This window comes from Chrysemys picta, chromosome 16 (genome assembly GCF_011386835.1).
Source record: "Chrysemys picta bellii isolate R12L10 chromosome 16, ASM1138683v2, whole genome shotgun sequence".
Lineage (NCBI taxonomy): Eukaryota > Metazoa > Chordata > Testudines > Emydidae > Chrysemys > Chrysemys picta.
The window spans coordinates 15,597,082-16,152,557 of record NC_088806.1 but is presented as its reverse complement, the minus strand read 5'-3'; the positions used below and the strand labels follow the sequence as shown (position 1 = coordinate 16,152,557).

Genomic DNA, 555,476 nt, shown 5'->3' with positions numbered 1-555,476 from the left:
AACTAGGTGAACACAGAAGCTTTTAAAAATCAGATTTTCAAATATTAGACATTGCTTTTTTTATTCAGTACAATAACACCAAAGGTGAATCATAAAGTGCTTCTTTCTTCCCCTAGGTTTGGCTAGAGCGGGATTCCCAGTCACGGTCTTTAAGGTGCTGTTTCTGGCCTACACTGTTGCAGTTTTGGTGAATTTTGCATAAAAGCTGAGGATTATTTACCAGCACTCAAAATTTGCTGGTGTTTTATACAAAGCGCAGTCTCTAAACTGAATAATATTCAGCTTAGTTGTGCCATATGTACAGCTTTAATGTGGCATTAGCTCCTTAAAGGTGATTGGCAAAGTGGGTGCAGAATGTGGGTTTCTGTCTGTCTGGTGGCTAAAGAGGGCATAAAAGGAGGGGTTAACTGTTTGGGGTGGTTGTTTTTCTCTCTAGAAATAACAAGAACCTGGTTTTGCTTGGAGGAGCCTTGTGCAAAAGCCCCAGTTAGGGTTGCCAACTTTCTAATCGCACAAAATCGAACACCCTTGTCCTCTTCTCTGCCCTGCCCCTTCTTTGAGGCCCCATCCTCCCTCCCTCACTTTCACTGGGCTGGGTCATGGGGTGGTGGTGTGGGCTCTGGGGTGGGGCCAGAAATGAGGGGTTCAGGGTGTGGGAGGGGGCACTGGGCTGGGGAAGGGGGTGGTTGGGGCATGGGAGGAGGTGATGGCTCCAGCTGGGGGGTGCAGGCTCTGGAATGGGGCCAGGGATGAGGGGTTTGGGGTGCATGAGGGAGCTCTAGGCTGGGGCCAAGGGATTTGGAGTACGGGAGTGGGCTCAGGGCTGGGGAAGGGGGTCAGGGGTACAGAAGGGGGCTTTGAGCTGGGGCTGAGGAGTTTGGAGTGAGGAAGCAGACTCAGGGCTGGGGCAGGGGATTGGGGTGTGGGTGCGGGATAAATAATCCTCACCTTTTATGCAAAATTCACCAGAACTGCAACTCTGGGAGGGGGGTCAGGGCTGGGGCAGAGGATTGGGTGCGGGTGTCGGCAGCACAGTGGGGCTAAGGCAGGCTCCTTGGCTCCTGGAAGTGGCCAGCATGTCTGATTCCTAGGTGGAGGTGCGACCAGATGGCTCTACACGCTGCCCATGCCCGTAGGCACCGCCACTGCAGCTCCTATTGGCTGCGGAGCTTCCCTGATTGCACCTGCGCCTAGGGGCTGCAAGGACATGCCAGCCACTTCCGGGAGCTGCGCAGAGTCAGGCCAGGCAGGGAGCCTGTCTTAGCCCCGCTGTGCCGCTGACCAGACTTTTAATGGCCCAGTCAGCGGTGCATTCCGGTCAAAAACCGGACACCTGCAACCCAAGTCCCAGCAACTGTGTATTGTGAGCTAGCATGCCTATCTTCACTGACGGGGTGGACATGCTGAATTTGTAGCAGAGGTCCTTTCTCCCAAGTGTGCTTTAGCTATTGACCTTAGATAGGTTTTAACAAAACCAGAGTTCTAAAGCGTTTGACTGCACGTTCCTTCCCTCCCAGTTACTCAAAATTCACTCACTTGTACCTTCGTATCATCATTTCACTAGTCCATCCGCCACCATAGTCTTCCAGTGTGCACTAGACCTGAATTTCTGTTGTAGACCAAGTAGAAAGCCCTCCCTCCCCCCCACCATTTTTACATAAATCTTCCAAGCCATCTTTATCAGTCATAAAGACACAAAACCAGGCACAAACCCGCTTGGTTGTAAATGTTCAAGTCATGTTTAAGCATATTAAAGCAGCCCAAGGAATTTCCTCCATGGCTACTTGCCAACAATCCTCTACCCTTACAACTAATCTGTCAACTGTGGCCAGAGTTGGCATTATGACAAGCCAGGATATTTGTGATGAGGGAACATGTATGTCCTTTAAGGCATCATAGAATACTTACATGAACCAAAGCGATGCCTCATTCAGACACTTACAAATAAGGAATGGGAGGCAAATAACTCAAAATTATAACGACTCTGAGTTCAGTCCCCTAGAATATCAACTTTTCCTTATGAACTAAAGAGTATCCAGCTTATATCACATCATTCTTAAGTATATCTCCTGGGGGGAGGGATGAGCTAAGATCAAGTGGGAAAGGGACTGGACCGGAGAATCTCATGAGTGGATCATAGAAGATTCGGGTTGGAAGAGACCTCTGGAGGTCATCTAGTCCAACCCCCTGCTCAAAGCAAGACCAACACCAACTAACTCATCCCAGCCAGGGCTTTATCAAGCCGGGTCTTAAAAACCTGTAAGGATGGAGATTCCACCACCTCCCTAGGCAACCCATTCCAGTGCTTCACCACCCTCCTAGTGAAATAGTTTTTCCTAATGTCCAACCTAGACCTCCCCCACTGCAACTTGAGACCATTGCTCCTTGTTCTGTCATCTGCCACCACTGAGAACAGCCTAGCTCCATCCTCTTTGGAACCCCCCTTCAGGTAGTTGAAGGCTGCTATCAAATCCCCCCTTGCTCTTCTCTTCTGCAAACTAAATAACCCCAGTTCCCTCAACCTCTCCTCGTAAGTCAGGCTCATGGATCATCAAGTTATATCAATTTCCATTGATGTAAGATACTAAATGTGCACATCTAATTTTTTTCCTAGGACCTTTGGCTCTGGAATGTATGAACAAAATAAAAAGGGTGATGAAAATAAATGTAAAATCTAATGGGACACCTCTCACCAGCTTGTCAGTGGTAAATGATTCTGGGCCAGTCCTGCAGAATTTCTGAAGATAGTTTAGGAACTTATCATTCCTCAGGATTCTCTGCTTGGTAACTTTATAATGCATTCTAGCTCCATGCTCCCCTGCCCCATGCATCACAATTCATTCCTCTTTCAGGTTTACACCCTGTAGGTATTTGTAAGATCATCACGTGCCTCCTTGGTCATTAGTTGGCCCAAGTAGGCCCATCTCACACTTCTGAACGATCCTCGTGAATTAACCCAGCTGAGACTGATTCTTTTTTCCCCCTTTGGCCAAGTTCCTCTATGTCAATATCTTCCTGGTTGTTGATTGGAACTGTGCAATACCCCATGTGTGGTCACACCAACGTCGCACAGAGGGGCTGCAGCCTCCCTGCTCACTGATGCGGTGCCTGAAATTGCATTTCCTTTTTTTCTCCAAAGGCATCTGATGTGATGAACTTGCTGCGTCACTGTCTGCCCACTGGGCAGCTCTTTGCCCTTTTCTCATGACTCCACCTGCCAGCCCTTCCCAAATTAGTAGCTTCAAACTTCAAGTGTTTACTCCCTCATCCAAACCACGAAGGAAGGTATGAAAGAGGCTGATCCTGATGCCAGACTAGTGGGGGACTTCAGAGCCATCTCTCCTCCACTCATGTCATTCAGCCAGTTTCCAATCCCTACGGCTACTCCAGAGTCTGAGTCTGGTTAAGAGTTTGTGCAAGGAAGATTCAGGCTGGGGCGGGGAGAGACGGAGAGCTGAAGGGACCGATTTGCTGAAGGACTCAGCTCCAAACCTCTCAGCCAAACGTGGGACCCAAACGTATTCATGCAGGAAATTTCAAGTGCCATTGGATTGGTTTCCTTCAGGGGCTGTCTTCACTGCAGAGTTAACCCAGACTCCTAACCCAATCATCCCACCGCTGGCCACCCAGAGCCCAGTGCCTTGGGGGTGAGGCATGAATACATGTCAACAAAAGTGAGACACCAAGTCGGAGTGAAACTGAAGGTAACGCAGCGCCCGAAACCAGGGGCACTGGGCCGGCGTTTCAACCAGCTCGACTGTCAGCAACTCTTTTTTGCCCCTCAGCTTCTTTACACACATTGTGGTTCTGCTTTATTTGGGCTCTCGACTGGCGGCTGCTGCCAATATGGGGCGTTAGTGACTGGCACGCCCCAGGCCCTCGTACGACAGTTCTGCCCCCTAGGAGGGTTTGCCAGGGCGTAAAGTCACCATCGGGGTTGGTCTCCTCCGGCAGGGCTGGTGACTCCCCAAGGCCAGTGCCATGAACGTCGGCGGCTCACTGGCCCTGGAGTGGGACACCAGGAAAGTGCAACCCTGAGAGCCAGGCTCCCCAGGAGAAGCCACTGAGCTACCAATGCATGGGAGCCTTGATGTCTGACTCTTTAGTGTGGCCCAGTTGCATGGTTCTTCCAGGAGCGAGGCCAGGGGAAGAGCAGCCCTCTCCCCCCAGCAGACAGCCTCGTGGCAGGCCAACGCCTTGCTGCAGCTCCCAAGGCCTGGGAAAGGGAGGTTACCACTTTGTTCTGGACTGGATTGGAAGCCCCGTCACTGAGCTGCCAAGTGTCCTGGCTGCGCCCTCTGTTGGGGATCCAGCTTTCAGCCTAGAAGCTAGACCAGTCCTTTTTAATGGGTTAGAGCGCCCAGACCCCTCTGCCGGGGCCTCCAGCCAAACCGGGGAGCCCAGCGTCACCAGTCCTGATTCCAAGCGTGTGTCTTACCCAGGGCTCGGCCGAATGTGTCCATCAGAAAGGAGCGAAGGGGAAAAGACACAACCCCCTTTACCGCCTCTCTGGGGCTCCCCTCGCTTTTGTGTAAGTATCCCCGAGGCCGCCCGTCTCCCTGCAGGGGGATGTAGAAAGGCTCCCAGCTGAAAGCCCTGGGAAATATATCACTGCTGAGCGATAGGGCTGGCAAACAGAGGCCTCGCTCCTGGGGGAGGACTCTGCCTCCCCCATCCAATCCCCCAGCTGGCGGAAAATAGCGATCCAGGCTTTGGCAAGGGTCTTGTTTGCTAAGGGGGCTCTTTGTTCCAGCTCCTTATTGCCAGTGTTTTATCAGGTTGGCCTGGGTGTCGTTAACAAGGGCTGCGGAGGCCTGAGATTCCAGGCAGATGAGACAGGCCCAGGATGGGTGCTGCTGGGGCAGTCGGTTCCCACAGCGCAGCCGTTTGTGCGTCCCAGAGACAATGGCAGGAATGTCTCCTAGGGCAAGGTAGCTGCTGAAATCCTGTGCTCAGCGGCCAGTGGATTAGCAACATTTGGAGTTGATCGGTTGGAGTCGGCACTTCTGTTTGCATCTCTCTCTCCCCCACCACCTGTTCAAACAATGGGCTGAGCAAACAACTCTTCAGCCTGCCTCCCCCTCCTCTTGTCAGCTCACTCCAGCCCCGGCCTGCCCCCGGCTTTCATGACCCTGGGAACTGCTGCATCCCTGCCCGCTAAGGGCTGCGTTTGCGTGGCTCCTGCAGAAGTCGTGGCATCAGGAGGGTGCTTAACCCGGGGCGGGGCTGGGGAAACCCCCTGGGCTGCGGGGTGCGATGGCTGGCGGAGCAGCATTGTGGGAGTGGCGCGACAGTGACAGGGCCTGGGGGTGGCATGTCTGGTCAAGCGTCAGGGGTCGTCATGGGCTGTGTTGGCTTCTCCTAGTGGACGAACAGCCTTGACTCCCCACTTGGAATGGAAACTCGCCCGGCCGCTGCCCGAGCCCTTTTTCCGGTACCAACAACCCTCCTTCGCCCTGGGCTAGTTCCCGTTTACACCTGGGCGACCGTAGGGCTTGCAGACATGAGTGACAAGTCCCTGCTGCAAACCATAGTGCAGACCTGTCTCACCCCACACCCCCACCCCAGCCCAGGAACCAGAATAAACTGCCCCCGGGCAAACCACAGCGTCGTCCGTCTGCGCTAGGCCCTAGCTGGGTTTTACTGGTAGAACTATGTGGGGGCAGGGCTGCGAGTATGTTACTGCTTCAGTGATGCCAGTCGAAATGTGCTTTAACTGGCTACAGGTTATGCCCCCTCCTGTACCGGAGTCGCCAGTCCACTGTTAACACCGTTAGCCCAATTGACCTGCCTCTCCAGGAGGGAGTTTGAACACTGGGACTAGCCCGGGCTAGCGAAGGCAGCAAAACTTCCTCACGTATCCAGGCCGCTGGATGGGTATGGCCGAATGCACAGGGCGGTTGCCAGGGCTACAGCGTGGCGGGGGGGAGCCGCTGTCTGGAAAGAGGGCTGTTGATTCACCCAGATGCTTTTAGGATTGGGGAAAATTGCTGAGGAATTCACAGAAAACCATCTCGCCCCATGTATTTTCCTTATGGTCCAGTGAATTCTTTGGACCCAAGGGGTCGTGGGACAAACAGCTTCTTTCTCTGCGGGCAGTACAGCCCAGAGCCAATCCCTGTTCCACCTCGGGATTGGCTGGGTAAAAGCATTGGACGTTTTAAAAACCGCTCTGCTTTGACCTTGGTGTGTATTGGATATTCACGCTGTCGACGAGCTGATTGGTCACGGAGGCTGGTGCCTGATTGGTGGAGCACACAAGCATCTCCGGCACAAATTCTCATTGGATAACATGTAAGCTTCAGTGCCTGAGACTATTCGTACAACTGACTGGAAGTCGCTGTCCTGGCTCGGATGCAGCATCAGCGTGTGAGCCGGGCCCAGTCACTGCTTCGCTGGGCCTCAGTTTCCCCACCTGTTAGATGGGATCATGATACCCACTTTGGTAAAGTGCTTGGAGCCCATTGACTGGGCCAGGTCGCCAGCACCACAAGGCTCTTGGGAGAAGTGGAGGTGGGAGCGTCCCTGGGGACAGCAGGAAAAGGCTGGTGCGCGTCCTACTAGAATGGCATTGCAAAGCCATTGTAGCATCGTCTTGGGCAGCTGTGACCAACTGCCTGCTGAGGGCTGGGAGCTAGTTTGCAGCCCTCGCCTGGGCCTTGCTGCAGGGGGCTCAGTGTAAGGACTGGGCGGACCCATCTCACAGGGACACATCTGTAGGTCATTTCTGGTGTAGGCGATGCCCACCAAGGGGCTTGCAGCTGGCAGCCACCACCAGATGGTAGCATCCTGCCCCCCCCCCTCCCCCGGCGAGGGGAGCTCCCTGATCTGCTCCCCGCAGACTAGAGCTGAGCATGAGCGGGTGGGGCTGGCAGCTCCCCCTAGTCTGGGCCAGGGCCTCAGCGAGGCTAGGTGTCTCCACGCTTGCTTTTACACCCATTTCATTGACCAAACCGAGCGGCTGCTCCCCTGAGAGCTCCCCCAGCTCCCACCTGCAGCCCTGGGGCCCCTTTGGTTTTCTCCTCAGCCTGGGTCGTCCTTGAACCCTGGCCACAGCACTCATGCAGGAGGGGTGGGGGGGGCAGGAGCCCTGTGTGTGACATGCCGGCCTCCAGCTGGTGAATGGGCAGGGCTTTACCTGCCAGCGCATCCCCCAGGGCCAATGGACAGACTCCTCCCACTGGGCCCAGTGGTACCCGCACTGGGCCTGGGGAGGCCGCACTGGAGGCAGCCCAGCTGGTCTACGTGTTAATAAGTGTCTGGAGCGGCTGCTGCTGGGTCTCTTGGGCTACCTCCGGGGCCTGTTCCATCAGCCATTCCAGCCCAGCTTCCATTCCGCGCTCCCTCCTTCGGCAGAGAGGGTTAAATCCCACCGCACGCACCACACGGGAGCAAGTGTCAGACCCGCCCGATCTGCTCTCAGACGCTGGCCTCACACAGCAGAGTCCAGACTCACCCCTCTGGGGGTTTGGCTTTATTAACACAAACAAATTAACAATACAATTCGAAAGCTCAGCTCAACCCTTCTCCCTAGGCTGGGCTGCTCATTGGGCTCCTCCCACAGGACTGCTCAGCCCACACCCCAGATCCTCTCCCCGCAGCAAGCCACTCCCACCTCCCTGATACCCTGGGTAGGTAACTAGTCACTGATGGGGGTGAGGCAGTAGAACTCACTTATCCCTTTCCCAGCAGGGTCAGCACCTGTTAACAGTGTGGGATTTCAGGCTAACAGGTTAGAGTCTGTGGAGGAAAGAAGGCAGCATGGCCTACCAAAAAGGGGGATGATCAAGGACTGTGGTTTCTAGCCAGAGACTATCAGGGTTGGAAGGGACCTCAGGAGATCATCTAGTCCAACCCCCAACCCCCTGCTCAAAGCAGGACCAATCCCCAGACAGATTTTCACTACCGATCCCTAAATGGCCCCCTCAAGGATTGAATTCACAATCCTGGGTTTAGCAGGCCAATGCTCAAACCACTGAGCTATCCTCCCCTGAGTCCCAGGTTGCATATTGATTCCTGGTGTGGCTTTGGGGAAGTCAATATTCCACTCTGTGACTCAGTTTCCCCATATGTCAACAGGGATAATGCTCCTGTTCTTCCTCTGAGGGTCTGGCTGGAAGGTGCTAACTAACCAGAGCATCTAAGGCTTGGACTGAGGATGCAGGAATGTGCGATTATAAATAAATAAATAAATCCTATCTCCTAGAACTGGAAGGGACCTTGAAGGTCATTGAGTCCAGCCCCCTGCCTTCACTAGCAGGACCAAGTACTGATTTTGCCCCAAATCCCCAAGGATTGAACTTACAACACTGGGTTTAGCAGCCCAATGCTCAAACCACTGAGCTATCCCTCCTCCCTAATTGATGAGCTACCACTTTATTACTGAATGCATGACCTGACTGCAGCAGGTGAATGGGAAAGACACGGGGGGACTTTTCTGCAGCTTTCTGCTGGCCAAAGGACGCTGGGAGGGTGGGCTGTTAAAAGAATGGGAAAGCCAAGAAATACCCGGGGCTTGCTACCTAAGGGCTGGCTACACTAGACGGTTTGGCCACTTTAGCTACACCAGGAGAGTTAAGGTGTATAACCCAGTGCTTATACCGGTCCAGCGTATGCCAGTTAGGCAAGCAAGATAAGCTACCCCAGCACACGGCCTTTCAGATCCATATGACTGTGTCCAGACTAGGGGGTGTACCGAGATAAGGCTATGGGTAAAACAAATAACACCTCCCTCTCCCCGCACAAACAGTTATATCAGGGCAAACGCTGTGTGTGGCGCAGGCCTTAGCCAGCCAGGCCTCAGGGATCCTGGCAGGCTCTGGTGCCTGGGGAGCTCTTGCAGAGAGACTGGTGGCTGCAGTGCCTGAGAGGGGTGAAGCCCCCTAGGGTGGGGCGGTCCAAAGAACTAGGGCCCAGCTCCTGAAAGGTATGTCAATAACACCTTTGTGAAGCTGGCGCAAATGGTTTAGGCGCATAATCCCCAGTGACTCTCCATGGGGCTTGTGCGCCTCACTCCCTTGGCACTTACAACGCCCCCAGAGTTGGATCTCAGGAAAGGCCCTGCTCGTCGGTGCTGCCGGGCTCTGCCGATGAGCCGCCGCCACTGCCCTAGACGCAGTCCCTTGGGCACGGGAAGCCCCTCCCAACCCTGCCTCCCACGGCAAAGGGGGAACTGGCCGGTTCAGTGACTACAGCTTAACGTGGGGGGTTGGCGATGTAAGGCCTTGACAAGGGAATTTAGTACTGTGCCTTTAAGGCAGCCAGGCCTCCGGCTAGGGTATAGCCCAGCCTCCAGATTTGCACCAGAGCTCAGCTTAGACGCCTAAGTAAGTGGGCAGATTTGGGGCGAGGCTCAGCACCCTCCCTGCTGCCCATCCAGTCCGGGCTGTGGGCCGAGCCGTGAAGGAGTTGCTCGCAGGGGATTGTGCCTTGCTGCAGGGGCCCGAATCCAGCCCGGGGCCCCACATCCCCTTGTTTGCAGCGTGTGTGTCCCGTCAATAAAAAGCCTTGTTCTAGGGGCGGCACGCAGAGGGTTTGGTCCTCCCGGTGCTCAGCCCCAGCCTGCCTCGGGCTGCTGGGCAGTTCCCCAGAGGGCCTGGGTCCTGGTCCCAGGGGCGCAGGGCAGCGCTCTGCCAGGACCCTGTGCCCCTCGGCTTCCACCAGGCCTGCCAAGAGTCTGTCAGGGCCAGCAGGGGACGAGGGGGCTCCAACCCCTTCCTGGCTCACACAAAGGACCTGGGCTTTTCCTCGGCTATCCTGGCTCCCCATGGAGCCCCCTAACCCAAATCCAGCTAGGGCCCCCACAGCCCCTCACCCAGGCAGCAGAGCCAGGAGGTGGGGCTAAGGTGCACCCGCTGCTGTCCTCCGTATCCTGGCTCCGAACAAGGCTGGGAGGACGGCGTGTGGCCATCTCCAGCTAACACAGACAAGGCTGCTGCTCCTGGTCACTCCAGCCAAACCCGCTCCCTTGTGTCAGCAGGGCCGTCGACTATTACCAGCACCGGCACTCCCAGAGAGGGGCGCAGCGATTGCAAGTCGCCAGCCGGCCGGCTCCCCAGGCTCTGTCCCACCTGCAGAGCTCAGCGCTGGGCACAGAGGAGCGAGTTAAGCCGCACGGGAAAGCGCCACCCTGCTAATCGCTATGGGGCGGGGGAGGGGGAGAAAGGGCCAAAACCCCAGCGGATTCCAAGCCCCACGGCGAACCCTCCTTCCAGGCCGTGCGTTGGTACGTTGGCTCCTGCCCTCTGGGGCATTGTACCCAGGGGCCGTTTTCTTCTCAGCCGCCCCCTAACAGTCTGGCAATGCCAGTCCCTGCACAGGGGCCCTGTAAATGCCAGATCCCCTTCCCCTCCCCCGACTGCAGCCCTTCTTGCGGGGCAGGGGTGCTGAATGGGTCTGATGGGGGCCGGCTGGGATTCACGATGTCGCAGTCACTGTGATTGTGACATTGACCGGAGGGTCGTCATCAGCAAGATCTGGAGCTGGGGGAGCCTCCTGGGTGGATGCAGGGGGCTCTGGGTGACACTCTGCAAAAGGGAGAGACACAGCAAATCACTGAGAGCTGGGAGCTCCAGACAGCAAATGGCCCTGGGTGAGGACTGTAAGCACACCAGGGTCCTCCAGGAACACCCTTAGCCCACCCTAACTGCCCCTGCCCGCCCGCCCCGCACAGTAGGCCTGCGCACTACTGCCATAAACAAGGGAGATAAACCCTCATGCTCCAAGGCACAACCCAGTCAGTCATTTGCAGGGTCAGGAAGAAAGGTCAGGACAGATTATTACATAGCTGCCCACTGCTAGCACATTCTGCCGCCTCAGCCGGGGCCAGCCAGAGCCAAGCACCAGACGTGATGACCAATGATTCACGTGACAGGCTGCACCTTAGGCAGGCTTACCCTCAAATGCAGGCTAGCGTATGTGCTTAGCTGGGCCCCTCACTGTCATATCAGCTGCACTTGGGCCCCAGTTACCTGCTGCTGCTTCCCCGACCGGGGGGGATGTGGGGGATGTGCCCCCAAGCTCCCCGCCCGTCTCAGCCTCTGCCATGCCTGCGGCCGTCTCAGCGTCTTCCGGAGTGCTGATGTGTTCATGAGCCTCTGGGCCAGCCCTGGGGACACGGGGGGGAATGTCCCTAAAACCGTTCCTCACAGACCGCCCAGCAGGCGCCAGGGGTCCATTGGGGGGAACTGTGCATGGAGATGGGTGCTGGGGTGGAGCTAGAGAGCCATGGAAACAAGTCCCCGGACGTGCGTGAAGGGAGCGTCTGGCCAGCAGGAGGGTGGGGGGAGGAAAGGCAAATTGAGCCATGGGGAAGGAGGTGCGGGGGGTGATGCCAAGGGAACGCTGGGCAGGACTGGGGCTGCCCTCGTGACGCGTTGTTTGTCCAGATCTGTTTGTCTGGCCTGGCTTTTGGCTCTTGGGAGCAGGTCCACTGATTTCAGTGCAAGTTTGGAGCCTAAGCACCTTTGAGGGTCTGGCCTGGAGTGCCACATCTTGAGCCCCTGGGGGTCCAGCCTCGGACACCACAAGGTCCCGAGCTCTCAGAGCTACACCTGAGGCAGCTCGGGGATAAGAGCGTGATCAGCGGGGTAGTCCCAGGAGGGGAAGGTGGCCGGGGGTGATCGGCGGTGGGGGGCGAGGGTGTCTGATCACAACTGAGGGATGGGGATGGCTGTCCCAGGACACTTACATGCCGAAGAGCAGGTCGTGCAGCCCTGGGGAACAACACAAGGAGATAACAGTGTAAGAGCCGCTCCCAGCACTAGATCCCACATGAATGTGCTTAACCCGGGCCAGGCCCTGGGCAGTGGCAGGCCCTCCATGCTGAGCAGCACCAGAGGAAATGTTCACGCACAGCCCTGTGCCAGCAGCCCAGCCGTCCCTGCCAGCAGCAGGAAAACCTTTGCGCTGGACACTCTAGCCACAGGATGAGGAGGTTCATTCACTTTCACACTCATTGACATCGGCTCCGGCACCCGACACCCCAAACTGCAGAGAGGGTTGAGCCATTTGCTCAGGACTACCAGCTCTCTGCCCTTCTAGCAGCTCTCCACCTGGACACGCTGTCCATCCTAATCCACCTCCGCCTGGCACGCTGTCTTTCCTCACCCACCTCCGCCTGGCACGCTGTCCATCCTAATCCACCTCCGCCTGACACGCTGTCCTTCCTAATCCAAACATGCTGTCCTTCCTAACCCACCTCCACCTGGCACCCTGGCCTTCCTAACCCACCACCGCCTGACATGCTGTCCATCCTAATCCACCTCCACCTGGCACGCTGTCCTTCCTAACCCACCTCTACCTGGCGTGCTGTCCTTCCTAACCCACCTCCGCCTGGCCCATTGTCCATCCTAACCCACCTCCGCCTGACACTCTGTCCTTCCTAATCCACCTCCACCTGGCACGCTGTCCATCCTAACCCACCTCCGCCTGACACTCTGTCCTTCCTAATCCACCTCCACCTGGCACGCTGTCCATCCTAACCCACCTCCGCCTGGCACGCTGTCCTTCCTAACCCCAGCACCTCCGCCTGACATGTTGTCCATCCTAATCCACCTCTGCCTGGCACGCTGTCCTTCCTAACCCACCTCCGCCTGGCACCCTGCCCTTCCTCACCCACCTCTGCCTGACTCGCTGTCCTTCCTAACCCACCTCTGCCTGGCACGCTGTCCTTCCTAACCCACCTCTGCCTGGCACGCTGTCCTTCCTAACCCCAGCATCTCCACCTGACATGCTGTCCATCCTAACCCACCTCCGCCTGGCCCATTGTCCATCCTAACCCACCTCCGCCTGACTCGCTGTCCTTCCTAACCCACCTCCGCCTGGCACGCTGTCCTTCCTAACCCACCTCCGCCTGGCACGCTGTCCTTCCTAACCCACCTCTGCCTGGCACGCTGTCCTTCCTAACCCCAGCACCTCCGCCTGACATGTTGTCCATCCTAATCCACCTCCGCCTGGCATGCTGTCCTTCCTAACCCACCGCCGCCTGACACGCTGTCCTTCCTAACCCACCTTCGCCTGACATGTTGTCCATCCTAATCCACCTCTGCCTGGCACGCTGTCCATCCTAACCCACCTCCACCTGGCACGCTGTCCCTCCTAACCCACCTCCACCTGGCACGCTGTCCATCCTAACCCCAGCCGCGCTGCCTGACACGCAGTCCTTCCTAACCCACCTCCACCTGACACACTGTCTTTCCTAACTTCAGCACCTCCGCCTGGCACGCTGTCCCTCCTAACCCACCTCTGCCTGGCACGCTGTCCCTCCTAACCCACCTCTGCCTGGCACTCTGTCCCTCCTAACCCACCTCCGCCTGACACTCTGTCCTTCCTAACCCACCTCTGCCTGGCACCGTGTCCCTCCTAATCCACCTCTGCCTCCCAGTCTAAAGCGTTCAGGGTGTATCTGTCACTGCAGCACCAGGCACCATCGGCTGGGTCCCAGTCTAGCTGTGCTGCATGGGCATTCCCCGTGTTCTAGCCCTGTGCTCTCCGCTGTGCCTGCTTCCCCTGACCGGAACGGCCCCAGTGGCAGCGAGAAGGGGCCCCGGCCTCCCCCGCACTCACGTGGGTTGTTGTCCCGGTTCCGGACAATGTACTGAAACGCCAGCAGAGAGGCAACCGCCGCCACGACCATCCCTGCTACTGCAGCGCCTATCACGGCGGGGTAGGCGTTGAAAGGGGGGTCAGCTGGAAGAGAGAGAGCAGGCCGGCGTTCAGCACCACGCAGCCCAAGCTGGGGATCCCTGCACAAGGAGCCTGCTAGAGACAGGGACCTGCTCTCCAGGCGAGGGCCACACAGCCCACACAGGGGTGCAGACCCCTTGGCCCCCCAGCTCTCACCCCTCGCGTATCTCAGAGCAGCTCACAAGGGTTTGTTAACACAGACACACAGGAGGCCCCTGGCTCGGCCAGTAGCAGTGCCCAGAGCTCGCTGTGTGATTACTGCCCCCGCTGGTCGCACTGCGCGCAGGAGATGCCGTTACCCTCATTGGACAGGGGGGAGACTAGACACACAGTGGCAAAGGGAGTTGCCCAAGGCCACGTAGCAAGTCAGCTGCAGAGCAGGGACTAGAACCCAGGTGTCCTGGACCCCAGGCCTGTGCTGTAACCACTGGAGCATGTTCTAATGACCCTCCGGGAGTCAGGTCAGCCCCACTCCAAATTGGGGCATTGAAACCCAAATATCTCCTCCTGCTGGAGCTCTGATCCGTAAGGCCCCACCCCCGCCTCACTCGTGGCGTTTGGCTGGGGGCACTGCAAGCTGCTGCCCAGTTTCAGCGACAATTCACTTACCCCGGGTTTAAAACACCACCGAGAACAGGTCGGACCCGGGGCAGGCCCAGGGACAGAGCTGACGTGGCTAAGCGGCCACAAGCCCAGCCCAGCTGGCCACCTCTCTCCTAGCCGGTGGATGAGCTCAGCCCTGGTTGGGAGGACGCGCCACTGTGGAGCAGGGAGGGAAGGGGAGGAGAAGGGCTGCAGTGCAGAAGATGGGTCTCTCCATGGGCCGGAGTCCACCTGGCGTAAGGGCAGGCCAGCGGCAGATTCCCGGGGAGAACCAGGCCCACCAGCTGTCGGTAGGATCCGGAGCCACACGCTGAGTAAGGGGCTGCCCTGAGTGGGGCCCCAGCACAGCCACGGAGAGGCAGTGGGGGGAAACGCGAGCACCGCAAAGGGAGCAATCAGCAGAAAACGGGGGTGCAGCCACTGGCCTTGCTAGCGCCTGCCACAGGAGGAAGATTTTGATTTTGGCTGCAGTTTGTAAGCGCTGCCGGCATGGGCGGTGCGGGAACCCCCCTTTGGGGAGGCTATGCCCCCTGGGACACACCCCTTCTGCTAGAAGCCCCGCTGCTACCCCACCCCGTCTGCGCCCCTCACCCACCAGAGCCCTGAGTCCCCCACTCTCCCTCCCCCGTGGCTGGAGGAGTCCCAGCCAAACTGCCCTGAGCCCCCGCTGGCTTTGGGGGAGAGAGGGAGTGTGGGCGGGGCCTTGGGGGAAGTGTGGGCGGGGCCACGACCTGGGTTAGGGGAGGCTTAACCTCCCCTGGCGTATGATACCCGCCACCCATGTCCTCTGGGCGGGGCCGATCTCTGTGTGTGGCTGGGCCAGCTCTGAGCATTAAACAACCGCACCAGAAAACTTTCCGCCGCTTCTACAATCCCTTCTGAGCAGAGAGATCGGCCCCCATTTAACTGACCCACTGGATCAAATCCGGACACATACAGATGGGCAAGAAAATCCACCCATTTCTTCCTCGGTTTTTGTAGAGGGGTCACGTCTAGCGCTGGGAAGGAAGGAGGGGCGTGTGGTTCAGGCACGGTCCGGAGCCTCATGGGAACCTGAGTTCAATTCTCAACTCAGATGCCCCCTGGTTAACCTGGGGCAAATTTCTTTTTCATTCTATGTCCTACCATCAACGCCATCTAAGCTGGTCAGGGCTTGTTTTAACAGCAGCCATGGTTGTGCAGAGATCCCCCAGGGATCTGAGAATGGGCGAGCCAGTGTTCACAGTGCTGAACTGGTCAGGACCCCTGGGCTTTATCCCCAGCTCTGCTACTGAATAGAGGTGTGAGCCAGGCTTCCAGTCCCTTTGACAGTCTGTGCCTCGGTTTCCCCATCTATACAATGACACTTACCTGCCTGGCAGGGGTATTGTGTGGTTTAGTGTTCAGAAAGTGTTTTGAGTCCCTCCCGTGAAAGGCAGCAGAGAAGGCCCAAACACCCTGGTTTTGACATGTCCATGGATCATTGCCTCCAGCGACATTGGTGAAGATGTCCACTAGCAGCACCCCTTGGGGAGCTGTTCAGAGAAACACCCTTGAAGCAGGTTTTAAAATGCGTCTCTCTGTCTGAAAAGGGCATCACGGGGCTCCATGGCTATTCCCTAAAGGTACTCAGTGCCCAGGGGAAAAGGGGGTTTGCTGACATCCCTGCCGACTCAACCTGGGATCTGAGGGTCACACTGAGTTCGCCCCTTCTCATGCGTCAGCCTCTGTTTTGGAGGTTCTGCAGGCCACATTCTGACCTCAGCAAGGCCCAGGCACCCTGACTGGCTGCACAACTCAACCAATCGGGACATAACGAAGGGTCCTATTCATGCTGCCCAGGACGGACCAGACCTCAGCTGCCTCTCCAGGTGTTGGGCTGGTTCTGCATGGCGGGGTGTTCAGGCCAAGCCAGCTCGGCAGAGCTGTGCTCAAAGAGACAGGGACTGTCTTTTTGCTCTATGGTTTGTACAGCACCTAGCACAACGGGGCACGGTCCATGCCTGGGGCTCCTAGGTGCTATGGCACTACAAATAATCAGCTGCTTGGGTCTTGTTTTGGTCCCTAAAGTCAGCAGATCCAACTTTTGTGCATACAGGGGGCCGACCTGGTTGAAAAGTTTTTGCTGAGACTTTTTAAGTGACGAGAAATGGCTTCTCGGTGAAGATGGAAATCGTTTGGTGAAAATCCCCATTTTCATCAGAAATTGTAGGGCTATAACTGAAAACATCAATGCCAAAAACGGAGACGTTTTTGGTTTTTTGATTACACAACCCCCCACCCCCAACTGTTAAGGAAAAGTTCAATGAAAACAAACACTTCGTTTTTGTTGCAAATTTTTGCAGGGGAAAACGAATCTTTTCCCAGCCAGCAAAGAGAAGGGACCATTTTAGTCATTTTTCAGGAGAAATCGCACTTCAAAGAGAAGTCATTTTCCAGGAATTTCGAGGGTATTTTAAGCCAGTCGTATAAATAATGAAGCCAAATTGGAGTAGCTTCCTCTGTGCAAGTGTGACTCAGAGCAGCCTCCCGTTGTATCCCCTATCGGAACGAATGCAGCGTGGATTCTGTTGTGTCGCAGAGACAGCACGGGTGAGTGAAACCAACCCGAACCGCAGCCAGGGCTAACAGTGACAAGTAAACAAGTGAGCAGAATGACTTCTTGGAGCTGTGCAGTGACATCTGGAGCAAGAGGGTGGGGTGTGCTTCCCCGGGAAGGATAATCCTCTGCAGGAAACCATGCAATTAGGATGATGAGATGATGGGGAACAGAAGTGACAATCACACTGAAGTCTTCAGAGACGGGGTCCCCCCCAGACCACACTGCACAGCACCGCCAGGAATCGACACCCACTCCTGGCGACTCATGCATCAGGGTCAGCTGGGGGGATACAGCAGGCTGGGCCATGCAGGAGGCAAACGGAGAGGCAGGGACAGAAAAAGGAGGCACAGAGGGACCCCGGAAGGGGCACGGGAAGAAGAAGGAGCAGCGGGGGTTCGTTCTGGTCATGCTGACACCATTTCAGACCTAGCACCCTCTTGCCCTGGGCCTCATGTCATCCTAGAAAGGAGTTGTTAGGCAGACACCTACTGAGTTTCACAAGAGCTGAACCTTGCAGAGATTTCCCCGCACCAGCACTCCAGCAGGTCATCAGCACTTGGTCAAGGAAATCCCCCGCTAGCAGCATTGCATCATCAGGCCTAACTCTCACTGGCTGATCACACACACAGGGCGGATCCTGTTGCTAGAGCAGCTCCTTGCCATGGTAACTTTTTCATGGAGGTCACGGTCAGGCCCCGGAGAGCCCTTTCTAACTAAGCCCATCCAAGCTGCAGGGCAGTTCGGTGGCTCCCAGCAGCTGTTACTCGTGCCCTGCAGAGCAGAGCCGTGCTCAAGAGAAACCCCCTCAGTCTCGATCCAGGACCAGCCAGGGACGTTCATGCTTCCAATCCCTCTTAATGCTGTCCTGAGGAGACGGGGCGTCCGGGAGGGACATGCACCGGATTGCAGCAAACTGTGGCAGCTAACACCAAGGGGGGGATGGGTTGATAATGTCCCACTGGTCCCACCTGCCACCCCAGGGAAATCTTTTGCTGGCACAGAAGTGCCCCATGCGCCAAATGACCCCAACAGACCCAGGGGGTGTTCCTTGGGCCTCTGCTCATGAGCCAGCCAGATGACGGCAGTTATCAGAGTCCCTCTCTGGTGGCTGGACGTGGGGTATCTGCACCCCGTACGTTTCCAAGGGGGCCCAGTGGATAAGTCCTGTGGACCTAATAGGGAGGAAATCTCTATTTTCCCAGAGCAATTCCCCTACAGAATGCAAGAGAAGGTGAAGCCTAGAGCAGCGATAGTCTTCCTCAAACCCCATAGGGGGGCTCAATAAGCCAATGGACGGGGTGGCATTTCCCATTAAATTCCACACAACTTTTCCATAAGTGGAGACCTGAACCAGGCCCCTCTCGCTCCATAGGCGGCAATTCCAGCAAGAGCTAGGAGGAGCTCATTTTGGCTGGAAGCTGCTCAGTGAGCACAGAGGTGGGTGTTCTCCTCTATCCCTCAGCGGGGGCCATGGGAGATTCAGACCTGGTTGGCGATCGGTCTATGCCTGATTGAAACTGCCGAGGCCAGAGCTCCCCACTAACGCACAGGAAGTGAAGTGGGAAAGGACCATGGCCCAGTGCAAGCACCCTGCCTGCAGTCACAGGAAATGGGCCATGGGGGTATACCCAGCTGACTCCCTGCTCCACAGGAAGCACCAGGGGCGAGAGCCACAAACCTATTTAGGCTCCTAACTTCCACTGACGATTTAGGAGCCTAAATACCTTTGCTGATCCGGGCCAAGATGCCCAAGCTCCCAGGCAGCCTGCCCTGAAAGGGGAACGTTTTCCTTACCTTCTCTTCAACACCGCATATGAGCACAAATCCCCACGGTTAAGCATCTAATCCGCTCTATAATCCAAGGTTTCAGAGTAGCAGCCGTGTTAGTCTGTATCCGCAAAAAGAAGAACAGGGGTACTTGTGGCACCTTAGAGACTAACAAATTTATTAGAGCATAAGCTTTCGTGGACTACAGCCCACTTCTTCGGATGCATATGAAGAAGTGGGCTGTAGTCCACGAAAGCTTATGCTCTAATAAATTTGTTAGTCTCTAAGGTGCCACAAGTACCCCTGTTCTTCTTTCTATAATCCAAGATCCCTTTGCTACCCAAGAAACGGTCCATAGGTTGCCCTTGACTCTGGCATTGTGCCTCCTGCCTGCCTCTCTCAGGGCAGAGAATTCCTGTTCTGTAAGTTCTGGCGAGCCAGGCCTGGCCACTGCACCTCACCAGCGTCTCACCAATGGCTCTAACAGTGCTGCAGAATTTAACCTTCAATTTGGGGACAAATCTGGTTCTGGCTCCCCCTGTCTGCAAAGAAAACTTCAAAGTGTGACCGTGCTGTAGCGTGGTCTGAATGAGTCTGCAGACAGAGAGAACCCTCGGGTCCCACTCTGATCTCACACACTCCAGGAATATTTCTGATCAGCTGTGAGTGAGAACAGAATCAGGCCCAGTAGCTGTAAAGGAGGTGTGACCTGCTCCTATTGCCTCAGGGTGTTAACTCTGAAACCTAATGCTTACAGGCCACTGCTCATCAGTTTATGACAATGCACTCAGCTGCTCAGATTCTGGGATTGTGATGCTGGGTGGAATTTGAGTACAATGCCGCACTTCTCCCCAAGCTCATAGCTGACCCCGGTCACGAATAAACAGACAAAGTGACTGCCAATGCTCCTCAATCCTGAACTACAGCACCCACAGCTCTTCCACTCCTGGAATCCTCCGCACTGCACTGCCAATACCCCGCACTCCCAACTCACAACACCCTGGTCCCAGCCATCTTCCACTGCACCAGCAGGGCCCAGTGATCAGGTTCTGTGAGCAGTTTTGTTCAGCTCCACTACAACACTTGAAACATTTCCTGCATGATGTGGCAATGCTAGTTGGTCTTCCAGCACACCATCACCTGCACCCCGATACAGTGACACCATCCCCTGCACCCCAATACAACGCTATCCCCTACACCCCAGTACAATGACACCATTCCCTACATCATAATACATCATCCCCTACATCCCAATACAACACCACAATGCAATCACACCATCCCCTACACCCCGATACAACACCGTCCCCTACACCCCCCAGTGCAATCACAACATCCCCTACACCCCAACACAATGACACCATCCCCTACACCCTGATACAATGACACCATCCACTACACCCCAATGGAATCTCACCAATCTATATCCCTACAATCCAACTGTGCTAAAGACCTACTCACCTCTGGCCCAGTCTCGCTTGTGGGGATTTGTCCAGCCTTGCCAGCTCCACACAGGCCTGTCCTGCTTGCTGTGATTCACACCCAGGGAGGGACGTGGCCCTGGGAGCCGGCTGCTTTCCAGGCCCTTCATCCCAATGTGACAAGAATCCTAAAGGGGCTGGGTGAATAAATGGGGCTTGGAAGCTAATCCTGCCCAGTCCTACCTGTCTAGCTGGAACAGGACAGAGATACACCCGCCATTCTCTACAGCCCCACCTCACTCACACCCCAACAGACCACACACACCCCCGGCCCCACACAGGCCCAGCCCTGGGAGATGAGGTAGGGTTCTGGACATGTGGGCGGTGGACAGCCGCTGCAGTAGGGGATCCCCCACTCCAGCCCCCATAGTGGAGTCTGGGGCCTAGTCACTTCACCTGGGGTCTTCCCCTCGGACGGGTGCCCGGTGGTGCGGTGGTTGACAGCCAGGATGCGGAAGGCGTACACCACCGCCGGGTCCAGGCCGCCCACCCTGTGGTCCCGGATGTCAGGTTCTATGTCACTGGCCACCGTCTCCCAGGCCCGGGCTGCCGACCGGGACGGGCCCAGCGAGGATTTCTTTGCTTCTTGCCTTTGGACGACGAAGCCGGTCAGGTTCCCCGAGCCCTGCGTCACCCACTCCAGCTGCACCTCAGTGCGCTGCCGGGTGTACATCAGCTTGCTGATCGTCACGTTGGGGGGCGTCGGGTACTCTGCAGGGGGTAGGGAGCGTGTCAGTGGTGCACCCAGAGAGAAAACCTCACACACACCCGACCCCATGCTGCTCACACACACACACACACACACACACACACGCACCCAGAGACAACCTCACCCCCCCGACCCCATGCTGCTCACACACACACACACACACACACACACACACGCACCCAGAGAGACAACCTCACACACATCCAGCCCCATGCTGCTCACACACATACACACACACGCACGCAAAGAAACAACCTCACACACACCCGACCCCATGCTACACACACACACACACACACATCCCCTGTATGCCTCACAGACACCGGACACCTGCACATCACACACACGCACAAAAACACCTCATCTTTCACACACGTTCTCACGCACACGCTCCTTCCCTTCCTCTCTCGCTGCATTCAGGGTTTAACTGGCCAGTCAGGTAATAAAGGGCTGCACCTGCCTCCCCCACCTGGAGTGAAACCAGCCTCAGCCCAGTCCCTGGAGCCTGGGGTTTGCCAGAGTCCCACATGACCTCACTCAGTGTCATAGAAACCAAGGGGGTGAATGAAACAGGAACCCCTGGGAGTTCACCCCATGGTCTCTGGGGAGCCCAGGGCTGCACAACGTGTTTGTCCAACCTTCTGAAGTCAATAGGATGAAATTCAATAAGGACAAATGCAAAGTACTGCACTTAGGAAGGAACAATCAGTTGCACACGTACAAAATGGGAAATGACTGCCTAGGAAGGAGTACTGCCGAAAGGGATCTGGGGGTCAGAGTGGACACAAGCTAAATATGAGGGAGGAGGGAGAGCTCAGTGGTTTGAGCATTGGCCTGGTAAACCCAGGGTTGTAAGTTCAATCCTTGAGAGGACCATTTAGGGATCTGGGGCAAAAATTGGGGAGTAGTCCTGCTTTGAGCAGGGGGTTGGACTAGATGACCTCCTGAGGTCCCTTCCCTGATGTTCTATGAGTCAACAGTGTAATGCAGTTGCAAAAAAAGCAATCTTCATTCTGGGATGTATTAGCAGGAGTGTTGTAAGCAAGGCATGAGAAGTCATTCTTCCGCTGTACTCCACGCTGATTAGGTCTCAGCTGGAGTCTTGTGTCCAGTTCTGGGCACCACATCATCAGGAAAGATGTGGACACATTGGAGAAAGTCCAGAGAAGAGCAACAAAAATGATTAAAGGTCTAGAAAACATGACGCATGAGGAAAGATTGAAAGAAGTGGGTTTGTTTAGTCTGGAGAGGAGATGAGACATGATAATAGTTTTCAAGTATGTAAAAGGTTGTTACAAGGAGGAGAGAGAAAAATTGTTCTCCTTTACCTCTGAGGACAGGACATGAAGCAATGGGCTTAAATTGCAGCAAGGGCGGTTTAGGTTGGACATTAGGAAAAATTTCCTGTCAGGGTAGCTAAGCCCTGGAATAAATTGCCCAGGGAGGTTGTGGACTCTCCATCGTTGGGGTTTTTTAAGAACAGGTTGGACAAACTCCTGTCAGGGATGGTCTAGATAATACGTAGTCCTGCCTCAGTGCAGGGGCTGGTCTGGATGACCTCTCGAGCTCCCTCCCATCCCACCATTGCTATGCTTCTACCATTCTGCATTCAGAACATGCCCATGACTAAACCTCCTGCCCACACGTTCCCCAGCACACCCTTACCCTCATCTCCACCCCGGCCCGGACCCTTCCACTACTTCCCTTCCTTCCACACACCATGTGGGCCCCCACCAAACTCCCTACCCACTTCCCCACTCCCGGTGTACCCCATCAGACCCCCTCCATCCATTTCCTCTCCCCCATCCCTTGCTATGGGGCCCCCAGCCCTTGCTATGGGGCCCCAGACCTCCCCATCCACTTCTCCTTGCGCCTCCCTATCCCATGGCCCCCCCAGACCCTCCCATCCACTTCTTCCCAGCACACTCCTACCCGCTTCCTTCTAAACTCTGCCAAGACCCCGTCTGTCCCCCCCACCCCGCACCACCCCTGTATGGTTCCCATGAGCACCCGCCCTGCCCCGCCGTACTCTTCACGCGGAGCCTGATGGGGACGGTGGTGTTGCCCACGGCGTTCACGGCCGCACAGTGGTAGGTGCCGCTGTCCCTCATCCACTCGGTGTCCCGGATGGTCAGGTTGAACCAGGCATCGCCCTGCTGCAGCCTGTACCTCGCAGCGTCCGGCCGGATCACCTGGTGCTTGTTGTTGAACCAGAACACTTCAGAGCCCAGGTGGGGGCCCTGCAGCGCGCAGGCCAGCTGGACCTCGCCGCCCTCGAACAGCGACACCTCGGTGCGCTCGGCTGCCAGCTTGGGAACATCTGTCCAGAGAGAGAGACACGGGGGATATTGCAGTGAGAGCAGTGCCCAGGGCAGGGCACCTCACTCTCAACAGAGCAGGAGCCTGTCCCGGGAGCCCTGTGGGGAGCCCGGGGAGGGGAGCCGGGGTCTGTCCTGCGAGCCCTGTGGGGAGCCCGGGGAGGGGAGCCGGGGTCTGTCCCGGGAGCCCTGCGGGGAGCCCGGGGAGGGGAGCCAGGGAGGGGAGCTGAGGTCTGTCTTGGGAGCCCTGTGGAGAGCCTGGGGAGGGGAGCCGGAGTCTGTCTCGGGAGCCCTGCGGGGAGCCCGGGGAAGGGAGCCGGGGTCTGTCCTGGGAGCCCTGTGGGGATCCCGGGGAGGGGAGCCGAGGTCTGTCCTGGGAGCCCTGTGGGGATCCCGGGGAGGGGAGCCGGGGTCTATCCCGGGAGCCCTGCAGGGCAGCCCAGGTCAGGGAGGGGAGCCAGGGTCTATTCCAGCTCATGCAGCATCACCAGGATTGGTAACTAATTTGCAGTTCCAGTGCAGGGCCAAATTCTGCCCTCCACAACCCCTGAGCACCCCGGTGATGACAGGGGGACTGTACTAGGGTTGCCAAATTTCTGATTGCAGAAAACCAAACACCCATGCCCCGCCCCTTCCCCAAGGCCCTGCCCCTTCCCCCGAGGCCCCGCCCCCACTCACTCCATTCCCCCTCACATTCCCCACCCTTGCTCACTTGCTCGTTTTCACTGGGCTGTGGTGGGGCCTTGGAGGGGTGTGGGATGCAGGAGGGGGCTCTGGGCTAGGGGGGTAGGAGCAAGAGGTTCAGAGTGTGAGAGGCTGGGGCCTTCGGGCTGGGGCAGGGGATTGGGGTACGGGAGGGGGTGAGGGCTCCGGTTGGCAGTGTGAGCTCTGGGTGGGGCCAGAAAGGCGGGGTTCAGAGTGTGGAAGGGGGCTCTGGACTGGGGTAGGGGGTTGGGGGGCAAGGGGGTGATGGCTCCAGCTGGGGGTACAGGCTCCAGGCAGGGGGTTTGGGGTGCAGGAGGGGGCTCAGGGCTGGGGCAGGCTGGTGAGGTGCAGGAGGGGATTTGGGGTGCAGGCCCCGGGCAGCGCTTACCTCAGGCCACTCCTGGGAAGCTTGTCCCTGCGGCCCCTTGGCGGAGGCATGGCCAGGTGGCTCTGTGCACTGCCCTCATCTGCAGGCCCTGCCCCCGCAGCTCCCATTGGCCGTGGTTCCTGGCCAATGGGATCTGCAGAGCCAGCGCTCAGGATGGGGTCAGTGCGCAGAGCCCCCATGGCCGCGCCTTTGCCTAGGAGCCGCAGGGAAATGCCAGCCATTTCTGGGAGCCGTGCAGAGCCACGGCAGGCAGGGAGCCTGCCTTAGCCCCGCTGCACCACCAACCGGACTTTTAATGGCCTTGTCAACTATGCTGACAGGAGCCACCCAGGTCCCGTTGAACACCGAATGCCTGGCAACCCTAGACAGCACAGGTGTCTCTGAAGGCAGAGTGAGGACTGCTGGCCCCTTGTGAGGAACGCTTTGGGCTGCAAACCAAGTGCTCTGAGTCAGGAATCACCAAGACGACGGCCATGGGAGCCCACGAGGCCATTCTTACATGCACACAGAGCACCCGCCAGGGCCGCCTCCCCTAGCATTTGCGCTGAGTGCGCCTGTCATCGGGGCACAGTTCCCCCATCTGCCAGCTCAAGAAGCCTTGTCCCTGAACCCGCCTCAGCCCCCTGCCCTGCCTCTTGGGGTGGAGCAGCTGTAGGAGCAGCCAGAGCTTTGCCCCCTCCCTCAGGAGCAGACCCCATTTTCCCAGGAGGGGTGGGGGGAGCAGAGAGGGCCCAGCAGCTCAGGGCAGCTCTGTCCCTTCATCCCCCTTCAATCCCTGTGAGCAATGAGACAACTCCTCTGCCCCTCCCGCCTTCCCCTCCAGCATCTGGGCTGGGAGGGGGCACAGGGGACTCGCTGCAGCCTCCTCCAAGCCTGGGGAGGGGGGTAAAGAGCCCCTGAGTTGCAGGAGGAGCAGAGCTGTGGCTGGGGCGGAAGGGGGGGAGAGAGGGAGGCAGATGTAATGTTACTTTCAGAGCCCCTCACTTTTTTCTGGCCACTTTGAGCACTGAGGCTTGGGAGCCGGTGAGGTTTGTCACTCACACAACATTTGCCATGAGCCAGTGAAGGACGGACATGGCACCCGGTCCCCACCTGGGGCTCTGACACATGCCTTGGGACACTCTCATGAGCCGGACCCGGCCTGGATTTTCCCTGTGGAAATCTGCCTCTCGGTCAGGGCTCCAGGAACTGCAGAACTGGTGCCACATCCCACCCGCACTCCCCATACTTGCTTTGCCAGCAGTTACATGGCCCACGAGTCCCTGTGGCCCCGCCAGGTGGCAGCCGGCCTGCTTACCCAGCCGGACAAGGCACTCCGTGGCTCTGGCCTGCAGAGGGTGGGCTGCGATGCACGTGAACTCCTTGCCCCCAAGGGTGCTGTTGGACTGCATGACGTAGATGTTGCTGGATGGTTTCAAGCCACCCAGCACGCGGTTCCGCCAGTCTCTCCACCAGAGTGTGACACGGGGCAGGCCTCCCGCCCAGTCGCAGGACAGCATGAGGAATTCGTTCTGCTTCGTAGCCATGGCAGAACAGGTGGGGTTCCCCACGGGGACCCCTGGGGGACAGAGACAGCAGCATCTTAGAGACAAGCATCCCTGCCTACATCTCACCTGGTGGAGATGCTGCACGTCCTATCATACGTGTCCCCAGGTCTCTGCTCTCCCCACATAAACTGGGAAGAATTGGGTGTTTCCATATGCCCCAAAGGGCACTTTCTGCCCCAGAACCTCTGACATTCAAACTCTGGGCCTCATGCGGTAAATACCCCAGAGAACCAGCACTCGCTGGCCCTGCGGGGAGCTCCATGGAGTTTCATCAGTGTGAGTGAGAGGAGAATCAAGCCTGAGGTACAGTCCCACAGGCTCTCCAGCCCGTTAGCGTTATCTCTACTGAGGGACCAGACCAGGCCATGAAGGAACCAGGAGAAAACATGCCAACATCCCTAACATTCCTCCACACCCCTGGAGACCTCCCTGCACCTCCCATGAGAGTCCTGAGCCCCTGGGTGCTGGGCTAGCTTGCTGACCACAGCACTCTCTGGGGTTTGCACCACCTGTGTCTGCTTCCACGGGACCAGCACGGCCTGCCGAGCCCGTCATCTTAGTCAGGCACAAGCGCCCCTTGGACATTTATGTCGTAACGCTGGGTTGGTTCATTGTGATGGGATGGGATGAGTGACATCATCCCATTGGGCAAAGCCATCACCGGGACATGATGTGACCTGGCACCACGATGGGGTTTTGCAGGCCCTGGAAGTGATTTCATGGCCAACAGGCACCTCACAAACAAAACCCCTTCAGAGTGAAGTGGTTCTGGAATACAGGCGAGCCTGGAGAGTTAGTCTCGTGGCTGCACGGGTTCCTGACGCTGCAGCCATCTCGCCTGTAGGACCAGTGTTTGCACTGGGGGCATCAGCACCTTATTCCTATTTCCGTTCTGGGAATGAGAGCCAGAGCAAAGCCAGCTCCTACACAAGTCACCTTCACTAGCCGGGTCACAGTGCTGCAATCAAGCAGTACCCCTGTAGCTCCCTGTTGCCAGACCAATGGTGCCATCTACCCAGGGCCCCTGGAGCCCTGAATGTCCGCTTGAGGCCTTACAGTAAGCAAGGAGGAACTGCGCCCTTGTTTGGAGAGCTGCTTCCCACAGCATCAGCCTTGTTTCTAGCCGCCAGCTGGAGACTCCATCTCCACAAGCTGGCGTGGGCTCTCAGGGGGCAGAGCACAGGACCCGGCTGCCTTACGGAAGAGGCAGTGGTGTTTCTATTCCTGGGCGGCACTGAGCGGGCAGGGCGAGGGTACTTACACACAGTGGTGGTGCAGACAGCATCCTCTCTGAGTGCTGGGTGGGAGGCCAGGCAGGTGTACGAGCTGCCGTTCCGGACGTCCACCCCTCGGTGGATTCTGGTAGCATTGGAGTAGGACGCCGCAGCATCTGCTTCCCGGCCGGCTCTCACCCACCGCAGCCGCGCTGGGGGGAACCCGCCTGGCCACGAACACTGCAGAGCAATGTCCCGGAAATTGGCAGCAGGGACTGGTGTGCAGCTGGGCTTCCCCTCGGGCAGATCTGTGCGTGGGGCAAAGATTGTATCAACAGCAAGAGGAGTTACCAACACTGGGAAGAACACAAGGCCTGTTGCCTGGGGCTGCCATGCGCAGGAGCTGCACTGGGGCCAGGGACCATGGGGCAGCTCTGTCTGTGTGGCTCTGTGGGCTCTTCCCAATGGGGCCAGCTCCCTGGCGAAGCGCCGTTGGAGCAATGGAGAGGAGCAGGAAGAGCACAGGGTACTCGGCGACCGGCGACGTGGGTTTGGATCGCTAAGCCCAAGACGTGCTGGGCGGGCCCTGGCCACCGTCAGTGCTAAGGTGCGAACGTGAGGAGCAAGAGCAGCCGATGGAGACAGAGGTCGAGTTCCCTTTGGCACATTGCTGTCCCTCTGGTACCACGAGACTGCTCCCCAGCAAGGCGCCTGAGACAGGGCCAGTGTGAGGGAGGGGCAGGGCAGGCATGTGGCCCCTCTTCCGTAAAGGCTGCCCCCTCACCGGAATGGTGGTTTGTACCCTAGGTGGGGTAGCTGTGGCCTCAACCCAGTGACACCCAAGACCTTTGGAGTTTGCAGAGGGCAGAAAGCAGCAAGCTGGGGACGGGACAGCGACCCAGCGGCTCTGAGACGCTCTGGCGCGCCGGGGACGGGACAGCGATCCAGCAGCTCTGAGACGCTCCGGCGCGCCAGGGACGGGACAGCCACCCAGCGGCTCTGAGACGCTCTGGCGCGCCAGGGACGGGACAGCGACCCAGCGGCTCTGAGACGCTCTGGCGCGCCAGGGACGGGACAGCGACCCAGCGGCTCTGAGACGCTCTGGCGCGCCGGGGATGGGACAGCGACCCAGCGGCTCTGAGACGCTCCGGCGCGCCGGGGACGGGACAGTGGCCCAGCGGCTCTGAGACGCTCCGGCGCGCCGGGGACAGGACAGCGACCCAGCGGCTCTGAGATGCTCTGTCGCCCCTGGGACGGGACAGCAACCCAGCAGCTCTGAGACGCTCTGGCGGGCCAGGAACAGGACAGCAACCCAGTGGCTCTGAGACACTCCAGCGCCCCTGGGACGGGACAGCAACCCAGCAGCTCTGAGACGCTCTGGCGCCCCTGGGACGGGACAGCGACCCAGCGGCTCTGAGACGCTCTGGCGCGCCGGGGACAGGACAGCGACCCAGCGGCTCTGAGACGCTCCGGCGCGCCGGCGACAGTCCGCAAGATGTCTCCCCCGCTGTGCGGAGCCAGAGACATTTGGACACAGCGTGAGCTGGCGCCGATTCTTCAGGCGGGTGCCAGCTTTGCAAGTGTCACAGTTTCAGTGCCTGTTGTTGACTAGAGTCAACCCCTCCCCCGGCTGCCGCAACCCTCCAGCACCCTCATGGCAAGCGTCCCCCTTGAGTGACGCTTTCCAGCTGCCGGAATCCACCCTGTCCCCATGACCAGTCCTTCCAACTCGCTGATCTGCCCAAATCCCCCTGCTCTCCTTGTGACAAGCCCCCAACCCACCTGCCAAGATCCTCTCCAGCCCCCCATGACAGTTCCTCCATCCCAGCCTCCCTAGCTGCCAGCATCCCCCACATCAATATCTTGGAACGTGTCCAGTGGCCTCGCCCAGAAATCTGGCCCCTCGAATGGCTGGCTCTGCTTGGAAAGGGTTTGGAGGGCTTGACACCTGGTCTAAATGAAGGGGGAGCAGGTGGATGTTGCCAGGAACAAAGCTACCGGTTCAGAGGCCTCAGCAGGGAATTCAGCTCTCTTACGCATTTCCGCTCCCCGGTCGCTGTCATCACGTGGCCCAGTGCCTCTCCCAGCGCTCACTCTCCGGGCCCTCGGGCACCGCAGCCTAAGCTGTAGATCCAAACCAAGTGGAACCATCCGCACAGGTGTTTACTGCTGTGCTCGCCACGGCTGTGAGCAAACACTCTCTCTTCACGACCATCTGCCAGACGACCTGCCTCTGGATCGCTTACACACCCCGTCTCTGCTCCCCCACGGCCCCGCTGGAGGAGCCCGACCGGAAAGAACACAACAGCTGCCTTAGGCTACACACGCCATCGATCTCACAACACTGCCCCCCTTCCGTCCCGAGGTGCTAAGCCCTGAGTGATACTTGTCCTGTGGAAGGGGCTATTCTGCTCTCACAAAGGTTGGGTTCCTGCTTGGTCTGGATCATGCGGGACCGACAGAGGTAGAAACCTCTCTGTTCTTCTCATGAGACTTGACCTGCCCACTCTCAAGCCTGAAGAGCTCTTCCCTAGCGTCCTGGTACCTCTTTAGCTAACGGTTGACCATGAGAATCAAAGAAGGGAAGTAAGGGAGGGAAATGCAGAGGACAGAGAAGATGGGACCAGAAGGGGGATGCCGCTGCACATGCCAGAGAGAACGCATGCCCAGATGGCCGCGTGCCCAGCCACGGGGAGGGACGCACTTACAGTAGACGGTGAGGATGATGGTGGTCTGAGTGCGCGTATTGAGATGTGTGTTTTGGGCCAGGCAGGTGTAGGTGCCCGTCTGAGTCCGGGAGATCTTGGCTATCACATACTTCTGGCCGGAGTAGATCTGGGAGCTGTTGTAAAACCAGATGTAGTGGCTGGGCGGGTTGGAAGGGGCCAGGCAGGTCAGGATCACCTCCTCCTGCTCGTTAGCTGAGAAGCCGTTCTGGTTAATAGCAAACGGCTCAACGTTGATCACGGGTTCATCAGGGCCATCTGCAGAATGAAGCAGGAGGTGGTTAGCACCTGGCTGATGGCAGGAAGGGGAGGGGCTCTGTTCAGATGACCGTCCGGCAGCTGGATCGTTTATCTGAATCTTTTTGGTCCAGGAATAGGACGTGGGGCTCTGTAGCCCAGGAATGGCAGGGGGGGTCCGCTCTGACCCCCAATGCTGGGGACAGGGATGGGGTTATGACCCCCAAAGTGGTTGCCAGCAGTTGTTTTCTGGGGGGATCATAATCTTATTCCCATTCCAAATCCTCATTCCTTGTCAGACACCGGGGCAGCTGGGCTGCTGCTTGGGCCACGTGCCCAGGGGTGCCTGGGAAGCAGCACAAGGATTCTGGGCCGGGGGGAAGAGAGTCTGGAAGCCCTGGTTATGTTCTCTGGAGACGCTCTTTAGGGGCCTAGTGCTGGGAGGTGCTGAGAACCCCAGTTCCCACCGGCCTTGGTAGGGGTTATGGGCACTCAGCAGCTGGCAGGATTGGGCCTGGAGGGGGGCGTGTGACAGCAAAGCAGAGGGGCAGGACGTTTGCTCCTGCCTGCAGGTCACCTACAAATGACGTCGAGATACATCCTGTCGCTGGACTGGCTGTTGACCTCGTTGTGGGCGGTGCAGGCGTACCAGCCCATGTCAGTCCGGTTAGCCGCTGTCAGGTTCAGCAGCCCGCCGGCAGCTTCCGCGACAGCCACCGCACCCTCCCTGTTGGTGTGGCGGTGCCAGGAGTACCCGATGGGAGGCGTCCCCTCCTTCACCGCACACGTCATCGTCACCACCGTGCCTTCCACCGGCGTGGGGTCGGTCATCTGCAGGAAGGGCTTCGGAACGGGAACTAGGGGAGACCAAACACACAGCTCGGATGTGAGCTCACCTGCTGCAGCCTCTTCCGATGCACTCTGCCCCGTTCCCCATCCAATCCATTCCAAACCGCCCCGTTCCATCCCTCATCACCACACCCCCCTCCATGCTCTCCATCCAGCTGGCTCCCATCCCATCTCAGCCAAGCCAATCCTTTCATACTAATCCCTTCCATTATGACCTGCTCGGTTCTTTTCCAAGCCAGCCCTTGCTATTAGAATCTCGTCCATTACACTCCCAGGCGTGTGATTTTTCTGCTGTGCCCTTCAGACCCACGCTAACGAATTGCTAGAGACAGAGGGAAGGTTCTAGGGAGCCGTAAAGAGGCAGGATCGGTCAGCCCCCCACGATGGAAGCTGCTCCCAATGCAGCGTGGTCTCGGATGATCATTCAGCACAGACGGCAGCTCAGAGGAAGGTGGGGCAGCAGGAGGGGGCTGGACAGTCCTTCAGAGAAAGGCTCTGGGGGGTACAGAGACAGCTGAGGCGGGACGGGGCGGGGAGGAGGTCAGAGGGGCCAGGGAGCCATGAGTGGCTGGGGGAAGGAGGCAGTGGGAGGTTGGACAGGTGGTGGGGAGAGGGAAGAAGATTAAGGCTTCCCAGCCGCCCACTGTTTTTGAAGGATTGAACTAGAGGGCAGCGAGTGTCCAGGCCCTGGTGCTGATGCGCTGGGGTGCAGGCCAGCTGCAGCACTCCCCCTCTGCAGCCTGCTGGAGCCCAGAGTCTATGGGGGAGCTGCCCAGATGGTTCATCACAGCCAGGAGAGGGGCAGCCAGCTCCCAGCCCCAGAGCTAGCTGGCTGCCCTCCACTGAGATGAAGCTAGCAGGGAACTGGGACCTGAGCAGGCATGCTGGGGATGGGGGAGTACACAGGGAAGGCATTTCCTGGATCAGACCACGGCTTCCTTCCCCAGCCTGAGGGGGCAGCAGGGGCGTGGGGAGAGCAATCCCCTCTTATCCTGCCCTGCCAAGACGCGGAGCTCTGTACCACCCATGGTGTCCTCTCGGGATCTCACTCTGACCCCTCACCCCAGGGAGAGAACTGTACAGGGTCCAGCCAAGCCCCGTGACCTGGCTGCCGGGCTCTGCGCAGCGCCAGTACCAGAGCACTCCGCTGACTGACTGGTGCACCATGGGGGAAAGCCAATGCCCACTGACGTCAATGAGAGCTCTGGGTCAGGGGAGCGGAGAGCTGGCTTTGGAGATAAATGCCCTGAGTTCTTCTAACAAACATCCGGTGCCCGCCAGTAGTGGCCCCAGGACCAGCAGTAACTCTCCTGTCAATAGGGATGTCTGGATCCGGGTGTTAGTCTAGGCCCCTCCAGGGCCCGGATTCTCCACTGCTTCGCACTTGGTGGAGCCATTTACAGTGGTGCCGAGCAAGAGCAAAGTGGGTACAAAAGGCTCCCTGATCAGAATTCTCCACTCACTCCAGGGGCAGCGGCCTGTCCCCACAGTGCACACGTGTATCTGTGCGGGGGACATGCCTGCCCTAGGTGGGTCTGTTGGTGACTAACTCTGGTGGCCCTGCCAGGTACCACAGGAATCCAGTGGCTGGCTGCTGTGATGCCATCTCTCATGATTTTATTATAAACCTGATGATATTTGGTGTTTTTCTTAAAGCCCCAGCTCCTGGAGTCAGGTGATGACACGAGCTTCTCAGCCGGCATGAAAAACAGTAAGTGGCTGTGACCCAAGGCAGCCAAAAATTTCCCCCAAAAGCACCAAAACAGCATATTTTTTTATAAATCTCATGATTTTAAAGCCACTTTCATGAATTTGGGGGGCACCTGACTCATGACTTTTGACCTCTTTGGGTTTGTGATGCCAAGGCTGGTTTGTGCCTGGCCAGCGGACTCTCAGCCCCTTGGTTTTACAGAGCAGCCCAGAGGAGCAGTGTCCACCCCAGAGCCGTCGGCGCTGCAGGCTGGGAACCATTCGAGCGAGAGCACTTGCTATGTCACGGCGAGTGACTGTCTGGCTGGAGCCCGCCTCTGTCACTTGGCACGGCTGCCTCGGCAGCAGCTGCACATGTGCCTCTGTTCTTGGCTGCTGGGGGCACTCTTTGATGATGCACTTGATTGATTCTGTGCCCAGGGCAGATTGAAAACCTCTGCACGGTTCAGATCAGAGGGGACCCGGGGGGAGGGAGCACCCCGCCCCCCACCATTAAAATGTGCCGCTTCAGCTGACAGATCCGTGTGTGGCCTCTGATTTTTGGTGCCCAACTCGACACACCCATGGCCTGATTCTCAGCGCTGCTCAGCACCCACCATCCCAAAGGGAGTGGTAGGAGCTGCGGGGGCTCTCCTCTGCCTGTAAGAACTTGACAACCAGCTGAGACCACGGCCGGTCATGCTAGCCAATACAGGCTCCTTTCTCTCCCCATCCATCTGTCTGTAGCCACCTAATTCTTGTCTTAGACTTAGACGGTAAGCTCTTCGGGGTGGGGACTGTCTTTCTGTTCTGTGTTTGTACAGCGCCTAGCACCAGGGGCCCTGGGTCATGAGCAGGGCTCCTTGGTGCCACCACAGCAATAATAAACGGAAGCACCCCAAATCAGAGGCTAATATTGAAAAAATTTGGCTCTAGCCTCCCCCTGCCTCAGTTTCCCCATCTGTAAATGAGAATAGTTATCCTCACCCTCCTTACCAGGGCAAGCTCGGTTCATCGAGTGCTCTAGGGTACTCCCAGGGCAGGCATCAGACAAATGCCAGGTGTTAGAATTCCTAGAACAGGTTGCTATTCCCAGGAAGTTTATTCAGAGAGTTTTCCCACCAACTGATGAGTAAATAATCCCCTCTATGGAGCAGACAATGAACTGTTCTCAAACGTGTCCCATCCGTCAGTCAATGAATTACTAGCGAGTCATTTTCCCAGCTCTGCCTTGTCACCATGATTGTTTTCTCCCCAAATCTCTCCCTTTTTATATCTCCAGTGATCACGGTACGGATGCTAACAGCACCTGGCTCACACGGCTTTGATGTGAGCTGGAATAAACACCTGATGGGACTGGAATTCTTTGGCCTTTGATATACAGGAGGTCCAACTACGGGATCTAATCAGTCCCTTCTGGCCTCAAACTCTGAATGAATCTATGAAATGTTCTGCCTTTATGAGAGTCACAGTTTGCAGCTAATACTGAAGAGAAAGCCAAAGGGCTTTGAGCCCTGGACAGATGACAGCTCTTCCATCGGCAGCGAGCCCCTGTGCTCTGAAGTTCATGGACATACCAGCGGGAAGTGGCTGCCCGGCATTGAGCGACATTCTTCAGGAAGATAATCTCCCAGCAACCAAGAAGTATTTGCCAGTGGAGTCTATCCAACCCCAGCCAGCAGAGTGCATGTGAACAGACACACTGCGCGGGGAGGAGCTGAGAACTGCTGGTGTCCCAGGAAAGGTGGGATATACACCCCTCACGGGTCCGGCAGAAAATCCCTGACAGTAACCCCCCAGGCAGGAATACTGGGATTTGGCCACAATGCTGCAGCTCCAGCTGGATTTCAAGAGGTCTAAGTGTGCCTGTTTAGGTTGCTGAGCAGAACATCTGCTTTGCTTTGCACCAGCTTGCGTGATGATGCAGAATGTGACCGCAGCGTGGCCGCGTAGGACACCATTCTGCTCAGCAGGGTGCCTGGGGATATCCCTCTCTCCCTGGCAGTCTCTATCCAGGTGAGATCCAGGCACGCAGAACGCCAGGGCCCAGAGCTGAGAATGCCATTGTGCCCACAGATTGTGCTGTTGTAGTTAAGGTCAGTAAGGCTGGGCAGGCAGCCCTGCCGTCTCACTCACTCCCATCACACAACCCCATACCAAAGGGCTCTCTTCAGGTTGCTCCTGACCGAGGGGAATGTTGGCCATGCTACACAAGGCCTTGTAGCGCAGGGTCAGGAGAGGAGCCTCCAGAAGGAAGCAGAGGAAGTCCTATTTTTGGAGGCATTGAGAACTCAGCCCTTTGGGGCAAGGACTGCCTGTTTGTTCGGTGTTTGTACAGCACCTAGCACAGCAATGTCTGATCCTAGGCACTACCGCAATATAATAAGGACAGGCTGGGTTAGGCGGCGGAGAACATATTGCAGGGGACATCTTGGGAGGGTGGAACAGCTGGGACCAAATGGGTCTCTTCCGTCTCCCATCATCTTTGCAGGCAGCAAAGGGCAGCTTCACCTGCAGGGATACGAGGCACAGACGAGTGGGGGTGCGTGTGCAGTGATTGGATGAGATGGTTGGGTGTCGGGGCCCCTGGATTCTAGTCCCACCCTGCCACCCTGGGTGCGACCCGCTTCCCCTCCCTCTGCCTCAGTTTGCCTGCTGCGGTTGCGCCCCACCTCAGTGGGGTGGGTCTGCGAGGGTTGTAACAGGGCACTAAAGAAGGGAGCACAGTAGGACTGTGGCTTCGGGTTGGGGGACCCTGACTGGTGCCTCTGTATACTTGTTCAGAGAGTCCCAGAGGTGACGCAGCCTCCACGCTACCTACCTAGCACGACCAGCTCTATGTAGAAGTAGCCCACTTTGATCTCGCCGTCCTCCTCGAACATTGCCTGGCACATGAAGCGCCCTTGGGCAGCCGTCTGCAGGTCGCTCACTTCCAGGGTGCCGTTCTGCAGGCTCACCTGCCCCAGGGCCGCAGAAGCCTTCTCCACCTTGGACTCTATCCCGTTGCTGATGGCAACGGCCCTGGGCACCAGCGAGCCCAGCTTGGTGAAGCTCCAAAAAACCACCATGGGCGAGACCACGTCGCCACAAGCCAGCTGCACGGACTGGTGCTGCACCCCCCGCACGGCCTGCTCCTCGTACTTCGCATCGCCTGGGTGGAGTAGCTGAGCTGGGGTGAACGAGAGAGGAAGGATGGGCCAGGGGTTAGAGCGGCAGCCTGTGACTCAGGAGAGCGGGGATCAGTTCCCTACTCCGGCACAGGCTCTGGGTGCATCACTTCCCCTTTGCTCAATGGGGATACAGCACTGTCTGCGTTGTGGGGATGGATATGGGGACGGTTGGGAGGTGCTGGTAATAGGCACTGAAGACAGCGTAAGAGAACAGTGTCCCCTGGAGCTCTAGGTAGCTGCCCCCAGCATCAGCAGGTTTTCCCAAGGGATAGAATTTAAAACGTTGCCTGTAACACTTGTTCTGAGTTCTCTTAACAGGCGAGAGCCTGGAAACACACAGCTAGGGAAGAGGAAGAACCAAATCCACAAAGGGAATTGGGGCCACTGGTGTCCCAGAAAGAGCCTATTTGACACAGTGCAGTCAGTGATCCATAGAATATCAGGGTTGGAAGGGACCTCAGGAGGTCATCTAGTCCAACCCCCTGCTCAAAGCAGGACCAATCCCCAATTTTTGCCCCAGATCCCTAAATGGCCCCCTCAAGGATTGAACTCACAACCCAGAGCTTAGCAGGCCAATGCTCAAACCACTGAGCTATCCCTCCCCCCATGTTTACACTTGGAGGGCATTCGGGGCTGGCCCTGTAGGATGCACAGCACAGGGGCAGTGTCATTCCCCACCCACAAGCTGCATCCTGCCAGGGTGAGAGGGGAGCTCATGCTGCCCGGACCGTTCAGCCAAGCATGGGGGTGGCTCTGCGATGTAGGGTCCTGTCCCCTAGGGACTCCCCCGAGCTCAGCCTTTCAAAGGGAATCTGTTCCAGGGGGTTGGCAGCCCCTCCAGCCAAGGACAGAGAGGAATCCATTTAACCGAGAGCGACGCGTCCCCCGAGAGGAGGGGTGGGCGGCAGCAGAGAAACGGAGCCTGCTGAAATCTGTGCTGCGTAGGCCTTTGCTCCCGGGAGAGGCGCTGCTGAGCCAGGAGGAGGTTTCCAGCACAGTGCCCCACGTCTGGATAATCTGAGGGAGCTGCTCAAGGACCTGGCAGGATTAGCACGGCTCGGGTCGCAAGCGATCAACAGGGATCCAGACAGGGCTGGGCGTTCATACCAGTCACAGGAGGGTCCTGAGTTATCAGTGCGAATATTAGTAACCCATCAATATCACAGCGACTCTCAAGAGCTTTGGGGAGGGTTATAAACCCTCCTGCTTCTGCACAAAAGCCCCAAACCTCTAACTACTGGGGGCTGGGGCTGGGCGCGCTGGTTATTTGGAATGAACCCTTTGCTTCCTCCCATGGATTTGTCGCACCAGGTTCACCGCGCCTTGTGTCATCACGTGCACCAGAGCAAAGTGCTGCCGGCTTAGCATGGGGCCGTTCGTGTTGGCGTCGCACAGGTGCAGGGCACTGGGCAATTGGGCCCTTAGCAATGTACCGAGCCCATTCTCTCTGCATGGGAGCCATTGCCCAGGGATCTGGGCCAGAGCACGGTACTCACCGTAAGCCACTGTTGGGAGAAGGCAAAATATTTTCAGCAGGTTTCTAAATGGTGAGTTCCTGGCTGGTCCATAATCCATGTCTCCATGTCACTCTGAGAGAGAGACAATCGGCCCTTAGCTGCCCCCACACTGGCGCATCTCACTCTGCACCCAAGTCCCGCTGCCACTTTTCCCACCTCCGGGTGAGTGCGAAGCCCTGTAGAATCTCTGTGGTGCGGGAGCAGGACGTGTCTGTCTCCTCTTTCAATCTCCCATCCGCCTAAATGCAGTCCAGTTGGGTCTCAGGTTACTCTGGATAGTCCCTGATTAGTCCTGAATTATTCATATTCCTTCTCTTCCTTAATCACTTTTCCTTGATCTATTATGCAGGCGCCTCTTTACGGAGTCACCTGTCGCATTCCCTTGGCCTGGTGTCTCACGTTCGTGGAAATCTGAATTGAAACGACGGACGAGTCCCCAAGGGCGGATCTGGGGTCTGATGGTCAGGGACTGGGGTGCTGCCCAGAGCTGTGCAGGTCAGGGCCCTCTCCCTGCACCAAAGCCGTAGCTGTGCTTGAAGCATCAGATTATCACAGACTCCAGAGCAAACTGCCTTACCAACAGACCCAGGGCCCCATTATTGGGTGTAGCTTGGGCGGGGGGGCAGCATCCCTCTCCTCCCAGCATCTCCAGGCGACAGCCTAGAAATCCCCGCCTGTGTTTCAGGCTAGGGCCTCTCTGCCCCTCCAGTGAGTGGGACTGTGGTGTCTCTCAATGTGTGTGCGCACCTGGGGGACCTGCCAAGCACCGGGTTGGGCTTGATGCAGAGTACGAGGGAGGGCATCATCTTCCCCCTTTGAAGACATGGGCCCCTGAGAAAGCCCAGCCAGTGTCTCTGGTCATTTCATGCACTGAGCTAAGGAAGGTGCAAATCTGAGACCTGCCTGGGACCTTCCCAAGAGAGGCTATATAATGTAAGCTGGGCAGTGGGGCTGTGTCTGGCTGCATCCGAGGATGCTCCCATCCTAGCCTTGGCATCTCTGCCCAGCTGGCCTTGCAGAAACGACCCTGTATGGTGGGCCCCGTTTAGAGCAGACATTCAGGGGAGAAAGGCAGCATTTGCCATATCAGAAAAGTCCATCAGTCCATCTGGACCTGCCCCAGTGCTTCCTGGGAAACCAATGCCTCCAACCCATAATGCACCTGGCTATTCGTGCAGAGCTGAACATAAGAGGCACATTTCCTTCCTGACCCCTGCTGAGGGGTCGGCTGAAACATGAAAGCAGGACACCCAATCACCCTTATCCCAAAGCATAAAACTAGCAATGGTCTTACCCAGCCCCTTCACAAAGCCAGCTACCACGTGGCCTCTTCCAGCCAGGAGCCCATTTCCCTGTCACCTTCCCATGGGCTGGGGGGAGCTTTCAGGGTTGAGTCTGTGGGGGAGCCTGCTCTCAGTTACAACGGTTTCCAGAGACGGAAGAAAGCAGCACCCCGAGTCTCAGCAGGTGAAAGAAGATTTCGATGGGTTGCTGCTTAGTATTTGCAGTCTGCCTCCCGGAGGAGCCAGGTTAGGTATCCGCCGTGTCACTTATTCATGACTGGGGTGGCCGGTGGGTTTAACTTTCATCCAGGCTTTAAAAACAAACCCATCAGCTGAGCAGCACCCATCAAGCTCAGGGAGCCACTGGGACTGCCCAGGGGCCAGGTCTCGACAGGACTGTGTGGTCCTCTACAGCGCAGACACTGGCAGCTAGGGGAACATCTGCTTTCCAGGCTTACCCATCATGTAAACCCCATTGGGACAGATTCGTTACCATCACGTCCTGGAAACTCGATCCCTTCGCTCCACTCAGCCCTGCCCCGTCAGCCTCAGCTGGTCTCAGCCACCCCCACCCCCCCCCAGCCTCACAGGCCTGCTCTTCTGTAGCCCACGACATCACTCACTCTCTGTGGCTTGCCACAGCTTGTGGGCATGGCAGCCAGATGTGCTGTATGCACCCTCTGGGTCAGCTAGTTTGGACCAGGACTGGGTGATGATGGACTCAGTTGAGGAATGTGCAGCCCCTGACACAACTGGAACCTCCAAACATTTTCCTTAGTGATGCTCTGGTACTTCCTGACTGGCAGGAGAAGTCTTGATGCATGAAGACTCTGGCCACCCCTGCTCACTGCCTTTGGCTTTCACCAGGACTTTGCTTAGGACAGAAAATGCTGCAGATGGACAGTCTGCTCATTGACTGTGATAATTCTCCAGAGGGGGACAATTACTGAGGCCTGGACTTGTCCATTCTGGGATGTACCGAAGGACACTGCATTGGAGTTTGGTGCACAGGACAGCAAACCTAGTGCTGCTGACCGGTGCTAGCTTGACATCTCTGGAGAGTGAAATCTGCCTGTTCACATCTGTCCGTCCCTCGCCCTGGATCTGGGTAACCTGTGTCTGGGGTCAGAGATGGGGAGAGGCCCATATAACCCTTAGTCTCAATCAAGGTGAGGATTAGTGCCAAGTATCAGCAAGGAAGGATGGTCGTGTGGTTAAGGCACTGGACTGAGCCGGGGAACATCTGGGGCCAGCTCCTGCCGGTGGGACCTAGGCAACTGAGTCAGGGCTTGTCTAGACAGAGAGTTAGTGTGTGGCAAGCTGGGCTGTAACTCTGCCATGCACCAACGGAGCTTTACTATTGACTTCAACAGGCATGGGATCAAGCCTATCGGTTGTGCTCCCTTCCAGGGGCGTGGGGACTGTCTTTTACACTGTGTAGTTAAGAGTATACAGGGCTTTGATCCTAGCTGAATCAGACCCCCGGATCCCATCGCCCATTCCTCTGCTATGCAATGGCTGAGCAGTGCAAAAGCGTGCAGCCATCACCTCCCCATAGTCCTGTGCATGGGAAGTGACGGGCAGCGCCTCGCCCTGGAGAACAGCTCACCAGCATCCCCAGCATTCGAGCTGTCCAACTGCCCGCCGCAACGTTTGGTAGAAAAAGTCATTGTAACCGACAACTTGGGCTGTAACTCTAAAGAGAAGCCAATCGCACAGCCCACTCGCTGCTGCAGACAGAGGCAGGAGTGTTGGACTAGAAGTTTCCATAAGAGCTTTTCAGGGCGAGGGTGAGGGCTGTTTATCTTGGAGACGTCCTGGAAGTCACAGCCACGCCGAGCTAATTTACACTCGTCTGGCTTGAGGCTGGGGTGACTTCACCTGTTTGGATTCGCCTGGTGTTTAATAAACTGGCCCTTTTTCTCCTACGTTCCTCTTTCCCTCTGCACTTCCCTTCATGGATTTTTTTCCATTCCTTGCCTGCAAAAGAGGTCTCTGGGTTCTTGCTCTCGCTCTCTCCTTCGATTGCAGCATCTCAGACGAGCATTGCCAGCTGTGATAGCGCTCAGCTAGGTGCCCTCGTGAGAATTCAGGGCAGGGCGAGGGGAGGTTGTTACTGTCCCATTTTGATCTGTAGAAGAGCAAAGCGCCCTCAGCCTGCGAGCAAGTGTTCATTTTCACCGGGGCAAAAGGGCACTGATTGCACAGCCAAGTGGCAGTTTTTCCACTTTTCAGTTCTGGAGCAAGCAGCAAAAACATCAAGTCAAAAGCGGACACTGTCTGCTTTGCTTCCTACAGGGCTGGTGAAGGTGTGATCCCTTAGCTGGAGGGCAGCAGGCCAGATCCCTGGGGGCAAAGACCCATCTGTTCATTACTGGGGTGGGGAAGTCCTGGGAACACATCATCGAAATGTTTCCCGAGTTCCCACCCTTGCAAACACAGTGAAATAAACTAAAGCTCATAGCAGGGCAAGAGGCCCCCGGGTGTCATTCCCAGACAATTATTCAGAGCAATATGAGCTCTAGCTGCAGCCAGGGAGACTCAAGGATCCTCTCCCCAGAGATCTCTCCTCCCTGAATCTCCCAATCAAGAGTCAGCTGCTACGTGTGATTCTTGTCTTTTGTAAGAACGGCCCATGGCCCATCTAGCCCAGTATCCTGTCTCTGACAGTGGCCAGTGCCAGAGGGAATGAACAGAACAGGGCGATTTCGAGTGATCCATCCCCTGCTGTCCAGACCCAGCTTCTAGCAAGTTGGAGGTTTAGGGACACATGGAGCATGAAGTTGTGTCCCTGACCATCTTGGCTAAGAGCCATCAATGGACCTATCCTCCATGAACGTATCTAATTCTTATTTGAATCCAGTTATACTTTTGGCCTTCACAACATCCCCTGGCAATGAGTTCCAGGGGCTGACCCAGAATTACAGGCCTTAAAGGAACCCTCCGCCCTTAACTAACAATGCACTTACAATTCCCACAATTATGAAAATTGTGGGAATTCTACACAGCAGCCGCCAAATAGCGGACAGTCAACTGGACGAGACCCTAGCAACAGAAATCCATTCCCTTGGAGCAGATACCATCTTTTTGTTCTGTGTTTGGACAGCCCCTAGAGCAGTGGGGGCCAGGTACATGACTAGGGTTCAGAGATAATACAAATAAATAAAAATGAGACCAAACCAAAATCTCAGTTCCAAGCAGCCAGCCCAACTTCGATCTGAATCTGAAATGTATGCCTGGCTCCTCTCTCTAGAATGGGCCAGGCTCCAGAACAGAGCTCAGACCCAGCTCTGCATATAACCCATTTCGTGTGAGGGTGGGTGAAGGCTGGGATGCTGCCATGGCAGGACAGATCTCTTCCCCCCCATAGCTTCATAGATTGTAAAGTCAGAAGGGACCATTATGATCATCTAGTCCAACTCCTCGCCCATGTCCTGTGGGCAAGTTTGGCTATATTTATAGGAAAACGTCCAATCTTGATGTAAAGACTGCTGTGATGGAGAATCCGCCATGTCCCTTGGTAAAAGTCCTTCCAGCAATTTCTCCAGGCTCTTTATATCAACTTTTATAGATATGCTTTTTTCACCCCCACCTTGTCATCAGCAGGGTTTGAAGGCAGGCCCAGGGAGAGCCCACGTTCAGATGAAGTACCAGCAGACCTATCACCTTATGCCAAACTTCTGATAGTGCTCCTGGTAAAGGCATGTCGGGGAAGGCCTGTGCTTCAATGGGAGACCCCCAGAGAGCTGTGCGCCCTTCTGCCCTCTGCATCAGCCCTGCACAAGCACCCCAGCCTGGTAACAAAGGCACTGTGCTGCTGGGGTACCCCCTCCAGGTGAGTCACCAAGCTGGATGTGGTGTGTGTACCTCCTGGGGCCTGGGTCTCTCTAGGTGTGTACCTCCTGGGGCCTGGGTCTCACCGTTATGTTCCTAGGGCTCTGCTGTCGGACAGAAGCAGCCGCCATCTGGTCTTTGGGTCAGCTGCAGCGTGTGGCAGGGGAAACACACACACACTGCGCTGCCTCCAGGGTATTGGCCTTCTGCCGCTGTCCCTTTCATCTAAAACGAAAGGCACACGGGCTGGAGGCGTGTTCAGTATAAACCGAACCCTGCTTGTGCCGCCCATTGGTGCAGGAGCCGAGCTCCTGGTGCTTTGTAACATATTTACCCCACAAGGGAGGGCAGCCAGGGAGCTAGAGCGCCCAGAGGCTAAGTGACTTGCCTGGGGCCGCGAACCGAAGCCCAGTCTTATGAGTTCTAGGCTAGAACCTTGCACAGAAAGAGCCCTGGCTGCTCCCCTGCGACCCCGGCCCTACAGCTCGGGGCTGAGGAGAGCCTTAAACCATTGGGTGTTTCAGGATGCTCAGCCACACGTGCAAAGTGCTCCTGTTCATTAGCGAGGCCACGGACAGGGCAAGGAGCCAGGAGACCTGGGTTCTAGGCCCGGATCTGCACCTGTCCAACCATGGCAAAGTCATTGAACCTCCCCCGCCTCGGCATGCCCGGGTATGAAATTGGGGGACTGATACGCTTGGAAAGTGCTTTGAGATTCAGGGAGGGCCCATGCTGTGGCATAGAGATGCGACGCATTACTGCCCGTGCTCTGCGCAGAGCAGGAGTGAGTCATGAACTCACCTTCCCCCAGTCCTTGGCATGCTGGCGTGGAGACGCTCGCAGCACTGGGCCTGTGCGGTCTCCTAGCACCTTTCACCAGCACTAAACTCACTACCAAAGCCATGTCATGACATGTGTGAAGCCCTGAGGTGGACTGAGCAGGCCAGTGCTCTGCCACTCCGGGGCGAGGAGGTCATGGACAAAGACAGGAGGGTGAAGCATCAAAACGGAACTTTTTCTTTAGCTCCAAAGGAAAGCTCGTGCTGGCTTGTGTCCCCACCAGTGTCCTTTGGAACCACCCTGAATGAGAGCTGCCAATGGCCTCCCTAGACCGAGCTCCTGGGGACGATCGCCAGCCATACAAAGTAGTTCTTATTACTCTGGTAGCTCCCCCGAGCTCCAGTCAGGATCGGGGCCCTGTACAAACAGGCCAACCCTGTGCTAGCAGGCTACCGTCCGAGTAACTGCCCCATCCATGCTAGTAACTTGGCACCCCCGGGATCTGACCCAAGTGGACAGTGACTCTTAGCAAAGCTGCGGGGACGCAGGGCTGAACTCTCCAGCCAACTCCAGCGGTATTCTGCAGTCAGAGAGAGTCAAACGCCCTCTCACCCGTCCTGCTTTCACTCAACTCTCTGCCCTGCGTAACTGCAGGGAGTCGTTAGCCAGCAGAAGGGCCTCCCCAGGGAGTGACCCAGGGGAACACTCTGCTAGGGATGATGCAGCGTGTTCCTGGAGCTCATACGCCGACTGGGCCTCGTTACGGGAGGCCCAGTTCACATATGGGGGCCAGTTTTCCCTCCAGCCCACACACGCTCCATACTGAGCTGTTTTTCATTACTACAGTTTACTCACATCACACGTGCAGGGCTATAGAACGCCAGCGAGGGAGAGCTCCCGGGCGCTGCTGGGCATGGTCCCACAGCCTCGCGTTTGGGCCATGCTGAGCTAGGCTGGGCAGCTTCTCCTGGCTGACTTGACTTCTCCGGTTGCTTCAGGGGGGTTTCTAGCTATCTTAGGTGCTTACATAGCCCCTGTTCCCATAGTATCTGAGCGCCTCACTGTATCCACCCTCACCAGCCCTTGGGAGGCAGGGGCCTGCTCTTCTCCTCATTGTACGGCTGGGGAGCGAGGCCCAGGGAAAGCCACAAAGGCACTTAGGCACCTCACGCCACTGATCCTCAACCCCTCTGCTCGGCCCCTGCAGAATGCGGGAGGTGTCCAGGGTAAGCCAGGCCCTGCCCTGAAGAGCTTGCAGTGTAAGGGCTAGACTGTGATTCAGACTCGGGGGGAGCCATGGGGCTGGGTGCGTCGGGGAAGGGGGGGTGATGTGCCTGATTGCTCCCTGCGGGGGTGGGGATGGGCAGCCTCTATGTGCTGGAGACAGCAGATGAGCTGGCACAGGGGCAGCAGCTGCTGTTGGAACCGGCCGGCAGAAGCAGAGGAACTGTGGCTCGGGGGCGGGGGGGTCTCTGAGTCACAGGGCAGGCAGCCTCCAGGCGCTCCAGGCTACGGGCTGGGCCTGCAGTCACAGTCAGACTCTAAATAGATGACAGAGGCAGCGTGAGTCATCCCAGCCCACAGGCTTCCTCTGGGACACACCTGCCACCTGTAGCCAGCACGGGGGGCCCCCAGCGGCAGGTGGCACCTGGCTCCGTTAGTGCCCGCTGCCGCTGGAATGCCCTGTGCGTCATTCTCTGTAGGGCCGGGGGGCTGGAACTATTTTTGTAGCAAGGGTGCTGAGAACCATTGAACCAAACTGCAAAACCTGGACATAATGGAAACCACTTCAAGGCAGGGGGTGCTGCAGCTTCAGTGTGAAGTTCCTCTGCCAACTTCTGTGCACTCTTCAGAACGTTTTGAAATCCCTCATCTGACCGGTAAGACTGTAGGTATGACTTTGCTTGGTCCAGTTGTTCCATTGCTCCAGATATTTCAAGGTCAACACCTTGGAGTCTCTTGCTTACAACATTTATTTCAAACAGTATGTCATGCTACAACACTAAGCTACACAGAGATTTGAAGTTATGTATGTTTCTGGTGATTCCATTTCCCTCTGCCACTGTTCTCCCACAGTTCCTATCATAGCATTATCCTCCATAATGGCAACTATGGCATCATCTATCTTCCCAGTTTGGTGTTTGATAGGCTTTATCGCCTCCACTCGACTTTCCCATCATGTGGCACTCAGTGGTTTCAGTGTCAGAGAGGATGTTCCCAGATGTTGCTTCAAAATTTGCCATCGATGAGTTGATGCAGAGAAAAATACATAGATGCTTTGAATTACATTAAAAAATTCAGCAGCCTCACTAGAAGCTGATGCTGCATCACTGACCACCAAGTTCAATGAATGAGAACTGTATGGGACAAAAAAAGCTTGAGGGTTTAACTCTCGGATCCGTGTCTGCACTCCTCTGTTCTTTCCTCTCATGTTAGCACCATTATTGTAGCCCTGACCTCTCATGTCAGCTATCGCAATTCCTGTATCTTCCAGCTTTTTAAGAAGCACATTTGTCATACCAGCTCCTGTAGTATCATCAATGTCAATACATTCTAGAAAATGCTCTCTGACAGTCACCATTGCAGGGACATTTTCACTAGGTTCTGTTGTTGTTACAAAATGCACCATTGAAGTCATTTGTTCCGTATGGCTGATGTCAGGTGTGCAGTCCAGAATAACAGAGTAATATCTTGCAGACTTCAGATCTGCAACAATCTTCTCTTTGACTTTTGTTGCCAGTAACTGTATGATCTCATTTTGAATTGTTTTTCCATGGTAGTGGTGTGTGTACATTTCTTGGGTGGTGACTCTTCTTAAATGCTCCTGGAGTACAGCATCAAACTCAGCCATCAGCTCCACAATTTTAAGGAAGTTTCCATTGTTTGGCACATACAACTGATCTGAAGTGCCACGCAGTGCTAGGTTTTGGGCAGCAAGCATTCTTACAATGGCAATGAGCCTTTTCAGAACATTTTGCCAGAAAAGAGACTCTGATGCAATCTTCTCTTGATGCTGATCATCTATGGTGGCCTTTAACCTTAGTCTCATCTCAAGCTCTTTCCACCTATGGAATGCTCTCTGGTGATTTGCTGCCTTCTCATGACATGCCAGATTTATAGCCAGATTTTTCCAGTCCTTTGTTCCTGTAGAACCCAATGTGGCTGGAACAGTTAGACTGGAAGAGTTTGCAACAAAAACAGTATGCAGCATTCTGGGTTTTTGAGTACATAAGCCATGGCCTCTCCACTTTGTCACCATTGGGGATTTCACGCCAGTAATGTGTTGGATGGAAACTTCTATTTTCATTGTCTTTGGGGAACGTGAAGTTTGTCACTTGCTGTGGCCCATGCAGTACAAGGAAGTCCCTCAGGCTACTGCTCAAGTGGGTCCACAGTCCTGGATCATCTAGACTTAAGGAACTAAACTCAGCAGCTGCTGTTTCTTGCGCCTCCACCACACTCTTCTCTGATCTACACTTTTCTTCAGGAATGTTACATCCATTTGAGATGGAGATATGGATGCTGCAGTTGCTGCCAGGTCACCTGCACTCTGACTAACTGGAAGATCAGGCATCTCCTCACCACTCCCATCCTCACTGGGGCCGGAAGGCTCACCGTGAACATTTGTGTCTATGTATCTTAGGAGAGCTCCTTCCTGCTTACATAGAAAAGCTTCCTTTGCTTTCTTTCTTCTTCTGAATGCTGCCCCAGAGGGGCGTTTTCTTCTTTCACTCATGACTGCTGTTCTGTGCCAGCTATAGTGGCTCTCAACACTCAGTTGAAGGGGACAAATAAGCAGGCTGGTAGAAGGGCCTGAGTGAGGGACGATATCAGCGTCTTAAGGGCCTAACTGGCTCCTACTACTTCAGTTGACTGCCTGTTCTCCTCAAATGGGTTCAGGGAAGCAGCAGGAAACAGGAAGCTCACTGAGAAGCTGGTGTTAATCAGTCCAGGTTCCTGGGGGTGCTGGAGAGGTACATAAGAGGCTCCTCCTCCTCTCTCTCCCTGCAGCTCCTGCTGCTTTCTGTTATTCACTCTCACCTTTTCTTCTACCCACCTGTTATGTCTCTTGTGCCCACCTTCCTCCAGCACAGCACTCCACCATCTCTGTGCATCTAGAGCAGAGAGAATACATATGCACCAGCAGCAGACACAATTTTCTACAGTCTGGATCCTAGTGGCCCCTCCCCCCCACAGTCTGGCACCTGAGGCGGCCGCCCCAGTTCGCCTCGCGGTAAGGCCAGCCCCGGCCAGCAGTGATTCCAAGTGAAATGCATTTCAGTCACTGCTGCCCTGAGCTGATCTGGACCTGGTGAAAGCCCCTATCTCCCATGAGCAACCCTCTGCCAGCGTCTTCTGTGCTGATTGGGTCCCTGGAGAGGCATGTGCTCGTGCCCTCATGTGTTTGATGACAGATGCTGGTCTGAGTCAGGGATGGTCTGTCCCTGAGTTGCCCCCTGCTAGGGGGCTATTCCGCTGCAGCAGGGAGATGTGCGGGCGAGTATGAGGTCCACTAAGCAGCTTCTCCCAGCTCCTGAAATGCAACCCAGGGTTTGCAGAAAGTTGCTGAAAACCCCTGAAAGCACGTTACACAAGGGGCAAGGGGAGCGGCGCGGGCAGCAAAGGTTCTTCCCTGAGTGATCCGTGTCACTCCGGCGCCACCTGCGCGTTGAGATACCCACCCGGAGGCTGAGTTCATCCGACTGACAACATCTGTGGGCAGCAGGCAGCCCTGAGCCGCTCCCACAACACAAACACCAGCCAGCCATCTGACCTGGCACCTTCTCCAGCCAGGCTTTCATCCACTTCCCGTCCCAGACTGTCTTTGCTGGGCTGTGCCAGCCAGCCTCCTGCACCGCCAAGGGATCTAAGCGCCACCCAGGAGGGAAGGGCCAATGCTGCAAAGTCCAGATTTGGATGTAGTCCCAGTGTTTCAGGGAAGTTTGTCTGGGCCAATCGGGGTCAAGATGGACACTCTGGTGTATGTAGCCGCTATTCTCTGTTCTCTACGCAGGGCCGGCTCCAGGCACCAGCCGACCAAGCACGTGCTTGGGGCGACACCTTGGGGCAGGGCGGCGCTCGATTTTTTTAAATTTTTTTTTTTTTGATTCGGCGGCGCGGCGCTCGGAGGGGGGCGGGGGCTTCGGGCGGTGTGGTGCTTGGGGGGGTGGGGCTTCGGGCGGCGTGCTCGGAGGGCGGGCGGAGGCTTTGGGCGGCGTGGTGCTCGGAGGGCGGGCGAGGGCTTCGGGCACTGTGGTGCTCGGAGGGGGGCGGGGGCTTCGGGCGGTGTGGTGCTCGGAGGGGGCGAGGGCTTCGGGCGGCGTGGTGCTTGGGGGGGGCGGGGCTTCGGGTGGCGTGGTGCTCGGAGGGGTGCGGGGGCTTTGGGCGGCGCTCAGAGGGAGGGTGGGGGCTTCGGGCGGCGTGGTGCTCGGAGGGGGTGCAGGGGCTTCGGGCGGTGCTCGGGGGGCAGGGCTTCAGGCGGCGTGGTGCTTGGGGGGCGGGGTCTTGAGGAGACGGGGGCTGGCGTGGTGCAGCGCTCGGAGGGGGGGCGGGGGCTTCGGGCGGTGTGGTGCTCGGAGGGGGCGGGGGCTTTGGGCGGCGCTCAGAGGGCGGGTGGGGGCTTCAGGCGGCGTGGTGCTCGGAGGGGGTGCAGGGGCTTCGGGCGGTGCTCGGGGGGCAGGGCTTCAGGCGGCGTGGTTTTTGGGGGGGCGGGGTCTTGAGGAGACGGGGACTGGCGTGGTGCAGCGCTCGGAGGGGGGGCGGGGGCTTCGGGCGGTGCGACCCTTGGAGGGGGGCAGGGCTTCGGGTGGCGCAGCACTGGGGAAGCGGGGCTTTGGGTTGCGTGGTGCTGGGGGGGTGGGGATTTTGCCAGCGCTCACAGGGGGCGGGGTATGGCGGGGCGGCGCTCTTCTTTTTTGCCTGGGGCGGCAAAAAAGTTAGAGCCGGCCCTGTCTCTACGCCTTGACATTTCTAAGAACTCTGCAGAGTTCAGCTGCCATTTTCTCCAGAGTTGCTGCAGTATGTTAGTGTCTGCGCACGCGCGCACACACACACACACACACACACACTCTCTCTCCACTCTCTCTCTCTCTCTCTGTGCTCTCTCCTGGAGATGCTACTTATTCATCTTAACCACAGTAAGTCACTGCAGGCTGAAAGTATGTGATTGCTTTCTACATATGGAAATATAGCACAGGGAATCTCTTCCATTGTTCCCAGTGGCTGCTGCCTTGGGTCTGCGCTTCCAGCAACTTGCCCTGCAGAGGACCAGGTGCATTTCACTCTCAATCGCTGAGAGGCAAGGGGTGATATCTTTTATTGGACCCACTGCTGTTGGCGAGAGAGACAAGTTTTCGAGCTACACCAAGCTTGACCTGAAGAAGAGCTCTGTGTACAGGGCCGCTCTAACTTTTTTGCCACCCCAAGCAGCAAAACAAAAGCGCTGCCCTGCCGTAATACACACCCCCCCCCAGCACTGCCCCGCCCCGCCGAAACACCCCCCCCACCGAGTGCCGCGCCACCGAACCCCCCCCCCGCCAAGCGCCGCACTGCTGAACCTCCCCGCGCGGAGCGCCGCCGAACACCCCCCGCCGAGCGCTGTGCTGCCGAACACCCCCGCCCCCTGCGGAGCGCCATGCCGCCGAAACCCCACACTGAGCGCCGCGCTGCCAAACACCCCCGCCCCCCGTGGAGTGCCACTGAAATCCCCCCCCCCCGTGCGGAGCGCCGCCAAACACCCCCCGCGGAGCGCCGCGCTGCCGAACCCCTCCCCGCGGAGCGCCACGCCGCCAAACACCCCCGACCAAGCGCCGCAATGCTGGAACCACCCCCGCCGCCGAGCGCCGCATCGCGCTGCCCCCCGCCACCCCAAGATTGGCCGCCCCTTACCAGGTGCCGCCCCAAGCACGTGCTTGGTTGGCTGGTGCCTGGAGCCGGCCCTGTCTGTGTACCCTCGAAAAATTATTTCTCCCACCAACAGAAGCAGGTCCAATAAGCGATGTTACCTCCCCCGCCTTGTCTCGCTAATATCCTGGGACTGACACGCCTGCATTTTCAATCACTAGCCCTTGAGCATGTGCCCAGAAGAGAAGAGAAAGGTGAGTGCGGGGAGCTGGGGACAGGAGCCGTTTGAGAGGGTGAGTGCATTTCCAACACAGCTGGGGTGCAAATATTGTTTCTCAAAGCCACGGATGGGTTGGGCTGGGTTCTAAAGTACCAGGGCGCTTGGGCGCACACAGGCATGTCTCAGGTTTTGGCTGCAGATTTTGCATGTCAGCTGCCCGCTGGGGAAGGGTCGCTCTCTGCTCCTGTTGAACAAGACTTAACTCCCCTCCCCTGGCACAGAGGAGTGCCTGGATGGGAGACAAAAAGCCAGGTTTATCCAGGGATGGAGGAGAGACAATTTGCACTTCCCCTATTAAGTGGCTGTTGGCACTGATTCAGACCCTGGCACATACCACCTGTGCCCCAGTTTCAGTAGCACCTGGGGGCTTTGCATGGACACGGAGGGAGAAAGTCCCTCCCAGCTATGGCCTGTCTCCACTGGCGTGGCCATGCCCCCTCTCTGCCCCATGCCTGGCCAAGACCATTCCCGACTCCCGGGTTCTTGTGGAAGTAGTGCAGGACGGGAGGAGCCTGTGCCGGGGGTATTCCCGAGGGCTTTTCTGCCTGCTCAGAAGCCCCTTTGCACCAGCCTCACTGGCATAAAGGGGCCACAGAACAAGGGTGAATGTAGCCCAATGCAGAAGAAGGCCTTGGGAAAGTGGGGCTGACAGTGTAGCTAAACCCCAGGCAATGGGGCCTGCCTCTTTATGGACTGCTTATGGCTTTCATTTGCTTCCTTGTTAGGAACAGGGCCCCATTCCTGGAGGAAAACCCCTGCAGTATTTGTTCTGTATTCCAGCGCCGTGCTCTGAAAATCTAGCCGTTCCTGGCCGAGAAGTTCCACCTGGTGCTGCTGGACTCACTGATGCACATGAGAAGGTCCAGGACTTGCAATGGGCCTGGAACAACCCCCTGGAACCCGGCACCCTCTGGAGTTGGGGAAAGTTTGGACCCAGGTCAGAACTTTGCAGCCCAGCGTGTTTCCTCCAGTTAGGTAACTGCTCTCTGCAGGTTCGTCAGCCTCCGGCAGTGAAGAGCTCAATGTGTCCCAGGCTATTTCTGCCCCGCGGTTTGCAGCCTGGCAAACACCTCAATTTACTCTCAGGTTTGCTTCCTCCCAGTCAGCCTCTTCGTGCAGAAAATAGACTTGTTTGCAAAGGGTGGGTTTTCTTAGTGGGGTGGAACTTAGCAAAAAATAGAAAGCCCCCAAACCACCCCCGCATCTCAAATAAGGGAAAGAAAATGCAACATACAAAAAATGAAGGAAAAAACACCCCTCCGGGCAACATCATATTCCTGTGTACCAGCAGCAGCAACCAAATCCCAGCCACTCGGCCAGGCCTTCGTTCCATCCAGGCTGCGCGTCAGTCCCTGAGGGACTGATACTGTTACCACGCAGGGTCCGGACCACACACAGCGCCTTCGGCATAGCACACGCGGAACGATCAGGCTTTCTCCAGTTACACACGCAGCTTGCTGCAGATCCTCCCTCCGCCCCCGGGATCCCCAGATCGGGGCGCGCGATGGGGCGCGGGGCAAGGAGGGGCCGAGCAGGATTATTTGAAACGGCTTTGTTTGCTTTATTGAAATGAAAGCGACCAGTGGCGGGCGGAAGCTGCCTGCGTTCCCAGCTCCAGCGCTGCAGCCAAACCTCCCAACCCGGGAATCTCATCAGCCTGTCCCCCTGGCTGTGGGTCATTCAGATGTTCATCCGGGATTTCCCTGTCCTGTGGAACTGTCTGTCACTGCCTCAGAGCAGCAGACAGGCCCATCCGCGGGGGGAGGGGGAGGGGGGGGCATTGAGGGCCAGCTTTGCAGCATAGGCAGGCAAAAGCAGAGACCCCCGATCAGTCTGGCTCTGTGGACTGATTTTATTTCCATCTGACTTCAGTGCAGTGCTGTCGCCAGCCCGGCTGGGTGGCGTTGGTGCTTTCAAAGCAGCCAAGGGCACGGCCAAGCAGAGGAGCTGCTATGCTCAGAATAGAGCCTGCAGAGCCCCTCCTGTGCCCTGTTAGAAACGGAGGCAAAGGCCTCCGGTGTCTGTGCACAGTGGGCTGCGTGGCTGGCTGTGTGTGGGGGGTTGTGTGCTGGCTGTGTGGAGGGGGTTGTGTGCTGGCTGTGCGGGGGGGCTGTGTGCTGGCTGTGCGCAGTGGGGTGCATGGCTGGCTGTGCGGGGCGTTGTGTGTGTGTGGGGGGGGAGTTGGCTGTGCGCAGTGGGGTGCGTGGCTGGCTGTGCGGGGGCATTATGGGGGGGGACTGTGTGTTGGCTGTGCGCAGTGGGGTGCGTGGCTGGCTGTGTGGGGGCATTGTGCAGGGGGGGGGGCTGTGTGCTGGCTGTGCGTAGTGGGGTGCGTGGCTGGCTGTGCTGGGGCGTTGTGTGTGGGGGGGCTGTGTGTTGGCTGTGCACAGTGGGGTGCGTGGCTGGCTGTGTGGGGGGGTTGTGTGCGAGTGGGGTTGTGTGTTGGCTGTGTGTGGTGGGGTTGTGTGTTGGCTGTGCACAGTGGGGTGCGTGGCTGGCTGTGTGGGGCGTTGTGTGTGGGGGGGCTGTGTGTTGGCTGTGCGCAGTGGAGTGTGTGGCTGGATGTGCGGGGGCGTTGTGTGTGGAGGAGGCTGTGAGTTGGCTATGCGCAGTGGGGTGCGTGGCTGGCTGTGCGGGGGCGTTGTGTTTGGGGGGGGCTGTGTGTTGGCTGTGCGCAGTGGAGTGTGTGGCTGGATGTGCGGGGGCGTTGTGTGTGGAGGAGGCTGTGAGTTGGCTATGCGCAGTGGGGTGCGTGGCTGGCTGTGCGGGGGCGTTGTGTTTGGGGGGGGCTGTGTGCTGGCTGTGTGCAGTGGAGTGCGTGGCTTAGGGTGACCAGACAGCAAACGTGAAAAATCGGGATGGGGTGGGGGGTAATAGAAGCTATATGAGAAAAAGACCCCAAAATCAGGACTGTCCCTATAAAATGGGGACATCTGGTTACCCTAGCGTGGCTGGCTGTGCGGGAAGGGAGGTTGCATGCTGGCTGGGGGGAGGGGTGTTGGCTGTGTGGGGGGTTGTGTGTTGGCTGTGCGCAGTGGGGTGCATGGCTGGCTGTGCAGGGGGGTTGTGTGCTAGCTGTGGGAGGCGGGGGTTGTGTGTTAGCTGTGGGGGGGTTGTGTGTTGCCTGTGCGCAGTGGGGTGTGTTGCTGGCTGTGCGAGGGCATTGTGGGGGGGGGGGGCTGTGTGCTGGCTGTGCGCAGTGGAGTGTGTGGCTGGATGTGCGGGGGCGTTGTGTGTGGAGGAGGCTGTGAGTTGGCTATGCGCAGTGGGGTGCGTGGCTGGCTGTGCGGGGGCGTTGTGTGTGGAGGAGGCTGTGAGTTGGCTGTGCGCAGTGGAGTGTGTGGCTGGATGTGCGGGGGCGTTGTGTGTGGAGGAGGCTGTGAGTTGGCTATGCGCAGTGGGGTACGTGGCTGGCTGTGCGGGGCGTTGTGTGCGGGTGGAGTTCTGTGCTGGCTGTGCGCAGTGGGGTGCATGGCTGGCTGTGCGGGGGGGTGTTGTGTGCTGGGGGCTGTTGTGTGCTGGGGGGGTTGTGTGTTGGCTGTGTGTGGGGTTGTGTGTTGGCTGTGCAGGGGATGTGCGTGTGTGCATGCTGGGGGAGGGAGTGCATCAGCTGACTGTATGTTACTCTTCATTTTTCCAACCCCGAGTAAATAGACGGGCTGGTTTCTAATGAGAAATCATGGGCTTGGAACTGGGCCTTACAAACAAATGGGAGACGCCTGGTGCCAGAGCCCTGCTGTGCTGCTGCCTGGCGCAAGGATCTCCCCTCCCCCGGAGTCCCAGCGACCCTGGGTGCCCTGTGGAAGGAGGCACCGGTCCCCACCCCTCCCAGAGGCTCGGGCAGAGGGCGAGGCTCACTGACCCCCCTTCAGGCTCTGGGAGCAGAGAGAGAAGTGAGGGGAAGAGGAGGGACTGGTGTGACTATAGGTGGTAAATATTTCCCCAGTAGCCAAGCCCCTACACCACTATAGCTTAGTCCCCTTCCCAGACGGTAGAGCTACACCAGCATAAAGCACCGTTCTACCAACCGGAGTGTGCCACCCCAGGGGTTTGTGCTGCTATCACCACTCCACTTTCTAGTGGAGACAAGGCCTAACATATACATTTGGGCGGGGTCAGGGGAAGTGGGTTTAAATGACATCACCTTAGACGCCCTTAGGACTTACTCAGGCCTGGTCGACATACAGCTTTGGTATCAGTTTCATTATTTTGGCGATGGGGGTGATTTTTTTTACCCCCAAATAATTCAATTGGTACAACCGCTAGTGAGGATACTGTTTTACCCACATAAAGGTGCCTTGTACCAGTATAGCTTATTCTCCCGAATTTAGCTACCCCAGTGACAACCAATTTAACAGGCTCAAACATACATAGCTAAAGCAGATCAAACCAGGGCATAGACCAGCCTTAGACTGCTGCCCACCTGTTGTCGGTTACTCACATCAGAGCAAAGCCATCCGTTGCTTTCAAACCCCGCAAGGACATGTCTGTGACAATGCGGTTCTGGCGGAACCCAAGTGAGAGTGCCAACTCAGGACAAATTGCTCAAATAGGGCAGTTACAGCCCAAGGCTGGGGTTTTTTCCACCTCTAAGGCAAACCAAACCAGCCAGACTAGGAGGACTTCGGTCTCACCCCACTGGCTAACCGCAAGTCTCACAAGCAATCTCCTTAGACACTCCAGTTTCCCAGTATTCCCACCAGTGCCACTCGTTATGGGGACAAATGGTTATGAAAACCAATACCCCAGTAAAAGAAAAAGGTTCTCCTGATCCCAAAGGACCAAGCCCCAGACCCAGGTCAATATACAAATCAGATCTTACCCACCAATCATGCTGTTGCCAATCCTTTAGAATCTAAAATCTAAAGGTTTATTCATAAAAGGAAAAAGATAGAGATGAGAGTTAGAATTGGTTAAATGGAATCAATTACATACAGTAACGGCAAAGATCTTGGTTCAGGCTTGCAGCAGCGATGGAATAAACTGCAGGTTCAAATCAAGTCTCTGGAATACATCCCCCGCTGGGATGGGTCCTCAGTCCTTTGTTCAAAGCTTCAGCTTGTAGCAAAGTCCCTCCAGAAGTATGAAGCAGGATTGAAGACAAGATGGAGATGAGGCATCAGCCTTATATAGTCTTTTCCAGATGTAAGAACACCTCTTTGTTCTTACTGTGGAAAATTACAGCAAAATGGAGTCTGGAGTCACATGGGCCAGTCCCTGCATACTTTGCTGAGTTACAAGGCGTATCTGCCTTCTCTCAATGGGTCCATTGTATAGCTGATGGTCCTTAATGGGCCATCAAGCAGGCCAGGCAGAGCTAATCTCAGCTTGTCTGGGATGTCACCCAGAAGCATAGCATAAGTTTTAAATACAGACAGTATAGAGCCAATATTCATAACTTCAACTTCAAAACTGATACACCCATATAGACAGCATAATCATAACCAGTAAACCATAACCTTGTCTTAGACACCCCATTTGACCCCCTTTATACAAGATTTGGGTGCCACTACAGGACCTTGGTTGCAACAATGATCTATATGGTCCCAGATTATATCAATAACGTCACAATGTCCTCGCTGCTGAAGCTAACAGGAAGCTGGCGGTGTTGCCAGAGGATCCGCTGACCTGCCCCCATTCAGAGGCATTGCTGTCCGGACGGTGTCCTCACATGCTTCATTTCACGCTCCCATTTATTGGTTGGGGGAAAAGCACTGCAGCCTTTTCCTTGTTTAAAATAAGCTATTTTTAGTGGGAATAAAATCCCTCTGTAATTATGTAAATGTCAACCTGAGAAAATGTTTCCCTGTTTTATTCTTTCTGGAAGGAACATCTTGTTCCAAAGCAGCAAAGAGCCGTGAGGGCTCCTCACTGGACGGTACAAGCTCTGCGCGTGACAGCTCATCAGCAGGCTCCGGCCCAGCCCTGTGGGTTTGGAGAGACGCAGAGCGTTTCCTGCGTGCTCCCCACACACTTGGCAGCTGCACGCCCACCCTTCCCGCCTCAGAGTGCCAGGGCACACACGGCGCATGAGCGCCACGGCTCAGCTCAAGGATCGTCTCCCTCAGGGGGGCCGAACGAGACGCAGCTTAAGGCCGCGCTCTTCTGAGAAAACCACCTGGTTGCCACGCCGGTGGGGAGCAGAATCGTTGGTCTTTGAGACTTTGCTCATTGATAGGACTCCAGCAAGCAGCAGGAAATGCATCCCTCCAGCAAATACATCCCTACATCCAGCCGGGACAGAGCTGCGCCCCAGTGTGCCGCCTGCCTTCTCCACCATGTTGTGGCAAGGTGAGCTTCGTAGAGCCCCATTGCGGCCTGCCGTGGCACTATCCATCCTGCTGGGAGCTCTCCCAGGCAAGTCTCCATCAGTGCCACCCAAACTTTGAGTGCAATATTAACAAACGGATCTTCCACCCCTCTCGGTTCTTCCCTGCGTCCTACAGAGCACTGGCTCTGAGGGATTTTCTCCCCTGGGAGTCTCCCTTCTTCCAAGGCCAGTCCCAGAAACTACCCTGCCTCCTGCATCCCTCGTCATTGGGAGTTACCCTCTCCAGCGCCTACCAGAGAACCCCCATGACCTACCAGAGGACCTACTAGGCCCCCCATGACTCCTTCCTAGCAGGCCCATCTGCTCCCTAGCCAGTCAGACCCAGCTGGGATGTAGGGTAGCTGATCCCTCAATGCCGAGACAGAGCCTGACTCCCCTTAATGGGCCAGCCAGCATGTGACACGGTCCCAACAGCAAATATAGCCTTAGCCGCAGCCCAGCTGTTACGATCCAGTGGAGGAGGGGGTGTTTCTAGTGGGGTTCCACAGGGTTTGGTTCTGGGCTATTCAACATTGTCATCAAGGATCTGGAAGGAAATGCAATATCACCGCTGATAAAATTTGCATCTCCCAAAGATTGTCAGAGGGGTAAATTATGATGCAGCCAGATCAGCCACCCAGCGTGATCTGGATCGCTTGGCAAGCTGGGCCCATTCAAAGAGAACGTGTTTTAATACAGCCAAATGCAACGTTACACATCTAGGAACGAGGAGTTCTGGCCACGCCCACAGAATGGGGGTCTGTATCCTGGGAAGCAATGGCTCTGAAGAGGATTTAAGGATCACGGTGCAGAAGCAACGCAACATTGTCAGCGACGGGGGCATGGGCAATCAGGCCTAGTGATTAGAAGACCCAGGAGTCAAGCCAAGGGTCAGAGCTGAAGTCAGGAAGCAGGCCTGGGGCAGGAATGCAGCCGGCCAGAGCAGGACAGGAACAGGGCTATGGTAAAGCTGGGAACAAGGCAACACAGGACTAAGCGGTCACTGCTGCTAAGCTTAAAAGCAGGCCTGCTGGCTCCCCTCAGCCAATCAGGCGTGTCTGCTGGAGCTCAGCTGTGTTCATTGGTCAGCCTGATGACTGACCTAACTCACTCCAGGCTTGGCTGCCAGCCTTGTTCCTGACACACGTGAGCTCCCAGCGTGACTGTGGCGAAAAGGGTTAATAACATCTAAAGAGGAGTGTGGCGGGTGCGGATTTTACCTCCATCTACGCCTGTGGTGAGCCCCTTACTGGGATGCTGCGTCCAGTTCCAGGGCCCACGTTTTAAAAAGGATGGTGAAAAACATGATTTGAAGCTGGAGAAAATGTTTGTCAGGGAGAGACTTAAAGAGCCCAGTTTAGCTTATGAAAAGTGAATTGAGAGTTGACTTGATTACAGCGGATAATTACCTCCCCGGGGAGAAAACAGCGGGTGCCAAAGGGCTCTGGAGTCTAGTGGAGAAAGGCAGAACAAGAACCAACCGCTGGAAGCTGCAGCCAGACAAGTTCCAATGAGAAATAAGGCCCAGGTTTGTAACAGTGCGGGTGGTTAACCATTGGAACAAACTCCCAGGGAAGGGAATTCTCCATCTCTTGATGTCTTCAGATCAAGGCCAGGTCTACACTACAGACCTATATTGGCATAACTACGTTGCTCGGGCATGTGACAAATCCACACCCCTAAGCGATGAGTTACACCGACCTAGCCCCCAGTGTAGACAGCGCTCCCGCCAACTCAGCTACCGCCTCTCGGGGAGACGGATTAACTACGCCGATAGGCGATGCTCTTCTGTCAGTGTAGAGCGTCTTCACTGCTTCAGCTGTAGCACTGTACATGAAGACAAGCCCCAAGACTGGAGCCTTTCTGGAGGTTGGTTTCGCAAGTGCTACTGCTGTCCTTGGAGCATGGCTTTCTGCTGCCATGTTGGCCCAGCCCCTCTTTACCACTCTCCCACTCATGGCCCACCCTCTTCGTAGGAGCTGGGTTATTTTAAAATGACTCACGCTGGCTGCTTTTTACATTTGTCATTCTGATTTATCAGCGGGTTTTGTTTGCGAAGGAGTAAATGCAGCAGACACCTAGGGTTTAGCTAGGGATAAACGTAGGTATCCCTCCAATCAGTTCTTCAATTTAGGGCTAACAATACTTTAAACAACATCCCTGCCTTTTATCAGAGAAGCTGTTAATTCTCCAAACTCTCCAACATTAGTGTCTGCTTCCAGCTCTGCTACATCCTGGCCTCAACCTTGTCTACACTAGCATGTTTCTTCGCATGTTCCTACCACTTCCCAGGTGGTCGTGCCAGTATAGACCATTCCCTGGTTCCATGCAGACTGCTGGAGTTTTATCCGTTGTGCTCTCTGGGTGCACAGGCAGCACCCCGGTTCAAAGGCTGCTCTTTGTGAGTGCTACCCTCTGTGGGGCTGCCCCAGTAGGAAATGTTGAAACAAATGTTAGTATAGGCAGCGCCTTGCTTGTTTAACTAGCTATTGGACACAAGTGAGAATTGATGCATTCATACGTCGTACAAATGGGCATGATTCACACTGAATGCAGGACACACAGACACAATGGGCTAGGTCTAAGCTCTCCCCCTTGCCTTACAGACGTAACGCTTGGCCGGAGCTGGCTGTTCCTGGGGTTTCTCCTTGCAAGACCTTTTGTCCTTCCCTAAAGCTCTGTCTTGCCCTAGGGACTTGCGTGGCTAGAGATTCAGAACAGCTCAGCATAACCGTGCACCCAGGAAGCTGAGCTCTTCTGAATACCTGGTCCTTAGTCTTTCATGCTCCTGAGTTGGAGCTAATGAGATCCATGAACTCTGTCTGTCCGGGTGAGTCAGCAGAATAACTCTGCTCTGCCACCAAACCCAGTTACACTGATATTCTCTCTCGAGGCACAGAGTCAGACTCCTGTAAACATCCAGATTATTCCCATGAAATTCACCTGAACGATGTGGGTCTAGATTCAGTTTGAAGTATCGACATCCCGTGAGAAAATGGTTTCTCACCAATGGGAGGTGACGCTTTCAGTTTCAAACGCTTTGGAAAGGTAAGGGGTTTGTTTTCTGCCTTGGGGAAAACACTTGGGCACTGGCAATGGGGACGTGTGATCCCAGATTCCTACCGAAACCCTTCCTACCTCAGATCCCGATGTCTTGGGCAAGTTTGGTCAGGTGCAGCCCACGTGGTCGGCCTTTTTATCCTGCCCCCACCAGCCTACTTGCATTCAAGACCGACATCCAGTGCCTCTGACGTCTCTTTCCCGAAAGTGACAGGGATAGAGTGGGGCTGGAGCCAGCGCCCCTCGATGTGTCCGCCCCATCCCTCCTCCCCACTTTGATGTGGTTCCTTGGACAGCTGGGGGAAAAGTGTGAAGCCCAACCTACCCGCTGGCTTGTAAAACAACATGTGGCTGTAGTTGAGCCTTTAACTCCCCGTGTGTAATGGGAATACCGGCCCAGTATAGCTCTGCCATGGCTCTAATGATATACAGTGGGGCCTCCTGGGTTTTCTTCATACTTGGAGATGCTCTGTTACCCCACAGCTAGCTGCAAAAAGATTGCAGCTTATAAGGAAAGATATTTAATTCCGACTGGAAGATCCTTCCTTTGATCAGCCGGGCTGTGCTGTGAGATTAACACTCTCTTTGCAGCCTGCTGGGAGCGGAGCGAGTGCACAGTGCAGCCACTTGGGATGGGAACTGGCAACCTAAGGACTGAACCCACGCTTCCCCAGCTGTTAGAGGGGGGCCGAGGCTGTATTAACTAGAGCAGTGACCGAGACATCTGTTCTCTTCCCTGGGGTATCTATCTGATGAGAATGGCACTGCTGACCCGAGGAAGGCACCTTGTTTCTCCAGTTAGAAAAATCCACTGTGAGTCGTCAGCTCTAGGAAATTACCTCTCTCCTACCCATAAAAGGCTTGTAAATATCATAGCAGATGCAGGCATCCAAATATAGCAGTGCTTCTAGCTGACAGGCAGTACGCAGGGATCATATCTTCCCCCCGCTGACATGCAGCCACTTCTAGGTCGAAGCACAGCAGCTCTTCGACAGCTCACAGCAACCCTACGCCGCTGGTTAAGAGGGGAAGTGTTACGGCATGTTACGGCCAATTGAAACAAGCAGAGGGATTTAAGGGCAAAATGTAATTCCCAGCCAGGATGTTGTGGTGAATGGGCCTCTTACGAAAATTGCTGTGGGATAATTAATATTAGGGCCTTGGTTTTACAGCTCATCCACAGAGACGAACGCAGCATTCTCTGCCTTTGTGCTTCACGGTTACTGGATTAGCAAGCAGCAGCATTTGGAGAGGTCAAAGATGCACAATGCGAATTACCATGTGTAGTAAAATTCTAGGCACTAGCAATGTGGTTCTCTCTAGCTTGGGGCTTCTCGAACTGTAACTAATCTGCCTCCTGGACGCCGAACCAACAAGCGGCCTCCCCCTCCTTCCCAAGAACCCCTTTCCTAGTGCCAAAACCAGCCTCACCTGATAAGCCCAAGGATAAAAATCGGAGGCAGGGAAAAGTCACTGGAATTCGATCCAATCCAAAAGGTTCGTGTAAGGAGTCCATCTTCCCGGGGCTGGGAGGGGTGGAAGGTGGAAGGTGCCAGTGGAGCTGGACTGGCCAGCAAAGCAAAAAACCCACGATTCACCCAGCCAGTGTTAGCGCCTACGCTGGTGACAAGAACGAGTTCATTGTAAAGGGCCACACCCTGCTCAGCTTGTAGATAGATGTCAAGGTGGTGAATTCAGTGCCTGAGGCAAATGTGCCCTACACATCTGCCCTACAGGGCGGGTCAGCGCCTGTCCCACTGCAGCTCTGCCCTGGCCACCCGGTGACGATCTCAGATGCTTTGCTAGTGGCGTGGTCTCTGGTGTGACAGGTTCCCATGCCAGCAGGGGCAGGGATGGGGAGGGCATTACGGTCTCCCCCAAAAAGCAGAGCTCTGATTTGAAGCGCTGGAACAAGTTCCCTGAGAGGCGGGTGGCAGGCAGGGCTCCTCGCCGATTGCTCCGAATGCCCCACGGAGCAGGTTCGTCCGTGCAGAGCCGCCTGCAAGGGATTGTCACCGTGTAAGTAACTGGCGTCATTAGCCCCACCTGATGGGGTCGCTGTGGGACTCCAGCCCGTCTCACATCCGAGTGCAGAGGCCAGGGCTGCAGGCCCTTCAGACACCAGCCCCAGGCGCCCCGGGCACGCAGCAGACTCTGTAAGCACGCATGGTGCAAATGAAAGGATCCTGTACTGGGGCTGGCAGGATGCAAAGGGGGCAAATTCCCTCAGGCCAGCAGGTCCCAACACAGCCCCTCAGGGATAGGGTATCCAGCAGTTCCTCCAGCCTAGTTCCTGGGCTGCCCCTTCTAGTCTTGCTTCCTCTTGGGCCATACATCCCACTGGCATGAGCTCAGGCCTGGCATCAGCGCTCGCTCTGTGCTGCGGTCCAGCCTTGCGCCCCTGCTGGTCAGACACAATTTACTTGGCGATGTTAAGAAACAAGCAGAAAAACCCAAATGCTTGTAAATCCCGCTGCTGGGAAGCGCTCCCTGCAATGCTGAACGCCGCTCATTGCACCACAGTGTATTTGGCGAGTGGGAATAGCACTGTAGCTCCTTCCTGTCCCCTTACGCCCTGAAGCATGAGCTTTGGTGGCCCTTGGAGCACCAGCAATCAGAGCCCAAGCGCTGCTCTCCCCTGGCTGAGTCCCCAGAGGCCTTTGGGGCGTTGGCAGCCCCACAGCCAAGCTGAGAACAGATGAGAGGCACCATGTAAAATACATGACACTGATCAGTTTGTGAGTGGCAACGTCTGGGCCTGGAGAGGGATTTCAGTGGGATGCAGGCACCCAACTCCCTTGGGCTCCTTTGAAAACCCCAGCTGAAAGCATCAGCTCCCGCTGCCAGCCAGGGGGGGGAATCACACAGCGGCTCTGGGTGCGGAAAGGTGCAGCTTTCTCATTCTGCACCTTGCTGGCTGCTGGTTTGCATTCAAGGAGGGCCTTTGTGCACTGCTGGGTTTGATATTTCATCCCTCAGTCTCCATTTAGCCCAAGGCCATTAAATATACATGGGTGTTTGTAACGGAACCGCAGTGCCATCGCGCAGGAGCTGTAAGGTTAGAGGGGCCGGCTGAGCCTCAGTGTTGCCACTAGGTATCTTTGACATGTGGGGGGACGGGCACAGAGCTCACCCTGCAGGGGGGAGTGGGGGGAGAGCTGCTGGCTCAGACAAAATAAACAGGGTGAACAATGAACAGTGAAATGGGAGCCAGTGGCTGGAGCTGAGAATTTCCCTGCCCGCTCCATGTCAGGGCTGGCTCCGCTTCTGGCATGCAGCTTCTCTTGCTTGGCATGGCTGCCCCAAGCGCCCGGGAGGGCTGGGCCACCTCTTCCCGGGCACTCTGCTGCCCCTCAATAAACGAGTGTGATGGGTCGTATTTTACCAGCACGACTGCTCCGCATCAGGGCTCCGTGACGGCCGGGAAGATGGCTCTCAGCGTCCATACGTGACCCCGGGACGCAGGAGGAAAGGAGGCTCCTGCACATTCAGGGGCTACACAAGCATTTCCTCTGGGGGACCTGGGACTAGCACCCTGGACTGTCAGCACCAAAACCACCAAAGCCTGGAGCCAAAGGGGCCCTCCAGTAGCAGAGGGTAGTAACAAGTCCCTTAGTCTCACCTTCAGCTCACACAAAGCCAGTTCTTCCAGCACCCCCAGAAACCCCCGGCTTCCCAGAACACCTCCTGAGAGACCGGCTAGCAGCCCCACGCTGGGCGGGTGGGAGCCCAAGCCCAGGTTCTTAGGCATAGTGCCAGCACCCCACACCCACGGCATAAATGCCAGGAAGCCCTGGAGTTTGCTACTAACCCCCCGTGCAAGGGGCAAACCGCCCACAGCCACTTTCCGGGGGAAAACCGGAATGAGCAAAAGGGAAGTCTCCAGGAGAGAGCACGGGATGGGCACATCAGGGCTGCAACATGTGGCGCCAATGCTGTCCCACAGCACAGCAGCTCCCTCTGCAGGCAGGGCACAAAGCGAAACCGGCTGCCTCCGCCACAGCCCCCCAGTCAGGGCTGTGTGAAAGACCCCGGGGAGGAGTCCTATTGGCCTGGCCTGCCTTCCTGCGCTAAGAGAGGAAAAGGACCTTCACAGCTAAGAGGGATGCTCCAAGCCCCATAGGAGGACCCAGCGGAAGAGCTGGTTCCCACCATCAGGGGCGCTCTTGTCCCTCATGTTCTGGGCCGTCCCGATCGCCGCTGGAACCCCCTGAGTGGGCCTGGGAGTGGCTTACAGCCCCACCCCGTGCCCCAGGGGGGCAGCACTGCGTTACATTTATGTTGGTCATGAGCAACTTCTGGGCCCCTGGTTTTCTACAGCCTCACTTGCGAGCAGCGAGCCGCTGGCACTGATTACAAGCTAGCTCTGCAGATCGGTGCTATGCTCCAAAACCCCTCCCCTTGACTTTACGTTCCTGGTTCAAATCCAGCCCCAGCTGGATATACCAGTCCTCTTAGCTGGCTAGCGGAGGACTGACTGCACATGGTGTATGAACGCCTGTCTCACCTATCTGAGGTCCTGACTGAGGTGCTGGTGCTACCAGGTCTGGGATAGGTCAAGAGCATTTCCATCTGCAAACAGGTGTCCGGCACCAGCCCCTAATTCACTTAATATATTGAAATGATGGGGAGGAAATCACACACCTAAGTGTTACCTGGTCTTTGCAAATTGTTCTGCCGGGGGGAAGGGGGGAGGAAGTAGATCAAGATTTTGGGCTGTGACTCCTTTGTTATAAAAGCAACACTTCAAAGCACAACAAACTGTATCCTGACCGATGTGCTGGCCCTGCAATATGACTCTACGCAGGCCACGTACAATTTTGCGAGATCGGTTGCAGGATTTAGCTCAATGCCGTCACCACCAGTATGAATATGTGCAGGCTGGGTGCCTGTTTCTCTCTGTCCTGTCTCATGTTACCTTAGAATTTGCTCTGCATAAGGGCTGAATCACTAGCCACAGGGACAGGGCAGCATGGGAACAGGGCAAGGCCCCTTGCACTGGTTTCTAAGCAATCCGCAAGAGCAGAGGCCTTATTGGACATGCTGCAATCTTAAGAAGGTGTCTTAAAAGAGGCAAACATCTTGGGGCTGGTCAACATAATCTCCCCGCTCTTAAACGCCCCAGAGAGGCTACATCAAATGGAATGACTCAGAAGAAAGGGATTGAAACAACAGACAAAGTAGCTGATTTATAGGGTAGAAATGTAGTGGAAGGATTATACAGTCCACAAGGAGCAGTGAGGGCCAGGAACAGTTACAGAAAGTAAAATACCGTAGGTCCAATGTTACATTCTCACAGAGAAGTTAGATAAAGCCATAAATACTCTTGCTGGAAGGCTGCAGCATAACACTGCTTTTATTTGTCGGAATCGGAATGATCACACCCAAGAACCCAAAAACAGAGCGAGACAAAGCAGGCTGCTCCGTACGGCAGAGAGGCACAAGTCACCCCATCTTACTCTAGGCCAGCTTGCTGCAGACTCCTGCATGCTTCCCTGCAGAGTCCCCTAACCAGCAAGCAGGGCTAGGAAACCCCACCCTGAAATTTGAAGTGACAGCCTACAACTTAAAAAAAAGTTTTCAGTGGACCCCTCCACCCACCCCAATACTGCCCCTCAGCAACTTTACAGTCAAAGCCCTGGCCCAGGTGTGAGTGAGAGCAGAGTTTATTCCTGTGTGTCTCACTGGCTCCTTTCTCTACCATGGTGGGGAGCAGACACGGGAGAGGGGTTTTCCAAAGGGAATGGGAGAAGAGACACAGGCTAGGAAGTTGTGGGTGCTCAGCCGTTCCAAGATCAGGCCCTCCAGGTCGCAATTCCCCTTTAAGTAAAAGGGAGCCGTGGCTGGGAAGAACTGGGCTTCCAGGAAAATGGGGGAGGGGTCAAGATAGAGAGGGGGGGTTAGTAACGGGACACTTCCAATCATTGGCTGGAGTCTGGCCCATCTCATCTCTTTCTGCTGTCGCAGGTCACAATGAACTGGAGCCTTGCAGTGGTCCCACCAAATCAGAAGGGGTCGTGCAGAATCTCAACCCAGAGGTGGAGCCCTCCAGGTCAAGACTAATGCGTGTTGGCTGGCAGAGCCTTGGCCTGCTGCCCACGCTGTCCCTGTCTGCAGGTAACTGAGGGTCTCAGGCTGCACAGCTCGCGATGGCCATTTGGGGCTGAAACGAGAGCAGGAATGAGAAGCAAACCCAGCCCTAGCCAACAAGAGCCCTGCGCTGACTGATCAGCCATTTGACAGCATGGAATGATCTTGCCACACCCAAGGATCTGGGCTAGAGAGTCTGAACCAGTGACCAAAAGCTCAGGTCATTTCTTTCCCTCTGGTGATGTTCTAGCCCCATTCATTCTCTGGTTGTCCCGACTCTCCCAGGAAAAAGAAGGGAGGCGAAAGCTGAATTCCTCAGGAAAAAAGCTGAAATAACCAGTCTTTTCCGGTCTTCTTTCTCTGTCAGATAGAGGCAAAAAAAAAAAAATGGGCACCACCCTCTTTATTTTTCCTTGGCAAGTCACTTCTGAATCGGAACTGGGCAGCCAGCAAGTGGGCCGAGGACAATGCTCATAGAGGGAGTGTCTGAGTGCTGAGAATGACTTTTGCATGTGCCTTTCCGGCAACCATTTGTCCAAATTAGGGATCAGGTTTCTGGAGACAGCAGATGAGGAATTAGGAAATGTGCAGATAACACAGGAAACAGTGATTCAAAGGTCAGAGGCTCTTAAAACTGACATGGCACCAGGGCCAGGAACATATATTTGATTGCACACAAGAAGAATAGGGTGGAAACTGGAGAGGTTTGCCAAGGTCTGGCTTCATTACGGAGCGATCCCTGAGGATGGAGGAGTAGTGAACTCAACTCCGTTACTGTATAAAACGCCGTCTGGGGACGTGGGAGGAAATTGCTAACCAGTTGGCTTGACAGGGGCTGTGGAAAGACCGTAGGAGTTATTTTAATGCACAGAGTGGAGAAATGCTTGGGAAAGCCCAGCAGGATTTCAGGAAGGGGAGACTGCATTTAAGGAGCAGATTAGATACCTAGTGTCTCTAATTGCCCTAAGTCCTCACGGAGGGTGTGCAAGGCATTCTGATGGTCCACGGCCTAACTGGGCACATTCAAGCTTTAATCCAGTTTGTGGAGAAGCTCTGCAGTCAGTGTGTGCATGGGTTAGGCTAGATGGTCTTGGTGATCCTTGGACTCTTAAGACTCCCCCGTTCATCTTCCTTCATGGGCCTTGGGGAGTTCTGGGTAGCCCAACATGCGCATAACAGCTGGAACTCTGTATTTGATAGTGATTATAATCTACTCTCATGCTTCAGGGCTTCAGTGAGTCACCTGCAGGATCAGGAAGAACATTTTCCGCCCATGCCCAGTTGTAATCTGGGTTTGCCTTGAAGGATCAAAGTTCTGCCACAACTAGAGACAGAAGGACACTGTTTGGCTGGACCAGTGCTCTGAGCTGGTATAGAAAATCCTGTCAGATGCCTGGCTCGTGTCTTGTTCACATGCTCAGGGCATTGTTCTCGGCCTGGGGCATACAACAGCGTAGTATCCGAAGGACAGAAATGCTTTGGTTTAACTGAAGTTGTTGGGCTCGGTTAGGGGTGTTTGGAGGGAAGGTGATGGCTTGTGATGTGTAGGACGAGGCTAGAGCTCACTGATGCCATCTGGCCTTAGCTCTATGACACTATAAGAGGTTAGGTGTGGCAGCTGTGCAGAGCTGGGAAGCTGGAATGTGGGACAGGCAGTAAGGAGAACCACACAAACGGGATGTTTGGAGGTGGAAACCAGTAGCTGGTGGTTGGTCAAGGAGCAGCTCCACTCTGCCTGCTGCCACCCCAGAGCTTCGTCCTGGTCTGTATGTACCTGACATGCTCACCAGGACAGAGAGCACAAGTGTGGGGCAACATCATCTCACTCCACACTCCAGGTGCTGAGACCCACAGGCCAGCAATAACAGCTCTGAGGCCTTAGGAGCTCACCTGAGTTGAAGGGTGGATCCCATTGAAGGACACCAAGTCTCTGCTGGTCTGGAGGGATTCCAAGAGCCTAGGACTGGAGAGCACCTTTCCATTAGCAAGTTAGCGCCCAGCACATTGTGGGTGCTCCATCAGCAAATCAATAACCATTTGTGGGGGATGGCTGGTCACCGCACGGTTCTGTTTCTGTTCTCTGACTGTAAACAGGAGGATGGGAAATTCATGATTCTGGCACCAGTTCTCATTCGAGCGAAACTTCATTGGCTAGATGAATGGCCGTGACTACTGGCCAATATCCAAACCCTTGTGAAGGTTTGACAGTTATAGCCCGGGAACGCGATGCTTATACACAAACATTCCCAGTAAGCTTCCGTCAATGTACAACCCCGACTGTGCTCAAAATGTTTCTTCACTTGTGTTTCCAATAAGAACTCTACATCCCCCCTTCCCAGTGTCATTTCTTGTATAAACTATTCATTACTTTTTGCCTTTCACTCACCTTAGACTGTGTGTCATGGGGTGGATACACCCCATCAAGGGGTGTCCAGTCCCATACAGTCAGTGGGAAGCTTACACACCTTAGGGAGAGTCCACACCTCCTGGCTAGGATATCTATCCCCTCCCCTTTTACTTTCACAAAACTCTGGCATTCAAGCCCCTGGCTTAACTAGGTCCTTTTAGCTGAGGGTGACCCTCTCATTTGGGACAGTTCTGCTCCCCTTTACTCATACAATAAAGACAACAACACTGATAACAACATATCACTACCCCTGCATTCAGTACTAAAGTGATTTGTAACCCAACACCAGCCAAAGTTGGTCACTTGGAGCAACACTTCTCTATCTGCTGGATTCTAGGCAGACTAGGTGAGTTCATGTAAATACAGTTTGCTCCTGAAGTCTCTCCCACTCCCAGCTAGCTGTCAGGGAAGAACTCATTCAGACCCTGATTACACTGCCCCTGCCAGAGACCCCACTGCCTTGGCTCTCCCACCCTGCTGGAAGGGAAGACCAGCAAATTCAGACCTCCAGGGGTTGCCCAGAGAGGCCTCCCTTATCAGTTTCAGGCAGAACCAGCAAGAGTTGGTCCTCCAGTACCTAGAAGAGCTGGGAGCAGGCAGAGGCCAATCGGATCCCAGCAGGCCACATAAAAAGGGCTGGCTGTTTACTAGGGGCCACTGCCAGTTCTGGGTGGAGGCAGGACAGGAAGGCAGGTTCTCCCTGCTGTAATCAGCGTAACCTGACCCAGTCAGGGGGTCTCACCTTGACAACACTGGTCTCTGTGAAGGACCAGCCTTTATATCATGGACTTTAATGCCCAGGTAGCTATTCTGAGTTAAGATTTAATTTGTTTTCTGTTGACCCTGGAAGGGTCTAGTCCTGGACCTGGTCAGAGGGGACTGGGTAGAGAGCTGGCCTGGAAGGCGGGCGAGCTCATGGAGGCAGCAGACCGTTGAGGAACCAGGATGAAAAAGGGGGCGTTACAGCAGCAGAAGCTCTGCAGCATCGTGTCCTGACAGCAGGGGATGCTCTGGGGGGAGCGCAAAGCGAAACAATAACCGATAAAGTGGAAGTAAAGCACTTGGACATTAGTGAAACCAAACAACTGGAATGTTTTGAGAATTTTTCATTGAAAATGCCGACAAATCGATACTTTCCTGCAAAATGTTCCTATTCTGTTGAATCAGCATTTTCCAATGGGAAAACCTTCCATCTGATTTGCTCTTTGTGCTCAGAGCTCTGTACAATCAGAGGCAGGCCCAGTACGCAGGCCACCAGGTGGGAGCTCCAGCAGGTCGCAGGCTCACAGGAGCAGCTCACAAGATCGGGCCCTATAGGCCAGAATCTCCCCTGTCTTGCCCTGTTTCACCATTTACACCAGTGCACAGTAGCTGTGACACAGCTAGATCGGACACCCCATATCTGGGAGCAAGAAGCCCCAGGTCAGTTCCTTGCCCCCACAGCTCCTACACGTGAAAGCACCTGCTGGATCAGGGCCCAGCCCTACTGACTGACCTGGGATCCAAGGGAGAGCAGGAAAAGATCCCTACGCTGAGATCTATGCAGTTGTGAAATAGTCTCCCAAGGGATCAATGGAAACCCTCAATGTTGCTTGAGCCATTTACAATTGGGTTGGACGAAGCCCTGAAACATGTTCTACCCTGGCCCGATGAGCTGGGGGAGGAGATGACCTAATCCGTGGGTCTCTTTTTCAGCTCTCTATTCCATGGACCTAGCAATGAGTGATTCCAAGCAAGCTGCTGTCTTGGACATCAGCAGTTCTGCTTCCCTGCTCCTGCGGCAGGCTGGCTGGCAAGTTTCACTTGCTTTTCTGCTGTACGTTAAAAGGTGTCCTGGGACACCTGTACGTTAAAAGGTGCCCTCCCCGACAGTCCTTCCCACGCACTCCGCCTGGGGCTTGCTTGGTTTCCCTTCCTCTCCAGGCCCTACGTTTTCAGAAGCGGCCACTGGGGCCCCGATCCTGCAGTGAGTGTGCGTGGACAGATCCCTGCAGCTACACAGAGCGCTGGTGAAATCAGTGGAGCTTCACATGAGTGCAGGGGGCTGCCCACATACAGCCTCATGGCGGGATCGGGGCCTGATGTTGAGTGGCCAAACTGAGCCAGCCAGGACTGATTCCCAGAGGTGCTGCATGCTCCCAGATCCCTTTGGCTCCAAGTGTGGGTGCTCAGCTCCCCTGCACTCAGGCCCTGTATCAGTGGCCCCACGGTCGGCAGAATTTTTGAAGCTATGATTGGTTTTTTCTTGGCTCGTAACATTTCCACAGACTCTCTCAGAGCAGCTCGGCCCAGCACGGGGCCAGGAGGGGGCTTTAAACCCACACGCTCGGTGTGTGCTTTCAGGGGGTTGCTCTCGGAGTCACTAGCGGGTTTTGTAGAGGGATTCTGGAGTCTCCTAGGAGGAAAGCAGCATGGACTCTGAGTCCTGGCAGCCCCTGGGCTAGTCGCTTAGCTCCTCTGGGACTCTGTTTCCCCGTGGGGATCATGATACTCATTGCACTGATACTCACTGACTGCTTTGGTGCTGCAAGGACCATCCGATACAAGTGCCAAGTTTCATTGTTACTGAGCCAGACCCTGAGTTCCATCCTCAGGCAAAACGCGATTCAGCCCAGTTAAAACTTCTGTCCAGCTCTGGGTCATTCCTAGAGTGTCACTGACTCGGGGCACAAACGCAGCCGGGGAGCAGGAGCTGCGCCACGGCAGGCAGTGGCTAGGACATATCTCCGCACGTTCACGAAGGTCCCTTCTGACCTTAATGTTAATGAATGAGTCTATCAGACCAGCCAAGCCGGCTCCATGGGCAAGTACCAGGCTTGTGTATTACTTTTCTCCTGCCTATTGTTCTAGCAGACTCCCAGACCGGCGAATTCGAGAGTCAAGAGGGAGATTGAAGCCCTTGATGGATTCAAGGCTGCTGTCTGGTTTTGTTGCAGAGGCTTTGTATTGCTTGGCAGGACTGTACCTTACAGCGGGGGGAAGGATGCCTTGCTTGCAGTTCAGACGCAAGTCAGCCATGGTTCCATGTATCTCGCTGGACAGCAAGGCTGATCTATGTGCATGCTCCACTCTGATTGCCTTCCTTGATTACTGGTTGAGGAAACACAGGGATGGCCCGGAGCACTCCAGCCTGTATTTCCTGGAATATTTTCTCAGAGCCTTGCCTGTGACCTTGTCTTGCAGTATGTATTTGACTTGGCGCGATTGAAATAATAACGTTCTCCAGCCCTGAAACTCTCCATGTGTTACATTCCACACTAGGTATTTCTTCTGCCTTTCTTGCTTGTCTCCCTAGTGTCCTATTTGCACTAGAGATGGGCCTGAGCTGTAACATTCGGCTCTGCTTTCAACCCCACCAGAGTTCAGGGTTGTTTGAGTCCAGGGATAGGAGCGTTTTTAGCTGGATACGCAGTGTCTGGATTCACTGTGATCCCCAGCTCCATGGTTCTCATTTATTTCTTGTCAGGATGTTAATCTCATGGGGCCACGGAATACACACCCCATTTTGGGCCCTCTCCTGGCCCATTGCTGCCCTCCAGGCTGTCTGGATCATAGAATCATAGAATATCAGGGTGGAAGGGACCTCAGGAGGTCATCTAGTCCAACCCCCTGATCAAAGTAGGACCAATCCCCAGACAGATTTTTACCCCAGTTCCCTAAATGGCCCCCTCAAGGATTGAACTCACAACCCTGGGTTTAGCAGGCCAATGCTCAAACCACTGAGCTATCCCTCCTCCCAGATATTCAGTCTGAATCGCCCTCTCCCTTACCTCAGAGTGAACTAGGGGCAGGCTCACTGCAGGTAATGGAGTGATGCTGATGCGAAGCCTGGGCTGGTTAGAGGAGAATGAGGCCCATCGCTTTCCTGCATTGTGCACAGCGATGGATGTTCGTTAGTGCAGTGTCTGCTGGCGTGGTGGGCTCCCATGAAGCACGTGGCATTCAAACTCATGGGGAGTCATCTCCAAAGCCTGTCTGATCTCCTCCACCCACTCTGCCAAGCCATTGTCCAGGCCCTGGTTGTACAACCCTCGGTTGCTGTAACCTCCTGTTCTCTGGCATCCGTGACTCATCTCACCCAACTCCAGTGTGCCCAGGACACATCTGCCTCACTGGGCCCTGAGATCCCACCTATCCCTGCTCCAAACCTTCCCACCAGAGCCGAACTCCTTGTTGGTGCCCAGCTCAACTCCCTTCTTCCTCTCTGAGCTGGTCTCTTCTCACTCCCCATCTTGCCCCATCCATCCCCTTCCCCCACTCTCCCTCTATCCTCTTCCCCAATGCTCCATGCCCAGCGAGCCTCACCCACCACCCTTCCAATCTCCCCACCTCCAACCTCTCCTAAAAACACACTTCTTCCAGGAGGTGACCACAGGCAACTCTCTAGAGGTGTATTGCTAACCAAAGCACCCACCTGCTTGTATTCTGTCACCTGTGCCCCCTTCCTCTCTTCCCCTGTGTGTCTCCCCACCCCTGCTCCTTACTGTCTGAACCCAGGCCCTTGGCATTTCAGGGCAAGACTGGAAACCACAGGCTCCCAGCTCAGGTTCACTAAGGTTCAAGGACATTCCTTCCTTATTCAGACGGATTGTGACAAATTACCTGGGGTTATTGTAACTCTCCAGAGTGCTCGGGAAGAGTCACCAGTCGAGACGGGACAGTTTGTTGCAATTGGTCACCGGCCTCACATGGTATTCTTTCTGTCCTCTGATTGGCTAAGTACACTACTATTTATGATTATTATTTGTACTCCAGTAGCATCGAGTCCCCCACCGCAGCGATCGCGCTCCCATGGTGCTGTAGAGACACAACAGGAGACCACCCCTGCCCTGGAGAGCTTGCAGTCCAAACAGACATCAAAAGGGCTAAAGGAAGGAAGCGTTATCATAGTCGTCTCCATTTCTACAGTGTCCTGGAGACATAAAGTGACATGCCTGGGGTCATTCAGTGGGTCTGGGGCAGAGCTGGGAATTGAATCCCAATCTCCTGAGTCCCCGCGCAGTGTGATCATGCCTGTGTGAGCACAGCCAAAGGGGATCCCTGCAGCGAGTAACATGGATGCTTGTAGGAAACACTTGGTGGGATCCCACCAGTCCCTGGACCAAAAGATTATCACAGGCACCTGAGCCATCAGAACATGTTGCCCCATCACATGGGACAGAGTGTTTTGAGCACATGTGAAGTCACTTGGTTAAAGCCAGCCAGGCCTCCCTGACATGCTAAGCATCAGAACAATGGGGCTGAAGACATGGAAGAAAGTTCTTATCTAGCCCCGTTGATGAGTACGTGCATGCCTCACAAACACGAATCAGGTTAGCCTCAGAACAGTTCTGGGCAGCACGGAAGTATTATCCCTATTTTACAGACAGACTGAGGGACTTGCCAGGGGCCACAGTAGGAATTGTCCGAGCTGGGAACTGAATGCAAAATAATTGAGCCCCAGCCTGTTTCATGGGTCTGGAAGATTTAGGCTACAAGCCCCAAGCCTTATACACATATCATCCCCACTGATTGCAATGGGGGATTTACATGAGTGAGGGCTGCAGGAAGGGGCCCTAAACTGGAGCCCCAGAGGCGTGCTGGCTGGAAATCCAGCACCAGGAAGGCGTGCATGGAAGGTAGGTGTGGGGACTAGGAAATACAGACAATGTTACAACCCAGATGTTTTTTAATATACAGTGAATAAAAAATCTTAATTGGTACTAAACGAGCAGGCTCCAATTATAATCCTCCAGGGTTCTTTTCCATGTCTAGTGGCATTTTAATGAATGTCGTCATTTTTTCCTTTGGCTCTTTGGTGAGTCGCTTTCCAGGTCCGCGTGCAGCCTTTGTGAGTTCTTTGGGGTGCAGGGTGCTTATCCCCTGTGCCACCATTTGGCCAGGGCTGAAGATCAGAGGCAGTCGATTACGTCCATTTTCTGTTTCTGGTTGTTCTTTAGAAGCTGAATTTTTCCCCCTCGCAGGGAAGTGCTAACAGCCTCCAGCATTCGATTTCCTTTTATAACACGCTCCCCTCTCCTGAGCGCAACGTGCAATGGCAGCTTCGTGGCAGCAGGGGAGGAATTCGGGTTAGAAACGGGCTTGAGGCACAGCAAGATCTGGATCCAGGTTTGGGTTCCAAACACGCCAGCCTTTGGGGGTGCCTGGGTAATGATCATCATCCCAGGCGCTTCTCTAGCGTTGTCCTCTGTGTACCTCAAAGGACTCACTCAGGTCAGTCTCCGAGCCCCGTGTTACAGATGTGGAGCCTAAAGTCCTGTGAGGTTCAGGCCAACACTTTCCAGTGATTTAGGGTGCCTGACTTGAGCTACCTAATGAGTCTCCAGTGGGGCACCCAAAATTCGCTTTGCTTAAGGGATTTATCTAAGGTCCCAGAACCCATAGCTCTGCTACCACGGTTGAGTCCCACCCACGGCCCCATACATACTCCTAGGGCCTCTTTCTTTTGGCTGTCACTAGTTCTGGTGCATTAATTCATGCACACAAGAGGGAGCAACAAATAGCCCATGGAACACCTCCCCACCAGCGCCTATCTCGTAGGCAGGGACCAGCAAGGCAGCTACAAAGAAGAGTTGTGGTTCTAGGCAGGGCCGGCTCTAGCTTTTTTGCTGCCCCAAGCAGCAAAAAAAAGCGCCGCCCCCCGAGCCCCCCCGCCGAGCGCGCCCCCCAGCCGAGAGCCGCGCTGCTCCCCCGCCGAGCGCCGCCGGAAAACCCCCCCGTGCCGCCCCCCCGCCGAGCGCCGCGCGCCGGAGCCAGACCCCCTCTGCGCCGAGCACCGCCGGACCCCCCCCCCCGAGCGCTGAGCCCCGCGCCGCTGGAGCCCGCCCCCACCCCCTGCCGAGCGCCGCCGGAACCCCCCTCCAGCGCCGCCCCCCCCGCCGCGCGCCGGAGCCCGCCCCCAGTACCGAGCACCGCCGGAACCCCCTCCCCGAGCGCCGAGCCTCGTGCTGCCCCCTCTGCCGAGCGCCGCGCCGCCAGAGCCCGCCCCGCCCCCCGCCGAGCGCCGCCGGAACCCCCCCCAGAGCACCGCTGCCGCGCCGCCGGAGCGCTCCCCGCCCGCGGAATGCCGCGCTGCGCTCCCCCTGCCGCCCCTTACCAGGTGCCGCCCCAAGCATGTGCTTGGGTGCCTGGAGCCGGCCCTGGTTCTAGGCTTGCTAAAAGGGTGCTGGAAATGCCATTATGGTGCATGCCCAGGTGCAACTCCTCTTGCAGCACAGCCACATGAACGCTTGACCCTTATTTCCTGCCTTTTTCACTGCCTCCAGCAACGTCCCTCCAGCCACAACCTCCCCAGGCCCAAGGGGAATTTCCAGAGGGTTTGTTCTTTTAAAAAAATTGTTGCATGGGGCTTTTTGCAGCCAGAGACATAGGTTTCTTTCCACCTCTCTAAGCTCCACCATGTCACACCCACTGGGTTTATAATGGGCATCATTCAACTATAGAGACAGTCAGCTAACACCCAGCCTTCACCGCCATGTGGGAATGTTCTGCAGTTGTTGCACTGAATGCAGAGGTGAAAGTAAGCCGGTACGGTCGGGTACGGCGTACCGGCAAGAGCTTCTTCTGGACTGGCTTCTCCGAGGGCGCTTTAAAGGGCCCGGGGCTCCCTGCAGCGGCCGGAGCCTCTGGCCCTTTAAATCGCTGCCGGAGCCCTGCTGCTGCTACCCCAGTGGCAGCTGGGCTCCGGCGGCGATTTAAAGGGTCCGGGGCTCCCCGCAGCGGCTGGAGCCCTGGGCCCTTTAAATCGCCTCTGGAGCCCTGCTGTCTCTACCCCAGCCCTAGCCCAAGCCCTGCCGCCCTGGGGTAGCAGCGGCAGGGCTCCTGTAGTGATTTAAAGGGCCTGGAGTTCCACGGCGGCCAGTGCCCCGGGCCCTTTAATTTGCCCCTGAGCCCCAGGGCTCCCAGCCACCTCTGCAGCTGGTAGCTCTGGGGTGATTTAAAGGCCCTGGGGCTCCCAGCCACAGCCGGAGCCCCAGGGCCTTTAAATCTTGAAAGGCCCCGCCTCTTCTGATTGAGGCCCCGCCCCGCTCAGGACTCCTGCATACCGGTAAGTCCTTTGAGTTACTTCCACCCCTGACTTAATGGCACATTAACGTCTCCTTTGTATGCAGAGAGCCAAATGCAGCCCTGGTGTGGGCAGGTGCAGCACCTTTGACTGCAACTTGCACCTGCTTACACCAGGGCTGGCTTTCGCTCCTATGTCCAGGTTCCAGATCCAGGCCCATATTCCCACAGGGGGAGCATTTGCATAGCTACCGCATGACCCCGCCCCCCTCCAGTTGTATAGATTGGACCCAGATGTAGGGCCTTGTTCTCAGTTACACAAAGACCTTTGGCAGCAAATATGGGGCCTCAAAGTGAGCAGAAGCCATCCCCCATGAATTCCCCATGCTTAGGGGGTCCTCCCTGGCTAGTTCAGGGCTGGCAGGAGGGTCCTGTGCTGGCCCTGCTCCTAGCCCCTGGCACATGTCAGGGTTGTGGCTGGCGTGCACTACACTACAGTTATTCCTGCCCGCCACAGGGGGCGCCGGGCAGCAAATTGTAAGTCAGAGCAGCCCCGGCTATGGGAGTGCAGCCCGCCCCAATGCAGGCCCATGGAGACACCCTGGTGCACGTGATGAGACTCCCGTTGGCATGCGGCCAGGGTTTCAGAATGAGAGTGAAGCTATCATTGGACCCCAAGGGGGATGCTGGCCTCCTAGTGGACGGGGGGCTCAGCAGGCTGCCCCCGCCCCATGGCTCTGACTGCTCGGGACATGGGGATAGCAGTGAAAGACGTTCTTCTCATGGGAGGTAGATGCAGCGCTGCTGGGGAAGGCTGGGGAAATGGTTCCATGGCTGAAGACGGATCTCCCCCATACACAGCCAGGGGGTTGTGTCCGTGGGCTCGGCTGGGTTAGATGGTGAGCCCCAGAGTTGCTGTTGGAGGCCACCCATCCCCCCTAAGGCTGATGGGAGCCTTGGCAGGCTTGCGTTTATGATGGGAGCAGCAGCTCAGAGGATGAAAATGGCCTGGAAAAGAGACTTTGAGCCAGATGCAGAACTCACACGAGCCAGGCCCACTCTGCGGACATCGGCATCACTTACACACACAGCAGATTTGCCTCGAGATGTACAGAAATCCATGTCTAACACCTCACTCTCATATGGGATGGACTCCCAGCCATTCCAAGGGCCCCAGCCACGCCAAGGGCTTGTCTTGTCATGGCAGACAAAAGCTGGCAGGGCAGAACAGCCCCTTGATGCAATGTGCATGGGCCTGGATAGTGAGAATCAGGTCAGCCCCCTGGTCCAATATACAGTATATAGGCCTGGGCAGTGAGAACCAGGTCAGCCCCCAGTCCAATATACAATGTATAGGCCTGGACAGTGAGAATCAGGTCAGCCCTCTGGTCCAATATAGAGTGTATAGGCCTGGGCAGTGAGAAGCAGGTCAGCCCCCCTGGTCCAATATACAATGTATAGGCCTGGGCAGTGAGAACCAGGTCAGCCCCCAGTCCAATATACAATGTATAGGCCTGGACAGTGAGAATCAGGTCAGCCCTCTGGTCCAATATAGAGTGTATAGGCCTGGGCAGTGAGAACCAGGTCAGCCCCCGGTCCAATATACAATGTATAGGCCTGGACAGTGAGAATCAGGTCAGCCCTCTGGTCCAATATAGAGTGTATAGGCCTGGGCAGTTAGAACCAGGTCAGCCCCCTGGTCCAATATACAATGTATAGGCCTGGGCAGTGAGAACCAGGTCAGCCCCCGGTCCAATATACAATGTATAGGCCTGGGCAGTGAGAATCATGTCAGCCCCCGGTCCAGTATATCAGTGTGGACAGTAAAACCCCAACCAATGCATTAGTGCAATGTACAGTGTGCAGGTCTGAAGAGCTTGAGGCTTTCAAGAGATTACCGTTCGCCAGCAACCTGACGAACCCAGCTCTGTTGGCAACAGGTTATCGGCACGCCAGGAGGCATACTCCATGAGCCCCATTCCCAGGGATTCCGTGTTCCTTCAGACATTGCATCACGATCCACGCATGCCGCATTCATCCCCCGGTGCCCACACCCCCACTGTAAAGCGGCAAACAAAATGCCCAAGCGCGCTGGCCGGCACCTGCACGCCACCATGGCCGGCTCAGTGAGCTGCTTCACACTGGGGACCAGAGGCTGGCGCTTCCACGCACGACTTGGGTTTGAGGGTAGGTGAGTTCATCCCCGGGAAGGGCAGCGTGGTCATTCGCAGTCAGCGGAGAACCGCGGATTCCCTTGACAGGGCGAGGGGGACGTAGACAGGCTTTTACAAAGTGCCTTGTCTGAGCTTGTACTGGGAGACTTGGCAACTGGAAAGGCTCTGCAATAACCATGGCAACAAACGACTAAATAATGACAATTAGTTGGAATAGCACTGGGAGCCGGGCCAAGGCAAACAGCATAAAATTACCTGCAATTTCTCATCGCCAGCATCAGCTCTCTCCAAACAGCCCATTTTTTAATTAGAATTAATTGCTCATTACCAAAAAATTACACCATTAATACTAAACATGAGACTACCTGCGAGGAACCCCTTCCAGAGGGAGCCAGAGCCAAGCTAAACATCCCTCTCTCCTGTGTCTTCAGACTTGGCACAATTTGCCTCATAACCTGCAGGCCCCGAGGGGCTTGCGTGTGCTGAGAGCTGCTGTCATCACTCCCTGGGGGCCTTGCAGCAGGTGGGAGTGTGGGGAGAGCTGCTTCCTGGCATGAAATGAAGCCCCCATGGTGCCGGGTTTGCTCAGCAGAGCGCTCTTAGCTCATAGGGTCTCCTGGGGGCAGAATGGTTGCAGACGGGGGGGATTGTACGGGGGCAGACTGGGGTGGGGGGGTGTCTGAGGCCAAAGAATGCTTGCTCCATGGTGGGGTGAAGAATTCCTCCACCCTGTGCGAGATGGGTGCTGGCATGAGGACTGGCTGTTGTTTCACTGTAATGGGAGGACCTGTCTGGTCCCAGGTCCCCTCCTCTCCGCAGGGGGTGCTAGCAGCTGCAGATTTCCCGGGGGGATCCCAGGCCTTTTAACCAACATGTCATCCAGGCCAGCCCTGAGCAGACTAAGATGATGCAGTGGGTACAGCACTGGTATCTTGTCTACACTATGTTACCAGATTTGCCCCTTACTTTGGAGTATGCTCATTTATTCGGGTTACTTTTCTGGGGAAGGGGATTCTGTAATCCTATCAATGTACTGCTTGTGTCACTTGTGTTTTCATATGGAGTTCTACTTCTCCCTTCTGCAAGTCCCCTCCCAATGGAGCTATCCTCCAGGACCTAGGGTCCCTAGGGCTGGGTTACTCCAGCCCCAGAACCGGATGAACACCCACACATACATTAACAGAGCAAGTCTGAGCGGACCAGATCAATCAGCACTGTCAAGCTGATCCCTTATATGTCTCTGGACTCACTGGGCTGGAGGAAGCAGCACCTTCAAGCTGTCTCTCCTTATATGCCCCTGGGCTCCATGGACTGGGTCAAGCAGCACTTTCAAGCTGTTACCCTTATGCGTCCCAGATTCAGCACGTCCCTATCCCCACTCCCCCAACACAATTGTACTGGCAGTAACCTACTTGATGAGCAAACCCCACAGTATTTTGGGCGCTGCAGGGATCTTTAGCTTAGGTAAAAGAAGCGTTGCTGTAGAGTGAATAGGGGAAGCTAAAAACACAAAAGAGTAAAGTTCAGCAAGAGAGAGAGAAGCAACCAAGTTAACCATAAAAGTTATTTATTGAATAATGGTGATAACTACACAAGGAGAGCTAAACCAACATAACATACATTAAAGGTTAATCCCTAAAGTAGAAAGGAAAACAGAGAGAGAGAAAGACGGGGGGTCTCACCCACTCCATGAGGCTTGAACTGGTCAGGGTTCCCAGATGATGGTGATAGCTGAGGGTCCTAAATGCTGGAGACAGGCAGAGCCCCCAGCACGATCAGTCAGGAGAGATGGAGTCCCAGTGGAACTGATGCATAGTTTGGATCTAAGCATCAGAACCCTGACTAGAGGGGGAGTAGGGATTTTTGTAGAGAAATTACAATTGTTCAAGGGAGAACACTAGATTTGTTTATAGGTAAACTGATGACTCAAGGGTTTTCTTTAGACTAGACAATAGGAGCTGATCACTTTTGGCTATGGGTGATGTTTTCTTCCAGGGAGCTCACAATGCAACTAGGCTGTTTCAGTATTTGGATATCAATTAAGGATTCATTACTAGAATTGGTCTGATAATTGCTGAGCTGGGTGTGTGCAGACATAGGTTCATTAGCATCTGGAGCAGAGATTCCCATGATGCAGTGCTTCCCTGCTTTTTCTGGTCCCAGAGTTCAGTGCGGTTCTCTGTTCTCCATTCTGTATGTAAACTAAGATGTCTCCCTGTCCCATCTTTCATGCAGATGAGGGTAGGGGGTTGTCTCTGCTCTCCATTCTGTATGCTAATAGAGATGTCTTAATCTTCTCACCCTTGTCAGGAGGGATCTAGGTGTGTCTTCCAACGCCCTTCACTGCTCTCTGCAAGTTTTTTCCTCTGATGGGTTTTGGTTTAAGCAGAGGCTGGGGGCGGGAGGGGGTGTCTTTCATGAGTCAGGCTGGATACTGCACCCTGGTTCCCTAAGAACACAGAGGTGTCTGGTATCAACTAGGGCTCCCACCGCTGCCACCAGGGCTGGTGCAGGGATAGGCCAGTGGGAAATGGTCATGAGCAAAAGGCTAGGTTAGAGACAGCCTGAAAGAAGAGTGAGGGAGTCACTTTCCCTTACCCCTCCCTCCGCAGAGGGGTGGAACTTCCCCCATCCTTCTCCACTCAGCAAGATCTGAAGAGGAGGGTGTGATGATAGCTGAACATGGCCACAGTGCCAGGGGATTAGCGCAGCAGAACCCAACTGCAGTAATTAGGGAAATTAACATCCTTGTGGGATCTGAGCTTCTTACTTGTCCAGGCAGTTTCTTGGGCAGAACTGACCCTGTTGGTCACAGTGTCCCCACAGGACAGGGTGCAATGGGAAGGCCGTGTTCTCCAGCAGCAATGGATTGTGACACCACTGAATGGAACCGGCTTGAGCCCCCACACAGTAACCTGGAGAGACTGAACCCAACTCAGGGCGCCTCTAAGAGTCAATGCTTCTCCTCTCACAAGCACGGAGTCTGTGTGCAACAGAATAAACCGCTTATTAAACAGGAGAGGGAACCCAGCATTAATCTGGGAAACACAATCACGATTCACAAGCATGTGACCACAGGCAAACCTCCAGTCCGCAGTGCGCTGGGCAATGCCCTTTGCCTCAGTTTCCCAGCTTGCGGTGTGAAAGTTCGACCGACAAATGTCCCTTTAACACACACCACTGCCCTCTCCCCCCGCTGCTCTTGGAGAGGCACCAGCAGAGGCATTGCCTGATACCCTCCTTCAGGGGCGGGAGGTGACCCCCTGTGAATGCCCCTCGGACTGCTGGGTCTTTGCTGACCAAGGACAGCAGCTGTGGGGGGGTGCAGGTTGCCTATGGTCACATGAATTGTGGTTGCAGTGTTTCCCCAAATTAACACTCCCCTCTAATTTCATAGAACATCAGCGTTGGAAGGGACCTCAGGAGGGTATCTAGTCCAACCCCCTGCTCAAAGCAGGACCAATCCCCAGACAGTTTTTTACCCCAGTTCCCTAAATGGCCCCCTCAAGGATTGAACTCACAACCCTGGGTTTAGCAGGCTAACGCTCAAACCATTGAGCTATCCCTCTGCCTACAGCTCTCTTTTGTTATCCACAGACGGGGTGCTTGTGAGATGGCCAGGGTTGCCTCTTAGAGGTCCCCAAGCATGGTGATTCTTTTTCCCAGGTTACTGCGTGGGGGCTCGAGCCAGTTCTGGGGCGTATTGTTAAGAGGACCCCCTGGCTACTGAACCCAGCCCTGGTTGTTGTCAATTCCACCTGGCAGAAGGGCTATCCCCCTGCTGCACCCCACTCACAGCCGGTTGTCCTTTGTCAGCAAAGACCCAGAGTTCAGAGGTGTGTTCACATGGGTCCACCTCCCACCCCAGCTCTACAGGTAACAGTACTTTCCACATACATGGAGCCTGTAGAACACCTGTGAAATGCAGCCACATCTGGGGCGGAGAGCAACAGAAAACTGACACACAGAACAACAGTGGGGAAGGGCAAACTCTGGTGCTCATGAAGTGTTGCAGGTTTTTTAATCCCCAAACAGAGTAGGCAGCACCTTGGTTTATAAGGTCTCCCTTAAGAAGACCAGCACCCAGCAAGCTGATCTGAACTGGATAAATGACAAAGGCCAGTTGAGTTACTGGTTTAAATGAGGGGAAACACTTGACTCGGGGCTGTAAATGGGATAATTCAGGGCTTCCTGCTATGTACACAGACAGAGCAAAGCCTAGAGCAGTGACATTAATTCCCTGCTTCCTTCGCTCTGCAGCAGACGCCATGCTTGGGGAAGTTGAATAACTAGTCTATTGTGTGGAAAGATTTTGGCTTCTGGTGAGACCATTGGAAAAAAAAAACCCTTTAGCTGCTCCCCTCCCAATTCTGCGGTCCCTCAAAGGAGCAGGGGAGCACCAGCAGCAAGGTGCCAGCAGTCACTTGAAACCTGGCAAGCAGGACAGCCCAGATCCTCAAATTGTTGTTTGCAAGGTTGTTGTAGCCGTGCGGGTCCCAGGATATGAGCCAGACAAGGTGGGAGAGGTACGAGCTTTTATTGGACTGGGTTTTGTTGGTGGAAGGAACAAGCTTTTGAGCTTTCGAGCAGGCCTGAGGAAGAACTCTGGGAAGCTTGTCCTGTTCACCAACAGAAGTGGGTCCAGTATAAGGTATGACCTCACCCACCTTGTCTCTCAGATCCTCACAGGTATTAAGGCGCCCCTTGATCCGGGCCTAAGTAACCAGCGGCAGGATGGTTCTTTGTATCCTTTCAGTGCATTTCTCTGAATTCAGCCTCAATAAACGCGGTGCACTTACAGACGGACTCCCCTTGCCCCGACAGGCTGTGCAGCAGGGCTGTGTAGTACTGTGATTAGTGACGAAGGGCAATTTGCAGCTCAGGTTGGGCTGTAACTGGCTGAATCGGTACAGCGTGTGCCTGACCCACATTCAGACTTGGCTCCCCAAGCTGCAGGGTGCTGGGTTATTAATGTTATTATTGTTATTATTCATTAAGCAATGAAAATAGGCACAAGCTTGTGCAAGATCTAATGAAGCAAGCCGCTGACCCAAGAGCTAATAAAGCGCAAATATTCAACAGTGAGGGTGATTAAGCATTAGAACATCTTGCCAAGGGTTAGCGTGGAGTCTTCCTCGCTGGCAGGATCAAGATAGGATTTTTTTTTCTAGACGCTCTGCTTTAGTTCAAACAGGAATTAATTCAGAGACGTTCTCTGACCTGTGTTATGCAAGTCAGACCGGAGGATCCCAGCAGTTCCTTCTGGCCTTGGAATCTAGCTAGGAAGGATAAAATGGTTCTGGCCATTGTAAAGCGATGACATTCTGGATCCGAGGTGGTGGTTCTGACGCAGCTCTACCCGTTAAACTGAATAGTTGTGGCTATGGTACGGGGTTATACCATGCACAGAGAGGCCTAGTGGGACTAGCTGCTTTAGAAGAACTGCAAAGATCGTACGTTGTATTTTTCTGTCTCCAGCCCTGACTCAGATTTGTCCAGACACAATCATGGTCTCGTTCGCATTTCGAAATTCAATCTGCGTAGATCAACACCCGTGGAATTAATTAAGCAGTACAGAAACAAGCCGTCTGTTTGCCCCGCTGAGGTGTGTCTGCTTCCCTCAAGGCGCCTCTGTCAGTGTTTGGAGACTGCTCTCTATTTTGTCTGCAATCAATATGGGAGTGAGATCGCACAGATAGGATCATGTCATAAAGGCCAGTGCCAAGGCAATTTGATAATTATGAAAATCCTTTCTGTCCTCACTGTGAGCTTTAACAACACCTAGGAAGTTGAAACGGAAAGCTTTCCGTCCCCTCGCTCTTCTCTTTTCCTGTGCAAACTGGCTTGCCGTTCTTGGTCTGCTCACGAGGCTGGGCACTGGTTTGTTGTTGCAGGGTCACTGACGAGTGCTGGACTGTGCCGGCTGCCTTGTTCTGGTAGGGATGCTCACTAGGGCCTGGAGTACAAGTGTGCTCCCAGCCCCTGCTCTAAACAGGAGGCTATGTAGCTCCCACACCGTGTTCCAATGGAAAGCAGATTGATTTCCTGAGGCAGTCAAGCCAGCAAGTCAAGAGAATCCCCCCCCCACGACAAACTTGGGGAGCACAGAAAACTTTACAAGCAGAGTTAACTGCTTGAATGGTGTCCCTAGCCTCTGTTTGTCAGAGGGTGGTGATGGACGGCAGGAGAGAGATCACTTGATCATTACCGGTTAGGTTCACTCCCTCTGGGGCACCTGGCATTGGCCACTGTCGGTAGACAGGATACTGGGCTGGATGGGGGCCAGGGATGATGGGCTCAGGGCTGTGACAGTGGGGGTAGATACGGGGCGGGGGATGAAGGCTACAGATGGGGGTGCAGGCTCTGGGGTAGGGGCAGGGATGAGGGGTTTAGGATGCAGGCTGCCCCAGGGAGAGAGAACTCCCCCCAGCCCTCTCTTCCCGCAGCAGCACCTGGGCTGGGAGGGAGAGGCGCCTCTCCCCACCTCAGCAGCTCCGGGGCTGGGGCTGCGGGATAGGTGCCTCTACCCCGGCCGCAGCAGGTCCACGTAGGGGTTGGGCTGGGGAAGGGGGAGGGGCACCTCTTCCCTGGCTGCAGCAGGTCCAGGGCTGGGCTGGGTGGGGGCTGCGAGGGGGCGCCTCTCCCCTGGCTGCGGCAGGTCTGGGGCCAGCGAGGAGAGGTGCCTCTCCCCGCTGTAGCAGGGCTGGGGCTGGGAGAGAGACCTCTCTCCCTGCCACAGCCCTAAGTGCCGGTGCGGTGCTTAATAGGCTGCTGCACTGCCGCACGGCCACGCAGCTTAGAGGGAACTTAGACCAGGACCCCCTGTGCTAGGCACTGTACAAAGACAGAACAAAGAGACGGTCCCTGCCGCCTACAGTTTACAACCTAGCTAGACGCTTACCTATTCCCCACTTGCAAAGGGCCGGATTCTCCTCTGACACACTGCAAATCCATTGACTTGAGTGGAGTTCGTCTCTTAGTATCCTGAGTTAAGAGACGAACCAAGCTTAGTGCCTGATGGTGATGCTGAGAAGCAACAGCTGTGTCTGTGCTCTCCAAATTTTGCTTTTTTTAAAATTATGGAATTGTAGAACACTATGGCTGGATGGGACCTGAGTCGTCATCAAGTCCAGCCCCCTGCACATAGGCAGGACTAAAGTATAATTAGACCATCCCGGACAGGTGTTTGTGCAACCTGTTCTTAAAAGCCTCCACTGATGGGGATTCCATAACCTCCCTTGGAAGCCTGCTCCAGATCTTTTCTACCCTTATAGGGGGAAAGTTTTTCCTAATATCTAACTGAAATCTCCCTCGCTGCAGACTAAGCCCGTTGCTTCTTGTCCTACCTTCAGTGGACATGGAGAACAACTGATCACTGTCCTCTTTAGAATAGCCTTAACCGATCTGAAGAGTGTTATCCAGGTCCCCTTCGGTCTTCTTTTCTCAAGACTAAACACGCCCAGTTTTTTTAACCTTTCCTCATAGGTCAGGTTTTTTAAACCTTTTATCAGGACTCTCTGCAATTTGGCCACATCTTTCCTAAAGTGCGGTGCCCAGAACTGTACACAATATTCCAGCCGAGGCCTCACCAGTGCTGAGTAAAGTGGGACAGTTACCTCCTGTGTTTTACATCCAATACTCCTGTTAATACACCCCACAAAATTAGCCTTTTTCACAGCTGCATTGCATTGTTGACTCATATTTAGGGCCCTACCAAATTCACGGCCATGAAAAACACGTCACGGAGCGAGAAATCTGGTCTCCTGCCCCTGGAATCTGGTCTTTTGTGTGCTTTTACCCTAAATTATACAGATTTCACAGGGGAGACCAGCGTTTCTCAAATTGAGGGTCCAGACCCAAACAGGAGTTACGGGGGGGGCGGAGGGGAGGGCCACAAGGTTATTTTAGGGGGGTCGTGGTATTGCCACCCTTACTTCTCCGCTGTCTTCAGAGCTGGGGGGTGGCCAGAGAGCAGCCGCTGCTCTCCAGCTGCCCAGCTCTGAAGGCAATGCTGCCACCAGCAGCAGCACAGAAGTAAGGGTAGCAGTACCACAACCCCTCCCCTACAAAAACCTTGCAAGCCTCCCACAACTCCTTTTTATGGCTCAGGACCCCTACAATTACAACACTGTGAAATTTCAGATTTAAATAGCCGAAATCATGAAATTTACTATTTTAAAAACCCTATGACCGTAAAATGGACCGTGAACTTGGCAGGGCCCTACTCATATTCATTCTGTGATCACTATAACCCTCCAATCCTTTCTGGCAGTATTACCACCTTGCCAGTTATTCCCCATTATGTACCTGTGCATTTGACTTTTCCATCCTAAGTGAAGTACTCTGCACTTCTCTTTATTGAATTTCATCCTATTCAATTCAGACCAATTCTCCCATTGGTCAAGGTCATTTTGAATTCTAATCCTGTCCTCCAAGTGCTCGTAACCCCTCCCAGCCTGGTGTCATCTGCAAATTTTACAAGCACACGCACCACTCCATTATCCAAGTCATTAGTGAAAATATTGAATAATACTGGACCCAGGACTGACCCCTGTGGGACCCCGCTAGATCCACCCTCCCAGTTTGACAGCAAACCATTGATGACTACTCTTCGAGTACAGACTTTCACCCAGTTGTGCACCCACCTTAACATAACTTTATCTATGCATCAGTGTGTCTTACTAGATACAGGGCCTGATGCTGCTCTTGTTTATACTGGGTTAAATCTGGGGTGAGTGACTCATTTATGTCAACGGAACAAGAGACAAGGTAATCAGGGCCATGACATGTAACAGTTTATATGTGACACAGACACTACAAAATGTCCCTCTGATCTCCAGGGAGCCGTGGGCTCATAAAGCACTTAGCCAGTGGTGCAGAGGAGAGGGCTTAAGAGTCTTAGCACCAACCTTGGTTCTTTCCCAGGAAAGCCTCCTTTTCCACGTTATTAACCTGCACGTTATTTTGTGCAGCCTCTGTCTATGGCCTGTGACTATTTGATACCTTAGTTATTAATCACTTTGAGCAGGCTCAGGTCTGTACAAGACACAGTCCCTGCCCTAACATGCCAACTCTAACTACACTGCGCTGGCTGCAGAGGGATGCATGCTGTGACACCACGACTGCCTACCACTGTTTTCAAGAAGCCTCTGGAGCATTTGACAGCAGTGAGGCCCAGAGGTTTGTGCTAGCACTAGAGAGAAGTGCCTGGGCTGCGACAGCCGAAGCAGAAAAGAATCCGGGTCCTACCTGTTTGGACCTGGCCAGGTTACTAGTGAGCGTCAGGCTGCTGCTCTCTCACCTGGGCAAGGCAGCAAGGAAGCAGATGGGCTTGGTCCAACCAACGTCTAGAACAGGCTTGGGGTGGTCACTGAGGTTGTGGAGATTGGAGGTGACCTGCCATCACCACCCGCCTTGCTGGGGTAAGAACCACTGACATCAGAGAGGAACCATTGACATCTCGTGTCTAGTCCATCACCGCCAAATGAGCCCAGATCGCTCCCTCCCATCCACGTCCTAGTGTTTTACCCAATCTGGCTTTAATTGTCTCAAGCAATGGAATTTCCAGCACTTCCTGGATGCAGATTATCCCATGGTTCTGCAGCTCTCACTGTCAGGAAATGGATCCATATGGTCAGTTTAAATTAACCTTGCCCTCAGTTCATCCCATGGGCAGAGGACAGTTCCTGCCAGAGATGGACAACTCCCAAGGAAAGAGCACAAGATACCAGTGCCAATCACACCGGTTTTACTTCCATCCGCAAGCGTGAGCGGAGCTGCACTGAGCCTCAGTCACTCTACGCAGACTCCTATTGTGGTTCCAGAACTGATATGATCAAATAAACTGCCATGGACACCCCCTGCAGAGAGGCTTTCCAAGGTCCCTGCAGCTCAGAGGTGTCTCCTGGGTGTGTAACTAGCTATCCTGGGGCTGACAGCAATTCGTTAATACAATTGACCATAACTATATCAAGTGTATTTTTTACGGCGGTGGGTTTATTAAGCCAAGCCACTGAGGCGTCGACTTACTTAAGTGGCTTGTGGCTTAGTAGTTTTGACACCGCTACAGTACAAGGCTACTGTTCACTGGCTTATTGGACGTGCCAATTCTACGGTATTTTAATAGCGTCGACCACAGTAGCTGGAGCCGCGCTCAAACAGCAGGTCATTAGCAGGGCTGTTATTGTTCAAGTGAATCAGTAAGGAGTCAATTATCTGTGGTGAGCTGCAGCTTTGCTACATTATCCCCAGGTTTGTTTTATAGACCCATGGCCAAATTCTCAGTGCAGCTCTACTGCTGGTGTTAATCTGGAGCGACTCCACCAGTCAGACATCCTCACTCTTTCCATAAGGAAGTCCCTCTTGAAGGCCCAGTTCTGCTGTGACGCCTGTTGGCTGTTTGAACACGTAAGAAATGCAGATCAGATTGTAGATGTTACATGGACCAAGGGGGCATATCCTCAGCTAACATAAATTTGTAATGCTCCGTTGACTTCCACGGGCTCTACTGATTCACACCGGTGCTAGATGTTTAAGATCAGGGCCCACGCCAGCCACTAACTGGCTGGTGTTCAAGCTGTTCCATAACTGCAGGTTTTCATGCATATGCGTCTTGAACAGCTGACACCGGCCACTGTCAGAGACAAGGTTAGAGGGCTCTCATGCTGACACCTTAAGGGACTGTTGTAACAAGTGCCAGAAAAATTGCTTAAAGGAGCCTCTCAAGCAGTACAGAACATGCCCCCTGGAAAGGCATAAATGACATGAAGGCTTTGTGTACACACACGCATCTATACACCCACTCACCCCCAACTGGTTAAACGAAAGGGCTGTTTTAAGACAGATTTAGGCCGTGTCTACACTAGCACTTATGTCAGCAAAACTTTTGTCACTCAGGGTGTGTGAAAAAACACCTGCCTGAGTAATCTACGCGCTCCCACCAACAGAGCTATCACCGCTTGTTGAGCTGGTTTTATTATGTCGACAGCAGAGCTCCCTCCCGACGGGATAATGCGCCTACACAAGTGCTCTTACAGGGGCACGGCTGTATCGGTACAGCTTTGCCACTGTGAGCTTGTAAGTGTAGACATGGCCTTGGTTAAAATGCTGCAAGCCCAGTGTAGACGCTCTTCTTTGCGATTAAAAGCGGTTTACATTGTATTGGTTTCTTACTGGCTTAAGCTAAACTGAAGCAAACCATCCTTACACCTGAATAACAGTGTCTATACAGGGCTTTGCACCAGTTTAACTAAATTGATTTTTAAACAGGTTTAATTTTCCCATGTAGACAAGCCCTAATAAGTCAATACAGAAACTGCAGGGAAAACCTTACAGAACTGGCTAGCCCAACTAGCCCTTCTCATGCACCCAGCCCGGAGGAGATGATGATGATACTCAAACAATCTGTTAACTCTCCACCACCACCAAACCCCCGCCCAAACTCTTGGTCCTTCTCCCCAGCCTAGCAAAGCTTCTCCTGCCTTCCCAGTCCTCCTGCAGAGCTCCAGCTGGACAGCCCCTCCCTCCAGGCCAGCTCCAGAACACTTCTTTCCATGATCTCATCCAGCCTGCAGCGGTTACAATTAGCAAGGGAAGGGGTCTATGGCAAATGCATGCGAGGAGCTCCTGCAACCAGGTCTCATTCTACAGCTGAGTCTACTAGGAGCACATGAACTGTAGCACAGAGCAGGTACAGGGTTAGTGCTCAGCTTACTCCATAGTTCTCAAGTTACACTAGCCCTTACACATTCGTCGACCTTATACGGAATTTTGCAGGTCCCAGTGGAGCTGGGCAGGGGTAGAGTAATGGGAAAATTTCCAAAAGGCCACATTGCAGACAGGATGCCACTGAGGGCAGAGTTCCAACTTTCACTGCAGCTTCTTTGTGCCTGGGGTTTAAGATTAAGTTATATTATGGAAATGGGGCATATGGATACGGGGAAGCAGAGCGGCAGATCCAGGGGATGCTGGTTTTATTCCTGGTTCTGGCTCCCCACTCTAGCCAGTTCCTGCCTCTGGGCCTCAATTTCCCCCGCTCAAAGGAGGGTAACGCAGACCCACGTCACATAGGGGCTGTAGTGGCCAGTGAATAAGTACACAAGGACTCAAAAGCAATGGGTTTCATTCAAGGCTCCGTGACCCTGGCCAAGTCACTTAATCTATCCTCCCTACCTCACAGGGATGTTGTGAGGATAAAATACATTAATAATCATGAGATCACACCTGATGGTGAGCAAGGCCACATAAAAACCTAGGCCATCATTTGTACAGCAACACGAGAGGCTCTGGCTGAAGGGTAAGTTTGTTACCATGGAATTAAATTATATTGATTGCTCACTTTGCTCACCAAGGGGTGGCAAACGGGACAGCTACTCTGACATGAAGGAGCCAGCCTACCTCGAGTGGTTAGGGCCGTCAGTTCTTTAAATAGGTTTCACTCAGCACCGAGCCAGAGGCACCTCATTTTATTAGCTTTTCTTTTTCTTTTAAGCACGGCATCTGGAGACGTTTAGTGCCAATTTTCAGTGGAATTCTTACAGAAACGTTCAATACAACTGTTCCTGGACAGATCAAGTAGTGGAACAATTTACCGCTGCAGCTTATCCATGAGGAACTCCAGGCCATTTGGATTATGCTGTCCAAAGCACTGGGCTCTGTCAAGAGGAGCTCAGAGATGCATCAGCTACCCCGGCCTTGCTCAGAAAACAGCTCTTGTGCTCACGGCGCGGCCCCACAGCTGTTTCCAATGTTCTGCACTAACTTTATTGAAATAAAAACCACAGTTTATCATCCCCGCCTCACCGCCCTCCTACGGATTAGCGACATATGACATGGGCTATCACCGCAACGTAGGGAGAACAGGGTGAAGGCAGGGCTGTGCCTGGCAGAGAGCAGAACTGGGGTGCTACACTGTGCTGGCCCAGGGCATTAGCTGGAGCAGAGGACAGGATGTGACAGCAAGCAGCCCTTGCCCCTCATAGCCAAAGGCAAAATGCTGGGAGCTGGGTTTAGGGCCTGTACATGGGACACAGGCACAGCCTTTCCTAACCACGGTTTATTAGCCAGGAGCCTGTTCTCAGTTGTAGTAAGGAAGCCAGTTGACACCATCTATTTACTTTTGGCTGTGATCTACTGGACCAAATGCATCACTGTTCTGGGCCTGCCAGAGGTTAACATTGCCTATGGTGTTTAGCCCTCCCAGCAGCGTTCACACCCTCAGGCCTGTCCACATCGGCTCTCAGAACCTCAGCCAAAAATCTCTTTTAAACACAGCACAGCACGGCTCACACCCTCACCACACCCAGCCTTAATTCTGGTACAAAACTGGAGTTAGAGCCCCTCTACACTAACTCTGAACTGTGGCATAACGGATGGATACAAAGATGGTTTCAGCAGGCCCCTGTACTGAATCCGACTGGCCTTTATCATCAGAAGAGCAGAGCTTTCTGTATGTCTTCTGAAGAAACCACGACTTAGGCCCATCCACGCTACAGGAATAATCAGATCTGGAAATGAGAACTGGTCCCCCATTTTCGAACCACCTTGGCTCTACCACTGTTCCCTACAGCATTTTAGTGTGTGGTCCACCATGGCTTTTCCATCCTGCAGCAGCATGGAGACCTGCATGCCCAAACCACGCTGGTCTGCACAGTTAGAGAATGTGCTTTGGTGCCTTCTACATTGAAGACAGACTGTGCTTTACCAGGGCCAGGGAACTACTGTGTTCCAGTAGTTGGGAACCAGGTCAGCTGACAGACGCCTAGTGTATCTACAACCTCCCTTGGGAAAGCCTAGAGTATTGCTTGGGATGGAATGGACCTGAAGAGGTCACAGAGTTCAACCCCAGCCACCCACAACTAGGGCAGAACTAACTAACCCCAGACCATCCAACGGTTGTTTGTCCAACCTGTTCTCAAAAACCTCCAGTGACGGGATTCCACAACCACCCTTGGAAGCCTGTTCCAGAACTTAACTACTCTTACACCTGGAGTCCAGGCTCTAGGACCCTGCAGGGTGGAAGGGTCCCAGAGCCCGGGGTCCAAACAGAGCCTTATACACAACATTGAAACAGCCCTTGAGCCCGAGGTCCACAAGCCCAAGTCAGCTGGCATGAGCCAGCCCCGGGTTTTTGTGTGTGTGTAGACGTACCCTCAGGCACTGAACGTGTATGAAATTCTGTGCCACCGGACACAAGAAGTCTTGCCATGTTCAGAACCAAATGCAACACTCAGCTCTACCCCAGCGATTTATTCACATGAACAGTGAAACTGTTGACAGTGACAGGAGTATGTAGCAGAGGTCAAAGAAGTAGGGTGACCAGACGTCCTGATTTTATCGGGACTGTCCCGATATTTCCTTGTTTGTCCCGCGTCCCGACCGACGTGCGGACGGGACACTGGACAAACAAGGAAATGCGCCGGAGCCTGGAGCCCGGAAGTGCTCGCACCACCCCCGCCCCGACTCCACCCCCTCCTCCCCCGATTGGCTCCCTCCCCGAATCCCCGCCTCTTCCCCGGGCTCACCATTCCTCCTCCCTCCACAAGTGCTGGAGGGAGGCCCGGGAGACTCAGGGGAAGTGCAGGGCTGGGGTGAGTGAGAGTCCGGCCTGGTCCCGAGCGCAGGCAGGACTCAGTTGGGTGGTAGGGAGAGGAGGGGGGCGGCCCGCGGGGCCAGGCGGCGGCTGTTCTCCCCCCCCCGGGCAGCGGGACTCGGGAGCAGCCGCTGCTGCAGCTCCCACTGCCGCGGGGGAGGAAGCGGCCATGGCGCTTGCGGCTCTGGCGCCCCCGAACCCTCCGAGCCGGGGCCTGCTGCGGGGACCCAGCAGCGCGCACGCTGGGCCCAGCCCCTGGCCAGTCGCGTCTGGGCTGCTGCCCAGCTGGTGCTATCCCGCGGCGGCCCCGGAGTGGGGGCAGCAGGCCCCAGCCCCCCTGTTCTGCTCGGGTCCCGCAGGGGAACGAACGGGGCTGGGCTGCCGATGCCTCCGCCCCGGGGCCGCCGCGGGATAGCACCAGCTGGGCAGCAGCCCAGACGCGACTGGCCAGGGGCTGGGCGCAGCGTGCGCGCTGCTGGGTCCCCGCAGCAGGCCCCGGCTCGGGGGGTTCAGGGGCGCCAGAGCCGCAAGCGCCATGGCCGCTTCCTCCCCCGCGGCAGTGGGAGCTGCAGCAGCGGCTGTTCCCGAGTCCCGCTGCCCGGGGGGGGAGAACAGCCGCCGCCTGGCCCCGCGGGCCGCCCCCCTCCTCTCCCAACCACCCAACTGAGTCCTGCCTGCTCGGGACCAGGCCGGACTCTTACTCACCCCAGCCCCGCGCTTCCCCTGAGTCTCCCGGGCCTCCCTCCAGTGCTTGCGGAGGAAAGGTTGTTTTTTTTTGGCCCCACCCCCACCCCCGCCACGCCTCCCCCCGCGTCCCGATATTTGACTTGGGTGATCTAGTCACCCTACACAGAAGGGAATGGGATCTCTCAGTAGCTAGGGTCAGCTGCATGGAGAGCTTTAACTATCAGGCCAGTGACCTTGAATTGGAGTCTGTACTCAATGGGAGAAACTGAGTGCAGAGCAGAGCATCAGATGCACACCCCAGTTTGAGCAGCAAACAAGCAGTCTTTAAACTAATAGGGAGGGGGGAGGGTTAGCTCAGTGGTTTGCGCATTGGCCTGCTAAACCCAGGGTTGTGAGTTCAATTCTTGAGGGGGCCACTTGGGGATCTGGGGCAAAATCAGTACTTGATCCTGCTAGTGAAGGCAGGGGGCTGGACTCAATGACCTTTCAAGGTCCCTTCCAGTTCTAGGAGATGGGATATCTCCATTAATTTATTTAAATTTAATCAAGCAATTCCTCCGACAGGCTGGGAAGGAAGGATTATTGCTATTTATTTTCAACTCAGCAGAGGCACTCATATTACTGTGATGAGCATCAAAGAAATTACTACAGTTACTATATTTGCCTTAAAAATGATCCATTTAAAGGTGCGAGACAGCAGGCACTATTTACCTTGGCTATTACAACTGTTTTACCTCCCTCCTCTGATATGAAATATACACAACAGGGAGGGACTGCGGGATATTTCTCCGCTTCCCCCCTTTTCACATTAGTATGTGCAAGCAGCAGTAACTTGCAAATAGTAAGTTCTTGCTCCACCAAGTAATAAGACAAGGAGTTCTGGTGAGAACCTGAAATGAGCAATGGCACATTTGGGTTATGAGCATAATAAGCATAATTTTCAAATTAACATTTTATGCCAAGCTTGGGTAGCAAACACAAAAGCCTATTTGCCATGGGTTAGAGACTTACTTGTTCTGCTGATTAGCTCCCTTTTTTACTTAAAACTATGTCTCAGCTGAGAGAGAGAAAGTAAGTCGACCGTCTCAATGTAAGTGGTGGAGACATGAAAACTGTAGCCTGTTCTTTGGGGATCTGAGCACAGTGGTGCAGCGCCGGTTTCATTTTGACAACAGAGTGAGGTCATTTACAGCGTTGTTGTAGTGAGCTCAGTCAGCGCAGAGCTTCCCTGGGCTTCGGAAACATGAACATAAATCTCCCCAGATTCATTCCGTGTTGATACAGTGCCAGACACCTCCAGTCTAGTTGTCTGCCTGCACAGGTCAGATTTTGGGGGAAAAAAGCTAAAGTAGGGGGTGTTGGCAGATCCAGCGAATGACAACATTGTCAACACTTTGACCTAATAAAAATACTTCAGCCTGAAAGTAAAATAGTCAATTATACATTTTAAGGAACTATTTGGCAGCTGGGTAGCAGCAGCACAACTCCCTGGTAATTATTTTTAATTCTACTTTATTACAGCTTTTGTCTGAAGATAGTGGAAGGATGAAACACGTCAAATGGGCTGAAGCCAAGGTTGGCATGCACTTCCTACAGTGGGCTGTAGAAAAGGGAGAGCCTGTCTGGTCATTTAAATAAAGGTAACATCTATACTTCTCCTCAGCAGGTGTTTGATACCTTCCATCGGAAATTTAGCTTCTAAGGGCTGGTCCACACTAACCCCCCACTTCGAACTAAGATATGCAACTTCAGCTACGTTATTCACGTAGCTGAAGTTGAACTATCTTAGTTCGAACTTACCGTGGGTCCACACGCGGCAGGCAGGCTCCCCCGTCGACTCCGCGTACTCCTCTCGCCGAGCAGGAGTACCGGCGTCGCCGGCGAGCACTTTCGGGATCGATCCGGGATCGATTTATCACGTCTAGACAAGACACGATAAATCGATCCCAGAAGATTGATTGCTTACCGCCGGACCCGGAGGTAAGTATAGATGTACCCCAAGTACCAGCAAATTCCTGAAAGTGGAAGACAGACATGCAAACACCAACATTTTCAGGCAACCCATAAACACCAACACTGCTATATCAAATGATCCCAATAGCTATGAGATATGTATTCAACATCTCCACCCTACACCCTCTATTTTTCCTCCCTAAACTTTTGCATAGAGGCTTTTCAAAGAAGCATTCACCAGAGATTTAAGAGGCTAGTTACAGGCTGCTCCCTGTAGACTTACTCTGCACCCCTGCGATCAGCACCTGTTCACCACCACTGCTGGCAGTCATCACGCACAGTCACTGGTCAACCTAATATTGGACAAGGCACCTGACCTTCGCTGCTGTCACTGAGACTTGGCTAGATGACTTCAACAGTACACCTGCAGGCTCCCTAATACAACGTAAGGGAAGAGGAAGTACATAAAGTATTTGCACTCCAACCTGTGAAGCCAAGACCTGCTTTGAAATAGATCAGCAGCGGATGCAAGAAGGCATAGACCAGAGCCCGTAAAGAACCTTACTTGCTTAATTCCCCAAAATCGCAATCAGCCAGAGTACTCTACAAAAAAGTGAACCAGTCAATCCATACTGCCTTCACCTCTTCCCATCCCTGAGCACGCCAGCTGCAAAGAATCAACTTCCTACAGCACTGGAAAAATGACAAAATGCGCCATGTTCCAACTATACCCAAAATCAGAGTAATAAGAAAATTCTCACACGCTTTTGCACTTTAACTTTGTGCACTGCTCAGAGATGCAGGCAATAAGCACTATTAAAAGCCTAAACTCAATAGCTGACACTAGGAGGTCAAGGCAGAGCAGGCTGTTCCATCTCACTTGGCAGAATTTGGCCCAGACTCACCAGCAAAGGCCATAAAAGTCCTGAGAAACCTGGACCACTTATGTGAGACAACCCCCTTTGCCTCCTGGCTGGTGAAAGCCAGTGAAGAGCATGTGGACACAGGGCCGGCCGACCTGGAGCAACGCTTCCTCAGCTCTCGTCCACTCACGCCCCTTCTCTGCCTACGCTACATGGATGACATCATCATCTGGACCCATGGGAAGGAGACCCTGGAAGAATTCCACCATGATTTCAACAGCTTCCACCCCACCATCAACCTCAGCCTGGACCAATCTACATGGGAGGTTCACTTCCTAGACACCACAGTACAAATAAGCGATGGCCACGTTAACACCACCCTATACTGAAAACCCACCGACCGCTACGCCTACCTTCATGCCTCCAGCTTCCACTCTGGACACACCACATGATCCATCGTCTACAGCCAAGCGCTGAGGTACAACCGCATCTGCTCCAACCCCTCAGACAGAGGCCAACACCTACAAGATCTTCACCAAGCATTCTCAAAACTACGATACCCACACAAGGAAATAAAGAAACAAATCAACAGAGCCAGACGTGTACCCAGAAGCCTCCTGCTACAAGATAGGCCCAAAAAAGAAACCAACAGAACTCCACTGGCCATCACCTACAGTCCTCAGCTTAAACCTCTCCAACGCATCATCAGTGATCTACAACCCATCCTGGACAATGATCACTCACTTTCACAGACCTTGGGAGGCATGCCAGTCGTCGCCCACAGACAACCCGCCAACTTTAAGCATATTCTCACCAGCAACCACGCACCGCACCATAACAACTCTAACTCAGGAACCAACCCATGCAACAAACCTCGATGCCAACTCTGCCCACATATCAACACCAGCAACACCATCACAGGACCTAACCAAATCAGCTACAACATCACCGGCTCATTCACCTGCATGTCCACCAATGTTATATATGCCATCATATGCCAGCAATGCCCCTCTGCTATGTACATTGGCCAAACTGGACAGTCACTACGCAAGAGGATAAATGGACACAAGTCAGATACCAGGAATGACAATATACAAAAACCTGTAGGAGAACACTTCAATCTCCCTGGCCACACAATAGCAGATGTAAAGGTAGCCATCTTACAGCAAAAAAACTTCAGGACCAGACTCCAAAGAGAAACTACTGGGCTCCAGTTCATTTGCAAATTTGACACCATCAGGTCAGGATTAAACAAAGACTGTGAATGGCTATCCAACTACAGAAACAGTTTCTCCTCCCTTAGTGTTCACACCTCAACTGCTAGCAGAGCACCTCACCCTCCCTGATTGAACTAACCTCGTTATCTCCACACTGATTTATACCTGCCTCTGGAAATTTCCATTATTTGCGTCTGATGAAATGGGCATTCACCCACGAAAGCTTATGCTCCAATACTTCTGTTAGTCTTAAAGGTGCCACAGCACCCTCTGTTGCTTTTTACAGATTCAGACTAACACAACTACCCCTCTGATACCAGAGCTCTGTGCTCACTCTACAGCTCCCTATTTGATTCCAAATTCAATGCAAGGTTCTGATCGTTTACAAGCAGTCTTTCCCATGCCAGCTATGCTGTACCAGGTTGCTATGGATGACAAACACAGAAGTTCTGCGGTCAGGGACAGGCCATTTTCAGCAGAGGGTCTGCGACTGTGGAACTCATTCAGATAAACCTGACATCCTTTTAGGCATTGCACTTTTCCCACAATCACCTCTCTCTGTGATGCAGCAGAGAAGAATGGGCAGGTGACCTCTCACGGAAATAACCGCCACTAACAGACTCAACAGCAGCCACCAGACCACAGAAGAGCAAAGCTTGCATCTTTGTAGACAATTTAGGCCACATATCACGGTGATGGGCATATTAGAAACACACACAAAGAGGTGCTGCAGGTCAAGCTTCAGGTGCATTGAATAGAGCTGTGCAAGCTCTCGACACACAGCAATTGCTTGCATTATGTCTGGCTCTAGAGTAACTAGTTCCTCAACTCTCTCTGGGTGTAATTCTCTCCGGTACTTCTATAGAGCCCATTACTGTATTATCTGAGTACATCACACCACCACAAAGTACAGAAGCACTATTACTGTCACTTTAAAATGGAGAATCTGAGGCACGGAGTGGCTACGTGGTTTGCCCAAGGTCACACAAATGTCTGTGGTGGAGCAGGGAATTGAACCCACGTCTTGAGTCCCAAGCTATTTCCCAACCACTGGATCATCCCTTGCACTGAGTTCTCTCCAGTACTACTGATGTGAGAAGAAATAAACTCAAAGTAAGAAACTGACTTTGAGGAACAAATGAGCCATTTAATACACCTACTTCCCATTGTCGGTGTATCTAACAAGGAGCAGAACAGGTAAAGCAGTGGATAAATATTTCAGTAACACAGTTGATAGAGAGAATAGTTCTAAAAACCTCCTGTATTGTTGAAATATCTTTGAAAGATACTGTTTAAGTGAAATATTCAAAAAATTCTAAAGAGGACTTGATTCCCTGTCCAGAGTCTTTAAGAGGTAGGTCAGAGTTGAGAGATTTTAGTGGCTCAGGAAAGTCTGACTTCTCTCTGTCCTGAGGTAATCTTGGATCAGCTAAAAAGATTTTAACTTCAGGCTCAAAACAATATTTCCGAAATAAAAGAAAACTTAGTTCCCCAAGTTAAATGCGAAGTCTGCGATGCTCAGAACTACAGGGCAGGTTATGTTTATGAAGTAATGCTGCCATCTAGTGGAAAGGAAGTTAACAAGCACATGTATTATTTTAATTCTTGATATAACATAGGAGAGCAGAGGCGAGGCCTGATGATTAAAATGGGAAGTGTGGTTTCTTTATTATTCCTCTGCAGGAACACCAGTGTTGCCTCATCCATGACTGTGAAAGCAACCATTGCCATCCAGTGGCTAGTTATATTAATGATTGGTGTCAATTATCGTATAGATGTCAGTTTTGTGTTGGCCGTTTAATTCATCTGAACAACTTGCTTCACTACTTTTGATGGAGATGTACTCTGGGAATGATGTGGGAAAGGGAAACTTGGTCAGGTGAGAGAATATCCTCCTGTGCTTTTTATTAAACCTGCCAATATCTTGGTAACGAAACATACTAGACAAAAACACAGGAGTCCATGAGAAGGGGAAAATAGGAACCATTCTGAAGTCATGAGAATAAGTTTCTTTTTCTTTTCCTGAATTCTTTATGATGGAGAATACTGTATCATCATTTCCAAACATGGCAATACATTTCACTTAAACTATTTCAATTTTTTAAACAGAAAAAATATTGAGGTCTAAGGTTAAAGAAAAATCTCCCTTTGACTCCAAACACCCCTGGTTTATTTAAGATTCAATCTTCTCTATCTCATCCATGTCATCTGGGTCCAACTGCTTAATGTTGGTCTCTAAGAAAAAAAAAAAAGAGACCGAGTAAAGAGTTACATTCTGGTCTGCAAACAGCACTCAACTAGCACACCCTCTGCTTCAGCAGCAGAGCACACATTTAGTAGGGCCACTCACAGCAGGGACATAGAGGTCGGTTAGATTTTTAAGCTGTCTTAGGGAGAGTGGTAGATTTAGAAAGATCTTTAGAACCTGAAGGATATTTCACAAAAAAGTGAGACAAATATGGCACAACATAGTTGGTAGTGTCTGTCAAATGTTCTACATTAGTTAATATTACAATTTAGATGTTGACGTTCGCTATTTGTAATAATTCCTGTAGAATGCACTTAATAGTGCCCCTGAAACAATACTTCTGCTTAGTTATAACAACTGCCATTGAACAGACTCTATGAAATGACTGAATAATGGATGGTGGCCCAGATTCCAGGTAAGTGTTATGGCTGCGCCAGCTACAGCAGACTCAGTGGTTCGTAGCTGTGAATCTGGTGTTTGCTGTGCAGCAACTTGGTCACTTTAGGTGCTTCCTGGTTCCTATGGCTACTAAAAAAGTCAGAAACCTTAATGTGTGTTTGGTTTTTGCTCTGCTTATTTTAACTCAACTCATGTAATTAAATGGAAACCCTCAATATATTTCACTGAGGCACTGATAACTGAGGCTATAACTTGATTAGCATATTTCTAATCACATCAGGGGCTGTACCAACTATACATTCTTCTGTATTTGATTTATGCATGTGTATGTAAGTAACCAAGTCAATAACATTGATGCAAACACCAACATAACTATTGGAACTGCTGGCAGTCTAGGCAGAACTTCCTGTGAAGATCATTCCTCTAGGTTGGGGCATGGCACAGTGGCAGAAGTGCATGCTGTTGCTGTCCATGCTACAATTGTCTTGCGGATGGAAGATCTGTCTTTAGGGATGTCAGTCGCCACCATCTACTGAACTGAGGTATTGCTACAATAATTGGAATGGGTAATGGTGTTTGTATTCTCAAAAGGGATACGGACCAATTCTGGTTAGGAGACATTCTGCAAAACGTTACAGTATATTTTGTTGCACACACGTAACCCTGTTTTTGGACGGAAATATCCGACTAAGTGTTCAGTATCGTATTTCCAGTCAAAGTGCTTCAATTGATAGTCAAATAAACTTTGAAAAGCACAATGTAAACGGGATTAAGGCAGCTGCCAACATGAGGCTACTATACAAGCATGATGCACATTGGGAGCTTCTCATAAGTTAAAAACAGCAGAGGCGGTTAGATTGATAGATCCAATCACATCCCTTGTTACCTTACTTCACCAACCCTACCTACTCTGATTGGATGTTGTGGAGATTAGGCAATGTTTGGAAACACTTAGGCCTGGTCTACACTGGGGGGAGGGGGAGGGATCGACCTAAGATACGCAACTTCAGCTACCAGAATAGCGTAACTGAAGTTGACGTATCTTAGGTCGACTTACCTCGTGTCCTCACGGCGCGGGGTTGACTGCCACCGCTCCCCCGTCGACTCTGCTTCCGCAGCTCGTCGCGGTGGAGTACAGGAGTCGACGGCAGAGCGATCGGGGATCCATTTATCGCATCTACACTAGACGTGAGAAATCGATCCCCGATCGCTCAATCACTACCCGCCAATCTGATGGGTAGTGTAGACGTACCCTTAGAAAATGAAGAGTTCCACATACAAAGCATTATTCTTGTTAAATAATTGACTGTTTTCTCAATCTCAAAGTTACGCTCAGGTTTACAGCATTAAAGCGGCTAAAAAGAAGAAAAGTCAGATTATCCTACATTAATTCCACTCCGCTTTTAATACCATAGGAATCAACAGCAAGGCTCATTTTGCTAACTCCACGCATGACTAGACTTGGACATACAAGCACTTCCTGAAAACTCAATGCCTTTTTACAAGGCAGGGATAATTTGGACCATTTTCTTGCTTCCTGTCTCAGAAAAATATACATTTGGACTGAAACCATCCAAAACCAGTATGAAAATGTCAAACAGGTTAAATGAGCATTTGATGACATTGCCCTTTGCCATGTCACGAGTTCTAACCACAGTAACAGCTTCGAATCGTTCACATCGAGAAGCTGTGCTAAGCAAGCAGGCGAGCAACAAAGCACAGTGTGAGAACATTCCTAGTTGGCAGTACACAGGCAGAAGACAACTTCCCCTCTTACATCAAACAGTTTTTTCCCTTTAACGTGGATAAGATTTGTGTGTCAAAGCTGGAAGTGGCCCTTGTAGATTGTGGCGGAGATGCTGGATGACCCATTCTTGGGCTGCTTCTGCATAAGCATCTCAAGCATTCAGTCCAATTTTCTTTGTGAACACAGTGGCGGCATCTCAAGTTGCCCAAGGAGAGGATTCCCCCAACCAGCTGATTCTTTGGATATATTCTTCATAGGCAGATTGGATTTCCTGAGACTTTTGTTCTGATTCTTGCCTCATTGAGCCCCTGAAATAACTTCCCCCTGTCCCTTTAGAATAAGAATTCCATTATCTTCTCCCCTCTTCCAAACTGACCACACCTGGCTCCCTTAGGCATTCACAAGAACCCTCTAATGCTGCAGTTTGTTGCCCATCCCTGAATTTTCTGCAGTTTATCAAACCCTTCTAGTCTGAGCAGTCCAAAAAACTGAACACAGAACTTTAGCTGGAGTGTTACAAAGCAGCACACTGAATCGCAGATGGCATGGGATGGTGGAGCCCTGACCCCTCCATCTCTTCAATGGAGTCTCTTACCATTACCACTCCCATCCGCTTTGCACCTCCAGTTCATTCTGCACCTGCTGCCTCTCCCGGCTGTACTCCACTAGTACTGAAGCAATAGCTCATGTTGATAACGTTCCATGTGGGTTCTGCTCTTTCCCCCCAATCCAACTTTACTCCCATCACTTCCTGAGGCATCCTTACTTTGGCTTGGCATTTCTAGACCCACTCTAGCTCCCCCCTTCCTTACTATAATTTCCCCAAAGACATCTTCAGTGAAGAGCCTCTCTTTCACCTGGGAAAGGCTACACACAGTTGTATGTTTCCTCCCCCTTTCCATCCTCAGCAACACAGGATTCCCTCTGAGGTCTCTTATAATTCATGACACTTCCCGCCCTACCTCCTTAGCACTTGGCTTGCTTTCTACATCAGGTGAGGGAGCCAGGGCCTGCCCTAGTGACTGAGATGTGTAAATCTAATTTGGGAAAGTGCCCCCTAGAGGGGGGAAGTGAGGTGTGTTTAGTCCCTGTTTTTGTTCTAAACAATAAGTGTTCTCATTTACTATGGTATTGCTCACACACGCCTCGTACATTCTAAACAGTATGTAATAACAGAATTATAACAGGGGCTAGCAGTAACACCTATTAAGGTTGCACAACACTTCCCATTATAAGACCCTGTTTTCAGTTGCTTGTAACTTCGGCAGCCTAGCCACTTGGGATGAAGTTTTCCATGGCTGATGTCTGCCTCGGGCTGACTTTTTACTGTTATTGTGTTTGAAATGTCAGCCAAAGAAGTTCAGCTGCTTCCAGGAAAAGGTTAGGGAAAATACTTGTTGCTCACATTAAAAAATTCTGGTGCCCTTATCTTTGAACTACTTTAACACCCCCATGCTTTGGACCAGGGACTTGAATTCTGAAAGGGGATGACCTTTGTGTTAGGGAATGTGCCTTTTGCCATCCCCATGAAAATCCGCCCAAGTTTTACATCTCTGAAAAATCACTTTGCAGAAGTCTACTGAGCATGTGCAATTTTAACAACAAAATTCACCAAAGAATCTGTCCACACTGGGCATGCTCCAGCTGAACCTGAGTAGGACTTTCCCTTCAACTGCAGCTCTGAGCTGGGCACCTAGTAGGACGACGCCCTCCTAAAATCTCAATGACCCCCCTGCTGGGCCCAGGCAGCACGGAAGAGGAAGCTGCTGGATTCCAACGCAGAGGGGACAAGAGCCAGATCTGGGGGGCAAATAGATAGGGATAAGGGCAAGAAAAATGGCAAGCAATGGGGAGGACACAAATCTGAAGAGAAGACCAGCGTGCAAAAGCAGCACTGAGCCTGGATGGGCAAAGAGACTTAGATAGGGAGTCTGGGGTTGGGGGAGACAGATTGGACAAGGAGTTCGGGGAGTGTGATCAGGACTGGGAACAAGCAAGGGTAGGGATGGGGGAGCACTACTGGAAGTCAGGCTGGGGGAGAAAGATCACATGATGATCTGGGAGGGAGGGAATTGGGACAGGCTGAGCAAGAGGATTGGGAATTGGGAGGGGTGAGACTAGGATTGCTATGCAAGGGACTGGTACTGAGATGAGAAACCCAAGGAATGAGACTAGAAGAAGAGACAGGACTTGGCAGGGAAAGGTTTGAAAGGATGGGGCAGATGGGGCCAAGCTTGGATGGGGCCAATAGGCAGATGAGGCTGTGCCAACTGGAGCACACACCAGAGCCTGGAATGGACCCAAGATTCAGCATGATGGAATTTGTTTTTCAGTTTCCGTTTTCAAAAACCCAGGAAATTACACAAAAACCTACGTTAAAAAGAATGTTAAGGCAGCAAAATCAAACACTCAAAAGTTAGGAAATGCCAGAATTAAGGTTGCCTATGCAACCTTAATTCAACCCACTTGCGCAAATGCACTATGATACAGTCTTTATTTACATGATCACATACTCTTTTTCCATGAGACCCCTGCCTCGTTCAGTGCACAGGAGGGACCTGCTCGGGGGATGGATGAGGGTTGTGTACTGAAGCGGACTTATCTGTGGGACCCCTGCTTCATTTGCTGAAAGTATGTAATATCTGAGGCAGTTGGACTGCAGGAAGATAAAGGATGGTCTCATGCAGATGAATGTTGCCCTAGAGCAATGGTTTTCAAACTGTGGGTCGCGACCCAGCACTGGGTTGCGGCGGCCCTGGTCAGCACCACCAACTGCGCCGTTACGAGTCCCATCGGCAGTGCTGCCCAGCTAAATCAGGCTAGTTCCTACCTGTTCTGACATCATGCTGTGCCCCAGAAGCAGCCAGCAGCAGGTCCGGCTCCTAGGTGGGGCCACAGGTTCTCGGCCAATGGGAACTCGGGGGGTGGTGCTTGCAGGCGAGAGCCACACGGAGCCGCTTGCGTGCCTCCACCTAGGAGCTGGATCTGCTGCTGGCCGCTTCTGGGGGGCAGTGGGGTCCGCGGTTCCAGGATAGGCAGGAAGCCTGCCTTAGCATCCCCACTGTGCCGCTGACCGGGAGCCCACAAGGTAAGTCCATGCTCCACCTCCGTGCCCCAATCCCCTGCCCCAGCCTTGAGCCCCCCCCAAACCCGGAGCCCCTTCCTGCACCCCAAGCCCCTCATCCCTAGCTCCACCCCAGAGCCTGCATCCCCAGCCCAGAGCCCCTCCTGCACCCCAACTGCCCGCCCCAGCCCCCTCCAAACCCGGAGCCCCCTCTTGCACCACAAACCCTTCATCCCCAACCCCAGCCCAGAGCCTGCACCCCGAGCCCAGAGCCCTGACCCTCTCCCGCACCCCAACCTCCTGCCCCAGCCCAGAGCCCCCTCCCACACCCCAAACCCCTCATCCCTAGCTCCGTTGGGTCGCGGGCATCAACTATTTTCTTCAACTGGGTTGCCAGAAAAAAAAGGTTTAAAACCACTGCCCTAGAGAACTGGATTCTACCCCTGCCTCAGTTCCTGTGCAACACTGGGGAAGTCACTTAAATCAAACTTTTCACAAGTGATCACTAACTATGGGTACATCTCCAGAGCAAAAAACCCTCCGAGTCTGGATCAACTGATTCGGGCTCATGGGGTTCATGTTGCAAGGCTAAAAACTGCAGTGTAGACATTCAGCCTCGGGCTGGAGCTTGGGCTCGGAGACCCTCCCCCCCTCACTGGGTTTCAGAGCCTGGGCTCCACCCTGAGCCTGAACATCTATGCTGCTACTTCTAGCCCTGCACCATGACTTTGGCAGGGGGTGGGGGGGAGAGAAAGAGAGAGAGAGAGTGTGTGTGTGTGTGTGTGTGTACGCACACACCCTGTGTGTTCCTCACTTTCTGGGTGCCTGATCCGAGCCTCTGGGGCAGTGATACTCAGACCTCAGTGGTTCAGGAGCCGAATTAGCAATCAACGTTATCCAAAAGAGCCACAGTAGTTTGAGTCCATTGTATCATTTACTACAGTGTTACTGCTATTTAAACAGTATGAAATACAGAGGAAATAGTTATATATATTATTCTCACAGCAAATCAGTTAATAATTTAGTGCAAGCTGATAACATAATTGGTTAATAACCTAGTAAAAGCATCTCGACTGGTTAATAATTAAATCACAGTGTTTTAATGTTATGCGTTGCAAAGAGCTACTTGCAGCTCCTGAGCCGTAGTCTGAGTTTCACTGCTCTGGAGTCGGATTTACAGAAGGGTTAAACACTCACAGATGCAACTGAAGTCAATGGGAGCTGGGCTTCGAACATACGAAGTGCGACATAATGTAAAGGAAAAAACTCTGAAAAAATCAGGTCCTAACCATCTCACCCCAAATTAGTAGATACTTTGACCTTAATCTCTCTACGCCTCAGTTCCCTACCTGTAAAATGGGGATAATACTCCATTCATCTCACGGGGCAGTCGTGAAATAAATAAATAAATGTTTGTGCAGCACACAGGTGCTATAGTGAGGAGCACCACTGAAAAGCCTGTGAGGAAATTAATAATTCCATCTTCAGAGCAAGCGTAGAGTAAAGCCTGGGACCACACACTGAACACTGAGAAAACACTGAACAGCTGCTCATTAAATGAGTACCATCTAACCCAGGGGTAGGCAACCTATGGCACGCGTGCCAAAGGCGGCACGCGAGCTGATTTTCAGTGGCACTCATACTGCCCGGGTCCTGGCCACCGGTCCGAGGGGCTCTGCATTTTAATTTAATTTTAAATGAAGCTTCTTAAACATTTTAAAAACCTTATGTACTTTACATGCAACAATAGTTTAGTTATATATTATACACTTATAGAAAGAGACCTTCTAAAAACGTTAAAATGTATTACTGGCACGCAAAACCTTAACGACTCGGCACACCACTTCTGAAAGGTTGCCGACCCCTGATCTAACCCGTGCACTGAATGAGGAAGGGTCCTGTGGTAAAAATGTATGTAATCCTGTAATTACAAACTATCATAATGCATATGCACAAGGAGACCAAGGTTGCACAGGCAACCCTAATTTTGGCATTTCTTCATTTTTGAGTGCTTGACTTTGCAACCTTCACTAATGTACTTTTAACATAGTTGTGTGTGTGTAATACAATACACAGTTCACTGTGGCATCAGTGATTTCCACGTTGCTATTACGGCCAACTTCCGCATGCTTTACACATGCAGTGCAGGTTTGATGGGGATACTGTACTTACTGAAGTGCTCTTCGATGCTGTGTAGCAGTGGTAAGTTGTGTCTTTCCACCATGTTGAAGGCTAGGCCCTTTTTCCCAAAACGACCTGTTCGCCCTATGCGGTGTAGGTAGGTCTCGAAGTCTGGACACTGCAACTGGTTTGTCGGGAGCTTGAAATTCACAACAATTGTGACCTGTTTCACATCAATACCTAAGAAAGGATGAGAGAGAAAGAGAGAACTCACTGATGAACTCCTAAGGCACCTGCTATTGCACCTGAAATAGGCCATGGCCATTAAAACCCATTAACAATAGGACCAATGTGTCCAGTTTCATTTCTGCCTATTGTAGTTATCTCAGTACTTCCTGCCCAATGGAGAACCGAGAATAACTATTACTGTTGGCTTGGGACACTCAGCTGGGAGGGGGCTACCCAATTTATATGCTCACTTCAAACGTGTTCTGAAAATCCTAAGCAAGTTACCTTGAAAAATGGGGTGAAGAGAAGTGGTAACGCCCAGAGTGTGAGCAGAACCTTTTGTATCTGAGAAGACATAGGTCCTCAGGTTACATCTACATTAACCCTTGCCTAAAATTTCCCACTGTTGCTACCACTGGTTCATCTTAGCTGTTGATAATCGACTGCTTCCAATGACTACCAGTGTTTGTTAACCTCGCTCTGGGCAGTTCTAAACAAGATAGTGGCTGGCCAAGATTATCTTGCTCATACTAGAGTTTCCACCATTACTATTCACCAGGGAACTGAACCAGAAGTAGCTACAGTGAGAAATTTGGGGCGGGAGGGGGTGGGGGGAGAGGGGTAGAGTAGACAAAGATTTGGAAAAAATATTGGCCAATACTCATGTATGTTTGGGGACCAGAAAAATTTAACAAACTGGTATTCAAGAAGGAAATGTGATTTTCTTATTAATAAGTGGGTATCACACAATGAAAGTAACCAGCTTGGTCTGGACTGGAAGGCGATGCAACGCAAAGCACCAATTGAGGCTTTCCCACTTTACCCACCAGAGCCAATATAGACAGCACAGACAGGGATACCCTTATGGAAAGAATGACTCTGCACATGTGACTGGGATACGCTGACCCGGTGAAGAGATCTTCCTGCTTGCTGTGGGGCCAGGTAATATTTCCATACTCTACCCTTAGTGCCAGTCTAGTGATGCTTTCTTTTCTGACTCCATAGTTAAAGTTTCGGAGGGGTAGCCATGTGAGTCTGTAGCCACAAAAACGAGGAGTACAGTGGCACCTTAAAGGCTAACAGATTTATTTGGGCATAAGCTTTCGTGGGTAAAAAACTGCACATCTGAAGAAGTGGGGTTTTTTACCCAAGAAAGCTTATGCTCAAATAAATCTGTTAGTCTTTAAGGTGCCACCGGACTCCTCGTTGTTTTTATAGTTAAAGTTGTAGGACAGTTCCCATCATAAGCCCCATATTGCACCTCTCCACTCTGCAATTTTTATTAAAACTGTCTGCATGCCTCAGATTTTTTTAAAGTTTGAGTTAATCTGACATTTTGGGGATATGAAACAAACAAGTGAGCTTTTCATTCTTCAAGCGATCTAACTTTAAAGATGTATATTTCACAAATCACTTGGTCTAAAAACAGCAAGTTTGGGGTTTTTTCCTTAGGATTTGTCCTCAACGTTCAAACAAGTTTTTCCTTCCTCTAATGAGGAGAATAATTTGAGTTGTATCTGAAAATTAACACCCCTGTGAAAAATCTGAGCAGAACTACAAAACTTAGCTTGCTTCATGGATCTTAGAAACTTGGCTTATGAATTTGGCAAATTTGGCAAGTCCCAGGAGGAAGGAAGCTGTTCAGGCATAGGAAAATTCATACAATTTTTAATGCAACAAATTATGCAGGGAAGTTCATAAGTTTAGAGAGTCTTCAGAGAAACAGTTATGCACCAGAAAAACTAGAGGAATATTTGAACTTCATAAAAACAAGCATCAACATGATATTTTAGATATATTGCAATTGTGCTACTCATCAAAATTGAGAATCACCATGGAAATCCCAAACAAAAATTCAGATAGCTAAGGTTGAGAACATCTTCCTTAAACAAAGAAAACCTCAGCTGAACACTGTAGTTTTAAAGTCTAGGTGGTCAGGATATACAGAGCTTGGGTTCCACTAGTAATTAGTTCCACCCACCACTCGTACCCAACCTCTCTCTGTGCCTCTGATTTCCTTACCCCGCATATTTCATTTCTACATTCCTAAAAATGAACCACATACTCCCATTATATCACCCTGTACTCTAAATACTAATGGGCAGACAACTCTCTACATAGGGTCATCTACACAACCAGAGCAGCTAGATCTTGCTCTCTTGCCTTCCACATCTGGGTTTGTCCATCCCAGAATTTAATCTTCCTTAGTTAAAACCGTATCTATCATACATCTTTACAATTCTTTGGTCACGAGGATGAGCATCCCTTCATACATACTCCATAGGTGCCGACTCTGTGGGTGCTAGCACCCATGGAAAAAAATTAGTGGGTTCTTAGCACCCACTGGCAGCAAAGCTCCTTCCTCCCCCCAGCATCTCCTGCCTGTCGGCAGTCCTGCTGATCAACTCCCCCTGCCCCTCCCTCCCAGTGCATCCTGCACACTGTGATCAGCTGTTCCACGGCGGCATGCAGGTGGTGCTGGGAGGGAGGGGAGGAGCGGGGATGGGGTGTGCTCGGGGGAGGATGCAGAGCAGGAGTGGGAAGAGACAGAGCCGAGGTGGGGCCTTGGGGAAAGGGGTGGAGTGAAGGTGGGGGCATGGGGGGGTCGAGCACTCCCAGGCAGAGAGGAAGTCAGAACCTATGCACTCTTCACATTTTACATGCCTACTCTGATAATTTGTTTACAAAAGGTCCAGGTAACTTTTCCTTCAGCAAACATCAGGCACTGTACTACCTGGAGGATTTGATACAGCACCATCATACTGTTACTGGTACTCTTAATGGCCGGAACCTCCTCCCTAGTATAATCTGTTGCGCCTTCTGACCTGGGAGTCTCACCATACAGCACCATACATTGATTGACACTTTGCCTTTGTTCTGCCAGGAAAGTTCAGAGGGTGGTTTCCTGCTGCCTTCCCTCTGGTTTGTGGCTGCCATTGGTTAACTCCCTGATTTAATTCTTCCACCTTTTGATGGCATTTCCTCCATCAGGTTCCCAATGTAAGATAGATATATGAGGAGTCTCGGAGCTGTAAGGGAATTAAAATGCTAGGGGCCATTTCATGACGATGGATGAATTCACAGTGTACTTACTATTCAGGATTGGAGAAAATAAGATAAATGTGACCCCACTTTTTTTCAATCTAAGGAGACATCAAAGTGTGTATTTGGAGATAACTCAATCAGTGGCAGAGTTATTACAATTCTTCTTTGAACCAACCCATTCAACATGTTGATCACACAGGTTTACACTCCTACAAAAGCAGCTGATGACAATGTGATCAGTGAGTTCTATGAACAGCTTGAAGAGACATTGAAATACCAAGCAAAGATATCTCCCTTATAATGGGGGACCTGAATGCAAAAGTTGGAATTATAAGCTCTCAAAAAGAAGTAGTGGGAAACAATGGTCTGGGTTTACAAAATTAGAGAGGAAGGTATTTAATTGAATTCTGCTGCTCTAATCACCTGGTCATTACAAACACTATCTACATCCAATACGACAGATGCATATACAGATGGAGGTCATCTGACAGTATGACAAAGAACAAATCAACTACATAATGATACAGCAATGCTGGAGATCAAGTGTCCAATGGATAAAGACTTCCAATCAATCCTGAAATGGAATGGGTGAATATATAATTAAAATGAAGCCAGGGAAAGCACCCAGGGCACATAACATACCAGCAAGTCTGATCAGTGACTGCAGGATTGATCGCACGTGGAAAATTTGCAGCAATGTATGGATGACTAGAAATTGGCAGAATGAGTAGACAAAGGGAGTCTTTCTGCCCTTACCAAAGAAAGGAGGCATAACAGAGTGTAGTAACAGTTATATCATCTCTTGGATGTTGCATGAGAGCAAAATTCTGCTCTACATAATCCGGATTGCGTTAAGTGAATGATAGAAGCAGAACTACCACCACAAGCTCGATTCAGAGAGGAACAAGGCACATGTGATCAAATTGTGAACATAGATCACATCATCGAAAAAACATAGGGAGTACATTCACCCATTGATCATGTGTTTCACTGACTACTCAAAAGTACCCAATACTGGCCAACAGGACTGTCAACGTACCTTTGGTTGAGTTACTACAGGGTCTACACTGTGGAGGGTCAAAGACTTACCTTACTCTTCTCGTCGGGGGTAGAGTACAGGGGTTGACTGGAGAGCAATCTGCTGTCGATTTGGTGGGTCTTCACTAGATCCACTAAATCGACCTCCGGTGGATTGATCTCAGAGCTTCGATCCCGGCTGAAAGTGTAGACTTGCCCTTTGAAGTTTGTAGTAAGATATCTGTAACCTTTGAATGGTTAATTGCCTGTGCTAATCAATCCAACTAATTACCTGTGTGTACATAAGAAATAGGAACGGACTTCAAAGCAACAATGTAAATTATTCTTCATCTATTCTTCATCCAAGGAATGCCTGTTGTGACAAGAGGTTGATCAGCTGAGCTTCTGTTTGGACTTTGTCAGGAGAGGGTTAAGTCGCAAGACTGAGGTCTCCAGCTCCATTCTGGATTATTCTGCAATTTCTCAGGGAAAAATGTAAACAGACTGCACGTGGACTGCCCATTGGACTACAGCCTATGGAACTGATTCGAGAAAAACTTTTTACAACTCTGCAGCTTACCATCTCTGCTATGAAACTGACCTAAGACCTTCATTCATATCTGTATGTATAATGATTTTCTAACCACAACAAGTCATTTTTGTTTTAATAAATCTTAGATTAGTTAATAAGAATTGGCTGTAAGCATGTATTTGGGTAAAATGTGAAATATTCATTGACCTTGTGGGTATAGTGTCCAATCTCTTGAGATTGGTAAAACTTTATATATGATGAATAAGATTCTAAGTAATCCTCACCATATTTGACTTGGGATCCCAAGGCTGGATTGCTTTAGGGGAGCTGTGTTTTTGGCTTCTGGGTAACGAGTAAGGTGTTGTAGAAGCTGTTTTGTTGCTGGCTTGGTGAATGTAATTATTAGAATAAACCACCATTTTGGGGATAGTCTGGCCTATTCTTTGCAGTTTGTCCTGATTGAACAATCTCAGTGAGGCCCCTCCAGAAACCACAGTCACAATGACGCTCTTTAGTCCAACTACTGATAGAATGCAATGAATGTTGGCATCTGCAAAGGACAGTTAGTGAGGAATAAGGACTATCCCTGAATACGTGAAACACACGATTAACAAAACCAGGATGCAAGCGGACACCAAAATTGTAAATCAAGTTGTAGAGGCAGTAGATGAATTAAATTATCTGGGATCAAACATATCCAACCAGAGAAAGAATTCCAAAGAAATCAGAAGATTAGGAATGACACGCTCAGCCAAGCCTCCCACGTGAATGTGTGGAAAAACTGTGGAATCCTGAAATGTACAAAGGTTCAATTGGTGAAAAGTTTAATTTTCTCAGTAGCAAACCATGGAGGTGAATCATTGGAAATTAATGCTGCTGACAAGAAAACTGAAGCCTTAGAAATGTAGTGCTACTTGCAAAGACTGTCGAGTATCTCCTGGACAGAAAATTAGAGGAGTGCTTACGTTAGAAGCATTATTGGGGAAAATAGGACCATGCTGTAAGAAGTCAACAAGTACAAACTTATGTACTTTGGTCACTTCAGGCACAGAGATGGAAATAACCTTGAGAAAATTGTCATGGCAAGAATGGTGACAGGTCATTGTAGTAGAGGATGACAAGCGAGGAGATGGAAAGATGGAATGCGGCAGATCACTGGAAAGTCAGCTGCTGAGTGCTGAAAGCTAGCAATGGATCAAGGTTTCTGAAAATTATCCTACGAGGTCATTGATATTCAGACAAGAATAAATGAGTTTTACTTATTTAAAACCATGACCGTTTTCACATTTTACTTCTCGCTTGAATTCACAAGCACCCTCCACCTCTAGTCATCATTCCATTACAGGCCAGAAAGGGCAATTTAACTTGGCCACTTCTCTATACAGACAAGAACCACTATAATCAAGCATCTTTTTTATGCATGTTTGCCATTCTGGCACTGACATAAAAGCTAAAGCTAAATACCTACCCTGACCCCATCCATTCCATAAATACTGTTTGCAGACCCGATAGACCCTTACCGTTCCAGAGAGGACAAGGGCAGCTGATATACATACATGTTGCATTACTTTTTTCATTGGTCATTTTAAAATGTTAAACTACTTTAAAACAAAACCAGGAAAACTTCTCTGTATTGCTATGAAGATTATACACATTGTGATGGAGTATGAGAACAGAGTTAAGTTGTTTATGGAATTTCAACTTTGAACTCCCGGACTTTCAAATATTTATTTTTTCTAACAACATTCTAATAAGGTCTTTTAGTTTAATGAGTGTATATTGTATAGTTTTTATACACAACACTATCTCAATGGGTTTTTGTGGATGAAAATCTCTACCCAAAGGATCAATTTACTGAAGAAAATCTGCCTTTACCTCGGAATACTATATTTGTTGTGACTGACTTTTCTGACAGGGCAATTGTAACACATGCAAATTTTGACTGCCTACATTAGCAATTTCACAACTGTAATTCACCATTTGTGGAAGCTGTAGTGTAAACAGGACTCAGGTATTTATACCACTGTGTGGGTACCAGCTGTGAATTATGGCTATAAAGTGTTTGCTAGTGTAGATAAGGCTACAAAGTCACTACAAGCAACACCATCCTGAGAAGCAGGCATTGAGCTGTATACAAAGGGGTTATAAACAGAATTACAATTTTTAACTTGATCTGGCTGGAATAAGAAATCAGTCTGGTGTTATTTCTGCAAGCTATAGGAATCAGCATTTGCTCTGCCAAACACTCATTGAATTTATATCTAGAAATCCACAAAACCCCACCAATTGACCACTGCACTCCAACACTGTGTGTGACAACAGTGTGGCAGAAAAGCTTATGATGAGGTCTCTATATGTGAGAGATTACAGGATTCCAAGCAGCTGTCATCATCTTCTGCACCCCACAGTGGGTTTTCGGTGTGCGTGGTGGATTACGTAATGCAGAACAATAATAATCTTGCATGCCCTGTGTGTACCCCATCTCGAAAAACAAAGCTCTCAGTACTGTAATACTTCGAGAAACAAATGGATTAGCTAAAGACAATACCTCTAGCACAGACATTAGTTGTGACAAGGACCTTCTCTTTTCCATCACGAAACCTTTGGATTACAGCTGCCCGTTGCTCAACTGTCAGCTCCCCACTCAGGATAGACACTTTGTGCCCATCCTGACTCAGTTTCTGCGATAACCATTTGGCATTCCTACGAGTCTAAAAACAAATGCAGGAAGAAAGTACATGAGATAAAAGCTCCTTGGGAGGAAACATATTCCCTCCCCTTTAAATCACTTGCAAACATCATACTTATGTATTCCCTAAAATACTTTATTCCTTTTTTCATGGCATTTCAGAGGAGTGTCTGTCTGGCACTTCACAGGCAGAACCTGTGGGCTCACAGTCCAAGTCCTACTAGCACACCATCAATTTTTCTGGGAGCCCACTCAGGCCCCACTATTTGAGAAATACTGGATATAGGGAGATGTCCATGGACTTTGCTCTAAGGCTATTTCTGTTTCTAAAAAGAGCAAAAGTGATCATGCTGAAACCAGCTGGAAAACAAAAAATTAGTTAAAGCTATGGACCATGTCTATAGACCAAACGGAGACAAATTAAATTAGGATGGCTTCAGGAAAGATTTAGCTGAATACAAGGGAATGGTAATGGCCTACTGTTTAGCGAAGACAGAACTAGCATGAATTCCACTTAAACAGGATGTATTCAGCTGGTGCTAAGTGGTTACTACTGTGAAATTCTGAACCCTCGCCTTTAAATACAGTAGATGGAGAACTAAAAGTTCCAATAAAGAAATTGTGTCTTGGATTCTTGTGTGCATGCACGTGTGTGTCACTGCCTTACATTTAAACAACCTGAAGTGTTTGATTATCAAAATTGCTCTACACAGGGGTTGGGTTTTCTTTTCTTTTTTTAATACTACAACATTAAGTAGCTGAATTTAGAAAATACAAAGATTAAAAGCCTCAGTTCTGTTTGTTTCCTTTAATTCTTTTATGCAGGTTTCCAGCTGCTTTTCTAGTCTCTTCCTGTTTCACCAAAACCAGGGAGGGAAAGATTTTCTCTGGGATCTGCTGTGAGAGTTGGGCGCAGCCAGTCTCACACAGGAGCCTGGAGGAAGAAACTGGTTAGGAGCTGATATGTTTCCTGACAACACAATATAGGTCAGGACTCCAAAAGGACAACAAATTGGGCCAACAACAGCAGGTGAAATAGACAAAGAGCAGTTGGTGTAATGGAATCCTGCGGGGGCTCTGACTTATCTGTAATCTCTCAGTATACCTAATATAATAATGTGTGTGCTGGCAGAGAGCCAGAGTGGGAAAAGTCAATTGGCACCAAATGTAATAAGGGGCAGGAAATTAGAGAGGCTAATGACACTTCATCTGGCCCTTTCAGAACACAGGTTGGGACAGTGTAGGCTGACAGAGCGAGTGACTCAGCATTCCCAATGTTCACGAACACAAAGGGTGAAGTTCGGTTGATTGCTCTAAACCAGAGAACTTTAAGAGTAAGTGCACATGGCCTGTTAGATCCTAAAGCAAAGAATATGAATAGGGCCCTACCAAATTCACAGCCCATTTTGGGCAAATTCATGGTCATAGGGGGATTTAAAAAGTCAAAAATGTCATGATTTCAGCTATTTAAATCTGAAATTTCATGGTGTTGTAATTGTAGGGGTCCTGACCCAAAAAAGGAGTGGAGTGGGGGGGTTTGCAAGGTTATTGCGGGGTGGGTGCGGTATTGCTACCCTTACTTCTGCGCTGCTGTTGGTGGCGGCACTGCCTTCAGACCTGGGCAGCTGGAGAGCAGCGGCTGCTGGCCGGGAGCCTAGCTCTGAAGGCAGAGCTGCCACCAGTACAGCAGCAGCAGCATGGAAGTAAGGATGGCATGGTATGGTATTGCCAACCTTACTTCTGCACTGCAGAGCTGGGCCCTCAGTCAGCAGCTGCCACTCTCCAGCTGCCCAGCTCTGAAGGCAGCAGTGCAGAAATAAGGGTGGCATGATATGGTATTGCCACCCTTACTTCTGCGCTGCTGCTGGTGGGGCGCTGCTTTCAGAACTGGGCACTGGTGGTGGCAATACCGCAAACCCCTTAAATAACCTTGTGATTCCCCCGCAACTCCCTTTTGGCTCAGGACTCCCAATTTGAGAAACGCTGGTCTCCCCCGTGAAATCTGTATAGTTTAGGGTAAAAGCACACAAAAGGCCAGATTTCACACTCCGTGACGCTTTTTTCATGACCATGAATTTGGTAGGGCCCTAAACATGAAGTATAATGAGAAACCCTATTTAGGATAAATATACTCAGAATAAATAGCAGGGTACCAATAAATAACAGCTATAAAGTGTGGCTTATTGTAAGTGTCTTTGTGGAATCCAGGGTAATATGCTTCATCTACTGCTGGGAGAGATGGAAAATAATACTATTTTTGAAAGATTACTACAGTCAGGAATGAAACTGAATAAACGTTCTATAAATGTCTGACCCAAGTCAGCCACCAAGCAAGCCTGAAGAGCCTGTGGTGGGTCTGGGCTCTGTAGCCTACCACCGCTTCCCTCTCTTCAAATATAAACTTAGGAGCCCGGCTGCCTCTGCGGTGAGCCCATGCACGGCACCTCTCAATTGAATTGTTTCATGTTCTAGCATGCAATGGGATCTTGGGCATTGCAAATCCCAAATACTCAAGAGTGAGATATGTGGTGCCAAAGAGTCCACCGCGTACCGAAGCACGCAGCAAACTGATGTAGAAGTCGCACAAGAACCCAGCAAAGTATGCAACTGGGACGCCTGATAACCTTTTAAGTACAGAACCCAGAAAAGCATCAGGTACATCTACAGTGCAGCTGGGCGATATAAATCTCTGCTCGGGTGGACAGATCTGTGCAAGCTTTGATTCAGCTGGTGTGCTAAAAATAGCCGCGTGGCCACAGCAGCACAGATGGCAGCATGGGATAGCTACCTGAGCATGTACCCAAGATCTCAGATGGGATTGTACCTGGGCAGCTGCTGCGGCCACAGTGCTACTTTTAGTGTGCTAGCTCTATCAAAGACAGTGCATTCTGTCTACCTCCAGCTGGAGGAGTAATTCCCAGCTTGGTGTAGACATCTCTTAAAGGTAAGAGGAGTCATGGTGGGCAGAGTTGTAGGAGTCTGGAGGAAGGGTGTGTGTAGTGTAGAGGAACAATCGTTGAGCAGTATTCCTCAAATTACACCCCACTGATAAAAGCCCTCTTGCACTGTCCATAAGAAAACTCCTTACTCCGTTGATATCAGCATTGAAAGATGGGTCATTTTTTACTGTAATTTCTATGAAAACAGTAATCTGGCTCTTTTACTGCATGAGTAACAACGACAGGAGAGCTTTACCTGACAGAAGATGATAGCCTGGCCAACGGTGATGCTCCCATAGATATTGCACAGGGCCTTGTATTTATCTTGTTTATTCTCACACAAAAAGTAGTACTGCCTGATATTGGTCAAGGTCATCTCCTCTCGGCGGAGTTTAATTATGTTGGGGTCAGGGATGATCTGCTCAGCAAACCGCAACACGGCATCCTCAAAGGTTGCTGAGAAGAGGAGCATCTGACAACGCTGTGGTAATGTTCTAGAAGAGAAAGGCTAGTAAATTGTGTGGTGTTTTTATCGGATAACAGCCTCAAGCCACAATACCTTCACATTCCTGTGCCAACACTCCTTTCCTTATGATTACGAATTTTTTCCATCCGTTACAAGGATCGTCTAAGGTGACAAGTGGTTTATCCCAGTGCGGTATCTCCATGCAATCAAGTTACATGGAAGTAGTTGAGATCCATCAACAGAACAGATCATAACAGCCCTGCTGTAATGTTAAACAAGCTCTTAGGGTATGTCTACACTGCATCTGGCAGCAAGCCTCCCAGCCTGGGTCCACTGACTTGTGTTAGCAGGGCTCATGTTAGCACACTAAAAGTAACGGTGTGGACGTTGCTTTGACACTGTGGCATGGGTTGTAGCTCACGCTCTCAAGCGTGAGGGAGATGGGGGGGGGGACTGATAATGCACATAAAGCCATGTTAATTTTAGATCGAGTTTATAGGATCAGCAGATAAAACAGTAGTGCTCATGTAGGCTTCCAAGTCAAAGGTTCATGAAATGGGAAATTTCCAGCACTCTTTCCTTTAACATTCAAAGGAATTCTTCATCTCAACTATAAGGGAATTTGGAGGGTTCCAGGCTGATTTTAAACACAACTTTAAACAAGGGTGCTTGAGAAGCCAATTTTTTTTCCAATTTCCTTTTGACCAAATGCTCTGAAAGTACCAAATCTGAAGCCACATCCATGGGAAGCGCGTATAAATAAGGAAGGTAGACTCAACCATTTTTTTAGTCATGCTTTAAGGAGGTTTCTTTCTAGCTTCCCCTTCAAGTACATCTGACTAGGACAGTATTATGTAGTGTTTTTTCAGCAGTGGTTTAGCTAAAACTATTATTCAGAGATATAAATTGATTTGCAAGTTAAAACTGAAAATTTTGAAAACTAAACCACTATTTACTCTGCCTTCAGCATTCAGATGGCTAACTAAAGTATTACCTCTGAATGCGGACACTCTGGTCTAAGAAGCCCTGTGTGTCAATCATAACATCCGCTTCATCCAGCACAAACACAGAGATCTTCTGCACATCCAGCAGCTTCAATTTGAAACACCAATCTAGGACACTCCCTGGTGTTCCAATTATTATCTGTTCTTCAATCTTGGTACCTCTTGGAACTGAGAGATGGAGAAGTTACATTAGCCTTTATCTTGTGGGGGAAGGCGGGGGAGAGGAGTTTCTGCAGGGTGATCTCCCATCTACATGCAGTCAGTGGCCTGTGCTGCCCACTGCTACGCTGGAACCTCCACATTTATTTATTGACAAATTACATTTGCAGAATTTTAAAATATTGTGTGCAGAATTTTTATTTTTTTTGGCACAGAATTCCCTCAGGAGTAAAAATGGGGTCCTCTGTCTTGACTGGGGCCTCTAGAATATAAATGTTACATAATACTAACACTAACATTGATTATTTTTAAATCTACTGAGAAAAGTGAATCAAACATACTTCTATTCCCTCGGACAGCATACGCAACTCCGATGTTGACACAAAGTTTTCCCATCTTTTCAACCACTTGTCCAGTCTGCACAGCCAGCTCATAGGTTGGAGCTAAACAGAGACACTTTCAGATAGAGAAGTGAGAAAGACATTATACAACAGCAGATATGGAAGCAGTCTATAAGCTGCATTGTTTAAAATCAAAGTAAGCGAATGAAATGGAAGGTGTTGTGCAACTGATGCAGCACTTAGTAAAAATCAGTGCAATAAAATAAATACATTAAACTACCATCCCATCCTATGGGAGTCACACAGGTCGCACAAGCATCTACCATTTTGGACTCAGCTCCCCTGGAGCTGCATTGATGGTAGCAGAAGTGAGAAATTTTAGGGGGAAAGGAGACTAGAAACTAGAGAAAGAAATAATGAACATAATAAAAACTCTAGAAATCGCATCAGGAAGAAACAAACCAATGCAGCTCTCCTTGTGCGGAAAAAGATTACCAACTGCACTGAAGCTAAACATCAGGGCCTCCCCTCCCCACCACACACATACTAATATCTGGTGCACTAACGGATCCATTTGAGGTAGACAGAAGAACTGGAAGAAGAACACATAAATGGTGTTTTCTAATGTCAAGGACAATGAGCAGATGTTAAAAGGTTCAAGAGACTGAACAAAAGAGAAGTCTGATCTATATGACACAGGACTGTTCCAGCCTTAAGGCAAAGGAAAACCTTATGGGACATGGTCAAGAAAGTAGTTACATGACAAAGTATCTTGCAAAGCTGTGCTCGCTTCCAGGCTAAGATGTACTGTGTTTTGTAGGAAGATGGCAGCATCTCAACTACTTGCCATGATTCAAAAGCAAAAAAAGTGCAGAGGATGGGGAAGGAATGCTGAACATACTTAAAACAACTAACGTATGTCACAGTTCAGGGCAACTGCTCCAGTATACCCCCTCCGTTGTCCAGCAAGGGCACCCACTCCAAGCTCCGTAGCAGTCACCTCTCTTGGGTGGAGACCTGTGTCTCTGTCCCTCCTGACTGGGGTTTTTCCAGGCTACATTGTTTCCGGCTACACAGAGTTCTCCAGCAAGTCAGACTGCCTAAGCAGGCCTACTCGACATTCTCCTCAGAGGCTATACACAGCATAACTGCCCACAAGTACACGTTACCACATAGCCCTTTCTAGACATGCACCTTTATCTTTAAGGTGAAAGCATTACAGAGAAAATATTAAAAACAATAAAAACCTACATGCATGCTGACAGCTTACCAGAGATCACCCCCAACTCCAACAAGGGCTCTGGCAGATGCTCAGTCCTACAAACCTATCCGACAGTTTTTTCCTGTGGTCACCAGTTCATAACAGCTTCTGCTCTGAACAAGTACACCCATGAATCTGAGAGTCACTCCTTCATACAGCCTATGTCTTTGATCTGCAGAGACCATGAACACATAACCGGCCAGACAATGGTTCTCTTCTCTGGGTGTAGCTTCAAAAGGGTGAGTCCAGACGTGGGAATTTGCATTCTCCTCTCCCACAGATATTTCCTAGGAAACCCACCTAACTTCGTTCATCCCAAAAGTGCAGTCTTATTTGGTACATTGTTTAAAATAGTCCTTTGAAACTCAAACACTGCCAGGGGGCGGGGCTACCCCCCCAGAATGTCCTCTTTTTTGAAAGTTCAAATATGGTAACATTACTCTTCCAAATCTGAGGGAACTGGGATTATTTAGTCTGCAGAAGAGAAGAATGAGGGGGGACTTGATAGCTGCTTTCAACTACGTGAAAGGGAGTTCCAAAGAAGATGGATCTAGACTGTTCTCAGTGGTAGCAGATGACAGAACAAGGAATAATGGTCTCAAGTTGCAGTGGGAGAGGTTTAGGTTGGATATTAGGAAAAACTTTTTCACTAGGAGTGTGGTGAAGCACTGGAATGGGTTACCCTAAGGAGGTGGTGAAATCTCCTTCCTTAGAGGTTTTTAAGGTCAGGCTTGACAAAGCCCTGGCTGGGATGATTTAGTTGAGGATTGGTCCTGCTTTGAGCAGGGAGTTGGACTAGATGAACTCCTGAGGTCCCTTCCAACCCTGATATTCTATGATTCTATGAATGTCCGGCGTGGCAGACATGGTGCAGGAAGGGCTAGACCTCTCGACTTGAGCTGGGGCCCAACTCCCTGACAGAGGTGTTGAGCTCCCCAACACAGGTCTTGGCTCTCCTCCAGCCCTCCCCTTTCCCTTACGGGAAGAGGAGGTTACTCACCCTGTGCAGTAACTGACGTTCTTCGAGATGAGTGCCCCTGTGGGTGCTCCACTTCAGGTCAAGGTGCGTCCCAGCACCTTCAATCGGAGATTTCTACACCAGTACCCCTACGGGCCGTGCATGTGCTGTGTCTGCCTCTCAAGCTGTCAGTGTTTGAATAGCACGTGCACGGCCTGGGCTCCTCAGTTCTTCCTCTACAATGGAGTGCGTTCCGAATTCCGAAGTAGAGGGGAGGAGGGCAGGTAGTGGAGCATCCACAGGGACACTCATCTCGAAGAACATCAGTTACTGCACAGGGTGAGTAACCTCCTCTTCTTCGAGAGAAATGTCCCTGTGGGTGCTCCACTTCAGGTGACTTATCACAGAAGAACGTGGTATATGGAGGGTCTGCCATAAGCACTCCCATTTCTCCTACTCGTCTGGCAGACATGATTGCTATGAGGAAGGCGGTCTTCATGGATAGGTGGAGAAGGGAGCAGGTAGCCATTAGTTCAGAGGGTTGATCCATCAGGGCTTTAAGGACTACGTGTAGGTCCCAGGGTGTAGCAGGCGGTTTCATGTCTGGGTACCTTTCAGGAACCTTTTGGTGATTGGATGGGCAAAGACTGTAGCACTGTCAATCTTATAGTGAAAAGCGGTGATTGCCACAAGGTGGACCTTGAGTGAGCTCATGGAGAGGCCAGATGTTTAAAGGTGTAGCAGGTAATCCAGTATTATTGGGAGTGAGGCAGAAACTGGAGAGGTCTGTTTGGCCTGGTCTACACTAGGCGTTTATGTCGAAGTTAGCGCCGTTAAATCGAATTAACCCTGCACCCGTCCACACTGCGACGCTATTTAGTTCGACATAGAGGTCTCTTTAATTCGACTTCTGTACTCCTCCCCGACGAGGGGAGTAGCGCTAAATTCGACATGGCCATGTCGAATTAGGCTAGGTGTGGATGGAAATCGACGCCAATAGCTCCGGGAGCTATCCCACAGTGCACCACTCTGTTGACGCTCTGGACAGCAGTGCGAGCTCGGATGCTCTGACCAGCCACACAGGAAAAGCCCCGGGAAAATTTGAATTTGAATTCCTTTTCCTGTCTGGCCAGTTTGAATCTCATTTCCTGTCTGGACATCGTGGCGAGCACAGCAGCACTGGCAACGATGCAGAGCTCTCCAGCAGTGATGGCCGTGCAGTCTGGGAATAGAAAGAGAGCCCCAGCATGGACTGATCGTGAAGTCTTGGATCTCATCGCTGTGTGGGGCGATGAGTCCGTGCTTTCCGAGCTGCGATCCAAAAGAAGGAATGCAAAGATCTACGAGAAGATCTCTAAAGACATGGCAGAGAGAGGATACAGCCGGGATGCAACGCAGTGCCGCGTGAAAATCAAGGAGCTGAGACAAGGCTACCAGAAGACCAAAGAGGCAAACGGACGCTCCGGATCCCATCCCCAGACATCCCGTTTCTACGAGGCACTGCATTCCATCCTCGGTGCTGCCGCCACCACTACCCCACCAGTGACCGTGGACTCTGAGGATGGGATACTGTCCACGGCCGGTTCCTCGGACATGTTAGGGGACGGGGAAGATGAGGAAGGAGATGAGGAGGGCGAGGCAGTCGGCAGCTCTCACAACGCTGATTTCCCCGACAGCCAGGATCTCTTCATCACCCTTACAGAGATCCCCTACGAAGCGTCCCCAGCCGTTACCCCGGACACAGAATCTGGTGAAGGATCAGCCAGTAAGTGTTGTAAACATCTAAACATTTATTTTTAACAAAACAGGAATATTAACAATTAAAAGAATGGGTTGTTCATGATTAGTGTGCCCTAGGCGCTTAACGGTTTAGTAATGGGCAGTGCAAGTTTTGAAAAGAAATCTAGCAATGTCCGGTTTTCAGTGATTGTCCTGCACAAGCCGCTCTACTGTTTATTCCCTGCTACTGCAGCTACAGTAAAATGCGGTCTATGTGTCCGGGGATAGAGCAGTAATCCTCCTGGGACATCTCGATGAAGCTCTCCTGGAGGTAACTTGAAAGCCGTTGCATGAGGTTCTTGGGGAGAGCGGCCTTATTGGGTCCTCCGAAGTACGACACGTTGCCGCGCCACGAGATTATCAAGTACTCGGGGATCATTGCTCTGCACAGCAGGGCGGCATACGGCCCTGGTCTTTGGAGGCTTTCCCGGAGCATTCTCTCTTTGTCGCTCTCGGAGATCCTCATCAGGGTGATGTCGGCCATGGTGACCTGCTTTTAATTAGGTAGGGGAATGTTAGTGTTGGGACTGCTTTCCCGTTCCTTTACAGAACTGTAACCGCTGGTTTGCAGCCACGCGGTGGAGGCGGGAGAGGGGCAGCCGAAAGGGATCGTTCCCGGGGACAGCCGCGAGGGGGTGGGACAGGGGCAGAGTTCCCGCTTGCCGGATTGCTGGCAGCAGGGACTGACATTGATTTAAATGTGAAATGAGGCCAGTGGTAATATAAAAGTTTTAAACTGCCACAAGTGTACGGCTTACCATGTCTGCCTGCAACAGAAATTCCGTTGTGCTGCCTCGCTTCTCAAATGTGCTGTTCAAGACCCCAGGCACTGAATGCGAAGGCCGAGAATTCGACCTTGTGCTGAGTGCGCATGTGAAAGGTGCTGTGCATGGTCTTGTTCACAGAGAAAGACTATGTTCTTTGTTCACAACTACATTTATCTTTCTGAGGAATTCACTCCCTTTTTCCCATTTCCACAGCCCCGTCTGCGACTGTCTCACAACCTAGCCTGGAATCACACTCCCAGAGGCTAGCGCGGATTAGGCGTAGGAAGAAGAGGACACGGGAGGACATGTTCTCTGAGCTTATGGCCTCTTCCCAAGCCCAGGCAGCACAGCAGACCCAGTGGCGGGAGAACTTGACCCGAATGCACCAAGCCAACATGGATCGGGAGGAGAGGTGGCGGCAGGAAGACCAGCAGGCGACTCAAACGCTGCTTGGACTACTGAGGGAGCAAACGGACACGCTCCGGCGCCTTGTGGATGTTCTGCAGGAACGGAGGCAGGAGGACAGAGCCCCGCTGCAGTCCATCTCTAACCGCCCTCCCCCGCCACCAAGTCCCATACCCACCTCACCCAAAGTGCAAAGAAGGAGAGGCGGCAGAGTCCCTGCTAAGTCTCACTCCACCCCTGCAGAGAGCTCTAGTAGCAGAAGGCTCTCATTTCCCAAAATTTGAAAAGTTCTTTCCTTCCCGCCTGACACAAGCCCCCATCCAAGTTTCACCTCCCAATGCCATGTGTAGTTGATAATAAAAAATTCGTTTCTGTTAACTACTGTTTCAATCATGTTCTTTTGGAGGAGGAGGGGAAAGGGGGTTGGTAATTGGACAGGACAGTCTCCTTTGGCAGGGTACATAGTCGGGGGCAGGCACGGCAGCAGGGCACATACACAGTGCAGTGATGCAGTGACTAGTTGCCCCGGTTAGTCTGGGAGGTTGTTTTGATGTAATGTTGGGGGGGGGTGGGTTGCTCTGTGACTTTGTGGCGGGGGAGGGCAGTTACAGATCTTAAGCGCCGGTCCTTAGGCAGGATGACAGAGCCACACAGCATGGGATCTGTAACCGTCCTCCCCCTGCCACAAAGTCAAATAGACCCCCCATACACACAGTCCCGATCAGGAGGGTTGACAGGCTCCGTTGAAACAAGCATCCCACCGCAGCGGAGCCTGTCAATCCTTGAGTTTAGAAGCTGCATTCGCGTCACAACACTACACCCGCCCCGCACCACAGTCTGCGTCCCAGTTTTAAAAAATTCCTGCGAAAACAGTATTAAAGAAAACGGTGTGCTTTAACAAAGTAGAACTATTTTTATTTCGACACGTGTGTTGGAGGGGGGGTGAAGGGGGTATGTAACTGGATAGGATAGTCAACATTAACTGGGTAAAGAAACGGGGGCAGGTTTAGCTTCTCAGTACACAAACTATAAAGTCACAGGTTACCCTGCTCACTCAGGAACTTTGCTTTCAAAGCCTCCCGGATGCACAGCGCTTCCCGCTGGTCTCTTCTAATCGCCCGGCTGTCTGGCTGTGAGTAATCACCAGCCAGGCTATTTTCCTCAACCTCCCACCCCGCCATAAAGGTCTCCCCCTTGCTCTCACAGAGATTGTGGAGCACACAGCAAGCTGCTATAACAATGGGGATATTGGTTTCGCTGAGATCACAGCGAGTCAGTAAGCTTCTCCATCTCCCCTTGAGACGGCCAAAAGCACACTCCACCACCATTCTGCACTTGCTCAGCCGGTAGTTGAAGAGTTCTTTTTCAGTGTCCAGGGCGCCAGTATAGGGCTTCATGAGCCAGGGCATTAGCGGGTAGGCTGGGTCCCCGAGGATGACTATAGGCATCTCCACATCCCCAACAGTTATTTTGTGGTCCGGGAAGTAAATACCTTGTTGCAGCCGTCTAAACAGACCAGAGTTCCTGAAAACACGAGCGTCATGAACCTTGCCCGGCCATCCCACGTAGATGTTGGTAAAACGTCCCCTGTGGTCCACCAGTGCTTGCAGCACCATGGAAAAGTAGCCCTTTCGGTTAATGTACTGGGTGGCCTGGTGGTCCGGTGCCAGGATAGGGATGTGAGTTCCATCTATGGCCCCACCGCAGTTTGGGAATCCCATCGCTGCGAAGCCATCTATGATCGCCTCCACGTTTCCCAGGGTCACTACCTTTGGCAGCAGTACATCAACGATTGCCTTGGCTACTTGCATCACAACAACCCCCACGGTAGATTTGCCCACCCCAAACTGGTTCGCGACTGACCGGTAGCTGTCTGGCGTTGCAAGCTTCCAGAGGGCTATGGCCACTCGCTTCTGTACACTCAGTGCAGCTCGCAACCGGGTGTCACTGCGCTTCAGGGCAGGGGACAGCAACTCACAAAGTTCCAGGAAAGTTCCCTTCCGCATGCGAAAGTTTCGCAGCCACTGGGATTCATCCCAGACCTGCAGCACTATGCGGTCCCACCACTCAGTGCTTGTTTCCCGTGCCCAGAATCGCCGTTCCACGGCATCAACATGACCCATTGCCACTGTGATGTCCTCGGCGCTGGGTCGCCTGCTTTCTGACAGGTCTGTGCTACTCTCAGACTTCAGGACATCACCGCGGTGCCGTAGCCTCCTCGCCTGACTTTTCTGCATCTGCCTCAGGGAAACCTTTATGATAAGCTGCGAGACGTTGAGAGCGGCCACAACTGCAGCGATGGTCGCAGCGGGCTCCATGCTCGGAGTACAGTGGCGTCCGCGCTGTCAATGACTGGAAAAGCGCGCGAACTGTTTTCCCGCCGGCGCTTTCAGGGAGGGAGGGCGGGAGTGATGGACGGATGACGACAGTTTCCCAAAAGCACCCTCGACTCATTTTGTTACCCAGAAGGCATTGCCGGCTACACCCAGAATTCCAATGGGCAGAGGGGACTGCGGGAACTGTGGGATAGCTGACCACAGTGCACCGCTTCGAATGTCGACGCTATCACCGTTAGTGTGGACGCACAAAGTCGAATTACTGTCCTTAGTGTGGACACACACGTTCGACTTTGCAATATCGATTACAAAAATTCGATGCAAGTAAAATCGAACTACTCTCGTAGTGTAGACAAGGCCTTTGTCAGCACACCAAGATATGAACCGTTTCTATTTATGCAGGTAGGTAGTGTGCTTGTTGTGTGTTCTGCTGTGTAGCAAGCCAGTGCGCACTTGGTCCAAACAGGTTAACTCCTCATTAGAGATCCACTGATTAGCCAGGAGACATTGTATGTCGGGGTGAAATAGCTGTCCACGGCATTGTGATAGGAGGTTGCTGAGCAGGGGAAGGGGGATGGGTGGTTTGACCGACATGCGTGTGAGAAAGGGCTACCACGGTTGTCTGGGCCATGCTGGGACTATGAGAATGCCTGAGGTGCCTGCCGAGTCAAAGGTACTAAGCTGCGGAGCGGCGGTTGCCGGAGACAGGAGAGCCAGTTTAGACTTCTACCCTGAGGAGCGGCCCGAGGGGGGAGGAAGTTGGCCATTTTTTTGCTTTGCCTTTGTCTCTGGAGGGTGTCACAGAGGTTTGCTGGCCAGGATCAGATGCAAGTCTGAGGGAGTTTTCCAACAGGAGAATTTTAAGTCTGAACTCCCTGTCCTTGCAGGTCTGCGCTTTCAGCTTGGTACAGTGGATGCATTTTTGGGATACATGAGACTCCCCAAAACAGCATACACACTGCGAATGACCATCTGAGATGGGGATGGCATCATTACAGGAGGCACATCTCTTGAAGCCTGGGGAGCCAGGCATGTCCGTAACCGCGGAGTTTTTTTTTTAATTTTTATGAATGAACAAACACACACACACACACACACAGCTAATGTATCTTACCTAAATATTAACTGTAATGACTAAAACTGTCTAAATAAACTAAGAAACAATCTAACTAGCTAAATCACAAAGAGCACGGCTGAACTCCATCTCTAGCCGGGGACGGCAGAGAAGGAACTGAGGAGCCCGGGCTGTGCAAGCGCTATTCAAACACTGACAGCTCGAGAGGCAGGCACAGCGCATGCGCAGCCCATAGGGGTACTGCTGTTGAAATCTCCGATCGAAGGCACTGGGACGCACCTTGATCTGAAGTGGAGCACCCACAGGGACATCTCTTCCCCTCGCAGTCCTCTTCGGTTTCTTGGCCGGAGCTGGGGAGGGGGAATCAGTGCCAGCTTGTAGATGGCACCAGCGGGGCGCTCCGCACGGACACTGCGGTGTTCGGGGCCAAGTCAGACCTCTCCTACAGTGCCGGGGTCAGCACCGACTCCATCAGGAGTGCCCTGAGACGTTTGTGTCTCTCCTTTTTTGTTCGGGGTTTAAATGATTTACAGATGCGACACTTGTCGCTGACGTGTCCTTCACCTAGAACAGGGATTCTCACAACAAATTTTTTGGTGGCATCAGAATGCGGCCACCCTAACAATTTTTCCTAAAATACTTAATTAACTTTAGGAAAAACAAATAAATATGCACATATACATGTCCAAATCATTGTAATTTATCCATGTAGGGTTTTTTTTTTTTTTTTTGCAGACTCTATAAAAACAATGTACAGTTGCCTATTCTTTACTGGACCTAAACAGAATAGCAACACAAATAAGGTGCTCTGAATGTTCTTGTCTTTTTTCTTGTTTCTTTTGCCCCCCCCCCCTTTTTTTTTTAAGACTTGCTAACTGAAAAGTGATATTTGTATGTTTGTAAATATCACTTTTCACAGCGGACTTACTCAGCCCCGGCAAGCCCGGGGACAAATTAAGCCCTGGATGGGGAGGTGGCTACAGAGGCAGTGGGGGCCAGGGGCAATGGGACATCCAGGGGATAGGGCCAGAAATCCCGTGGCTGGAGCCCGCCGTCTGCCACCCCAGGGCTGAAGCCCAGCTACACCACCCCCGGGAACGTGGAGAACTCACTGACTGCCTGCTCCTCCAGCTTGTATTTCTCCAGAGAGGGGCAGGGCCCAACCACTGTTGGTGGCCCCTGGGGAGGGGCTGCTGCTTTGCCCACCCCTCTCTCCCAAATCACTACCCAGGAGGCTGTGGCTGCAAGAAAAGCCCCTGGTGGCCACATCTGAGAAACGCTGCCTTGACACCTTAAACAACTAACGTGCGGGTCACTGATGGGCATAGGCTGCTTACAACGATCACATGGCTTAAAGCCTGGGGACCGGGCATGCCCCATCCCTAGGCTAAGTCCCGTCCAGGACCAACTAACCAGAACTAACACTAAGAGAACTATTAACTATATACAACTATTTTACAGGAAAACACTCGTGAAAAACACTGAACAAAATAAAATGCTAGCCGAAGCAGCAGAAGTTCCAGCACCGACACTGGCAGCAAGAAGGAACTGAGGGTGGGGGGAGCCAGCGGCGCCCCTTATACCGTGGTATTTGCATGCCTCTCCAGGGGGCGCCAGAGCCGGTCCCCTATGGATACCACTGAGGAGAAAACGTCCAGCACTGGTGCATGTGGCGAGCACGCACACCTAATATGGAATGGACATGAGCAAGCACTCAAAGAAGAACTCAACAGTGACACTTGAGACGATAAGAATATTCATGTGAACAAGAATTTTAATTATAAAATAAACTACAGAAAAGAGCTATCATGAACTCACAGTAATTGGTCTTCAAACATCTCTGTTTTCTCAAAACTTAAATGCAAAGTATTTCAAACCTGGTCTAAAGCCACAATTAGAAATTATGCATGCTATATTTGTAAGTTATACTTTTAGATGGAGCTTTCAAAATTAATCTGAAACCATTCAACAGTTTTCTGCTCTATAATGCAAACAACTTAAGATGTAAACCCATTTTTGTTACAAAGCGCATCCAGACCAACAGCCTATATATCAAGTTCCAAAGTGACTGAACAACCAAGATATTTTACATAAAGGACAGAGGTTAGACTGGTTTCAGAGTAGCAGCCGTGTTAGTCTGTATCCACAAAAAGAACAGGTTTTTTAGAGGTTAGACTGGAAGTGCTGGCATATCACAAATATAGCAGCATCACAAAACCCAAAAAGAAAATAAAAACACACAACATGAAACCTAATTCATTTTTTTAAAATGGAGTTAAAAGTAATTTCAAATACCTATGTCTCCCTCTACAATCATATCTTCCTATTTTAAAATAAAAGTTTGTCCCCTGTAATTGCATGACAGGCCCAAACAAACAGGGGAAACCGACTACACGGATGAAGCAGTGAAAAATAATATATATATAGTGCTGTCACACAAAGAAAATGGAAAAGAAAAGTCATTTAACTTTCCCACTACAGTGACCATAGATGGTACAAGTACAGTAGCAACACATTCAAACTGTGACTTTAAGCGGTTTCCCTTTAAGAAAGGCAATATATTGCTATTGCTCCCAGATCATCTTAACTTTCTACCAGTATTACCTGGGGGAATTTTTCAGCACCATTAACTCTGCTCAGCATGGCCAAGACAAAAGCTGCAGTTTTTCCTGTCCCTGACTGGCTCTGTGCTATAAGATTTTGGGGTCTGCAAAACAATAAGAATTTACTCAGTTATGCATAGGTTTTATAACTGCAAAAACATTTGTAGTGTTGTTAAATGTACATGGTGTTCTCCAAACAGAGGGTGTGTGCACATGGGGGGGGGGGGGAATTATATACAAAAAGGGATTGCCTAGAGAGGTAGATTATAAAAACAGAAAGAAGATGACAGGAAATGTGTCCCAGGTCCACGCAGCACAAAACAAGGCACAAAACAGAATGTGGGAGACAGAGGAGTAAGGGAAGAGACTTGGGATAAGTACAGGAGGAAGTCAGAACAGAGATTCAGGTGGATGGGAGATTACTCAGGACCTGAAAGAAAGGATGAGTATCTCAAACTGGATATTATGAGAGACAGGAAGCCAGTGGAGGGTGAGGACTACTCCTGGTGGAATTCTGTGCCACTGCATGTGTGCCGAATTCATGTCCCCCCCGAGATTTCTTTGCTTCCCCACAGAAAAATGACTGACAGGGAAGTCACAAGAGTCCCCTGCAGCACGAGTGCATTGTTTCAGGCACCCGGAGCAGCCAGCAGAGAGGTAAATCACTGGGAGGGAGGGGCTGGGTATGCCGCGGCCAGTGGCTTCTACCCTGTGCCAGGCTCAGCTACTAGTCTTGACTGGGCTGGGGAGGACGGGATTTCCTCTTCCCCTACAAGGAGCGGCTAGGGCTGGGTCAGACCCACCCCCAGAAACCTCTCCAGCTGCAGGAAACGCCGCACCTCCCCCCACCCGCTTCTTGCCCCCATTGCTCCTCAGCCATGGCGGGATGGGGAAGGGTCACTGTATGGGGAGCTGCTCTCCCATCCAGCCAACTCCCAGGCATCCAGACCCACCTCATACCCAGACTGCATTGCCAAGCCTCATACCCTGCACCAAGAACCTCCCCAATGACTCCCCTGAACCAACACCCGACAAGCCTCACCCTCTGCATCCGCAGCCCCCCTGCACCCAGACTCCCCCCCTGCGCTGAGCCCCACCTCCCTGCATTTGGACCCCACCCCTGCACCTAGACCGCCCTCCACAGTCAAATCCTCACCCCAACAAGCCCTACCCCACCTGCACCACCCTGACTAGCCTCCCACACCCAGACTCCCACCCTACTGAACCGCACCAAGCCAGCACCCGGAACTGCACCCTACCAAGCCAGCACCTGGACCCCTTACCCCCTCCCACCCGCTGAGCTCCAACCACCTTTACCTGGACTGACCTGGACGCATAGAGCACCTGTGGATACAGACTAACATGGCTACCCCTCTGATACTTGACCTGGACACCCCTGCAGAGTCCCACTGTGATTGCACCCAGAAACACCCCCCCCAAAAGCCCGTTCATCCAGATCTCCCTTGCACCTGGATCCCCCACCAAGCCGCCCGCACCCAGATCGCCCCACACAGAACCCTATTACCCCACGCCTGGATCTCCCTACACTAAGCGCTCCCCCCATACTTGGATCCTGCTAGGCTGAGCCTGCCTGCCTACATCTAGTGTGCTTGGCATGGAGGGGCAGAGCCCAAGGGTGTTTTATATAATTATTTTGTATAATTTTAAAATATTGTGTGCAGAATTTTAATTTTTTTGGCCCAGAATACCCTCAGGAGTAGATGACACAGTCAAAGCAGGATGAGAGGAAGATTACGTTGGTAGCAGCATTTTGGACAGGCTAGAGGATGGGAAAAGGTGATCGGCAGAAAGGTCAAACAGGAGAGGGTTATAGTGGTCAAAGTGAGAAATGGGCAGATTTTGGAGATATCAAGGAGATAATGACAAGGGGTTAGACTCCTGATGTGGAGAGAAGGAAAGAGTTAACGTCTAACTGAGATCATGGGGCTGGGAGCAGGGCCGGCTTTAGGCCAATTCCACCAATTCCCCCGAATCGGGCCCCGCACCTAAGAGGGCCCCACGCCCAGTGGCAGGGCCGCCGGGGTGGGGGCAAGTGGCCGAGAATCCCTTCCCTGGCTAGAGACTCCTTTTTAATTTTTACTCACTCGGCAGCGCTCCAGGTCTTCGGCGGCACTTCAACGGCGGGTCCTTCACTCGCTCTGGGTCTTCGGCAGCACTTCGGCAGCAGGTCCTTCAGTGCCACCAAAGACCCGGAGCGAGTGAAGGACAAACCGCCGAAGACTACGAGTGCCGCCCGGTGAGAACAAGCCCCACATGTTTTTTTACGTGCTTTTTTTTTTTTTTTCAGTCATCCCTGCCGGGGCCCCATCAAAACTGTTCGAATCGGGCCCCGCACTTCCTAAAGCCGGCTCTGGCTGGGAGGGTCAGCTGACTCAGGCTTGTAGGGCTCAGGGGCTGAAAAACTGCTGTGTAAACATTCTGGCCCAGGCTGGAGCCCGAACTCTGGGACCCCTGCATGGGTGGAGAGTCCCAGAGCTCAGGCTCCAACCCGAGGCTGAACATCCACACAGTGATATTTATCTCCACAGCCTGAGCCCCACAAGCCCAAATCAGATGACCTGGGCCAGCCATGGCCTTGCTGCAGGGCTTTTATTTCCACGTAGACATACCTGGGACAGCCAGCAGCTGGAGACTATGCAGGCAGGCAGGGGGTCCTGAACAACTCTGTGAGGCTCTGGCCAACTACACACGGCAAGGCCCCAGGACAGAGCAGCACCTCCATCCCCTGACTCACCTCAGAAGGTCACCCAGACTCTCTGGGTTGGCGGTGGAGAGGGACATGCAACCAAAAATTATAACTAAAAGGAGGGCCTCAGCTCAAAAAGTTTGAAAACCCCTTAAGGTGCAGGGAGGGGGGAGCTAGAGACTGTGTGCTGCTGGCAGGGGTGTAGCTCCAGGTACAGGCAGCGGGTAGGTAGGGGCTATGTGCCAGGAGGACTGTAGCTCAGGCTGCAGGGAGGGGCTGTGTCCGAGGGGATATTGCTGCTGCGAGGCCAGGCTGTGCAGGCAGCCTGCATGAGGAAACTGACCTGGCCACGTAGAGCACCTGATGTCACTGCTCCCCCAGCCCCGCCCAAACATTCCTCCGTGCTCCCCTAGGAGGGCTTGGGCCTGTCCCGCGCAGCAGGGCTTGCTTGGGGAGGGAGCAGGGCCAAATGGAAGGCAGAAATCTGTCCCCCCTCCCCCCGTGTGTCACCCAAAGCTTGCAATTTGCGGGAGGGCAATGCCCCCCCCCCACTCCTCTCCAAACTACGCCATGGGAAAAACTGAATGGAATCTAGTGTGACACCAAGACATAAGGAGTCAGGGAAGGAGATTAAGCATTGCAGGTATGATCAGCCAGGGAGAAGGAGAACCAGAAGCATTGGAAGAGTCTGGGGGAGACATGGGGGGGGCTTGCCCTCCCAAACTGCAATGCCATAAGCAGAGGGGGGCAGCTCCACACACACCCCTCCGATACCCCACTCCAGGTCAGAGGCGGGAAGCTGGAGCCAGGCAGTGCAGGGTGGCTGCTGCTCTGGCTGGTGCCACGGAGGCTCCCCCCTCCTCCTGCTGGTGCTCCTCAGCCCCCAGCCCCCTTTGACTGTTCATACAGCTGGTAAGAGCTGCCTGGGCAGGGGAACTCAGCTGCAGGACTGGAAGAGCCCTCTGGGAACAGTGACCACGGGGGGGGGGGGGGGGGCCCTCCCAGCACACAGCCCTGAGCTATCCTCTGCCTGCACCCTGAGCTACCCCCGGTTATCTTCTCCCTGCACCCTGATCTGTTTTCAAACTTTTTGAGTTGCCCCCCCCCACCCCCAGAGTTATAATTTTTTATTGCACCCTACCCCTCCCTCAAACCCAGACAGGCTGGGTGGACTGCTGAGGTGAGTTGGGGTGGAGGTGGCGCTCCCTCTTCGGTCCCCTCCATGTGGAGCTGGCCCTGCTCTGCCAGGCCCTGCCCCCCCAAATATAGAAGTCAAACCATGCCTATGACCAGAATGGCAGAAATATGAAAATAATGAACAAATGCAAATAGCATGTTTTACACCTTGTTTTGCAAGTACTCACGGGTCAGCTAGCATCATAGGAAGCGCTGTCTCCTGTATCTTGGATGGTCTGTTGAAACCCATTTCATAAATCCCCTGTAATAACTCTTTCTTCCTGCCAAACCAGGAAAAAAATCAAACTATTTACAAGCAAGTGATGAGATGCCCTAGGACAGTGCTTTCAAAATGTTTTAGGCTGCATACTCCTTTCCAAAGAATGCAGTCTACCGTGTACCCTCATCTGAGATATGGTCATAACATATCTATGATTAGATTTCCAAATCCTACTAAATAAAATGTGTTACGGGATTTTTCTCATGTTTTTTTTCCAGTCCGGGAACTTGAGTAGGACATTCAGGCATGTGAAACTACTGATAAAAGAGTATTTGTAACAAAAACAAGGTTTATTAAAAGCCAAGAGAAAATGGAGTTAAAACAAAAGCGATGGTTAGTTTAACCTATCTAGCTGAACTGGATAGGACATTCTCAGTTGAGTCAGAGGAAAAACGATCTTAATGTCTAAAAAGCAAGACCTGTTCTGTCTGACAGTCTCTTGTCAGAGTCAGCCCCTGCTGTCAAGTCCAGAGAGATAGATAGGGTACCCCAACCACAATCCAGGGTTGCCACCCTACCTTCCAAACCAGTTTTATCCAATTACTCACACACTCAGTAGGGTTTGGGGGACTCTGCATTCTTTAAGAGATGGGCCACTGAGGATACAAAGATGCTTTACCAATGTTTGATATCCGTCTCTCACATGCTAAACATCTTAGCCCTACTTGCTGTATTCAACCAATCCCCAATTCTGTTGAGGAAAGCAATTAGGTGTGACCTTTTACCATTTATTTTATGTCCTTTACCATGAAACAAATTATTGCCCAATCTATCTTTTATTAGGAAATATAAAATATTGACCAAACCCAACACTCTGTCACAGGTACCACACATACTCTTGGGAGAGGTATCACTACAAGATCTTTTGCAGCATATTATCAGCATGTTTTGGTTTTAAAGCTTATTTAGACGTGTTCTAACTGTTCCTTGCTGTGGCTCTAGTCCAGCAGACAGAAGGAAGACTCATCTGTTGGCATAACACCATCGTTTCCTATACACCTTTAGGTTTCCCTTGGAAATCTTGCATCTAATCCTAATCAGGGCCTAAGTACACCACAAAAATAACCATGTTTAAACGTGGTTAGGAAACATCAGTGAAAATCCATGTTGTAATATGGTCGGATCATAGTTGTGTGGAAAGACTGACATGCTTAAACCATGTTTAGGAACTATTTTAGTCTATATATTTACCAACATTAAAAACAGTTTTCATTATAGCTATAGATTGTTTTTCCTTTCCATACTGGCAAGAAAAAAAAAACTCTTTAAGGTGTCTATAGCTATGGCATCTAAAAATCAGTGTTAAAATATGGGTGGATTAGAATCGTGTTTCAATGTGTTTTTTGGATATGGTACCAGGACATGTTAGTCTCACAAGATCACACTACAGTGGAACGGATGAATCCTTCAATGTATGTCTGCGTGTCTTCCCCATTTTAGCTGTATTTGATTTTTACTATATTGTACTATCACTCCCAAATTCAAAGGAGATTGCGTGACAGAACATGACAAACCCCCACGTAATTACTACTGGCCCATTGACCTGACTGCCTGTTTTCAGTGTGTAGTTCTGTCCCAGTTACTCACAGATGCAGTTCTTCAAAGGTTTTTACTGAGAAGAGAGGGGAGCTGGGATCTCGCTGCAGGACTTCAACATGATGATTGGATTCTACCAGAGACTTCCGGATAAGCTTGTTTAAAAGGGAATTTTCTGCTAAATCCACTACGTGAGCATGGAAGAAAAAAAAAAGAAAGAAAGAAAGGGAACAGATCACCATACCTGGCAGGTTGTATAAAAGTCACAGCTTAATTCTCGTAAGTGCTAGAAATAGTGTTTTTAAAACAAAAAAGTAAACACAAGCCCCAAGAACGAAAAAAAAAATGAAGTCAACACACACAAGGTGGCAAAGTATGATGGGACCGACATAGCTTTGTCTCAAACAATGGAATTATTGCAACCCTAGACATGCTCACTTTGAGGAAAAAGAAAACACTGTGCCACCCCCTGTAGCCCAGCCAAATATTTAAGTCTACCCCATCTTAATTTGTAAACCTGTTGTGCTTCCCCAGGCTAATATGAGAGACTCCCTGGCCCAATATAGCTCAGGTTGCAAACTCCATTTAACTCAAATGAACTCTTACCACCCCCCCCAAGATTCTTAATGCACCCCCAAAGCCCTCCTCGAGAAGAGGCCAATGTGCTCTTCCCTGCCTCTTCCACCCCAGAGACCTTGTGCTGTCCATGACATTCCTTTGTAGATTCACTGGATCTTGCCCTTTCTTCTTTTTTATTGCAATGCACTTTGGTTTTGTTTTGAAATGAAAAAAATGTAAAGAGCTTTCAATGTAATTAATTAAATGGTTCCCCCCCCCTCCATTTTCAACATTAAGGACTTGAATAATGTTCGGGTTTGTCTACAAATGGAGCCATTACTGACTGACTACGTGTGGAGAGAGCACTGCCTATCATGTTCACCAATATTGTCTCACTGCTTCCTTGTACTCCCCAGTTGACTCTTAGATTTTATAAGCTCCTGGGGGCATAGACAGTCTTTTTATTCTGTGTTTATACAGCATCAGAACAATGGGGTCCTGGTCCATGCCCAGGGATCCTAGCTTTATAGTAATTCAAAAAATACATTAAAACTAATATTGCAGAATAAAAACATTCACACATAGAGTTATTCAGGAAGAGCTGTCCTGAATAGTTTCATGTGTAGACAAGCCCTTAAAGTCATTCTAGTTTCATGCTGTTCAGATCACTTGAGCGGTAATGAACCACAACCAATTCTTAGGTGAGTCAATGTGCTTAGTGCCAGAATAAGCTTTACTCCAACTCCAGGCCTTGGTTTTTTTTCAACAAGCAGCAACTATTTGAAAGGGATACTGCTTAGGACACAGCTATATGCCAAAAGCATGTATACAGTTGCACAAGTCTGATACTCCTAGCATAGGAGTAACTGCTGAGCTCCAGTTCATTTGCAAATTTGACACCATCAGATCAGGATTAAACAAAGACTGTGAATGGCTAGCCAACTACAGAAACAGTTTCTCCTCCCTTGGTGTTCACACCTCAACTGCTAGCAGAGCACCTCACCCTCCCTGATTGAACTAACCTCCTTATCTCCACACTGATATATACCTGCCTGTGGAGATTTCCATTACTTGCATCTGAAGAAATGAGGTTCTTACCCACGAAAACTTATGCTCCCAGTACTTCTGTTAGTCTCAAAGGTGCCACAGGACCCTCTGTTGCTCTTTCCTAGCATAGGGTGACCAGACGTCCCGATTTTATCGGGACTGTCCCGATATTTCCTTGTTTGTCCCGCGTCCCGACCGACTTGCGGTCGGGACACTGGACAAACAAGGAAATGCGCCGGAGCCTGGAAGTGCTCGCACACACCCCACCCCACCCCGCTCCGACTCCGCCCCCTCCTCCCCCGATTGGCTCCCTCCCCGAATCCCCGCCTCTTCCCCGGGCTCACCATTCCCCCTCCCTCCGCAAGCGCTGGAGGGAGGCCCGAGAGACTCAGAGGGAGTGCGGGGCCGGGGCCGGGGTGAGTAACAGTCCGGCCTGGCCCCGAGCAGGCAGGACTCAGTTGGGTGGTAGGGAGAGGAGGGGGGCGGCCCGCGGGCCCAGGCGGCGGCTGTTGTTGTCCCCCCGGGCAGCAGGACTCGGGAGCAGCCGCTGCTGCAGCTCCCACTGCCGCGGGGGAGGAAGCGGCCATGGCGCTCCGTGGCTGCGGCGCCTCCGAACCCCCCGAGCCGGGGCCTGCAGCAGCCTGCAGGGACCCAGCAGCACGCACGCTGGGCCCAGCCCCTGGCCAGTCGCGTCTGGGCTGCTGCCCAGCTGGTACTATCCCGCGGCGGCTCCGGGGCGGAGGCATCGGCAGCCCAGCCCCGTTCGTTCCCCTGCGGGACCGAGCGGGACGGGGGGGCTGGGGCCTGCTGCCCCCACTCCGGGGCCACAGCGCGATAGCACCAGCTGGGCAGCAGCCCAGACGCGACTGGCCAGGGGCTGGGCCCAGCGTGCGCGCTGCTGGGTCCCCGCAGCAGGCCCCGGCTCGGGGGGTTCGGGGGCGCCAGAGCCGCAGCCGCGGAGCGCCATGGCCGCTTCCTGCCCCCGTGGCAGTGGGAGCTGCAGCAGCGGCTGCTCCCGAGTCCCACTGGCCGCGGGTGAGAACAGCCTCCGCCTGGCCCCGCGGGCCGCCCCCCCCCTCGCCCTACCACCCAACTGAGTCCTGCCTGCTCGGGACCAGGCCGGACTCTTACTCACCCCGGCCCCGCGCTTCCCCTGAGTCTCCCGGGCCTCCCTCCAGCGCTTGCGGAGGAAGGGTGGGGTTTTTTGTTTTTTTTTGCCACGCCCCCCCCTCCCCCCGCGTCCCGATATTTGTCTTGGGTGATCTGGTCACCCTATCCTAGCATAGCACATAGGTGAAACTTTGCTTATGAAGGACCTACGTTAAGGGTCTAATCTTCCATCACAGTGTAACTCTTATTGATGTTAATGAGCATTTGGACACACGCATCAGGGAGGAAAATAAGACCATTCAGTGGCTAGACAACCGATTTAAAGTTACACAAAAAATATGTAAAAATGTAAAGTTTGCGAAGGCAAGCACCGAAAAGTTAGGAAATGCCAGATTTAAGCTTGCCTGTGCAATGTGAATTTAGTCCCCCTGTGACAGATCTGATGCACTGGGGTGGGGGGGAGAGGAGAAGTGGGACTGATTGGACAAAGAAACTGGGGCAAGCAGTTGGGGAAGGGACGGAGGAATATTAAGGTTGGATGAGGAGCCAAGGGGGAGAGGTTGTGGCCAGATCTATACTGGGAAGGCTCTGTTGGTATACCATACCAGCAAAGTGCTCCTAGTGTGGATGCAGATATAATAGCAAAATTGTGCTTCTGCCACTATAACTTTCTCTACACTAGGGGCTTTTTCCAGCACCTCTTCACATCCTGATGATGGAGCTATGCTAGCACAAGTTTGTAGAGGAGCCATGGCCTTAGACTGGGAGTCAGTGGGGGGGAAAGGGAGTAGGGGACATGACTGGAGGAAAGGGGAGCCAGATTGGGTGAGGAGCCAGGGGAGGGAATGGGACTGGTTGGGCAAGGAGACTGGTGACAAGGAGTTGGGAGGGGGGGAGTGGAAAGAAGAAACTGAGGCTAGGATGGGAAGCCATGAAAAGGAGATTAGGACTGAGTGGGCATGGGGACAGTCTGGGATGAGGAGCCAGGGGGAGGAAAAACAGCACTAAGTCAAAGACATGTTATAGGGAATCAGGCAGAAAGGATCAAAAGCTTGGGGAAAGAGGCAGAAGGGTGTGCGACCTTTAGAATCCCGAATAGAACCAAGTACTTCCGTTTCTCTGCTGTCAGCAAATAACTGTGAAACCCACTAGCAAACTGTCCCATCCCTTTCCAGTGCACCAGATCTAAGATTCCAACCTGCTGATGGCGTATGTTGATGTCAGTATGATTGCACGTGATGGATTTTTTTTTTTAAACCTAGAAAATTACACACAAAAGCCACCATTAAAAGAATGTTAAGGTTGCAAAGTGAAGCACTCAAAAGTTATGAAATGACAGAATTCAGAGGGCCAGGGCAAACATGATTCACCCTCCCGCCTTCTGTGTATGCGTTATGATTTGGCTTGGAAGGATTAGATTTTTAATAGGTAAACATCGATTTCACTGTACACACACAAAGCAACAAAAAATATTTCTATCAATAGTAAACAAAATTTACAGAAATGACAAGTCAGTCATTTTTGCCCAGTCAGCCCAGTTCTCGCCCTGCACCCAGCTCCCCATCAAATGCATCTCCCCTCCCATGGTTCTTCCCCACTCCAAGTCTCCCTGCTCCCAAATCCATGTCCAGTCTCCTCCCACATCTCCAAGTCTCCTTGCCCAACCAGTCACAGTCTCCTTACCCTGACAACTCCAGTCTCCTTACCCTGACAAAACCAGTCACTTAGTTTCTCTACCCCCACCCCCAAGACTCCTTGTCCCAATCCACTCCCCGCCACCACTCTGGTCTGGCTATTGCCTCCTCTAATTCAGTCAGACACCTTCCTTCTCCATGCTGCCTGAGCGCCAATGGGGTATCATTGAGCATAGATCAGGCCATCTCCTGCTCTCAGATCCAGTGCCTGATCCCACCCCAGCCTGCAGCAGCCAGGTGCAGCAATTGTAGGGAGCCCTGTGCTCAATGCACACAGAATCTTTGCAGAATTTATGTAAGAAGCTCCAACAAGTCTACTGAGCACATGCAAGGAGATTTTTCAATGGCTCATAACTTGGCTGCATTTGGGCACACATTCATGGGAACAGCAAAAGGCACATCCCTGACCCAAAGGCTATTCCCCCTGCCAGATTTCATGCTTCAACCATTCCAGAGGACATGCTGAATTTAAATCGGTATCCTATTATTGTTTAACAGTGTGATTAAATCGTTTGACTAACATGGGTGCCTTTGTAAAGACATCCCACTATCCTCTCCACTCTTTCCAGATGTGCCACTAACGTGAGCAAACAATAAATCGAAAAGGAAAGAACCCTGTCCTCTGAAGGACTGAGAAAGCAGAGCTCTTGTATGTTTTATTGACACTGCCTGATCACTCAAAGGGAGCAGACAGGTGGAGTCATTGTACACACACCCACAAGACCAAATCGTAGCCAGCAGATCCTAATTATAAGCTGAATAGACATGGCAGTGCTCCTTTAATCAAGCAGAGCTTGAAAAAGTTTTGTGATCCCACCTTTATCATCTTCCTTATCCTCCTCTTCTCCAGAACTTGCATATTTTTTCCCTTAAGGAAAGAAAGTCACAAAACTTACATTGAATGTACAAGCATACAATACAATACTTTTATATTAAATAACAGACAATATAAAAAGGGAAATAAGGACATCCCACGGAATTACAGACTAGTCAGCTTAACTTCTGTACCCGGAAAGATAATGGAGCAAATAATTAACCAATCAATTTGCAAACATCTAGAAGATAATAAGGTGATAAGTAACATTCAGCATGTATTTGTCAAGAACAAATTGTGCCAAACCAACCTAATAGCTTTCTTTGACAGGGTAACAAGCCTTGTGGATGGGGGGAAGCGACAGACGGGGTATATCTTGACTTTAGTAAAGCTTTTGATACTGTCTCGCATGACCTTCTCATAAACAAACCAGAGAAATGCAACCCAGATGAGCTACTATAAGGTGGGTGTAAAACTGGTTGGAAAACCATTCTCAGAGAGTAGTTATCAGTGGTTCACTATCATGCTGGAAGGACATAATGAGTGGGGTCTCGCAGGGATCAGTTCTGGGTCCGGTTCTGTTCAATATCTTCAACAATGATTTAAATAATAGCATAGAGAGTACACTTACAAAGTCTGTGGACGATACCAAGCTGGGAGGGGATGCAAGTGCTTTGGAGGATAGGATTAAAATTCAAAGAGATCTGCACAAACTGGAGAAATAGTCTAAAGTAAATAGGATGAAATTCAATAAGGACAAATGCAAAGTACTCCATTTGGGAAGGAACAATCAGTTGCACACATACAAAATAGGAAATGACTGCCTAGAAAGGGGTACTGCCGAAAGGGATCTGGGGGTCATAGCGGATCACAAGCTAAATATGAGTCAACAGTGTAACCTTGTTGCTAAAACAGCTACATCATTCTGGGATGTATCAGCACGAGTGTTGTAAACAAGACAAGAGAAGTAATTCTTCCGCTCTACTCTGTGCTGATTCGGACTCAACTGGAGTACTGTGTCCAGTTCCGGGCACCACATTTCAGGAAATATGTGGACAAATTGGAAAGAGTGCAGAGAAGAGCAACAAAAATAATTAAAGATCTAGAAAACATGACCTATGAGGGAAGACTGAAAAAACTGGGTTTGTTAGTCTGGAAAAGTGAAGACTGAGAAGGGACATGATAATAGTTTGCAAGTACGTAAAAGGTTGTTACAAGGAGGTGGGATAAAAATTGTTTTTCTTAGCCTCTGAGGATAGGACAAGAAGCAATGGTCTTAAATTGCAGCAAGGGAGGTTTAGGTTGGACATTAGGAAAAACTTCCTGTCAGGGTGGTTAAGCACTGGAATAAATTGCCTAGGGAGGTTGTAGAATCTCCATCATTGGAGATTTTTAAGAGCAGGTTAGACAAACACCTGTCAAGAATGGTCTAGATAATATTTAGTTCTGCCACAAGTGCAGGAGGCTAGACTAGATGGCCTCTCAAGGTCCCTTCCAGTTCTATGATTGTGTGTGCCAGGCTGATTATTGGATAGCTAACAATTATTCACAAGCCAAGATTTTAAAAGATACAGCTAGTCGGAAGCCAGCACATTTTATACAAGACAAAGTATACTGTACTTTTAAAAATCAAAACTTTGAGGATCTTACAGATTTATACCCTGCAAGTAGAGAGTCACTTCAAATTTAAAGTTTTTAAAAGTTTAATATCTAAGAAGAATGGAAAGATTTCCATATGAGAGATTGAAATGATTAGGACTACTTCATTTAGAAAAGAGACAAAGACGAGGGGACAAGAATGACACTGGTATCGAGTAGGTAAAAGCACTTCTATTTACCCTTTCTTACAATACAAGAACAAAAGGACATCCCATGAAATTGGAAGAGAATAAATTTAAATTTGATAAAGGAGATAATTTTTATGCAGTACATAATGTGTTGGAACTCACTGCCACAAGAGTTATTGCAATAGTCCAAGATCTTAGGGTACACCTACACTACAGGGGGGAGTCGATTTAAGATACGCAAATTCAGCTACGTGAATAGCGTAGCTGAATTCGACGTATCGCAGCCGACTTACCCCACTGTGAGGACGGCGGCAAAATCGACTTCTGCGGCTTTCTGCCGACGGCGCTTACTCCCACCTCCGCTGGTGGAGTAAGAGCGTCGATTCGGGGATCGATTGTCGCGTCCCGATGGGACGCGATAAATCGATCCCTGAGAGGTCGATTTCTACCCGCCGATTCAGGCGGGTAGTGTAGACCTAGCCTTAGTGAGATTACTCAATACTCCAAGAGTTTCGTGAAAGTCATTAAAGGACTGCACAGTTATATAGATACTGAAAACACCTGCAGTTACATGACATAGGATGCAACAATAAATATGGGAAAAATCAAACCAAAATCTTGGGAAACTTCCAAGTGGCTTGTACATGATCAGAATCCAAAGAGCAGGCTCTTAACCCTGATTCACTGGATGAAGGGTGAGAGGAAGCAGAGCCCACTGAAAGGAAGCTGACATTACCACTGTGTGGTGCAAATTATCGTGCCTCACAAGAAATAAGGAACTGAACAACAAAACCAAGAGGTCACCAGGTGGCATGTCTGAAGAATGCACAGTGCAAAGCACAAGGAGAACACACATGCTCCTAATGGTACAAGGAGAACAGAGATGCTGTTACCACACAGAAGACTGCACTTCTGAAGGGGCTGTCCCATACCTAACGAATAACATAGACGACTTGGAAATCAGTTGAATATTTGGAGACTGAGTCACCAATGACAGAGGAAATGTTACTTACACTGCCAAGAGAAAGCTAAAAGAAGTGGAAGGTGTACTGAGAACCAAATCCAAAGGACAGTATCAGCTATTCCTGATTAACTCAACATGTGGACACTGTTGGGGCAGTCTACACAGGGAGTTATTCCAATTAGCTATTCCTTAGTAACTCCATATGTGGACAGGAGTATTCACGAATAAGTGTGCTTTACTCCAAATTAGCTTAATTCATTTAGAAGTTATTTAAATTAATTCAGAATAAGGCACTATTATTCTAGAATAAGAGCATGTACACAGGAAGGTATTCAGAAACAGCTATTCTTCTTTAAATTCACACCCTGCTTTACTCTGCATTAACTTTCATGGCCTTTGTCTACAAAAGCTGTCACTGTCCTGATGGGGAATGTAAAGGGGGCAGCTAAGAAACACCCTTTCCTTTTACTACCCGCTGTGGAACAGGTGGAGACCCACTTTGGGTGCCATGGAGCAGCACCCCACTCGTATGGCCAATGCTCACTTAAGGGTGCGATCCTCAGCCGGACCCTTACCTAGGGTGGGGAAACTGGCATTCCTGATGCCCCTGAGGCTCTTCCAGGGGGTGCAGAGTCCAGAAAACTGGAAGGGAGAAGGGACATGAGCAGGGCAGGGGCAATGGGGGTTGAGGGGGAAAAGAACAACAGGGGGTGGGGATAAGCAGAGGGGAGATTGGGGGTAACAAGCGTGGGGACTGGGGTGGTGGTGGGGTAATGGAGTAGCAGGGGGATGGGGATAACAGGGAAGGGAGAACAGGGTGTAAAAGGAGAGGGGATGAGGGTAACGGTATGGGGGACAGGTGACGGGGTAACAGAGGAGGGGGAACAGGGTTTAAAAGGGGGTAATTATGGGAGGGGGGACAGGGGTAACAGAGGTACAAGAAACGAGGTAACAGGAGGACAGAGTAACGGGGATTGAGGAGGGCAGGGTAATGGGGCAGCAGGGGGATGGGGTAACAGGGATTGAAGGGGACGGGGGATGGGGATTGAGGAGGACAGGGAATGGGGGAACAGAAGATGGGGTAACAGGGATTGAGGGGGACTGGGGGTAACAGGGGGACGGGTAATGGAGACAGGTGATGAGGTAACAGGGGACAGAGTAACAGGGATTGAGGACAGGGGGTGACGGGGTAACAAGGATTGAGGGGGGACAGGGAGACAGGCGGATGGGGCAACAGGGACAGACAACAGGGTAACAGGGAGACAGGGGTAAAGAGGAATAAGGAGGACAAATCTTAACAGGGGTAATGGGATTGGAGGGAGACAGGGTAACGGGGATTGAGGGGGGACACACAATGGAGTAACAGGGAGATGATGGGGTAATGAGGATTAAGGAGGACAGAGTTTAACAGGGAAAAGGGGTAATGGGATTGAAAGGAGACAGAGTAACGGGGATTGAGGTGGGGCAGCGGATTGAGGGGGACAGGCAATAGAGTAACAGGGGGATGGGGTAATGGGGATTGAGGTGGGACTGAGGTAACGGGGGATTCAGGGGCACAGGCGATGGGGTAAAAGGGGGATGGGGTAATGGGGATTGAGGTGGGATGCGGGATTGAGGGGGACAGGCGATGGGGTAACAGGGGGATGGGATAACGGGGACTGAGGTGGGACGGGGGTAACGGGTGATTGGAGGGAACAGGCGATGGCGTAACGGGGACTGTGGGGGACAGGGGATGGGGTAATGGGGATTGAGGTGGGACAGTGGGTAACGGGATTGAGGGGGACAGGCGATGGGGTAACAGGGGGATGGGATAACAGGGGATTGAGGGGGACAGGCGATGGGGTAACGGGGGATTGAGGTGGGACAGGCGGTGGGGTAACAGGGGGATGTGGTAACAGGGGATTGAGGGGGACAAGCGATGGGGTAACGGGGGAATGAGGTGGGGCAGGCGATGGGGTAACGGGGGAATGAGGTGGAATAGGGGGTAACGGGGACTGAGGGGGACAGGCGATGGGGTAACGGGGAAATGAGGTGGGATGGGGTAACGGGGGAGTGAGGTGGGGCAGACGATGGGGTAACGGGGACTGAGGGGGACAGGCGATGGGGTAACGGGGGACAGGCGATGGGGTAACGGGGAAATGAGGTGGAATAGGGGGTAACGGGGACTGAGGGGGACAGGCGATGGGGTAACGGGGGATTGAAGAGGGACAGGCGGTGGGGTAACAGGGGGATGTGGTAACAGGGGACTGAGGGGGACAGGCGATGGGGTAACGGGGACTGAGGGGGACAGGCGATGGGGTAACGGGGGAGTGAGGTGGGGCAGGTGATGGGGTAACGGGGGAGTGAGGTGGGGCAGGCGATGGGGTAACGGGGGAGTGAGGTGGAATGGGGGGTAACGGGGACTGAGGGGGACAGGCGATGGGGTAACGGGGGATTGAGGGGGACAGGCGATGGGGTAACGGGGGAGTGAGGTGGGGCAGGCGATGGGGTAACGGGGACTGAGGGGTACAGGCGATGGGGTAACGGGGGAGTGAGGTGGGGCAAGCGATGGGGTAACGGGGGAGTAAGGTGGGATGGGGGGTAACGGGTACTGAGGGGGACAGGCGATGGGGTAACGGGGGATTGAGGTGGGGTAACAGGGGGATGTGGTAACAGGGGACTGAGGGGTACAGGCGATGGGGTAACGGGGACTGAGGGGGACAGGCGATGGGGTAACAGGGGAGTGAGGTGGGGCAGGCGATGGGGTAACGGGGAGTGAGGGGGACAGGCGATGGGGTAACGGGGAGTGAGGTGGGGCAGGCGATGGGGTAACGGGGGAGTGAGGTGGGGCATGCGATGGGGTAACGGGGACTGAGGGGTACAGGCGATGGGGTAACGGGGGAGTGAGGTGGGGCAGGCGATGGGGTAACGGGGGAGTGAGGTGGGATGGGGGGTAACGGGGACTGAGGGGGACAGGCGATGGGGTAACGGGGGATTGAGGTGGGGTAACAGGGGGATGTGGTAACAGGGGACTGAGGGGGACAGGCGATGGGGTAACGGGGGAGTGAGGTGGGGCAGGCGATGGGGTAACGGGGGGATGAGGTGGGACAGGCGATGGGGTAACGGGGGAGTGAGGTGGGGCAGGCGATGGGGTAACGGGGACTGAGGGGGACAGGCGATGGGGTAACAGGGGAGTGAAGTGGGGCAGGCGATGGGGTAACGGGGACTGAGGGGGACAGGCGATGGGGTAACAGGGGAGTGAGGTGGGGCAGGCGATGGGGTAACGGGGGAACGAGGTGGGACAGGCGATGGGGTAACGGGGACTGAGGGGGACAGGCGATGGGGTAACGGGGGAGTGAGGTGGGGCAGGCGATGGGGTAACGGGGACTAAGGGGGACAGGCGATGGGGTAACGGGGGAGTGAGGTGGGGCAGGCGATGGGGTAACGGGGACTGAGGGGTACAGGCGATGGGGTAACGGGGGAGCGAGGTGGGGCAGGCGATGGGGTAACGGGGACTGAGGGGTACAGGAGATGGGGTAACGGGGGAGTGAGGTGGGGCAGGCGATGGGGTAACGGGGACTGAGGGGTACAGGCGATGGGGTAACGGGGGAGTGAGGTGGGGCAGGCGATGGGGTAACGGGGACTGAGGGGTACAGGTGATGGGGTAACGGGGGAGTGAGGTGGGGCAGGCGATGGGGTAACGGGGGATTGAGGTGGGGTAACAGGGGGATGTGGTAAAAGGGGACTGAGGGGGACAGGCGATGGGGTAACGGGTGAGTGAGGTGGGGCAGGCGATGGGGTAACGGGGACTGAGGGGGGCAGGCGATGGGGTAACGGGGGGATGAGGTGGGACAGGCGATGGGGTAACGGGGGAGTGAGGTGGGGCAGGCGATGGGGTAACGGGGACTTAGGGGGGCAGGCGATGGGGTAACGGGGGAGTGAAGTGGGGCAGGCGATGGGGTAACGGGGGAGTGAGGTGGGGCAGGCGATGGGGTAACAGGGACTGAGGGGGACAGGCGATGGGGTAACGGGGGAGTGAGGTGGGGCAGGCGATGGGGTAACGGGGACTGAGGGGGACAGGCGATGGGGTAACGGGGGAGTGAGGTGGGGCAGGCGATGGGGTAACGGGGGATTGAGGTGGGGTAACAGGGGGATGTGGTAAAAGGGGACTGAGGGGGACAGGCGATGGGGTAACGGGGGAGTGAAGTGGGGCAGGCGATGGGGTAACGGGGGAGTGAGGTGGGGCAGGCGATGGCGTAACGGGGACTAAGGGGGACAGGCGATGGGGTAACGGGGGAGCGAGGTGGGGCAGGCGATGGGGTAACGGGGGGATGAGGTGGGACAGGCGATGGGGTAACGGGGGAGTGAGGTGGGGCAGGCGATGGGGTAACGGGGGAGTGAAGTGGGGCAGGCGATGGGGTAACGGGGGAGTGAGGTGGGGCAGGCGATGGGGTAACGGCGGAGTGAGGTGGGGCAGGCGATGGGATAACAGGGACTGAGGGGGACAGGCGATGGGGTAACGGGGGAGTGAGGTGGGGCAGGCGATGGGGTAACGGGGGAGTGAAGTGGGGCAGGCGATGGGGTAACGGGGGAGCGAGGTGGGGCAGGCGATGGGGTAACGGGGACTAAGGGGGACAGGCGATGGGGTAACGGGGGAGCGAGGTGGGGCAGGCGATGGGGTAACAGAGGAGTGAGGTGGGGCAGGCGATGGGGTAACGGGGACTGAGGGGGACAGGCGATGGGGTAACGGGGGGATGAGGTGGGACGGCGATGGGGTAACGGGGACTGAGGGGTACAGGCGATGGGGTAACAGGGGAGCGAGGTGGGGCAGGCGATGGGGTAACAGGGGAGTGAGGTGGGGCAGGCGATGGAGTAACGGGGGAGTGAGGTGGGGCAGGCGATGGGGTAACGGGGGAGTGAGGGGGACAGGCGATGGGGTAACGGGGGAGTGAGGTGGGGCAGGCGATGGGGTAACGGCGGAGTGAGGTGGGGCAGGCGATGGGGTAACGGGGACTGAGGGGGACAGGCGATGGGGTAACGGGGGAGTGAGGTGGGGCAGGCGATGGGGTAACGGGGGAGTGAAGTGGGGCAGGCGATGGGGTAACAGGGGAGTGAGGTGGGGCAGGCAATGGAGTAACGGGGACTGAGGGGGACAGGCGATGGGGTAACGGGGGAGCGAGGTGGGGCAGGCGATGGGGTAACGGGGGGATGAGGTGGGACGGCGATGGGGTAACGGGGACTGAGGGGTACAGGCGATGGGGTAACGGGGGAACGAGGTGGGGCAGGCGATGGGGTAACGGGGACTGAGGGGTACAGGCGATGGGGTAACGGGGGAGCGAGGTGGGGCAGGCGATGGGGTAACGGGTACTGAGGGGGACAGGCGATGGGGTAACGGGGGGATGAGGTGGGACGGCGATGGGGTAACGGGGACTGAGGGGGACAGGCGATGGGGTAACGGGGGAGCGAGGTGGGGCAGGCGATGGGGTAACAGGGGAGTGAGCTGGGGCAGGCGATGGAGTAACGGGGACTGAGGGGGACAGGCGATGGGGTAACGGGGGAGCGAGGTGGGGCAGGCGATGGGGTAACGGCGGAGTGAGGTGGGGCAGGCGATGGGGTAACGGGGACTGAGGGGGACAGGCAATGGGGTAACGGGGGAGCGAGATGGGGCAGGCGATGGGGTAACGGGGGGATGAGGTGGGGGGAGCGAGGTGGGGCAGGCGATGGGGTAACGGGGACTGAGGGGGACAGGCTATGGGGTAACGGGGGAGTGAGGTGGGGCAGGCGATGGGGTAACGGGGACTGAGGGGGACAGGCGATGGGGTAACGGGGGGATGAGGTGGGACGGCGATGGGGTAACGGGGACTGAGGGGGACAGGCGATGGGGTAACGGGGGAGTGAGGTGGGGCAGGCGATGGGGTAACGGGGGAGTGAGGTGGGGCACGCGATGGGGTAACGGGGACTAAGGGGGACAGGCGATGGGGTAACGGGGGAGCGAGGTGGGGCAGGCGATGGGGTAACGGGGACTAAGGGGGACAGGCGATGGGGTAACGGGGGAGTGAGGTGGGGCAGGCGGTGGGGTAACGGGGGAGCGAGGTGGGGCAGGCGATGGGGTAACGGGGGGATGAGGTGCGGCAGGCGATGGGGTAACGGGGACTAAGGGGGACAGGCCATGGGGTAACAGGGGAGTGAGGTGGGGCAGGCGATGGGGTAACAGGGGAGTGAGGTGGGGCAGGCGATGGGGTAACGGCGGAGCGAGGTGGGGCAGGCGATGGGGTAACGGGGACTGAGGGGTACAGGCGATGGGGTAACAGGGGAGTGAGGTGGGGCAGGCGATGGGGTAACGGGGACTGAGGGGTACAGGCGATGGGGTAACGGGGGAGTGAGGTGGGGCAGGCGATGGGGTAACGGGGACTGAGGGGGACAGGCGATGGGGTAACGGGGGAGTGAGGTGGGGCAGGCGATGGGGTAACGGGGACTGAGGGGGACAGGCGATGGGGTAACAGAGGAGTGAGGTGGGGCAGGCGATGGGGTAACGGGGACTAAGGGGGACAGGCGATGGGGTAACGGGGGAGCGAGGTGGGGCAGGCGGTGGGGTAACGGGGACTGAGGGGTACAGGCGATGGGGTAACGGGGGAGCGAGGTGCGGCAGGCGATGGGGTAACGGGGACTAAGGGGGACAGGCCATGGGGTAACAGGGGAGTGAGGTGGGGCAGGCGATGGGGTAACGGGGACTGAGGGGTACAGGCGATGGGGTAACGGGGGAGCGAGGTGCGGCAGGCGATGGGGTAACGGGGACTGAGGGGGACAGGCGATGGGGTAACGGGGGAGCGAGGTGGGGCAGGCGGTGGGGTAACGGGGACTGAGGGGTACAGGCGATGGGGTAACGGCGGAGCGAGGTGGGGCAGGCGATGGGGTAACGGGGACTGAGGGGTACAGGCGATGGGGTAACAGGGGAGTGAGGTGGGGCAGGCGATGGGGTAACGGGGACTGAGGGGTACAGGCGATGGGGTAACGGGGGAGCGAGGTGGGGCAGGCGATGGGGTAACGGGGACTGAGGGGGACAGGCGATGGGGTAACTGGGGAGCGAGGTGGGGCAGGCGGTGGGGTAACGGGGACTGAGGGGGACAGGCGATGGGGTAACGGGGACTGAGGGGGACAGGCGATGGGGTAACGGGGGAGTGAGGTGGGGCAGGCGATGGGGTAACGGGGACTGAGGGGGACAGGCGATGGGGTAACGGGGGGATGAGGTGGGGCAGGCGATGGGGTAACGGGGACTGAGGGGGGCAGGCGATGGGGTAACGGGGGGATGAGGTGGGGCAGGCGATGGGGTAACGGGGGAGTGAGGTGGGGCAGGCGATGGGGTAACGGGGACTGAGGGGGACAGGCGATGGGGTAACGGGGGAGCGAGGTGGGGCAGGCGATGGGGTAACAGGGGAGTGAGGTGGGGCAGGCGATGGGGTAACGGGGGATGAGGTGGGGCAGGCGATGGGGTAACGGGCGAGTGAGGTGGGGCAGGCGATGGGGTAACGGGGAAGCGAGGTGGGGCAGGCGATGGGGTAACGGGGGAGTGAGGTGGGGCAGGCGATGGGGTAACGGGGGAGTGAGGTGGGGCAGGCGATGGGGTAACGGGGACTGAGGGGGACAGGCAATGGGGTAACGGGGGAGCGAGGTGGGGCAGGCGATGGGGTAACGGGGGAGTGAGGTGGGGCAGGCGATGGGGTAACGGGGACTGAGGGGGACAGGCAATGGGGTAACGGGGGAGTGAGGTGGGGCAGGCGATGGGGTAACGGGGACTGAGGGGGACAGGGCCGGGGAACGGTTTAGGCGGCGGGGAGGTGGTCCCGGCGCTGACGGTGGGCGAGGGGCCGGGCCTGTCCCACTCACACTGTGCGCCAGACCGGCGGTGTCCCTGTCGACCAAGCCGCGCCCATGCGAGGCCATAGCCGCCCCGCCACGTGCCGCGCCCGCCCGCCCGTTAGCGGCGCGAAGGGCTGAACGCCCAGCGTAGCGCCGCGCGGCGGGGGAGGGGCAGACTATGAATATTCATGAGGGCGGGGCAATAGCGAGCCGAAGAGAAGGGGGCGGGATTACTGCTGGGCCCGCCCCCCGGGCACGAAGCGGGTTCTCTGTCCTGCTCCATCTTGGCCTGTCCCAAGGTGGAGTCCGAGTCCCGACTCCCAGCCCCACCCCAGAGCACAAAGCGGGTCTCTGCTCTCAAATGGGTTTCTCAGACCGCTGCCCTGCAGGTTCCTGGGCCTGGTGTACTCCATTATGGGAACCACTCGTTGCTTGCCCTTTTTCAAAGTCCTGTGTCATTTTCTGGCAATATACAACAAATGATTTTTTTAAATCCTCCAGTATCTTCCTGTGGGGTCTGGAGTTATTAATGTAAGACCACCCTCATCCTCCAGTTTGGGTTCATTACTGTAGTGCTGTTTCATACCGGATATACTGGCCTTGGTGGCTAAAATTTGAAAGGAAAAGGCAGCAGAGTGAAGACAGGAGAATGAGTTCCTGTAGCTTGAAGCTGAAGTTACACACACCTGCTCCTCCATCTAGAGCAAAGAGAATCACTTGGTTGGGGCAGGGCTTGAAGTGAGCCAGATTATGCTGAGCTGGCAATTTATAAGGTTTTTTTTTTGTTTGTTTGTTTGTTTTAGGATGCTATCTTGTTCTTCAGAAACCTCAGCTTTCATTTTAAAAAAGTGTAAGTGTCTAGCACTTATAATTATGGAGAAAGCTGGAAAAACATGCAAACTGATGCAGCAGCATCTGTCTGAATTTGCAGAGAGCCTGAAACAATAATAGTGAGACGTATTCCCCAGGATAGGATGACGATTTAAATGTAAAAAGCAACAGAGTCCTGTGGCACCTTATAGATGTATTGGAGAATAAGCTTTCGTGGGTGAATACCCACTTAGTCTGATCTAAATGTAAAAATTGTTGTTTTGCGGATATCCAAACATATAAAAAAGGAGAGGGAGGATCACAAATTTGCACTTTCGATTGTGACCAGCATCTCATCTGAGTGAGGCTTGGGAGAGTGCCATTACTTCCCCTCTGCCACCCAGTTTGGGGGTCTCCATGCTGTGATCATATCAGCAATGAAAATATTAAACAGCATTGGGCTATTTTATGAATAGGTGACCTCATGGGAGCAGCAAGGCCACTCAAGAAATGGGGGTAGTAAAGCAGTATCTAGTGTTCTTTCCTCTTCCCTATCTTGGCTTATAGGAATTGGAATCTTTTGGCTAAGGCCTGAAACCAAGACCTGACCACTTGGGGCCATCAAAAATTCCATAGCCACTTCTATGAGATTTTCAGAGTTATTAATGCCCCCCAGACATATTTGATGCTGAGTAATTACGTTCTACTTCTCTACATTTCACCCCAGAGGTAGCTGCTTTTCTGGGGTGGGTAAAATGCTCATTATACCTCAATCACAGGGGCATTGTGAGGGCTGCTCTAACTTGCATCCAACCTACTACAGCCCCTATGGGCTGTACAGCATGGGAAATAGCTGGGGGTGTTATATGGACACCCCAGATATGCCCCTGCATCCATGATCTTCAGTGGGGGCAGCATGGAGAACTGTCATGACCCCCGGGAGAAATTATTCCGGGGGAGGAGGGGGGAGTCCTTACAGCTTCTTTGTAACCATGTGGCTGCAGCACACCTTTGAATTCCTCCCTTTGTCTCCTAATCAGGAGAGGGAGAGGATGTGAAATGGCCCTCACCTGAGTTTTCTTTCCCCAGGGGAAGTATTTTCTTTGGCCTGTCTTCTCCCCGCAAATATTAGGGGGCAGCTCTACTAACACAAAAACAGGGCAGCCTTGGAATCTGCCCCTCTACCACAGGGGCAATATAATAAATAATAATAAAAGCCTAGTAAATTAACCATCTTAATCTGTTTATGCTAAATTGCTATAAACAGGGGGCGAGATCCTTAAAACAATTTTGAATCTGATTTAAAGCTATAAACTGGTGCAACTTTGAATATAGAGAAGTCCTGAGATCTGTTTTCATTTCTTCTCTGGGGGCTGGATGGAATGAAGGAGTGGGGGCCAAGTCTGTACTCTGCACAGTGCAATTCAAGAAAACCACTTTGGCAACTCAGGGCCTGGAAAGAGAGAAAGGATCACAAGCTTTTTCTAAAATGTTCCATTTTCTACTATATTTTCATGAGGCTTGATAACCTAATCACCACCTCTTGGGAATGAAGTCACTGTGCCCCCTGATTCCAGAGTCCTAGTACCAGTCTTGTCCTAACACATGGGGAGCCATTTAGCTCCCCAAGACAGCTGTGATCAAAGAGGACTTTAAATCCAGCGCCCCAGGCCACGGAGCTGGTGAAAGAAACAAAGAGAATCAGTTAGAAAAAAATATTTCAGGACCATTCAGGTTAATGATTTTTACCATGAAAGACCTCTTTTTTTTTTAAAAAAAAACCTCATTTTAAAAGATCACATTTCAAAAATTTTCTGGGCAAAGGCAGGTTTCTTATGTTCTCCACAACTTGGTTGCACCATCAGTGATAAAATTGCTCTCCATCTGCACCCACATTGTAAAGTCTTAGATGATAAATGCAACAACCTGTGGAGTGATAGCTTAAGCCAGTGGTTCTCAGACTTTTGTACTGGTGACCCCTTTCACATAGCAAGCCTCTGAACGTGACCCCCCTTATAAGTTAAACACTTTTTTGTATATTTAATAACATTATAAATGCTGGAAGCAAAGCGGGGTTTAGGGTGGAGGCTAACAGCTCGCGACCCCCCATGTAATAACCTTGTGACCCCCTGAGGGGTCCTGACCCCCAGTTTGAGAACCCCTGGCTTATGCCATGGGAGACAGTGTGGTCTAGTGGTTACTTCACAGAACTGGGAGTCACCATAGCTGGTTTCTAATCCCCGCTCTGCCATTGGTTGGCTGTGTGGCCTTCCTTGGACAAGTCACTAGGGCAGGGGCAGGCAAACTTTTCGGCCTGAGGGCCATTCAGGTTTCGGAAATTGTATGGAGGGCGGGTTAGGGGAGGCTGTGCCTCCTCAAACAGCCAGGTGTGGCCCCTGCCCCCTATCCGCCCTCCCCTCCCCGCTTCTCACCCCCTGACGGCCCCTCCCTGGGACTCCTGCCCCATCCACCCCCCCCTTGTTCTCTGACTGCCCCATCCAACCACCTCTTCTCCCTGTCTCCTGACCACCTCCAGAATCCCTGCCCCTGACTGCACCCCGCTGCCCCGTCCAACCCCCCCTCCTTCCTAACTGCTCCCCAGGATCCCTGCTCCATCCAACCACCCCTTCTCCCCGCCACCCCATCCAGCCCCTTCCTGACTGCCCCATTCAACCCCTGTTCCCCACCCTCTGACCACCCCAACCCCATCCATACCCCCACCACCCCAAACTCCCCTGCCCTCTACCCAACCCCCCCGCTCCCTGTCCCCTTACCATGCTGCCTGGAGCACCAGCGGCTGGCAGTGCTAAAGCCATACCACAGGCCGGGCTCTGCTGCTGCGCTGCCCTAGGAGCTCGCAGTGAACTGAGGCTGCTGGGGAGGGGTAACAGCAGGGAAGGGGCCGGGCACTAGTCTCCCAGGCCAAGAGCTCAGGGGCTGGGCAGGAGGGGCCTGTGGGCCATAGTTTGCCCACCTCTGCACTATAGCCTGGTTTTCAGATGTGCTCACTACCTGCAGCTCCCACTGGAGTCATGGGTATGCTGGCCCCTACCTCTGAAAATCAGGCCTGAAAGCTCCACACTTGCTTGGGAACAATATGACTTTGCCTGCCTTTGTACAGTGCTTTTTGGCCTATGGCTGAAAAGCACAGTCAGTGCCAAGCATGATAAACCATGAAAAGCCCCTCTCCCCTTTACAGCAGGGGTTGGCTCCAGAGGCTTCTCTGAAGGAGGATTTCACACTGACATGATGGTGATTATTTGTAAGCGTCCCCCTGAGAAGGGCAAAGACGCCTCCAACGCTTCCTGAAAGCAGCACAAGATTGCGGGAGTCTCCCTGCGGATGAGGGAGAGTCTGCCTGTGCAGTGTTCACATTGCAAACAGCCCCCGTTAACCCCTTGCGGGAAATAGGACTGTGGGCCACGTGGTGCCGGAACTACATTTCCCATGACCCTCCTGCAGAGCATGGGGGAGTGGAAAGGTCATTTCCTGCAGGGAACGCGGAAAGCAGCGCGCACGTGACCCCCCGCCCTGGCCTTTCGAGTCGGGGCCGGTCTCCGGCCGGGCTGCTGTAGAGGTAGGCGCCGCGTTGCAGGGCTAACTCGCCTGTCGGGGAGGTTGGTTTGTCTGGCACGGGGTCACTTGGCAATGCAGGATTCGCGCTCTCCGATCCAGCCAGGGCAAGAAATAGGGCAGGCTTGAAACCCTCGCTCTCTCCAGTGGGCCTCCCTGGAGGTCGGTCCAAGGCTGCATGAGACCAGGAACAATCGCTCCTCGGGACGTGCAGCGGTAGCAGTAGTGAGCGAACAGCCTCCAGGTTTAAAGGGGGGGGGGGCGGTGCGGCGGAGAGGGTATACTTAGCGAGCGATCTTCCTTTGCAAGATCTTCCTTCTTGGTTGGAAAAAGTCAAGGGGTTGGGAGATCTAGAGGCCTTCTCTTTCACAGTAGGTGGCCGAGGGAATTGATATTTCTGCTGGGGTGGGAAAGGCTCTCTTAACTTTAGTACATTGAATGTGCATGATTGTGCTGAATATCACACGCAGCTCTGTGGCACTCTCTGGTCTGTGGTTACTAAGCATTTTACAATGCAGTGTAAGACTCAGTATCCCGGTCTTACAGATGGGGAAACTGAGGCCCAAAGTCATACAGCAAGTCAACGGCAGAGCTAGGCACAGAACCTAGATTTCCTCACTTTGTTGTTCTATCCTGTGAACCATGCAGCACCTCCAGAACACTGGATAGATGCATTTTATACAATGAAATTAATATATTAAAGTTCTAACCCCTTCCATCCCAGAGGCGCCTAAAGACCTTTATAGACTGAGACAAATTATTCTGGTACTGGGCTGGCTAAGGACACCATGGCAAATGCTTCTATTTACAGAAAGTGCCTTGGCAACTTAAAGTGGCAGACAGCTGCCTCTTAAAAATACAATATAAAAGCCTCATGGAGGCACTGCAATGCCACTCTTGGTGACAAAACTCTGCAGTGTAGACAAGGCCTATGAATGTAAAGGCATAGACAAATGCATGGAATAGTTACTTGCCCTAGACCGGTTAGGAAAGTTCTTTCTTAAGCTAATCAGAAGTGTTTCTAATTAATCCACAGAACTACAACAGATCCTTTCACGCACTTTATTAAAATAAATGCATCACCCAGAAGCCATAAATAAAACACCATCAATAGCATCACAGCAATTCGTCCACAGGAGCAAGAGCAAAACATAAAAAGGCAAAAAAATAGAACTAGTGATATTGGTTATTCCTGTGAGCATAGAAGATCCTGGAGGTTGATTATTTTCCTTATATCCACTTTGAGCAGTTTCTGATGCAATAGTCTACTCAAGGAGAAGCTCTGCAGGTCTTGCTAACAGGCAGGCAACTGGTGTGCAACTGATGCGTTTCAATACAAATATTCAGGAAGCTGGCAGGTAAAGCTGTTTTCTGCCACAATCAACCTCCTTTGTCTAGAAGCACAAATGAGATTTTAGAGTCAACTTGACTTATTCAGGATCTCTAGAAGGAACAAAGAGTTAAGAATGATGCAATGTGCCTGTGCAGAGCAGGTAGATCTTTGATTGGCACTAAGGGATGGATAGTCCTGTGGATGGGGGTTGAAGAGACTCTAGATAACTATGAAGGAAAGGAGCTCTTCCTGGGAATGAGGCCACTTGCCAGGTCACAGCGCACCCCCCAGCGCAGGGCAGATCTCTTCTTTTCTGTAGGCACCAGATAGTTGTTGGGGACATAGATGTGTTGAGACCTGGTTGGGAGGTCAGGCTTGTAGAGCATCTGTTCCCGAATGCCCCAGCGCAATTCCTTCCTGTGATCCTCCCCTGGTATCCGGAATGACTCCCAGTCCCGCTTATACTCAAAGTACCGGGCTACCCGGTCAGTCTTCCCACGATTACGGCCTTGCAGCTCTAATCTTGGAGGAATGAAGGATTTTGGTTGTCCAGCCATAATCAAGTCTTGTTCGTAAACTGGAGAGCCCTGACCATGGCAATCCCTAGGAAGAAATGGAGGGTCTCCATGAGAGCCACTGCGACGAGGAAGATCCAAGTAAAACTTTCCGTGGGAACTGTGGTTCGGCTCGCTTTCCACCTCTGACGCGGTGTCTTCCTGGTGGGGGTGTAGATGGAGCAGTCTCTGTCTCAGGTCTGAGATCTCAGGGTCACTTTCAGCACTGGTTTCTGGTTCACTGGTGACTGATTCATCAGACACATGTACCTCTCCATCAGGCATCCGCCTCAGAACTTTCCTCTTCATCACTGGCTTCCTGGGTCCTCTAGGTCCCTCTGAGAGGGTCTCTGGTTGCACGCTGTGTTCTGCCTGATGGTGCCGCATCAACAGATGAAGAGATGGCCTGATCCCAGAAGTCACAGATGCTTTACTATAGGGGTCATACTGGGTTGGAGCATAGGTTCCTCTCAGGCTATCGCCATCTCCTTGCTCTGCACAAAGTTGGGTGAAGGCCATAGCAGCTGCTGCTGCCATCCGCTCTTTATGGTTCATAGTGGCCCATCTGTACCGATCTGGTCCTATCAGTGCCTCCATGATTTCACCTGGGCTTGATTGATTGTCACTTATTCTGCAAGAGTAAATTGTAATTAAGTTCTTAGTACATCTGAACTGACTAAGATACAAAAGATACTTAGCAAAAAAACACACACACACACACACACACACACACACACACACAAGGAGTCCTTGTGGCATCTTAGAGACTAACAAGTTTATTTGGGCATAAGCTTTCCCAAATAAATTTGTTAGTCTCTAAGGTGCCACAAGGACTCTGTGGTTGTTGGGTTTTTTTGCTGATACAGATGAACATGGCTACCACTGGAAAGATAGTTAGTGAACATTAAAGTCAGACTCTAGACCACTTACCAGTGACCATCTGAATGCTAAAAAGGGATTTAAACAAATGAGTAAGAGCTAGTGAAACTGAAAAGAGTAGTTCAATCAGAATCCTTTATGGATCCCAAATTTACCCCTCACTTTGAATGATACTTCCCTACAGATGCTTTTATATGTCAGATGCAAATAGCTACCTATCGTGTAGTCATGCCCTAATGTCCCTTTTGCAGCAAATATTAGAATTGTGCCATAAAAGAATTTGCAGTGGTATTCAAACAGCAAAAGGGTAATTGATATGGATTAGTTATCCTAGCACAAGGGACAGTTACTAAGGTAATAGCTAAGGATGAGGCAGAATAAGATTCACTCTTTGGTTTTGTCTGAACTTGGGGGGGTGGGGGGAAGAAGTATTAACATTTTCTAGTGTGATTCTGCCTTGTGTGAGCAAGGACAGTTGTTTAATAACTATTTTACTAGCTGTGCTGACTCCAAGGGGGCACCCTAGAAATGTTTTACTAGCACAGATAATGAAAAGGCCCACCCCTGGGAGGTCATCTTGATACCAAAGTCTTACCTAAGGCAAAGCTGGAGACTGCAGTTGAATTGCATACTATGAGACTTCAGTCCATAGTAGATGCCAAGCTGGGGAACATTTAGGCTGAGATTTTCAAAGTCACCTCGGGGATTTGGATACCTAATTCACATTAATTCTAAGAGCAACTGGGCACCGAATCCATTAGACAGCTTTGAAAACTTGAGCTTTAATAGTGTCAAAAGAAGCTATTTTGAAGGAAAGATGACATTACAACAGATGGTTCCGTAAGACTAATAACAGACATTAACAAGTTGCCTCACATGCGGATGCTAGTAGAGCAGGGGGCTGTTGAAAATGCGGATTGTTGCTTGGCAGCTCTGTACACATCCCCAAAAGACTACATGAAAGCTTGGTATAGATGTGACTGGGCCTACGCAGTAGATCTGATGTTATAACAGTACATGGAATGAGGGACATGAGATTAGAAGCGTTGAAAGGATTAATTACACTGAATAAGGAAAAGTTGTCACAGCTAAGCCCAGCCGGCCATATGCTAGGTCAGAACATGGGAAATGTAGGACACTGAGGAATGTTAGAAAGCCAAAGCCAGTATGTGAAGTAAATTCTCAGATGGGTAAATGCCAGATTTATACTAAATCTAACAGGAAGTAAAGAGACACTCAGATTTGCTTATCTCCTTATTGTCTTCTTCTGCAGACACTGAGGAGCTACCAACGCCTCCCAACTGGGATAATTCACAGGAATTCTCAGTATGGCAGAAATGGGTGTGGAGAAAGATAAAGGAGAGGGACTACTGAAGAGGGTGCAGGAACTGGAGGAAGAAGTGAAGAGACTGCAAGAGAAACTCTTGGAGGGCAAGGAGGGCACAGACATAAAAAGCAACCCTTCGGCACTGGGGAAAACTAAGAAACGCCAGCAGCGGCCATTTGATTTTAGTGCCTATGGCCGGAGACATGTGGCACTGAAGATTGCCTACCTGGGCTGGGGTTACCAGGGCTTTGCCAGCCAGGAGAACACCAGCAACACCATTGAAGAAAAACTGTTCGAGGCACTAAGCAAGACCCGGCTGGTAGACAATAGGCAGACTTCCAATTATCATCGCTGTGGACGGACAGACAAGGGGGTCAGTGCATTTGGACAGGTCGGTACCTGAGGCTGCAAGTTCTCCCAGCTCTTGCAGATATGAGAGATTTTGCCTTAATTGTGCTGTGAAATCTAGGTGGAGGGTGTACAGTCCTTTAGGATAATTCAATAGGCTTTATGACAAAGCTCGTGTCAAGCACAGGGGATAAAATCATTGGACCAATCTAAAAAGATACTAATTTTTCACTCTGATCTGAAAATGAACGTGGTAAGGAGCCAAGTATCAGAGGGGTAGCCGTGTTAGTCTGAATCTGTAAAAAGCAACAGAGGGTCCTGTGGCACCTTTGAGACTAACAGAAGTATTGGGAGCATAAGCTTTCGTGGGTAAGAACCTCATTTCTTCAGATGCAAGACTGAAGAAGTGAGGTTCTTACCCACGAAAGCTTATGCGCCCAATACTTCTGTTAGTCTCAAAGGTGCCACAGGACCCTCTGTTGCTTTTTACATGGTAAGGAGCATTCCTAGTATGTAAAAGGACACTGCAGAGAGAGCCCATAGTTAACTTTGTGCTCAGCAATGCATTTAGTCAACAATTCACAATGGACATGAATGATGGAAGACACTTCAGGCTTGTCTACATGGAGAAGACATTGTGAAATAAGTGAGGGTGTGTGACTTTAAAGTGCAGTGCTCTTCTGCACTAACTCCCTGCATGGACACTCACTCAGCACAAAGGCACTCGTATTGTGGAGTAAGTATCCACACAAGAAGCATCCACATTATTTCCCCATGTAGACAAGCCATTAGTGTGCAACTTAGAACAATGCTAGGTGCAGTTGTAATTTTGCTAAGTGTCCCAGTCATTAACACATGTTGACCTGGTTAAATTCTTATTCCTTTAAAAAACAAAAGACCCTCGTGAAACGAATCAGAATGGTCTCCAGTTGACTTGGGTCTTGTCTACATACTGCCTTTGTACTCGTTAACTACTATGGTTAGGAGTGTGGGGTTTTTAACTAACTAGTAAACTCAGCATAACCCCTAGTGTGGAGGCAGTTTTACCAGTATAGCTATTCCTCTAGAGAAGGCAAGTAAGCACCTTTAAACCATTACATGAACGCTGGGAGGACTGTACCACTTTAACAATATTGGTATAGTTAACAGTACAACTGTGTTTAGACAAGGCTTTAGACTGTACACTTCAGTCAGAACATAACAGGATATGGTCATGTCAATGGGTTAAACGCCCACTTCTGTCAGTGGGTTGAACCCAAACCTTCTTGATAAGGGCCAAAAGCAGTTTTTGTTTGCATATAGACTAGCCCCAGTCTACCAATAAGTTGATCTGATGCCAGTGCCTAGTGGACAATTGTCTGTATAAAACACCACAAATTGGCACCCTTGTTGAGGTTAAGGAGTGAGTTAGCCATGGAACTGAGCTCAGTTGCCATCCGAGTGTATGTTTCCTCCAAGTCAAGGTTGAAAGTATTCCAAGATACCTATATAGTCCATGGATTACTAGGACTTTGAGGGCTGTTAGTCGATCACCAAATAGATAACAGCAAACTGTTAGCTCACTCCAACCACCTCCAGCAGCTGCAACTATACACTTCAATAGGGACTACTGCTAGGTCTAGTTATTAAAGCAAACCAGAAGATCAGTGTCTCTTCCAGAGGTCTTGAATTTGTTTACTTTAAAACAGAGTGTAATTGGAAGCTTGCTTTGCCTATTTTGAGGAAGTCCGAGTGTAATCCCCTTTTTCCAATCCTACAGGTGATTTCCCTGGACCTTCGCTCAAACCTTTCAGAGGGAAAGAAAGTGAATGGTCATGAGGGTGGCTTGGAAGACCAAACCAGTAGTCCTGCCAACGAAATCCGCTACACCCATATCCTAAATCGGGTGCTCCCTCCTGACATACGCGTGTTGGCCTGGGCCCCTGTAGAGCCCAGCTTCAGTGCTAGATTCAGCTGCCTCAAGAGGACCTATCGCTATTTTTTCCCTCGTGCAGATTTAGATGTGGCCCTCATGAATGCTGCAGCCCAAAAATATGTGGGGACCCATGACTTCCGGAACTTGTGCAAGATGGATGTAGCCAATGGCGTGACAAACTTCCAAAGGACTATTCTCACAGCACAGGTGCAGCTGGTGGATAGAAGAGGGGAAACTGGGCTACAGGACCCTTTCCAACTGTACCAGTTTGAAGTCACAGGCCAGGCATTCCTCTATCATCAAGTCCGTTGCATGATGGCAATCCTCTTGCTAATTGGACAGAGTATGGAGAATCCAGAGATTATTGATGAGCTATTGGATGTCGAGAAGAACCCTCGAAAACCACAGTACAGGCAAGAATTACCAAGACAAATCCTCAGAATTTTACCTTAAACAATTTATGCAGCTTAGTCCCTGTTTCTGAATCTAGTGCCGTAAGTGCCCTTGCCACGCTTCCTATCAACATCCAAGCAGCCTGTCACTATCAAGTCTAGAGTGATCTGGAAGACAATAATTCCAGTGGCAGCCTGCTACTTAACATACCCTCTTAATCTCCAAAACATGCCCTTGAGAAACTACTTTTCCTGTTGCCTCAGTGTTTAAACTTTGCTCTTCAGGCAAGGAACATGACATGCTTGATGGGTCTTATTCCTTAGGACCTAGTAAAAATGTAAGCATTACTCATAAGTTCAAGGAGCTGCTGACTTGACAGCTCTTATACAAGATAGTGAGCTAGTCATCATCTTTTCCACTGAAATCAGTGCCATCACATTGGATCTGCAGTCTTGTGTTCTAGGTTTTTCCCAAGTCACTGCATCATTTTGTTTTAACTTCCTGCTGACTGTGCCTGTGCACGGTTAGGTAATGTCTCCTCCTTTCCTCTCTGCAGCATGGCAGTGGAATTTCCTCTGGTTCTGTATGACTGCGAGTTTGAAAACATCCAGTGGATCTACGACCAAGAAGTTCAGGAGTTTAATGTTACTCATCTACAGCAACTCTGGGCCAATCATGCAGTCAAAACTCACATGTTATATAACATGTTACAGGGGCTAGACTCTGCTGTCATACCCACAGGGACAGGTAGGAAAATTGTTCTGAGAGTATGCCTAACAAATCGAAGTCATGTAGGGATAAAGGCTAATTCCTGAAATGAGTAGCCTGGGTTGTTTGAGATATTCTAGCATCTGACTTTTTTGTATGTTACAGGCCCAGAGAAGGACAGAATGGTCCTCTGGAGAGAGGTGAAGCCCCCAGTCCACAACCAGGTCAGCAGTTTCATCGAGGGGGTGAAGGCCCGCACTTACAAACCTTTGCTGGCTCGTCCCAAGTGCGAAGGTTTGGAGTCCCGGATCAATCACTTTGTGCGCAGGGGACGTATTGAGCTGCCACACTGCAGGGAGAAAGAGACTGGAGCAGACAAAGAGGAGCACCTAGAAACAAAGAGAGGCCACAGTGACAGTGCAGAAAAAGATAGTGAGGTTCCAGGACAAGCTGCCAAGCGGGTCTGTGTGGACACAGAATCCAAGAGCTCTAAACGAGACCTTGCCACCTGATCACAGAAGCAGGACCATCTTTCAGTGATGGGGTGGAAGTGGTTCCCTAGGATTTTAGGAAAGGAAGCATTTGGGGGTGGGAGGAAGGGCACAGAGGAGAGGAATCCTTTTAAAGGTGCAATTCTGCACCTACTTTTTTTAAAATATTAATTTACAGGGCACTGTCCAAAGAACTAGTGTATGATAATATAGTGCAGAGGTTCTCAAACAGGTCCATGAAACATGCTGGGCATATAGTACTTGTTTTGCCTCCTTTTTACCAGCTGCTAAAATGCATTAAAAGTAGCTAATATTACTTTTCCATGCAAGCAATTGCTGTATTTGCCACAGGAATATCATGTGATTAAATGGAAGAGGTGGTGCCCCATGTAATTGAGGACAAGTGGTTGAGACAGTATAAGTGTGATCCAGACTAGGAAAGTGAAAACCCCTACTCTAAGGGGCCACCATTATTTCCTTTCATCCCTCAATTTCTTCAGCCCTTTCATGCTGCACTTTCTGCTTAAGCCCTTTGCCCATGGAAGAGTTGCGGAGAGAACCAGCTAGCACCCTGGCCAGGGTCCGTTTTCAGCCAGCTCCCTGGGTAAAGTGCTGTCTCAGCAACTGCTGCCAGGCTCCTGTTTGCCACCCAGAGTGCATTCTGGTAGGTAGTACCCAAAAGTGGGAAGTATGGCAAGTGCTTTGGAGCAGTGGTTCTCAAGCTTGGGCCATCGCTTGTTTGGGGAAAGCCCCTGGCGGGCTCGGACGGTTTGTTTACCTGCCGCATCCGCAAGTTCAGCTGATCGCGGCTCCCACTGGCCACGGTTCGTTGCTCCTGGCCAACGGGGGCTGCAGGAAGCGGTGCAGGACAAGGGATGTGCTGGCTGCCCTTCCCACAGCCCCCATTGGCCTGGAGCGGCGAACCGCAGCCTGTGGGAGGCACGATCAGCCAAACCTGCAGACATGGCAGGTAAACAAACCAGCTCGGCCTGCCAGGGGCTTTCCCTGAGCAAGTGGCAGGGCAAGTTTGAGAACCACTGCTTTGGAGGAACCCAGGAATTTTGTAGGTTCCTTCCCCTTCATTCCTGCAGGCTTTATTTAATTGAGAAAGGTGAGATACTTAGAGGCTACTAGGGCTACAGCTCTGTGGAAGCGTAAACGCTTTGGGTAACAGTGCTATTCATGGAGACTACCTCCAGACACTTAAGTGTCAGCATGAAACTAGGGAGCAAGGAAGTTTGAAAGAAAGTTAACTAAAAGAATCATGTCAGAAATAATCAGCTTTTTCTAGAAACATAGGATACGATTTCAGATGAAACACTTGTCCCAATTACAAATATTGGATGGGATGGACAGCAGGAGAGGCATAGAAGGCTGGAGAAATTATTTTGGAAAGGAAGAGCCCGTACTGCAGGAGAAGAATTGAAAGGCAATAGTAGAATAGTCATGTCAGGATGCGGCAATGTCTTAATTTCTGAATCAGATCATTAAACGCTTTTCAGTTTTAAACTAGAGATTGACTAATTTGGCATTCAGATGAATTTTACTAGTTGTTTCAAATGCTTTATTTTTTCCCCTATGAAGGAAACCAGCACCTTCATGACATTGTAATTAAACTACAATTTTAGAAGAGATGCACTGGAAGGAAATTGATGCGACTCAACAGAAAGTTCTGCCCACAATCCCAAAGGAGTGAGCCACACTGATAACTAGTGAAAAGTATAATACCTGGTATTGGGGAAAGGTACCTACCACAGGCCCTCAACCCTGTCTTTAAAGGAATTTAGGCACCAATCCTCTAAGCAGTCTTGCAACTGCTTCCCTTCTTACACACTCATAGAAACGAACATTGACATCACTAGGACTACCGGTATGTTCATTTGAACTATGGCTTCTTCCTCAACTAGCTCCATCCTGCCCTAGGAATACCAGCATCCTAGTATACAGAGAGACTTGATTTCTCTGTATTGGACTTCTTGTCCACGTGTGAAGCAGCCCTACCCAGGAATGTGAATATGCCTTAAAACTCCTCCAGCACTATGTTGGTTTGTTGAAAAGCTACGTTTCATAACTCCTATAATTATAGGGCAACAGCCTGCTAGATTCAATCACAGCATTTGATACCGTTTTAAGGAGTGAAATGTCAGGTATACAGGAAAGTATAATTAAATATTTGAAAGTTTGAGGATGCAGCAGTGGTTGAGTCTGAAACTACATGTTCAGCAACATAAGTCTGTCAAGGAGAACAGTGCATGTTTTACCCAAAAGCCACCTTTTCAGATGTCAGAGGGGTAGCCGTGTTAGTCTGAATCTGTAAAAAGCAACAGAGGGTCCTGTGGCACCTTTAAGACTGTTGCTTTTCAGATGGTTTACTTCAGTACTCTCAATGCATAAAGTGAGCTATAAAAGACAAAACAGCTTATGCACTCCAAACTTGTGTTGGACATTTTTTTGCCATAAATAGATAGGTGGAAGAAGCCACACATTTGGCTCCATCCACACCTTTCTAAAAACTTGCCCTGAATTTATGGGGACAAGTGGCTCTAACGCTGTAAAGCTAACTTCCGGAGCTAGTTTAATTACCATAAGTAGCAAAGACCTTTGTTTTAGGTTTCATAAGAAGGTAGTAGGACAGTCAGCACCCTGCTGGAGCTATATGATTCAGAATCATCTCCGGCCCAATCTACACTACGATGTCAGCGGTGCCAGGGGAGTTAGAACATCTCTTGCCATGGTCCAGACTGGTGCTATACCTGAGATAGTGCAGCAAAACAGAGGCTCAGTCTCACATATATTAGAAGACCATTTTACATGTTAACTTCATAGGGGACAAGGTTCTACCCCTTTCCCTGCTGTAAAGGATTGGGCAATGCAGATAAGAGCTGAGACTCTAACTAGCCCAGAATCACCAGCACTACCCAGGGGGGCCCTTCTGAGGAAAGGCCTGGGGGGGTTACAGAGCTAGAGGGCGGGGGAGAGCGGTTGTACAGTGCCCAGTGCAATGACAAGCCTCGGTGAGCCTAAGCACCCAGGTGTTCTCCAGTCGATCACCGGGCCCGAGGCCTTGAGGCTGCGAGAGGCTCTCCAGAAGCCGGGAGCGAGGACCTGGGTTTGGCACTTCGGGACAAGGTGGACCTGAGGCCGTGTTCAGTGGGGGCCACCCCGAGCACCATCGCCCAGGGCCAGCAGAGGAACAGCGGCCCCAGCTCGCCCCACGAGCCGTGTTCTAGCAGCCGGGGCAGAGCTAAGGTGGAATCAGGACCGATTAGGTCCAGTCCCGCCTCGCCCAGGGCCCTGCCCGCTGACCGTAGGCGAGTCGCCGTCTCGCCAGAGCCTTACCGTCCCGGGCCCTGCACAGCGGGCGGGGCTGACAGCCGGGAGGGACCCTCCTCCTCCTCCCCCTCCCCCTCCCCCCAGTACCTGTCCCGTGCCCGAGAAACTCCGGTCCCGTCCTCACGCAACGACCGTTACCGGCTCCTGCCCACTCCCAACGGCCGTCTCCGCCGCCGTTTAAATCGCGGGGCGGGACTTCCCCTGACGCCGCAAAATCCACCGTTCTTATTGGACCGTCCTCTGTTAAAGTCCGCCCGCCGCCGCCGCATGCTTCGCTTTCATTGGGCCTCAAAATTCCACCCCCGGCTTTTCTCCTCCCATTGGGTGCCGTGCTGGCGGCCCCGCCTCCTCCACACTCTCTCGTAATCTCATTGGGGGCTATGGCTATCACTTCGCCCTGTCGCTACTGATTGGGTGAGTTCTCTGTAACCCCACCCGTCGACTTATCCCATTGGGCCTTCTCCCTAAAGGCTTACGGCATACCCTCCTGATTCGGCGCCTTATCCGCGCGCTAGATGCGCGGGGAGGCGGGGCATTTGGAGGCCCCTCCCCCTTCTGACAACTCCGGAAAGATGGCGGTGTTGGGGAGCGTCAGGCTGCGTCTCTGGGGCCCTGCGCCTGCCCTGAGTCAGAGCCTCCGGGCTTTCTCCACCACCCCCGGGGCAGCCGCCGCGGCGAGCGCGGAGCAGCTGGCGGAGAAGCTGAGGGCCCAAAAGCGTGAGGAACAGAAACCGGAGGCGAGTGTTCCCGGCATGCGCTGCGGTGTGCTGGGGACTACAGCCCCCGGCATGCACTGCGGAGCCTTAGGGTGCTAGTCTCTGACTACAGCTCCCGGCCGGCTGTGCAGCTGTCGCGGACTACAGCTCCCGGCGGGCTCCGCGAGGCTCTTGGGCTGCCCACTGAGCGCGTTGTGCCGTTAGTCCATAGCGATCCCCTGCGCTTTGCCCCGGAAGCTGACTCCGGCCAATGGGGGGGGGGGAGCAGTGACTGCAGGCGAGAGCAGCGCGTGCATGGAGCCTCTCCTGCACTCCAAACACCTTATCCCCGGGGCCAGGATCCCCAGCCGGAGCCCCTACCCCCTCTTGCACCCCAACTCCCCGCCCCAGCCCGGAGCCCCCTCCCACACCCTCCATAGGTGCTGGAACTAGGGATGTGGGAGGTGCTGCAGCACCCCCTGGCTTGAAATGGTTTTCATTCTATACAGGGTTTGACAGTTTTGGTCAATGGTCTCAGCACCCCAGTATAAAAATTGTTCTAGCACCCCTGCCTGAACCCCTCATTTCTGGCCCCACCCCGGAGTCTGCACCCCCAGTTAGAGCCCTCACCCCATCCAGCACCCCAACCCCCAGCCCAGTGAAAGTGAGTGAGGGTGGGGGAGAGCGAGCCACCGAGGGAGGGGGAATGTAGTGGGTGGGGGTGGGGTGTTGGGGCAGAGGGGGGACCTTGGGGAAGGGGTGGGGCTAGGGTGTTTGGTTTTGTGCAACTAGAAAGTTGGCAACCCTACCCTTGAGGGGTTAGTAGTTCTGTAGCATGCTGTGCTGGAGGCTTTCAGAGCGTGCTCAAGCTAGTCGTATAAAGATGTGTGGTTGTAACTCCTACCGGAGCCAGTGGGAATTGTGGGTATTCAGCACCTCTCAGTCAGGGTTGCCAGGTGTCTGGTTTTCAACTGAAACACTAGGTCGAAAAGGAACCCTGGCTGCTCCGGTCGTCGCTTAAAAGTCCAGTTGGCCGCAGTGGGGCTAAGGCAGGCTCCCAGTAAGCAGCGGCGGTTCCTAGGTACAGGGGTGACCAGCGGGGCTCCATTTGCTGCCCCCGCCCGCAGGTGCCTCCCTGAGCGCTGGCTCCGCAGCTCCCATTGGCTCGGAAGCCATAAGAGGTACAAATCCGGGGCACCGCGACCAATGGGGGCTGCAGAGCCGGCGCTCAGGGTGGCGCTTGCCGGTGCGGGCAGCATGCACAGCCCCCGGCTGCTTTTCTGCCTAGGAGCTGGACATGCTGTGGTTTCCTCCATCCCTGGGAAATGCCCGGGCAGTGCTGGTGTGGCTACTAAGGGGCCACCTGAGATCAGGTCCTCCTAGACTCCCATGAACCACACCAGCCAGAGCCTGCACCCCAAATCCCCTCCTGCACCCAAACTCCCTTCCGGAACCTGCACCTCAACCCCTTTGGTCCCAAACCCCTCATGCCCAGCCCCACCCCAAAGTCTGCACCCCTAGCCTGTACCCCCTTCCACAGCCCTGCCCCAGCCCAGAGCCCCCTCCCACACTCTGATCCCCTCATTTCTGGCCCCACCTCAGAGCCTGAACCCCAGCCCAGAGCCTGTACCCCCTACCACACCCCAACCCTCTGCCCCCCAGCCTGCACCCTGCTCTCGCACCCCTAACTCTCTCACATACCCCCAGCCCCAAGCACCATCCTGCTCTTCCTAACAGCCGCCCCAGCTAGGTGGCCCTGCTCACCACAAGTGGCTGGTGGCTGCTTGGGGAGAAGGGATGAGGTGTAGATGCTCTAAATTTGCAGCTCCTTTCCCCAGTAGTTTCTACCCGGGAGCCTCCACTTCAGCCCATCTGAGCTGTCTGGGGTATGTCTACACTGCAGTTAAACAACCTGATGGCCTGGCTCAGCGGACTGGGATCAGAACATTAGTGTGTAGACATTTGGGCTCTCTGAGTCCCTTCCCCCTTGGGGGTCTCAGAGCTTGGGGTTCAGCTAGCCCAAACACAGCCCCACAGCAAGCCCCAAGCAGTGGACAGGGGGCAACCAGCTTTAATTGCTGCGTGGACACACCCACCCACATCCCCTCCCAGCAGGTGGGACACAGTAACTGCTAACTTAGGTGGCTGTGCAGGCCAGTCCCTCCTTGCAGGAGATGCATGTAGATTAGAGTGGTTTGGGGCGTGTCTCTGTCAGTGCATCCAGGGGCAGTGCACTGGGTCTGGTTCAGCTTCCGCCACTGGGGTGGCCACTGCAACCACCCAGTCAGCAGGGCACATCAGAAGCCACGCCAGCAGCCAGACATCGCTGTGTGCAAAGCCTGACTGGTGGGTGCCCGCCAGAGACTGCAAAAAGTAAGTGGGTCATGTGGTCTGATGGTGCTGGCAGCACAAAGGGGGCCTGGCAACAGGGAATGCAGAGCTTCACTAGGATGTTCCTAAAACAGAAGAGTTAGTCCCTCGCTATGGTAATCGCCCTCATGCCCATACCCAGACCCTCTATGTTTCAAATAACGGACAACTTGGAAATTATGAGAGTTAATATACAAATAACACATTGTATTACAGTGTACAATCTTTCGCATGATTAGTGGTGTATACAAGACAATGTTTATTAATTTGAGGTGTAATGTGGAACATCGGGCACCGAACGACGGACAGGTGGTCACGCGGTGTGTGACTTTCTAACATTACCTCTCAACCTGCTTTGGGACAAATCTGGGACACCGTACAGGTGAAAAAACTTGAAACGAAGAACACTAGAAAACCTGTTGGTTAGCAGGATGGTAAAATAAGGAGGGGTCAGTTTCTGCAGCATGAATTACATTTTATGCAATCTCCCCTTAACTTTAAAGAGCTATAATGAATTATTGCTGCGATATTAAGGTTATATATTTAAATGTAAGTGTCAGGAAATGTTAACATCAATTTGTCCACATTAAACGTATGCTTTAACAGACAATATATGCAAACAATTTAACTAGTCATTAAACATGGAACAACATAACTTTTCCCCTCTGCTAGACAGTTCATTGTCAGGTAGGGAAAGAGTCAGTCAGTGGCTGCAGCACTACTGGATCCCCTACCAGGACAGTTGAGTGAAGGCAAGAAAAATCAAGCTCCTGCAATAGTCTCTTTAGTCTCGCTCATTGTGAGTGAGGGGGATGCTTTTTTCGGGGGGCAATTAATTTTACAATAGTGTTTAAAATCCCCCCCTGGAGAGGTGAAGGGTATTTGAATCACACGTTCCATCTCCCACATTCAAACTGTTGTAGCTCCTGGCCTTCTCTTGGTGCCTGCTGGGGCCTTGCAGTGAAAATGAGCGAGGGTGGAGGAGAGCAAGTGATGGAGGGAGTGGGCGGGTCCGTGGGGCAAGGGCGTTCGGTTTTCTGCAATTAGAAAGTTGGCAACCCTACTCTCAGGGTCAGACCCTGTTCTCTTTGCTGCCTTTACCAGGTGCTCGTAAATAGGCATCAAATGGCCCAGCAGTAAACATTACAATCAAATGAAGAAACTACCCAAGTAGTGTGCAACCACCCTGATGCCAAGTCCACATCCCATCCCTCAAACTGAACCAGGCAAGAGAGATCTAGTAAAGACAGAACAGGGATATAAAGGGAGAGTAACAACAAAACGGAAGGGGAGGGAAACCCCATATTGGCAGAGGATAACCTTCCCAGCAGGGCAGTACATTTTAAGAAAGTATTTATTGTATGTTTAGCTGTTTTTTTTTTTAATGTGATTTAGTAGTTTGGAAATTATGAGAGCCAACATGTGAGCAGCCGGTGCTCAAGCACCAACAGCTTGCAAACCTTTGTGTTAAAAGAAAATGCTTCTTAATTATTATTTGTATTTAACATGCAAGCATAATGCTGCCATCTTGAATCTGGTGCAATGTGACACAAGAAATGCCAGTTCCCTTTGAGTGCACAGGGAACTGGAGAGCTTCAAAAGCTGTTTTCCTTGCCTGCACACTCAGGGCTTGTCCACATGCAGTGGGGCTTCTCCCGTTGACGTAGTTAATCCACCTTTGTGAGAGACGGTAGCTCTGTTGACAAAAGAAGCTCTCCCATCGCCACGGCACTGTCTGCACCTGGGCTAGATTGGTTTAACTACATCGCTCAAGGAGTGTGGATTTTTCACACCCTGAGCAACATAGAATCATAGATTATAGGACTGGAAGGGACCTCGAGAGGTCATCGAGTCCAGTCCCCTGCCCGCATGGCAGGACCAAATACTGTCTAGACCATAATTATACGGATGTAAGTTTGTAGTGTTGACCTGGCTTCAGTCAGACAGGCATTGCGTAGTCTAGACAGTAAAGGTGTGGGGTTACAGGATGTTAATTGACATGTTCTAACTAAAACATTCTAAAACTCTAGTGTAGACAAGGCAGTGTAGACTTTAAGGTGCACTAAATGGGTCAAGTTAAAGCCTAGGGGTTAACCTAGCTTTGTATGAGTTAAAGTTTACACTCCCTGTCTGCATTGGACCCCTAGAATGTGTTAGGGAACGCTTTCTAACAAAACACCTTTAGATCCTGGTTCAGACAAAGCCCCAATGTGAACTCTGTTCTCATTCTGAGGGGTTTGTTCTCACAGCTCAGAAAGCCTTGCGTGGCTCAGAGGCCAGCATGGGGTCCATCTGACCCTTCGCATTACCTAACGTATTCGAATTAATCAGTGCCCTTCTTCAGAACCAGCAAGTACCATTTTTACAGTCCTTTGTCTGCTCATACCCTTACTTTGAAATCTTGGCCTTACTTCCTTGGATGCTGTCAGCCGGGGTCAAATGTCAGCCTGACATCAGAGCTCTAGGCCTGCATCCAGTGGGTGATGAAACCTACATAAAGTGGCGAGGCACTGAGAGCGCACTGGAGTTGAAACATTTGGGGATAAATCTTGCCCAGCCGGGTGAGATTCCAGTGGAATGGCTGCTGTGATAGGACCATTGGGCAGTGTCTGCGGCCCTGTCACTGTAGTAACTGTGCCTCTCACAGTTTTGAGATTCCTCAAAACAACATTGTGAGGGGAGGAGATGCCGTGGCAGAGCCATTCCGTGAACTGCCCAGTGTCTCACAGGAAGTTTGCGGCAGAGTCAGGAATTGAACGCTGGTCTCCTAAATCCCCGTTACTTAACCTGAGACCATCCTTTCTCCACTTATAGCATTTTCTTTCTTTACAGGAGCCTAAAAACCCAGTATTGAGGCGGGTCCGAGAACTGTCCCAGCTCAGCAAGCAGCTGCAGCGGGTTCACCCCAACGTGCTGGCCAAGGCACTGAAGCGCAGGATCCTCTACCAGAATGAGGAGCTTGTGGTGATTGACAAACCCTACGGCCTCCCTGTGCACGGTGAGAGAGGGCCAAGGGAGGCCGCTCTGTGCTGGGCAGTGCGTAGGCTAATGCTAGGAGTGTGTGTCAGCCAATTCTAGTTACTGGGAGAGCAGCTTCACCAACCCCTGAAGGTGCCGTCTCTTGGTGTCTGGGCTCATGTTATATTAAACAATTTCAGCTCCAAAGGCATCTAAATGCCACTCGGATCTCTGCCGCCACGCCAACACGCTCATCGCTGTATAGATCTGAATTGAGCCTGGGTCATGCTGTGCTCATGAATGGAGACCTGAAGTGGAGCTGTACCCCAGACAGCCTCCTGCGGGAGCTGCACAGGGGGATGGGGTAAAGTGAGCCCGGTATTCTGTCTCTAACTTCCTTGATTAGCCTGGGGATTTTCTTCCTACATCTGTTCCCAAGGAGAGAGCTGCATGTATCTTCTTAGGGTCACATCTCAGTTTGAGGAAAGGAGAATGTTTCACCCACAATGCTGATTGTTAGACAGTTCAGCCTCTCCCAGCAGGCTGTGCTATGGGGAATGATGCAGGAGACCTGGCATTAGAGAGCACTTGGCTGCTCCAGCCTCTCCTAGCAGGAGGTGCGCTTATATGGGCAATACAGCAAATGGAAAAGTGGAAGTTTGTTGTTTTGTTGTGGTAGTGCCTGAAGGACCCTAATCAGGACCATGGTACGAGGTTCCGTACCCACAGATAGGCACAATCCCTGCCCCGAAGAACTTACTGTCTAATTTGGAATGTGCTTGTGAAACTCTTCTGCTGGTGGGTAGAGGAGCTAGTCAGTGAGTGAACTTGCCTGGCATTGCTCTGCTACAAGTGGGCACCTGGAGTAAATCCAGGGTTCCTCTGGGAACTCTGAGTGCCTGGCTCCAAGGGTTAAAGTTCTGAAGGTTCCCAGTGGTGCCTGGCAGAGTGAGAACTGGGGGCATCTGCCAGGGAATATGTGCAGGCTCACAAGTGTCTGTGGCGACTGAGTCTCCAAAAAAACATTTTGGACTATCAAGCTCTTTCCATGGGGTCCTGATAGAGCCTGTCCTTGCTGGCTCTGCACTCAGGGGAAAGTTTCTGAGGGGAGTTCTCTTGGGTCACTAATCTGGTTCTTTGGTCTTGTTTCTCTTCCAATCACCCAGGTGGCCCTGGGATCCAGAATTGCATCACCGATGTGCTGCCAATTTTGGCCAAGATGCTGGATGGTATGAAAGCTGAACCCCTGCACCTGTGTCACCGGCTGGACAAGGAGACGACGGGCGTGATGGTGCTAGCATGGGACAAGGACACAGCACATCGGATCCAGTGCCTCTTCAAAACGCGACAGGTGGAGAAGAAATACTGGTACGAGAGGTTTGCTGGGAGCAGGAGCACAGGCTCTTATGTGGTTTGGAGCTAGGTGTCGAGGGGCATCTGTCCTCTTAAAGGTGAACTGGAGACAACATGGGGGTGGAATTCATGCCAGTGGTGGTTCTGCAGCGCAGTGCATTTGTCCACTGAGAGCAAGCTGGATGCTTGCCAGCTCCTTCATGTACGCCACAAACAGCCCTCACAGCGCAGCTCACTACCCCCTTGGGCTGTGTTTGAACCTGTGACCTAGAGGGGAAAAGGCCCCCTGTTAATCACATGCTTCTATGCTCTCACCTGGGAGAGATAGAAGTGCCATCTGCTCTGGATTGGTTGTGCCATGCTTGGGAATCGGATGATGAGCAATTAGTTGTTAGGCCCGATAGCCTAATGCTGCTTGCTGTGCTCCAGCCCGGAGAGCGACCTTCCATCTCCTGCTCCCCAGGACTAGGTGGGTCTTGTCTCCTCTCCCCTCCTGTGCACAGTAAGGAGAAGGGTTGAGTAAGATGCCCTTCCCACTCGATACAGTCTGGGGCTCAGAGCCTGGGAAAAGGCAATGGGGGGACTCCTCAGGGCTCCGCATCTGGTGCTCAGACCTCCATGTGTAATTGCTGGCCCCCCCAAGCCTTGTTAGCTCTTTCTGGGGACTTGGAGCTAGCTGCACTTCACAGCTTTTTGGAAGGGCTGATCATGTTTGTCACATTGAAGAGCCTCCCATTGCCGGGGCAAAACCTCTGCAGTATTGCTAGTGGAATAAAGGAGACTGACCTCTCCCTGCCCTGTAGAGAGCTGACTGCTGTGTGCAGAGAGCTGGGGTGGGGCCCTGTTGATCTGTGTGTTCTCTTCCCAGGACAATCAGCGTGGGGCTCCCAGTCCCCTCAGAGGGGCTGGTGGATATTCCCATTGTGGAAAAGCAAGTGCAGAGCCACCAGTCGCACTATAAGGTGAGTGAGCTGCCTCCCAGCCGGGCCCCGGTACTGCCAGCCAGGGCTTAGCACTGTGAATCTCTAGCCAGGCCGTCCGCACTGTTACCCTGCCCTCACAGCGCTCAAGGTGTATTTCTTGTGACCCTCTCTTCCTTGTGCGGGCTTCCCTGTGCTTCAGATGACCCTGGCACCGAACTACCGCGTGTCTCCCGAGAATGGGAAGATGGTGAAAGTGCGCCGGAACCGAGATGCCCACAGTGCTGTGACCCGGTACCGCGTTCTGGCTAGCTCTCCCTCTTGTTCCTTCCTGGAGCTCCAGCCAATCACAGGTAAGGCTCGTTGGGAACCCAGTTTGTTAGGATATGCTAGCGACCAGAGCCCCTGATGTGCTTCCTGTGCTGCCTCTGTAGGGGTCCTTTAGTGACAGCAGGTGCCCGAGCCTGATGGGAAATGGTTCAGGCTGAGCCTGTGGGTCTCTGGGAGTTCAGGACTTTGCATTCGAGTCTGGCTTTTGGATAAGATTGCAATTCAGCCAATCAGGAGCATTCCTAGTGCGGTGGGGACCAAGTAGTTTGCTTCAGCAGTCAGTCGGAGCTTGTTTGCATCCAGGCCTCTCTGGCTGCTGGGGCTAATGACGGGCTGCAATCTCCAGTCCATGCCCACTCTTCGTTCGGCAGTCGGTCTGGGCGAGCAGCAGGCACCTGCTCAGACAGGTGGCACCAGGCTGTGTTCTAACGCCTGGTTCTTCTCTCTCCTGTTTTGTGCTCAGGAGTGAAGCACCAGCTCCGGGTCCACCTGGCCTATGGATTGGGGTGTCCAATCCTCGGGGACCACAAATACGCACATTGGAACAAGTTGGCACCCCAGGTAAGAGGTGATATGGCAAGGGAAGGGAGTGGGAGCTGCTGGCCCTCAGAAGGGGAACAGTGGCAGAGTTATGGGGCCTGTGTCCCCACTGCACCCCACGCCCTGGGGAAGGCTCCACTTCCTGGTGTGAGGCCTGTTGCTAACCTTTCCCTGGGAGCACTTCCTTCCACATCCAGGAAGGAAGTTTGGTGGGATCTTCAGCACCCCTTTTGGGCAGGTGAGGCCTGTTCTTCTCAGAGCCTCAGACCCAGAGGAGAATCCAGGAACCAGGCCCCAAGACTGCCAGCTGGAAACTCTGAAGGTGTCCTCATGGCATGTGCTGGGGCTTCTCCCTGCCCCTGAGATGATGGGTTCCCCTCCCACAACAAGCCAGATCCTGGGGCATCTCCCTGGCGGGGGGGCATCACCTCCACCACCACAAAGATCCCAAGCACCTCTCCCCAGGGATGAGGTGGGGAAATGTGCAGTAGGCAAGTCCCATCACCTCTAGGGGAGGAGGGGATGGTCGCCTTTGCAACATCCAGCTCCTGGGGCATCTCTCTCTTTGGGAGCTTGGGGGTGTCACCATGAAGATCCCAAGGAATCTCTTCCCAGGGCAAGAAGAGGTGGGGGGGATGTTATGCTGCAGGCGGGTCCGGTGGCCTCTCTGCACCAGCCAGATCCTGCAGCACCTCACCCTAGGTGAGATGGGAGGAGATCTTCCCCCTAAAGCAGATCCCAGGTCCTGTTTCCTCTCGGATAGTGGCTGGTCAGTGGCTGGTTCTTAAGCCCAGTGCTCTTTGACTGAATCAGGGGTAACCCCAAAGGCGCCTGTGATGCTCCCTCCCCCAGGCAGGTACCTGGTACACTGTGATGGTGTCTGGCAGCATCTGGCTGTGGGTGTTTCTAATGCTCCTGCAGCTTGCTGTACTCTCAGAAGCCTTGTTCTCTCGGCCGTCCCTGGCAGTAGGGGCTGCCTTGTGTTTGCAGGTGGTGTGCTGGTTTTGGGCACCGGCTCTCACCCATCTCATGTGCGTGCGCGCTCTCTCTCTCTCTCTCTCTCTCTCTCTCTCTCTCTCTCTCTCTCTCTCTCCTTGGAGCAGAAGCTTCCTGAGAACGCTCTGAAGAGACTGGGGTTGGAACAGACCAAAGTGCGTCACCTCCCCCTCCACCTGCACGCCCACCAGCTCACCCTGCCCACGGGGACCAGCGGGGACAAGCAGCTGCACCTGGTCTGCAGGCCACCCCACTTCTTCACAAACGCTTTAAAGCGGCTGAAGCTGGAGATTCCAGAGGCGCTAGAGAAGTGAGAGGAGAGCGGAGCTGCCTGTCTCCGCAGCCGCCATTGCTCTGATGACGTCTGACTCTGGTCCTAGCCGCTGTGCGGTGCTGTCTGCCTCATGGGAGAATGGGATGATGAGTTCGGTGGTCTCAGCCGCTCCAGGAGAACCTCAGCCGTTGGGGACAAAGTCTGTCCATTGACCTGCTTGACTGATCTTGGGCCGTTCAGCTGCGTGAGGGAGGTTCTGACTCAGATCCAAGGCCTGGTTCTGTGCAGAACCAGGACTGGTTTCAGTGAAGAGCCAGCCGGTTCAGCCCGCTGAGGTTTGGCAGAGGCAGAGCAGGGCCTTGCCTGGAATCCAAACCCAAACCGTGAACGTCTCTAAACAATAAATGGTCTGATCTCATTCCATGCGGTAACACTCTGTTAGGAGTTGTGTAATCTGGGAGAAAGCCATGGGGCTTCCCCCCCACTGAGATGTCAGCTGCCACCAGCAAGAGGCACCAGAATGACCCATTTCGCTGTGCTCTGTGCTGCAAACCCCTGCTCGGGGGGTGACTGACTGCTGGGCTCAGCTTCCCCTCTAAGGCCCTGGGCTGGAGGTATTGACGGGCTGGGTGTGTGACCCAGGGAGGTGAGGGAAGTGCAAGGCTGGAATCCTGCCTCACAAACGAGGTGGGTTTCCCCAAGCTCAGCGTGTGTTGAAGGGATCCTGCAGGGCTAGGGGTGCACTCGGTGAACCTGGTGTTCGAGGGGTGGGGAAGGGGGCAACTGTGCCCTCCCTCCGTGGCCCCGGCTGGAGATGCACACTGCTGGGGTCAGGGGAGTCACCAGATTTTGGAGCTAATCTCTGATTTCATGAGAGGTGGAGTCACAAGTCTCGCAGCCTCTCCCCTCCTTTAGTTCCATCGGGGGCTGCATTCTGGTGCTAGCCCCATTCACACTCTGTACTGCTGGCAACATGGCCAGGGTGCATGGAGTGGGGCAGCACAGCCCTTCCCTACGGGCAGGAGCTCTGTGAATTGCTCAGTCTGAGCTGTCGTTCTGGTGGGAATGTGTATTAAGACAGCTGGCCATGGGGCAGGTCCCTGTCTGGGATCCGAGCTCTTCACCGCCACAGGCGTTTGTAACATTCATTTGTAAACCACACAGAGTAAATACAGCAGTGGCTTTGCCTTGGCCAAGAGACTGTACAGAATGCATGCAGTTTTGTGCTGGAGCCTTCCCTCCCTCCTGCCCAGAGCACCCGTGGCAACGTAACTTGCCTTCCTGCTGGGATTCCCTCCGCACTGCAGCTTGCCTCCAGCCCTGTAGAAGCAGGTTTTCCCTAGCGGCCCGGCAGGAACCCTGGGTGCTGTGCTGTGAGACCCAGTTCTTCGATCGCACAACAGCAGGTTCATTCGAAGGCAAACTGTCAAATGCTAGATCAACATGAAACCCCCTCAGATGAGCTCAGCAAGGGGCAGGGGATGGTGATTCTTGCCAGCCAGCCCTGTCGTCTGTGTCGCAACAGTTCTAGTGCTTGCTCTCCGTAGAAAGGGGTTAACACTCCTGTGGCGTGCGTTATACAGCCAGACTATGATTTCTGACTTAGAATCAGTTAATCCTCCCCTCCAGCCCAGAGCCCCGACCCTGGCTACAGTACAGGCCCTGGCCCATTGTATGACAGAGACAGTTGAGCCCATGTAAAGTGACCATTGCCAGGTCTGAGATGTCAGTGTGCAGGCCAGATGGGAGCGTTCGTTAGCTCATGCTGGCCTACGGCTTTCCTCTGTAGAGGTGTTTGAGTAGGGGCATGGCTTCCTCACTAGAGGGCTCTTACCTCTACAGTTTATCCTGCCCCCAGCCCCCACACACACTCCTTCGATCCAGTGGGGCACAGGTTTGCTGACCGTGAGGACATAGGGCAAAGCCCCAGGTCCTTGTTGAGGGGTGGCTGGGAGGGGAGAGGTTAACTGGTGGTATACTAGGGTTTGAAGGGTGGGGAGAGGTTGTGTTACATGTTGGATTGTCCATGTGGCTGGAATCTTAAGGGGATCGCCAGGTGTGTCCCATTTGGCTCACGGCTGGAGGGAGAGCACTTCACTCCCTCCCTCCCCCCCCCCCCCCGGCTCCATTCTTGCGCTTGGCCATGGCCGTAGAGTGAGACACGCTGATGTGCAGTAAGTAAATCAAAGTCGGGTCTAAACTTCTGTCCAGAGGGGCTTTAACATGGTCCAGCCCCTGCTAATTCAGTGGGGACCCCTGGCAAAGAGATGATGGACAGACAGCTGCATAACAAGGGGAAGTCTCTTGGGACTCATCCAGGCTCGACCCCCCCCCCCCCTTCCAGGGTTGGTCTGGCCTGAAAGGTGGTATGGACCCATCAGCAGAGCCAGGAGAAGCCCTGGCCCGGGCTCTGGAGGGGGAGGGGTGAGGATGGCTGGGCAAGAAGACGCTGCAGCCAAAGCAAGGGGCTAGAATGGCCAAGCAACCAGAGCAGGGCTGGCTTTAGGCCAATTCAACCAATTCCCCTGAATCGGGCCCCACGCCCTAAAGAGAATTGGTTGAATCGGCCTAAAGCCGGCCCTGTCCGGGCCCTTTAAATAGCCCCCAGAGCCCTGGGGTAGGGCTGCGGGGCTCTGGGGGCTATTTAAAGGGCCAGGGCTCCAGCTGCCTCTGCCACCCCGTCCTTTAAATAGCCACTGGAGCCCCACCACTTCCCCAGGGCTCCTGCGGCTATTTAAAGGGCTGGGCGGTAGAAGCAGGGGAGCCCCGGGCCCTTTAAATAGCGCCCGAGCCCCAGGCTGCTGCTGCTGCTACCACCTGTCCTGCCTGCACCAGCCCTGCCCCCCTGCCCGCAGCCAACCCCTGTCTCCAGCCCGCCCCTGCTGCACCCCCTGCCCTACCTCCAGCCCCTGTCTCCAGGAGGGAGGAGGAGGGGGCACTTACTGTACAGGGTGGGCTGGGGCCTGGCTCTGAGCCCCTCAGCCAGTGGTGAGTAGGGGCCAGTTTGCACCGGTTCGCATGAACCGGTTGTTTAAATTTTAAAGCGGTTTTACAACCGTTTGTTAAGCGGCTTCCCTGCGAGAAGGGGGCGCTGCTCCTCGGACCTCTGACCCTGGGGCTCCCGCTGCTGCTTGGTGGGTCCCTGGCTGCTCTGCTGGGCCTGGGCTGCGTCCTGCTGCTCGAGCTGCTCCAAGGTGCTCTCCCCGTGAGTACCCACCACCCTGCCTGCAGCCAGACCCTACCTCCAGTCAGCCCCTATCCTGCCTCCAGCCAGCCCCATGTCCACTGGTGCCCTGCAGTTCCCAGGGCAGTAACCCTGCACACCTGCTTCAATGAGGGGGGGCAGGGAGCAGCTGGGACCCACACAGGTGCACACCCTAGGATGACCAGACAGCAAGTGTGAAAAATCGGGACAGGGTGGGGGGTAATAGAAGCCTATATAGGAAAAAGACCCCAAAATTGGGACTGTTCCTATAACATTGGGACATCTGGTCACCCTAGCACACCCCCAGGGAGTGGTGGGGACCCACACCTGTGAAACGGAGCTCATTTCTAGTTCAGGCCCATCTTTTTTAAAAAGAACTTTAGGTAGGGTTAACATACATCTGCATACATTATGCAATCTACATAATATATAATTTTGTTATTATTTATATAGTTATGGAAAGTAAATAATACATGGAAGAAATGAAAGGGGTTTTTTTATGTAGTTTTTTTTTTTTTAAGTCATCCCTGCCGGGGCCCCGCCAAAAATGTTCGAATTGGGCCCCACACTTCCTAAAGCCGGCCCTGAACCAGAGAGGCCTTATAAGTGAGCCCAGGGGCACAAGCACGGGAGCCTTTTACACTCAAGTGCCTCTGACAAGCCTGCATGGGGGGGGGGCTCAGCAAGGTTTGGCCATGGGGTAGGGGCAAACTCCTGAGCAAGCAGGTCAACTTATAAAGGGGTGGTTGTTTGGGGGTGGGGCTCTTCCCAGGATGAGGGTGAGGGAACAAGGGACCTGCCACTGAGCTTAACTAGGCAGAGTGCTGCACCAAGTTGGGTCAGGCATGGGCCACCTGAGCAGGGGGAGCGGGCAGTGGGATTGCTACCAGGGATACTGTCCCTGAAAGAGTACAACTGCCCATGCAACGAGCAGGAGGAAACGGTGTGGAAAAGACCCCACTGGGACCTCTAGAGGCAGAGTCACAGGTCAAAGGCTGCTGGCTCTGGAGAAGAGGCTGGACCTGGAGGGGCATCGACAGGCACCAAGGCCCAGATTTTTAAACATCTTTAAAAAGATGTTTAAAAATCTGTGAGAGTGAGGTACCTCGATACCTTTGAAAATCTGCCCTACGCACTAGATCTGCAGATCCCTAGTAAGGTTTCCTTGCCCGCTCCTCTCTGCCTGCCCTGAGGGGCCGTCAGCTCTTGTGCTCAGCAGCGTCTCCCCTGAACAGCACAGCGGTGTCCCTTCCCTCGGGTAGGTGCACATGTGAGTGTCTACTGGAGTCTGGGGCTTGGCCTGGTCAAACGCCTACCATCCTCGCCTTGCAGCCCTGCAGTGCCCGGGGCGGTGTCAGGCCCTAGAAAGGCCTCTCTATATCGTGCCACTAATGGCTGCCCACAGGGCTGGGGATCCGCCTGGCTGAGAATCACTCACCTCGCAGCGAGTGTCAGAGGTCATTACAGCTGACACGTGCGTGCATCCCCCACCCCCCAGGCATGGGAGCTGGGGGTGGGATTGTGCCTCCCTGCCAACCCTCCTGCTCATTACTGGATGCGAAAATAGCCCAGCAGCCCCACACCCCTTCAAATCGCTGCTAGAAATAAATCTGTTTATGAGAGAGGGCTGTAAAACCACAAGGACGCAGCCTTTCGTGGGGTTGCCTGTGGCTGGGTGAGGCACGCCAGGGCCCAGCAATCAGTGCGGGAAGGCTATTTGTAACTTTCCTAGAGAAAAGGCTTCCCTTGTAATTAGCAATGCACATGGTGCACTGCCTGGGCTGTCATTTACCACAGCCCGGTACATAATGCTGGGCAAATACAGCTTTCAACCCCACAAGTGCTCATGCCCTGCTAGCTAGCGCTCGGCCGGGATCAAGCCATAAACAACACCAGCAGCTGTGTCTTCTCTGCTCCCGGAGTCATGTCTATCGCACACACGGCGGCCGAGTACATGCTCTCTGATGCTTTGCTCCCGGAACCGAGCGGCTCCCGAGCCAAAGGCCTTCGCCTGGAATTACCGAGCGACCGCGTTGTGAAGTTTGTCACGGTGGGGCTGCCCCTGTTCCTGGTGTCCCTGGCATTTGCGCGGGAGTTTTCCACAGGTAAGTTGCAGGGTGGTGTGTTATCAGGACTGGTTTTAGATCAGCATTAAGGGTAGAAAGATCTAGGGAAGGAGCAGGGTATGCAGCACGGACCCCACTGGCTTCCCCTGGCTCTAGTTCTGCTGATGCATCACAGGTACATGGAAGGTTCAAGGAGTGAGGGGGTGTTTATGGGGAACTAGTCAGAGTTCTGGGGGTGTGGAAGAGTTTCAGAAGGACGATAAAACCTTGTGCTGTTTCAGTACCTGCTCCACCCTCTAAGTACTAGGGGTTAGGGTGAGACCTTAATGGGGTGTTGACTGTCCCACATCTGCCACTGCAAGGTTCTTCCATCTGAAGAATCTGGTTCTGGTCGTTGTCCGAGCCAGGCCACTGAGCTAGATGGATCTCGGGCTGAGCCAGGCTGTCAGTTCCTATGTTCCTGTGAACACTCTGTGCTCCCCTGGAGAGTCTGTGGTGTTTATCAGCTGTGTTGCAATAGTGTCTTGGAGCCCCAGTCATGGCCCAGGGCCCCATGGTGCAAGGCACTGTGCCAAGAGAACTGGAAGCCCCAAAGAGCTTCTGATCTAAGTAGGGTTCTGCTGGTGGTGATGGTGGGACCACTCCTTAGCCAGCATATAACCTTGGACATAACTTGCCACAATTCTGACAAAAACAACGGCTGCTGCCCTCTCCTGGGAGTTCCCAGTTCTTGTGCTGATGTGGTTGGCATTGCACCTCACTGGCTGGTCGCCTGCGTTATGGGTGGTCTCGCTCACTCCTCTCTCTCTCTCCTGCCCCTGGATGTTCTCGGAGGCTGTGGTTTTCTCTGTCCCTGCAGCCTCTTGGAGAGCCAGCCCAGCCAGCACTGGGATGCTGACAGTGCTTGAATTGACTCTTCTTTCCCCAGTTATAGGACTTGGCCTGGGATCCTATTACACAAAGTTGCATTGATAACACAATTGGATGCATCTTAACCTCAAGCTAAACATGGACTTGGAGGATGATCTGTTTCTGCCTCCAGAGGCTTTGGTCTGGCTTCCTTGCTTTCTACCTCTTTCTGTCCATCCCACTGCTACATGCCCTGTGTTCTTGTTGAGAGGGTGGGGGGGTAGATAAGGGAGTTATGTCACAATCTTTCCTAAGTCCCCTTTGTTGGTTCAGTTGCTGCTCCTGGAAGAGAGAGAGCATCTAGTAAAATCAAAAGGGAGATGCCTATTTACACAATGTGTGTTTAGCCTGTGGAACTCCCCTCCACATGATGTTAGAGAGGAAACCTGCTAAGCGTCTTCCAAAACAGGGTTAGACATTTCCCTGAATATTAAGAATATCCTCGACAATTAGACCTGCTGGGAGAGACATTTATGAGGGATACTCACCTCATGACAGAAGCCAACCACTGCTTAGCTGGGACGATGAAGAAATATTCCCAAATGCATGTTGCTATGTAATTAACTATCAGGATGATTTTTTACTAACTTCTACAAGTTATGGCTCTGGTCAGAGAATGAATACAAGGCAGGCTGGACCAGGTGAGCAACCCCTGGATCAACCTTCCTGTACTGTGTGGACAGAAAAGTTGTGGTCTTATGAGAGACTTCAATTTGGGAGACATCTGCTGGAGGTCTCATGGGGCCAGTAGTAAAATATCATTAGCTTCTTTTATGGGTGATGATGTTCTAACACAAAGGGTGTTGCATCGAACACCAGGTAACTGTATTTGGACTCATTCTAATGACTAAAGATGAATTACCACTGGACTGAAGTTGGTGGTTGTCTAGGGGGTGGTGATCAGGAGCTGATCACCTTTGATATAAGCAAGTAGAGGCCAGTCCCAATCAGTAATAGAAACACTTGGTGTTTCAAAAGGGCTCATTTCCCTAAACTGAGGAAAATTATCAGTGACATTGGAAAGAAAAACTTAGAAAACTGTGACTGAAAACTGGGAGTTCTTTAAAAAGAATGTATTAGTTGGCCAAAAAGCCATGATTCCACAATTGAGAAAGAGAGCAGCTTTGGCTAACAGTCCTCCTGGTTCAATGGCAAAATGAACGCAGCAATTAGCAATAAGAAAGCAATATATAACAAATGGAAAAAAATATACAGCAATTGATAGAAATTAGAAGTTATGTAGTGTGGAAAATCTAGGGATAAAATCTTTCAAATCAGCAGACCTGGAAAACTTGTAACCAAGAGTCCTAAAAGAGCTGGCTGAGGAGATCTCTGGCCAGCTGATATTAATTTTTTATAAATCTCAGAATCTTGGGGGCTTCAAGAAGACTGGAAGAGTGCTAATGTTGTGCTAATATTAAAAAAGAGCAAGCAGGATGGCCCAACTAAGTATGTAAGTTATAATAAACTTTTGTAAGGTGTTTGACTTAGCACCACACAACATTCTAATTTAAAAAATTTAGCACTCCACAATAGCAATAGACCACACATTAAATGGATTAGAAACGAACTAACAGGTCTCAAAAAGTAGCTATTAGTGGGGAACCTTCATTGAATGGGGGTGTTCCGCTGGAGTTCCGTAGGGATCGGTTTGAGGCCTGATGCTATTCAGCCACTGGAACAAACTACCAAGGGAAGTGGTGGATTCTCTAGTCATCAGTTCAAGACTGGACAGCTTTCTGGAAGATGCTTTAGCCAAACACAAGTCATTGGGCTCAATACAGGGGTAACAAGCCTGTGTTATTCAGGAGAGATCCCTTCTGGCCTTAAAATCTGTGAATCTAAGCTCCTGTGTTGCCAGTGATTTAACGTTTCTGCCAGGAAAGCTTGGGTTTCTAGTCATGGGAGCAGAGGACACGTGTGTTTGTGGGGCTATTTGTGTATGTCTGACCGGAGAATGTGAGGTTTGTGGATGTAATTTCCATCCTGCCTCAGAAATTTGTTCTTGGGCTTAATGTTCAGGAGGCCGGGTGGAGTCGGAGAGAGTAAAATAGATGTGTTTTTGCTGGCCTGTTCCTTGATTATAACATAGATTGAGATGCCACCAGGTTATTAGTCTCCTGAGTGGACATTGAAATAGTCTAGTTGATAGGTTCTCTACCTTCTGTAGGCTATTCACGGTGTTAGAGCTGTGGCTAACTCTGTGTATATGTAAAGCACCAGAACATGGTGTTACGGGAATGAACTCATCATCTTCAGGGACAGGATTATCTCAAATGCCTTCATTAGCAAATGCTTGATAGCCCTGTCCAAACCTAAAATAATGATTTGGGCAAGATGGCAGCTAAATCATAGAATATCAGGGTTGGAAGAGACCTCAGGAGGTCATCTAGTCCAAACCCCTGCTCAAAGCAGGACCAATCTCCAACTAAATTATCCCAGCCAGGGCTTTGTCAAGCTGGGCCTTACAAACCTCTAAGGAAGGAGATTCCACCACCTCCCTAGATAACCCATTCCAGTGCTTCACTACCCACCTAGTGAAAAAGTGTTTCCTAATATCCAACCTAAACCTCCCCCACTGCAACTTGAGACCATTACTGCTTGTTCTGTCACCCTAGCTGGCCTGGCCTGAGCCAACAACTGCACTTGCGTTTACCAAGTCTAGCCTGGTGAGCTGCCTGGAGTTTGGCAGAACAGGCGTCTCAGCTAGTGACCCACCTGTAGCTGCCAGTTCCTCCGGCCCCCTCCAAAACTAACAGGCCTGGAGCAGGGATGGGGAGCTGGGGGCTGCAGGGCTGTCGGGTAGCTGCATTCCTGCTGCATGAACCCCACCAGCAAGCTTGTGGCTCGGTTTGAGCACATAGTGTGACATGGAGTCAGAAGAGTGAGTGGAGTCCCTGGGGGCATGGCCTGGGGGAAAGACGGGGGAGCAGAGAGGGATCCCTCAGCCAGTGGTCTATAGGAGTTCACCAGACCACCCCTGCCCTGCCACCCCTGAAGTGGCCAGTGGTTTGTGGGGTACAGGGCCGGCTCTAACTTTTTTTCCACCCCAGGCAAAAAAGAAGAGCGCCGCCCCGCCGTACCCCCTCCCCTCGAGCGCCGCCGAAATCCCCACCCCGCCAGCACCACGCAACCCGAAGCCCCGCCCCCCCAGTGCCGCACCGCCTGAAGCCCTGCCCCCCTCCAAGGGCCGCGCTGCCCGAAGCCCCTGCCCCCCTTCCGAGCGCAGCACCGCGCCAGCCCCCGCCTCCTCAAGCCCCTGCCCCCCCCCTCCGAGCACCACGCCGCCCGAAGCCCCCGCCCCCCCTCCGAGCACCACGCCGCCCGAAGCCCCCACCCTCCTCCGAGCACCACCCTGCCCGAAGCCCCGCCCCCCCGAGCACCACGCTGCCCGAAGCCCCCGCCCCCCCCCGAGTGCTGCGCCGCCGAATAAAAATAAAATAAAATAAAATAAAAAATCGAGCGCCGCCCTGCCCCAAGGTGCCGCCCCAAGCACGTGCTTGGTTGGCTGGTGCCTGGAACCGGCCCTGGTGGGGTAAGTACCCAGAGTGCCTTGCAACTGACCAGGTGTAGGGGGGCATTGGTGTGGCTGCAGGCAGGACGGCAGTATACGAGCTCAGTGAGGCTGCGCTGAGCCGCTTGTATCGTACTGCTCGATTCTCAGTGCTGGCTGGAGCCAGACTTTCCTGCCAAGCCTGGCTTTGCCAGTGAGGCTGTTCCTCGGCTGGCAGGAGCCTTTGCCACAGGGACTCTCTCACCTTTTCGGGCCAGGGCAAGACAAGTTGTGCCCAGCCGACTGTGTTACATGGGCTGTTTGGGAGACAGGGAGGGAGGGGATACCCCGGGGGTGCCAACTTTCTGCGGCGCCGCTGGGTGCTCGCGCCCCCATGCCCCTGGCCCCGCCCCCATTCCAACCCCTTCCCCAAAGTCCCTGCCCCTATTGGATCCCTTCCCCAAATCCCTGCCCCAGCCCCGCCTCTTCCCCCAGCGCGCCGTGTTCTCCCTCCTCCCCCCTCCCTTCCTGCTCCGCAAAACAGCTGTTTCACGGCGCAAGCGCCGGGAGGGAGGGTGGAGAAGCAGGACATGGCAACACGCTCACGGAGGAGGCGGAGACGAGCTGGAGCAAGGGGGTGGGGCGGGGCCATGGGGAGCTGCCGGTGGGTGCAGAGCACCCACTAATTTTTCTGCATGGGTGCTCCAGCCCCGGAACACCCACGGAGTTGGCGCCTATGTGTAGTCCCAAGGCAGCTGGGAGGCGTGTGGACAACACACAGCTCCAGCCTTCAGGGAATCAGGCAGCCTGACCCCAGCCAGCAGAGATGTTGCTGTGTTGTCACTGAGTTTAAAATTGGGGCCCATGCAATCCCAGGCGGCGCTGACAGCATGGCATTGCTGGCTGCTCCGTGCCCACAAGGGGGTGCTATCCACACTGCATAGCAGGCTAGCTGCAGGCTGGGAGGGGAGTGGGCTGGAACGGGGCTGCTGGACACACATTCACCGCAGAGATTCCAGAGCAGCCGGGTTTCGCGTTAGTGGGGATGGTGGTGGGTGGAATCCCCACCTGTGAGTCCAGCAGCTCCTCCCTGCCTCTTGCTGTAACCACTCGTGCTCTGTTCCAGGGACCCAGATCAGCTGTTTCTCGCCCGCCAACTTCACAGGGAAGCAGTCTGCATACGTTGATACGTCTTGCTGGGATTCCTTGATCCACTATGAATTTGATGCTGCTGGAAACACTACAGCCAAATCTCTCTGGACTCTCAAGGTAGCGGGGCTGATGGGTTAGGGGAGCTCTGCAGTTCAAGGGGCTGAAAATCAGCCCCCGATGCAGCATCTGCAGGGCCAGTGGCATTCAGGTGGGCAAAGGACCCAGGTGAAGAACCCAACTCAGCAGGATAAAGTGCTCCCCGCCCCCCGTCAGCCAAAGGCGAGAGGGACGGGCTGGCCTTTGCACTGCACCCTAAGGGGCTCTGCCGGACCAATTTGCCCCAGAGCAGGAAGCGCTGCCCTCAGCCCCAGCCGGTGGAATCCTGCTGATCTCCATCATGGCCCTGGCATGCAGCAGGGAGATTTGTACCTGACAGGCAGGCTCCAGCCACCAGGGGCTTGTGGGATCGAGGCCAAATGGCTCCAGAAGTGACTAGGGGGTCGGTGTGGTTATGTTCTGCTGTAGCGTGCTCCTTGCAGCCAGCTCTGCCCATCAGCCAGGCGGCACCATTCTGCACCAGCTGAAACTGCCGAGTGGTCTCCAGGGACAGCCCCGTGGAGAGTCCATGGCAGGGACCCAGCCTGGGTGTCACAAGACAGCGACTTTTGGCGCAAGGTCCAGATCTCAAAGAAATGGTCATGGTCACTTCATTGGGCAGAGAGGCCTCAATGCCACTTCTGTGTGTTTGGGAGCAGCCCCCGCAGAGCTTCTGAACAAACCACCTCTGTGTAGAAGCAAGAACCACCTCTGCCGTTTCCAAGAATCCCCCACCCAGGATCTCCTCTATTTCCCTGCAAACCCTGCATTAGCTCCCAGGGGCCAAGTGGCTTGTCCTGATCTGTGAGGCTCATTTGGAGAGCAATCTTGTTTGGGGTTCAAGTTTCCCTGGGTCTGTCCAGCTCCCCCACCGCCCCCCAGGAGGCCTCATGGATAGGGCACTGGGCTGGGACTAAGGATAACTGGATTCAATCCCTAGCTCTGCCACTGACTTCCCGTGGGACCTAGAGCAAGTCCCTATCCTGCTCCATGCCTCAGTTTCCCCATCTGTAATATGGGGAGGATGAGCCATTGTAAAGCTCTTGGAGATGGTCAGGTGGGAAGAGCTGTGTAATCGCTCGGTATCATTATATCTGGGGTTAGGCCTCAGGGCTGCAGCTCCTAATCTGCTGTTCAGCCTTATCCTGGCCATTCCCTGCCTCCTGAATGTTACTCCTGTGGGAATTCTGTGTCACTGTCCATGCGTAGAATTTATGTCCCCCGCAGATTTCTTTGCTTCTCCGCAGAGCAGTCATGCAACCCTCCCCAGCAGTATGTTTTGGGTGCCCAGGGCAGCCAGCAGACAAGTAAATCACTATGGGGCAGGGGGCGGGACTGGGGAAGACCCGTCTGGTGGTGCCTACCTTGCGCTGGGCTCAGCTGCTAGTCCCAGCTGGGCTAGGGAGGACGGGACTTCCTCTTCCTCTTCACGGGATCTGGGGCTGGGTCAGCTGCTCCCCCATCTGCCCAACCCCTGTGCATTCAGACGCCCTCATACCCAGACCCTCCCGCCGTGCCTCACCCCCCTTCCCCCCCGCACTCAGAACCCCTCATGATGAGTCCCACTCCTGCTGCACCTGGACACCCCAATGAGCCACCCGGATCCCCACCCCACTGAGCTCCAACCAGCTGCACCTGGATCCCCACCCCACTGAGCCCTACACTCCCAGCATCTGGAGCCCCCAGTGAGCTCCCCACACCCAGACTCCTCTGCCAAGTTCTATCCCCGCCACATGGAGACCCTCTCCCACTGAGCCCCAACCATCTTCACCTTGATCCCCCTGCAGAGTCCCATTACCATTGCACCCAGAAGCTCCCAACAAGCCTCTGTGCATTCAGATTCCCCCCCACACCCGGATCCCACACAGAACTGTCTCACCCCACACCTGGATCCCCCCACACTAAGCCACTCCACACTTGGATCCTGCCTTGCTGAGCCTGCCTGCCCACACCTGGTGCACCTGGCATGGAGGGGCAGGGCCCTGAGGTGTTTCTGGGACAGGCCCGGTCCTTGCACTGTGTCAGGGTCGTGTGCAGCCTCACTGCTGAGCCCGTGTCCCGGGCGGAAGCTGCACAGTGATCTCCCACCTCTGTGCAGCCAGTGATCTGTGCTCCCCAATGCCATGCTGGAGCCTGCAAATGTATTTGACAAATAAAATTTGCAAAAGTTTGCAGAATTTTAAAACATTGTCTGCAGAATTTTTAATTTTTTGGCGCAGAATGCCCTCAGGACTAGAATGTGCAGCCCTGAACGGCCCTGACTTGCTGCCCGGCTTGTCCTTTATGTTCCTGTTATAGTCTGTTCTGACCGCTGTTCTGCTCTCACTCTTGCCGGTCAAGCTGGTCTCAGCCATTGCATTGTCCTTTGCCCAGGCCTTCCCCTACTCCCTGCTGCTCATCGCGGTGGCCATGTACCTGCCCTCCCTGTTGTGGCGATACACAGCCGCGCCTGCACTGAACAGCGACCTGCTCTTCATCATCGACGAGCTGGACAAGTCCTACAACCGCTCCATCCGCCTGGTGCAGCACATGGTGAAGGTCCGCCAGGCCAGCACGGATGCCCGGCTCTTCTGGGAGGAGTTTGAGAAGTGAGTCAGTGGCTTGAGGACTGACCCCTTTGGGTTCCTCCTCCGCTTCCAGCGTGCACAGTCCCTCAGCCACCATCTCGCTGGAGCGGGTCCAGGGGTCTGACTGAGCCCTTTTCCTGGGAGACCCAGGGCAAGAGAGCTCTGCAGTGGGGCAAGGTGGAGGGATCTTCTTGGAAAATGTTCTTAGGACTGGTCCAGGCAGGAGGGGCCCTCCAATGCCCCAGGCCAGGTCTCTGCCCCCTGAACCTGTCGGCACTGGAGTTCCTGCCCAGCCCCAGCTCCCCCAAGGCCATGCTACCAGGACCTTCCCTCACCGAGACTGCCCTCAGGCCCGCCCTGTTGTGGGGAGGGGGTTCCTCAGCACTCAGGGGCTCTGAGGGGAAGGTGACACAGACTGGAGCTGGGTGGTGGATCCCTATAACCCGGGCCCCCACTCCCTCCACTGTGGAGAACCCTCTGTGACGGCCTGGGATGGGCTGCAGGATTTGCTCTCCACAGGGCATCAGACTTTTAATCTGAGAGTCCAGGGTTCAAGTCCCTGGTCAGGCAGAGGGACTGTTCCCCCTGTGGTATTCCCCTGCAACTTCAGATGGCATCTCCTCAGGACCCTCCTTGACCTTTCCTTTCAGTGGGGGAAGTCTAGGTTGGATATTAGGAAAAACTTTTTCACTAGGAGGGTGGTGAAGCACTGGAATGGGTTACCTAGGGAGGTTGGTGGAATCTTTTGGTTTTTAAGGCCCGGCTTGACAAAGCCCTGGCTGGGATGATTTAGTGGGGGTTGGTCCTGCTTTGAGCAGGGGGTTGGACTAGATGACCTCCTGAGGTCCCTTCCAACCCTGATATTCTATGAGATCTGTGCCTGGAAGCCCCCACCCCACACGGGGCTGTGGTCCAATCTGGTCCGGCATGTGTGTGTCTGATCCCATCCACAGCACGGGCCCCCCTCCACCTGGGGCTGAGCCTGAGTTGCCCCACGGCTGGAGGTGGGCCTGTGAACGGGGTACAGAGCACTCTGGGCTGGGCCTAGGGTCAGCAGACCCCCGGGGAGGTAACAGTGCAGGGCCCCAGCTGACGGCCACTGCCCCTTCCCCCCACATGGGATTCCTCCCATCCCCCGCTGCCTCCTGCCCCCTTCTCACCCCCGCAGCCATGACTCTAGCTTCTTCTCCAGGAAGCAGTTGTGGATAAGCTACATTCACAGTGTGGCTCCTGCCAATAGTGGAGGGCCAGGGGGCTGCAGATACCATGGTGGGAGGGGATGTGGGGCGGGAGGGGGCTCCTGTAATGAACAACCCTATGCTGGGTGCACTTCAAAGCTCATCTCTATGGTTTCCTTAGGGTCCCACCGCCTGTATGCAGGCAAAACTCCCATTGACGGAGTGCGGGGGTGGGGGGTGGATTGGCTTGTGGGCAGGATCAGGCCCTTTATGTAGCTCTTCTGCATTTCATCTACTGGAAGGGAGGAGGGGAGAGGGGGGTTGATTTAAATCATGATGGAAATCAGCAGGCAGGAAACCTTGATTTAAAGCCTCGATTTTAATCCTGTTTTGCTTTTGTACTTTTGAGTTATTTTCCTAAAGGAAGGTTGATGCTCATTGGAGGGTTGCCATTCACACGTGGATTGAAATAACAGCCTTTGCCCTAAACCCCATGTTACTTTTTGCTAACCACGAGGTTACGTTTTATCCAGACACGTTTTCTCAGCTTCTTAATTTCTGCATTTTGATTATGCTAGCAAAGGGTGAACGCTGCAATTTTTAGTGACTAGAGGAGGATTTAATTTTTTCCTTGTGATTTGCGTCATGCTCCATTTGGGTGGAAATTAAAATTCAATTACATGCACAAAACCAGCATTTAAAAGCGGATCTTTTTATTAAACAAAATTACTTAAAATGTGTTGGCTACAGAGGAGAAAAAAGTTGATCAAAACATGTTCTGAGTATAAACAAACTGATTCATTAACACACACACACACACACCCGTCAGGTCACATTGGGGGCTAGACTAGATGACCCTTGAGGTCCCTTCTAACCTTCTGGTTCTATGATTCTGGTTAATGCACTGGGCAGTGTTCTGATCCATCCAGCACTACATCCCCTTGGCATCAGGGGCCCGGGGATTTAACGCTAGAGGTGGAATTTACAGGCCAGGTCCTCAGCTGGTGTAAACTGACTTCAGTGAAGTAACCTGATTTACCCTAGCTGAGGAACTGGCCCCAACTACCCCTCTGTCTCTCCCCCAGGGCCCGCAGGGAGCGGTACTTTGAGTTCCCGCTGCTGGAGCGGTACCTGGCCTGCAAACAGCGCTCGCACTCCCTGGTGGGCGCCTACCTGCTGCGGAACCTGCTGCTGCTGCTCCTCATCGCTGCTACCTGTTTCTACCTGGGATTCCTCCACCTCCACGTCTTTTTCCAAGATGAATTCAGCTGCTCCATCAAGACAGGGCTCCTGCGGGATGAGCCCCAGGTCCCCGATGTGATTCCCTGCAAGCTGGTCTTCTTCTCTGTCTTCCAGCTGATCAGCCTCTCCAACGGGGGGGTCTATGTCCTCCTGGCGCCTGTGGTCATCTACAACATGCTGCAGCTCCTCCAGTGGGACAAGCGCCTCCTGTCCATCTATGAGATGCTGCCTGCCTTCGACCTCCTCAGCAGGAAGATGCTGACCTGCCCCTTGAACGACCTGAACATCCTCCTCCTGTTCCTGCAGGCCAATATCTCAGAGCTCAAGTCTTTCAGCCGGCTGAACGCGGTGTGCGCGCTGAGGGAGGTCACCTCCAGCCCACAGCACATCGACACCGTGGTGGATTTCATGACCCTCCTCGCCGGCCTGGAGACGTCCAAACCAAAACACCCGGCCTGCGCTGCAGGGGCCGAAGGAAACCCTCCTCCGCCTCCAAGCAGCGAGATCCTGGGTAAGAGACGAATGGAATCTTCCTTTCTCCCTCTGGGTTGCTTTGAATCAAAGCATGGAAATCTCAGTGGGACTGGGAAGTCAATGAAAAATTGACATAGTGCTGGCAAAGTGCCTCCATTCCCCCTGCTAAAAGTCAGAGATGGACAAATCTTACCTGGTCACCTAGCCTGTAGCCAGCCTGCCATGGCAGGAGAGCTTCCTATTAGGTGATCCTCCATGCCCCGTTCAACCTAGTTCTTAGTATCTTGGGCAAGGAGGCTCCCGTCGCTTCTTTCGGGGGAATATTCCAGAGTTTACAGGCGCGCTGATCTTTTCTTGACTGTCATCTTCAATTCTCCTTACTTGCATCTCATTACTTCTCCTCTCCCCCTGCACCACCCCAATTATCCCTCTGCTACTTCTAGCCTTGCTGGCAGAGCCAGGTGAGTGGTGAATGCCCCGTCTGCTGGAAACCTGCAAAGCTCTCGAGCGTTTTTGGTGATATCCCAATTTTCTTTATTCGCTCGGACGAGCTGGGGGGCAGGGTGTTGGGTGGGGCATACGTTCTGCTCAGCGCCTCTGAGCACTCCCCCAAGAACCATGTTTCTTACTGGATTGCAGGGCGTTTCTCAGCAGCTCATTAAGAATGCAAAATTCAAACGGCATGTTCGTTACGTAAGTCATGTGATCTTCTTTCTGTTCTCCGATTGGATGACTTCTGTGACTAGCCATGTCGGAGCATGAGCTACTCTTCCACTTGTGGAACTTGCTCCTGGTGGGCAAAAGCTGCTTGGGATATTTGTAGAACACAAACGCGCCGGGGGCACAAGGGTAGGCCCAGAAAACTCCCCGGGAATATCCCCAGGATCTGCCCAGCTCTGTGCAGAGGGGGGAACCTGTCTGCCCCCCACAACCCTCGGCCCTTCTCATGTTCCCCAATTTTTCTTTTGCAATAGTAATGAACCTAGACGATCACTGTGTGCCACAGACCAACCCTGAACCGCAAGAGTGCAACCGCCCACTGCAGGGCATAACGGGACCCCTCTTGGGTTGGTGCGGAAGGTCCAAACCTAGGGTTACCATATCCAGCAAATAAAAAAAGAGGACCCTCCATGGGCCCTGGCCCCGCCCATTTCCCCAGCCCCGCCCCAACTCCGCCCCTCCCTGCCCTAACTCCGCCCCCTCCTCCCTCCCACTCCCAGCCACGAGGAAAGGGCTGCCCCAGCGCTACCGGCTTCACGGTTTGCTGGGCAGCCCCCAGACCCTGCGCCCCCGGCCGGCGCTTCCCCAGCGCAGCTGGAGCCCGGGAGGGGAAGCGCCCAGCCGGGGGCGCAGGGTCTGGAGGCTGCCCAGCAAACCGTGAAGCCGGTAGCGCTTGGGCTTCGGGCAGCCCCCTTGCCTCCGGACCCTGCGCCCCCAGCCAGGCACTCCCCTCCTGGGCTCCGGCGGCGCAGGGTCCGGAGGCATGGGGGCTGCCCGAAGCCGGTAGTGCTCGGGCAGCTCGGCTCTTAAACAGAGCCGAAGAGTTGGGGAGGAGCAGAGCCTCCAGCCATGGCGGCTCTGCTCCTCCCCGACTCTGTTTAAGAGCCGGGCTGCCCGAGAGCTACCAGCTTCAGGCAGCCCCCGTGCCTCCGGACCCCAGCCGCCTGCTGGGCACTTCCCCTCCCGGGCTCCGGCGGTGCAGGGTCCGGAGGCAAGGGGGCTGCCCGAAGCCGGTAGCGCTCGGGCAGCTCGGCTCTTAAACAGAGCCGAAGAGTCAGGGGAGGAGCAGAGCCGCCATTTTCCCGGACATGTTCGGCTTTTTGGCAGTTCCCCCCGGACGGGGGTTTGAGTGCCAAAAAGCCGGACATGTCCGGGAAAAAGAGGACGTATGGTAACCCTAGACAAACCGGACCTTTCTAGGTCGTGGATGCTTCATGGTAGTTGGGATTTTGCGGCTGTCTGGATTTTGCATGTGGGCGGGTGGCTGCCATAGTAACAGTTGAACCAGCTTCAGTGGCGAGCTGGCAGCTTAAAAGTCAGGCTGTCTGCGAGGCTCAGAGGGAGCCGAAGCTCCGCCCGTTGGGGGCCACTGCTGGGGGTCAGACCCCGCAGGCCATGGGGCAGCAGCTTGGAGCCCTGTGCCCCTTCTTCTCCTGGGTCACCGAAGGGTCTTGGTTAGCTGTTGGGCTATAAACTCGGGGTTCCTGCCTGGGCTCCCCTGTGCCCTGAGCAAACGTTGCCGAGGCGGGACGGTTCAGCCAAGTTTCCCAGGCACATCGGTGTCTCTCTGCTGGGCCAGCAAAAGGCACCAGCGGCCTCTGACACACCTCTTGTCTTGTTCCCACCACACACCCCTGGGCCTGGGGCAGCTGCTGTCTGGTCTGCGCTCTTTGATTTCCAGGCCCGCTTCTCTCCCAATTCTCTCCCCAGCCCCCATTCTGCTCGCTGGCTCCTGCGCCATGTGGGGTGCGCTACTGGGCCACGTCTGGCTGGCCGCTCGTGCTCTGCGGGAGGGAATGGAGCATGGCTGTAAACCGACCTCCTGCTCTAGAACAGCTTGAATTGACTTCCTTTGGCCTGTCTGGGTCCAGCGCGGGCAGCTGGTCCCCACCGACAGGAGCTGTCTTGTGTGCCTCAGGGCTGCTTCCTCGATCGACGGTCCATCCCCCTCACTCTGACAGTGCAGTCCTGGGTTAGAACCCGGGCCTAGGAACCAGGACTCCTGGGTTCTCGTCCTTGTTCTGCCATTATTGGCTGTATGATTCCCCCCCCCATCTGTGCCTCAGTCTCCCCTTCTGTAAAATGGGGAGCATGATCCTTATCCCCCTTTAGGCCGTGCCCTGAGATCTCTGGCTGAAAAACACCAGGGCCATGCTGAGTATGATCAGCCCAGTCACCATGGTAACAGCTGCTTCGGCTCCTGGATGACCGGCAAGCAACAGACATGCCTCCCTTCCTTTCAAGAGGGGAGTGCAGCAGAGCATGGCAGGCAGGGGGAGCCTGGTGGGTCAGAGGAGTCACCTGGACATGGTGTAGCTATCAGCCATGCTTATGGCTAGAAACATCCTGGAGGGGCAGCCCAACCCTTACCAGCAGCCATGCCTCCCTTATAGGCCACTCCCCTGGGATGTGGGGGACCCAGGTTCAAATCCTATCCCTGCCTGATACCTTGTTGCTCTTTCCTTCGCTCAATGATTATGCACAGGCAGCAGGGATGACTATGAGTTAGCGCTAAGGGAGCCTCCCGATGCCCTTACAGCAGTGCCATAGTACAGAGCGACCCCTGGAGGCCACGTAACAGCTGTGAGGGTGGCTAGAGAGAACAGTCACTCTTCAAACTGTGACCAAGGGGCTGGATCCCATCAGCGGGGAGAACCAGACTGTAGAGATGGGAGTTGGAGCTGAGTGGAAGGGAACAGGAGCACTAAAAACCTGGGGCTGCTTTGCTGGGAAGAGAATAGAAGGAGATCCCCTGATACCTTTAGCTGAATGAAATAATGAAGGGGGGAGAGGGTGCCCCATTTCCCCATCTCAGCATCCTGTAAGAGAACAAAGGGCACGCAGTGGCGAAAAGCAAGAAATGTAGAATGGATAAAAGGAAACTGGGTACAGTGTATAATTAAACGGTGGAACTCACTGCCGCTGGATATGATACAAGTGTAGTATGTCCCTGTTGCTGGCTATGAGCAAATGCCAAGAGCCAGCCATCTTCGTGTTTTAGTATGGGTGCTCATTAGTGTCAGCTGGAGCTGGAGAAAATTCCCTCCTTTGTTACACAGAGAACTGACTCCATGGGGGACAGGAAATGAGGGAAGCGGGGGGCGTTATGCCTCTTCCTGGAGCCCCGCAAAGTGGCTACACTTGGACAAAGGGTACCAACCTAGCTGGACCCTTCTGCTACAGCAATCCCTGCAGCAAAGAGTGTATCCCGACGGTCTGAGACAGTCGGATTGGAGGGCTAGGCTGGTGGGGAGCAGGTTCTAGTGAGGCTGGTGACATCCCTTAGGGCTCTCCCTTTCCCCTTTATTTCTATCACCCACATACACTGGTGACTTTCTCTTCTCTCCCCTTATCTAGAAATGAAACCCACAGGAGAAGCTAAACGAAATGCTGGCCCCAAGCCCAGCCCGCCTGCCTCTGCCTGAGTGAAGGACCCTGACAGATTGCTGAGCAGGGATGGGACGATCACAGCTCCCCTGCTGAAAGATGACAAGATGTTAGAGGACGACTAACAAATGTAACAATCAAATCCATGGGGTGAATTCAGGCCACAGCCCTACACTCAGCTACCGCTCCAGGATCGGCTCTGCACTCATCCCACCCACGTAATCATGGCTGAAACGGTTCATGACTCTAGTTATTCGTCAGATCCATTGATCAGCGCCCATGAAACTGGTTTTTATCTGGACCAGTGTAATCCTCACCCTGCCATTCTCTTGGGTCCAGCTGCTCCAGTGCAGCTGTGGGGCCCGATTCTGGTTTCATAGCAATTCTACCCCAGTGTAACTATGGATGCCAGAGGAGATACTCCTGATTTCCTCTAGCATAAATGATCTCAGTGGAGTTACTTTCCCCACAGGAAGTGAGAGTACCAGCGGGCCCAGGGGGCTGAGGAAGCCATATTAAAAATTAAGTAGAGGAAATGGAAAATGGTTCATAATTAAAAAGTAAATGCCGTGTATTGCTCTTGCTTTAAAGGCGTTTGGATTCTGCGGAAGCAGGCTGCTCTGAAGGATAGTATTGTGCTAGACTAGAACCCACCAGCCCTACACTGGGGACTACAACCCAACTGGCCGGGCACATGGTCCTGGCTCACTCCCTTGCCAGCTGTAGGTGTCAGGCTTTAAAAGCAGCTAGAAACAAGAGGTCAGAACAACTGCCTCCATGACTGCTATATCATAGAACCATAGGATGGAAGGGACCTCGAGAGGTCATCTAGTCCAGTCCCCTGCCCGCATGGCAGGACTAAGTATTATCTAGACTATCCCTGACAGGTGTTTGTCTAACCTGCTTTTAAAAATCTCCAATGATGGAGATTCCACAACCTCCCTGGGCAATTTATTCCAGTGCTTAACCACCCTGACAGTCAGGAAGTTTTTCCTAATGTCCAACCTAAACCTCCCTTGCTGCAATTGAAGCCCATTGCTTCTTGTCCTATCCTCCAAGTTTAAGAAGAACAATTCTTCTCCCTCTTCCTTGTAACAACCTTTTATGTTCTTGAAAACTGTTATGTCCCCTCTCAGTCTTCTCTGCTCCAGACTAAACAAACCCAATTTTTTCAGTCTTCCCTCATCGGTCATGTTTTCTAGACCTTTAATCATTTTTGCTGCTCTTCTCTGCACTCTCTCCAATTTGTCCGCATGTTTCCTGAAATGTGGCATCCAGAACTGGACACAATATTCCAGTGGAGGCCTAATCAGCGCAGAGTACAGCGGACGAATTACTTCTTGTGTCTTGCTCACACACTCCTGCTAATACATCCCAGAATGATGTCAGGGAAGGTGGAGAGGAAACACAAGGGGACAGGTGCTGCTAGTGAGGGAAGATGGGCCAGGGGTTAGTGTGCTAGCCAGTGATTTGCAGGTCCTGCTCTGCCATTGTCTATGCAGCTTACAATGGAGTTAACAGCACTGCCCGGCCGTGCTGAGGTGGTGGGAGGATAACTCCATTAAAGACCTGTGAGGGGCTCAAGTACTCAGGTAAGAGGGGCCATGTAAGTACCATAGGTAACTAGTTACCAGCAGGGGAGGGCTGGCCAGGCAGCTGGGCGGCCAGGGCTGAGGAAAAGGGGGGAGATGGGCCCACAGGGCCAGCGGGATGCCACTAAGAGCAGGCCGCTCCACACAATGGAGTGTGAGCCCTTCTAACACCCCCACCCTGCTGGGCTGGGCTCTCTGGTGGCAGGGGCTGGCATTCACAGCTCTCGGCAGTTGGGTTTTAGCAGGCAGTGGGTTTGCTGCCCTCTCTTTGCACTCAGAAATACTTTAAAGCAAGAACTTTTATTCACTAACCTAGAGAATAAAATGGTGGCGCTGGGGTCAGCGCTTGGTGAGGAAGAGACAGAACCGAAGAGTGACATGTTGCTTCTTGTATCTAGCCTGGTGGACATTGCTCATAGGATCCAGCAGGGGGAAGGTCTGGTGGGTAAGGCACTAGACTGGGACTCAGGAGAGCCGGGTCCAAGGCCTGGCACAGACACCCTGAGTGACTGTGGGCACCACATGGGGGCAGATTTCCAGAAGTATTCAGCTCCCATTGATGCACCTAAGTAAGTGGGCGGTTTCCAAAGAGCTGTATGTGCTGGGCGCTGACCAGTGGAGAACGTGGCCCTTAATCTCTGTGCCCCAGTTCTCCAGCTATAAAATAAGGGTGATACTGTCTTCCACCATTGGTCTGCTTCGATTGGAAGATTGTTGGACCAGGGCTGTCTTTCTGTGCATGTGTATAGTGTCCAACAGCAGGGGGCGCTGCTCTCATCTGGGGCCTCTCCACCTCACTGCAATGCAAATAACTAATATTCACTTCCACCCAAGTCAATGGAAATGCTGTCCCCAAAAGACCTGCATGTACAAGCTCTGGATATAACCAATTCAAAAAAAGCCAGCGAGAAAAGGAATCGTCCATAAGGAAATAAATGAGATCAACTGTTACAAAAGCACAATCAAATCCAACCCTTTATTATTAGTTGTAGTTTCAATAATTTACATGACACTAGACAAAGGCACAGAATTTATTTCATAATAGAGTTAACTTTAATCGTTACACAGGAATTCCCAGTTAAAGAGGAGGCAAAGTATACATCTTAATCAAACCTCCCAGTCCAGAAACCCTCCATCTAGAGGGGCTGTTAATTACATCACAGATTGACAACTCAGAAGAATACTGAAGTGGAGTAAATAAGGCTTTACACATCATCTTCCATGACATGAACACATGGTTCTGCTCTGTAAAGTCCCTGCATCTTAGCCCCTTCAAACCCAGCTGACACCATGACGGAAATATTCTCAGCTCGTTAGCAAAGCCGAGGCAACCCAGCGCCGAGCCCGAGATGCTGCCTGTCCTTGTGAAATGGCAGACGCCAAGCGCCACTCGCTTACCAACGCGTGAGGTAGTGGCAGAGGGGGCGTGAGGGCTAGAGCTAGTCTGTGGAAGCTATTTTATTGGTGCTGAAGGAGAGAGCCCAGCATGAGCTCCCCGGAGGAGTTTACGGTGCTTCATTTTACTTGTCAGCAGAGCACATCTGAGGTGGCGGCAGAGACACAAACAGGGCCACTGTGCAAAGCAGAACCGCTTTTAGGTCCAACAGAATCTAGAGCGGGCTTGAGCACAAGCAACAGAATTTTGCATCCGTCCCAGCTCATGCAACCCATAGTGTGCATGGAACAAACAGTGAGCCATCGGCCTTTGCAGCTGCACACTGGAACCATTGGGGCAGGTTTCACCGTGCCTCGGTGGGTCACACTTGAGAATACCAAATTCAGGACAAACAGCTAAGAAATAGGGCAGACACCCCCCCAAAACCAGGGTTGCCAGGTGTCCAGTTTTTGACCGGAATGCCCGGTCGAAAAGGGACCCAGGTGGCTCCAGTCAGCACTGCTGATCGGGCTGCTAAATGTCTGGTCAGCTGTGCAGCGGGGCTAAGGCAGACTCTCTGCCTGCCCTGGCTCCACACAGCTCCTGGAAACGGCCAGCATGTCCGGCTCCTAGGCACAGGGCTCTGCACGCTACCCCGAGCGCCGGCTCCGCAGCTCCCTTTGGCTGGGAACTGTGGCCAATGGGAACTGCAGGGGCGGCACCTGCAGGTGCGGGCAGCGTGCGGAGCCGCCAGGTTGCCCCTGTGCCTAGTAGCCGGGACCCACCTGAGGTAAGCGCTGCCAGGATGGAGTCCGCACCCTGAACCCCCTCCCGCACCTCAACTCCCTGCCCCAGGTTGGAACCCATTCCCACACTCCAAACCCCTCAACCCCAGCCCCCTTCTGCACCCCAAGCCCCTCATCCCCACCCCAAAGCCCGAACCTCCAGCCAGAACCCTCACCCCCTTCCTAGACCCCAACTCCCTGCTCCAGCCCAGTGAAAGTGAGTGAGGGTGGGGGAGAGCGAGCGATGGGGGGGGATGGAGTGAGTGGGGGGCAGGGCCTTGGCGAAGGGGCTGGGCCTTGGGGCTGGGCCTTGGGGCAGAGGGTGGGGCAAGGGTGTTTGGTTTTGTGCGATTAGAAAGTTGGCAACCCTAATTGGTGATTATTCTCCCACAAGATATACCAAACCAGCAACAAAAGTAAACTGACTCACAACACTGGACAACAAGAAGTCAGAAATGCAACCTCCTTAGGTATTCCAGTCCTTGGTTCAACACCCAGACACTAGACAATGATGAGTAGTTATTTAAAACCAATTTCATCAACCAAAGGGTTCTTCTGATCCCGAGGGACCAGCCACATACCCAGGTCAATATATAACTCAGATCTTACCCCATAATCACGCTGTTGCCAATCCTTTAGTATCGAATATCTAAAGGTTTATTTATAAAAAGAAAGAGGTGAGAGTTAAAACTGGTTAAAGGAATCAAGTACATACAATAATTGCATATCAGTAATTGGATCAGGCTTGAAGCAGTGATGGCATAAACTGCTGGCTTAAGTCAAGTCTCTGGTTGCTCCCAAATCACTGGAAGGTCCTCAGTCCCTTGGTTAGAATGCTCCCATCAGTATAAGTCCATAGTCCAGAGCAGGAAAGAGGAACAATGGAGATGCTTGCAGGGCCTTTTAGAGCTTCTGCCATGTGGAGGGAAACTCATCGTTCCAAGCAAAGCCTTCAGCACAGTTTGTGGGAAAGCACAGGCACACGATGGAGTTCAGTACCACATGATCTAGTCACATGCCCTTGCATGCTTCGATGAGTCATAGCAGAGCCATTGCCCGTATTCTAGCTAGAAAGTCCAGCAGGCGGGAATAAGCTTCTTCCATGGTCTTGTGTTTGTTGATGGGCCATCAACTAGAATAGTCCCTTCACAATGTGCTGGCTAGAGTGGATGCAAACTACCCTGTGGGTAGCAACAAAGAGTCCTGTGGCACCTTAAAGACTAGCAGATGTATTGGACCATAAGCTTTCGTGGGTGAATGCCCACTGCATCTGACGACATGGGTATTCACCCACGAAAGCTTATGTTCCAATACATCTGTTAGTCTATAAGGTGCCACAGGACTCTTTGTTGCTTTTTACAGATCCAGACTAACACGGCTACCCCTCTGATACTTGATACCCTGTGGGTGTTGCCCAGGAGCAAACACATTCGAAATACAGGTACATAGTCAGTATTCGTAACGTCAGACACAACAACGATACATGCATACAAGTAGGATAATCATATTCCACGAATCATAACGTTTCCATTGACACCTTATGTGACATATTTTGTACAAGATTTGTTGCAATTATGTAACCGTGGTAGCAACAATGACCTACATGGTCATATTTTAATCATATAATGTCACAGCAGGTTAGAGAGCCACCTGGCAATGCCCAACGGACTTTGCCCAGTTACTGTCCCGGAGAACGTTCCTTACAGACTGCAGCCCTCCACACAGGCTACAGATGTTACCTAAATCTACACAGAGAGCGCCAGGACACCAACTTCCAGGCACAGCCTGTGGCACAGTGACAGGGTAAAGTGCGCTGTTACCCCACAGCATAATTGAACAATGGAACTCACTGCCACGAGATATCACTGAGGCCAAGAGCTTAGCAGGACTCAATATTTAGAGAACTGAATGTTTACATGGATATGGAAAACATTTATAGTTACATTAGAGGGTCAAATAATTATTAGGACATATATAAATCTGATGAGGTACAACAAGGACAAGTGCAGAGTTCTGCACATAGGACGGAAGAATCCCATGAACAGCTACAGGCTGGGGACTGACTGGCTAAGTGGCAGTTCTGCAGAAAAGGACCCGGGGATTACAGTGGACGAGAAGCTGGATATGAGTCAACAGTGTGCCCTTGTTGCCAAGAAGGCCAACAGCATACTGGGCTGCATTAGTAGAAGCGTTGCCAGCAGATTGAGGGAAGTGATTATTCTCCTCTATTTGGCACTGGTGAGGCCACGTCTGGAGTATTGTGTCCAGTTTTGGGCCCCCCACTACAGAAGGGATGTGGACAAATTGGAGACAGAACAGCGAAGGGCAACAAAAATGATTAGGGGGCTGGGGCACATGACTTATGAGGAGAGCCTGATGGAACTGGGGTTATTTAGTCTGCAGAAGAGAAGAGTGAGGGGGGATTTGATAGCAGCCTTCAACTACCTGAAGGGGGGGTTCCAAAGAGGATGGATTTAGACTGTTCTCAGTGGTGGCAGATGACAGAACAAGAAGCAATGGTCTCAAGTTGCAGTGGGGGAGGTCTAGGTTGGATATTAGGAAAAACTATTTCACTAGGAGGGTGGTGAAGCACTGGAATGGGTTACCTTGGGAGGTGGTGGAATCTCCATTCTTAGAGGTTTTTAAGGCCCAGCTTGACAAAGCCCTGGCTGGGATGATTTAGTTGGGGTTGGTCCTGCTTTGAGCAGGGGATTGGACTAGATGACCTCTTGAGGTCTCTTCCGACCTTAATCTTCTATGATGGGAGCCAGGTAGACACCTCTCCTGGGGGCAGGTAATTCCACCTCAGGACACCAGGGGGCACCCTGCCTGTTCCTCTGATGAGGCAGGTACTGGCTATAATTAAACAGGACACTTGGCTGGACTTACCCCAGGTCTGACCTGGTCCAGGAAAGCCTATGTAATACAGTTAAGGCACTGGTTAGACTAACCGAACCCAGGACGTTATGGTATAAAGAAGAAGCTGTTTCTGAATCAATGTGATTTCCAAAGCACCCAGGGGATCTCAACGTCCAATTCCCATTCATTTTAATGGGTATCCAAAGTCCTCAGGCGGCTTTGGGAATCTCAGCCTAAAATGACAGGTGAAGTGTTCATTGGCTACGAGTAGGGCCCTACCAAATTCACAGCCGTGAAAAACATGTCAGACTGAGAAATCTGGTCTCCCCGGTGAAATCTAGCTATTGTGGGGGTGGGGGGGAAGGGGACACCCACAGGATTGCAACCCTTACTTCTGCGCTGCTTTCCGAGCTGGGTGCCCAGCCACCAGCCACTGCTCTCCATTCTCTGTCCACCCAGCACCATCAGCAGCAGCGCAGAAGTGAGGGTGGCATAGTATGGGGGGAGGGTTTGTTACTTTTTGCAGGGAGGCAGGGCCGGCCTTATGGGTGTGCAATGTGGGCAACTGCTAAGGGCACTGTGGTCATTCCCCCCCTCCACACACTGCCAGCCCAAGGCCCCTATAAACCCCAAGTGCTGGGCATGGAGCCGGGGAGGGGCAGGGCTGGGGACTCCTACCTTGTGCTGGGCTCCAGCTGCTAGTCCCGGCTGTGCTGTGGAGGGGCAGGAGGGACTTCCTCTTCCCCTGCATGGCCTGCTGCCAGGTTCGGGTCAGACCCACCCCAGGGAATCTCCCTGGCTGCTGGCTGGGATCCTAGGTCTGAAGGCAGCGCCGTCACCAGCAGCAGCGCCGAAGTAAGGGTGGCAATATCGCATCTCCACTACCGTAGCCTTGTGACTGCTCCCCACCTTCCCCCTTTTGGGTCAGAACCCCCATGAAATTTCAGATTTAAATATCTGAAACGGTTACATTTAAGGTTTTACAAATCCCATCATAATGAAATTTACCAAAATGGAGCGTGAATTTGATGGGGCCTTAGCTACGAGTCTATATTCTCTCTGCATCATCCCGCCGCCTAGCAGTTGGCCTAGCCTGTTCTTAATGCAGAGTCGATAACAAACGGAGGTGCTGGCAGCAGGTGCTTGTTGTAAAGGGGACACTGTCTGTACTCACACGGCCACTCTGCCCACGCATAGCGCAGGCGGGTGACAGCGGCCCTGCAGCCAGGGCTGGACAGCGTCACTGCGTGGGAAGATGCCGACACCATGGGCGCTGGAACCCACTGGCACGGCTCCTGCGCCGAGAGCTGGGGCCGGTCAGAGCAGCACACCTGCCGGAAGAAGCACAGACCAGTCACGTGACCTCGCTCTGCTGCACTGAGCTGTTTGCTCTGTTGTTTTCTGGCTCAGGCGGCTGCATCGCTGCGCTCTGGGGTGGAGATGGCAGAGCTGCCCTGCAGTGCATGCGATTGCTTAGGGCTCCACGCACCTCCCAGCTCAGCCTCCTCTCCCCCTCGGACAGCAGGGGACGCAGCTCCCCCCACCTCAACAGCAGGAGAGGCAGCATTTGCTAGATTGCCCCTCTAGCCCTGGGCCCCAGCACATCTGGGATTTGTCCACTGCAAACTTTTATTCAGACAACTAGCCAGCGTGCGGCAAGAGCTGCCTGCCCCACTGACATCGGGCCAGCTATTCCAGCAGGGGGCACAGCCCGAGCTGATGGTGCTGGAGGGGTCATGTGCCCCCCCGGAGAGCACTCAGGCTAGCCTAGTAACAGTGCAGCCCCTCTGCCCTTGGTGCTTGCCTTGAGACGTGCAGGGACCCCCATGCTCCTCACCTCAAAGATGCGGTCGTGCATTAAAAGCAGCAGGAGTTCCTGGCCATACGTCACGTTAATGAGGCCCCTGGCTCCGTCCACCACGACTTTTGTAGGATATGGGCCTTGGAAGACCAGGCCTTTCTCTCCATATGCCACAGCTCGGGCTCCCAGGTGCAGCCGATACGCCACGTTCTGTTTATCCCGGGGGTGAATGCTGCAAAGAGGGAAGCAGAGGGGAAATGATGGGGAGAGGGCAGGGAGCCACTTCCCAGCAGTGCAGCCAAAGGCAGTGGCTCCTGAAACTCCACCTCTGCCAGCAGAGGGCGCCGTGTAGCTCCAGGGTGCCCTCACCCCACCCCAGCAGCTAAGAACTTTGTCGAACTGCAGGATGAGTCAACGGGACCCTGCAGCAACTGCCTGGAGAGGTTGGGGGTGGGAGCAGATGCTGGAGGGAGCAGGTCTGCCAGGGAGGGGGAATGACTGAGACAGCGGCCAATCCTGGAGGTAAAGAAGTCAGCCGTGGGAGGGGAGGGCTAGGGGCTCCCTCCACAGCAGCAGCAGCGTCTCCTGGACTGCAGACTGGCTGCAGGGTCCCAATCAAAGGGCCGATGACCAGGCCTGCTGCTGGGGTGGGGAGCAGCAGGGAGCGGTGGTAGGTCTGGCCTGACAAATGATCTGGAAGGGAAGCGGGGAGCAGCTGTGACTGCCAGGGGGGCTAGAGGAATAGCACAACGGGACCCGGAGAGGTTAGAGAGGCCACCGGCCAAACCTGAGCCAAGGCCAGTTACCAATCTCTGTGCAGCAATGAAGAGCGCTGAGTCGGCACAGCTGCAGCATACGAAGATAACGGCAGGAAGTCTAGTTCCGGGGGCAGGGAAAAGACTCCTGGGCAGATCCCTCCCAAAGTCTCCCCCTGCACCGAATGGAAAGGGGGCACCCATCTCAAACCACCGCTGAGAGCACAAGCTCAAAGAGCCCAGTCTCCACGGGACGGTCTCCCAGACACCAGGCTACCGAACTGATCCCAGCTCAGCTCCCCAGGCTGCTCTGGGGTAGGGTTACCATATTTCGAGCCTCCAAAAGGAGGACAGTCCACCGGACCCCGGCCCCACCCCCAGCCCCGCCCACGCCCCAACTCCGCCCCTTCCTCAAAGTCCCCGCCCCAACTCCGCCCCCTCCCCTGCTTCCTGCGAACATTTGATTCGCGGGAAGCCTGAAGCAGGTAAGGGGGGGTGTGGGGGGAGGAGGAGCGGCCCAGGCTGCCCCCCCCGGCGTTTCCAGCCTAGGCCGCCCCCCGGCTGAGCACCCCCTGGCCCTGCCGGCCCCTGGACCCCCGGCCGAGCATCCCCCGGCCCGCTCAGCGGCCCCCAGCCCCGCCGGCCCCCCGGCCCGCTCAGCACCCCCCGGCCCGGCCGAGCACCCCCTGGCCCCACCAGCCCCCAGACCCCCGGCCAAGCATCCCCCGGCCCGCTCAGCACCCCCCGGCCCGGACCCCGGCTGAGCACCCCCTGGCCCCCCCGGCCCGCTCAGCACCCCCCAGCCCCGCCTCCGGACCCCACTTCTCCTACCTGGGCTCCAGCTGAGCTGCTCCTCCCCTCTCAGAATGTAAGAGCCGAGCTGCTGGCTTCGGGCAGCCCTCCCCTGCCTCAGGACCCAGAGCTGGCTGGGCACGTCCCTTCCCCGGCTCCAGCTGAGCTGCTCGGCTCCTCCCCCTCAGACTTACAGAGCGAGCTGCCCGAGCCAGCGTTACCGGCTTCGGGCAGCCCCCCCCTGCCTCCGGACCTTGCACCGCGGGAGCAGCTCAGCTGGAGCCGGGTAGGAGAAGTGCCTGGCTGGGGGCTCGGGGTCCGGAGGCAGGGGGGACTGCCCGAAGCCAGTAGCGCTGGCTCGGGCAGCTTGGCTCTGTAAATCTGAGAGAGGAGGAGTGGAGCAGAGCCGCAGGGGGAGAGGAAGTGCCGGCCATTTTCCCGGACATGTGTGGCTTTTCGGCAATTCCCCCCGGACGGGGGTTTGATTGCTGAAAAGCCGGACATGTCCGGGAAAAACCGGACGTATGGTAACCCTACTCTGGGGGCAATGGGCCCAAAGGATCTCGTGCCAGGCGCTGCAGCGCTGTCAGTCGCCTCTCCCACGTATGCTGAGTACACCGACGCTGCATGCACCTGTGCGCCAAACCCACCTGCACCGGCCTCTCCACAAAGCCCTCTGCCCGCTAGCGGTGAGCTCCGAGTGCCTGCCCCCGGTACCTGTGTCCTTTACTGGCTATCACAGCAGTGCAACCAATCCCATTGTGTTGCCCGGTACTTGACAGGGCTAGCGACCTGTACATCTCCCCGCCTCACACACCCAGCTGGGCGAAGCACAGCTAACAGATCTGGGAGGCCAGTGACACGGGGGTGGGGAGTGGCCCTGGAGCACTGTGCATTAGGGGATTTCTTCTCCTCCCCTTTCGGCACTCCCTGTCCTCCTCCTCTTTCCCGGCCCTGCCCCACTCTCCTCCCACACTGCAGCATGGCCGGACAGACGCCTGCTTCAGCCCTGCCCCTCATGTGTGTGGAAAGGCCCTGGCACCTCCAGGCCGGGTGCTATGGAACGTCCCCTGGGTGCACTGCAGGCTGCAGTGCAGGGAGTGGGCAGTTACCTGCTGTAGGGTGAGTGCTCGTCGCACAGATCCACCGCCACGGCCATGAAGGTGTTGGGCATTCTCTTGTTGGGTGCGTAGCCGTAGTCAGCTGTCTGGTGCCACCGAATGCGGGGGAAACTGTCATCCTGGTCCTGCCGGCGGAACGTGGATAACTGCAAAGACAGGGAGAATTGGGAAAGAGCTGATCCCCCACCGGGGCCAGAGCCACCCCCCTCCAGCCCTGCTTCCCAGTGTCCCACACATCAACCCACCCTAGCAGGGGGCGGTCCAAGGGGCCCTGACTTGCACCAGCAGCCCCATACTAACTCCCCATGCGGAGAGTTGAGCTTCTGCTCCACCCCAGCCCATGAGACACTGGGGCCAGGGGACGCCCCAGCCAGGCAGAGCGGGGTCACCATGGCATAGAGCAGCAGTTCTCCACCAGGGCCCCGTGAGCAGGTTTCAGGGGGTCCGCCAAGCAGGGCTGGCATTAGACTCACTAGAGTCCAGGGCAGAAAGCCGAAGCCCCACCGCCTGAGCCCTGCCACCTGGGGCTCAAGCCGAAGCCTGAGCAACTTAGCTTCGCAGGGCCCCGGGCAATTGCCCCGCTTGCTACCCCCAGTGCCGGCCTGGCTTTTATACAGGGGCGCTGGAACAATGTGTATAGTGGGGGTGCTGAGAGCCATTGAACCAAACTGTAACCCCTGGATATGATGGAAACCCCTTCAAGCCAGGAGGTGCAGCTGGACCCCCAGCTCCCCTAGTTCCAGCACCTATGGTTTTATATGCAGAAGTGGAGTTTTTATAGCATGTTGGGAACCCCTGGCACAGAGGGTGGCAGGCAGGCAGAGGAGGAGTGGTGGGCTGGGACAGAGGGCTGGTGACCGGTGGGAAGGGAGCTGGGCGAGGCCCATCGGCGGGACTGTGGGCAGGGCACTAACTCTAAGGTCAGCTGGACTCTCTCAGCTCGTCCCCTCACGCCCTTTCCCTCCCCATCCCTGCTGGGCTCAGTCCTTCTCCATCAGCTTCTCCTCAGAGTGCGCCACTGACGCTCCTCCATCCCAGCACTCTCCTCCTTCCTCCCAGGCCTCTCCCTCCACCCATACGCTCCCTCTTTCCTCCGCCTCCCCCGCTCACCTGAAGCCAGGAAAGCCTGGGGGTGAGGTAGACAAGGGGACAGAGCAGGGGTGGCTTCTCTTCCCCCTTTCCCCTCCCAGTGCGTCAGGAGGGGAAATGAGGGTCTAAGATGTGCGGGGCCCTGTCTTCCCCCGCTCCCCGTTCTGCTGTGAGATAGAGATAGGAGCAGAGGAGTCAGCAGGGCACAGACCCCAGCCAGAATGAAAAGGGGACAGGCAGCAGTGCCTGACTGCCCCACGGGGGCAAGAGCGTATATCACCCCTCCAGCACAACTCACAGCTCACTCTCCCGCTACAAGGCCTCTGTGCCGGGACTTGGCGCCTACGGCAAGACCACTCCTGGGTCCATTAGCGTCAAGGAGTCAGCAGGGAAACTCTGATCAACCTGACTCAGCCTGGCTCTCCCCTCGGTCCTGCGCAGCATCAGGGATCGCTCTGCAGTGAAGTGAGCGAAACGAGCAGGAGCTGGCTCTGAGCAGCGATTCCTGTCTCCGTGGTCAGTACCCTGGCTACCAGTCACCTGGACAAACCCAAAGGGGAAGAGTGGCTGCGTTTGCCCCTCAGATCCGGCATGGAAGGTCCTGCGCCAGTCCGCGATGAGAGCTGGGAACGTGCAGTTGTACAGATCTGTGTTCACTAAGGCGTTCGCTTCACCTGCAATGAGCACACGGGACAAATGAGAGCTGCGCCCAGCACCCGAAGTGGCGTGGCCGGTGCCGTGATACGCTGCCAGACTTACCCTGGTACCAGATGACGCCCGTGAGGGACATGTTGAGGAGCGGGTGGATCATCGCATTCCAGAGCACAGAGGATACCTTAGGGCCAGAAAGCAGCGTGGGAAGAAGAAACCTACGACACAAGACAAGCACTGATTGATGGGGGGCAGCACCTCACGCCACACAAGGTGACCGGCCAACTCCAGGTGGCATTGATTCCCTACAGTGGGCAATCACTGGACTTGTTTCTCGGGGACTGGATACACAGGACCAAAAGAGATGAACCGTTTGGGGTCAGACTGACAGGGCTAAAAGCACTGGGAAAAGACAAGCCCAGCCCGAGGGAGATGAGCTGGAAAAACAGCCTCTAGGGAAGGGGTTAAATGGTCACTAACGAGATGCCGTTCCCAACTCCTCTGGGGTTATTCCAGCACGTGCCCTGCCAGCCCTGCCTGTGTCATTGCTCTAGCAGCATCGCACTCCCCCCGGGTACCAACCCACAGGGGAAGCTTTTCAAGAGTGGAAAGTCAGAGCTTGAATTACTCAGGTGCGGAACGAAATGGGGTTTGAGGCTGGCCCAGCAAGGGCTGGAGGCAGCGGCCAGGGAAGCTTCAGGGGAGTGGGGTGAAGGAGGTGAGTGCAATGGGGTGGGGAGGAAGAGGAGGTTAAGGGCAAGGTGGTGCAGAGGAGCTGGAAGCTCTGGAGAGGGGCGTGGTGGGGACAGGTCATTCAGGTGGAATGGGTCCGGCGAGGGCACTGAGGGGACGGCTTATACTTAGGGCTCTACCAAATTCCCAGTGCCTTTTGGTCAATGTCATGACCAGGGTTTTTTTAAATGAGTCAATTTCACAGTTTCAGATGTTTACATCTAAAATTTCATGGTGTTGTAACCCTGGGGGTCCTGACCCCAAAGGTGGTCAGGGTATGGGGGTCACAAATCTATTGTAGGGGGGGGAGGGGTCACGGGATTGCCACCCTCACTTCTGCCCTGCTGCTGGCAGGTGCACGGCTTTCAGAGTTGGGCAGCCAGAGAGGAAGGCTGCTGGCCAGGCACCCAGCTCTAAAGCCGGCACTACCGCCAGCAGCAGTGCTGAAGTGAGGGTGGCAGGCTATTGGGAGAGGGTGGGTTACCATATGTCATAGAATCATAGAAGATTAGGGTTGGACGAGACCTCAGGAGGTCATCTAGTCCAACCCCCTGCTCAAAGTAGGACCAATCCCCAACTAAATCATCCCAGCCAGGGCTTCGTCAAGCCGGGCCTTAAAAACCTCTAAGGATAGAGATTCCACCACCTCCTTAGGTAACCCATTCCAGTGCTTCACCACCTGCCTAATGAAATAGTTTTTCCTAATATCCAACCTAAACCTCCCCCTCTGCAACTTGAGACCATTGATTCTTGTTCTGACATCTGCCTCCACTGAGAACAGCCGAGCTCCATCCTCTTTGGAACCCCCCTTCAGGTAGTTTAAGGCTGCTATCAAATCCCCCCACACTCCTCTCTTCTGCAAACTAAATAATCCCAGTTCCCTCAGCCTCTCCTCATAAGTCATGTGCCCCAGCCCCCTAATAATTTTCGTTGCCCTCCACTGGACTGTCTCCAATTTGTCCACATCCTTTCTGTAGTGGGGGGGCCCAAAACTGGATGCAATATTCCAGATGTGGCCTCACCAGTGCCGAATAGAGGGGAATAGTCACTTCCCTTGATCTGCTGGCAATGCTCCTACTAATACAGCCCAATATGTTGTTAGCCTTCCTGGCAACAAGGGCGCACTGCTGACTCATATCCAGCTTCTCCTCCACTGTAATCCCCAGATCTGTTTCTGTCCAGTTTTCCCAGCAGTCTCCTGCCCCAGTGGAGGGCTGACAGCTGGAGCTGCAGCCTCCCCGTGTGGGGGAGGTGACAGCTGGAGCTCCAGAGCTTCTTGCAGCTGGAGGAGGTTCCTGGAGATGTGTCTGACCTGCCCTGGGAGTGGCCCCTGCAAGGGAGGAGGAAGTCTGGTCCCTCCCCATCCCCTGCCAGGACTAGCAGCTGGAGCCGGTGCAGGGTAGGAGCCCCCAGCTGGGTGCCAGATTTCACCGGGGAGATCAGATTTCACGGTCCATGATGTGTTTTTCACAGCCGTGAATTTGCTCTCAATGTCCTCACCGACTGGCTTCGCCTGTGAGCCCGCACTCCTGCAGCACCCTTCCTGAGGACCAGGCTTCAATGCAGCTCCCTCCCCAGGAGGACTCCACTAATCCTATGGGGTACCGGAGCGTCTCATACAAGTGACGGCCGAACAGCCAACACACAGCTGAGAAGTAGCTGAAGTTCCCGTGACCCAAGTTTTCTGTTCAGGAAAAAGGGAATCAAGAGGCAAACATCAGAAAACTGCAGGCAATGCAAACGTCAGGGGGAGCTTCCAGAGGCAAAGTTGCAAGTGCTGGGGGGGACACCCCCATCGGGGAAATCCATCCTGTGGGAGGGCCAGTGCAAGGACAGAGTCTACCTGGCCAGTGTCCTGTCTGATCCAGAGGAGCAATTCCAAAGGGAGGGGAATTGTTAGGCTGAATATCAGGGAAGCCTTCCAGAAATGGGCATCACCTCGCAAGGGACGGGAGAAATTCCCATTCGAACTGGACTGAACACCACACTGTAAAACATGCTGGAGGAAACAACCTGGATTGATCCCAAGGGCTGCCTGGAGAGGACATCACTGCTCCCTACAGCAGCTTCCCACCCATTTCAAAGGTCTTGGTCCTTATCTTTAAGGCGCTCAATGGCCTAGGCCCAGCGTATCTAAGAGCCTCGCAGTCCAGGATGAAGATGTGGTTGACAACTCCATTCCTCAGGCACAATGGAACTTTCCAGCACCACGGTAAAGCTGGTCGGTGCAGGAGACAGAGCTTTCTCAGGGGCTGGGTCCAGAGTCTGGACCGAACTACCTCAGGACCATCACAAACCTCCCCACCTTCCACTCCAAGGGCCAGGTACCTTCTCCAACCAGTCATTGCTAAGACACAGAGCAGTATGGCCATGTAAAAACAACAAAACCACTCCCAAAGCAACCGGCTCCACTGCATGCATAATCCTGCCCCTGGGAGAGGATGAGAGAAAGAATAAACTGCTCGTGACTGATGCTAAATGCACAACTGGAAACTCAGATATTTTTGAGGGTGAGGGTGGAAGAACCTATCCAAGGGTGACCAGATAGCAAGTGTCAAAAATCAGGAAGGGGCTGTGGGGGTAATAGGTGCCTATATAAGACAATGCCCTGAATATCAAGACTGTCCCTATAAAATCTGGACATCCCTAACCTATACAGACTAGAACAAGTATTCTAGAAATCAGAGCTGGAAGAGAACACCTCCAGGATGTTAAATTTATACATAGGGTTTGCTCTGTTTTGCTTCTTTATGATGGATGAAGAAGGCCTGAAAGGTTCTTTCTGCTTGTTTTTTTACCTTAGCTAAACCTGGAAGGTGGCATCTGGTCTCGCCCGGTTAAACAACAGGGTTCTTGAAAGTCTCAGAGAAGGTGGGCTGACATTCTTGCCCCTACGTGTCAGTTAGGCTTTGGAGCTAAACAGGCCCTTTTTAAGGGGGATTTGTACGCACCAGCTGTCGGTATAGACCACTCCAAGTCAATCTTCGCCAGGTCCTGCAATTCCACTTCAGACTGAATAAGAGAGGCCATGAACACACGGACATATGGATAGAGAGGTGCCTCGGAGAGCTCCTTACTGGCATTGATTATCTAGGAAACAGGCAGGGCGGTGAATCATCATGGCCTTTCCTACAGCAGTCATGGCTGCTAATTGCGTGGTTAACATACAGTCTGCAGTGCTGAACTCCTGCAGGTCCCAATGACAAATACTCCGGAGGGTGAGGTCACTCAGGAGTGCAAGAGGCTGGGAAGTTGTGGAAACTCCAGCCACATGGGAGAGATTTAAAACTAGACTGGACAAAACACTAGGAAAACTGAACTGGATTTCTATGATTCCTTGTCGCTCACTTAGCAAGCTTAATGTCTGACCCTGACAGATCAAAAGGGAACAACTTTCTTTTTCTTTGGACATAGTTACCAGCCCTGTCCCAACCCCTACAAAGGCTAATGCCTCATTACATACTGGAGGACTGGAGATTACCTGGGAAACTGTCATCTCCATGTTACTTTGCCCACTGCAGAGCCAGACGTCTCCAAAGTAGATATCCCGCAGCGTCAGATTCTTTGGCTCTTCCCTGGAATGCTGCTCTGCCATCACACTATAAGGGCCACCATGGTCCATAGGAGCCAGTACAACTTTCCAGGTCCCAGAGTGCTCTGAAACATGAAGCAAAGGACCCTGACTTGATAGCAGCAAGCACAGATCCCTGATTGGTATCAATCCAGCGATACAAACAGAGGTTTTTATTAAATGAAAAGGGACATTTCATATCATGGTGCTTTAATAGGGCTAATTTTACAAAGCTGAAAACAATTATGAGCCAAAGCAGCTGGGAGGAAGAATTTAATTAGAAAAATATGTGCAATAATTAGGAATCATTTAAGAACATCTTACTAGATGCCCAAAAAGCCACAATCCCACAAATGAGGAAGAAGGTCGTGCCCATTAAAAAAACAAACAGGTTTAGAGGGGAAGTGAAGACAACTATAAAAACTAAAAAAATAATATATAACAAATAGAAGAAAGGTGAAGTTGAGAATAATGAATATAAATCAGAAGTTAGGAATTGTAGAAAATTGATAGGGGAAGCAAATGGACACAAGGAGACATCTATGGCCAGCAGAGTCAAGGAGAAAAAGGAGTTTTTAAAATGTATTAGGAACAAAAAAAATCCTGACAATGGTATTGGTCCATTACTAGATGGAAATGGCAGAATTATCAATAACAATGCTGGAAAGACAGAAGAGGTCAATGAATATTTCCTTTCTGTATTTGGGGGAAAAAACAGACATAATCAAGGGCTATCAATTAATAGCAGTTAGCTTGTGTGATTAACTCAAGAAATTAATTATGATTAAAAAAATTAATCACAATTAATTACAGTTTTAATTGCACTGTTAAACAATAGAATACTAATTGGAATTTATTAAATATTTTGGATCTTTTTCTACATTTCAAATATATTCATTTCAATTACAACACAGAATGCAAAGTGTACAGTGCTCACTTTATATTATTATTTTTATTACAAATATTTGTACTGTAAAAATGATAAAGAAATAGTATTTTTCAATTCACCTCATACAAGTTCCATAATGCAATCCCTTTATCGTGAAAGTGAAACTTACAAATGTAGATTTTTTTTAACATAACTGCACTCAAAACAAAACTTCAGAGCCTACAAGTCCACTCAGTCCTACTTCTTGTTCAGCCAATCGCTAAGACAAACAAGTTTGTTTACATTTACAGGAGATAATGCTGCCCTTTTCTTATTTACAATTTCACCTGAAAATGAGAACAGGCGTTCGCATGGCATTTTTGTAACCGGCACTGCAAGGTCTTTATGTGCCAGATATGCTACATATTTGTATGTCCCTTCATGCTTCGGCCACCATTCCAGAGGACATGCTTCCATGCTGATAACGTTCGTTAAAAAAATAATGCGTTAATTAAATTTTGACTGAACTCCTCGGGAGAGAATAGTATGTCTCCTGCTCTGTTTTACCCGCATTCTGCCAAGTATTTCATATTATAGCAATCTTGGATGATGACCCGGAACATGTTGTTCGTTTTAAGAACACTTTCACTGCAGATTGGACAAAACGCAAAGAAGGTACCAATGTGAGATTTCTAAAGATGGCTACAGCACTCGACCCAAGGTTTAAGAATCAGAAGTGCCTTCCAAAATCTGAGAGGGGCGAGGTGTGGAGCATGCTGTGACGGGGTGTACCGGCCCTGCAGTGGGCCGCCAAGGGCGGACCAATCATTGTGGGTCCAGGAGGCCACACCCCCTCTTCCCTGATGCATATGCTCCAAGTGGAGAACTTAGATGAAAGGAGGCAGCCCAGGCCAGTCAAGGGGAGACAGGGGTGAAGGAGGAAGGGAGTACACTGCTGACTCTTGCAGAGGTACCTGCAGCGCCCCTGGCGGTAGAGCCCGGGGACCGGGTCCGGGACTACCCACCAGACGACCTGCCAGCTGTGGAGACCGCCGTGGAAGCCGATCCACTGCTCGTTGAGGAAGCTGCCTAAAGTATGCCCCAGCCCTGAGAGGCATGAGGCCTATAGACTGATTGTTTGCTTGCTTCACCCCACCCCGGGGATGCAGCCTGCTTGCTGCTTCGCCCTGCCCAGGGGGCTAATTCCACAGACTGTTTGATTTTTTGGCCACTCAGAATCCAAGGATTACCCGTTTAGGTGACCCCGTGCGCGGGCCGGGCCACAGTTGACAGAAATCACCCCCAGGGAAGGGGAAGCCCACAACCAAGTGGTGGAGTGGGCCACCCCCATACTGGACTGACACCCCAGCTCAACCAGCAAGGCCCTGCCCATCATTCAGATGATGAAAGTGAACATATGTCGATCCGCACTGCTTTGGATCGTTATCGAGCAGAACCTGTCATCAGCATGAATGTCACCAGCATCACCTCTGGAACGGTGGTTGAAGCATGAAGGGACATATGAATTTTTAGCGCATCTGGCATGTAAATATCTTGCAATGCTGGCTACAACAGTGCCATGGGAATGCGTGTTCTCACTTTCAGGTGACACTGTAAACAAGACGCGGGCAGCATTATCTCACTTGTTTGTCTGACCGATTGGCTGGAGTAGGACTGAGTAGACGTGTAGGCTCTAAAGTTTTACATTGTTTTATTTTTGAATGCAGTTATTTTTTTGTACATAATTCTACATTTGTAAGTTCAACTTTCATGATGAAGAGATTGCACTACAGTACTTGGATGAGGCGAATTGAAAAATACTATTCCTTTTGTTTTTTACAGCACAAATATTTGTAATCAAAAATAAATATAAAAAGTGAGCACTGTACACTTTGTATTCTGTGTTGTAACTGAAATCAATATATTTGAATATGTAGAAAACATCCAAAAATATTTAAATAAATGGGATTCTATTATTAACAGTGCAATTAATCACAATTATTTTTTTTAAAATCGCTTGACAGCCCTAATATAATCTCATCATATGATGATGATGATAATAACATGCTCCATTCCACTAGTATCTCTGGAGGATATTAAAAAGAAGCTACTACAGTTAGATATTTTAAAATCAGTAGGTGCAGATAGCCAGCTCTTTTAAAACTTTTGGAAACAGGTTGAGGAGCAGACTGGACCATTAATGTTTATTTTTAATAAGTCTTGGGGAAGTTCCAGAAGACTGGCAGAAAGCTAACATTGTGCCAATTTTTAAAAAGGGTAAACGGGTTGACCTAGATAATTATAGGCCTGTCAGCCTGACATTGATCTCAGTCAAGATAATGGATTAATAACAAACTATAGGAAGGTAATGCAATGAATGCAAATCAACATGGGTTTAAGGAAAATAGATCTGGTCAAACTAATTTGATTTTTTTATGAGATGACATGTTTAGTTGATAAAGGTAATAGCATTGACGTAATATACTTAGACTTCTGTAAAGCATTTGACTTGGTACAACATAACATTTTGATTAAAAAAATAGAACGATATAAAATTAAAACGGCACACGTTAAATGGATTAAAAACTGGCTGATAGGTCTCAAAGTGTAACCGTAAATAGAGACTCATCATCAAGCAGGTGTGTTTCCATTGGGGTCCACAGGGATCAGTTCTTGGCCCTACGCTATTTAACATTTTTATCAATGACCTGGAAGAAAACATAAAATTATCACCGATAAAGTTTGCAGATGACGCAAAAATTAGGGATGTGGCAGATGATGAAGAGGACAGGTCACTGATTCAGAGCCATCTAGATCCCTTGGTAAACTGGGCATAAGCAAACAATATTTAATATGGGCTCTTCAGTCTAGCAGAGGAAGGTCTAACACGATCCACTGGCTGAAAGTTGAAGCTAGACAAATTCAGACTGAAACAAGGTGTACATTTTTAACAGTGAAAGTCATTAACCATTGGAACAATTTACCAATTGTCGTGGTGGACTCTCCATCACTGACCATGTTTAAATCAAGAGTGGCTGTTTTTTTCCTAAAAGCTCTGCTCTAAGAATTATTTGGGGGAAGTTCTGTGGCCTGTGTTACACAGGAGGTCAGACTAGATGATCATAATGGTCCCTTCTGGCCTTGGAATCTATGAAAATTGTCACTTAAACCCCACCCCAGACTCTCTGAAATTTGTTCTCCTGGTGATGTTCTACGTAACTCCTGCCACCTCCACCACAGAGAGGCAATGGAGAAAATATGATTTGCCTCTGGTTTTTCAGTATGTTGACTTTGTGCATTCTACAGCACGTGAGGAGCGGAGTCAGTCGTCCCTGAGGTTTGGGTGGCGCTTTCCCCCAGCAACAGGAACAGAAAAACATTTTCAGCTATAAGAAGAACGTGATTGGAAAGCCCCAAATATTGGCAAAGATTGTCTTTCTAGGACCACATCCATCATCCTAGCGTCTCCAGTAACTGGGGATGGGAGAAGAGAAGGGGATACCACGATGTCCACTAGGAGCCTCGCAATGCAGGCCAGATTTACTGGGAAGGACATAGGCCCCAATCCCACATGCTGTTGCGAGTGATCAAATCCCTGCACCTGATCAGAGCTCCAATGCCTTCAAAGGAGCTCTGTGGGGGGGGGGGGCATCCACATGGGTGTGACATCCCAGGGTACAGTCCAGACCAGTGGGGGGACTGCATCACCCCTGCTCTGCAAGCTTGGATGCCTTACAATGCCTTGCTGAAGTAGCTCCCACCTGGGCTGCTCACAAACAGATTTCTAGCATGCAAGCCACACGCTGAGTGTTTGTGTGTAACTGCAGCCTGCCAGCGACACTTGGGTTACACTCTGGGTCTCACCAGCCATGGTTACACTGCACGGTGACCCCAACACACCCCCAGTCCCAGATCTCCCCCAGAAATGTATGTCCTGTGCTGGCCAGCCCTCTCCTGGACAGTGCAAAATACTTTAAGTTTGTTATTCCTTAACAGGAACAATAAGCCAGCCCATTATTTCAAATAGTTATTCAGACACTTCAATTTAAACACACAGGGTTAGCTACAACAGTAAAACAAGTGTGTTAACTACAAAGAGAGAGGTTTTAAGTGAGTACAGGTAATGAGGTGTAGAAATCAGAAAATAAATAAGATTCAAGCCCAGCTTCTCATCACATGCTTTCAGCAATGTGACTGAACAGACTCTCAGGTCCGGATCCCTCCCCCAGAGTTCAACACTTGCTTCCTTGTTCTTTTCAGGTGCAGTGAATGTGATAGGCAGGGAGAGAGAGGGGTGGTCCCTTCGGCCCTTCCTTTTTATAGTTTCAGTCCCCCTCTTGAAACACATTTCCAGCGGGGCACTAGGAGACAAAAAGTCTGTGTGGAAGGATGTTCCTTGCTGACTTTTCCTCACCTGTTTGAGCTTCCTTTGTCTCTCCTTCCTGCTTGATGACTCTGTTTACTGCTTAAATGCAAATTAAGCAAAGCACACACTTTTCTGGTTAGGACAGCAATGTTTGCCAACTTCTGTTGGGCAGGACTATGGGGTCGGAACACGTGTTAATAACACCATACAGGGGACTCTTGTAACTACCTGTACAATGTTGCCACAGAGTTTATCAGGACAATACGGACCAGCAAATTATGAGTTTTCAAACGATACCTTACAAGACATACTTTGTACAAAGATTATGACACCTCTACCCCGATATAACGCTGTCCTCAGGAGCCAAAAAATCTTACCGCATTATAGGTGAAACCGCGTTATATCGAACTTGCTTTGATCCGCCGGAGTGCACAGCCCCCTCCCCCCCCCCCCCCCCCGGAGCACTGCTTTACCGCGTTATATCCGAATTCGTGTTATATCGGGTCGCGTTATATCGGGGTAAAGGTGTACTATGCTATTGCAAGCAAGCAAAGCCCTACACCTGAACAGAGCCCCAAAGCCCTCAAAGGAGCGCTGCAGGCGTCCATCCACATGGGACAACATGCAGGATGAGGGTCTTAGACGCTGGGGGTGGTGGGGTGCTCAGAAACGACTGCTAACCAATTATTTGTATTGATGACTTCCAATTAACAGTGTCCATTTAGAGACCTATAGGCCTGAAGCTAAAATGGGAATCACAGAGTGAATTCAGTTGAAAAGGAGGATAAATTTCCCTACTATAGGGTATGTGTGTTAAAAGGCAAGACTTTATGGGCATTCTTTTTTTCCAATGAAGTCCTCTGGTTAATGATAAAGCAGAGGCATTTATATCATCCCAGATGCATTTATATCTGAGTAGAAGAACTTCAGAGAAGCACCCATTTGCTGGAGCACTTTGGCTCTGCGATATCAATTTCAGAATATGCTCAGCACCTTGAACTGATTTTACAGCTGCAGAACTGAGCCCAAAGAGATTAAATAACCTGCCCCAGGTCACACAGAAATTACAGGTAAACTGGGAATTGAATTCCAGTCGTCGATGCCTTAGGCCAGTGCCCCAACCACAGCGTCATCACTGCTCTTTCAACGCTAGTCCAGCAGGTGCCCCAGGAGACCTCCAGAAGAGCAGTCAAAACCTGTGTGTGTGTGTGTGTGTGTGTGTGTGTGTGTGTGTGTGTGTGTGTGTGTGTGTGTGTGTGTGTGTGTGAAAGAGAGAGAGAGAACAGGGGGTTAGACTAGATGATCTCCTGAGGTCACTTCCAACCCTGATATTCTATTCTACAAGAGGAGGCAGGCAACTAACTTTTTTCCCTTTCCATGTCGCCTTCAGCTAGAGCATTGTATGAAGTACGTACAGACCGAAAGTCAGAGCTCAGTTATCATTTGGACAGATAAAAGATAAAATAAATCCCCCTTTTTATCCCCATTCCTACACTGAAGAACCTGCACTTGTGCACCTACTTAAAATATCATTTTGACGGCAGCTCAGTAAATAGAGAGTCAATTGTTTGAAAACCCAAATGTGCTAGAGTTGGTGTCAAGACTGCAAAAAGGAAGTGTGAGAGGGAGGCAGATTAAATACCAGAAATGCCTCAGCTCCAGGCAGAGATCAGGGCAGAACCTGGTCAAATGTGGCAATACCTGACTTAGTGTGTCTACACGGGCAAATCAGAGAAGCACAGATTAAGACTGAGTTTGCTACGTGACTTCAAAAGCCCCCTCACTGGTGCAGGTTTGGCAAAGGGGGCACTTTTGGCCTGTATGGTGGCAATCTCCACAGAATGCCACTTTGGGGAAAACGATCTGACCATAAACTGTAAAATGCGGGCCCTACGCTGCGTTCTGCTGTGAGGCCTGGAGAGAAGCCAAAAAGAGGGTGCACAAGGTCTATGGAGGTGCACCACAAATCTGTGTGCTGCAGACAACTGTCAGTTATTGCAGAAAGCAAAGAGGCACTTGGGAAGTTGGGACTAGAACATGCCTCCTTCAATTCCACAAGCTTGTACCACGTGAACTACTGGAGAAGCCATCTAACTAGTGCAGCTCCCTATCCTCTCTGAAGGTCAGACGGCAACAACACAAAGCCAACAAATCATAGAGGAAACAGGGTTTGGTGCCACATTCCCCACTGCCTGGGAGCTCATCTGTAGGACAGCCACTCGGTTAGGGAAGTAGATAGTTGCTGCTGTTTGGGGGATGTTTCCTGGCCCTCATCAGAGGTAGGGAGTGGGGGCAGAGAGGCCCTGGAAGCTGTGTGGTCATGAGGAAGTGCAAAGCAGTAGGAATCTGAGATTTATTTTATTACCTTCAACTTGTGCCATTTTCTTCATTATTACTTTGCTGTCTTTGGAAAGAGACACGGTAACATTAGCGCCAGCTTCCCCGTAGCCCCATACCACTGCGCCGGCTGGTTTCTTCTGTAATACCATGTGGTCGCCATAATAGGATGCAAAGCGAAACGTCACACCTAGGATCCAGAAAAATGTCATGATCGTCCTGCAATATTTTACTCCTCTCAGAAATGCCAAACCCCTTATCCTCTACGGGGTATGCACTGGGAGGTAGGTAACTGTTAGGAAATTTCTGTCTATAGCTGTCATTTTGTGAGACAGAGTTAACGAAGCACGTTATGGGGAGACAAACACACAGTGCTCTCCCATGACAACTTTCCTTTTGTTCTTTCTTATTTTGTTGTTTCCCTTTATCTAAAGTAAGTCTTGATGGCAGCACACAGTAGCTATTGATTTTGTTGTGACACCTACAATATTGGTGTTAAGATAATACAGCATGTTTGAGCCAAAAATCCTTCTAATAAAGCAAACAAACCAACAAAAATTGATCATTTTCTGACAGCATAAACTGCTAATAAATACATATTATTAAATACTGACTTGAGTGGCTCAGATATCAGCATGATACAAATACCAAGACAGATAAGGAGGAATAGGAAAAACATTGTGTACTATAAGCTACTCTGTTAAAAAGCCACATGTCAATTGTAAACACTGCTTCTAGCATGTAACAATTAAATGGGCAAGATTTTGAGGAGGATAAATAGGTCCATGAGCGGGGAACTGAAGAACTTTAATTGCTGGAATCATCAAAAGTTAATTCCACACAATTGAAAAAAAAATTATTTCTCCACTGATTCAGTGTTGAAGAAATCATAATATTGTACGAATGCTGTAAATATGATGATGGTTGGACTTTAATAAATAATCGGGACCAACATGTAACAATACTCATAGTAGTTCAGCTGTGTATTACCAGGGCCCTGTTTATTCGGCTCCCACTGAATTTACCACAGAATTCACACTCTGCCCATCTGTCACGGAATTCGCCATTTCTAGAATCTGAACTTCCATATAAAAATAATTGTGTTTCTCTCTTTCGCGTGATTTTGAAGATAACTCTGAAAACATGAACTGCCTGTAACCAATGCAATGCTGTCTTCCAGAATCTGCAGTTGGGACTCTGAGACGTGTAACCATCCCCATCTCTTAATGGAATGTTAACTCTAGAATCCTCAAGATGACTATCTAAAATTTCAATATCTAGATAATGTTCTTACCTGACGATTCCAATCCACCTCCCTTACCACCCCTGGGATCCAAAGCCCCAGATGGCCACACATCCAAGTACCACCCCCTTACTTCCATGATGTGGCTATTGGCCAACACAAGAATCTGTGCATACAGCCAACTGAAAATGCAGAAACAGCATCAAACAAATGGAATTTAACAGCACGGAGGAGATTGCGTTAATGGGATTAGTCACTTTCATAATTAATTCAATAACAACCCTTCATTTTTCATTTAAATGAAACTATCAGAATTTCCAGTTTGCTGCACCAAAGCCCTGCATAATTCAGAGCAACAGAAGTAAACAGACTCTTAAAAGGACACATTACAGAAAAACAAGACTGAAGGAAAAAGAGTTACCAGAGGAGCAACACATGAGGGTGTAGTAGGATGAAGGGAGAATGGGAAGACCGGGGAAATCCACAGGAACAGACAGGGGCTTTTATAGAAATTTTGCCTCCTACAAAATTGTGTGGCTCATTTAATGAGGGAAGCAAACCCAAAACAAAACAAAAAAAGCTGAAAATGGTGATGAAGGAAGGGGCAGAGGGGTCCCCAAATCTGACCTGTCAGGGGTATTCTACACCCTAACTTTTTTTTCTTTTTAGATTGAGAGGTAAGTCCCCAGCCACAAGGTTTCCAAAGGGGCGGAATGTCTCAGTGAGATTTTTATTGCAACCACAGAAGCCTAACCAACTTGCCTCTCTCAGGTGCTCCCTGGAAGCAGGAAAGTCTAGACCAGGCCTGCACAACACGCGGCCCGCTGTGTGGCCCGTGGGCAAGCGGTGGGGGGCGGTTTCCGGGTTCATCCCCTGCCTGGGTGGCCCGACCTCACAGCCCCACGCGCCGCGCTCTGACTGCCCTAACAGTCAGAAGCGCGGCTGCCGGGTTCGCCCCCTGCCGGGGGGGGGGGGGGGGAAGGCCACCTCAGCCCCGCGCGCCGCGCTCTGACCGCCCTGACAGTCAGAAGCGCGGCTGCCGGGGGGCCCGACCTCCCCCACCCCTGGGCAGGGGGCGAACCCGGCAGCCGCGCTTCTGACTGTCAGGGCGGTCAGAGCGCGGCACGCGGGGCTGAGGTCGCCTTCCCCCCCATGGCAGGGGGCGAATCCGGCAGCCGCGCTTCTGACTGTCAGGGCGGTCAGAGCACGGCGCGCAGGGCTGTGAGGTCGCCCCCCCGCACACGTGTCTCCGTCTCCCGCTCCTCCTGCCTGGCGTCCAGCGTCACTTCCGGGGCTGCTGAGGCGGGAAGCGCTGGGCACGAGGCAGAGCCGGTAAGTCCGAGCGAGGGGAGAGGCACCTGGCCTGGGCTCGAGCCGCAGCTCACGGGGGCTGGGGTCAGGGGGATGTCCAGCTCAGAGGGGCTGGGCTCGGAGCTGAGGTCAGAGCTGGGGGGGGGGGGGATGGGGTCAGGGGGGTGTCTGGCTCAGAGGGGCTGGGCTCGGAGCTGGGGGTCAGGGCTGGGGGGGGCTGGGGTCAGGGGGTGTCAGGCTTAGAGGGGCTGGCGGTAACGGGGGTGTCCGGCTCAGACGGGCTGGACTCGGAGCTGGGGGTCAGGGCTGCTGGGGGATGGGGTCGGGGGGTGCTTAGTTCAGAGGGGCTGGGCTCGGAGCTAGGGGTCAGGGCTGGGGGGACCTGGGGGGGCTGGGGTTTGGCAGGGCTGGGTGGCGCTGGAGGGGGAGTTCGGCGGGGCTGGGTGGCGCTGGGGGCCTGTTTCAGCACGGCCGGGGAGTTTCGGCCCTCAGCTATTTTCTTTGGAGTAATATGGCTAGGGTTACCATATTTAACAAAAAAAAAAAGAGGACCCTCCACGGGGCCTGGCCCCGCCCATTTCCCACCCAGCCCTGCCCCAACCCCGCCCTAACTCCGTCCCCTCCTCCCTCCCACTCCCAGCCACGCGGAAAGGGCTGCCCGAGCGCTACCGGCTTCACGGTTTGCCGGGCAGCCCCCAGACCCTGCGCCCCGGCCGGCGCTTCCCCAGCGCAGCTGGAGCCCGGGAGGGGAAGCGCCCAGCCGGGGGCGCAGGGTCTGGAGGCTGCCCGGCAAACCGTGAAGCCGGTAGCGCTTGGGCTTCGGGCAGCCCCTATGCCTCCGGACCCTGCGCCCCCGGCCGGGCACTTCCCCTCCCGGGCTCCGGCGGCGCAGGGTCCGGAGGTATGGGGGCTGCCCAAAGCCCGTAGTGCTCAGCTCTTAAACAGAGCCGAAGAGTCAGGGAGGAACAGAGCTGCCGTGGCCGGAGGCTCTGCTCCTCCCCTGACTCTTCGGCTCTGTTTAAGAGCCGAGCTGCCCGAGCGCTACCGGCTTCGGGCAGCCCCCATGCCTCTGGACCCTGCACCGCCGGAGCCCGGGAGGGGAAGTGCCCGGCCGGCGGCTGGGGTCCGGAGGCAAGGGGACTGCCTGAAGCCCATAGCGCTCGGGTAGCTCGGCTCATAAACAGAGCCGAAGCATCAGGGGAGGAGCAGAGAGGCGCGGGAGGGGAAGTGCCCGGCCGGCATTTTCCCGGACATGTTCGGCTTTTTGGCAATTCCCCCCGGACGGGGGTTTGATTGCCGAAAAGCCGGACATGTCCGGGAAAAAACGGACATGTCCGGGAAAAAACGGACATAACCCTAAATATGGCCCTTGCCGTTTTACGAGTTGTGCAGGCCTGGTCTAGACAGAGAGAAGGAAAGTTCTCGCTGCTGGGCCCCTCTGATTTGTCACTAGAAAATCAGTTTTGCTTCTCATGTTCTCTCGCTTTCTGGGCAACACTTTTCATGCACAGGATATGGCTCGTGGGAAGGGAAGCCCCCTCTCTTCCCATTAACCCCTCACCTTCTGCAGAAGCCAGCGTAAGCACAAGCAGCAGGCAAGCAGCCATTTCCTCTACAAGATAACGGGACAGCTGCCAAGAAGTCAAATCACATGATTAGGACAGAATTCTAGAGTGAGTTTTAAAGAGACAAGCTTCCACCTCCAGTCACTGAGTAAAAAAGAGGCCAGAGGGGAAAGTTAGCAGGACTGTGTGTGTGTGTGGGGGGGGGGGGGGTTGGACACCAGTGGACATAAGCTGGTGACAGCAATAGTGGGAAATCAGGGGGAGGGGGAAGTGTCTAGCACAGACACAGCCCTTTCTTACCAAAGCCCCCAGATGAACAGGGACAGGTCACACTACTCACAGAACCAAAGCCAATGGATACAAGTGAGTTTAGGGCAAAAATCTCGTGTGCCTCAAAGCCAGGGGCTTGGCACAGAGCAGCTGCAGAGCCACTAATGAGCTTGACCAGCAGCCACCACACATTAGACTCCTTCACACGGGCTCTCCCCAGCAGACGCCCTTGTGTTTGGGGCCTTCCTGCACCCCAGGAGACCCAGGTGGCCCTCGGCCCTATCACTACAGTCAGGCTCAGCCTGGTGTCAGCCCCATGGATGACCAGCCCCTCCAAGCAACCGGGCCGGAAGTTCCATAGTTCTGACGCCAGCAAAGGGCCCACAGAGCCAGGCGAGGCTTAGGGTTGCCAACCCTCCAGGACTGACCTGGAGTCTTCAGGAATTAAAGATTAATCTTTAATTAAAAGATTGTCATGTGATCAAATATCCAGAAATACATCCAACCAAAACTGGCAACCCTAGCGAGGCTGCAGGCAGCCCATGGAGAGCTCAGCCAGGTGGGCATTGCTTGGGCACACAATGGTGAGACTCCCGCCTCCCAACGCTCCTGTATAGGGGATGAGCAGCCAGGGCACATGGGAGGGAGCTGAGCCTGGGGCGTGGGCACGGTGCCACAGGCTGGCCTTGGGCAGGCTGCTCGTGGGCAGGGGGTGAGCCAAGGCCCACAGGAGGGAGCTGAGCCTGGGGCGTGGGCACGGTGCCAAAGGCTGGCCTTGGGCAGGCTGCTCGTGGGCAGGGGGTGAGCCAAGGCCCACAGGAGGGAGCTGAGCCTGGGGCGTGGGCACGGTGCCACAGGCTGGCCTTGGGCAGGCTGCTCGTGGGCAGGGGGTGGAAACCAGGTTTGGGCCCCGCCTGGCTGGTTCTGGGCCAAGGCCTCATGTTCCAAGCGGGAGCCAAACCCGCTTCCCCGCCCTGGTGCTGGCATGGTGGGTCGCTGCAGCCAGGCCCCCCCTGCCTCTCCACTGCCAATGGCCTGGCACGGGCAAACCGGGTCCCAGCTGGGGGCGGGGCCTATAGGGAGATGGGCGGGGCCGGGTACTGCTTCGCGTTTGTCCCTTCCCGGGCACCAGCCCAAGCCGGTGGGAGGGGCGGGGTCTTGTTGCCAGGCAACAGAAGCGTCCAAGGAGCGGCCGAGTGCAGCGGCGGAGCGGTAAGAGCCCGCCCGAGGGCTGAGGCCGTTAGTGCCCCGGGCCGGGCACCGGACTCCCGTCGTGGGGGCGCCGGCCTGGAGCGAGCCGTGTCTGAACGGGGTGGGGCTCGCAGGGACCTCGCCCCCCCACACACACAAACACTGGGCCGGGCGCAGGGTGCAGCTAGGGACCCCCTGGGACTCCCCCAACCCCCCCACACACACTGGGCCGGGCGCAGGGTGCAGCTCGGGACCCCCTGGGACTCCCCCTTCCCCCCCCACACACACTGGGCCGGGCGCAGGGTGCAGCTAGGGACCCCCTGGGACTCCCCCTCCCCCCCACACACACACTGGGCCGGGCGCAGGGTGCAGCTAGGGACCCCCTGGGACTCCCCCTCCCCCCCACACACACACTGGGCCGGGCGCAGGGTGCAGCTCGGGACCCCCTGGAACTCCCCCTTCCCCCCCCACACACACTGGGCCGGGCGCAGGGTGCAGCTCGGGACCCCCTGGGACTCCCCCTTCCCCCCCCACACACACACTGGGCTGGGCGCAGGGTGCAGCTCGGGACCCCCTGGGACTCCCCCTCCCCCCCACACACACTGGGCCGGGCGCAGGGTGCAGCTAGGGACCCCTGGGATCCCCCCCACACACACACTGGGCCGGGCGCAGGGTGCAGCTCGGGACCCCTGGGATCCCCCCCCACACACACACTGGGCCGGGCGCAGGGTGCAGCTAGGGACCCCTGGGATCCCCCCCACACACACACTGGGCCGGGCGCAGGGTGCAGCTCGGGACCCCCTGGGACTCCCCCCACTCTCACACACACACCACCACGACCGAGCTGGGTACAGCTAGGGACCGTCCACCAGGTGCAGAGTTGTGCTAAGGACCGCCTGGGCTCCCCCCCCCCACACACACACACGCTGGGCCAGGTATGGGGTGCAGCTGGGGACCCCAGGACTTCCCACATACACACTCTGGGCCAGGTGCACCCAGCACTTTCTTGGCAGGAACTTTCTCCCCTGGGACTCCATGCCCTGTGCCAGCCACTGCTAAAAGGGCCCCACTGCGGCTGCCTGAAGCTGGCTGGAAATCTGGGAGCCATGGCCCCATGCCAGCAGACAGCTACCCCGGGGCACTCAGCTGCGAAGAGCAGCTCCATGGCACTGACCCACTTCTGCCTTCCAGCTAGTCTGGGTGCACTTTCGGAAGGGTGGCCTCTAGAATCCTCCTAGAGCCATAGGGTTAGAAGAGACTCAAGGGTCATCTAGTCTAACCCCCTGCCAAGATGCAGGATTTGTTGTGCAGGCACAAGTTGCATCCACAGAATTTGCACCGTTAAATGCAATGCTGAGTTCTTATACATCCGGCTGCCTGACTGTGCTAATCCGGTAACTGGAGGTTAAAAATCAGCTTTGCTCCCACAATCCCACTGCAAATACAGTGAAAAGGGAAAGCAGAATCTAGCATGTCTGAAAATATGTATGTGCAATGAGATTGAATTGAAACCTTAACTCCTTCATTCCCTGACTTGCCTTGTAATTAAAGTCATGACCATAATGTTGAGTTCCACAAATTTAACCCCCCAAAATTGTTATTTTTAAGAGGGTAAAAAAATAAATTGCCTGTGTTTAATAATGTTAGAAATAAATTGCCTGTGTGGGCATTGATATTCACACTTTATTGAGGGGCATAGGCTGAGGGAGGTGTGAATTCCATAACCTTAACTATACCATTTGCTAGCTCTCTGAACTCTACACTGTATTTGAGCGAATAGCAATGAATTAGGAATGCTGGACTCAGGCGAGAAGTAACTAGCCCATGCTCTTTAAATGGAACTGCAGGTGCCGTAGAAGGCCTGTTCCGACACCATGTCTATACCATTCTCAAACACCCATCACCGCATTCCGCCGGGATTTGCAAATCTGCTAGAAGGACTAGCCAGAGAAGTTTTGAGGGAGCAGCCTGAAGATATACCAGCCTTTGCAGCCAACTATTTTGAAGAGCTGCTGGATAGAAGAGAAAGTGAGTGTAAAGCAGAGGTTCCCAAAGTGGGCGATACCGCCCCCTGGGGGGCGCTGGAACGATCCAGGGGGGCAGTAGTAGCCTCGGGTGCAATTGGGGGGCGTTGAATAGAAATAAGGGGGCGGTGGAAGCATAAAGAAAGAATATAAGAACATTTTGAAAAACCATTCGTACATGTTTCATCTGTTGTGTAACATAGAGTTAAAGTTGTAGTGATTACTTTATTTTCCAAATAAATTCACAAATTATAACCGATCAGGTGTCAAGTCCGCCAACAGCTCTTAACAAGCAAGTGTTGGCAGGCGAGCATGTCGCGCATTGTCGGGAAGTCCAGCATGCATCGGCAGGAATATGTGCGTGTAATGACTTGTTTACAATACGATACTATAAATAGGCGACATGTATGAAATCTAATTTAGATTGTTTCTTAATTGTGTAAAAAGCAGTTAACAATAGTGCAATAAGTATTTAAATTTTTTTATTCATATTCAATACCTTCTATCTTTACGGATTACGGATCACATACAAAGCAAATTGTATTATTGTTGTTTCAATAAAACAGCAATTTACACGTGAGTATTTTTATACATTTTCTTACATATCTACCGTACGTTTCTGTGTCTCTAGTGCTTACTAATAATAAAATCGTAGCAGGCTTGTGTCGGTACAGTACTATTTGAAGTGTACAGTCAATATATTTGTCATATTTTTTATTACAATATTAACGAAAACGGGAATGAAATCGTAAAAAAACTGTTAACTATTAACATTTATTTATATCTATCGAATCATCTGTGTTAATTAGTAAATAAGGCATGTGTTAATAAGGAACAATTATTTAAATAAGGGCAAACTAAATTAAAACTATTAACTGATTTTTAATTGCATATTGATTATTTTTAATTAATTATTTCTTGATAAATTTAGTTTGATATTTGACAGTTTAATATCAAATACATATATCTATTGCTGAGCAAAGAACAAAACCCAGTTTATTAGTTTCATTAGTATTTTAGTTTGGTTGTCTTTTGCCATCTTACGCAAAAACCACTGTATACCTGATGTCGTGGGCGATATTCTAATAACACATCTTTCTTTACTATATTGTAGGACGTAGGTAGAAATATAGATACATAAAAGACACAAATTTGTCACTGCATCTTTCTGTTTGTTCGCTTAAAGAAGGTAGATTTCCAGGGGGGCGCTGAGTAATTTTTTTTCTGAAAAGGGGGCGGTAGGCCAAATAAATTTGGGAACCTCTGGTGTAAAGTAAATGAGGAATTTTGCTTATAAAAGGAAGTTACAGTAAAGGGCTGAATCAAAAGAACTGAATTCTATTCTCACTGTGTGATCCAGGGTACTTAAGTTCAACATCTCTGTTTTCCCAGTTCCTAAAATGGAGATTTAAAAATTCCTTCCTAATGGGTGTTACAGTGCTAAAACGACAAGGTTTTCTGAGCTGGTAATGCCATTGAACTGTCGTATTTGTATCTCCTCTTCTGTGCGTATGTATGGCTCTTAGCTGGATGGAATGTCAGACCTGCCTATGGATGACATGTCTCTCTTTAATGGCTGTTAAAGATCCTAATATTAATTACTATACAAACGTGAATGACTGTTTCATGGGTTTCCCTACTCTTTGTGCATCATAGATCTCTGTATCCATTTTCTTTATTGCATTTTCCCATTTTAAGCTGATTGTATTTCTCTCCCTCCTTCATAATTCCTTTTTCTTCCTGCTACATAGCCTTTCTTAACTCATTAGCTTATAACTGACACTCTCTGTAACCCTTTAGAAAATGGTAGGCTTGCGGAAGCAATCTAATTTTCTGAATATGTTTGGTTACGGGATGATGAACATGCAGACTCAAAACTACTCAGTCTCACTATGGTTTCCACTTAATATTTTTTTAATGTAGAATAAATTACACTACAGGGTAAGAGGCTTTTGTGTGGTTATCGCACAAGAAAAGCTTGTCAGCAGGGAATGTCCAGGGAGCAAGAATGCGCATCCCTCAGTGTAAGGTAATCAACTTCCTCCTCCCAGTCAGATCCATACTTTGGGGCTGTAAGAAGATCCCCATTAACTTGGGGAGAGGGTCCCCCACTGGCCCTGAGAGTAATTGGCTTGCTGCTGCAGGTATACCTGTTCCTGGGCATGTTGGTCCCCCTTGGATGTGCAGTGATGCCATTTTCTTGGGTCACCTCCCATTTCCTCATGGGAAGAAGCATGGCCACGACAGGCCCTAGTGAATTGTTCAAGCTGGGACATGCCATGCACACACCTCTGAGCAGTCTTGCCTGCCTGTTGAGTCTCCTGTGTGGCTTTAATTGTGGCTCTGTACCTAGATGTTAGATGCTACAGTGGCTTTTTGCTCCCCTGCTGTCATGGGACTGTTCCTAGAACCATGGATGCATGATGTTCCTTAACTGGCATGACCTTTACCCTCCCCTAGTGGCAGTGCAGAAAATAGCATTTCTTTTTCTCACAGCCAAGGCTGTCTCTGTTCTGAATTTATCATCTTCATTCTGCTGTCAGCCTGTTGCCAACCCGCTGAATGAGTGTAACTTGACTGGGGAACTTCCTGTCTTAATTACTAGCTTGACATTGATATGATAAATGTTGGTATTTATTTTCAGAAACCAAGTTTGACCCAGCAGAATGGGGGGCTAAACTAGACGACAGGTTCTACAACAACAAAGCTTTTGAGGTAGGCTGGGATTGCTGCTCTAATGGGTCTCGTCTTAGTGCAGTGCACAGGACTAAAAAGCAAAATCTCACCAAATGCTTTTGAACTTCAGTTAGAATCATAGAATATCAGGGTTGGAAGGAACCTCAGGAGGTCATCTAGTCCAACCCCCTGCTCAAAGCAGGACCAATCCCCAACTAAATCATCCCAGCCAGGGCTTTGTCAAGCCTGACCTTAAATACCTCTAAGGAAGGAGATTCCACCACCTCCCTAGGGAACCCATTCCAGTGCTTCACCACCCTCCTAGTGAAAAAGTTTTTCCTAATATCCAACCTAAACCTCCCCCACTGCAACTTGAGACCATTACTCCTCATTCTGTCATCTGGTACCACTGCAAATAGTCTAGATCCATCCTCTTTGGAACCCCCTTTTAGGTAGTTGAAAGCAGCTATCAAATCCTCCCTTATTCTTCGCTTCTGCAGACTAAATAATCCCAGTTCCCTCAGCCTCTCCTCTTAAGTCATGTGCTCCAGCCCCCTAATCATTTTTATTGCCCTTTGCTGGACTCTTTCCAATTTTTCCACATCCCTCTTGTAGTGTGGGGCCCAAAACTGGACACAGTACTCCAGATGAGGCCTCTCCAATGCCGAATAGAGGGGAATGATCACGTCCCTTGATCTGCTGGCAATGCTCCTACTTGTACAGCCCAAAATGCCGTTAGCCTTCTTGGCAACAAGGGCATGCTGTCGACTCATATCCAGTTTCTCATCCACTGTTACCCCTAGGTCCTTTTTTCAGAACTGCTGCCTAGCCGCTCAATCCCTATTTTGTAGCAGTGCATGGGATTCTTCCGTCCTAAGTGCAGTACTCTGCACTTGTCCTTGTTGAACCTCATCAGATTTCTTTTGGCCCAATCCTCTAATTTGTCTAGGTCCCTCTGTATCCTATCCCTACCTTCCAGCGTGTCTACCACTCCTCCCAGTTTAGTGTCATCTGCAAACTTGCTGAGGGTGCAGTCCACGCCATCCTCCAGATCATTAATGAAGATATTGAACAAAACCGGCCCCAGGACCGACCCTTGGGGCACTCCGCTCGATACCGGCTGCTAACTAGACATGGAGCCATTGATCACTATCCATTGAGCCTGATCATCTAGCCAGCTTTCTATCCACCTTATAGTCCATTCATCCAGCCCATACTTCTTTAACTTGCTGGCAAGAATACTGTGGGAGACCATATCAAAAGCTTTGCTAAAGTCAAGAAATAACACGTCCACTGCTTTCCCCTCCTCCACAGAGCCAGTTATCTCATCATAGAAGGCAATTAGGTTAGTCAGGCATGATTTGCCCTTGGTGAATCCATGCTGACTGTTCCTGATCACTTTCCTCTCCTTTAAGTGCTTCGGAATTGATTCCTTGAGGACCTGCTCCATGATTTTTCCAGGGACTGAGGTGAGGCTGACTGGCCTGTAGTTCCCCAGATCCTCCTTCTTCCCTTTTTTAAAGATGGGCACTACATTAGCCTTTTTCCAGTCATCCGGGACCTCCCCCCATTGCCATGAGTTTTCAAAGATAATGGCCAATGGCTCTGCAATCACATCAGCCAACTCCTTTAGCACCCTCAGATGCAGCGCATCTGGCCCCATGGACTTGTGCTCGTCCAGCTTTTCTAAATAGTCCTGAACCACTTCTTTCTCCACAGAGGGAGGAGGTGACCAGCCCCATGCTGTGCTGCCCAGTGCAGTAGTTTGGGAGCTGACCTTGTTCGTGAAGGCAGAGGCAAAAAAAGCATTGAGTACATTAGCTGAATGTTGCCATTGTGATTATTCTGCACATCTGAGGAGTGTGGTAGGATAACGTACTTCTGTGCTATGGACAAGACATGGTTTCCAAGGAATAGGCTTGGTGAGAAATAATGCCAAGGTTCTTAACCTGGCTCGCCACTTCTAAGTTTGTCCTCTGAATAAACAGGGGCACAAAGTATGCAAGATGCCCCCTATGCGGATGATCCATATCCAGCAACATGACTTCTGTCTTCTCAGGGCTCTGAACAAGGCAGTTCTGATGCAATGTGTATCACCCAAGCTCCCCTCCAGGGCAGAGACTGAGCTAAGCGGGGTCCATGATACAAGTAATATTCCGCTATGTTGTACATAGTGGTGATGCCCTATCTTGTGTCTAGAAATGATCTTGACAGAGGACCTAATGTATATGTTGAACAGGAGAGATAGGGTTCAAGGTTCTAGCTTGACTTCCAGACACATTCACTGCTAACTTAAAAATTGGGGAGGGGTAGCTCAGTGGTTTGAGCATTGGCCTGCTAAACCCAGGGTTGTGAGTTCAATCCTTGAGGGGGCCATTTAGGAATCTGGGGCAAAAATCTGTTAGGGATGGTACTTGGTCCTGCTGTGAAGACAGGGGACTAGACTCGATAACCTTTCAAGGTCCCTTCCAGCTCTATGAGATAGGTATATCTTCATATTAAATTGGAAAAAAAAAATGAAAGTCAGTAAACTCCTCAAGGCAGGGGTCTTGTCTTATCTGTGCTGGTGGGTGTTTTGCCCACTCTTGGGTGCTGTTAAAACAGTTAACAATAATGGTAACCAGGTGCCTTATGAAATCCAGTCTTCAGTCTGCACATCCCCATTCATGGACGTTGAGCTAATGCTTAAACTGAGAAATGGGACCAGAGGAATTACAGACTCACACAGATGGGGAGAAGCTGAATTTCCATTTGGGATCCTTGTTCTGGAGCAGTCTCCAAGGAGACTCAGACTTCAGCTCTTTCCTATTATGAAGGAATGGTTGGTTGAACCTTTATTTTTTTTTCTGTTCTTCTTCCAGGAGGCCGTATCTTTGCAAGAAGAGGTGAAGGAGTCAATGAAAGATTCATCCCTGGAGCCCGTAAGTAATCTCCCAAAGTCTGCCTGGATTTTGACTCTGTTGGAACTGCATCTTGTGTCCATGTCCAGATGGCTAAGCAGGAGTTGGAAGTGCTCCACCAGTTCCAGGGCAGCTCTCTCCAAATAATCTGAAGAGAGAAAATCAAGGCCTTTTGTTCCAGCTGGTTTAGGATTTTCCCCTTTCTACTGTTCAATGTGGTTTCCCAAAGAGTGTGGAGTCAGATTCAGCCCTGGGGTGACTTTTCCCGTAGAGTTTCACCGGGATGCGTTTGTTCCATTAGCATTTATAAAGCAGTTCATTCCTATCTGCAGAGAATTTGCCTTTGTTGTGAGGCTCTGTGTCCCTCCTTCCCCATTCTGGATGTTAGTGTCTAGATCACTGAGCTACTGAAATCGTTTCCCCCAGCTAATTAGTTAATATGATGCTCTAACTGCAACTTGGTGTGGTATTTGACTTGCTCCTCTCCATCATTCTCAGCTGGGGCACCTTGTTGGAGGTTGGGGAGCCTGATTTGTATCTCCCACTGGAAATAGGTCTCTCTTTTTCTCTCCCTCTGCCTAATAACTCAGTCTCTGTCATGCTTGATAGTACGGTTCAGGCATACAGTGCTCATCATTTTTAAAAATCAACATTTGCCAACAGTTATCATCACTCCCTGGGAACAAGAGGCCACCATTTCCCCCCGTACTTAGCAGGAAATAACCATCGTATCACACACCACCCAGTAGTAACTCTTGGCAAATGCTGATAGTTTAATGGCACCGTTAGTCTCCCACAGAAGGGAGCTTCGTGTTCTAGAAACTCTGAGATGAGCAGTTGGTCTTTAAATAAGGACCAAATCACAATGTTCTTACTCAGACGAGACTCCCAGTGAGTCAGAAAAGTTCTGCCCGAGTAAGGGCCTCAAGATTTGGCCCTAAAAACAACCCCAACAATGATTAGATCTGTTGCAAAAAAAAGATAAAGATGACAAAACACATTTAGTTTCCCACTCAACCTTTGGTTCCCACACAGCTTCCAAAATGCCTTTGAGAAGCAGCAGTTTTCAGCGGCTGCACATTATGCAGATTTACTGTAATTTAGGCATTCGTTTTTACTACAAGAAAATAATCAGCCTGTCAGCTGTTTACGGAGCCCTTTCCTCTGTGGTTTTATTTCTTTAATGAAGGAGCTTGACAAACACAGCCTCTATGAAACAGCCACCCATGAAATAGAAGATAAAGCTGCCACAAAAATCCAGGCTGTCTACAGGGGATACAGGGTAAGAGAGACAGTGAGGAGACTGAAAGAACTAGGTCAGGATGCAACGAACCCCACGGAAGAAATCTAATGCCATTAGACCTGCCAGTGTCATGATTTCCAGACTAGATGCAGGTGAATGAATGGCTTGTTTGTCAGTAGGTTTATTTTTGTTTAATAAAAACATCACATTTTCAAAATGCACCTGAGCGCTGTGTGATTTTTTTTTTTTTTTTGAGTCTGTTTGCAGAGCTGCTCGCTCAGTCTGTCATCGGCACAGACTCATTGAACTTCTCTAGCAAGTTGGTTGTGATCTGGTAAGCCACAGAGAACTGCCTTTTTGCAAATGTTAGTTCTAAAAGCAAAAAGTCCATTGCCTGAAGCATGTCATTTACTGGCTGCGTGTTAGGGTCACTGTTTCCAAACTCTCCCCAAAGGACGACAGAATGGGAAGGGGGCTATGGGAGCAAACACCAAAGATGTTTTCTGCATCCTGTTGCTTCTGCTCTGCTCCACCTTCTCCAGGTGTGCTCTTGCCCTCCGTCCTCAGGTCTAGAGCACAGGGACTAGACCTGGGGCCTGCTGCCTCCAAAGACTGGGCTGGACTGGACGATGGAGTCAGTCTCTCTCTCTGGCCTGATGACTAAATATTTATCCACAGCAGAACAGTCACTGGACCAGAGAGACTGAATGGGAGTGACTGTAATCTAGTGATTTGGGCATCCACCTGGGAGATGGGAAGCCCCAAGTCCAGTCCCCCTGCTGTACTCACTCTTTCATTATTTATCCAGAGTGCAACAGCTTCAACAGGAGAGAGGGGGGGAGCCCGCATCCGAATATCCCATAGATCAGTGGTTAGAGCACTCTCCTGAGAGGCAGGTCTCCCTTCTCTCCCTCTGCCAGAACCTCAGTCTCCCACATCCCAGGTGAGTGCCTGAGCCAGTGGGTTCAGAGTGAAAAGGTGGGCTGCTGCTCCTCCACTGGCCAGATTTTAAATGGGACTGATCCAGTAGGTGGCCTCTGAGCACGCCTACTGGATTGGTATAGATAAATCTCTGATAATTTTCATATGACTTTACATTGTGCCTCTTCATATAACCTTGTGGTGGGTCTACCCACGTGTGACCTCTGTTTTCATGGGACTTTGTATCAAAGCCTCCTTTAGAAACTTTGCATTGCCCTTGGTATAATATTATAGACCCTAAGGATAGAATAAGATAGAAGAAAAATTTCTTTTTGCTAGCAGTAGAACAAGAGCTCTCCCCCCCCCCTCTTAATCAATTGCCCTGTTGAATGAATGAGGTGTGAATGAGCAAGGCATGGAAGGCAGCACCTCCAGACAGCCTCAACTGTTGGAGAGGGGCTGGGAGCCAAACCCAAGGACAATAAAGCGTGTCAAGTGGGCTCATTAAAGACAAGCAGACATACTGACGTCCTCGGGGGTTAGAAGCAAGCACCTTCTTTTGGAAACACCCTTTTTGCAGCATTGGGACAACACTCAAAAGAAAGCAGCACAAAGGACCAATAGACACAGACACAGAGTTTGAATCTGGTATAGATTTGCATAAGAGGAAAGCTGCTATAAAAGTGAGGTGTCTTGCAGAGGACCCCGGGTCTCGTCTTGTCAACATGGGAGCATCGATCCGGATCGGCAGAAGCCCGGCTCCACCCCCTCCCCCATCTAACTCACCTGGCCAGTGAAGTTAAGGGGAGCAACTAATTGGTAACAACAAGACGGAATGGGTTTGTGTGTGTGTGTGAGTGTAAGTGTAATATATTATATGCATATAATACAGTGTTAATGAATACATGTATTACTAATAAATGTGGCGTTTTGCCTTATTCCCCCTGAAAAGATCCTGTGCAGTACTTTAAGTACAACATTTTGGTGGAGAATGCGAAAGGGGGAGCAAGCATAAAATCCACAGTTATTATAAAACTGGTGTGCACACCGCCAGCTTTAGCAAGCCTGGCACTAGAGGAAAAAGAGTGTAAACTTTCAGTTAATTAACCAAACTCTGAAGGATATAGGAGTTTAGGTTTAAATTGTGTTCATGACTGAGCTAAAGAGGACAACTTAGTGTTTCTCACTCTGATCCGGGGAAGGATTAACCAAACTCTGAAGGATATAGGAGTTTAGGTTTAAATTGTGTTGTAGAGGTACATACACCCTCAGCCGTAGCAAGGCGGAGCTAAAGAGGAGAACTTAGTGTTTCTCACTCTGATCCGGGGAAGGATCTAATCCGGGGAAGGATTTGTATAATTGGTGTATGAACCCTCGGTGGTAGCAGACCGAGTAATACAGAGGGAAGCTTAGCGTCTCTCCCTCTGGCCCAGAGTGGGTTAAAAACATAAGATGCAGATCTTGTTCTGTTAAACCAAACTCTGAAGGATATAGGAGTTTGGGCAGTGTAGTGTGGTTTATGTTTGTTTGTTTTTTTTTGTTTTTTTTTGTTTTTTGTAAGTAATATTGTGGTAATTTCACAATTTTGAAGAAAATGTTTAAGGAATGGGACCAGGAAGGGTGGGGGCTAGTTGGAAAGCCCACCCTCCTTGCTAAATTGGTAGTGGAACAAGGCTTGTGCCCATGGAAAGGAACTGTTTATTGGAAAAAGCAGGATCAGGCCCAGGCAAGCAACAGATAAAAAACTGGAAAACAGGTTGGGTACAGAGAGTTAAAACAGCACTCTCAAATCTTACAGCAGCAGTAACATCAGGAGAAGAAACATTTGAGACCCCAGAAGGGGGCAGACCTTTGGGACCCCTCTGGAGATTGGGAAGGGCGATATTTGGGATATTTGGGTAAATTCCTCCTCCCAGGGCCAAAATGCCATTGAAACAGTTAACAACAGTGCCTGCTTCTGCCTCAGATCTCCAGGCCATGGCAAAATGGCTGGAAATTTTAAAACAGAATTTTTTTTTCCTAGATGGAGTGTTAACGCCCTTTTACTGAGAGAAAGGGAGAATTTACACTCACAAGAAATGCACCACTTAATTAGCATTTGTGCAGCCCCAAGTACCAAACACACTGTGGCAGAGACTAAGCAGGTTCTGCCATGGTGGGAGCAGTGTGCTAATTTGTTTCCAAGCTTCTATCTTTCAGGCTCTGAACCAGAACATCAGGAGAGCTGGTACCAGCTGAAGAGTTATAAAATACCATGGTTATAGTGTCATGACAAAGTCTGTGTTCAGTGTTCTGTGTTGCATGTTCTGTGTCTGTCTCTAGTGGTGTCCTGTGCTAGCACTGGGTCCAGAAAAAGAGGAAATACTACACTAGACAGGGTAAATGTCTTTTCCTCTCTCTACTTCCCCCATGTCCATCCAATTTATCAATCACCACTTGTGTCCAAAAAACTTTGGTCCCCAATGCATCAGGTTTATTTTTTGTTAGGTTCTCTAATAGTCATTTTGTTGTTAATTTTTGTTCTTAATACATTTGTATTGTTAGTTACATTTGCTTGTATTGTTAATTCCACACTTTCCTCTATGCACTCTGGTTCTATTTCCCCAAGCCCTGAAGGGTAGTTCTTGGGCCCCCATAACCTGTAAGACCTTGGCCCATAATTGTATGGCCCCATCTTTCATGTCCCTAGAAACCTCTGAGAACAACTCTTAAAAATAGGGAATTCTAAAACATTTTAGCAACTGAATGTTAGTTTAAGTCCAAATCAGCTTAACCTTGCATAACAACTGTGGTACTCCTACAAAATCTTATTTGTTGTGTGTGCTTAAGAATGTCCTGACCTCAGTGACTTTTATTGTTTGATGGCTATTGCAGCATCAAACTTGGGCCTCATTTTGTTTGTCAATGTACCCAATTTTTGTAATGGTGATGGTTTTGTTGTATTTCCAATTATTATAATTATAATTGTTTGCATTTGTGTTTATGTTATATCTGGTGTTTAGTCAATTGTAATGGTTTTAGTTATATTCACCTGGTTATAATTGTTTGGTTGGTTTGCAACAAATACAAAAGATTTATATGGTGACCACTCAAGAATTGTTCTTGAGAGGTCAAAAGGGGGACAATATAGATAAATCTCTGATAATTTTCATATGACTTTACATTGTGCCTCTTCATATAACCTTGTGGTGGGTCTACCCACGTGTGACCTCTGTTTTCATGGGACTTTGTATCAAAGCCTCCTTTAGAAACTTTGCATTGCCCTTGGTATAATATTATAGACCCTAAGGATAGAATAAGATAGAAGAAAAATTTCTTTTTGCTAGCAGTAGAACAAGAGCTCTCCCCCCCCCTCTTAATCAATTGCCCTGTTGAATGAATGAGGTGTGAATGAGCAAGGCATGGAAGGCAGCACCTCCAGACAGCCTCAACTGTTGGAGAGGGGCTGGGAGCCAAACCCAAGGACAATAAAGCGTGTCAAGTGGGCTCATTAAAGACAAGCAGACATACTGACGTCCTCGGGGGTTAGAAGCAAGCACCTTCTTTTGGAAACACCCTTTTTGCAGCATTGGGACAACACTCAAAAGAAAGCAGCACAAAGGACCAATAGACACAGACACAGAGTTTGAATCTGGTATAGATTTGCATAAGAGGAAAGCTGCTATAAAAGTGAGGTGTCTTGCAGAGGACCCCGGGTCTCGTCTTGTCAACATGGGAGCATCGATCCGGATCGGCAGAAGCCCGGCTCCACCCCCTCCCCCATCTAACTCACCTGGCCAGTGAAGTTAAGGGGAGCAACTAATTGGTAACAACAAGACGGAATGGGTTTGTGTGTGTGTGTGAGTGTAAGTGTAATATATTATATGCATATAATACAGTGTTAATGAATACATGTATTACTAATAAATGTGGCGTTTTGCCTTATTCCCCCTGAAAAGATCCTGTGCAGTACTTTAAGTACAACATTGGGCCCCGCGTGTGACTTAGGTGGCTGGACGCCTATCTTCCTGTTCTTTGTGAATCGCTCTGGGGCTTAGGCATGAGGTAGGTGTCCAGGCACCTAGAGAAAGGCAGCAGTGCCCATGTTCATGGGCAGAAACACAGGTTCCTACGCAGCTTTGACTCTGCAAAGCTAGGTGCTGAGTGAGTTTAGGCACCTGCAGGGTTCAGGGGGGTGCTGTGGTCTGCAGTGCAGCTAAAACTGGATTTAGGCGCCTACATCTGAGGTTTAGGCACCTAAGTACCTTCATGGATCCCACGCCGTGCACCACGGTTTCCCCATTGGTAAACTAGGGATAATTTTGCCGCCTTCATAGTCGGGGGCTCTAGGCAATGAAACCGTGTTTGTAAAGTAGCTCGATATTCCTGGTTGAAAAGATGCTATAAAAATGCAGTATATTATTAGATTTATCCCTGGGAAAACAATGAAGAAAATTGAGAACACAAGACTGGATTCAATATTTGTGAGGACTGGGAAGACCCAGGAGTGGTCATGCCATACACCGGCTTGATTCTGCACTTTTTAGCTCTTGTGTTGTCACTGAACCTGCATGCAAAGCGGGTATGAAATGTTACCCAGTGGAATGTTGGCATTTTGCACCGAGTTTGCACGGCACCTGCCCAGCGTGTGAGAAGCAGGGGGTCAGGTCCACGTCCTGTCTGTTCTAGCTCACTAGTCTGAATCCAGGCCAGGTGAGCACAGCTGATAATGTATAGCTCTTTGGTGCCCTGTGTGAATTGATGGGGTCAATCTCAGTCCAATTCCTATTAGAGGTTTAACTGGCATGCTAGGCTGATGGCTAAATTCTGTTTATTCTACTACCCTTCTTAAGCACTAAACTTAGATATATATATATATATATTTAAGGGAACACTTCTGTTGGGACAGAACCTGACAGAATTCAGCACTGAGGCTGTCACTTTGTCTTGAATCAATAGTTTAGAAATATTGTAACACAAAACGGAACGTAGTGATTGAAGAACAAAAGCTCCCTGCCAGCCTCCGCCCTTCCTGGGGTGGAGGATTATCTCATCAATTGGGATCAAGACACTTTTTAATGAAAACTTAATAAATTGGCCCCAATAATTGGGCGTTCTTTCCCAAGGTCCCTGCAGTTATTATAATTGCTCACCTGAGATTTCTTACTCATTGCTCGACTTTTCAGGATAAGAATGCTCGTGCGATCGTCTTGAAAGTCCCTGCCGGAGCGTCTGAAGGAGGAAGAAAAGATATGTAAATGTGCACATCTCTAGATTATATTTAATGCTCTATTTTTAGTTTTCTTGTATCCCTTGAGGTTGTCACAATTTAGTACAGATCCCTGCTTGAACGAGGGATGTGACATCTGCTATCATTACAAACCCCATCGATATGCTTGGTGGTGGGGGAGGGGAGGCACTGCGGTGCTGCAGTTAACGTATTTTACAGTCTCAAAGTAACTTCTAGCCACCTTGTTTGGATGTGCTGGGCCTATGCTGGGTAACACATTTTCCATGGCTGCTTTGTTTCGGTGACATGCCAAAGGGGCTTCCATTCACGTGAGTGAACTTAGCACTTGATTGATAAACTTAAATGTTTCTAATGTACTAAACTAAGTTCACTCTTAATTATTGTACCACTCGACATGAATGCTGGAAAAACGGATCCCAAGCACTGAAAATTAAGCAGTAGCGTTGAGTCTTTAGGACTAAGGCTTCAGTACAGAAGATGGTGAACAAAACTGCATTGAATTCAGTGGGGTCACTCCTGGTTTTTACTAGTGTATATGCAAGTAGAATGAGCAGGCCTGATTCCCCTTGCCTTGCTCCTTGGGTAGTCATTCAGCGGTGTAAAATGCTACCAACCCAGCATTCCTCACTCATGCAAGGCTGTGGAAAATCTCTCTCTGGTACATAAACACTCTCCATTCCCATAGTATTTGAGCACCTCACAAACTCTAATGTATTTATCCTCCCATACCCTGGTGAGGCAGGGAAGTGCTATTATTCCCATTGTACAGATGGGGAACTAAGGCACAGAGGGACCAAGGCCTGGATCCTCAAAGCTACGTGGGCACCTAACTTCCATTGGGATCAATAGGAATTAGGTGCCCAAGTACCTTTGAGGATCTGGGCCTAACTCAAAGTCCCACAGGCAGGGCTAGATCTACAAAGGGATTTAGGTGCCTAAGTCCATGCTCAGCTGCCCCCGAACCTGAAGAGTTTCTGCCAGTGAGCATGTGCACAGATGCCTAAGTCCCGATGCCTGGAGTCTATCTCACAGCTAAGCCCCTGTGGGGTGCTCAAATAAAGCATGGCCCTGCTCACCTTGCCTGATCTGGTAGGCGTTGGCAGCGGTCGCCTAACCAATTGGGCCCTGCACAAAACACCCCTGGAGCAGGCGGCGGCAGCAGCCCCCTTATTACCTCTTGCCCAGTGGTTGAAGCACTCACCCGGTCTGTGGGAGACGCCTGTTTCAGATCCCCCTGTTAGGTGAATGCCCTAGCCTCTGGGCTATGGGACATTCTGAGGTGGGGGTCTCTCTCAGTCTCTCCTGCTGAAGCTGTTACTGGAACAGGGTCTTGACGTTGAGTCTCCCCATGCCAGGTGAGTGCCCTGACCAGTCAGGCTCATGCTGTGTCTGCCCCAGGGACATAATTATTCATACAAAATAGAACTCATGGGCGGCGGGTATAATAGGCCGGGGGAAGCTCTGCCTCCCCTGGTGCTGCTGCTGCTGCCGGACCCCCGGCTGCTGGATTTTGGGGGGAAGTTTTTCCTTTATTGTGCCCCATGCAGGTTCCAGGGTGGCTGAGGAGGCGGTATGTGCTCCTCCAGAGAGATTACTGATGGACCCTGGACTCCAGAGAGATTACTGATGGACCCAGGAAGCTGAGTAGCAAATACCGCTGCCTCAGCTGCCCCGGAACCTGCATGGGGCATAGTCAAAGCCTCTTTGGATGGGAGTGAGAGACTTTTCCCCGCAGCGGCTTGGGGTCTGGGGCATGGTTGTGGTTGGCCTGGGGCTCCTTCAGGCAGGTGTGTGTGGGGCCTCAGGGCACCTCCGAGCAGGGAGGGTTGGGGCTTCAGCTGGCCTGGGGCTCCTCCAGCCGAGGGGAGGGGGAGAGGACTCATGGCTCTGGCTGCGGGGGATTTCAGGCAGAAGGGGCGGAGCCAGGGGCTAGCCTCCCTTAAGGGGGGCTCCACCCACCACCCATGATGGAACTGTTTCAACAAGAGATATTGAGGGAGCCCCCCCATCATATAATAAATAATATATAATTAATGGAGATATCCCATCTCCTAGAACTGGAAGGGACCTTGAAAGGTCATTGAGTCCAGCCCCCTGCCTTCACTAGCAGGGCCAAGTACTGATTTTGCCCCAGATTCCCAAGTGGCCCCCTCAAGGATTGAACTCACAACCCTGGGTTTAGCAGGCCAAGGCTCAAACCACTGAGCTATCCCTCCACCCCCCGAACATCAGAACATCCCATTACACAGGGGCCGGGGCACTCTCCTGAGATGCGGGTTCAAATCTCTGTTCCAACGCCATCGGCGGGGATTGAACCTGGGTCGCCCACCTAGACGAGGGGAGTGTTCTGACCTCCGTGCTAAAGGCCTTTTCGGGGCAAGCTGCACAACCTGCTCTTCCGTGGCTACCTCTGATTTTTTCAAGCAGGGGCACAGACCCCTAACTCCAGGAGAGGGTTTGCGGCTGCAAACCCAGCACAGAGATAGACCCCCTCCGCCCCGGTATTTTCTACTCGCTGGTTTAGGCAGCAACACGCTCAGCTTGCTGGCTTTTGTGGATCCCATTCTTAGGTGCCTCAGTCCCCGTACATTGCAGAGGGAGTCTGGCTGCCTATCCTGGGGCTGTGACTTCTGCTAGAAGGCAGGTTGCCGAAAGTTAGGCTTTGTACTGCTGAGTCTTTGCAGCTCTAGCCTAAAGCCTGTTTCAGTTCTCCCAAGTACCAGGTTAGTGCTCTAACCACTGGCCCGTCCTTCCGCCGACAGCCCATAACAGTCAGAACGTGCACACTCAGTCTCATTTATTGTAGACATAAGCAAAGAATCATGGAGGCGTCTCTTCTCTCCCCTGCAAATCCTTTCCTGTCGCTGAGGTGAGTGGATGTAACAGTATCCGAAACGGGCCCAACAGGCCCCAAGTCTCCATCCTGCACCCCCTCCCCAACCCCCACCCTCCCACAAGCAGAGCGGCAGATTTAATCAGCCTGCGTTTTCCTTCAGTGGGTTACACTGCCACAAAACGGTAGAGAATCAGGCCTCCTACTATTTAAAGGTGCCAAACACAGAAAACTAAGCGGGAGCTACACCCACAGCCTGGGCTTGTCAGCCCCCAGCTGTCATTGCTGATGGCAGGGGGAAAAACGATAAAAGCAGGGAGGAAGAACTGAGTTGGCGTAACCCTCCCTTTCTTCCAGCACAGGCAGTGCTCCCGCCAGCGACTGTGGCTCTGGCCTGCTAGGTTTGCCGGCTGTCATGTTATTTGTTGGGCGGTGAGAAAGCTGTTTTTGAAGGGCTATCCCCCAGCTCCTTCCAATGCTGCTGCCTTCAGTCAGCACCGTTCTCCAGTCTGGGCCTGAGTGAATTGCTGAGCAGTTTGGCGTGAGCACCTCCTCAACCATCTGAGCTCGGCCCTTACAACCTCCCCAGCACTGGCTTGTTTTACTGCAATTTAGGATTTCCTCCCTCTCCAGTATCTCCCCGAGTCCCCCCCCTCCACATCTACATTATTCTAAGCTTTTCCTCTCTTAAATTCCTGCTTTGTGTTTAAGTTCCTCTAACACAGATTTAGTCTGGGAACAGAAGGGAGGACTAGTGATGGGATTCGCTGCTACTACCTTTCCCTCTGCCCTAGAAAGGAGCCTGAATCCTATTGCTGGCTGGATGCATGGGAACTTCCTCCCCCCAGCGCAGGGCAGGATGAGGTCACTGTTTTTTATTTATACAGTTGTTTGCTGTTGCTTCTGGGCTCTTTAAATACATCAAAACAGCCTCATTAGTCGGTCAGTTAGAGACTTGCCATTTTAAATGACTCAGCTGTGAGTTCTGCCGTGCTTGCTGTCGGAAAGCCCCGTTAAACAGCTGTGCCTTTCCTGTGCTCACCCAACATGGGCTCTGGAAGACTACTGGACAGCAAGGGTTGCACAGGCAGAGGTCCTCCGCTGAGCATGCTTTGCCGCTGCTTCTGCACCATGACCTTCACGGACGGGCAGCAAAGCTAGCCCAGCAGAGCGTCCTCCCCAGAAAAGACCCCGGGGAAGAGACAGTCCCTCAGCCCATGGGGTGCTAGACCGCTCATTCCCCAACTGAGCCCCGGAGCACGTGCTGGTGCTGGTGCTCTGCAGACTGGCTGATCACAGGTTCCAAACTCCACCTTGACCTCTGGTTCATGAATGCACAGAAGAGCCTGGATGCCTGTAAAGCAACTGTTGGGGTGGGAGGAGGACAATGTCTCGTTAATAGCCACTCCTGCATAAGAGGAGAGGAAACAGAAGACTGCTGGCCAAAGGCAGGCGTGCATCCCTAGTAGCAAGTGCAGGCAGAGATCCCATACTCCCTACCCCTTCCTCCTGATGCTCCCCTCCAACTAGCACCATTTCCATTTTGGCCAGGCAGAGCATCAGCGAGTCTCCTCATCTCTATCAGCCTCTGGGAAAGCGCAAGTTCTAGGGTTCAGGATCCACACAAAGGTGAGGGTGAGCTGAGTTTCATCCACATTAACTGGTGACACTGCGGCCCCAAATGTTCCCCCAATTGCTGTTAGCAGTGGTACTTTGAGGTCCATTGGGATGGCAGAGAGCAGTGACAGTGCATGCACGTGTTAGTTATACTGCGTGTTGAGTTACCAGGCTGTATTTACTGCCTCTACCTGCATTAGACCCATTCCCTTTAGTTAGTGTTAGTTTGTTGATCCTTTCCTGCTTCCTGGCAGGGACAGAGAAGGTGGGGACGGCCGGGGAGGATATTGGGATTAATAGCCAGTTAAAATATGTAGAGGCAGGTTCCCAATCAACAGGTACCCCAAGTTTCAACAGATTATTTCAAACAGAACAGCAATATCGGGATCCACGGGAAGCAACCGTTCACACTGTCACCATGAGTAATGCAGTAGGAATAAAATGCATCTCCGGGAACAGGATCAACATTATATTAAGTATTAGCAATGTTCTGGCATGTGATGTTCCTCCTCTGCTAACAAACAGTGCCATCAGCGTCCTTGCAGGACATGCCGGATTTGGTGGCTCAGGTATGTCACGCAGGGTATGTCTACACCCTCATTTCCAGTTTGGAAGCCATACTCGCGCAACCTCTGAGTGAGTGAGTGTTCTTAAAACAGCCGCGTAGCTGTGATGATGCAAGCGGCAGGCCAGGCTAGCTGCCCTGACTATGAACCAGTCTGAAACCCTAGAGATGTACTGCAGCAGCTAGTCCATCCCATTGTTGCTTTACACTATTGAGATAACACAGGTAGGTCTCCTCCAGCTGGAAATTACACCTCCAGTACCAGTGTAGATGTAGCCTCAGTGGGTGTCTGCATCAGGAAAAAGCGTGGATATTTTTTTAAACCAAGTGCTAGCTAACATATAGAACATCAGAATGGCCATACTCGGTCAGATCAATGGGCCTCCTAGTCCAGTATCCAGTCTTCTGACAGTGGCCAGTCCCAGATGCTGCAGAGGGAATGAACAGAACAGGGCAATTTTGAGTGATCCATCCCCTGTCGTCTAGTCCCAGCTTCTGGCAATCAGAGGTTTAGGAACACCCAGTGCAGAGGGCTGTGTCCCTGACTATTTTGGCTAATAGCCATTATTGATGTATCCTCCATGAACTCCTCTAATTCTTTTTTGAACCCAGTTATACTTTTGGCCTTCACAATATCCCCTGGCAATGAGTTCCACAGGTTGACTGTGCGTTGTGTGAAGAAATACTTCCATAAGTTAGTTGTAAAGCTGCTGCCTATTCATTTCATTGAGTGACCCCTTGTTCTTGTATTATGCGAAGGGATAAAAACCCTTCCCTATTCACTTTGTCCACACCAGTCATGATTTTATAGACTTCTGCCCTAGCAGTAGTCTCTTTTCTAAGCTGAACAGTCTGTCCTTTTAGTAACTAACACATGGTAACATCCCAGAGTGGACAAGGCAGGTTGTAGTTTTCACACACATTAGAAGGGGCAAGTGCCTACTTTGACCTGCTGCTACGTACTACCCTGTCCACACTAAGATGTTAGCATGTGTTAGCTAGTGTAGTAAAAAAAACACCTTTTTTTCCTAGTGAGGACAAGGCCTTGGCCTCTTCCTCTGCCTCCCTTGGGGCCATGATACCTACTCATGTAACTGCTGTGTTTGTGGCAGAACAAACCCAGATGATGGCATATTATAGTTTAAGGGAGTTTGTAGAAGAAAAGTGTCCGGCAGTTCCGATGTACTGAACTATGCCAAATGATCCCCATGGTTGTGGCCCAGAGATTCCAGCTCAAATGTGCTCAGTTTACAAATACAACTAAATTCTGATCTCAGTGACACTAGTGTAAATCCAGAGTAAACTTCCATTGGTGTAAATGGAATGAGACTGCCCTGTTTTTTCACTGACTGCTGGCTTGCAAACTCAGACAGGGAATGAGAGTCAAGCTGGGTTCTTTCTGGCTTGCCAACATTGAAATTCTGCACCCAGAATTTGGTTCACAATCCTGTTGATGATGCATGAGCTAGAATCCAGGTCTTTCCCACTTACCTGTGCTAGTTCTGCAGGGCCAACGGGAGGAAAAAGCAGTAAAAACTTATCTTTGTTACTAGAACAAAGCACTGTGACTCTGATACCCGGAGCAAATCAGTTGAGAAGAAAGTTGTTTTAACACAGATGCCTGTGAGTCAAGCTGCACTTCAAACAGGTCCCACTTCAGAATTACAACAGCTACCAAGGGGATTTTATCTGGTAAATCAATCCAGCGCTTGACAGATCAAACAATGCTACATCTAAGGGTTTAAAATGGTCACTACCCTCAAGATTAACACAGAAAAACAGCTCCGGCAGACCTGGAGGAGATAAAAGCATCTTCACTTAATAGAAGATGAATTTTTTCATTCCCAGTGCACAAGCCCTAAACTAGGATAGACACGCTGGATCATAGAATCGGAAGGGACCTCAGGAGGTCATCGAGTCCAACCCCCTGCTCAAAGCAGGACTGATCCCCAGACAGATTTTTACCCCAGTTCCCTAAGTGGCCCCCTCAAGGATTGAACTCACAACGCTGGGTTTAGTAGGCCAATGCTCAAACCACCTGAGTCTGTTCTACTTACCCCATTAAAACTGGTGTCAGCAAGAGGAGGATCAGGCCTGCATTCTGAGTTTGATTCATTGGCTTGTGTAATTTAGACACAGGCACAATAATCACCTGGATTTTGTAAGTGAGAAGTGTAATTTGCCAGCCAGTGTAATAATGCCCTGGGGGAAGGAGAGGGGAGGGATGACATCCGAAAAAGGGGTGTGGTTTATTCAAATAAGGGGCGGTCCCCCTGTCAGGTAGTAGCAATCATGTAGTGTGTATGGTGTCTGGATGAAAACAGCCCCCCTCCCAGTTTGACTCTGGTGAGGTGCTGTCTTCCAGGCAGGGTCCAGGGTCCAGCCCAGTTCAGACACTGAAGTGTGCAGCAGGTGGCTGTGGAGCATCCATTACAGAGGCAGGATATAGTTTAATGATTAGTAGTTTACAGTGCAGTTCTACTCTGTAAAGTGACTGTGTCGGAATGACAGGTTTCAGAGTAGCCGCCGTGTTAGTCTGTATCCGCAAAAAGAACAGGAGTACTTGTGGCACCTTAGAGACGAACACATTTATTTCAGCATAAGCTTTCGTGGGCTACAGCCCACTTCTTCAGATGCATAGAGTGGAACACACAGACAGAAGATATTCATACATACAGAGAACATGGAAAGGTGGAAGTACACATACCAATTGTAAGAGGCCAATCAGTTGAGATGAGCTATCAGTAGCAGCAGAAGAAAAAACTTTGAAGTGATAATCGAGATGACCCATAGAAGGTGTGAGGAGAACTTAACATGGGGGAAAAAAATTCAATTAGTGTAATGACCCAACCATTCCCAGTCTCTGTTTAGACCTAAGTTAATTGTGTCTAATTTGCATATTAATTCGAGTTCAGCAGTCTCTCTTTGGAGTCTGTTTTTGAAGTTTTTTTGTTGCAAAACTGACACCTTCAAGTCTGTCACTGAGTGACCGGAGAGGTTGAAGTGTTCTCCTACTGGTTTTTGAATGTTATGATTCCTGATGTCAGATTTATGTCCATTTATTCTTTTGCGTAGAGACTGTCCAGTTTGGCCAATGTACATGGCAGAGGGGCATTGCTGGCACATGATGGCATATATCACGTTGGTAGATGTGCAGGTGAACGAGCCCCTGATGGTGTGGCTGATGTGATTAGGTCCTATGATGATGTCACTTGAATAGATATGTGGACAGAGCTGGCATCGGGCTTTGTTGCAGGGATAGGTTCCTGGGTTAGTGTTTTTGTTGTATGGTGTGCGGTTGCTGGTGAGTATTTGCTTAAGGTTGGGAGGCTGTCTGTAAGCGAGGACTGGTCTGGTCTGTCCTTTGTGTCGGAATGGCATCATCTTACTCCATAGAGGGGCACTCCCATGTATTCAGGGGCTGATCTCCTGCCCCTAATGACATAAACAAGGTTTTTCTGCTTTTTACTCTTGTGCGCATTGCAGAGCCAGCCTGGGAGAGAGAGCTGCGATCCATTCGGGCATATGCATGAGCAACAGAACGGTGAACTAAGTGCCAATTTCAGGGCCTTGTTCTGCCCATCCTTGAAGGCAAGGGGGTTGCATGGGAATAGTTTGTCCTGCAGAATGTTAATAACAGGTGCTGATGTGTGAGAAGGAGAGAGCCCAGCGTGAGTAGGAAAAACAAACTTTTTACGTAGACATAGGGAAGAAGTGATCTTGAGTCCCTACTAGACAATAAACATGGGGCCCCGTGTATCACAATTGCTATCTCACCCTGAGGAATAGCCCCACAGTGGGATTTGCTATTTGAACAAATTGTGCAAACCAGCCTCCCCCCGACCATGAACACACTTATTTAACACCAGTGAACCCTACTCATATTTTACACCATCACGGGACCATCAAGGGAGGAGCACTTTAAATGTTCTGTGTACGTTGTGATTGTATGCTATTGAAAGGCAGAGTTGTCATTCTGTTCCCAGGGGCCCGCTCCTGTAAATTCTTGCTGTCTGCTATAGAGACAGCTGGGAGGCAGTGGCCATTTTGTGTTCCAGTTCATAATGTCACAGGGTGAGTCACACATCTGTGCTCTCTCTCATGGAGACTTTACCTTTGTTCTTTGTTTCCCTTAATCTGATGTAAAAGCCATTTGAGCAACAGGGGCAGGTATTGTAAAGAACAAAGAGCTCAGAAGAGGTGGAGCAGCTTCCTGGCTAAAAGGAATCAAAAGAGAAAGGAAGCACGGCTTCCCTCTTAGTGAAAGAGTAAGGCGATAAAGCCTTTATTTAGAGGCTGGAAGAGGATTTTAATGTAAATGCTCTTGGAGGCAGTGGCAAGAGAAGAGCTATTTTTTCCTAACACGGGTGGGAAGAGTGACATTTGCAGTACTTAGAAGCTTATGCTTGCCAGAGGAAGCGGGTGCGATGGAGTGTAAGGACTCGAGAGGTGCTTCAAAAACAGTATGTTCCAGAAACAAACTTTCTACTGAAGTTCCAGCACAGAAACCAGCACGTGGGTGGAGAGGATGTCGCAAAATGTCTGCTCTAAAGAAAAACTTTCCGCTACCTGCCATTTTGGTGACCTTAATATTCTTTGAATACAAGCAGCTTTGGGCTCTGGGGATTGACGCCGGCTTTGGACGCTAGCAGTCCTGGGCTCAAATCATGAGCATGCCCTGGCAGTTGGAGATAACGGTTATGGCTCCTTTAATTTTGATCATAATGGCCTTAAAATCTATGCATATTTGTCGACTTATGTCCCCTCTTAGCTCCAGTCTACATTACAAATGCAGCTATGTCAGGGAACCTGGTTACACCTCAGTTGATCACTAAGTCCATTACAACCATGAGGCCAATCTGTTGTGTAAACTGGACCTTTGTCATTTGAGCCTTGGCTCTTTAATTCTAGTGCATAGCAATAAATGCTTTATTTAAAAATTCTGAGCTAGGTAGCACTCAGCAATGGTTCATAACCAAGCTAAGGACTTGGTTTGACCTGAGGTCTAGTCTTCACTACGACAGGAATCATGTTTGTAACAGTGTAGCACGGAGGTTCCCTGAAATGGTTGTATTGTAGAAGAGGAATAATGTTAGTGCTAAAGGAGCAGAAATATATAGGATGGCACATGAGGGCAGAACTAGTAGTTCTGAGCTAAAATTAGGAAAGGAAGCATCTGGGTTGAATATTAGAAAAGTTGTCCTTACTGTGCGATAGATCAGGCTGTGGAATTGTCTCTCAAGGGTAGGGTGACCAGACAGCAAGTGTGAACAGGAGGTTGGGGGTAATAGGAGCCTATATAAAAAAAAGACCCCAAAATCAGGACTGTCCCTATAAAATCGGGACATCTGGTCACCCTACTCAAGGGAAGGGGGAAATGCACCATCAGTTATGACTTGTAAATTCAGAGTGCTCAAATCACTAGAAGGTGTGCTCTAGGGAGCAACCATGACCTGGCCCCAAGGAGATGGACAGACTGGCCTAAGAGGTCTCTTCTATTTGGGATTGGATGACATGTTGACACCACTTCTCTGCAGCTTCCAAAAAACTATGACTGAATCCATCTCACCCAGAGATCACTCCTGTCTCTTCCAGCAGATACAGTACTGCACAGATCAATTCTCCCAGGAAAAAATGACACACTGATATGTCAGGATATGCTAGACAAGAAGTAGAGCCTGCAGGAGAAAAACATCTAGCACTGCTGCTAATAGAAGGTGATCCCGGTAGTTACAGGCCTGTAAGCCTAATTTCAGTACCAGGAAAGCTGCTTGAACTATAGTAAAGAATAGAATTATCAGACACATAGATGAACATGATACATTGGGAAAGAGTCAAACGGCTTTTGTAAAGAGAAATCATGCTTCACCAATCTATTAGAATTCTTTGAGGGTATCAACAAGCATGTGGACAAGGGGGATCCAGGGGATGGACTTTCAGAAAGTCTATGACAAGGTCCCACACCAAAGACTCTTAAAAGTAAGCAGTCCTGGGATAAGAGGGAAAGTCCTCTCATGGATCAGTAACTGGTTAAAAGATAGGAAACAAAAGGTAGGAATAAATGGTCAGTTTTCACAGCAGAGAGAGGTAAATAGCATGGTACCCCAAGAATCTGTCCTGGGATTTGTGCTGTTCAATATATTCATAAATGATCTGGAAAAGGGGATGAACTGTGAGGTGGCAAAATTTCCCAGTGACACTAAATTGCTCAAAATACTTAAGTCCAAAGCAGATTGGGAAATTACAAAGGGATCTCACAAAACTAGGTGATTGTGTAATAAAATGGCAGATGAAATTCAATGTTGGCAAATGCAAAGTAATGCACTTTTGGAAATGTAATCCCAACTAGATATACAAATCATATGATCTAAATTAGCAGTTACCACTCAAGAAAGAGACCTTGTGGATAGTTCTCTGAAAATATCTGTGAAATATGCAGCAGCAGTCAAAAAAGTGAACAGAATGTTAGGAACCATTAGGAAAGAGATAGATAATAAGACAGAAAATATCATAATGCCACTATATAAATCCATGGTACGCCCACACAATGAATACTGTGTGCAGTTCTGGTCACCCCATCTCAAAAAAGATATATGCGAATTGGAAAAGATACAGAGCAGGGCAACAAAAATGATTCGGGCTATAAAACAGCTCCCATATGGGAAGAGATTAAAAAGGCTGGGAATGTTCATTTTAGGGATAGGACAGAGGTCCAAAAAATCATGACTGGTGGAAGAAAGTGAATAGGGAAGGGTGGGTTTTTACCCCTTCACATAACATAAGAAGCAGGGGTCACCCAATTAAATGAATAGGTAGCAGGTTTATAACTAACATACAGAAGTACTTCCCACAATGCATAGTCAAGCTGTGGAACTTGTTGCCGGGGATGTTGTGACGGTCAAAAGTATAACTGGGTTAAAAAAAGAGCTAGAAAAGTTCATGGAGGATAAGTCCATCAATGGCTATTAGCCAAGAGGGTCAGGGACACAACCCCATGCTCTGGATGTTCCTAAACCTCTGGCTGCCAGAGGCTGGGAATAATAACTTGATAATTGCCCTGTTCTGTTCATTCCCTCTGGGGCACCTGGCATTGGCCACTGTTGGGATCCTGGGCTGGATGGACCATTGGTCTGTCTGACCCAGTCTGGCCACTCTTATGTTCTTATGGAGTTTCACTAGCAATGATTTCCTTCCATCTCAGAGTTCGTAATCGGTCAGATAGGCACAGTCCCACCCTGTGCTAGAAGCATTGCACGTTGGGTGGGACAATACTAAAGAAAGGAGAGGATGAGCAGCATCTGATGACAGAGATTTGAGGGAGCAGGTATATGTTTGCAAAGGTGACCCTGCGGGCACGCATGGCAGAATGGAAAGAATGCTAATGGCAGCTGACATCAAAGATTGATGAAGGAACAGCAGCCCTCAGACAAGAGGCCACGTGGTATCCCCTGGGAGCCAGCATGGAAAACAGGTTAAGGCCCTTAACTGGGATTCAGAAATCTTGGGCTCAACTCCCACAGACTCCTTGTGTGTCCCTGGGCAGGTCATTTAATCTCTCTCTGCCTCAGTTCTCTGCAAAATGGAGATTAGACTCCCTTATTTCACACCTTTATCTGTCTTCTCTATTTATAGGGCAGGCCCTTTGGTGCAGGGCCTGTCTCCTGCTCTGGGTAAGTACCCAAAAGGTCCTTGATCTCAGCTGGGGGCTCCAGCTGCTATAGAAATATAAATAATGCATAATGGTGGTGACTCTGATACCTGGGCCTGAAAAGCAAGTCCCATGTATCCTTGGGCTATGTACAAGAAGGGCCAAAAACAGCACATGGAGAAGGAGAATAGGAAGGTTGCCTAGCAACTTCCAAACTGTATTTTATGGAAGAGAAAGCTAATGCAAGCTGGGAGGGGAGCTCTGCAGAGAAAACACATAGTAAAGCCTGGCTAATTTTCACCCCCTTACTTAGTTCTCAGACACAAATCCAGAAGCCTCACCCCACTCCCTCTGCATAGATCTAATAGCAGGGACAACACTGCAGTGAGGTCTCATGTGACTAAGATATTGTGACTTTATATAACATTTCATACAACAAATGATGTTCAAAACATGTTCAGATTGCAAAGCAATGCACTCTGCAGTTAGGAAACACGAGTGTAACCTTAACTCTGCCCCATTATGAATATATATTATTATACAGGGAAGTCACTTAGGGCCAGACTTTGGGAGCTGTTGGCTGTTAGAAATCTGACCAGTCTCCTCTCTGTGCCTCAATTCCCATATGTAAAATGTACATAATACTTCCTATAGTTCGGAGGGTCGTCACCTCAGTAGAAGGGGGACCAATCTCCTTGGGGACAGGCTGGCTAGAGTAGTCAGGAAGGAGTTCAAATAATAGCTAAAGAGAGGGTAAAGAGAGGGAAGATATGAGCACTCAGCGTAAAACTGAGATGCTGAGCACAAAATTAATTAAGGAATCAAAGGATATGAAGAGAAAAAAATCATGAATTGCCCGAACACCAATGCTAGGAGCCTGGGTAACAAACAAGACAAATTGGAATTGCTCATTTAGGAGCATAAATTCGATCTAGTTGGTATTACTGGTGGGATGATCCACGTGATTGGAATATTAAAAACAATGGTTATAACCGATTTAGAAATCAGCAAATCGGGACAGGGATTGGCACTCTGTCTAAAATAGCATTACCTGTTTCTGAGTCACTGATAACGCAGAAGAAAATGGTCTTGAATGCTTCTGGATCAATGTCCTAACAGATAAAGCACGAGATGGAGTATTGGTGTCTGCTACAGACCACTAAATCACAGTAGGGAATAGGATGACCGCCTCCTTATGCACCCATCCACAATGTGTAGAAAAAAAACCCATGTGTGATCGTGGGGGACTTCACTCTGAGTGACATATCATGGAGGTCTCATGCTGCCAGTCCTAAAACTTCCTTGGAATTTCTAAACGTTATAGATGACAACTTCCTAACTCAAAAAGTGTTGCAGTCAACACGAGGAAATTCTATATTGGACCTTGTCCTAACAGATAATGAGGAATGATCACAGGACTACAAAATAATGGCAGCTTTGGGACAAGTGATCACGACTTGATCACATTTATAATGTGCAAGCAGAATAAAGTCAGACCAGTAATGTCTGTACTTGGAGCTTTAATAGGGCCAGTTTCATAAAGCCAAAAACAATTATGAGCCAAATCAGCAGGGAGGAAGAATTTAATCAGAAAAATACGAATGATAATTGGGAATCCTTTAAGAATGCGGCACTAGATGCCCCAAAAGCCACAATCCCACAATTGAGGAAGAAGGCCGTGCTAGTTAAAAAAACTGACCTGGTTGTAGAGGGGAAGTGACGACAGCTATAAAAATAACCTGTAAAATATATAACAAGCAGAAGAAAAGGGAAGGTGATAGTAATGTCAGATATGAATATATCAGAAGTTAGGAAGAGTGGAAAATTGATAAGGTAAGCAAAGATACACAAGAAGAAATCCATGTCCATTAGAATTAAGGCCAATAAGGAGGAGTTTTTAGAAATATATTAGGAACAACAAGAATCCTGACAATGATATTGGTCCGTTACTAGACAGAAATGGTAGAATTATCAATAATAATGCAGGAAAGACAGAAGCAAGGCCGTCCTTACCCATACGTAAACTACGCAGCTGCATAGGGCACCAGGAAATTTGGGGCACCAAATTGCCCCAAATTTCCTGGTGCCCTATGCAGCTGCGTGCTGCTCCAGCCTCCAGTGGCCAGCCTGATCCCCTGGCCAGCTGAGTGGGCCAGGAAAGCTGCCCCCACCACTGCTCCCTCCCTGCCCCGCCCCCACTCCACCCCTTCCCCTGAGCTACGTCCCAGGGGACTGCAGCAGGGGTCGGGCGCGCCCTGCACTCACCGGGCGGCGGGAAGTGGAGCGACCTGGCCCCAGCCCGCTCTGCTCTGACGGCTCCTAGCCGCGCCGCCGCTGAGTGCTGGGGGGTGGTTCCCTCCTGCCCCCCCAAGGCTGGGAGCCAGGGGAGCAGAGTGGAGCGGGCTGGGGCCAGGTCGCTCCACTTCCCGCCGCGGGGGTGGGGGGGGCACCGCAATGTCTAGGGACGGCCCTGGGCAGAAGTGAGAAGTGTGCAATAAATATTTCTGTTCTATATTTGGGGAAAAAAACTAGATGATATAGTCTCATTTAGCTAGTATCTCTGGAGCAGTGGTTCGCAACCTATTTACTATTGTGGGTTACATATGCAACTCTCTACATGTTCTGTGGGCTGCATCCACACAATATATGTGCTACCCGTATGGCCCTGAGGATATCACATGGGCCACACATGTATGCTGATTAAATCACAAGTGGCCTGCTGGCTGTGGGTTGAGAACCACTGCTCTGGAGGATGTTAAACAGAAGCAACTGAAGATACGTATGCAGTGTAGTTGTGTTCGTCCCAGGATATTAGAGAGACGAGGTGGGGGAGGTAAGATCTTTTATTGAACCAACTTCTGTTGGTGAGAGAGACAAGCTTTCGAGCTACTCAGAGCTCTTCTTCAGGTCTGGGAAAGGCACTCGAGTGTCACAGCTAAATGCAAGGTGGAACAGATTGTTTAGCATAAGTAGTTAGCACATATTCTAAGGGACCATTCAAGGTTGGTAGAGTAGCCCATTGACACCTCTGCAGTCATAGGACAAACAGGGGAGCTAGTGGGTTACAGATTGTTGTAATAAACCATAAATTCAGTGACTCGGTTCAGTCCATCATTTTTTAGTGTCTATCAAAATTATAAATTTAAACTCCCAGGCTTGTCTTTTGAAAGCATCGTGCAGGTTTCCTTTGAGGATGAGGACTGAGAGGTCAGATAAGCGATCGCTCTGTGAAAAGTGTTCACCCACAGGCAATAGGGTGTTTTTGTCTTTTATCATTTTCCTGTGTTAGTTCATTCAAGAGTTCATTCACAAAGCGATCACTCTATATCTATATATAATGTTGGCCCTATGTACAGGCTGGGGGACTCTCTCCGGGGAAGCAGTGACTCTGACAAAAATCTGAGGGTCATGGTGGATAACCAGCTGAATATGAGGTCCCAATGTGAAGTGGTGGCCAAAAGAGCTAATGAGATCCTGGGATGCATAAACAGGGGAACCTCAAGTAGGAGCAGAGAGGTTATTTTACGTCTATATTTGATACAGGTGTGACTGCTGCTGGAACCTGTGTCCAGTTCTGGTGTCAACAATTCAAGAAGGATGTTGATAAATTCCAGAGTTCACAGAAGAGCCATGAGAAGGATTAAAGGATTAGAAAACCTGCCTTATAGTGATAGAGTCAAAGAGCTCAGTCTGTTTAGCTTAACAAAGAGAAGGTGAAGGGGTGATGTGATCCCAGTCTATAAGTACCTGCATGGGGAACAAATATTTACTAATGGGCTCTTCAGTCTACCAGAGAAATGTATAACATGATCCAGTGGCTGGAATTTGAAGCTAGACAAATTCAGACTGGAAATAAAGCGTGCATTTTTAACAGTGAGGGTAATGAACTATTGGACAATTTACCCAGCCTTGTGGCGAATTCTCCTTTCCTGACAATGTTGAAATCCAGACTGGATGTTTTTTCTAAAAGCTGTGCTCTAGGAGTTATTTTGGGGCAGGTCTCTGGCCTGTGGTGTGCAGCAGGTCAGACTAGATGATCACAATGGTCCCTTCTGGCCTTGGAATCTATGAATCTTTCTCTACTTCTCCCCTTTGTCTGTCTTGCCTATTTAGACAGTAAGCTCTTCAGGGCAGGGACTGTCTGTTAAGTGTACATACAGTACCTAGGACAACGAGGTCCTGCTCTCATACGGGGACTCAAGGTGTTATTGTAAAGCAATAATAAGTTTCCTTCCATGTGCAGGGCCGGCTCCAGATTTTGGCCGCCCCAAGCAGCCAAACAAACAAACAAACAAACAAAAAGCCACGATCGCGATTTGCGGCGGCAATTCGGCAGGAGGTCCTTCGCTCTCAGCAGGAGCGAGGGACCGTCCACCGAATTGCCGTCGAACAGCTGGACGTGCCACCCCTCTCCGGAGTGGCTGCCCCAAGCACCTGCTTGGTAAGCTGGTATCTGGAGCCGGCCCTGTCCATGTGGCCAAAAAAATAACAGGATTCATTGTTTTTATTGTAATAAAATCGGACAGCATTTCGGTGCAACTCTATGTTATAAAAATGGCACCATGGATCTCCATGTGTATTGTGACTCCTGAGCAAATATAGTCAGTCACAAGTAAAGTGATGTTTGGCCTGGCTTTCCACTCTGTGAATGGAATTATACCAACCTCAATCTGTCGCAGCAGAAGGATGAATCAGGCTGTTGTTTCTAACTCCCCCAGCCCAGCAAACTCCCCCAGGGATCCAAGAGTCAAACCGGGGTCTTCCTTTCTCATGCATTATCGCCAGCAGTCAAGCTTTTGCAAACCGAACTGTGCCTAATACCTGTTGAACCCAATGACCTTCTGTGGGTGTAAATTACTGGGAATGGAAAGAACTCCGTTATGATGCACAAAAGGAAGAGACTCCAGCTCCCCTCTCCGGGGACAGCCGGAGTACAAAGCAGAACAAAAATAGGAATCTGCATACATACAGGGAGCAGATTTGCTGAGTCAGATGGTGCCATTTTTGCACAGTCACTCTTCAGCGCAGAACCACGTTTTAGTGTCGAGTCTAGCAGACACATCTGAGTCAGTGCACATGCTCTGAACAGTAGCCATATTTAGGAAGCTGCTATAGCAATAAAGGATCGCTTACTCGCCGTTCACATAGGGACATGCGAGAGGGTTTGAGAGAGAGTTTCTAATTCATTGGAGTCTCATCAATCCAAGGAGATCTGCTTAGGGAGGATGAATGGAATCCTCAGTAGTGCAAACAACATCAATGCAATAGAAGAGCAGGTTTGGGAACCTGGAGGTCTCATTGCCGTACAGCTCTAGTTTTCACCACACAGAAACTCCCGCACATTTCCTTGCATCCACGTATTCCCCCGCCCCCTCCAAGCTTGCATGTGAGCTCCCACATTCTCTCTTTTCCAGCCCTCCCTCCAGTACCCACCTCCCAGTTTGCGGTGCAGGGAGCAGCCAAGCGCACAGAGCGCCGTGCTGTTGCAACAGAGGTAAGTGCTCTACTAGTAAACCCCAAGAAGTGACACACAGAGAGAGGCAGCCCTATATCCAATAGTGGGAGCTACACTAGGAACCCCTTCAGCGCCTTCCAGCACAGCTCCCCTCTTTTAGTGTCAGAAACACTAACACTGAAAACCCATCCAGGCCTCACCCCACACGTTAATACCACAGGATAGGCCACTGCCGGGATTTCCAGCCCCAGCACTCAGAAATCATGAAATAGGCTTAAAAATCCCGAGATTAAATAATGATAATAATCAGCTTGGGGTTCTTTTTATTTGGGGCTCTCAAGGCTCCAGTGTGTGAGCTCTCAGGGCACATTTCCCTTACATTTTCAAGTATTTATTCGCAGCCCTGAGGGCTAGAAACTTTTTCTTTTAATGGAAACTGAGGTTTAATGGAATCACATGACTCCAGGAGCTGGCGCTTTAAGCAAAACATCAAACATTACAGGGGTTGGCAACACTGCTTCAGCTCTCTGAGCCAGCTGAGCAGGTGACTCCGCCTCTCTGTTAACCTCCATGCTGTTCTAGGCACAAGTCCTCAATCAGTCCTCACACCAATGGGAGCTAGGCACCCACATGCCTTTGAGGAGCTAGTTCCTTTGGGTGCTCTGCTTTAGGCCTGCAGCCCACTCCTCTACAGCGACTGCTCTGAAAGTGGCTTCCTTTCCCTCGGCCTGTTCAGAGCCTTCAGCGGCTTTCTCTGCTGTTTTGGGCAGTTCTAGCAGCACAGCCAGTTCTGAGAGCTGCTCCAGCCTGGGCCGAGGGAGGAAAACAAACCCTGCCATCTCCCTGCAGGGCAGTCTGCTGTGCCCCCCTTCTCGGGAGGGGATCCAACCAGCTCTGACACTGGGTTGAGATGTGGGCAGCAGGAGTGTAGCAATCCCAGAGGCGAGCATATCATCAGTGAAACCGGCAGGTGACACAGGAGACTGGATGTCACAGCCAGCTGCAGACCCATCGCCCTCCCTCGTTAAGGACCTGTTAGCCAAAAGTGCAATCTCCCTATTACACGTCCCTCCCCTATCTACCCCCGACTCCTCCCCAATCCCTTCCCCCACAGTCTCTTCACCCACTTCCCCCTTCACACTCTGCCCCCCTCTGACATCCCTCCCATCACACATTCCCTGCAGGGGGTCTCCCAGACCAGACCCCCTCCCCCATCCCTATGCCCCGGCCTCACCTTCCCCCAGCAGAACCCCTCTGCCCATTCCTCCATCAGCCACCTCTTTCCCACCGCACAGCCTCCCCTCCTCCGTCCGACACCCCTTCCCCACCGCACAGCCTCCCCTCCTCCGTCCGACACCCCTTCCCCACCGCGCACCCTCCCCTCCCCCGTCCGACACCTCTTCTTCACCACTTCAAAGGGGGACTGAACTATAAAAGTGAGGGGCAAAACACCCCAAGTTCTCGCTCCCTCTCCAGTTCTCCCTTTTCACCTCAGAAGACCAAAGAAACAGACATTGGACGTTGGGAGCAGATCCTGGCCTGAGAGTTTGGTCAGCAATAGTACTGGAAATGTGGTAAGGGCACTTAACTTTGAACCAAGTCTAGTGTGTTATGGTTAGAAAGCGTTTTATCTTTATTTTTCCTGTAGCCATTTCTGCTTTTAGTTCTGACACAAACAGCACTGCTGCCTGGGACGTGCTGAACGTTGCAAGGGTGCATGCGGGCGCCAGCCATTTATGCAGTGAGCAGCCTTGCAATGGCTTCCTTGCTTTAGCGCGGACACACGGAGTACAAGCGCATCTGTATATCACTCTTTCTGTATCTCTCTGAATTCACGTCCCTGGGTAGGAATCTAATGGGGATCCGTGTCTCGGGGGTCTGTGAGCAGGTGTGTCTGTAGCAAGGCATCATTGGGTGAAGTGCTGGATTAAAGAATTTTGGGGCCCTGTTCACTATCGGAATTGAGGGAGACACCCACCTTCTCTGCCAGGTCCTGCCTCCTGGGGGGTGGGAGGCATGGGGCTTGGGTCCTGCCCCAGGAGTAGAAGGCCCCGATGTGGGGGTCTGCTGGACAGTGAGGCTGTGAATCATGTCCTGCAGCAGGGCGGGCTTGGTTCCCCACTCCAGCCCATTGGCACTTGCCACGGCGTGCAGATGGGGCCCTTCCTCTGCGATGCCTTGCCCTGTCCCTTTCCTGGCCTTGGGTTGCTTTTGTTGTGGGGGAGGTCGCTGGGGACCCCTCGAGATGGGGGCTCTGTACAAATGCACCAAGTGCACATTAGGGCCTGCTTGTGTGTCTCCCAGTGTGTTTGTGATCCTGGGTGTGGGTGTACTGGGGGGGTCTGTTAGTTGCGGGGAGGGCTGTGTGTATTGAGGGTAACGATGTCTGTGTGCTGTGGGTGGGGGTAACTCTCTGACTTGGGGGTATGGTATAGCCATAGGCACTGGAACTAGGGGTGCTGGGGGTGTGGCTGCACCCCTTGGCTTGAAGTGGTTTCCATCAGATCCGGGACTTACAATTTGGTTCCATGGCTCTCGGCACCCCTGCTACACGATTTGTTCCAGCCTGCCTGGGTATCTCTGTGCTGTGTGTGGGTGTCTGTGTAAGTAGGTCAGATGCAGTTTGCTGTGCTTCGTTGGGTGGGCAAGGTTCAGCTTCACAAGGCTCGCTGGATGGGTGGGTGTGTTTGTCCTGATTTCGTAGTTTCAACCCACTAAAGGATTTAACGCTCGATTTAGTTTAAAAACCCAGTTCTGGAAAAGGGCTGTGTCCCTCTCCCGAGAGCCCAGAGGTTAGGGCAGGTTTAACACCTCCAGCCTGCTCCTGGTCAGCTCTTTTTTCACAGTTCTGCTGGTGACACCTCAAGAACAGCCTGTCTTGTGGCTTGACACTCTGGTGATGGCCAGATAGCTAGATGTGTCGCAACGGCCAAGACGCATCAGAAGCTCTGACCAGAGCAGGAAGAACACAGGTGATAGGATTGTGACGGGTTCCCCCCGGGGTGCCACCTGGAACTAGGGTACCACTGAGCCCCCTCACCCACCAGCCTCTGCTTCCTCTCACACTGTACTGCTGTGACAAGCTGCAAAGCCCTCCAGCCTGCAATTTCACCAGCACACATACAGGTAGGGACACACCCAGCTGCAGTTACATGCAGGCTCTCTGACCAGCCCCTGCAATGAACCAGCAATGGAAAGGTAGGGTTACCATTCGTCCGGATTCCCCCGGACATGTCCGGCTTTTTCGGGTTAAAAATAGCGTCCGGGGGGAATTTGTCAATGTCCGGACTTCCCCTCCTCCCCCCTCCCATGCAGAGCGTGCGCGCGCTTACAAAGCAGCCGGTGCTCCAAAAGCCAGAGCCAGAGCCCTGCTTGCACTTCCCCCTCCTCCCTCCTGAAACTTGACACCACTCCCCTCCTCTCCCTCCCTCCCTCCCTGCACTCACAGATCGCTGTCCCTTCGCCTGGAGCTCTGAGCCTGCTGCCCTCCCCCGCTGTCGAGCGTGCTAGGGGGCCGGGGGCCAGAGAAGCGGCAGGGAGGTTCGGGGGGGGGGGGTAATCAAGAGACAGGGAGCAGGGGGGAGGGTTGAATGGGTCAGGGAGTTCGGGGGGGGCTGTCTGGGGGTTGGGGGTGTAAGGTTTTGGGTAGTCAGGGTACAGGTGGGGGGGTCTCAGGAGGGGGCAGTTAGGGGACAAGGAGCGGAGGGGGTGTTTGGGAGTTCTGGGGGGGCTGTCTGGGGGTTGGGGGTGTAAGGTTTTGGGCAGTCAGGGTACAGGTGTGGGGGGGGTGTCTCAGGAGGGGGCAGTCAGGGGACAAGGAGCGGGGGGGGGGAGTTCGGGGCAGACTTTCTGGGGGAGGGTGGATAAGGTTTTGGGCAGTGAGGGTACAGGTAGGGGGTAGGGTCCTGGGGGGCAGTTAGGGAGAGGGGTCTTAGGAAGGGGCAGTTAGGGGATAAGGAACAGGGAGGCTTAGGTAGGGGGTGGGGTTCTGGAGGGCAGTTAGGAGCAGGGGTCCCAGGAGGGGGCAGTCAGGGGACAGGGAGCAGAGGGGTTTAGATGGGTCAGGAGTTCTGGGGGGGGGCTGTCAGGGGGTGGGGGTGTGGATAAGGGTTGGGGCAGTCAGGGAACAGGTAGGGGGGTAGGGTACTAGGGGGCCAGTTAGGATGTGGGGAAGGTCTCAGGAGGAGGCAGTCAGGGGACAAGAGGCAGGGAGGCTTAGGGAGGGTGTGGAGTCCTGGGGGGCAGTCAGGGGACAAGGAGTGGGGGGGAGGGTTGGGGGTTCTGAGGGGGCAGGAAGTGGGAGGGAGTGGAAGGGGTAGGGGCGGGGCTAGGACAGGACGGGGGCGGGGCTAGGACAGGGGCGGGGCTAGGGCGGGGCTCCTCCCGTCCTCTTTTTTGATTGTTGAAATATGGTAACCCTAGGAAAGGCTACAGCTAAAGCAACTCCCAAATCCCCATGCACACACCCCCTCTGGAGTATAACCCCAAAATTATACTTGTCTTGTGCTGCACAGGTAACTGTACAGCGTAAGCTCATAAAATTCACCCCCTCCCTCAATGTGGAGAGGAATATGCAACAGCCTTTGCCCCTGAATTATGATTCCCACATACTTCGTTGCAACTCACTGGTTTAGATAAAGCAAAAACAAGTTTATTAACTAAAAAAGATAGATTTTAAGTGATAGCCAACAGATCAAAGCAGATTACCTAGCAAATAAATAAGAAATGCAAACTAAGCTTAATATACTAAATAGATTGGCTAGGAATAGCAGATTCTCACCCTAAGAGATGGTACAAGCAGGCTGCAGATTCTTAAGGGGCAAGCTGCACTTGCTTTACAGCTTGGAATCCCCAGGCGTTCCATTCACAGGCTAAAAATCCCTTTAGCCTGGGTCCAGCACTTCCCCCAGTTCAGTCTTTGTTCCTCAGGTGTTTCCAGGAGTCTTCTTGTATACAGAGTGAAGAACACCAGATGATGTCACTCCCTCCCTTATATAGCTTTTGCATATGACAGGAAGCTTTGTTTCAAAGCTTGGTTCCCAGACCAGTCTGTGGAAAAATACTGACATCCCAAGATGGAGGCTAGAGACATGCGGTCACATCACGTCTATGTAGAGTCATAGCAGACAGTTGGAGGCTGTCTGTAACATTTTCAGGAAGGCCCCCCAGGTAGGAGATAAGCTTCTCCTAAGGCCTATTGTTTTTTCCTAGTGGCCCATTGCCCTGAATAGGCCCTTCCCCACCCACTATCCAGATTGAAAGCATTTTATCTAGTGGGCGTTACCCAGGTGTAACTACATTTGAAATACAGACACATAGTCAATATTCATAACTTCAGTTACAAAAATGATACATACATACAAATAAGATAATCATATTTAGCCAATCATAACCCTTCCAATGACACCTCACATGACTAATCTTGCTTAAAATACATTACAATGATGTCATAATCCTATCATAATAATATCACTGTGAAGAATATAGGGTGCAGTGTCACAATGATGATCTAGCCAATATCAGCGTGAAACAAGAGAGATGGCCCTTAATGTTTCCAGGCATTAAGCCTATGGATGGGAAGTAACTCCTCTCATGGGAGTTGAAGCATCTGGCCTCCACCCTGTTAGGGACAGGAATGGGGCTGCTTGGACCATAGCTTTGATCTGGAATGGTGACTCCTGTGACCTTGAGCGATATATGGGAAGCTACGTCGTGTAAATGTCCATTTCTCCCTCTGTTGCTGTGAGGTTTCACAACTGTACATCAGTCTAATCTCTGGGGCTGTTTTCCACTCACGCACCCTGAGGTCAGGAAGGAGCAAGTCCACTAAAGTCCATGTAGTTACTAGGGTGACCAGATGTCCTGATTTTATTGGGCCAGTCCCAATATTGGGGGTTTTGTCTTAGATAGGCGCCTATTGCACACCCCAGTCCCGATTTTTCACACTTGCTACCTGGCCACTGTAGTAGTTACACTGACATAAATTCAGTGTAAGAGAGAAGAATCCAGCTCTGTCTACTCTTCTCTTCCAGATCTAGTTTTACAGCAGATTGGATCAGGCTGCAACACACTGAAAGCAGAGAAGCAGAAGGGCACATATTTACATGCCCTAATGACGCAGAATTGTAGAACTTTCCATGTAACATTAAATATTTGATACTATTTGGTCTGCGGCTGTATTTATAGGCTATGAAGTCTTGTTCCAGGCTGCCTGTCCCTTTAAGTATTTAAAGTGTGTTAGAAGCAAGGGGAGTTGCTGTGAAATAAACTGGAGAGGAGAAAAAAAATGAAAAGCATGAAGAGAACTGGAGCTGAGTGAGTAGGTCTGATAGGCTCCGCAGCCAGGAGGAACTGGGTTACGTAGGCAAGAGGCTCTGTTCAACTTGAGCACCTGCAGAAGGAGCTGATCCGGAGAGAGCAGGGCAAAGCCAAGTTACAAGTGGAGCAGAAAGGCAGATCCTTGCCGTCCCATTGCTTAAGCCTCCAGTTGATTGGAAACCTCCTAATCGGATTGGCACCCGGGATGGACTGCTGCAATGTATGTACAAGCCTGTTTGCTTTTTAATCCAACAGCAACAAAAATGCAGGTTACTAGTCCCTGTTGCAAAGGACTGAAATCAAGGTGCCCTGGTAGAAGGGGTGCAGGGTCTGTTGCCATTGCTGAACTGTTCTCGGCAATCGAAGGGTGCAGATACACCTTCCTTTCTCTAGGCACTGAGGTGTTGGGGGCAGGCGGTGGGGAGTTCTACCCAGGGCATGTTACATTGTTACATGCACAGGCTGTGACTAGTGGCATGGAAGCAGGTTAATTTGTGAAATGTAAAAGCATGAGGCTGTGGACTGAAATGTCTCTATTTCCTTTTCAAAACAAGTTGTTTTAGCAACCAGCTCTGGACTCTTAAATCTGCTCCACTGCATGGCAGGGTAGTTTCTGTTGCAGGGTTTTTGAACATGAAATAATAATGGTACCAGCTGAAATGCTAGTTTGTGTGTGGGAGTCTCTCTTCTTATTTCTGTTCCGGCACTCAGGAGAGGAAGAGAGCCGGGAAAACAAAGTCCTTTCCCATGTTGCTGGGGAAAAACAGCAAGTGCCACTTAACCTGCCTTTCATTTATTTATTTAGTTTTTGGAAGGAAAGCCACCAGCCCAAACCTGAAACTCTGAACTTTGGGCAACCAGACACCTTCTCCTTCTGAGCACTTAGGAGAATTGCACTTTCTAATGACAAAAGCAACTAATGAATTGAAGCTGTCTGCAGTTAGATCAGCACTTAGACAGAGCTGGGGTTCATTTAAGAAGGACGGTGATAAATTGGAGAGGATACAGAGAGGAGCCACTCAAATGATGAAAGGATTAAAAAACCTCCTTTGTAGTGATCAACTCCAGGAGCTCAGTCTGTTTAGCTTAACAAAGAGAAGGTGATGGGGTGACTTGATTACAGCCTGTAAGTACCTGCATGGGGAACAAATATTTAACCAGGGGCTCTTCAGTCTACCAAAGAAGGGTCTAACTTGATCTAGTTGCAGGGGGAAGCTGAAGCTGAAGCTAGACAAATTCAGGCTGGAAGTAGGGTGCACCTTTTTAACAGGGAGAGTCCTTAACCTTTGGAACAATTTACCATGGGTTGTGGTGAATTCTCCATCAGTGGGAATGTTGAAATCTAGATTGGATGTTTTTCTAGATGCTCTGCTCTAGGAATTGCTGGGGGCGGTTCTGTGGCCTGTGCTCTGCAGGAGGTCAGTCTAGATGATCACAGTGGTCCCTTCCGGCCTTGGCCTCTATGCATTGTAACAGGAAGACCCAGCAATCCGTGTAGCTGGCTGGCGGCTGGGTTTGCAATGCTCGCTCCGTGCTGTAGTACAGTGGTAACGTGGAATTAGCCCATTATCCTATTTGCAAAGCTGGGAGATGTTGGTATTTGGCGTGTTACTGTTTCCCATAGGGCTAGGCTGTTTTCAGCAGCTTCAGTCAGGAGATGGCGGATTCCTCTTTTAATGGACTAAATGGGATCAAAACCCAATGCACTTGTGTCACAGCAGGACTTCACACCATGCTGGTGTATCCAGGGCCTGGTTGTTCCTTCTAAAGCCACAGCCCCTTTTTGGACACGGGGATGCTGAGTAGAAGGACATTTCCTAGAGTCTTTGTGCCTATGGAGAGCATGGAATGCCTCTGGGGAGCATGAGCAGGAGTAGTAACTGCTACACCTCTTTGAGCGTATCATATGTGTGCTGGTCACAGAGCTGATGTAAAGTGAGTAGGGTCCTGGCCCTTCCCCTGCCCCATATGGGGTGCTGCTCTCCACTAGGATCTTGGACACTAAAGAGCTGGGTTCTGCTCTCACATACCCAAGAGTAACTCTAAGAACTCCAGTGGAGTTACTCCTGATTTACAGTGGGATAAGTGGAAAAGGGTTTCTGGCTGGCTCCTGTGGGAGAAGAAGCCCCCCAAAGCACCTATGGGAGAGCAGCCCATGTCTGGTGTGCAGCATGAAGGATGGATCTGGAATAAAACACTAGTTCACAACCGATTCAGGCTTGTGAGTTTTGAACGGTGAGTCCTCAGAAGAGCTCAAGTGGCCAGAACATAAAAGAGAGTTCCCTTGATTCCTCCCAATCCTTTCTGTGCCAAGCCTTATTACTAGTTGATAGATGCTGAAACTGAGGTGGGAGGTTAAGTGACTTGCCCGAGACCAGGGAGGGAGTTGTGTGGGATCCGGATCGGAGTGCAGGAATCCCTAAGATCTAGTTCTGTGCTGTTATGATAAACCGTGGCCACAGACACCTTCTGACGCCCCACAGTTATTCGCTAAGGTTGGATTTGGAACTTTCAGTCCCAAAAGCTACTCTCCCCTGAGCTCAGGGAGAACTCTGGATGTAAGCCGCAGATTTCCCCAGGGACTGGGGCCAGCTGCTAGTAGGAGACATGAGGTCAAACACTAGGCAAGTCTATAACACCCAGCCCTCTGGACACTGAGCCATCTCTGACTCCTGTAACATCACACGTTGTGTAGCTCATGTTAGTGCACCCTGATTTTGTAAAGAAACCTCCATTCAAACCAGACCCCAAAATAGCTTCTAGAGCCTGATGTGGCGTAACTGATAGAAGAGTATCTTGTGACATAAAAAGGAAAGCATGCTGCAGCCAGAAGGTTACTGACAAGGAGATGTTGAGAGGCACAGGTAAGGGTGGAGAGGGATGGTTAAGATGAGATTTGACCATGATGGGAGGAGCTGAGCTGGGGAGATGCACAGCAGCAGCTCCAAGTGGTGGGAATGTGGTGAAGAAGACACCCCAGGGCCCAAGGACTGGGGTGTTGAGAGACGGGCTGTAATACCCCTGAAGTACTGGACGGGGTCATTAATAGGATGCTCTGCACAGGGGAGAATCCCCTCTAAACGTGGTAGCTGCGGCTAGAGTTAAAGAGCCAAATTCCGAGGTTTAATCCTTTTCCCCACTTCTCTGGGCTCCCAGTGTTCATGCTGCACCTTATCATGAGCTGTGGTGGGGCCTCTGCCCAGCATACCCAGCCAGTGCTGCGCGCCGCCCATAGCCCTACTTCTCCCAGGTCTCCCTGCGGTGAGTGCAGAGACTGTGACTGGAGCTTCTGCGTGGGATCAACAAGGGGGAAAGGCTCTTGCACCCTTTTCCCCCCTTCCTGTGCTCACTTTAGGGGCCACAGCCCATCTGACCCTCAGTGCACCCTGCACACACCCTGTCTCACACCAAGTGAAATAGAGACAAGGGTCCTCTCCTAAGGTGGCTGCCTGGCACCCCCAGGCATTCAGATCCAGAGAGGTCCCCCCTGTATGTGTTCAGGTGGAACTGTCTGGGGGGTAAACCCAGGCTGTTATTTATGTTACAATAGCCCTTAGCTATGCCAGCTGAAATCAGGGCTCTGTACAAATACACCGCGAGAGAGATGCCTCAAACTGCTCACCCGCTACACAGGCATGAGAGAAAGGAAAGATTTGTCTCTCTATTTTACAGACCCAGAATTGAGGTCCAGAGTGACTTGCCCAGGATCATGCAGCCGCCCCGGCTTAGCACTGAACCCTGATTTCCTGAGTCCCAGCTGTATAACTTAATCACCGAGCTATCCTAGGTTAAGCTCCCTGTTTTGCTTCTGACGGGCCATTGGGGATGCTGTGCCTCTCCTTCCATGACCCATCTGGCCAGCCTTGCTAACGAACAGAGCTCAGCTGTTAACTTGAGGGAGACGGACAAACAACATTCTGAGTAGGGGACCTCAGGTCCTGGAATTCCATCCTCTAAGACTCTTCCTGATCTCCTTTTCTCACCGTCTTCAGCAGTAAAACGGGCTTCTTCTGCCCAAGAGCAGCAGAAAACCCGGAGGAATGCTCAGAGCACAAGTCAACCGTTCAAATATAGAGCAGGGCCTTCCCCTTCTGGACAGAGGCCAGCCCATTGTGTTGGCAGTGCACAATAAGCACTTTAGGAAGGAGCCGGTCTAAGAAGAGATCACAAAGGTGGTTTATTTGTATATGAGGAACCTCAGAAGCCTAGTGATACACTGCCAGTGCTCAGCTTAGGGTGACCAGATGTCCCGATTTTATAGGGACAGTCCCGATTTTGGTTTTTTTTTCTTATATAGGTACCTATTACCCCCCACCTCCTGTCCCGATTTTTCACACTTGCTATCTGGTCATCCTAGCTCAGCTGTGGTAGTGGTGGGCAGCAGCATAGATACATCTTTATGAAAACGTGGAGTTGTGAAAGCTGTGAAGTCTAGTGAACTCTGTGGGTCCGATTGAATGAGCTATCCTAGGCCAAAAAACTAAAATGGTAACCCAAATAGCATTCAGCAGTGCTGGTCTGTACAGAAAAGGCCCACAGCTGGCACTTGCAGTGTGAAGGCATGATGGTAAACTGGTCTTCCAGCATTGCAAAACCACGTTCAAGTTAAAGTATGCGCAGGTAGGCATGGACATCTGAACCATGAATGTAGAGATTAAAATGATAAATGCCTTTAAAAGCAATTAAATGTGACCAGCAAGATGCTAACGCAAATAGGTCATTCAGAGCACGAAGATCTCTAGGAACTGCAGGAAAGGATGTGTCATTTTAAAAGTAACTTTGAGCAGAGCATGTGTGTGATTAAAATTTCAGGAATGAATGTCACATACATCCTTATGAGTAAGTATTGGTAACAGCTCTGTCGGCAAGTCATGCTGGCAGATAACCAATTATCACATTATGGTGTTTAACAAACTTCAGTTTAGTCTTGTCTTTACTCTCGCTCAGCTAAGACACAGAGTGAATAAGCATCCAAGGTAAAGTTTGGCTTTGGTCTGGGGTGTGCCAGGTGTGTATTGAGTATACCCCAGCTTGGGTTGGTAGTCTCTGGATATGGCTTATGCCCTGTGAGAAGGCTAAGGTGCGTGATGGATAACCCATGACTAGCTCCACCCTTCCTCAGGTCTGGTCTTTTCTCGGTGATGTTCCTGCTTTGGTGGTAAAGTTCTTCTTTTGTCTGTTAGTCTGGACCATGGGTGGTGGGTAAGCCTCCCCAAACCTCTGCTAAAGTTCCTTGCCACAGCCCAGGAGCCCAGGCTCAGGGCTTGACCCTGGCTGGCTGGCTGTGGTTTTGGGCTCCTCCGGATTGCTTTGGGTGCTGGAAGGCTGGCTGACATTCGGGGCTACTCTGGCGAGCTAACCCGGGCTCAAGGTTGCTCCGGGCACCAGCAGGCCAACCAAGGTTCAGGGCTGTTCCAGGCACCAACTGGGGTTCAGGGCTGCACCGTCGGGTTGGCCAGGGAGAAAAGGGGGGCTGAAGGGGCGGAGTGGGACTGGACCTTGGGCTGAAGATGCGGGGCAGGGTGCATGCACTGCCCATGGTCTGTACATCAAGGGTTTGCTTCTCCAATGTAGCTGGTTTCTCAGGTGCAGCATCCTTCTCAGGTACGTGGCATCTCAGAGCCTCTTGCTGGGTACAGCTGGTCTCTGACTCTTCAGGAATCAGTTATTTGAGCCCCCTCTCCTCCTAGGGTATTAATAAACCCCTCTTCAGTTCTGGAGAGAACGGTTCTGTCTCTCTCTCAGCTATTCAAATAATATAACAGTTTCCAGTCCCTCTTAGTTATCCGTCACTAGGAAGGACTTCTAGGGCTCCCTTCTTGCTGAAATCTGGTTTCCATAAGTCACAAAGATTATACTTCTCTGCCTTTCACAACTGAACTGGTGCCTTTGGTAGAACTTCCTCAACACACCAGTTACTGCTGCTAGTTGCTTGTTGTTACAATTTCAGTATTTGGACTGTTTATAACCCCACCACCACCACCACTACCCATGAGACAGATTGATGCCTTCAGGTCTCTGTCCGAGATGGGTGCAATCTTGGAGGCTGTTTTAGCCTCTTTATAGTGCAGTAGCAGTTGCGCCATAGTGTGATGTATGGGTCAAGCGTGGGTTTTCCTCAGAGCTTTTTGATTAAACATCTTTTTAATTTCTGGTTATTTGGAAAAAAAAATTCTTGTCCCCCCTGCTATTTTGGCCATTGGTGCAAAGAGCACCTGCCTCTTAAATAGCTCCCTTGCTGCTCCAGTTCCTCTCCCAGTTTGCGCTGTGTTTTTGTGTCTCCTCATTTGCATCTCTTGTTTACTGGGTCTGTATATGATGAGTCCACCTTAACTTGACATATGTCATTGTACTGAGGACCCTGCTTAGTGTCAGGGCTGGCCCTAGACCCATTGGCTCCCCAGGCGAGAAGCGTCTTCAGCGCGCCCCCTCCATTTGTTAAACTTTTGAATACCTCATTTTGTATTGCATTCGTAGCTCATTTCACAACTTGGATGCATGATTTGCACGTGTGATTTATCCCTGTTGTATAAGACAATACATTTGCACACTAGGATTTGTAAATCTGTATTTATTCATGCCATATATCTGTGAGGGCATGGCTGACAACATTCTAGGAGGTTCGAGGAGACTGTTGTTCTCAGAAAGTCTGGAAGGTTCCACGTGATTCTACAAAGGCCCAGAACATTCTAGGAGGTTAGTGAAAAACGAATCCACATACAGAATATCTGAAAGATTTTACTTCAAACATTCTATTTTCTCTTTTGTCACAAACAAGAAAAACAGCCCCCGGAATCAGTGCCCCCAAGCTTGGCACCCCAGGCGGTTGCCTGGGTTGCCTGCCCCTAAATCCGGCCCTGATTACTGTGATAGTTCTGTGTGGGGATCCAGAACAGTCCAGTTTGTTCTTCTGGGTGACTTGCCTAGGGGTGTCTCAGGCATTGTTTGATTTTCACTGGAAAAAAATCCCAACTTCACACAAATGTCTTTTGATAAGAATGTTCCTGTGTTTCAGCCGGCTCTGGTTTGGGGAGAGATCGCTTGCTTGCTCCGCTAGTCAGGCTGGTACTATTGCAGCCTGGGAGTGATGTTATCTGGGAACAGGTTGTGCTTTCATTTGGGTGGCGTCCTGGATCCTTTACTGCTGTGCAGGAGAGTGAGGGTTTGTTGTATTGGCTGATGCGGCGCCAGAAGTGACATGTATCTTCCGTTCTGCTCTCCCAGCCACTGATGCTGGAGTTCCTGTGACCATGGAATAGCTGCTGAAGGCCTGGAGATGTGGGGTGTCATCCCAACTAGTGAAGAGGGCTGTTAAGGTTGGCCCCCAGATTTCCCTCCCAGGTAGTAGAAAGGATTGAGTTATACTGCTTGCCGTTTTATCAGAGGCTGTCAATCTAGTAATTTCTTTAATGCTTAGAAAGCCTGCAGTTAAGTTATAGCCAGTCAAGCTCCCTGAGCATTTATTATGAGATCCTGATATATATAATTAAGTTCCCTTGTCTCTGTAACCAGACGCTGTAGTGATGCTGGTGCTTTCAAGTTACTGATGCTTCTCTCCTCCATCTTCTCTTTTCTGTTGTCTTTGCTTACATCCTCTTGATGCCCTTGGTTTCATAGGTCACAGAGTTTAAGGCCAGAAGGGACCATCAGACCATCTAGTCTGACCTCCTTATATAACAGGCCACCAGCATCACCTGACACCCGCACACTAACCCTAGCAACTGAAATGACACCCCCAGGAGACTGGACTGTTCTGTGCCGCAGGCAGAGAATTGGAGGGACTGAGGTGCGCCAGGCCCGCGGCCCTGCCATGGCAGTGAAATGGTTACGTGAGAGAGACCCAGATAATCTTGGCAGCTGATGCTCTAGGCTCTTGCTAGCTCTGTTTTCACAGATTCTCAGCTTGCTGAGAAGGGGAGCATCCTCCATTATGTCATACAGATAGCCAGGATTGTACTGGTTTGGAACAGAACAACTGAACAGCTCGGCTTACTGATCCCAATGAAAGGCTCACGGGTATTTCCTAGCATTGTTCCTCTAGCTTGATATCTGGGAATGGCATGACCCCGCTGCCCTTGCTGGTGTGACCCTGCATGTACGGTACGGCGGACACCCATTTTCAGGAGTGCTCCACCCTGCCCTGCCAGCTTGACCTTGCATGCACGGCATGGGCGATGTCATGCCAAATGGGGGATGCCGTTTTCAGGAGTGCACCACCCTGCCCCTGGTGTGTGTGAGGTCACGCCAGCAGGGGCGGAGCAGCACGCTCTTCAAAATGGTGTCCCCTGTTCAATACAGGACAATGCCATGTCAGGTTTTGTCCCAGTACTGGACAGGGGACAAACCAGCCAAAAGTAGGACCGCCTGGTACGAAACCAGATAGGTGGACTTCCTAGACCAGCATGATCCCTAATGTAGGGGAAGATTGCCCCGCCTCTGGGAAAGGGGGTAAACAGTGAGGTGGCAAAATTTGCAGATGATACAAAACTACTCAAAATAGTTAAGTCCAAAGCTGACTATGAAGAGCTACAAAAGGATCTCTCAAAACTGGGTGACTGGGCAACAAAATGGCAGATGAAATTCAGTATTGATAAATGCAAAGTAATGCACACTGGAAAACAATCCCAATTATACATACAGAGTGATGGGGTCTAAATTGGCTGTTACCACTCAAGAAAGAGATCTTGGAATCATTGTGGAGAGTTCTCTGAAATCATCCACTCAATGTGCAGCGCCAGTCAAAAAAGTGAACAGAATGTTAGGAATCATTAAGAAAGGGATAGATAATAAGACAGAAAATATCATATTGCCTCTACATAAATCCATGGTACACCCACATCTCGAATACTGCATGCAGATGTCGTCGCCCCATCTCAAAAAAAGATATATTGGAATTGGAAAAGGTTCAGAAAAGGGCAACAAAAATGATTAGGGGTATGGAACAGCTTCCATATGAGAAGAGTTTAATAAGACTGGGACTTTTCAGCTTGGAAAAGAGACGACTAAGGGGGGATATGATAGAGGTCTATAAAATGATGACTGGTTTGGAGAAAGTAAATAAGTAAGTGTTATTTACTCCTTCTCATAACACAAGAACTAGGGGTCACCAAATGAAATTAATAGGCGGCAGGTTTAAAACAAACAAAAGGAAGTATTTCTTCACACAGCGCAGTCAACCTGTGGAACTCTTTGCCAGAGGATGTTGTGAAAGCCAAGACCATAACAGGGTTAAAAAAAGAACTAGATAAGTTCATGGAGGATAGGTCCATCAATGGCTATTAGCCAGGATGGGCAAGGATGGTGTCCCTAACCTCTGTTTGCCAGAAGCTGGGAATGGGCAACAGGAGATGGATCGCTTGATGATCCCCTGTTCTGTTCATTCTCTCTGGGGCATTTGGCACTGGCCACTGTTGGAAGACAGGATACTGAGCTAGATGGACCTTTGATCTGACCCAGTATGGCCGTTCTTATGTCTGCTTACTGCTTCCTTTGGAGCAGCTGGTACTTAAGAGACAGAGCTAGATGGGCCATGGGTCTGATCCAGTCTGGCAATTCCTGTGTTTCTAGTCCAGTATCCTGTCTCTGATGGTGGCCAGCCAGATGGTTCAGGTGAAAGTGCAAGAAACCCCCTAATGGGCACTGATAGTTTAACCTTCCTATACAAGAAGTTTCTTCCTAACCCAGGCAGTTAGTGTTTGGCATATGCCCTGGAACATGAGGTGTTTACCCAGTACAACTTTTGTCCCCATCTCATGTAGCTACCTGAACACTGTTTATTGTTGCCAACAGAATTCTGATGGGTACTGCAGTGAGATTTGTTTAACTCAAAGTTTATTTTTATAATACCACTTTTTTAGCATCTTTTCACTTTGTCTTTAGAACTTCGTTGGGGCGGGACTGTCCTTTACTATGTGTTTGTGCAGCACTAGTGCAATGGGGCCTGACCTTGGTTTAAACCACAATAGAAACGTTAAATAATAGAAGGTGAGACTCTCTCACAATTGGCATGTGGGTCTGATTCAATGTAATCAGGACAGTGGCAGCATTGTCATGCAATTATTACCCTATCCCCCTCCTCCCAATCGCTACCTTTTAAAATATCCAGGCTGTTCTTTCTTCCTCCTCCAAACCGAAGAATTTTTCAACACTTCTCTGGCAAAACAAAACAATCAAGTGTAACGAACCTATTGCTAATTGCAGTTTGAAGAGACGGTGGGCTGAAATTAGTCAAACTGTAATTAACTTAGCACAACTCAACACCTTATGGAAGATTCAAAAAACAATTGTTCATTTCTGTTTCTTTTCCTGTTTGTCAGTTGCAATGTGGTAATCTTGGCCCCGATTCTAATCTCAGCGCCAGTGTAAAGCTGAAGTAACTCCGCCGATTTCAGTACAGTCATGCCAGGTCTCTGTTAGCATAGCTGGGATCAGAATCAGGCGAATAGCTGAACGCTGGAGTCCGCCTGCAGGGCCAGCCCGGCGATGAGAGAGTGAGCTGGGGCAGGTCTAGGACTGGGGCACGTCTGGCGCATCAGCTGGTTGTCTACTCCAGTGGTTCTCAAACTTTATTGCACTGGAACCCCCTTCTGACAACAAAAATTACTACACAATAGGCGCTGATTTCCCCTCCTTTCCCCTGGGTGCTCGACCCACCGCTGCCACCGTCCACACTGCACCCCTTCAATGAGGCCCCGGCCCTGCCCCGCCCCCATTCCAACTTCTTCCCCAAATCCCCGCCCCAGCCCTGGCTCCTCCCCTGAGCGCACCATGTTCCTGCTCCTCCCCCTTGGCGGCGGCTGGGCGGGAAACGCTTGGGACGTAGGCGGAGGAGTGTGGATGCGGTGTGCTCAGGGGAGGGGGAGGAGGGGAGCTTGGCTGCCGGTGGGTGCAGAGCACTCACTAATTTTTCCCTGCGGTTGCTCCAGCCCCGGAGCACCCATGGAGTCGGCACCTATGTACACAACCCCTGGAGTGGGGACCGAAGGCTGAGCCCGCCCCAGTCCTGCCGCCCTGGGCGGGGGGCGGGGAGAGGAAAGCTGAAGCCCTTGCCTGAGTCTCGCTGCCCCGGGCGGTGGGGCTCGGGCATCGGCTTCAGCCCCGGGCCCCAGCAAGTCTAAGCCCAGCCTGGGCGACCCCATTGAAACCGGGTTGAGACCCCACAGTTTGCGAATCCCTGGTCTACTCCATTCCAGTTCGTCACATGTGTGCCGGCCGCTGAGGGCAACGGGAGTGTACAGTCCCTTAGGAGAGGAGTTGCCCAGGTGTCTGGAAGGGAAGAGTCTCGCCTGCAGAACCTGTAGTGCTAGTGAGGTGCGAGGAGGAGTGCCGCTGAGATCCCAGGGGACTTTGCAGGGCAGGCGCTTACAAGCTGCTCGGGGTAAACTGAGAGACGAGAAAGGTGGAAGCCCGGGACGCCATGCTTCCCGAGTCACTGTTCATCGCAGAGCTGCCTTTCAAGGGAATGCATTGCTAACTCGTCTAGCATTGGCTGGAGCCCATGTCGCAAGCAAGGAGCCTGTACAGAATCCAGCCCAGGCACTCCAGGGAGCTCCTCTGGCTGGAGAGAGGGAGGCCTCAGGCGTGTGACCGGGTGGTATGCTACAGGGCAGGGGTCTCCTGTTTTGCTCATAGGCATGAGAACCCTAACCCAGGTCTCCCCACACTGCGACCCCCTATGCTCTTCTCTGTGATCTAGCCCCCTTCCCCCGCTATCAGGACCGTCCTATCCCTTCCCCCGTGGTAGCACAGCCTGGCGGTGTACAGCCTCCCGTGTGTGTTGCGTTGACTCTGGCTCTGCCTCTGTTCCAGGAAGGGGCCTGCACCAAGCTGGACGAAGACATCCTGGATATCCCACTAGACGATCCTGACGCCAACGCAGCAGCAGCCAAAATCCAGGCTAGTTTCCGTGGTCACATGACTAGGAAGAAGATAAAAGGGGGCGAAATAGACCGCAAAAGCAAGGACCCCGAGTGTGCGAGCAGCACCCGTGTAGGGGACCTACGCAACGGAGACTAGACAGCCAGGTGAGCTCCCAACCACGCTGGCCTGCTGTCCCAGGGGCTGGAGCGGCTTGGCCTGCCGTCCTTCCAGAAATGGGTACATCAGGAACGCTGACCTGCACATGTGTGCTGTGGGGCAGTGACCTTCAGGGCACAGAGCCCCCTTGACTCCCAGTGGGCCAAATCCTGACATCCTCATTTGAGCTGATTCCTGGACTTAACAGCCCATTGACTTGACTGAGAGTTAAGGGTGCCCAGCACTGAACCCCAGGCAAGCTGCTGTAACCCAGGAGAAAACGTATACAGCCTCCCTGCCCACCATCAGCCTGTTTTCTTTGGGAGCAGAGGCATGGGGTGATCTCCAGGACAAAATGAAAAAGTATGGCAGGGAGTGGGGGTTCCTTAGCCCTCATACAGCACTTTCCCTCCAGGGCCCCAAAGGAGAGCCAGGATCATTATCCCTGTTTTACAGAAGGGGAAACTGAGGCACACAGGGGCAGTGACCAAGGGGCTGTGGCAGAGCTGGGAATAGAGCCTAGATTCTCTCCAGGCTAGGGATGGAGAAGTCTGTTTGGGTAAGGCCAACTGGCTAGAGCCTTTACCCCACCCTGAACGTGTATCAAACCTTTCGAAGTTTTGAGAAAGTTCAGCAAACTTTCTCCGTACACGGTTCTGGCTTTGCACTGCTGCCACAGCAGTGACTGGTCCCGCCCTGGGCACAGAAGGGACCAGAGAGAGACAGTTTCCATGGAATTTCTGACCTGATTGAAAACAGCAAGTACCAGAAAGTCGTGGGTTCTGGGAAACTTCTAGTTCAGACTTGTAGAGCAGAGCATCTTCTGGTTTGAGACATGTCGAGGGTCTGATCTGAAAGATACCTCCAGCTCTGAGATTGTCCCACGCTGATCTCGATAGAACAGACGCTAGTGTCTAGTCAATGGGGACATTGATAGTCAGGCTTGCTGGAGATGTCTGTACTGCAGCTGGGAGCCTGCTTTGCAGCCTGGGTAGACAGACGCATGCTTGCTTGGCTTGAACTAGTGTGCTAAAAATAGCAATGTGGACGTGGCGGCACGGGCTAGCTACCCACGGACATGCCTGCCCCACCTCCTGGGTCCAAGTGTGGGCGGCTAGACCGTGCCGCAACGTCGACCGTGTTATTTTTAGCACGCTAGGCTGAGCAGAGCTAGCGCGTGTCTATCTACCTGGGCTGGGAGAGACACCTGTTGTGGCCCCCCCAAAGGGAATGCATAAGGGGTCTCTAGCGGAGGTTAAGGAGCCTGGTTCTCTCTCTTTTGGATAGATTGGAGCACCTCCTGCTCCAGTCAGATCAGCAGAGCGGGGGCCCTGATCGAATCTAGGCTGGCCAGGGGGCGGAACGTGAACGTGGGACAGGAGGTGGGGAACCTGGGGGTGGGGGTGGGGAGGAGCCTAGGCAGTATGGGGTTGAGGCTGACAATCCCCATCCCTGACCCGCGCAGACACCGATTCCCGCCCTGCTAGGAGTGTAAAAGTTTGACCCTCTCTCTCTTTTCTGTTGGGCTAGAGATCACATCAAAAGAAAGATTTTCTATTTCCCCGGGCCCCCCACTGGTCCCCCACCCACATTATCTCCCTTTGCCAGGGCTCCTCTCTTCCCCACAGCAGCCTTCCGTGCAGAGGGGTTTGTGGGAGCAGCGGGGGATCGAGAGGCAGCACTGGCTGGTGAAGTGAGAACCGGCCAGGCAGCTTGAATAGACGCATTCTCGCCTCCCCCGGTGTCCCTCTCTCCAAGCGGGATTCACACAGGCCAGGCTCTGGCTTCCTCCCCACCAGCCGCAAAATGGATCCCCTGACTGGGTGGCTGAGGAGCAGGGAGGTGATCGTGGGCCGAGGCCAATGTTCAGGCCCTGTTCTCCAGGGCCTCCCGCCCACTGGGGTGTCACTTTGTCCCCCCACGCTCGCGTATCCCTCCCCGCATTGAAAGAGCTGTGGGTGTTTCCCGTGTCTCTGGGAGGGCCTGAGGTGCTTCTCTGCAGGCTGCCAGGTGTTGCTGTGGGCTCCCCATTCCGCAGGCCGCAGTAGCCACCTGTCTTCCCTGCAGGAGCATGTGCTGTCTGCTGGCACTGTCGTCCTGCCAGAGCCAGGCGGGCACGGCCCCCTCCTCACCAATGGGAAGAAAAGAACAGTTGCTGTTCTATGCTAGGTGGAGAATGGACTTCGGACTTTGCAGGCTCCCAGGGCCAGCAGGTCATCAGGAGGGTTTGAATGGGGGGGGGGGGCGGGGGAGCAGAGGGCAGTCATGCCCTGCATGCGGGGGCCCAGAGGAGAGAGTGGGAGATGGACATGAGTGGAGTGCTGAGGTTGCTGTCGCTGGGGAGAGGGTGGGCAGAATGAGAAATGAGATCCCAGCTATGGGCTGTGTTGGAGGGGGATGCGGTGGGGGGCTTGGCGGAAGGCTTCCAAGAGGGAGAGAAGCAATGTGGTCTGATCGACTGTCACCTCCTGTGAGCTGCCTTTCACACTACCCCTCCCCCGGCGCTCTCGGCGCACAGGGCCCGTGCGTGTCACACGCCTACCAAATGCCAATGTCATGGAAAACAAGACTACTGTGCTCCCTGTTCCCTAGGCAGGGCTGGCGCTTCCACTAGGTGACCCTAGGCAGTTGCCTAGGGCGGCAGGATTTGCGGGGCGGCATTTTGCTGCCCTCGGCGGAAATTCGGCGGCGAGGGGTCCTTCTGCTCCGGGTCTTCGGTGGAAATTCGGTGGCGGGTCCTTCACTCGCTCCGGGACCCGCCGCCGAAGTGCCCTGAAGACGCGGAGCGGAAGGACCCCCGCCGCCGAATGCTCAGAGGAAGAGCGCTGCCGCCTCGGGCGGCAAAAACCCTGGCACCGCTCCTGTCCCTAGGCAGTCTGTATCTTACGCCACCGTCCCTGCCACCAATGCACTTGGCCCGAGGTGACCATGGACCTCGCCCACCCCAGCAGACTTACCCCAGGGATGTCTGTGGCTCACTGTACATCTCCTGTAGGTGTGCTTCTGTCTCCGGCCCCAGACCTCCCCCTTGCTGTCCCCTTCCGACCTGGTGGTTTGTCCTGAGCCTGCCATGCGCATGGGCGCTTGCCCCAGTTGTGTTACCTCACTCAGACTCGGCTGTGGGGACCGTGGCGTTTTTGCTGTTTCTAATGTCAAACACTTGCCTGCAGTGGGTGCCGATGGGAGGCTGCGTTTCAGAGGGGTGGAGGGATCCCTGTACTGTAGTACGTAGTTTTTAAGCCTATGGGGTCTGAAGTGCTATCTAAATGCAAGTTGGGATTGTTGTTGGTTATGCAAATGGACTAGGCAAGTTATCCACTTCATGCCCGGCCCTGCAGGCAGACCATGCATCTGCCCATGGGACCAACCTTGATGGGTATCAGAATTAGGGCAATGAGCCATCCACCTGTTTGGCAGCTGGCTCCCTCTGCCCACCTCCGTCCTCTGCAGAGCACCTGCCACCCCCTCCATCTCCTCATATGGGGCCTTCCCGCAGCTCTGCCTACTTGCCTCCTGCCAGTTCTACCCGCCTACACAGCACCTCAGGGGCTGCTTCTGCCTCACATCCCAGTCTCCCCCTGACCTGAGCACTTCAGCTCCCATAAAGGCCATTCTGATTCCCTGTGTCTCCAGCGAGCGGGGGTGTGAGCGCTTCTTCCTCTCTTGCAGGAGCTGGCGGTGTGTTCCAGGGCACCATTTCAGATTGGGGGGGAGGGCTACTTAGGCACCTGAAAACTTTAGGACTTTTTGTAGATAACTTAGAAATTAGCTGACAGGAGTACTGTATCTAATTCCTCTATTAAAAAAGAGAATTTAATAAATATTAGACCCACTCAGCTCTAATACTAACATGTTCTCACATCTTGTGTCAAGTCACTTAAGTAACACGGGTTAGGTTTAAAATGTTAATGTATATTCTTTGTTGCTAACTCTTGAATACAACAATTGTAGAAAAAGCTGGCTACTTTCTGTCACATTTTTTGCAGCTCACCAAGCTTGGAATAGATCATTTAACTTTGGAAACATCCTACTAGGGCAAGGCCCCCGTGAGTTTATACTGCACCTGCCGGGGGCTATAGGGGTGTTACCTCACTACAGATAATAGACTAGAAACTGACCTTAAACAGGAGTGAAACTGACACTTTCAAAGTATTGCCAACCCCAAATGTTCAAAAATCATGAATCCGGCTCACCAAACATCACGAGATTGGCTTTAAAATCATGAGATTATGTAAAAATAACAGATTTGGGGTTATTTTTAGTTGCTTTCTGCTTCGTGAGCCTTTAGGGTGCACTGGGGTCACATTTTGAAGCTTTCTCCACAGCCACGAGGACTAGACACTTCATTTTTCTTTAAGAATGAAGGCTGAAATCATCAGAGCTCCACTTGACTCCAGGAGCTGGGGCTTTAAGGAAAACAATTATCATGAGACTCATGCCAAAATCATGAGAGTTGGCAACACTGCTTTTTACTTCTGTTTAAAGGCTAGTTACTTTCCAGAAGGCTCTTAAACACAACACTACAGTGATTGAGTGCAGTTCTCACAGGAGAATATTTAAAACCAAACACCAAGAAAATTCTATAGTTTAAAGTTGAGAAAAAAAAACTGAGATTTCTTAGGTATATCAGGGCCACTGCAGGCAGGAAAGGAAAATAAACGGGCACAGGGGCTCTGGACAGCCCTTCCTTTAGAAAGAAAGTTGGAGGGTCAAATCTTCTCGTCCTTAATCAACTAAAACTTCTATTGCCATCAGTGCCTCTACTCATAGATATAAACATCACAGTGAACATGTGATAACGTGTGTGGTCAGTAATTATACACGTCATACTTAAATATCTGAGCCACCTTATCCAGAGTCACACAGCTTATCTGCATTGGCTCAGGGCCTGGATTTTCTGGCATATTCTGAACAGTGCTGAGCACACAGGGTGCCCAGTGAATAATGCAAATCATGACAATAATTGTCGACTTTATGGACTACGTGGATGCAGTTTTTTTTCTTTGTTCTGGAATTGGCCTGAATGCAGCTGATACCCTAAGAATTTGAGGCATAAACACCTCTGATAGTCATATGACGCTTTCTCATTCCTTCCTTTTCTCAAACTCAGAACAAAAAAATGACTGAACAAAATGGTTTTCAGTTAAAATGTAAAATTGCCCAGCAGCCATTGCTGTACAGCCCATCCTGGGGCAGAATCTGCCACCCCTTGGGAGTTAAGTGCTCTCCTTTCATCTGACTCTCATTCTCCATCCTGCCTAACCTCTGTGCTGCTTTTCATGCTGTCAGCCATGACATCCATCCTGGGACCATTTGCTGGAGTCTCAGAGAACTGGACGGCTTGGTTTTGCTCCCATCTATGAGAGTCCTCTTTTTTTGCAGCATGCAGCAGAGAGAGAATGGCTGGTCTGCTGGATAGGGAGCTAGCCCTGAAAAATCTGGGTTCTACACACACCCCCACTCCCCCATGGACTTCCTGTCTGATACCGGCCAGTGCTTTAAGGACAGAATTTCAAAGGTTTTCAGGCACCCAAAAATGCAGCTAGATATCTAGTGGGTTTACAAAGCACCAAACCTTCTAAGCGCATTTGAAAATCTCACTAGGTGTGTCAGGGTTCCCTCCCCTCTCTGATCTCCAGGGTACAGACTTGGGGACCCGCATGAAAGACCCCCTGAGCTTATTTCTACCAGCTTAGGTTAAAAACTCCCCAAGACACAAATTCTCCCTTGTACCTTGGATAGGTAACGCTGCCACCACCAAGTGATTAGACAAAACTCAGGGAAAGGACCACTTGGAGTTCCTACTCCCCCTAGTATCCCCCCAAGCCCTACACCCCCTTTCCCGGGGAGGCTTGAGAATAAACAAGATGAGCACAGACCAACCTTCGGGTTTTTTTAGTGTCCTAAAAAAACCCATCAGATTCTTAAAAAAACAGAACTTTATTAGAAAGAAAAAAGGTAAAAGAAGCACCTCTGTAAAATTGGAATGGAAGATAAACTCACAGGCCAATCAGATTCAAAACACAGAGGATTTCCCTCTGTGCAAAACTTTAAAGTTACAAAAAGAAAACCAGGAATACACCTCCCTCTCAGCACAGAGAAAATCACAAGCCAAAATAAAAGTAAGCTAACGCATTCCCTTGCTAGTACTTACTAATCCTAATGGAGTTGGATTGCTTGCTTTCTTGATCTGTCTCCGGCAAGCACACAGAACAGACCGACAAAGAACAGACAAAACAAAGCCTTCCCCCCGCCCCCCTCTCCCCAGATTTGAAAGTATCTTGTCCCCTTATTGATCCTTTTGGTCAGGTGCCAGCTAGGTTACCTGAGCTTCTTAACCCTTTACAGGTAAAAGGATTTTGTGCCCCTGGCCAGGAGTGATTTTATAGCACTGTATACAGGAAGGTTGTTACCGTTCCCTTTATATTTATGACAAGGTGCCTAAATACCTGTGAAAATCTGGCCCTTAGTCTGTGTGTGCCTCAGTGCCCCACCTGTACAATAGGGATAACAGCATTGCTCTACCGCACCGAGGGGCTGGGAGGAGAAATAGGTTAGACATTGTGAGGCGCAGCCTCAGATACCATGGTGACGGGGCCACATAAGTACCACAGAGAGAGTGGGAACTTCTCTATACACTGCTAGCCCTGCCCTGGGTTTGACCCCTTCTTTTCACCTACACCCCCAAATCTCCCCCTTTTCTGAATGTAACCTAGGCTCAGTGCTTTGCTGTATTTTTTCTCAGCGCCCCTCCCCCCCCCATTCTCTCTAAAACAACCCCTCCCCCCTTCCATAGCGGGATTCCATTTTGACAGGCTAAACTTCCACATCCTTAATTGAATCACCAGCCCTTTCTTATCTTAATCACCCGGCCTCAGTAGACAAAATACTGATTCCCTGCCCCAGGGGCACCTCTTCTCTGCAGAACTTACATGTCACACTAATGCTGTGCTGTACTTGAGAGCGCCACATGGGAGCTTGCACACCTCCTGCAGGAAACTCGGGTGGAGGGGGGCTTCTGCCCTCCCCTGCCCCCCCAATTGGCGCCCTTGGTGTGTTTGCTGGACTGGGGACACAGGCAGAGGCACAAGTGCAGCACAGATCCCAGGGCCCAGGAAAAGCAGCTCAGGCCGCCATGAAATGCCCGGAGACTGACACTGAGAGAACGTGGTGTTCATGAGAATAAGGGAGCACACCCGCCCCTGAGCCTCAGCTGTTTGCCCACCGAGTTGATGGCCAGAATGGGCCACCAGACCATCTGGGCTGACTCCTGTCCATCACAGGCCCCCAGCTCCCTGCAGCCGCTGCCCACTAAACCCAACAACCAAAGTGAGACCGAAATATCGCAGCCCACAGGAGACTGGACTGTTCTGTGCCACAGGCAGAGAACAGGAGGGACCGAGGGGCACTAGTGCCTGAGGCCCTACAGTGGCAGGGAAATGGTGAAGTGAGATGCGCCCAGGCACCGCAGAGGAAGGTGAAACCTCCCCAAGGTCACTGCCAATCTGACCTGGGGGAAGATTCCTTCCCGACCCCATATGTGGTGATCAGTTAGAGACCCTGAGCATGTGAGCGAGAACCAGCCAGCCAAGCACCCAAGAGAGAATCCTCAGTCCCACCTCGGAGCCCTGTCCCACCCCACCCAATGTCTCATCTCCAGCCATGGCCTGGTGCTTCAGAGGAAGAGTTATGAAAAACCTTGCAGATACGATGGGAGGAGGGAGGGAAATCCCTTCTTCACCCCTCTGCCGGTGCCCATCTGAAACCCCGAAGAGGGAGCACTTAGGAACATAAAACATCCTTCCAACATGGGACAGGCCATAGATTCTAGCCCTCGCGCTCTCCTGTCCTGCTGTGGAGGGGCTAGGGACATGATCGCTGATGCCAATTTCCCTCTGTCACTTTCCCCAGCCACCAGAGTTCGATGGCCAGCACAGAGGGGCCGATAAAATGGGTCCAACTCTATTCATGTTCTGATTAGGGGCTTGGAGCCTTCCCGGAGCGTCATGACTGGTCCCCAGTCAGAACATGGGACCATTGTGGGAGCGTAAGTGAGGCCAAGAACAGGTTGGAACCAGCGGAGGCGGTTTTGCTGCTTCTACAAGCCCATGTTTCTGTACAATGCCTGGGCAGGAAGATTTGGGGGAAATCAAATCCCTCCAAGCCAAAGAGATGCCGCATTGCTCTGTGCTGCAGTTTGCCTGCTCCTGGCTCAGCCCAGTTGTGACATGTATTTGATTCACCCACGCTAGTCACCATTCACCAAGGGTTTGGGGCACAGTTATCCTAAGGTCACGTGACTGACTTCAAAGCAGCCAATGGGTGGGCAGGATCAAGCTGGGCATAACGCCTGCAACAATGGAGGGGCAGAGCTTGGCTACATGGGGACAGCACGATCCAGCCCTGGAGACCCTGGGATCTCTTGTGATTTCACTATTGTATGAGTGTGGGGTGAACTCTGCAGGCAGACTCCCAAAGACGGTCGTGCCACTGAAAAAAGCAATTGTGTGGGCCTTGCTCGTATGGATTTAGGGACAGATCTTCAAAGGTATTTAGGAACATAGCTCCCCTTGATTTCCAAGGGAGTTAGACACTGAAATATCTTTGAGGGCCTGGGCCTTAGAATCCTGTTGTGGGGTAGTAGAATGGGGTAGTATAGCTTTAAATACTTTGTGAGCCCACTAGTGGTGCTCTCTGGGTTTGTTTAGAAGGAAGCCCGTCAGAACAGCATTGTGTATGTAACTAGACCAGGCCAGTTGTGTGTCGTTAGGGTATTTGGAGCCCACCGTGGCCATGTGATTCCTGCATGTTACACTTCTGTAAAGAGCAAGAAACACAAGCTGCCCTGTTGGCAATGGGATGGCTGAGCCGCTGAGTCTGGCTTGCACAAGTGGGCCTGGAAAGCAGCTTTCAGCTGACTCACCAGTGTATTTGCACCAGCAACGGTGCCGCGTGTGCGGTTACTGACACAGCAGGAGGCAGCATTCCTGCCCTCCCTCCCGCCCACCACTGCTGGAGCGTTGGCACAGAGGTAATTAGCAGAGCCCGCGGAGGCCCTGACGGCACCTTTGCAAGCTAGGATCGCTCAAGCGTGCGAATGTGTTGAGACAAATTAACTTAACTCTGCACCTGCCAATACATTTTACAGCAGCTTAATTTTTCTGGGACTGGCGCCTTGGGCAAGGCCTCCGTGGCCCCCCCACAAAGAAAGTTTCAAAGCTTCTAAGACTAGCTTATTGGCTTTGTCTCCCTGAACGGCTCTTCCTGGAGGGATTCAACCCTTAGTGGCTTCTGCAGCCCCCCTAAGAGAAACAGTCTAATCAAGGGGCAGGAGCAGTAGTCAGAGACTGATGTGACCAGATCACACTTGGCTAGCCAATGCCCATAGCACACTGCACACAGGGGAGAAAACGGCACCAAAAAGTCTAGAGCAATTGGAGCCTGGTAGCACCGCTTCTGCTTAAAGTCGCTTGACACCGTACAGTTACTTATAACTCTGCCAAACTGTAACTGGTTGGCCTAAAAATTTCCAAGTCAGGCTGAATGTGTGGGGGAAAGTTTCCTCAAAAATGGGTCCGCCACGTGTGAGAACAAGTTCAGGGGAGAAGCCAGTGTGCTGCCCTTGTGAAAAAATTCTTTACAGCTGTTGTGTTGAGAAGTTCTATTGGCTCCATGCAGTGGCTCGACATTTGGGTGTCATGGATGTGCCTCTTGCCAGCCCTGTGGAAATCCCCCCAGATTTGGCCAAGTTGAAACGTTTGAGTGGCTTTTCATGTCGTTGTTTGTTTGTATTTGTAATTCTATTGATTCATTACTTGTTTTGCCGAGAGCCTAGTCACCCAGGCAGGGTCTGCCTTATGCTGTACAGACATACAGTTAGTGATAGACCACACCCCAATACTTGTACAATCTTGGGTTGGTTCATGCAGAGACCATTGTTGTAGGCTCTGTTTTCAGATGCTTATAGTTGTCAGGATCTAAAAAAAAAAATTGTTTGGGGCTGTATTTTTTTATATCCCTGCCCTTGAAAGCTGGCTTGGAAAATTTCAGGTTAAATATTAATGTTTCAGAAAGTTGCAAGTACCTTCATTCCACCCAAACTCTTGGGGTGACAGCGAAAGTCTCGAAGAAATCGTACCCACTGGGCACTGTCAGACAAACGCTGTAATGCACAGACTCAGGTTGCCATTAAAGAGTCAACATTTCTCAAGAGCTACCACCGATTTCCTGCTGTGTTTAGAACTGGTGACGACCGTGGCATCTCTCATAGCACTGGTTAGTGGCTGTTGACAAATGTTGATTTCTTAAATATACGCACCCACTTAGGGCTTCATCCAAAGCCCGTTGAGGCCAAGGGAGGGGCTTTGGATCAGGCTACTGGTCACTTAATCCTCTCTTGGGTTTAGAAAATGGGATTATTCATCCCTCCCTTGACTGCAGGGCGCTCGGTGCCTACCCAGGCAGGGCCTGATCTTCAGGACCAGCTGCATTTGGGTCTGGTATTCTGGGACCATAACCTCTGCTCGTGCACGTAGGAGTTGGCATCTGGAATAGATGACCACACTCCTGCAAGTGTTGTCTGCAGCTATGGGGTCTGCACACAAAATGACTTATGCGCAAAACTCTGGCTGGGGTAGTTGCTTCTGACAAATGTAAATAATATTTCACATAAAAGCATTTTTTTTGGTGTCTGGCCCCGGGGCCAAATCTCGTTATTCTGAATTCAGAACACACTCCAGCCTTGAGGGAGAGACAATAGACTTAGCTGCTGTAGGGGGACATAAAATACCAGTCACTTACTAAAACGGCTTTGTCCCTCTTTATTGCTTGTGTTACCTGGGAATCCAAATCATGGAGTGGGACCCTGCTGTGACAGGCGCCATACAACCACAGAACAAAACGACAGTCCCTGCCCCAAAGAGCTTGCAGTTCACGTTATGGTGTGTGGGGCAGGAGAAGTTAAACAACACTATTCAGACCAACCTGCAGCCTCCTGCCTAGTCACGGGATGTGGGACTGTTGCCTTGCAGCAGCTGGGGCTTGCAAAGCGGGGAGGGGACACAGCAGGCTTCAGGACTGAGGCCTTGGCTTGGACACTAGAGGTGTTAAACTCATCCCGTTCCCAACACGCTTTCAGCAAACTAGGGTTCAAGCAATCTCCCGGGGGTGGCAGAGCGGCGGGTTTGGGAACTGCTTAGATGCACTAGACCATCCTCCCTTGGGGGAGAGGATGCACTGGGATGTGGCCACTGCTCCAAGGCATGGGCTGTATGGGTGCTCCATGCTCTTCCTAGGAGGTTGGGCAGATTCTGTCTCCCATCCCATAATAGTTTCCCTGCACTCAGCCCGTTAAGTAGGTCTGCATGAGGGAAGGCCGTGGAATCAGAATTTCACCCTAGCTGATTTCTTTATACCATAAAGAGAGGAGTGTCGGTAACTACAGCTAGCATCAGAGCAGGGAGTGCTAGAGGACTCCATTGTATCATAGCTGTTGTCCCCCCCCAGCCATATCTCCCCAAGATCCTGTCCACTGGGAGCCCCAGCAGAGCACAGCTGCTGGCACCAGACCCCCCATTGCATTGCCTCTGTTGCATTCGGGGCACATATACCCAGGAAGGTGCAGTGGGTTTGCCCCAAGCTGGCTAGCGTCATGCTTCCCCTTCCTTGTACGTACACTTTCCAGCTCTCAGCCTTGTGGTCACAAGTCCCAACTCAGCATTTCCTAGGCCAGGGGCACGCAAACTTTTTGGCCCAAGGGCTGCATCGGGTTTCATAAATTGTATGGAGAGCCGGTTAGGGGAGGGGGTCGTGGTCCAGCCTCCACCTCCTATCTGCCACCCCTCCCGGGACTCCTGCCCCATCCAACCCCCCTCTCATCCCCGTTCCCTGATGGCCCCTCTGGGACCCCTGCCCCATCCACACACCCCCACTCCCTGTCACCTGACTGCCCCCGGATCCCCGCCGCCCCATCCAACCCCTCCTCTCATTCCTGAAGGCCCCCCCAGGACCCCTGCCCCATCCAACCACCCCTTCTCCCTGTCCCCTGACTGCCCCCGGAACCCCTGCCCCTGACTGCCCCCCCATCCAACCCTCCCTCCTGCCTGACTGCCCCCCTGGGACTCCTGCCCCCATTCAACCCCCCTGTTCCTTGCCCTCTGACCGCCCCGCCCCCTATCCACAACCCCACCCCCTGACTACCACCCCCAACTCCCCTGCCCTCTATCCAACCCCCCCGCCCCCTTACCGCGCTGCCTGGCGCACCAGTGGCTGGCAGCGCTACAGCCGCGCCACCCGGCTGGAGCCGGGCCACGCTGCCATCACCACCGCGCGGCTCAGAGCACCGGGTCAGGCTGGGCTCTGCAGCTGCGCTGCCCCAGGAGCTCACAGCCCTGCCGCACAGAGCATTGCGCCGGCGGCGGAGCGAGCGAGCTGAGGCTGGGGGGGAAGGGAGGAGGCGAGCCTCCCGGGCCAGGAGCTCGGGGGCCAGGCAGGATGGTCCAGCAGGCCGGATGTGGCCCACGGGCCGTAGTTTGCCCACGCCTGTCCTAGGCAGAGAAGATTGCCTAGAGGCCATGCTGAGCCAGCATTATTGTTGCTAAGAAAAGCCTTGTATGTCAAGTGACCATCCTGTTTGCAGCAATGTTGGCACCCACCCGGCTTCCCGGGAGCCAGAGCTAGCCACACAGTGGTGAGATAGCCAGCCCCACCCAGGCATCCATTGCCCGGAGAAGTCGCCTCTCTCCCTCCTCCCTGGGATAATCCAACAAAGAAATCAGGGCCAACTGAAGCTTTAGCCCATGGTTCCCCAGATTTCCTCCCCACACTGACAGGGCCTGGGTTCCATCTCGCTTACGCTGGTGGAACTCCACTGCTGTTAGAGGAGAGGCTCCCAGTTCCCGGGGTGTGAAAGGAGAAGGGCCTGTGTGAAGCTACATTTATCAGGGCCTGTCTTCTAGTACCAGCACCTCGCTGTGCTCCCTCAGGCGCCGAGTGGGCAGAGCAGCTGGGCCAACGTAAGCATAGCGAGGGCAGCTTCTGAAGGCAAGACCTGAGGCCTCTGCTCTCCAGGGTGCCCTGCCTAGCTCAGATGCGAGTCAGTCTTCTGGGCTCTGCTCCCAAAGTCCTGATGCAGGCTTCTCCTCCTAGCGTTTCACCTAGGACTAGGTCTGATTCTACGCTGGCGGTAGTTCTCTGTGGTTATCACCCCCTTGCTCTGGAATCACCCCTAGTGTCTTCCCCAGAGCGTCTCTGGAGTCAGAGCAGGTCTCTGGAGTCAGAGCAGGTCCCTGGAGTCATCTTGACAACCGGGTCCTTCATACACTGCCCTGGGTCATGGGCTTGGTTCTTCAGCACAGTATCTGCTTGCTCTCTGTCCCACCTATGTTCGATAAGATGTTCGCTTTCCTGGGCAAGCAGCTTTGGTTTTCCTCCCTGTTCCTTTGGCCTACCCCTGGCAACCCCCTGCCCTGCCTGCACACTCCCAGGGGTCAGTTCTCCTGTCACTTACACCAGTGTCAATTGGGAATAGCTCTGCAGGAGTCAGTGAATTGACAGCTCTATGAGCAGCACTTAGTCCTAATTGACACTGGCATAAGTGACGGGAGAACCAGGCCTGCCATGGCTTTCGTCTTTGCTGCTGATCTGTATTAAAATGCAGATCGCTGTTGGTGTCCCAGCCTAATTTAGCATCCTTTTCTTCCTCCATACCCCTGGGCGGCTCTGCCTTCCCTTGCTGCATTACTAGACAATAGGCTGTTCTCCTTCACTCAGTCACACCCGTTGATATCTCACCTATGCTGGCTCAGTGGGTGGCGTCCCATCCCATACATCCCTTGCGTCTTTGCGGGGAGGGACCGGGTCTGAGAGGGAGTGGCTCTTTCTGGTTCTGTACCCAGCAATCCCACCAGCACCAGGCGCCCTTTATTTTTAGATCTGTAAAATGAGCCTGTCGTGGCAACCCAAGAGGCTCGTAACAATTGCTGCAGCAATGTCCCACTACATTGCACACCGTCAACAGGGGCAGAGTCTGTGGTAAAGGCACAAAGTGACAGGCCTGTGGTCCCGTCCTCCAGCACTCCCATGTCCTAGGGTAATACACTGGAGAAGGACTCTGGAGATCTGGGTCGAAGTTCTGGGCATGTCGGGTCTGATTTCCCAAGAGAGCTGAGACCCAGATTCCAAAAGGTGTTTTGGTGCCTAATTCCCTTGGGCCTCAGGTCCCAGAGAGGTACCAAAATATGGGCCAGATCTGCAAGAATGTTCACCGGTCATCAATAGCTGGTTTTTAATCACTGGGCCCTATTTTACCCCTCTGTAAAAGGGGAATAATGATCTTTCCCTATGTCACAAGGGGGCTGTGAGGGTAAATCCATAAATAACTGGGACGTGCTTGGGTGCCCCAGAGCGGGAAGCACCTAGGCAGGATAGCCAGCCGTTAATAGCTGGGCCCAAACAGTAAGGTTTGCCTGCACTCCCTGCCTCGGGCCCTGCGAGAGACAGCCCACGCGGCTCAGTGGACAGGGAAGTTGGAGGACGCCAGCTGAGGTTGTTTCCCCAAAGCGGAGGCTAGAGACCAGGAGATCAGCAAGGGCTTAAAATCCCTTTGTCTGAGGGAAGCCACACACACACACACACACACCCCGGAGGCAATAAGAAACCCACTGCAATCCATACCCGATTTCACCCCTTGTAAGGGGCGTGGGGCACCGTGTGAGGATCAGCCCATGGGGCCCGGGCACAGTGAGTTAGACTTGTCAAAGTATTGCCAGAGCAGCTGCTGCACAGACCCGGCTCTGACAGCATGGGGGCCCCTCCGTGTGACACACAGCACAGGCTGATTTCTGTGCCCTGCTAGCAGGTTGGGCTGCAGGTTTCTCTTGGGGGAGCCCCACTTTTAGTCTCCCCACCTGGCTGTGCTTTTAAGCAGCACCCACAAGGGCCAGGCTGCTCAGTCACGAAGCCAAAGGGTTTTGCCTAGAGACGGTTTCCTCCTACACTTCCCTCTGGGGCCCCAGTGCAGCCAAGTTACCAAAGCTGTTAGCACCTTCGCAGCCGCACCCCAGGTCACAGCCTGTAGACTCTGGCCATGGTACTTACCTGGCCTCTAGTACCCCCGCATCTGAGCACTTCACAATCTTCAGCGCACTGATCAGCGCACTGTGCAGCAGGGCAGGGCTGTTACCCCATTGTACAGGTGGGAAACTGAGGCACTGAGTGATTGGCCCAGAGCCACCCAGGGGAAGAGTGGGTCTGTAGCAGAGCAGGGAATTGAACTCAGCTCTCCCATGGCCTAGGGTAACACCCTGATCACTAGGCCTTTCTTCCCCTCAGTGCTGCCCTTTGCAACGGCCACTCTTCTCTCTGGCTCGCAGGATGCTGGCTTTGTAGCATTCCCTGGGTGGGCTGGACGGCAGCCCACAGTCCAGACCTGCTACCACACCCAGAGCACCTGGGAGAGGCTGGAGCAGGAAGCCCCCCCCCCCAATCTCTGAGGTTGGTGCTGGCAGGATTTCAGTGCAGTTGGAGTAGCGCCGCCTCCAAGCCCAGCAGTCTCACCCTCCCCAGTGTGTCCAATCTGTGTCCCTTGCTTGTGAGAGACAGGCTCATGGTCTGCTGGGGTCCTGCGCCCCCTTCATGCTCCGATGCTGGACGAGGCCCTTGGTCGGATTCTCCTCTCACACCAGTGTAAATCAGCCAGTGCAGCCAGCAGCAAGCCTTGTATGCCCGGGGAGGCCCCCGTACAACCTGGTGCTTGTACACTAGGGCCTGAATCCTGTTGTCACCACTGTAACTCCTGCCGTACGCCAGTGATCAGAGCAGAATTGGGCCCAGCGTGTCTGGTCCTAATGCGAGAAAGGCCGGAGCCACATTCCCTGCTCTTCCCTGGCTGAGTCGGGGGGTGGGAAGGCGGCGGGGGCAGCTGTCTGCTGCTAGTGGGTTCTGGAGGGTGTCTGTCCTACAGGCTCTCGCCTGCCGCGCCTGAGGTCAAACCAAGGAGGAGGCGCAGCTGTACGCCCTAGTTTTGCATTGCAGCAGAGAAGCAGTTAGCATGGAAACCAACAGTAACTCCCGAGAGGCGGCAAAGGCCCCAGATTGGAATTTAATTTCTCCCTTAGCAACGCCGTCCTAAATGCCTCACATCAGCACATGCTATTTTTAAAAGCTGGGTTACAGTCTCCTGGCAGGAAAGGTAAATATAATGGAGACAATTAGGGCCGGCTGCAGTGGGCCCAATCTTGCCCTGATTTCCCTGGGTGCAGCCTGCCGCCTTCAGAGAGGTCACGTGAGGGGAGCTGACTCAGACACGGTGTCACCTTGGTTTCATGGTTAGATTTAGTTTGTAATGGGGAGGGCCAAACTCTGAGCTGTTTCCCTGCTGGAACTCCCCGGCTGTCCATGGCCTGGTCCCGGATTTACCCCACTGCCCCCGAGATCAGATTCTGGCCCTTGGCGGTAGAGCCGTGTGCCATGGGAGTCCACAAAAGGAAAGTGAGCACTGACGGCTGCCAGGTACACCCCCAGGCCTAGATTTCGTTGCGGGGCCATAGGCCGAAAAGGCACCAGAGTAACTGAGTCCGCCCCAGTGGTTGTGCTGCATCATGGCAGCAGCCCCATGGCCTGCACCACAGGCCGGGGTGGGCTGGCAGGATGAGTTACGCCCCCACCCCTGATAGCTGGCACTGCACTGGGACTGGGTGGAGAGGTGGCAGCATAGACTACCTATAGTGTTTGGAGGCACAATCCCCTCCCCTGGATTCTGGCTACCCCGATACAGGTGGCCGGGGTTGGGGGTAGGAAGGAGGGAGTTCATGGCACACCCAGACAGTGGCAACAAGACTCTGGTGCTGATTGTAGGGCATATCACCTTCATATGCAGGGATAGTCCCTGGATTGCTACACTCAGCTTCACTTCGTTATTATGCCGCTTAGGGGAAGCGGGGGCTAATTTTAGGCAAGTGCACCCTGGCTGATAATGTAGAATTTGCCTCTTCTTGGGTGTGTTTTTTGCTTCACAACTGAATTAAGCAACACTAGCTGGTGACTTTGCCATGGTAACGGCCGAGCTGGGGAAAGAGGGTGGGGTTTAGAGAGAGTGTGTGTGTGTGTGTGTTTGTGTGTGTGAACATGCTGAGAGCAGCATACACAGGTGATGCAAATGCAGGGCTTTGGTAGGGTGACCAGATAGCAAGTGTAAAAAAATCGGGACAGGGGTAATAGGTGCCTATATAAGAAAAAGGCCCAAAAACCGGGACTGTCCCTATAAAATCGGGACATCTGGTCACCCTAGGCTTTGGATTGTGTGATAATGAATAAAAGATGAACCACGAAAGGCGAAGGTGCAATGGGGTATCATGCTGAATGAGGCGGGTTGCTTTGACGCTGGAGTTGAGTGGCTAAGTCAATGCCCTTCCCCTGCTGCAGACGGGAGCATTGTGGAAGGCCTGCCCTGGTGGGCCTGGGCTATGGGAAGTTTGTAGGATGACAAGGAAGTTGAATTGCTATGCTCATGAGCCGGTCGGTGCATCAGGATCATTAGTACAGTGCTGGGGTGGCATGTGTGGGGCGCCGGTAATTGTTTATTAAGAACAGTTTTGATCCCTTCACTCCTGGGGGAGCCAGCGATGGGGAGTCTGAAAGGACCGTGGCAGGGTGGCTCGTCCCCAGAGCCTCTCTCCAAGGGCCGGGAAACAAGCTTTCCAGGTCATGCACAGCGTCACCGTTCTGCAATCTGGTTTTGCTTCTCTGTGGAATGAAATAGAGAGTGAGTGCAAGCAGGTGAGGACTCCTCCACCCCAAACGCCGGCTGATTAGGGCCCTCACATGGGCTGTGGCAGACTCGAGTTCAAGTCCTCCTTGTGCCCTAATAAACAGGTTATAGACACAACCTCCCTTTCCTGTTGGAGCTGGTCCACTTTGTATAAATCATTAATAGTCATTGCACCAGAGATGGAGCCTGACCAGGCTACAGCATCTCCCTGGGGTTCAATGAATAGTTAATTATTTAAACAAAGTGGACCAGCGCCGACAGGAGACACCGACTGACTCGAGCGCAGGGTGGCTCACCTGGGATTTAGGAGGTTCAAGTCCTTGCCCTGCCTATACATCACCGGCTCTTAGCTATTCTGGGGTGGGCCACTCTCGACTTGGCCAGAAATTCCATCCTTGGCTTGAGCAGCCTCCCCAGTGAACGTTTTGTCAAAACCACTATGTTTCTGGGAAGGTTTGATGTTGAGGAACTGGCGTTTTGCAACCAAAAAAAAAAAACTTTGGCAATTGGGCTCCCTAACTAATCTAAGTGCCTGACAACGTGGTGCTCGTTTCTCCAGCTCGTCACAGCAATGAGGTGCCCGGAACTGAATGCAGGGTAACAAGCCGGCCACCTCAGAGCTGTACAGGTGGGGACTGTCGCCACCTTGCTCTGTGATGTGATGCCTCCCGTGCACAGAGCCCAAAACTGCAGTGCTCCTTGTGTCGCCGTATCACGGTCTAATTGCTGAGGGGCCCTCAGCATCACGGCGCTACCGGTCTCTCCCTGGCAGGGAGCAGCAGCTGTGGGTCACAGGGCCGGCTCCAGGCACCAACTTGCCAAGCAGGTGCTTGGGGCGGCCACTCTGGAGAGGGGCGGCATGTCCAGCTATTCGGCGAACGGTCCCTCACTCTCACTTGGAGCAAAGGACCTTCCGCCGAATTGCTGCCGCAGATCACAATCTTGGGGCGGCAAAAACCCTGGAGCCGGCTCTGGTGGGTCAGCGTCATTTTCCTCTGCTGTAGTCACCGCAGAGCGCCACGCTGACTCGCACTTTGCTCGGCTTGTCACGTTCACTGGTGCAAAGCAGGAGGAACTGCACTGAAATGGATGGAACAAGGCCGGCATCCGCGCACTGTAGGTCAGAGGCCTGAGGCCGAGTCCATAGGCTGGTGCTCCATTCAGCGCCTCAGCTGGTGTACATCAGCGCAGCTCCACTGACATTGATGGAGCTGGTTTACTCCAGCTGAGGCTCTGGCCCTGTTCCTGGAAAGCGTCCCATGTCCATCCCTGCAGCACTGCCAGTAGGTGGTTGTATGAAAGCTAACAGCACCGTGCCACCGAGCAGCTGCCAGCAGCCATCTGGAGCCAGAGTCCCTCTCTGCCCACACAGCCTCAGCGGGAACGAAACCCATTCCACCCTCGGACTCCAGCTCCTGATGGAAAAACAGCTTCACCCAGCCCCTAGAGCACGCCTGGTTCCACCAGCTCAGCCCCTTTGCACTTGCATCCCGACCCAGTCTCTCCTCCCAGCTCTGAAGAACACAGGACCCCCCTCTCCCCAACCTCAGCTCTGTGCTGAGGGCATGGGCACGCTCCCAGAGCTCAGCCTGTGGCACGCAAAGACCCCAGCGGGCCCCAACCCCCCACTGGTGCAGCTCCAGTCTCTGCTCAGCAGGGATGGTGCTCACGTGCGGTAGCTCCACCCAGAACCTCAAGGGGGCTGGGACCTCTTCTAAGACCCAGCGCTAACAGCGGGTCATGTTTGGTGGGTGTACCTGGCCACTGTCCCTGGCTGGCGAGCTGTCAGAGGTGGGCTGTCTAGCTAGTGCAGCTCCTCCGGCTGGTGCCTGACCTGGCATATGCCCCCACTCAGGACCCTGGTCTCTAGGATTTGTGTTCATGCTGGGTCCCCTGCTTCCTGGCTGGCTGCAGGTCACACATTGAGCCTGCATTTTCCTTGAGTGACAGTCCTACATCGGTTGCTTCTTGGCCACCCCATCCTGTATAACACCTGCCGGAGCCGAATTGCAGCCTTTTCCTATGGGCAAGGAATCCAAAGCCAAGTGGGGTTTTGGTTTGGGGTTCTGTGCATCTTAGCTGGGGTGTGAGGCAATGGAAAGGGGGGGTTCTGAGGCACGAAACCAGGCTGAGCGCCAGGAGAAGCCAGCCCACTCAGGGACTTTATGCAAAACCAAACCCAGGCCCAGCCAGTCCCAGCTCTAGGGCAAACGCCCCCTCCCCTCAAAGCGCGTTCAAAAACGGTTGCTAGTCTGGTGGGTCCCAGGGGACTTCATTATTCTCTGCCGAATGTCAGCTTATTAATTTCAGAACAGATTCGTTGGCGTTGGTGAGGAGAACGCAAACAGGATGGACGTGCAGCGATTGCCAATAGCAACGGCTCCAGGGGACGCTGGGTGTGTGTGTGTGCAAATGTCACCTACACACCGTCCTAACAAGATGCAGTTTCTCTTTCCACCCGCCACCCCCCCATGCTATGGCTTCTTTAATAAGGGGAGCTTAGCTCCAGCTGGGAGCATTTCACTTAGCAGTGGCATTAAGTAAACTATTGCCAGGGCCCTGCTGCTGCCCCCCCTGCCAATGGAGGATTTGGGGAGATTATGCTCAGGGCTGCGATTGATTTCACCCCCAGGTGTCTGCTGTAATAGCCACCTTGGCACCGTGATGGATGGGGGCCTGGTGATTGTTGCTCATTAATACAGCTTTTCCTGCCTCTAGAACCCACGAGGAGGTGTAGCCTCAAGTGCAGGGTATAGTTGAACAGGAGTGACAGACCAGCAATCAAACAGGGGAGGCGGCGAATTCCTAGAGTCCTTTGGGGAAGGGAAGTGACCCAGACAGGTCCGCGAGAAGAGGGATAGAACAGCTTCCCCTCCCCCGTGCCTGGCAGGCAAGGGGGCATAGGCGTGCGCAGCCCATTTCATTAGGGTGTGCACCCAGGGAGCCCCGCCCTAGCCCCGCCCCATCCACTCCCTCCTACTTCCTGCCCCCTGACTGCCACCCTCAGAACGCCCAACCCCCCTGCTCCTTGTCCCCTGACTACCCCCTACTGGGACTCCTGACCCTAACTGCCCCCCAGGACCCCACCCGTATCTAAGCCTCCCTGCTCCTTGTCCCCTGACTGCCCCCCACGACCCTACCCCCTACCTGTCCCCTGACTGCCCCAACCCTTATCCACTCCCACGCCTATCCAACCACTCCCTGCCCCCTGAGAGGACCCGCTGAACTCCCGACCCATCCAACCCCCTCTGCTCCCTGCCTCCCCCAACCCCTCTCCACACCCCTGCCTCCTGATAGCCCCGCCCAGAACTCCCAACTCATCCAATCTCCCCCAGCTCCTTGTCCCCTGACCACCCCTTCTAGAGGCCCCCCCACCCTAACTGCCCCCCCAGGACCCTCCTTGCTCCCTGTCTCCTGACCCCTATATACCCCCCACCCCCTGACAGACCCTGGGACTCCCATGCTCCATCCAACCCCCCCTGCTCCCTGATTGCCCCCTCCAGAGACCCCCCGCCCCTAACACCCCCGCCCGGGATCCCACCCCCATCCAACCCACCCTGTTCCCTGTCCCCTGACTCCCCCCACCCCTTATCCAACCCCCCCGGCCCCGGACTCCTTACCATGGCATGAGATGAGGCTCCTAGCCTCCCCGCAGAGCCAAACGCTGCCCCGCGGGAGCGTGCAGCCCGCAGAGCGCTGCACGCGGTGGCAGGGCTCCAGGAGAGCGGGGAGGGTGTCTGCCTCCCCGCAGAGCCAAACGCTGCCCCGCAGGAGCGCGCACAGCCTTGGCCCCCCCAGACCACTGCACACGGGGCAGCATGGCTCCAGGAGAGGGGGAAGGTAACTGCCTCCCCGTGGAGCCAAACCCTGCCCCACGGGAGTGTGCAGCCCCGGCCCCAGCGTGCTGTGTGCGCCGCGGCAGGACTCACGGGGAGGGAGAAAGGTGGGGGAGGGGCCGGCAGCTTGCTGTGCTTGGCCAGGCGCTCCGGCCGGGGAGCGCAGACCCCGCGGCTTGCCACGCCTGGAGACGGGGGCCATTTGCCCACCCCTGCATTAGGGTGTGCCCAGGCACACCTGGCACACCCCGTGCGCACGCCTATGCAAGGGGGCATTAGCGCTGGGAGTCGTTGGACTCATGTAGAGCGCTGGAAATCCCGTGGGAAGCCAGGCTTCTCCCATGGCTGGGCCAGCAGAAGGGAAGCCACCTGGAGAGAGACTGATGGGGGGTAAATAGGCTGACCCTGATTGGCTTGCCGTTGAGGTTCATAGGCAGTGTTCCCTGTAATTTTTCCCACTCATGTGCGCAATTTATTTTGTTATGTGCGTCAAGATGGAGGTGATGTGTGACACATCATCTTCATATTGGTGCACATAACAAAATTCATGAGGTGGGGGTGGGGCTGAGGGGTTCGGCGTATGGGAGGGGATTCAGGGCTGGGGCAGAAGGTTGGAGTGTGTATGTGGGTGAGGGCTCCGGCTGGGGGTGTGGGCTCTGGGGGTGGGGCCAGGGCTCAGGGCTGGGGCAGAGGGTTGGGGTGCATGGGGGGGTATGAGGGCTCCGGCTGGGGGTGCAGGCTCTGGGGTGGGGCCAGGAATGAGGGGGTTGGGGTGCAGGCTGCCCCATGGCTACTGCAGGAAGAGAGGACTCCCCCCAGCTCACTCTTCCCGCAGCAGCACCTGGGCTGGTGGGGAGAGGTGCCTGTCCCCGCCGTGGAAGCTCCGGGGCTGGGGCCGCAGGATAGGCGCCTCTTCCTCGGCCGTGGCAGGGCTGGGGCCGGGCTGGGGCCAGCAGGGAGAGCCCTCTCTCCCCGCCGCAGCATTTCCTGGGCTGGGGTAGAGGTGTTTCTCCCCACTGCAGCCCTGAGCACCTCCGTGGCACTTAATAGGCTGCTGCACGGCTACGCAGCTTCGAGGGAACTTAACTCACAGGAGAGCACCTGCTTGCAGTGGAAGGTCTACCAGCCTTTGAAAGGTTACAGCCCCCGTGCCAGGCCAGCTCTGCCCTCCTCTGACCCCTGGCATTCCAGCACAGCCTGGCTGGGCCTCACGGACAGATGGCTCCTGGGGCTGACTACACTCTAGCCCTAAACTCCTTTTGTTGCAAGTGACCGCCTCCCTGCCTTGGCCAGGCTCTGCAGGAGGAGTGGAGGCTGGTTGGGGTTTCCTTCCCTCACGGGGGAGGCTGCAGCGCAGTGCCCAGGGCTCATGGGCTGTTTCTACTTGCAGTGGCTGAGACGGGATGGATGGAGCAGCCCCTTTGCAGAGAAGACACCGCCCAGCCCCGTTCCTGATTCGCCCTGACTGACACCCATCACCATTCAGAAGAAACATTGTCCCATGGAGCCTTGGCTTGGAGACGTGCAACTCTCCGGCCTCCCCAGGAAACCCCTTGGATTTCAGTGTCCCCTTCACTTCCGCTTAGCCTGGCAATGTGACATCCTGCCTCCTCCCAGAGCATAGACCCCTGTGCCCCCTGCATATCCCACCCTTCCTTCCCTTGCAGCTCCATCACCCCCCACCCTCACTCCCGTGCCGCTCTGGCAGAGTCCAAGCTCTCTCAGGGTATGTCTACACAGCAAAGAAAAACCCGCGGCTGGCTCATGTCAGCCAGCTCGGGCTCATGGGGCTCGGGCTGGTTCATTGCTGTGGGGACTTCCGGGCTCGGGCTGCAGCCTGGGCTCCAGGACCCTGTGGGGTGCGAGGGTCCCAGAGCTCAGGCTCTGGAAGTCTCCACAGCAATGAAAGAGCCCTGCAGCCCCACCAGCCCGAGTCGGCCGCCCCGGGTTTGTCTTTGCCCTGTTGACATAGCCTTAGGGGCAGCCTGTATTTTTGACAGCCCCCCTTGGCGGGCTCCTCCCGCCAGCCCCAATTGGCCACAGAGGTGGAATGCCCAGCCTGTCCAGCTGCAGCCTGGCTTCCGCAGAGCCCCTTGCATGCTGCATGACACTTCGTTCTTTGCACTCGCCTTCCTAGGCCAGGTAACGAGCGTGAATTTCCCTTAGCCACCCAGCCCCACTCTTCGCCCCGCCACCAGTCAAGGCTTTGGCTTTAAACAGTCTCAGCTGTTTTACTAGCATAGAGTTTGGTTTGGTTTGTTTTTTTTTTTAAAACACCCTTTTTAATAGTAACCAGGGCCTCACTTGAAGTCCTACTGCCCCTTTATTCCAGACTGTGCGTGCTATTCCCACCCGGCCCCCCACCAATCATCAGCCCTCTTAGCTCCTCCAATCTGATCTTGTTGACTACAGAATCCCCTGGAAACCTGACTGCAAGCTGCATACAAAATAGCTTTCTGGTAAAGGGCCACGAAAGAGAAAGATTGCAAAGCGGCATCATATGAAAATAGCCCTCCATGCCCGTTTGCCATGTTCTGGCCGTGCACTCCTCCTGCCCCCAGCTTGCCTCATTCCCTCCCCCCGGTCCCTGCCCTATGCACGCCTCACCTGCCTCGACACAGCTGTAAGGAGCGTGTGCCGACGCCGAGTGGTTTTTCTATAGTTCTTTTTGGTTTTGCATGTGATTTCTCCAGCGAAGTTGGAATGTCAATAAAGGAATGTTGCTATGATCCCAGAGTGCAGCGTAGTCCTTTGCCCGGCTGGTGTTTCCAGTCTCTGGGAGCTAACACGTCTCTGCACCCACACCCCACTCTGGAGAGCCCAGTGCATTGGCACAGGTGTGTTTCATTGCTGAATCTTCCCTCCCCGCTTCTCCAAGCAAGGACTCCTCACCCCACGGCCCCCCACCCACAGGTGTCTTGTTCTCACTCCCTCTGCAGAGAGAACACCGCCAGCGTCCATAGGTACCCTTCATCTAGCAGCTGGGACCTGGCCAGGGGAATCAGGGCGCAGCCTGAGCAGATACTCCCGGTACTTACAGCGCACCCACCCCTTGGCTGGGCACTGCCAGGCATCTGTCCCCCCCCGCTGGAAAGGAGCCAGGCCACTGCTGTTGAGAGGCAACACAGTGTGGGTACTGACCACAGTCCTGTGAAGAGACGATGGTCCATCTCCCGCCCAGACACAGCCCGGGGGTGCTGGGCACAGCTACTGGGGCCTTTGCTCCAAGGCTCTCAAAGCATTTTATAGCTGAGGGGATGGGGGAGGGCTCGGGGGGTGGCTGACCTGAGCTCACTCAGAGTAAATCGTGGCCGCGACCAGACTCCCTGGTACGACTCGGGCTTTCCCTGCAGTTCTGGGCCCGTTATTGGGAGTGAGTGGGGGGAGTTTCAGGGACTAGCAGTGCCCTTGTGGGGTTAAGGGCAGCAGGCCTGGGACAGGCCTGCGAGCGACTGGCAGGAGACCCCATTGGTCGTCCTCACTGCACCATAGCGTCTCGTTTAATGAGCACATGGGGGATGAAAGAAGAAGCAGGAAAAAGGAGGGGGCTCCGTGACACAGCCGGAGTGGGAGTGTTTAAAGAGTTAATGACTCTTGGTCCTCACTCCCCCCTTCCCGCCCCTCTCCCCTACGGCTCAGCAAAGCAGGGGACCCTGGACCAGCTGCCATAGGCAGCACCACCGATTCCACTGTGAGCCAAAGCTGGGCTGGGCCGGGCTCTGCCAGCATGCACAAGGCTCAGTTCGGTCCCCAGAACCCCACGCCTAGAGTCCCCCCCCATCACCGGGCACTGTGGAGCCCTCTGGGTGGCAGCGAGTGGTGCAGCATGCACATCACCCTCCCTACAGCACCACAGCCCCAGGCCATTTTCTCTGGGGTCCAGTGGCATTGGTCCAACGAGCTGCACTGCTGTGAGCAAGAGGAGAGGCCGCTGGGGCAGAGGTCCCATCCCCAGAGGAAGAGCTGCACGCCCTCTCTGGGGTGACGGCCCACCATGGAACAGACAGCCTGGGCCGGGTGCAAGGCAGTGCCTGAGGGTAAGAGCTCTGCAGAGCTCTGCAGAGCTGCCACACTGGGAGGAATCATAGAATATCAGGGTTGGAAGGGACCTCAGGAGGTCATCGAGTCCAACCCCCTGCTCAAAGCAGGACCAGTCCCCAGACAGATTTTTACCCCAGTTCCCTAAATGGCCCCCTCAAGGATTGAACTCACAACCCTGGGTTTAGCAGGCCAATGCTCAAACCACTGAGCTATCCCTCCCCCCTGCAACACAACTGGTTGCTATCGTCCCTTCACTCAGGTCCCGCTGGCCTCTCTCTGCCCTAGCCAGGGCCGGCTCTAACTTTTTTGCGGCCCCAAGCAGCAAAAAAAAAGCACCGCCCCGCCATAACACCCCCCCACCGAGTGCCACACTGCCGAAACTCCCCCCGCCAAGCGCCGCTGAACAACCACTGCCCCCCGCCGCGCTGCTAAACCCCCCTCGCGCAGAGCGATGCCAAACACCCCCTGCCAAGCGCTGCCGAACAGCCCCCGCCCCCCTGCCGCGCTGCCAAACCCCCCCCCCGCTTCACTGCTGAACCCCCCTCGCGCAGAGCGCTGCCGAACACCCCCACCCCCTGCGTAGTGCCACGCCGCCGAAACCCCCACCAAGCGCCACGCCGCTGAACACCTCCGCCCCCCGCGCAGCGCTGCACTGCTGAAGGGCCCCCCCGCGTGGAGCACTACCAAACACCCCCCGCTGAGTGCTGCGCCGCCCAACATCCCCCGCCGAGCGCCGCGCCACCGGAACCCCGCCCCCCCGCCGAGCGCCACACCGCGTTGCCCCCCGCCACCCCAAGATTGGCCGCCCGTTACCAGGTGCCGCCCCAAGCACGTGCTTGGTTGTCTGGTGCCTGGAGCCGGCCCTGGCCCCAGCTACACAAAGGAGACAATGGAAGTGCCAAGTCCTGGCGCCAGTCAGAACAGAGGCCAATGGAGACACAACACGGTTACTGTGAAATAGCCATACAAAACCTCTCTGTGTCAGCCAATCAGGGTACATTGATTTGCATACTCAGTGGTTATGTAGAAATACTGACTGATGTGTCCCAACCCAGGTGAAGTGTACAACAGAGGAAGTGTTTACTAGGCTATTCGACAGGTTCCTGCATTATTCCCCCGGGCAGTAAATAGGAGACAGTAAAAACCTTAATTATTTAAAAAAAAAAAAAGGGGGGTCATGTATCAAAATCCAGCTGAGGTTTCTGAGCTGAACAGGAGCCAGTGCCGCCCCCCGCTCACACAACCATGTTGAGTCTGGACTTGGTGGTGCTGACAGACTCTGGCCTTGACACCGGCTGCTCCAGGAAGCGGCTCCCGGGGTCGCTGTCTTGTCTCTGCAAGGAGGTGTCTGAGATCCCCGGGGCAGTGGCATCCTCCCTGTAAACAAACAGGAAACTCATCAGCTTGATCTGGCACCAACTGGCTGAGCTCCATCAGCATCCATGAACACAACCGACACCAGCTAAGGATGTGGCCCTCCGTCCCTTTAACAAAGCACACTGGTGCAGAGTGACACCCGTGTACTGAGGGGCTTGCCAGCCTCCCTATGGGAAACCACAATCACTCCATCAGGTCAGTTAGAGACAGAGAAAACCTATGACCCCATCGCCTGCCCCATCCTTCCCGCCAGCCCCACGGTGCCGCATGTTTTCCAGTCTAGCGGCAAGTACCCTCAGGTCGGAGGCTGCACAACTGCAGTGCCTGATTCTCAAACTTCAACTCCAGGTGCACCTGGGACCTCTTGGCGAATTCTACATCCCAGACCTTAAAGACGTGTTAGCTGCACAAAGCCACCTGCTTCTCAAAGCCCCACCAGCTGCCTGTGCTGATAACAGCATGTCTGGGCAGATCCGTGCTTCAGCAGCTGTGTCTCTTGCCCAAAGATGACAAGCCCCTGGGAGCAGGATGGAAATGGGGGGGCTTGTCAGCAAGAGCCTTTCAACTTTGCTCAAATCTGCCCCGGATCAGCAGTGACTGACAGCCGTCCCCACGGGTGGCTGTTCGGCGGCCTATGTGAAAGGAGCTGGTGGATCGCAGTTCAGTTTCTAGGGAACCGGCATCCACATCCCCACACTAGAGACTAGCTTCCATCCGCAGCCTTGGCAGAGACGCTAAGCACAGACTGAACTCCCCTCTGCGCTGTAGGTCAGGGAGGAAGCGTGGTGGTGGGGGACGGGGAAGTTTGCGCTGATGGCGGGCCTGCCTTGGATGGATTTTGCCCTGTGGGGCAATCTGGCCGGTGCCTCCCATGGAATCTCAGTGAGATCTGAAAACAAGCCCCAAGTCTGAAGGGTTCCCCTTGCTGCCATCACACAGTTGTACTTGTGAGTGCCGTACGAAGCACTGGCCAAGCGGATCCCTTATAGACTGATCCGTGCAGTGTCACTGAACACACCCTGCCTGCTTTAGCCACAGGAAAGCTTTGCTCAGGGGTTCTAACCTTAAATCGTTCCCGGTGTACGTGGATTGAGACTCCTTCTTGTCCTTCTTTCTGTACCAGAACAGATAGAACGCAGCTGCCCCGAGCAGTAAGAGCGCCAGCAGCACTCCTATCACAGCGCCTGCGGTCACTCCAGCTTCCGAAGTGCCTATTGGGAACACAAACCCAAGAGGTGAAGGTTGGCTTAGGAGGTAACTCTGGGCTTTCCATCCCCCGCCCCCCGCTAGATTTTTGTGATCAGCAGCCAATAACGAGCCCCGAATTTGGCCCTTAGTGACTTTGAAACAACTGAGGTGTGCAAGAGCCCTAAGGAAAAGCCCGGAAAGGAAGGCTAGAGAGAAGCATCAGGAAGTGACAGGGAAAGGAAAACAGAGTGACCGAGTAAGAACCCGGAAAGGACGGCCAGGAGATGACGCTAGAGCCGTCAAACATTCCTAACCAACATAGATCTGTCATGGGTGCAAAGGCTGCAGGCTCCTTTGCTTGGTCATAACATAATTAAAACGACTCTCTGGAGTTCGTTCTGCCAGGCGACCCTGTTCACACCTATCCCAGCACAACACTTTTTAAAGAGGGCGGGGCAGGAACCTTCACATCCTTAACCAGTAGGCGGAGCAGCACCAACTGCTCTCCCCTGGACCAGTAAGCCCATGAGTCAGTCCCAGCCGCATTCTTCTAGCCACAGGTTACAGAAAGGGAAACTGAGGCAGCAAGAGGAAGTGACTTGCCTGAGGGCACATACTGAATCAGAGTCAGGATTAGAACTCGAGGCCTCCCAGCTCTGCATTATCCCTCCAGCCCTTTATCACCGGACATTTCTAGAAGATGAGCCTGGGAGAGCTCTCTGCGTTCCAACAGAGCAGATTTGTTTTGATGGAAGATAGTCTCAGAAACTGGAGTTGAAGGAGCCCTTTCAGGTCACTTCGGGCCGGGCTAGGAGCGTTCCCTGTTGGGGCATTTTCTAAGGCTCTGCCCTTTTAAAGGTCTCCATGAAGGCACTGCCACCCCTCCTAGGGGAGAGACTTCCCCAGTCACACACCACTCGCTCCCACTCAGAGGGGACTGCCTCTCTGACATTGTCTTTCCTTCATTTCCTCCTCCCTCCTGGCCCACCATAATGCCTCTCCAGCTGGAGCATTTACACCCTTCCAACAAGCAGATGGCTCTCAACCTGTCCCTTTAGGCCTCGCTCAGTCAGGCTATGAAGCCAGCTAAGAGGGGAGCTGTCACAGGTGCAAGCTCTGATTAACACAGGGACCTGAGTGGGATCCATGTGCCAAGTGGGGAAACGGGGCTTGACTAGTGGAGGCCACCGTTAAAAGCAACACATGGGATACGGTCCTTAGCAGTCCTTAGCAATCACCAAGGGAGAAGATTTCCTTGAACTCTAACTCCAGAGCCCGAATATGAGATCTGCTTGGGAATTTGTCATCAAACACGGTTTGTCATTGCAAAAGGCAGGTTTGTTGAAACCAAAACTTCTCATGATAATGGGTCAAAACTCAGGTTGGGCAGGTCTCCGATGCAGGAGAGACACTGCTCCAAATCAGGCACAGCAGAGATTTGAACCTGGGTCTCCTACAGAGGAGAAGAGGCCCAAACCACTGGGCTGTTGGCGATTTAGGAAGGCAGGATTCTCTCTGTCTCTCTCTGTTTCACAAGCATGTTGCATGCTCAGGTTTGTTCTGGAATGAAAGCGACTGTTGGACCCTCAACATTTTTCACAAAGCGGCATTCGTGTATCCCGACCAGCCCTCGGGCATTCCTGACCATGCCCTGGATGAACCCCTAAGGAGCTAAGCCCAGCTCCTCAGCTAACGTCAGTCACTTTCCCAGACAGTGGGTGAAATCTGGGTCTAACCTCCCACTGGACTGCTCGAAAATCTCAACTCAGGGGTCCCTGCAACAGGAAAGCAGGAGAAGAGGAAATGCAAAGGAGCCCTCAAGAGAATGGTTGATGTGGATAAGAGATGAATAAAAAACCCCTCACTGTGAATCCCAAGCGATTCCCCGTCGGGGCTACTGACTGAAGATGGGTGAGCGTGGTGGCCCCATGCTGTGGCCAGACTCTGGGCCTGAGCAGAAAGCAGCTGTGGCTTCCCCCAGGGTGGGTAGGAGCGAGTACTCTCAGCCAGAGCGAGATAAAAGCCTCAGCCCTAGGAATTCAGCAAGCAGCCGGCGCATCGGCCACTAGATGGTAGCAAAGCCTCATGGTGAGGGGCTGAGCGAGAAGAAGCAGCTCCCATTCCCCAAGGCTTGTGTCAGGACCCAGGGCATTGCAATCGACAGGGCACACAGGTCCCGCCCCTCTGGGAAGAGGGAGCAATAAATGCCCCCCCCCCATTCCCCAACCTCCTGTGCCACCTCCAGGAGGGGACGGGACAATGCGAGCAGCCCCACACCCCACCTCTGAACCATCAGCAAGAAACCATCTCGATGCCGACGGTCCCAACAGTTACTCTCATCCAAGACGTTCCTTTTGAGGGCACTGCAGCTGGGAAGTCCTCCAATCCCCGCCCCACCTGCCCATCAATCCAGTTTCTGGGCTGCCCCTGGGATGGAGCTGGCCTGTCTCTCTCCTGGGGACGGGAACAGAGCAGCCAGGGCCGGCTCTAGGCACCAGCAAAACAAGCAGGTGCTTGGGGCGGCACATTTGCAGAGGGCGGCATTCGGGCCATCCTTTTTTACTCACTTCCTCCCCTTTCACAACCCTGCAGAAGTGGAGCCACAGAGCAGCTGGAGATACAGCATGGGAGCTGAGAACCCACGGGACCCTGGGAGCTGTACTTCCTTGGCCAGCTCCCTGCCTAGAGAGCCAGCCCTGGCGCAGGGAAAGAACTACAGTTCCCAGCAATCCCTTGGCAGCTATCAACAGGAAAGGGAGGGGTAGGGAGTGAGGTAGCTGAGCCATGCTGCAGCTTGCTGTGAGTCGAAAGGGGTGGCACTGGGAATGGGGAACAAGCAGAGCCGGTGGAAGGATGTTTTGCGCCCTAGGCGAAACTTCCACCTTGCGCCCCCGCCCCCGAGCCCCCGCCCTGAGGCGCCCCCCCCCCACGGCAGCTCGCCCCCTCCGCCCTGAGGCACCCCCCCACGGCAGCTCCCCACCCTGAGGCACCCCCCAGCCCCAGCTCACCCCTGCCCCGCCTCCTCCCCGAGCACGCCGTCGCTGCTTCACTTCTCCCGCCTCCCAGGCTTGCGGCGCCAATCAGCTTAGGCACAAGTGTGCCCAAGGAGTAGAAGGCTTTGCCCCAGATATCCCCTTCAGAAGACTTCCCCAGACTGGATTAGGGATACTGGTGTGACCTCACCTTGCAGCCCCCAAAGAAAGAATTGGGTGGACTAAATGGACACTGCCCCTCTCTATCTGAAGCCTAGCAAGGGAGATACGTGCATCCCACTAGAATTTAAAATGAAAAGTAAGGGAGGGGAGGCTCTACTAGACTGGGCAGCTTTAGATACAGTACCAGGCACGTAGGAGGATTTCCACTTCTGAGCCATGGAAGCAGAAATTGACTTTTCCTTTCCAGATTTAGCTAATATTCAGAAAGGGAATCCAGCACCTGCCTTCCAGATTTGAACACCCTCAAAATTCAGGAGTGCTCAAGCTCAATTTGAGCAGCTGTTACTTCATTTCTCCCAGATCAAATATACTGATCCACTGTAATTTACTGTAGAAAAAGTAGAATAAAATTGAGCAAGAAATGCTTCCCAGTGGGTATTAGGACTGGAATTGCTATTTTCAACAGCCATTGCTTTTTTTTTTTTTAGTTTTATTTGCTTAAAAGGAAGACAGTGATATCGCATTGGCAAATTCCCCATAGAAAGAAAGAGTGGAAGAAAAGAATAATAAAGACACCTCAACTTTTCCTCATTTATGTAGGACAGTCTTATAAATATGCATCCAAATATCCTCCAATCACACAAGCTGAAAATTGTTCCACTTTACTGCAGTTCTGTAACCCATATGGGAACCAATCCTGTCTGTGTTCTGTGCACATCCAAAATTCCTGCTGAATGACCTGCCCTGAGAGCGAGTTACCAGTGACCCAGGGCTGGGACAGCAGGAGGGTGCAGGTTGAGGGAGAGTCCAGGGTTGGGGTGGGGGGAGGACACTGGTGGGAGGGGGGAGCCCAGCACTGGGGTGACAGGGGGTGTGGGTGTGTGTGTGGGAGAACCCAGGGCTGGGGCAGCAGGGGAGTGCGGGGGGGAGCCCAGGGCTGGGGTGGGAGGCAGCCAAAAATTTTTTTTGCTTGGGGCAGCAAAAAGCCTAGAGCCGGCCCTGAGAGCAGCTATTCATGTCTTCGCCATATCTGCAGAGAAAGCAGGGACAGGCGAGGACAAGCCCCACCTTAACTTGGCTGTGGGCAGCACAAGTGCTAGGAATAACAGTGGCCATTTCTGCCGATTCTCCAGTGCGGCAGCTAGAGCCCTCAATGGTGCCCGCTAGCCAACGACAGCTAGATAGCGCGCAGTAGAGAGAGGGGTAGCTGGGGAGGTGGCAGGACGGTGGCATTAAAACCAAGGGGAGGGGACAAGGGATGGGGGGAGTGGGAGACATGGCCAGGGAGAGGTCGCACTTGCAGGTGACCTTGAGGACAGTAAGTTTCAGTGGAGAGAAGAGGGCAGAAGGCAGAAGGAGAGGAGGACAAGGCAGAGTTGTAAATAGCCCACTGGAGGGTCTTATAGGAGAAGCCAATGCATGGAACCCGGCCCTCGTTAGCAGGGGATGGCTCATTTGTGGCTGCGCTATGAGATCTGGGCTTGGAAATAGGAACTAGGGACGCTCCTGATTACCCCCCCCCCCCCCGAGGAGCAGATTGGATCGTTTACCTTAATTGATTCAACCAACACTATGTGATATTAATAGGTTGCCATGGTGAAAAGCTGCCTCAGAAATCTAACAGCTTGAAAAAAAATGTGCCCATAGCAACAAAAAAACCCATTGGCTTGATCTGGAGCCCTGCGTTTACCCGTTGTAGAGGGTAGGCAGCCGGGGTGCGGCTTTGCATGCATGGCCTAAGACATTTCATTCTCAGGGTCTCTTTGCTTTCTGGCCTGCTTGGTGCACGTGAAAGCTCCACAGATGAACATCCAGAGACGTTGCTGCTTGTGCTCTCTGTCCAACTCCCAGCATGTTTTCTAGACGCCACTGAAGGGCAGAACAACTAGCATTTCACAAGGAAACCAAAGCTTCTCCCTCTGGCTTAGCTGCAGTACGTGAAGCTCCTGAACTACCTGTCTGGGCCCAGACTTTCTGCATCTTTTCATTTTTTCCACGACGTCCCAGTTAGCGTGTTATTGTAGCCAGGACACAAGAAAAGAGCCTGTTGTGTCCACTAAGACATGTCCGCCGGCCAGCAGCTTGCACACACGCTTGTGCTTTGCCCTGGCGTCAACGAGAAACGTAGAAACCGAGTCCAGCCTGGGAAGTTTGCACCTATCTTTCCATTGGGGAGTGGGTCTTGCCTCCACATGGAATTGTTGGTGGGTGGAGCCCAGCCCCCAAAGCCCACTGCCACCCTGAGGACTACACAGATTTCAGAACATGCATGGAAATCGATGGCCTCTTCCCTGCTTCCAGGTGCACCCTCACCTCCACAGCAGCATGGCTTTAGCAGAGACCACTAGGTGGGGATTGTAGGCTTTCAGCCAGTCCCCGGAACATCCACGCTGCTCAGTATGATCATTGTCTCCTTGCAGGACTGTAAAGGTTGTGCTGGTCCCATGTGACCTCAGCCCTTCCAATCACTGCTCTCGGTCAGCGCTCCAGTCTCCAAGGCCAGATGCATCAAGGAGCTTTACTGGCAGATGCCCACTGGATCCTGGCATAGCAGGACTCGGCACCAGCAGGCATATTGCAGAGGAGGGGTTGGGCCATGTGGGCAGAAGGCAGCACTCCCGGTGGGCACACAGACACAAAGAGGGTGGACATCTCACCTGATACATTGACTGTCACTTGGCAGCTGGCGTGGCCAAACTGGTTGGAGGCCACGCACTGGTAGGTCCCTGAGAACGCCAGCGAGAGGTTTGTCAGCTGCAGCTTCCCTGTCTGGTCATCTGTAAGGAGAAAAGCCGCAGGACAATCATTAATGCCAGAGGCACCGTGAGGAACCCCCCTGTGCTAGCAGAGGGAGCGGCTGTGGGGTAGAGAGAGCAGTGGGACTCAGCAGTGGGCTTTGGCAGCATTTCCAAAGGGTGCAGGGCTGCAGATGCCCTGGATTCTGGGACGAGCTCTACCCTGCACAAGGAGAGACAGGGAGGGGGAGCAGGAGTAGCCAACCGTGAGCACATGGTCAGCTGCAGGGACTGACGCTGGGACTTTCAGCTCCTAAGGCCACTGCCACGTGAGTTAGAGGAACTCCACTAGCTGCGAGCAAGTAACAGACTGTTCTCCTCTCTAGGACCAGCCACTAGAGAGAGACACGGGCACATGTGCTAGGCCAGTGTAATTCACACAATTGCATGTGTGCCTAGCACCCTGTCCAGCAAGGCGGCTTTGCAACCCAATTCCCTACCATGTCCTAAATAGCCCATATTGGCCACTGGGACACCTCTGGGTGATTGGTTGGGAAGGGCTTCTGAAAGGCCAGAGTCTGCTGTCAGTCAGTCCTTCTCTGTGTGGGGGTCGGGGAAGGTTCGGTGCTCAAGCTCTGTAGATGACTTGGCAGAAGCAGCCTATGATGCTTGCAGACCAGGTGCCAGCTCATGCCAAGACTCACTGAACACTGACAAATGCCCAGCTGGAAATCACCCTGGCTCACCAGTGTGTTAGCATTGTTACAACAGATGTTAGAGTTATAATGTGTTCGGTGTTGGGACTTTATGACATGCTTGTGAGTTGCTATATGTGTTAATCTCACATATAACATCTGTATCCCAGAGTGTAAACTTATATTAGGGTGACCAGACAGCAAATGTGAAAAATCGGGATGGGGGTGGGGGGTAATAGGCACCTATATAAGAAAAAGACCCAAAAATCGGGACTGTCCCTATAAAATCAGGACATCTGGTCACCCTAACTTATATTGAGTGTTTGCATTGTTAACCTGTATACCTCACCAACCAGGAAAGAAGCATTAATTAATTAAAAGTGCTGGTCCTGCACACAAGAAGGCCCATTGAAACCGGATGACCCATTGTGAAACATCGAAGAACAAAGACTTTGTTGATTGTCCCCCCCACACCCAGGAAGAGGAGACGGGCGCCAACACTTGTCCCATCACTTTGAACTCTGGGGGAAGGGAATAAAGGGAGACCAGAAGGCTATGCGGATTAGAATTTGGACAGGGCAATATTTTCTAAGCATAAGCAAAGGATCCCCAACCCGCTTAGCTCTAAAGCCGTGGTTTTCAAACTGGGCTACGCGAGCTCTCGTTGGGGGCATGTGAGAAAAATCCTGTAATGGCGGATGAGTCCCGCACCGCAAACAACAAGAACAGCGTCCGCCGCTCTCTGGCCACCCAGCCCTGGAGTTCTGTGCTGCTGCTGGTGGCGGCGCTGCCTTCAGAGTAGAGCCCTGCAGTGGGACTGGGATCCCGTGGGCCCCGCAGGACCCACTGCCATAATAGCGGGAGCGGGATAAAAATTCAGGAAACAAAGCAGGAGTGGGTGGGAGTGGGTATTGCGTGGTGGGATGGGAAGGGGATTAAAAAAAATAGTCCTTCCACGCTGCAAACAACATGAATGCCCCAGCCAGCAGCGGCTGCTCTCTGGCCATCCAGCTCTGAAGTTCTGCACTGCTGATGAGGGGAGGCAGCGGACTATATTATCTGGAGAGGGTCATGCGGCCTAAAAAGTTTGAAAACCACTGTTCTAAAGGACATAGAAAGCTTGCATAACGCAGCAGCTTCTATTGCCTTTTGGAACCTAAGACTAACTCATTTGTGCGCGTATGTTTACCTGCTGGAACCTTGTCAATAGCCCCCTTATGTCTTTTTCTTAGCTAATAAATCTTTAGTTCGTTTATTATAGGATTGGCTCCAAGCATTATCTTTGGTTTGAGACCTAAGGTACATCTGACTTGAGGTAAGTGACTGATCCATTGGGAGTAACCTGAATATTATTGTGATTTTTGGTGTAAGGGACCATAAGAACTGGGTCAGACCAAAGGTCCATCCAGCCCAGTATCCTGTCTACCCACAGTGGCCAATGCCAGGTGCACCAGAGGGAATGAACAGAACAGGTAATGATGAATTGGGGAGGAGGGATAGCTGAGTGGTTTGAGCATTGGCCTGCTAAACCCAGCGTTGTGAGTTCAATCCTTGAGGAGGCCATTTAGGGATCTGGAGCAAAAATCTGTCTGGGGATTGGTCCTGCTTTGAGCAGGAGGTTGGACTAGATGACCTCCTGAGGTCCCTTCCAACCCTGATATTCTAAGTGATCTCTCTCTTGCCGTCCATCACCACCCTCTGACAAAAAGAGGCTAGGGACACCATTCCTTACCCTATCTATCACAAAGACAGGCTTACAAGAGTGGCAAGGTAGAGCAGAGTGCCCCAGGAGACTGGCTATTACTCTATAGCAGGGATGGCCAAACTGTGGCTCTTTTAACATTAAAGTGCGGCTCGTGGAGCCCCTCCCCCCCCCATTCTTCACCTACCAGATTAGGGGGTGGGGGAGAGCTCAGGACCTCTGCTTTGCAGCAGGGTGGTGGGGTAGGGGCTTCCGCCCAGCGGGGAGGGGGGTCTTGGGGCTTCAGCTTTGTGGAGCACACCTGCTGGGGCTCATGGCTTCAGCAGGAACAGAGCTGAAGTCCCAACCCCCGGCTCTAGAACTTCTGAAGATTGTCATATGTGGCTCGGAGGGCCAGTAAGTTTGGCCACCGCTGCTCTATAGCAAGGCTGTGGTAGAACTTGAGGAGTTCACACTTGATACTTGATTGGTGAAATCTAAGTGTAGAACACCCAACTGGTCTGGGGTTTGAGCCCTGCTTCTTAACCGTCTGCCCTGAGGCTGGCACATACGGTTGTGAGTCACTCTAGACACAGCCGATGAGAATAGTTCCACCCAGTGGTCAGCGGTGGTAGTGGAGCTGGGCCCTGGATTTGCCCCTCCCTGTATCTCCTACAAGCTCATGCTTATAGATCAAGACAGATAGCCGGAGGTTGTCTTAAACAGGCCATGTGCCTTCTATGCCCCAGGGCTTAACTGCCCTAGAGTGAGACTGCAAAGAGACTGGCCCTTGAAATAATCATCGTCATTTCAGTCACTAAGTGCATTAACGGGCAAGATGCTGGTTTCCTGCCCTGAGTCCAGAGGAGAGACAGCCCCGGAGTGGAGACTGCAAGACATCAAGGGGAGAGATATGAGAAGGTGAGACTGCACAGGAGACTGGCTAACCCCGGAAAGGGAACAGTTGGTTCCACTTCCACTGAGAGCTTCACCAGCATCTCTCACCCAGCTACTGTCCCAGCATCTAATGGAGGATTCAGGCCTCTGATCAGACTCTGTTGAAAAGGACTCAAAGGGGCCTTTGAAGAGGAGGTTTTGCTTCTAGGCTGTGTCCTTTGCGGGTTTTCTTTAAGATCTGTTCTAAAAAGCTAGTCTGGTTCAAACTCGCTGGAAGAAATCCCGGTGAAGAGCAAAACCACTGCTCTGATGCTGAGCAGCAACTTCTCTACAGCTTCTATCTGGGACATTAAAATATATTCAAATAAACAAGGACATGGTATTTGCCTCTGAAACTGATCCACAGGTGCAACCTACTGGTAGCAAAGGAAACTGCAAATGGCATTGAAAAATAAGTTTATAAAGCTAAGATTAAGGGTCTGATCCTGCAAACTCATACTCAAATAAGTAGTCTCTAGTCCGGTCGGTGCTTTCATTTAAATCAATGAGACTACTCCTGTGTGTCAGGACTGTGCAAGTTGCAATGTATTTACTTGCAGTATATTATTTATCCACCAGATGTCTCTGTGTGGGGTACAGAGTTCCAGAGTGTGTGGTTCTTGGTGAACAAGGCAGACAAAGCTGGACCTTGAGCTGTGTGGATCTCTATTTGTGTCTGTAGTTTACAGCTGTTTTCTTTAATAAATGTAGTACCTTCTGATTAATAGGATCTGAGACTCCATATATCAGGATGCATGTGAGAAAGAGTTTGTGGGACTGGGTCCTGACCTTTTTTCCTAATTTCTAAAATATTCCCTTTGATCCAGAGATTTACTTGGGACTCACAGCTGGTTACTCCAGACTATATCTGGCCACAAGAGCCTCGAATTCACACAATCACAGGAGGTTAACATTAAATATGATACCTGGATTTTAAAAGGGACTGGTTATTCCCAAAATCACAACAGGGTGTATCTCCATGCTTCAGATATAAACTTATCTGCCAGGGGAGGAAAGAATCTTCCCCAACCCTGGACAGCTTTGTAAAATTGGTCAGATCCCTTTTTCACCTTCCTCTGAAGCATCAGGCCTAGGCACTGGGGATACTGGATGTGATGGACCATTGGTCCCATCCAGTATGGCAGGTCATATGTTGGTGTCTGGCTCCTTCAATTCTGTTTCTATCAGATCACTCAGAATCTGTCAGTGGAAGCTTTACACATCTCTGCACAGGAGGGTCTATAAGGGATGGCTCTCTCCACCTACCTTGCACCATATTGGCCAATGGCAACGAGGTCTTGGAGTCTACCCGTGACCAGACGTAAATCGGGGCGGGCACCCCCTCCACAGAGCTGCAGGTCAGCGTGGCATCGCCCCCAATCCGGGCATATTCTGTCCCTTTACAAACAGGGGTAGATGGAGGCACTAATGGGAAACGAGAAGAAAAAACAATGGATTTCTGTACTCAGGGCATGCACTATCATCGTGCAGCATGGCAACTGGATGTCTCCCCTGCCACTGCCGGTACCCACTCACTGCTGACAGTTGGGGATTGGTCCTGCTTTGAGCAGGGGGTTGGACTAGATGACCTCCTGAGGTCCCTTCCAACCCTGATGTTCTATGATTCCTGTGTCACTGCTTTGTTTAACCGAGTCTCATCTATTCGTCCTCCTGCTCCCCACATCACTGGCCCCTCCCCTCCTCTTCCCCTTCCACCCACTCTTCTCCCTGCCATCCATCTAGCTCTCTGCAAGGGCCTCTTTGCTGTAGTACCAGACCGCCACACAAAGGCCAGTGAATGGAAAGCTATTGTAATAGAATCAGAGATTATCAGGGTTGGAAGGGACCTCAGGAGGTCATCTAGTCCAACCCCCTGCTCAAAGCAGGGCCAATCCCCAGACAGATTTTTGCCCCAGATCCCTAAATGGCCCCCTCAAGGACTGAACTCACAACCCTGGGTTTAGCAGGCCAATACTCAAACCACTGAGCTATCCCTCAATTGCTCTTCTCTGGCACTTCCCACCCAGAGATCCCAAAGCACTTTCCAAGAAGGTCCAGGTCATTACCCCTTTGTACAGATGGGAACTGATGCATGCGAGACAAGGGACCCGCAATATCCCAGCCCAAGCCCCAAAGCCAGACGGATGGATCCCAGGTGTTCTTGGACCCAGCCCTGCAGGCCCTGCTCGGAGCAGGGATCCCCTTTCCGTGGTGGGCCATGGGATCGCAATACCCAGACTCACTCAGCACAGTGAAGTGGATGAGCCCTGAGCCGCTGCCGTAGAAGTCCGGGGGGTTGTTCACCTCACAGATGTACGTGCCGTTGTCCGAGGCGCGGATGTTGGCTAGCTGAAGAGTCGCATCCCCCGTGGTGGGAGGGTCGTGCAGGAGGCTGAGCCGTTCGGCCTGAGAGCCAGGCTTGTACAGCTTGTCGTTAGTGAAGTAGAGGATCTGCAGGCAGAGGAGACGGTTTGCTGGGGCCCCCTCAGAGATGGGGGTTTGTCCAATGCCGACCCGGTGAATGAAGGAGGATCGGACGAGTGTCACCCAGCACCACGAGCAAACCTGCCCTCCGGCTGGCTCTGCATTGCCATTGCAAAGCATGTGGCTTGGAAGAGTAGGTTAAAGTGAAAGCTTCAGAGACTCCAGCAGCAGCCTCGGGGCTCGTGCGAGGGGGAGACGAGGGGCTTTGACAGATTCACCAGGAGAAAGAAACACAAAAGAGGGAGGGGCTAACACTACCCAAAGTGGGACATGAAGTCAAAGGGGATACTGAGCCAGCAGAGATACAGACCAGCTTGTCCCAGGCGCTCAGACCCGGCAGTGAGGGGCCAGGCAGGTACCCAGACAGAGCAGCCGTCTCAGCGCTTTCCAAAGCCCTTATAGAATTTAACACAAAGAGAGCGACAGAGAGAGCGAGCACGTGCATGCACGCGGATCGGCTGCGAAATGGCCCGAGGATGTACCCAGAATGTACAGTCTTCCAATACAACACACAGTCCCGCCTGATCCATACATGGTGTATGTCAATGGAACACACAGTCCCGCCCAGTCCATACATGGCATATCCCAGGGGAATACACAGGCCCATCCAGAAAAACTGCGGCAGGGCTAGCAGTAAAACCCAGATCTCTTGCACCCTGCCCAGGGCTTTAACTACAAGCCCATCCTTCCCCCTCGATGGATGAGAACATCCCATTGGCTGTTCCCACTAGGTGTCCGAAACCACAGTTGTATCTGCAGTGACACTCACTATTGTACATGCCTCTGAGCTTCTCATTCGCGTGTCTCCACAAGTCTTTCCCCAGCCTCCCAGTTGATCCTGGTCCCATCCCTGCTCTTGGATGTGTGGCTTCACTGGTGTTTCTAACAGCCCTGGCATACATCACTCGGATCTGAGAGCCCCTCTGGGCTGGCTGCCTCCGCCCCCCCTCCCCCCTCCACACACATTCTGCAGTAACGTTAGAGCCATTCGAAAAATCCAATTTAATTTCCACCAAAAGTTGGGAATGAAATGGATTCAGCCAGCATTGCTCCGGAAACGAGAGAGCGCGAGCCCTTTGTGTCGGTTCCAATTCTTTTCGTTGCTGTTGGAACCATCAAAAATTTGGACCAAACCGAGCTGCTTTCAGGAAACATTTAGAGAAAACGTCATTTTTTGACTCAAAAGATACTGGTTGGGAAAAAGCAACAGCCAGCTTTTATGTAGTGTGTGTCCTTCATGGATCTCAAAGTGCTGGACAAAGGAGGGCAGCAGCATTTGCCTCCTTTTACAGATGGGGAAACTGAGGCACAGGGAGGGAAGTGACTTGCCCAAGGCACCCAGAGAACTAATGGCAAAGCTGAGAGTTGAGTCCAGGTCTCCCGAGTCCCACTCCAGTGCCCTATCCTCTAGCCCCCCCTGCTCTAACGACGAGCCCATCAGCCTTTAGGGGCTTTCCCTTGGCCTCATTCTTGTTCCCTGGTGGTTATTTGGGGACCAGCCCCTCAGCCTGGGCTGACAACTTTCACCCCGGCTTTCCGCATCAGCTCCTCATCCAGGCATCAAGAGCTTGAACTATCCCCACCAGGCTTTCCCTGGGCTGGAAGCAGTAACATGTTGAAGAAAGCTCCCCACAGGCCCTGAAGGAACCCCCCAAGCTCCTCCCCTTGGGACCCCGGTCCCTCCCTCAATTTACCTGCTTGGCCTGCTCAGGCGCTATAGAGGCTGGCGCAAACCTCCACTCCAGCATGAAATTTTTGTCAACCGAGGTTTTATAGTGACAGGGAAATTCCACACTGGAGCCTCGTTCCTGCATCACGGGGTCCTGTGGCACTGTCACCTCCACACATGGCCCAGCACCTGTGGAGGAGAGTGAATGAGTCCTTCCGTTCTGTCCCTGCCCTCCCGTCCATTCAAAACGCTGCGGCTTAAATAGGGTTGCCATCTCTCCTGGACTGGCTGTCAGTCTCCCGGAATCAGCCTCAATCTCATGGTGACCATTAAAAGCAATGTGGGAGATTTTAATAGGCCAAAAAGTCCAGTCGGTGGCACTGCGGGGCTAAGGCAGGCTCCCTGCCTGCACTGGCTCTGCGCAGCTCCCGGAAGCGATCAGCACGTCCAGCTCCTAGGCGCAGGGGCGGCCAAGGGCTCTCCACGTGCTACCCCCGCTCTGAGCACCGACTCTGCAGCTCCCATTGTTCGTGAACTGCAGCCAGTGGGAGCTGCAGGGGTGGTGCCTGCAGGCAGGGGCAGTGCACGGAGAGTCTCTGGTCCCCCCTGTGCCTAGGAGCCAGACATGCTGATCGCTTCTGGGAGCCGTCCAAGATCAGCGCTGCCTGACCGGAGCCTGCACCCCCAACCCCTGCCCCAGCCCTGAGCCCCCTCCCACACTCCAAACCCCTTGGCCACACCCCGCAGCCCAGAGCCTGCACCCCAACCCCCTGCCCCAGCCCTGAGCCTCCTCCCACACTGCAAACCCCTCTGCCCCACCCTAGAGTCCACACCCCCTCCTGCATCCCATCCCCCTGCCTGGTGAAAGTGAGTGAGGGTGGGGGAGTGCAAGCAATGGGGGGGGGGGGAAGAGAATGGAGGCGTGGTATTGGAGAAGGGGTGGGGCAGAGCGGGGTAGGGGGCGGGGCAAGGGTGTTTGGGTTTGTGCGATCAGACAGTTGGCAACCCTATGCGGCTAAGATCGGCTTTCTTGCTCGCTGCTCTCACCCTGCCCTCCTCTGCAAGCCCATCCATTGCCTGCCCCTCTTCCACCACTACCCCAGACACAAGCCTCTTGTCCTAACCCCCAAAGCCTTCCAGGATACAGCATCCCCCCTTTCTGCTCTATTACCCTATCATGACACTGACCCCTGCCTTTGCTCCTCCGAGCACGGCAGCCTTGGATGACCACAGACCTTGGGAGAGCCCTGTGGGGCAGGGATCGTCTCTTCCTGTGTTTGTACAGCGCCCTGCACAAGGGGCCCCAACAACTACCATTGTACCCATATACACTGCAACTCCGAACAGAAACGTGTGATCAGTAACAACATGTCAGGTAAAACTTGTGCTGCCCAGATACTGTTTTTTCCTTCCTTTCATTTTCCACTTCGTTGAACTTTCAGGCAAGTGTTAAATGGACCTTAGCAAGGGATGGGTGTGGTGGGTGGACAGGAAAGATACCCCAGCCCAAAGGGAGTTCGTGGGCTGACAGGGTGCTCTCAGCTCCTGTGAGTCTGTCAGTCTAGTTCTCTCTTCCTGCACTTTCTCCTTCCAGATGCCTGTTAAGGACCTGATCTAACTTCTGTTACAGTCAATTGAAAGAATCACCCTGATTTCTATGGGCTTTGGATCAGGCCCTAAGGGAAGAGGGGCTGGAAAGGAATGCGAAGGGACGTGGCCTTTGCTGTCTGTCACCAGAGTCACTAGGGAGGGTCTCTGCACAAACAGGGGTGGGGGTGACTTCCAGGGGTGAAAGGACAGCCCGTCTCCACCCTGTGCTCCTTGTTGGGTTGGAGACCATTTCCCAAAATCGCCAGCCCCTCCATAGACAATGCCCAACGTGAGCCCACAAATCAGAGCAAACTCCTGGCTTTTAGTAGCCAAGAGGATATTTACAAAGCAGGAGTGGGGAACCCAGACCACCCGACCAGTCCTACTGATCCACACTTGTTTGTCATGCCCAAGAAACTGACTATCAAGAACATTATTTAGCAAATTGTGAAAGATGTGAAGTGAATTTAGGAATCTCTGTGGAGTGTGGGAGGAATTCTAAAGAGATCACACCATGACAGGTGTGAACTGGGTGCCTGGGGCAGCCCTCACTGAAAATGCCACAGTCAGGGCAGGCTGCAAAAGGGAGAACAGATTCTCCCAAAACTGGTGGTTAACCTGAAGTTAGACTCACCGCCCAGTCGCAAACTGTGCTCCTGATCCCCACACTGGTTATCAAGAAGCTGAAAAAGAAATCACACAGCCCCCTTTATTGCATTCCAGTCCTCTGGCTCCCAATCAGCACCTAGGTCCAGTATAGCGAGAAATTATTTTAAAACTCTGCTCACTATACAAAATGTTCTTCTGAACCCAAAGGGCCAGCCACATTGGCAAGTCAGTATTAGTTTGGATCTTACCCAAAATCCCACGCTGCCAGCCAATCCTTTGGTGTCTAGTTCTAAAGTTTATTATAAAGAAAAAAGGAAGAACAAGAAGAGAGTTATTAAATGGTAAAGTAGTCAGATACATACAGAGACTTCAAAGTCCATATATCAGGTTTTTAGCAGTATTGGTGAGTTGCTGGCTTGAAAGTCCCTCTGGAGAACATCCGCAGCTTGGATGAGTCATTCAGTCCTTTGTTCAGAGCTTCGTTTGTAGAAAAGTCACTCCAGAGGTAAGAAGCAGGAATGAAGACAAAATGGAGAAGATGGGCAGCTGCCCTTTACATTCCTTTTGACATGTGGCTTGTAGTTCCTGTGTCCCAAACACAAGGTTCACAGCACATGGGCATGGAACATCCTTAGAGTTCTCGGTCCACAGGCCTGCCCCTACATGTCTTGCTGACTCATAAGGTGTATCCTCTGGCTTCTTTCCATGGGTTCATTGTACCACTGATGACCGTTGATGGACCATCAAACAGGCTAGGCAGTGCTGATGCCAATCTGTGTGGGGGTGTCACCCAGAAACACAGCACAAGTTTGGAAATACAGATAAACCCTACATATCTCTAAATCACAATACAAAAGGTGATACAAACATAGAAACAAGATTATCCTACTTGATAACATTGTTGCAGGTTCCTCACATGGCATATCTGGTCCGATTCCTTGCAATTTTATAATATTGGTATCAATAACATCACAAAGTATTCCTCTTATTCCATACAGTGTCACAGCAGGTGAATAGGCAGCATGGCGGCTCGTGCAATTCAATGTTGGCAAATGCAAAGTAGTGGGAGTACTCCTACTGGCTGAGAATAACTGTATGCTCTCAGGAAAAAGACCCATGTGTCACCTGGGTGCATTCAAACAAATTGCATTTGAATACAGCCAACTCAAAGTTCTACATCTAGAAAGAGGGAATGCAGGCCACACCTAAAGAATGGGACTTTGTCTCCTGGAAAGCAGGGACTCTGAAAAGTCATAATGGACAAGCAAGTCCGCATAAGCTCTTAGTGTGAACCAAAATGGTTCAAGGGCTGGAGCAAATGCCTTAGAGTGGGAGACTTTAAAAGAGTTGAATCTGTTTAGCTTATCAAAATGATTGAGAGGTGACTTGATTATGTAGCACTCACAAGGGAATGTCAGGGTTAAATTACCTGTGCCCTGCGCCTTTACAATGTGGAGAACACCGTGGTCCCATCAGGGTTGTTGTTGTTGTTGTGTCCCAAAGAGACTGAGCTGGTGTGAGGCTGGTGCCGGCTGCACTATATATTTAAAGTTTAATAAAAGCTCAGTTTGAAACCCATGATCCCTGAATGGGAGTGTAACACTTGGTGAGCACTGAACTGCAGTGATCTTCCAGAGAGGAAGCTATCTAGAGCGGTTGCAGGCTGCTCCAGGAAAAGCTGCCAGAAGGTAATGCCAACAGAAAAGTGATGTTGCATAAAGTTTTCTCTGGAAATAAGAGGGGAAGATTTAATTGTTTGCAAGTACTAGGGCTGGCTGGGAGAGAGTTAACGGACATTCTTAGGAAGGGAGGAGGAAAAGATGAACATTTAAGAGAAGTTTGTGACTCTCTGGAAATTTCTGGGATAGATCGCAGTAAAAATGCATCAAAAAGCCATTTGGTTTTAACCAAACATACAACAAGCCACCTACATAGTGAAGACCAAGGGGAGTTGGAAGATCAGGGATTGTCTACATTACTGGCATTAAGAGATCAGATTTAACAACTAATTGCTACAGCAAGAAAAGAGCAGATTGAAGTAGAAACAGTTCAGAAATAGCATACTGCAAAATGAAAGGAGCTTGAACAGGGCCATCCTTAGGATTTATGGTGCCCTAGGCGGGATTATTAAACTGGTGCCCCTGTGCCTGACTTGCTCTTAACAACACAAACATAAGCTTGCAGTATTGGAAAACTTGCCACGTGCATGTTATTAAACCCCGTTTAACTTAATTAAGCACACTGTAATGCTGATGGACTAGCACTAAAGAAGTAGCGCTATAGAAAAAATTCTGATTTGACAGAATGATGCAAATAATATAATTTTTTTAATTTGTCAACATTTTATTGGAAATTGATATGAAGAGGTATTGAAACAAGGAGTTGTTTTTAATTAAAAGCAATCTTTCTGGCTTTTTTTGGCTGCAAAAGCAGTAATAATGTCATTGTATGACAAAGACAAAGTGATGTCTTGTTCGATTGCAGGACTAGCAAGACCAGGCAAGCATTCCTGACTCATTGTAGAACGGAGATAGTTTTTAATGAGCTTTAGTTTTGAGAAACTCCGTTCTCCTGATGCTACTGTTACAGGAATTGTTGGTAGAATACGAGTGGCAATGTACACATTAGGATATATGTCAACAAGTTTGCTGGTATGAATAAACTGTACAATGTCCATCACCGATTTTGCATGTGGCAACATTGGTGACAGTGTCCTCAATTCTTTGTACAGTTCAAGTCCATTTCAATCAAAACTATCACCGTGCTTCAGGAGGCTCTCTAGGTTCTTGTGCTGTGACCTTGAGCTAGTGTGAAGACACCTCACAAGGCGCACCGCCCTGACTGAGACACAATAGAGTTGGAAACCCAGGTCATTTTTACAAAGCCACTTTTTAGTTTTAAATGTATAGTGGGCATCAGTCTTAATGTTAGTTACAACTCATCAACCTTATACTGTAAATAGATCAATGGCATTATCCAGTTTAATAAGCTGGGTTTCCAAGCAGTGGGGAAATATAACCCCTAGTTTTACTCCTAGGTAAAGCACAAAGTGACCAAAATGAAGTCAGCACAGAATCATCTCATCTAGATTAAGGTAGCACAGAAATGTTACAGAAGTCCTATTGTGCCTCATTTTTGTTTGGAAAGACATTAGCAATAGCAGCACATTTTGGGCACTGCCAGAAATACATGATAAATCACTGCCTCTAAAGTTCCATCAAAAACTGACATTTTCACAGCTCTAGCATGATCTGCTACACAGATTCTTCACAAGGAAGTGTCCCTGGCCTTTTTAACTCGTATTAACCATGTATTTACCTTATGAAAGTTGGACAAAACATTGTGAAAATGTAAGACATTGGCTGCCCAACCTCTGGGCTGGCAAAAGCTATATTGACTCACTGGGAAAAAAAGCAAGAGAATCTTAGTACAACATATGGTCACTCTATACCAGGGGTCGGCAACCTTTCAGAAGTGGTGTGCCAAGTTCCCTGTAATTTAAGGTTTCCCATGCCAGTAATACATTTTAACATTTGTAGAAGGTCTCTCTCTATGTCTATATTATATAAATAAACTATTGTTGTATTTAAAGTAAATAAGGTTTTTAAAATATTTAAGAAGCTTCATTTAAAATCAAATTAAAATGCAGATCTTATCAATTTAGTGTGATCCTTGCCTGGGATCCTTGTCTGGGGCTCCAGCCACCAGCCCCGCTCAGCCCACTGCCGGTCTGGGATTCCATTCACTCAGCCGGCAGCAGGCTGAGCGGGCCGCTGGAGGGCTGAGCGGGACCGGCGGGGGGGGGGGGGGGCTGAGTGGCTCAGTCCGTTGCCAGTCTGGGGTGCCGGCAGCACTCAGCCTGCTGCTGCTCTGGGGTTCCGGCTGCCGGCCCCTTGCCAGTCGGGGTCCCAGCCGCCGGCCCCGCTCAGCCTGCCGCCGGCCCCACTCAGCCCCCCACCGGCCCCGCTCAGTCCGTTGCCGGCTGAGTGAATGGAACCCCAGGCCGGCAGCAGGTTGAGTGGCTCAGACGGGGTCTCAGCCGCCGGCCTGCTCAGCCCGTTGCCAGCCTGGGGTTCCTTGGGGGTCCCCAGGCCAGCAGCAGGGGCTGAGTGGGGCCGGCGGCTGGGACCCCGGCTGGCAATGGGGCAGCAGCCAGAACCCCAGAGTGGCGGTGGGGGTGGGGGGTAATAGGAGCCTATATAAGAAAAAGACCCCAAAATTGGGACTGTCCCTATAAAAGTGGGACATCTGCTCACCCTATCCCAACCCCCCCATCCTGATTTTTCACACATGCTATCTGGCTATCCCCAGCCCAGCCACGCGTGACCATTCCAATCCTGGCTGGCTGCCGAGGAAGTGAGTTACTTTCACTTTCATTCCTCAGCAGGCAGCCAGCTAGCCTCCCCCTCCCCCACAACACCTCCCCCAACCCAGCCCTGCCGGAGGGGAGGAGAGAGAGAGAGAAGGGTGCTCCTTGAGGGGGGAGAAAAGGGGAGTGCTCCGTGGGGTGTGGGGGGGAGAAGAATGGACGTTATGGGAGACAACCAGGGGCGGCTCCAGGCTAGGGTTACCATATTTCAACAATCAAAAAAGAGGACGGGAGGAGCCCCGTCCTAGCCCCGCCCCGTCCTGTCCTAGCCCCGCCCCTGCCCCTTCCACTCCCTCCCACTTCCTGCCCCCTCAGAACCCCCAACCCTCCCCCCCACTCCTTGTCCCCTGACTGCCCCCCAGGACTCCACCCCCTCCCTAAGCCTCCCTGCCTCTTGTCCCCTGACTGCCCCCTCCTGAGACCCCTGCTCCTAACTGCCCTCCAGAACCCCACCCCCTACCTAAGCCTCCCTGTTCCTTATCCCCTAACTGCCCCTTCCTAAGACCCCTCTCCCTAACTGCCCCCCAGGACCCTACCTCCTACCTGTACCCTGACTGCCCAAAACCTTATCCACCCGCCCCCAGAAAGCCCCCCCGAACTCCTGACCCCCCCCCCGCTCCTTGTCCCCTGACTGCCCCCTCCTGGGACCCCTGCTCCTAACTGCCCCCCAGGACTCCACCCCCTACCTAAGCCTCCCTGTGCTTTGTCCCCTAACTGACCCCTCCTTAGACCCCCCCTACCTGTATCCTGACTGCCCAAAACCTTACACCCCCAACCCCCAGACAGCCCCCCCCGAACTCCTGACCCATTCAACCCTCCCCCTGCTCCCTGTCTCTTGACTACCCCCCCCCCCAGAACCTCCCTGCCGCTTCTCTGGCCCCCGGCCCCCTTACTGTGCTGCAGAGCGGCGCGCTCGGCAGCGGGGGAGGGGAGCAGGGTTGGAGCTCCAGACGGCCGGAGGCCGAGGCGACGGCCGGCGATCTGTGAATGCAGGGAGGGAGGGGGAGGGAGAGGGAGGGAGAGGAGGGGAGTGGTGTCAAGTTTCAGGAGAGAGGAGGGGGGAAGTGAAGGAAGGGCTTTGGCTGCCGGAGCCCCGGCTGCTCTGTAAGCCGCGCGCACGCTCTGTATGGGGGGGAGGAGGGGAAGTCCGGACATTGACAAATTCCCCCCGGACGCTATTTTTAACTCAAAAAAGCCGGACATGTCCGGGGGAATCCGGACGAATGGTAACCCTACTCCAGGCACCAGCGCAGCAAGCGCCTGCCTGGGGTGCTGTCTGCCGGTCGCCCTGAGGGCGGCAGTCAGGCTGCCTTCAGCAGCATGCCTGCGGGAGGTCCCCCGGTCCCGAGAGGCACCCCTGCTCTTACACACCCCAAATACTCTGTCCAGCACCTCCCAAATACCATCTCCCAGTACACACACCCCTCCAGCACCCCAAAATACCCCCTCGAGCTCACCCCCTCCCCCCGCAGCAGTGTCCTCTATTACGGAACTTGAAATACAGGTGGGGTCACCCTAGATACAGTTGAATTTTAAAGGCAGGTGTTTCTGTTCTACCTCATGGAGTGACCACAATGGGGCCAGGCTCTGGAAGTCTCAATGAGCTACAATCCCAGCTGGGTCCCCAGAGGTAGTTCCAGAAGGGCGGGGTGATTCCCTGCACAGCCCGGGCAGAGGCAGCGTTGCCCTTTTCTCTCCCCTCATTCCGAAGGCTTGGCCCAGACCCATGACACAAGGTTGGGTGAGCTGGGTACACGCTGGGAAAAGCCCGGAGGCCCCCCACTCAGGCTGGTGCAGAGAGGGGAGCAGAGCCCGGAGGCCTCCAGCCTGGCTCTCTCTCTCCTTCCTCTCTCCACCTACTACCTTGTGTACCCCGCTGCAGCTGGGCTGAATCTCGCCCCAGGGGGCCCAGCCGAGGTACACCCCGTCTCTCTCTCGCTCTCCCGGGGGTCTCTCTCAGAGTCAGGGTCACCGTCCACTGATGGAAGAGGTGCCTGGCGGTTGCGGGGAGTCTCTCTTGCTCAAGTGGAGATGACTCCATCCAAGGCAGAGTGGCGCCTGCCGACATTCCCCGCTCCGGCGGGGTCTGTCCACCAGCTACCTCGTCCCTGGAGCGCAGGGTCTCGCCTCTGCCCCACACGGAGGGAGCCCTCATTGCTCAGTGTATAACAGGGGGGTCGCTTAGCCTCCTGTACAACACGAGCAAGAGCCTTGTGTCCAGCAAGTATAAATGGGAGTGGTTCCCCCCGGGCTTTGTCTGTGGGTCCGGAAGCCCGGGAGGGCGCCGCCCCTCACTCCCAGGCTGGGGTGGCCGCATGGCCGGAGTGAGACTTGCTGTCTAGCCCTGTCCACACGGGTGACAGAGAGGAGGACACGGGGGCACACATCAGAGCTCCTCACCTATGATATAGGAACACAAGCCCCATGGACTCTCTCGCCCTCGGTTTTACAATTGTACTTCTTTTTTCTTTCTTTTTGTGTGTGTGTTTTTTCTTAGTAGTTATATTTTTACCTTTTTAATATATTTTACTTGTATTTCCTTTTTTATTTTATATATATAAGTTTCTTTTAATTTTATTTCCCCTTTTATGGTTTTTATGTATTTTACAATTCTTTTATTTTTCAGTTTTTATTATTTTACTTTTTTAAAGTCTGTTAATATTTTTGTATTTTATTCATTATTACTATTTTAAATTTATTTTGCACTTTTTATAAATGTATTATTTTTTCTATTTTTTATTCTATTTTAGGTGAATCGTATACTGTTGTCCAATCATTTGGGCTCCTATCTTCTCTCACTCCAGTGAGGATCTTCAGCCTCTCACCCCATCATGGTAGTCATGCGCCGCCCCAGCCAAGTCTCTTTGTCCCCTGACTCCAGCCAGACCCTCCACCATTCCAGCCTATTCTTGTTAGGAGACAAATCAAAGGAGCTATCCCAGATTGAGTTCTCGATAGAGGAATTTTTGGAACAAATTGATAAATTAAACTGTAATAAGTCACCAGATGGTATTCACCCAAGAGTTCGGGAAGAAACTCAAATATGAAATTGTAGAACTACTAACTGTGGTATGTAATCTAGTCCTTAAATCAGCCGCTGTACCAGATGACTGGAAGGTACCTAAATGTAATGCCAATTTTTAAAAAAGGCTCCAGAGGTGATCCCAGCAATTACTGGCCAGTAAGCCTAACTTCAGGACCAGGCAAATTGGTTGAAATTATAGTAAAGAATTATCAGACACATAGATGGACATGATATGTTGGGGAAAAGTCAACATAGATTTTGTAAAGGGAAATCATGCCTCACCAATCTATTAGAATTCTTTGAGGGGATCAACAAACGTGGACAAGGGTGATCCAGTGGCATCCGAAGAAGTGAGGTTTTTACTCACGAAAGCTTATGCCCAAATAAATCTGTTAGTCTTTAAGGTGCCACCAGACTCCTTGTTGTTCCAGTGGATATAGTGTACTTGGATTTTCAGAAAGCCTTTGACAAGGTCCTATACCAAATGCTCTTAAGCAAAGTAAGCTGTCATGGGATAAGAGGGAAGGTCCTCTCATGGATCAGTAATTGGTTAAATTGTAATTGGTTAGGAAACAAATGGTAGGAATAAATGTTTTCACAGTTGAGAGAGGTAAATTGAAGGATCCCCCAGGGACCAGTGCTGTTCAACATAATTCATAAATGATCTAGAAAAGGGGGTAAACAGTGAGGTGGCAAAGTTTGCAGATGATACAAAATTATTCAAGATAGTTACGTTCAAAGCTGCCTATGAGGAGTTAAAAACGGATCTTACAAAATTGGGAGACTGAGCAACAAAATGGCAGATGAAATTCAATGTTGATAAATGCAAAGTAATGCACATTGGAAGACATTCACAACTATACATATAAAATGATGGGGTCTAAATTAGCTGTTGTTATTACTTAAGAAAGAGATTTTGGAGTCACTGTAGATAGTTCTCTGAAAACATCGGCTCAATGTACAGTGGCAATAAAAAAAACTAACAGAATGCTAGGAACGACAAGTAAAGGGACAGATAATAAGACAGTAAATATCTTAATGCTACTATGTAAATTCTTGGTACGCCCACACCTTGAATACTGCTTGCAGTTCTGGTCGTCCCATCTCATAAAGATATATTAGCACTGGAAAAGGTGAAGAAAAAGGGCAACAAAATTAATTAAGGGTATGGAACAACTTACATCTGAAGAAAGATTAAAAAGACTGGGAGTGTTCAGTTTGGAAAAAAGACAACTAAGGGGGAATATGGTAGAGGTCTATCAAATCATGACTGGCGTGGAGAAAGTGAATAGGGAAGTGTTGTTTACCTCATCACATAACACAAGAACCAGGGGTAACTTGTTAATTTTAATAGGCAGCAGGTTTACAACAAATGAAAGGAAGTACTTCTTCACCCAACACACAGTCAACCTGTGGATCATTGCCAGGGGATCTTGTAAAGGCTGAAAGTGGGTTAAAAAAAGAATTAGCTACGTTCATGAAGAATAGGTCCATCAATGGTCATTAGCCAAGATGGTCAGGAACGCAATCCTGTGCAGTGGATGTCCCTAGCTTCTGACTGCCAGAAGCTGGGAGTGAACAACCTGGCATGGATCACTTGATAATTGCCCAGTTCTATTCATTCCCTCTGAAGCACCTGGCATTGGCCACTGCCGGAAGACAGGGTACTGGGCTAGATGGAACATTGGTCTGACCTAGTATGGCCGTTCTTATGTAGTGGATGGAAGATAAATCTCCCAGTGACACATTTTAGGAAGCTTGAAGAGTTATTAGAAATAAAAGATGGGCTTGATCTTAGAGCTTGCAATGGAACTTTGAAATCCCTTACAAGTCCAGTTCCAATTAAGCAAAGATGATGACATCTTGACTATCACTGTGCTGGTCAGTCCACCAAAACTGGAGAACTGATCCCTGGTTACATTGTTATTGAGGAGATAGTCAAACACCACTGCTGCAATTCATCTGAAGCACCAGCACGTAGTCTCATTAACAATCCTTCACAGTTTACAGCAATAACAACCCATTAACCTATGTCTTCACCTTCTGCCAGGTTGAATGCCAGAGCACATCAGTGGGTTGCAGATTTATCTGACTAACTTCAAAATCAAATATCATTCAGGGAAATCTAACCCAGAGGCAAATGCTGTATCCAGAACGCCCCCAGGAAAACAATACGATGGGCTGCACAGAAGAAACAAGTAATGTCGTTAAGGCTGTTCTACAGCCCTTGGATGTACAAAGAGGTGGCAAGGTAGCTTGGTTAGCAGCCGTTACTGCCAATTCTTTGGCAGTAGGAGACTTCTCCATGGGCATTAAATCCACCCTCCAGTCTATTTCCTGAGAAGACATTTTGGTGCCTCAGAAAGAAGATCCAGTGATTGCTAAAATTCTCCATTGTAAGTCCAGGGAGAACAAAAGAACACAGGAGGATGTGGTAGAAGGTCTCTGCTCTGAGGTGTGAGTGATATTGATTGCATTTGGATACTTGATCAGAAACCAAGTTACAAAATCAACTGGTATTACCTGAAAAATACTAAAGGCAGGTATAGCGAGAACTGCCTGGAGAAATGGGTTTCAGAGTAGCCGCTGTGTTAGTCTGTATCCGCAAAAAGAACAGGAGTACTTGTGGCACCTTAGAGCCTAACAAATTTATTTGAGCATAAGCTTTCGTGGGCTACAGCCCACTTCATTGGATGCATAGAGCGGGTAATAAGTCTCACAAGAGATGGGTTTTATTGGCCACAGTTTGAGGAGGAAATCAAATATTATAGCACCAGATCTGTATGCGTCACCCTGTTTTGTTAGCTGACATGTCAGGCCGATATAATATTTATGAGGGAGAAATGTAGCACTCATAGGGGAATAATGGTTTTAATTCACCTGTGCCCTGTCTCTCTAAGGCAGGGGTAGGCAACCTATGGCACACGTGCCGAAGGCGGCACGCAAGCTGATTTTCAGTGGCACACTGCCCAGGTCCTGGCCACTGGTCCGGGGGGCTCTGCATTTTAATTTAATTTTAAATGAAGCTTCTTAAACATTTTAAAAACCTTATTTACTTTACATACAACAATAGTTTAGTTACATATTACAGACTTATAGAAAGAGATCTTCTAAAAACGTTAAACTGTATTACCAGCATGGGAAACCTTAAATTAGAGTGAATAAAATGAAGACTCGGCACCCCACTTCTGAAAGGTTGCCGACCGCTGCTCTAAGGTCTGGAGCCCAGCTGAAGAGAGAAAGAGCAGTCAGGAAGCGAGGGCTGGTCGCAGAGCGGTTGTGGTGTCCCCGGAGAGACTTGTGCAGGCTGCATGGTTTTGGAGTTTGGTTTTTATATTAAGTTTAATAAAACCTCAGTTTTAAAACCATCCCTGGACTGGGAGTGTAACAATGACAGTGAATAAGGCACCTTCCTGGGGAGAAAGCAACAGGTACTAAATGGCTCTTTAATGCACAGAGAAAGGCAGAACAAGAGACAATGGCTAGACGCTGAAGCCTGACAAATTCAAATTAAGATCCAAACTTTTAACAGTGCAGGTGATTAACCATTGCTACAAACTCCCCAGGGAAGGGGAGGATGCTCCATCTCTTGCTGTCTTCTCATTCAGACTGGCGCCTTCTGGAAGATGCTTTAGACAAACACCAGTTATTGGTCTCCATACAGGGGTAAGTGGGTGACAGTTAATGGCCTGTGCCATGCAGGAGGCCGGGCTAAATGATCTAATGGTGCCGTCGTCTGCCCTTAACACCTGTGACTCACTGTGGCGAGCAAAATGAGAACCTCCAATCACTGTGCCGTAGTGGTCAGAAAAGCATGAAGAGTGCTATAAAACAACACTGAGATCATGCTACCATTCTCAGCAGTGCCCCTGCCCACTGCGCCTAGTTCTGGTCACCCCATCTCCGGAAGGAGACAGCTGACATGGAGGAGGTGCTCAGATGCATGATCAGAATCTTGTTCCATCCTCTGAAGCCGTGGTTCTGGCCACTGCTGGACGCAGCATGCAGGCTAGGAGTCTGGACTGGGGTCGCAATCCCAGTGCTGCTGTTTTGATCATGTTCTATATTAACTAGATTTTGGACTTTTCTACTCATCACATTGTTGATTTTTGGCATACTGAGGTTTCCATACATCCCACGCTAGGTCTGTGTCATGTAGCAAATACTCGTCAATTGCAAACGTGTATCAAGAGCTTCACCACCACATTCACCAGTATTTCTGCGAAAAGGAAAGGAAGGCGAGGCACATCTGCAGCGCCTGTGAGCCAGGTCCAGCACCATGGAGTGACGGTGACGCATGGTTTGAAAGTCAAAGGGGGATGGTTACCTAGGGAGGTGGTGGAATCTCCTTCCTTAGAAGTTTTTAAGGTCAGGCTTGACAAAGCCCTGGCTGGGATGATTTAGTTGGGGACTGGTCCTGCTTTGAGCAGGGGGTTGGACTAGATGACCTCCTGAGGTCCCTTCCAACCCTGATATTCTATGATTCTATGAAGCGTGGGTGTCCAGCAGGGCGGAAGGGAAGTGAGGCGGGAACATGCTTGGACCAATTCATCAATAACTTTAAGCCCTGGGATGCTGTGACGTTCCCCTCCGGTGTTATCTGGACCAGTGATCTGCTGGGACACTCCAATCCTTGACTCTGGGAGCCAGCCTTACCCATAGGTGCTGATTCCTTGGGTGCTCTGGGGCTGGAGCATCCACGGGGAAAAATTGGTGGGTGCTTAGCACACACCGGCAGCCCCCCGCCCCCCACCCCAGCTCACCTCCTCCTCCACTCTGCCTCCTCCCGTGGGCGCACTGCCTGCCTGCCTGCTTTTTCCTCCTGGCTCCCAGCGCTTGAGCAGCGAAACAGCTGATTCGCACAGCAAGTGCGGGGAGGAGGGGGAATGCGGCGCGCTCAGGGAAGAGGCGGGACTGGGGCGGGGATTTGGGAAAGGGGTCCAATAGGGGCAGGGAGGGGGCGGAGTTGGGGTGGGGACTTTGGGGAAGGGGTTGGAATGGGGGCAGGGCAGGGGCAGGGGCAGGGAAAGGGTGGAGTCGGAGCAGGGCCAGGGCGGGGGGTGCCTATGGCCTTACCCTACTCTGCTGTGAGAACCCCCAGCTACTTGCAAGCAAATAACACTAGCCAATATCTCCGGTCCCAGACACAACCCTCGGCACCTCCGTCTTGCAGTGTCCAGTTATGCCCGCTGGACGCTGGAAGCTTACATGAGTTTGTCAATTTAACAAAGAAATTGATATGTACCAGGCTTGTTATCCCAAGGGGAGTCTCTGACACTCTTCAAACCAAATGCACTGCTTCAGGTAGAATAAACAGATTTATTAACTATAAAGATTGACTTATAATCACTTAAAATCTAAGCACAACAAGTCAGATTTGGCCAAATGAAATGAAAGCAAACCGCATTCTATGCTGATCTTAACACTTTCAATGCCCTTACAAACTTAGATGCTTCTCACCACAGGCTGGCTGGTTGCTCTTCAGCCAGGCTCTCCCATTTGATCAGCGCTTCAGTCGCTGGGTGGTGGGGTCTGTAGATGGAGGTGGAAGAGAGAGGAAGAGCATGGCAAACATCTCTCCCTTTTATCATGTTCTTTCTTCCCTCTTGGCTTTGCCCCATCTCCTTCAGAGTCAGGTGAGCATTACCTCATCGCAGTCCCAAACTGGCTAAAGGAAGGGGGCTGACTCACTCAAGAGTCCAACCGATCCTCTTGTTGCTGCCTAGGCCAGCGTCATTTGTTCCTGTGAGGCTGGGCTGGGTTTGTCCCGTACATGCCCTGATGAGGTGTGAACTGCCTCTCTGCTCTTGGAGAGTTTTTGCCTGGGCTTATTTTAAGCCACGAGGATACATTTTCAGCCTCATAACTATATACATGAAATTATAACCTATAACATCACTATAACAACAATGCTCAGTGCATCATGAGCCTTCCGCAGACACCCATGACAAATTTTGCATTGGATACCACACAATCATTTTAGAAGGATGAACACGGGGGTGTAGAGTGTTCCCACGAGGTACAGAACATCACAGATGCTGCACATATCGGGGTACATGAGCCAGCTGCTTCCCATGCTCCTGGGCTTCACTTCCTTCCCCCATCGTCTCTTTCCTTACATAACTCACTCCAGTGACTTTTCTAATCCGTGACTTTGGTTCCCTCTTTATCTCTCTCGCTGCCCTTCCCACCCTGCTCCTGTTGTTAGGTAGAGGCTCAGCTCGCCATGGTTACGGTTGCGATGAACTTGCCAATCTAAGCCTGATTTCCCACCCCCCGCACTTCGCGCACAGCTCCTGCTCAGTCCCTAAAGCTTGCAATTCAATTGAAGACAAGGTGCAACCGAGGTGTGTTGCAAACAGTCCCCCTTTTCCCCCAAATCACCTCCCCCCACACCCTCATTGCTGATGTCTCACCCTCTCCCGCATCTGCACACACACACACACGGCCCCACCCCTCACCAAATCACCCTCCCGAGCAGGGCACAGCCGCACGCACTCCGGCTTCCCTGGCTCAATCTTCCTTCCATCCCACTAGTGCCTTCCTGCTCTCACCCCAAAGCTACAGGCCTGGTAGGACCCGTCCTGCTTTCCCAAGTCTGTGCCGCCCTGTTTGCTCTGCGGTTGGGATGACTTGGGCATGGCTGGCCCGCAAGGGCTTGGCAGCTGGAAGGCAGCCAACTCCAGGCACCTCCAACATGGGGATTGTAGAAGACTCCAGGGATGTGAGGGCTGGGAAGGTCCTGGTTCAGGCCAGCTAGGCTGATCTGGACGGTTGGACTCCCAGATTTTCAGCACTCTCACAAAGGGTGGAAGATGCAGAATCTGAAACCGTACGTGACAAGTTCCTCAAACAAGGACGCAGCATGAGCGACAGAGCACTTCCCAGCATGTGACCAAATGTGAAGAAGGCCCTGCTCTGGCTGGAGTGTACTGGGACATACAGGGTTAGCTGCAGGTTGCTAGGGTCAGCATAACTAGGGCACAAGGCAGGTGTCCCAGGGAAGCACTAGGGTTGCCAGCCGTGCAAGCCTGCCCGTTAAGACAGGGGGAGGAAGCTGCAGGACTGTGCCAAGGATTTCCGCATTCTGCCCCAGTGCCGAGGCTTCCAGAGCCACCAGCCAGGCTCTGCAGCCCTCCTCTACTGCCTGGACTGGGCAAGCGGGAACAAACAGAGCTGACACCCAGCCCCACGAATAGTCCCAACTGAGATCCCTGCCTGGGCACCCACACCCATGAAAAGCCCATGGCCACAAGCCACTGGCCATTGGTTACTCACCAAAGAATGCGGAGAAGGTCAAAGCCAAACAGCACAGCGGCGGGCTGGGGAGCCTGGTCCTGGCCATGTCACCTTTCTGCTTAGAGCTGAAACTGTCCAGCAAGCACGACTGCTCTTTATCTTATACCTCAGCTAAAGCAAACAAGCGGTGTGAAGCTCTGACTCACGCAAGAGGCAGCCACTGCTAATCGCACGCTGTGCCACACTGACCACGCTCTTGTGGCCCCCACTCAGCAACGCCTTCAGCCCACCGCCTGCCCCGTGGCACCGCCCAGGGACCCCTTGGCACTGCCGGGGTTTCAGGGGTAGGGGCAGTGCGTGCGTGGAGGGAAGGGGGAGGCAGGAGTCCCAGAGGAAGGACCTGGCTCGAAGGCATGGGACCCCTTCTTCCCGTACAGCATTGAGGGCCATTGGAAGATTGGGGTCCTTCTGAAAAGGGAAAGCTGGTTCCTACAGCCAGGAAAGAACAGCGCTGGGGTGGTTAAAAATTAACAGCACTCCAAAACCAGTGCCTGCCGCTTCCACCCAAACCCCACCAGCGCAAACAGCGCTGCCCAGATAAGCTGGAAAACAGAGGGCTGGGAAACAGATTTACTAAATAACAATGCTCGGCTGGGCGGTAGCACGCAGCTTTCCAGACAGAGCTCCGTTCCTGCTCAGCGGCGTGAGGAGGAGCAGGGGTGAGGGGGGATGCTGCCTGACCTCCAACGCGCTGTCCCAGCAGCAAGCAGCTGAATGACCCTGAGTGGGATCCTTGGAGGCTTCCGGGCCTGGCCTGGCCAGACCAGTTACAGCGCGCTGAGAACAGCGTGTGTGCGGGGTAAGTGTGATAGCACATCACGGGTGCTGAGCCACCAGTCAGGGCCATGAGCAGAGAGAGGGAGCATGCCCTGCCATGGGGACAGACTCCTGTGAGGCCAGCCACAACACAGGTGGTCCCATTCTGAAAGGAGCTCAGTCCAAAGGCCGTCTGTCCGTAATGGAAGGAAGTGCCCAGGAGCCCTGCTGGGAAATGGGAGCCTGCAGGGCCCTTGTGTCAGATCCAGTGTGGAAAGGTGAAGAGATGTCGTGCATTGAAAACTGCGTTTAGATTAAAAGCTGTTACTGTAAACATGTAAGGGGTTTCCTGATCCTGCTTGCAGGCTAGGGGCCTCTGAGGAAAGCTGTGTGATCTGGGACCTCAATGGGCCATCAACAAAAGAGCAAGATGGGGTGACTTGTGCCTCTCTGCCTTAGGGTTCAGCCTGCTTCGTCTCTCTCTGTATTTGGCTTGCGTGTTAGGGTTCTGGATTCTAAGCAATACAGTTATGTTACATAGCTGCTCTTCCTTGAAGGTTGCAATGTTTTGTTTCTCCCTCTCTGAGTGTATGCCATGACCACAAGAGCCAGCATGCAGAGACACACTTCCTATGCTACAGGCAAAGGGTGTTTATCAGGGCGAGGGGCTTGGTCATGAATCCCAATTACTCTTGACTCTATTGCTTGGCACCAGCTTTGGAAGCCAAAGCAACGGGCTGGAGTTGTTAGATATCCCCCAGTTCATGGAAGCTTCAGAACTCGGCAGGGGATAGTGGCACCAGGTGCTGGGACACCCACAAAGAGGGAGACAGAACCAGCTGGTTGGCTGGGGGAGTGAGGCACAAAGCAGTGATGCACTGATGCTGGCAAGCAAGATTGTGTGTCATAGGGCCAGGCAGATGGTGTCCTCAGCACCCATGGGACAAGAGGTTGAATGTGGCTCTCTGGGACTACTAGCTCTCTGCAACCATCAGGACCACTTTGCATTCCTAGTGCTTCCATCTCAGGCTCTCCAAGCACTTCCCAGTCAGGCCTGGCTTCATTGATTAAATACCCCTGTGCAGTAGGTATCCACCCTTTTAAAACAAAGGTGGGAGTGGAGCCATAGAGACAGTGGCTTGCCCATGGTCAGACACAGAGACTAACCCGAGTTCTGTGTCGGCCCTATGGCCATGCTTCCTCCTGCACAGAAGAAGTACCTTTATAATCCGTTCGGGAGCAGGAATTCTCCTGGGAGTTGGAGTTTTGCCTGAGCCCAAAAGCTGAACCAAAGATGCTGAATGGGAATTTGCATCAGTGTTTCCAGCAGCTGCAGGTAGGAGAGGTGGAGGCAGCTTTGAGCCCAGTGTCCAGGAAAAGCACTGAGAGCGTGGCAATAAGTGCTCCATAAACATTAAGGTCTGGAGGGAAGCGGGCCAGGGAGGTGTGTGATTGGAAGGTGATGAGTGACAAAAGCCAGAGAGGTGGCACTTAGATGAGTAAGGATGCACAGCTTTCTCTGTGGACCACCGTGACATGGGTTCCACTTCCACCAGCAGCATGGGGAACCTAGCTCCACTGAGGTGATCACTGCAGCTCCCTACTTATCCCACACAGGCTGTCCTTGGACAACGGCCAGAGCGTCTGCAACTCTGGCAGGCCAGTCTGAGCGAAGCTGGCGTGCACAGGTGCGGCTTTGCTTCCTGGGAAGCATTTCCATAGGTGGCATGTCTGGGAGGGCTGGTGCCATGGGTGAATGCTATGCTGATGGGCTGAGAGTGCATTTAGAGGAGCTGGGTAGGTGCCGCAGGAAGATTGAAAAGGCCCAGCACTATGACTGATTACAGGGAAAGCAGTGCTTTCTGAGTAGCTGACAGTGGTTGTTACAAGTGAGACGCTCCCAAAGAAAAAAAGAGCTGAGTCAACTCCAGCCAGGTGAAGCCTCAGAAAGAGAGACAGTGCCACGGGTCCATCAGAGACAGCCACACACCTGGCAAGGAGCTCCCGAACGAGAAAACAGCCAGCATGTCCTGTGTTCCCAGTACTCCCACTGCCTGCCCCCGGAGGGTGGAGACTTATGGCTCAGGCAGGAGACCGGAGTTTGAATGCTGCTGCCTGTGTGGCTTTGGGCCAATTAATCAAGGCCCGATTGTCAGGGACGTTACGTACCCACAGCTCCCCTTGACTTCATCTGGAAAACCAGCCCTGAATTATCTCCCTGTCCATGCCATGGGGACATTGCTCAGTGACCACTCAGGGGCCACTCTGAGTGATGTCCGCCAAGCCCTTGGAGAGGAGGCTACGGGCAGCACTAGCAAGGATTGTCATGTGGTACCACAAGGAGCTGGCTGTCTCTGTGTCCAGTAGGGCTGGGCAGACCAAGAGGGGCTTTTCTGCAGACAATGTCGAAAAAGTGACTTTTTTTGGCCAAAACCTGGAGAATTCATCACAGTCCATGCGGTTCTGCCACTGCTGCCTCGACCATTGCTTGGAATTGATCAGACGCGGCGTTCAAAAGCAATGCCACCGAGCCAAGAGCAAGACTTTGCTTTACTCAGCCAATTGAAGAGCTCGTATTAGAAACAAAAAGGGAATTCACAGCTTTGCAGTTTTGCACAGGCAGCAAACGCAGCCGTGGCGTGGGGAGGTTTAAATGTCCTGATGCTTAACAAACAGGTGAGGTCCTGTCTCCCCCTCCAAGAGCCAACAAGCCGAGAGATGAGGCAGCAGGGCAGAGCAAAGCTGGAATGAGTGGGAGAGGAACATAGGGCTGGGTCATCGAGTCCAACCACTGCAAATCCAGGCCCCCCTGCCATATCGTCCCATTCATGAACTTCTCAAACTCCAGCTTCAAACTAGGCAGGTGGCTTGTCCCCCACTGCTATGGAAAGGCTGTTCTAGAATCTCCCTCCTCTGATGGTTAGAAACCTGCCTCTAATTTCCAGCCTCAATTTATTCCTGGCCAGTTTATCCCCAGCGGTTTGGTTAGAGAAAGAAAACAAGTGGGGAGTAGAGAGAGTGGATCAGAATGCTCTAGGAATGGAGAATGAATGATGGTTAACGAGAGGTCACAGGGTCAGACAGGTCAATGTGGACAGGAAGTTGTTGGACCATCCAATGCTGGCAAGTGCAGCTACTAGAGTCGGGCAAATGCTTCTTGATGAATAGCAGATTTGCCAAAAGCTGCATTTTTCAGGGCACTGAAATGGTTCACAATTCCTGCCTGAATTCAGAGAATAGTTTTAGCCAAAAAAAGGGAGATTTGCCTTTTTAAACAAACCAACCAGCCAGTTTGCACCATTTCAAAATTAAAAGGTTTTGACTTTTCATTTGGAAATTTAGCTGCTATATTTAAACAACAAAAAAGGGGCAAAACCATCCAAACCCTAACCCCAAACCCATCTCATTTCAGGTTGAATGAGATGGTTTTTTGTTTGTTTTTTTCGTTGAGTGAGAAAAACTGAAAGGTTTCGGTTTGACACAAAGCACATTTCTTTGGGGTGTAACAAAGTTCCTCCTCTATCTTGGTGGGTCCTGCGCTTATTGGCAGATTTTCTTGCCTCAGAGATTCACCAGGTGGGTTGGGGAACAGCCCAGAGACCTTCCCCTCTGGAAGAACCCACAGTCCAGGTCAATTGGGAGGTTTGGGGGAACCCGGGCCCGCCCTCTACTCCAGGTTCCAGCCCAGGGCCCTGTGGACTGCAGCTGTCTATAGTGCCTCCTGTAACAGCTGCATGACAGCTACAACTCCCTGGGCTACTTCCCCATGGCCTCCTCCAAACACCTTCCTTATTCTCACCACAGGACCTTCCTCCTGGTGTCTGATAACGCTTGTGCTCCTCAGTCCTCCACCAGCACACCCTCTCAGTTCCTTGTACCTCTTGCTCCCAACTCCTCACACCACAAACTGAAGTGAGCTCCTTTTAAAACCCAGGTGCCCTGATTAGCCTGCCTTAATTGATTCTAGCAGCTTCTTAATTGGCTCCAGGTGTCCTAATTAGCCTGCATGCCTTAACTGGTTCTAGCAGGTTCCTGATTACTCTAGTGCAGCCCCTGCTCTGGTCACTCAGGGAACAGAAAACTACTCATCCAGTGACCAGTATATTTGCCCTCTACCAGACTCCTGTACCCCACTGGTCTGGGTCTGTCACAGGGGATTTTCTCAGGCTGGGCTCCAAACCGACACATCAATTATTGCTCTAGTTTCTCCTTCATCTAGAGTTGTAATAATAACCCTGCAAACAAGGGACCTCCTCCTCTTTGGGGAGTGATGCTTGCACACATAGCTCTGAAGTTCTGGGCGTGTCACCCACTCAGCATTCTGGGGAGTGGCCTGGCAGCTAAGGCACTAGACGTAGGCACACAGGAGCAGAGTTCAATTCCCAGACCTGCCATGGACTCCCTCTACGACCATCATCCATTCACTTCTGCTCCCTGCGCCTTAGTTTTCCACATGTATAATGCAGCCCTATATATCAGTGTTGAGGGAATGAATCCATGTGGGGCTGTGAGGTGCTCAGACACTGGTGACATACGGGCAGCTGGATAGATAGGAACCACTGTTCTCAGTGGTGGCAGATGACAGAACAAGAAGCAATGGTCTCAAGTTGCAGTGGGGGAGGTCTAGGTTGGATATTAGGAAACACTATTTCACTGGGAGGGTGGTGAAGCACTGGAATGGGTTAACTAGGGAGGTGGTGGAATCTCCATCCTTAGAGGTTATTAAGGCCCAGCTTGACAAAGCCCTGGCTGGGATGATTTAGTTGGGGTTGGTCCTGCTTTGAGCAGGGGATTGGACTAGATGACCTCTTGAGGTCTCTTCCAATCCTAATCTTCTATGATTCTATGATAAGATTTCCCCTCAGACTCTGTACAGCAATTCGCAGCCCATTAGGCTGGTTTCAAGGAGAATAGTGGATCAGAGGCCTGGCTTGGGCTAAGAAGAGCAATTCAGTTTGGTCCAAGCAGATAATTAGCTTTTCCTTCCCTCTGAGTGGCTGATAGGAGCTTTTCCCTATGTAACCCTTGTTCTACCCCCTTGTATTACACTGAACAGTTCATCTTCCTTCTAGGACTCAGAGGGGTGGCCGACCTGTGGCTCCGGAGCCACATGCAACTCTTCAGAAGTTAATATGTGGCTCCTTGTATAGGCACCAACTCCAGGGCTGGAGCTACAGGCGCCAACTTTCCAATGTGCCGGCGTGTGTGTGTATATATATGTGCTCACTGCTCAGCCCCTGGCTCTGCCACAGGCCCTGCCCCCACTCCACCCCTTCGCCTGTCATGCCCTCACTGCTCCCCTTCCCCCTCAAAGCCTCCTGCATACCACAAAACAGCTGATCAGGTGCAGGAGGGAGGAGGTGGCGCTGATCGGTGGGGCTGCTGGTGGGTGGGAGGTACCGGGCAGCTGCTGACATATTACTATGTACATGGGTAAATTCTGGCTCCTTCTCAGGCTCAGGTTGGCCACCCCTGGCTTAGACTTTCCAGGTTCTGTGGCTTCCATAATTTGGTTCCAGCTACTCCTCCTTTCCTGCCAGCCCCTTATCTCTGAACTTTTCTTTCTTTGGTTCAGACAACATTGGTTTGTGGATGAAGGAGGATTGACTGCAGTTCATTTGCATCAGGCGCCTGACCTGGCTGGGGGAGCAGTGTTGTTAACATGGTCGATGCTGCTCCGTGGCCGCTACTAGCACAAAGTTTGCATACAGCTTTGTTTACCTACAAAAAGAGCTAGCGAGAGGAAGTGGCAAAGATCTGGAGCCCTTCCTGTTTACCGCTTGCCCCACCTCCCAGAATCACAGCTAGCTCGGCACTATTTTAAATACAAAAACAGAAACACTTTTAATGATCACTTATGAAAAATATTACATTTTGAAATTGTACAGAAAAATAATCTTTCAGTGCCTCCCCATCGCACCCAACAGAAGGGTCTGATGGACATCTAGAAACAGCCAGCATGAGATGGATCAGAGGGGTACAGCCCAGGCTGGAAGAGTGGTTAGTATCTACAGGAATAAATTATGTGTTATCAAAAAAATAAAGTGAATACACAAGATTTAAGGAGTCCATTAAATAAACCAAAGTAATAATTGCACAGTATGAATTCAAATGCTGAAGGCGTCCTTAGAAATCAGTCATTAGGATATTAGGCTATAAGGTTATTTCTAGAGTGTTACACGCAGGTTAGTAGCACATGCTCACAACCATCTCCTGGAGGGAAGCCGCGGAGGCCCTGTTCTCCGTGGCAGGGCAGGGCCTCGGGTGCAGGAGCCTGGGGGATCTTTACAAAGTGCAGCTCCATGGAGAGTCCCAGTGGAGGAGAACAGATCCCAGTGGAGACTCTGGCCTGTCTCCCAACACTTGGAACAGGTGGCTGGAGCACTCAGAGAGCAGGCGATGGGGTGGGGCGGGGTCCCTTGGCCTAGGCAGAACAGGGTCTACGAGTGTCAGTCTGGGCAAGCAGAGCCCGACACCTACTAGCCACAGGGCTGCAGCTACAAGCCGGGGCAGACCCAGAATGAGGGCAGGTCTTCACAGCAAAACCCGGGGGCGAAGCCCCTGAATCCGTACAGCCCTCCCAGCCAAGGCCCTGCGCCTCCACCGGCTGGTGACAGGGAAGGGGCACTCTCCCCCCGACTTCATAGCGCAAGGGGACTCTCCACTATGTCACCTCTCCCCCAGCAAGTCGCTTCAGCCCCTGGGCTGCTGCTCCAAGCAAGCCGCAGGCCGACCGCCATCTTGTGGATGGCATTTGCCAGCTGCGGGTAAACTCCCTCCAAGCACCAACAAAGTGGCACCATGTGGGGTCGCATGCGGGAGGCCCCCTCCCAGCCACAAGGTGGAAGCAGAAGCTTGAATCCCCCAGACACCATTGGCCGAGCAGTCCGGTCTCCCCACAACTAGCAAGTGGATCTTTCAAGCCCTGTGGTGGTGGCTCCCTCAGGCTGGAAATTACCAAGCCTGTGCTGGGGTCAGCCCAGCTGCAGCCCTGCCCTGTGCCAGCCCGAGGGAAGGGCAGCGCTATGTTTACAGGTTCCAGTTCTACCTGACGCTGAAATCCCTGGGATGGGTTCAGACCGTCTCATCTCAGCAGGGCTTTTCCGACAACAGCGGTTTTCAACCTGTGGGCCGCGGCCCCCTGGGGGATCACAGACTATCGCGAAAGGTGTCTATGAAAACCAAGTTCCGGATCCCAGAAAAGGCATTCCGTTTTTCTGATCAACCAAACGTCTGTGAATACCCCCACCCACAGGCCAAACCCCAGAAGTGCTGTCGTTACCATGCAAGCCCAGGGCCCTTTCTCCTGTGGTGGCGAATGCCGTGCCAAGCACGGGCAATATTTACAGTTGAATTCTGTTCAGCCAGTTTGCAGTCTAAGACTTCTATGGGAGGAGTCCGCGGACATAGGTGCTGGAACTACGGGGGTGAGGGGTGCTACTGCACCCCCTGGCTTGATATGGTTTCCATCATACACAGGGGTTACAGTTTGGTTCAATGGCTCTCAGCACCCCCACTGTACATATTGTTCCAACACCTATATCCGCAGAACACAGGTTGAACTTCCAAAGGGGCCCGCACCTCCATCAGAAATTTGTTAGGGGTCCGCAGCTGAAAAAAAGGTTGAAAACCCCTGTCCTACAAGAAGCAGCAGGGGCTGAAGTCCACAGCAGGGAACTAGCAACACCAAGAGCAGCGACATTCCTTCAATAAACAGTCTGCTGGCCAGCGGCCTCCCCACACGGAGGGGACCCGGGCTGGCTCCTAGCCCTCAGGGGGAGTGGGCCAGGGCCGGAAGGCGTTTGGAAGGATAACACTGGGAGCTGGCAGAGTGTATATCTGAGGAAGCCTGTCCCTGGGAAGCTCCCGCAGCTGGTGCGTGATGCCGTGTGCACAGCTCCCCCTCACGCTCAGCCCTGATGCACAGGAGCTTGGAGGTGGCTTGGTCGCTATGTTTCCAGTCTGCTTTGCTTGGGATTAATGGCCATTTCCAGCCGCTCCAGCATACAGAGGGCACCCACGCTGCTGGATGCTTACACCAGAGACCCTGCTTGGCTCTGGGCAGGCACCATGACTGGCACCGCACCCATTCTGGTAAGGGTAGAGGTGGTTAGCCCTTGAGGGACAGTGGGCTCCTGCCGGGGGGCCTGCGGCTGTGCCCCATTTGTCCTGTGCAGAGCGCTCCTGTTGCTTGGCACAGTGCTCGGGTAATGGCCGCCGTTCATTCCTGGTGGGAAGTAGAGGGGCAGGCTCTGGCTGGACAAGCTGGGAGTGGGCGTCAGGGTTCTGCTCCTCGGGTGGCTATGGGGAGGTCTGTAGCCCACTGTGCTGCCGGCGGCGGTGGTGATGGAGGCTGTGTCTGAAGCGGGCTTGGACGGGTACAGTTTGTGGTCCCGGGTCGTGTGCACGGACGACAAGGTACCATTTTTGGAGACAATGTCAGAACCGGAACTTTTACCCCAAGAAGGCGTCTTTGGAGCAACAGCATCTTCCCTGAAAGGGAAAGCAGAGACGGAGTCAGTGCCGGGAGCCAGCGACGGCGGGCAGGGTCTCCGTGTATTCACATTCCCTGCTGGCCTCATTCCTAATCATGGAAGGAGCCGAGCATTACTGGAAACTAGACCCGAGACTTGAAGTACCAACACGCCTCCCAGAAAACGCTCCAATTGGGCCATTCCACCAACGGGGGACCTACAAGCAGATGACAAATGACTGGCAAGCATTGGGTCCAGTGATCCTGAGCACAGGCTGCCTGCAAACTGGACTGCTGGGGGGTTGGACTCTGAATATTTGGTTCTGATAACAAATTACATTAAAAACCATCAAAGGGACATTAAGATTGTAAAGTCAAAGCATTCAAAGTTGGGAAATTTTCGACTGAAGGCTGCCCGTGCAACCTAAAAGTTAACCTTTAGATCCATGGCACAGACCTCTACCACCCCAGCTCACAGAGCAACTGGTAGCAGTAGTTGGCTGTTATCCTCTATGTAGAGCAAGCACCAGAGAGCGATGAAAGAGACTTTGCTAGCAGGTTTCCCAGCTATTTTCGGGCAGCAGAGGAATGTAGACACTCAGGACTCTCGGGTTCAATTCCAAGCTCTGGAGGGAGTGTTCCCTAGTGGTTACAGACCCAGCTACCCCCACCCAGTCTGTGCCCCTCTCCCTCTATTGCCCTGCATTGTCTCCTGAATCCCTCTGCTTCCGCCCCACTCTGGGCTCTTGCCCCTCTTCTACTCATGGCTCCTCCAACTTTCCTCTCCCCATATCTTCCCCCTGCCCCCGCCCAGCACTCCAGTCAAGCTGGTTCCTCCCTTTCTTTCTTGCTGCTTGGGTGCCAGTGAGGGAGGATGGGACTGATTGCACAGGGGAGACAGGCCGTCTGCTCTCAGCTCCTGTGCCCAAATTGCTGCAGGCCCTAGGAGCAGGAAGGGGCAATTGCAAAGAAAACCTTGCTCAGCCCCTGCGGCCCCAGGATGGAGCATGCTCGGTTGCTCTGTGCATGTGGGACGGTGCACGTGAAATGTGCTCACACGTGAGAACTGTGAGGGAATGGAGCATGTTCAGTGCGGATGGAATCTTCGGTGACATTAGCTGGTAAACTAAGATAGGGTTACTGTATTCAAACATTTAAAAAAGAGGACACTCCTCGGGGCCCCGGCCCCGCCCCCATTCCAACCCCTTCCCCAAAGTCCCTGCCCCAACTCTGCCCCCTCCTCCGAGCACCCCACATTCCCCCTCCTCCCTCCCGCTCTGATCTTGGTTGGGGGTTGCTAAGTGCTTCCCTGCTCCCCACTCGCCCTGCAGCCCCTGCAGCGCCCCGCCCCTGCAGCCTCTGTGCCCCCTGCGCCCCCCTGCCCCTGCAGCCTCTATGCCCCTGCCTGTCCTGCTCCTCCTCGCCCTGCAGCCCCTGCACCCCCCTGCCCCTGCAGCCTCTGTGCCCTGCACTTTGCATGAGGGGAAGGGGGAAATCCTGGACATTTCTACTTTATTAGAAATCCTCCTTGGACGGCCATTTAAAGCTGAAAAAGCCAGACATGTCCGGGGAAACCCGGACGGATGGTAACCCTAACTAAGAACTTTACTAAGCATGTGCAAAGTGAGGTTTTTCAAAAGCTCATCAGTTGGCCAAATTTGGGTAAATTTTCATAGGAACAGCAAAAGGCACATCCTTGACACCACAGTGACCCCCAAGCCAAATTTCAAACCCCTGCGCTAAAGCATGGAGGCACTGGAGCTTTTTAACTGAAAGGTTGTAAGAATTTTTTTTTAACATGGCCAAAACAATGTATTTTTCCCTAATCTCATTCTCAGAAATGGCTGAATTATTTTGTTGGAACACAATTAAGTCTGAGGCAAACACCTGTCCTAGAAAATTTCAGCCTACATGGTTAAAGTTTCCCATAGTTACATGCAACGGAAAACAGGGTCTTATAATGGAAAGTGTCAGGTAACCTTAATGACGGGCAGATCTACTAGCAGTATTCATAGATTCCAAGGCCAGAAGGGACCTTTGTGATCATCTAGTCTGACCTGCTGGATAGCGCAGGCCAGAGACCTGCCCCAAAATAATTCCTAGAGCAGAGTTTATAGAAAAACATCCCATCTTGATTTAAAATTGTCAGTGATGGAGACTCCACCACGACCCTTGGAAAATTGTTCCAATGGTTAATTACCCTCATTGTTAAAAATTTACACCTTATTTCCAATCTGAAATTTGTCTAGCTTCTTTGCTAGATAGAGGAGCCCATTATTAAATATTTGTTCCCTTTGTAGGTACTTCTAGACTGTAATCAAGTCACCCCTTAATCATCTTTGTTAGGCTAAATAGATGGAGCTCCTGGAGTCTATCACTATAAGGCATCCTTTAATCATTCAGGGGGGAGGAATAGCTCAGTGGTTTGAGCATTGGCCTGCTAAACCCACGGTTTTGAGTTCAATCCTTGAGGGGGCCACTTAGGGATCTGGGGCAAAATCAGTACTTGGTCCTGCTAGTGAAGGCAGGGGGCTGGACTCAGTGACCTTTCAGGGTCCCCTTCCAGTTCTATGAGATAGGTATTCTTTTGGCTCTTCTCTCAGCCATCTCCAATGTATCAACATCTTTCTTGACCTGTGTTGTATCCACCAGGCAAGGTATTAACAAACTTCAACAGAACTTCATTTACAGTGCAAATCTCTTTACCAAGCTGTAACTGCACACTCTGTAACTCTCCCAGCCTCCTCAACTCCTCCCCGCTCCTTCCTGTTTCCTGTCCTTTCAGACTCCCAACAGCCAGTGCTCCCAGTTCTAATAATCACATGCAGCATCTAAACACCACAACCTGTGGACACCAGAACTGGACACAGGATTCCAGCAGCTGTCACACCAGTGCCAAATACAGAGGTCAAATAACCTCTCTGCTCTTAACTCAAGATTCCCAGAAGTGCATTTGCTCTTTTGACCACAGCGTTGCACTGGGAACTTGTTGCAACCCTAAGCATTGAAATAACCAGACCTCACAGGATGAGATTTAAAAAATTAAAATAAAACTGGGGTTTTTTTTTTTAAATTATTCTGTTTTTTAACCTTTAGGTGTCTGTTTTCAAGCATTTCTCCTCATTCCAGAGGGCTAGAAATGTTTTTTACATGAAAGCTGAGAGTCATAATAATTGCATGACTCTGGGAGCTGGGGCTTTATTACAAACACCAAATAGCACAGGGTCCTGAGAGTTGGCAACCCTGTAACAGCATCCCCAGCCTCAAAGCAAATGGCGGTTTTGTGCCCGTGATGCCTTTCCGGCAGTTAACACTCATCTTCCCTTCCAGCAGGTGGGTCTGAGCAGGCAGCTCTGTGACCAGCTGTCAAGGGGCCACAGAGGGACCGTGTCTGGGATGTTTCACATGGGCTTTTGCCAAGCAATGTGGGGTTTCTCACTTGATCTCGTTGGCCAGTTCCTCCTGCGTGTCTTTCTTTTTCTTTCGATAGACGAACATTTGGAGAACAAACAAGATAATTAAGCCGACTCCAATGAGGGACCCCACCACAGCTCCAGCGATCACGGCTGCACTGAGCGCTACAGAGAACGAGACAGAGAGAGAGTCTAGAAAGAGAAACGCCAGGGCCAGAGCAATGCAGCACCCAAGTCAGTGTGAGAGGGGCTGGCTTCTGCACAGCAAAGCTGGGCTTCTCCCACGTGTCTTGGAATGGGGGAAGGAGAAGTGGTGGGGACAGCCCATTGATTCAGGAGTGGAGCCGCCCCCTGGTACAGAAATCCCCTTCTTTGAGGTCCTCCAGGGTCCTGTTCGCCTTTGCTGCCATCTGTGCAGCGTGCTGCTGGCGGTAACAGTGTTCATTAAGGCTACGATTTAGTCCTGGAGGTCACGGATTCCGTGACTTTACTGGACCTCTGTGGCTTCTAGGGCTTCAGGAGGAGCAGTGGCATAGCCAGGTGGAGGGAACAGGGGGAGCGATCATAAATAAATAAATAAATAAATAAATAAAAAGGCATCAACCTGCTGCGGCGCTTTTACTCATCTGGCAGCGCTCTGGGTCTTCGGCGGCGGGCCCTTCACTTGCTCCAGGTGTCTTCAGTGGCACTGAAGGACCCGTCGCCAAAGACCCGCAGAGTGAGTGAAGGTCCCGCCGCCGAAGACCCGCGGAGTGAGTGAAGGTCCCGCTGTCGAAGACCCGGAGCGCCGCCGGGTGAATAAAAGTGCCGCAGCGGGTGGCTTTTTTTTTTTTTTTTTTTTTTTTTTTTGAATCGCTCCCCCTGTTCCCTCCGGGTGAGTAAAAATTAAAAAGGGACCAAGAAATTGACAAGGTGCCATTTGTGCTCAGTGGGGGAGCGGCCGCGGCCCAGTCCCCACCTAGCTACGCTACTGAGGAGGAGGAGACGGGACTGTGCGCCCCTGCCCTGCAACGGGGGCGGGTGGAACCAGGACCCTGCAGCCCCAGCCCCGCAGCTTCCACCAGTGGCTGCAGCCGGGCGGTGCGCCCCAGCCCCGCAGCGTCCCCGGCAGGGCGGGGCCATGTGCCCCAGTCCTGCGGCTTTCGCCTGGGGCTGCAGTGTGCAGCTTCCAAGGGCCATTGCCTCTCCCCCACCCCCATGGCCACGGCTTGGCAGGGGCTGCAGTGGGGGCTGTGCACTCTGTCCTGCAGCTGGGCCAGCTCTGGAGCAGGGGCTGCGTGCCCCCCGTGGCTGCGTGCCCCCTGCTGCAGTTACTGGAGTCAGGGCTGTGTCGTCCCCCCCACCCCCCACCATGACAGGGGGCTTGGCCTGTCAGTCTCTCCCCCCCCGGGGGATTCCATTCCTCTCCCCTACCTAGCCCTGCTCTGCCCCGTTATTTGTAGTAAAGTAAAGGACAAGTCATGGCCTCCGTGAATTTTTGTTTATTACTGTGACCTGTTCATGACTTTTACTAAAAATAACTGAAAAAAATCTTAGCCTTATTAATAATCCCCCAATCTTGTGCATGGGTCATGCACTCCAGGTCTGCAGCAACATTTCCCAGGTCACAAGTAAATCGCATCCCTTTGGAGCGGGCAGGAATCCCTCAGCCATTCCCAGGCTCCTCCCCTCCTGGGGCTAACTCTCCCTTCCAAGGATCTAGGTCACTTCAAGCATTAACGGCAGGTCTAATGGCCATGGCTCCCCCCCACCGGGGCTCCAGAAGTGCCGAGCTTGCTGCTCAGGGAACGTACTCACATGAATTCACCTCCAGGGTGATGTTGCACTTGGAGCTGCCGGCTACGTTTGCTGCTGTACAGACGTACGTCCCAGACATCTCCTTGGAGAGGTTCGTTAGCATCAGGGTCCCTCTCGCGAGGTCTGCAAAATTCATAAAGAAGAACAAGAGACCCAGAGAGTCTAAATCACCGCTCAATGACATTTCATCCCACCTGCCAATGGGGTGCAAGGGGCGCAGATGTATTAAAGCAACCAGCTGGGAGGCCGGCATCTCTAAGGGGGCAGAGTTAAGGTCGCGATGTGGTGTGCCGTAGCTGTCGCAGTGGTAGAGCATGCGTGTGGGTGAAGGAGGAGAGGGGATGGACTGTTATGTGGCTTAACATTATAGTGCTTTGCGTTTGTGATTCTGTGACGGGTATAGGGCAACCATCGCTGTTTCACACTGAAACGGTGTAAAGAGAAGAACAGGAGGACTTGTGGCACCTTAGAGACTAACAAATTTATTAGAGCATAAGCTTTCGTGGACTACAGCCCACTTCTTCGGATGTGTGTGTGAATGTATTATATTGGAGTCTAGCCATTTTCATAAAGCGACATTATTGAACAGCACAATCAAATAAACTCCCCATTTGCCGCTTGCATGCCCAACGCTCTGGTTCACTGACCAAAACCACCCCCATTTATTATGGCTCCGCACAATATGTAAAGCTTTTAAATGAGTAAACTCTAAACATCTCTGCCCCTGCTTCCAGAGCCCTGCTCCTCACAGAGCAGCGAGGACCACGCTGTGCACAGCCATTGTGCTGTATCGCAAAGGAATGCTTTGGCAAAGAGGCGCTGTTTGAAGGTTAATCCCCAGTGCTGTTGCATCTCTGATGACTGCAGTATTCTGTGACCCAGAGCTCAGGGTGTTAGAAAGAGGCCGCCTGTATCACAGGTGTAGGTGTTTCTATGTGAACGGAGGCCCGTGGGGGCGGAGCTTGTGGCAAGAAAGGTCAGAAATTTAATCCCCTTTCGAAAGGATTGTTGAAACAAAGAGCGCGCTGTGTCCCTTCCCGGCGAAGAAGGGATGTTTAGCCCACTTTGCCCACAGCTGCAGGTGCTTGTAGCCCGGATAGCAAACCAGTGAAAGTGTCCAGCTGCGTATGTTCCCCACACCACGGGGCTTCTTTTAAGAGAGATGTTCTCTAAACCATGCAGGGGTAGGGGTGTGTGTGTGTGTGTGTGTGTGTGTGTGTGTGTGTGTGTGTGTGTGTGTGTGTGTGTGTGTGTGTGTGTGTGTGTGTGTGTTCCTTCCACAAATCCTGCCCATTGCCAGCTTGGCATAAGAAGACACGGCACTTGCAGAGCCCGTGTCACCTTTCCGTCACTGCGGCCGAGCCCAAAGCGGCACCCGCGTTCCTGACAGCCCGTTTGACGTGACCCGTCTCGGTGTAAGCCGCGGGGGAGCCTCAGAACACTGCCCTGGGGACCACAGGCTCAGCGGAGAGTTTAACCCTCACCAGAGCTTTGGAAAGGAGCTGCGGGGTGGCAGATATTGGCTGCTGCCGGAAACAGGCCGCAGCAGCAGGTGCCGGCCTGGCGAACAGCCATTCCCACAGAACAAACCTTCCAGCAAATGGCTGCGCCCAGGGTGCTCCTCGGCTTCCCAGCTGCTCCAGTACAGAGCACCATCGGAGAAGGCAACATCCCCAGTCAGTAACCAGAGCCAGCTGCCAAGACAAGCCCCTCCCTGCCAGCATCAAGGGAAACTGAACCAGGGCCCTTCACTACAGTCTGACACAGCCCAAGCCTACTGGCCTTTAGCAGTTGCAATCAAGCCTATTTATTCTGCCAGGCTTTCGGGGGGAAGACGGGAGGGGCAGAAAGGAGGTATCAGTCTGGGGTGGGGAGTAATACTCCAGTGGCATAGTGACTTCTCAGGGGGTGAACTGAGCGGCACAGTAATACGTTTCTGTTGGCCTCCTTAGGTTTGCACGCTTTGTATTAAGTTTATTGTACACACGTGGCAGCTGCAGGGTTTATTTAGATTTTTGCTTGTGCCTAAAGCCGCAGACTGCAGTAGCCAGATGGGTTTGGCACCACGGTTAAACTCAGACTCTAGCCAGGGCCATGAGAGCGGAGCCCTACCACCAGCAGCCTCCAGCTGTTCAGCTCTCGCTATGTCCACACTGCAATTAAAGGCGTGACTGCTGCACACGGAGACACACCGGAGCTAGCTTTGATCTCGCTAGCTCGGGAACCATAAAGCACAGGTGGCAGCGCAGGCTGGGTATGTACTCGAGTGGCTAGCCCGTGCTGCCACAGCTTTGCTGTCATTGGCACCTGAGCTAGCGGGATCAAAGCTAGACTGGGTCCGTCTACACTGACGGCAGTGAAGACAGGTTCCTAAGATCTCATTGCACAACCCCACACAGCACTGAGATTAGCCAATCAGAAACCTAGGGGAGTCTGAGCAGCGTCCATAGAGGGGACAGGACAGCGCCAACCATCCTGGAGCCCACAAAGGCAGACCGTGCCACACTCCCCCATGCAGAAACCTTAGGGACCAGCAAAGGCCCGGCTAGTGGTGACTAGCCAGGAACACCCCTCCCTCCACCCCCCCTCGCTTTTTACTGCACTCAGCACGTTATTAAGCTACACTTACACCAGTGACACTGTTTCCATAGTAACTAATGTATTTCAAAGAGGAAAAGTGGAAGGGGTCTGATGGGAGGGAGGACAAAAAAGGACCCACATAAAACCAATTGCGAAATCGCCACAGGTAGTGCTGGCAGCAAGAGATTACACCTGCGTGTTTCCTCAGCCCTGTGCTGACTGGGGCTCTGCCGACTAGAGCAGCCCACAGGGTATGTACACACACAGGGTACAGCTTTGCAAAGAGCCTAAGGGTACGGCTACAGCGCGAATTCAGGTGTGACGGTCATGTGGCAGGCACACCCGTGTCCGCTTGAATCTAGCGAGCCCAAGTAAGGAGAACAGCATGGACCCGAGTAGATACACAGAGTGGGTTTGCATGGGGGCAACTAGCCCATGCTGAAGCCTGTGCCACCGTACCTTCACTACCATGGTTATTTGTGCTAGCTAGATTACAGCTGGCACAGGTATGCCAACCCACGCGGCAGTCACAGCTTCCTGTGCAGGGCAGACGGACCCTGAGTGACTTAGGCACTTCTGAAAATTTCACACCTTCCTCACCCCTTGGCAATATCCCTTCCCCTCATCACACTTCACAAATTAAAAACCAGTGCCTGGGTATCCTCTGTTCGTACAGCACCTAGCGCCACAGGCTCTGAGCCTGATGGGGGCCCCCCAGGACTGCGGTAATAATGAATAATGCTGTGATGACGGGGTGATGACCCCTCGCGCACTGTGATGCTGTGATGCTGGGGTGCAGACCCTGATGGGAAGCAGGATACGTTCTCTGGCTGATGACCCGCTGGATGAGATACCCAGGGCTGTATCTAATCACCCACGAGTCTCTGGGAGCCATCCGAGCCGTTCAGCTATTCTTCCCGAGAGGCTGGGAATAGAGGAAACATCCCGCAGCAGAGCCTTGGCGTCAGTAGCCCAACTCACCCCAGGCACAATCCCACCGACTCCAGGGGAGTTACGCTAGCGATGCATTTGGCTCCAGACGTTTGTTCCCTGTGCGCCAATCTGGTAGCCTGATGGTTTGTACTAAGCACTGGCATGTGTAACGCCCCTGCAAAGCAGTCTCTGTCTGCTGTATGGCCGCTGAGCCTCCACTGCTGTTTGCAGGTGAGCAGACATGTGGGGAGGGGGAGATCCGAAAAGCAACCCGCCCTCTTAGCATGGCTTAGAGCCCAGCCGGGGGCAGGCACTGGAGATAGCAAGTGGCAGCGAATACTGCGGCCCAGGGAAGTGTCCTAGGACAGGCCTCACCTACAGGGCCGAGATGCTACAAGTCAGGAAGTAGTAAAGGAAAAGGAAAGCCGAGAAACAGCTAACGTGCCGTGGCTGTAAAGCTGGACACTAGTAAAAATGGAGGAACGAGTGTATTTCCTGACAGCTGTGAAATGTCAGCAGCTCTGTTGTCAACGGGAATGACACTCATCCCGGAGGTCAGGCAAAGCGTCCCCAACCCTCTCTTCCATCGTAACAAGAGGAGCATAATTAGCGTAACTTTGGCCAGGCGGTTAGCGTAAGGCTGGTGGTGGCGGGAGAGCCAGAGACAATGAGCCCGTACTGATGCGCGCGAGGGGTCGTGACGAATGATGTTACCTGCCAAAATTGTTACTGTGCTTAAAACTATGTAGAGAGACAAGGTCGGTGAGGGAATATCTTTTACTGGACCAACTTCTGTTGGTGAGAGACACACGCTTGGTCCAATAAAAGCTATTACCTCACCCACCTGGTCTCTGTAATATCCTGGGACTGACACACCTACAACCACCATGTAGGGCAGTGATTCTTCAAGAACCTGACTGGGAGTCAGGACTCCTGAGGTCTATTCGCAGCTTTGCCATCTACAGTGAGGCCCTGGGGTGTCCTTTCGCCTCTCGGAGGTTCAGCAACATCCCTATGAAAGGGGGAGAATACCTGCCCCACTTCACAGAGGTATTAGCGTAATGGATATGGAAATACTTGGAGATCCTTCGGTGAAACGAGCTATTGAGTGCACACGTTGTATTCTCCTCCCAGCCTGACTCAGGAGTCACACCTGTACCTGTAACTTTCCATGAGCATATTAAAATAATTTGTTAGAGAGGCCCAAGCTAACCCCCGCATCCAACAACCCCAAACCTTTCCTAGTAGGGGTTGGGAATACTAAACGTCCAAGGCTGACTCTCTCTGCTCTAGAGCCAATCAAGAACTCAGTTCAGAGAAAGGCAGGGAAGTCAAGGAAGCCGCTGCATACCGAGAACCGAGCGTGGCAATGGTATGTAACAGCCTGACGAGCGACGAAGTGGGTGCTGCACGCCAGGTGGGTGACTGTGCGCCACCAGGGGAGGGCATGTTGCTGTGAGAACCTGCCCTTTTACATTTCCTGACTTCTTCCCTTCATAAAACAGTCGTCCGGTATTTAATTAAACACAAGAGCAGACATCAGGAGCAGGGGGGACAATGCGAATTAGGAGAAGTGACCATGACTAATAGAACTCCACTAACCAAGAGATCCAGTCTGCATAAATCCCCAGACAGGGGAAAAGGAATGCCTGCTATGCTATGCTGCGTGCTTGACAGAAATCTGACTAGTTCAAATGCTAAATTCACTCATCTGACATCTCTTCCCCCTGAAAGTCCCACTCGGTGTTGGGAGGATCTGTATCATCGCAGCGTCAACTAAGATCAGAGACCCATCATGCTAGGTGTGGGATACGTACATATTCATCGTAGCGCTTACAATCTACAAAGAATCATGGAATATCAGGGTTGGAAGGGACCTCAGGAGGTCATTAAGTCCAACCCCCTGCTCAAAGCAGGACCAACCCCAACTAAATCATCCCAGCCAGGGCTTTGTCAATCCTGACCTTAAAAACCTCTAAGGAAGGAGATCCCACCACCTCCCTAGGTAACCCATTCCAGTGCTTCATAGACAGGACAAAGGGCGGGGGAAAGGAAGGGTGGGGAGCTGAGGCCAGAGACATTCATAGAATCATAGAATCATAGAATATCAGAGTTGGAAGGGACCTCAAGAGGTCATGTAGTCCAACCCCCTGCTCAAAGCAGGACCAATTCCCAGCTAAATCATCCCAGCCAGGGCTTTGTCAAGCCGGGCCTTAAAAACCTCCAAGGAAGGAGACTCCACCACCTCCCTAGGTAACGCATTCCAGTGTTTCACCACCCTCCTAGTGAAATAGTTTTTCCTGATATCCAACCTGGACCTCCCCCACCGCAACTTGAGACCATTGCTCCTTGTTCTGTCATCTGCCACCACTGAGAACAGCCGAGCTCCATCCTCTTTGGAACCCCCCTTCAGGTAGTTGAAGGCTGCTATCAAATCCCCCCTCATTCTTCTCTTCTGGAGACTAAACAATCCCAGTTCTCTCAGCCTCTCCTCATAAGTCATGTGCTCCAGACCCCTAATCATTTTTGTTGCCCTCCGCTGGACTCTTTCCAATTTTTCCACATCCTTCTTGTAGTGTGGGGCCCAAAACTGGACACAGTATTCCAGATGAGGCCTCACCAATGTCGAATAAAGGGGAACGATCACGTTCCTCGATCTGCTGGCAATGCCCCTACTTATACAGCCCAAAATGCCGTTAGCCTTCTTGGCAACAAGAGCACACTGTTGACTCATATCCAGCTTCTCGTCCACTGTGACCCCTAGGTCCTTTTCAGCAGAACTGCTACCTAGCCATTCGGTCCCTAGTCTGTAGCAGTGCATGGGATTCTTCCGTCCTAAGTGCAGGACTCTGCACTTGTCCTTGTTGAACCTCATCAGGTTTTTTTCTGCCCAATCCTCTAATTTGTCTAGGTCCCTCTGTATCCGATCCCTACCCTCTAGTGTATCTACCACGCCTCCTAGTTTAGTGTCATCTGCAAACTTGCTGAGAGTGCAGTCCACACCATCCTCCAGATCATTAATAAAGATATTAAACAAAACCGGCCCCATTCAATGACTTGCCCACAGCCACTCAGGGAGTCGGTGACAGAGCTGGGAATTCAACCCAGATCTCCCTCCTCCCAGTCCTTGACTTAACCGCAATGCCACCCTTCCCCTCTGTTATACAGTCACTACCCTTCTGAACCAGGGTCCCTGTAAGGAACACATGTGACTTCCAGCAAGGCAGAGAGAGAAGGGAGGATCAAATCAAAGAAGGGAGTTTGAAAGATTCCATCTGTTACTAAGTTAGGACTCCTTGACCTTTTCTCCACCCCCCTGCAGCTCTGGATGTGGCAGCCCGTGAAGTTCCCATGCAAATCCCCTGACTCCGTGTGCTCAGAACAGTCACCTCCTGGGCTGCCGTTTTCCATGCTCGGGCTCTGCCCGAATGGGGATTTTTGAGGATTCAGCCCAGCGAGGTCCAGCCGTTTCAGAGCTGGGAGGGAAGTCAGACTGGACATAGCGTTCTCCCCAAGTGGTGGGGACGTTAAACTGCAGAGCCAACACATGCACATTCCCCCAGGTGACTGGTCCAGCTGGGTAGGAATGGAGTCGGGTGCACACACGATAGAACACACTGGGTAGTTTAATGCTGCAATGTTACCCCCGGTGCCTGGCACGAGTGTGCAGCTGTTTGATAGCACAGAACACCTGGTCCATGGACCTGCTCCAAACTGGCCACAAGCCCGGTGAATGCCACGGGGAAGCCAGTGCCTGGTGAGAATGATCCTCCTCCCTTTCCCCACATTGCCCCAGCCACTCAGACCCCTTGGTGAGAGCATCAGGCTTTTCTGCTTGATACCCAGTCAGTGCCACGATCCTGGTGCACTCAGGGTGGGGATTCCTACCTTGGGCTGGTGCGAAGAAGACCTGGGTGTTGGGGGCGGTACGCTGCCAGCTGTACTTGGGGCTGGGCTTGCTGAAGGATGACTTGCAGCTCATGGTGACGTTGCCCCCAAGGTAGGGTTTCCCATGGATCTGGCACGTCGGGGGGGATGGAGGAACTGGAGAGAGCAGGAGGAGAAGACGGGTTAGTGCCTTTTGAATGCGGACATCATTATAGGGCCTAGTTCCAGCTGTAACTTGCAAAAAGAAACAGCGCCATCTATTGGCCACAGGCAGCACCGAACAAATCCATACTGGAAATCCAGAGTAGTCATGTAAGCTTGAAACCTGCACCCTCACTTTCCTAACTCTGGCTCTGCTGCCAACGCTGTAGAGAAAACCCCTCAGCGGCTGTTATTGTGAACAACCCAGGAAAGCACTCCGGCTCCAGATGGATCTGCAATGCCCAGTAAATGGTTCGTTTCCCTAAAGCAACCACACAGCGCAGCATCAGCAGTGTCCCGTGTTCCAATGGTAGGTTTACTGCACTGAAACCAACCTCTTATCTGGTCAGGTTAGAGGTGTCTCGCTGCACCAGGCCGAAGGGCAGCAACAGCCAGATCCCGAGAGCTGTCCACAGATGACAGCAGGGGATGGAGTTGTGCTGAGGTTCTGTTGAAACGTTGATTTCTGAACTTTCAAGACTTCCCACACATTCAATATTGCTTCGGTGCAAGATTTATGCCAGGCCCCAGTGCCACAACGCAACAAGCCACTTGGTTAACTAGAATGAGAGACATGCTTCTAAACCCCCTAGGCTGTTTGGAAAGTCTCAGTTACACCATCAGAACACAGGCATTGCCAGACTGGATCAGACCCAAGGTCCATCTAGCCTAGGATCCTATCTGACAGTGGCAGAAGATGATGTAAGAACCTCACAGCATGATGATGTGGTGTGATCTGCCCTTACATAAGGTCTCATCCGGATCGCTAGCAGCGACCAGCCCAAGTCCTGAAGCAGGAGGTTTAATACCCTCCCAAAAACCTTCTTGGCATTAACTATGGTAACCCTGGGTATTCTAGGTGTCCATATAAATGGCCACTCCCTCTTTGATTCTTGTTCAGTTCTTGGTGTCAATGCCATGCTGTGGCAGCAAGTTCCAACAGCTAATTATGCACTGAGTGAAAAAGTATTTGCTTTTATTGGTTTTGAATGTTCCACCTTTAAATTACAGTTACCGTCCCTTTATTTGTGTAGGAGAACCAAAGCTCCCAATGTACCTTCTCTAGACTGTTCATTATTCAATAGACTTTCCGTGTCCCTCCTTTATTCATCTCCCTTCTAAGATAACCCCCAAATTCCGTTTCTCTTTATAGAGTTTGTCCAGCCCTGTACCATTCTCTGAACCACCTCCAGCTTTGCAGTATCCTGCACACAGCACCCCGCTGCTCTACTGATTGCTATAATGACATTATAATATCTTCCAAATTATTTTCCATCCCTTTCTTTATACCTCCCAACATCTTGTTTGCTTTTTGATTGCCGCTGTGCATTGAGCAGAGGCTCCATTGAGCTATCTGCAGAGATGCTCAGGTCCCTTTCCTGAGTTGATGCAGATAATTGAGAACCCTGTAAGGTGTACGAATAGCTTACGTTTCTCCCTCCAATTTAGTACCATTGAATTTCATTGGACTTCATGTGACCCCTTCCCCTAAGCTTGGTTTGGTCTCGGAGATGTCTCGCAGTCCTTTATGGTCCTGAACAACCCAAATAACGGTCATCTGCAAATTTTGCTACCTTACTGCCCCCCACACCTTCACTTTCTGGATTATCAGTAATCAATCCGGGACCTAGCGTATCACCTTGAGGCATTCGCGCTTTACTTTCGGTCATGAGGTTTTATGTTAGTGCATTGGGCTATGGGATGTGATCATGACAAGAGACCCTATCCAATTCTCCTTTTTACACTGCACTCATCACCGTGGTAACAGACTGTCTTTGTGGTCCGGACCACAACCCTCAGTTTCTGGACAATTAAACTCAAGTCTGTTACAGGAACAGTTTTTATCTTTCATCTCTCTCCCCCCGCAGCAGCCAGTTGATGCCCACCACAGGTGGTGCTGTCACAAACTGCCCAGCATGGAGCTGCACATCCCATTTGGGCCCACCCTGGTGCCTTGCATCAGCCCCCACAGCCCCAAAAGGGCAAATCCGGGGCTGGGAGGGAGCACGCGAGGACCCAGAACTTACCCAGAACGGTGAGGTTGATGAGTCCAATATTTTTCCCGTTGATGGGATCGTCATCCACAATGTTGACCGTGCACATGTATTCACCAGAATCCATTTCCTGGGTGTTGTTAATGGCAATGGAAATGTTGAAGAAAGGCATAGGGTACACAAAGCCAGTCCGGTTCTTCAGGTACGTCTCCTGCACTTTCACCGTCCCGTCCATGTATGTCAGTATCTGAAGAGAGAAGAGAAGAGAATACAATGCACCTGGGAGTCCTGCAGCCATCAGGGGGCAAGGGAGTTGCTTTGGCTTCAAGAGGCACATCTCCAGATTGCATCATAACCACTAATAGCCTGGGCCAGTGGGCGTCAGGGGGCAGCTCCACTGCAGTCAATCCTCACTATCAATCCCTCTGTGGATTAGGGCTTGGGAAGCCCGCAATAAAACACGAGAGAAGCAAAGGAGAGCAACAAACATGACCCATGGAGGAGAGGGTAAGGAATGGCAGAGAGACTAAGGGAGCTGGGAAAGAGGAGATGCTGGGACGGGGCTGATGAGGACACCGAATACTTTCCAGGGATCAGCGTAGCTGAGAGAGGGCAGGACAAAGAGTAAAGACGGGGAAGCCAAGGCTACACAGCACGTAATGGAACTTCCCCACGCTCCCCAGAATGCAGCGCTACCAAGGTTCCAGTGAAACAGGACATTAGGGGGACAGTGAAGTGGGCCAGGGAGAAAAGGCCCTGTGCTCAGATGGCTTCTGGAAACGGGAGCGGTGCAGAGATCCAGGGAGGCTGTCCCAGAGAGTGGCAGGAGCTGCAGGGAAGAAGGATCTCGCACCTGTCGTGGGAAGCCCAGTGCTAGGTCAGAGGAGAGAGAGTGAGTAGGTCACCTGGGCTTTAAACCCAGGAGGGGCTGGATCTCGCCGTGAGCGTGTAGTGACACAGAGGATGGAGTCGCACGTCTGTCACACGAGAGGAAGTGGGCACGGCAGGAGCATTTTGCACATGCTGGGCTCTGGAGAGCTGGTACGTGGGGAAGCCAGCGAAAGGAGCTCCCGGGAGAGGAGACGCAGCAGCGGTGGGGCTGAGGCAGATGCACAGAGGCGATGGTAGAGAGTGAAGTAAATTTAAGAGCCACGACAACTACAGCAATGGCACAGACTCCCCGAAGGAGGTGGCAGCGGCCGAGCCACCGTCACTGCAGAGCCCCGAGCAGCGTGGTAGAGTGCAGGACAGAGCAGGAGCTACGCCTCTAACAAAGGTCAAGCGAGGCCTGAGCTTAGGTGAGGGCAGAAGGAAAATGGGAGCGGAGAGGAGCTGGGGGACAAAGCAGTTTCTGCTGGACTTCAAAGGGCTCAGATCTGTGGCGGACGGGATCCGGAAAGACACCACTCACGGGACTGAGCCATTTCAACCAAACTGTCCCGCTGGATGAGCGCAAGCTCTCCTCTCTCAGCACATGGGAAGGAGTCACGATCCTGCAGCCTGTTCCCCACCTGACGCGGTAACAGTCTGGCACCTCACAGCGATGGTGCTGGGTTGCCGTGGGGGTGACAGGACTGTCACAGGGACGGGGGAGCAGGCACTGAGACTAGATGGGCTCTTGAATCTAAACAAAAGCAGAATACTGCCTAGACACTGGCACCATAACGTCACAGCTGTTCCTCCAACAGTCCCAAGGTGAGGATGCTGCTCTGGACCAATGTGTGACTCACCTGTGCAGGTACCGATGGGTCACCACAGATTTAACCAGCCAGAACACTAATATTTGACTACTGTTGTCCACAGGTCAACCTATCCTACAATGTGTGGCAAGTTCTGTTCTTGGGGCTGGTGACTTAGCCATGAAACGCACTGTGGGGTTGGTGCTGAACCAAGATTGCTATATTTTTTTTAAATGAAGTCACACTTTGGAAGCATCCATATATTTCTTGGCTTAGGGGGCCTTCCTAGCTTCTGGGTTGCTTTACTTTTCTAGCCCCTGGTTCGTAAAGAGCCAGTGCTGCTTTATCGTTGTCATAATGGCTGTTCTCATGATTTTTTAGTTGAACGTAGCGGTTCTGATACCATCCCTCCCCGTTTTTATGGGAGAAACCCAAGAGAGGATAGGGGTCAAACTGGGGAAAAAAAAGTGGTAAAACTCTGCCAATCTCCACCCACATTATTCAATATCAGCCCCCGCTGAGTCACTGCTGATGACTGAGTCCTCACAAATAAGCACCCGAGTTAGTGATGAGCTGTGACCCTTCCTCTCCTTTCCTACATAAGGAATGAAATAGTTAACCATGGTGACCATTAAATCCGCATCGCTGGGCACTGAGTTAACCCTGCACTGGGAACGAGGGGACAATTCACACCTCTGCAAGCGATCGCCCTAGGTTCTCTGCAGACTCAGGTAGACATTTCTGCATCAGTCACACTGGCGTCGCATCAGAGGCAAATAGCAGCCCCCATGTCTCAGTCACACTTCCTTTACTTATTACACACAAGACATATGTTAAAAGAACATTATAGTTGCAAAGTTAAGAGCCCAGGAGTTAGGAAATGCCAGAACGAAGGCTGCCCATGCACAACGGAGCAAACCTTCAAATTCTGAACATTCACCAGGAATCCACAGATTACAAAATTCAGAGACGTCTGTGGGACAAAACCTGGCGACACACGCGGGCCGAGGGATGTGCTGGCCGCCCTTCCCGCCGCCCCCATTGGCCTGGAGCGACAAACCGCGGCCAGTGGGAGCCGCGATCGGCCGAACCTGCGGACGCGGCAGGTAAACAAACCAGCCCGGCCCGCCAGGGGCTTTCCCTGAACAAGCAGCGGACTGGCTTTGAGAACCACTGCTGTACAGCACAGGGAGAAAGCCGCACTTAGCTGTGGTCCCTTCCCTGGGCTCTCCCGGCCCCTTAGTGCAGGCACTAGCCTGGCCCAGCTCCAGCTGTCCCCGCGCAGAACCCTTCCTCCAGGCTCCTCTCACTGCTCACAGGCCTGGTGAGGCTGCAATGGGTCCCTTCCATCCCTCTCTGCCCTCCGGCTCCTCCTGGCAACGTAATACACTATTGTCCGTGTCAGCGATCTGGTTAGCTTGTTGTACACCGCTCCCCATGGAGATACCCCAACAGATGCTCCTTTGTGCTCGGAGTCAGATCAAGCAGATGGAAATTAAAGCTAGTCAAGTAACAAAGTGGCTCTGTTGAAACTGGGCAGTGCAACACCAGGAGTCGGCAGCACTTGAAAAATGCCACACACCCCATCCTCACACACACTTTCCTCGGCGTTTGGAAAGCCCTGGTCACACCGACGTGTTGCAATGCCCGGGACAAGACATTTTGTCGCACTGAACAGGCTGCTCCTCCACAATGTTTATCCCCAGGGTGTAGGGGAGGCCCAGATATCGTAGATGAACCCAGGACATCTTTTGGGGTGGCGGGAGCCCTCTTTTCTAGGACTGGGCAAAGAAAAGTACAAGAGTTTCATCAGAAACATGCGTGAACCTGGGTCACATTTACCTGGGAGGAGGCAGAGCGGTTCCGTGAGCAAATCTCACCATGCTCGCATGGAAATTTTGAAAAAGTTGCTGCATGGGAGGAGCTGGTATCTCCAGAATCCACATTGTCTAGTCATGGGATTAAGCCCAGGACAGGAAGCTGGAAGACCCCGAGTTTTATCCCCACCTCTGCCACTGACTAGTCTTCTACAGCACTTGACAAATATTTCCTTGCGTCCCACAGGCCCAGTGACGTACGCGGCCATCTCCATTTTACAGACAGTGTCCCAGACTGAGGGGCGCTGGAATAATTTGTATAGTGGGGGTGCTGAGAGCCATTGAATCACACTGTAACCCATGTATATGATGGAAACCACTTCAAGCCAGGGGGTGAGGCAGCTCCCCCTGCCCCCCCTAGTTCCGCGCCTACGCCCAGACTGAATGACCATTCTAAGAGGAGCAGAGTTGATGTAGCTGTGTCAGTCCCAGGATACGAGAAACGAGGTGGGTGAGGTAACATCGTTCATCGGAACAACTTCTGTTGGGGAGAGAGAGACGCTTCTGAGCTCCATAGAGCTCTGCTTCAGATCGGAGAGCGTCACAGTTAAATACCAGGTGGAACAGATTTATTTAGCGGTGAGTACCTGTCCCAGCCCTGAAGAAGAGTTCTGTGTGGCTCGAAAGCTCGTCTCTCTCCACAACCGAAGTCAGTCCAGTAAAAGTTATACCCTCCCCTACCTTGTCAGTCTAAGTTGACACAGAGGCGGGAGGAGAAGCTAGGCCCTAGGCCACTTTCCAGGCAAATGCCTAGATTCCCTGTGGGCTCGTATGCACCAGGCAGGGCTCTGCGACCTATGCCACAGCAGCCATCAAGGGAGCCCACACTGGACGCACTCATTCACTGTCACACTTGCCCCCCAATGAGGTGCGGGTCACTGACAGAGCAGCTCCCAGCTCCCCCTCCCAACCTAACAGGAGCATGGAGGAGCCAAGGGAGAGGAGCGGGTAGCTGAGGTGCAGCCAGCCGCTGACACTCTCACCCCGTGGTCACCAGTGAAGCCTCTCCTCTCGCTGTGAGACTTCTCGCCAAGCCCCCAGAGTGCCCCAGTGAGGCACAACCGGAGCCCTGAGCTCCCCTGCAAAGTGTCCACCTCCGTGTCCACCTCCCTGCCCCCCATGCCTTTTACCTGCAAACGATTGGCTCCAGGTCTCTCAAGGACCCACGAGACATAGGGACGACTCTGAGAGACGCTCGTGTACCAGATCGGCAACACCACCCTCTGCCCTTGGATCGTAGAGATAGAGGCTTGTCCCACGTTGACTTCCAGCAGCGCTGAAGAGAGACCTGCAGAGAGAGAGAGAGAGAGAGAGAAATTCAGTCCTATGGGTGCATCTTGACTCCCAGGAACCAGCCCTACTACAGACAGAGGGCAGCATCCAAAACGGAGCATCAAACCCCAGAGCCCCTTGGCACCCACTGAGATCCCAGGATCTGGCAGGGCACCAGGCAAAGAGCAGAGGACACTCCACAGCTGACAACTCTGAACACTCCGAACAACGTGAAACCGATACTGTAAACGACACCTCGCACGGCAATAGCACATGTAATCGGAGGCTCTCAAAGCCCAGTACCAACCATAGGCAGGCATCACTGGGGTGCCATGCTTAAAGGCGGCACGGAGTTTGTGCAGTATGAATCCTTTGTCAGGCTTGAAAACATGGGCGGCATGTAGGGTCTTGTGCCCCCCCAGATTTGCTGCTTGGCGTGTACGTGGACTGAGCATGCTCAGTAACACTGCTGAAGCCGGCTGCCCTCACTCCCTCCCCCACTATCGGCAGGCACAGGTCGTCTCCTACCCTCCCAGCACTTCCTCTCGGGATAACGATTTCATTGTCTGGAAAGTTACAAGCAAATCCATGCAGGAGTCTAGGAGCCGCACCTGAAATTTCAGAGCTGGAGCCCAACGTCATTTTGTGCCTCACTAATTTACAAACAGATTTTGTTTTTAAACACATGAAACTGTAGGCAGGTGACGCCTCTTAACAATAAACCCAAAACATAGTTTATGCACAGACTAGTTTTATAAAAACGATCAGAAACAAGGAAGCCGTGAGCATCGGTCGTTATCTATCTTGTGTACGCCCATCACTATAGTAGTTGAGTGCCTCACAGTCATCAGTGTATTTACCCTCCAATCACCCCTGTGAGGCAGGGCAGTGCTGCTATTCTCATTGTACAGATGGCGAACTGAAGAATGAAGAGGCGAAGGATATGTTTGCATTGATCACATTTATAATGTGCAAACAGAATGAAGTCCAAACCAGTGAGATATAAATACTTGGTGCTTTAAAACAAGCAATTTCACAAAGCTGAAAACAATTATGCACCAAATCCACTGAGGGAAGAATTTAATCAGAGAAACAAATGATAACTGGGAATTGTTTAAGAATACTTTACTAGAAGTCCAAAAAGCCACAATCGAGGAAGGAGGCCATATTAGTTTAAAAATTGAGCTGGTTGAGAGGGCGAAGTGAAGGCAGCTATAAAAATAAAATATATAATAAACAGAAGCAAGGGGAAGGCAACAGTAATTAATATAAATCAGAAGCTAGGAATTGTAGAAAATTGATAAGGGAAGCAAAGGACACAAGGAGAAATCTATGGTCAGCAGAGTTATGGATCATATGAAGGATTTTAAGTATATTAGGAACAATAAGAATCCTGCCAACAATATTTGTCCATTACTAGATGGAAATGGCAAAATTATCAATAATAATTCAGAGAAGACAGAATTGGGCAATAAATATTTTTGTTCTGTATTTCGGGAAAACACAGATGCTGTAGTCATATCATATGATGATAACACTCTTTCCAGTCCATTGGAATCTCTGGAGGAAGTTAAACAGAAGTAAGCAAAGTTAGACATTTTAAAATCAGCAAGTTCAGATAACTTGCATGCAAGAGTTTTCAAAGAGCTGGCTGAGGAATTGATTGGACTATGAATGCTGATTTTCAATAAGTCTTAGAGCACTGCGGAGGTTCCAGAAAGCTGAAAGAAGGCTAATGTTGTGCCATTATTTAATAAGGGTAAACAGGATGTCAGAGGTAATTATAACCTATCAATTCAACATCGATCCCAGGCAAGATAATGGAGCATCTGACATGGGACTTGATTAATAAAAAATTAAAGGAGAGTAATATAATTAAAGCAAATCAACAGGAGTTTATGAAAAATAGATCCCGTCAGATTAACTTGATTTTTTTTTTTTGGATGAGATTACAAATTTGGCTGAAAAAGGCAACAATGCTGAGGTAATATACTTAGATTTCTGCAAGGTCTTTGACTTGGTACTGCACGACATTTTGATTAAAAAGCTAGAATGATATAAAATTTACATGGCACACATTAAATGGATTAAAAACGACCTAACTGACAGACCTCAAAATGGAACTGTAAACAAGGAATCATCAAAAAGCAGGTGTAATTCTAGTGGGGTCCAACAGGGGGTGCAAGTTGTTGGCCCTAAGCTGTTTACAATTTATCAGTGACCCGGAAGAAAACAAAATATTAATTGATAAAGTTGGCAGCTGACATAAAAATTGGCAGAGTGGTACATACTGAAGAGGACAGGTCACTGATACAGAGCAATTTGGATCTCTTAGTGAGCCAGGCACAAGCAAACAATACGCGTTTTAATACAGCTAAATGTAAATGTATGTGTCTAGGAACAAAGGCTGTGGGCCATACTTCCAGGGTGGGGGACTCTATCTCGGGAAGCAGTGAGTCTGACAATGATTTTGGGGTGTTGGTGGATAATCAGCTGAACATGAGCTCCCAGTGCGAAGCTATGAGCAAAGACCTAATGAGATCCTGAGATGCATAAACAGGGGAATCTCGAGTAGGAGCAGAGAGATTATTTTACCTCTAAATTTGGCAGTGCCACAACCGCTGCTGGAATCCTGCATCCAGTTCTGGTGTCCACAGTTCAAGGAGGATGGTGATAAATTAGAGAGGGTTCACAGAAGAGCCATGAGAATGATAAAGGATTAGAAAATCTGCCTAAGGCTAGGTCTACACTGGGGGGGGGTCGATTTAAGATACGCAAATTCAGCTACACAAATAGCATAGCTGAATTCGGCATATCCTATTCGACTTACCCCGCTGTGAGGACGGCGGCAAATCGACCGCCGCGGCTCCCCAGTCGACGGCGCTTACTCCTCCTGACGAGGTGGAAGTAAGCGCGTCGATTCGAGGATTGATTTATCCGTCTCGATGAGACGCGATAAATCGATCCCCGAGAGATCGATTTCTACCCACCAATCCGGGCGGGTAGTGTAGACTAGCCCTTAGAGTGATAAACTAAACAGACTGCTCTTTGAGTGTAACAAAGAGAAGGTGAAGGGGTGACTTGATGACAGTCTATAAGTACCTGCATGGGGAACAAATATTTAATGATGGGCTCTTCAGTCTAGCAGGGAAAGGTCCAACACCATCCGATGGCAGGAAGTTGAAGCTAGACAAATTCAGACAGGAAATAAGGCGTGCATTTTTGACAGAGAGTCATTAACCATTGGAACAACTCACCAAGGGTTTTGGTGGATTCTCCGTCACTGAAAATGTTTCAATTCAGACTGGATGTTTTTCTAAAAGCTCTGCTCTAGGAAATATTGTGGGGCTGGTCTCTGGCAGGTGCTATGCAGGGGGTCAGACAAGATAGTCACAATGGTCCCGTCTGGCCTTGGCATTTATCCCCACTGCAGCTGGGAGCGTGCGGGTAGAGGTACACACACTTCCTCTGCTCGAGTGAGTGCGCTAAAAATAGTGGCGTGGGCGCGACAGCATGGGCTAGCTGCCTGAGTAGAATCACGCCCAACCCCAAGGGTACATACTCGGGAGGCCAGCCTCAGCCGCCGCCCATGCCACCACAGCCCCAGCTCGAGCAGAGCTGGCGTGTGTACATCCACCCGAGCTGGGAATTCCAGCTCCCAGATGCAGCGTAGGGAGTTTGTGGCACAACAGAGAACTAAACTCATGTCTCCAGAGTCCCAGGCTAGTGCTCTAACCACTGGACCATCCTGCCTCCAATCGGATGTTTTTATTCTGATCCTAAAAGCTCACGAATAAAAATGCCTTAAAAGATGCTTTCTATGAACTCTGGGTGATGCCAAAGCTCCTGTCAAAGGGTTTCTACGTCAGCTGTTCCAAACAGGCACTCCTGCACTGTGTCCCCAGCTTCACAGCACAAGATTCCGCAGCAAGATGGGAGAGTTGCAGGACGCGGAGCTCAGCGGCAGCTGGGTCTCTGCTCCCATGGTATTCAAGAGCAATGCAGGCAGGGAGCTTCCCCTGTAGTGTCCCTTCGTAATCCAGCAGGGCTCCCGCTTCTGCACATCCTAGGAAAGCTGCAAAGATGTACGTGAGGCTGCCTGGTGCAGTTACAGGCCGAAGTTCAAGGGTTGAGCTGGCACAGGGGGTGGGTGGGGCAGGGAGCAAGGTGGTGTTTTTGTACCGGTTTAGCTGGAGCAACAGCAGAACAAGTGGATGCCTAAACTGTTTAAATTATCTGACCTTTAAAGTATCATTATTGGGCTTCAGAGTTAATAGCCCTTTAGAGATGAACAGGGGAATTCATCTCCCTTTACAGCTCTGGCTGACCCAACCTGCATGGGATTTGGGGGGAGAGCACAGGTTGCAGGAGGGAAGAGTTTGGAGGAGAAACTAGGAAGTCAGTCTGTGTGCACATGGCCTGAATGCCAGCGGCAGCCCCTCTGTAAATAGTTCTCTTAGTAAAGAGCCAGTTTAGTTTTACAAGCTGGAGACCTCTCGTGTTACGACTTAGCATGCAGTACATGCAACAGTGACAATGCTAGATAACGTCAAATTCAGGTCCCCTTCACAACCGCAAGGGCTGGAAACTCTGGTTATCTTGAAATGAAAGCTTAGCTTCTCCAGAATCTGAACAAGTCTTGGGGGCTGCATTGTTGCCAGTCCTGAGGGTACAAAAGTCACGAGTGCGGCCCCTCCGAAACCAAGAGATTGGTTTAAAAATACAGGAGATTTTGCCTTCTATTTTCTGAGTCTTCAGGGGGGCTCTTGTGTCATGTTTCGAGCTTTTCTCTACAACTGCGAGACCAACTTATTTTTAATTGAAAGCAGAGATTCTCACCTAATCTCCTGACTCCAGAAGCTGAAGTTTTAAGAAAAAATAACTGCAGTGAGACCAGAGAGAAAACAGAGAGTGGACAACACTGGAGCCGGCTAAACACCTCCCTAGAGTTGGGAGGGGTTTGGCATCCCTGATCCACAGCATTTGTATTCTTTTATCACAGCTGAGAAGGGGAAACTCCCAAGACAGTGAAAGTGAAACGGTTTACAGGACAGTTGGTGTTCTTCGGATGAGGGCCGTGTAGCGACGCTGGAAATGTTTCTGTTTGTGCTCTCACTGCATAGAGGCACTGGCTGCTACAGCTCTTCCGGCTTCTTAATGTTTTAATTGTAGTGGCGCTCACAGAAACATTTCAAATAGAAACTAATGGCTCCTGATAGTGACGAGCCCAATTCTAACTGTTCCGATTTGTATACAGAAGCTGCAGGGGGATCCATCAGCTGAGATCTGACTGGCTGAGATTATTCTGCATCTTTCTGACATTCCAATACCACGGAACACGCCAAAGAGAGAGGCGACTTGCCCACAAGGGAAGGGGAATTATCATGTAGCCCTTGGATTTTGCCCACTGCCATTTCCGTTGACTCAATTCCATACATAACCTGACTGCAATGTTTGTTAGCATCACAAATACAATCTATTAGCAGGAGGCCTTGTATACAGGGGCTAGTGACCAGAAACAAGTTGTCTGATGAATTTTAATGCACCAGCTCCCTTGGGATTTATTTAGAAATGTTGATCATTTGTGTTTACATTTGTGCCAGCAATGATGAAGCTGGACGAGTGGATTCTTGTGGCTGTGTCTCTGCAATCAACCAGGGCTCTTCCCTCCACAACATACATGCAGGCAGGGCTGCCAGCTAGATGCAATAGATTTCCGTGCCATAGGCTCTTCAGGGCAGGAGATGGCATTTTGGACAGCATCAAGTACAGCACTTGGGCTCAGGGGAAAATAGTCACCGCATTTGTGACTGATAATTGGTGTTTTACAGACAGTCCTACACACTTCTGGCTGCCTTCTGCTGTATGCCAATTACACTGCAGGGGCAGAGGATGCCGATTCTGTTTCTGTCCATCCTCTTGGCACCCGACAAGGTGGTTCACGTCATGTTATCTGCTGCAGTTGGATGTGTGTAAACATTGGAATTTAGAGGGGCCATAAAAATTCCATGTGATGAAATGGAAAAGATTGGGACCGTTTAATGTAGAGATTAAGAGAACATGATCGAGATACACCTCTACCCCGATATAACGTGACCCGATAGAACACAAATTCGGATATAACGTGGCAAAACAGTGCTCTGGGGGGTGGGGGGGCTGCGCACTCCGGTGGATCAAAGCAAGTTCGATATAACGCGGTTTCACCTATAACGCGGTAAGATTTTTTGGCTCCCGAGGACAGCGTTATATCGAGGTAGAGCTGTAATTATTTTTAATGTAACAGCTGATAGAAGACTGGCACCCTTATTTATCCTCCAATATAATGCAAGAGCAAGAGAACAGCCATTGAAAATAAAAGGCAACATTTAAAACTGATCAAAACTACTTTTAACATAGTGTATAATTAGCCGGTGGAACTCCCTGACCACAGAATATCAGAAAGGCTGCTCATATTCAGAATCATATCTATCTATATCTAAGAACATCTATAGTTATATCTGGCAGGATAAAAGTTACCTGGGTCATAAAGCCTCATGGTTCAAGGCACAACCCACCACCAGTGGCCTGGAGTCAGAAGAAATCCCATATGGGCAGGTGATCCCATAATTGTCCACCAGGGAGCTCACGCACTTGCCTCTGAAGCAGCTAGTCCCGGCCACTGACAGGATTATGGGCTAGATAGACCCTGGAATGAAGCCTCCAGGTGTCTTTGGAAGCCACATTTCACAAGCTGTTTGAACCTGAATGGGGCTAACTGAGCAGACTGGTTAGCTGGCCAGCATGCAATGGGCCAAATGGCATTGACAGTTGGCAAACAGAGCTCTCACCTAGCTCCACGAGCGAGTCTCCATGGATTGACCCCTCTCTAATCCCCTTCCGCTGCTGGCTCAGTATTTGCTGCTTTTCCAAGAGAAATATTCATACCCACAGTCAGCAGGTCTCATTAGTTACCGGTCACTGCAAAGCCCTGATTCTGTAGGGTAATTTGACACGCACTTAAGAACCTGCAGAACTGGGGCCTCAAACACATATGGCAAAAAGAACAGGAGTACTTGTGGCACCTTAGAGACTAACAAATTTATTAGAGCATAAGATTTCGTGGACTACAGCTCACTTCTTCGGATGCATACAGAGTGGAATAAATATTGAGGAGATATATACACACACATACAGAGAGCATAAACAGGTGGGAGTTGTCTTACCAACTCTGAGAGGCCAATTAAGTAAGAGAAAAAAAACTCCTGTTCTTTTTGCGGATACAGACTAACACGGCTGCTACTCTGAAACACATATGGGTTACACCTCAAACAATGCATGTGGTTGGAACGCTGGTCCAGACCAGAGGCGCACAGATTTGGAACTGCCACGTTCAATGCTCAATCTCCTTCCCACTTAACCAATGGCTGAACCATTCCACCCTGACAAATTTAGCAAAACCAGATTTGCTTCCAGACTGGATCTGATCATCGCAACAAGAGCAGGTGGCAATGCAAGAGCCAAGATAGCTCCTCCCTCTCGGGGCTCCCGCCCCCCAGAACAGCACAAGGTGTCTTTGCTACTTGTTTGCGCTCCTCAGGAGCGCCGAAGGATGTGCCATCTGCCTTCAGAAGGAAAGGATTTCCGGGTTTTCAAGGTCAAGCATTTGGTAAGAGGATGCAAGACAATGGGAATAAGACATTTCCCTGCACTCAGGAACAGCTCTGACATCAGGCCCAGCCATTTCCACAGGACCCCGCCAAAAAACAAAGCCCTGGAAATGCTCACGACAACAACAGGAAGCTGCACTTATGGCCTGTTTGATAAAGCATCTAGATTTGTTTAAGTCTCGCTCCCGTCTACTGGCATCCCGCAGGCTCCTCCAGCTGGTTGTTCCTGCCTTACCCTGGCCTCTTCCTCTTGTTGATAAGAGTGCTAAGAGTCTTAGGCAGCTGGTTCAAACCCCCTCAGTTCCTCTGCACACGCTCCTGCTACTCAGGGCTGGGGACTCGGTGGGGTGACCTCTGAAATGAGTACAAGGCTATTCACACCAGGGGATCGAAGGTTTGATGACAGCACCCCATCAAAGGGGACTATCAGAAGAGCCAGCTCCAGGAGGACCATTCATATGAACATCTGCCATAGCATGCAACCAATGGCCTCTTTCCTTGGAGGGAGGGACTAAGTGACATTGGGCAGCATGTGAGAAGATGACCCAGCCGACGTAGGCTTCATTCTGGGCTGTAGAGGACATGGGTCTGGGGGCGGCACACATGCATAAGGACTCCCGCATCACAAAACTTACAATGCTCTTCACAAGGAAAACCCGGAGCAAGACGCACCCCCTGAACTGACAGAACGGAGCAGCTCAGTGCCCAGCTCAGGCAGATTTTCCTCCTCCAGAGGGCGGACAGCCAGCGAGAAAAGCTGGAGAACAGGCAGAGAACATTGCATTAAGGCAATCACAACATTAAACACCTCCTGCAGAAGAGTTATTAAAGGGGAAGGTGGGCAGAGTTCCTGGGGTGGGGAGGGGGATTACAAGGTCTAAACATGGCCCTTCAATATGGTGACAGGAGTGGGCAAAAATACCCCTGAATTTTCGGTTTGCAAAGTTGTAGCTGTGTCAGTCCCGGGATATTAGAGACAAGGCGGGCGAGGTAACATCTTTTATTGGAGCAACTTCTGTTGGTGCGAGACGCATGCTTTCGAGCTCCACCAAGCTCGCCTTCTCCAGAAGAGCTGTGTGCGACTCAAAAGCGTCTCTCTCTCTCCAACAGAAGTTGCTCCAATAAAGGATATTACTTCACCCACCTTCTCTCTCACCAATTTTCTGGCTGTCACAAGAGCTACTTAAGTGTGTGGAAAAATTGGTTGAGTGGCAGAAGAAGGTCTAGAAATAAACATTCCTTGAGCCCTTAGCTGTGAGCCCCAGCTTGACAACCCTCTCTTGAGCTAGTTTTCAGTTATTAGTTGTCCATATGCCTAGACGTGCCCGAATCCAGGAAGCAGGGCCCACTCTCCTTGATAGCCTATTAGTGCCTCTGCCACATGCCTATAAACCTGGGAGACTGTAGCTGGCACGTCGAGGCACAGACACCTTCTCAAATCGCAGGAAATAAGTTCTTCCAAAGGTTCTTCCTGTCTAAGGCTCCCAAACTTGCCCTGGTCCCAGCACCTAGTTCTACGGGACCGGTCTAGCGAGACCATAATAGGACTGGGTGAAATCTCTCCACTCGCTCGCTGCCATTTGGCAGGTGTTAAATTTCACTTCAGTGTTTCAGGCCACCGCCCAGCCAGGCCCATTGTTTGAATGGAGGCTTCCAAACGATCTGTGCTGATAACAGGGATGCAGCAGGGGGCCCGACTCCACTTGCAGGGTTTCCAATGTGGGGACAAGTCATAAATAGGTATTTTGTAGTTTTAATCCTCCCAACGCCATCCTCCCAGGTGCTGCGTGTCAGAGCAGCGGCAATTAGTAACCTTCTAAATTTAGCTTAATCTCATCTCCAGTGCAAGTGCTAGAGATCGCCCTGGTGCGAGGCTCAATCTCTCTCTCTCTCTCTCTCTCGTTAGATCTCATGGCCTGGAATAGAAACATTTCCCAGAGAGGCTCAGACGTAAACTGGTCTGTGATCTTTGTCATGCCTATGCAGAGGATGTGAATTGTGCCCTCCAGGGCCAATTTCTCAGCATTTTAAGGCTTTCATCTCATTGGATTGTGATTTTCTAGTCTCGCTTATGACTACAGAGCACCAAGAGGCCTCAGCTGAGCTCGGGGTCCGTAAGAGACTGTGTCCCTGCCCCTCAGAGCTGACAGTCCAAGGGTATGAGGAAAAAGGATTGTGCAGCTGAGGTACATGGAGATTAAGTGACTTGTCAAGGTCACATAGGCAGAGCAGGGAATTGAACGGGGGTCTCCTCAGTCCCAGTCTGGCTTTAACCATACAGGCCTGCCTTCCTCTCTGGAGCTTATTAAAACTCATCCAGTTCCCCCTTGTTAGTCTTTCTCCCGTTGGGGTTATTTATGGGAGGGCTCCATTTCTGAGGCCCCTCGCCCCCCATTTTAACGCTGCAAACAGACAGCTGGTTTCCATGGAGAACGCCCAAAGCAAAAGGCTGCTTATCCCTGCGATGTTCACGGCGGCAGCGAACCCGGGCCATGCTCACCAGATTAGGCACGGGCGACGACACATCCAATAAGCAAAGCATTGGGGAATATTAAAGGGATGGACATGCATCCCTGAGTCACACTCGGAACTTAAAGGCATCCCAGGGAGAACGCTGCCCCCCCCCCCCCCCCCCCGTCACTGCGGAGAGCTGCTTTAATTGCTGGGAGTTACAGCCCAGAGATTATTTCCCAACACTGCAGAAGGAGGATCAGCTGGAAAGTAATCTACTAGAGAGGTCAGTAGTGCACTGTTGGAAGGGGAGAGGCGGAGAGCTACAGCCGGAGGGATACTTGCCTCTGCTTCCTCTAGCATCTGACAGAGGCTGGGTCACTCAGTCACATCTAAATGCCTCTGGGACGCGCTGCCAGATCCAAACCGACCCTCCCTGGGGCTGACCTCTAGCTGAGCATACCAGGAACCCCGTGTTCGAGTCCAATCCCCGCACTGCCCTTCTGCCCGCTTCCAAACAAGAGTTCACACAGACCGACCCTGTCAGATCCGCTGTGACAGGGAGCAGCTGGCTTTCTAGCAGCAGCCCACGTGCTCTCTCTGCACTGGGCCTTGGGTTTCCAATACGTTTCCAAAGCTCATCCCCATTTCCATAAAGGGCTCCAATAAGGGCATTGATTACCTGCCACCACTATGGATCAGTTATGTGACTGCTCCAGCAGGTCAGGCCACGGCACTAAGCCATAAATTAATAGTTCCATTAGTTCATACATCCCAGTGTGCTCTAGGAACAGGGCATTGACTCTTCCATGGGCTGTGGCACCTGCACATTAGCATGTGCTCCCGGCTCCTCACCCATTATCTGCTCAGACCCATCGGGTGTCAGGTGGCCCCTTTAAACACATCAACCCCCAATGCCTCCAAGGCACTGTCTGCAGAATTCCCTTCCAAGGCCCATTCATCAAAGCAAGAGGCCAGAGACCCGCCTATGAACACAAACGCTGCACGGCAAGGCCATCTCATTGTTTGTACAGTGCCCAGCACCAGGAGCTAGTCTCCAGGTGCTACTACAGTGCAACTAACAGCCAGTCCAAGCTCATCACAGCTCCAGATCCTAGATCCCAGCCCTCAGGCCTTGTCTGCACAGGAATGTGGTTGGGTATATAGCCAAAGGGATGAATTTAAACCGGTGTTAGTTACCCTAGTCTAACCCCAGTGGAGCACTAGGGCCTGGTCTACGCTACAAAGTTAGGTCAATGCAAGGCACCTTACGTCAATCTAGCTGTGGCATGTGTCTACACTTCAATTTGTCTCCCACCGCTGTAGGTAACAGCACCAACACGGTAACACCCCACCCGAGCGGCACAGAGATATGACTGGTGTACTTAGGTCGACACAGTGAGTGTGTAGATACTCTGTAGTTATGTCAACCCTACTTGTCCTCCAGCAGCTGTCCCACAATGCCCCACACTGATCACTCTGGTCACCATTGTGAACACCACTGCCCAGGGGTCATGGAGACCAGAAGACCAGAGACCATGGACCCCCCCCCCCCCTGAAAGCCCCATGATGTTTTTAAATGTCTTTTCCTGATTGCCCGGCTTGGTGAGCACCTAGCAGTTCTCCATTGTTGCGTGCATCTGCCCAGCTGACCCTGCCACGTGCTCCGTAGACACTTCAGGAGATATCGGCTCTCCTGAGCCTGTGGGGAGAGGCGGCTGTGCAGGCACAGCTACAGACCAGCTGTAGGAACATCGACATCTATGAGAAGATCACTCAGGGGATGCAGGAGAAGGGGTCGAACTGGGACCAGCAGCAAAGCCATGTGAAAGCCAAAGACCTGCAGCAGGCGTACCAGAAGCTCAGAGAGGCCAACAAGCGATCTGGGGCCGAGCTGCAGACCTGCTGCTTTTACAAAGAACTGCACCCCACCCCCACCAGCACTGTGGATACCTCCGAGGAGTCTGAGTTGCAGGCCCCTGCCCGTGAACAGTGAGGAGGTGGAGGTGATGATGGATGAGGAAGGAGGAATATGGTGGATGACCAGGGGATCCAGCTGTGCAGTGAGTCAGGACTTGTTACATCTGCTACATCTGTCCATCTTGCTTCTTCAGTGCAGCTCTCAGTCTGGTGTTGCTATGGTGAAGGGCTGGGGAGAGCTCTGCACCTAGGTCCAGGAACGTGGTCTTGCACATCAGAAAGTTCGGCAGCCATTGCTCATCATCCCAAACCTGCATGATGATGCGATCCCACCAGTCAGTGCTTGTTTCTCCAGCCCAGAACAAGCACTCCACCACCTGCAGCTGCCCTATGACAGCCACCAACAACTTGAGTTGGTTCTCGCTATGTCCCACAGCAACCTGTCTCCAAGGAAGCGTCATGCTCCCCACTGATTCGGCTCTTCTCAGAGCTCTGCAAATGCTCCAAGCTTGTGCGCCCTGTGCTTGCAACGCTCATAACATTGCAGAGCTGTGCAAGCTCCATGCTTCTGTCAGAGATGGCAGACAGCAATGGGGGGCACTTGAGTTTGTGGGGTTTGGGGGGGAAAAAAAGGTGCGAGAATGATTGATGCAGATGACATTACGGGATGGAAACAGTTGCAAACTGTCAAGTTGGTCCCATGCTCCCAGTCACCCCGGCGTGACCTGTTTCAGCCCCATCATGCATTGCCGACACTTCCCCATTATGTTGAGTTGCACACTGGGTTACCTACCCATGGTGCACCGTACTTCGCATCGATACAAGCACGCCTGGTGAGTTCGCACACCGCCGACACAAGAAGCTAAGTATGCACGCGCACAAGCGATGTATTAACTGCGGTGGCTGTATGCCCATGTAACTTGAGTTGACGTAATTTTGTACTGTAGACATGGCCTAGGATTCTGGTGGGAGAGGGCCTTCTGTGGTCTAGAATCTGTTGCTTGAGAAGAGGTTTAAGCTAAATGGGGAAAAGCCGCTCTCCTAACGGACTGGGGGTTGGGTTAGCCTGGGATCACTAGACAAGTCCAACTGGTCAGGCTCTCCCATATAGACAAGTTCTCAGTCACAGCCAGGGCCCTAGGGGTGAACAGAGTGAAATTTCCCCCTGTGCAGTGGGCCACTTCCAGTCCTATGCATCCCTCAGGTCCCTCTTACAAGGCCTGGGGCAGTTTCACCCAGAGCCAATACCTAGGCATGTGATGTCCAGCAATTTCATCGCAGTCTCTTGTTCTAAGTGCAGCTACCAGGCTCCAGGTTTGCACAGTAACTATTAGTCTTCATAAAACCTCTGGGGCTTAGAGTAATTTCAAGCATGATATTTTATGACACTTTGGGTAGGTCTATACTTACCTCCGGATCCGGCGGTAAGCAATCGATCTTCTGGGATCAATTTATCGCGTCTTGTCTAGACGCGATAATCGATCCCGGAAGTGCGCTCCGCGAGAGGAGTACGCAGAGTCGACGGGGGAGCCTGCCTGCCGCATCTGGACCCGTGGTAAGTTCGAACTAAGGTACTTCGACTTCAGCTACGTTATTCACATAGCTGAAGTTGCGTATCTTAGTTCGAAGTGGGGGGTTAGTGTGGACCAGGCCATGGATAGAGAAATGGTAGCAACAAGCCGAGTTCATCATAAAGTCTAAGAAACTTAAACTGGATGCGCACACGTCACCATCCATATCTCACCCGCTCCTATTAAAGATAACCAGGGACAGTGACCATGAACGCAGGGCTCCTTTATCCAGATAACCCCGGATAAGTGGCGGCCAAGAGAGCAGCACAGAGAGATGGGAGGAGGGCGTATGGCAAAGAAGGACCCTCTTCCCAGAGGACAATGGGGAGGTGGCTCCCCTGGGGGGTTACTATTCGCATGCATTGACAGGAGGGCTCCGTCTGACATAACACAGAGGAAGGTGATACAAGCGTAACACCGACAGACCCCGGTTGTCGTTGGGTGGGATCGAACCTGGGACCTCTGGAGTTAAATCCATGAGCCTCTATTGCAGGAGCTAAAAGCCACATGGTGCTTAGCTAAGCCTATAGAGCAGAATCAATCTCGAAATGGTCTCGGTGCCACTATAGGGGCCAGAGCACCACAACCAGGAGGTATGTGGGTTACACAAGGCCCAGGAACACTGCCAGCTGCACCAGCTCCACCGGCTGGAAATGGCAGCTTTGGTGAAAGATGGTCAGACTGTGGGTGATTCAAGATGCGTCCCTAATTCAGCCAGGGCTCTGAGCAGCGCTTCGCTGCTTTGTCAGGAAGAGGCATCCCAGAGGTTGGAGCGCAAGGCGGAGAGCCGCTCCAAGCTCTCATCACTGGGGAGTTCTTCATTCCCACTGACAACAGGTGGGACTGCCACACACAGCGTTTCACCAAAGCGCAGATTCACTCCGTGCAGAGCAGAGAGACCCCAACCCAGGACGGGCCTTGGGGGAGCACTCATTCTAGTCCCTTGTCGTGTGGGAAAGAGCGACAGGGAAATGGAAGATGGGCTCTTCCCCCACAGCACAACAGGGAGAGAGGAGATTTCACTTCCAGTGCCCCACGGAACAACGTATCGTTCTAATCACAGCCAAGTCAAACCGGGCTTGGACTGGGCAGCTGAAATGCGAGAACGTCAGCCCCTCAGCCCAGCTCTGGCCACGTCGGAGCAGCTATTGGCCCAAAGCGAAGAGCAAGGTTACAGGTTTTGTTTGGTTGGGTTTTTAAAGGAAATTCAGCACCACACCAGGCAGGAGAGAGCGTTCAGCCTCAGTAACCTGGGTTTTAACCCACTCAATAAAACAGAAGGGGATTGGTTTTGTTCTGTTGCTTTGGGGGTTGGTTTTCCACATTTTTGGCTTTCAGCGCGCATGCCAAAGACACCTGTTAGCCTAGGCCTTCACGGCAAAAAAAAAAAAGCAGTGTTTTTACACTCAGCTACCGAGCTCAATGTAAACCCCATGGAGACACGGCTTTGTCAGTGTAACAAGTCCAAGTAAGCCCCCGGGGAGGGGTCTAGCATTGACCTGGACTAACTATAACTAACTGACAAGCTACGGCGCTCGTACAACGGTAACCCGGAGAAACGTAAGGGCCTGTGATGTAGAGGAGGTCAGACTTGATGATCACTGGTCCCTTCTGCCCTTAAGCTCTATGAACTAAATTCTGTGGCAATGTAAACACACCGCCTGGCTTGCAGACACAGCCACTATTCCAAGAGAATGGGTGGGGTTCAAATGATAGGGGGGAAACGCAGTAAAGTTGTGCAATGGAACCTGTTTCTCTGCCCCTGCAATTGCAGCAGCGCATCCCGGTGCTCCACGACACAGCACCAGCATTTGAAACAGAAAGAAGCTGGTGATTCCCCAGAGAGAGGATCTAAACCCAGCCTCAGGGAGCTGATAACAGTGCCGTAAGCTCAACATCCTGTGATGACTTCGGAATTTACTGCAAAATTCTTCATATTTCACAGGATATAAACATTAGCACATGTGCTTGGATATTTTTAGACTTCTTAAGATATCTGTTTTTCCCAGCCACATTTCCTGACAATTCCTTGCAGCTCCTAGGCAGGAAGCGCTGCTGCTGGGCGATAACTTAGTTTCTCAGGAGGACAATAGAGTCCAAGATTTCTACAAGGCAATTTGAACAATGTCAGGGAATTGTCTCCACCTAAACAGACTTAGCTGCACATTGAATTAAAGGTTCAACACAATTCCAGTCCACTGGGCTCTCATTAACTACGGCTCCCTGAGGAAAGCCGCAGGATTCACCCTCTCTGCGTATGGCTGAGAGAAATTAGCCTAACATCGCTGGGCATGTTAGGGTGGACGACTCATCACCTAAGAATAGCTAACTCCATTGTAAGAACATAAGAACTTAAGAAATCCCAGCAAGAGGAAAAGGCCACTAGGCTAACAAGGCGGGCTCTTTACAATTATGTGGGCAGGCAAGTGTCTGAAACTAGCCTTCAGTGGATGTTTGGCAAGGAAGCGATCGGCTGTCAGCTTCACGAGCGACCCAGGTGGATATAAATGGCCATTCCCTGGCAGCTCCTGTACTGACAGTTTGCCAAGAGTCACGGTGAGGCTATAATATAATGGCTGTGATCACGGAGGTGGTTATCATGTCGCCTACCAGAGCCAGTTATGCTCCTGGCTGACATCGAAACCCAGCCACTGCCGCCCTGCTAGAGTGATAATTCACCACTGGAGTCTCCATATCACTCACTCGCTCACCGGAGATTAATCATCTCCGAACAGAGGCTTTGTAAATAAACCGGCGAGCTGGCTGCGAGCTCAGCTGCTCCGCAGTAGGCAGCCTGGGAAGTGAGGTTTTTCCCATTATTGTTCCCAGCCCTTTTATTTATTTATTCCCTCAGGAAAAGAAGGGAAGCGGCTCCCAGTTTGCTGGCTGGATTTCAAGTTAAATATTGAAACTCCCCAGCAGCGTGGGGCTAACATACCAGATGCCTTTACATGGAGAGAGTGGAATTACTGACTCCTGAAGCAGTTCCTTGGGGAGGAACCACTGGCTCCCAGGAGGATGGAGAGTCCCCTCCCCACACACAAGCAGCCCGCACTGGCTGAAGGCGAGCATCTACTGGCCACACGGACCACTCCGAACACCCTTGCCCTAGGAGAGGGGGACTGATTGTCTGAAAGTCACATGCCCTATAGGGCAGCAGCAAGGTTCAACCTTCCCTGCGAACAGGAGCTCCAGCTGTGCTCACTCTCCACAGAACAGCTGGGATGCAAGCACACCACAGGGCAAATGCATTCCCTTAAGCTGCCACCGTTTGAGTTTCACAGAGTTTAATGGCAGAAGGGACCATCAAACCATCTAGTCTAATGGCCCAGGCCATTACATTTCCCCCAGTTATCCCAGCATTGACCCAATAACTTCAGTTAGACCAAAGCACTTCAGTCCCCAGGCAGAGAACCAGAGACACCAACGTGCCACCAATGCCTGCGGCCCCTGCAATGGCAGGGAACTGATCAGGTGAGACATAAATCTCAGGAAAAACTTCCTAACAGTAAGCAGAGTAGGACAATGGAACAGGCGCCTAGGGAGGTTGTTGGAGGTTTTCAAAAGGAGGCTGAAGCCATCTGTCTTGGATGGTTCAGACACAACAAATCTTTCAGCTTAGATGACCCTTCTAGCCCTGTGGTTCTATGATTCTAGACCCAGATGAACCCAGCAGGTGATCCCCATCCCATGCTGCAGAGGAAGGTGAAAAACACAAATGTCCATGCCAATCTGACCCGGGAGGGAAATTCCTTCATGACCCCAAATCTGGTGATCAATTTGACCCTGAGCATGCGCGCAAGACACCAGCCAGGCATCTAAGGCAGGATTCTCCATATCACCCCATCCACTGTCCCATCTCCAGCTGTGGCCATCTCTGATGTTTCAACATAGGAGTCTCCATACGCATCATTCACAGGGAGAGAACTCAAAGGAGCATAACAAAACAGCCATACTGGGTCAGACCAATAGTCCATCTAGCCCAGTATCCTGTCTTCTGACAGTGGCCAATGCCAGGTTCCCCAGAGGGGATGAACGGAACAGGACAATTATTGAGTGATCCATCCCCTAGAGCCTGGGGTTGCGTCCCTGACCATCTTGGCTAATAGTTACTATTGATGTATCCTCCATGAACTCATCTAATTCTTCTTTGAACCCAGTTATACTTTCGGCCTTCACAAGATCCTCTAGCGAGGAGTTCCACAGGTTGACTGTGCGTTGTGTGAAGAAGTATTTCTTTTTGTTTGTTTTAAATCTGCTGCCTATTAATTTCATTGGGTGACCCTTGGTTCTCAAGTTATGTGAAGAGGGTCACATCATTCAAAGAAATTCATCATCTGAAAACAGATGCTTTGTCACTAAACTGGCAATCAGGCTAATGACAGAATTTGGGTTTGCTTGTTTTAAGTTCTCACCGACACACTGGTGATAGCAAAGTCCGACTGGGTTTGGAATACTCTTCCTACTTGCAGTATGGCCAGCGAGAACCAGCATGGTCAAATGTTCCTTGGATGCACAAACTGAAGGGGCAGAACAGTCTCCAGTCTTACATGAGCAGGTTTCAGTCACTCACTGGAGACCCTTCCAAAGCAGCTGTGCTGAAAGACACTGAGAGGTGACCATGGACAAGCTGGACGTCAGCTTAGCAAAGCAATGTGGTGGCAATGGAAGCCAATCTTATTTTGGGATGCACATCAAGAGCTGTCATGTTATGGGTGGGGGTGAGAGCGTATCTCCCTTCGGCCTACAGATCACAGTATTCAGAGACCCAGCGCCTTGCCTGGTCATCCCTGCGGTGTGGCCAGCAGCCCTAACTGATGTGACGTGTCTGGCAGGGCAGGAGCAAAGACAGGAGAGGATTCCCTGTAAATCTAGATCCCAGGGAAACAGGAAACCCTGTCCCCAAAACTGGTCTAACCACCGGCTTGGAGAACCTTCCCGTGGATGGGGTGGGAAGAGGCCAGACCCTCTCAGGGCAAGAGGGAAGAGATGTTGCTTTTCAGGTTTCCTCCAGCATGGAGCGTAGAACACAGTCCTGCTCAGGCCCTCACGGGACAGGCTAGATGGGACCAGAAAGTTCTTTCCCATCTCTAATTTCTATTCCAGACGCCCAAGGTCACAGCCTGAGACTCCAGCTCTTTGATTCCCAGTTTCCTGCTCTTACCACACTTATTGGAACTAGAACTCAGTGAATAACTGGTAGCAAACACACTCTCCTCCTGCTTGAGGAACCTTGTCAAAAGCGTGACAATTCCTTGGATTTACTTGGCCATTTGGTGAGCGTTTGTCTGTAACTAAGTCTAATGAACTCAGTACATCACCAAGCCAATGCTAGGACAGTTTGCAGATACGGACAGTTTAGGCCATGCCATTGGGATGGTGGCTTTCCCTAGAGTTGCACTGAATCTCCAAGTTGGAATACAAAGCCGTTGCCCAAGTAATCTGACTCTAACAGACTCACTCCTCGGACATGTGTGGCACCTCCAGTAGCTCTGTGGCCAAGGATCCTACACCCCAGCAACACCCTGGGACAGCGCAACAAGGAGCCAAGGGGCTCTCTTTACATTGCACACCTTCTCCCTTCTCTGGGCATAGCGAGAGCCCTGCCCCTCCCCAAGAACTCTTGCAGGAGCACACCCAGATAGGCCCAGCCTCACAACTCGTCATGTGGAATAAGGGGGAGAAACGAACAGGGAGCTCCCTACACCCAGCTCCATCACGACTGAGGGAGAAGGGCCACGGCACAAGAGGAACCAGGCCAAGGCAAGCAGGGTGGAGACCACTGCGCCTCCAGAGGGGAGGCCCTTGCCCGAGGGCAGTGGCTTCTGCACATCTTGACCTCTCACCCCCTGCTAGCCCATGCGGTGATACTGGTGGGTGCTGCCCGGTGGAGCCCTCCCTGTGATGCTGATAGCGTTCCTGCTACTAGAGAGGATTTCCTCACTGGCCCAAGAGTTATGGTGCAGGAGCTCCGGACCCAGCCATGCCACTGCAGAAGCCCCAGGGTCGCAGACGACACCTTCGCCTGAATGCATAAAGGCATCACTAGGGTGGAAGAAACCCCCAGTCTCCAGGCTGAGGTGCATTGTGTTCATGCAGGTGCATGGGGAGCAGGGGAGGAAAGGTACAGGTCATCGCCCTGCAGCGTGACTCTGCACAGGGGACACACTCAGGGCGTGAGGCCCCTGGCCATGCACTGTCAGTAGCAGTACTCTGTGGAGCGGGCAGTGCCCTGGCCTCATACCCATCTCATAGAGCTGGAAGAGACCTTGAAAAGGCATCGAGTCCAGCCCCCTGCCTTCACTAGCAGGACCAAGTACTGATTTTTGCCCCAGATCCCTAAGTGGCCCCCTCAAGGACTGAACTCACAACCCTGGGTTTAGCAGGCCAATGCTCAAACCACTGAGCTCTCTCATCCTCCCTCACAAACCACCTTGGTGCGGTGCTAGCTGTGAAGAGCAGAACAAGTTGCGCGGCAACAACTCCCAACACCTCCGCGACACCCCCACTGGGGTGGAAGGATTACAGCAGCTGGTCCTCATTGTTTACAAGATCCCCACCCAGAGCTGAGCTAAAATTTCAGGCTAAATTCTTTCTGGGGAAAAAAATGCAGACTCAGTAACATCTAAATGTTCTGAATTCGTGTCGATTTCACCAAACGGTTTGAGTAAAAAACAACCTACAACACTTCTGAAAAACCAGAAATGTTTCATTTGGTCATTTTCTAAATGTTTCGATTTTTCGTTTCCAAAGGACTGTGTGTGTCAACATTTAATTTCATTTTAAAATAGGGTTGAAACGGAAACAAAACATTTTGAGGTTTTAAAAACAAACATTTTGTTCAATCTGAAACGGTTTGTTTTCGGCTTTTCAATTTGCCAAAAAAATTAATTGTTATGGTTCACCCCCAAATGACTTATAATGACTATATTTTGAATTGCCAGCAAACTGGAAAACAAACTATCTGCTCAGTTCTAACCACAACTCCTTCATCCCACCGCTGCTCCAAATGCTTCCTAACACACCCTCAGGCAAAGATCTGCCATCAGTGACAACATGACACAAAGGGTCTGTCTACACTGGAATACAAAACCCACAGCCTTGAGTCTCAGAGCCCGGGTCAATTGGCTCAGATTCAGGGGCTTGGGTTGTGGGCTAACAGCCGCAGTATAGACGCTGCGGCTTCAGCTGGAATCCGGGCTCTGAGACCCACTCCCCTCGCGGCGTTTCACAGCCTGGGCTCCAATCCGGACGTCTACACTGCTATTTCCAGCCCTGCAGCCCGAGCAAGCTGGCCCGGGCCAGACATGGATCTTTTATTGCATTGTAGATGTACCAAAGTCTCAGAGGATGAAGGAGGAGCAAAGCTGCCCTGGCCATGTGGTCACCATGCAGAGCACCAGCTCCTGTTTGTTTTCCCAAACCGGTGATACAGTCTCTTGTGATTCCTGTAAATCGCTGTGCCAGTGTCCGACACTAGCTCCAACAGGCAGCTGACTTGCCCAAAACTCCCTCGAAGCCTGCCAATACTCCCCAATGAAATGCTCTTTATCTAAACTAACTAACGCAGAATGGGTCATTGCAGCACCTGGACCAGATGCACCCACATCCAGAAGCAACTCATGCAACCTTTACAGTGCTAAGCGGCTCAGTCACTGATCTTCCAGGACACTGCACTCCTGGGTGCTATTCACCAGGCTTGCTTGGAAGGACACTGGAGTCATTAACGCCTTTGGAGATCTACCTTCAACAGAAGCACACCGTCAGGCAGAGTCTCACCTAGGAAGTTCCAGCACGCCCTACGATCCTATTGCAGCCTTGTGCTGCTTTCATAGAATCATAGAATATCAGAGTTGGAAGGGACCTCAAGAGGTCATCTAGTCCAACCCCCTGCTCAAAGCAGGACCAATTCCCAGCTAAATCATCCCAGCCAGGGCTTTGTCAAGCCGGGCCTTAAAAACCTCCAAGGAAGGAGACTCCACCATAGAATAACCTTGCCCCGTCCTGAACCATTCTGAAAGAGTCCTGGGGTTTTAGATCTATCAAACGCTGCTGGGGTCGGGCCCAACAGCCTTGGCTTTCAGTGGTTTTGAGCAGGAGGGTCGAGGGAGAAAACCACAGCTTTTAAAAATTAACTGTTTTAACAAATTTAAAATCAATTAAAAAAATATAGATCCGATACAACCTAGCAACTATCTGGTGGGTGCATAACTGGTTGGAAAACCATCACCAGAGAATAATCATCAGTGGTTCTGTCATGCTAGGAGGACATACTGAGTGGGGTCCCGCAGGGGTCAGTTCTGGGCCCAATTCTGTTCAATAACTTCATCAATGATTTAGATAATGGCGTAGAGAGTACACTTATGAAGTCTGCGGATGATACCAAGCTGGGAGGGGTTGCAAGTGCTTTGTAGGATAGGATTAAAATTCAAAACGATCTGGACAAACTGGAGAAATGGTCTGAAGTAAATAGGGTGAAATTCAATAAGGACAATTGCAAAGTATTCCACTTAGGAAGGAACAATCAGTTGCATACATACAAAATGGGAAATGACTGCCTAGGAAGGAGTACTGCCGAAAGGGATCTCGGGGTCATAGTGGATCACAAGTTAAAGATGAGTCAACAGTGTAATGCAGTTGCAAAAAAAGCAATCTTCGTTCTGGAATGTATTAGCAGGAGTGTTGTAAGCAAAGCATGAGAAGTAATTCTTCCGCTGTACTCCACGCTGATTAGGTCTCAGCTGGAGTCTTGTGTCCAGTTCTGGGTGCCACATTTCAGGAAAGATATGGACAAATTGGAGAAAGTCCAGAGAAGAGCAACGCAAATGATTAAAGGTCTAGAAAACATGACCTATGAGGGAAGATTGAAAAAAATTGAGTTTGTTTAGCGTGGAGAAGAGAAGACTCAGAGAAAACAGTTTAAGTACACAAAAGGTTGTTACAAGGAGGAAGGAGAAAAATTGTTCCCCTTAACCTCTGTGAATAAGACAAGAAGCAGTGGGCTTAAATTGCAGCAAGGGCAGTTTAGGTTGGATATTAAGAAAAACTTCCTGTCGGGGTGGTTAAGCACTGGAATAAATTGCCCAGGGAGGTTGTGGAATCTCCATTGTTGGAGATTTTTAAGAGCAGGTTAGACAAACACCTGTCAGGGATAGTCTAGATAATACTCAGTCATGCCTTGAGTGCAGGGGACTGGACTAGATGACCTCTCGAGGTCCCTTCCAGTCCTATGGTTCTATGATTCTGTTTTTATATACGTGTCACTGGCTCTTTACTTTCTTCCCATTTGAGAGTCAAACTGCTAACCTGGATGGTTTGTACTTGTTACTTTAATTAGTTTCATAATTCCTAGCAAAATTTCAGATTTACATAGAATTTTTCCCCTAAAATGTCACACTTAAAATGCTCAACTCTACCAAAACACCCCGCCCCCATCCACCCAATGTCCAGGGCCTTGTTAATTTCCTTACTGAGAGACCTCCACAAACCCAAAACAAGAAGAACAAGGAGCCCACGCTGTATTTGCAACCAGCACCACTTTACAATTGATTGATCTTCCACAAGCCAAAACAGCTGAAATGCTTTCACCAGGCTATACATCTCCATCAGGGTTTGCAGTTCAAAGTCAATAGGATTTGTGCTCCTAAGTCACCGAGAATACATCTACACTGCAAAGAATTCCCGCAGTGGCGAGGCTCAGAGCCTGGGTCAACTGACATGGGCTAGCAGGGAATGGCCTGTAGGTCTAAAATTAGCAGTGCAGACATTCCCCTTTGGGCTGGAGTCTGGGCTCTGAAACTCAGTGATGGGGGAGGATCTCAGTGTCCGGGCTCCAACCAAGTGGGAATGTCTACAACACTGCTATTTTAGGCACCACAGCCTGGCCATGCAAACCCAAGTCAGTTGACCTGGGCTCTGAGGCTAGGTGCTAAGGGTTTTTCTTTGCAGTATAGACATACTCTTAGTCACTTTTGAGAAATCCCGATCCATAGGTGCCTAAATATGGGTTTAGGACTTCAGGCTCCTATTTTTGGAAACTTTGGCCTGTATCAAAAAGTTTCAATACATTAAAGTTATTGCAGCGTCTAGATCACTTTTCATTGTTAGTACTGGAGCAATGTTGTTTTGAAGTTACAAAGATTTCATGCCACTAAAAATACAGTTTTGACCAGCACTTATGCACATGCTAAACTTTAAGCACGAGACGTCAAGAGGACTATTCATGTACGTAAAGGAACGCAGCTGGTTAAATGTTTGTGGGATCACGGCCTTCATCTTTACTTTTGTTTTTAACTGTAGCAGTTCTGTAAAATTCAAAGACGTCATATCAAGAGAGGCTTTGAAAAGCAACGTTTAGTTCTTTATACATTTAATCTAAAGCTGCAAATTTTCAAATTAGTTTTTACAGAGCCTCAACTTGTTTTCAATCAAGGAATCTTTTTAGAAATTGAGCGATTTCAATGGTTGATTTAAGTTGCATCCAGTGAGCATCTGGGACTTTACCTGGAGTCCACAGGGGCTGCAAGTGTTCAGCACATCTGTGTGCATCTGTCTGGGGATTGGTCCTGCTTTGAGCAGGGGTTGGACTAGATGACCTCCTGAGGTCCCTTCCAACCCTGAGATTCTATGATTTGTACAATATTTACCCCAGGGCGGGCGCAAATCAGGATTGTGCTTCTGGTCACTTTGGTTCCAAATAATATTCAGCTGTAGATCTGAAAAGCTGTGCTCCCCCCGTTACTCCCAAAACTGGTCTCAGGGTTGCCATCCCCAAGCATCCAAAAAATCATGAGTCAACTCCTTCATGATTCTTTTTGCAGGGGAAGGGAGATTTTTTTTTTTTTTTTTTTAATTTTAACTACTTTTGTCTTTTGATTTGTCCTCTGGTGCTTGAGATGTCAAGATTCACATTTCCCAGCTTTCTGCCCCCAAGAAGGCTACAAACTTTCATAAAAAAAGCTGAGATTCTCATGCATTCAGGTGACTCCAGGAGTGGGGCTTTAAAATACAATATCAAATCTTCCTAGTTGCATGATAAACACTGAAATCGCCTCCCATAGGTCACGCAGATTTTTTTTTTTTTTAAACCGAACAGGCAGTTTGTTTTGCAAATGGTCTAAGTTCCACACTTGCTTAGCAAAGCCATAGATGGCAGCAAGGGCTATTTGGCAAGAGATTTCAGTTAATTACTTCATTCCATTGCCTTCTATTGCCTGAAACAAATGGAATTAGATTTTTCTTGCAATTGCTGTGAGCCAAGAACAACTCTTAAATAGGCACTGAGGAGGTGGAACAGTTCAGCAACCAAGCTCAGAAATGTTCTTATACTCTGGACATTGAAACGTAGATAAGAGCTGGCCTACATAGCCACATCTCACACATGATTTATTGATTACAACTCATCATGTGATGATAGGCCATCACTTGGGGTTATTAAAACTGCCATCTTTAGAAGCTTCTTGCTAGAATGAGATGTGACAGGGTTGTTAAGTCCCACATGACAGCTGGCAAACAGTGGGATAAAACTAGAGGTTGGGGAGGGAGGCGGGGGAAATGTTGGTGAAATATTCACTAGTTTTTGCTAACTTCTTTGCATGCCACAAAACTTCCAGGACGCATGGCTTTTTCCACTTGTCAGTCTGCACAATCTGCTCTGAGGAGCTAGAGAATGCGGTTTCCATGGGACCAGACAAACATACCTGAGATTTTTTTTATTTTATTTTAAATGAAATGGCAATAAAAAATGGGTTGTGTAAGCTTGTAAGACTTGGGGGAAGGTGGTTAGATACTTTGGGAGCATATTCTATTTCTTGCATTTTGGAAACAATACCATAGATCACAACTTGTTACTCAGGTCGGTATAAGTAGCTAAATACCTGGGCATTTTAAGTGCCCACCCAGACCATCTGCTACACCCTGCCTTCTCTTGCATTTTAGCTACGTTCCTAGGATACCACGATGGTCCTGGTTATTTTGTGACCTCTGTTTAGTGATGAGCGTCAATTGCCAAGGACCATTGTTCTTAGCAGTCACCTTCCTGCACCATGCCTGCTGGGATACAGGCTCATGTGCCAAGTGCGTGGATCCCCACCACAAAGGGGAAACAATCCCAGGGGAGTACTAGAGAGAAAGGGGAAAGAGCTCCACAAATGGGTTCTCTCTTGGCAGTGTGGGAAACCATCCACCGGAATAAACCAGAAGTGTCAATTTCAGGAGCTCCCCCACATTCCAGGCAGTGTTTAATGTTCCAAAGAGCCAGCTGTATTCTAGCAAACACAATCTCCGGGCCGGGCAGAGCTGGAACTTGCCTGACACAGAGGAACCTCTGGATAGATCTGACTAGGGCCCTTCTACATGCATTATCAGCAGTTCCCCGGCACCTCACCCTCTCTAAGAACGTACAACAAAGAGACAAGGAATCCTGGGCAATTTGCACAGAAAATACCCAAGAGAGAGAAATTCAATTAGCAAGTGGCTTTTTAATGAACACCGCCAGGACCAGATGTCCCAATTTTATAGGGACAGTCCTGATATTTGGGGCTTTGTCTTACATAGGCACCTATTACCCTCCACCCCCCATCCCAATTTTCCACACTTGCTGTCCATCCATTAGGGATTTTGCTATGGCTAATGACTTTACATGGAAGGCGGTCAGATACTACGGTGATGGGCAGCAGCATAAAACGTTAAGGTAGACTAGATCGATAGGTCGATATCCAGACAATCAGCAGCAGCACCATCTTCCCTTCAGCATCTCGTACTGCTTGTTAAACGGAGGTCACCTTTTCTGAACGTGTCAGGTTAGAGGCCTTGAACGCCACTCAGCAGCGTTAAAGCTTGTTTGCTGGCTTGTGGTATCTAGCCATGATTCTTCTGGGCTGTGAGCTTGCTTTATGCTTGGACATGTCCCGTGTCTTACTGGTGCCTAGAATACACAAAGCAGGGGATATCTGGGGAGCTAAAGACTATAGACTTTTGGGGGCAGGGATTATCTCGTACCATGCTAGTACAGCCCCTAGTGCAGTCAGGCCCTAATCTGGCTAGGGCATCTGGACACCCTGCAGTATAAATACAATCACAAACACAGATCATAGAATCATAGAATATCAGGGTTGGAAGGGACCTCAGGAGGTCATCTAGTCCAACCCCCTGCTCAAAGCAGGACCAATCCCCAACTAAATCATCCCAGCCAAGGCTTTGTCAAGCTTGACCTTAAAAACCTCTAAGGAAGGAGATTCCACCACCTCCCTAGGTAACCCATTCCAGTGCTTCACCACCCTCCTAGTGAAAAAGTTTTTCCTAATATCCAATCTAAACCTCCCCCACTGCAACTTGAGACCATTACTCCTTGTTCTGTCAGCTGGTACCACTGAGAACAGTCTAGATCCATCCTCTTTGGAACCTCCTTTCAGGTAGTTGAAAGCAGCTATCAGATCACATGCAGAATACGAGACAGATGCATAGGGCAAATACCAGAGCATTGATGGGGCATTAATTCCCTATTAGCCCTTCCACGTTGCAGCACATAATGCCCTGCTACATCCCCACCAGCCAGTGGATTTGGCCTTGTGAATACTGAACAGTCTTCCATTACTGAGATCCACTAATCCTCATTATGTTGGATTTACACGTGGAAGGGGAGGGCCTGGACACATTTTTAGATTCCAATAGAAAGACCCAATGAACCAAGAAATGCACCAAGAAATGCACTAATCCCCTTAACAGCATCAGACTCTGCTTGTTAAGACAGCCTTCTTCAGCTACGTGGGACTCAAGGCAGGCATCACACACAAGACTGCAGATCCTTTGTTTTCGTGCCTCGGACCAACAGCAGTTAGCAAGAGGATGCATTTGAGAGGTGCCCCCACCTGCTAAACTCCAGATAATTCCTCTTTGCTTTCTGGAGCATGTTCCGTGTTTTGTTCTGATGAGAGGTGGCTATTTCGATAAGCTAAAGCAGGGAACCGGCTTACATGTACCATGCAATAGAGCAACACAGAGCATTCAGGTACAAGGCAGCTCCTCCACAATGTCAGGTTTGGGGGCCTCACAGCCTAGACTCCCTGCAAAGAGCCAATTCTCCAACAGACCCGGCCGCTACACATCCAGAAGGTGGTGGTAAAATTGCTACACTTGAGGCTGCTCTAACGGTCCATGATGCACAATTTAATTTAAATCTTTTATAACACAAGCTTGAAGCTACTGAGAACAAACTGCAAGCCAAGAGCAGAGCAAGCAGGGTTGTGGAGGCCAATTCCTAGTAACAGAGACGGTTTAGGGGATCTCTGAGGTTCTGGGAGCACGTTGTGTGCTGGATGGTATTTACCGGGATTCAATAGGACCCGGAGTGCGATGAGACATGGGGGCACAAGGGGGTCTGGTCTGAGCGGCGTTATTACTAAAGCCAGACAGGGGCCTGAAAGGGAAATAGGATTGTGTGTGCAGGTGAAGGAGTTAGTGTTTATCTGACCTGCTACACTACACTAGTCAAATGCTGGGGACTCTACAAACCCCCTTTTCAATGCCCACAAAAGATATAGGCTGGGACCATGGCCTTTGCTCCTCTGCCATTCTCACCCTGGGCATACTCGCACATCAGGAAGAAGCTAACCTCTGTAGGAACCAAGAGATGCCTCAGGGAGACAGACCGAGCTATTCCAGAATTGCAGTAAAAATCCCCAACTAGTTTCCATTGAATGCAATGTTCTACTTCAAACTCTTCTCCCATCCCCCGCCCAATCTAGCGGTGGCTGCATTCAATGATAAGGAAGAGATTCATATAGCCATCTATAAATCTCTATACAGTACACACACACACACACACACTCTCTCTCTCTCTCTCTCTCTCTCTCTCTCTCTCTAATACCAGTCGCTCTTGCTGCTGGATTAGGAAAGGACTAAAACACTTCAACGTTGGGAAGATTAAGCAGGGGAATATTTGTGATGAAAACACCTGGCTTCCATTTGTGCAAGGTTTGCTCTGAGCAGACCTCATGTTGCTCGCAGACCATGAGAGGGTTGGTTCTCTCTCTGTTTCTCTCATTGGTGGATATTTTGGACAAGGTGCAGCAGTTTCTCTCTCTCTCTCTTCACCAGGAGAGTCTCTCTTTTGGAAAAAGAACAGGCTAGGGTTACCATACGTCCGGTTTTCCCCGGACATGTCCGGCTTTTTGGTAATCAAGCCCCGGTCAGGGGGGAATTGCCAAAAAGCCGAACATGTCTGGGAAAAATACCGCCGGCCGGGCACTTCCCCTCCCGTGGCTGCTGTGCTCCTCCCCTGACTCTTCGGCTCGGTTTAAAGCCGAGCTGCCCGAGCGCTACCGGCTTCGGGCAGCCTCCATGCTTCCGGACCCTGCCGGGCACTTCCCCTCCCGGGCTCCGGGGGCGCAGGGTCTGGAGGCAAGGGGGCTGCCCGAAGCCGGTAGCGCTCGGGCAGCTCAGCTCTTACACAGAGCCGAAGAGTCAGGGGAGGAGCACAACAGCCGGAGCCCGGGAGGAGAAGTGCCCGGCCAGCGGGTCCAGAGGCATGGGGGCTGCCCAAAGCCCAAGCGCTACCGGCTTCACGGTTTGCCGGGCAGCCTCCAGACCCTACGCCCCCGGCTGGGCGCTCCCCGTCCCGGGCTCCAGCTGCGCTGGGGAAGCACCGGCCGGGGGCGCAGGGTCTGGAGGCTGCCCGGCAAACCGTGAAGCCGGTAGCGCTCGGGCAGCCCTTTTCGCGTGGCTGGGAGGGAGGAGGGGGAATGCGGGGTGCTCAGGGGAGGGGGCGGAGTTAGGGCGGAGAAGAGGCGGAGTTGGGGCGGGGCCGGGGGTGGGAAAGGGGCGGGGCCGGGGCCCCGTGGAGTGTCCTCTTTTTTTTTTTTTAAATATGGTAACCCTAGAACAGGCGTACTTGTGGCACCTTAGAGACTAACAAATGTCCAAGATGGCAGGACCAGAGGAGGTTTCAGAATGCAAGCGAGGGTGCAGAATAGCACACACAACCTAGTCATTTGGTTTGACAGCCTTTTGGACCAACTGTAGCAGAGTAGTCTGGTGACACCCAGCAGTCCGGTTCGTCTTACCTCTGCTTATAGAACCAGCCTTTTTACATTTACACAAGCAGTGTTATGTTGCCTCTCTTATAGGGACATCCCATCATGGTGCGTATCTGGTAGGGATAGCAAGCACGTACATATTTCAGGATGTAGCAGATGAATTGTAGGTCCGTCAGGACCAGGCCAAGGGCAACACTCATGTTTGTGGCACGTTGGCTGTGGAACTCCATCCCAGGAGTGGTCTGTTTGAGTCTGAGGCTACGTCTACACTACCCGCCGGATCGGGGGTAGCGATCGATCTATCGGGGATCGATTTATCACATGTAGTGTAGACGCGATAAATCAATCCCCGATCGCTCTCCTGTTGACTGCTGTATTCCAGCTCAGCGAGAGGCGGAAGCAAAGTCGCCGGGGGAGCCGCAGCAATCGACCCCACGCCATGAGGACACGAGGTAAGTCGAACTAAGATACGTCGACTTCAGCTACGCTATTCTCGTAGCTGAAGTTGCGTATCTTAGGTTGATCCCCCCACAACATAGACCAGGCCTGACTGTGACTACATGCAGGATCCGGAGCATCCCCACCCCTACTCCAGATGGCCTCTCCCAAATTTATCACTGCCATAGATCATAGAATATCAGGGTTGGAAGGGACCTCAGGAGGTCATCTAGTCCAAGCCCCTGCTCAAAGCAGGACCAATTCCCAACTAAATCATCCCAGCAAGGGCTTTGTCAAGCCTGACCTTAAAAACCTCTAAGGAAGGAGATTCCACCACTATAGCCCTTTCACTTGCTCAAAACTCTGCCATGTTCTGAAGTGAAGCTTTACTAGATGTGTCTTAATCAGAGAATGAACTTTTTGTTACTGGAAGAAGGGAAGGGAAATCCATGCAGCCTTGAGGATTATTGGACAGCAGGAAAGGGGGTAGAGACATACTGGGGCTTTAGAAAAAGAAAGAATTCAGCCACATTGTTGGCTCAAAACTCAAACTTCACCAGTGTCTAGTCCTGCGAGAAGGAGAGATTTCAGATCAGTATGAGAAGGGTTTAATGCTCCAGCCCTGACCGCACCCAGGAAGGAATTCCTGAACTCTTAGCAAGGGCATGTCAGCTACCCCACAAAGGGGGCAATACACATGTCCATGACATTTGCTTTCCCATGCAGTACTTTCAATCACGAGAAAGGTTGGTAAATGAAGCCTTAATATTGCAATAAATAAATAACTAAATAATCAATCCCTACATTAATGCAACGTTAAGATTGCAGAGTTCGAGTCCCCCAAAGCCAGGAAATTTAAGTTTGCATGTGCAATCTTAACTCTTCCTCCAGGGTTGATTCCAGTCTACACTGCAAACAGAGGTGCGACTGCAGAAGGTGTAGACAGACCCACGCCAGCTTGAATAATGCTAGCAGTGAAGCCGCAGCGGCACGGGCTGAACGAGGCTGCCCCGGACCCTGGGTATGTACTTGAGTGGCTAGTCCATGCCGTCACAGCTTCACTGCTATTGTTGTTCAAAGTCAGCCCTCGGACTGCAGCGTCAACATACAGAGCGTGGGTGGACACAGTTAGATCAGCTCTATTCATCTGGATTTATGTGCATCACCTTGCAATATATTTTTGACATATTGGGCTTGATTCTCATTACACCATGGCCCTTTATCTTTAGGGTATTAAGGCATCAGATGTTTTATATTACGTTACCTTTTCGATTAGGCTCGCTATTGATTTTGTCCTAAAGCATGACCCAGAAATCTCTTTCTGATGCTAGAGATGTATCAGTGAATACTAAATGCTTTATAACCCAGAGAGTTCATGTGGCATTAGCTAACATTTTTGGAATAAGCACTGCATATCATCATGTAGCTATTTAGTGAGCTAGTTTGTATTTCCCATGGGATAGAACATCAAGTTGTCCCAAGATAGCCAGCACAGAGACTCAGAGGCGCTTTTTCAATAAGCATTGTAAAACTGCTCCTTCCTAATCACGTGAGAATGTCATGGGCAAAACTTATACTCGCACGTAGCTTGCTTGAAATGGAAAAAAAAAAAAATCACAACTCAATCTAAACAGGCCGGTGGGCAGTCACCGGCTGGGCGAAATGGACAACGCCCTCACCCACAGCACAGTCCCAGGCCCTTCCCTTGGGAGTCTCTTATTGATTTACAGACAAAGGATGCCAAACAAAATCAAGCCACTGGGACCAAATTGCCAGAGACCATTCCAACTTGCTGACCAGCTGGGTGTGGTAAAGAACACACTTACTAGGTAGTTGCTGCCACAGCCACTTCCCCTCCACCTTCATATTTGAGTTGGGTGGGAATTTTCCATCAAAATGTGTTCTCAGTGAAATGTGTGGTTTCCATAAGGCAAGACTTTCTGCCTGAAAAAGTTGATTTTGCTGAAAATGTTGATGTTCCATCAGGAAAATCAAAACAAAATATTTCATGCTGGGTCGGGTCATCCTGAATTGGAACAGTTGGGGTTCATTCAATCAAATCAAAACGTTTAGTTTCAGCCCAGCATTAATCTGTGTTCACCTGAGCTACTGCAGTGCCATCTCCCATGATGCCTCATGGTTACCTTTCTGGCTGAGCTGCAGTGATGCATCATGGGAGTCTTGTGACCAGAGTGCATCGTGGGAGATGTAGTCTGGTTGGGGAGCCTGGCCATAGGCGAGAATGGGGGAAATGAAGCACCCCAACTACAATCCCACAAGATGCCCTGGCGGCTCAGGCAGACAGCTTAATGGTGAACCGAGCCAAAGAGAAAAACAAAACATTTGAACACTCTCAAATCAAAACTTGTCAGAATTTTTTGTTCCATGAAAGATTTCGATATTTCACCTTTTCATCCCGATTTGGGACAGGAACAAATATTGAAGTTTCCTCTGGGATGGAAATTCCAAATTTTGATCTGCTCTGCTTTATAGTCCCCCTTCGATCACCAGTGTCACAGACAAGGTCTACATTAGCCCCTCATGCGATGGAGCTTTGAGAGGGCCTTTCTACCTGAACATAAGACTACTGATTTGTCCCATACGCTGCAAAAATGGCATTTGTCCTAAATAGAAACATTTTCAGTTAATGGTATTAAGGAAGCACGACCGAGGCGTTAAGAGATTTCTTGTTTAACTGCAAACCTTTCTCCTTTCAAATGCACCCTTCTGATGTTTGGATTTCACTGCATTTCACTTTTTAGTGCTCATCTGAGTGACTTTTGTGTGCTCATCTGAGTGACTTTCATGCATTATTTACTGTTGCACTGAGAAATAACAGTCCACCACCGATACTACATAAAGCATGCCCTCGAGTGCCGACTCAGGGACCACCAGCACAGCGTTCGGGGAGAGGGGGAGGGATAGCTCAGTGGTTTGAGCATTGGCCTACTAAACCCAGGGTTGTGAGTTCAATCCTTGAGGGGGCCATTTAGGGATCTGGGGCAAAAATCTGTCTGGGGATTGGTCCTGCTTTGAGCAGGGGGTTGGACTAGATGACCTCCTGAGGTCCCTATTCTATGATTCTAAGTCTCATCTACACTAAGCAGCATAGTTAAGCCAACGTAACCCCTGATATAGACAGAATTCTTCCACCTCCCCAAGAGCCGATGGCGAGGTCGAAGGATTACCTATGCCAGGGGCAGAACCCATCCCATTGGTGCAGGTAGTGTCTACACCGCAACATTTCTAGCGTAGACAAGCCCACAGACTAAGAGCTCTAACAGACGCCAAATTGCATTTAAAACCAGCAGCTCTGGTGCACTGGCAGGCAGAAGTCGGCAGCAGCGATCTGTTTACGTATCGCTAGCACGGGGCACCCTCTTGGCTGGAACAGCGTTACCCTGACTTTTCTTAGAACTCCATGTAACAGACTCAGAAGCCAAATTGCCTTTGGCATCCACCAATGCTAGAGACCCCACATAATAGGGAAAAGGAATTGCCCTAGCACACGTCCACGCAGTGGTCCTACTAGCCCAGTATCCTGTCTCCAGCCGTGGCCAGCCCCAGCTGCTTCAGAGGAATGTGTCAAACCTCTGGAAAGGACAATTATACAATAAGGGACCTATGGGGGAAGTGTCTTTCTAACCCAGCCAGCAGTTAGTCACTGGCTCGTGCTGTGAATCAGGAGGGTGGAGATCTCCGGTTTCTGTGGATTTTTATGATGTCCAGCCTTTCGGCTCATGCTGTGCAGCTACAGTGCTGCGGCAGATGCGGTGACACAGGCGCAGCAACTCCAGCTGAAGGAAGTTGACCAGGATCCCATTACAAACCTGTCCCCACAGCACCAGGGCCATGCACATGTGGTCAGATTTCAGCTGCCTGTACGTGGCATTTGCACTCTTTGAACGGATCCGTATCAGCACATTAGCGATCAATGGGTACAACGTAACGGGGTAATCGAGCCAACACTCCTCGCTTTCCGACACGTTCGCTGTGTCTCGGGTGACGGAAAGGTGAAAGAACAAGCGCCCTTCTAGTGTCGCCCCCCAGTCTTGCAGCTTGTTGTCCTGCACGCGGAGAAGTCACTTTCCCACCCTAGCTTCATGCACTGGCATGACGACATCCCCCTGCTAACGCTTGGCTCCGGGAGCTCGCTGCACGCTCCCGGCCAGTCCAACCAGAAGGGCTGGGAAGAAGAGGAGCTGCTGCACCTCCCGTGCAGTTTGTTTGGCTGCTGCTTCATAACTCACCTGCTTTGCATGGGAAATTCTTTGCTACCTGCATTTCTCGGTTATAGTTTTGTCAGTGAATATTTATCGGTCTGATTTAAAAGGAGTTTAGCAGAAATCTTCCCCGTGACTTAGGCCTGGTCCCCACTTAGTCCGGACTTCGGACTAAGGTACGCAAATTCAGCTACGTTAATAACGTAGCTGAATTCGAAGTACCTTAGTCCGGACTTACCGCGGTCCAGACGCGGCAGGAAGTCTCCCCCCGTCGACGCCGCGTACTCCTCTCGGCGAGCTGGAGTACCGGCGCCGACTGTGAGCACTTCCGGGATCGATCCGGGATCGATTTATCGCGTCTTAACCAGACGCGATAAATCGATCCCAGAACATCGATGGCGTGCCGCCGGACCAGCCGGTAAGTGAAGACTAGGCCTTATTCACTCTAGATCAGAGCAAGTAAATTGCCTAAATCTGGGGATGAGGCCATGTCCCTTTAAGGGTAGCTGAGTTTAGCCACACCTGCTGTGCTGGATGAACTGACACCCCCCCACCCCCGTCCTGATCAGCTGGGTGATTTCTTTAAAAGGGCTCAGGAACTCAGAGTGGAACCCGGGAGAGCGGGCAGGCTGCTATCAAAGGCCCTGAGCTAGGCTCTGCAGGAGGCTGCGGGGACTCCAGGTAAGGAACCTGAGAACCAGGGCTGTATCCCAGAGCCAGCGCCTGAAAGATAACGCCGCAAGGACTGGAAAGAGCCCACGTGGGGAGAAAGTACTTGGTGTTTGTTTGGACTTGTTACCAGGAGAGGGGATTGAACTCAGAGCGACTGGAGCTGGAGAACTGAGCTGTGTGAATCTCCAGGACAGACAAAACCTGGGTGAGAGAAAACTGAGGCAGGGAGCGCCTGCAAGGCCACACATGGCCAGCAGGGGGCACTGTATCATAGACTATTCGGGTTGGAAGAGACCTCAGGAGGTCATCTAGTCCAACCCACTGCTCAAAGCAGGACCAATACCAACTAAATCATCCCAGCCAGAGCTTTATCAAGATGGGCCTTAAAAACCTAAGGATGGAGATTCCACCACCTCCCTAGGTAACCCATTCCAGTGCTTCACCGCACTCCTAGTGAAATAGTTTCTCCTAATATCGAACCTAAACCTCCCCCACTGCAACTTGAGACCATTGCTTCTTGTTCTGTCATCTGCCACCACTGAGAACAGCCGAGCTCCATCCTCTTTGGAACCCCCTTCCAGATAGTAGAAAGCAGCTATCAAATCCCCAGTCATTCTTCTCTTCTGCAGACTAAATAATCCCAGTTCCCTCAGCCTCTCCTCGTAAGTCATATGCCCCAGCCCCTGTAGAGCAGGCATGCCCCATGAGAGGCAAATTCAATATATTAGACCCCAAAAAACTTATATTCACCTAATATCATGACAAATGCAAGTCAGGAAATACAAAGGGGAAGTTCTGGCAAGTCTGCAATAGGGCCCATCTCATATCTTCATGGGCCACATTCCACAACATTAACCTACACATTGACACTTGCAAGAGGAATACAAAATGAGCACAGAACTGCTGAGGGGAAGTGGAAAGGCTGCATTTCCTGACTTTGCAATAGTAACCAGGGCACAGGAGGAGCGTGCACGTCTCCATTTTAAAATCCTTGTTAAATGAAGAAACGAGAGAGAAAGCTAAGGGGCTCTTTCAGTCCGTATCAGCGCTATCTCGTTTTCTGCAGTGACGCCTGGCTCTGCGTGCACAGACTGGAGTCCACACATGTTTCAGTATGAAAATCCCTAAACTGAAATCTCTCTCCGCCATGTTACTCTAGTTAGGACACTCATTCACAGCTCCAGTGGTAAACTTAAAGTTGTATCAACCTTTCAGACAATTATTTTATGACGATAGTCCCCGAAAGCCTGGTGCGACACACCGTACAGCCACATGGCAAAAGATCGCCCTGTGCCGCAGAACTGACTGTTTAAATGGACCAGACGAAGGGCAAAAGAAAGGATTATCATCCCCACTGTACACAGGAGGGACTGAGGCCAGAGAGATAAAGTGACTTATCCAAGTGCACATGGAGTCTGTGGCTAAGGCAGGAACTGAAACCACATCTCTTGACTTCTAGTCAGTGCCAGGGAGGCCACCCTTCCCCACCAGCAGATAACGGCTTATCAAGAGTCCAGAACAGGCTAGTTCAGGGCTCAGCTCTATTTGCTCTCGAGAAGTGAACAGCTGCTGCGGCATTTAACATCCAGCCGGCTCCCAGGGCAGATGACAAAGTACGGAATATGGAAAAGACAGCCATGATGGGACCAACGCCAACCAGTACTTAGGCCGCACCCCCACACAGCTGCAGGATAAAAGCCCTGGAGTCTAACATGCAATTGCAGCTCAGTGCTCCCAGAGAAGGGGACAGTATGGCCAAGCCCCTGCCAGCCAGCCCCAGGGAAGCCCTCTCCCAGCCACAGGTTTGGAGATCATCTCATTCATTGATTCCAAGGCAGAAAGGACCATTGTGACCATCTTGTCTGGCCTCCTGTACTGCTCAGGCCAGAGACCTGCGCCACAAGGATTCCTAGAGCAGAGCTTTGAGAAAAGCATTCAGTTTGATTTAAACATGGTCAGCGATGGAGAGTCTGTCCACTGCTTGTCCACAAGGACTTTTGCCCACTTGCCCAGGGTTCAGCACCTAACCCCAGCCACACCCCAAGGCGCTGCTGGGGTTTGTCCATTTATTCTCCATGCCTATTAACGGGATTCTGCCAGTCACAAAATGGGAGGGGTTTGACCATATGCGCTAGAAGGGAAGTTCTCAGGAAGGGGTACCAGGAAGCGGATGAGTGTCTGCATGTTTAACCAGCGTTTCCTAGCGCTCCAGGGACCGACCTGAGCAGCCATGCTGCACGTTCCAAGGAAACATTGTTGAATGTTGTTCTTATCCGACTGCACTGTTTCTCGGTCTCACACCGCACAGCTCCTCCTGATCACTGATCACTTCTTGCACCAGTACTGCCTATGGTGTTCCCCATTACTAACATCTTCATTCATCTCCCACACTACAGCAAGCATGGAAAGGATAGATTTGCCTGATTCCCCAAGGGTCTGGCTTGAGCCAGTACTCGGAGCAGCTCACTTGCCGCATTCACAGGCTGCCCCGTCAGGCCCTGCATGATTTAAACTCTCTTTTAAAATGGGAATTATCTAACTATCGCTGAAGGTTGTGGAAATAAACTTTCCGGTGGGAAACGGAGGCAGAGCTGTAGGAGTCTGCCAGTAGCAGGAAGGACCGGTTTGAAGCCCGGCACGAACTCCCCTCGTCTATCTCAGCAGATCATTAAATCTGAAGTCTAACAACAAGAATTTGAAATGTCACCACCAACTTTTGCACGGCTGGTCATTTTAGTAGAGCTGCCCAGTTATCCTTGGACTGCAGGCACAGTTTGAATGCCATGAGTTCCACCACCACAGATCTGGTCCACAAGGAACAGGAAAGACATCTTAAGACCTCCACAGAACCTGCTGTCATTGTCCAGTGGAAGAAACTACACCCCACGTAAACCAAAATTACCCACTTCCCCAGGGGGATGCAGGATACTTAAAGCCGCTAATCAGATGGACAACATTCCTTTCTCCAGGGGCTAAAGCAGCTGCCACTCATCTGAGAGCCCCACACCCTGATAGGGGTGGGAAACAGACTGGATACCCTTCCCACTGCAGAGCTCACAGAACTCAGGAAATGACCTTTTCATGCGTAACTGTCTCCCCAGCAAACTGGAGGCAGAAAATTCATTGCTGAAGCATGTCCCACTCGGAGCTGAGCAGCAAGTTGGACCCAGAGACGTTTGCTGTGGGTCCCTAACAGCTTGTTGCAAAGCTTGCTGGGGGAGGGATAGCTCAGTGGTTTGGGCATTGGCCTGCTAAACCCAGGGTCGAGAGTTCAGTCCTTGAGGGGGCCATTTAGGGATCGGGGGCAAAAAATCTGTCTGGGGATTGGCCCTGCTTTGAGCAGGGGGTTGGACTAGATGTCCTCCTGAGGTCCCTTCCAGCCCTGATATTCTATGATTCTAGTCTATGACACAGTGGTATTGGTAACCCACCTGGCTCATTGGTGTGGCCCGAATGGAGCGGAGATTGTGCAGCTTTTCATCATTGCTCCTAGCAAAGGACCAGGCAGGGGCTCCCTTGCCTTTGAGCTGCTGCTGCACCGAGAGAGATGCTCAGATTACACCGCAGCAGGAGGAGAGGGCAGGACAGAGATTTGAAAGTGTAATTGTGTCCCTCGATAGGCTGGATTCACTGACCTAAATCCAGGGATTTGGTCCTCCTAAAAACTGGATTGAGCTACTCGGCTAGAGGCTCGATTAAAATTCGCTCCATACCTGACCTCAGTCTCTGCCCCTGCATCTCACAGCCCCCCTGCTCCTCCCCCTCAGCACCGATAACCGGGTTCTGGGGCTGAAATAACTTGCCAACCAGTGGACGGGAGCAGAAACAGCACAGGAAGCCCAACTCTCAATGTTTTCTCCCGGGCCTTCAGAAAGGGGTGGCCATTCATATTCAGGTTTGGGGACACCGCAGAGCCCTGCATTTCACATTGCAATCACACACACCCCATCCCATCCCTTCCAGGGCAGTTGGGATCCACACCAGCTCCCTTTCTAGGAGAGGAGGGCCAGTCCAGTGGTTAGGGCACTAGCCTGCAACTTGGGAGACCCTGGTTCAAATCCCTGCCCTGCTCTTGAGCAAGTCACTTAGTGTCTCTGTGCCCCAGAATAATGGCTCTCCCCTGCCTCCCTGGGACGTGCAAAGATAAATAGAGTAAAGATTGGGAGATGATGGGGACCATGTCAGTACATGATACATCAAGGCTGCCTTTGGATTTTGCTAGTGAGATTCCTCCATCCTCATTCATCTACCTCTAACCGTTGACTAGAGAATGACTAGCAACGTTTGCAAGCTCTGCCGATCCCATGTTATCTCTGTGTTGACATTAATTCTTCTCAGTGGAGGTTTTCAAACAAAGAACCCAAACAAACCGGCCCAGGCCTAGGGAGAGGACAGCTCCTCACCGGGTGCGTAACATCAAGGATGGCTGGAGTCAGTCTGGACCAGCGAGCGCTCAGACCGACTGCAGAGAAGATGCTTGGGGGAGGGGAGATAGCTCCACTGTCTCACACATAGATGGCCTTAAAAAATTATGGATCTATGAAAATGCAGTTTCATTCATCCCCTGGTGAATTGCAAAGATGTTCCTAACCTCTGCCCCTTGTCTGGCTCTGGAATTGTTCTCTGAGCTCTTGGGGTCATTGGCATTTGCTACAGACTTAGAGGATTTGAAACAGTTAGGTGGCGAATATCTTAATCAGATCAAAAAATTAATCTACTACAGGCCTGCATATGCATAAACATGGTGAGTGAGTTACACTCAGTCCTACCAGAAACACTGGCTGGAGCAAGAATATTTATCTGTACATTATGTCAAGTATCGGGGGTAGCCGTGTTAGTCTGTATCTACAAAAACAACAAGGAGTCTGGTGGCAGCTAAAAGACTAACAGATTTTTTTGGGGGCATAAGCTTTCGTGGGTAAAAACCTCACTTCTCAGCACAGACCTAAACTGGAGCTGGTGACGAACACTGTACCCCTCCCCCAACACACACACATACCCTGTTTCATCAAGGCACAAGGGAGAAGTTTGCTGTTCCCAAGACTGTCAGTAAATCACCCATTTCAAATCTGATCTCTATCGTCAGACACTCGACTATTCCAAGTACCCTGTAAATGCTCACAGACTCCTCACTAACTCAATGGGAGTTTATGCCTACTAAAGCCGACGACGTGCAACAGGATTCTGTTTGTGGGGTTTTCTTCCTTTTGAGTTCAAAGGCGGCTCTACTAAGGAAAGGGACTAAAAATGGCATGATGAGATGCCATAGCTGTGACTCAGTGATCTTGGTATCAAATCTGTCACGTTTACAAGTAAAGAGATTATTTTATGCCAACTCTCAGCCCCGCAAACGTCCCTGGAATAGGAGTTATGCTGGTCTCTCCTTCTCGTGCGTCATCCCGAGAAATAGAGGTTCTGCAATTCACGTCATGCCTACCACCGGTGGAATCTCTTCAGCCTTCAGTGAGTTTGCACAGGTGTAACTAGGCCGTAGGGCTGGACCAGTCACCAGTGTGCACTGAAATAACCAAAGAGCTGTTATTTCAATGCAAATCTGCATGTGGACAGCTGCTTGAATCTTAGCAAAATCAAATTAGGACACCTGCCAGAGTCCGCACCAGAATCAAGAGGAGTGAATTAAAGCTGCGTTAGCGATTTCACTGCAAGTTTGGGTGTAGCCACACCCATGGTACAGCCACACCTTGAATAGTGTGTGTGCAGGTCTGGTTGCCGCATCTCAAAAAAGATGCATTCAAATTGGAAAAGCTGCAGAGAAGGGCAACAAAGATGAAGAAGGGTATGAAACCGCTTCCATATGGGGAGAGATTAAAAAGACTGGGACTGTCTGTCATAGAAAAGAGACGACTAAGGGGGATAGGATAGAGGTTTAGAAAATCACGAATGATGTGGAGAAAGTGAAAGTGCTATTTAACCCTTCAGATAACACAGGAAGCAGGGGACACCTGATGAAATTCATAGGCAGCAGGTTTAAAACAAGCAAAAGGAAATACCTCTTCACACAAAGCGCAGTCAACCTGTGGAACTTGTTGCCAAGGAATGTGGTGAAGGCCAAAAATATAACCGGGTTCAACAGATAAGTTCATGGAGGATAGGTCCATCAATGGCTATTAGCCAAGACAGTCAGGGATACAACCCCATGCTTTGGGTGTCCCTAAACCTCTGACTGCCAGATGCTGGGAGTGGACGACAGGGGATGGATCACTCAATAATTGGCCTGTTCTGTTCATTCACAGTGAAGCACCTGGCACTGGCCGCTGTTGGAAGACAGGATCCTGGGCTAGATAGACCATTGAGCTGAACCAGTGTGGCCGTTCTTATAGTGGCAGCCCCTGAGATGCTCAGTCACAGTTTATTAGACCCTGCAGTACTCTGTAGCTACACAGCTTGATGGAAGTTTGACCAGAAACTGCCCTCGGAGAGGCCATCGTACAGAGTAACAGAAGGGGAATAAGAAGAAAGAGCACATGGGATTGTCACAATCAGTGGCTGGGCCCACTGTCCAAAAGCAGCGGGGTGGGACAAGCAGATCTCCATCCTTACTGGGGGAGAGGAGGGGAAGGTGACACCCGGAGCTTCTGGGGGCCAAAGGGAGCAGCCTCCCCTAAGTGGAAAGGGAAAAGCTCCTGTATTCAGAGGTCTCATTTCCAGGGTTCAAGGCTTTCACATTTGAATCATGGAGCATACTTCCCAGCTGTCCATGATAGCTCTCACCTAGCACCTCCAGACTGAGCGCCCCCGACTGGCTGCCCTATGCTCTCAGTGTGCTCTGGATGAACGTTTAACCACACCACAGTCAGCAGCTGACAACACGGAATGTGCAACTTTAACTCTGACCCCCATGTATACCCCACTGTATGGCCTTTAATGACAGGCTGCTCTCTTATGCCTTAAAACGCCCAATTTGACCACGTCACACCACATGCACCGACTTTCCAATGTGCCAGGGGGTGCTTGACCCCCGGCTCTGCCCCAGGCCCTGCCCCCACTCCATTCCTCCTCCAAGCCCCCCTCCCCCCGCCCGCCTCTTCCCTCCCCCGCTCACCCCTGCCCGCCTCTTCCCGGCCTATTCCACCTCTCCCCCACCCTGAGCATGCCATGCCCTTGCTCCTCCCCCTTCCCTCTCAGTGCCTCCTGAATGCCACAAAACAGCTAATCGCAGCAGGCAGGCAGGTGCAGGGAAGGAGGGGGAGGCGCTGATCAGCAGGGCCTGCTGGTGGGCAGGAGGCGCTGGAGGGGGGAGGAGGGAGCTGATAGGGGTGCTCAGCACCCACCATTTTTTCTCTGTGGGTGCTCCAGCCCCAGGGCACCCACAGAGTTGGTGCCTAGACATCACACAACTTTAGACACGCACAAGTGCAGCATCTCACAGTACTAGAGCACTGCTGTATGTCACAAATAGACTTCATGGACCACCGTGATCATCTAGTCTGACCCACTTTCCCAACATGCTACAGAGTCATTATAGGACAATAGAGTAATAGTGTGATGTGTTGACCCATATGAGGCTTAATTATTAATCATGAACTCTAAATAGTGCTATCACCATTGAATATTCTTCACGGAACAATTAGCCCAAACCCTGCAATTCTTACTTCAGCAAGATTTGCAATGACTTCGAAGGTGTTTTGCCTAGCAAGGGCTGGCAGGATTAGTCCACTGTAAATACACTGCGGCTGTTTAAGTCGATTACAGATTTTGCATTTGGGAAGCCACAATTAGGGCAGGTCTACACTACCCGCCTGAATCGGCGGGTAGAAATCGATCTCTCGGGGATCGAATTATCGCGTCTCATCAGGATGCGACAATCAATCCCCGAATCGACGCATGTACTCCACCAGTGGAGGTAGGAGTAAGCGCCGTCGACGGGGGAGCCGCGGAGATCGATTTGCCGCCGTCCTCACAGCAGGGTAAGTCGGCTCCGATACGTCGAATTCAGCTACGCTATTCGCGTAGCTGAATTTGCAGATCTTAAATCGACCCCCCACCCCCGTAGTGAGGACGTAGCCTTACATCGCCCGAGAGAAAAGTTAGCTTTCATTTGATTTATGAAGAAAGATCTAGGTCTCTTTCAGATCAATCCTGGATACACATGCTCAGGAAATTAGAGAAACAGTTTGAATGAAGCACATCCCGCGCTCGAGAAGGTTAACGGTTACTATCACTAAGCGGCTGGGGATAGGACACCTGAGGAAGGAGCTGTCCAGAGGCCTACGCTCTACATTGTCCAAGGTGATGAAAAGCGAATTGTCCAAAGTTGCCCGCCTGTGACATAACATTGTTTTAGTCAGCAAGGGCTGGAGACAGACTGGGACAAACTAGTTTAAACTGGCTAAAGTGTTTCAACTGGATTAAGTGACAAGAACTGTGGTAAGGGGTCTACAAGGCTCCGGGTACAGTCATGGTTGGCATGGCAACGAGCTGAAAGAGTCTAGAAACGGGAGGAACTGTTAGAATAGAAATTACCATAATGTGCTGTGATTGGCCATGAACTAGGCACCACTGAACAGCAAGGCAGGGGATGGATGGTGGGCTGGTGATGGATGGAAGGAGTGAGCTTTCCCATCCTGGCTGTCACCCCCATTGTCTCCTTGGACACTAGGAGTCACCATGACACCATAGGTGGTCATTGTCCTGATCCTGAGAGCTGTCCTGTCCAGGGGGCCAGAGGGAGGGACACAGGTGACCTTGCCACCTCCGCCAGCTGAATCTTGACCATCTGGGATGTGAGTCTTGGGTTCCCACTGTTCCTCCCCCCCCCCCGCACACACTCCCATCATTTCTCCTCTTTCCTATCCTCTCCCTTTGCTTCTGTCTAGTCAGAGTCCGGCTGGCCTGACACGACAACTCCTGGCTCCACGACACTGCTGCGAGCCTGCGACCAGAGAGGCAGCTAAAAGCAACACCTTAAACAGCCCAATGCTGGTACAGGTTTGCCAGGTCTCAGAGCGGCTTCTCTGCAGCAGCGAGCAGGGCCAGCGTTTCCAGCAGTCGCCTAGGGCACCAGGATTTGGGGGAGTGGGGGCGGCATTTTGCCGCCCTCAGCAGCAATTCGGCGGCGGGGGGTCCTTCCGCGCTCCGGGACCCACGGCCGAAGTGCCCCGAAGACCGGGAGTGCGGAAGGACCCCCCCACCGCAGAATTGCCAACGATGACCAGGAGCGCGGAAGGACCCCCGCCTAGGGCGCCAAAATCCCTGGCGGCACTCCTGGCAGCGAGACTGCAAGGGAAGTCAGCACCAGAAAGAGAAGCTGCCTTTTCTCTGGGCTGTTCTTTTCTCTCCTCTTTTGCCTTAAAGAAAACGGGATTGGATTGAAACTACCAGAACTGCATCAGCATCAGCTGCAGTGCAACTAACTGCTTCTCTTCCCCAAAAGGGCAGTTCGTACCATCCCTAATATTGTCAAACGGGGTTTCTTCCTACAAGAAACTCTCTACTGCCAAAGGGAAAGGGAATAAGGGGTCCTGTTAAGTGATAACCTGACTTAATACTTCACATTTCAGAGGCTTAACTGCTTTTCCTTCTGTGTGTTTAATAAAAGGTTAGGGCGACTTTTCACGGTGGTTGCTCCAGTCAGAGCTGTCGCGGATAATACGATGCGAAACCCCAAATCACACAGAACTATGGAGCTTTGTAACAGCGAACAGCGGTTTTATTAACACCTTATCCCTTGTCGGGCCCTGTGTCAATGCACCAAACAAAACGCTCAACAGAAACTAGTGGAACTTCAGAGGCAATACAGTACTGGCCAGAGATGTGTCTGTGTGGGGAGGTGGGGGGAAAGAGAGGCTTAACAAAGACCTGTCTTCTTGTATAGTGAGCCCTCTGGATGCTATGAGAGCACCACTGCATGTATTTTATAGCTACCCGGCAGGAGAGGCCCAGGATGGAGTTCAAAGGGGACGGGTGTTTGTGAACAGATTGCCTCACTCACGGCACAGGCCCTGGCCGATTTCCATCGTGATGGTGGAGTCGTCATGTTCCAGCTGCTGACGATACGTACACTTAGCAATGGTCTCATGGCAGCCAAGGGACAGTCCCAGATCCCAAGGCTGGAAGGGACCATTGCGATCAGAGCCTGGCCTCTTGCAGAACACAGGCCAGACACCTGCCCCACAATCATTTCTTTTGAACGAGAACAGATCTTTAAATAAAACAGCCAGCCCTGATCACAGCCACTGTTAAATCAGGATTGGACGTTATTCTAAAAGCTCTGCTCCAGTTCTAAAGGAACTATCTGGGGGCAGGTCTCTGGTGGGTGCTATCCAGGAGGTCAGGCTAGATGACCACAGTGGTCCCTTCTGGCCTTGGAACCTATGACTGTCCCATGGCTGCCATGCGACGCTGACCTAGCCTGGTTACAGCCAAGGAGCGGGGTTAGTTGTCACAAGGGATTCAAATTTGTTAGGGTTACCATTCGTCCGGATTCCCCCGGACATGTCCGGCTTTTTCGGGTTAAAAATAGCGTCCGGGGGGAATTTGTCAATGTCCGGACTTCCCCTCCTCCCCCCCCATGCAGAGCGTGCGCGCGCTTACAAAGCAGCCGGTGCTCCAACAGCCAGAGCCAGAGCCCTTCCTTCACTTCCCCCCTCCTCTCTCCTGAAACTTGACACCACTCCCCTCCTCTCTCTCCCTCCCCCCGCCCTGCATTCACAGATCGCCGGCTGCTCGTCTGGAGCTCCGACCCTGCTGCCCTCCCCCGCTGCCGAGCGCGCTGCTCTGCAGCACAGTAAGGGGGCAGGGGGCCAGAGAAGCGGCAGGGAGGTTCTGGGGGGGGGGGGTAATCAAGAGACAGGGAGCAGGGGGGAGGGTTGGATGGGTCAGGGAGTTCGGGGGGGGCTGTCTGGGGGTGTAAGGTTTTGGGCAGAGTACAGGTGGGGGGGTCTCAGGAGGGGGCAGTTAGGGGACAAGGAGCGGGGGGGGGGTGTTTGGGAGTTCTGGGGGGGCTGTCTGGGGGTTGGGGGTGTAAGGTTTTGGGCAGTCAGGGTACAGGTGGGGGGGTCTCAGGAGGAGGCAGTTAGGGGACAAGGAGCGGGGGGGGTGTTTGGGAGTTCTGGGGGGGGCTGTCTGGGGGTTGGGGGTGTAAGCTTTTGGGCAGTCAGGGTACAGGTGGGGGAGTCTCAGGAGGGGGCAGTTAGGGGACAAGGAACAGGGAGGCTTAGGTAGGGGGTGGGGTTCTGGAGGGCAGTTAGGAGCAGGGGTCCCAGGAGGGGGCAGTCAGGGGACAAGGAGCGGGGGTGGGGGTCAGGAGTTCGGGGCGGGCTTTCTGGGGGAGGGTGGATAAGGTTTTGGGCAGTCAGGGTACAGGTAGGGGGTAGGGTCCTGGGGGGCAGTTAGGGAGAGGGGTCTTAGGAAGGGGCAGTTAGGGGATAAGGAACAGGGAGACTTAGGTAGGGGGTGGGGTTCTGGAGGGCAGTTAGGAGCAGGGGTCCCAGGAGGGGGCAGTCAGGGGACAGGGAGCAGAGGGGTTTAGATGGGTCAGGAGTTCTGGGGGGGGGGGGCTGTCAGGGGGTGGGGGTGTGGATAAGGGTTGGGGCAGTCAGGGGACAGGTAGGGGGTAGGGTCCTAGGGGGCCAGTTAGGATGTGGGGAAGGTCTCAGGAGGAGGCAGTCAGGGGACAAGAGGCAGGGAGGCTTAGGGAGGGGGTGGAGTCCTGGGGGGCAGTCAGGGGACAAGGAGTGGGGGGGAGGGTTGGGGGTTCTGAGGGGGCAGGAAGTGGGAGGGAGTGGAAGGGGCAGGGGCGGGGCTAGGACAGGACGGGGGCGGGGCTAGGACAGGGGCGGGGCTCCTCCCGTCCTCTTTTTTGATTGTTGAAATATGGTAACCCTAAATTTGTGATTTGGCCAGGTCTGCACTTGCGTGTTCCCTTCGCAGGAACTTTGGCGCTGCAGCGGCACGAATACCCCAGTGCCCAAGTATTCCCAGAACTGATTACGCAACTGTGAAATTCCTGGTTCACGCTGTGCTGTTAGCAATACCGGCCAGCCAGCCAGGGAGCAACAGGGACCCCAGGTGAGGCACTGACCAGCAGTGTGAATGATCTGGGCTATTATAACACAATCCCATCCATCTGCAAAGCATGAATTATTCACTCACGCAGTCTAACTGGGGCTGCTCAGTTCATGAGCACAACAAACCCCGCAGGTGCCAGTAGCGTGCCAGGTTGCTCCAGCAGCTAGGCCTTGTAGGGACTAAGCCCTGGCGGCCCCAGTAACCACTCAGACGCACGGCAAAGGGAAAGGGTTTCCCTACAGCTGGCAGGAAAGGGGAAGGCGGCAGATACGCTGGGTACAGAGGTGTAGACAGTCACAGTTCAAAGTGAACCACAGCGGTTCCTGTTCGGGCCCTGGGGCAGTCCCATCCAGAGTCAGGGCTCTGCAGACCCAGTGCCGGGGGTGCCCTTTCTAGCCCAGTCTCTAGTCAAGCAAATTTTGTAGGTTCCCAGGCCAGGCTCAGTTACTGTCTCTCATTGGAGCCCCTCTGCATTGGCTCCCAGCCCAGCTGCTGCTGCTCCCCCGTAAGTCCCACTCAGACCTGCACCCAGCTGCGATGTCCGGCAGTCATGGGCTGTTCCACATATGGCTCTGTGCACAGTTCCTGACCTTCCACTCTGCCCAAGGCTTCTCTCCAGCACCTGGCTCGCCCTGCGGCCGCAACTTCCCCACAGAGCCTGACTGGCCACTCCCTGGTTCAGGGCCTTTCCCCTACCTGGACAGGATGAAGGGGCTGTGCCGTAGGAGAGAGGGGCTCTGATGGGAGTTGTAGCTCCCTGCTTAGCAGATCCATCACAGCACCTTCATGGTTCTTAGAATGACCTAAGCATGGAAGCCGTTCACAGCACAAGTAATAGCCATGCAAGTCATCTTCCAACTGGTTAATCAGCTAACATGACACAAAGCTCTAAGGTGTGCAGGTGAGAGGTGTTGGCTAACACATTCTAACTAACACCTCCTAAAAACCTAGTAGCCTCGAACACTGGTTGAGTTGAGATTTCAATTCGACCAGCTAGGCCCTGTTCAAGTCCACACGAATGCTTTGGAAGGCATCAGCCAGCACCCCCCAGCCACACCCCTTTGAACCCGAGCCAAGCCAGTTTCAACTAGGTCTGCATCACTGCCCTCATCTCATGTGACAGAAGCACAAGTCCCCCGTCCATCTAGCATGTAACTCCTGCCATTACTCCAATATTCCATACGCATAACCCCCTGAGAGCAGTCTAACCGCCCAACACATCCTCTCTGCCGTGCAAAGTTCACAGCCCGCCTGGCCCTCTGCTCAGCGGCCACGCAGCCGGCTGGGTTACATTTCAGCACACGGCGGCACGGAGCTGCCGCTCTCCCTCTCTATTGTGTTGTCGTAGTCTCAACCCAGAGTCACTGTGCTCCAATCAACATGCAGCAGCGTCACCCCCGCCCTCGTGAGAGTGCTCTGTGCACACAAGTGACCGACAGCACCAGGTTCTCCAAGCTGCCTCCTTCCGTAGACTGGCGTGGGCACCTCGCTCGTCCAAACGCAAGCTTCTGTAGGTGCCTTAATCCCCTCAGGGCACTTACACACGCCTGGAACCTTCCCGGAGAACCGGGACTGCTAATCCACCTTCAATCCTCGCACGATGCGATAAGCACTGCCGCCACCTTCAGAACTTGGCCGGTGCAGCTGAAAAGGTCTGTGACCTGGATCAAGCACGGGTTGCAACTGACAGTGCAATGCTACAGATACCCAGCAATGGACCACAACCAGCCCTCCCTTCCTGCTCTGCCCCACTGAGACATCACGGGTCACAATCCGCTCAGTGCAGGCCTCACTTGTGCTTTATGTTTAACGCCTGCCGCCTTCCCCCGCATCTACCGGCGTGTGCCATCAGGACGGTCACCGCTTCGAGGCAGAGAGCTTGTCTCCCTATAAGGCTGCCTCGAAGAGCCAGGAAACCTGTACGAGTGTTTGAGGATGACTGTGCAGTCGGAACTGTAGAATTTTCTACTGCCCATGCCCAGACCACGTGTTTAGAACTTGGCTGCTTCCAGTCGTTTCCTGGAGCCTTAGCAAACATGCCCTACTCTGCCGAGGCTAGTTACGTTCAGCCTGATTTACCCTCCCGTCACAGGGAGCTCTACTCACCGCTGGAGCGCCTCCTTCTGGCCAGGTTTGGGGATTAGCTCCGCCAGGCCGACACCCCTTCCTGCAGCTGCTCTCGGTCACTCCGAGTCTCGCTCTCTCGGGACTCAACGGCTCCCGCTTCGTGGCTTGGCCCTCCGGCCTGGTCACTCCTTCCAGGGTGTCAAAGTCTCTTAGGACCCACTGTCCCAGGCCGTTTTTCCTTGCCCTGCCCCTTAATGGCATCGCAGTGCAGTGTCTGGAAGGGGAACCCAGACCTTCTCCAGCCCAGGGATCCTACAACAAGCAGTCACGCTCTGCACAGTCCTGACCCTTACTGCTGTATCCCTGGGCTACCTCCCACCTTGTCTTCGCTCACCCTGAGTGTGCCTGCAGCCTCTCTCTCTGCAGCCCTCTTCTGCTCTTTGCTACTGGGCTTTCTACAGGCCCCTCCTATCCCTGGGCAGCTGAGCCTCATCTTTAATTAGTCCTCATTGCTCCTTGGCTCCTCCTCCAGGTGCAGCCTAGAGGGTAATTGGCCCACCTGGATCCCTTAACCCCTTAGGCCTTGTGTGGGGCGGACACCCCATCACACCCCCAAAACACAGGGTCACAATTATCAACAGACATTTCAATACCTATTGAAAATAATTAAGCGTTACGAGGAAGAGGTTGTACCGCCCGATTCTCAAACCTCTCCCCCAGCCTCTACAAAACACCTGCCTTGTGGTTGCAGTACAAGTCCTGTCAGGACAGCCCTTAGTGAGACAAGGTGGAAGGAAAACTCACGAATGCTATGGGGCTGTGAGCTCGCTGGGGCAGGGAACAGCTTTTCATTCTGTTTGTACAGCGCCTAGTGCCCGAGCTGTGCCCGGCTCTCCAGGGCATTACCGCAATAGAAGGCAGTAAAGAATTGTTGAGCACTTGGAGATCTGCTTCTAAAAAGTGCTATCGAAGAGCTAGGTATTAGAATTGTTATTAAATAATAATGTGATGAATGGGGTCACTTGGCAACATCCAGCTCTATATTTTTAACATGTTTATTCGGAGTCTGGAAGAGCACGGAGGAGAGCGCCTAATAACGAAGTCCACACACAACGCTCCACTGGGAGGGGTTGGGTGCCAGTGAGGGACAGAAAGAACACCAAGGGACCTAGACAGGGTAGAAACTTGGGGAGGCACCAGAGAAATTCCAGATGGAGTCAGTCGAGCTAACACATTGGAGGAGAAAATCAGCCACGACAGATATTCAGGGGAAGGGAGAAGTTAACAACAAAACTGGAAGAGGCTTAGGGGCAGCAGCAGACAGCAAGTTGGTATGAGCTTGGAATGTAACACAGCAGGGAAAAGGGTCAGTGAGATTCTGGGCTGCATAGGCAGAGGCAAACAGAGGGAGTCTCTCTGGGGACACCACTCTGGGATGGCCACGTTCAGTACGGAAACCTGGGGGAGGTCCTCAGTAGCAGGAAAGCCTGGGCAAGTTGGCTGGAATTCAGCAAAAGGAGTAAGGGGAGTGGTGGGATTTAAACCTGAATCCCGGCACCTGGGTTGAGCAGACAGATGGGGGGCGGGGGGAGACTGCAAACAGTGGCTGGTGTGCAGGGTGTGAACAGCAAGTGAAGAGGGAGCAGGGAAGGGCTGGACTGTGCTCAGCAGGTGGTCTGTAACAGTGGCGTGCCCTTTAGATCACTGATCTGACAGCGGAACTCGTCCTAGGACAGAAGCAGGACTCTGTCCTGTTGGGGATTCCAGCGGAAGGCAGGACACGCCCGATCTCCTCCCACTTGAGGCTCCTGATCAGAAGCATGGTGGCTTAAAACAACAAAATCTGTGTTTACTTTAAAGCAGTGCAACAAAGCTGCACACAAGAACAAAGTAAGGTTAAGCGAGCACACAGCGTCCAGACTGCCACCCACTCCATCCTCCGGCACCTGCCTGTCGCCCTTCCAATAAGAGACGTATTCTTCCTCCTTCCATCAGAGTCCCCACTTTTGTTTTTGATCTTTTAATTAAGACCTTGTGACGAAATTGTTTCACATTAACACAGGGCCAGTCTATACGATGCCACAGCACGACAACGGGGTGTCCATTACAGAGCGCACCAAAATGTGGCACTCGAGCTGCCCCGCGTGCATGCTGCTGGCACAAACCGAAAGGTACCCAGGTCTGCGTTAAAGCCACCTCTCTCAGCTTCACGCCAACTGGGGCCCTTTTAGTCCGCACCACGCGGGGCGGTTAGATTGCACCACGCTGGCGCGCTCTACAATCCACACCTCCATAGTCCGTCCTGCCATCAGTGAAAATAGCCACCTTCTTATAGATGGTGACCAGGAGCAAGCCCACCCCGTAAGGGTGAATCACACCCTACAGCCAATGGAAATCACAGAGGGTATTTCCAGAAAGACTTTAGCCCTGTGGAGCAATCACCACTGTGCCTCTGCCGGTAACTTGCAATGCTGGGCTATTTCAGTAACGTCACATCTGACTAGAGTCTCGTGTCTCAGCCGCCTGACGTTCCTTGGTAAATTGCCCTCCTGGTTCCCACATCAAGAGCGGGCTGCCCGCAGCTCACCTCCAGACTCCTGACAGTAATCCCGTACGCCCCGGGGGAGAGGAATTGTGTGTGATAGAACAAGGTATCCAGGGATGAAATGAAATACAGGACAATGTAGGGTAGGTATCGGGGCAGCTCTGGGAAAGCCAGCAGGGAATCAATGACCCTTCACTGCTCGACATTAAACAACAGCCAAAGCTCAGAGAGCAAAGCTCAGAGAGCAATCCTACACTTGGCAGGACACTGGAGCGTGTCCCGTTGCTCTTCTGGGAGGACGCCGGTACGTAGGGCTCGGGAAAGGCAGCCTCCCACCCCCAAAGAGCCAGAATCACTTGTTTCTCAGCAAGGTTGGGGATGCTGAAGTACTAGTGACATGATGGCAAGAGCCTGCACACAGCGATTGCTCCGAGACTTCTGACCCAGAGCACGTCCCCTCATCGCTGCTCTGGATTTATCACCTCCGTCCCGGGGGGGGAGGGCTCGCTAGACGGGGGAGCCCAGGAAAGAGTTTGATGCATCTGAGAAAAAGCTGAGCCCTTGAGTTTTGGCGTTGCTGGTGCATTGACACAGGACACGACAACAGGTGGCGAGACCCAGAGCCAGGTCCCTAAGGCTGTTCGCTGGTGAAGGTTGGGCTAAGATGCAGAAGGCCCGATTTGCGACGGGACATACATGGAGAAACCCCTGGCTTGCCCAAAGCACTTTCCAACCAGAGCTTTGCCCTGTCCAATAGGATTTCCGTTCCCGGGGTCTGATCCAACTGCTCACTGCTGAGCGTTGGGGAGGGGGCACAGCACGTCCCGGGGGCTGCAAATCACCCAGCCGAACTCGCCTGGTTGAGGGAGAATGAAAACTCACCCCTGCCACAACTCCAGGGGAGAGGGCAGGAACTGCTGAGCCACCGGGGCCCCTTCCGGCGCAGAGGGCTCTAGGACTGACGCAGGAAGGCGGACGGTACAAAACATCAAACCCATCGGAAACCTGCTCCACCCTGTTGCTGTAAACAGCCGCAGATTTACTGGGCAAATATAAAGCAGCAGCCGCTGGCGGCAGAGCTAATGCGCTCCCCACCTGCGTGGTCTTTGCGCTGACGTGCTGAAGAGCAGCACGGCTTGATCCAGATGTCAGCACCTGGCCGGCTAAGGGAATCTCCTGCCTCAGCCCCATCTGCCAGATGGGCAACGCTTTCTCTTTAAACAACCGTTACCCCCTGAATTACTGATTTACACAGAGGGGCCCAAATGCACATGCCCCTCAGCCCCACCGTGCCCTGCCCAGTGACCCCAGCATCTCTCATTACTTTGGTGGAGGGATAGGGTGACCAGACAGCAAGTGTGAAAAATCGGGACGGGGGTGGGGGGTAATAGGAGCCCATATAAGAAAAAGCTCCAGAAATCGGGACTGTCCCTATAAAATCGGGACATCTGATCACCCTAGGAGGGAGGCAGGTACACAGGATTAATGATTTCTTCGGAGGAGGCAGCTGCCAAGCAGGTCACATGCCGTTCTCCAGCTGCGTGTTGTGCCTTTCTGAGCACTGAGGTTTTAGCCGAGGTTCTGTCGTTAAGGATATTAGAGTCTCTCAAACCTCATTCCAGCATCCAGAATAAATCCAGGGAGGATTGCAGAGCTAACCAGCCGGATCCCTCAACCGCAGCTACTGCGGGCACCTTGCTGGGCTCCATAGGAACATTGGGGAAACAGCTCTCCTTGAAAGCAGGAACAGGTGCTGCCCGGACACTGCCTCTCGCCTGACACAGTAAGATGACATTAGCCTCGCATTAGCCTCAGTTGACCACCCTGATCTCACTTTGTTTTTCCTTGTGACCATATGGACACTTTATCCTTCACAAGAGGAAGCAGCCTGCAAGTCCCCAAACTGCCTCTGCGTTAAAGGGGCCAGATCAGCTGCTGAAGATTGTTCTCGCTCTCTCTTTCAAAGAGGGACAGTCCTAAAATGTGAGCTACTTGTCAAGAGATTCTCCCTTGCCTTTCAGTGGTGCCACGTCTCACAACAGCCAAGGTTTTCCCCAAGCCCCAGCTCCTGGAGTCTGGGGATGATGAAAGACTCTTGGTTTTTGTTTTCAACAAAGTGTAAGTTTTTAGCTGTCCTGGTTTCACAGAAAAGCCAGGAACAATGCCCAGTGTGGGATTTAGCAGCTCCAGAACCAGAAGGTTGCCATCCCCTCCTGTCGTTCGCACCTATGCACGGCGGGTTCCCAATGTTATCTGGGCAGAACGCTGGTGTTCAGGAGTAGCTTTGCATGCTGGAGATGGCCACATAAAGCCAGAGCAGGATTTTTTCCTTCCCCATGGACTTCTAGGGGCCAACCCTGCTCCAAGCGAAGGCAACAGGAGTTTTGTCAAAGACTTCAGAAAGAGCAGGCCTAGTTCCAAGACCTACCTGCTCAAAAAGCAATGCAAAAACCACTTGCTACCCTGAGAGAGACCAGGCCCTGGTCCCCTCACAACAGTCACAGCCTTCTCTGCTCCTATGCCTCATGTGCCCCAACTCTCCTGAGTTCCCTCCATTCCCCCAGCCTGCCTCTCCTCCCCATCTCACCCTCCTTATCTTTCTGGTGGGCTTCCCACTATGCTTGAGTGGAAGAGGAATTTGGGGGGCAGAGCAGTTCCCAGGACTGCAGCCCTACTCTGCTGAGCTCAGCTCCCCCCAGCCTCACTGAGGGCTCAGGGTGTTCCATGGATGTAGGTTAAGAAATGCTTCGCAGCCCCACCAATTCCACAGGGAGTCCCCAGCCCTTCATCTAGGTCTGTGGTGGTGGTAGTGGCAGTCCCTCTGGCCGAGGAGCCAGGAGGGAATCCTAGAGACTCGCTCTACTGGCTACAGTGTCACGTTTGCAGACCGGCGCAGGGTAGAGGCAGCGACAAGCAAAGAACTCCCATGCTGCCGCTCACGCTCCCCCACCAGGGTTTGCACATCTAACAAAAAACAAACTGAAGCCTTGGTAGCCAAGGACTGATCTCACGCTCCCCTCAGAGCTCCAGCCGCCCGCCACAGCTGCAAAGAATCCCTCACCTCCACTCCTGCCTCTGATACGCTGGAAAAAATCTTATTAAATCCAGGCCAAGAGAGACTCGAACGGAACGTCAGCCACTCAAAAGCCAGGAAACGCAGTATTAAATATTCCAATTGTTGGCCCTTTTGTGACCCAAGCGGCTAATTGAAGGGCCCTAAACGTTCTCATTGGTAGGAAAGTTTCAGAGTAGCAGCCGTGTTAGTCTGTATCCGCAAAAAGAAGAACAGGAGGACTTGTGGCAGCTTAGAGACTAACAAATTTATTAGAGCATAAGCTTTCGTGGGCTGTAGTCCACGAAAGCTTATGCTCTAATAAATTTGTTAGTCTCTAAGGTGCCACAAGTCCTCCTGTTCTTCTTTTTTCATTGGTAGGAGAATCTGATAGAGTCCGGTATTTTCTTTGACGCAAGCTTATTTATTTACAAGGAACGTACAAAGTCCTGCGTCTCCGAATACAGAAGGAACCAGGAACGAGAGGACCCGTTTCGTAGCTCCAGCCCCAAGGCTCTTGAGCCAACACCAGAGCCAAGAGCTCTCTAGCTTGTTCCAGGGCTGCACCGTGCTCGGCTATCTTGCCTCTCCCTCTGGGTGTTCTTGTCAGTTCTCTTTCGTCTGCTCTCCTGGGCAGGGCCGGCTTTAGCAGGTGCGGGGACCCACACCGGGACACGAATTGTCTCGCGCCCCCCCCCCCAGCCCCTCCCTGCCCCATTGGATCCCTCCCCAAATCCCTGCCCTGGCCCCACCCCCCAGCCCCGCCCCCTCACTGCCCCATTGGATCCCTCCCCAAATCCCCGCCCTGGCCCCGCATCTTCCCCAAGCACGCCGCATTCCTCCTCCTCACCCCTCCCTCCCAGGCTTGTGCTGATCAGCTGTATGGCGGCGCAAGTGCTGGAGGGAGGGGGGAAAAGCCTCCGCCAGCAGCCCCGGACGTTGCGGGGCCCTCTTAGGCGCGGGGCCCCATTCCGGGGAAATCGGCTTAAAGCCGGCCCTGCTCCTGGGCGCACAATACCCAGCCCAACTCTCCGCTCACCCGGTGCTAGTTTCTGGGCATGCTTCGAAGGTTTGTTTTAGGTGTGGCCCCTTACCAATGGTCTCGTTCACGCACCCTAACAAGGTTTCATCCAGCTCTTACCAGTATTGAGCCTTAATTCCACCCCTTGTGAGCATGCGCACACAGTACAGCTCACATGCTAGTTCTCCCTACAATTTTGCATACGACAGTAGATAACGCGTAGTGTGCCCAGCTCCAGGGTAACGTATCACGGTAGTGGGTAGAAGCCCTGACAGAACGAGCGCCCCATTGTGCTAGGGGCTGTACAAACAACAGTGAGATGATCTCTGCTCCAAAGACTTTACAGTCTGAATGAGCTTAATGATATACAAAGGCCCCAGTAACACAGGCCTAGCACTGTACTGACGAGGCACTGGTAGAAATAGGCCCAGTCACTAACTAGGAGGCACATCTGGCTATTTAAATATGATGAAGCATTATTAAACCTCTCAGGGCAGGAGGAATAGCCCTGGATACTAGCTGTACTATTCCGTCCCCTTCGTTCTGGAGATCCCCACTCCCTTCTAGCCAACCTCTCCTTTCTGCGAAATACCTCCCACAGGTAACCTCTCTCCTGCCATCAGCCCTGCCCCTCACGTCTGAGGGTTCAGAGGGGGCTTGGAAAGATAGGCTTGCTCCATCCATGGGCTTGCTTTTTAGACACAACAAATCCTGCATCTTGGCAGGGGATTAGGCTAGATAACCCTTTTGGTTCTCTCTCTGCAGAGGACTGCGTTACTGTCTCCCAGGAGAGGGGACAATTGACTCTCCCCTTCCCTGTGCCTGACCATGGCTGTAAGTGCGGGGCTGGAAGGGGAGTAGCAGAGCTGACTGTCCAGGCTTGGACTCTGCCAGCACAGCCCTTAGCTGCACTCTCTGCTGAGGGCTGGGGGCCTGGTGAGAACCCAGGGTTGATTCACATCCGGGAGTTGTATGTCCCAGACGAGTCACTGACCTTGCTCACATCCCAGCCCATCTGCTGGTTTAAAGTCCTCTTCCTGGCACTGTCCCTGCTGGGAAGGGGTCAGAGTTTCAGTTTCACAGTGTCAGCAACAGGGGTCATTGCAGACACAGCCAAACCAGCAGGGCAGCAGCAGCCACAGCACCCCACGGCGCCAGCAACTCTCCCCATTTCATCAGGAGCCTCGCCACACCTGGCCTTTTCCTTGGAGCCCCAGCTTCTGGAATCAGGGGATTAGGGGAGACTCTTGGCTTTCCTTAATCAAACAGGAATATCATGGTTGCAGAGAAAAGTTTAAAGTGTGAATGACCCTAAAGGCTTCAACACAAAGACAAGCAGCGCTCAAGGGTTATTTCTGAAGCCTTGTGATTTTGAGGAGCTTACTCAATGTCTGAACCCTTGGGGCTAGTGATGGGGGACCTCCGGCAGCTCTTTGCAGGGGTTATTGGTGTGACGGGTTAGCTCACAGAACCCCCCTTGGGAGCTGCCAACTGATGTGCCAAGACTACTCCTGCCCCTGCTTTCCCGGCCAGCCTGGGACCCCAGCACCCTGTCTTGCTGAGCCAGACACGCCCATCCGCTCCAACACAGACCCAGGGTCTGAATCACTTGCCCCAAAGCTGCAGACTTGACTGAAAGCAGCTTACAGAAGTGTTCCTGTCTTTAACACTCAGCTGCCCAACTCCCAATGGGGTCTAAAACCCAAATAAATCCGTTTTTCCCTGTATAAAGCTTATACAAGGTCAATTCAAATTGTTCGCCCTCTATAACACTGACAGAGAGATATGCACAGCTGTTCGCCCACCCAGGTATTAACATATACTCTGAGTTAATTAATAAGTAAAAAGTGATTTTATTAAATACAGAAAGTAGGATTTATGTGGTTCCGAGTAGTAACAGACAGAACAAAGTGAATTACGAAACAAAATAAAATAAAACACGCAAGTCTATGTCTAATACAGTAAGAAACTGAATACAGATAAAATCCTCACCAGTTCCAGAATGCTTCCTTTTACAGACTAATCTCCTTTTAGCCCAGCAATCACTCACACCCCTTGCAGTCACTGTCCTTTGTTCCAGTTATCTTTGGGAGTGGAGAGGCCCTCTCTTTAGCCAGCTGAAGACAAAATGGAGGGGTCTCCCCTGGGCTTAAATCGACTCTCTCTTGTGGGTAGACATGTGCCAAAGTCCAGCTACAAAATGGAGTTTTGGAGTCACCTGGGCAAGTCACATGTCCATGCATGACAGTGTTCCTTATCAGCCAAGCCACATTCCTGGGAAAGCCCAGATGTGGATTGGTGTCTCCAAGTTCATTGTTGACTTAAGAGTTTCTTGATGGGGCACTTACTGAGAATAGTCTTTGCTCAGGAAGCCGGCCAACTGCTTCACTACAGCCTGCTTAGAATCAAACAAGTATGCAGCCAATATTCATAATTTCGAATACAAAAATGATACATGCCTACAAATAGGATTAGTAGATTCAGTAGATCATAACCTTTACAGAGATATGTTACATGGCATATGTAGCATAAAACATTCTAGTTATGATATATATATATATATAAATAAATTCATAAACATATTTCCATAAAGCCTTATGGGTGGCTGAACTTACTGCCAGAGACTTGGACACTGTCCATGGAGGAGGCAGTGCATGTAAATCCCCTGTTTGTCTTTGGCCATACTCCCATTCAGTACCTTTAAACCATATGGTATCATGCATAAGTGTTCTAGCAAGCCTTGGGGTTCCTGGTCCCCGGGTGCCTGAAAACAGGTTAGGGTGTAGTATTGCTAACAGAATGCACACAGGAATATCTTTTAAAGTGGAGGTGTCTTGGCATTTAGCCATCAATGCCATGAGGCGGCGTGCCTCAGTTTCCCCTTCTACACAGTAGCATGGGCCTGTTATGCTTCTGCTGCTGTGCCAAGCTTCCAGTCTGTTTACAGGTAAAGGCTGAAAAGTAACATGCTTGTGGGACTGTCTTGTCACCATCCCTAGCATGTACAACAATTTCTTCCACAAATCAGGTATGTCCCACATCTTTAAAGCCTTTACCACTAGCATTAATGCCTTTATTTTATCCCATAGATTAATTAGCAAAAGAGACAAGGTCAACAGCAAATCTACGGTGGACAGGCTTTGTTCACTCAATTTGGCTTGTTTAGGGTCTATTGCATTTTCCCAGTTCTCTGTGCCCTCTGATGCAGATTCTTCTGTCTCTTTGGTAAGGCTTCTAATTCAGGCATGTGTTTGAGTCTTTGGCCAGGAAAGGGTGTACTGCCACCATACCTGCCCTCTGCCCCTCCCTCTGGAACGTCTCTGGGCTGGACCCCACATACTTGTACAATAAGGTAAAGTTTTTCTTCCTTCTGCCTTGAAGAGACAGTTTTATCCCTTACAAGCGTAGCAAGAACATCTTTCAATGGAGTGCTTTGGACACCCCACTTTCTGTTTCCAACAGGTCAGCTGGAGGACACCCCCGCCCCCAGGAGATCTGACCCCCAGTTTTCCCTTAAAACCTGACTCACAGGACAGGGGCCTGGCATTTTAAATGCAGCCTTTTCACCCTCCTCCTGGGAAAGATCCTCCCTACAAAAGATGGGCGGACTCTCCAGCCCCCACACCTTCCGTCTGGGCTTCCCTCTCTGGGCCAGACACTCCTGTCTCCCCCAAAAGGGAAGGTGACCCTGATCCAGCTGTGGGCTCACAGCTACCAGCTATGACAGACCCTCCAATCGTCACAATTTGCTTATGCCCATATAAACCAATACAGCTTTAAAAAGTTCACAGCGTGAATTATGTCCGAGGCGCAGCAGAACACACTTTGGACTGCTGACTCCAGTGAACTCCAGGTAGTCAGAACACCGGGCATGCCCGGTGCGTTTGTACTCCAGACCCAGAGGGGTGGGGCTTGTTGCCGGGGGAGTTATTCCCGATGACGTCCCTGTGTGGATGCTCTCCTTCTGGAATGAGTGTCCACACGGAATTCTGCTTTAAATGCACGCACTACCTCAGTCTGAATTGATTCGTAGGGTTTGCCTACCCAGGGAAGTTAAGCATCTGCCCGGCCCATGGGAAACCTTCAGTGAAGGCTGGACAGACAGACAGTAGACAGGTACCTTCTCTGCACCTCGAGCAGACAGCACAGAGATCGGACACGAGGGTTTCTAAAGCAAGGCTGATGCCCATCTAGCCCTGTTTCGTTCATGAATTCAGCACGTGCCCCTTTCATTGTACTATTGGGCCCTACAGCAGCACACTGAGACCCCGCCAGGGGACCGGGCTGGGCACTTGCACTCTAAACAGACTTGGCCGAGGTGGGGAGGGGGAAGAGCCATCACCCCCATTGCACAGATGAGGCCCAGAGAGTCCCACCAGATTTTCACAAGTGCTCAGCACCCAGGAGCTCCTAATACCAAGGCTCTGCCCATTTCTCTCTGCGGGGGGTCTCCTCCTCTCCCCCGGAGGGAAGTGGGGCCAGACAGGGAGACAGATCTGCCTGTGGAGGACGGGACGGGAGATTCCCAGCTGCGGCACCTTCCCCCCCACACTCAGCCACTGTTGCTGGGAGCCCCAGATACTTTTTACCAGGCACCAACTCTACCTGCAGTGCCCAGTTCAGATTCACCTAAGCCAGGGGGAGGAGAAATCCCCATCCCACTCCGCCTTGCCTCAAACCCTTCCTTCCCAGCCACGGTTCTTCGGGTCCCTGGCCTCCAAGCTGCCTGAGCAGGGCTCCTGCATGCAAGACCTTTCTGCCCTCCCTCGGAGGGCCTGGAACGAGCCAGACCAGGGTACCTCCAGGAGGGGCAGCAAGATCAGTAGAGGCAGTGTCACCAATGCACTCTGCAGCAGAAATGCCTGTGGAGCGGGAGCCCTAGGGTCGTAGCGAGGGGCTCCTGCAGGCAAAGCCCTGGTGAGATCCGTCTCTCTGACCAGCTGCACGGCTGGTACCATCTTGGTTGGCCAACTCCAATCCCTGCTGGACTCAGCCAGGACTACTCCAACCAAAACAACAGAACACATGGATACGGATTTACCCAATATTAGTGCGTGGCAATACGGGGCATCCGTGGCCTGAACTGTATACAGAATCCCCACCGCTATATTACTTGACTCTATGCACAAGAGGCAAATGGCCCAAGTTTTCAAGTGACCAGAGATTCTGGCAGCCCAATTTTACACCTTGATGGGACTTGACTTTCCAGAAGTGCTGAGCTCCCACGCTCTGCACACCAGGCCCCTTTCAAGGGTTTCAAGTTGGAGCCCCCAAATCACTGAACACGTTGGAAAATTCAGGTCTATACAAACGAGGCACAGCTTGGTCTCCTTCCTTCCCAGGCACTCACCCCAGGGGCCTCCCCTGCCCGCAGCGGGCGTTTGCTTTGCTGGGATTAGACTGGATGGCAGAGTTTTTACAGCAGTTAACACTGGCTAGATTCTGTTCAGTCTCTCTCTGCTGGGTTTATTTTCAGAATTACAGACATGACGAGAACTCCGGGCATCTGTCAGCCCCTGGGTGGTGCACGGTACCTTGCTGGTCAGCGGGTGTTGTGTGTCCCCCCCAATCCCAATCCACATGGGATGCGAGTGCTGCAGCTACAGAGCGTGGCTCTTTAAATAAAGCCGGAGAGGCTCATTCTTCCAGCTCTGGTTCAGTCCCCAAGGTGGCAGCTGTCACACATGCACTATCCTCAACGTCTCGGGGCCAGGGCCAGTTCTGTCACACGGCACAGAGAGAAGCTCCGGCCATTGCTCTAGGACACAAGAGGAGAGGCTGCACTAAATGCCACAGGAGAAGCTAGAATTAAGACTGAACTCTCTACGGTTAGACTTCTCACCGCCAGGTCCCCAACAACCTCAGCCTCCTGCATTCCTTGTGCCCTGGGGTCGTATCCACAGAGATCAGCTGATAACCACATACACTGACAGAAAGTAGGTTTCCAGGGCCCCACGTGGTTCAGTAGGACAGAGCACCTAGTCCCAGTGCACAAATACAAACTCATCCAGGCGCAGCATGGCCTGTGAGGCCCTCTAGGGTCAAACAGGGAGGAAGAGAAGGCAGGTAGCAGGGGCTCTAGGGAGCAGCCTCCCCCCACTCCCATCCCTGCCAGCGCCGGGCTGCCTGGGCGAGTGCTGAGAATGGAGGAGTCCCCCTCCCTGCCCTCAGTGCCACAGCAGCCGCCAGGGGCATGAGGTGCCATCGCAGGGCAAACCCGCTCAGGGTCTGGGTGTGTGGCAGAGTTTGCAGCTGGCCTGGGGTGAGCATGCGGGGGGAAGTCAAACAGAGCCACTGGCATTTCAGACAAGAGCGTCACTCCCCCCTCCCTCAGCAGACGGCGGCCAGGCCCTCAGCACTGAGGACACCTGTCTTGAACAAGCCGCGACGTGCCCAGAGGAAAGGCACATGCTCTAGGTACTGACACGGCAGCTGCAGGGCATCGGCACCTTGGCACTGACACCAGACTTGGGAGGGCACAGAGGGTAGATGCCACCAGCCAATGGAAATGGGCATTTGCATGCCAGGGCAGGCAGGCAGATTTGAAAATGACAAGAGAGAAGAACGTGTAAACCCACAATGCAGCATAGCGTCAGGCCGCGGCTATGGCCCCTGGCATCACACGCTGCCGACGATGCTCCAGTAAATATGGAGGATCTCAGGAGCCCAGGGCAAAGTGCAGAGCCAGAAACAGCCTCAAAGACACAGTGCACGAGCTACCAAGTTAAGCAGAATGAAATAAAAGCCAGGGGCATTAGTTTCATTACAGCCTGACAATATTGACTCCTGGTTTACAGGGTCCGGGTTTGAGTGGCCAGTGCAACAGTGATCAATACCCTTCAGCGTTTGGCCGGGTTAGTTCCCAGCATCCAGAAGATGAACTGCACCGATGCGTGTGTGCGGATTATATAACATATCACACTAGGAGTATCATTTAGTTGCAAGCGAAACTAGGATTAGTTAACAAACCAGCTCTGACCCCATCTGGCGGAACGGTAGGAGCAAGCCTCCTCCAAGATTTAAACTGGGACATCAGGCTTTGGATTTTGGGTCCTGAGACCAGTCGGGATATTTCAAGGTCCAACAAAAACCTCACCCCATAAAGCTGGAAAGGTCACAGAAATGAGACTTCTGACATTCTGCAGTGCTTCCTAATTCCGGACTGTACTCCCCCAATCAGATTTCCACCCTATAAGCTATTAAACATTTGGGAATTAAAGGATGAAGACGGATTTCTTTTGATGACCTCGCTCTATAGGATTAAGATGATTACGCGATGTGAAACCGAGACAGAAATTAAACCAAGAGACAAGCACTCTCCTAGAAGCACCGGTATTAGCATGATGGACTCTTGCTGGTACACACACACAGGTCAGGAGCAAGCATCAGAGGAGACCAAAGTGGGGAAAAATCCCCCAAAAAAGGGACTTTGAGGGAGGCCGAAGTAATGTTTTGCTGGAACGGACCCCAATATTAGCCTTTAAGAAAAGGAACGTGCACTAACAGGAACCTCCCTTCCCTGACTCAGGGGCGTAGAAAGTTAGGCTGTTTGTGGGCAGTGACTATTTATAAATGAAGAGATATGAGGAGCTGGCCTTAGGAGCAGTGCATGTTGAGAAAGTCCCCCACTGCATTTCTCACGACCCTGGGGCAGAAGGCGCTTTATACTCAAGAGAGTAAAACTCATGAAAAATGTGACTTCTCTACTCTAGATAGAAGTTGGCTGACTTGCGTTAACTCTTGCTGCGCCGAATGGAAGAAAGAGACAATTAGTTTGACACACAGTTTAATTCTGTTGTTGAGTTCTCCTTGTATTTCCATAACAAGAAAATTGGTGAAGTACGGAGCCTATTTCATCTGGAATCTAGGTTCTCAGGCAGGCCAGCTTCAGAAGAGACGCCCGTTTCCCTTACTCCATTTTGGTGTTGGTCCCTCCACCTTTGCAGATGGATGAATTCACAATCTTTTTCCATTCCAGGGAATTTAAAAGAAAAATGGAAAGATTTCTATAGATCAGGCTTTTGAATCAGCATTCGCAAGTCTACAGGAATGTCCCTTGTTACTATGGCACCTAGCGCCCCAGGCAGGGCTGGGGGCGGAGTGGGGAATGACTTTGTGCTAGGCATTCATTGCACAAGATGCTGGTTTAGTGCAATATTTTTACATTGGGGTGGAATTTAGGCTCCAGTTAAGCACAGATACACTGCAGATATAATGCACTGCCTAGCCTCCATCCCAGGCCTTGCGGGTACTACAACCAGTGTCAAGCTGGTTTCCAGGTAATTGACTTCAATTGGCAAACAAGACCATGAAGAGAGGGGCTCTTGGAAGAAGCAGCAGCCTCTGGAGAGAGCCTGGGTGTCTCTGGGATCTGACTGCGCGTACATTAGAGATGACTGAAAAGTGCTTTTTAGAGTCATTTAGAGAGACTTGTATTTGAAGCCGAAAACCCACGACATTGACGATGCACCTGCCAGCTTCTGTCCCTAGCGCAGTGCTAGCTGCAGGGCGGGTCCAGAAACAACTCCAAACATCTCATGCGGGTCTTGCCCCTTCGCTAGAAAGTTCAGATCAGACTTCGCCAGGGAGAAGACTCATTGGAATTTTAGACCCCCAACCCACGGAGGGCTCTGGCTATGAAGTCTGCTTTGTCACACACACACACACACACACACCCCGGGTTAACCCTTGTAACTATGGAACTTCACACTCTCTTTGTGCGATGGCTCTGGCCGGGCCTCAGAGCGTTACAACAGGATCATGGAAATTCGAGCTGGAAATAGACAGTCACTCCCATTCCCCAGGGCCCAGTGCAGGCGTGTTCCTTACAGCAGTGTCTTTTTAACATCCTAAGCTACTGCCACTTCCTTTGCGGGAGGGGGGACTCCACAGCCTGGTGCAGCTGGCTCTCAGGAGGAGTTTCCTGATTCTCTTGTTCAATTCTTCTGTGTTGCAACAATGTGTCTAGCCAGGCGGTTGGGGGCAGTTCAGTCCCTTCCGGAGAGCAGAGCACCCCCTCCAGCGCCAGAGAGGCTCAGAAAGGTCCTTCCTGTTATAGCTAAAGTAGGGTAGACCAGCATCAGTTACCAAAGGCCAGTCACATGGCGTTAAACCTCATGGGAGGGTTGCACGGCATACCTGCCCCAGAATCAGAAGGCTGGCTCCTGTTTTACAGTCATAGGATTGCAATGGTCCAGACCATTACTGGAAAGATTATGACAACCAATCATGAGCCTGGGTCCAGGAAATAGCCTGCCTCCAGCCCCTACAACACTAGAGAGCTGGTGGAACCGGCCTGGTGTCGAGGGCAAGGGGTGAAGGAAAGAAGCCAGCAGGCGGTAGGACTGGCTGAGAACTCCCCTCTTTACACTAGCGAGATAGAAAGCCCCTTCCAGGACACGCACAGATTTCACCAATCGTGCCAAATGAAGGACAGTGACAGACTTGCGGGACACGTTTCCCCAGCGAGCCCACATGGAATAAGATTGCCAATGCTGTGATCATCCCAGATGTGTGCGCAGTTATTTCACAATTCGCGTCAATTGTTTTTCAGTTACTAAAAATGAATTTCCTTTCCCGGCTCTCGGTGATTTCAGCGATTCGAGGCTGGGAATCCGTAGGGTAGCATTTTTAATGGGATTAGCGCTGTCACTGACTCTATAAGCTATATCACCACAAATCATTTACAAAGGCCCATACACACTTACGCGATGCCCTATAACCAGATTAACCACATGCTACATCCAGCAGATTTCCATTTAAATTAGATCAAGCCAAACCAAGACAAGACAAGAGAACAGTCCAGGTAAGGGAGGGTTGTGGGAACCACAATGGTAAAAAACAACGCATCGTAAAAAGTGGCACAGCAGAAATGACATCAATCACTGCAACCTCCACCTGGTCTGAGTGGCCTGGTCTACACTATATGGTTAGGACACAAGGCAGTTTAAGTCAACCTCGCTGTGCATGTGTCTACACTTACATTTGGCTCCCACAGACATAAGTGCCCTGCTACGCTGACTTAATAACATCACCGCCCAGAGCAGCGGAGAGTCACAGTCAATGTAGTTTGGTCAACACCGTGATAGCGTAGACACTTTGTTACTTACATTGACTGTTACTGGCCTCCAACAAGCTGTCCCACAATGCCCCGCAGTGACCACTCTGGTCACCGTTGTGAACTCCACTGCCCTCCCCATTAAAGCCCTGTGAATTTTTGAAATTCCTTGTCTTGGTGAGCACCTAGCACTTCTCCACTGTTGAGTGTAACTGCCCAGCTGACCATGCGGGCTACACGCTGCAGACGTGCTCCTGCCTGGAGCAGACGGAAGATATTGGATCTCCTGGGCCTGTGGGGAGAAAAGGCTGTGCAAATACAGCTCTGACCCAGCCACAGAAACATGGACATCTACGAGCAGATTGCTGGGCGGAGGCAGGAGAAGGGCTACAACGGGCCCATAGCAGCACTGCATGAAACCCAAGGACTGCAGCAGGCGTACCAGGAGATCAGGGAGGCCAACAAACAATGTGGTGCTGAAAGAGGAGGAGGACGAGGACTCTGGAGGACGTGTTCCAGGAGATCCTGCAAACCAATGCTGCCTCAGAGAAGGAGCACAGGGCCTGGAGGATCACCACTGCAGACAGCCTGGAGAAGGACCAGAGTGGAGAGGAATGTGCAGTAGGAGGTGCTTGAGCTTCTCAGACAGCAAACTGAGATGCTGTGGTCTCTGGCAGACTTGCAGGTTCAACAATCCCATGCTCACCCCCATCTGCAGCCCACTGAGAATTCAATATCGGGACCTCCCTATACCCTCTGCCCCCAACAGTCCAGGTGGCAGCAGGGGTCAGTGCACTACTGTTGCCACTCCACCTTGGGAGACATTAAAGACATTCACAGCGTCACATACACTGACCTGTGAAAGCCACGGTTGGTTTGTGTGTACCTGAAATGGGAATGAGTGTTCTTTCCCCTTCATCGATTAAGATTTGTAATTTTTTAAAATTTCCTGGTTCATGTTACAGAATAAAATTATATTTTTGGAACAAAATTAACCTTTATTAGTTCCCAACATGTGCAGTCTGATGCTGAGCAAGTCTGACACTCACCAATTTCCTGTTACTTCACTTTGCCACAGAACCCATAACATCATTCACAGACATTATTAATAGGTGCATTGACAATGTTATAGTCCTACATACGCAGCACTTACTACAAGATTCATACCGGGCTGCAAATGAACAGGGCCAGGTACAGCCCACTGCAGCCACACACACTACTCTGGCACACTATTAAAATGGTCTTTCAAAGCCTCCCTGAGCCATATCACTTCATGTTGAGCTCTTCTAATAGCCCTTGTATCTGGCTGTTCACATTCAGCAGACAGCCACTCCACCTCCACCCCGGGGGAAACGTTTCCCCCCTAGCTTCACAGATATTATGCAGAACACAGCAGACAGCTATAACCTTTGGGATATTTTTCTCACTGAAGTCCAAGCTTGTCAGTAAACAACACCAGCAACATGGGCAGTCAGGAACCCAGCTGTTGGGGGAGACTAGCCCCCTACCCCTCCTGTTCTGCCCACCCCTCCCTTTTGCCCCTCTCCCCCGCAGTAGCCCAGAGCACCCCCACCGTGACCCCGGCAGCCGGTCAGTAGTGGTCAGCTTTGGTGTGCTGGGCGGCCAGCCGAGGAGTTGCGCCCTCAGCCCCGGCGCTCTGGGATGCTGGGCAGTGTGGCCGCAGCGCCCCCAGCCCCAGTGCTCCAGGCAGCCGGGCCATCCCCAGTGCCAGTGCTCCAAGCAGCGTGGCCCCAGCACCAGCTGCCTTAAGTCCCTGCGGGAGCAGGAGGCAGGCCATCCAGCCTGGGCCAGCCAGCCCCAGTGAGCCTGGGCCAGCCAGGGGAGAGCACTGGGAACCACCGGACGTGGCCACGCTAGGCTGTCTGAGGAGGCACAGCCTCCCCCTGCCTATGATACCTACGGCCCCTGGGCAGCAACCCTTCAAACACTCAAAGGCACATTTGACTGTCATTCTGCACCTGCTGGGCCTGTAGTTGAATTGTTCCTTGGTGCTGTCGAAATGGCCGGTGTACGGCTTCATGAACCAGGGGAGCAAGGGATAGGCTGGCTCTCCCATGATCACTATTAGCATTTCAACATTCCCAAAGGTAATTCACCGACCAGGAAAGAATGTCCCTCCTTGCAGGTTCCTGAACAGCCTTGTGTCTTAAAGATGTGAGCCTCATGCCTGACCAGCTCACATCGATGTCAGTAAAGCGCACTGCACTCTGCATTGACGCAAACGCTCCTGGTGAGGACGTGCACCACCGACACCAGGAGTCTAGCGTGTACATGCACCAGCGATGTAATAACTGCAGCAGCTGTATGCTGATGTGACTTAGGTCGACGTCCATGTGTAGTGCAGACACGGCCTCTGTCTGCCCGTCATCGCCAGCAATAAGATATAGCCAGGAGCACTCACAGCAAATCTGCTGTGGGCTCCCCGGGCAGACTAGGGGCTTGTCTATGCTTAAAACACGACAGCAGCACAGCCGCGGTGCTGCAGCACTTCAGTGTATGGTTCCTATGCCAATGCGGTTCCTATGCCGATGGGCGGGGGTCTCCTGTCACCATACACAATCCCTTGTCCGGCAACATAGCACTGTCCGCACAGGGACTTAGAACAGCTTCACTACGCCATGCAGGGGGGTGGCTTTTTCATACCCCTGACTGACGTGGTTAAACCAATGCAATTTTCTAGCGTAGACCGCGCCTAGAATGCAGCTCGTTCTTCCAAATCTAACACGCTTGTTTGTGACAGCGGCCTAAGCAGGTTGATTTGGGACGTAGGCTGCTTTGGCAGTCAAACCCAGAGTCCTTTTCACAGAAAAGCATTTTGATAACTCCATGACTGGACCTTAGAAATACACCAAGTACAGAGCACAGCGAACCCCCAACTAAATCAGACAGGACTTGATGCAGGAATCCCTGGGTGAACTTCTGTGGCCTGGGTAATGCAGGAGGTCAGACCAGATCCTAACCCTGCTTGGAATCAATCTATCATTTAGGGAGGGTCTGCAGGACTACTACAGTTAAGGTTCCCCAAGGGATCTCATTCAAACCCTGTTTTCAGTTGCTCACAACTTTCCAAAACATTCTCTTTTCCGGTTGATATTTCTGGGGCTTGGTCTCTTTTTCCATAAAGGTGTTTGGAAAGTTCGAGCAAATCCAGTTCAGAGAACAAACAGGGACGGTGCACACTCACCGCATTACAAACAACGGCAGACTTCAATAAAAAAGTTTGACACCCAGCTGGGAGTAGAAAGCTGAACTCGACAGCCTGTGCAGAGAAACACTTTGGAGCCTTTGATGAAAGCTTGTCTCAATTTGACCCAGGTAGGGGTCAAAAGTCACTGTACTTCTTGTGTGCAGTGCACATGGGTAGAGTGTTTAACCCTTTCCAGGGCGGTGGGTGGTAAGGACGGGCTATGCCGTGCACACAAGTTATGCTCAGTAAGGAAGCAACTTGGCTACCCAGCCCTTCCCTTACCCCCTGTATTTTGGGTCCTCCTGCCCAGGCAAGGAGAACATCCCCAACTACCTTTAGACCAGATGTTTAAAACGCCGAGGACCCACTGTCCCGTTTCAGGGCACAACCCACCCACACGGACAGCCTAGGGGCAGGGAGGCGCTGTCCCTGGGGATCCATTATCCCACCACTGGCGCCCTCCCGGGTTTTTGCCTTTAGGCTGAAGCCCCTGGGGCTGGCCCCGCTCAGAGCCACGAGACTAGAGGGCGCCCAGGCTGGCCCAGAGCTGCCGTGTCCAGGGATGGCTCCTCCAGGCACAAACCCCTCTCCCCACAGCAGCGGGGCCAGGCGGACCTGCCCAGGGTGCCGGGGTCCCTCCGCGGCTGGCTCGGAGCCTGGGGAAGCGCCCCCAGCTGCCCCGGGGAGAGGCTGCGCTCACGGCCAGGGGCTGGAAACTTGTGAGATGGGTCGGTTCTGCCCGGGCGGATTGCGGGGCTCCTGGTGGGGAGCGGTGACCCCAGCACGGAGCGGGGCGGCGCCCGGAGCCAGCCCGTGCCGGGGGGCAGAAGCGCCGGGCGCTGCACCGAGACACCCCCGGAGGCGCGGAGCCCCCCGATCTGGGGGCCAGGGGCTGAGCCCCGCCTCGCACCTGCTCCTCTCCCCCTCCGCCGCCCGGGACTGCTCCGGTCCCTGCCCCGGGGCAGAGTCCGGGCTCCCAGCCGCGCGCGGACTCCACACCCCGGGCTCTCCCCGCTGCGCCCCCGTGCCCGGCCCGGCTCACTCACCCAGCAGCGCGGCCAGCCCCAGGGCCAGCGGCAGCGGCTCCATCCCGCCGGCTCCCAGCACAGGCGGCTGCGGCGCCGCGCTCATCCCGCAGCAGAGCGGAGCGGAGCAGGTGCCGGAGCGCAGCCCCGGGCGGGAGGAGGAGGAGTCGGGGGAGGGGCCCGTTGCCCAGGTGGGGCGGCTCCAGCAGGTGGGGGGAAGGGTGGGGGCGGAGCAAGCCGATCAGGTGGGAGGGGCGGCTCCCCCGGCGCGGGAGGGGTTGGTCCTGTGTCCCGGGAGAGCCGATAGCAGGGGGGAAAGCGCTGATCCCGGCGCTGGAGGGGGTCCCCCTCTGGCACTGCCCGGGAGCCGGAGCCTGCTCGGTCATCTCCTGGGCTGGTTTTGCCCCGTGGGGCTGGTGGCTGCCACACCCCCCCCCCCGCCCCCTATCTGAGAGGAAGCCCCGGGCTAGGACTCAGATCGAGCCGGGCTCTAGTCCTCTGTATGACCCTGGGCCAGTCCCTGGCTCCCAACCTCAGTAGGTCCAGCTGCAAAATGCAGAGAACAACTTTCCATCCCCCCCCTCCCCACTTCCTGGGGGGGAGGGGGTCTCAGTGTGGGTACAGGGCCTGGCACACTGACTCCCTGCTCAGCCCAAAGCACCACTGGCCCCAATAATGTACCTGCTGCAGGATGCTGGCTGGGAGGTAACCCCCTCGCCCCCAGCCACACTGCCTCAGGGGCTTGGCTCCCCCATCCTGGCTGATAGCGGCTCTTCTAGGGAAAGCCTGCCCCAAAGAATGCAAACCCAGGGGCTGGGGCTGGCAGGCCTTCACTTACTTACAGGGTGTGTGTGTGAAACATAACTCCCCTCCCCCCACCACAACTGTCCCTTCTCTTTCACCCACATCAGCTCCCCCTATCCTTTTGCCATCCCAAAGCGTCAAGCCTCTCCCTGTCCCTATCTGGAGAAGAGCAACTCACTCACCCAAATAGCTGGCCTAGGCCCTGGTCCTGCCACGAACCTCTTGTGAGATCTCATCGTAGGATTAGAGGCAATAGTCAGTAGCCTTCAGGTGCTGGCAGCTCAAGGGTTCTTGAGCCTGCTGCCATTGTACCAGGCAGTGGGACCTCAGCTGGAATAGCGGGCACAGGTCTGGTCATCCGTGTTCAAGAAAGAGGAATCGGACCTGGAACAGGTGCAAAGAAGGGCTGCGAGGATGCGCTAGGGAACTGAGAGATCACGTTGTGAAGGGGTGTTTCATGGAAGATTGGATCCTGGTTCCAGTGAAGCCAGCCAGCTCTGCAACAGACTGAACTTTGGGGCAAAACCTCTGTTTTAAGTTAGGAAAGGGAACTGTTAATAAGCCTCCGTCCCAGTTCACATTTTAGGATTTTGTTTTGTAGTGTTGCCATTTGTTCCCATCACACACACTTGTTTCTACTGGAATCTCTGTCCTTCCTTAACTAACCCTTCGTTTGTTTCATTACAAGTGCTGTGTGTTATACAGAAGCACTCTGGAGGCAGGGTGGTAACAAGATGACTTTCATCCTGGGCAAACAAGCTTAAAACTAACTAGTTTTAAGATGGAGCTTGGTAAATTTAGGAAGAGAACTATGTGACGGGGCTGGACTTGAGGAGCCAGGAGGTCCATTCCAGGCCTATGTTCCTGAGGGGGAGGCTTACACAAAGGGCCCCAACCTTTGCCCATCCCACCCGGCGTTGCTGTGCATGTGATTTCTCCTTAGTGACTGACACATAGTGTACGTAGCTTCCAGGTGTGAGCAGCTCTCTTCACACCAGCCTCGCATTCCCACCTCATTTGCAGACCCGCTGCCTGGAGCTGTGTTCTCAGTCTGGCAAGTTTTACTCTAAATTAAAAAAAACACACCAAACCACCCTGAGTAAACTTAACAGCACAGAGAAGGGGAAACAGCTAAACAGAGCCAGCCAGAACCAAGCTTCGTGCTTCTGCAATGCCTCCGCGCAGGACCTACGAGCACCTCAGTCTGGCACAGCTTCCCTTAACAATGACCTACCCAGCACACAGGGATCTGCCTAGCTCATAAACACCACAACTTTAGCATGAAAAAGCAGATCAAGTCTCTGATCCCTAGTGGAGACGTTACACATTCTGCATCTATGCAATTCCTTCAGCTGCAGCCAAAGCAGAAATGTGCCTTGATCCAGAAGTTACAATTCAGTGATCTCAACTGCATGCAGTGTAGTTGTAGCCATGTTGGTCCCAGGATATTAGAAAGACAAGGTGGATGAGGTAATATATTTTACTGAACCCACTTCTGTTGGGGAGAGACAAGTTTTCAAACTCCACAGAGCTCTTCTTCAGGGCTGGGACAGGTACTCCAAACTGCAAGGTGGAACAGTTGGTCTTGACTGCAGAGGTATTAACAGGCCCCTCTGCCTTGAATGATCCCTTACAATATGTGCTAACTACTTATGCTAAATAGTCTGTTCCACCCTGAAGCAGAGCTCTGTGTAGTTCTAAAGCGTGTCTCTCTCACCAACAGAAGTTGGTCCAATAAAAGATGTCACCTCCCCCACCTCGTCTCCCTAATGAGCTGAACTGGTATGTCCACATACCTCTCCCCGCTATCCTTTCAGGCTGCCTCACTCCAGCAGTGGTTACACTCAATCACACCAGTTACTCTATAGCCACAAGAGGATTAGAAGTGGTACTTTTTAAAAATATGAAATGGTAGATTCTATGGCAAGTTCCAGGCTGTGGCATCAAGGAATATGGGAGCTCCAGGTACAGGCAGGCTTCCTCTCCCACCCCCAGTGCATTTTTCTTTATTTCACCAGCAATGGTGAGGAGTGCAGCATGACCCCGCTCGTCTCCCTGGGGTGCTCCTTCCCAGGTGGTCTCCTTTGGGGCCCAATCCTGCACTTGGAGTCACACAGGCACACTCCACTGATTTCAGTCAGACTCCATACAGGCACAAAGGTTTGCAAGTGTGGATTCAATACCAGGAGCGGGGCCTATCTTCCTGTCTTTGCACGAGCTGCACAGACTGGACTCAGCGGGCAGAGCGTTGCAGTCAGTGGTTCATTTTGCCATGGGAGATGGAGCAGGGGTTATGGTGACAAGCACGTTCTTGCACCATGCTTCCCCCTCTCAGCAATAGTCAGCAGCTTCATTGGCAGGAAATCCATCTGCTGGCTCTTCCCAGCAACTGACACAGAATCCAGAGTCCTGAAGCCACTTGTGTCACCCGCCCCTCTAAGGACCCCTCTGACTCTGATGGGGAAGGGAGGGGTGACCTGTATCCCCTCCACCTCAGGCCTTTGGCTCCCCCAGCCCTGGCCTGATGGCAACTCAGCACTCCTCTGTCCAGGGTCCTTGACTGAGACCTTGTCCACACAGGGGGCTTAGCTCAGGGGTGGGCAAACTTTTTGGACCGAGGGCCACGTTAGGGTTGCAAAATTGTAGGGAGGGCTGGGTTGGAAAGGCTGTGCCCCGCCCGCTATCCGACCCCTCCCACTTCCCGCCCCCTGACTGCCCCCCTCAGAACCTCCAGCCCATCCAACCCCCCCTGCTTCTTGTCCCCTAACCATCCCCTGCCCTAACCGCCCCTGGGACTCCACCTCCTATCCAACCCCCCTGATCCCAGTCCCCTGACTGCTCTGACTCCTATCCACACCCCTGCCCCTTGACAGGCCCCCCCGGGACCCCACCCCCTATCCAACCCCCCTGTTCCCCATCCCCCTGACCCCTATCCATGCCCCTGCCAGGCCCCCCCAGGACTCCCATGGTTATCCAACGCCCCCCATCCCCTGACCGCCCCCCAGAACCTCTGCCCCATCCAACTGCCCCCTGCTCCCTGTCCCCTGACTTCCCCCTGGAACCCCAGCCCCTTATCCAACCCCTGGCCCGGGCCCCCTTACTATGCCACTCAGAGCAGCATGTCTGACAGACGCGCCCCCTGCCGGAGCCAGACATGCTGCCGCGGTGCTTGGCAGGAGCGCGCAACCCTGTCACCCAGAACGCTGCCCGCGCGGTGGCATGACTATGGGGGAGGGGCTAGGGGCTAGCCTCCCTGGCCGGGAGCCCAAGGGCTGGGCAGGACGGTCCCACAGGCCGGATGTGGCCCACGGGCCATAGTTTGCCCACGTCTGGCTTAGCGGGTTGGTGTGCAATACCGTGTACATGGGATAACCCCCTGGAACCCCTGCCCCTTATCCAACCCCCTGGCCCCATTCGTGCCTAGGCCTTTTGCTAGCTGCATGCACAGGTGAATGTCACCTCTCTGAAATGGGGCAGGAGCAAAGCTCTTCTCCTACCTGTGACTGCTCATCTCAAGCTAGCAAGTGTGTTCTGGAGGTGGGAGTTCAACCCTCATAGTGATAGAGGAGGGGTCTGGGGGTCCTGCCCCCCAGTCATATTTCTTGGCAAAAGATGGCTTGGGGCAGTTGGTATATGGACAGTGAAGGAGACTCCCAGAGCGGTCAGAGAAATGTGTCCTTTTTCCTCTGGAGCTCGGCTGAGAGCGACTTCTCTAGTTTAGGCTGAGATGCGTAAATCTACATATGTTAATATAACCCAGGCTTCCACAGGGTGGCGCTCTATACCCCCTCCCATGGCTACATCGCTCAGGCCGAGAGTGGGTGTGAGCCACAGGGCTGGGTCTCCGCTCAGGCAGCAGCAATTCCCATTTGAAGATCCAAAGGTCCCAGGTTCCATCCCCTGCTGTCTTGGGTACATTAAGCAAATAGTTTCTTTTCTTTTAATTCCATTGTCTGGGTTTGTAATAGCTCTTGTTTTTGTTAAGATTCCTTTTGTCTGGATAACTTTGCATAGACATCCCGGAGGGGAAGAGAACCCTGCAGCCTTTAGGAGAGGTGCTGAAAGGTAGTGTCTCTTTGGAAGCTACAGTCCCTGGCCTTCTCTACACAGGAGCGTTGTCCGCACTAATTCTAATTTGTTGGTGTGAAAATGCCTGTGTGCACACAATGTAATTCCTTAGAGTGCTGTGTTTATCATGAGTAAGGCTGTGTGTGTGTCACAGAGATGACACATTCTGTGACTTTCCCTGACATCCGTGACTTCTGCAGTGGCCGGTATGGCTGGCTCGGGGCAGGGGCAGCAACAGTTTGGGTGTGGGAGGGGGCTCAGGGCTAGGGCAAGGGGTTAGCGTGTGGGGTGGTGCTTACCTTGGGGGGGAGGTGGGGCTCCCATTGGTATGTCTCTGCAGCTCCTAGGCAGAGGGGCCAGGGGTCTCTGTGCGCTGCCCGTGACCACAGCCGCCTCCTCCACAGCTCCCATGGGCTGTGTTCCTGACCAATGGGAGCTGCGAAGCAGGCACTTGTGGTGTGAGCAGCATGCGGAACCCCCCTGGCTGCCCCTCCCCCTAGAAGTTGCAGGGACATACCAGCCGTAGCCAGGCAGGGAGCCTGGCAGCCCCACCAACCCTCCCTCCCAGCACCAGCGGGGGTCCTGGACCACCCCCCCAGAGCACCCCCAGCTCAAGTTTTAGTTAGTGGTATATAGTAAAAGTCATGCAGAGATCACGGGTCATGAATTTCAGAGGTGACATCCACCTGTGCACGCAGCTAGCAAAAGGCCTAGGCACAAAGGGGTGAATTTCACCCCACGTGAACTGGTCTAGGGAGCTCTCCAAAGTAATCGCTTTGCAGCTTCCCTACCACTGAGAGAATGAATATGCCCCAAATAATTACTAGTTAGGAAAATAAACCTCCAGATGAACACAGGCATGGTTAGCTTGATGCTTAATCAGATTAGGACTGCAGAGTAACAACTTTAACATGTTCTTAAATCAAATCAGGACTTAACCAAAGCTCTAAATATGAACAAACCGATTAGATTTGTGTGTGGGGCCCAGCAGTAGATTAATCTATTTTATACCTGCAGAGAAATCTATTTCCTATCCTCCTGCACCACCCATCTCCCTGGCCCCGGTTAGCCAGAGATCATTCCAACTGAACCAGAGAACCCAGGGGAAGGTGGAGTCAGACAGCCCACGCTGGGCTGGGCGATCTCAGGTCACACCCCACCCCCTTTCTGCACGGCCAACTAACACAACAAACTCACTGCAGCTTTATGCCAGACATCACGGGCACTGCCTACCTTGTGGCCTTCATGGCCCTGCGTCTTCCTTCAGGCGGTTGCTCCCCAGTCAGTACCGGGATCGGTCTGATAAATGCCTGGGCAATGGAAGAAGCCGGGTAAGCGAGTGCTCTAGTGAGATGGGGTGTTTGGGCACACCCTGGAAGGGACCCCACCCCAGCACTGTCACAGGAAGTGGCTCCACCAAGCCAGGTTTTTGGGGGTTTTCCTCTGGAACTCAGGGAGGCACTGCCAGCTGGGAGGGATTTAGCGCAGCTGGGGGTATTTAAGATCAAGACCCTGAAGAAGGGTGCCCTGCCAAGGGAGCTGTACGGCCCAGGGCTGGAGCAGGGGCATCAAGGCACCGGAGCAGCTACTCTGGGGAGGGGTGGATGGAAAGCACATGCAGCCGCTGGGACTGATGTGTATCTGTGCAGGCGCCGGGGTGCGGGGTGGGAAATGGGAACCCACTTCCTTAAAGCCGGAGGCCTTTCCCTGATTGGCGTGATTTACACCCGCACAGAGGGGGACTGTTCAAACCAGAGCCTCTGCTGACCTCATTGTTCCACACTGGCCCTGTGATAACTGGGTACAAAACACACCCGCTGAACAAGTTGTCCTGGAATATTTGAGCGGCAGAGAGACACCATTCTTTGCAGCAGGGCGCCCTCTGCTGGAATCAGCACAAATCAAGCAGGATACAGCTTCCATTGAGCTCAGCAGGAGCAGAGGTTGCCCGGCAGAGGCCCCGAGCATCTCCCAGGCCCACTAGAAAACCTTGCACAGTGATGAGCTGGAAGAGTGGGTGAGTTTAAAGCTGGGTGGGGACTACTTGAACATGCACCTTATCCCCTCCTAGCAGCGGTTTTTCCTTGCTACACTCATCTCTTCTGACTCCTTGGCTTGTGAGGTTTCACCAACCTAGACCCACTCCGTGAGGCAAATTCAGTGGTGACACGTGACAGGATGTAAGCGGTCAGGAGTCTGTTAGTATCACTCACACCTTCTTTGGCATCCCACTGTGTAAATGACACCAGCCTAGAGTTATTTCTGAACTTAGCCCTGTAACTGCAATGTTACATTCAGCTAGGGTGACCAGATGTCCCGATTTTATAGGGACAGTCCTGATATTTGGGACTTTTTCTTATAGAGGTTCCTATTACCCCACCCACCCACCCTCTGTCCCGATTTTTCACACTTGCTATGTGGTCACCCTACATTCAGCACTTCCCCAGCGAATCCATCCTAGATCACACCCCCAACAAGGGAACCTGTTTCAAAGGATCCTGCAAAAATGAACACTTCTATCAAGTCAAAGCCTCACTCAGAGCCAAACATGTAAGTAACTGACCTACTGAGCTTCCTGGGTGGCGGACTCAGCATTTTATGCAATTCACCATCTCCGTGGAAGCACATTTGGTCCTCGCATGTGTCTTACCCTTTAGGGAGCCCTTCCATTTATTTAATCATTGCTAATACTTGGTTTCCGTGCTGTAAAGCATTATCCACTGAGACCCATGAATTCTTTAGTAATTAAAATATGTAGAATCCAATATTCTAGGAGATAGAGGTAGCAAGCTGTGAGGGACAGAAAGGAGAACGCAGAAAGAGGGTTAGAAGAATGGAGGGGGACATGTGGAAATAGAGTAGAAAGGGGAAATGATGGGGAAGTAGGAAATGTGACTCTAGTAAAAGGAGGAGAGGAAATATAGGGGGAAGTGGAAGGAGAGGAAGAGAATTTTTAACATGGGAAATGTAGAAAAGGCAATATCCTGAGATACAGTGTTCAAACAATATAATCCATCTATGGCTGGATGGAATTCTCTGGCCTGTGGGGTGCAGGTCAGACTCAATGATCATTGTGATAGTTTCTGGCCTTAAAAATCTAGATTCCTGGCTTAGAAGGTCAGAAGAGACCAGTGGGATCAACTAGTCTGATCTCCTCTAAAACCCAGGCCAAAGGATTTCCCTCGTTTGTTTGACCTAGAGCAGATCATTTAGGGGAAAAAACAACCAGTCTTGATTTTTAAATTGCCAGGGATGGAGAATCCACCCCAGCCCTTAGTGAGTTGTTCCAATGGCGAATTACCCTCACTGTTAAAAACGTGCACCTTATTTGCAGGCTGAATTTGTCTGGCTTCAACCTCCCGCCACACGATCTTGGTATACCTCAGGGCTCGGCAACCTTCCAGAACTGGGGTGCCGAGTCTTCATTTATTCACTCTAATTTAAGGTTTTGCGTGCCAGTCATACATTTTAATGTTTTTAGAAGGTCTCTTTCTCTAAGTCTATAATATATAACTAAACTAGGGTTGTATGTAAAGTAAAGAAGGTTTTTAAAATGTTTAAGAAGCTTCATTTAAAATTAAATAAAAATGCATAACCCCCAGGGCAGTGTGAGTGCCACTGAAAATCAGCTCGTGTGCCACCTTTGGCACGCGTGCCATAGGTTGTCTACCCCTGGTATACCTTTATCTGCTAGTTTGAAGAACCTATTATCAAATATCTGTTCCCCATGTAGATAATTACAGACTGATCAAGGCACCCCTTAAAAAAGAGACGGTTAAGCTAAACAGATCGAGCTCCTTTATTCTAAATGCATCAAGGGGGAATGTGACTAGACATAAAATCATGCAAATATATGTAAATATATTCCAGAATTGAGACTCTCAGACTCCTGACAAGTTGCCATTTCAGCCCTCAGTGTTACATTTTTACTCACCGCTGCTCTAGGTGGCTTGTCAGGCATGTTGGGATCTTTTGAGTTAAATGGGCTATAGCCATTTTAAATGAGTAATAACTGCAGATTATTAATGAGGCCGCACTGGTGAGTGACACATGGAATAGCTGATTTCCAAACAGCTGCCCATCTATGGAGCAATGACTTGTTCTCAGAATTTTGGGAGTGACTCCTCCCACTGGCTAGTTCCCAAATTTGAGACCTTTTCACGATGGAGGAGCAGGAGAAGGTGCTCACCCACATCCTGGATGTATAAACGAGCCAAGCCAGATACACATGGAAGATGCAGGCAGAGGCCACTGGCTGGAGTGGTGAATCTTGGGGCCCTGAGAGGTCACTCGGTGGCTGCTGCCGCATCTCTCGACACTCATGGAGAGGCTGACTGTAGGTTTTGGTACCTGGGGAGGAGTCACTGGCTGTGACAGCCTCTTGGTGCACGCACAGGAGGTCAGTGTGCATTGCTCATTGCAAGGTGGACCAGTTGCGTGGTGCATGCAGAGATCCAAGTCTGTGTACGTTGAATGCACTGGGTGCACATGGGAAGGTCTCTGGGCACAGCAGACACTTCACTCCTGAAGGAAATTGATCGCTCAGCCTCCAAGCATGAAGGAAAGGGGATGTCAGTGTGTATGGCGGGTGCAGACTCTTGAGGGCATGCTGCACTCATGAAAGGGTCACTAGGCAGTATGGCATCCCCTGAGAACTTGCTCAGTGTGCCCTTTGCAGCTCACATGGTGCAGTGGGTGCCCTGCCATGGCTGGTGGGTGCCATGGTTTCTCACTGGCCATAGGGCAGCTCCTGGGGGAGACCGTAAGGAGAGGGTGTGCATAGGGAGGGTGCACAGAAGGTGTGCTGGGCACAGAGGCTGCTGGCCATAATGGTAGCGTAACAGAGTCACTGGCTAGGAGGGTTGCTGGGCAAGGTTGGGAGGCTCAGCACCCTTGTGGGAGGCAGAGTACGGAGAGCTGGTCCAGTGCCGGTTACAGGCGACAACAGGCCATCAGTGCCCGGGTTCAGGATCTGCACACAGAAGGACTCGATTACAGCAGCATAAATGTTTACTAGGCGCTGTGTTTATGTTGGAGTCTCTGGGTGTAACAGGTACTCCATGCACACATGGCTCAGTCCCTGGATGCCCCGTATGCCTGGAACAGTCCCTGGGTGTGACGGGTGCTCCATGCACATGTGGCAGAGGCCCTAGGTGCCCTGTATGCATAGGGAGTGCTTACTGGCTGTGATGGGGGCTCCATGCACACAGAGCAGAGTCGTACACAAGGAGCAGTGGTTGGATGTGCCCAGATGTGCATGCAGCCTTGCCCAGTGGATCCTGCATGGGCACTTCCACTCCCCAGGGCATCCAGTTGTGGACTGGCGCCTCTGCTCCCACTGTCAACTTGCTCTCCAAACCCCATTCAACCCTAATCCCAACGCAGGTTGCCTGAACCCAGCCAGTTCACAGGATTTTTAGCTCCACCCCCCCACCCCCTCTAAGCCTCCTTGGGCTCAGCAAGCCGAGGGTGGGGGGCTGTGACCTGACAAAGTGCAGCCAACGGCAGGGCAAAGAAGGGGATGCAAACTTGCCTCCGCCATTGCTTCCCCGGGGAAGAATCCTTAGTGTTCAACCAAACTAAAGGAAAGTGCTTGGCCATCGGCTCTGCTAGAAAAGGCTTTGGATCAGGCTTGTGTGCTTGGAACCAAATAAATCTACTAGGTGGATTCCCATGGTGCTGGTTTGAACTTCTGTTTAAATTACAACGTAAAAACCAACCCACCCCCCACTAAGTCTCTGCAAACCAAGGGCCCAGTCTTGCTGTCAGTGAAATGAAAATGGGAGGTTACAGCAGCTAGGTCTTAGCTGATTCCTCTTCAGGCACAGAACATCCACCCCTAACAAACACCGGTGCAGTTCAGAGAAGTAACAGCCCTTCTGGCATTCAGTGCCTCTGACTTTGTGTGAGGGTGAGTGTGAGTGAGAGAGAAGCAATAGACTACAAGATGCAGTTTAGGTACATTGATATACAGATGGTACTGTGGGGGAAGGTGTGGGGGGACGATGTGGCCAAAGATACTAGGTCAAACCCGGACCTACAAGAAGTGATACGGCATCTTTCCTGTCCCTAGAGAGCAAACAGGACCTTTCACGTATGATCCCATTCAACAGATGCAGAGAGAGAGAGGGTAAACAGCACAGGTTCAGTGCATCATCTTCAGCAGGAGGGGGGTCAGGAGTGAATCTCTGCAGAACTCCAAGCCCCGAGGTATTGCCCAACTTACAAAGCAAATGGTTATTTTGTACAGAACAGCACGAGCATCCTCGCTGCTTGCTTAATTTCAATGCCAGTTGGTGAAGGCATGTTACATTCTTTGTTCTCCTCCAAACACATCCTGTTCCGATTGCCACAATGGTTAGACACTTCTCCACGCCAATCAAAAGCACTTCTGTGGCACTAAATTATGTAACGGACCAGTCTAAAGCACAAAGTAAACAAACCTCGTGAGGACACAAGTTGTAGAGCAAATGAGAGGTGAACGGATGCTGTCCAAACTTCTCCCGAAACAGAACCAGGCCATTTAAAAAGTGCGACACTCCACTGGGCTCAGCCTCACCTGCCTAGCTGGGCTTTCCCTTGGAGCAGGGATCCTTTCCAGTAGCCACAAAGCAAACAGCAAAGCGCCACGCTGCGTTGGTAATTGTGACCTGCAAGAGCCTTTCGGAAGGTTATGTGCCTTGCTTGGCGTTTTGGTTTCTGGTGCCTGTAACAGATTCGAGACAGAACAAATGCTTTCCCACGGTACCTGTAGCAGGACATATTTATATATGGAGAAATACCTATCTCATAGAGCTGGAAGGGACCTTGAAAGGTCATTGAGTCCAGTCCCCTGCCATCACTAGCAGGACCAAGTACTGATTTTGCCCCAGATCCCTAAGTGGCCCCTTCAAGGATTGAACTCAAAACCCTGGGTTTAGCAGGCCAATGCTCAAACCACTGAGCTCTCCCTCCCCCCCTCCGGATGCTGGCCGGAACACGAGGGCAGTTTTGAGTAACTGGCTGTGATCTTACCGCAGGAGGAAGGTACCTGCCCTCGGGGAAGTGCTCACGAGCTCATTGCTCGTACAGACACAATGGCCAGAAACGCGCTCCCTTCAGAAGACTGGTCTTCCATGGCGATACTGGCACCTCCCTGCTCCAAGCTGTTTCCTGCAACGGCAGGGCTTAGCTGGGCAGGGCACTAGGAAACAGCTGGGTGAACACCCTGCAGCTGCCTGCTAGGCCTGGCTGGCTGGCGGGAGCACATGGCACCATTTCTTTGCATCGGTTCCATATCAGATACTGCACCAGTCTCAGGGGCCTGTCAAAACCTTACCAGACCAGCCCTGGTCTGAGATAGTTTGTCTCTCCCTCCCCAGGCCAATACGATAGGTGCAGCCAGTCGTAACACTGCGGCTGGCAGACCCTAGGCAGAACAGACATTGGGTCTACAGGCGCAAGGACTTTGCTGAATTGAGCCCTTAATTCTCAGCACCTCATTGAAGAGACTGACAGACTAAGGGCAACACCACAAGTGATGGGGGGAGGGGGGGCGGGAAGGATGAGGAAACGTAAGAACTAAATCAGTGTGGATTGGACATGAACTAGCCAAGGATGGGGAGGGGGAAGGGCAAAGGCCAAGGAGGAGAGGGACTGTTTAGTGGAAGGGAGAGAGTAACGAGAGGCAGAGAAAAGGGGCTGTTCAGGCTGGACATTAGGAAAAGCTCAGGGAAAGAACAGGAGCCCAATCACCTGCACCACTGAACGTGAGCCGAACAAAATACTGGTAACTGACAATACTCACATCACGGATGGTGCAAGCAGCTCCGGTACACTCCGCCCTTCTCATCACATCTAGTCAGGCTCCCAGGAGGCCACATCTTATGCTGTTCTTTATCTGCGTCAGATCTCTCAGGTCAGCTTCCCCATCCATGCAGGAGGCACCACTCAGGATCACCGACAGTGGCTCCGCAGTTCTGCGACTGCCTCTTCGGTTTGGCTACTGACCCCCTCCCCTGACCTCTCTCTGTCCTCCTCTACTCTGGCAAGGTCAGACTAGCTCTTGCAGGGCTATACAGCTCCACTTTCCCCTTCTGCTCTTAGCTGGCCAAGCTTGCAAGGCCTTACGCCCAACTTGTGGCGTGTCTGTCGGTCATGCCATCACTTTTCAACACAGCACCCCATCGATTCCAGAATTTCAGGGAATGTTCTAGGCATCAATGGACAGATCCCTATTGATTCGGGAGGAAATCTGAAAATGGAAAGGGGGAAATGGGGTACACACAGCGCCCCCGCCTCTGTTTAACAGAGCCAGAGCTTCAAGCAGCTCTGCAATTGTCTATAGATCAAAGAGTGGTTGATGGCACCCTTTACTGCCTTCTCGCATAAAAATTACTCCCCTCCCTACCAATCTCAGCTCTGTCCAGCCTCCCAAGAGTTATAATACATGGACACGCTGAGTGTCTGATCGCCTAAAGAGAAAAGAGACAAATAACAATGTTGGGTGGGGAAGGGGGACATGTGCCCTGCCCCTGGCATGCGGGAAGGAAGGAGAAATCGAAGGACCCTGGTATGGGGGGTGTGTGCACACAGAGTCATTGGCATGGGGTGGAGGAGAATGGATGACTTATGGGAGGAAGGGGGAATAGAGGGCACAGAACCCCTGGCAAGGGGTGATTGGGGAAGAGTGGAGGGCACACAGAGATTCTGCCATGGCAGGGGAAGGGAGAATGGGGAGACAGCCCCATGCATGAGGGAGGGAGTTGGGACCCAGGGAGGGGGAATGGAGGGGTGCAATGAGATCAGCCAACACAAGCTGCTATGTGCATGACCCCCTAGTATGTCTAGTCTTCACTGTCACATCCTTCCTCCTTCTCATCGACCCCATCTGAAGGCTCAGCCTCCCCCTCCCCCCATGCTCTTATCCTGTTTGGTTTCTCGGCCTCGTCTCTAAAGCTTTGGCTGTAATTCCAGTGCTTACAACTGGTCCACGACTAGGACCAGTTTGCACTCAGAAATACGCGGCCCTACAATCATGTTGTACACATTCCACGCGGCACTTGTGGGCTCTTCCATAACCATGCGTTTTCCTTCAAGGAGGTTTCTTCCTGTTGGAACCCGCCAGCATCAAGCCACACGGCTTCCTCAAGAACTTCTGTCTGCAGTCTCGTGTGGACCGCTACAAAAGGGGACAAACATTCAAAGCGTTAACGCCCATCTCAGCTAGTTACTAGCACTGCGCCAGCAGCACCTCACTCCCTCCTACAAACGCCTTGGCATTAGCCCCTTTGTTACCTACCCTCAGGGAACGTCCGACACTGCAGCGAGCCTCCCAGCCTGGGCAGCCAGACTGGTGCTAGCAGGGCTGGAGCTAGAGTGCTAAAAGCAGCAGCGTGGATGCTGCGGCACCAGCGGAGGCTCGAGGCGAGGAATGTCAGCTCAGACTCACCCGACCCCATCGGTCCGAGCGTGGGTGCCCAGCCCGAAACTCCACCAGCGCTAGAACGTCCACACTGCTATCTTTAGCCCTGCTAGCACGAATTCGTCTACCCAGGCTGGGAAGCTCATGCTCCCCACTGCAGTGTAGACGTACCCTTTAGGGCTACCTATGCTGGAGAGCTGAACCTTTCCAGGCTTAAGCATTGCAACGGCAGCTTTCTAAAAAGCAGTCTACTCTGGTTCATTGAGAGCCCACTCATCAGCTCGGATAGTACGAGCCCATTCTGGAAGTCTACAGGCTGCACTTGCTCAGCTGTTGAGGACCCTGGCCATTGGAGGAGCGTAATAATGATGAAGGCAGAGGGATCTGAAGCACTTGGCAAGCTGGGCCCATTCAAACAAATGTATTTTAATGCAGCCAAAAGCAAAAAAGTTACACATCTAGGAACAAGGAACACAGGCCACGCCCACAGAAGGGGGGGCATATCCTAGAAAGCAGTGACTCTGAAAAGGATTTAGGGCACAGAGGGGACAAGGAATTCAACATGAGCGCCCAGTGCAATGCCACGGCACAGAGGGCTGATAAGACCCTTGGACATACAAAGAGGGTGAGTAGCCATACGGAAGTCATTGTCTCTCTCTACACGGTATTGGTGAGACAAATACTGGAACCCGGAGCTCAGTTCTGGTGCCACATTTTAAAAAGGAGGTTGAAAAACTGGAGAGGGTGCAGTAGAGAGCCACAAAAATGATTTAAGGGCTGGGGGAAATGCCTGACAGTGAGACTCCAAGGCCTGGTCTACACCAGAAAATTAGGTTAACTACGTCACTCAGGGGTGTAAAAAAAAAAAAAATCCACATCCTTGAGCAGCGTAGCTAAGCCGACATAAGACCCTGTGTAGACAGTGCTAGGTCAACGGAAGAATTCTTCTGTCAGCTACTGCCTCTCAGGGAGGTGGATTACCGATCACGACAAGAGACTCCCTCCCGATGGCATAGGTAGTGCAAGCTCACGCTGTTTAACAAAAAGAAGTCTGAGCGGCGATTTGATTAAATACAGTAACTCCTCACTTAACGAAACAACGTTACCCGGGATGACTTTATTCGGTAGCTGATCTATTAGAGAACATACTCATTTAAAGTCGCGCAACGTTCTGTTATAAGGTTGTTGGGCGGGAGGGTGGAGCGGGGCAAGCTAGTCGCTCCTGCCGGGGCGCGGGGGCTTGCCCCATTCTGCCCACCCGGCGTTCCTACCAGGATTGAAGTAAGCAGGTCCAGATGAGCAACTCTCTGGCCTGGTCCCCACTTAGTCCGGACTTCGGACTAAGGTACACAAATTCAGCTACGTTAATAACGTAGCTGAATTCGAAGTACCTTAGTCCGAACTTACCGCGGTCCAGACGCGGCCGGAAGTCTCCCCCCGTCGACGCCGCGTACTCCTCTCGGCGAGCTGGAGTACCGGTGCCGACTGTGAGCACTTCCGGGATCGATCCCAGAACATCGATGGCGTGCCGCCGGACCAGCCGGTAAGTGAAGACTAGGCCTCTACCCCAGTCAACATCTTCAGCTGCCAACGACAACTGCAGCTTTACCACTCCTGCACACGTGGGAGATGGTGGCTAGAAAGCCATGGCTGCTTAACCTAGTTTGAGGTTTCAGATTTACTGGGGTGTGACTTTGGTTACCTGGTGCTTCAGTGTATCCTATTACTGTTATCTTACATCTCTGTGGCATCTGGCACTTTGTAGAGTCTTCTGCCAGCTGCAACACCGACCCTGCACTGCAGGAAGGTAAGATTTTTTTTTCTTCGGTCGGTCAGATGCAGTGGAAAGGCCCACTCCTAAGAGATGCTCAGCATCTGGGCCACATGCAAGTTTACGTGATCTCCACACGGACGATGTATACATACCTAAACACACAGGGCAGGAGAATCAGTCAACAAAAAGGCAAGTGTTACTAAAGACAGTGGGTTACACGCTCTCCATCTACATAAACATTTCATAGCAAGCGTCATATTATTTTAAAATTAAAATATATTGAATATATTCTGCTTATTGAACAATAAAGAGCCCTGTGGCACCTTATAGACTAACAGATGTATTGGAGCATAAGCCTAAGTCTATAAAAAGTGCCACAGGACTCTGTTGCTTTTTACAGATCCAGACTAACACCGCTATCCCTCTGATACTTGACATTCTGCTTATTGTTCATAAGGGGCAACACTGGGGGAAGGGGAGACCATGCAAACACTGCCTCTCGTATTATCGACTGCTGCAACTGGGCTGGGGGGTGCAGACGGGGCAGAAAGGTAGGATCTGAGTGGAACTGTACTGCTTAGGCACACTAATTGAAGGGGCCAGGTAGAGAGCTGGGCCTCAGCGCTGCCATTAGCTATTCTCCAGTCTGCCAGAACAGTCTGAATTGAAGTGATGTGGGCAGAGGCGTCTCCAAGATTAGCACTGAGCTGGTGCAGTAGCACCAGCACTTGGAATATCTGTGCAATGCTCAGTGCCCCAAGTGCTGTAGTGTTCCAAGTGCCTGGACCAGGATGGGGACCACCAATATTCTAATGCAGACAGGGCTTCCGAGGTTGACCAGGCCTCTTACCACACTGTCTCGTTTCACCTTAGCTCATCCAGCATCTGAATTCACACCTCAAACCCCAGATTAAGGAATGATGCACTCGAACTCACAATAACTGGTTAATGTACTTATTACAAACTCACTATTCTCTTAATAGTGCTGAATAAAACCCATCACCCCTGCTTCCCCTCCCCTCCCCCCCCACAGCTATGTTGTGGTCTTCATGGGAACTGGCCTAATAAAATCACAGTAAATTCCCTCCTACACACCTTTGAAAGAATCAGTGGTAATTCTGAATTAAGATCCAGTAGCTAAATGGACCATTATGGTCCAGATTAGATTTAGCAGTTCAACAACACAATTGCAAGTGCCCCGCTGGCGTATACCAGATTTACACATGCCCAGCATCACACACACACAGATTTATAGTCTCACCACCTCCTCCCCACAAATAAAACAAAACAAGCACCCAGGACCGAAGGACCGCTCCAGCCTATGGAACAAAGCCCAGGTGCAGGTTTCCACAGGTATGATTTGTAACCTCAAATGAACTAAACCTGCACATCTCTACTACAAACCCATCCAGGGAAAATCAGGTTTAGGAAGAGAAACACATTTCTAGAAGTCCACACGTGTTTGGGTTTTTTTATTAGGACTGACACATTCATTGTATGTCACAACTTCCACGGATCAATGAGTTTTAGAAAAATCAAAATGCCAGCACCAGCCAGGCGGAAGATGGGGCTTATATAGTAACAGTTTTGAAAAGGCATTAAATGTTTACTCCCCCTCCATCCATAACCCTCCCCTCCCTCCTCCCTCCCCTCCCCCCCAAAATTCTCACAGCTTTGATTGTATTGATAAGCATGGTTTGACAAAATGTTTCCCAGCTGTCAGGTTATTCTCACTGCCACAAAGAGGCTAACTAGAACTCAAAAAGGCCAGGAATTACTTTAATGGTAAAAAAAAGAGCTGATATGACAACACTACTAGTAAAGTGGGATACATCACAGAAACAAAAGTCTTTGCAGGCAACACTGGTTGGAAATGGTAAAACACTTGATGGGTGAAAAAAGTGAAACTCTAAATTATATACAATAGTAGCTAAGGGTGGCATTGAAAAACAGTCTCATTTAATGTGACCCAAGGTTTAACTTGCCATTATCTATTGCTTATTTATTCAGATCAGTAATAACACTTCATATAGAGACAGATGTGTAAAAATGAAACATTGTGGAAAAAACAGCTTTTCATATGAAATGCAAAGTAGAAGCGCTGTCCAATGTGGAATGTACCTACAGTCATTTTTACAAGGCTCTCCTCCTTCTCTTTATAAAACCAATTGACCTGCCAAGCAAGTTAGCTGTATATTTTACTTGCTCAGGACAAGTTGTTTCGAATCATTTGCAAGCATCTTTCATTCTGAAGTTCATTTTCACTCTGAAAGTCTTACTTGCCCCTCTGTGAACAGACAGGATCCGTAAGCGTCTGCTAGCAACATGGAAAGGAGGCAGGAGCCCTAATCCTTATGAAGGACGAGATTCAGTTGTTAAACTTCAATGGGTATCCAATGGCTTTTTCCAGGCACTCTACCAAAGAGCCAGCAGAAAGAAAATCCCTCTCCACTTCCACAAATTTGATGTAGATGGATTTAGGCGACACCCCTGGTTCTACGATGCAGTTCTGAGATAAAAACCCATTGATTCCAACCCACTCTTTGCTGAAGGTTTTGGTGTTGGCCTGAAAATGTAAAAACAAACACTGCTGGAGAGTTCTAACCTCAGCAATGCCAAGGTAACAATAGATAATTCTGGCGGACTCCATCTCCACCCTGAGAGAGGCCTGTGGTGAAGGGACATCTACCTCCCCCTGAATCTCTTTCCCAGGATCTGGGCCTCTGCGGTCTGCATGAGGCGAGTGGGGTTTCTCCTGGCAATCTTCATAACCAATGGCATACAGGCCAGGGCTTTTGGGAATCCCCCCTGGTAATAAATACTGAACAACATTTCCTCCCGTTGGCTTAGAGTGAGCTATAGGTATCCAGTCAACTTCCATATGCAGCTCCAGGCATCTTGCTTCACTAATAGTAATCTCTAGGAATTTATAGTAAACATTTTTCCAGTTCATTTTCTGTACTCGCGTCATGATGATCCTGCCCTCTGGCTTCTCCGAGTTGAAATATTCCCTAAGCCGTTTGCCAAGAGGCACCTGGGAACTGATCTCAGCGTAGTGGTAGCGAATATCCTCCTTCCAGCGTGTGTTATAACCAATGCCAAAAATGGCTAGTTTGTTAGAAAGATGTAGCCTGGAGAAATCTGTCCAGCTCTGAAACAGCTCCCATTTTAATTGGACGGATTCCAAGATTTGCACAATGTTCTGCATGACGTCTTGCTTCCTAGAAAAATTAACACAAATATAAACCATAAGATGGAGCTCAGCTCAGACTGGAGATTTTTTTTTTTTAAAGTTTTGCTTAAGTTTGAAAGAGCACATCAACTTTCAGAAAACATTAACCAAAGCAAGAGCAGCTATCTGAGAAACTGGTGGCCAACTGAGAAAAGGTGGCCACCAAATATGTCATAGTTAGCCCTAACTTATAGAATTTATCATTAGCATTTAACTCTTTCAAAATGCTTTAGAAATGTCTTCAAGGGCTTTGTGAAGCAGATAAGAATGGGCATTTAGTTTCCTAAAATTCAGAAGTCTACAGGAACATTTAACCAAGACATATTACTCACAACATACATGTGTTCTAGAATACTCTTTCATCAGTTAAACACCTAACTCCCACTGAAATCTTCTTCTATAAGATCTGCTCTAGGATTGGTTGGGGGATCGGTCCTGCTTTGAGCAGGAGGTTGGACTAGATGACCTCCCGAGGTCCCTTCCAACCCTGGTATTCTATGAATTATTTGGGGAAACTCTCTGGCCTGTGTCATGCAGGAGCTCAGACTAGATCATAATGGCCCCAGCTGGCCTTGGAATCTATGGGGGGGGGGGGGGGGGGAGAAATCAATAGGAGATAAGCATCTAAATACCTTTAAAAATGTAGCCCCATGACACATTATAGTCACATTCTGTGCAAAGAGGACAAGTTAATGTTGCAGTATGAATGTTATTACTTTTGTATTTGTTTAATCTTAACACTGCAGTAAATTTTTATCATTTAATGTGTCTTCCCTTTCCCCCCAAAAAACAAAAAAACACAAGCCAACAAACAAACAACCAAGACAGCAGAACTTTAGTGGGTTTTTTTTTTTTTTCCTTTTTTTTCCCCCCCTCTGCTGACAAGCATAATTTTCAGCAAAAGCTGAATGGTATCAGTAGAGAAAAAAGTGCTTTTCCCTTACTGATGTATTTCAAGTTCCACTTTTGCACAAAACTTCACCACCCTTCCCCCGCGCCCCCCCTCCCCCAATCATATTCTCATGATGACAGTGCAAATGGGCAGTGCAAGAACAAAACAGTTTAACTTTGCTGACTAACAGTGCTTTTGAGCAAACCTTCCTCTGCTGCTACGGACCGGGAGTTACGGACTCAACACTACAATCTACTAAGATATTACTTAGTTGTGCATGCTCAACTATGTAATTTTAAACATTGTAAGATTAAACATTAAGCTTTCCCCAAACTTGCAACTTCTTCACTGAGGTCCATAAGTACGGAATTGTGAAGTTTCAACAATTTGACTTCAGCTTATAAAAGCAAACAGAACTTTTTCTTAAGTCAAAAGATTTTTTTCATGCTCCCAAAATTCAAAAAAAAAGTGACAATAAATTTTGCACAAGTGTTCCAAAGAGCATTTACTTCTGGGCCAAGACTAAGCATGTGGGACATTTCAGCCAAAATTGAAAGCCTGAGACTATTCCAAATAACCAGAATTAAAAAAAGAAAAAAAAAGTTCAAAAGCCCGTCTTACCATAAATACACTGCCTTTCCTATTATCTTAGGTTTACTTCTCAGTGATTATACTTTGATTTTTTTTTCCTATTAATCATTTCTAAAAAGAACAAATGTCTTTCTACTTTTTCAACTCCCAATTGGTTTCCTGACTTTGAATGAACTAGTCACTGAACTAGATGAATAAAGTGAAATGAAGAAAATATTCTCTCTGCCCTGCAGAAGAGGCTACCACTTTGTCAAAAGCTGGTTTAACGCTTCAACAAACTCTCGTTCAGTGGTTTGACTTTTAGTACATATTTGCTACCAATTTTCAATTTTTTTTTATTTAATGTAAATGATTTAAATATGAAATCTTCATTTCAGTTTATTCGACTAGTTCAATTCAATGACTGCTTCATTCAGTTAAGAAACCAATTGGAACTTGTAAAAGCAGGATAGCTGGTTTTCCTCTTCCTCTCCCACACAAAAAACTTAGTTGCGAGAAGACAAGCTCTACTCGTACTAAAATCTTGACAGATACAGTGACCAGAAGTAATCAGTTCATTTAGCTACAGATAACTCCTTTGTTTAATTAATGTTAGTTTTAAATACAATTCATGTTTTTATAAACTTTCTTATGTTTCCAGCACACTTAAGGTAATTTTAAATGCGGTTTCTGGTGGATTGATTTTGAATTTCCAAATAGTCTCTCACAAATCGCAAGTAAAAAAGTAATCTATTAAAGAAATGCATCATTCACCATCCTCTAAAATAATAAAAATTAACCATCTAAATCAATGTAAATTAAATTATATAATTGCTTAAATAAATGCGTATGTAGATATAGCGTGTCCTCCTGGTTAGTAAAAAGAAACACCAAATTTCGCGTAAAGACTATATTTAGTTGGAAATCATCATGATTTAATAGTTAACCTTTCTGTAGAAAAAACTACAAAATACAAATGCAAAACATGATTAAAATCAAGGTTTCCTGCTTACTGATCAAAATCATGGTTACAATTGGTGATTTAAATCAATCTGATTAAAATCAATCCACCCTGTTAGCTAACTATGTCAAAGCAAATACCAATAAGAGAATTTGTACTTTTATAACTAATTAGCCAAGTCTATCTGCACACATCTGATGCAAGCATGAGCAGCTTCACACAGGATGGGTGATGGCACTATAGGCACTCTATGTGTCTCAGGAGTAAAGAACGAGCGGCTAATAACATATCAGAGCCACAAGCAGGTATTACAGCTCTTTTGGTAATTGAGAAATCCGTCTCAGTCCGCTAAATCCCATTTGCAAAACACATGCCATTTTAACTCTTCTCATCATTTATCAACTGTAGTGAATTTGTATTTGGTCCCCTACAGTAGGGCACAAGCAGAAGAGTTTTGGATCTAGTGGCCATCTCCTTTCTCCGCCACCATGGGGAAATTCTCTTCTGAATCTTCAGACTTGCAGAGAATAAGTGCTCTTTCTGGAGGGCCCACGAGTGCTCTCCCTTCTCCTAGAAAGCACGGAGTCTCTGCCCCATCTCCTATGGAGAAGGGAGGCACTGCAGCAATGCATTCTGGTGTGCACGCCTCGCACACGTGTCCCTTATTTACTACGGAGCTGGGGAAAAGGGGACCTCTTGGAAACAGGTGCGACAATAAGAAATGAAGGGGAGAAATGAAACAAAGTAGCATTAGAAGGGAAGGAGACCGAACAGAACAATGGAAGGAGAAAGCAAAGTCTGATAAGAAAAAACTTAGACCAACTGGCTAAACAGCAGTTCTGCAGAAAAGGACCTGGGGATTACAGTGGACAAGAAGCTGGATATGAGTCAGCAGTGTGCCCTTGTTGTCAAGAAGACCAACAGCATATTGGGCTGTATTAGTAGGAGCATTGCCAGCAGATTGAAGGAAGTGATTATTCCCCTCTATCTGAGGCTGGTGAAGCTACACCTGGAGTATTGCATCCAGTTTTGGTCCCCCCACTACAGAAGGGATGTGGAGAAATTGGAGAGAGTCCAGCGGAGGGCAACGAAAATGATTAGGGGGCTGGGGCACATGACTTACGAGGAGAGGCTGAGGGAACTGGGGTTATTTAGTCTGCAGAAGAGAAGAGTGAGGAGGGATTTGATAGCAGCCTTCAACTACCTGAAAGGAGGTTCAAAAGAGGATGGAGCTCGGCTGTTCAGTGGTGGCAGATGACAGAACAAGGAGCAATGGTCTCAAGTTGCAGTGGGGGAGGTGTAGGTTGGATATTAGGAAACACTATTTCACTAGGAGGGTGGTGAAGCACTGGAATGGGTTACCTAGGGAGGTGGTGGAATCTCCATCCTTAGAGGTTTTTAAGGCCCAGCTTGACAAAGCCTTGGCTGGGATGATTTAGTTGGGATTGGTCCTGCTTTGAGCAGGGGATTGGACTAGATGACCTCCTGAGATCTCTTCCAACCCTAATATTCTATGAAACTATGCTCCTGTGTCAGAGAGAAGCAGCACCAATCTGGTGCTGTGAAGTGTCATGGAGAGGAATTAGCAAGGGAGAGGCTTGACAGGCCAGTGGCTAGAGCACTAGGCTACCCCCTAGCAGCTCTGGGTTCAATTCCCCCTTTGCTACAGCTTCCCTGTACCAGCTGGGGTGGTGGTGGAGGAGCTATGGTGAAATGAGACAGCCTCAGCTCCACATCTATAAAATGGGGGTAATAGTATTTCTCTATAGAGACACTGAAAATTGTGAGGCATCCAGATACTACAATAGACAGAGTAAGGGGACATGGGGAGGAAACCTAAATCCTTGCCTTAGGCAGTCCTTTGGACATGCGTTATGCAATCGTACTTTTTCATTTTAAAAATATCTGAGAATTTAGACAACTCGCTAACCACTTGGTTTTGAATTTCAAACCCGGCACGTACACCTAGTAACATGATCTGTACTCCGTCCTCACACAGGCCATCTCTGACTACCGACATTCCATGTTGCATAGACTAACAGGACTAGGATGTGTTTTCTGGCTGCAGATCAGCCATGTTTCTGTAACTGAAACTGGTATTCCAGCAGTGGAAAAGGGCTACACTGATGCTCAGGAGAGCTCTCAAAAGGAGAAGGCAGAGTCCCTGATCCATCATTTCCTCCGGCAATACATTTTAAAACGTTGCCATTTTCCACATTTAGCCACTAGTTACAAAAAAAACCCAGAAAACTCATTTATTTTGCAGATTCTTCCTTGTGTATCCCCACAGATTTCAAGATTTAAAGAGCCACTGCTGCCTCCCTGAAAGCTTCATAACTATTCTGTTGAAAAAGGAAAATACCAGATCTGCAGACCATCCGTCCACCAAGGCAGCTGGCATGGAAATTCAGGGTTAGAGTACAGCGGGCAGAAACCGCAGCAGAGCTCCGGTGAAACCAGTGGCGCCATGCCAATTGATACCAGAACAAAGAGCCTGGGCCAGCTCCGCAATCATTTATTATTGGCTTCTCCAGGACGGCGATCACTCCACTGAAGGCTACATGCCCCACAAGTTCAGAGTCTCGTAACATTTGTAATTTGCGGCTGTTTCAAGATCGCTTAGAAGTTGAAATGAAGGCGACAAGCAGCAGCCTGGGTATTAAGGAGGCCTACACGCCAAGAGAGCATCACTCTACAAGCCGCAGACAAGTGCGGCTGGGTGAAACTCAAGGTGGTGCTTCGAACATTTAAAGCCCTACATGGACTGGGCCCAGGTTACCTGAGGCCACCTTTTCACCCAATGGCACACTGCCACAGGTGGATCAGCACAGGTGATTGAACTACAGCCCCTCTTCTACAACCAAGAGGAAGCTAATCTCCATAGAACCTTGCAGCACTGGAATTCTCTTCTTCTGCACCACCAGAGCCCAGATTTGCCAACATCTGCCCGAGCTACGGAGGCTCTTTTTCTCCAGACGTTTGGGCACAGGATGGGTCACAGGCTGGAGGAGTAGCACGATGCCCAAGATGAAGGGTAGTGGGAGCCCAATCCACCATTGGCCTACACCTTGTGTTGTTTATACCAGTGCAAAGCAAATGCATTTATGGCACTTTGCACTAGTGGGAGTGATGACATGGCAATGAGGAGACAGACTTCCCTTATTTTGCTAGAGGGTGTTGGAGAACTAACTCCATTAGGTAAGAGCAGGACATGGACATTTAACCTAAACTGGAGCCTCGGATAGGCACCCATTGAATATTTTACCAAACACAATGCACACACCTCTACTGAAGACCTCAAGTAGTTGCAATGCTCTGGTTACGCACAGGAAAGACATTTGCCTTTTGACAATTATGTACCGACTGTTCACGGATTTCATAGTAAGCATTTGTAAATGTGAGCCTTAAAGCTGCACAAGTCAGCCAGGACTCCTTCCACAGGAGATGCAAGCTGGGAATGGGTGCAACGGGTGATTCTGCCACTTGCACTTTTAGAATAGTGAATGGTGCCTGGCTGATAGCCATGGAGGTCAAGCATTAATTCACACTCCAGTGAACGGGAGTGGCACTTTCCCACATTACCCACCCCTGACCTACGGGGGCCAATTCCAGGTGAGAGGGTAGCGTATTCCCAGCTCCATTCAAGCTTTGGCCCCTTGGCAAGACTATGGGGATGTCTATACTACCCGCCGGATCAGCGGGCAGTAATCAATCCAACGGGGATCAATTTATCGCGTCTAGTCTAGACGCGATAAATCGACCCCCGAGCGCTCTCCCGTCGACTCCTATACTCCAGCACCACAAGAGACGCAAGCAGTCAACAGAGGAGTGGCAGCAGCCGACGACTCACTGCAGTGAAGACACCACGGTACGTCGATCTAAGTACGTCTACTTCAGCTACGGTATTCATGTAGCTGAAGTTGCTTAACTTAGATCGATCCCCCCACCCCACCCCCAGTGGGGACCAGGGCTATGAACAAGCGGGTGATGGTGCAATTTTGGTGGAGGATTTAATGAGGCAACAGCTCTGTTAAGAGTAGTCTGAGATCACTCACTTCAGAGCATTTAGTAGCCAGCACAGCAGTGGCTTTAGGTCATTAACATCCAGTGCATCTCAGCCACACATCAGGAGTAATTACACCATAAACACACTATGATTTCTGGGCTGTTTTTTAATCAACATTTTATTAAGTGCAGCTGAATTACTAGAAAGCCATGGAAAGAACCTGCTGAAAAGCCACAGGAGCAGAGTTCTGACTCAGCCAGCCGTTTGCTACCACCACCTGTTGTGCCAGTGCTCCAGTCTCATGCTAGCAGCACGGTCACTGGTGGTTTCTTATTTAAAGAGTCAGGGGGAGTACCTGGAACTGCTCATGGTTGGCAGCATGAAAGAGGAGGATAAAGATAGGAATACTGTCAAGGTGCATAAGTATTTATACAAGAGACACATTTATATTAACACATGAAAGACTATAGCATACAAGCCTGTACTTTTTCAATGGATAAAGATGGAAAGACAGCCTTCTATATATGGCTTTGCTGCGGGTTCTTCAGATTCTTACAGCTTGGAATAGGCCATCTCAAACTTTCCCTTTAGACATTTGGGACTGTAAGTTCATCATCTTCTAGGGACAAGACAGACAAGGTGACGTTATAATTGGCTGTCTTATTAAGTACATTGCTGTCCGAGTACAGAGTTATGCTGGCAGCAGCATTTATACATGTATTTGTTAAAAGGCAGCGGACAGCCTCCATTTTCTCTTAGAGAAACACTTCTGCTCAAAACCTGAGAAACCAGAACTTGTAATTTTCAATTGAACAGTGGAAGAGACAGCTTAGAATAAAATCTCCTGTAAAATAGTACTACACAAGGTGATTAATAAGCTAACTTCAGATAATTCAAACAGACTGAGGCTCCTGGTGAAAAAAAACCCCTCTTGTAACGGGCCAGTGCTAGCAGGCACAGACGTGACTTTGCTTAGGGGAGTGATAGGTAAAGAGGAGCTTTAGAGAAGAAGCAAGGATTGCCAAGGACAGAATCACCAACCCAAGCACTCCGAAAGCTACAAGGATGACGGAAACTATTTTGACATCTCCCTGAGGCTTAGATGGCTCAGCAGCGGTTCCTTCTAACTCAGGGTTTCTACGATTATATCCAGCATCTCAGTCTGACTTGAAATCTTCAAACCAATAGGGAAGTTATAAATAGGTATCATGCAGTTTAAAAGGCTGTACTGTACCAACTACCTGCGAATTTCAGATACTGTAATAGTGACCACATGTGCAGTCAAAACAGAGAAAAGTGCACTACACTGCAACTGCTTCCCCAATCACTTTATAACCAGGAATTAACCCTCCGAACAGCCGGTGAGGTAGGCCACTCGGTGACAGATAGGAGTTCAGTAACTTTCCCAAGGCCACGCAGCAAGTTACCAGTAGAGCTGGAATTCCCAACTGCATGGCTGCTGCTAGGACACTGACCACTGATGGCGGAATGGCTCCCTTTGTCTTGCTGAAATCTTACATGATTCAAATGAGTGGGGATTCGAAGCTTGGTGGGAGTTTTAAACAAACCATTTCTGTACGAATCAGACTCCAAGCAGCAGAGGCTAGCACAGCTGTTTCAGTGAAGGAGCCAACATCTTTCAAAGCTCTTTATTTTGTCTCACAAGTGAATAAAAATAGCAGAACAAGTTCTCTTGGAGTTAACAAGTTCCAATTCTTACAATGGTTGGGCCCGTATCAACTAAAAAAGGGTCCCACTGCATGTCAGACTTCACATACAGGGTTCCAAACAGAGCAGAAAGCTAACACTGCACGATCACATGTGCATTTCCTACCCTGTGATCCTGTTGCAGGTACCGCAAAAAAAAAAAAAAAAAATTGGGAAGCCAGTCCTAGGCACTATGCTGGTCTAGCAAGAGAAGCACAAGCACGCTATGCCATAAATGCAGTACAGCTTGGGGTAAAGATATTATAGGCCCAACTGTCAGAGCTAAGTTTGGAAGAGACAGAGAATGCCTTATGGACAGAGCAAGGGACTACAGGAGGACTTCTGAATTCTATTACAGATGTTCTTAACTTGCTGTGTAACCTTGGACAAGCCACTTCACTTCTGTTCCTTACTTCCCACCTCTATAAAAGGGGGGAAATTATAATTACCTATCTCACATAAGAGCTTGGAGGCATTTACGGTTTGAAATCCTAACATATCAAAAGATGGTCTAAATTAGCTGTTCCCACTTAAGAAAGATCTTGGAGTCGTTGTGGATAGTTCTCTGAAAACATCCACTCAATGTGCAGTGGCAGTCAAAAAAGCGAACAATGTTGGGAATCATTAAGAAAGGGATAGACAAGAATATTGTTTCTACATAAATCCATGGTACGCCCACATCTTGAATACTGCGTGCAGATGTGGTCGCCCCATCTCAAAAGAGATATATTGGAATTGGAAAAGGTTCAGAAAAGGGCAACAAAAACGATTAGGGGTATGGAATGGCTGCGGAGATTAATAAGACTGGGACTTTTCAGCTTGGAAAAGAGACGACTAAGGGGGGATAGGATAGAGGTCTATAAAACCATGACTGGTGTGGAGAAAGTAAATAAGTGTTATTTACTCCTCCTCATAACATAAGAGCTAGGCATCACCAAATGAAATTAATAGGCAGCAGGTTAAAAACGAATAAAAGGAAGTATTTTTTCACACAACACAGTCAACCTGTGGAACTCTTTGCCAGAGGATGTTGTCAAGGCTGACTATAACAGTTCAAAAAAGAACTAGATAAGTTCATGGAGTATAGGTCCATCAATGGCTATTAGTCAGGATGGGCAGGGATGGTGTCTCTAGCCTCTGTTTGCCAGAAGCTGGGTATGGGCGACACGGGATGGATCATTTGATCCTGTTCTGTTCATTCCTTCTGAAGCACCTGGCATTGGCATTGTAGGAAGACAGGATACTGGGCTAGATGGACCATTGGCTAGTATGGCCGTTCTTATGTTCTTAAGTCAAGAGAGGCAGCAGACACAGTGTGATGAGTCGTGCATTTAAACAACTGGCTTGGTGAAGAGAGAATGTGTCTTAAACCTTTGCACCAGGTCCCTCTACTGGAACAGTGCCCAAAGTGGAGCTGTTCCGTTAATTCACAGAACAGGGTGGAAGCGATGTACCTTGCTTCTGCAGGCGGTTGATGGGAGTGGTGTTTTCATGTATGTACGTGTGCAGCCACAAAGGCTTAGGCAGAACCACCAGTGCCCAGAAAGTGCCATACTAATTCCAATGCATGTGTCCTATGGTTCAGTGACAAGTCTCCTAGAAAGTTACCCCTCGCTAGCTGCGTTGATTTCCTCCACTTCAAAGGGCCATGGTCAGGGAAAAACCCCACCACATGTGTTATGGTGTGGTCCTTTCATTGGAGAACTGCAAAAGGGGTATAAAGGCCTTAAGACACCACACAAGGTATACCCTGTGGAATTTCCCCCCAAGCTTCCCTAAAGGAGAAGTGCATAGGTATGGCACATCCCTCTAGATCTGCAGAGCCAAGAATCAGCTCCTCCATGCTACTCTTACAGCTGCCTTTGGTCATGGAAGTATGCTACTGCTGGATGCCTACCCTGTCCCACCTGTCTCTGATAAAAGCAGTCATAGAATTAACATCTACCTAAAATTCAAGCTCAACCTCCGGGGTCTGCAGGGGAACATTCCCCAGTCCCACTTCCCTAAAATCAGGGCTATCCCAGAGGAGTAGAGTAGACACAGTTCTTCTCAGAACGGGGGGGGGGGGGGGGGGGGGGGGGGGGGAGAGGAGAGTATACCACACTGGCTTTGCTCCCTTCCTTACCTGGTACTTTAAGCTGACCTATGGAATGGAAGAGAGGCTAGGGCCAAGAATTAGGCTCCTAAACATATACTTAGGAACTAAGTAAGTGGCCCAAGGACCCTATTTCACCCATTTTTTTAAAAAAGGTTTGACCTATGCCCTGATTCCATCCGAAGAAGTGGGTTGTAGCCCACGAAAGCTTATGCTCTAATAAATTTGTTAGTCTCTAAGGCCCCAATGCTCTATCAATCATATAGTTTAAGAACACTGGCTATTCCTAATACATGATTAAAAATAAAATTCTCTCGTTTTCTATTTATGTAGTTTGCTTTGTGCAATCTCATTTTGGACCATGCAAATAAAACTAATTAATTCATCTCATTTGTGTTTCTAGTCGGTTTCACAAATTCTCATGCATTAGCACAGCGTTGTACCCTGTAATATTATACAAGTTTCAGGTAAGTGTCAGTCATTTCTACATTTTAGGCCAAATTTGTCCAGACTCTGCTCTAAGCATTCCAACTGGAAAGCTTATCTTATGGTCTTATTTCCAAAAAGAAAGCGGAGACACTGTTTGGTACATAGCAAAAACAACAACAACAAAGGTACTGTGTGTGATCATGACAAAGCCATGCGACAGCTACAGTGGAAACTGCAGACATGCAATTTAACTTTGTTAGCTAGTAGCTTTACAAGTAGTCAAGTTATCACACAGTTCAAACATATTTCATATAAACTAATGCAGAACTGCTAATGCTGTAAAATTAGAACATAAGAATGGCCATATTGGGTTCATCTAGCTCAATATCCTTTCTTCTGACAGTGGCCAATGCCAGGTGGTTCAGAGGAAATGAACAGAACAGGCAATCAAGTGGATCCATCCCCTGTTGTCCACGCCCAGCGTCTGGCAGTCAGAGGCTAGGGGCACCCGGGAGCATAGGGTTGAATTCCAGACCCTCTTGGCTAATAGCCATTGATGGACCTATCCTCCATCAACTTATCCAATCCTTTTTTGAATACCAGTGTAATTTGGCCTTCACAACAAGGCAACGAATTCCACATGTTGGTTTTACATTGTGTGAAGTACAGTACTACTTTGTTTTAAATCTGCTGCCTATTAATTTCATTGGATACTCTGGTTCTTGTGTTCTGTGAAGGGATAAACAACACTCTCTCTTAGTCACTTTCTCCACACCATTCATGATTTTATAGACCTTTAATCATATTCCCTTTAGTCGTCTCTTTTTCAAGCTGAACAGTCCCAGTCTTTTTAATCTCTCCTCATATGGAAGCTATTCTATTCCCTTATAGTTTTTGTTGCCCTTCTCTGTACCTTTTCCAATTCTAATATAGCATTAATTAGCCCTCAGGAGACAAGGAATGCGGAAGTTAAGGCTAAATGGACAGTGTATGTTCTGCCCTATTGTGGATGTGAGCATTATGCTACAGCCTCTAGTTCAAACCCCGTTTTTCTACGACTCATTTATGATCTCTAGCAATGCAATTACAGCCTACGTCATATTCATATGTACAAAGGACAGAGTGAAGGATGTTCATTCCGATTTTGATTGCTTAATGCAATGCTATCAAAATTCCAGTGAAGGTTGCAAATCCTGTTAACTCTGTATTTAATTAAACCTGTTTTAAGTAAAGAATTAAAGCATAATTAAAAGGCTCCTTGGCCAGAGGGAAAAAAAACCCTCTCCCACATCTCAGGAAAAGTCTAGCTATGGAAGTTGCTTTACAGCTCTCTCAGTTGTGGAGCTCCAGTGCAGGTCTACTTCCTATGCACTTTGCCAAGTGTCCAGGGGTTCAGAGAAAGCTCCTCTGCTTTTTATAAAAAGGTATCTTAAGATATGAAGGATTTAAAACCACTGTGTAATTTAGCCATGCAGCTGTGAACAAATCAATCTTCCCAGCCTTGGATGAACAGTGCCAAGTATACTGCAAACACTCAGAACATGTCCTTCCAAGTCTGAGCATAGTAAAATGGAAGTCCATTTTCTAAGGAATGCCCCCCCTTCCCCTCCAGACACTTTGCGGGACTATTTAAATATAAATTTTGACCTCCAGCTGTAGAGTGGCTCAAAGAGAGGCCACAAATGTTTACAAGGGGGAAAAAGAAAATTCCTAATTCATGCTCAATCTGCTAAAATGATTTTGATCAGATTTGAAGTTCACTTTGAGGCATAGACCAAGCCTGGAAAATCCCAGCCTGAAAGCTTGAAAAATTAGAGACTGAAAACAGGGTATTAGAATGGAAATCAGTGTGCTTACTTTAATAGGAGGGGCATTGACCTCTACAGTTAAGTGTATAGAAGACATATGTAAGGCAGTTATCACTTAGCCACTGCACCATTACATAAAAAAATCTGCCCCAAAATAAGATTAAACTATTATTCCACACTGACCCATTCTCCAGCAAAGAATATCCACACATAGCATGTTTCTTCCCCCCCCACCCCAAAATAGGTGGTCGTGGAGAAAGATTCATGTGCTTCCCACAAGAGCAAAGACACATTAAACTTCCCACCATTTGCTAGGTTAAACCAATGCAGCAAAAGATTACAATCTAGCTTCACAAAGTTGCAGAAAAAATGACCATCTAGGCACAGAGTAAACTTGCCCATCCTTCATCATGCTAAATGTTTTACTCAAAGCAAGTAAGGCTCCAGGCCAACAGAAATGTGCATTGCTCAACTAGCAAAACCCCTCTCCTCCTTTTCTTGATTGTTCCCTTTCTTTCAAGGTATTTTCTGCATTCTCCAGTGTTATGCTGGTATTAGATAGAGGTCTGTGTTCTAATTTTAAGCTTCTATAGTTATACTCATTAATGGGAATACCCTTACACTTTAATGAACATCTACATTTAAAATGCTCTTTTCCTGCATGCCCGAAGAGACAAAACTTTAGGTAGATGGAAACCAGATTACAAATAGATCTAACAGTGAGGATTTTTGCCAGAGCACCCCAAGACCTGCCCACCCACATCTCCAAAGGTTAGGATGTGTATTTTACACAGTTTAATTTTTGCACTCATGTAAAGAGGGTTCTGCTTCATTTGCTGTATAACAGAGCCAAAAGAGACTTGAGTTGTGAAGCTTTCCACATGTTTTGAGGTAACTGGAATGATGCAAAAAGCAGATTCTTCAATAGTCTTGCACAATGTATTTATAATTATAGTCAGAAGTTTCTAACATCCTCCTCCCGCACAGCACCCCTAGGGAAATGCATTCAATAGTAAAACATTCATAAGTTACTTACTGTGCTTCTTCTGAAGATTCCTGCTTTATCTTTAATGTTCTCTTTGTGGCAGGCATTTCATCTGAAAAGCAAAAGTTCCAACAGACAGTTATATATTTAAAACTCTCCCAAAGCTTTTTACTTTGAAAGGTAATAAGTTGTTCACTTAGTGCTTTCCAGTAAAATTCTGATGTCACACTCTGAGGACATTGCTTCAGCTCTTAAAACCAGCTACTATGTAAGCTACATCACCATCCCTGAATTTTTAGCTACAGGATCAAAATCTGGCTTCACATGTGCAAGATCTTTCAAGGACAAGAGTAATTCCTGCCATTAAGTCACAAGTTGATTTCATTGTAAACTACATTCTGAAAAAGGCCATTCTGCTTTCAATAGCATATTTGAAGAGCAAGCACCAGAACAAACGTATCTGTATTCCATTTAGACTGTGCGTGTGCTAAGTACCTTTCTCATAACCATTCACTGAGCACAGAGAATATTGTCAGCCCCAACTGCATGTAAATGTTGCTGTAATTCTTTTGAAGGATAATGGTGACAAACCATCAGAGCAAAGCCTGAATCACGAGAACCCCTATATGGAATTACAGTCATTTATATACATTTTTAAATACATGGCTTAAAGAAACTCCTTCCTGTCTCTTGTATCTCAAATAGCCCCCCTCTTAGCCTTATTCTCCCCAACTCCCCCATACATTCTGATCCTCTTTAAATTAAAAACAACATTCCTAGTTCTCATACTTCAGTTAGTTTGAGGAGGTATTGCTATTGTCATTTGAAAATGCAATTTAATCCATCTCTTAGTCAAAGTCAGAATTTATCAGTCCCCAGAATATAACTGCAGAGGAAAGTAAAGTATATTTGTGTGCCTCCCCTCCACCCCCCCAATTTAACCTACAAATATGATCGAAAAAGCGAGAACAGTGCCTTTATCCATCTTCCCTTGTAAATGCTGCCTCGCTCTTACAATCCCATTGGAATCATTGTTTAAATTAACTTCGATAAGCTTCCATAGACTCGGTAAATATATACACCTTTTCCCTTCCTATTTATTGTAGGCAAGAATGTACCTCTATTCTATACAAAACACTTACTCGGAAGTCAAATGTAAGCATATTTTCAGGAAAGTGGATCTTTCTGTAATATCTATCTGTCAGGGTTGGGCAACAGCATTTGGAAGACTAGGGAGATTTTTTTATTTTTTGGAAAAAAGCAAAAATTTGGCAATTTTACTTGCACAACATAAAAGTAGTTGTGGTGTGTGGCTTGCTAGCTTTTTACGTCTAACAAATAATGACGTTATACTGAGATCTACCTGCAAGTTTTTTTGTTGTTGTGTGACCGTGAGCATCAGCAGTACAGATCAACTAACATCAAGTTCAGCAATTCATATTTCCTTCCCGCTCACCCCCCATTCAAGTTCCTTTTAAGCAAAACTCAAATTTTAAACAATGGGCCACTCTAGCATCTTGTCAGGAACAAGAGAGCTACGTTACCTGTTTTAAAACAAGACAATGCAAACAAGTTAAAGTCTACTTATTTCAAATATTCTACTTGTTAGAATTCACTAACAATAAAAACTAGCAGTTAATCAGTTCAGTCCACAATTTAGTTACACAGAGAAGGTGTTTGACAGCTTTAGGGAGCCCTGCAAATTAGGCACTTTAGATTTATACAATTGTACAAATTATAGGAATTAGTTCTGATTTATGACAAGTATAAGAAATACACAGAAGTAGGTATAGAAGCATTATGGCATAGGATGGATTAGGATTAGCACTAGAGTAACTATAAGCACATGCAAAACCAAAACATACAGACGGATCAATAATCAATTTCTTACCCAACTCCGGGTCTCCGCCCTGGTAGCAGTGAAGATCCTGACTGTGGTTCCCCCAATCCTCCTGTGAATATTCCTCCATAGTGCTGCCATCCGATTCCAGCTCCTGGTACAAGCCGCTACTATTAATGAGTACAGGCTGGCAGGGCTGCGAGTCCCATCCTCCCTGACCAAACACCTGTTCCAATTGTTCAAATGTGTAACTGCTTTTCCTTTTCCCAACACCATGTTCTTTCACTCGACTGTAACACCTGCGAAGGGTCTAAGACACAAAACCTTTTGTTACTCAATTGGTGCTAGCTTTCCAGAATGGCACGCACTCACGTGCAGAGAGAATAAGAATGCTAGACAATCTGTTTATTTTTACTTATATTGCTCAATCTTTGTCACATGTGTTCAAGTACTATAATCCAATCACCAAACTGCCAAATTAACCTTTGTAAGACAGGAAGCATCACAACTTTGATGTTCCTGACACACGATGCTTTGGCTTGAATATCAATTACAAAGAACAAAGTTGTATAGCATCTACAGGTTCACCAGTTTCAAAGTTGGGGATTTTGAGGGCAGGGGAGAATACATAAGTCTGCTACGTATTACAGGAAAGTAAACACAAAACCCATCCAATATACCAGCCAGCCCGTAGAATGCACACCTTCTACAGGAAGGAGAGAGTACAGCTGTTGTTGTGCCCACAGTTTGGAGAAGGTGGGGGAGGGGGAAGACAGAAAGAAGAGTCCCCAAAAGCAAAGACAGTCCAACCTTCCTTATTCTAGTAAGAAGATACAAGGTAAACAATGTTTGCCTAAACTATTTAGCTAGTAAAATGTATTACTTACATATTTTGCATTCCTTACTAACTCACTCTGTCTCTTGGGAAGCTGCTGAAATTTAAAAGAGGTCAAATCAATAATGCTCCAAATTCCCAGACTCAAACATCAAATAACAATACTAAGATGGCCACATCTAGCAATCCATTACAACAGAGTCCAGTTCAGATTTTGAAGCCTCCAATAAAGACAGATTGCCAAGCTTAGACCAGGTTTCTTGCACCTATTTAATTTCTTATTCTAGTGGCTGAGTTGGTAGCAAGTACTATGCATTATTATAAGATACAGTATGAAATCTAACTCTTCTGCATCTGCTTCCAATTTTCCAAGTCAAGGAGGAGCTGTTTAGAAAGTCTTTGAATTAAAAACATTAAGGGACATGAATAAAGTGTGGTTCTACTTTGAAAAGTGACTAAATTGCTTTGTAGGATTCCACATCTACTGCGTTTCAAGGACTTCCTATCAGATGTACTCAATTTACAAAACATTTTTCTCGTAACCGCCATCACTTCAAACTGAACCTTGAATAAGAAAATCAAGCTGTGTTCTCTCACAAAAAAGCAAGCATTAGGGCTTGAAAGATGCACTTCTGGGCCGAGGACAGGCTCTACTATGTCACCTTCTACAGAGCCATCACGTTTCTAGCACTTTTGGTTGCAAAAACAACCTTCCAAGCCAAGAATGTAAACCGATGTCTCTTCCGGATTCTCAAGACAGCTCCAGTGTGGCTCATAGAGACAGACAACTCTGATCAGTTCCAGAGCTGATATTCAGAAATCTGGAGGGCAGAAGTGCAGCTATCAAGAACTCATGCTAGTTGCATGCTGCTGCTTGTGAAAGCTATATCCAGCAAACAGCAGGCACAAAGTTATTCAATGCTGAAGAGTCAAAAAATGGAAATTGGGACAGTGCAGAGTAGCAGAGATCTCATCCCACCCAAGATGCAACAGCCAGGAGACCAGAGAGGAAGAGAAACTCCTTTTCTTCCATAACTGGAAAGAGGTGCTTTAAAGTGTCAGAGCTACATGCCCCCCCCCCTCCCCAAGCAAGGTTGCAGGACAATATTCTAGTTGAAATAGGAGCAAAGGTGGCAGGGGCATTGGGCCTCTCAATGGGATACTGATCGCAGGGCTACTGTCCCCCACCCACCTGTGTCTTTAGTATCTACCGCTGGTTAGTAGGCAGAGTCCTCCATTTAGCAGGTGTTGGGTAAAGTTTTCAAGTGTTGATAATCACTTTCCACCTGTTCAACAACTGTATGTTCAATGGGGCCGGATGAGTAATTGTGGGTAGAACTAGACCCTGCATTTGATGCTTAATCTGTTGATGATCCATGAGAGAACTGCATCCCTCTTTGGGAGAGGGCACTGCAAGGCTAAAGAAGTAAACACTAAACAGGTCAATGGTTAGACCAAGCATGTAATACCCAGAGAATACATGCGAGTAGGTAGTACCAGTTTTAAAGTCACTTTGCAGAGCAGAACTACACTTCAGATGGATACTTTGTCTCACTCTAGACTGATGCTACATTTTTCACCTTATTTATGACAGTGTCACAGGGTAACATGTAAACTACTATATCATTTGTGACCTGAAGAAGAGCTCTGTGTAAGATCAAAAGCCCGTCTTCCACCAACAGAAGTTGGTCCAATAAAAGAGGTTACCTCTCCCACCTCGTCTCTAAGATCCGACAACTGACACAGCTACACCACCACTGCGTATCATTCCTAGAATTTTTTAGAAATCAGTGTACTCAAATTTTAAAACAGTTTTCATGACAATTTTATATTCTTACATACCTTGCAATATTTCCTTATCCAACTGAGCAACAATGGTACTGCTGTCTGAATTTGGAGGCCCAAGAGATTCTAACTGATTTATTAATAGCCAAGCTAAATAAACACACTGTTGTCTCCAGCAAAGTTAACTGAGAAGCTTCAATATCCCCTGATTAGGTCCTTTGGGAGCCCTCAACATCTGCAAACATTGGCTTCAACGCTTAAAACTCAATTTCAAAAGAGTTCTCCCTTGGACGGATGTTACCAAATTATCCATTTAAGACTTCAGCAGAGGCAATCTTATTAGCAGCCATTTATTTCATTCGGCCCTCAACACGAACGTTATTTTGCGAAGACCATGGCAAAAGTTCTCCAAGCACCTACTCACCAGAGACCAATGCAAAAGATGAAAGAGGCAGTGCCCTGGTCAGAACACATCTCCAGATACTTTGGTAGGATGGAAAGCATATGCTGAGATTACTGCCAAAAGGACCCAGGACCTTGCTTGGATGATTCCATCTTTCATATTCACCTCTGGTCAGTAGACATCTGATAAATTCAAAGCTTTCTACAACCCCATTAGCTTCTGAAAGAAGAGCTCCTCCTGCCAACCTACAGCTAAAAACTGTTGGTGGGACCTCTATTTTCCTTCCCTGGAGAGTGGGGACTGCCACTATTTTCTCCTCCCCACAGACATTTTCCATTTTCTCCATCATGGATATCTCCTCTATGCTTCTACAGCACATGGCTTTAACAGCACTGAACTAAAACTGGCATATTCTGGTCTGTTTCACTGCTGCCCCACATGATTCTGCATGACCACCTTGCAGCTAACAAGAGTTATTCATTTCACTCTGCAGCTGTTTGCAGGCTCAAGAATGTAGCACGGCATCAAGACATTCTGCAGATTTTCTGCATAATTATTATAACTAGGAGCGGGGGGGGGGGTTGTTTTTGAAAAATGAAGCCTTAATTCTCCCTACACCTATAAGAATTCCTGTGTTATCACGGGAGAGAGGCTTTTTCAAGCCTTGTAGTCCCTCTCTCCCTCCCAGAATGCAGCTGGACTCCTGCTCAAGGGCATTAACACCACATCTCCATATAGTGTCCTACCAGCACCTTTATAACATCATAAGTCTTTTCAGAAGAAAAAAAATCATGTTTATTTTTAATATAACTATTCAATGTGTGGTGCTAACCATCAGATGCTTTCTCAAATGTTATTACTAAACAAATACTGGGTGCTCTACGCTCAGAAAATAAAGACCATCTCTGCTCAACATTTATAACTTAAAAAGCCATACACAGAAAACGTGACACTAGGAAATCCAGAGAAGCTTGCACTATATGCTCAGCCCCTGGAAACAGGTCAGCCCTCACTGCTACTGTAGCATATAGGTACCTCCAGTAGTTTGCCCACTAATCCTGGAACCAAGCCCTACTCAGCAGCTCCAGTTTTCCAGGCTGTCAATATGGGCACTGATGACCTTATCCCCAGTCAGTTTCCCACTGCAGCTATGTTTTCTGAAGCTGTATACCTGACTCACCTGGTCTAGTTATGAATCACCAGCGTAGCTAAGCAAAAGTTCCATGGGAAAGACTGAAAGGGCAATGGGCTGAGGAGCTGCCACACACGTACGAGATTTTATCCGTTAACACTTTGTACAAGTCAGTGATCCTCAGCATCTTGTTTATTTCTCCAACAAGAAACAACCTTCTCCAATTAAGGGGAAAAATTCAAAGAGAAGGTCTTTTGTCATGCTTACTAAACGTCTATGTATGACCAGGTAATGGTTTTACAAATCTCTGCTGTAAAATACTCCGGGGGGGAGGGATAGCTCAGTGGTTTGAGCATTGGCCTGCTAAACCCAGGGTTGTGAGTTCAATCCTTGAGGGGGCCACTTGGGGATCTGGGGCAAAATCAGTACTTGGTCCAGCTAGTGAAGGTGGGGGCTGGACTCAATGACCTTTCAAGGTCCCTTCCAGTTCTAGGAGATGGGATATCTCCATTAATTAAAAAAATAAATTAATTTTAAAAAATCTTGATCAAAAATAGATTTATGGCCCTTTGTTTTCAGTTTATTGATTTTTACTGAAAATTTCCCAGATTTTACCAAAGCTATTACTCAGTTTTTACTGATTTTCACCCATATTTTGGAAGAGCCAGAACTCTCTGAACCCAACTTCCCACTTTGGAAGGAGAGATAGCAGCTCGTTAACTGGTCTCTCTCCTTCTGGAGCCAGTCCAGGCTTTGGGGGAGCCAATTCAGAAGTACCAGAATGACTTGAGCACTGGTGTACCTACTGTTTTCAATCCAATGCCCAGCACATACATGTTACCACTGTTGGAGATAAGTATCCATGCTATCAGCATTCAGAGCAAATGAGTGTTAGTGAACTACTTTTCATGCTAAAATGGGTTCAAAATGAAAAGCTATCCAATTACATTTCAGAACATGAAAGATTTTTTTTTAAACTTCAAAACAAAAGATACAAGAGAAGAATATTTACCTAGAAAACTCCCTTTAATTTTGTAATAAGATACAACAATTACCAGGAAGTTAAAAAAAAAAAAACACAACTAAAAAACTGAAAACAAAAGGGCCGTAGAGATGTTCTAGCCCAAGCAGAAATTACAGGCTTGATGCAATTACAGGCTTGCGTAAAGCAGGTGGTCAGACTAGATGATCATAATGGTCCCTTTAGGCCTTAAAAATCTACATACTGGATGAAAAATATGGGTGATCTGAATTTTTTGTTCTGCTCAGGCGGCTTTCAATAGCTCTCCTTGTGCAAGCAGGTTTTTATTTTTATTTAAAAAAAAAAAAAAAAAAAAAAGACAGTTTGTCTAAAAGAATGAAATTATTTTCTGAGACCAGTAAAACTCTACTTCTGGGATAAAGTTTGGAATGGTGGGTACCATCCAATGAATGGTACATTAAACATCTTTATATTACTGAAGTTCCCATCCCAGAAGTCCTCTTGCCACGGTAGCAGATACAAGGAAAGCAACACAGAGGGGAGTTTAACATTTCTTTACTAGAAATGCGTTCAGGAACTGGTGTCCTGAAGAACTTTTTAATGAGAAGATGATTCAAGAGACTGGAATTAGTTTCAGAGTCCAACATGCTTATTCAAAATTGTCACTAGAGCCTATAGGGAGCAAATACCAAAATCCAGTTGAAAACCATCCTGGCAGAACAAGAAGTTGTAACACTGATTCTTCAAATTGTTCATCTAGATCTACATTCTTGATGGAAGTGTGTGCTCAGCTCAGAAGCTTCAAGCAAGCATGTCTGTTGGGCCACTTGCCTCCTCCCCATTGCTCTGGAGTCATAAGGCACAAAAGGGGCAGAGGCCAAAACCACCATCAGTTCCATCTATTAATTCAGGAATCCTTGCTGACCCTTTGAGAGCTAGCCATATGACTTCTCTCTCAGCAAATAAATAAGCAGTCATCAGCCTTCTGCAGGCAAGCAAGGATTAGTTAAGAAGACCAAGTCCAAGTTATAATGCTGAGTGAAGGACCAGAGTTCTAAAGAGCAGCCTTGCATAGTTCAACGAGAGAGATTTTGAAAAAGCAAGTAACAGAGGCTGCCTTACACCTATTTGAATGTGATCCAACTCTCAGAGGTGGCTGAACATGTGCCAAGTCAGAACAGTCAAGCATAGACTGTCCAAATAAATCACCCTGTGGGCTGAGCAGGATTGACTATCTCTTATCCCTATAAGCCAGAGTGACCAGGGATGTTTGGATTGTTTTGGTCTCGTTTAAATAGCTAAGAGTCTTCTGTCCACACTATGGATCCTGATGTGAAAAACACTTCCCTCAATGCCACTAAGGCTTGGAGAACAAAACCAGCAGGTTGATGTCCAGCACCAGAGATCACTTGAGACAGGAATTTGGGGATGAGGAAACAGGACCACCCTATCCAATGTAACAGCGTAAGGGATGTCAGCTATCTACTGCAATAGCCGAGAGGAATGTGGTCTTTAAAGAGATAGTAGAGATAAGAGGAAAATGACCTCATGAGCTTCATTTGCCTCTCTCCTGCGATATGAACCTTATGCTGTCCATGGGAACACAGCTCAAACCCATCAGAAATTGTCATCTGTAGGGTAAGTTAAGACTGACAATCCTCACACATGAAGATAGACAGCTGAGTCAGCTCTGACTTATTTTGGACCACCTCAGATCCACCACTTCTTGATTTGCTCTTTGGACTTATTTAGCCACCAACTAGCCCTCAGACATGCTGAACTTTGCTTCCATCCTCAGTTAATTTAACTAAAGCAATAGTTTGTTAGTGATTCTCCTCTGCAATGGCTGAAGCACATGCTTTAGACCCCAGGAGATCCAACTGGATTGATTTTTTCATTAGTGGCAGCAGCAGTAGCCAGAGATGCTGAGAAGTAAAACCATTCCTATGGACTTGATATTATTAGTCCAGACACTGTCAGCTAAGGAGCAATGAGAAGTCCACAGTAATGCCTGAAGAAAATTAGAATGACAGGAAGTTTTTAAGTGTCTACTTATTAATCTGTGGTGTCTGAGATGACAGCTCCAGGGAAGCCAAATTGGAAGCAGCAGAACAGCAGCTAGACCTCATCTCCTGAGGATGGAGATCTACAGAGACCTCTGTCTAGTCCATTTCCACAAGAGTTGAGGACCCAGGGCTCCATAAGGACAAGGCAGTTCAGAAAATCTCCACAAGTACACAAGGCTTGGGGGGAGGGGGAGGGAGAGGAGGGACAAAGATGGGGCAGACGCATATTCAGGGAAGAGACTCTTGTTTGTTATCAAGCCCAGTGGAGCAAGCAGAATAAGTCCCAACTTAGTCAAGGCACCAAAGAAGTCTGGCGTAGACTGCCAGTGCCACCCCTCATGGCAACACAACCACCATCAGGATTCCTAGGTGCTAAGGCTCTGGTGGCAAAGCCTGAAGTGGAGTAATGGAAAGGATTCCTGCTACAGTTAAAGACAAACAAACAAAGTCTTACTGGTACTGATGGAGGCATTAATGAGTACAAATGCTTCTAACTTGGTATAAGGAACCCATCTAGGCACCAATATCATGGCAACAAGCACTAGACAGGTCTAGATCTGACCATGTGACTGTAAAAGGAAGGGAAAAAACGAGACTCCACATCAATGAATTACTTGAACTTCAACACAGCTACCATTAAAAGCATTCCTTCCTTGTGTCAAGATCTCAAGATACAGCTCCTTGAGCAAAAACAAGCGATGGTGCATTAGCTCATGCATTTGGGGCGAGATGGAGTAGACAATTACTCTCTTCACCAGTGAAAAGCAACAAGAGTGTCCTGTGGCACCTTATAGACTAACAGAAGTATCTCTTCACCAGGTCTTTGCTATCGTGCTCTCACCTGCTGACCAAGACATTGTTTTACAGACTACTAAATAACAGTCCTTAAAAGCACTAATGGTGATCTTTAATGAATAAGGGCATCCCAGAGTAGATTTGCTTGCCTTCAAGGAAAACACCCTCTCTACTGTTCAAAGGCCATCAAGGATTACTTTTCGGATGCATTCCTCATCCTAGACTTTATTAAGGCCTCCTTTATACCTTGCTATCAAATTCCTTCTGTCTGGTCATCCAGGCAGATTTCAAGGGCAGCTCCCAGTACAGAAGTGACAAAAAGCACTGCTGATAGGTCAAGCCTCTTGGCTAGCAGCAGAATATGTGGCAGTAAGGGCCAGCATCATCTAAGAATTGATAAGTGGTGGATCAAATAGAGCCATGAGAGCACAAGCCACTTTGGCAAAAAGCTGAAATCCTCTGCAGATGTTGCTTTCATCCATTCGTCTAAGTGCTTCTTTCTAACAAGACATCAGTTGTTTCTGACCTGGGTTGAATCACAGCTGGTTCATCATCCAGATCACAGTCCACAAAGCACTGGAGAGCAGTGAGACTGCTGAGAGCAGGAACGATGGAGAGATGACAGTATTCAATATTAATGTATTGGTGCCACTGCATCCTGTTGTGTCTCACTTGTAGCTTCACAGTAAGCCAAAGAGAGTAGATGTGATGGAACCATGGATTTCATGGTTCTTGGAAGTACAGTAGACCAGCATTAACCTCTGAAAGAAGGCCTTACTCCAGCATAAGGCTCTTTCATCCACCCTTAGAAGAACTTAGATTTTAGTCAACACCATCAAGCGCTGCTGGCATACTAGGATGAGCACTGACACTTTGACCTTAGGCATCACTAAAGAGATGTTAGCCTCCATTGAGAACACACACATCTGAAGCCAAATTGTTTGAGATCATGGACATGTGTGGAATTCCATCAATGAAAGAAATTATCCCAATGCCACCTTCTCAATCTTGCCCAAAACCAAAAAGTTAGACAGGAAAAGGTAACTGACAAGACCATAGTCAGCCATCCTTGCTCAAGAAACTAATGTAGATGTACATTTAGCTGTATGAACAAAAACCTACAATTCCAGTGTATCACAGCTAACTTTGCTCTGAATTTGTGGGTTTCATTAGTTTCAGGTACACCCAGTAAATTCTGAAGCACTTAATAGAATATAGAAGACAGTACAGAAACAGTCAATCTTCCAGCAGCAACTACTGCATCTTGGCCATTCAGGTTCTTACCTACTAACTAAAAGTAATTTGGATCATCCTTGTCAAGGACAGGAGGCCCAAATAATAGTCTGCCTTAATCAGTTAAGGACACAATTAAAAAAAATGAACTAAGTGCCACTAGACTGACACTTACAGGATTATTAATGTGACTTTTGCCAGCTGGGATAGACAATACAATGCACTTGGAAATGACTAGTGCAGATTACATTGTATATTACAATACTCTTGTAGTCAGCTTATAGGAGAAGGATACTCCATTGTATATTTAGGAAACAGACATGGCTCAGTCATCTTAGGGAAGTTTATACTTTTTCAGAACTCCTAATATTAAGGTCTGCAAACAGGATCTACTCATAGTTTGATCCTCTAGAAGAAGACACACGGACATACAACAACTATCAGAAATAGCCCACTGCAATCCCCAGGCCCTGCTCTTACAACATAGTTCAAAAAGATGTCCATAAAGAAGTTCCAAAACTCATCCTTATTATTGCGGTATTTGTCTATTGTAATTTCCCCCCACCTTACAGGTACCACCAGGAAGCTATTCTCATGTATGCAGAGATACAGGAGGTCCTCCCACCAAGGAAGTTTAGAAATTGGTGATTATTTGGAGGAGAGCTACAAGCCCTGGAAAATATGCCTCACACAGAGACTTAAGGCATTTAAATCTATTCAGCGTACTGAAGAAAAGGTTAAGAGGTAAGATGGTCTAGAAGTATCAGCTCAGGGAGGATACAACAGGGGGCTCTAATCTATCAGACAAAAGGGGTAAGAGCCAGTGACTGGAAGTTGAAGCTAGAAAAACTTCAAACAGAGAACAAGTTTCCAATTTTGAAAAGTGAGTAACTGACCACTGGAACAGCTCAATATTAGATGTGCTAGATCATGATTTAAAATCTTTAATTTAAAATGGGATGCCCAAGAGATGTGTTCTAGAGTTAATGTTTGTCACTTTAAGTTAATATTCAAAGACAGATTGTTGTTTCCCTCTTACTTGTGTCTCTCCGTCATCTAACAGAAGACTTTCCAATTAGAATCTTCTGGGTGTTCTTTTTTTTCCTGTGATTTATACCACATGTCTGGAGAGGACCGGTAAATGTATCAATCATATGAAAACGGTTTAAAAGGTGCTCTTACAATTAAAAAATAAAATGTCTGCTGAGAATATCCGAAGTCCAGCAGAAATCTACTGAACAGTTTGGAGTGTGGGGAACGATTGCTATACACAAGTATTCAGCTACTAAGATCATGGGAATCATGAGGACAGATCAGTGGAGGTAGTTGCTCTGTAATACAACTCAAGATTTTGGACAAGTTCTTTCCCTTCAGATCAGCATGATACAGAGAGATCAACACTAGGTTGGCCACGCAGAGCTCAGTCACAACAGCGGATATAGAGTCAATATTTTAAAAGAGATTCCCACTCTAGCTGAAGCCAAACAGATATTACCTCACCCACCTTGTGTCTTTAATATCCCAGGAACAAAATGGCAACACTGAATACAACAATGGAAGATAGCTAGTCCAACTATTTATTAAAAAAAAGAGTCAAGGTCAAACAAATGACTAGCATCAATACAATGTTAAGTTGCAACTCTGAAGGGTATTGTCCACCTGGAAAGGCATATTAATCTGGAAGATGGTGATAGCTGTCGCTATAGTAGGTATAGATAAACTGAAACAGGTTAACATGAAAATTCTGCCTGTGAGTCAAACTTATAAACATGGTGTTGTCAAATGCACAAGGTAAACTATTTTTCCTTTGCTGAAGAAGAATGTAAATGTTATTGGAGAAGAAATTGTTTAAGAGGATTTTAAAATGTATAAAGTTACTGCAAAGTATTTTTTTAAATGATATAGGTATACTATTTAATAGTACTCTTTTTCCTTCTAGAAAAATCTAAAAGCCGAACCTTTGAACATTTCTGCTGTTTTGGCCAGAGGAGATTGACTGATCAAAGACTTTACGCACTGTGCCCACTGTCACAGGGCATCTACATGTATTGTTTTCAGGGATACATTTAAATGTTAGGATTGGGATGAGACCACATAACCCAAGTATTGTAACTCAATTATAACTAATCCTGAGGAACACCACTTTCACTAACACATCAGCTTTTGATCTTCATATTATTGTACATACATCAGTCTGACAATGCAAAGTACTATATAAAAGCTCAGTTTTTATGTAGTTAATCTCTATGCTTTGCGATTCAGGTTAAGAACTAAGCTCTTGTTCACTCTCTAAAGCAGAGAGAGTTTTAGGTGAATGGAAGATACACAGTTTCAAAAAATACATTTGCACTTCATGCAGGATGTGGGATGTTTTGTGATACTGTCTCCAAAATATAGCTTTTTTTTGAAATTCTGAATCAAAATCAAACAGACTCTCTCTTCACATTACTGCACAGGGGTAGCTACACCAATGCCATGTAAACCACTTTGATTGGTTTCTCTACTGAATAATGTTTGCTCACATACAAGTGAAGAGTAACAATAGTACAGGGCAACAACCATGTGTATTTTAGCAAATACACCTCTACCCCGATATAACGCTGTCCTCGGGAGCCAAAAAATCTTACCACATTATAGGTGAAACCGCGCTATATAGAACTTGCTTTGATCCACCGGAGCGCGCAGCCCCGCCCCTCTGGAGTGCTGCTTTACCGCATTATATCCGAATTCATGTTATATTGGGTCGCGTTATATCAGGGTAGAGGTGTAATTCTTCTGTTAACAAGAACTATGAGACCACAGGCAATTTGAAGACCCATTGAATAATCAGTAGAAAGTATCAATGACCAAGAAACTATAAAATTAAGGATATAATTTAAAATTTGTAGAATAGGGAAAATACATGCTCAACAAAAATCTTTTGACATACCGCTGATGTGGAAACTAAGATCTAAATTTTCTGTGCTTCATGGTTAACAAGCCGGTTGGTCCAGAGAACTTCCTAGATCAACAGGGTCATATTCAACGTGTCTCAGTTTGAAGATACAAGATAGCAATAATTGTTAGAACTGTTGCATATGAATCCCTAAATTTAGCCACTCTAAAGATTCTGGTTCAAATTTAAAAGCAGGCTCATTTCTAGATTGCAGGCCAGCTGTGCATATGTGGAGAAAAGCATATGCAGATGTTAAAAGACAGGCGATTTGAACTGGGATCATGCTTTGCATTTTACCCTAATTCAAACATGATGCATGTATTTGAGACAACTGAAAAATGGAAAACACTTCTGAAGGAGAGTGGGCTAAATGAGTTGGTGGGGGGAGGTGAATCAAGATTCTATAGATTCTATGGAATTTAAGTGTTTGAGGAAAACCAAAATAGTTATTGTTTAAAAACACTAAACATAAATCATGACTTAAGAAAAGTGGCATCCCAAATACTTTCTGTTTATACACTATAGTTGCAATTTCATTAATTTTCGTTTCTTTGTTTAATGCATGTCAAGGGATACCAGTCAAAATTGATTTTTATAATCTATGTGGAGGTTCAGCTATAACTTAATTAAATAAAGCGATTTAGGCTGACATTTCCAAAGGAGCCAGGCGTCCACATCTCACTGAAATTCCACGGGAGTTGGTATTTTAAAGCCAGAAGGCACGATTGTGATAATCAGGGATCCTAGAAATCCGACTGCCATGGGGAAACGCCCCCCATCCCCCCAGAATGTGTGTTTTTACAGAGAATCTTTAGTTTTTACATTGTGAAAAAAATAAAAACATACAGTAGAGCCCTGTTTATCTGAGCCTCTCCGTATAAACTGAACTGGGGCCAACAGCCCGGGCCCCATCACCTGGGGCTTACGCTCTCTGAGTTATCCGAATTTTTGATTGTCCAATCTGGGCCTGGTCCCAATTAGATCAGATAAATGGGTTTCTACCGTCTCAATAAAACATTGTGTTCAACGAATGCCAATATATAGCGTGGCTAGGAAAATGAAAGTTCAGGGTTTCATTTTAATAGTGGAAAAATGCAGATTATGTTTTTTCAGAGAATTTTGTGTTTGTTTTTTTTAAATCATGGAAAACTAGACTCTTCCGTGATCATCTAGCCTGGTGTAGTGCATAAACCGTCCAGAGAATTTCACGCCGTAATTTCTGCATCAAGACCAACTCTTGGCTCCATTGGAAAAAAAAAAAAAAAACACGCCAGCCTTGGCTGATGCTGGATAATTAGTGAGAAAAGTCTGGTTTTGAGCACTCCAGCACTATCCTGAATGGTCCTCTGAGCATGTTTTCCATACGATGCTCTTCAATACAGTCATCTGGGAGGATGAGAGTATCGTAACAGCAGGGTTCCAGGATATGCAAAAGATCAGGTAACGGCATGATCTCACTATTGTGGGGTGTACTGTAACACATTAAGCTCCATTATGGAATGTGTTCAAGATGTAAAAAGAATGCACCAAAAAAAGTCATCTTCACAAGTAAGCAGCAGCAGCTGAGTCACAATATTGGACAGCACTAACATTTAACTGCTGTTCTTCACCTGTCCATTTTGGCAGGAAGCCTGAGGTTTAGCCTCTCATAGAATTTACTCATTCATAGAGTGTATCAATGGGGACCATTCACACACAAAGTAAATCAAATGGTTTTAACAGATACTATGGGTATGTCTTCACTACCAAGGCTGTGTAGTCGTGGCACCAGCGGTTTCCCAGCACTGTAAATCCCCTCTCCCCCTGAGGGGAATAGCTCCCAGTGCTGGTGCACGGTCTACACTGCCACTTTACAGCGCGGAAACTTGCATTGCTCGGGGGTGTTTTTTCATACCCCTGACTGAGAAAGTTTCAGTGCTGTAAAGTGGCAGTGTAGACAAGGCCTACGTGATACTTTCTAATGCTTAAAATAGCCTACACAGTTCATAATAAGTGTATCAGATTGTTCCAGAAGGGTCTATAGACAAGTATCTGACAAAACTGCTAAGTGATGCTCCTAGAGATATCGCTACATGACAAGTTTAAGTTTGATAACAGAAAACCTTCAGTTTTTCTCAACTGCTTATCATTGTGATACACAAGCATGAAATAATGTAGCTAATTCATTGACTTTGCCAACCTTGATCCTTTCAGGCTGGCAAAGTTCTGTTCAAAACTTTCAGTCTAATGGGAAGGGGCGAGGGAGAACCTTCCTAGAAATAAGCTTAGAACAGTCTACGCGAATGGACGTAACAGAGTCATTAAAATGTTCACTCTGGTATACAGACACTTTTTTTTTTGGCAATCATCTTGTGACCTGTTCAAACCAACAGGCTCACCCAAACCCAAGTGCTCCAAATGCCACTAAATGTGAAAGCCTTTCACCATAGAACCTACTATGTAATGCTCTTGGGAAACATTACATTTACTCCCGAGTGTGTAACAAGTACAGCTGAATTAATCCAACCGTCTTCTGCAGTCACTGCATAAGGTTCCCTCCACCATCCAGTAGCAACCAAGGCCTGGTCTACATTGAAAAGTTACATTGACAGAGCTATGTCTTGTAGGGATCTGAAAAATCCACACCTCACAGATGTATTTAAGCCAATCTAATGTCTGTGTAGACAGTGCTAGGTCGACGGAAGAATTCTTGCTTTGACCTAGCTACTGCCTCTCAAGTAGATGGATTACCTACAGCGATGGGAGAACCTCTCCCATCACTATAGAAAGTGTCTCCACTTAACACTACAGCAGAGCCACTTTGTAGCGTTTTACGTACAGACACAGCAGAAGACTCATGAAAGAAAACTGGACAAACAATGCAGCCCTAGTGTGGAGTAGTTTTAAGTAATTTTTCCCCATGCACTAGACCCTGCAGTAAAACTAGACATACACATGTTTCATGCAAGTCCAGCTGATTGACACAGCAAATCCTTGGAAGATGCCCAAGAACATGGGACTCAAAGAAGTTTTACAGTGCATCAAATGACCAAGTAGAAGCATAAAACCAGCACCTGCTTCAAGAATAAGTAGTTTGTGCATTTCAAGTGTAAATGCGAATGATCAAGCTCAGCAACAGTGCAGACCTGTGGCCTGCAATAGATGGTACGTCAGGAAGCTGGAGAGAGACACACAACTGCTTGGTAGGTAGACGAGTAACCAAGTCTGCATGTAGAGTAGGACAGCACACACAGTACTTTCCTCTCCGAAGATGAAATTCCTATTAATGTATGGAAACTTAAGGTGAGTGAACCTTCAGCTGAGATGCACAAAAAACCCACCCAAAACCCGCAGTAGTGTGGTATACTCAAACATTCCCGCTTACTCTACAATTAAAGCAGACTATAAAAATACTGCAGCTGTTTAAGAAATTATATCCGGGGTCACACCTCACCAGGTTCAAAGCTCAATATCCCCACAGAGGGGTGTTCTAACCCATCTGGCTTCTGGTGTGCCCTGCAAAAGGCAACTTTTCAGAGACAAGTCAGTCTTCAGAGTCCAGGATTGAGGGTAAAACAGGAATCCCTCTGCTTAGAGAAAGTGCCAAAGTATTCAGCACAGACGAGCATTACAACGTATCTTAACAGGTTAGAAAATTAACATTTTAAACAATGATTGTACCCTCTCTGTCTTTTAAAAATAAAAACAAACACAAAAATAATGTGGAATGGTTAACCTTAAAAAGGTTAAAACCTCTGATAAGGAAGACTAAATTTAACCAAAAGGTGAATCTGGATTTGGTGAAAAGCACACTACCTTCTCAGCATCCCATTCTATATAAGCAAAGAAAACCTATTTGTCCAATTCTGACGAGCACATCTGCTACACTTAAAGCACCTCACTTGAGCAGGTTTTCACTACTTAGCAAGACAAAGTGAAAGATGTTCTTTCTTACTGCTCCAGAAGGCACATTCTAACCTGGAACAAAGAAGGAGCAAGCTAATTCAGCTAATAAGAACCACACTAACTGTTCGCTCCTAATGTAGACTAAAAATCGGACTGAAGTTTGTGCCCCTTCACACTGCCTGGTTTCAACTGACACTAGAAGTAGAAACACAGCTATTTTCACCGTGTTTATCACCTGACTAAAAGTCTTGCAAGAAGACTAGTCTGCATGAGATTTCCCATCCAATGTGAACAGGATGGTTATCTGAAGTTCAGGATGCTCTGAAGGAAGACACCCAACCTCTAGAGTCTTGCTCATCACTACACGTACATGCCCATTCCCCTATCCATCCCAGAGTGCCAGACAAGGCGAGAAAAGCCTTGGAGAGGGAACACTGCCTCCCCGCCAAGCAAAATAAATAAATAAATCGATCATATGCTCAAATGACCATAAAACAGATACAAATCTGGTATCAGCACAAGGCCGATTCGCAGCCAGCATCAGCCCCCCCCCCCCCCCCCCCAGTGTAACATCACTGACCCCAGGGCAGGGCGGATTTGCCGGGATGTCCAAGCCACCCAATTCGACCCAACAGGCGAAGCAGTTTTCGGGACGGCACCGTCTGACCGACCCTCCTCTGAGCCCAATAACAGAGCCGCCGGCGCTGTCCCCGGGAGCTGTCCACGGGGTCAGGCCGGGTCGCATCCCGGACAGCGCTCAGCTGCGAAAGAGGACGAGGGTCTCTCTGCCCCACCGAGCGCAGCCCCCTGCCCCGGCCGGCGGGCAGTGGCCTCTCTGCCCAGACCCTCCCTCCCGCCCGCAGGACGCCCCCTCCCCGCCCGGCGGGTACCTTGATGCGCTCGCGGCACTGGGACGGGGTCCGCTCGTAGCCCAGCTCGGCCAGGGCCCGGGAGACGCGCTCGTACATGGCGGGCCCGGGGGCCTTGCTGCCGAAGACGGTGCCGGCGCCCTCCAGCTGCTGGTACCGCGCCTCCACCAGCCGCTCGTTGCCCCACACCGCGATCAGCGCGTTGGTCTCGGCCGGCGTCCACGACATGCCCCGGCAAGCGGCTGCGGCCGCGGCCGCCGCGGCGCCTCCGGGGGAGAAGGAGACGGAGGGCGATGCGCCGCCGCGGCCCCCCGCGCCGCCGCCCCCCGCCCCGGCCCCCGCGGCGGCGGCAGAGCCCGGGCCGCCCGGCCCCAGCGGGGAGGCGCCGCTGGGCGTGGAGGGGTCGGAGAGGCTCGGGTTGCCGTCGCTGAGCGCCCCCGGCGAGCCCGGCGACAGGACCTCCATCTTGGGGATCTTCAGCGGCGACTCGGCGGCCGGGAGCTGCGAGGAGCCACAGGGCGCCGCCATATTGGAGCTGCGGAGCCGAGCGGGCGGATATGACGCGCGCCTGGGGGAGGGGCTTCCGGCCGAGGGGAGGAAGGCGGCAGAAGGGGGAGCGCGCGCGGGAAGCACGTGCCGTGGGATGGGGAGGGGGTGCACGCGCGCTCGGAGGGCGCTCGAGGACAGGTGGGGGCGTGGCCTGGGCAGGGGCGGGGCTGTCTGCCCGCGGGGCTTGAGGTGGGCGTGCTCGCGGGCCACGTGGCTGGCCAGGGGGCGCGGCCAGGAGCCCGCGTGGAGGGGCTGGCTCAGGGCGGTGCCTCAGGGCTGCGGAGGTGCCTGTTCTTTGGCCTTGGCTGCGCTTGCTCATGCTCCAGTGTAAAACGGAACCTGAAACCGGTGTCACCCTTCCAAATGGGACACCCCAAAACCGAGTGACCCCCTCAGTGCAAACCCTTAACAGTGCATGGCTGGTCTCACCTCCACCCATTTAGGTACAGTGGTGCAAGGTACACAGCCAGCCCCTTCGGGCCAGGAGATTCTCCTCCTAGCAGCTAAACCCATTTGTGCATCCTGATAGGGTGGCCAACTTTCTGTTTGCAGAAAACCAAACACCCTTGCTCTGTCTGGCCCCGCCCCTTCTCTGAGGCCTCGCCTCTGCTCATTCCATTCCCCTTGCTGGGGGTGGGAGTACAGGCTGTGGGGGTGTGGGCTCTGGGGTGGGGCCCAGGATAAGGAGTTTGGGGTGCAGGAAGCAGCTCTGGACTGGGGATGAGAGGTTCAGAGTGCAGGAGATGGCTCAGGGCTGGGGTAGAGGGTTGAGGTGCGGGCGTGGGTGGAGAGTGTGGGCTCCGGGAGGGAGTTTGAGTGTGGGAGGAGGCTCAGGGCAGGGGGTTCAGGTTGCGGGATCTGGGCGTCTTGGCAACTCCCCCTGTCTGCAGGTACCTCCCCTGTAGCTCCCATTGGCCGCGATTCCTGGGCAATGGGAGCTGTAGCGTCAGAACTTGCGGAGGGGGCAGTGCATGGTGCCCCCGTTGCCATCCCTGTTCTTAGGAGCCAGAGGGACATGCCAGGCGCTTCCAGGAGCCACGCAGAGCTGGGTAGGGAGCCTGCCTGCCCCTCTGTGGGCGGCCAACCGAACTTTCAACGGCCCGGTCAGCAGTGCTGGTCAAAAACCAGACGACTGGCAATCCTACACCCTGACCTCAGGATAGGGGCCTTCTCCAGCTGCTAGCTAATGTCCTGCAATTCAAGAGGTAATAGTCTATGCTGCACCGCTGACAGTTCAGGATTGAAGTCTTACTGATAATGTGGGGAAGTTGTTGCAGTTGCCCATCATAGAATTTGTTTCTAACCTTTCTTTTTCAGGGTGGGGGGACCTTCCATTGAAACACTAACAAAATTATTTAAGGTGAAGCACTCAAAAGTAATACCAGAGTTTAGGTTGCCTGAGTAATGCCAGACCTGCTCCCTATGCATTGTGATACAATCATTAATTACATGATCAGATCCCCAGCTGTATTCAGGGTGGACACATAAGGGGTAGAACTAACATTGCACTGGCAACTGTAAATCTGGCATTTCCTAACTTTCAAGGGTTTGATTTGCAACCTAATACCATTATTTTAATGTCATTTTTTTCATGCATGGAGCGAAGAGCTTTGCAGATAGATATATTGTTGCAAAGGTTAGGTGATTTTTTTTTCTTGCCATGGTCATAGAATATCAGGATTGGAAGGGACCTCAGGAGGTCATCTAGTCCAACCCCCTGCTCAAGGTAGGACCAATCCCCAGACAGATTTTTGCCCCAGATCCCTAAATGGCCCCCTTAAGGATTGAACTTGCAACTCTGGGTTTAGCAGGCTAATGCTCAAACCACTGAGTTATCCCTCCCCCCTGTCTATTAGCATCTGCCTTTGTAAATCCCACTAATTCTTTAAAAACAACAACAGCAATTTTTCATCTATCTTTTATTTCTCCTTGAAGTTTCCCTTTGGCCTCAGTAGCTCATGTAGCATTGTTTTCTGCGTAGGGAGGAGACATCACAAACTCTATGGATGTTAATCAGGGCAGTAATGTGAATTCCTCATAATCTGGGCATTTCCTCCCTCTTCACACACGCTATGCTAGAAAGCAGCAATCTAGCAATGTGTAAGAATATGACAGAGAGAGGTAAAGTGGGATATTATTTGTATCTGCTTGGCATACAAATAGAGGTGACATCACTAAATCTCTTTCACTTTCTTTTTTGGGCAGGGAAGGGGCTGTCAGAGCCTCTATTTTAAATTTAAAAACTCATGAAAATAGAGGTTTTGACAAAAGTAAAGCAAACAGAAATGGATCTTCGTGGACCAGGCAGAGACTCATAAGATTGTTCATCTCTCACCCTGCCCCAAACTCAAAAAGGGCACCTTTAAAGAGCAAGTGGAGTTGGCCAAGCAAAGTGTGACTGGAAACCTACATCTGTGTACCTCGGCAACCCTGAAATGATTGTGAAAATAACGGTTCCTTGAAAATGCACTGGATACAATCAGTGTTTCACTCAGTGTCTTTGCTTTGGTTGTTGGAAGAATTCACAGATGACAGGGGTCTCCACTGGCTTTATTATTTCTCCTCAGCTTGAACGATGGAGAATCATGTCTAGTTTTCAAATGGTGTCAATTTAGAAGAAAAATTACTGTCCTGCCCTTCAAAACTGCCTCTTGTGTCACCTGTTGTCAAATTGCAGGTGTGATTCAAATGCTGTGCTATAATACGATTTCATTGGGTAAGCAGAAGGGCACGAAGAAAGTTAGACATTTGGCTCCTTTCTGAAACTTTTTCAATGTTGAAATCTTTTTACTCTCATAAAGTAATTAATGTGTTCAACAGAGGTGGTGCTAACCCACAGGGGGACCTATGCAGGACTATTCCCCCCACCTCCACAACACAAGTTCTTCTGAAAATAATAATAATAATATGAAGAAGAATATAATATAATAAAAAGTGAATAAGGGTTCTCTTTGAGCGGCTCGGGGCCTAAGCAATTGCTTAGTCTTCTTATGCTTAGCGCTGGCGCTGATTCAACATTATCAGACCATGACCCAGTTGCCAATGAGACTTAACTGGACATCTGAAAACATGAAGAACAGTTTTTCTGACTTGAGTTATGAAAGCTATCAACATCAGTGCTCGCTACAGAGTTCCTACCACCTCTCTTCCAGACCCAGGGCGAGTGGCTGGTCCTGTGACTCCAGAATTAATAGATTCATAGAGTTTAAAGCCTTAACGGAGGATTGTGTTCACCGAGTTTGACCTCCTGGCTAAACATATGCCTTAAAATGTCACCCAGTGATTCCTGCATTAAGCCCATAATTTCTGGGTGGGCTAAAACAGATCTTTTAGAAACATACCCAGTTTAGATTTAAAGCCTTCAAGTGGGGCAAAATCCTTCGCAACCCTTCGTAAGCTGTTCCACAAGTTATTTCCCTTCAGTGTTAAACCTCTGCACCTTATTTTCAGCTGAATCTGTCTGGCTTCAGCTCCCAGCCACTGGATTGTGTTATGCATTTGTCTGTAGGGATCTTCTTCCCATGGAAGTATTTACCTACCACGATCACTTCCCTCTTAACCGTGTCTATGATAATCTAAATAGACTGAGCTTTTTAAAGTCTCCCATTACAATCCATGCATCTGAAGAAGTGAGGTTTTTTACCCACGAAAGCTTATGCCCAAATAAATCTGTTAGACTTTAAGGTGCCACTGGACTCCTTATTGTTTTGTGGATACAGACTAACACAGCTACCCCCTGATACTTGACACCATTACAATACAGGTTTTCCAGGCCTCAGATCATTCTTGTAGCCCTTTTCTGATACCCTACTAATTTTTCAACATCCTTTTGGATACCAGAACTGGACACAGTATTCCAGTTATCCGATGAATCCAATTTAATAGGTGCTTCATTGTTTTTTTTATAGTGCTAGTTATATTATAGTTATATATCTATCACTTGAGCTAAAAGAAGGGTTCAGAAAAGTGTGATAAGTATGATTTGAGGTCTGGAAAATCTGCATTACAATGGGAGACTTAAGAACCTCAATCTATTTAGCTTATTGTAGAAAAGGGTGAGAAGCAATTTGATCATGGTCTATAAGGATCTATCATTATTATTCGTATTACTGTAAAACCCAGACCTTCACTTAGGATCAGGCCCTGACTGTGATAGGCCCTGTCCAAACACTTTATAAAATTCAGTCCCTGTCCTAAAGACCTTACCATGTAACGGAAAACAAGATGTAACAAGTGGATGAAGCAAACAGAAGGAATGGAGAGTGGAGGACTAGGGTGACAGTAATAGGAAACAATTGCTGTGTCAAGTAATTCAATCGTGGTGGTATACAAATTTTTTTTAAACCCAATCAATAAAATCCATCTCTGCTAGTCCAGATGGCAACCTGATCATTACCAGGAAGCATCATGGCTGAAAATTGAATGACTGAATGACATAACACAACACCCCCCCCCCATGTCCATCACTAAGTATGGTAATTTTGTCAACATGGTGGTGCTGACCCCTGCCAAGAAGGCAACCGGTTGCCCCAAACATACAGTGTTCGATCCCATTCCCTTAAGGAAGTCAATAGCAAAAAGAATCCCATTCACATCAAGTGGAGCAGGACTGGGCCCCAGATGATCCACAACAAAATCCATTAAGAACTTTGCTTAATTATAACCCATTTTCCTAAAATATAGCTCACACGTGAGTTTTCAAAGAGATTTAACTAGATGTAAAGTTTGAGCTGGAGAGAGGCAGATTTGACTTCCGTTTCAAGTCAGGTTAATTTTTAATACCCTGTAAGCCAAAAATAGTCTGATAAATCTTTTCCAAATTTTTCAGAAATGTTCTCCTTTGGCTTCAGAGAAAATCTGGCAATTTTCAGGCCAAACCAAGGTTCAAAGTCATGGTGTGGGGGGGGCTAAAATAAACTTCTATAACAGAAAGGCTTGTTGCAATCTTAATTATAAAGAGGCTGTTCCCTCTCCATAATTATGATCATAATGACATGACTGATCAAGCTCAGAAGGAGATTTCTACCAGTGATGTTATAGCCTCCCCCATCTTCCTTTGTCTCTCACAATCCATCTGAATACTATGGAAAGGGGATGAGCACGGGGGGTGGGGACTAGTTAGCCACCATATCAGTGGACTCAGAAATATAGCACTGGATGGGACCTCAGGAGGTCCATTAGTCCATCCTCCCACACTAAGGCAGGACCAAGTAAACTTAGACCATCCCCGACAGGTGTTTATCTAATGTGGTCTTAAAAACCTTCAGTGATGAGGATTCCAAAACCTCTCTTGGTAACTTGTCCCAGGGTTTAACTATCTTTATAGCTAGAAAGTTTTTGCCAGGAGAAAGACTGTTCCACCAGGCTACAGACAGTGTGATCCATCAGCGGGGCAGCATTCTCCCATTGAAAGCTTACTGGTTTCATTAACCTCCATCACCACCCCGACAGGAGCAGAGATGGGATCTGACTGTGGCAAAGGTGTGACCCCAGTCCCTGGCTTTCATGACATCCATGAGCTCGTGGGTCAGTCTAGAAAAGCCATTGCCTATATTTCACAGTTCCAGGGTTAACTGTCCTTCTGCCCCCTCAGTGGTCTACTCACGGGCACCGCTTAAGGTGTCAGGCCTCCAGTTGTCACCAACTTATGTCCCCCTCCCTCCAGACCAGAGACCCTGCAGTTCACCATGATTACTCCAATAGGTCTGAACTTAGTCCTGCACCTGTGGTTTGCTCTCTCCCAGGTAGGGTGACCAGATGTCCCGTTTTTAAAGGGACAGTCCCATTTTTGGGGACTTTTTCTTATATAGGCGCCTATTACCCCTCACCCCCTGTCCCGTTTTTTCACAGTTGCAATCTGGTAACTCTACTCCCAGGGGCCATGACATTGCTTACCAGTGACCAGCCAGCTCTCCCAAAGCACAGGACATTTATTTTAGAACAAAAGCATTACAGAGAAAACACCATAAAACAATGACTAGGCTCCACGCATGTTATTTCCCAGGGGTCACCATCTTCCGCTAGGAGACCCTGGCAGGGTCCAGTCCTTCCAACCCTTCCCACAGGGTTTACCCTCTTGGATCCAGTCTGTGTCAGTTTGAGGATCTGATGAGAGTCGCCGAGTCAGTTCAGCCTCCTCTTTTATAATAAACGCCTGTTCTTTTCCTGCAGGGCCACTGGGGCCTCTTTAACCTGGTCTGAACCAGTATATGGGGTTTGCTCCGGGGGTGGGACTTCTCAGGAGTTGTTTACGTGTCCTGGGATCTGCAGTAATTACCCCATCCTGGGGGATGCTTGGTAACCCTGCCCCGGGAGCTAGAGTCCACTCCTTTGCTCACAAAGAAAGCCTTGTGAAGCTTCCACACTATCGCTCTGACATAGACATCAACATTACCCAGTTAAATAAGCTTCAGCAATATCAAAACCAAGCTGGAGGAGAATGGAGTGGGGCAACCTGTCCACCAGCATTTTAATTAGTCCCAGGGCATTCACACTGGAGTGAGAGGCTAACATTTCAGTCAGACTGATGGGGCTGCTAGGAAAACTAGGGTATTTAACTAACTGTGAGAAATCCCTGCCAAAGCAATCACAGTCCTGATCCTGCTGGGATCAACCCAGCTGTGTTCGCTGTCAGTGGGTGAGAGGGCATTGCACAGTGTCCTGCAGGGCACCTCTCCTGAAAGCATGTCTCTGTCGCTCACACATTCCCTTCACAATGCATCTTCTAAATCCCATGACTGAACAAATGCTAACAAATACAGTGATTCAACTTACCACCATCTTTTATGGTATTAGTACAGTATCAACACAACAGGCCTTATCCAGTCTTACTTGATGGAAGTCTTCTGGATTTACTCTAAAATAGCTTTAGGTGTGTCCGCTCCTTCCCACATCTGTTCCATCTCTTTCACATAGTCCCAAACATGCCTTTTTGCTCTTCTGGTGCATCTGCTCTGACTTCCCACTTCTCTGCTAGCTGCTCATTTTCTTTCTCAGCCCTATTCTCAGTTGTTTATGGTTTTTCATCTTCCTCTACAATGTGGGGCCTTGCTGGCTTGACCTAGAGCAAATGGTGAATTCTTTGTAACTTGAAGTCTTTAGATCAAGATTTGAAGATATCAGTAGAATCATAGAAATGTAGAACTGGAAGGGACCTTGAAAGGTCATTGAGTCTAGTCCCCTGCCTTCACAGCAGGACCAAGTACCATCCCTGACAGATTATTTTGCCCCAGATCCCTAAATGGCCCCCTCAAGGATTGAACTCACAACCCTGGGTTTAGCTGGCCAATGCTCAAACCACTGAGCTATCCCTCCCCCCTTAGCCAAAGGTGATGGGCCTATTGCAGGAGTAGGTAGGTGAGGGTCTATGGCCTGCAATGTGCAGGTAAGACTAGATGATCATGATGGTCCCTTCTGACCTTAAAGTCTATGAGTCTTATAATCCATTATGACCAGATAGGCTATTTTCCTAGAGCAAACAAACCAATTCAGATTTGACCCAGGCAAGAAATTCCAGGTTGTCTATGGTGTGCCACAGATTCATTCCGTCGGGCATGCCTGAACCTCAGGTAGGTTCCACTCTTGCTCACCATTTTTATCAATATCACTGTTCATCTGTGGCCAAAATCTGATTTATCCCAATCTTCCTTTGGATTGGCTCATTCCAAGGTGCCCTGCCTGTATTCTCACCACCACTTCCCTTCTTAGCACTGAGGGAATGCAGTTATTGTGCCTTTCCCAAGTATGCCTGTAGCAGGGTCTGCTTTAAGGGCAGCTCCTTGGGGACCAACATGATGCTACTCACACGGGACTCCAATGGCTGGTCGCCATGACATGCCGGGAGCATGGTTGTGGAGCTGTAGCCCTCTGGCTAAGACATATGGCAGTTCCAGTCTTTCCAGGGTAGACAAGTCCAAAGCCAAGTTACAACGAGGGTCTCCAAATAGAGATGTCTGGCGAGTCTTCAGAGGGTGTCATGGGGTCCTAGGTCCGGTCTATACCTGTTGCTACCAGCTAATCAAACAACATGTGCACAAACCTCTTAGGACACCAAAAATCCAATCCTGTTCTAAAAAAGGGTAAATTTTATTCAAAACAAAAAGGAAGAAAATACATCTGGAACTTAGGCTTTTGCTAGATTTTAAAAGAGAAATTCCAAAAATTAAGCACACAAACTAGCTTTCTTGGGGGTTCAGCTTAAAGCAGGGGTTCTCAAACTGGGGGTCGGGACCCCTCACGGGGTCGTGAGGTAATTACATGGGGGGTCCACGAGCTGTCAGCCTCCACCACAAACCCTGCTTTGCCTCCAGCATTTATAATGGTGTTAAATATATATATTAAAAAAGTGTTTTTAATTTATAACGGGGGGGGGGGTGGGAGTCACACTCAGAGGCTTGCTATGTGAAAGGGGTCACCAGTACAAAAGTTTGAGCACCACTGGCTTAAAGGTTACAAGCAAACAAAACCATCAGAGGTAAGCACAGAGGAGATCCACAAGCCAAAATAAAAAATAAATCTGATTGTGTCTAACTAAATATTCCCTAACCAAATTATTTCTTCTAGGTATGGAAGATGAATTTTCATACCTGGTTCAAGCCTTACACAGCATTGCTGCTCCGTGTCGCCTTCTCCGGAGAACAACAGACAAAGGGAAAGTTTCTTTCCCAAATTTAAAAGTTCTAGCCTTCCCATTGGCTTTTTTGGTCAGATGCCCACTCCTTTTCTTTTACCTGTGGGCTTGTTAACCCTTTACAGGTAAAGCAAGCAGAGAACACCAAGAGGGATTTTACTGGCTGGCTGGGTGTTCATAAAAGGGAGCTATCCATCCCCCATACTTCATTTATCACAACCTGTCTGACTGGCATGGTTGCAGGTAGAGGACAATGAAAGTACATTTAGATATAAGGTAAACAAAGCCATCAGGCTGAATGAGTGTTAGAGAAGACTGTTTAACAATCACACCGGAGGACAGAATCTGCACCCCAGGAAGGCCTTCTGCCTCTTGAGGCAGAGACAATGGACTTTGGGTAATAAAAAGGGAGCAAAAAACCTTTTAGTTATCCATCAGAGGGCACAATGGGTACAGCACCTTCTGAGCCTGTGAAAGTTGGATCCCCTAGTCTGGCAGTCTAGGAATGCTGGTAACTTGATGTGAGTAAGGAAACTGGTTAGGCAAAGATTGTAACTTGCTAAAATGATGCTTCACTCACTAGAAAGTGTTTTGTTTTGTTTGTAACCAGACATGCCTTTTTTGTTCTTGCGTAGTATCACTTAAATCTCTGTTCTTTGTTAATAAACATTTTCTTAGTTTTACTGTAAACCATCACAGTGCTGCTGTACTGAAGTGGAGTGCAAGTTTTCAGTTACTCTAACAGGCTGGGGAGTGCTCTGTCTCTTTGGAGGCAGTGAACTTGATCATTCCTGTGAGTGTTGCAGGGAGAGGAGCTGGACACTGCAGGGAGACATCTCAGGGGAACCCAGGAACTGGGGTTCACCGATGGTCACTTGCAAGGCTAGGTTTGGCTGGGCAGCGTCCCGAGGAGTTGGCTGGCAAAGCAGACAGGCTGGTGTGTTAGGGAGCTGATATGCAGCTTAGAAGCTAAGGCAGAACGGTAACCATGGGCATAGTTTGGTGGGTGTTAGGGGGGTGTTTCCCCCCAAACTGCAAGCCTCAGGCAGGTGCGGAGTTCCCACCGCCTCAGCGGCCTCTGTGGCCTGATTGGAGCTGTCCCTCCACATACAGAAGTCAAACTACACCTATGGCGGTAACATGGTGGCTCTCGGTTCTGGGTGCCCTGAGCATGATGTCACAGTGACATAGTCAGCAGGAGTTACACCCAGCTTGCTGATCGAGGGAGGTTTGCATTTCAAGCACCGCTAAACTAAATCCTTACGTAATTCAGAGTGATGGGGCTGGAAACAGATACGGTTACAGTTTGTGGTTGTCTGGTTATTTCAGGTGAGGAAATAGAACAAACACAACTATAAAAACGAGCAACAGCGAAGCAACCACAAAGTTAGAACTGGCCAGATTAGAGGCTGATCAAAAAGATATAGCACAAGAAGCCAAGCAAGCGGCCGAGCTGAGAAGCTGCACAAAAAGAAAAAGAATGTGAACACCAAAAACAGGCGGCTGACTCAGGGACGGACAGAGGGGGGCAGAAAAGCAACAGCAGGAGGAAACACACCACCAAACTGTGGAACTGAAAGAGAAGGAAGCCCAAGGAAAAGAGGAGGAAAGGGTGCCCTGAGCTGGTGGGGAAAGGGTCCCTCTGAGAGCCCGGCGAGACCCCAGAAAACCAGGGAGCCCCAAACTCGGCATTCCTAATATGTCTAAGGGGTAAAACAGGCGAGATTTTTTAACAAAGCCTTTCAGGTCATCTTTATGGGGAAAAACAAGGGCCCGTGTCCATCTCTCATGGAGGAGGACTCTGCAGAGGAAGAAGAAAAGATTGTCTTTTGGGTCCTCTGCAGGTGCAGTCCCAGCCCATAGGCCTGTCAGCCACAGCTTATGCCAAGGCTGCTGATGGAGCTACGAGATTTAGCATGGATTCAGAATCCGCCCCCGGCGCTAGCAGAGGGGAAGGGTGGCCTTGTGGTTAAAGACGTGGCCTAGAACTCAGGAGAGCCCCATTCAAGGCCCTGCTCTGCAACAGCCGCCCTGCCTGACCTTACGCATATGGGCATAAATCTCTTAGTTGTCTCCTTGTTCAGCTCCTGAACTCAGACTGAGCTCCTGGGACCTCTCACTGCGGGGTGTGCGTTCCAATCCTGCAGTCATCCTCGTGGCTTTTCTCTGAGCCCTCTCCTGTTTATCAGCATCCTCACGGCACTATGGACACCACAAGAGGGGCTGGCCAGTGGTGGTTGTCCCCAACCCCTGCATGACTCCTCGGTGCTGACAGCCCTGGATTCTCAGGCCAGGTGGTGAGACTGAAATATGTTATTTGCTCCCCCAACGGAAAGCCAAGGAGACTTCCACAGACCTCCTAGGCCTGGCAGCCTCCCAGAGGATGTCACCTCGCAGGGCCGCCCAGAGGATTCAAGGGGCCTGGGGCAAAGCAATTTCGGGGGCCCCTTCCATAAAAAAAAGTTGCAATACTCTAATAACATGTATTTGGAAATGTAAAAATTAACCAGTGAAATACCTTCAAAAATTAATTTTTAATAATTTGAAAATACACGAAATACATTATTTAAAAACATTAAATGCTTTAATGGTCTGTATACATTTGCAATTACATAATGGGCTGTCGCTGGGTGATGGTGATGGTTGGTGCCAGTGGGCTGTCGCTGCCTGGGGGTAGTGCTGCTGTTGCCCAGGGCTGGGTGGGGAGCTGGACTCTGGGTTGGGGGGTGCCCGGCTCACAGGGGCTGGGCTCAGGGCTGTGGGGGGGATGGGGTCAGGGAGGTGTCCGGCTCAGAGGGTCTGGGTTCGGAGCTGGGGGTCAGGGCTGTGGGGGGGATGGGGTCGGGGGGGGGTGCCCGGCTCAGAGGTGCTGGGCTCGGAGCTGGGGGTCAGGGCTATGAGGGGGATGGGGTTGGGGGGTGCCCGGCTCAGAGGGGCTGGGCTCAGAGCTGGGGGTCAGGGCTGTGGGGAGGATGGGGTTGGGGGGTGCCCAGCTCAGAGGTGCTGGGCTCGGAGCTGGGGGTCAGGGATATGAGGGGGATGGGGTCGGGGGGTGCCCAGCTCAGAGGGGCTGGGCTCGGAGCTGGGGGTCAGTGCTGTGGGGGATGGGGTCGGGGGGGTGCCTGGCCCTGGTCCCTTACCATGCCGCTTACCCCCTCTCCCGGAGCCTCAGCTGCAGCAGCGTGGTGTCTCCAGCGGGGCCTGAGTTCCTGCCGCTCAGCCGCAGCTCGCAGCCCCGCCCCCTAACCAGCTGAGATGCCAGGGGATGGGGGAAGACGGAGGCGGGGGGAGCCTCCGACATACTTGTGGGGGCCCCTGTGGGGCCCAGGGCCTGGGGCAAATTGCCCCACTTCCCCCCCCCCCCCGGGCGGCCCTGGCACCTCACCTGGATAAAGCCACGAGGAGGTGTCCCTTGCCCAGTCATCTCACAGAGACAGATTGACTGAGAACAGAGAATCTCATGACATGGATGTGTGTCAATGAGTATCCCTTGGTGGAGACAGAACAGCTCCCTTTCCCGAGATGCCGCTTGCCTGGTTTTCAGACAGCCAGGCCCAAGGTGTCATAAGCGGGGAACCCAAAAACTGGGGCACTGCCCACTTCTGAAAACGTGGACTGGAGTATTTCCTTCAGTCAGAACATGGGCGCGTGGTCCTGCCCCCGACTGCTTCCCTGGCCTTTGCTCCTCTGCCGTTAGACCCCAGCTGTTGGAGGTTTGGGGAGAACGGGCCCCACCATGCAAAGCTCCCAGGGTTTTAAGTCATAGAGTGTAAGGTCGGGAGGGACCAGTGTGATCATCTACTCTGAGTCCTGCATCGCACAGGCCAGAGAGCACCACCCAGCGAGCCCGGCATGGAGCCCATGTCTGGAGCCTATCTTGGAGAGCCCTCCAATCTTGAGTCACCTCCCAAAGAGCTGGTGTGGCCAGGCTGGGGGTGGGTATGAAGTCTGGAAGATGCCCCAGCCTTGGACACTGTCCCTGATGATTCCTGTTTACAAAAAGGGGGAGCTCGATGTTTGTGGCAATTACCAGTCTCGTTATTGCCACTCCCTAGCAACACAGCGCTGTGCATCAGCCGGAAGAGACTTGCGCCCAGGAGAGAGAACTTCCTGTCTGAAGGACAAGCTGGGGTTAGCCCCAAAAGCAGCACAGCGGAGCAAATATTCCATCTGCATGTGCAGTGAGAAAGCATTGGGGAATGATGGGACGGCGGTCCCTGTTCGACTGCATATGGCACAAACCTCGTGGGGCAAGCCCGTGGCTGGGTGGAGCTGGTCCAATGTAATAAGGCTTATACAAAATCTTTATGGAACATGATGGCTTCAGTGATTGTGGGGTGTGAGCTGTATAGTCGGTCGGATTCGAGGGCAGGTGTCAGACAGGAAAGCCACAGATGGAAACCTGCAGGAGGGTGTACTCATCGCTGGGGGGGAAATTAGTCACCTAAGCATAACATTAGTCATTAGTGCAAAAACTGCTAGAAGGATTAGCAGTGGAAGCAGAGAAGTTAGGTCTAAAGATATCCCACAAACAGACAAAGACAATGGTCAAATTTAAGGCGAAGACATTCTTACCCAAATCTGAGGAGGCACTGAAGTGCGCTGAGCACTTGGAATATCTGGGTAGGGTGACTACAAGGGGCGCTGAACGTCACTTAGAAAGTGACTGAAATGCTGCAGGTGATTGCTGCGCGTTAGCTCTACCTCACACACGACTACCAAGGAAGCAATCGCCCAATTCTACAGCATACCCAGAGTGAGACCTGACATCATCAGGACGCGCGGACGAAGGAAAATTGAGTTTGTGGGCCAGGCGGGTGGAGGAGCGGAGGACGTTTGCTGAAGCTAGTTTTGCAGAGACAGGTGCCACATGCCAGGGGCAGGGGACACTCGCGATGGGCGTGGGTCCAGCAGGTGGCTGAAGGACAGGACGCTCTACAGCACTTCTTGAGGCTGCGCGAAGGCCATGAAACGTGGAGGAAGATTGCCGACCAAATGCTCCCATGGGCTGGGTCACTCTAGGGGACAATGCTGCCACCTAGTGGCAATAAATTAAAGTGTTAATAACTATATGTTGTGTGCTCTTTCTTTTAATTACTGTACTTGTATGCATTTAACTATATCAGAGTGCCCATCCAAAGCTCTCGGCGCTTTAACAATTCATATTCACAATAATTAAACTATAACCATCAGCACTTAAGACACAGTATAATAACATACCAATAGGCTGCCCAAATATCTCTAGCCCACCACCATTCACCAACAGTAAAACAACCCATCTTGCCCCTCCCCCCATGGCCAAAGCAAGTCTTGCAGCCTGTTCATAGATCTGGGCGGGGCCAAGGGAGGGAAGCACATTCCACGTGCCTTCATGGAAACCACCCTGTATTGGTCCCCTTCCATCTACACCATGGCTGCTCCAGCTCCGGGGTCTCCACAGATCCCACCTGTAGCCGTGTGGCATTGGGCACAGAGGCATCACTCAGGCAATTCACATAAGGTCAGAAGCTGCCACCTGCGCAGGAAGGTTCAGCTAGAGCGACAGTGGCAGAATCTGGCACCTAGTTCTTGCGCTTTGCATGCATTGCAGAAAGAGGGTGTTTGCTTTGCTCTCATCTGGTAATCACTGATGCTCTCATAGAGATTATTTTTCACTGAGCAACCCCATCAGAGGCTGGAAGGATTTTAAATTCCATCTGATTAGGCCTGGGTGGTGCTGTGGGGCACTGGCTAAGGCCTTTAAGACACACAAACAGTGGGTGTTGTGCTCACCAGACAAGCGCCCCATGGAAGGGAATCCTAGGAGAAATTCACCCAATGCGACGCTTGGACGACATGCTGCAGGTACCGTGTGACAAAGTCAGACCTGACAGTTCTGGCGGGGCGGTCAAAGACAGGTATGTCCATCGTAGAATGGTTAAAGCCCATTTTCCTATGAACCGAAAGAGGTAACCTCATATGGGCACCCGAGTCCAATTCAGGGTTGCTTGTGACCTTGCAATACCTCTGCCAGTGAGCGAGAGGGGAGAGGAGGGATGAGAAGCAAGGTGCAGAAGGGTTGAGTGCAGCCAGAGGAAAAGGCCTCTCTGGGGTAAGAACTCCCCTTTTCTATCAAGGGGACATCTTGTGTTTATGTCTGTTTGGGGGCCTTGGTTCCCAGCATAGCTGGGGCCAGAGTGGATTAGAGACGGGGGCTGGCAGTTGGTAGCCAGCATAAGGCAGATTCCAGTGGGAGTTCAGAAATCTTTGTTGTTGTTGTCTGAAGAAACCTCTTTGGCCAACCCTTGGGCCTACCCTGTAAATAAACCAACGCTACAACTTAAACCTCTGGCAAAGGACGGATTTGCTCCAGCCCCACTCCCCCCACCACCGACAGAGGGAGAAACACTGAGTTTTGGCGTGAGGAAAGAGGTGCGTTGCCTCACACCCAAGAGCTGCAGTGGCCACGTGCTGCCACTTGGAGGGGTTTGGAATCAAAGGACAGCGGGAACGCTTTCAGTCCCCTCAGGGGAGCTTCATTCAGGCATCTTGCTATAAAGACACGGAAGGGGTTAAACGGCAGGAAATCTCTGGGAGGGTCTCCTTGCAGGGTCCTCTGTGCTAGGTGCTATACCTACCATTAGTGAGAGCTGGCGGAGAGCTTACAATCTACACAGGGTGGGGAGAAAGAATGAAATATTACCCCTCATTTCACAGCCGTGACTTAGAGCTGGAGGGACTTGGCCAGTGAATCTGTGGCAGAGCTGGGTACTGAACCCAGATGGCTGGAGTCTTTTAACCACAAGCCCGTCCCCCATCTTACAGGGCAGGCTTCTGCCAGCAAACTTCCTTTAAATAAAGATGAATCAGACCAGTAAGGTGGGATATCTAAGCCAATGGAAGAAATTGTCTGAGGTTGCATTGCATTATTTGATAACTAGTGGATGATCCTGTAATTAATGGCTGTTGCAATGCACATGGGGTAGCACTAGTGGTGTCTGAGTGCTGGCCTTTCCTCACTTCTGAGTGCAGAACTGGGCGACCAGCAGATTCTCTTCGGATGACAATTAGCCCAGCTCTCTGCAGCCCCCCCCCCCCACCCCCCACACACTGCAGCACTGGGTATGGCAGTTATGTCAATGGTCTTGCTGTGCTGTTTCCCTGGGGTTTTTAATCGGATCTCCACTGAAAACCACGGGAACGCGTACTCGGCCCAACCTCTGCTAGTTCAGCGAATACTTTTAAAATCTCTTGAGGGTGGCAGAACCTTGACCTCTGCTGATCCCCATCCCCGTGGGGTTTGCTAGTGGCTTTGTCACCATATAGCTAGATATATTCAAAGAGCCACCGCCCTGAGAACCCCATATGCAGCCATTTATTACTGCATTTTCCTTTGGGGTTGAAATGGCACCTGCTCTGTCTTAACCCCAAATCTGTTCACCCACTTCTCAATTATACGCATGGGTCAAACGTATTGGGTCCTTTTGATAATGAAAAACGGCTGAGGCTTGAGATCCCCGACTTGGCCTGGACCCATCACCCTGAGCGAGGGGCACGGCTGAACCATGGGTGGAGGAAGGTGGTTAACCAATAAAGAATTCTAGGTGACTGGGAAGAACCTTCCAGCCATGTGAAGTGCTTCTTTTCCTGTAAGGGAATAGCACCCAGGTCACCACAATGATGTGCTTTGTCCAGGTCTGAAAGGACACGGGCTCAGAGATCAGCCGACGCACCAGAACTGCCCTGAGACACTTCTCATTGCACTTGCTGGTCCTTTCCTTTGGTACTGCTGGGGTTCAGGGACATACCAAGCAGTGCTCTCAGATACTACAGCAAAGAGGGCCCGAGGGTAGCTACATAGGCAGTGCCTTGATGCAGTCACGTTTTCTCAGCACACCCACCAGCCGTGGTGCTTTGAGGAAATGCCCTTTTCCTGCTGTTCTCCTGAGAAGATGAACAGCTGAGAATCTGAATGCAGCAAAGCCAACAGATTCAAAACTAGGTGCCCCAAACTGGGAAGAGTTTGGGAGCAGGGGACAGTGCAGGGGCAGGAGACCGCGAGGGAAGACGAGGGATAGAATGGCAGCTCCCCCACCCATGGGAAGAGCCCCCTTGCAGCAGCAGGCAGAGGGGCTGTGCTAGGTGTGTAAGGTGTCGGTCCAACCTGCAAAGATCACAAGTCAGTTGAGGGCAGGGAGCATTCCTGGAAAGGTTAAAATAGCAGAAGGCAGAGCCAAGGCCAGGCGATTTACCCATTGTTTAACTCCCTGGTGGCCTATTGCCCTTGTAGGGTTGGCATCGCATGTCACCCTGGGCTCTGAATGAGGCAAGCGCCCTCGCTCACAACCACACTGAGCTGCGCCTGCCAACAGCCTGCAGATTCCAGCCTCCTCCTCCGAACAACGGCCCTGGGGCCACGTGTAATTTTTGCAGTGGTGGCATTCAGGGCTCGATGCTGCAGTGTGCCTGGGTGGGGCGTTGAACCAGGCTGAAGGTGCTGAGCAGGCGGGGAGCACAGAGGGACGAGGCCCCTGCTCCACGGCCGCTCCCTCTCGAACCATGCGCAAGGCCTGGCAGCATCGTGTGTCATTCTCCCCTCTGTGCTAGGGTCAGCTGATCACACCGGGTGTCTCCCCTGCACAGAGCATGGCTCACTGGTGCCCGTGGAGAAGCGGCATGGCAGCAGCATGTCTGGAAGTGCCCCCGGGATCTCACTATTCCAGGGTTTATGAAGTTGTGAATGTTCTGTCCAATGCACTGCACGGGGACAGGGTAGGGAAGGGCTATGCTAGCTGAGAACTCTAGAGGGAGCTCTTACTCCCTGGAAGACACTGAGCTGGAGGGACTATTGCTTGGTAGGCATTGCCTAGTTCTAGCCATGACGCTGTCCTGGGCCAGGCATCCTGCACTCAGAGAGAAGGAGTTGGAGGAGAACTACTTCTCCTCTCTCACCCGCTCTCCCTTCATGCATGGCCCTCCTGGTAGCAGGGGTGGGCTTGCTGCTCTTTGGGAAGCAGCTGGTTGGAAGCTGCGTCTCTAAGTGACACCCCAAAGAAGGCAGCCGTGTGCACAGGGCTGGATTGGCAGTGAGTGACTCATGCCGTTTCCCCTTGTGCACAGGCACACACCACTGCGGCAGGGCTGGGAGGCCCCAGGGAAGGAGATGGCCACACTTTGATTTTATTTTGGGGTGCAAGGTGCTAGACTGGCAGCCCTGGAGGGCAAGGGCTGCAGTTTCGCCATATGGCAGCACTGCCCCTCCCCACTTTCCCACGTGCCTCAGCACCCAGGGCCTGTCTGGGCTAGGAGAACGTAAAAGGGCCCCATGTGGCTGTGGGTAGAAGCAATGGGCAGTAAGACATCCCCAGCTCCTATGCAGTTGTATAGCAGCTGGGGCAGGGGTCACACAGCCGCTGGCAGTCAGGGTGCCCAGGGGGATGGTAGTTTTTATGGTGGGGACCAGCTGCTCCCCGGAGACTGCCAGCTCCTTTACATGCTCGCAGCATGGTTCAGAGTGCAGCGAGCCCGGCTCTTGGGAGGGAACAGGGCGAGGGGGGAATTCTTGGGGTTGAAGCTCTGTGTGGTGCGTGAGGCTGCCTCAGCTGCGTGTATCAGCCCAACCCGCAGCGCCTGCCCACCCTTGGAAGTCACTAGCTCACTCTCAGCTGCCCCTGCCCCTGCCCCCTTCTCTTCTCACAGCTCCTGGGTGAGGGCAAGGGTTGGGTCACCGTCTCCCAGGGAAGGAAAGCTCCCCAGGGCTGGTGGCATATCCGGCATGGGAGGCTGCTCACAGAAATCTTGGCATGTGCCAGTGCCGCCCCCAGGGCAGCGAGTGGGCGTGGGCAGCACGAGATGTAGGGGAGCCTGGTACTTCTGCATGGCGCATGTCTCCATGGAGCAGACAGGGCCCTTGGGAGCCTCTTCTGTCCAGCAGGTGCCAGAACTGAGCCCAACATGAGAAGGAGAGAGAATCATGAAGGCACGCTGCCTCCTACAGCACAGGGACTCAGTGCTTGGGAGGTCCCTGCCCTACTGAGCACTGCTCCTCTCTGGCCAAGCCACCCTTCATCTCCTGGGAGCAGCCGAGGCCAGTCCGTGTGGGTACTGCTGCCCCGTCACACGCCGGCTGGCCAGGCCGCATGGTGGACTCATGGCGGCACAATATAAAGCTGTGGAACGTTCAGTCTCTCCAAACACCGGGGCACAGTTCCACGCAGCCGTGACCTAGCTACCTGCACCTCCCAGTGCGCAGCATAATCGTCCTCAATGCCACGCAGAGGTGGGGCAGTGCTAGCCTACCCCTACGCGTAGGGAGCAGGGAGCTCCGCTCGTAGCACCCAAGTCTGAGTAGGTGCCCTAACCACTGGGCCATGCTTCCTACTGCAGAGTCACTCTCCAACCGAGGTCTAACCTCACAGCGTTCCCTGACAGCAGGCGAAGTCTCGCGCTGCCTGCCTGTGCTCATATTCCCCTGGAGCTCTGTCTGTCTGTCCGGGGGAGCCGGCTTCCCTGGGGATCTCACCCCTGTCTTTTCTATGGTGCTTGGAGCGCCTGTGCTTGTGTCTGATGCTGGAAGTAATGTTTCTGTTCTCATTCTAAAGCTGATGCCAGCAAACCAGGCTTTTGCCCTTCCCTGGGACCAAGAAGTGTCCTCGAGGCTCGAAACCCTTTGATCTCTGTGGGTCGCATTTTGAAGCCTTCCTGTGCTGTCGGGAAGGGAAGGACCAAAGCTGGGGGCTACACTCTCCTGATTAATGAGGTCACCCTAGGGAGGAAGTGGTGCGGTGACCCCTAGGGAGTGCGCATCTGGTGTGTGTGGCGGTGGGGAGGTGAGAGGAGAGGGCTGCCAGCTCCCAGACTCTGGGGATAGACGCTGGGACAGGAATTCAAGAGGCAGCGGTCTCAGGAACATGGGGCTCCGGGCTCCAAGGGGGTCGGGCAGAGAAGCAAAGCTCCCAAGTGGGAGGGAGACTAACAAACGGTGCTGGGACAAAGGGGCTGCCGGGCAGTGGGGCACTTGGAGCTGCTTTATGTGGAGCCTTGAACCCAGAGAGGCCGATGGCAAGACAGACGTCCGGAGACAATCACCTGTGCAGCTAACGGGAGGAGCTCAGCACCGGGCTCCACGCGGGGACTCGGCTGTGATCAGCAACAGCCCTGGATTGGCCCTGGGTCCCTAGGCCCGGCCCCGCATGGCCTCTGCACCACTGAGGGCTGCATTGACAACTTGCCAGGCCCTGAAAGGTGGCAGCTAATTTGAATAGATGGGGATTTACATACATCTGCATGAAGTGCAGGCCAGTGGGTGCCCCCCCCACTCCCGAGCCAGGGAGGGGGTGAATCAATACTAAGCGTGTCAGTGGTTCAGCTTCCGGCCCTGGCCCCTGGATGTATCCCCAGTTCGGCCTGCTGCCCTTGTTCTAACACCACCTTGCATTTTGCTGCCTCTCTCATCGAGTTCACTCCTCTTCCTGTAGCCCTTTCCCAGCACTCCTTCTTTCCCGTCCAGCCCTCCCCACTCCTCCTCCCCTCTCAGTTCATTTTCCCTCCTCTCTTAACCCCCCGCCTCTCTGCCTCTCCTTTCTCCCTTACTGACCCTGTTCTCCTCCGCCCCAGGTGCCCTGGACTGGGGGGTGTACCTGGTCAGTGCAAGGAGGCCTGGCCTCCCCTGGTGGAGTGGCTAGCCCAGCTGTGAATGCAGCCCCCAGGGGGCAGGACCAGATGGGGGAGGAGCTCCAAGCTGCCAATCTCTCTTTTTCAGTTGTGGGGGGGTGGTTGGTATTTCTCCCACCAGATCAGAACTGTTCGACCTCTGCTCCCCATGATACAAACCCAGCTCCGCCAGGCGGCTTCATGCCAGCCTTCAGCAGCTGCCTTGGAGTTGCCACCAACAATGGGAAGGGGCCAAAGGGATTTTTCTTCTTCTTTTTAACAAAGATAGGGACTGGCCGAAGCCCGGTGAGGTCAGTGGAAAGGCCCTGCTGGCCTCCCAGAGGCTCTGGATTGACCTGCACAGAGAGCTCTTTTCTCTTGAACTCCAGCACCATGCTGGCAACTCTGGCTACTGTGGTGTATTGAAAACTGTACTGGAATTGTCAGCTGTCACTTGCAATGCTATAGGGTTTCCTGTTCCTGCTGGCACGCTAGAGATGCGTCTGTGATCTGGACCGAGCAGCAGTCAATCTGCAGATAGAGAATCTAACAGGAAAGGTGGGGTGAGCTGTGCCTCTCTCTTTTAAGGAGCAGCCTGCTTTCTCGCTCTCTGTTTTTGGTTCCTATAGATTCATCGATTCCAAGGCCAGAAGGGACCATTGTTAACATCTAGTCTGACCTCCTGTATCACACAGGCCAGAGACCTGCCCCAAAATAATTCCTAGAGCAGAGCTCTCAGAAAAAGATCCAATCTTGATTTAAACACTGTCAGGGATGGAAAATCCACCACAACCCTTGGTAAATTGTTTCAGTAGCTAATTACTCCCACTTAAAAACTGACACATTATTGCCAGTCTGATTTAATCTAGCTTCAATTTCCAGGCATGGGATCGTGTTAGACCTTTCTTTGCTGGATTGAAGAGCCAATTAGTAAATATTTGTTCCTCACGTAGGTACTTATAGACTGTCATCAAGTTACCCCTTAACCTTCCCTTTGTTAAGATAAATAGATCGAGCTCCTTGAGTCTCTCACTCAAGGCATGTTTTCCGATCCTTTAATAATTCTTGTGGCTCTTACACGAAACTTCTCCAGTTTATCAACATCCTTCTTGAGCTGTGGGCAACAGAACGGAACACAGGATTCCAGCAGCAGTCACACCAGTGCCAAATACAGAGGTAAAATAACCTCTGCTCTTACTCAAGATTCCCCTGTTTATGTATTCTAGGATTGCATTAGCCCTTTTGCCCACAGCATCATGCTGGGAACTCATGTTCAGCTGTTTATCCACAATGACCCCCAAATCTTTTTCAGAGTCACTGCTTCCCAGGATAGAGTCCTCTATCATGTAAGTAGGGCTACAGTCTTTGTTCCTAGACATATACATTTACATTTTGTTATATGAAAAGACTGGGGAACTTTACCTGCAAGGCAATATTTGGATGGGCAGAGTCCTGAGGAGTTGGCTGGCAGCAAAGCTCTCACTCACTGAGCCAGAGGGGTAGCACCGTGGCTCACAGTTCTGGGTGTCCTGAGCAGGACCTCACAGTGATGTACTGGGGTATCCGCGAGTGTTTGATTCTGGATCCCGCAGCATCTTACCTGAAAGCTTAATTCACCGTGGCTTGGATCTGTCACTGGAAGCTGGCTAAAAGGCTGTAAACAAGGGGACAGATAAAGAGCCATGGATCAGCTTGCAGGGAGGTGTCTAGTAGGTCCTGCAGGGATCAGTGTTAGACCAGCCTCGTTAACAGGAGACCAGGAATAAACAGCGGAGTAATGAAATTCACAGATAACGCAAAACTGAGTGGAGTTACAGACAGTGGGAACCACCCAGAACAAAACAAAGGGGCCTACAGCCGCTGGAAACCTCAGCAGGAGCTAGGCCTGGGAGTTTTAGGACAAACATTTCAAAAGCACCCGAGCAACGTACAAGCCGGGGTCCCAATTTCAAAAGCAACATTGGCCCTAAATCCCACTGGCTGTCAGTGTCATGCAGCATCCTGAGCACCTACCTCACTGACGAAATGGGACTGAGGTTCCTAAATCACTTAGACGCCTTTGACAACATTACGCTGGGGCCTGGGCTACACACATTGTTTGTTCTGGTATAATGATGTGAGTCGAGCTGCGATTTTTTACCAGAATAGTTATACTAATAGAGCCCTGAGTGCGGAGGCTGCTAGACCAGTACAAAGGTGCCTTACACCAGTAGAGCTTATTCTCCTTCCTTTCCAGGATTAGCTACACCAGAATAAGCCCCTTTCACCCACATAACTGCAGTTGTCTCTCTTTCACTGTATCAGGACAGTGAAAGCGATACAATTCGGGGTTTAGGCGTGTTAGAAAAATGCAGCCAACACGGAGGGCGGGAAATCATCTACATTCCAGCTACCCCCGAGGAGGCAGAAACCTGGAAAGGTGTAACAGCTGTGAGGAATTTCTGGACGACAGTGAACAAGTTATAAAGGAGTTTACAGTGCTCTATGGCAGAACAAAAGACCAACAAAAGGCAGTTTTGGCCTTTATATCAGAGCCATGCCACATCATGCAGGGAGGTTGTCAGGCTGATTACAATGCGCTGAGGGCCTCTGCCCTACTGAAATTTTGCTCAAACACTGACAAGTTGGAGGATGTTCAGAGACGAGCCACAGAAATGATCAGGGGCTGAATGGACTGATGGACACAGAAAGAGTGAAACAACTAACTCTGCTTCGTTTGGCCGAGAGACAGGTGAGGAGGGACCAGGTGACACCCTCCGCACGCTGGCTCCACGTGACTGTGTGAGTGTGGAAGCTGCTCGGGTACCATGGTGACGAGTGTGGTACAGATAGTGGCCTGCTGTGTGGGGTGTCTGCCACCTTTCGCCTCATACAAACAGAAGCTGCCTCATCACTCCCCTGCCACCTGGCAGAGCTGCCAGCCCTGCGTGGACTGGCGGGGCCCGGTCCCCAGCAGAAGGTGGGCAGGGAGCTGCAGGCCGGTCCTGATGAACAGTCTGAACGAGCCTGAATGTCCCCTCAGCCTGAGCCCCTGGCAGCCGCTGTCCTGTCAGCCAGCTCATCGGACAGCATCTGCTCCAGATTTATTGCTCCTCCCTTGTTCTGGTTCAGTGTAACGGGGGAGTCTAGCCTGGCCGCTCCTCTCTGCGGACCTCTTTACCAACTGCAGCCCCAGCTGAGCCTTGTCTCAGGGGGCCCGGTAACACCTCAGGCCAGGCTGCCCCAAGGACGGGAAGAGCAGGTGCTGAGCGAGCTGGAGACAGTGGAGTAATTCTCTGGAACATCCCCAAACACACCCATGGGCATGCAGCGCGCCACGCCATGCTCCCATCACACAGCGCCTCATTAGCGTGCTGCGCCGGGCTGATTGCAAGGAGGGGCTGCCGGGAGCTCGGCACGGAGAGCACACAGCTTGCCCCGGGGCTATCGGAGTCGGCCCAGACACCAGGCATCTCGCAGGGCCAGCACATGGGGGGCATTTTGAGAGGGGCAGTTAGGTTTTGGGGTGTGAGCTGCATTTCCCCCCACATAGAGCCCTCATGAGCTTACACTTCCCCCACCTCACTGCACAGAGCAACGGCCAGTGCGAGACCTTCTACCATCAGTGTGGGGCAGGTGCCACCTCCGCACTTCCCTGAGGTGCAGACCCCATCTCCACAGAGACGATATTTCACAGACATTGTGTCTAGCCCCCCCTTCCCTCCTCTTCACCCATTACCCAGCACCTTTCCCTTCCACTCCCCCATTTCCCTGCCCCCCTTCCCTCCTGTTTCCCCATTGCCCAGCAACCCTGGCCCGTGTTCCCCTTCCCCCGTTCCCCTCCCCCTCATTCCCCTTCCCTCCTGTTCCCCCATTGCCTTGCATCCTTCCCCCGTCCCCCTTCCCTCCTGTTCCCCCATTGCCCAGCAACCCTCCCCCATGTTCCCCTCCCCCCGTTCCCCTTCCCTCCTGTTCCCCCATTGCCCAGCAACCCTCCCCCATGTTCCCCTCCCCCCGTTCCCCTTCCCTCCTGTTCCCCCATTGCCCAGCAATCCTCCCCCATATTCCCCTCCCCCGATTCCCCTTCCCCCCGTTCCCCTTCCATCCTGTTCCCCCATTGCTCAGCCCCCCTCCCTTCCACTCCCCTATTTCCCTGCCCCCCTTCCCTCTGTTCCCCTTCCCTCCTGTTCCCCCATTGCCCAGCAACCCTTTCCTGTGTTCCCCTCCCCCGATTCCCCTTTCCCCCATTCCCTTTCCCTCTTGTTCCCCCTGGCCCAGCAACCCTTCCCCATGTTCCCCTCCCCGATTCCCCTTCCCCCCATTCCCTTTCCCTCCTATTCCCCCATTGCTCAGCCCCCTCCCTTCCACTCCTCTATTTCCCTGCTCTTTCCCCCGTTTCCCTTCCCCGGTGCACACTAGGCTCCTGAGCAGTGGCCGCGGCAGAGCTCGGTGACACCCCTGCACCCCTGGAAAAGCTGGTGTCCCAGTGCCCGGGGACCTCAGGCTGCCCAGGCAGGTACCCATGCAAGAGGGCCTGCTCATTCCATGCACCCCCACCTACCTCTTTGATAAGCAATTTTCTGTCCCAAGCTGAGCTGGACTTTTGGTCCCTCGGACCAAACCTTTGATGTGCCAATATGCTGATGTTTCCAGCGCCTTCCCTGAGGGGGGCAGTGGCTGTGAAAGCACCCCCCGCAAAGCCCACGGGGGCTGGCCAGGCCTTGTGCACGCGCCTGTCCTTGGGAATGACCTTGGTTTAACCCTGAGTGGGCCTAGCGGCGCCGCCAAACCTCGCCTTGCTCCCCAGGGGCACAGCGGGAGTCCCCTGGGTAGGTGGGACAGGATTCGGAGGGAGCAGACTGGCCTTTGGAGCCAAATGGACTGTTGAGCTGGGGGGCCAAAATTCCAGTGGGATTCCCCCACCCCCCAAGTGTCAGCTCCATGTCCCCCACTCTGCCACAGAACCCCCTTTCCCCAAGCTCCATGCACACGTTCCTTTAGGGCTTCTCTGGGGCAGGAGGGATGCGCCCCTGCCCTTCCCATGTGCAGTGAACTGCGCCCCTCCCCCTCCACAGCTGCCTACATCCCCACACCCTTTCTTCAGGTGGGGGATTCTTCTCCCAGGGAGGCGAGTGCGGGAGGGGCCAGGCGAGCGCGGGAGAGGCCGGGCGAGCGCAGGGAAGGGGGAGTGAGCATGGGAGGGGCCAGGTGAGCACAGGGGCATGTGGAAGGGGCCAGGGGAGTGCAGGGAAGGGAGGGTGAGCACAGGAGAGGCCAGGCGAGCACAGGTGGGCCGGGCTTGCGCAGAGGCACATGCAAGTAGCTGGGAGAGCACAGGGAAGGGGAGATGAGCGCGGGAGGGGCCAGGTGAGCGCAGGGAAGGGGCGGTGAGCAGCCTGTGCGAGACCAAGGGAGTGCGGGAGGGGCCAGGTGAGTGTGGGAGAGGCCGGGCGAGCGCGAGCAAGGGGAGTTGAGCATGGGAGGGGCCAGGCGAGCACAGGGTGGGTCGGGTGAGCGCAGGGGCACGTGGAAGGGGCCGGGTGAGCGCAGGGAAGGGGAGGTGAGCGCGGGAGGATCCAGGCAAGTGCAGGGAAGGGGGGTGAGCACAGGAGGGGCCAGGCGAGCACAGGGAAGGGGAGGTGAGCAGCCTGTGGGAGACCAGGGGAGCGTGGGAGGGGGCAGGTGAGTGTGGGAGGCACCAGGGAAGCGTGGGAGGGATTGGGGGACCGCAGAATGGGGAGGCGGGCACAGAAGGGGCCAGGCAAGTGTCCACCGGGGTCTTTGTCCCCCTCCAGTGAAGGGAAGGACCCAATCTTCAAAACCAAGCTCGTCTGGCCAGAGGCTGAGGTGGCTCATGACTCCCCATCCCCCTGGCTGGCCAGAGGGTGATGTCAGAGCAGCTCATGGGGCTGTCAGCCTTGGGGCAGGGGGAGCTGCGGGGGGAAGGGGGAGGACTGAGCGGCTCTTTGATATATGGCCCACTTTATTGTCTGCAGTAGCTTAAAGCACAGTGACCCTTGGACAGTGACCAGGTGCAGAACAGATGGCAGCCAGCCCATTGCCCGGCTAGTGCTCCCAACAAGGGCTGTGCTGGGGACCGGACACGGCCCTGGCTCCAAGCTGAGGGGAGAAAAGGGAGCCTAGAAAACCTCCTCTAGACGCCATGCTGCAGGGCCCGGGGGAGCGGGCAAGGGGCAGGCTGGCAAGTCTGGGGCATGGTGCAGCATGGGCAACAGCACAACAAGCGCCCCCTGACCTGGAGGGACCCCTGGAGGGGGGAGGCAGGTCCAGGCTCCTGGCTCCATTCAGTCCTTAGTGTCTCCACTGAAGTCCCTTAAGGGGGGCAATGAGTGTTTGTCCTGGGGGGTGGGTTCCCCGCTGCAGGTGTCCAGCGGCTGAGCATGAAACACAGCCTGCCCACCAGCATCTGCTCTTACCTGTGAGGGAGCCTGTGTGTTCCCCTGAGCCCCGTGTGATGGCAGTGAGCACCCCCCACCCAACAATGAACCCCACCCGCAATGCAGGCAGTGCCATCCCAGGCCTTTCCCATTCGCACGAGGCCTGATTCGCATGTGCAGGCTAGTGTCTCCCCCAGCCCTGGCTGGCCAGGCGTCCCAGAGCAGAGACCTGCACCTCTGCCCCTGCTGGCTCTACCTGGCTGGCTTGCGGTTCCATGTCACTTGCCATTGGGAGGCCGCTGGGATCCTGAGGATTGGCTTGGCTGGAGCTGCAGCTTGTGTGCATGGATTTAGGGCTGTGTGCTTATGACCCTGACGAGGATGCAGGTGCTCCTTGGCTTTGCTTGCACTGGTCATGCTGGTGCATGTTTGTTACATTTCCCCATTAACTGGCTCCCACCCAGAGCTGGGATTCCTGAGGCTGGCTGCCCAGGAGGGCAGGGAAGGCCCAGCCCGTGGGCTTTTGACACTGACACACCTTCCCTGACTCCCCGCCCACCCCTACGGCTACTTCGCATTCTCTAGTGAAGTCACTTCCAGTCCCTCAAGATGTTTGCCTCCTTCTGTGTGAATGGGATTGGGAGGCACCAGCTCCTCGCTCCAAGTGGGAGGGGGAGTTAGGAAAGATCAGACGCCTCCCGGGCAGCAGCCCAGCTGATGGGCAGAGCTGTGCAGCCGGGGAAGGGGTGTGGATGCATGTCGCGGTGCACAGACCCTGGCACACTCCCAGGGGCAATAGGCTTGGGGTTGCAAGTGCCGTGTTTGTAGGCATTCTGCTATTGCACAGCCCCAGTCTGTGCTGGCTCCTGCCAGTGGAGACCCTGGAAAGAACCTGGGCCCGTGAGTGCTGCCGAGGCCAGAGGCAGGGATAGAAGTGAGGGGCGCCCAGTCTGTGCTCTTTCCTCTATGCCATGCAACCTCTGGGAGCAGGGCCACTCCCATTCCTCCTGCCTGGGATGTGCTGTAAACTAAAGCATTCCCACCACACTCAGCACTGCAGAGTCTGAGCCCCACCCAAAGCTCATCAGGGCTGTAATACACAAGCTGCATGTAACCTCCTGGGGTTCTGCACCACCCCAGCATCCCCATGTCCTCGGTGAGGTTTGCTGGGCCTGGAAAGCCCTGGCCCTTTACATCCATTCCAGAGACTGAGGGGCTAAGAAAATCCTACTGGCCGTGCCTGAAAATGCTCCTCGTGCTCAGAAGCTCAGAGCTTTGCAGCCCGTTTCCTCCAATGAGACCCACGCAGCAGCCCAAGTTTGACTAGGGTCAGCCCAGCTGTTCCACATTTCAGATTGGAACCTGCGTTGGATTGTTTAGTGTGACACCTGCAGAACTCAAACCCAACTGCTGGGGCCTTGCTGGCACTCTCCCCTGTGCTTTGCCCCTGAGCAGAGAGCAGATCTGGATGATTTTCAGCCGGCGACTGAGACGAGTGGATACAATGGAGGCTCCACTTCATCTTCAACTCCAGGGTTTGCTCCTAGCCTCTGCCCATCAGAGATGTCCCTGCTCCTGCACGGGCAGGGCTGCAGTTCCCTACCTGAGCGTGTTCTCTATCCCAAAGAGACAGCACAGCCCACTGAGCTGTGCCACGGGATCGGAGGGGCACTCATGGGCAGTATTAATCGATTGGCTGTTAATGCAGCTCAGAGGCTACCCAGTGCAATTGGTGAGACCTCTGTTGTCCCGCTCCAGCCAGCTGTCTCCTTGTGGGGCTGGGGCGGCCATGGAGAGATGGCACTTGGGATGAAATGACTAATTGACTCATCCTTCAGACTGTCAGCGGGGGCACTTCAGAGCCTGGAAAGCCACATGTACTTGCTGAGCGGATACAAAGAAGAGGTCAAGATGTCTGTTTTCCTATGGCCAGGTCGTGACCTGGAGCCCTTGGGCCCAGCGTCCCTAGGTCCTGGCAGCACAATGGGCCTGGTGGGGTGTGTGTGTGTGTGCAGGAAGCCCTCCCACTGAGAATGTAATTAAAGCAGGCTGGAAACAGAGGGGGAAGCCCGGTGTTCTCTGGGGCTCGTTTCATTGCAGCTTTGATTAATGAGGTTGGGTGGAGTTAATGAACAGAGAGTTTAAGCGAGGGAGCAGCACAAGCTGATACATCTCCCTTCTCTGGGGAGCAAGCTAGGGTTTATGGGCAGCCACAATGATCCCACAATGGGAGCCCAGGGCATCAGCTGCGTTCCCCGCTCTCCTTAGATCATTTATGCAGAGAATTCTCTCCAATGGCATTTGACGTCCTCCTTTGGCCAAAGACACCGCTGCCCATCGGAGACATGGAGGGATGCTCCCCGCTCATGCGTTTGCAGCCAGCAGGGCCAATGGAGCCCACACTGGAGTGGAGACTGGAGAAAGATGCTCAGCTCTTGGGGCCCTGGGGTGCTGCAGTGTCTCTAATGAAGCTGCCCCACCCTTGCCATAGGGAATTTCCAAAGCTGTTTTTCGGAGGCCTGGCAGATCAGAGCCGTGTCTGTCACTGCAGCTCCTGCCCGGCCAATAGCGAGGGGAGAATAACCAGAGTAACCAGGTCACTGTGGTACCTTGGCCGCCCCCAGGAAGGGGGTTCTTTGGGAAGCCCAATTGTGCAGTAGGAAGCTGTGGCCAGGCAGTTACGGCTCTGGCCTTGCATGCAGAAGACCTAGGTTTGGTTGACTGGTCTGTCACGAGCTGTCTCTGAGTCTCAGCACTACTCTGTACAGTGGGGACAGCAACCCTTCCTTTGTTTACTGAGACTCTGGGGCAAGGACTGGCTTGAGCGTCTAGGCCCTGTGGTAATACAAACCATCTGCTTTTTACTTGGGTAGAACAAAGGGTGGGATCTGCTTTTCTCTGCCCAGGGGATGGGCCAGGAGGAGCCCAGCACACGGCAAAACTAGATCCCTGGTGAGCTACAGCTATCCACTGAGCAGGTACTGGGGGAAAGTCACAAAATACCCTGCCGGTCCTACGAGCTGGGTGGCTGGCCCTTCCCAGTGCTGGGCAGGCGAGAGCCGCACAGGATCTGAGATGGCCAGTGGGATTCAGCCATCAAGGCGCAGACGCTGCATGAGGCATGTCGGTTTCTAAGAGCCGTGCTCTGTGCGTTGAAAGAGAGAAAGTTTGGATTGTAATGGGAACTCCACATTGTGTAAGAGTGGGCGCTGGGCGCTGGGCCCGCACTTGTGCTCGGGGGCTCTGCTGTAGCTCCAGCCAGCCCTGGCAGAAAACGACCAAACTGTCTGACTTCCCAGATGGGCAGAAAACTGGGTGGCCAGGGTGGAATGAGAGCACCCCCTGCTGGACAGCTTGTGATTTCACACCTTCCCCTTGGTCCTCAGTATGCCATATAGAGACCCTTGGCCCTGGACTGTGTACAGCTTGGAGGCCCTGAGTCGATGTCCATGCAGGTCTCCATCATGTCCAGAGGACATGGTGCGCAGGGAGATGTTTCTTTGCTGGGCGCGTGAGCGTGCATGTCTGAGGCTTGCAGGTCTGCAGGTGCAGAGACCTCGGGGTGCCCTTCAACATTGAATCCGCTCTGGGGTTTCCCAGGGCCCTAACGAAGGGGGTGGCAATGGGATTTGGGCTCCTAAGGCTCTGTTGCAAACCCCAGACTGATTGTTAACTGCTGTCAGTGTGACGGGAGCCAGCAGCGAGGGGCAACGGGCACGGCGACAGGCATCAGTCAGCGGAACTGGTGGCACCAGGCACTGTGGAAGGGCATGAAGCTGCATGTGCCCATAACAGCAGGCACCACCAGGTTCTGTGGGCAAAGGCCAGGCTGAACAATGAAACCTGCAACTCAAGGATCCACTTATCTGAGACCTGTGTGTCAGCATCCAGGCCTGCCATCACGCCTAGTCGCTGCTAAAATACCCAGGGCCTGGCCAGTCGTGAGGAATCAGGAAGCAAATCCCCTGGCAGGATTTGTGAGTCCGAGGGCGCGACCCCCCTTCCTAGACACATGTTCCAGGGAAAGACACAAGGAAGAGGCACTTTTGTGCCTTGGAGGAGATTTGAAAATCTAACCTGCCCCAAGACCTGGAAGAGCAGAATCACCCTGGGAAATAACTGGCTCATTAGCACCATCTCATCCAGTGCCAGGTCGTTGTACCGGGAGCTGGGCTTGGACAGAAGAACTGGGAGCAAGCGAGGAGCAAGGTTGAACCTTCATGCAGAACTGCAGCCAACCCTGGAGCTCCAGGGAGCTTTGGAAATGTTTAGACTCCACCACAAAAATGATGTCATGATTCTCCCTTCTCCCAGGGAGCAGAAAAGCCAGAATACAGGTCCCTCCGGTGAGCCGCAATGGGGAAGGGTTATAACAGTGGGTGGATCCAGCTCTCTGGGCCTCAGCTCCCAGCTATGAAACGGGGATAGCACCCTTCTGCCTCGCCTGCTTTGGCTCTGATCTCAGTGGGGCAGAGACTGTCTCCCACTGTGTGTCTGTGCAGCGCTCAGAAGGATGGGGCCCTGATCTCGGCTGGGGGGCTATAGGCACTGCCATCATACTTATAATATAAATAAGTCATTGTAGCACAAAAGGCCCAAGTCTCAGGTCCTGGTGCTACCGTAATGCACAGAATAAAAATACTAACTGAAAGCAGAGACTCCCCTGTCTAGCTCTGAGGCAGTGCAGTGCACTGTCAGAGTTTTAGCTGTCTGCCCAGCACGTCGCCCCATGTGATCTGGGGAGGAATTCCACACTGAGGTTGGGAGGGAGAAGGAAACATTTGTCTGGTGGGCTGTTTTTAAAAAGAATGGTGGCTGTTAGAAGCCGCTCGGTGGCTTGGGGGGCAGAGAGCAGGCGAGACAGCCAAGGGTCCTTGGTAAATGCAAGCAATCCCGATATTGCTGCCACCTGTATAATGTCCCTATGGCCTTGGCTACACTTACCCGCTAGTTCGACGGCTGGAAATCGAACTTCTGGGTTCGACTTATCGCGTTTAGTCTGGACGCGATAAGTCGAACCCGGAAGTGCTCGCCGTCGACTGCGGTACTCCAGCTCGGCGAGAGGAGTACCGCGGAGTCGACGGGGGAGCCTGCCTGCCGAGTGTGGACCAAGGTAAGTTCGAACTAAGGTACTTCGACTTCAGCTACGTTATTCACGTAGCTGAAGTTGCGTACCTTAGTTCGAATTAGGGGGGTAGTGTAGACCAAGCCTATGTCTGTGTGCTGCAGCAAAACAGGGAAGCTGGTAGCCAATGGGCTGGATCCTGCCAACACTTAGGCACGCGAGTAACTTTACTCAGGTAACTAGTCTCATAGACTCAGCAAGGAAAGACAGTTTGTGGGATCAGGGCTCGGGTCTATAACTATCTGGCCATGGGAGAGTGTTGCTCTCAGCATCCCCTTGTGCAGGACTCCGCCTGGAGCCATGGAGAGGAAGCCCGCCTCTGATGGTAGCATTGGGCCCAGGGGTGCAACAGGGCTAAATGCAGCCAATCAGTGTCACCCAGGGCTGCTTCCAGGGAGGCGGGAGACGTGTCATTGGCAAACAAGTGTGTGTGTGAGAGAGAGAGTGCACACGTGTGTATGCATGTTGTGTATGTGGCAGTGTGTGTGCACGCAGCAAACTCCCTGAGAAACAGTGAGGAAGGTCTTGTACAGCAGGTAACTAAGAGGCCGGTTCCGTGCCCTGTGATCAGAGCTCTCTTACGGGGGAAAGGCGAGGGGGCCAATGGGCTGGAGGAAGAAGATTTGTAGGGCAGTTTGATATATTTTAGGGGCCTCTTTGAGGGGACAGCTGAGGCTCCAGAGCACGGGGTGTCGGAGCAATGCTCCCCAGCCGCTGAGAGCGGTGTCCCCTGCAGCAGGAGTTCAATGGGGAGCTTGCCTGATAAGCCTCAGTGCTTTGCCCGGGATGCCCCTCTCCGCACATTAAGCAAAATACTTTAATTAGAGCCATTTGTACCCGTGTTGGTTAAACAAATCAGTGTTTGGAGAAAGGGGGTGTAATCTCCTCAGGCAGGAGGGACGGCGGCAGCAATGCTGCCGCGATACAGAGGCTGATGCAACCGCAGCTGGCAGGAGAACAGAACGGGAGCAATCAGATAGGTAATTATACAATTCTAATTACAGGGATTACAGAGATCGTGGCATTACAAATTGCATGAGCTGCAGGCATTAGAATACATTAAATGCTTCCTACACAGTGAAGGGGAGCGACTGAGGAGCCCGGGGAAGCCCTGCTCTTTGTGGGGGCAGGAGGGAGGTTGGTGGGGCAGGGGTTGTTGGAGCAGGAGGGTGGCTGGGGGGCAGAAGAGAGATTGAGGGGGCAGGAGGATATGGGGGATAAGAGGGAAGCTGAGGGGGTAGGGGATGTGGGGGGGAAGGAGGGAGGCTGTGGGGCAGGGGGAGGTGGAGGGGCAGGAGGGAGGCCGTGGCAGGCAGGAGGGAGGCTGGGGGGCCAGGAGAGAGGCTGAGAGGGGTAGGGGGACGTGGGGGGCAGGAGGGAGTCTGGGGGCACAGGCGGTGTGGGGGGCATGAGGGACATTGAGGGGGGCTGAAGGGAGGCTGAGAGGGGCAGGAGGAGGTGGGGTGGCAGGAGGGAGCTGAGGAGGGGCAGGAGGAGGTGGGGAACAGAAGGGAGGCTGAGGGGCAAGAGGTTGTGGGGGGCAGGAGGGAGACTGGGTGAGCAGGAGGAAGGCTGGGTGTGAAGGGGGATGTGGGGGTAGGAGGAAGGCTGGGGAGGCAGGGGGAAGGCTGAGGGTGGAGAGGCAGGAAGGAGGCTGAGAAGGTGCAGAGGATAGCGATGGGGTGGGGAAGGGGAGGCCCGTCAGAGCAGCCAGGGAAGCGGCGTTGCAGTGTTGCCCTATTTGTGCACTGATCACCAGGTACAGGATTTGGGCACCTGCAGGAGGAGCTGTCACGACGCCACAAGAAGCTCCTCTGAGCCCTTGATACTCAGGGCTGAGTACATGGGCAGAGCTGTGTGCAAGAGCCTCGGGGCTGGGACACAGACCTGCCCTGCCACTGAGCCCGGCCTTCGGTGTATGGTCCTAGAGCAGAGAGAGGGTCCCAGGGCAGGAGGTGGGGGGTGCTGATGGGACCTGGGCAGAGGAGAAGTCCTGGGGCTGCGGGAGGCAGGGCAGTGTTGCTGCGGGGGGTGAAGCCAGTACTGGGAAATGGACGGCGGTTCCCCTGTCTTAGGGGTGAGGAGCCAGGGAGAGGTGTGCACTGGATGTTGTCTCTTCAATCGGCAGGCCGCACGCACGCCCTGGCAGAGGAGTAGAGGGGATTTAGGGCAAAAGACAAACTAAAAAACATGATTTGATTTTTTTAAAATAATCTCATGATTTTTGGGGCCAATCTCATGATTTTGGAGGCTTGCTTTTTGAGCTCTGGGGTTTGGCAATAGTGAGGATGGGGCAGGCCCACCCCCCTCACAGTGCGCAGCCCTCATGGGAGCAGCACGGCTTTGGAGGGAGCGCGGCGCTGTGAATGCGGCTGCTGCTACAGCAGAGCCCTGGGGTCTGGCCCATGACCAGGCACAATCGTTCAGTTAGCTCATCTGCAAAGTGGGGGAATTCGTAGCCCTTAAAGCCAGAAGGGACCACTGTGATCCTCTAGTCTGCCCTTCCGTATAACCCAGGGCAGAGACCTTCCTTGAATTTATTCCTGCTTCAAGGCCAGCAGCAGCTGCACTAGAGCAGATGTTTTAGGAACACATCCAGTCTTGCTTTTAAAATGTCCACTGATGGAGAATCCACCACAACCCTTGGCAAGTTGTCCTAATGGCTAATTACCTTCACTTAACATTTTCCCCCTTACAGATCACTCTGTACTAGTGACCTGTCCTCTTCAACCCCCAATCTCTCTGTCAACTGCAAACTTTATCAGTTAGGCTTTTCTGTTTCATCGCAGGCCACTGATAATAACATTAAAACGGCACGAGCCCAGAACTGATCCCTGTGAGACCCCACTACAAACTAGGGTGACCCGATGTCCCGATTTTATAGGGACAGTCCTGATTTTTGGGTCTTTTTCTTATATAGGCTCCTATTAAGAGCCTCCACCCCCTGTCCTGATTTTTCACACTTGCTGTCTGGTCACCCTACTACAAACACACCCGCTGGATGGTGACTCCCCATTTACAATTTCATTGTGAGAATGAGCGTTGCTTCCCCCGGGCAGGGCTGTGAGGCCTTAGTCAGTAGTAAGAAAGCACAGCTATCACATCACCAGAAGGAGAGACTTGAATGGCTGGTGGCCCAGTCACTGTGCCCTTGGCTACCGGGTCCTTGGCCTTTCTCCCAGCCAGCCTGCAGACAGGCATTGCTTCTGGTCGCCTGTCCCACCACCCTGCAGAACTATATTGAGTGTTGCCAGCTGGTCCTCGGTGCCAGACGCTGGATCTCACAGGGCAGAGCAGTGACGGATGCTCCACGCGGGCACTGCTCAGAGGCTAGCCTCTCTCTCTGCACTGAGGAGTACGAGAGGAAAGTGAAATGGTCAGGTCATCTCTTTCAGAGTGGGGGGCTGTATCCCAGGAACCCCTCAACCAAATGACCCCAAGTTAGCATCCCAAACTCTACCCCAGGACCTCATCTAGCACAGCTGCTTTCTAGCTGGCCTGGCTATGCAGGTGGATTTGTGAGCACTTTAACAGAAGTCCTGCCGGATCCTTAACCCTGGTGGAGCAAAGTGCCGAATGACCTGTGGGGATGGGGCAAAGCTGCATATTTCCCCATGCCAGCATCACAGTCAGTCATGTGTTACCGAAAGGGACTATGGCTTAACGTGTACCCAGACACCTGCCTGCGACCTTCCTTTTAGGCCCACCATATAATGACAAAAAGAACGAGGAGTAATTGTGGCATCTTAGACACAAATTTATTTGAGCATAAGCTTTCGTGGGCTAAAACCCACTTCTGTGTATATATATCTTCCTAATGCATTTTCCACTGCATGCATCCGATTAAGTGGGGTTTAACCCACAAAAGCTTATGCTCAAATAAATTTGTTAGTCTCTAAGGTGCCACAAGGACTTCTTGTACCTTTTGCTGATACAGACTAACACGGCTCCCACTCTGAAACATATAATGACAGTAACAATCACCCTTGTGTGGCACCTTTCTGCCGAGACATCCAGTTGCTTTGCAGAGGTGGGGACGCTGTATTAACCTCTTTGCGCAGACAGGGAAACTGAGGCTCAGAGACGCTCACCGCTGTGCTCAGTGTCCTACAGGGAGGGGAACACCACACTGGAGCCTACAGGCTCTGGTGGCTTCCCAATAAACACTCCCAACCACGGATTGCCTGCACCAGCTCTTAGCTGTAGAGACAGTGCAAAACAATTCCTAGCTATGTCCACAGGGGGCAGTCCAATCATCTTATCACTGACATCTCTTACAGGAGCACCTGGAGTCCCCTGTCGCAATCAAGGTCCCACGTGCTGGGTGTAGCACAAGCACAGAGCCAGAGGCAGCCCTTAGTGACACTCCAGACAGACAACCCAAGGCTGGGACGGGAAAGAGAGAGACAGTGCTGGGCCCAAGCCACAGGGCAGTGGCAGGGACAGAGCCCAGGTCTCCTGGTTCCCAGCCCAGGGCCCTATCCATTCACTGGGTCTATGGGTGCTCATCTCTCCTGGGTCTGTGCCTCTCTGTAAGGGAAACAGCTCTCCCGTTGGGCTGGGCTCTGCTGCTGGTGGTCCCCAGGGAGTTGTCTGCGGGAGGAGGAGGAGGCCCCCCTGCATCAGCTCCTTGCCTGGGAGGCCACGCAGCAGAGCTTGGAGGTGGCTGAGAGCCGGGGGAGCCCAGCCTGGCCAGGAAAACAGCCTGCTACAATGGGATGAATTGCCCCTTCCCATCTCCGATCCCAGAGAGAACAGTGATGCGGGCACAAGTGTGACTTTTAAGCCGACGGTGTCCCTTTAAAGGACAGACAGACACAAGACACTGGTGCTGGCAGTTACTCACAGCAAGTGCCTTTCATTTCAAGTCAATGAATACCTGGGGTTCCCGAGACAACTGTCCATTTAGTGCCTCATTAAAACCAGCCAACCAACCTGGGGGCCGGATCTTCGCTGCGAGGGATTATTCCACTCACATGTGCCTGCCTGGCCTTCCACCTGCTGCTGCCACGCGGCGGGGCACCAAGCCCCAGCCATCACAGCCGTGAGGGGTGCTCTGCAGCCTGCCGCGCAGCACAGGCAGAAGCCAGACACAGGCAACGTCGGCTTGAGCCAAATAATCTTTAATCATCGTTAGATCTGCTCGATTAGAACGCAACACAAAGGACGCAGCCTTGCAGGGCATTGAGGTCCAGGAATAACTCACCTGAGTCAGGGGGCAGGATCTGGCAAAATGAGCCAGTCTGGATTTCCCAGCAAGTTGACAGCCTGTGCCCGGTGCTTAGTTGGAAATAGGAAGTATGAGAATAGGATTCAAAGATGAAAAACAAATTCAAGCGATTTGAGCTCTCTGGACTAGTAACAGGACAGAGAGAGGAGGAGTACTTGTGGCACCTTAGAGACTAACAAATTTATTAGAGCATAAGCTTTCGTGGACTACAGCCCACTTCTTCGGATGCATAGTCCACGAAAGCTTATGCGCTAATAAATTTGTTAGTCTCTAAGGTGCCACAAGTACTCCTGTTCTTTCTGCGGATACAGACTAACACGGCTGCTACTCTGAAACCTGTCATTATGCAGGACAGAGAGAGGAGGAGTTGTAGTTTCATACTGCGCTCAAACACCTCCTGATTTCCTCTCACTCCCCTCTGTAGCAGCACCGCCTGCTGAGCAAAGCCAGCCACATTCCCATAAATATTATAGGTGTCAGTATCAAATTTGGGCTAGTCGGCCTCCCTCTCATCCGTGCGCCCCAGATACTGAACACCTGCCTTGTGTAATGCCTGATGAAATATTGTCTGTGCCAGAGCAGTGGGACCCGGGGCTGGGGATGGGAGATCAGCTCGAGGAGATGGTTTGAAATGGAGAGTCCCATTGTGCCCTTGGTGCACTAGGCTGAATAGAAGACCTGATAACATGCCTTTGCCCTGGGACGGTCTCTGAATGCTCCTCTCCTCCCCTTTGCAGTGAGCGGCATTTGCTGTCACACTTGCCAGCTCCCCCAGCAGCCTTGAAAATGCTGAGTAGCAAACTCATTACCCCCAAATTCCATTTGCAATTCTAATATAGATCTTATCCCCATTTGACAAAAGCTTCCTTTCTGGCTCTATGGACCATGCCATCCTAGCCCACGAGAAGAGAGATTCCCGCCTTTACAATGGAGTGGCTTCTCCTTCCTGCCTCAGCATCGCCTTATCGGATCTGATCGATGCAGAGAGATGTGTGTGGTGGGAATAGCTCACACTGGAAATAAGGCAACTACGTGGAGATGGTTAATCTATAGTTGCTTTGTTTCACTGAGTGCAGTTCACCTGGCCCTGGGTTTGCTGTGTACATGTATGGCCCCAAGCTCAAATACTGGCCATTGGGAGATTGGAGGCAGGCAAGAAATGGAGCCGTAGTGCTGGGTGCTGGTCCACCCAGGGTAGCAGTGCAGAGGACTGGTCCCTCTTGGAATGAGCCAGGGACCGAGAGTAGCCAGTGAAACTCCATTGCATTCCTCTCTCAAGGGTTTCCTGCCATTACCTCAAGCCACACCAGCCATGGACCTGGCAGCATCCCCAGAGAGTGCCCGGCTCAGCACACACGTTCAGCCAGGCAGGGACCTGCATGGGCCCCTGACTTTCCACTGCAGACAGAAAGGGGTGTTCAGGGCCTGGTCTCTGGCCAGTCCATCTGCTTCTCACCTCATCCTCTCAGGCACTCCCCTGGACAGGGCTTATCCACAGCTTTGTATTGGCTGCTTCCAAGTGACCCAAAAGATGGAGCTTCCACCACTGCCAGGTGAGACAATTCCAGATCTCAGCCTGCATTTCTCCTGTCTTAATTCCATCCCACACTCCCTGTTCTGCCCCTGTAAATCACAGTGTTTACTCCCTTTAAATGGTCATGACTGTTCTCACCTCCCCCAACCACCTCTGAGCCAGGACAGACAGATGTCCCTCTTCCAGTCACTCTTTCTCAGCCTGGTCAGCATCCTCCCGGGGATGAGGTGGCCAGAGGTGAAAGTGGTCCTCCAGCTGTGTCTCATTGGAGCTATGTAGAGTGTGTAACCTCCCTGCTCGCTGCCATGATGCAGCCCCAATTCACCGTGGTGCTGCTGCCACCTCATCAGAGCAAGGGAGACCCTGCCCCCGGAGCTCACAATCTCAGCAGACAGCCCAGAGAGAGGAAACAGAGACATGGAGAGGAAGGGACTCGCCTGAGGTCTCTAAGCAGGACAGTGAAGAGACAGGTATAGAATCCAGGTCTCTTGACTCCTGCACCGGTGCCCCACCCACCAGGCCCTGCCCCCTCCCTCCCCTCCTGGAGATCACCCAGGAGATCTGCTGCAACCCCCCACTGTGCCTTAAAGGTGCCAGCTCATGCTAAGGCCCCTCGGCCTTACTGAACATCGACAACATGGAAACCAGCCTGTGTTAGCATTGTTAAAACAGATGTTAGAGTTATAATGTGTTTAGTGTTTAGATTTTATGGAACGCTTGTAGGATGCTGCATGTATTAATCCTGCTTATAATATATGTGTCCCACGTTATAAAGTTAATGGTGAAATGTTTGCTCTGTAACTAGAAAGTGTTTGTTAAACAATTCCCTACGGTCAAGGGAGAAGCATTACCGAGTGTGAAATACTAGTTACCAAAAGAGGTGTCACCTCCTGCCCATCAGGCCACTGTGGAACAAAGTTTTTGTCAATTGCCCCCACCCATAAAAAGGTTACATCCAGGAGGGCTCATCCCATCAGTTTGGATTCTGGAGTGAGGGGGCATAAAAATCCCTCAGAAGGAGAAACTGGGTCTCTATGCCATCTAAACTGTGAGGGGCAAAGATTCCTAGACATACGCAAGGGATCCCCAAGCTGCTTGGCTTGGGTTAGCCCCAAAGGACATAAAAGATAGCTGTTTTTTTAGACAAAGGAAATGCAGTGGGTCTAATCTACCTGGATGTCAGTAAGCCATTTCATACAATTCCACATGGGAAATTATTAGTTAAATTGGAGAAGATGGAGATTAATATGAGAACTGAAAGGTGGATAAGGAACTGGTTAAGGGGAGGCTACAATGGGTCATGCTGAAAGGTGAACTGTTAGAATGGAGGGAGGTTACTAGTGGAGATCCTCAGGGATCAGTCTTGGGACCAATCTTATTTCACACTTTTATTACTGGTCTTGGCACAAAAAGCAGGAGTGTGCTAATAAAATTTGCAGATGACACAAAGTTGGGAGGTATTGCCTATACGGAGGAGGATCGGAATATTATACCAGAAGATCTGGGGGACCTTGAAAACGGGAGTAGTAGAAATGGGATGAACTTTAATAGTGCAAAGTGCAAGGTCATGCATTTAGGGACTAACAACAAGATTTTTTGCTATAAGCTGGGGACATATCAGTTGGAAGTGACAGAGGAGGAGAAAGACCTATGTCTTTGAGCCACCAGTGTGATGCAGCCATGAAAAAGGCTAATGCTGTCCTGGTGTGCATCAGGCAAGGTATTTCCAGTAGAGACAGGGAAGTGTTAGTACCGTTATACAAGGCACTGGTGAGACCTCATCTGGAATACTGTGTGCAATTCTGGTCTCCCATGTTTAAGAAGGATGAATTCAATCTGGAACAGGTGCAAAGAAGAGCCACTAGGATGATCGGAGGAATGGAAAACCTACCTTATGAGAAGAGACTCAAAGAGCTTTACTTATTTAGCATAAACAAAAGAAGGCTGAGGGGAGATATGATTGCTCTCTATAAATACATCAGGGGGATAAAATACCAGGGAGCGAGAGGAGTTATTTAAGTTACGCGCCAATGTGGACGTAAGAACAAATGGATATAAACTGACCATCAACAAGGTTAGGCTTGAAATTAGACGAAGGTTTCTAACCATCAGAGGAGCGAAATTCTGGAGCAGCCTCCCAAGGAGAGCAGTGGAGGGCAAAAAACCTAACTGACTTCAAGACTGAGCTTGATAAGTTTATGGAGGGGATGGTATGCTGGGACTGCCTACAATGGCATATAGCCTATCTGTGACTGCTAGTAGCAAAAATCCCCAACGGACAGAAATGGGACACTAGATGGGGAGGGCTCTGAGTTACTACAGGGAATTCTTTCCCAGGTATCTGCCTGGTGGATCTTGCCCACATGCTCAGGGTCTAACTGATCATCATATTTGGGGTCGGGAAGAAGTTTTCCCTTGGGTCAGATTGGCAGAGACCCTGGGGTTTTTTCATCTTCCTCTGCAGCACGGATCACTTGCTGATTTAAACTAATGTAAATGGTGGAGTCTCTGTAACTTGAAGTTTTAAATCATGATTTGAGGACTTCAGTAACTCAGCCAGAGGTTTGGGGTCTGTTACAGGAATGGGTGGGTGAGGTTTTGTGGCCTGTGATGTGCAGGAGGTCAGACTAGATGGTCATGATGATCCCTCTGGGCTTAAAGTCTATGAGTTATTATAGAAGCATCTATTACCTTTTGAATTTAAGATTATACTTCGTGTGTGTGTGTGTGTATGTGTGTGTGTGTGTGTGTGTGTATGCTTACTTGGTTTAATTGTGTCAATAACACTCATTTCTTTTTTTAGTTAACAAATCTTTAGTTAGTTTGTTACAGAATTGACTATAGGCATTGTCCTCAGTTTGAGATCTGAGTACAATTGACCTGGGGTAAGTGACTGGTCCTTTGGGACTGGGAGCAACCTGAATATTGATGTAATTTTTGGTGTAAAGTGACCATGTATGACATAGTCCAGCTTGCCTGTGTGGCAAGATAGACTGGAGTGCCCAAGGGAATGGTGGGTGAGACATGGTAAGATGGTTATAGTACGTTAGGAGTTCATACTTGTTACTGGGCTGGGGAAGTGTAATTATAGAGCTTCCACCAGCCTGGGGTTTCTGCCCTGCCTTTCGACAGCCTGCCCAGAGGTTGGCACTCACCATCATGAGCCAGCGTGATGGGTGCATGGCCAGATCTTCAGCTGGTGCCCATCAATGGGGCTGCATCAGTTCAGACACGCTGAGGGTCTGGCTGGCAGCAAGCAGCTCCCAGCTTAGCCTGGCACAGACCCCAGAGCTGCAGGGAAGGAAGTGTTCCATTCCCTGGTTCTCCATGACTCTGGCTTCCTAGGCATGGCTGGGTGCAACCTTAGACCGCTGCTGTGTTTTATGGCTCGTATCTTTGCTTTGCTTCCATAATAAAATGTCCTTGACTTCTGGTCTTAGCCTGTTCCTGGAGTTTCAAGGTTTCTGCCGGCACTGGGAGAATTAGACAGCCAAGCTATAATGTGGATTTAAATTAGATTTCTGGCTTCCTAATCCCAAAACATAGAGAGAGGATTTGTTCGCAACCATGGTGGCTGGGTCTTTCTTTCCATCTCCACTAAGACCCTGAGGTATCGGCACAGAATGAAAAGCTGTCTCCCGCCTCGTTCCCAGAATTGTTTGCTCTAAAGAAGGTTCATTCTGGGCACAGCCTCCTGTTTGCCTTATGAAAATATTCCTGTTGGGGAGATAATAAGAACACAATTAGAAGGGCTCTTGATGATCCAGCGTGTATGAGGAATGCAAATGAGGTTAACGGTTAATTACTTATTGAAAAATTCATTATCTAGAACAGCTGATTGAAATGCAGCCTTGCCTTTACATTAGGCCTGTTTGTTCACGTTACAATGAAATAATGTCATTTGACTCACAGTCTATTACAGCGCTGATGTGCAGTAAATGATCTGAGCCCAGCACCCTGATGAAGCAGGTAGAGGTGAAGGAGGGGACCTCTGCTCCTGCTTGTTCTCAGAGCAGCAATTAATTGTGGCTATTGTTTGAGACACACAGATGCCTTTCGTCCTCCTTCTCTTGAATTTGCATATCGTACATCAAACTCCCCAGGACCGGAGGCCCCTCTGCTTTCTGAAGTAGTCCTGTCTGGCGTGGCGGTGTATTTACCGTCAGGGGGACACAATTTGCAATCATTCCTCTTGTATATGCAGTTACCTCCCTCTCGTCAAGGATGTGGCTGTGGGCTGTGTACACATGGAGGCCTCTAACACAGTCCCCAGGCTGGAGGGCACTGAATGCTGCTATTTGTAGCACCGGCTGCGTGCAGCTCACACCACAAATGCTCCTGGCCCAAGGTGACCACAAGTGGACACACAGACACAGGGCTAGCTGGGCTCCCTCCTAGGAAACAGCCACAGTTCCACCGTGCTCATCTGTCAGTTATTACAGCCCTTAGATGGGTGCAGCCTGCCCCTCTGCCACCTGACGGCCTCCACCCTGCTCCCCACTGAGCACCTGGGGGGACATCCCATTGCTTAGTCTCACAGCACTGTCATCCCAGCTCCCCGACCTCCTGTCTCCCCTCCCTCAGCCCTGCTGGCTCTCCCCAACACTTGTTCCCCGAAACCCCTCATCCCCCGACTCTTCTTCCTCTCTCCCCTGGCCCTGAGTCCTGTTGTCCCCCCAAAGCCTGGTCTCTCCTTCACTGCTCGCTGACAGCACCACCTCAGCACGCCCCTCCCCCAATCACCACTGCCTCCTCCCACAAGAAACTACCCCGGTGCTCCTCCAAGCCTCCCCATGCCCCCAGCATCCTCTTCCCTCTATTGGAAACCTGCACTGGGTCTCTCAGGCCCTCACCATCCCCTCTCTGCCGCATCCTTTCCCTTTGCCCTGCCCCCCCCCTTCCCAGGGACCCCAGCCCTCCTTCCGCAGGGTGTCTCTGTCCCCCGTCAACACACGCCCCCCCACCCCAGCTTCGCCTTCCAAGTCCCCCATCCTGGATCCTCCCCCCAAGAGCCAGTGGGGATGGAGAAGGCAGGGGAGGGAGAGATTCTGCCCATTGCTGCTGCTGCCCCAAGAGCCCCAGACTGCCTTTCCCTTCCCCAGCCAGAAGGAGGGGGCATTGTTCTGCCCAGGCTGGAAGTCATGGGAGACCTCCCCATTATACCCATGGCAGAGGGAGCTGCTCGTGGCCCTGACACACTCTTCACCTGGGGTGAGAGGTGGCAGAATACACAACCGTTTGGGCCCTCCCCTGGAGAGTGGTTCAAGTTACAGCTCTAAAGCAGGCAGAGCAATGATTCAAACCTAGGTCTCCCCCTTCCTAGGCAAGTGCCCAAGCTACTGGGCATAAAGGGGCCACCACCACCTCCCTCTCCGCCTTGCTGCCTTTCATGTGGGGTAGGTGAGCCAACCAGACTGGGCACTGCTGGGAAGACAGGCAGAGCAGCACTCAGTCTGGGACTTAGGTGCCCAGCAGCTAGCGGCATCAGGACTTGGATGGCTTTGCATGTGTCCTGTGGCGGAAACTTAGGCACCCAGGGGACTTTACCAGCAGAAACGTAGGTGCCTGGGAAGTTAGGCACCTCCAGGGTTAGTCGGCTGCTGAGTGAGGGTTTTGAGGATCTCAGTGGTGCCTAAATGTTGGCCTTAGGCACCTAAAGTAGCAATTGGGCGTCCAAGTCCCCTGGTCTAGCCCCAAATTCTCCCTTCCATAGTAGGAGCCAAACTTGGTCCTTCCTCTCAGTGCGTCCTGAGATTCCCTGGCTATACTGGCATCAAGGGAATTGAGCTCCAGAGACGATGGCTCAAGAATACACTGCTCCCAGCCAGTCATAGGTCGGGCTGTCAGCAAGAGCTAATCCCCTAGGCCTTGGGGGAACCTGACCAGGAACAAATGTTTGAGGCAAGTCTATATTAGCATTTACAGTCGGGTAAACTGACCATCAGCCGACACAGGTTACGACCTGACAAAACCTTCTAGCTCGGACAAGGCCTTAGCTTGGACAAAGTCTGGAGAAACAAGCTGGAGGGAACTGTCCTGTACCGGTCACCGTGGATGGCATAACTGGGCCTTGGTTGGTTTTTCCCATCCCTTTCATCTTCCGTTCTGTGCCTCCATCTCATAGTCTCCAAGGCCCATTCCTGCCTCGCCTTTCCCCGGGGCAAAGTGGTGACACTGGGCACAAATTCCAGCTGGAGTGCACGTACCTGTGGTACTGCTGACCAAGCCAGCACACTAAACATAACAGCGGCAGCGGGAGGGCTGGAGGGGGGCTTGCCGCCCTACCATTTCAGATGAGATCCTACTCAGGGTGGCCAGCCTCTCCTACTGCTCGTGCTGCCGCAGCCACACGTCTGTCTTCATCTCACGAGCCCAGTCACAGCTGATGTGGGTCCTCTACTTGGGCTGGAAAGTAAACCTCTAGCTACAGTCAAGCATACCCACCATCGCCATCGGCATTTGCCCATCCTGGGGGGAAAGGTTTCCCTGTTAACACACAAATCTGAAAAGGCCCCGGGGTCCAGCAGCTCGTTCCCATCCCCACTTTCTGTTATTTTCACATTATCTCCTTTGCCACCCGCACTGTATTCTATTGGGGTGAGGCTCACCTGGATGATGGGAACAGCGCACAGCTCAGACTTGTCTTAGAAGAAAATGCCAAACCAGTGACCATCTGAGAAGCTTTGGCTGGTTGCCACGGCAACCAAAGGGTGCATGTCAGTAGCAACAGCCCCTTATCAAGAGAACCCCTCCCCTCCTAACCTTCCCAAAGAGCAACACACTGACACAGCTCCAGGCTCCAAGTACAAGGGGAACCTCACACCCTTAACTTTCTGCACTCTAGGAAAATGCCTCTGGTGGGTGACAATCAAATCTCTAGCCCTGAGAAGCTTCTATACTGAATGCTATCTAATCTATCTCTCCATCTAGGCTTTGATACCACACTCACCAAGGTATCTAGACAGGGCTGACGTGGGGGGAATGTCAAAGAACAGATATATAGAAAAATGCTGAGATTTTCCAATGTGCAAATAACAAGGATTTGGGGGTCTCTATTTTTAGCACATAACTCTTAGGCTAGTAGCGGTCCCGCAGGGCCATGAGTCAGGTTACAAAGAGGGCGAGGGGTGGGGCCACAGAGAGAAGGCAGGAGAGGTAAAGGAAGGGGCAAAGAGCTAGTTTGGGATGAGAAGACGGGGCCATATGGGTTCATGGATGTTGTGGCACATTGAAATCACATGGTGTAGGAATCAGCTGACAAAGTGGAACTGGGTGGCTGGCACAATGTGTAGGAATGGGGTGGCTGGCATGATGTGAGCAAATGGTGTGGGGCGGTAGGAGTGACATGGTAGCATGGAGGAACTGGGTATCATAAGCAGCATAGTATGTGATTGTGGTGCAGTTGGGAGTGGTACTATCAGCACTGTGCAGGTGCTAGGACGGGTAGGCAATCTATGGCACGCGTGCCAAAGGCGGCACGCGAGCTGATTTTCAGTGGCACTCACATTGCCCGGGTCCTGGCCAATGGTCCGGGGAGCTCTGCATTTTAATTTAATTTTAAATGAAGCTTCTTAAACATTTTAAAAACCTTATTTACTTTACATACAACAATAATTTAGTTATATATTATAGACTTATAGAAAGAGACCTTCTTAAAAACGTTAAAATGTATTACGGGCACGCGAAACCTTAAATTAAAGTGAATAAATGAAGACTTGGCACACCACTGCTGAAAGGTTGCCGACCCCTGTGCTAGGATCTATGGGAATTTATGGTATGCAGACATGGGAATAGCATAAGGAGCTAGCATCCCACCTGCTCCAGTCATCCATAGAGTCATCCAGGAAAAGCAAGTGGACAAAAACAGGATGGGTGGTGAGCGGCGAAGGAAAACACTTCTTAAAAAAATCCCACTTTCCAGGCCTTCTCCATCCACTAGGAAGAAGCAACACAGAGAGCATGAGCACATTGCTTTTCCTTTGGACCTTGGGTCTGATCAGTGAGCAGGTGCCTCTGCTCCTCGTCCTCTGAGCAGTTGGTTGTCCACTCTCCAGATTGCAAATTAGCTCTTACAGATTCTGAGAGTCTCAGTCTCCACATTTAGGTAGGTGCCGCCATGGCAAGATGCCTCTGTTACTTTACAGCAGTCTCTGGAATTCTGGTTTACTGCTCTGCTGATGTCTGTGCAGTGACACAGCAGTGAGTTTTCTCAGAGCTGAACTGTGCTTTGCATTCATTTGTTTTGAGTTTTTTATTCCATAAACCCAACATCATTCACTCCAATCAGAGCCTGGATGCTCCTCCCCAGAAGATTTTTAGATCAGTGCAGGATAAGACTAGTTGACCACAATGATCCCTCCTGGCCTTGGAATCTATGAAACTAAACAAATTGTCCTTTTCTGATGTAAGCGAGTCTGAATGAGCTCTCCCCTGACATCTAGTGATGAGCTGGGGAGGAGGACTTCAGGATCTGATCTCGTTTGCATGGGCACACCCACCCTGCCTAGGTGCTCAGCATGATCGGAATGCTTGCCCAAATGATCTCTTTTGGTGGGTGTTAGATCCTCAGTTGTATCCTCAGCTCCCTTGTTATTGGGGCAGGAGTAATAAAGGGTTGTTATCCTCATATGAATCAAGGGCAGCAGAACTGTACTTGACATTTCCCAACTGAGGGACTCACCCTCAACTAAATGACACTCGCTATAGGTAGGGGACATGGGTTCCTAAGGCCAGTGAGTTGAGAGATGGTGGGGACAGATGCCTGTATTTAGTGGTGTGGGTGCTGTCTAAAGATCTTAGATGCTGTTTGACCATTACTGTTCCCACTGTGTAATAAAAAGGCTGATTTAGACTCAATTGAGAGTCTTGTTGCACACTGCAGAGTTGAAATCATTAGTACTGCTTAGGACAGTGTCTCTGATGCAAGAGACTGCCCAGTATGTACTAGCAGTGAGGCTCCCTCACTAACAGCTGAAATCACTGAGAGCTGTGTTAAGTGGCGGGACCTGAAGCCATCCCAATGTATCTATGATTGGTGGCAAGGGTGTGGCAATTGGCTGGCAAGGGGGCTGGTGGAGAGGACTGAAGTGGAGCCCTGCAGAGAGGTACAGTGATCGGCCAGCATGGCGACTGGTGGAGAGGAGCGGTGAGCAAGTGCCCAGGTAGTGGAGTGAGTAAGGTGCCTTCTTACCCCCCCCCTCCACCCAAGGTGGGATGTGAACTCTGCAGATGCACCTCTGAACTCTGGGTCTGCATTGACCAAGGACAACAACTATGAGTGGGGAGCAGAGAAGGGATGGGCACATTAAAAGAACTTTTGGTTGCTGGACTTAAGAACCTGAGGGGAAAAGGACACTGCCCAACTTACTTGGGGTGGGTCTTTTGCTCATGGTTCATGTTTATGGACTCTGTTTGCAGTGTTTTCCCAAATGAATGTCGAGTTACTTCCCTCCTGCTATTAAAAGTTTATTTGCTACACTCAGATTCTGTGCTTGCGAGGGGGAAGTATTGCCTTTCAGAGGTGCCCAAGGGGTGGTGTGTAATTGTCCCAAGTCACTGGGTGGGGGCTTGTGTTGTATTGTTGAAAAGGAACCCCTTGATACTGAACCCAGCCCTTGTTGCTGCCAATTTTGACTTGCAGAAGGGTGACACTGGTCAAAAAAAGGTTTGTAGCAAAGTCCCTGACTAGCTCTAGTTAACAATTCTACTGATGATAAGTGAGCCCGCTTATGTCTGCATTGAGTCTGCAGGGATACAAGAAATAAACAGCTGTAAAGATTTATTTTTATCACAACAGTTGGGTGGAATGTGAAATGAGAGCTGGTTGAATAACTGGTTTTTCAGTTCGCTGGCAGTTCCAAAAAAAAAAAAAAATTGGTTCTGGTAAAAAAAATTTCCATTTGGTCCAAAACGTTTCATTTGGGGGCATTTCCCCCCCTTTTTTAATAAAAGCAAAGGGAATGGAGGGCTAGATTCACAACAGCCCACAAAGGGAAGGAAGTGGTGGTGCTCTGCTAATAGATTAGCAGTTAGCACACTGAGTTGGGTAGAGCCAAGTTCAAATCCTCCCCCTTCTAGTTGCAGGTGAGTGCCCTAGCTATAAGGTATTATGGGATGGAAATTACCCCTCCTGAGGCTGTTTCACTTTGTAAAAAACATTGACTAGGCCTTGGGCCAGAGAGTGAGAATGACTCTGTAGTCCAGGGCTAGGGGACACACCTAAATTCCAGTCACTCTTACGGCCAGGATTGCACTATAATTTCATGCACCTAAAGTGATGGATTGCTCTTACAGGCATGTACTGTTAGTGACCCCTAGGAACACTGAACGATCCCTAAGCATGTGCATGTTGACCAGACCAAGCGGCTTGAATGGTAGCTCTGCTCCCCACATCCATCTCATTCTCTAATACGAGGGACCCTCAGCCACAAATTCCATGAAGATTGCAGTTGCATGTCCATGAGCTGTAACAGCGTCTGGAACATGGGAATGAGAGGGGAAGTGGAGGGGAAGGTCAGTTACTACTGAGGCGAGGTAAACACCTTGTGAAACCCAACCGGCATCTCAACAGAGCTGTGCTGCATGTGTGCGATGGGGAAGGGGCACGTGTACTAGGACCCCACCACTGGGGTTGATGGTTTAGCTTTAGTCCATGGTATCTTCTAAGGCCAAGATTTTCCTCTGCCCTCTACACCTGAGACACCCTCAGACCATCCAACTGACTGATAACAACCAAGTTACATCCATAAGAAAGGGAGTGAGACCAACCACGTTTCCCACCCCTGCCAAGCTGCTTTCGCTCCTCGGAGGAGGAAAAAATAGGATCCTTGGTTCACATGAGAACACATTAGCCTTGTCCCCGGCTGGAATGTTCTCAGGCTCACTGGAATCATCCCTGTGTGGCTAGTCTGCACCCTTGCTTCACCCTTGATGGTTTTTCCAGGGGAAGGAATATAATAGGTTCCCGTGTAATTAAGACTGCACAGGCACTAGGTGGCAGAGTTAAGGGTGTGTGGGCAACCTTCACTCTAGCACTGCCTATCTTCCAAGTGCTTGCCTTTGCAATCTCAGTTGCATTCTTTTAATGTTTGTTTTTGGTAAGGACTTAATATTTATATTAGTCACCTGAAGTGACTCCAGCCAGGGTGCCCGTTGAGTCAGGCATCGTAGAAACACAGACGAAATCACATTCCCTGTCCTAAGGCGCTTAGTCTAGCATTGTGTCTTCCGTGCCAATAACGAGCCAGGGGAGCTTTGCGCAGATTCAGGGGTGTGGCTTGGTGGATGGGTGGGCGCTATGAGCAGCCCACCACATGCAGTATGTTTCCGTGGGAGGGTGCACATTGCAAATGGTCAAAACGCTGAAAGCTGTAGCCCTGGCTGGCGCTGTCTCCTGCACCCCAGCAGGGGGAGCACGTGTACATAGGTGTGCTAGGTAAGCCAGTGACAGCAGCACATAAGCTATTTGTGGGTGGGAAGGAGTCAAGAAAGAGCTGAACATAGGGGGAGCTGCTGCATATGTTCATTCTGAGGTCAGTGGGGCATGGCTTACGTTTCCTTGAGAATCCCCAAGTCCCCCATGTTCAGTAGGCCCTGCCTGGTCCTTGCCTCCCTGGCCTCATCTCCAAGGAGGGGGAATGCATTGGGGTTGCCAAGCACTAGAGCAGCTGATATTGCAACATCCTCCCCTCAAGCAGGTTTGTACAAGAGCCAGGGGCTGTGCTTCGTTCTGCCCCGTTCTGCCCAGTTTCACAGGTGCAACCTATAATCTCCTGAATTAGCCAGTCCCTGGAGAGAGCATTACGAATTCAGGCCTGATGTAAGACAGCCCAACTCCGCTGAGCTCCACAAAGTTACAGCTCCTTACACAAGAGGGCTGGATTTGGCCCACTGTCCTTTCCACTCCTTGCAATATACTCATCTTCCAGATACCTTTGCTCCCAGTTTGCTGGGGAAGGTGGCAAAGGGGCCGGTGAACGTCAGTTCCCTGCGGAACATCTAGTCAAGAATGTCTCTTCCTGTTCGTTCCCAGTCCAGTCTCCATGACAATCTCCTGCCCTCTCAACACAGTAGCAAATGTACGATCCCTTCTCCCCTACTCATTTGCTACCTGGAAAAAAGGCCTTCTGAATGTCACGGCAAATACCAATCTATTCAGAACACTAAATGAATAGTCCCCATCGCTCGCACACCCTCCTGCTGAACTCCAGTGGCAGGCGGCTGCTTGCCTAGCAGCTGCTCCCCGCTCGCTTTTAGGGAATGCACTGCATTGCACCACACTGTATGCAAAATTAGAGCATTTCTATTCTGGTCTTAGTTTGCTTCCTTCTAGGACTTAAGAGAATGGGTTTTCTGATTAAAGCCAGCGCTCCTCAGCTTAGCCCAAAGCCCTCGCAGACCAGCGAGAAGGTCGACCCAATTCATGTTAATCAACAGTCACCGTATATCTGCTTATAGAATGACTGCATCACTTGGAGGATGGAGTCTTCCTCCATTTAATCCTTTGATTATCATTTTCAAATCTTCACCAGGGTTTCATTTCAATGTAAAGCTCCATTTAATATATAGCTACGGATCTATATATTTGATTACCTTTGCGCAGTCCTTTCCTCTAGGAAATGGGGTGAGAGATTCCACAGGCAGCAGAAGAGTTTGTATGAGACACTGACTGCACGTAGCATTAGAGTGAATTAATATTCATAATGCATTTGATCAAATGGTGCTGACTCTACAGAGTGGCTCAAGGATGGCAGAATTACTCCTTTAGTCCCACTGTATAAATCTGCTGAGTTTAATTTAATTAGAAGTGTTTCATAAGGGAAGAATACTAGGGCCTGAAATAGACTTGCAAAATAAACATGATGAATTCAGGTTTTCAGAGGGGTTTTTTCAGCCATTAAAAATGTTTGTCTTTATTATTATTGCAAACGGCGGTGTTCTATTTCTAATGAAGAATAAACGTACTAGTTCACCTATTAAATATTCATTCCTGACAGCGCTGGGTGGGAAATGTTTGTTCTGGCAACACGTTTCAAAATAAAATTAAAAAGTTTCAATTTTTCATTGACATCTTGCTTCAAAAGTTTCTGAGTTTCTGTCCAAGACATGACAACTCCCCAAATGTTTTATTTCCCATGGCTAAAAATTGAAAAATAAAATTGGGTTTCAGCTGCTGCAAACCAGAAATATTTTGGTTTGGGGATTTTAGGTGTTTCCATATTCCCTTCCCCTCCCCCGCAAAATAATTGGAAATGGACATTTCTTATGGAAATTTTAGTTCTGACCCCCACCTCCCTGCCCCCAGGTAAAGGCTTGTCCACACGTACAGAGCTGCACTGGTGCAGCTGTGCCATTGTAGTGCTTTAGTGAAGATGCAGCTACGCCCGCAGGAGAGCTTCTCCCATCAGCGAAGTAAATCCACTCCATGAGAGGTGGTAGCTATGTCACGATGTAGCACCATCTACACTGGGGGTTAGTCGGTATAATTATGCCAGGCAGGGACGTGGATTTTTCACACCCCTGAGCGATGTACTTATTCCAATGTAAGTTTGTAATGTAGACCTGGTCTAAGATTTCAACCAGCTCTAACTAACGTGCAGTTCTTTATTTCATTGAGTATAAAAATCACTGGGCCAAATTCTGCTTGTAGTAACAGCAGTGTAACTATGGAGTGACGGAGCGATGGAGCCATTCAGAATGTATTGCTGTGTCCAGGCAGAGCTGGAACTGACGCCTATACATTAAGGCTGCCTGAACACTTTCCTTTACAACATCCCGTGGGCTGGTCTACACTGGAAAGTTATATCGACATAGCAATGTCTCAGGGGTGTGAAAAATCCACACCCTGTGAGACATAGTTACGTTGACCTAACCCCCGGTGTAGACAGCGTTTTTCCGTCAACCTAGCTACTGCCTCTTGGAGAGGTGCTGGGAGAACCCCTCCTGTCGCTGGAGTATGTGTCCGCATGGAAGCGCTACAGTGGCAGTGCTGTGGTGCCAGGCACCGGAACTGAGAGCAGGGCGCCCGTCTCTCCCGCACTCTCCAGACTCTCCCTGCCGGGGCCGAGCAGTGCGGAGGAGAAGGAAGCTGCTTGACTGCAGTGCAGAGTGGTTTGGCCACGCTAGAAATGCAGGCTGCAGGGACAGGACAGGAACCCAGAGGAACAGAGACTTCCTTGAGGTAATGGAAACTGAAAGGGGTGGAGCTGAAGGGGCCTGGTGCAGAAGGAGGGGACATGTTGGGAACAGGGCAGAAAGGGACAGGCTGGGGAAGGCTGTGCCAAATCTCCAGGCTCAGCTGTGCTGTCAGTAATAACTAGAGAACACTCGCTTCCGGAACCTGGAGCAGAACCCAGGATTCCTGATTCCCAGCATTCCTCCTCCAAAGCCTTGGCTCATCCCTCTCAGGCACATGGAAGCTACTACCCGCCTACTGCTATCGATTGCTCCAGAGAGCCATGCCCTTCCCAATGAAAACCAGTCTGGGTTGGGGGGCGGGGGTGGAGGGGAGGATGTTCTGGCCAGCCTCCCTCTCAATGGCGTCTGTGGGGGTGCGGCAGGAAGAGGCTTGTTGCTTGAAGGGGCTGCATCAGATTCATGGGTTTCTGGGGCCCAGATTTACTCCTCTAAGGTCAGATTGTCCCTCTACAGCTCTGAGAGTGGGAGTGCAGGGTTTGCAGGGTCCCACTGAAGACCTGGGCAACATGTTCTGGACAAATCGTTTCTTCACTGAAAAATGCAGTTCCCATTGACCCAAAACTATTTGTAAATTTGCCACCTAGTTAGGCGCCATTCACAAAATGGCCAGGGGAGGAGCTGACCACCTTTAATTAAATAGTCATTGGTACAGGAACTTGAGTCTCTTGCCTGCCAGGGGCATGCCCTACCCATGGGGGTCTAGAACCATTCGTCCTCTCTCACAATGCATGTTGAATTATTTAAACACAGTGGAACAACTTCAACAGGAGAGAGGGCCACTCTGGTCTCTCCTTTAGCCCAGTGGTGAGGGTACTTCCCAGCCACCTTAGACACCCACATTCAAATTCCTTCTCCACTTCTGGCAGGGGGGAACTTAAATACCGGTGTCCCTTGTCCCAGGTGAAGGCCTTAACTACTAAGCTGAAAGTTGTAGGGTAGCAGCACCTCCTCTGGTGGCCATCTGGTGGACCTAGCCCTTCATTTCTTTTGCTTTATTTTAAAAAAGTGCCAAGAAACAAAACAAAATGTTGCACTTCACCCAAAACGCGTTTTTCAATTTGCAAAATTTTCCAGAAGTTTTGGTTCGGGTCAAGACACATTTTCCCCCCTGATTCTTTGGAACTGCCGGTGAACCAAAACCTCAGTGATTCACCCATCTCTACCCTGCAGGCACAGATCCTCACCAGGTGGAACGGGCGGGACAGAGAGTACTGCCAACTCCCGGGCTCAGAAATCATGAGTCAGGCCAAAAAAAAATAAACAACAACAAAAAGCATGAGCTTGGCCCAAAATTCATGTGATTTTTTTTTAAAAACATGATGTGGTTTGGGTTTGGGTTTTGAATTCCCCCTTCCCCATGTGTGTGACAATTAGCACTGCCAACTCTCTCAAGTGTATGGGGGGAGGGGATTTTGGCCCCAGGAGCTCTCACTCCCACACTGCCTGTCTCCAAAACCCAATTTAGTCCTGTCCCCGCAGCTTCCCCTCTGCTCCTTCTGGGCTCTTCATCCCTCTCTGCCTTTTCCCAAGTGGGTGCTGGAGGGGGGTGGGGCAGAGTCTCCATCCTGTCCCCCTTGCTCATGACAGGGGAGGAGAAGGGGAGCTGCCCTGAGCTGCTGGGCTCTTTCTGCTCCCCCACCCCAAGAACAATGCCTGCTTCTGCGGAGAGGGGACAACTCTGCCTGCTTCCTGCTGTGGTTCTGATTGGCTGCTCTTTTGCGGGAGGTGGGGCAATGGGGAAGGCAGCCAATTGAAAGTGTTTTGCCCCAGGCAGGTCTAGCTGAAATCTTGTGCCTAGTGAAAGTATCATAAGCATTGGCGGCAGGGCAGAGAAGAGGCAGGAAGGGCTGTGCTCCCACACCCCAAGTCAGGGCACAGTGTGCATGCCCCCCTTCAAGAGAGGATCTTAGGGAAGATTGGGCTCCTCGAGCTGCCCATGGAGTGGGCGTCTCCCAGCCACCTCCAAAGCAGGCCAGTGCACACTTTGTCCCATATTCAATAAGCTCGGAAGGACAAAAGCTGCACAGATTATGGGAGCTCTGCACTCCCTCTGCAGACCATAGTGAGGTTCTCTGGAGGGGACAAGCTGGGGGCTGCATGTCCCTGTAAGGGGAGAGTATGCACAGAATTCCCTGTGCATGACTTCATGCTTCTGCCCTGCACTGTCCACCCCGAGGGCTCTCATCAGTGCTGTGTCCTTTGCAGAGCCTGCGTTTCACCTACCTCAGCAGGAGCCAGGAGAGAGGAGCTGGCAGCCCCCTTGTTTTTACCAGTGGGTGAGGTTTGGTGAGGACTCTAAACCCTGGGACCTGAGCACTGCTCTGCGGCACCCAGCCCTCCCCTTTGTTGCTGTCAGCATGGGCTAGGCGGCTCCTGTTGGGAGCAGCGTGTGTGCGGGGGAAGATGCTGCTTCCTGCAGAATACTAACTCTGGATTCAAATTAAATAAGATAATTAACAATTAGCAAAAAGCTAAGCAGACAGGTAATTAGATATTCCCCAACTAGTGTTTACTGGAATTTAGTGACCCGTTCATAATTAACCTCCCATCACAAAAGTACACTGATGGAAAGGAGAAGTATAAACTTATTAACAGTGACAGAGTCTGATGCCAATTAAACAGCTTTTCGATGGGGCAGCAAAGCTATTAAGGGTTTTATGATCCTGTGATGCTTCCCCATGCCTGGCACGTGCCAGCAGATGAGATTAGGAGGATAAAAAGAGGCTTTATGTCTGTAACAAAAATGTATCATTAAGGAGGGTTTTATTTTTTAACAATAAAAATGTTAAGCAGCCTTCCCACTCCAGCGCAATGCGCACACATATCAAGTGGGGCCAGCACTGCCTCTCCTCGTAACCCTCCTCAGACTACAGGAATATGGCTGTCTGCCTGGGCCATGGGGCACTTGCCTGAAATGTGCTAGGCAGCAAAGGGTTAATCTGCCCTGCCTGGAGCTCACGCGCTGCATGTTGGTGCCAGTTTTTCCTGTAACTTGTGCGACATTTCCATGTGAATGTCCTGAGGACACCTTGCTGCTCCTTTCTCCAGTAATGTTCCTTTGCTCATCCTTAGAGGAGATCGTGCCATCCACGGGGCAGGACAGTGCCTGCTGATCTAGGGTCATCAGTGCTGTGACAATATGGACAGCTCTGCTCTTCCCAGAGAAAGAATGCACTCCCAGTAGGGGTACCCCGGACCCAGCGTCCTACATACCACCCTGAACACTGCCTGGGATACACCCAGACACAGCCTCCTACATACCACCCTGAACACCCCCTGGGATACACCCAGACCGAGCCTCCTACATACCACCCTGAACACCCTCTGGGATACACCCAGACTCAGCCTCCTACATACCATCCTGAACACCCCCTGGGATACACCCAGACCCAGCCTCCTACATACCATCCTGAACACTGCCTGGGATACACCCAGACACAGCCTCCTACATACCACCCTGAACACCCCCTGGGATACACCCAGACCGAGCCTCCTACATACCACCCTGAACACCCTCTGGGATACACCCAGACTCAGCCTCCTACATACCATCCTGAACACCCCCTGGGATATACCCAGACCCAGCCTCCTACATACTACCCTGAACACCCCCTGGGATACACCCAGACCCAGCCTCCTACATACCATCCTGAACACCCCTGGGGTACATCCAGACCCAGCCTCCTACATACCACCCTGAACACCCCCTGGGATACATCTAGACCCAGCCTCCTACATACCACCCTGAACACCCCCTGGGATACATCTAGACCCAGCCTCCTACATACCACCCTGAACACCCCCTGGGATACACTCAGATCCAGCCTCCTACATACTGCCCTAACACCCCCGGGATACATTCTCAGAAATTTTGTATCATCTTACAAACTTTGCCACCTCACTATTTACCCCTTTTCCAGATCATTTATGAATATGTTGACCAGCACAGATCCCAGTACAGATCCCTGGGGGACCCCGCCGCTATTTACTGCTTTCCATTGTGAAAACTGACCATTTATTCCTACCCTTTGTTTCCTATCTTTTAACAGTTACTGATCTATGAGGACCTTCCCTCTTATCCCATGACAGCTTACTTTGCTTAAGAGCCTTTGGGGAGGGACTTTGTCAAAAGCTTTCTGAAAATCTAAGTACACTATATCCACTGGATCCCCCTTGTCCACATGTTTGTTGACCTCCTCAATGAATTCTAATACATTGGTGGGGCATGATTCTCTTTTACAAAATCTGTGCTGGCTTTTCCCCAACAAATCATGTCCATCTATGTGTTGACTAATTCTGTTCTTTACTATAGTTTCTACCAATTTACCCGGTACTGAAGTTAGACTTATTGGCCTGTAATTGCCAGGATCACCTTGGGAGCCTTTTTTGAAAATCAGTGTTACAGTAGCTATCCTCCACTTATCTGGAACAACATTTAAGTGATAGGTAACATACCACAGTTAGGCACTGCATTTAGCCGTATGGAGTGGAAATCCATCAACCTCATGAAAAAACTCGTACAGATACAGACAGACATCATCTTCCTTTCCAAATGCAAGCAGATGGACATCATACCAAAAGGACTAAAGGTAAAAAATCCATTACAATCTACATATCACACAGACTATGCTGAGAGACTGTGTCACACACTCTCAAAGAAACTGCGAAATCACCTGATCAGCATCCTATACAGCAAACAGGGAAAGATTAAGAATGAGCTCTCAGAACTGGATACTCTCATAAGAAACCAACCTTCCACACAAACTTCCTCATGGATAGACTTTACAAAAACTAGACAAGCCATTTACAAGACAAACTTTGCCTCTCTACAAAGGAAAAAGGACACTAAACTATCTAAACTGCTACATGCCACAAGCAGCCACAACAGTAGTTCCCTTAACCCACCCAGCAATATTGTTAATCTTTCCAGCTATACTCTTAGCCCAGCAGAAGAGTCTGTCCTATCTCGGGGCCTCTCCTTTTGTCCCTCCAGACCCATGAATATGATACAGTTCTGCGGTGACCTAGAATCCTACTTTCGACGTCTCCGACTCAAAGAATATTTCCAACATACCTCTGAACAGCATTCTAACCCACAGAATCCTCCCTACCAGCACTACAAAAAAAAGGATTCTGCGTGGACTCCTCCGGACGGTCGAAACAACAGACTGGATTTCTACATAGAGTGCTTCCGTCGACGTGCAAAGGCTGAAATTGTGGAAAAGCAACATCACTTGCCACATAACCTCAGCCATGCAGAACACAACGCCATCTACAGCCTCAGAAACAACCCTGACATCATAATCAAAAAGGCTGACAAAGGAGGTGCTGTCGTCATCATGAATAAATTGGAATATGACCAGGAGGCTGCTAGACAGCTCTCTAACACCACATTCTACAGGCCATTATCCTCTGATCCCACTGAGGATTACCTAAAGAAACTACACCATCTGCTAAAAAAACTCCCTGACAAAGCACAGGAACAAATCTGTACAGACACATGCCTAGAACCCCGACCAGGGGTATTCTATTTGCTACCCAAGATCCATAAACCTGGATATCCTGGACGCCCCATCATCTCAGGCATTGGCACCCTAACATCAGGCTTGTCTGGTTATGTAGACTCTCTCCTCAGACCCTACGCTACCAGCACTCCCAGCTATCTTCGAGACACCACTGACTTCCTGAGGAAACTACAATCCATCGGTGATCTTCCAGAAAACACCATCCTGGCCACTATGGACGTAGAAGCCCTCTACACCAATATTCCACACAAAGATGGACTACAAGCTATCAGGAACAGTATCCCTGATAATATCACAGCTAACCTGGTGGCTGAACTTTGTGATTTTGTCCTCACCCACAACTATTTCACATTTGGGGACAATATATACCTTCAAGTCAGCGGCACTGCTATGGGTACCCGCATGGCCCCACAATATGCCAACATTTTTATGGCTGACTTAGAACAATGCTTCCTTAGCTCTCGTCCCCTAACGCCCCTACTCTACTTGCGCTACATTGATGACATCTTCATCATCTGGACCCATGGAAAAGAAGCCCTTGAGGAATTTCACCATGATTTCAATAATTTCCATCCCACCATCAACCTCAGCCTAGATCAATCCACACAAGCGGTCCATTTCCTGGACACTACTGTGCTAATAAGCGATGGTCACATAAATACCACCCTATACCGGAAACCTACTGACCGCTACACTTACCTACATGCCTCCAGCTTCCATCCAGGACACACCACACGATCCATTGTCTACAGCCAAGCTCTAAGATATAACCGCATTTGCTCCAATCCCTCGGATAGAGACAAGCACCTACAAGATCTCTATCAAGCATTCTTAAAACTACAATACCCACCTGCTGAAGTGAAAAAACAGATTGACAGAGCCAGACGAGTACCCAGAAGTCACCTCCTACAAGACAGGCCCAACAAAGAAAATAACAGAACACCACTAGCTGTCACCTTCAGCCCCCAACTAAAACCTCTCCAGCGCATCATCAGAGATCTACAACCTATCCTGAAAGATGATCCTTTACTCTCACAGATCTTGGGAGACAGACCTGTCCTCGCTTACAGACAACCCCCCAACCTAAAGCAAATACTCACCAGCAACCACACATCACTGAACAAAACCACTAACCCAGGAACCTATCCTTGTAACAAACCCCGATGTCAACTCTGTCCACATATCTATTCCAGTGACATCATCATAGGACCTAATCACATCAGCCATACCATCAGGGGCTCGTTCACCTGCACATCTACCAATGTGATATATGCCATCATGTGCCAGCAATGCCCCTCTGCCATGTACATTGGCCAAACCGGACAGTCTCTACGCAAAAGAATTAATGGACACAAATCTGACATCAGGAATCAAAATACTCAAAAACCAGTGGGAGAACACTTTAACCTGTCTGGTCATTCAGTGACAGACCTGCGGGTGGCTATATTACAACAGAAAAACTTCAAAAACAGACTCCAACGAGAAACTGCTGAGCTAGAATTGATATGCAAACTAGACACAATCAACTCCGGTTTAAATAAGGACTGGGAATGGTTGGGCCATTACAAACATTGAAATCTATCTCCCCTTGTAAGTATTCTCACACTTGTTATCTAACTGTCTGTCTGTGCTGGGCTAGCTTGATTATCACTTCAAAAGTTTTTTTTCTCTTAATTAATTGGCCTCTCAGAGGTGGTAAGACAACTCCCACCTGTTTATGCTCTCTGTATGTGTGTATATATATCTCCTCAATATATGTTCCATTCTATATGCATCCGAAGAAGTGGGCTATAGTCCACGAAAGCTTATGCTCTAATAAATTTGTTAGTCTCTAAGGTGCCACAAGTCCTCCTGTTCTTCTTTATACCACAGTTAGAAGTTCTGCAATTTCATATTTGAGTTCCCTCCTGGGTGAATACCATCTGGTCCTGGTGACTTATTACTGTTTAATTTATCAATGTGTTCCAAAACCTCCTTTATTAATAACTCAATCTGGGACAGTTCCTCAGATTTGTTCCCTAACGAGAATGGCTCTTGTGGGAATCTCCCTCACATCCTCTGCTGTGAAGACCAATGCAAAGAGTTCATTTAGCTTCTCCTCAATGGCCTTGTCTTCCTTGAGTGTTTCTTTAGCATCTTGATCATTCAGTGGCCCCACAGACTGTTTGACAGGCTTCTGACTTCTGATGTACTTAAAAAAATTTGCTGTTAGTTTTTGTGTCTTTCGCTAGTTGCGCTTCAATTCATTTTCAGCCTGCCTAATTACATTTTTACACGTGACTTGCCAGAGTTTATGCTCCTTTCTGTTTTCCTCAATAGGATTTGACCGCCAGTTTTTAAAAGATGTCTTTTTGTCTCTAACCACCTCTTCTCTGTTATTTAGCCTTGGTGGCTTTTTTTTTGTTTTGGTCCTCTTACTGTTTTTTAAATTTGGGGTTCACATATAGTTTGAGCCTCTGTTATGGTGTTTTTAAAAAGTTTCCATGCAGCTTGCAGGCATTTCACTCTTCTGACTGTTCCTTTTAATTTCCATTTAACTAGCTTCCTCATGTCTGTGTAGTTCCCCTTTTTGAAGTTAAATGCTACTATGGTGGGTTTCTTTGGGTATTCCCCCCTTCCTCCCCCCCCACACACAAGGATGTTAAATTTACTCCCATTCAGCCACTCTGGTCTCCAGAGCTCCTTCCACTGAATGTGTACACAGGCCATCTGCCCACAAGGCAGGTAACCGTACATGCTGCACTCAGTGCAATACGCTGGCTAGCCCCGCTTTGCTGCGGGACTCTGTCTGCATGTTTTGTGCTCTTGCAGGGATTTTGGTTGGTTGGTTGGTTGGTTGATGTGCATCAGTCCTCTGCCTACCATTCTCTGTCAAATGGGCAAATGAAAAGAATCAACCAGATCCTCGAACAATACTTGTTCAATCACCTCGAACAATGCTACATCAACCATCATCAGGACGAATGGTCTTTACTGTTGCCCTATGCAAAGTTCTCATACAATAATCCAGACATCACATCCACAGGCCACAGCCCCGCCTTTATCAACTATGGGTACCACCCCCGATTTCATCCACAACTACCCACATCCTTCCCCAATCCATGTACCTCACACTTAGGTACAACACATCCATCACATCCAAGAGGAGGTGAAAGGACATCTTGAAAAGGCGAAGAAGGACTACAGAAGGCATGTGGACAAGTACAGACAACAGGGTCCTTGCTACTCTGTAGGACAAATGTTATGGCTTTCAACAGAAGACCTCCCCATGGACAGACCCTTCTGGAAACTAGACTATCAGTTCTTTGGCCTATATCAGATTCAGCAACAAATCAGCTGGGTCACCTTCAAACTCCAGCTCCCTCAGTGAGCCACCCATATTCCACTTCTCACTTCTAATACCATGCACTGAGAACACCTTTCACTCCACAGCCCCCACTGGTGCAAGTACAATGTCAAGAGGAATACATTGTTCACAAAGATCAATCAGGGCAAATTATGGTACCTGACTGATTGTAAAGGTGATAGCCCAGAGGAATGCACTTGGGAGCCAGCTGAAAACGTTTCCACTCCCACCCTTCCCCAGGAGCTAAACCTGAGAAACCTGGATCCACCTTGCCTGGAGGGCACCTAGGGAGTGGGTGTTATTCTGACCCACAGGTCTTAAACCAGGCCCACCAGGTTCATGGGAGCAGGCCTCTCCAACTCTCCACCTGGCAGCCTGATAACAATAGCTCACCTGGGACCCAGGAAGCCCAGCCCTTGTATGAGGCTCTGCCCCTGAGGTCTGAATGGGGGAGTCCTGGAGTGGCTGATTGGCCCACTGGCCCTACTTACACCATCAGCAGGAACAGGAAGCCGTCTGAATAACTGGCCTCTGCCCTGCTCTGGACTGTAAGCGCCTGGTACTTCCTGCTATCCTGACCCAGCCGACTCTTGACTCCTCTCTCGCGACTGCAGACTCTGGCTCTGACTACTAGGTCTGGCTGCCCATGACCGGCTGTGCCATCAGCCAACGAGCACAATCGGAGGGAATTTATTAGGAAACTGGACTCACTCTTCCCAGGAATACTGTGTCTGGGGACTTGCCCCACACTACCCAGGCACATTCCTGGCAGCTAAAGCCCCAGATTCAGGGCCTGACTCTTGCATTCATGAGTCCTTTGTGCCCGTGCACAGTGAGTGCCAAATGCTGCATTCGGAGAGGATTGCAGTTTACATCCCCTTCCCCCAGGCGTAAATAACTGCGCAGTGGGCAAGGCAGGCGAAACCCAGACCCTTGGCTTTTGCTGTGAAATCAGAGCAAAGAGCTGCTTCTTCCACTCGGCCGCTCTCAACACACACAAGCTGCGCGGAGCCCTCTGGCACATGGCATGCCTCATTATGTGACTCGGCACAGTCCATCCCCCTCCCCCCCCGCGCTGTGACTCCTGGATGCCCCCACATTACCCAGCCGCGCTTGTTTGTGGGTCACTGCTGTTATCTCCGTCCCAAGTTACAAGAGTCATAAAATTATCCTCCAAAGGGAGACAATGCAGCAGATGCCGCCTTCCATATTCCCTCAAGCCCCAGACATGCACATGATCAATAGCAGAACCAATCAGACGTGTCAGAAGCCCTTCCGGAGTGGGCGATGGGTCCCAGCAATCTTCATTAAGACACGGCCTAATATCTACTTCAAAAATCGTCGCGCGATCACGGTCCCACTTTTAATAAAACGCCACAAACAAGGCACTCATTTAGATTTAACAAGACAGTTATTGGGTGTTAATCAAGTGACGATTGATTAGTTAAAAACCGTTTATCGCGTTCTAACTGCATAATGCACTGGTGTGGAGCTGCGAAACCGATCTTCCAACTACTCGTCCTGGTGACTAGTTAGCAGACGTTAGCCACTCCGTGAAATGGAAATAAAGCGTGTGACAGCACCAGGGGAGGGTGGAGCATTGTGACAGCACCTGCAGCGAGCCCCAGTGGAGGAACTCTTGGGGTGGGCGGGGAAGAGGGAGTTTAACCTGACTGAATGGAAGCTGCTGTACCAAGAGCTGTTAGATAGTGACACTTTATACACATGGACCCTTCTTTAACTTCCCCATTCCCCGGGCGCTGGGAGTGGTGGGAGGAAGGACACGCAGATCCTGGGTGCTGTTCATTTTTGCACAACGAACTGCGGACAAATATGTGAACCACCCAGAGAGCTGGTTCCTGGGAACAGACCCAGGCAGTGCAGGGGCTCAGCCAGGACTGGGCAGGGGCAGTGGGAGTTTCTTCCCTGGTGTTTACAAATCCAGCTGCCCTGGCTAGGAATTGCTTATCTTTGGACAATGGGGCACAGACAGGATAATTTGGTGTGTGATCATTGTCACGCCCCCTCCTTTGTCTTCCTTTCAGAGCCAATATCCCAGACCCAGATGGGTTAATACATAATGCAGGCGGGCAAGTAATTGGCTGCCTTTGTATAGCAGTCAGTCATGGCTCCCTGTCCTCTGATCCCCTATTAGTGGCCATGCAAACACTCCTTCCACCTAATTAAGCACAGCTTTGAAACCTCCCTTCCCAATGATGTTCCGGCCCCAAACTAGCAATTCACACATGAGCCACTACCTGTTAAACCAACAGCCTCCCTCTCTTCTGGGGCACACATCCCTTACCTCCTCCGGGTGACCCAGCTGCTGGAGATGTTTGGGCCCTGAAGGGAGGATGAGATGATAAATGATCTCTGCAAACTCTATATTAAAGAGGTGAAAATGGGATGTTAATATACCCCAAGCCGCTCATTTAGGGAACACATGGGCTCCAGCGTCCCGAACGCCCTGAAACAATGGCAATATGCAAGGCTTGGGTGAGATGACACCCCCAAGCCCCTCGTGCGAAGAGCACAATGCTGCCTAGCCTTCACCCATGGTGCAGATGGGGAGTGCAGTGGGACACTCCTGATGGCTCTGCCAGGGCTCAGCCTCTGCACGAAGGGGTCACATCACTTAGGTGCTTAACAGAGTCATTCTGATTTCAGTTGCTTTTCCTTTGGGTCTGAAACTTAAGCCCAGGAATTTGAGAAATTCCCTTAGCTTCCAAGTATATCTGAAACCCTTTGCTTCCCTCTGACCGACTGCAGAAGCCAATCTCTGTCCATCGGGCACCTGAAGCTCCAGGCCCCATTGGTGACTGAAGTTTTTACCTCCAATTCCAGAGTGACAGTAGCAAGCACTTCAGTCACTCTCCACCGGGTCCCTGACTAGCCATATCCAGCACCTGCCTCTGTTAACGTGCGGTGCACACTGAAGGTTTGATTCACAGACCAGTGCAAAACAGGAACTCTACCCATCCAATGTTCCTGCTCAAAATCTTGGAGAGATCTCAATGCCTGGATGTTTGAGAGGCACTCAGAGCTCCAGGAAGGGAATGAAAAATAATCATCATAAAAACCTTTGCTTGCGAGCAGTTCAGTGGTTAGGGCACAAGGCTGACATTCTAGAGAGCTGGGTTCAATTCCCTTCCTATGGGACTGCAGGAAAGTCTCTCTGCAGCAGTGCACCCTGATAACAGCACTTCCCCCTTGAACAGGGGTTTTGGGAGCGAGGGTGCATGAACAAGTATGACATGCAAGCTGTCCTGCAGTGACTCAAGAACGTGAGCACCAACCTCATTGGCTGTGAGTTCTATATTTAGATTTCACCAACTGCCTACCAAGTGTGACCTTTTCAGGCATTATAACAGCCTCAACATGGAGTCCCAGACAGTGCCCGTGGGTACTCCGAGCTGTCTCACCATCCTGGTGAGGCTACCTGTGTGATAGATGGTCCCTTACAACAAGAATCACAGCAATATTCAGGTTCCTCCAAGGACCAGTCACTTACCCTAGGTCACCTGCACTTTAGATCTCACACCAAAGACAATGCTTGTAGCTGACCCTATAATAAATTATCTAAAGGTTTGTTATAAAGGAAAAGGAAACAAGGGTTATTTACGAGGTTGAAGTGTGTCACCATAGAGACACACAAACGAATTCCAGTTTTAAGTTTCAAAAAGTAATAGAAGCTTCTATAATAAGCGAGCTCTCTGGGTAGGTCTACACAGAGGTTAAAGACCCAGGGTACAGTCACAGTTGGCCCAAGTCAGCTGACTTATTAGCCTCATGGGGCTCGAGCTGAGGGACTAAAAAACTGCGGTGTGACATTTGGTCTCAGGCTGGAGCTTGAGCTTGGGGGGAGGATCTCAGAGCCAGAACATCTGCACAGCAATTTTTCAGCACCAGAGCCCGAGCCCCGCCAGCCTGAGTCAGCTGACCCAGGCCAGCTGTGGGTTTTTATCCCTGTGTAGATGTACCCTATGTGTCCTTTAGGGC

At 51.3% G+C, this 555,476-nt stretch overlaps 12 protein-coding genes and 1 long non-coding RNA gene across 27 annotated transcripts; 6 read left to right on the top strand and 7 right to left on the bottom strand.

Moving 5' to 3' along the window:
- Window positions 1-7,459: 7,459 nt before the first annotated feature.
- VSIG10L2 (V-set and immunoglobulin domain containing 10 like 2) lies at window positions 7,460-35,663 on the bottom strand. Its single transcript, XM_065570517.1, has 11 exons — window positions 35,322-35,663; window positions 30,544-30,819; window positions 29,708-29,983; window positions 27,047-27,307; window positions 25,536-25,796; window positions 22,857-23,147; window positions 20,515-20,829; window positions 13,567-13,689; window positions 11,690-11,714; window positions 10,971-11,107; window positions 7,460-10,526 (listed from the first exon to the last, which is right to left on the bottom strand). Exons 1-11 carry the CDS (start codon window positions 35,566-35,568, stop codon window positions 10,417-10,419), a joined length of 2,322 nt encoding a protein of 773 aa, XP_065426589.1. The 5' UTR covers window positions 35,569-35,663; the 3' UTR covers window positions 7,460-10,416.
- Window positions 35,664-99,437: 63,774 nt separating this feature from the next.
- Window positions 99,438-152,439, bottom strand: DDX25 (DEAD-box helicase 25). The gene is made up of 12 exons (XM_065570200.1): window positions 152,282-152,439; window positions 144,994-145,060; window positions 141,671-141,721; window positions 136,496-136,631; window positions 134,817-134,909; window positions 130,747-130,849; window positions 119,562-119,676; window positions 119,052-119,229; window positions 117,848-118,085; window positions 114,512-114,674; window positions 107,193-107,381; window positions 99,438-99,797 (listed from the first exon to the last, which is right to left on the bottom strand). The coding sequence occupies exons 1-12, from the start codon at window positions 152,336-152,338 to the stop codon at window positions 99,736-99,738; spliced, it is 1,452 nt and encodes a 483-aa protein (XP_065426272.1). The 5' UTR covers window positions 152,339-152,439; the 3' UTR covers window positions 99,438-99,735.
- LOC135976004 (uncharacterized) lies at window positions 122,577-125,156 on the top strand. The gene is made up of 2 exons (XM_065570210.1): window positions 122,577-123,545; window positions 124,540-125,156. The coding sequence occupies exons 1-2, from the start codon at window positions 122,969-122,971 to the stop codon at window positions 125,013-125,015; spliced, it is 1,053 nt and encodes a 350-aa protein (XP_065426282.1). The 5' UTR covers window positions 122,577-122,968; the 3' UTR covers window positions 125,016-125,156.
- A 4,052-nt stretch (window positions 152,440-156,491) lies between the features above and the next one.
- Window positions 156,492-166,094, top strand: PUS3 (pseudouridine synthase 3). Its single transcript, XM_065570511.1, has 5 exons — window positions 156,492-156,641; window positions 160,677-161,121; window positions 162,838-163,406; window positions 163,943-164,133; window positions 164,260-166,094. Exons 2-5 carry the CDS (start codon window positions 160,732-160,734, stop codon window positions 164,604-164,606), a joined length of 1,497 nt encoding a protein of 498 aa, XP_065426583.1. The 5' UTR covers window positions 156,492-156,641; window positions 160,677-160,731; the 3' UTR covers window positions 164,607-166,094.
- Window positions 157,686-168,151, bottom strand: HYLS1 (HYLS1 centriolar and ciliogenesis associated). 6 transcript variants are annotated; one of them, XM_008171088.4, is made up of 3 exons: window positions 168,006-168,148; window positions 167,169-167,338; window positions 157,686-159,155 (listed from the first exon to the last, which is right to left on the bottom strand). In XM_008171088.4, exon 3 carries the CDS (start codon window positions 159,119-159,121, stop codon window positions 158,198-158,200), a length of 924 nt encoding a protein of 307 aa, XP_008169310.2. In that variant the 5' UTR covers window positions 159,122-159,155; window positions 167,169-167,338; window positions 168,006-168,148; the 3' UTR covers window positions 157,686-158,197. The 6 variants fall into 6 exon arrangements, with proteins under 6 accessions (XP_008169310.2, XP_023963505.2, XP_023963506.2 ...); XM_024107737.3 differs by having other exon boundaries at window positions 167,185-167,338; XM_024107738.3 differs by lacking the exon at window positions 167,169-167,338 and having other exon boundaries at window positions 168,006-168,151.
- Window positions 168,152-168,431: 280 nt separating this feature from the next.
- Window positions 168,432-178,772, top strand: RPUSD4 (RNA pseudouridine synthase D4). The gene is made up of 7 exons (XM_065570512.1): window positions 168,432-168,655; window positions 173,816-173,981; window positions 175,108-175,309; window positions 176,163-176,256; window positions 176,417-176,567; window positions 177,008-177,105; window positions 178,188-178,772. Exons 1-7 carry the CDS (start codon window positions 168,434-168,436, stop codon window positions 178,392-178,394), a joined length of 1,140 nt encoding a protein of 379 aa, XP_065426584.1. The 5' UTR covers window positions 168,432-168,433; the 3' UTR covers window positions 178,395-178,772.
- Window positions 178,773-181,636: 2,864 nt separating this feature from the next.
- Window positions 181,637-199,417, top strand: PANX3 (pannexin 3). Its single transcript, XM_024107740.3, has 5 exons — window positions 181,637-183,664; window positions 189,154-189,296; window positions 191,649-191,863; window positions 194,106-194,773; window positions 198,814-199,417. The coding sequence occupies exons 1-5, from the start codon at window positions 183,484-183,486 to the stop codon at window positions 198,879-198,881; spliced, it is 1,275 nt and encodes a 424-aa protein (XP_023963508.2). The 5' UTR covers window positions 181,637-183,483; the 3' UTR covers window positions 198,882-199,417.
- A 1,980-nt stretch (window positions 199,418-201,397) lies between these two features.
- On the bottom strand, window positions 201,398-227,791 carry SIAE (sialic acid acetylesterase). Of its 3 annotated transcripts, none has more exons than XM_008171089.3 (10): window positions 227,653-227,791; window positions 223,566-223,727; window positions 215,877-216,052; window positions 215,347-215,485; window positions 213,896-214,079; window positions 211,772-211,881; window positions 211,553-211,686; window positions 209,915-210,069; window positions 207,292-207,487; window positions 201,398-206,785 (listed from the first exon to the last, which is right to left on the bottom strand). In XM_008171089.3, the coding sequence occupies exons 1-10, from the start codon at window positions 227,696-227,698 to the stop codon at window positions 206,543-206,545; spliced, it is 1,545 nt and encodes a 514-aa protein (XP_008169311.2). In that variant the 5' UTR covers window positions 227,699-227,791; the 3' UTR covers window positions 201,398-206,542. The 3 variants fall into 3 exon arrangements, 2 of the variants coding, with proteins under 2 accessions (XP_008169311.2, XP_065425101.1); XM_065569029.1 differs by lacking the exon at window positions 227,653-227,791 and adding an exon at window positions 224,832-225,664; XR_010592981.1 differs by lacking the exon at window positions 227,653-227,791 and adding an exon at window positions 224,832-225,665 and having other exon boundaries at window positions 206,648-206,785; window positions 211,563-211,686.
- A 1,235-nt stretch (window positions 227,792-229,026) lies between these two features.
- On the top strand, window positions 229,027-304,894 carry SPA17 (sperm autoantigenic protein 17). 5 transcript variants are annotated; one of them, XR_006174889.2, is made up of 7 exons: window positions 229,027-229,138; window positions 230,965-231,145; window positions 233,786-233,856; window positions 236,679-236,738; window positions 237,907-238,112; window positions 238,228-238,294; window positions 244,047-244,476. XR_006174889.2 is itself a non-coding variant. In XM_065568966.1 (6 exons), the coding sequence occupies exons 2-5, from the start codon at window positions 230,992-230,994 to the stop codon at window positions 280,560-280,562; spliced, it is 492 nt and encodes a 163-aa protein (XP_065425038.1). In that variant the 5' UTR covers window positions 229,027-229,138; window positions 230,965-230,991; the 3' UTR covers window positions 280,563-280,570; window positions 303,556-304,894. The 5 variants fall into 5 exon arrangements, 3 of the variants coding, with proteins under 3 accessions (XP_065425038.1, XP_005294754.1, XP_065425039.1); XR_006174888.2 differs by having other exon boundaries at window positions 238,217-238,294; XM_065568966.1 differs by lacking the exons at window positions 237,907-238,112; window positions 238,228-238,294; window positions 244,047-244,476 and adding exons at window positions 280,356-280,570; window positions 303,556-304,894.
- LOC135975890 (uncharacterized) lies at window positions 238,302-242,818 on the top strand. Its single transcript, XR_010592962.1, has 2 exons — window positions 238,302-240,016; window positions 240,118-242,818. It is a non-coding gene; the product is annotated as an uncharacterized LOC135975890 (long non-coding RNA).
- Window positions 304,895-307,262: 2,368 nt separating the features above from the next.
- Window positions 307,263-345,439, bottom strand: VSIG2 (V-set and immunoglobulin domain containing 2). Its single transcript, XM_065570440.1, has 7 exons — window positions 338,998-345,439; window positions 322,152-322,315; window positions 320,217-320,424; window positions 319,240-319,398; window positions 314,584-314,703; window positions 308,647-308,794; window positions 307,263-307,583 (listed from the first exon to the last, which is right to left on the bottom strand). Exons 1-7 carry the CDS (start codon window positions 339,062-339,064, stop codon window positions 307,442-307,444), a joined length of 1,008 nt encoding a protein of 335 aa, XP_065426512.1. The 5' UTR covers window positions 339,065-345,439; the 3' UTR covers window positions 307,263-307,441.
- A 153-nt stretch (window positions 345,440-345,592) lies between these two features.
- Window positions 345,593-438,063, bottom strand: ESAM (endothelial cell adhesion molecule). Its single transcript, XM_008171090.4, has 7 exons — window positions 437,863-438,063; window positions 367,740-367,897; window positions 363,087-363,300; window positions 360,859-361,014; window positions 353,458-353,580; window positions 351,687-351,825; window positions 345,593-348,267 (listed from the first exon to the last, which is right to left on the bottom strand). Exons 1-7 carry the CDS (start codon window positions 437,945-437,947, stop codon window positions 347,808-347,810), a joined length of 1,335 nt encoding a protein of 444 aa, XP_008169312.2. The 5' UTR covers window positions 437,948-438,063; the 3' UTR covers window positions 345,593-347,807.
- A 17,585-nt stretch (window positions 438,064-455,648) lies between these two features.
- LOC101937355 (myb/SANT-like DNA-binding domain-containing protein 2) lies at window positions 455,649-489,940 on the bottom strand. 4 transcript variants are annotated; one of them, XR_002889235.3, is made up of 6 exons: window positions 489,357-489,940; window positions 473,303-473,347; window positions 472,467-472,725; window positions 470,627-470,687; window positions 464,037-464,170; window positions 456,972-457,111 (listed from the first exon to the last, which is right to left on the bottom strand). XR_002889235.3 is itself a non-coding variant. In XM_005294704.4 (5 exons), the coding sequence occupies exons 1-5, from the start codon at window positions 489,861-489,863 to the stop codon at window positions 456,259-456,261; spliced, it is 1,725 nt and encodes a 574-aa protein (XP_005294761.1). In that variant the 5' UTR covers window positions 489,864-489,923; the 3' UTR covers window positions 455,649-456,258. The 4 variants fall into 4 exon arrangements, 3 of the variants coding, with proteins under 3 accessions (XP_005294761.1, XP_005294762.1, XP_005294763.1); XM_005294704.4 differs by lacking the exon at window positions 464,037-464,170 and having other exon boundaries at window positions 455,649-457,111; window positions 489,357-489,923; XM_005294705.4 differs by lacking the exon at window positions 464,037-464,170 and having other exon boundaries at window positions 455,649-457,111; window positions 473,303-473,344; window positions 489,357-489,923.
- Between the last annotated feature and the right edge of the window lie 65,536 nt (window positions 489,941-555,476).

Excerpts from the sequence above, each read along its gene's own strand:
- VSIG10L2 (XM_065570517.1), bottom strand. The coding sequence starts at position 35,568 with ATGGTGGTTTTTTGGAGCTTCACCAAGCTGGGCTCGCTGGTGCCCAGG. Across the intron at positions 29,984-30,543 it reads GATGTATCTCGACGTCATTT|ATGGCCCTGATGAACCCGTG; the intron begins GTAGGTGACCTG and ends TTCATTCTGCAG. Across the intron at positions 13,690-20,514 it reads GTCCGAGGGGAAGACCCCAG|CTGACCCCCCTTTCAACGCC; the intron begins GTGAAGTGACTA and ends TCTCTCTTCCAG.
- PUS3 (XM_065570511.1), top strand. The coding sequence starts at position 160,732 with ATGGCAGAAATGGGTGTGGAGAAAGATAAAGGAGAGGGACTACTGAAG. Across the intron at positions 161,122-162,837 it reads GGGTCAGTGCATTTGGACAG|GTGATTTCCCTGGACCTTCG; the intron begins GTCGGTACCTGA and ends CCAATCCTACAG. Across the intron at positions 163,407-163,942 it reads CCTCGAAAACCACAGTACAG|CATGGCAGTGGAATTTCCTC; the intron begins GCAAGAATTACC and ends TCCTCTCTGCAG.
- HYLS1 (XM_024107738.3), bottom strand. The coding sequence starts at position 159,121 with ATGGAGGCACTGATAGGACCAGATCGGTACAGATGGGCCACTATGAAC.
- LOC101937355 (XM_005294704.4), bottom strand. The coding sequence starts at position 489,863 with ATGGCGGCGCCCTGTGGCTCCTCGCAGCTCCCGGCCGCCGAGTCGCCG. Across the intron at positions 472,726-473,302 it reads TAGTAAGGAATGCAAAATAT|ACCCTTCGCAGGTGTTACAG; the intron begins GTAAGTAATACA and ends TTTGTGTCTTAG. Across the intron at positions 457,112-470,626 it reads GAATCTTCAGAAGAAGCACA|GAAGCAAGACGTCATGCAGA; the intron begins GTAAGTAACTTA and ends TAATTTTTCTAG.
- PANX3 (XM_024107740.3), top strand. The coding sequence starts at position 183,484 with ATGTCTATCGCACACACGGCGGCCGAGTACATGCTCTCTGATGCTTTG. Across the intron at positions 183,665-189,153 it reads TGCGCGGGAGTTTTCCACAG|GGACCCAGATCAGCTGTTTC; the intron begins GTAAGTTGCAGG and ends GCTCTGTTCCAG. Across the intron at positions 189,297-191,648 it reads AATCTCTCTGGACTCTCAAG|GCCTTCCCCTACTCCCTGCT; the intron begins GTAGCGGGGCTG and ends TCCTTTGCCCAG.
- SPA17 (XM_065568966.1), top strand. The coding sequence starts at position 230,992 with ATGTCTATACCATTCTCAAACACCCATCACCGCATTCCGCCGGGATTT. Across the intron at positions 231,146-233,785 it reads GCTGCTGGATAGAAGAGAAA|AAACCAAGTTTGACCCAGCA; the intron begins GTGAGTGTAAAG and ends ATTTATTTTCAG. Across the intron at positions 233,857-236,678 it reads ACAACAACAAAGCTTTTGAG|GAGGCCGTATCTTTGCAAGA; the intron begins GTAGGCTGGGAT and ends TTCTTCTTCCAG.
- ESAM (XM_008171090.4), bottom strand. The coding sequence starts at position 437,947 with ATGAGCGCGGCGCCGCAGCCGCCTGTGCTGGGAGCCGGCGGGATGGAG. Across the intron at positions 353,581-360,858 it reads CTTCTTCGCACCAGCCCAAG|ACCTCGCGAGAGGGACCCTG; the intron begins GTAGGAATCCCC and ends TGAATTTTGCAG. Across the intron at positions 351,826-353,457 it reads CACCCTGGAGGTGAATTCAT|CGCTCAGTGCAGCCGTGATC; the intron begins GTGAGTACGTTC and ends CGTTCTCTGTAG.
- RPUSD4 (XM_065570512.1), top strand. The coding sequence starts at position 168,434 with ATGCGCGGGGAGGCGGGGCATTTGGAGGCCCCTCCCCCTTCTGACAAC. Across the intron at positions 173,982-175,107 it reads CTACGGCCTCCCTGTGCACG|GTGGCCCTGGGATCCAGAAT; the intron begins GTGAGAGAGGGC and ends CCAATCACCCAG. Across the intron at positions 175,310-176,162 it reads CAGGTGGAGAAGAAATACTG|GACAATCAGCGTGGGGCTCC; the intron begins GTACGAGAGGTT and ends TTCTCTTCCCAG.
- VSIG2 (XM_065570440.1), bottom strand. The coding sequence starts at position 339,064 with ATGGCCAGGACCAGGCTCCCCAGCCCGCCGCTGTGCTGTTTGGCTTTG. Across the intron at positions 319,399-320,216 it reads CATCCACTTCACTGTGCTGA|TGCCTCCATCTACCCCTGTT; the intron begins GTGAGTCTGGGT and ends GTTTCCCATTAG. Across the intron at positions 314,704-319,239 it reads ATTGGCCAATATGGTGCAAG|ATGACCAGACAGGGAAGCTG; the intron begins GTAGGTGGAGAG and ends TTCTCCTTACAG.
- DDX25 (XM_065570200.1), bottom strand. The coding sequence starts at position 152,338 with ATGGCCTCGCATGGGCGCGGCTTGGTCGACAGGGACACCGCCGGTCTG. Across the intron at positions 130,850-134,816 it reads CCTATGATGCTAGCTGACCC|ACCCCAAAATCTTATAGCAC; the intron begins GTGAGTACTTGC and ends ATTGTTTTGCAG. Across the intron at positions 118,086-119,051 it reads CAGAGTGTCCGCATTCAGAG|AACATTACCACAGCGTTGTC; the intron begins GTAATACTTTAG and ends TTTCTCTTCTAG.
- SIAE (XM_065569029.1), bottom strand. The coding sequence starts at position 224,919 with ATGGAAGTAAGGGGGTGGTACTTGGATGTGTGGCCATCTGGGGCTTTG. Across the intron at positions 214,080-215,346 it reads GTGGTCTATACCGACAGCTG|AAAACTTGGGTCACGGGAAC; the intron begins GTGCGTACAAAT and ends TTTCCTGAACAG. Across the intron at positions 211,687-211,771 it reads GGGCGTCATCTGGTACCAGG|GTGAAGCGAACGCCTTAGTG; the intron begins GTAAGTCTGGCA and ends TGCTCATTGCAG.
- LOC135976004 (XM_065570210.1), top strand. The coding sequence starts at position 122,969 with ATGCAGAGCTCTCCAGCAGTGATGGCCGTGCAGTCTGGGAATAGAAAG. Across the intron at positions 123,546-124,539 it reads ATCTGGTGAAGGATCAGCCA|CCCCGTCTGCGACTGTCTCA; the intron begins GTAAGTGTTGTA and ends CCATTTCCACAG.